Raw genomic sequence first — 424,230 nt, 5'->3', positions numbered from 1 at the left:
TGGTCTCCTTCCAGTTAGCAAACAGATTCAGAGCAGAGCACAGGGACAACTCCCAGATGTCAGAGCTCAGCCCAGGTGCATGGTACACAAAAGGTCGGAGTGCATTAGAGAAGGCATACAGAAGGTTACAGAAGGCCAGAGATGTTCAGAGCAGGTGCACAGAAGGTTAACAGGTGCACATGAGGTCAGAGCAGGAGTAAAGAAAATCAGAAGATGCACATAAGGTTAGAGAGGGTCAGAGCAGGCTCAGAGAAAGTAGGATGGAGCACAGAATGTAAGAGAGGGTCAGAGAAGGCACACAGAAGGTCAGAGAGAGTCAGAGTAGGTGCATAGAAACTCAGAGAAGGTCGCAAAAGATGCTCAACACAGAGGGTGACAGCAGGTACACAGAGGTCAGAGATGTCAGAGAGGGTCAGAGCAGGCTTTCAGAAGGTCAGAGTGAGTAAAAATAGGCAAAAAGATCTTTGGGGGGGAGGATCAGGCAAAAAGAAAGTCTGAGAGCAACAAAGCAGGCACACAGAAAGTCAGAGAGAGTCAGGAGGTGTACATAAAGACAGAGAGGATCAGAGCAGGCACATAGAAGTTCAGAGTGTGTCACAGCAGGCAAACATAGGTCAGAGGAGGACAGAGCTGGCAGCCAGAAGGTGAGATGGGGACAGAGCAGGCACACATAAAGAGCTGGTCAGAGCAGGTGGAAAGAAGGTGAGAGGGCAACAGAAGAGGCACAATAAGTCAGAGGGGGAAAGAGCAGACACAGAGACGATCAGAGCAGGCACACAGGTCAGAGAAGATGCATAGAAAATTAGAGAGGTTCAGATAAGGAGGGACAGAGCAGAAAAAAAGAAGATAGGAGTGGGACAGAGAAGGAGCATATATGTTCAGAGGGCAATAGATGAGACACAGATCAGTGTAGGACACAGAAAGGACACACAAGGTCAGGAGTACAGAACAAGTGCACGGAGGTTTAGATGAAAAGAAAGCAGGGCCACAGGAGATAAAAGTGGGTCAGAGCAGGTGTGGAGAATGTCAGAGTGACTCCTAACAGGCCAACAGTAGGTCACAGAGGGTGAAAGCAGGCACACAGTAGGTCAGAGCAGGCACAGGAAAGGTCAAAGGGAGACATGACAGGTGCATATAATGTCAGACGGAGGGAGTCAAAGTAGGTGCCAAAATGTATTAGGGGCACATAGCAGTCCCAGGAAATTTTAGAGGAAATCTGAGAATGCCCTGGAAAGGTCAGCAGGTATCAGAATAGGCACTATGTAGGAGAGGGTTTAGAGGCAGTCAGTGCATGGAAGGTGAATGGAGATCAGTGAAGGTGCACAGTTCAGAGTGGACAGAGCAGACAAAAATGTCAGAGGGGGAAGCAAGTGCAAAATGGTCAAGTCAAACTGAGGAAAGATCAGAGGGGACTGAACAGGTGCAAGGAAGTTCAGAGGGATAGAGAGCAGAAGCACAAAAGGAAGAAAGTTACAGAAAGAAGAGCAGAGAGACCACCAGAGCAGCCCTACTGACTATGCACAGTGCTAGTTTCCTGAAGTCATAGCAGAACTATCACAATAGCCACTTGTGAGAGAACTGAAACCCCATGTTTGGGACTTGCACAGGGATAATCTGAGGAGTGAGAAGGCAGAAATCAAAGAGGTCAGAGAGGGTCAGAACACGTACACAGATCAAGTGCATCAGAGCAAGCACAGAGAAGGACAGAGTGAGTCAGAACAGGTGAAAAGTTTGTCAGAGAGGATAGAGCAGGTGTACAGAAGGTTGTAGCAGGTGCACAAAAGGTCAGAACATGTGCAGAGGTCAAAGATGATCAGAGCTGGTACACAGAATGTCAGAGACAGAGCAGGTGCACAGAATGTCAAAGATGCTTAGAGCATGCACATAGATGGTCAGAGGATATCACAGCAGGTGCGTACGTCAGAGGGGAACAGATCAGGCTCAAGGAAGGTTAGAGGTGGAGAGAGCAGGAGCACTGAAGATCACTGTAACAGAAACAAGAGTAGACAGGCCACTAGATAAGCCCTGTTTCCTCAGAGGACGCCGCCATCTCACTTGACAAGATGGCAGGACTTCCATTCTGCTCACCACCCACAGAGCAAGTTTCTTCAAGCCACAGCAGAAAGGAGACACCAGCCAATTCTGAACAGATTGAAGTCTCAACTCATAGGCAGGGAAGCACATAGGTGGGACTTAAGCAGAGAGAATTAGAGTAGTGTACAGACAGAAATCACAGAAGGTCAGAGAGTGTCACAGCAGGAGTACAAAAGGTCAGAGGGTGTCAGACCTGGCACACAGAAGGTCAGAGAGGGACAAAGCAGGAAGGTGGAAGGTCAAAGTGAGACACTGCCATCATTCAGTATGTCAGATGAAACAAAGCAGGCACAGCAAAGGTCAGACAGTGATATAACAGGCATGCAGAATGCCAGAAGGAGTCAAAGTAGCTGCACAAATGTCTTAGGGTTACAAAGCAGGCCCTGGAAAAGTATTAGATGGAATCAGAGCAAGCCCAAGAAATGTCAGAGGGTGCCAGAGCAGGTACAGTGTTGGTCAGAGAAGTAGAGCCAGCCTGTGCACAGAGGTGAATTGGGATCAGTGCAGATGCTCAGGTAACAGTGGCACATTGCATGCACAAAGAAGGTCAGACAGCTACAGAACAGGTTAAAGAAAGGTCAAAAGGGGTAAGAGCAGACTTTGGGAAGGTCAGAGGGGCACAGAGAAGGCAAAGGAAGATTACAGGGAGACAGTGCAGGAGCATAGAAGGTCATTGTGATAGAAACCAGAGCAGAGAGTCCCCCAAAGCAGACCTGTTTCCTCAGAAGCTGCCTCCATCCTACTTCACAAGATGGCAGAAATTCCACATTCTGCCCAACTTCCACAGAGCAAGTTTCCTCTGCTGAAGCAGAACTGAAACACCAACCACTCATGAGAGAACTGAAGCCTTAACTAGGACCCAGGAAATCACACGGGTGGTACTTGCACAGAAAGAATCAGAAGAGTATGCAGGCAGAAATCACACAGGTCAGAGCACATAGCACAGGTGCACAGAGAGTCTGAGAAGGTGCACAGGTCAGAAACCACCAAATCAGGTCAGAGCCCAGCAGATCACGCACAAAGAAAGTCAGAACAGGTGCACAGAATCTCAGAGAGGGTCAAAGCAGGCAGGTCAGACAGGGTGTTAAAAAATAAACGAGAGGCCAGGTTTGGCATCTAGCTGAAGACTGATCTTACTATGCGCAAGTACCTGGGTTCAACTCCCGGGTGCCCGCCTGTGGTGCTGAGTGAGGGGTGAGTTTCAGAACCATAAATCAGTGATGCAAGTGAAACAGCTTTTATGGACCCTTTCCAATCAGCTTCTCTCGGTCTCTATCCAACAAATAAAATATATAACACATAAATAAGTAAATATTTATTTTAAAGTAGTGCAAATAGATATATTCATAACATCCTGTGATTCAGACAGACAACCATCATTGAGCAGAGCTTGTCTGCTAACACTGATTTAAACCATCACTCATTTTATCATTGGGCACATACGCAAAGGGGTTAAAAATATACATATAGTCAACACATGCTAAAAAAGATGTGTTGTCCTATATAGACTTTCCAAAGACTTCCCACACGCACTGAAGAATAGACCTCACCCAAGGAGAAAAAAAATTCTCAACCTGGAGAAAAGATCCTGTCCCTGGAAAAGATGGCTGAGTTAAAGTTAATTGTGTATAAAAGGACATTCCAGAGTACCATGACAACATCCCTAGAATCTACCTGGATTGTGAGTACTTGATTACATTTTTAACAAGAACATAATGGCAGAGGAGAACCTAGTAGGGGTTGAACTGTTATGTGGAAAAGTGGGGAATGTTATGCATGTACAAACTAGTGTGTTTTGCTATCAAATGTAAACTATTAATCCCCCAATAAAAAATTAAAAAGAAATTTAACTGGGGCTATGTGTAACCCAGACTGCAAAGTCTGTGGTCACAAATGCATCTTGTAGGATTATTAATGTGGTTAAATGGGTTAAATGTGGGCTGACTGGAGAGTTTCTTGGGACAGTGAACTTCCTTTATCATGGGCACAACCCAAATTCAGTCCCAGTCCCCATCATCCCGAGGGAAGATACAGTGTTGTACTGTGTCTCTCTCTGAAAAAAAAAGTCAGCATTATAACCATTTAAGACTTTGAGCTTTAAAACAGGTTTACATTGGATGTGGAAATTATGAACAAAGAGAAATTTCTCTTTTTTATGGCCAACAAAGTTATTACTGGGGCACAGCAAGTACGGATGAACTAGTCCTGGTGGCCATATTTTCATTTTATTTCTTAATATTTCTTTTTTTAAATTCCCCCCCTTGTTTTATCGTCATTGTGTCTTATTGATGTTGTTGTTGGATAGGACAGAGAGATATGGAGAGAGGAGGAGAAGACAGCAGGGGAGAGAAAAGATATTCAACCCCTGCAGACTTGCTTTACCCCCTGTGAAGGGACTCCCCTGCAGGTGGGAAGCCGGGGGCTCGAACCCGGATCCTTACCCCAGTCCTTGTGCTTTGTGCCACATGGCTTTACCCGCTGCGCTACCGCCGACTCCCATTATTTCTCATTTTAATTAGATAGACTATAAAAAATAGAAGGGTTAGGGAGAGAGGACAAAAAGATATACAGCTGTGAACAAGCTTCACTCTTGAATTTGACTCACTGCAGGTGGGGCACGAGGTTACTTGTGGGAAATTTAGCCGTAAGCACAGCCAGCTGAGACTCATCAGGAAGGGGGAGGCTGCACAGTGCTGATGCAATAAGAATCTCATGTCTGAGGTTTCAAAGTCACAGGCTCTATTCCCTTTGCCACAATGAGCTGGAGTGTACCAGTGTTCTAGTAGAAAAATAAGTACAGTAGGGGTAGGAGAGTGCTGCACACGTTATAATGCACTGGGTTAAAGCCTCAGTACTACCAAGCAGGGGGGAAACTTCACAAAAAGTGAAACAGTGCTACAGGTCTCTATCACCACAACTGATCTGTGTCTTCCAAATAAATAACAAAGTTTTAAAAGAATAATGCAAAATGTAGACTAAACAATAAACAGAATTTAATGAGCAGAGAAGGTGGTAAAGCCAGTGAAACCTGCAACTTAAAACTCAAATGAAGCAGTGCTGTGGTGTCCCTCCCTCTCTCCCCCTTTCTTATCCCTTGTACTATACTAACACTCTTAGGAACATTGAATATGGGGTGGGAGACAGCATGAAGGCTGGGCTGAGATGACCAAGCCTGAATCCCTGTAGTGTTGCAGGCAGAGTGCAGACCTTGCATGTGGGAGGCTCTAGATTACATACTGAAATCTCACAAAACTGAGGACACAGCTCTATGGCCTGTCTCTCCCCTGCTCTCTCACAACCACAGGACAGGAGACTGGAAGGGGGCCTAATGGTAAAAGCAAGCCAGAGGTTCCTGCTTGAGGCTTATAGTCCACAGTCAGCAGTGCCGCCTGGACTGAGAAACCATACACTGTCCTGATCACAGGGCGCACCAGTTGGAGGCTGTGACCCTGCCGAGGGGTGGGGCGGGGGGAGCACAATACACAACCACCACCCAGCACCGGGATGCATTGCAGCATTTAATCGCCAGCTTCAAGCAGCCAGGCACCTGGGGCTTCACCTAGCCAACGGGGTGGCTAGGGGGAGGAGGTGAGGTCACATAAATCTCCCTAATCCCCCCTCGCCTTCCGGAGGCACCTCACAGCCCTCAGCAGAAGCATGGTGGGGCTGCGGGCGGGGCATTGGAGATGGGGGACCTGAGCGCCCATGCCCTGGGGACAGCCTCCCAAACCAGCCTCGGGCAGGGCGGCGTGTGCCCGCGGGGTGCGCCCCTTCCAGTCGCCCCCCACGAAGAGCTGAGCCAATCAGAGTCAAGCAGAAGTGCTTCAATGGGTCCTCACAGAGGTATTAACAAGGAACTTCTGGGGGGCACAATGTAGGTGGTTCTGGACATTAAATGCCAATTACTCAGGAAGAGTATTGACCCTTCCAGTCCCTGGGTGGAGCCAGGCATCCCTGGCTAATGAAAGTACAGTAAAGTCAAGCTGGCATGCAGTCCCTGAACATTCTGAGGGCTGCCAGGGGTTTAAGAGCTGGCCTTGGGGAATCCAGCCATCTCCTGATAAATGTCAGCAGGCACTAAGTTTCTGTTAAGAATTTCAAGGACTGACAGTGCCTGGATCCTGCTAGCAAAGGAAATTTGAAACACCTCTTACAGCTTTGGCCCTGAGGAGATACATAGGAATCCCTCCTGGAGCCTTCAGGTTATTGGCCCAGAGATGTGCTCCTAGTTTAGTGGCCTTCTAGCCATAGGTGAGAATATTGCCTAGACAGAAGAAGGAACTTCAAGTTTCAAAACAATTTGACCTCATGAGGCACTTGGAAAAGACATTTCACATCAGAAGTCAGGTCAATCAAAGCACCCTCTTTCTAAACCCTGGAAGCTTCAGATTTTGTGTGGAAATCTTGTCACTTGTGTGGTCATCAGTGCCACATATCCTTCAAATTCGACCCACATATGGGGAAAATGTAATGTGCCAGTGGCATGTAGTTTCACATCTCTTGACCTGGCCTCTCATGGGATAAAGAGAAGGACGCTGTGCATGAGGCAGAGGAGGGCTGGATTTGCAAACAGCAAATTGTGCAGTGTAAACTACCTTTGACATAGCACAACATGGTTAATAATACCCTAAGGAAGGAATAAAGAAACAACAGTGATAACCAACACTCTACCACACACACACACACACACACACACACACACACACACACTCAATTTTTCCTGAGATAACTTGGATTGGAGTTGCTGTATTGTCGCCGAGTAAAATGTCAAAGTTTCATGGGTGGAGAGGGAAGTGTTAAGTTTCTGGAATATGAAGGAAGAGAAGTGCCTAGAGCCGTTAAATAGTTACATGGTTAATGAAGGGAGCCTGGGTGGAGGGACACCTGGTTAAGTTCACAGAAAACAATGTGTCAGGACCCCATTTTGAGCCCCTTGTCACCACTTACCTGGCTGAGGAAAATCGGGGCTAGTGGAAAATCAGAGCTGCAGCTGTCTCTCTGTCTCTCTTCCTCTCTTCCTGATTGGTTCCCTGCCCTATCAATTTCTGACCATCTCCTAGTAAATAAGAAAATTTAAAATAATGTACATAAATACAGGAAAAGTGAGAAATATTATACCTGTGCCCACTGTTATATTTAACTGCTGAATGGAAAGCATTCACCCCCAGTAAAGAACAGTGAATTATTGAGGTTACAAACATTTTAAGTAAAATAGTGACAATTCTTTAAGCCATGCAATTCAAATCCATTGTGCATTGGATGTCACTAACATGAACTAAGATAATGTGTAGAATTTGTGACAGGAATTGTATTGTGCATCAAAAGATCCCTAAAATTACAAAATAAAATATAACAAGCAGAAGAAAATACTCCCCATGGGATACCTGTCTAAATAAATAAATATGCAAATAAATGGGGAGGATCTAGGAAAAATTTTGGAAAACACTTAAAAATGAAAAGCTCAAGAAGAACAGATTATGGCAGTATTGTCCAGACAGACTGCTGAGAAACTGCTGCAGAAGTTCCCTGACACTTCAGTATTCAGGGAATTTAAGATTTATGGAGAATGAAAACAAACACATATGTATTGAACCTTAGACTAGAAAATAAAGAGGCAATTTCTGTGCTATGATCATTACAATAAGGATACTGCTAGAAATTCTATTAGAAATGTTATTGGAAAGTTCAATTATTTATAATTGTAGTGAATCCTGCTCTAAGTATGTGGCCACTTATTTATGAAAAATGAGTCTCGTACAAACGTGGTATTTCCAAATTGAGATCAAATACATGGGTCATCAATTCTAAAAAAGATATATATATATATATATATATATATATATATATATATATATATGTAGACACATAGATAAATATTCACAAGCTCAGTGATAGTTAGCATATACCTGTATTGTGAATTTGCAGGTATAATTGCCATCCTCTCTAGTCCTGGCTGCTTCTCTGGGTGATATATATATATATATATCTTTATTATAAATTCTGAAAATACAGGCATGGATATGAGGAGACAAAATATGGCTTGTGCCAGAGAGATTTCCAAGGCTGAGGCTCCAGTAGCCAAGTTGTAATCACAAACACAGCAAGCCAGAACTCAGCAGTAGTCTGGTAACTCTCTTTGTATATCTGGGCCTGTCAGTACAATAAGGATATAAGTAAAATATTAATGAGTGGAGACAGAATGAGTGAGAACATCTGAGAGGTAGAGACAGAAATGTTGGAGAAGAACTAGACCCTGAAAGAAACCATAGCACCAAAACCTCCTGCTCTGCTTTCATTCTTGACAGGTTCAAACCTGGGTTGTAGAGATGGTAAGGCAGCAACTCTCATGCCCACAGACCCCCAGACCTACACTAGGCTTTCCATATAATTTTCTACCAGGCATGGACAAGTGTGAATATGTGTGTGTGCATGTGTGTATGCATGTGTGCCTGTGTGTGTGTGTGTGTGTGTGTGTGTGTGTGTGTGTGTGTGTGTGTGTGCTCAGAGCTCATCTATACTAGTCTCACTATATGGCTGCTAGGTAGCCACCCTCACCTGCAACCTAACTACAGACACCCCACCTGGTCAGGGACAGGCCAGGTAACCCAGATTCTGCCTAAGTAGGAATGCATATGTAAAGGGACAGTCATGTCTGACTCTCTATAGTTCTCACTTTAATCACCTGCCTCACTATCATCCAGAAACTTTCACCCACAGGGAAAGCTGGGGCACCCCTCAGCATTCAAGGGCATGAGCCTGGCCAGTCCTGTTTGGCTGCCTTCTCAGCCTCCAGACTCTCAGTCCACTTCTCAGGGCATCAGACTACAAGCCAGCAAGCACACAGGCAGAGCTGTATTTTCAACATGGATGGGAACTCTGCTTGAGCAAACAACAGTGGATGAACCCGGCCCCTTACACCTACCCTTCAGGCTCTGCTAAGGAAATTGCTCCTGTAGCCTCTCACAGCCCTGACAGATGTTGTCCAGGTATCCACACATCACACTCAGAGAGATTCCCAAAAGAGGGCTTGCATGAGTCTCCCATGCAACGTCGCTCTGCGGGCAAAAACCAGAAGTTGCCCTGGCCAGTACTTTGCTACGGAAAGACAAAAGACAAAAGGAAGATGTGTGCCTCTATTGGCTGAGTCAGGAGCTTCCAGTGGAAATCACAGACGCACCCACCTGAGTGCTTGGCTGCTTCTAACAAATGCACTTGCAAACACCTGTTAAAGCTTGGTCCCTAAGAAGATACTCAGGAATCCTTCCAGGAGCCTGTAGACTGGCTGACCTCTTGACCCCAGCTCATTGGCCCAGAGTTGTGCTCTGAGTTTGGAGGGCCTTCTGGCCATAGATGAGAATATTGCCTAGACACAAGAAGAAATTTCACAGTTCAAAATGATTGGACCTCATGAGGCACTTGGAATAGACATTTCACATCAGAAGTCAGGTCAATCAAAGCACACTCTTTCTAAACACTTGAAGTTTATTCACCTTTTGCATGGAAATCTGGACACTGGTGTGGTCGTCAGTGCCACATATCCTTCAAATTTGAACCCACATATAGGGAAAGCACAGTGGGACAGTGGCATATAGTTTCACTTCTCTTGACCTGTGCTATCATAGGATAAGGACAAGAATGCTGCGCAGGAAGGAGAGGAGAACAGGGTTTAGGATGATTGTCAGTCACCGGGCCTTGAAGAAGGGGAGTCAAGCACAGAGGGCCTGGGAAACTGCAGCTGGGGAAGGATAAAGGCCTAGAAACTGCAGCAGGAAAGCTGCCTCCTCAGTTACCCTCAGAACACCCCGATAAAGCATGAGACTGAATAATCATTCATGACAGGTTCAAACCTGCATTGTAGAGATTGTAAGGCAGCATCTATCATGCCCACAGACCCAATACATCCCAACCTTCACCATATGCTGTACTACCAAACTGACAGTAGTGTGTGTGTGTGTGTGTGTGTGTGTGTGTGTGTGTGTGTGTGTGTGCTCAGAGCTCACCTATAATAGTCTCAGAGCATACGAGGCTAGGTAGCCAGCCTCACCTGCAATCTACCTACAATGAACCCAGCTGTCAGGGCAATCAGGTAGCCCAGAATCTGTCTAAGCAAGAATGCATATGCAAAGGGACTCTCATGTCTGGCTTTCCTGAGTTCCCCATTCAATCCCATGCCTCACTGTCATCCAAAAACTGTCACCGGGGGAAGCTGGGGCACCCCCCCACAGAATTCAGGGGCATGAGTCTGGCCAGTTGTGTTTGGATGCCTGGTAAGCCTCCAGACTCAGACCACTGCTCCAGGCAGCAGACTACAAGCCCAGCAAGCACCCAGGCAGAGCTGTGTTTTCAACATGGATGGGAACTCTGTTCAACCCAACAATAGTGGATGAACCCAGCCTCTTACACCTACCCTTTGGGTCCTGCTAAGGGAATTTCTCCTGTGGCCTCTCACAGACCCAAACGCTGGTGTTCAGGTGTCCACACATCACACTCAGATTTCAAGAAGAGGGCATGCATGAGTGTCCAATGCAAAGTCGCTCTACATGCAGGAACAAGAAGCTCCCCAGTGCCCTTGAGACGGAGAAAAAAAAGGAAGATGGGTGCCTCCATTGGCTGAGTCAGGAGCTTCCAGGAGAGATTGCAGCCCCACCACTCACCTGAGTGCATGAATCCTAGTAGCAAAGGCAACTGGAAACACTTGTTACCACTCAGGAATCCCTCTAGGAGCCAGAAGGCAGGCTGACCTCCTGGACCTGGGTTACTGGCCCAGAGCTGTGCTCCTAGATGGGCAGGCTTTCTGGCCATAGGTGAGAATATTGCCTAGACACAAGAAAGAACTTCAGGTTTCAAAATCATTTTAAACCCCATGAGGCACTTGTAAAAGACATTTCACAGCCATCAAAACACCCTCTTTCTGAACCCTGGAAGCTTCAGCTTTGCATCGAATATCTGGACACTGGTGTGTCCATCAGTACCACAGATCCTTTACATTCATCCCAATAGAGGGAAAGCACAATGTGTGTGCCAGGGGGATAGAGTTTCACTTCTCTTGACCTGGGCACTCATGGAATAAGGACAAGGACGCTGTGCAGGAAGGAGAGGAGGGCTGCATTTAGGCTGAGTGTCAGCCTCAGGGCCCTGGAGAATGGGAGTCAAGCGCAGAGAGCCTGGACAGCTGCAGCTGGGGATGGACATATGCCTGGAACATGCAGCAGGAATGCTGTCTCCTCAGTTCCCCTCTGAACTACCCCATATGCATGAGACTAAATAATCCAAAGGGCAAAGAAAGGAAAATTTCAACAGCAGGAATTCTGAGTTCACGATGCATGTACTGACTTCCAGTAAAGGCCCAGTGAAGAAGGCACGTAGACACAGAGATACTGCCATGGAAATGAGGAGACAGAATATGGCTTGTGTCAGAGAGACTTACAAAGCTGTGGCTCCAGTAGCCTAGGGGAAATCACCAACAAAACAACCCAGAGGTCAGCAGTGCTCTGGCAACTCTCTTTGTATATCTGGGCCTGTCAATAAAAGAAGGATATAAGTAAAATATTACTGAGTGCAGACAGAGTGAGTGAGAGCCTGTGAGAGTCAGAGACAGAGAAGGCGAGAAGAGAAATAGAAGAGTTGGAAATAGACCAGAAGTCAAAAACCTCCTAGACTGTTGTTGAGGTGGTCTGGTGTCGGGCTGCACCGCGGAGAAGAGAGCGGACGTCCAGAGCAAAGGGGTACACAGATCTTTATTATAGGATGGGGGGGGAGGTTTGGTTCAGACCACGTGGAGCCAGCCAGCAATGGCCAACCACGGGGGGAGAGCAGGGAGCGAGACCTCAGAGAGGGAGAGCCGAGAGCCCAGAGAGAGAGAAGGGAGGGGTGAGGGGGCTTTTTATTGGGCGACAACCAGGGGTGACGTGTAGGGCCAGGATTGGTTGAAAGGGGGCACTCTAGGATTTAGCGGGGCATAGAAAAACCTGGGGGCGGAGCCAGGATTGGTTGAAAGGGGGCACTCTAGGATTTAGCGGATCATAGAAAAACCTGGGGGCGGAGACTGCATCAGAATAAGTCCTCAGCAACATCTCCTCCTATCCCTTTATATCTAAATGGACACAGTAAAGAAAAATGGAGCATGCTTAAATGTTTTAGAGGAATGCCATGCTCAGGTGGGAAGATGTAGGACTTTCTGTGGAGGAGGGAAGGCTTAAATGGCTGCCAACCTTGTGAGATTTATGCATCTTCCTGTGCTCAACCCCTCTTTAGAGAGAGAGACTTACCTGGAGAGACTCATCTCATAGGTTTAAGCGCAGCCTGCTCAACCATCTCTTCACAATATCTCTACATCTTTTCTATCTTTCTACCTAGTAATAGCATAAGATGTACAAAGTCTATAAAAGACTATCATGGGGCAGAAACCTTTTGGGCATAAGCCTAAATGACATAACAAAATAGGAAGAGATAAGTAGGGGAGAAGTAAAAGCCAGTGTGGTGTGAATGGAAGGATTGGTGTGTAAAGGAGCATTCCCTGTTTGGGTGGGGAAAGGGGCAAGGGTACATAATGAGGGGGAGGCGGGAGGCATGACCCACCAAACAGAGGGGCTATTTGGCATTGTATAGTCCTCAAGGCAACAGTCTGTAAAGTCTATGAATTACTCAGGATCAGTCTATGAAAAACCAGCAACGTGAAAGGAAGGAAGCTGCGGTAAAATTGTCTAAAGTGTCCGAAGGGTATACCAGCAAGTCCGATAGAAGTCTCAGTCCAGGAGCTACGAGCAGCAGATCGCTTTCTCTCCTCTCCTCTCCTCTCCCGGATCAACTAGGAATACCAAAGGAGACCACCCGGACCGAAACACGACAGGACTAGAATGACCACAGAAACCCAGTAAATCACCCGTGAGTACAAACACGCGTGGCTGGTGACAGAGAGAAGAGAGGGGCCTAAGGAGAGATTAAGTGACTGCTAACAGTTCGACAGTCTGTCAGTGGAGACACCACCTCCAGTCTGCTCCACCAACAAGGGGACAGCTGAAGGGAGGAAAGGACTCCCCAGAGACTCACCAAGTACAACTCTGAGTCTCCATTGCTACTACCCTCAGAATCTGGAGCAGCAACAGGGAGGGACACCAGGGCACAGAGATCTAACCGGGAAACTCAGGGGAAGACCTATACCTCGGTGGCATAGCTGAAGGGCTGTGAAAGTCTCTTTGCATAACCACTGGATTATCTCTGCCACACCCTGCTTTATCTCTTGGTCAGGAGTCATTGATTAAGCCAAGAAGCCTATTGATAGTTTAAAAGCCCTCAGGCTACCATAGCCTACAGGGGAAAAAAAAAAAGGCTTTTACACCACTGAACTCCAACTCAGGGATTGAAAAAACTGTTAACTTATATAAAATGGTTAAAACAACAAGAAAAAATAATGGAGACTCGAACCAGGACAAGAGTCCAGCTAAAAGTCCTCCAGAGGGCGAAGCACAAAACAACGAGTTCAACATCCAAACATTAGCTAAGGAAATAATAACAGGAGTGAGTAAAGAATTTGAAAAAATTGTAATCAGAACTGCAGGAACAACAAATGAGAATATGGAAGAAAATTCTAATAATCTCATGGTTATTAGAGAGCTGAAAGCTGAAATTGCTGAGCTAAGAAGGCAACTAGCTGAACAAGCTAAAACAGTATCAGAGCAGGGCAACAAAATAGATGAACTCCAGAAAGCAGTAGAGGGCAGAGAGAATAGAATCAATGAGGCTGAAGACAGAATTAGCAAGATTGAGGATGAATTAGAGACAACTAAAGAAGAAGTAAGAGATCTCAAAAAGAGATTAAGAGATGCTGAAAACAACAACAGAGTCCTATGGGATGACTTCAAAAGAAACAATATACGCATTATTGGCTTACCAGAGGAAGAAAGAGAAGGGGAGGAAGAAAGCGTTCTCCAGGCCATAATAGCTGAAAATTTCTCTAGTCTAGACAACACCAAAGACATAAAGATTCAAGAAGCCCAGAGGGTCCCAAACAGAATTAACCCAGACCTAAAGACACCAAGACATGTCATACTTAGATTGGAAAGGAATAAGGATAAAGAAAGGATCCTCAAGGCTGCAAGAGAAAAACAAAGAGTCACCTACAAAGGAAAACCCATAAGATTAGCAGCAGACTTCTCCATACAAACACTACAGGCCAGAAGAGAATGGCAAGATATCTATCGAGTGCTCAATGAGAAAGGCTTTCAGCCAAGAATACTATATCCTGCTAGATTGTCATTCAGACTAGATGGAAGCATCAAAACCTTCTCAGACAAGCAACAGTTGAAGGAAGCAACCATCACCAAGCCTGCCTTGAAAGAAGTTCTGAAAGGTTTCCTATAAACAACCAGACCACCACAAATAGAACACATATCAAAACACTCTAAAACTCTACAAGAATGGCGTTAAAATATCTTCAATCTTTGATATCAATAAATGTCAATGGCCTGAATTCACCTATTAAAAGACACAGAGTAGGAAGATGGATCAGAAAACACAACCCAACAATATGTTGTCTACAGAAAACTCACCTAACGCAACAAGACAAACACAGACTTAAAGTGAAAGGATGGAAAACTATCATTCAAGCCAATGGCCCACAAAAAAGGGCAGGAACAGCTATTCTCATATCTGACATGATAGACTACCCTATGATCCTGCAATTCCTCTCCTGGGGATATATCCTAAGGAACACAACATATCTATCCAAAAAAAATCTGTGTACACATATGTTCTTGGCAGCACAATTTGTAATAGTCAAAACCTGGAAGCAACCCAGGTGTCCAACAACAGATGAGTGGCTGAGCAAGTTGTGGTATATATACACAATGGAATACTACTCAGCTGTAAAAAATGGTGACTTCACCGTTTTCAGCCAATCTTGGATGGACCTTGAAAAAATCATGTTGAGTGAAATAAGTCAGAAACAGAAGGATGAATATGGGATGATCTCACTCTCAGGCCAAAGTTGAAAAACAAGATTAGAAAAGAAAACACAAGTCGAACCTGAAATGGAATTGGAGTATTACACCAAAGTAAAAGACTCTGGGGTGGGTGGGGAGAATATAGGTCCATGAAAAATGATGAATGAAATAGTGGGGGTTGTATTGTTGAATGGGAATCTGGGGAATGTTATGCATGTAAAAAAAAAAAAAAAAGAAGTAGAAACGCAAAGCAGAAATTGACTGAGTTTGGAGTATGGCACCAAAGTAAGAAAGCAGAAGTACACTAGAGTTTGCAGTGAGTACCTCCCTAACACTTCCTCTCCACTTTTCCAAGCTTTGGGACCAGGATTGCTCAACAATTTGTTTGGCTTTGTATGTTAACTCTCTTTTCAGTCACCAGGTTCCAGGTGTCATCAGGATGCCGGCCAGACTTCCCTGGACTGAAGACACCACCAATGTGTCCTGGAGCTCAGCTTCCCCAGAGACCCATCCTACTAGGGAAAGAGAGAGGCAGACTGGGAGTATGGACCGACCAGTCAACACCCATGTTCAGCGAGGAAGCAATTACAGAAGCCAGACCTTCTACCTTCTGCAACCCTCAATGACCCTGGGTCCATGCTCCCAGAGGGATAGAGAATGGGAAAGCTATCGGGGGAGGGGGTGGGATATGGAAAAAAAAAAAAAAAAGAAGTCTCAGTCCAAAGTAAGCGACTGGGGGAGAAATGGCAGGGGATGAAATGCTGCATGAGGAAGGTCAGCCTCTGGAATTCTGCTTTTCTGTAGATTGTGAGCTGGAACCGCCAAAACGTGACAGGTCAAAGCAAAAGCAGGAAAGGCAGACAGGCAGTAAAAAGGTTCTGTCCTTGGAGTCTGCGAATCAGATTCTTCAGATCGCGTTGAGTGACATCTAGGGTTTCGGGGGGTGTGCCACGGTAGTCGTGCCATCTAGTGAGTGACGTCAGGGTGTGCAGGGGTTCAGATGGTTTTTCCCAGATTCCTGTAAAGAAACACAAACAATCTGCTTCTCATGGTTAGCAGGGCATCTGATTTGAATGCTTTATAGAAGAAGAGGTTTGGTGCCTTGACCAACTGAGTATTGGGGGATGTATCTTTCCTATTCATTTATGATTACATTTTATATTATTTGTCATGGTAGTCAGCCGTTTATCTGGAAGGTCCTGGGTGATTCATGGGGAAAAAGACCTTATCTTTTAACAAAGACTCTAAGGTGTAGGGAGGCGGGAACTATCTTATCCCTTTTTCTTTTTTTTTTGTATCTTGTATCTTGCCTTTTGTTGCCCTAGTTGTTCTTGTTGTAATTATATTGTTGTTATTGCTGATATTGTGGTTGTTGGATAGAACAGAGAGAAATGGAGAGAGGAGGGAAAGACAGAGGGAGATAAAGATACCTGTAGACCTGCTTCACCGCCTGTGAAGTGATTTCCCTGCAGGTGAGGAGCCGGGGGCTCAAACTGGGATCCTCAAGCCAGTTCTTGCTAAACCCGCTGCGCCACCACCCGATGCCCAGGAACTATCTTTTAACATAAACTCTATGGCCATGCCAATAGCAACTTTGAGGGCACATGTGGCTCCCCACATGTCCCCCTGTCTTATATCATGTTTTGATGTTTGGCGGACTTTGTTTTGTGGCAGGGTGGACTGTGCCTGTCTTAGGTTGGGGATCAGCCTTCCGTCTTACCCGTCATTGGAACACCTGGTCATTTTTGCCCAGTAGTACCAGATGCCCTGTCTTAGGTTGACTGGATAGCGCTAGTTTCCTCTTACCCGTCATTGGCTAGCCAGCCCTCTACATGGTGGACGTTCTGATGGAGGGGGGCAAATCCTCCACAGCAACTCAATATTCTGCCATGTCCAGCCTATGATAGTGACTTTGTATAGGTTGCATCTTTATGGCATCAATCTGTTGCTGCAAAAGGCCATGAGCTTGTTAAGAATTATAGGACTGTGGTCCGGGAGGTGATGCAGTGACTAAAGCCTTGGACTCTTAAGCATGAGGTCCTGAGTTCGATCCCTGGCAGCACATGTACCAGAGTGAGTCTGGTTCTTTCTCTCTTTCTCATTAATAAATAAATTTAAAATGTGAAAAAAAAAGAATTATAGGACCTATTGTGAGCAGAAGAAGTAAAACAAGCTAGGGTCCCACAACTAAGGGTATACAGGTAAGGAAGGGGGAATGTATCCATTGATATGAAGAGGTAGGAGCATATCTCAAGTCTAAAGGAAGCAGTCAGTGAATGTGATGTCCAGGGGAACAGCCATTTGTCTTTGGGGGTAGTAAAGGATGTCCGTGGCATGGGTGATGTTATAAAGAGAAACATCTTTAAATTGTTGGCTGACAAAGGCAGGCCTATGGTGGCAAGACAAGATACACCAGTTAAGTTTACAAGAATATGTGAATGTTGCTAATTCACATAGGTTGGATATGGAGGAACTTCTTACAGTTTAATACCTTACCATATGAACAGATGATTCCTCATATGAAGGCTTGATAGCTGTAATCACTTACTTGTGGAAAACAATAAAACTTGTAACAAGTTAGAGGTTTACTATAATTGACTTTGGACTATAAGCAGACTCAGGTTACTTAGAGAGTTAATGCATGTTAGTAACAATGGTTTTAACATTTAGAGTACTTCTGAGCAGATGGGTCATACAAAAAATGTTTGGTCATTCAGCACACTCACTCACAAAACACAACTGGCCATTCATAACATAAGACATTCAGGGAAGGGGTAGGAGAGAGGGCTCTGTGAGCCAACTTTTGTAGGTTCTGCCATGCCATATTATGGATGCTGGGATGTATCCTGCATCTGGTCCTCTTGTGTTATTTCTTGTTCTTCAGGAATAACAGCGCCATCCTGCGGGTATTGTCGGACATGGCGGGCAGGAACCCAGACAGGTTTAGAGAAATTTTGAGGGAAAATGCATGCGAAACCCCTTCCCATGGTCAATAATGGGTCAGGCCCTTTCCAAACTTTATCGAGTGGGTCTCTCCATTTGACCTTAATAGATGGGAGGGTAGATGGTGTTTGCCAGTGAAGAATAATAGGGGGTAAGGCCGAGTTATTGTAAATATTAAAGAGATTTAACGTAGTTAAGGCTTTTGCTAGCTGGATATTTGGGGGATATGTTCCTCCTTTATCTTTATTTAGTTGAGCCTTCAGAGTTTGATGGGCCCTCTCGACAATGCCTTGTCCCTGTGGATTGTAGGGAATGCCCGTGGTATGAGTAATATTCCAGAGGGAACAAAAATCTTTAAATTGTTTACTTGTAAACATAGGTGCATTGTCTGTTTTCAAAAATAATGGGACCCCCATAACGGCAAAACAAGAGAGCATATGGCTTACAAGCTTTTTAGCACTTTCTCCTGTCTGAGCTGTAGCCCACATAAATTTAGAAAAGGTATCAATTGAGACAAACACATATTTTTGTTTGCCAAAGTTTGGTATGTGGGTGACATCAATTTGCCAAATAGCATTAGCTTTTAAACCTCGGGGATTAACCCCAAGGGTCTGGATAGCAGGTGTCTTTATGAGACTTGCACAAGAAGAGCATGTAGTGAGGATATGTTTTAACTGTGATACAGGAACATCAGGGAATCGAGCTTGAAGGCCTTTAAGATTAACATGGGTTAGAGAGTGAAAATTAGCAGGATCAGAGACAGAGACTGGGAAAGTTCCTGTGGAGGCAAGGCGGTCAACTGCGGCATTCCCTTCGGACAGGGAACCAGGAAGAGGGCTGTGGAAGCGAAGGTGTTGAATATACAGTGGTTGGGTTCGAGAACAGAGCATAGAGGCGATTTGAATCAAGAGAGGGGAAAGTGGGTTGTCATCAATTTTCACATACGAACGAGCAAGCCATGGAAGTAAGTTAACAGTATACACACTGTCAGAAAAAAGGTTGAAGGATTCTGGTACAGCTTTTAGTGCAAGAAAAACAGCATAAAGTTCTTTGTACTGAGGGGAATTCTCAGGAAGCTCAGTAAAGAGAGGTTTAGGAGATTGTTTGTCTGGGTAATATATAAGGGCAGCAGCTCCCCTTTTTCCGCCATCAGTAAAGATTGTAGGAGCAGAGGGAATGGGATCCCGAGAGAAAAGTTTAGGTGCTAGTAGAGGCAGAAGAGGTAAAGAAGCTATCAATTTATTAGAAGGAAAATGGTTATCTATTTGTCCTGGAAACCCCACGAAGCTTATGGCAAAGCGGGAATGATGGCGTATAAGCCACTCTGTATCTGTGAGAGAAAAGGGCAGAATGATTAAATCCGGTTCTTTCCCTAAGACCTGCACAGACCTATTTCTTCCTTGGCGAACCATGAATGCTAACGCATCTATCTCAGTGAGGAGTCTTGGAGCTCCTCCTACTGGCGTGTGAAGTCATTCGAGAACCCCATGGTCTTGCCACAGTGCCCCTACTACTGTGGGGGTGGAGTTGAAGATTAGAAGGTTTACCAGAGAGGAGGGGGAGAATCGAACAAGGTGCATGTCCTGAAGGGCCTGGTTAACCCTTTCCAGTGCCAAGGAGGCCTCAGGAGTTAATTTACGTTTTGAAGAGGGCTGTTTGTTTCCTTTCAACAGGTCAAACAGTGGTTGGAGGCAGCTTGTGGGCAGATAGAGATACTGCCTAAGCCAATTTAAATTTCCTAGAAAACTTTGTAAGAAGCAAGAGTAAGGTTAGAAGGGAAGGTAACATTAGGTTTTAAGGGATGAATTTGCGTTAGAGAAATCTCTGAACCTAGGAAGGATATTGGAGGGATTAGCTGTATCTTCTCAGGGGCTACATTAAGGCCGCTTTTCTTTAATGCAGGAATGAGAAAATCACGTAAGGCATAGAGATCTGTATCTGATTTTCCCCATATTAAAATATCATCTGTATAATGAAAAATATTAAGGCCCTTATGAATATATGGGACAAGGGCAGATTTAACAGCCTCCTGACAAATCGTAGGACTATTGGCCATACCCTGGGGCAGCACCACCCATTCAAATCTATCAGTGGGGCTGGCATTATTAATAGAGAACAGAGAAGGCAAAACGTTTACAATCTCGCGGATGCAAGGGGATAGAGAAAAAACAATCTTGTATATCAATAGCTATGATTGGAATTCCCGTGGGAATTGCAGAAGCAAGAGGCAAACCCCATTGGGGGGAGCCCCAGACCTGCATGGTTTTATTTACTGCACGGAGATCTTGAAGGGGGCGCCATTTTCCCGAGCGCTTTTTAATCACAAAGACAGGAGTATTCCATGGGCTTCGAGAATGACGAATGTGTCCCAAGGACAACTGCTCTCGGACGAGCTCTTTTAAAATGTTTAGCTTATCCCTAGGTAAAGGCCACTGTTCCACCCAGACAGGCTCATTAGAAAGCCAGCTTAAGCGGGGTGTTTGGCTATGAACAGTGGCATTTAGTATTGGGGGTGCTGAATAGACCTGGTATCACGGGAATGAGTTTTACGCTCTGCAGAGGCATCTGTGGATATCCTAACATTAAGACATTCCAGAAGATCCCTGCCCAGTAAGTTGGTGCTAATATTAGCTACCAAAGGGCGGAAGTGTCCAGTAGAACCTTCTGGGTCTTCCCACATAAGCGAGTCTCGTGTGTAAAATGCTCTCGTCATCCCTCCTATTCCATGTAAACTGGGTCCAGGGATGAGTTCCCAATCTTGGGGAATCTCTTCTTGCCTTAAAATCGTCTTTGCTGCCCCCGTGTCAATCAAAAATTTAAAAGGAATGTTGCCTATCTTTACTGTCATAGAAGGGTGACCTTGTTCTAAAACAGGAGTAGTCCACAAAATCTCAGGCCCCGAATTTGTACTATTCAGGGGCGAACCATCTTTATGAAATTGGGACCAACAATCTCTCTTCCAATGAAACCCCTTACGACATTTTGGACAAACAGTACGTGGTCTCTGGCTCCCTGACTGAAAGCGGGGTTGCTCTGGCTGGAGGCGTGGTTTCCCTGACTGGAGGCGTGGTCGCAACTTATCAGGACATTGGTTACGCCAATGTCCTTGGCGACCGCACTGAAAACAGGCCCCGTTTTGCTTACGTGGGGCAACTGCATAGACCTGCGTCGTAGCGGGTGTCCCATAATTGCCTGATGTAAGTTCCTGTGTCGCTAGAATCCAATTATCTGGGTGTAGGTGTTTAAGATTAAGGCATACCTGACGGAATTGTGGTGTCATGCCTTCCCAGACAATAGAGCGCAGGAGTAGTGTGCGGACGTCAGGATTATAAACCTTTCTCTCTAAGCTTCTCTTCACCCTTGAGATGAAGCTCGCCAATGACTCATCAGAGCCTTGGTGAAAAGAGTTAATGGGAGCTGACGAATCTACATCGGGTGGGGTCACCCTTTCCCATGCTTGTGTTGCACAGATGCGTACCTGTTCAAAATAACCAGTTGGAAACCTGGCTTCTGCCTGCTGAGCTCCAGATTCATAAGCTCCTGCTCCAAACAAAGCATCAAAATTCCATTCTACCTGTTTGTTACTATTTTCCTGCGATTGCCTAGAGCACTCATCGCGGAAACATGCCTGCCACTGAAGATAGAGTGGGTCTGGGAGTGCAGCACGAGCCAGTTCTTTCCAGTCTTGTGGTATATTTAAATGATGGTAAAAGCTTCTCAAAACGGACTTGGTCCATGGAGAGTGCATACCATCCTCCCTGACTGCTTGCCTGAGCGTTCCAAGTTCTTTCGAGGAATATGGCTGCCACGGCTGAGGGTTTTGTTTAGAAGGGGCCAAGTTTACCGGGAATGTGTGGATTTGGTCCGATGGCGCGGGAGAGGGAGCTACAGAAGTGGAAAGTTCAGTAGAAACTGCTGTAGTGGCTGCAGGGGAGACTAAACGCATATCTACGGGGATGGAGCTCCCGGGGTGGACTGCACATGGTTTAAAATCCTTAAGTGCTGAAAAAATATCCCTTAGCTCTCGTATCTCAGTCACTAGGTCCCTTAATGGTGACGTATCAGCAGGGGGCGGGGTCAGGGACGAGGAAGCCTCAGGCGGAGCTGAAACCGCGGCGGCAGGGGCCAGGGGCGGAGCTGAAACCGGAACGCAGGGGGAGGGGCTAGAGAACCGGAAGCCTCACGGGAAGCGGGGGGCGGGGCCAGAGAAGCAGAAGGAACTGAACACGTGTCTGCCACAGAAGGGACCGAACACTTGTCTGCAGAAGGAGCCGAACACGTGTCTGTGGGGACAGCTGGGGGAGGGGTCAAAGGAGCGGCAAAACACGTGTCTTCAGGGGCAGTGGGGGGAGGGGTCGTGGAAGCGGAAGCTGCCGCAGGAGGAACCGAACACGTGTCCCCGGAGGCAGTGGTTTGGGGGCTGACTGCAGATTGCTTAGGGTGTTTAAGTCCTAAGCAAATATCCTTTAACTCCTGTATCTCAGCCTCAAGGTCACTTAACCTTTTGGCAGGAGGCCTTGTACATATCCTGAAAATAGTAAATATAGCCATGAGAACCCATGGTGTAGCAAAAATTAAAGTGTCTCTGAGATCGAAAGCCTGTCCCAGGAGAGAAGGATAGAATGTCTGGGACACCTCCTCATAAAACGGAAAAAATCCCATGGTGGAGGGAAACGCGGGGCCACAGAAGCGGGCGGATTCCACTTACCTGTGTCTGGGCAGTTTCGGAGACCTCAGGCCGGGCGTGGTGTGGGTACAGAACACGATGGGCGCCAGATGTTGTTGAGGTGGTCTGGTGTCAGGCTGCACCGCGGAGAAGAGAGCGGACGTCCAGAGCAAAGGGGTACACAGATCTTTATTATAGGATGGGGGGGGAGGTTTGGTTCAGACCACGTGGAGCCAGCCAGCAATGGCCGACCACGGGGGGAGAGCAGGGAGCGAGACCTCAGAGAGGGAGAGCCGAGAGCCCAGAGAGAGAGAAGGGAGGGGTGAGGGGGCTTTTTATTGGGCGATAACCAGGGGTGACGTGTAGGGCCAGGATTGGTTGAAAGGGGGCACTCTAGGATTTAGCGGGGCATAGAAAAACGTGGGGGCGGAGCCAGGATTGGTTGAAAGGGGGCACTCTAGGATTTAGCGGATCATAGAAAAACCTGGGGGCGGAGACTGCATCAGAATAAGTCCTCAGCAACATTAGACAGTGTTCATTCATGACAGGTTCAAACCTGGGATGTAGAGATTGTAAGGCAGCAGCTCCAATGCCCACAGACCCCAGGCAACCCAAGCCTTCTCCATATGTGTGTAGTATTTGCCACAGGAAATGTATTGTGCATCAAAAGTTCCCTTCAATTATAAGAGAAAATCTCTCAAGCAGAAGAAATGACCCCACATGTGATACCTGACTAAATAAATAAATATGCAAATAAATGGGGATGATCTAGGAGGACTTGAAAAAATAAAAATAGATAAAAACAAAAACCACAAGAAGATCTGATTACAGCAGAAACATAGAAACCATCTGCTGAGAAATAGAGGGCTGCTTCAAAAATTCCCTAACACTTCAGGGTCCAGGGAAATTAAGATTTCCGGAGAAAGAAAACAAACACATACGTATTGAAGCTTACACTAGAAAAAAGGAGGGAAGTTCTGGGCTATTATAATTACAATAAGGATGCTGATAGAAACCCAGTTAGAAATGCTACTGGAAGGTTCTATTATTTATAATTGTATTGAATCCTGCTCCAACTAGGTGGCCAATTATTTCTGAAAAACTAGGCTTTTATTAATGTGGTAATTCTGAATGAAGGTCAAATACATAGGTCAACAATTCTAAAAATGACAGCTATATATATGTATATTTATTTTTTTATTTATTAATATTTTATTATTTTTTTATTTATTCCCTTTTGTTGCCCTTGTTGTTTTATTGTTGTAGTTATTATTGTTGTTGTCATCATTGTTGGATAGGACAGAGAGAAACGGAGAGAGGAGGGGAAGACAGAGAGGGGGAGAGAAAGATAGACACCTGCAGACCTGCTTCACCGCCTGTGAAAACAAACACATACGTATTGAAGCTTACACTAGAAAAAAGGAGGGAAGTTCTGGGCTATTATAATTACAATAAGGATGCTGATAGAAACCCAGTTAGAAATGCTACTGGAAGGTTCTATTATTTATAATTGTATTGAATCCTGCTCCAACTAGGTGGCCAATTATTTCAGAAAAACTAGGCTTTTATTAATGTGATAATTCTGAATGAAGGTCAAATACATAGGTCGACAATTCTAAAAATGACAGATATATATATGTATATTTATATATGTATATGGATGTATATCTTTATTATAAAGTCTGAGAGATACTGCCATGGGAATGAGGAGACAGAATATGGCTTGTGTCAGAAAGACTTACAAAGCTGTGGCTCCAGTAGCCTAGGGGAAATCACCAACAAAACAAGCCAGAGCTCAGCAGTGCTCTGGCAACTCTCTTTGTATATCTGGGCCTGTCAATAAAGAAGGATATAAGTAAAATATTACTGAGTGCAGACAGAGTGAGTGAGAGCCTGTGAGAGTCAGAGACAGAGAAGGAGAGAAAAGAAACAGAGTTGGAAATAGACCAGAAGTCAAAACCCCCCTAGACAGTGTTCATTCATGACAGGTTCAAACCTGGGATGCAGAGATTGTAAGGCAGCAGCTCTAATGCCCACAGACCCCAGACAACCCAAGCCTTCTCCATATTTGTGTAGTATTTGCCACAGGAAATGTATTGTGCATCAAAAGTTCCCTTCAATTATAAGAGAAAATCTCTCAAGCAGAAGAAATGACCCCACATGTGATACCTGACTAAATAAATAAATATGCAAATAAATGGGGATGCTCTAGGAGGACTTGAAAAAATAAAAATAAATAAAAACAAAAACCACAAGAAGATCTGATTACAGCAGAAACATAGAAACCATCTGCTGAGAAACAGAGGGCTACTTCAAAAATTCCCTAACACTTCAGGGTCCAGGGAAATTAAGATTTCCGGAGAAAGAAAACAAACACATACGTTTTGAAGCTTATACTAGAACAAGGAGGGAAGTGCTGGGCTATGATAATTACAATAAGGATGCTGATAGAAACACGATTAGAAATGCTACTGGAAGGTTCTATTATTTATAATTGTATTGAATCCTGCTCCAACTAGGTGGCCAGTTATTTCTGAAAAACTAGGCTGTTATAAATGTGGTAATTCTGAATGAAAGTCAAATACATAGGTCGACCATTCTAAAAATGACAGATATATATGTATTTATATATGTATATGGATGTATATCTTTATTATAAAGTCTGAGAGATACTGCCATGGAAATCAGGAGACAGAATATGGCTTGTGTCAGAGAGACTTACAAAGCTGTGGCTCCAGTAGCCTAGGTGAAATCACCAACAAAACAGCCAGAGCTCAGCAGTGCTCTGGCAACTCTCTTTGTATATCTGGGCCTGTCAATAAAAGAAGGATATAAGTAAAATATTACTGAGTGCAGACAGAGTGATTGAGAGCCTGTGAGAGTCAGAGACAGAGAAGGAGAGAAAAGAAACAGAAGAGTTGGAAATAGACCAGAAGTCAAAACCCCCTAGACAGTGTTCATTCATGACAGGTTCAAACCTGGGATGTAGAGATTGTAAGGCAGCAGCTCTAATGCCCACAGACCCCAGGCAACCCAAGCCTTCTCCATATGTGTGTAGTATTTGCCACAGGAAATGTATTGTGCATCAAAAGTTCCCTTCAATTATAAGATAAAATCTCTCAAGCAGAAGAAATGACCCACATGTGATACCTGACTAAATAAATAAATATGCATATAAATGGGGATGATCTAGGAGGACTTGAAAATATAAAAATAAATAAAAACAAAAACCACAAGAAGACCTGATGACAGCAGAAACATAGAAACCATCTGCTGAGAAACAGAGGGCTGCTTCAAAAATTCCCTAACACTTCAGGGTCCAGGGAAATTAAGATTTCTGGAGAAATAAAACAAACACATACGTATTGAAGCTTACACTAGAACAAGGAGGGAAGTGCTGGGCTATGATAATTACAATAAGGATGCTGATAGAAACACGATTAGAAATGCTACTGGAAGGTTCTATTATTTATAATTGTATTGAAACCTGCTCCAACTAGGTGGCCAATTATTTCTGAAAAACTAGGCTGTTATAAATGTAGTAATTCTGAATGAAGGTCAAATACATTGGTCGACCATTCTAAAAATGACAGATATATATATGTATATTTATATATGTATATGGATGTATATCTTTATTATAAAGTCTGAGAGATACTGCCATGGAAATCAGGAGACAGAATATGGCTTGTGTCAGAAAGACTTACAAACTGAAGCTCCAGTAGCCTAGGTGAAATCGCCAACACAACAAGCCAGAGCTCAGCAGTGCTCTGGTAACTATCTTTGTATATCTGGGCCTGTCAGGAAAATAAGTATATAAGTAAAATATCAACGAGTGAAGACAGAGTGTGTGACAGCATGTGAGAGTTAGAGATAGAGAAGGCGAGAAGAGAAATAGATGAGACCAGAATTCAAAAACCTCCTAGACTGTGTTCATTGATGACAGGTTCAAAGTTGGCTTGTAGAGATTGTAAGGCAGCAGCTCTCATGCCCACAGACCCCAGACAGCCCCAGCCTTCACCATATGCTCTACTACCAGACCTGACAGTAATGTGTTTGTGTGTGTGTCTGTCTGTCTGTGAGTGTCTGTGTGTACTCAGAGCTCACCTATAGAAGTCTCAGAGCATGGGTGGCAAGGTAGCCAGTCTCACCTGCAACTTATGTACAGAGAACCTAGCTGGTCAGGGCAAGCCACCTAGACAAGATTCTGGCTAAGCAAGAATGCATATGCAAGGGGACTCTCATTTCTAGCTCTCCTGAGTTCCCGATTCAATCTCATGCCTCACTATGATGCAAACACTGCCAGTGGGGAAGCTGGGGCACCCCTCAGAATTCAGGGGCAGGACCCAGTCCAGTCACGTTTGGCTGCCTTCTCAGCCTCCAGGATCCCAGTCCACTGCTCAGGGCAGCAGATTACAAGCCCAGAAAGAACCCAGAAAGAGCTGTGTTTCAACATAGATGGGAACTGTGTTTGACCAAACAATAGTGGATGAACCCGGCCCCTTACACCTACCCTTTGGGTCCGGCTAAGGCAATTGCTCTTGTGGCCTCACAATCCCCGATCATGGTGTCCTGGTGTCCACACATCACACTCAGAGAGATTCCCAGAAGTAGGCATGCATGAGTGTCCCATACAATGTCGCTCTTCTTGCAGGAAGCACAAACTCCCCGGGGCCTTGCTATGGAGAGACAAAAGGAAGAGGTATGCCTTCATTGGCTGAATTAGGAACTTCCAGTGGAGATCACAGCCCTACCCCTCACTTGAGGGCCTGGCTGCTGCTAATAAAGGCAATAGGAAACACCTGTTACCACTTGGACCCTGAGGACATATTCAGGAATCCCTCCAGGAGCTAGCAGGCTGGCAGATCTCCTGACCCCGGGATAGCTGTGCTCCTAGTTGGGCGGCCCTTCTGGCCAGAGGTGAGAATATTCCCTAGACACAAGAAAGAACTTCAGGTTTCAAAAGGATTTGAAACCCCATGAGGCATTTGATAAAGACATTTCACAGCCATCAAAACACCCTCTTTCTGAACCCTGGAAGCTTCCGTTTTGTATGGAAAATCTGGACACTGGTGTGGCCATCGGTACCACAGATCCTTTACATTTGGCCCAATAGAGGGAAAGCACAATGTGTGTGCCAGGGGGATAGAGTTTCACTTCTCTTGACCTGGGCTCTCATGGAGTAAGGACAAGGATGCGGTGCAGGAAGGTGAGGAGGGCTGCATTTAGGCTGAGTGTCAGCCTCAGGGCCCTGGAGAATGGGAGTCAAGCACAGAGGGCCTGGACAGCTGCAGCTGGAGATGGACATATGCCTGTTACCTGCAGCAGGATCACTGTCTCCTCAGGTCCCCTCTGTACTATGCCATATGCATGAGACTAAATAATCCAAAGGGCAAAGAAAGGAAAATTTCAACAGCACGAAGACCGAGTTCACGATGCATGCACTGACTTCCAGTAAGGGCCCAGGGAAGAAGGCACGTAGAGACTGTCAGAGAGACAGAATGACAGTGGTAGAAAAGGGTAGAAATTCTGGCCCTGTGTTGATCAGTGCCAGAGCACTGAAGACAAACCCTCCATGGCCATGCGTACTTCTTAGAAGTGGCATTGTTATTTTATGTTTGTGAGGAAAGGTAACACTTAGAACATCTAGGTCTTAGCCCACTCTGAGAAGCAACACTTGGCCTCACTATAGTGATTCTGTTGTTCTCTCTCTCTCCCTCCCTCACACACACACACACACACAAACACACACTCTCACAGTCACACACACGCACACATCCACAGAGGCACAGGCACAAACGGAGTTATACACATGCGCACTGGACAGCTTCTGCAAGGCAGGGCCCTGGGCTGAACCCTGCTTCGCATTTCCTGGAAGCATGCCCAGCCATTTAAGGCCAGCTCTGAGCTCCCATTGGCGGGCTTCCTTCAGAAGGCCCGCCCACAGGGCGCCAGCCAGGCTGTGATAGGGCAGAGGCTAGGCCACGCCCAGAACCCCACCAGCAATCTCATTGGCCAGTGTACTTGGACTCGCCCAGGAGGGTACCGGCCCCTAGTCAGTGATTGGCCAGCGGCCTTGAGCACCTCCCACACGGCCCTAAAGCAAGCTCATTCGGCAGCCTCTGGAAGGCCCGTCCACCAGCCACTTCCGCTCGACTCTGATTGGCCGGGTGTCCCAGGGACAAGTCCCCAGCTAGCCATATCTTGGCTCCCATTGGCGGGCTGCTGTCCAAGGGGCGCCTTCTGATAGGCCAGTTCCTAAGGCACGCCCAGGAAGGTCACCGCCCTTGCCCCATGATTGGCCAGTCTCCTGGTCTCTGCCAATGAGGCCCGCACCTGGCGCTCATTGGACAGCCTCCCAAGGGCCCGCCCCCAGGCACTTCCGCTAGACCCTGATTGGCTGACCTCCAGGGATAAGCCCATCCAGAGCCAGCACCCAGGCTCTCATTGGTGGGCTGCTCTCTGAGGCCCACCCTCGCAACTCCTCCTCTGTTCTCATTGGCCAGCTCTTGGTTCACGCCCCTGAGGGTGACGTTCCTCCTCTCTGATTGGCCAGCTGTCTCTATGAATACCCACTGAGCCCTCCCCTCAGGCTCATTGGGCACGGGCTCTGAGGCCCGCCCCCGGGGACTTTCTGCCATCCTCTGAAGGCCCTGTTTCTGCAAACACGACCCCCACAGCTCCTGTCTGGGCCCATCCTTAGGACACTGCCTGCCTGCGCTAGGCTGGCCATGCTCTTGGGGCACACCCAGAAACACTGTCGCCACTCTCCTAGCCCAGTGCCTCAGGGCACTTGCCCCATGGAGCCTTAGTCCCGCCCTGGTGCTGCCCTCTTGTGGGCACCCAGCAGAATGCAGCTGAGCACAGGGATTCCAAACTCCCAGTAGAGTCATCCCAGACAAAGAGACAAACCCCTTCCACTTGCAAAGCCAAATGGGGGATCCCCCCACCCCACAGGAAAGAACAGATGTCTAGGGCACTCTATGTCAATTTCAACCCTGCTGTCCACGGGACACAAATCCCAGAGTTCTCCTCATACCACAAAATCACTACACTCAATGGAAAGTTTATAATTTATAATTGTAGTGAATCCTGCTCCAACTATGTGACCAATTATTTATGAATAAGGAGGCTATTATAAATGCTGTAATGCTGCATTCAGATCAAATAAAAGGTCAACAATGTCTAAAAATGGATGCCTCCATTGGCCAAATTAGGGGCTTCCAGTCAAGATCACAGCCCCGCCCCTCACCTGAGGGCCTGGCTGCTGCTAATCAAGGCAATTGGAAACACCTTTTACACTTGGTCCCTGAGGACATACTCAGGAATCCCTCCAGGAGCTAGCAGGCTGGCAGACCTCCTGACCCCGGGATAGCTGTGCTCCTAGTTGGGCGGCCCTTCTGGCCAGTGGTGAAAATATTCCCTAGATACAAGAAAGAACTTCAGGTTTCAAAGGGATTTGAAACACCATGAGGCACTTGGAAAAGACATTTCACAGCCATCAAAACACCCTCTTTCTGAACACTGGAAGCTTCCGTTTTGTATGGAAAATCTGGACACTGGTGTGGCCATCAGTACCACAGATCCTTTCCATTTGGCCCAATAGAGGGAAAGCACAATGTGTGTGCCAGGGGGATAGAGTTTCACTTCTCTTGACCTGGGCTCTCATGGAGTAAGGACAAGGACGCTGTGCAGGAAGGTGAGGAGGGCTGCATTTAGGCTGAGTGTCAGCCTCAGGGCCCTGGAGAATGGCAGTCAAGCACAGAGGGCCTGGACAGCTGCAGCTGGAGAGGGACATATGCCTGGAACCTGCAGCAGCAACGCTGTCTCCGCAGTTCCCCTCTGTACTACACCATGTGCAGGAGACTAAATAATCCAAAGGGCAAAGAAAGGAAAATTTCAACACCAGGAAGGCTGAGTTCACGATGCATGCACTGACTTCCAGTAAGGGCCCAGTGAAGAAGGCACGTAGAGACAGTCAGAGAGACAGAATGACAGAGACAGACAAGGACTGAAATTCTGGCCCTGTGTTGATCAGTGCCAGAGCACTGAAGACAAACCCTCCATGCCCATGCATACTTCTTACAAGTGGCATTGCTATTTTATGTTTGTGAGGAAAGGTAACACTTAGAACATCTAGGTCTTAGCCACTCTGAGAAGCAACCCTTGGCCGGCAGCCCACTCTCCAAAACTGCCCTCGCCTCTCCAAATTCGAAGTAGTCATAGTGATGCTCCAGCCAAGATGCAGGCTGGCGTATTGCATCTCCCTGGTCCAGCCTCAGCCTGTCCTGTGTGCAGGGAACTGCACTATGTCTATTTCTTCTTTGATTTACAATTTTGGGATAAGACTCGGTGGACAAAAAGAGCAAGAGGGAAGTAGATGATTTGGCAGTGGTAGTTTGTGCTGAGAGAGAATTGTAGAGTGATATACGATATGGCTCTGTGAGATGTCTCTCATGACTGTGGCTCAGAAGGGCCAGGTGTATCCACCTTGCTACCCTAATCCAGAGCTGTGCAGGTCTCTAGCTAAAAAATATTTTCAGACCTCTACATGTTACATATATATATATATAGAGAGAGAGAGAGATAGAGAGAGAGAAAGAGAGAGAGAGACACTGATGTAGTCATTTTCTACAATGGATTCGATGTGACATTCACACAATTGATTGCTAAAACCTGGAAACTTTGCATCAGGAAAAGAATTGTCCAAAGGAATAAAATCTCCAAATCATTAGCTATATGCAGCTCCAACGGGACCGAGCCAAAAAGGCTCGAGAAGGAACTCATCCGGGAGACTCTCCACATGGACAGGCACCACAGGTTTCCTAGTCTGGCAACACAAACAGGGCAGCTGCTAGTTCCCAGTGCAAGCCTCAGGGCAAAAACCTCTCCCTCTTCAGTGTCTTTACATCTGAAAAGAAGAAAAGTGACCAAGGGCCAAGGAGAGCTGCCCTGGTGTCAATATTGAGCTGTAAAGCAGAATGTGCCAAATGTTTTGCACAAAATCACCTGTGCCACAGTGATTCTGTTGTTCTCTCTCTCTCTCCCTCCCTCAGACACACACACACACACAAACACACACATCTACAGAGGCACAGGCACAAACTGAGTTATACACATGCGCACTGGACAGCTTCTGCAAGGCAGGGCCCTGGGCTGAACCCTGCTTCGCATTTCCTGGAAGCACGCCCAGCCTTTTAAGGCCAGCTCTGAGCTCCCATTGGCGGGATTCCTTCAGAAGGCCCGCCCACAGGGCGCCAGCCAGGCTGATAGGCCAGAGGCCTAGGCCACGCCCAGAACCGCACCAGCAATCTCATTGACCAGTGTGCTTGGACACGCCCAGGAGGGTCCGGGCCCCTAGTCAGTGATTGGCCAGCGGCCTTGAGCACCGCCCACACGGCCCTGCAGCACGCTGATTGGGCAGCCTCCGGAAGGCCCGCCCACCAGCCACTTCCGCTCGACTCTGATTGGCCTTGTGTCCCAGGGACACGCCCCCAGCCAGCCTTCTCTTGGCTCCCATTGGCGGGCTGCTGTCTGAGGGGCGCCCTCTGATAGGCCAGTTCCTAAGGCACGCCCAGGAAGGTCACCGCCCTTGCCCCATGATTAGCCAGCCTCCTGGGCTCCGCCCACGAGGCCCGCCCCAGGCGCTCATTGGACAGCCTCCCGAGGGCCCGCCCCCCAGGCACTTCTGCTGGACCCTGATTGGCTGACCTCCAGGGGAACGCCCACCCAGAGCCAGCACCCAGGCTCTCATTGGTGGGCTGCTCTCTGAGGCCCGCCCACGCAACTCCTCCTCTGTTCTCATTGGCCAGCTCTTGGTTCACGCCCCTGAGGGTGACGTTCCTCCTCTCTGATTGGCCAGCTGTCTCTATGAATACCCACTGGACCCTCCCCTCAGGCTCATTGGGCACGCTCTGAGGCCCGCCCCCGGGGACTTTCTGCCATCCTCTGAAGGCCCTGTTTCTGCAAACACGACCCCCACAGCTCCTGTCTGGGCCCGTCCTTAGGACACTGCCTGCCTGCGCTAGGCTGGCCATGCTCTTGGGGCACACCCAGAAACACTGTCGCCACTCTCCTAGCCCAGTGCCTCAGGGCACTTGCCCCATGGAGCCTTAGTCCCGCCCTGGTGCTGCCCTCTTGTGGACACCCAGCAGAATGCAGCTGAGCACAGGGATTCACAAGCTCCCAGTAGAGTCATCCCAGGCAAAGAGAGAAACCCCTTCCACTTGCAAAGCCAAATGGGGGATCCCCCCACCCCACAGGAAAGAACAGATGTCTAGGGCACTCTACGTCAATTTCAACCCTGCTGTCCACGGGCCACAATTCCTAGAGTTCTCCTCATACCACAGAATCACTACACTCAACTATGGGCTTTGCCGCCACCTTGTGGACATACAGCAGAATGCAGCTGAGCTCCCCATGCCACTCCTCTTTGAGTCTACCCAGAAAATTACACACAGCATGGGAATAGCAAAGGAAAGAACCCATCTGAGGACCACCTGGGAGAATGCACAACAGAGTCCACAACCCAATGTGCCAATTCATACTTGAAAAACCACTTGTGCAGTGGAAACTTCCTTTGTCATAACACAACCCAGTTCCTAAGTCCCTGTGTCAGGAATAAAGAAACAACAGCGGTAATCTTAACTGAAACACACTTATGCACACTTACACACACACACACACACACACACCTTCCCACAGAGACGTACACACTTGTCCCGAAAATAACTTGGATTGGAGTTGCTGTTTTGCACCCTAGCAAAAGGTCAAAGTTTCATGGGTGGAAGGGAGAAGTGTTAAGTTTCTGGCATATGAAGGTGAGAAATGCCTAGAGCAGATCGATAGTTACATGGACAACGAAGGGAGCATGGGTTGGAGGGACAGCTGGTGGAGCTGCCAGGGAACTATGTGGAATCCCAGGACCCTGTTTGGAGCCCCTGGTCACACTTACCCAGCTAGGGAAAAGCTGGGCTAGTGACAAATCAGAGCTGCAGCTGTCTCTCTGTCTCTCTTCCTGCTTGGGCCCTGCTCTCTCAATTTATGACTGTTTGCTTCTCCTCAATAAGAAAGTTACAAAGGATGTACAGAAATACAGGGATAGTGGGAAAAATTACCCCCCCGTGCCCACTATTACATGGAACTGTTGACTGTAAACCATTCATGCCCCAAGAAAGAACAGAATAAATATTTGTGAGGTTAAAAACATTGTAGGTTAAATAGTGAACATTCTCTAGAGCCATGCAATACTAATCCATTGTGCATTGGATGTCACTGTCAAAAACAGTGCAGTAGCAGTTGTAGTAGTGTGTAGTATCTGCAAAAGGAAATGTATTGTGTGTCAAAAGTTCCCTTCAATTATAAGAGAAAATCTATCAGGCAGAAGAAATGACCCCTCATGTGATATCGGACGAAATAAATAAATAAATAAATATGCAAATAAATGGGAATGATCTAGGAGGATTTGAAAAAAATAAAAAATAAAAACAAAGACCACAGGAAGACCTGATGACAGCAGAAATATAGAAAACGTCTGCTGAGAAACAGAGGGCTGCTTCAAAAATTCCCTGACACACAGGGTCCAGGCAAATTACGAATTCCGAGAATGAAAAGAAACGCATACGATTTGAAGCTTACACTAGAAAATGGAGGCAAGTTCTGTGCTATGATAATTACAATAAGGATACTGATAGAAAGGCTATTGGAAATGCTCCTGGAAAGTTTATAATTTATCATTGTAGTGAATCCTGCTCCAACTATGTGACCAATTATTTATGAATAAGGCTATTATAAATGTGGTAATTCTGCATTCAGATCAAATAAAAAGGTCAACAATTCTAAAAATGTCTGATATATATATATGTATATATATATATATATGTATGTATATGTACATATATGTATGTGTATCTTTATTATCAACTATGAGGGATACTGGCATGGCTATGAGGAGACAGAGTATGGCTTGTGCCAGAGAGACTTACAAAGCTGAGGCTCCAGAAACCTAGGTGAAATCGCCAACAAAACAATCCAGAGCTCAGCCGGGCCCTGGTGACTCGCTTTGTATATCTGGGCCTGTCAGTCAAATAATATATAAGTAAAATATTAATGAGTGCAGACAGAGTGAGTGAGAGCCTGTGAGAGTCAGAGACAGAGAAGGCAAGAAGAGAAATAGAAGAGTTGGAAAGAGACCAGAAGTCCAAAAGCTCCCACTCTGTGTTCATACATGACAGGTTCAAACCTGGGTTGTAGAGATTGTAAGGCAGCAGTCTCCTGTCCACAGACCCCAGACAACCCCAGCCTTCACCATATGTGTGTAGTATTTACGACAGGGTATGTATTGTGAGTGTAAACTTCCCTTCAATTATAAGAGAAAAATCTATCAAGCAGAAGAAAAGACCCCTCATGTAATAGAGGACTAAATAAATAAATAAATATGCAAATAAATGGGGATGATCTAGGAAGATTTGAAACAAAAGAAAAATAAAAACAAAAAGCACAAGAAGACCTGATTACAGCAGAAATTGTGCCGATGCAGTCACATCTGCCATGTTGTCCCCTCAGGCTACTGCTAGTTCCCCGAGAAGTTGGGACATTCTCGGAGTGCCTGTTCAGCCATGTTGTGCCCTCAGGGCATTGTCGATTTCCCCATGATATCTGGAGTGCTGTGGTCACTCCTCCCCCCTCCCATTCTCGCGAGTTATCATCCTATCCTGGAGTGCTGTGGTCACTCCTCCCCCCTCCCATTCTCGCGAGTTATCATCCTATCCTGGAGTGCTGTGGTCACTCCTCCCCCCTCCCATTCTCGCGAGAGTTATCATCCTATCCTGGAGTGCTGTGGTCACTCCTCTCCCCTCCCATTCTCGCGAGAGTTATCATCCTATCCTGGAGTGCTGTGGTCACTCCTCCCCCTTCCCATTCTCGCGAAAGTTGCTCCTATAAAAGCCCTTCTTCTTCCGCACCTCCGGTGTTCAGACCCAGGAAAGGTTACTGTGTGAGGCGGTCTTTTTCGCTACCTCCACGTGGCCCAACCTGCTTCTCTAGCACCGAACTCTGATGTGCCAGCGCAAATAAAGATTTGTGTTTCCTCTTCGCTCCAGACCCCCTCTCTCCTCCGCAGCCCACGCACAACAACAGGTTTGAGCCTGGACCCCACCTCAGTGAAGGAAGCTTTGGTGTTGTGGTCTCTTTCATTCTTGTCTTTATATCAAAATTAAATAAATAGGGGGCTAAGTAGCAGCACACCTGGTTAAGTGCACAAAGACACAGGTTCTAGCCCTTGGTCCCCACTTGCAGGGGGAAAGCTTCATGAGTGAAGCAGGGCAGCAGGGGTCTCTATCTCTTCCCCTATCAACCCCTCCCTCTCAATACTTGTTTATCCAATAATTTTTTTTTTAAAAAAAAGTAAATAGAAGGTATGAGATAGAGACTCAGTGGAAATGGCAATAATAGAGTGTTGTATTCTTCAGGCTAAATGAAGGAGGTGACTACGCCTCAGTCCCTCCTCTCCTGGAGTTTACATGGTAGGTCCCCCTCTGTCCGTCCTCTCCTGGAGTTTACATGGTAGGTCCCCCTCTGTCCGTCCTCTCCTGGAGTTTACATGGTAGGTCCGCCTCTGGCCTCTGTCCGTCCTCTCCTGGAGTTTACATGGTAGGTCCCCTTCTGTCCGTCCTCTCCTGGAGTTTACATGGTAGGTCCCCCTCTGTCCGTCCTCTCCTGGAGTTTACATGGTAGGTCCGCCTCTGGCCTCTGTCCGTCCTCTCCTGGAGTTTACATGGTAGGTCCGCCTCTGGCCTCTGTCCGTCCTCTCCTGGAGTTTACATGGTAGGTCCGCCTCTGGCCTCTGTCCGTCCTCTCCTGGAGTTTACATGGTAGGTCCCCTTCTGTCCGTCCTCTCCTGGAGTTTACATGGTAGGTCCGCCTCTGGCCTCTGTCCGTCCTCTCCTGGAGTTTACATGGTAGTCTGCCTCTGGCCTCTGTCCGTCCTCTCCTGGAGTTTACATGGTAGGTCCCCTTCTGTCCGTCCTCTCCTGGAGTTTACATGGTAGGTCCCCCTCTGTCCGTCCTCTCCTGGAGTTTACATGGTAGGTCCGCCTCTGGCCTCTGTCCGTCCTCTCCTGGAGTTTACATGGTAGGTCCCCCTCTGTCCGTCCTCTCCTGGAGTTTACATGGTAGGTCCGCCTCTGGCCTCTGTCTGTCCTCTTCTGGAGTTTACATGGTAGGTCCCCCTCTGTCCGTCCTCTCCTGGAGTTTACATGGTAGGTCTGCCTCTGGCCTCTGTCTGTCCTCTCCTGGAATTTACATGGTAGGTCCACCTCTTTCACGCTTGTCTACCATTCACCATCTCCATCCATGACCAGTGACTTTCTTTTATAATTTTTTAAAATTTTTTATTTATAAAAAGGAAACACCGACAAGACCATAGAATAAGAGGGGTACAACTCCACACAATTCCCACCACCAGAACTCCATATCCCATCCTCCCCTGATGGCTTTCCTATTCTTTATCCCTCTGGGAGTATGGACCCAGGGTCACTGTGGGATGCAGAAAGTGGGAGGTCTGACTTCTGTAATTGCTTCCCCAATGAACATGGGTGTTGGCATGTGGATCCATACTCCCAGCCTGTCTCTCTCTTTCCCTAGTAGGGTGGGGTTCTGGGGAAGCAGAGCTCCAGGTCACATTGGTGGGGTCGTCAGTCCAGGGAAGTCCAGTTGGCAGCATGTTAGCATCTGGAACCTGGTGGCTGAAAAAGAGCCATACAAATTGTTGACTATTTAATTATCTTTATTTGTTTGACAGAGACAGAAATCGGGGGGGGGGGCAGGCAGTGTCACAGCAGGCTAAGCACACATAGTACAAGGTGCAAGGACCGCACGAGGATCCCAGTGCGAGCCCCAGCTCCCCACCTGTTTCCCACCTGCAGGGAGGGAGTCACTTCATAAGCAGTGAAGCTGGTCTGCAGGTGTCTTTCTTTCTCCCCATCTTCCTCTCCCCTCTTAGTTTCTATCTGTTGTATCCAAAAGGGGGGGGGATCTGGGTGGTGGCATACCTGGTTGAATGCACATATTACAATGTTCAAGGACCTGGGTTCGAGTCCTCAGTCCCCACCTGCAGGGGGAAAGCTTTGCAAGTGGTGAAGCAGTGCTACAGGTGTCTCTCTCTCCCTATCACCCCCTTCTTTCTCAATTTCTAGCTGTCTCTATCCAATAAATAAAGATAACTTAAAAAATTTAAAAAAAAATAGCCACAGGAGTAGTGGATGCATCAAGCCACAGCCATAACCTTGGAGGGAGGGAAAGAAATGGAAGGAAGGAAGGAAGGGAGGAAGGAAGAAGGTGTCAGGCGGTAGCACAGCAGGTTAAGCGCACATGGGCAAGGACCCGAGTAAGGATCCCGGTTCGAGCCCTCGGCCCCCCACCTGCAGGGGAGTCACTTCACAGGTGGTGAAGCTGGTGTGCAGGTGTCTATCTTTCTCTCCCCCTCTGTCTTCCCCTCCTCTCTCCATTTCTCTCTGTCCTGACAGTGACATCAATAACAATAATAATAGCCACGGCAATGATAAAAGAAGGAAATAGAGAAAAAGAAATCAAGAGGGGAAGGGGAGACAGGGAAAGAGACAGACACCTGCAGCCCTGCTTCACCACTCACAAAGCTTTCTCCCTGCAGGTGAGGACTGGGGGCTCAAACCTGGGTCCTCGCATAACATGTGCACTCAACCATGCGCACCACCACCCAGTGTCCCACCAGTGAGTTTCTCTGCACTGACATCTGCAGGTTTTGCAACAGTCAGTCCCCACATTCTCCTGAGCCAGGACTCCAGAGCATTCTGGTCCTGCCTTGCCCAGATAAAGCCCACTCAGCCCCTGTGTGCTCCTGGGGAGGAGAAATGGGACTTCTGGATAAATCCCCATCTCGGAGTGCACACCCTGCCATAACTACAGTCCTTGTTGGCAGAATCAATTAGCATTTAGTCCAAGTACAGATGGAGGGGTTATGCCTGGGTGGTGGCACAGTGGATAAAATACATTAGTCTCAAGATGAAGTCCCAGGTTGGATCCCTGGCACCACATATGCCCTCATCATGTTTTGGATCTCTCTCTCTCTCTCTCTTTCACACACACACACTTAAAAAAAAAGTTTGTTTATATTCTGGATAGACACTGAGAAGGAAAAGGGAAACTGAGAGGGGAGAAAGACACCTGCAGCACTGCTCCACCACTCAACTTTTCCTGTTAATCTTTTGCAAGGGTTTTCACTATTGCAGAAATCATTGCCCACAATGTCCAAAAAGCAACATCTAGACAGCAAAATGAGAACTGCACTATGGAGGAGTTGATAAGATTCCAGAGTAATCAAGTGAGAGTATGAAGATCTCAAGTGTCCATCAGATCTGATGCCTAAGGACACAGCTGAAACCAGAAGAGGTGGGGATAGGGACCCACCTGACTGGCCCCAGAGAGGTGAGGAGACTGCAATGAAACAATGGGCTGGGGGGTTGGGTGGAAGCACAGTGGGTTAAAGCGCAAGGACCGGCATAAGGATCCCAGTTCAAGCCCCTGGCTCCCCACCTGCAGGGGAGTGGCTTCACAGATGTTGAAGCAGGTCTGCAGGTGTCTGTCTTCCTCTCCCCCTCTCTGTCTTCCCCTCCTCTCTCCATTTCTCTGTCCTATCCAACAATGAAGACATCAGTAACAATAACTATAACAATACAACAATAGGGCAACAAAAAGGGAAAATAAATATTTTTAAATTTTGGGGAGTCGGGTGGTAGTGTAGTGGGTTAAGCAAAGCGCAAGGACCAGCATAAGGATCCTAGTTCGAGCCCCTGGCTCCCCACCTGCAGGGGAGTCGCTTCACAAGCGGTGAAAGAGGTCTACAGGTGTCTGTCTTTCTCTCCCCGTCTTCCCCTCCTCTCTCCATTTCTCTCTGTCCTATCCAACAATGATGACATCAATAACTATAACAATAAAACAAGGGCAACAAAAGGGAATAAATAATATCTAAAAAATTTTTTAACCAGGTAGAATAGAAGCAACCGGTGGCACAGCTATATACAAGATGCTGGTTATTATACAGCAAACCCTAAAAAGGGACCTTTCAAAGTTAACCCAATTACCAAATAATATGATGATAACAATAACTATCCATTGTCCTCTTGAACCCAAGACAGCAGGAACCTCACATTTCCACTATAGAGCCTATATTTCCCCCAGCCCTAGAACCTTAGGGTGGGACACATTTTCCTGCATGCTTCTCTCAATTCATATCAAATAACATTGCATCCGCCAATCGCAACCTAATCAACGCAACGAGTGCCACCTCAGCATGCTTCACCTCAGAATGTGTCCAGAGACTTCAGGTGTGGAATGACAACCCTTCAGCTTCATCACTCAGGTGAGACCTTTCCTTTCATAGTATTCTCTAATTCTACTCCAGGCAGTTCACTTCCTAACAAAGTCCAAAAACCTAGATATAGACCAGGTCCCATGAGATAGAGCATATGTTCACACGTATCCATAAACTAGGGCAAAATATATACCTGAAAGCAAAAGTACACAACAGTCTGCAGTGAGGAGCCCCCAGCTCTTCATCTGCACTAGTCCAGCCTTTAGGTCCATAATGGTTCAACAATTTGTTTGGCTTTGTATATTAACTCTCTTTTTAGCCACCAGGTTCCAGATGCCAGCATGATGCCGACCAGACTTCCCCGGACAGACGACCCCACCAATGTGTCCTGGAGCTCCGTTTCCCCAGAGCCCTGCCCCACTAGGGAAAGAGAGAGACAGGCTGGGAGTATGACCAGTCAACGCCCATGTTCAGCGGGGAAGCAATTACGGAAGCCAGACCTTCCACCTTCTGCAACCCACAATGACCCTGGGTCCATGATCCCAGAGGGATAGAGAATAGGAAAGCTGTCAGGGGAGGGGAGGGGATATAGAGATGTGGTGGTGGGAATGTGGGGAGCTGTACCCCTCCTACCCTATGGTCTTGCTAATGTCTCCTTTTTTAAATAAATAAATAATAAAAATAAATAAAAAAAGAAGACCAAAAGAAGTTTTTTTTTAAAATGGGCTGGGGAAAGAACTCTCTTGCACTGTAGAGTGGAGTGGACTCTGGCCTCTGTTGTGCTCCAGGCTGCAATAAACAAACTTTCCCCTTTCTGCAAAACTGCTGACAGTGCTTATGCCTGACTCTCATTTTTTCTTGCTGCTGGGGTCTTACCACTCTGGGTTTCCAGGCAGCAAGAGACAGACTAAAGGGACAGAGCGGCTGCTGCTGCACCAGAGCTTCCTGAAGGGCGGTGAGGGTGACTCGGTCCCTGAGTCAGGTGCCTGACAAGGCAAGCGCCCTCCAGATGAGCAACCCTGCCAGCCCAGCCTGAGTCATTTGGCTTCCTAGTGAGAGCAAGGCACAAAGCTCCCCTATACTTTAAGGTGGATCTTCCTTTTTTGTTGTTTGTTTATAAAGTGGAGATATTGACAAGAACATAGGATAAGAGGGGTACAATTCCACACAATTCCCACCACCAGAACTTCCTGTCCCATCCCCTTCCTCAAAAGCTTCCCTGTTCTTTATCCCTCTGGGAGCATGGATCCAGGATCTTTATCTATCTTTCTTCTCCCAGCAGAAGGTGGGAGTTCTGGCTTCTGTAATTTCTTCTCCGCTGGACATGGGTGTTGGCAGGTGGATCCACACCCCCAGCCTGTGTCTGTCTGTCCCTCGTGGGGCAGGGCTCTGGGGAGGGGGGTTCCAGGACACACTGGTGTCGTCTGCCAGGGAAGTCAGGATGGCATCATGGTAGCATCTGCAACTTGATGACTGAAAAAAGTTTTTAAGTAATTAATTTGATAGACAGAGACAGAGAGAAGTCAAAATGGAAGTGGAGATAGAAAGGGAAGTGCCACTTCAGTCCTTGTGAAGCACCCCCTGCAGGTGGGGGGCAGGGTGTTTAACTAGGTCCTTGCACATTGTAACACACTCAGTGGGGTGTACCACCTCCCAGACCCTATCTGTTTGGTTTTAAACAGAGAGAGGGAGGGAGGAGGGAGACCACAGCACTGAAGCTGCCTCCTGCAAGGGGGATGGGGGGAGGCTTGACTCTGAGCCTCACACATGGCAAAGTCAGAAGGCTTCCTCTCCTGACACACAGAGGAGGGAGAGGGAGGAGTGATGGTAGCATCAGCTTTACTATTTATTCACAAAGGCTCCGCCCTTAGCATACTGCACCCATGAAGTGGCCAGAAGTTCCAACCATGACATAGGTCCTCCCCGCCCCCCACCACCACTGTCACTCCCTCCCTCTCCCTTTTCTTGAGACAGAAACAGAGGAAGTCAAAAAGATCACAGTGCCAAGGTCCCTTCAGTGCCTAGCACTACCCAGCTGAGCTCTTTTGCCAGCCTGTTTCCATTCCTTAAGGGAAAATTTACCTTAAAGGAGGGTAACAGCATAATGGTTATGCAAAGACTATCATACCTGAGGTTCCAAATTCCAAATTCAATTCCTCACACCACCATAAGCCAGAGCTGAACAGTGCGCTGGTGTAAAAAAAAAAAAGGGCCTGGTTAAGCACTCACATCACAGTGCACAAGGACCCAGGTTCAAGCCCCCAGTCCCCCTCTGCAGGGGGAAAGCTTCACAAGTGGTGAAGCTGAGCTGCACATGTCTCTCTGTCTCTATCTCCCCTCCCCTCTTAATTTCTGTCTCTATCCAATAATATATAAATACAAATATATTTTTTAAAGAAATTCAAATAAACCCTTCAATTGTACTCCAAAATAAATGCCTCCTCTTCCTCCAAATACAGTGGATTGCTTTATTTATGCACCTTAGCCAGGCTGTTAAAAAAAACATAAGTGATGGCAAGATACAGATCAGTTTCCATTTTTATTAAAGTTTTGGCTTTTCCTAAGGAAGATATTACACTTAAATTTAATACCATAAATAAAGATTAATTAATTAATTATCATTAATTATCATTATAATTAATTAATTATCATTTAATTAAAAATATAAACATAAAATAATTTACCATTCCCTTCTCAATACTAGCTGACTACATACCCAGACAGATGGGAATGTTATCTTTCCATGGAAGTTCTTCCTGGGCTGCGGGAGACAATGTGGAGGAGGGCTGGGTCCCCTGTGAAAAGGGTCTGGGGGCTGTGAGTCCTCAAAAGCAGGCTCTCCTCTCTCCATCAGTGCCCAGGCCACAGACAGAGCTGCATGAGGCGTTGAGCACTGGCGGCAGGGCTGGGTGGTCTGAGAGATTCTGGGGGCATCTCGTGACCTTACAGATGGCTTCAGACAGCAGCAGGCTTTCTCCTCTCAACAAGAATGTTGAAAGATAATCCAAGTAGACATACCTGCTTATCTTTCTGGAACTGAACTTCATAATCTGTTTCAACTTCAGATACTAACTTTAGGTCAACGGAGTAGGCTGAAAGTAAGTTTAAGTAATTTTAAGTTTCAGACTACCTTTATGATCTCAACAAATCAGAGTGTCCTTATGAAGTCAGGAAGAAAGGCTACTCAGACTATGAGAGGGCTTTACACTGGGCGACTTCACTGCTTGGCAGTTTCTTTCTCCTTCACCTTACAGCAAAGCTTTACGGCGGTGCTGGGAACCAACCTGGGATTTAGGGACCTCAGGTAGCAGTCTCTTTGCATTAACAACTGTTATCTACCTTGTCCTTGGACAGTTTCTTCAAAGTTTTCAGCACCAATCTACTGACATGTCTTTTGCTTCCTTCTTAATTCTATCTTTAAAACGTGGTGGTAGTCCAGTTGGTGGTGCACCTGGTTGAGCACATTACAATGAGCAAAGACCCAGTTCAAGCCCCTGGTCCCCACCTGTGGGCGGAAGCTTTATAAGTGGTAAAGTAGTGCTACGAGTGTCTGTCTCCCTCCCTCTCCTCTCAATTTCCCTTTGTCTCTACTCAATAAATAAATAAAATCTTTTTTAAAAAGAACAAGAGCGGGAGTTAGGCGGTAGCACAGTGGGTTAAGCGCACGTGGCACAAAGTGCAAGGACCGGCATATGGATCCCGGTTCAAGCCTCCGGCTACCCACCTGTAGGAGAGTCGCTTCACAAGCGATGAAGCAGGTCTACAGGTGTCTGTCTTTCTCTCACCCTCTGTCTTCCCCTCCTCTCTCCATTTCTCTCTGTCTTGTCCAACAACGACAGCATCAATAATAACTACAACAATAAAACAACAAGGGCAACAAAAGGGAATAAATATTTTTTTAAAAGTGAGATAGAATAAAGGTTATGCAAAACAGACTTTCATACCTATGGCTTCCAAGTCCCGGGTTCAGTCCTCCATCATAAGCCAGAACTAAGCAAACACAAGAGACAGTCTCAGCTGATGATTTGGACAAGCACTTGACCCTTTGAGTCAGGCAGGGCTCTAGTTCTGGCCCCTTTCTCTTCCCTGCTGACCAGTCTACTCAGCCTTCTCCAGTGAACTGGTTTTCCTTAAAGAAAAAAAAAATGGTGCAGTACTCAGCTGATTTATGGTGGTGCAGGGGATTTGAGGATTGAACCTGGGACCTCAGAGCCTGCGACATGAAAGCCCTATCACACAGCCACTGTGCTGATGCCTCAGACTGAACTTTTTCTTTCTTTAATATAAAGGGCAACACCTGCCATGTGACACTAACATTTACAATTTTAGATACTTCTAGTCAAAGTTAAATGAATTCTAGTTTAAGATCTCTGACTTTAAAAGTCTTTTAAAACAATGTCATATTCTAGATGACTAAAATGTGCTTCTTAAAAGTTTGTTCCAGGCTCACTGTCTTTCTAAATCCTCCTGAGAACTTCATGCAATGTCTGTCAGTGACAAGCAAACACTTTCAAGATTTATTGAAGAGAAAGGAAAACACCAGTGCAGTTAATTATTCTTAGAAACTCAAGACATCTTAAACATTAAACTCTAACAAGTTCCATATTTGTGCAGAGAAAATACTGGGCCAACAGACCCCAAGCTTAATAAATATATATAGAAAAACATCTATATTTTCTCCAGAAAGTCATTAGTGCAAATATAATTATATCATTAGAAAATAAAGCAAAAATATACTTCAAGTATAAAAAGCACCATACTTCAAACAATACTACCTAACTGGCATAGTGGCATGACAGTCAAAATATAATTGGCCTATTACCATGAATCTCAGATTAATTCCAAATATTTTTGGTAAAGTTCTTTATACAGCTTTGCAAGATAACTCAAAATCACAATAGATAAGTAACTTTAGATTTCTATACTTTTCTTTAAAACTACATCCTACATGTCTCTGACCTTGAACAACTTAAAAGTACACAGAACATAATAGAAAGTCGAGCACAGAGCTGAGTCTGACGGTGTTAACTGCCAGCTGTTCTCTAGCTGCAGTTGGCTGCTAGACTCTGAGCTGTTTACTGTGACAAACACAACAGGTAGGTATGCGTTTCAGCTTTAAGCGCTGGGAAGGATGGCTCAGTGCTACAGTGTATGCTCACATGCACAAGGTCGTGGGTTTGGCTCCCAGCACAAGACAAGAAAGCAACAAGGACAAAACAAGCAGCACTCCATGAGTACAAGAGTGGCACTTTGGTCTCAATCTTCCTCCCTTAATAAAAAAGGAGCGAAGGGACCGGGTGGTGGCGCACCTGGTTGAACGCCCATGTTACAGAGTGCAAGGACCCGGGTTTGAGCCCCTGGTTCCCACTTGCAGGGGAAAAGCTTTGCAAGTGAAAAGCACAATGAATCACCAGGCAGTATTGTTAAGCCTTGCTACCAGTGCAATCTGTTACCATGACATGCACAGGCTGACAGCAGGTAAAGGACATTACCTCTCTTTAAAGCAAATACAAACCTCCAACTTCTGTAAATTAAGCCAACCCACACTCTCATAGTAGTAAAAAAAAACCAAAGCATGGGAGTCAGGCAGTAGCGCATCAGGTTAAGCGCACGTGGTGCAAAGCGCAGGGACCGGCAGAAGGATCCCAGTTCGAGCCCCCGGCTCCCCACCTGCAGGGGAGTTTCTTCACAAGCGGTGAAGCAGGTCTGCAGGTATCTACCTTTCTCTCCCCGTCTTCCCCTCCTCTCTCCATTTCTCTCTGTCCTATCCAACAATGACAATATGAAGGGCAACCAAAGGGAATAAATAAATATAAAAGAATTCAAAGCATCTTGTTTTTATATTTTTCTTCTTATACATAAAATAATTTTCAAAGAATAGAAATTCTTCTGTAATCATTTTGAAGTCCAGCTGGAAATAACAGCAAACCTGTCTACAGCCAAGCTTCATCTTCATAGATGAAAAGGAAAGTCTCATTTCAGCTGACTATGGCTGTCATGAGTACCATCTGAAAAAGTTAGGTTCCCATATGTTTGCCATCTTCGATGCTTTTAGAGTTTTACAGTTTCCTCTCTGCTCCCACAGTTCTTCACATCAATGTGAAGACAATGGTGAAATGACTGGAAACTGAGCATAGACGGAGCCGCACGCAGGTCACTGATGTTCCAGTAGCTGTGCTGTGACCCACACAGCAGGTAGGCAAGAAGCAAATCCACAGAATGGCAATAGGGGTCCAGAAGGCTCTAAGCACACTGTGTACAGTCATTGAATACAAAACAGCACAGGAGAGATGTAGGAACCCCATTAATTTTCTGTACATCAAGGAACAGTAGTCACTGAGAGTCTGACAGTAATAATTAAAGATTATTGAAGCACGGACAAACTTTCCAATCAGTTCAAGTTAATGGATTTGCTGAGGTATGTAATTGCTTTCAAGATGTCTCCAGTGATCCCATTTTTAAAGGAAAATTCAGGAAGATTATACATCATGAAACAGAGACTTGGTGGCCTGAAACCCATTCTCCACCTAGAGCGGAGGCTGAGGGGCTGCTGACAAGGAGTGGGGTTGTGAAGCTCAGTTTCCAGTTCTGACAGAGGTCAGCACTTCATTTCAAAATCAGCGATGTCACTGCATCACCTGCACAGGCCTGTGCACGCGCCCTGGGTGTACACTGTTTGGAGGGACGTGACACTAAGAACGTTTTGACAACTCCACTCCTAGTGCCACACACAAAGAAGGAATCCAGCCAGCAGAGGGAACAGATTGCCCACCAGAAGCCAGAGGGTCACCACCAGGCTGGAGGAGCGCGAACACAGGTCTAGGGGCGGAAAAAAATGGACTTTGAATAGACAATTAACACCTGAGAAACACTGGCAGATGAACAGGATGATTATTAGAAGAGTAATGGAGGGGCCAGGTGGTGACGCACCTGGTTGAGTGCACATGTCACAGTGCACAAGGACCCAAGTTCAAGGCCCTGGTCCCCACCTGCAGGGGGAAACCTTCATAATTTGTAAGGCATAATTTTTTCTGTCTCTATCTCTCCTTCCCCCTCTTGATTTCTGGCTGTCTCTATCCAATAAAGATTGAAAAAAAAAAGAGTAATAGACATCACCTGGGAGAACAGAAGCAGAAGTGACTTCATGAAGCCCAGAGACAATCATTTTATTCTATATTTATGGAGAAATAACAAGATAATTATGAAGAAAGAAAAGGTGTTTCCACCCTGTCCTGCAGAGAAATAGATGTGCCTGAAAGAAGCTGCCCACAAAGCTAAAGATGCTACACAGGGAAGCAGATCAGTCAGTATCTTGGCTCTTATGAAATGTTGAGACTTTGGGGTTTTTCTAAAGATTTGTTAATGAGAGAACAAGACAATCATAGCATCATTCTGGTGGAGTTCAGGACGTCTTTTTTCTTTTTCTTTTTTTGCCCCCAGAATTCTCTGGGGTTAGGTGCCTGCACTAGAAATCCACTACTCCTGGAGGACATCTTGTTTTTGTTGCTGTTTTTATTGTTGCTGTTGTTGGACAGGACAGAGAGAAATCTAGAGAGAAGGGGAAGACGGGCGAGAGGAAGACAGACACCTGCAGCCCTGCTTCTTCACTTGTGAAGCTTTCCCCTGCAGGTGGGAACAGGGGGCTTGAACCCAGGTCCCTGCACACTGTAATGTGTGCACTTAAGCAGGTGTGCCCCCACCCGACCTCATGTTTTTAAGTCCTGCATTTTAACCACTGTGCCACGTCTCTTCCTCTTCTCGCTTTCCTCTTCTGCTTCGTGTGAATCTGATATGTGAACCACACCAACCAAGAAAAAGCTCTGTACCGACTTGTGTTCTACCTCACCTTAGGTGTAGATCTGTGTCCCCTTGCAAATTTCTTTGTTGTAGGTCTATCAACACCATCTTGGGAATCTTCCAATACCCCCACCTTTCTCTTTTCCTACAAGAGCCCTGCTCAGCTCTGGCTGATGGTGGTGCAGGGTATTGAACCTGGGACTTTGTAGCCTCTTGTGCTAGCTCCCCCACCCCTTTCTACGGTCTCTTCTTTTTCATTTCAACTATATTTGCTGCTTTTTTTATGTAATGAGGAATTTTTCTTTACCTGTTTATTTCTAATGTTCAGTGAATGTCTTGAGCACACAGAACAATGCCTCAGCATCTTCACAGGCATGTCAAGTTCACCTTCACTTTCTAAAAGTGGGAGGACCCATCTCCTCATGAACAGCCATCACGAGGGAGCAAAACAAGCAGAATCCAAGCTTCCTTGAGGAAAGCTCCCACTTTTCAATTGTCCTCCTCCACTCATGAGACCACTTACCCAGGGGTAGAGCTCGGGTCAAATTCGAGGCTGGAGGGTCTGTTTCTGGAGGACAAAGTTCACAGAAGTCCAGACATGATGGGCAGAGGAGGTTCCCATCATAAATCCACCCATTCAACTGAATACTGACAGGGAGGACCTGCCCAGCCTTACTACACAGATAGGAAGTGTCTTGCACCCACACCGTCAGACCTTGAGGAGAACAGGAAACCTTCAAATAGAAAACAAAAGGAGACACAGAAACCAAGTCACTAGGATACCAGAAGGTGAGATTTTGTCTTTACCAAGGGAAGGTACACTGTAGCTCATAAGTGTCTATGAAGCACACTTTGGAATGTGGTTGAGTTTCATTTAGGCCGGGTGAAATAGCACAGTGGTTTGTTTGTTTAACATTTTTTTTATTTATTTATTTAAATGAGGGAGAAACAGACAGACCGACACCAGAGCACTGCTCAGCTCTGGCTTACGTGGTGCTGGGAACTGAACCTAGCACAGTGGTTTACGCAGCTGACTTTCATGCCTGAAGCATCAGAGGTCCCAGGTTCAACCGCTGACCAAGCATCAGCATAAGCCAGAGCTGATAGTAGTGTGTACAACTCTGAGTCTGGCATGTTACAAAGCAAATGAAGAAGGTTAAGAACACTGCTTCTCACACATGTCAGGCAAGGAAAACAACACAGTTTCATGAATAGTCTTGATATTCCCTTACCTGAATTTAATCATGACGGAACATCAAATGAAGGCATACTGAGATACAACTATAAAAATGACCTGTGGCCAGGCAGTGGCACACCTGGAGAAGTGCACGTTACCCAGCGCAAGGACCCAGGTTCAAGGGCTCACTCCTCACATTTGAGGGGAAGCCTCAGGAATGGTGAAGCAAGTACTACAGGTGTCTGTCTCTTTCTCTGTCTTCCACTCCCCTCTTAATTTCTCTCTGTTCTGTAAAATAAATATTTTTTTAAAAAGGAGAAAAATGGCTGCCAGGAACAGTGGATTTGTAGTGAAAGCACTGAGCCCATGATAACCCTGGTGGCAATAAAAAAACATTAAAAACTAGTTGTTTCTGGCCCGTGATTATAAATGACATTTAGAATGCTACACAATGCTTTTGGATCCATTTTCTGACTTTTTGAAAAGACTCATCTAGAATAAATGAGTTTCCTGCCTTGCTAGTATGAAAACTGAAAAACTCTGTATAGGGAATCGGGCTATAGCGCAGCGGGTTAAGCGCAGGTGGCGCAAAGCACAAGGATCTGCATAAGGATCCCGGCTCCCCACCTGCAGGGGAGTCGCTTCACAGGCGGTGAAGCAGGTCTGCAGGTGTCTGTCTTTCTCTCCCCCTCTCGGTCTTCCCCTCCTCTCTCCATTTCTCTCTGTCCTATCCAACAACGACAACAACAATAATAAACAACAAGGGCAACAAAAGGGAATAAATAAATAAAATAAATATTAAAAAAAAAACCTCTGTACAATAAAATGCCCTTTCTGGGGAGTCGGGCGGTAGCGCAGTGGGTTAAGCACACATGGCCTGAAGCGCAAGGACCAGCGTAAAGATCCTAGTTCGAGCCCCCGGCTCCCCACCTGCAGGGGAGTTGCTTCACAGGCGGTGAAGCAGGTCTGCAGGTGTCTGTCTTTCTCTCTCCCCCTCTCTGTCTTCCCCTCCTCTCTCCATTTCTCTCTGTCCTATCCAACAACGAAGACATCAATAACAACAATAACTACAACAATAAAACAAGGGCAACAAAAGAGAATAAATAAGTAAATATTGACAAAAAAAATTTTTAATGCCCTTTCTGAAACCTATAGTCAAAAAAAAAAAAGGAAGAAAGAAAAAAAAAAGAGAAATGACTTGTAATCTTTAAACGTCCCCAGTACCCAGCTGAGGTGGGGAGACTTCAGGAGTGGTGAAGCAGTGCTGAAGGTATCTCTTTCTCTCTCCCTCTTCCGCCCTCTTCCCTCTCAATTTCAGTCTCTATTTTTAAAAAAGCAATATGAAAATAAAATAATATAAAAAAAAACAGAATCTGCTCCAAACTGTAGAAGACCAGAAATGTGACAATGACATATGATATCAGTATAGATACTACTCACTTCGTGTATTTCCTTCTCTCATGAAAGTAAAGTAATTTTTAAAAAACACCTTACTGGTATATAATATTTTTAAACAGAGACAATTCCAAAGAAATGACGATATTTTTACCGAACACAACATCCAAATTAGTATTTCCAGGAACTAGGCAAGGTATAATCTCAAGGAGTAAATTAGCTATATATAAAAATGTAGAATTCATTTAAAGTATATAGATACCATTTTATGAGAATTTCATATCTGGCATAATTACTAACAGTCAGTTTACCTGGTAACATCCACTCCCCCAGTCTGGGTAGCTCAGCTTTCTCTCACACTTTTCCATGACAAATGCTGATTTCTGAATTAAACAAACTGAATGAGGTCCATACTTTTCTGCACCATAGTTTTTAAAAAGGTCTAAAACAAACCAGAAAAACTTGCTTAGAAACAGATTTTTGGATTCAAGACAAGAAACTGAAGGATTCCATTGCCTCCATGTTAAAAAGCTGCTTTAAAATCCAAACGTAAAACATAGCAAGCAACGAGACACCACTTTGCACCTGTGAGAGAGTCACACATGAGGAAAGACAGACACCAACTGTTGGAGAGGCTGTGGGGGACAGGGATCCTCTGCACTGCTGGTGGGAATATAAGTTGGTCCAATCCCTATGGACAACAGTCTGGAGATTCATCAGACTCGGGAAACAGACCTGCCCTTAGGGCCCAGCAGTCCCTCTCCTGAGGACTTACCCAGGGAAAAGAAAACTACTTCTATACAAGAGTATTCACAGCAGCACATTTGTAATAGCCCACACTTGGAGGCCACCCAGATGCCCAACGACAGATAGGTGGCTGAGAAAGTTGTGGCGCACCTGGTTGAGCGCACATGTTACAGTGTGCAAGGATCCAGGCTCAAGCCCCCGGTCCCACCTGCGGGGGGAAAAGCTTCACGAATGGTGAAGCAGCGTTGTAGGGGTGTCTCTGTCTCTTGCCCTCTCTATCACCTCCTTCCCCCTTAACTTCTGGCTGTCTATCCAACAAGTAAAGATGAAAAAGAAGAAAGCCGTGGCATGTATACATAATGGAATGTTATGCAGCTATTCAAATGAAGCATTTACAATACTGCGGTCTGAACTCGAAGGCATCCTACTGAGAGACAAGTCAGAAAGATAAAGACCAGCACTGGATGGTCTCACTTACAGGTGGAACTTAAGAATAAAGGACATTTGATGAATGAAATAGTGGGGGTTGTATTGCTAAATGGGAATCTGGGGAATGTTATGCATGTAAAAAAAAAAAAGAAGTAGAAACGCAAAGCAGAAATTGACTGAGTTTGGAGTATGGCACCAAAGTAAGAAAGCAGAAGTATACTAGAGTTTGCAGTGAGTACCTCCCTAATACTTCCTCTCCACTTTTCCAAGCTTTGGGTCCATGATTGCTCAACAATTTGTTTGGCTTTGTATGTTAACTCTCTTTTCAGTCACCAGGTTCCAGGTGTCATCAGGATGCCGGCCAGACTTCCCTGGATTGAAGACACCACCAATGTGTCCTGGAGCTCAGCTTCCCCAGAGACCCATCCTACTAGGGAAAGAGAGAGGCAGACTGGGAGTATGGACCGACCAGTCAACGCCCATGTTCAGCGAGGAAGCAATTACAGAAGCCAGACCTTCTACCTTCTGCAACCCTCAATGACCCTGGGTCCATGCTCCCAGAGGGATAGAGAATGGGAAAGCTATCGGGGGAGGGGGTGGGATATGGAGATTGAGCGGTGGGAATTGTGTGGAGTTGTACCCCTCCTACCCTATGGTTTTGTTAATTAATCCTTTCTTAAATAAAAAATAAAAAATAAAAAAATAAAAATAAATAAAAATAAAATAAAAAAAAAGAATAAAGGACATGGGGGCCAGGCGGTGGCGTACCTGGTTAAGCGCACACAATACAGTGTGCAAAGACCCAGGTTTGAGCCCCTGGTCCCCACCTGCAGGAGAGAACTTCATGAGCGGTGAAGCAGGTCTGCAGGTGTCTCTCTTTCTCCCTCTCTATCTCCTCCACTCCTCTCAATCTCTGGCTAGCTCTGTCCAACAAATAAAAAATTAAAAAAAAAAAAGAATAAAGGACATTAAGGGAGAACACAGCTGAAATGTCAGCTGGCTATGGTGCTTTGCACCAAAACAAAGGACTCTGGGGAAGGAGAGAAGGGACAGGAAGAGGGGTCATAGGGTCCTGGTTGTCTCCCAGACACAAGTCAGGAGAGATGAGAAGCTGTGCCATGTGTTCAAGACTAGCCTGAGCACCACTAAACTGAACACCCCTCCTTCCCTTCCCTTCCCTTCCCTTCCCTTCCCTTCCCTTCCTTAAATAAATTACTAAGTAAATCCATTTGATAGAATTGGGCCAAGCAGACCGTACGGTGGTATTATGGAAAACCATGGGGTTACAATCTTGAGGTCTTGGGTTCAATCCCTGGTGTTGCAAGGTGCTTGTTTTCTTTTCTCCCAAATTTAAGAAGCCCTAGTTCCACCAACACACACAAGAGCTTTGCAAATGAGGTATCATGTAGACAGAAGATACTACTCAAATGTAGTCTGTTTATATGCACGTGCAAGTATTTCTACGAGCTAACAATCCTTTCTGTGTCACAGTTCTGAGGCCTTTTATCACATTAGTTTGCTTAGCCTTCACAGTTCTATCATATAGAACACAAAGGTAAGAAAACTGAGGCACAGACAATCTGAGCTACTTCTCACAGGTGAACAGAAATGGAATCACACTGCAAATGGTCTGGCTCTGGGATTTGTTCCCATAAGCACCATTTCATGTTACTGGCATAGAACTTTAGTAGGACTGTAACAGTTCATTTCACAAGACTACTAACCTGGTTGATTTTCCAGTATTCTACAATCTGAACTGCGCTGATATTCGCCACTTAAGTGCCAACTGAATTCCTGACTGAAAGGACAGTAGTCAGCAATTTCTACTGAGCCTCCATAGTAAGGCAGATCTTCTGCGGGTACCCCACTGAGTTCATCAAAGTACTGCAAACACACACATATCAGGGAAACAGGAGAGTAAGAGACAAGGCAACTTAAGGTCATACACAAGAAGTAGACTCAACTTAGTAGCAACTATTTAAAATTATCTTCTGCAACATAAATATAAATAAATTTATATACAGATATTTGATCTATATTTCTGATACGGACAGAGAAATGAAGAGGGAAAGGGGAGATGGCAAGAAATAGAGAGACTTGCAGCCCTGCCTCAACATTGATGAAGCTACAGCCCCTGCAGGTGGGAATCAGGTGGGAATCAGGGGGCTGGAACCCAGGTCCTTTTGCACTGTAATGTGTGTGCTCAACCAGGTGTGCCACCACCTAGCTGGCTCCTTTGACTAAGGGTCCCTCTGTAAATGACAGGCAGAGTTCATCCTTAGACTGACACAGGGACAAAAAACTCAGCCAAACTAAGGATTCTAGCTAAGCAGAAAGGTTCTTTAACCTTTCAGATCCCATTATACAAGTGTTTCCAAAACAAAACCTCCTAATTAACTGGGCTCAAATATATGTTACCTTCTTAAACACCTTGTTTTCTAAGTAAACACAGATATTATGGAAAAAATTAAGAAGAAAATATAATGCACAAACAGACAAAATGATCTCAGTGTCTGGGAGGTGAAACAATGGGTGAGCTGCCTGATGTACAAGCCTAAGATTCTGCGTTCCATCCCCAGCATCACATGTGCCAGGGCGATGCTTTGGCCCTCTTCTTCTTCTCCATCTTCCTTAATAAATAAATGACTCTTGGGGACAGGCGGTGCTGCACCTGGTTGAGTGCTCACACTACAGCGCACAAGCACCCAGGTTCAAGCCCCTGGTCCCCACCTGCAGGGTGAAAGCTTCACAAGTGGTGAGGCAGGGTTGTAGGTGTCTCTCTGTCTCTCTCCCTCTCACTCTCATTTCTCTCTGTCTCTATCCAATAAGAAGTACAAATTAATGGGAGTCAGGCAGTAGAGCAGCGGGATAAGCGCAGGTGGTGTGAAGCACAAGGACCGGCATAAGGATCCTGGTTTAAACCCCTGGCGCCCCACCTGCAGGGGAGTCGCTTCACAGACGGTGAAGCAGGTCTGCAGGTGTCTGTCTTTCCCCTTTTCTGTCTCCCCCCCCCCCTCCATTTCTCTGTCCTAACAACGACGACATCAATAACAACAATAACTACAATACCCCCACACCTATGGGCACCTAATCTTTAATAAGGGGCCCAAAGTATTAAATGGAGGAAGGAGGTTCTCTGCAATAAATGGTGCGGGGAAAACTGAGTTGAAAAATGCAGAATGAAACTGGACCACCTTATCTCACCAGAAACAAAAATTAACTCCAAATGGATCAAGGACATGGATGTTAGATCAGAAACTACCAAATACTTAGAGGAAAACATTGGTGGAACACTGCCCCACCTAAACCTCAAGGACATCTTTGATAATACAAACTCAACTGCAAGGAAGACTAAATCAGAAATAAATCAATGGGACTACATCAAATTGAAAAGCTTCTGCACAGCCAAAGAAACTATCACACAAACAAGGAGACCCCTCACAGAATGGGAGAAGATTTTCTGGGAGTTGGGCAGTAGCACGGTGGGTTAAGCGCACATGGCGCAAAGCGCAAGGACCGGCATAAGGATCCTGGTTCGACCCCCCCGGCTCCCCACCTGCAGGGGAGGCACTTCACAGTCGGTGAAGCAGGTCTGCAGGTGTCTATCTTTCTCTCCCTCTCTCTGTCTTCCCCTCCTCTCTCCATTTCTCTCTGTCCTATCCAACAACAAGGACATCAATAATAACTACAACAATAAAAAAAAAAAAAAAACAAGGACAACAAAAGGGAATAAATAAATATTATAAAAAATTTAAAAAAGAAGATCTTCACATGCCATACATCAGACAAGAGACTAATCACCAAAATGTACAAAGAGCTCAAAAAGCAAATAACCCCATCCAAAAATAGGCAGAAGATATGAACAGAACATTCACTGCAGAAGAGATCCAAAAGGCTAGAAAACACATGAAAAATTGCTCCAGGTCGCTGATTGTCAGACAAATGCAAATAAAGACAACATTGAGGTACCCCTATGAGAATGGCATACATCAAAAAGGACAGCAGCAACAAATGCTGATGCTGGTGGGAATGTAAATTGGTCCAGTGTCTGTGGAGAGGAGTCTGGTGAACTCTCACAAGGCTAGACATGGACCTTCCATATGATCCAGTAACTCCTCTCCTGGGGATATACCCCAAGGACTCCATAACACACAACCAAAAAGATCTGTGTACACCTATGTTCATTGCAGCACAATTCATAATAGCTAAAACCTGGAAGCAACCCAGGTGCCCAACAACAGATGAGTGGCCGAGAAAGCTGTGGTATATATACACAACGGAATACTACGCAGCTATTAAGAACAATGAACCCACCTTCTCTGACCCATCTTGGACAGAGCTAGAAGGAATTATGTTAAGTGAGCTAAGTCAAAAAGATAAAGATGAGTATGAGATTATCCCACTCATCAACAGAAGTTGAGTAAGAAGATCTGAAAGGGAAACTAAAAGCAGTATCTGACTAAATCTGGAGTAGGGCACCAAAGTAAAAACCCTGGGGTGAGGGTGACGGTGGATATTCGGCTTCCTGGGGCAGCAGGGCGGGTGGGATGGGACACAGTCTATTGGTGGTGGGAATGGTGTTTATGTACACTCCTATTAATTTGTAGTCATATAAATCACTATTTAATTAATATGAGAGGGGAAAAATTGATTGTATGCCTCAAACTTTTTAAAGCACAGACTGACCAGACTGAATAAATAGGCTGAGTCTTTGATATGCTGACTCTCTCAAAAGCCTAGACCAGGGAGAACAGAAGCAACTGGTGGCACAGCTATATACAAATAATGTCCAAGGACATAAATTATGGTGATGTTGGGTATTATACAGCAAATCCTAACAAAGGGACTTTTCAAAGTTAACCCAACTACCAAATAATGTGATTATAACTATCTATTGTCTTCTTGAGCCCTAAGACAGCAGGAACCTCACATTTCCACTATAGAGCCTATATTTCCCCCAGTCCTGGCACACTTTCCTGCAGGCTTCTCTCAATTCATACCAAATGATATTGCATCCGCCGATCCCAACTTAACCAACACAACGAGTGCCACCTCAGCATGCTTCACCTCAGACTGTGTCCAGAGACTTCAGGTGTGGAATGACAACCTTTCAGCTTCATCACTCGGGTGAGACCTTTCCTTTCATAGTATTCTCTAATTCTACTCCAGGTGGTTCACTTCCTAACAAAGTCCCAAAACCTAGATATAGACTAGGACCTGTGAGATAGAGCATATGTTCACATGTACCCATAAACTAGGGCAAAATATATACCTGAAAGCCAAAGTACACAACAGTCTGCAGTGAGGAGCCCCCAACTCTTCATCTGCACTAGTCCAGCCTTTAGGTCCATAATGGTTCAATAATTTGTTTGGCTTTGTATGTTAACGCTCTTTTCAGCCTCCAGGTTCCAGATGCCATCAGGATGCCGGCCAGGCTTCCCCGGACTGAAGACCCCACCAATGTGTCCTGGAGCTCCGTTTCCCCAGAGCCCTGCCCCACTAGGGGAAGAGAGAGACAGGCTGGGAGTGTGGATCCACCTGTCAACACCCATGTTCAGCAGGGAAGCAATGACAGAAGCCGGACCTTCCACCTTCTGCATCCCACAATGACCCTGGGTCCATGCTCCCAGAGGGATAGAGAATGGGAAAGCTGTCAGGGGAGGGGATGGGATACAGAGATCTGGTGTTGGGAACTGTGTGGAATTGTACCCCTCCTATCCTATGGTTTTGTTAATGTCTCTCTTTTTTTTTTTTATTGTTGTAGTTATTATTGTTGTTGTCGTTGTTGGATAGGACAGAGAGAAATGGAGAGAGGAGGGGAAGACAGAGAGGGGGAGAGAAAGACAGACACCTGCAGACCTGCTTCACCGCCTGTGAAGCGACTCCCCTGCAGGTGGGGAGCCGGGGTTCGAACCGGGATCCTTATGCCGGTCCTTGTGCTTTGCGCCACCTGCGCTTAACCCGCTGCGCCACTGCCCGACTCCCAATGTCTCCTTTTATAAATAAATTTAAAAAAATGTTAAAAAAAGCTACAACAATATAAAATAAGGGCAACAAAAGGGAAAATAAATAAATATAAAAAATTTTTAAAAGACAGTGGGGGAAAGAAAAAAATTTTTTAAAAAGAAACAAAAATTTAAATAAACAAATACAAACTCTCTTTACGAGTATCATAGATATATTTTACTATACCACAAGGCATCATTAGGTTTTTATAAACTACTACCAATTAGCACATTTCTTATAAAGATAAATTCAGTATTTTCTAGCTTGTAGAAAATACCTGACCTTTACAAATTAAAAACTTCAGGTAATTCACTCCTTTAATTTAAAATAGAGACTTCTGGGGGCTGGGTGGTAGCGCAGCGGGTTAACCACACATGGCACGAAGTGCAAGGACCAGTGTAAGGATCCCGGTTTGAGCCCCCAGCTCCCTACCTGCAGGGGGGGTCACTTCACAGGCGTTGAAGCAGGTCTGCAGGTATCTTTCTCTCCCCCTCTCTGTCTTCCCCTCTGTCCTATTCAACAACAACAGCTATGACAACAATAACAATAACAACTATAACAAACATAACAAGGGCAACAAAATGGGGAAAATTGCCTGCAGGAGCAGTGGATTCATAGTGCAGGCACCAAGCCCCAGTGATTACCCTGGAGGCAAGTAAATAAATAATAGAGACTTCCAAAAAAAGCTGATTTCTAAAACACCTATCCCAACAGATCTATTTACACCTATGTTCACAGCTGCATATCTATAGTAGCCAAATTTTGAAGCAACCCAGATACCCGATGACAGATGAGTGACTAAGAAATTAACGTGTGTATACACACACACACTAGAATACTACTCAGCTGGTAAAAAATGATGTCATGGGGCCAAGTGGTGGCATATCCTGATTGAGCGCACATGTTACAGTGCACAAGGACTTATGCTCAAGCCCCCAGTCTCCATCTGGAGGGGGAAAGCTTCACAAGTGGTGAAGTAGAGGTGCAGGTCTCTGTCACCCTCCCTATCTCCCCTTTCCCTCTAGATTTCTGACTGTCCCTATCCAATAAATAAAGATAATAGAAACTTCTTAAAAGGGCAATGCAGGGACCAGGAGGTGGCGCAGTAGATAAAGCATTGGACCCTCAAGCATGAGGTCCTGAGTTCGATCCCCAGCAGCACATGTACCAGAGTGACGTCTGGTTCTTTCTCTCTCCTTTCTCATAAACAAATAAATAAAAATTCTTAAAAAATAAATAAATAAAAGGGTGATGCTGCTGCCACTAGTGGACCTGCTTCTTCCTGGGCCTCTGCATCTCTGGCCTACTTCTTAAATGAGACAGAAAGGAGGGTCTGTCTGTCCATCTGTCTGAAGGAACCTGGCTGGGGAATGGTGAAGATTCACTGGGTAGCAACATCTGCTATCTATACCTTCCCACACTTCCCCCATTAAACTGCCTGATAAGGAAGCAACTGACCAGAGGTCAATAGGTCATTAACATATTTCACAGGTGGGTTCCGCAAAGACTCTCTCCTGCCTGAGGCTCCAAAGTCCCAGGTTCAATCTCCTGCACCAACATAAGCCAGAGCTAGTGCTCTGGTGTTCCTGTCTTTCTCTCTGCATCTCTCTCAAAAATAAGATAAATAAACAACTTAAGAAACATATTTCACAAAGGTTTTTTATGAATGCCAGACATTTTTAGACATCCAAGGAATGAATTCTTTAGAAAACATGTACTAAAATTTTTAAGAATACAGGGAAGAAATAATAAAGGTAATAAAAATTGTTTTATTTCTTATTTACTAGAGACAGAGAGAAACTGCGAAGGGAGGAGATGACACGAGAGGCAAAGAAACAGACACCTGCAGGCCTACTTTTAAGCACTCATGAAGCTTCCCCCTGCAGGAGCTTGAACCCGGGTCCTTCTAGACTGTAATATGTGCACTTAAACACCCCTGGCACCGCCTCCCCCCACCAAATTTTTGTAAATGATTTTGTCTAAGTCAAAATGGGAAACACCAATACCAAATGATCTCACCCATAGGTAGAACTTAAGAACAAAGAGCAATAAGGGAAAACAGAAGGTAAGACATGAACTGGGTGTGGCATATTGTACCCAAGTCTCTAGGGAAGGAAGGAAGAAAGGGACAGGGCAAAGGGACATGTTCTGTGTGTCTCCTAGACACTAAGCAAGGGGAGATGAGAGGCCTGTGTGCTGAAGACTAGACTGCAAACCACTAGCCCAATACAACTGAAACAAACAAAAAAAGTCATCTCCTTGGCTAGAACTTGAAGGCATTGGGATTCGGGCGGTAGCGCTGTGGGTTAAGCGCATGTGGCGCAAAGCGCAAGGACCAGTTAGGATCCCGGTTCAAGCCCCCAGCTTCCCACCTGCAGGGTAATCATTTCACAGGTAGTGAAGCAGGTCTACAGGTGTCTCTGTCTCTCTTCCTCTCTATCTCCCCCTTCTCTCTCAATTTCTCTCTGTCTCTATCCAATAACAAATTTAAAAAAAAAAAGAATTTGAAGGCATCATATTAAGTGAAATTCCAGATGATCTAACTTAAAGGTGGAAATTAAGAGACAAGGACAGAAAGAGGAAACCTATCGAACCATGAACCAGGCGAGCTTCTCATGAGATAGGTGTTCTGCAGAGACCTCTTATGGAATATGAGAAACTGCACCCAGGCGTCAACTGTGCAGTAAACCAGTAACCCCTATAAGAACCACTTATAAACAAAGTTGACTCTGGACACTGTGCCCACAGTAAGTGTTACCTGATATTCTTGAGGTAAAGGTTTTGGAAACTTCTGCAGATTACACACTGCCACTGCTCTCTGGTCTTGTCTGCAAGTTAACTGCAGCGGGTTACTCCTGAGCGTGTCACAGTAAGGACTTGGCATCTGCCGTCTGCACAGAAAGACAAATCGTTGTGTCCAGCTCTAGAGAAAAACCACCTGTTGTCGCTGTTTCTAAATGTTTATTGGGGTGAGACAGAGATAAATCAAGAGGGAAGGTGGAAATGGGAGAGAGAGCTTAGTGGTACCAGGGACTGAAGCTGGGACTTTGGAACTTTAGGCATGAGTCTCTTTGCAGAACCATTGTGTTGTCTCCCCCACCCAGTTTCTTAGTGAACCTGATACAGGATATTCTGTAAATCTTGAGAAGAATTAACCACAGATCACAGGCATGACAGGTAAAGTCCAATGGGGGCTCCTGTGTAAGAGAGATGGCATAGCTCCTGAGCTCTGAGACACCATTACTAGGCTTGATATGAAATTACTCGAAACAACATTACAGTTAAGAAAAGCAAAAGAATATATGTGGTTACCTGTTCTTACTGTGCTTATACAAATTAACTAGCTACATTCAATAGAACTTAATTTGTGGAGCTCACTCTACTGCATGCTTCTCTCAATTCATGCCAATTGGTGCTGCATCTGCTGATCTCGACCTAATCAGTGGAGCCAGTACCACCTCAGCAGGCTTCACCTCACACTGTATCCAGAGACATCAGATGTGGAATGTCAACCTTCCAGCTTCATTGCTCTGGTGAGACCTTTTCTAGCTCATAGGACTCCCTGATTCAATTTCTGGTGGTGCAGTTCCTAACAAAACCTCAAAACCAAGATAAAGACCAGGGTCCATGAAATACAGCTTATGTATACATGTATCCATAAGTTAGGGGAAAATAGATACCTTAAAGCAAAAGTGCACAATAATTTGCAGTGAGTCACCATAAAGTACCTCCTAACAGTTTCTACTTACTCCTGGATACCCTCCTCACCTACCTCCTATTACACTTCCCTCCATCACTCCAAAGCAAACCTTGTCTGGCAAAGTAAGGACTACAAAAGCTGGCAAGAGACTGGCATGCTTCAATGATGGCTCTTTGGTCACTGCCATGCCACCCCATTTCCTAGGGCCTTAGTCAGGGAATCCTGGGATTCCTACACAGGTATCATGGGCCTAGACCTCTAACAGATCCCTGTCTCCAGTGTCACTGGTCATCTGGTCATCTCCATCAGGAATAACATAATGGACCCCTTTGGGTGCCTCTACAGGACCTTGTCCTCAATGCGGATCAACAGTGGCAGGGACTGTTCCATTCTCCAAAGGGAGGTTGGACAACACATTCTACCATCTGAGGGAGATGGGTCCTGAAACTAGTGCAGCCTGGAATGTTCCTAGCTGTGACCACAGAATGTGAGCTCACACCTACAGGGATGCAGAGGTTACATATTCTCCTGTGCTGAATGTGGGCCCCAGATCAAATTGATGGGGCTTAGAGTTAACAATATTATAATACTTTTCCCATATTTGGGAGCTACTCTCTTCCCTGATCCAGCTTCCTAGTCCTTTTTCCAACTCTGACACCATCTCCCTAGACAATAACCTGGGTCCAGCTGCATGTAGATGTCAGGTTCAGGCAAAAATTAGTAAAGTTATGGGCCCCTTGGAATATACCTAAAATAGACCTACTAGCTTTTTACAAAATGGAGACCCCAAATTCTCATCTGCAATATTCTTGCCTTTAGATTCATGATTAGTCAACAATTTGTTCTGCTTTATATCTTAACTCATTTTCAGCCACCAGGTTCTAGATGCTACCATGATGCCAACTGACTTCCCTGGGCAGACAATCCCACCGATGTGTCCTGGAGCCCTGCCTCCCCAGAGCCCTGCCCCACTAAGGAAAGAGAGAGGCTGGGAGTATAAACTGACCTGACAACACCTATGTTCAGCAGGGAAGCAATTACAGAAGCCAGAACTCCCACCTTCTGCATCCCATAATGACCCTCGGTCCATACTCCCAGAGGAATAAAAAAACAGGAAAGCTATCAGGGGAGGGGATGGGATACGAAGTTCTGGTAGTGGAAACTGTGTGAAGTTGTACCCCTCCTATCCTATGATCTTGTCAATATTGCCATTTTATAAATAATTTTTTTATAATTTTTTTTCCTTTTTGTTGCCTTTGTTGTTTATCATTGTTGTTGTTGTTGTTATTATTGCTGTCATTGTTGATAGGACAGAGAGAAATGGGAAGAGGAGGTAAGAGAAAGATAGACACCTACATGCTTCACCGTCTGTGACCCCTACAAGTGGGGAGCCGGTGGTTTGAATCGGGATCCTTATGCCGGTCCTTGCGCTTTGCACCATGTGCGCTTAACCCACAGCCCAGCTCCCTATAAATAAACGTTTAAAAAAGAACTTAACTTGTAAATAAATTAGTTTTATATTGTAAGTACTTGGTAGAATCTGGATCACAGCAAAGGAAAAAATGTTTCTGTGGTAACTTATTGAACACCAGACGGTAGTCCTTTTAAGTTTTAATTATTTATGTATCTTTAAGGTTTTAAACTGACCTCAAAACTTCAGCCTGAGTTTTTAATTTGCTTGCTTGTTTAACCATTTGTTTCTTTTTTGCCCCTTACTTGCATGATAGAGGCTTAACACTGAGGCCCACCTAAAGTACTGCCTCAAGGTTTTGAACGGACTGGTTTATTTTGGGTCTGAGAGGCTGGTATAAATGGGCAGGGCTGGGCAGTGGTGCACCTGGTAGAGTATATACATTTACCATTCGGGAGGACCTGGGGTTCAAGCCCCCAGTTTCACCAGCTGTGCTTGTAGGTATCTCTCACCCTGTGCCCCCCTCCCATTTCTCTGTATCATAAAAGAAAGAAAAATAAAATAAACAGCTGCCAGGAGTTAAGTTGTAGTGCGAGCACTGGTGGCAAAGGAAGGGAGGGAGAGAGGCAGGGAGGGAGATCATCTTCTGAATTATGAAACTTCTTAAATTCCAAAGGCAGGACTGTAATGAAGCAAAATTCTGCCACCTAAAGTCATTATTTGGCAAAGGCTAATTTCAGAAGAGGAACTCTGAAGGCAGAGAGAAAACTGCCAGTGGAGAGATGTCTATATATAAATACTTCCCTCAGGAGAAAGATCTAATCAAAGGAAAAGGCAGAACTTAAACTGTTTTACTGTGCTTTCAGTGCTAAAGCTTCCCTTTTCTCCTTAATAAATCGTCTGTTTTGGCAAAACCATTCAAAGTGAGTCTTTCCCACCTGTACAAGAGGCACATAAGATGTTAATAAAATGTTCCTTACAACACCACAGCTACGTGTACGACATTTTACTACACACGCTGAGACAGAATTGTTGAGATCACATTTTGAAAACAGTGATACTTTCAGCTCTGAACAAAAACAAGATCTGAAATAATTGTATTCTCAGCAGTACTGTGAGGAAATGCATGCTTACTTCCGTCTCTGGTGATCGATCCAGAACTTACAACTCTTCTGAACAAAGTCACAGCCCATTCCTCGACCCCAGTCTAGCTTCTCAGCCATGCTGTAGTTAGCTCTGTACCAGCTGTGGACACAATGCAGATAGGGCACATTGTAACCACTTCGTTTTAAACAGAATTCTCAGTGAGCAAGTGACCAGGACCTCGATAGCGACTTTGGTGACCAAACACACTCATGGCTGCAGACACTGCTGTATGGGGCCATTGTAGCAAGGATACTTCCTTCTTCTCTTATGAGAATAAAAGAACAAATAGAAACACCTATGTCTCAGAGGGCAGAGGGCCCAGCAGTAGAAGCTGCCCAAGATGTAAGACAAGGAGAGTAAGGGCTAGAGACACAGCAAGAGAGGGTATAACAAATGGGTTCACTTTTGTTAGTTCTGTGCAAATGGCCCTACTTTCCTGCTTCTCTGGTTTGAATCTGTGGTATTCCATCAATTCTAGCCCAGCTTGTGACAACATCAGACCACTGTAATAAAACACATGAATTCTATTAACGACAAAGTTTTAAAGAGTCTAACTCAGGGGAAAACACTGATTTATTTTCCTGACAAACTTAATCAAAGGCATGGAACCTACTTTAATTAATTTAACCTTTTAAATTTCTTTGTGTTTATTCTGTGAGCTACAGGAGGTGAGGCAGAGCAGCACTCTGTCAAACTGACCTAGGACCTGGGAGCCTCCGGCACCAGCGTGTCTGCATAGCCCTTCACTACTACCCCATCTGATTTTAAAAGCTCAATCTTTCCACCATAATAGCACAGTATCTACTACCTAGAACATAAACCTGTGTCAGGGATTTTGTTCTAGGTACTCTGTACCTAGGCCCCAAACATTTACTGAAGAAAGCTGGCACAGATAAAAGTAAAAGCTAAGTGTACAAAATAAAAAACAAAATATATTTTCTTCAGTATCAAATGCCAGCATTTTAAGGCTAATATTTATCTCACCTTAATCTTAACATTCATTTCACGTTAATATAAACAATCTCTCCTCTTACCCAGTGTCCTCCATCAGTGCCAGAGTGATTCGGGAAAGTACTCGGTTCTGGGTGTGAGAGCCAGTCATTGCTTCATTCTGAAAATCACCAGCAGACTTTAATTAGAAGGCTGTACTACTCACAGCTTCCACACTTTCTGTGGTTCTTTTCATCTATCTGTAACATGGCTCGAGTTGTAACAGCCTGACAAAATGTTCACTTAAAAGCGCTTCTCCTGAAATAGCTCACCTAGTGCACTGCTTTGCTACGTGCAAGACCCCCTGACCCCCACTGCGCTAAAGGGAGTTTCCACACAGGATTCTCTGTCCCTTTGCTAAGTGCTTCACCACAGATGCTCCCACGAGGTGACCCGGGACTCAAACCTAGATACTCACACATGGGTGAGCTACCTGCCACCCCTCAAAAAAATAAATAAATAAAACCAAAAAACTAAGCTAGCATGTCATCACATCTTGCTTTTGTGGTGGTCTGAATTTGTTTGTCATATAAGCTGTTACCACTAGTGTTTGGTTCAGAAGAAAGAGGTTTTTCAGGAAATTATACTTTACAGAATACTTATGCTTCCTTTGAGAGATGTCTAAGATATGCCACAAAGTGAAGAGTTGCATAAATATAAGAACCCCTTAAAACAAAGCAAACAAAAAAAAAGCCTGCATGTACAGCTGACCCTTAAAATGACGGGCATTTGCTATGTGTATCCACTCAAGGTTTCTGTTTTTGTTTTTGTTTTTGTTTTGCCTCCAGGGTTATTATTGCCGGGGCTCGGTGCCTGCACCACAAACCCACTGCTCCTAGAGGCCATTTTTTCCCTTTCGTTACCCTGTTTTACCATTGTTGTGGTTATTATTAATGTTATTATTAATGTGACTACATCTAGAAACTGGATTTAGGGGCAGGGTGGTGGTGCACCTGGTTATGCACACATATTACAGGGCACAAGGACTCGGCTTCATGCCCCTGGTCCCCACCTGCAGGGAGAACGCTTCACGAGTGGTGAAGCAGGGCTGCAGGTGTCTCTCTCCCTCTCAATCTCTCCCTTCCTCTCAGTTCCTGGCTCAGGTGTCTGTCTTTCTCTCCCCCTCTCTGTCTTCCCCTCCTCTCTCCATTTGTCTCTGTCCTATCCAACAACAACGACATCAATAACAACAACAACAATAATAATAACTACGACAATAAAACAACAAGGGCAACAAAAGGGAATAAATAAACATTTTAAAAAATGTTTTATTGTGGGTCAGGTAGTGGCACACATTACAGTTCACAAGGACCAGGTTCAAGCCCCTGGTTAGTCACCTGCAGGGGGAAAGCTTCATGAGTGGTGAATCAGGGCTGCAGGTATCTCTGTCTTATTATTATTATCTTTATTTATTTATTGGATAGAGACAGCCAGAAATCAAGAGGGAAGAGGGAGGGATAGAGAGGAAGAGAGACAGAGAGACACCTGCAGCCCTGCTTCACCACTTGTAAAGCCGCTCCCCCCTGCAGGGGGGGACTGGGGACTCGAACCTGGGTCCTAGCGCATTGTAACATGTGCGCCCAACCACGCATACCACCACCTGGCCCCTTTGCAGGTGTCTCTCTGTCTCCCTCTCTACCTCCCCTTCCTTCTTGATTTCTCTGTCTCTACCCCAAATTATAAATATAAATAGAGAAAAAACTTTAAAATAATTTTTATTACAGAAAAACATGTATAATACAATTCATTAAAAAAAAAAAAAACTAACCTCCAATAACCGTTTTTCCCAGTGGTTAAGCTCTGTACCCATACCACCTTGGTTTTCAAGCTCCATTCCTTCCAGATTTGGACAGTTAAAATGTTTTCGTGCTTCATCCTAAGAATCAGAGAAAATATACAAATATGTGACCTAGAAAAAAAAAAGTATGCTATGATGACAGCACGCCTCCTCACTCTGCACAGAGTGCAGTGGACTCTGGAGCCTGGGAGCTGGCACAGTGGCTGAAGCACTGGACTCAGGTATGACCTTCTGAGTTCTGTCACATCCTAGGCTGGTGCTCTGGTTCTCTCACTCTCTCTCTTTCTTCCTCATAAATAAATACTTTTTTTAAAAAAATAAAGTTAACTTTAAAGAGTTACTTTGGTAAAAAAGAGCATGCCTTTAGAAGACATGGCATTAAGTGGGGTATGGGAAGAGAGAGTTCAGCAGTAGAGCACAGGCCTGGCAGACCCTGGATTCAATCCCTGGCACTACTTGTCTCACTATGGAATGACCAGGCCTAAGAGCTCACGTGAACAGGGCACTGCATTACCCGGTGTGTGACCAGGTCTGAGCCCAGCCCCCACCACACTGAAGGAATCTTCAATGCTGTGGTCTCTTTTCTCTCTTTCTGCCTTCCTGTCTCTGTCTAGAGCAGTGAAGCCCCAGAGATGACAGAAAGAAAAAGGCGACAGAAAATGCATGTGCACACCTTTTAGGAAATAACACACGATACCTCGTATACGTAAATATTTTCATGCTGCACACTCTGCTAGTAAATCACTATTTCTCTTAGTATATTTGTTCTATTTGAAGATTTATTTGCTTATACTTTAAATGTTATGGACTGGGATGACTGCCACTAGTAATTATTCGTGTCAATACCAATTTTAATTCAGATATTAAATTATCTTATTGTTGATATGATCTTTGTAAGGAAAAGAAATTGTGTATTAGAATATAGTTATGCTTATTTGCCTTTATGTATCCTTTAGTTAGTGATTTCCAAAGATTAAAAATAGCCCCAGGTTGGGGAGACAGCTTCATGGTTCATAAAGAGACTCTCCTGCCTGAGGCTCTAAGGTCCCAGGATCAATCCCCAGCACCACCATCAGCCAGAGCACATATGCACATGTTATCTCTCTCCCTCCACCTCCCCCTCTCTATTTTTAAAAACGGGCCAGGTGGTGGCGCTCCTGGTTGAGCACACATGTTACAATGCGACAGGACCCAAGTGAGAATCCCCTGGTCTCCACCTGCAGGGGGAAAGCTTCATGAGTCGTGAAGCAGGGCTGCAGGTCTCTCTCTGTCTCTCTTCCTCTCTATCCCCCCCCCTTCCCTCTCTATTTCTGGCTGTCTCTACCGAATAAATAAATAAATACAGGGAATCAGGTGGTAGCACAGCAGGGTAAGCGCACACTGTGCAAAATGCAAGGACCAGCGTAAGGATCCTGGTTCTAGCCCCCGACTCCACTTCACGAGCAGTGAAGCAGGTCTGCAGGTGTCTTTCTCTCCCCCTCTGTCTTCACCTCCTCTCTTCACCGCTCGTGAAGTGACTCCCCTGCAGGTGGAGAACCAGAGGCTGGAACCGGGATCCTCACTCGGGTCCTTGCACTTTACCCGCTGCACTACCGCTCGACTCTCCCTCACTGTCAACTCTTAAAAGTAATGACGGGTAAGGAAAGGCAGCAGTGGGTGACAGAGCAGGCGGTGTGTGGGCACGAGTCCAGTGGTACTCACAACAACTCGAGGCGTCACTAGGAGATACACAGTGTGGGGAACCAGCTTGTTCTCTCGCACCTCCCACAGGCGCTCCACTTTCCGGACTACTTTGTCACTCCATTGATACAATCCAAGACTGTAATCGAGAATAAAGACAGTCACTTGAAGAGGCTGGCTGGTGGCGTGCCTGGTTGAGCACACATGTCACAGTGCACAAGGACCCAGCTCCAAGACGCTGGTCCCCACATGCAAGGGAAAGCCCTATGAGTGGTGAAGCCAGGCTGCAGGTGTGTCTCCGGCTCTCTCCCTTTCTACCTCCCCCTCCCTTCTCTGTCTCTATCCAATAATTACTTTTCAAAAGTCATTTTTGCAAACTCATCATCACTTTGAATATTAGTATTTAAAGAATCATTACTAAAATTAAAATAAAAATGTGAATGGCTCCCATTTTTTCCGTTTGTTAACCACAAACTGCCATGACTACACCCACGTCTTTGTGGACAAGTGCTCAAGCACACTCATGTGTCCTTATAGTGGGTATGTGGCACATACACGCAAGTGGTTTGAGTTTTGCAAGTGACATTCTGTATAAGAGTCTTGACACTGTCTCAGCACTGCTCAGTATCGTTCACCTGAGGCCCTGAACCTAAGTCTCTGCTACTATGTTGTGCTAAATATTTGTTTTAAAGTGTGCTCTGTGTGGGGAATAGTTATCAATAAACCAAAATACAAGCAAACCACCTTTTGCCCACTGTCCTAGAAAACAATCCTAGAAAACAACACAAAGTGTGGAATGGGCAAAGCTAAATTAACCCATGCTCTGCCTCACTTTTTAAAATTATTATAATTAGAGAAACAAAGTCACAGTAGCACTCTGTCACATGCAGTGCCAGGGACTGACCTCGGGGACTGGCCTGAGTCAACCCTCAGCACTGGGCCTCCTCCCCAGCCTACCCCACTTAAGCTACTGGCACTGCTTCCTCAGGACTGCTATGTTCTCAGATTGAAAGGAATAAGAGCAACAACAACAAAGTCAGATACCTATAATTATAAGGTGGGAGGCCATCTGCAAACCTGGAGGTGAGAGGCTTTCCGTCTTTATCATGGTAGAATGCAAACAACCCAGCAGAGAAACCCTACAAAACACAAAAGCATCTTCAACTGCCAACATCAAGTGATTGGACATCCTAATACGCCACTTAGTACCATGTGCACTGCACTGAAGGATGTGCCATGCTGTCTAGTCTCTAAGTCTCTTGTCTCTTTTTTTAACCAGAACACTGCTCAACTCTGGTTCATGATGGTGTAGGGACTGACCCTGAGACTTTAGAGCCTCAGGAATGAGTCTGTTTGCAGAACCATTGTCTGTCTACCCCACCCTGTCTCTCTATCTGAAAAAATTGGACTGCTGAAGCCCCAGTGACATCAGTAATATATATATATGAAATACTGAAATTAACTTTCTTTTTAATATTTTCTTTATAAAAAAATAAAGAAGACAGGCAAGGGTCGGGTACTGGTGCACTTGGTTGAATGCACATATTACAATGCACAAGGATCCAGGTTCGAGCCCCCATACCCACGTGCAGGGGGAAAGATCTGTGATTGACAAAGCAGGGCTACAGGTGTCTCTCTGTCTGTCTTTATGTCACTACCTTCCCTCTCGATTTCTGGCCATCTCTATCAAATAAATGAAAATAATAATAATAAATTTTTTAAAAGGCAGGCAGAGTGAGAGAAAGAACCAGATATTACTTTGGTACATGTGCTGCTGGGTTTGAACTCAGGACCTCATAACTGAAAGTTCTGTGCTTTATCCACTGCACCACCTCCCAGACCACCTCAACTTGTTTCTTTGCTTTAAAAAGTATTGATTGGCGGGAGTCTGGCAGCAGCGCAGCGGGTTAGGCACACATGGCACAAAATGAAAGGACCGGCTTAAGGATGTCGGTTCGAGCACCGGCTCCCCACCTGCAAGGGACTCTTTTCACAGGCGGTGAAGCAGGTCTGCAGGTGTCTATCTTTCTCTCCCCACCTCTGTCTTCCCCTCCTCTCTCCATTTCTCTCTGTCCTATCAAACAATGACGACATCCACAACAATAATAACTACAACAACAATAAAAACAAGGGCAACAAAAAGGAAATAAATAAATATTTTTTTAAAAAATTATTTATTGGCATGGAGGGAGGGGCAAGCCAGGGTATCACTCTGACAGACGTACTAATACCAGGAATGGAGTTGGGTCCACACACTTGCCAGAGTGACAACTGGGCACAACACTGCCTCCTCAGCCACTACATGCTTACTTCATGAGAGAAAGTGAGAGAGAGAAACCAGGGAATCTGTCTAACAAAGACAGAGGGTCTAACAAAGACACACGAGCCTCATTGTGGGCCGCTGCCTTATGATGCTTTCTCACTGAGAGAGAAAGGATGAGAGACTCCAAATGTGACACTGTCCCCAGCATGCTGACACAGAGTTAAAGGCCAGGCACTAGGCCTAGTGCTGAGGCAGGTGATCTGCCTGCTGAGTCATCCCTATGATCCCATGTCACTGATCACTTTAAATTGAAGTGTTTTTTGTTTGTTTTTTAATCACTACGTTTCTTCCCATTCCCTCCCCTCCAAAAAATGCTATTTACCCATGGATCTGCTTGTGTGACTATTTTAGGCAGTGCAATTCAACCCAGCCACCATTCCAATCTGAAATGAGTTTGTATTGGTAGAAGCTTAATCAACTAAATTGTGAACTCTAAGAATTCATATAATCTTCTGGTCCGGGAGGTGGTACAGTGGATAAAGCATTGGACTCTCAGCATGAGGTTCTAAGTTCAATCCCCGGCAGCATATGTACCAGTGATACCTGGTTCTTTCTCTCTCTCCTCCTATCTTTCTCATTAATAAATCAAATACATATATATAAAGAATTCATATAATCTTAAATTTTAGTGTACATCTCAAGATAGGAGTATAATCAGAAATTTACCAGGGCGTGAATGACCTCGTGTTTCACTGTGGACAACATCCCAATAAACTCCTGAGGCTGGGTAGAGATCATGTTTGGACACAGGTTAGCATAGCCTGCTATTGGCCTGTGAAGAGAGACAGTAAGTCTTTTATATTATAGGATATGCATTCCGATATTAATAATCCATGCTTTTGTTATTTTTGAAAAGTGTTTTATTTTAGAGAGAGATCAAAACCAGAGCCCTGCTCAGCTCTGGTTGATGGTGGTGCTGGGGATTGAACCTGGGACCTCAGAGATCCAGGCATAAAAGTCTTTTTGCGGAACCACTGTGTCTCCCCAGCCCACTAACTTATGCTTTTCTTTTTTTTTTTTTTAATATTTATTTTATTTATTTTTTCCCTTTTATTGCCCTTGTTGCTTTATTGTTGTAGTTATTATTGTTGTTGTTGTTGTTGGATAGGACAGAGAGAAATGGAGAGAGGGAGGGGAAGACAGAGAGGAGGAGAGAAAGACAGACACCTGCAGACCTGCTTCACCGCCTGTGAAGCGACTCCCCTGCAGGTGGGGAGCCGGGGTTCGAACCGGGATCCTTATGCCGGTCTTTGTGCTTTGTGCCACGTGTGCTTAACCCGCTGTACTACAGCACGACTCCCTAACTTATGCTTTTCTATCAAACGCTACCTAAGGAAGGTCAGGAAAATCTCTGTGGAAGAGCAAAGGCCATTTCGTATCATAATGTCTAATGGTGGTGCTGGGGATTGAACCTGGGATTTTGGAACATCAGGCATGAGAGGCTCTTTTTGCATAACCATTATGCTATCTACCCCCACCCCAGTGCTTTGTGTTTGACAAGAACCAAAATTCTGCTCAATTATGGCTTGTTGTGTTGATAGTGCCAGGAATTGAATCTGCACCACCACCATCCAGAGCTGAGCAGTGCACTGGGGGAAAAAAAGGGGAACAGAAAACACCTTTAATAAGTTATATTACCAACAGAAGTAAAATAGCACTTTAAAGTCAGCTGGACTTAGGAACTGAGAGGTAGTTGGTCCAGTAGGGCACACACTGCCCGCCACACACAGGACCAGGTCTGAGCCCCTAGCGCCCCACAGCAGCACCATATGCAGCACTGATGTAGGCTCCATGAATGGTGCTCTCTCTCTCTCCTTTCTTCACTGCTGTCTCTTCCACCGTCTGAAACTAAAATTTTCCCAGAAGCATTGGAATTACATATGTGCAAGTCTTGGCAAGGAAACAAAAAGACATCAGGCAGTCATCTAACCACAGAAGTGGTCCTTATATTCACATCAATTAGTCAAAGTAACTAAATTTAGAATATGACACAAAATCTATTCTGACGTGTCAATTTACTGCTTGCAACTGACTCATTCATAGTCTAACCAAGTCAGATAATAACAACTAAATGAGCACTTGGCTTTAGCACTGCGGTACTAAAATTAGAAATTCACACTGCTTCCTTAGAGAAGGGCTCGTCTGGAGAGGACAAGATGCTAACCTGACAGTGCCGAATCACCTGAGATGCTGCACTCCTCGCCAAGCCAGGCGTCTGTGTGTCTACTCCGGAGCCAGTCAGAACGCGGAGAGCCCCTGTACTCTGAACATGTAAACCACGACACACTGGAAGAGCTCTGAGTCAGGCTGTAAGGAGCGAGCCCACGAGAAAACTTACCTGTCCACTTCTGACTCCTGCTGACAATAGGCTGCGTAAGAGATGATGTTCTCGTGGCTGCATCTCTCGGTGGCCAGGGCTCCAACATACAGAACAAAGTCTGCATCCTGGATGCCCTCTTTGTCCTGCACACCCACTGAGGGACAGGGCCATTTGCCTCCACGGCATACCCTGCAAGGCTACGTCCAGAGCAGACAACAGAAAACCAGAGGAGACAGAGGCAATGGTAAGGTCATGTGAGTATACAGCAAACCCAGAGTATAAACAAACTACTATGTCTTACTTATTATCCCTCAACTTTCATCAAGATAACAACTATTACTATTTAGAACTTACCTCTATATTTGAATTAATTATACTAAAAGGTATACATTAGTAAAATGATCACAAATCTACAAGAATAATTAAAACAAAACAACAACAAAAAAACTATTTTTAAAAGACATCGGGGCAGGGGTAGATAGCATAATGGTTATGCAAATAGAACCAGAACCCCAGGTTCAATCCCCTGCACCACCATAAGCCAGAGCTAGGCAGAGCTCTGGCAAAAAAAAAAAAAAAAAAAAAAAAAAAAACGAAAAAGAAAAAGAAAAAAAGACGTCCAGCCAGGATGCAAAAGAGACAGAAAAAGAAAGTTCTATTTTGGGGGTTGGGTGGTAGCACAGCAGATTAAGCGCAGGTGACACAAAGCACAAGGATTCCGGTTCAAGCCCCAGCTCCCCACCTGCAGGGGGGGGTCACTTCACAGTCGGTGAAGCAGGTCTGCAGGTGTCTGTCTTTCTCTCCCTCTCTCTGTCTTCCCCTCCTCTCTCCACTTCTCTCTGTCCCATCCAATAACAACAACAACAATGATAAAAAATAAGGGCAACAAAAAGTAAAATAAATAAAACAATAAAGTTTTATTTATTTTTTTAAAAATAAAAAGTTTTAAATCCTAAAGCAAGGTGAAGAGTACAAAGGACATCTTGTACATACAAGTACATTATTTACAGCTTCACACTAAGCTTGTTTTGTTGTCCAAGGCCACTTGTAATCAGAAAACAGTAGTCATTTTGATTAGTTTGAGAGGGCAGAGATAGTTCACCAAGTAGGGCACACATCTTGCCATGTATGCCATCAGGTTCAAGCTCTAGTGCTATAGTATATGTGTGTGTGTATATATATATGGGGGGGGGAGGGAAGGAGAGATACTTTATCCCCCAGAGCACTGCTCAGGAATGGCTTATAGTGGTGCAGAAATCCAACACACCCATCCAAAATGATCTGTGTATGATTATGTTCACAGCAGCACAATTTATAACAGTCAAAACCTGGAAGCAAACCAGGTCTCCACCAACAGGTGAGTGGCCGAGAACGCTGTGGTCTACACACACAGTGGGATACTACACAGCTATTAGACATAATGAAGACACCTTCACATCGTCTGGATGTTAAATGAGATCAGCCAGAAAGAGAAGGATGACTATGGGATGAATATGTTCACTCATGAACAGAAACTGTGAAATAAGAACAGGAGAAACACAACAGAACCTGGACTGTGTTTGGTGTACTGCACCAAAGTAAAGGACTCTGGGGGTGGGGCAGGGGAGTGACCAGGGCCTGGTGCATGATGGTAGAAGAGGACCTAAGGTGGGTGAAAGTGTTTTTCAGGAAATTAAGAAACTTTACACAGGTACCAAATACTGTATTTATTGTAAACCAGTAATCCCCCTCCAATAAAAATATTAAAAATGAAAAAAAAAATTTCGGAAGAGAAAGCTATGCAAGTCAGCTGAGTTAGTATCAATGTATTGGGCTTTAAAAGCTCCAAATACATAGAGGAAAAGAACACAATATTAACTTCATCTAAATACATTCTTAATCTTGTTGTAAAACCAAGTGTTCTGAAGTGTATTAATCTTCTACAAGAAATGAGAGAATATATTCAACAGAGAAAACAACTACAACAAATATAACTGCAAGTGTGTTTTATAAGAAGTGATTTTATGGTATATGCACTAATGTTTATCTTTTTCTTTTTTTTAATTTCTTTATTGGGGAATTAATGTTTTACATTCAACAGTAAATACAATAGTTTGTACATGCATAACATTCCCCAGTTTCCCATATAACAATACAACCCCCACTAGGTCCTCTGTCATCCTTCTTGGACCTGTGTTCTCCCCACCCACCCACCCACCCGAGTCTTTTACTTTGGTGCAATACGCCAATTCCATTTCAGGTTCTACTTGTGTTTTCTTTTCTGATCTTGTTTTTCAACTTTTGCCATCTTTTTCTGACACTACTAATATACTTAGTATAAAAAGTCAGAACAAGGGAGTCAGGCGGTAACGCAGCAGGTTAAGCGCAGGTGGTGCAAAGCGCAAGGACCAGCATAAGGATCCCGGTTCAAGCCCCCAGCTCCTCACCTACAGGGGAGTCACTTCACAGGTGGTGAAGTAGGTCTGCAGGTGTCTATCTTTCTCTCCCCCTCCTCTCTCCATTTCTCTCTGTCCTAACTAACAACAACAACAACAACAACAATAATAACTACAACAATAAAACAACAAGGGCAACAAAAGGGAATAAATATTTTTTTTAAAAGTCAGATTATGACAATTACTAAAAAGTCCACCACAATTCAGCTCTTCAAAAAGAAAATCCTGGTAGTTGGGTGGTAGCGCAGCAGGTTAAGCACACAGGGCACAAAGCACAAGGATCCCAGCTCAAGCCCCCAGCTCCCCACCTGCAGGGGGGTCGCTTCACAGGTGGTGAAGCAGGTCTGCAAGCGTCTATCTTTCTCTCCCCCTCTCCATCTTCCCCTGGTCTTTCAATTTCTCTCTGTCCTATCCAAAAATGACAACATCAATAACAACAATAATAACTACAACAATAAAACAAGGGCAACAAAAGGGAATATTTAAAAAAACACTTAAAAAGTTAAAAAAGAAAGAAAATCCTTTGGTTAGTCTTCAGATTTAATGTGTATTTTCTAGACTATTTCACAGTTTTTAATATATATATATACCAAAGCACAGCTCAGCTCTGGCTTATGATGCTGTTGGTGACTGAACCTGGGATGTCGGAGCCTCAGGCAGCAGATTCTTTTTGCAGAACCACTGTGCTGTCCCCTCACCCTGTATAAACTTTTAACTTTTATATTTTAAAACTTTAGAGGAAGGTGAATGACTTACTATAACATGTAAATAAGGCAGGATAACTAAAGAAACTGATGTGTAACTCACTTTTCATCTAGAGCAGGGTACATCTGCCTCTTCCTTTCACAAGTGCACAGTATTCCTTCATGCAGTTAAACTGTAATTCAACTAATACACCTACAGTCAGGCTACGTAGGAGCCCCAGCAGGTGATGCAGTGTATGAAGTGTAGGCCCCTCAAGAATGAGGTCCTGAACTTGATCCTCAGAAAAGAATAGTCCAGAATGATCACCTGGTTCTCCTCCTCCTTCTCACAAGCAAACGAGCAAGCATGTTAAAAGCAGAGGCAGAAAGAAAAGTCTACAGCTCATGCTGGAGCTTCCCTTCAGGAGCTCCCTCCAGGACCCAGACCTGCTGCAGATGCAGAGGTGGCGGCACCTGCAGGGAGCTCCTTCGTGAAGGTGGGACAGGGCTGCAGCAGCTCTGTCTTTCTCTCAACTTCCATCTAAAGAAAAGAAAAATGGCCACCAGAGCAGTGGAGCTGTCCAAGCACTGAGCCCCAGAAATAACCCCAGAGAGAGAGGGAAAGAAAAATGATGGCGGCCAGGGCCAGGGATGTGTGGCAGTAGCACAACAGACTTGTATGAGGTCCAACATGCCACAAGTTCAATACCCAGCACCACCACATATCAAAGATGAGCAATGTCCTGCTCTTATATGAAAATAATTTTTACCTACAAAAAAAGATGTCAAAATATCCTTCAAAATACTGAGTTACAGACCTGTTTAAACATGTTTTAGAAGACAAGGTTCTGAGCTGAGATGATTTAGCAGCCTCACAGACAAATTGATAAAGGAAATAAATTTATTTTAAAACCAATAAAGAAGGGCTTTTTAAAAAATATTTATTTTTTATTTATTCCCTTTTGTTGCTCTTGTTTTACTGTTGTAGATATGATTGATGTCGTTGTTGTTGGATAGGACAGAGAGAAATGGAGAGAGGAGGGGAAGACAGAGAGGGGGAAAGAAGGACAGATACCTGCAGACCTGCTTCACTGCTTGTGAAGCAACTCCCCTGCAGGCGGGGAGTCGGGGGCTCGAACCGGGATCCTTATGCCGGTCCTTGTGCTTTGCACCACCTGTGCTTAACCCACTGTGCTTAACCCACTGTGCTACCGCCTGACTTCCCAGAAGAAGGGCTTTTATAGGAGTAGCTTTCGCGAGAATGGTAAGGGGGAGGAGTAACCATAGCACTCCAGGATAGGATAATAACTCTCATGAGAATGGGAAGGGGGAGGAGTGACCAAAGCACTTCAACTATGCGGGGGAAATAGACAATGCCCTGAGGGCACAACATGGCGGAGTCTGAGAATGTCAGAATGTCCCAACTCTCGGGGAACTAGCAGTACCCTGAGGAGACAACAGCTGTCTCTATCAAATAAATAAAGGTAACAAAGAAGGGTGAGCCACTGATAAGCGCAGGTGAATTACCTGGAGGTGCTCCTCAGGCACCACCACTGGGCCACACTTCGTGTGCTCCGCACAATCCTCTGTACAGTATCTGTGAGGGTCATTCTCCTTCCGCAAGTACTGGTTTGTTGCACATTGCCTGCATTTCATTATACGTCAAAGTTTAATTTCAAAAAAGTAAATAAGTAAAATAGAATTTACAGGACTTAAAAGCATTGTAAAACACTAGTCATTGCTATATTAGTTCCTGAAAGTAGATAGTACTAATTAGAAATGTGCACTAAGAAAGACATTTTATTGCATGAGACATCTGGTATTCAAACATTCAAATACTTCACATACAAAACGCAAACCCCAGAATGCCTTATAAAGTTGATATTGAAGCCACATAAAGGAGGGGCATGAGGATGTGGAGAAACAGACAACCCCAGCCTCAGAGCAGACCCAACAGGCCACCTCACAGTGAAAATGAGGAGAAGAATATTATTCAGCAGGTCTTTCCAGCTATTTTTTTTAAATATTTATTTCATTTATTTATTCCCTTTTGTTGCCCTTGTTGTTTTATTGTTGTAGTTATTATTGTTGTTGTTGTTGTTGTTGGATAGGACAGAGAGAAATGGAGAGAGGAGGGGAAGACAGAGAGGAGGAGAGAAAGACAGACACCTGCAGACCTGCTTCACCGCCTGTGAAGCGACTCCCTTGCAGGTGGGGAGCCGGGGTTCGAACCAGGATCCTTATGCCGGTCCTTGTGCTTTGCGCCACCTGCGCTTAACCCGCTGCGCTACAGCCCGACTCCCTCCAGCTATTTTTAAATACCTACCAATCTAATCTCTAAGTAAAAGCTCAGTAAACTATTCCAGTATAAGTTTTAGCTATTTTCTTGGGGAAAATGTGGGATTGTAGCACGATGATAACCACAATCCTATAAACCAATACATCCTCAATAGTGTGATATTACAATTGGAAAAAAAAATGCCATGCAAGTAAAAGGAGAGCAGAGGGCTGACAAAGGGAATACGATCTGACATCACATACCTGCTAAGTAAGATGGTCCCTGCAGGCCTGCGCACCTGGAGAGTCTTTTCCAAGTAGGAAATAGCTTGTGGGAAAAGTTTGTTCTAAAATAGTAAGAATAATAATGATTTCTATAAACCCAGCTTTACAGATCACATTAAAAGCAAGAAAGCAGGGAGTCGGGCAGTAGCACAGCGGGTTAAGCGCAGGTGGCACGAAGTGCAAGGACCCAAGTAAAAAAAAAAAAAAAGCAAGGATGCATAGGACATCATGATGGAGGTGGCAACTCTGTTACTTACTGAAAAATCCTATGTCAGTGGCCTGGAAGGCAGCAGAGGGTCAAGCATTGGACTCTCAAGCAAGAGTTCCCAAGTACCTGCATGTACCATAGTGAATACTCTGCCCCTTTCTTCTCTCTCTTGCTCATAAATAAATCTTTATAAGGAATAAAAAAAGATGTGTGGCAAGGGGGAGGGGAGAAAGTCAAGGAGGAAATGAATGTTTCACCTTCCCTACCTGAATTTGGGAAATTATTATTATTATTTATAAAATTTATTTTTTCTTTCCCTTTTATTGCCCTTGTTGTTTATCATTGTTGTTATTGCTGTTGTTGTTGGATAGGCCAGAGAGAAATGGAGAGAGGAGGGGAAGGCAGAAGGGGAGAGAAAGACAGACACCTGCAAATTTACTTTACCACTTGTGAAGCAACTCTCCTGCAGGTGGGGAGCCCCATCACTCCCCACCTGCAGCAGGGACACTTCACAACCAGTGAAACAGGTCTGTAGGTATTTATCTTTCTCACTCTCTATCTCCCTCTTCCTTCTCCTCTCAATTTCTCTCTGCCCTACCCAATAAAAGGGGGGGGTGCCAACCAGGAGCAGTGTATTCATAATGCCATCATGGAGCCCCAGCAATAACCCTGGAGGCAAAACAAGCAAACAAAAACAAGAAGGAAAAAAAGGAAGAAAAGAGTTTTAATGCTCTTTTTTAAAATATTTGTTTTGGAGAGACAGAAACTGAGAGGGAAGGGGAGACAGAGAGGGAGAGAGACCAAGAGACAGCACTCATGAAGCTTTCCAGAGGTGGGGAGCAGAGGTTTTAGCCAGGTCCTTGTACACTGCTGTAGTGTGCGCTCAACCAGGTGTGACCCTACCCGGTCCAAAGTCAGGGCCTCACAGATGTGCTTTAATGTGCTTTAAAGTCACCTCCCCAGCCCAGCCGATATGTGTGATGCACAGAGCAAGGACGTTTTCCACCATCCGTGGAATCCCTCTAGTTTCCATAGTGGAACTAGGGCTCAAACCTAGAGCCCCGTGTATGCAAAGAAGGCACTGTACTGCTAAGTCACCACTAACCCAAGAAAACCTACTTTTTTTTTTAATGTAGTGCCTAGGAGTGAGCAGAGAGTACTGAACATACACTACTGATCAGTCTCCCTGGCCCAATTTTACCAGAGTACTGCTCAGCTCTGGCTTGTGGTGGTCATAGGCATTGAACCTGAGACCTCAAGAGCCTCAGGCATGAGAGTCCATTGTGCTACCACTGGTGCTATTTCCCCAGTCCCCTTCCTCAGTTTTTGAGGGAGACAGAGAGGAGAAACATCATACACCATTTGACCAAGCACAGAGCTCCCTGCAGTGCTGTCCATGACACCTCCATGTGGTACTGGGGCTGGGGAGCCTCAGGAAAGCAAGAGACATGCTCAAGTAAATGAGCCACCTCCCCATCACTGGACTAGAAGATCTGCTTTACCTCAGCAATTTCTGTGGCCATAGTAACTGATTAATGTGCAAGGGAACAGTTAAAAAAAAAAAACTAGTGAGTCAGAAATGGTGAGTGTCTGAGGCTCTGACATCCCAGGTTCAATCACCAGTGCCACCATAAGTCAGTATAAAAAGAAAAAAACATACAAAGTGATGTCAGCACCTCAGGAAAAGGAAAAAAAAAACACCTTTGGAGCCAACAAAACTGCTCACTTGGACAGTGCACTGTTCTGCCATGTGTACAACCCAGGTCTAAGCCCATCCCGAACTACACTGAAGGAAGCTTCAATGCTGTGGTTTCTTGACCTCTCTTTCTTCCTCTCTTCTGTTTCACTCCATCTGAAAAATGGCATCCTGGAGCAGTGAAGACTCAGAGATGACTGAGGAAAAAGAAAATGAGAAGAGCATAACAAAACAAAAGAAAAATCTGATTCATATCAAATTAGATGGCGTGTTCATGATCATACGACAAAGTAAGTTGGCCAAGAACGGTAAATACATTGTCAACATCGTATTTATTCATAAAACAGTCACATGGGTTGGGGACACAGCATAATGGTTCTGTGAAAGACTTTTGTGCCTGAGGCTCTGAGGTCCCAGGTTCAATCCCCAGCAGCACCATTAGCCAGAGCTGATCGTGGCTCTGGTGGAAAAACAAAAACAAAAACCAGTCATGCATATCTTGTGTACTGAAATGGAATTTCTACACAGTAAAATACACCCATATACAATACCCAAAATCCAAGTTGTGAATATTCATTATTTCTTATTATTATTTCATTTTGTTTACCAAAGCACTGCTCAACTCTGGCTGATGTTAGAGCAGGGACTGACCTGGGACTCTGGAGCCTCAGGCATCGAGAGTCTCTTAGCCGTTATGCTCTCTACCCCCACATGTGAATATTTACTACATACCTTTATGAGGTGTCTTTTTTCAGGGAGTAACCTGAAAATGGCATAAAACAGAAGGATTGTCATGACAAGGTACAGCACTTTTCTATTCACAATGCATCTGGCAGGAACAGTAAAAAGTGACTTGCTGCCCCATATCAACTTACCCCCATGAGCATTTGGAATTTACTCTGTGCCAAAGAACAACGTAGGCATAGGTCATCTTATGTTCATATGGTAATTGAATGGGGAAAAACAACGATTCTTATAGCTCTACATGAATTACTAGATTTATGACCCATCTGTTCCCTGAACTCCTCTCACACTAAATGAAAACCCAGACAGGACTTCTGGGAGGTGTGGCCATGGGATAAGTGGGACTGAGTCTTCTCTCCTCCCAAGACATCCAATAAACACAACCAGAGACCCAACTGCAGTCATAATCTACAGCTGAAGGTTCTGCAGCCTCAAGTGGGCGCCCAAGTGCGGGTGGAGTGAATAGGGGTGTGGGCTAAAGAACAGCAAGGGTGGTGCAGGCGCTGAGCAGTCCCATCTTGGCAATTTCACTTAAAGCACAGCAAGCATAAAGAACAGCGTCTTGTGGGTCATCTCAGGACCTTGGCTCTACCATAAAGCAGTGAAGGTAGGGATAGCCCTAGTCTCTGAAGGGAGGCTTGGGGTATCCTGCCCTGCCACTTGAAAAAGACAGGACCTGAAATGAGTGCAGCCTGCAATGTTCCTCAGCTGTGACCATGAGCTATAAGCTCAGACCAATAGGGACTCAAGAGGTTACACAGGTTCTGGTGCTAAATATAAATATGCTCTTACATATGGGCCCTAGAGCAGGTAGATGGAGGGAAATAGTTAATTTTAGCCACAAATTTTTTTTTAAATACTTATTTATTCCCTTTTGTTGCCCTTGTTGTTTTATTGTTGTAGTTATTGTTGTTGTTACTGATGTTGTCATTGTTGGATAGGACAGAGAGAAATGGAGTGAGGAAGGGAAGACAGAGAGGGGGAGAGAAAGATAAAACACCTGTAGACCTGCTTCACCCCCTGTGAAGCAACTCCCCTGCAGGTGGGGAGCCGGGGGCTTGTACCAGGATCCTTACGCTGGTCCTTGAACTTTGCACCATGCGCACTTTACCCGCTGTGCTACCGCCTTACTCCCCACAGAATTTTTTAAAAAATATTTATTTATTTATTTATTATTGGATAGAAGAGATAGAGAGAAATTGAGAGGAGTGGGGGAGATAGAGAGGGAGAGGAAGAGAGACACCTGCAGCCCTACTTCACCACTTGTGAAGTTTTCCCCCTACAGGTGAGGACCAGGGGCTTGAACCTGGGACCTGTGCACTGTAATGTTTGTGCTTAACCAGGTGCGCCACCGCCTGGCCTCCAGAATTTTTTTTTTTAAGAATGGGAGCTACTCCTTTCCCTAATCCAACTTTCTAGCCCCTTTCTCCACTTTGACACCATTCTCTCAGACAGTACTCTCATCCAACCTCACGCCAGCTACCAAACCCAAGCAAAACGACTACAGTTGTGTGCCCCTAGGAACACGCCTAAAATGGTTCTCCTAGCTTTCTTCTACCCTAAAGTCCCTAATCTCATCTGCTCTGATCCTACTTTCTGGTTCCTGTTCATTAACCATCTTGTCTCAACTTAGGTGATGTCACCTTCCAGACACCAAGGTACAGATGCTACCATGACTCGACTTCTCTGAGCAGATGACCTCACCAATGTGCCCTGGACCCCCACATTTCCAGTGCTTTGGTCTACTAAGGAAAGATGGAAACAGGTTGAGGGTATGGATCCAACTTTCAACACCCATGCTCAGTGGAGAAGCAGTTACAGAAGCCAGAACCCCTACCTTCTGCTCCTCATAAACAAATTTGATCCATACTCCCAGCCGGGGAGAAGTGATAGGATGAAGATAAGAGGACTCTGCACTCCAGCTCCATCAGCACCCAGAGAGAGAAGGAAAAAGAGAGGGACATATGGAGGAAGTTATGATGTCATGAGTGGCTTAGAGGGAAAGGGAGAATTGAATCAGAAAAAGAAGGGGCAACTATGTATAAATGTGGACAGATCGTTGTAGAGAAGATGGTTGGCCCATCTCTAAAGCTTTAGGGAAACTGGTGGATTGCAGTGGGGAGAGGGAAGATTCAGAAATCTGGTGGTGGGAATGGTGTGGATTCAAATCCCTGTCGACATGTAATTCTGTAATATAGAAATATAAAAAAAAAATTTAAGAATAAAAATAAATTTAAAAAAAGAGCATGTTACTATAGAATTAAAACATACAAGAGAGAAACTTCTAACAGAGTTCGCTGAGAATCTTCAAATCTTGAAAGAACAACTTCAGTCAGAACTCCAGGGAGTAAAAGACACTCTAACTTCAATCCATGCCCAAGTAGAAGAATGCTTAGGAAGTAGACTCACACATTCAGAAGAAATAATCTCCAATCTAGAAGATACAGCAAGCCCACTTTTTCATTCAATTCAAAGATGAGGGAGAGGAATGGTTCAGAAAGACTGAAGCAACTCTCTGTGAAATTGTGGACTCCATCAAAAGATCAAATATAACAGTGATAGGTATATCTGAAGAGGAGGACAAGGCCAAAGGGCCAGAGTCCATTTTCAGAGCAATTTTAGCTGAAAACTTCCCTCAGGACCTCACCCATGTGTCCTGGAACCCCCCTCCCCAGAGCTCTGCCCCACTAGGGAAAGGTATGGGGTGTGGATCCACCTGCCAATGCCCACGTCCAGTGGAGAAGCAATTACAGAAGCCAGAACTCCTACCTTCCGCACCCCACAAAGATCCTGGGTCCCTGCTCCCAGAGGGATAAAGACTGGAAAGTTTTCAAGGGAGGGGAGGGATATGGAACTCTGGTGATAGGAAATGTATGGGAGTTCACCCCTCTTATTCTATAGTTTTGTCAACTTTTTGTTAACATTTCTTCCAATTTCTCCTCCAAGTAGTTAGTGAGGTGTCCTCTCAGTGTGTTACAGACCACACCCAACCAGATCCACATCGTTCTGTTTAAATTATTCACGATGTATAGATTCATCATATATATATTTTTACCTGAGCACTGCTCAGCTCTGGCTAACAGTGGTGTGGAGGACTGAACCTGGAACTTTAGAGCCTCAGGCATGAGAGTCCTTTGCATAACTGTTATGCTACCTTCCCCACCATATATATTTTTTTTCCAGGTCTGTTGTATTCAATAAGAGAGACAGAGAGTGGGGAGGAAGAAGAAAATCAGATTATCACTATGGCATACACAATACCCAGGATCTGACTCAGGACTAAGTGCAAGTCTAGAACTCTATCACTGTGCCACGTTCCAGGCAGCTACAGATTCATAGGTATCTTTTAAAGACTTGTTTTATTAATTTCATGAGATAGTGGGGGAGGGGTTTGAGTGTTATTCTGGCATATGCCCTGCTAGCAATGAGACTGGGAAACTCAGGGATGGAATCTGTTCTCTATGGACTGAACTAATTCCCAGATCATTCATGATGTGTAGATTTATTTACTTTTACAGCAGACACAGTAATCAGTACATGTGTAACATTTCTCAATTTTCTGCAAAACACTCTCACCCCAAGCCTAGGTCCTCCTTCACCATCATGCACCAGGACCTGAGAGGCCTCCCCCGACTCCCAAGCCCCCAGAGTTCTTTACTTTGGTGCAATACACCAAACCCAGTTCGACTTTGGCTTTGTGTTTCCCCCCCTTTTTAAAAAGCATTTTTTTAATCTTAATTTATTGAATAGAGACAGCCAGAAATCAAGAGGGAAGGTGATAAAGAGGGAGAGAGACAGAAAGACACCTGCAGTCCTGCTTCACCACTCACAAAGCTTTCCCCCTGCAGGTGGGGACCTGGGGCTCAAACCCGGGTCCTTGTGCAATGTAATACATGTGCTCAACCACCCAGCCTCTCCCCTTCTATTCTTATTTTTCAAATTCTTTCTATGAGTGGGATCATCCCATATTCATCCTTCTCTTTCTGAATTATCTCACTTCACAGGATTCCTTCAAGCTCTGACCATGAGGAGGTGAAGGTGAATTCACACACAAAAATAAAGGGGGGGGGGGGCCAGGTGATGATGCACCTGGTTACAGTGAGCAAGGACTAGGGTTCGAGCCCCTAGTCCCCACCTGCAGGTGGAAAGCTTCACAAGTGGTAAAGCAGGGCTGCAGGTGTCCCTCTATCTCTCTACCTACCCTTCCCCTCCCAATTTCTCGAAGTCTCTGACAAAGATAATAAAAATATTTATTTTAAAAAGGGGGGGGGGGGTAAATAGCATAATGGTTATGCAAAGATGCTCTCATGTCTGAGGCTCCAAAGTCCCAGATTCAATCCACCATACCACCATAAGCCAGAGCTGAGCAGTGCTCTGGTTAAAAGAAAAAAGTGAATTTACCATTTTTAACAAATTGAATAGTATTCCATTGAGTAGTATGCCACAACTTGCTCAACTACTCATCTGTTGTTGGGACACCTGGGTTGCTTCCAGGTTTTGGCTATTACATTTGTGCTGCTATGAACAAAAGTGTACACAGATCTTTTTGGATAGGTGTGTTGGGTTCCTTAGGATCTATCCCCAGGAAAGGAATTGCAGGGTCACCGGGCAGGTCCACTTCTAGCCTTCTGAGAATTCTCCAGACTGTTCTCCACAGGGGCTGGACCCATTGGCATTCCCATCAGTAGTACAGGAGTACAGGAGGGTCCTTTATCCCCACAACCTCTCCAGCATGTTGCTGCTACCTTTTCTGATGTATGACATTCTCACAGGGGTGAAGTGGTATCTTCTTCAATCTTTCCAGGCTATAACTTTAAAAAGATATAATTATGGTATACTTACTCTTCAATACTTTCATCATAGACAATCTTGATTCGTAAGTGTTCCTCAACATCTCTCTTTACAACATGGTTGGCTTTAAGCTGGACTTTATTTATGACCTAAAACAAAAACAGACTGGGTCATAACTATACAAGAAACCCATTAACTAGAGTCACAGAGAGGCTTCAAGGGTAAGGATGGAAACAGAAATGCCACATAAATACTCATTCTTATCACCCCGACTAAGTTTCAGTGCTATGACCTCTCTCACTCTATCTCTGTTGCTTTGCGTCCCTTTCTTTAAAAACAAATAAATCTGGGGAAAGTGTGGGAAGTACCCTCCGACAACAACAATGCTCTAATTCAATCTTTTCTCAAAGTGATACTGGTGTGGGAAGAAAAATAAATCTAGATGCAACCAGTAAAAAGAAAAAGAAACATCAGATAAATATTAATCAAAAGAGTGGTTACACTAGTATCAGGCAAAGTATACAGCAAAACAAGGAATATTACATAATGCAAACTGTGTCTTCAGCTCACAAGAAAATAATTTAAAACACCTAACACCAGAGTTTAGAAATACACAGAGCAGGGAGTCGGGCTGTAGTACAGCGGGTTAAGCGCAAGTGGCGCAAAGCACAGACCGGCATAAGGATCCCGGTTCGAACCCCGGCTCCCCACCTGCAGGGGAGTCGCTTCACAGGCGGTGAAGCAGGTCTGCAGGTGTCTATCTTTCTCTCCTCCTCTCTGTCTTCCCCTCCTCTCTCCATTTCTCTCTGTCCTATCCAACAACAATGACATCAATAACAACAATGATAATAACTACAACAATAAAAAAGAAACAAGGTTGACAAAAGGGAATAAATAAATATTAAAAAATTAAAAAAAAAAAAGAAAAGAAATACACAGAGCAGAAACTGAAAGGAGAAATGTCCATTTCCACTACTGAAGCTGGCGACTTCAGTGCGCCCATCTCTTTAAAGCAACACTAAAGAGCAAGCAACAGAGGACCTGAGCCTGCCAGCACATGTGATGCTGAGGACTGAACTGGGGAGTCCAACACTCCACCCACTGCACCATCCCCCAGGCTGTGACGTGGCCATCCTGACAATTAATCCACAGAAACAAAGTCAGCAAAGGTGCTGAATAGCTGAGAAGCACTGTGACTTACTTAACTGACATCCATCAACACTTACTCCAATGTAAAAGGATATGGAGCTCAGCCCTGGCAGGTGACGCCCCCATGGTGGTTTAGGGCTCCAACCTGGGTTCTAATGCAGGGCAATGTGTATGCTCTACCAGGTGAGTCACCTCTTAGCCCCTATAAGTACATTTAAAAAAATAAAACTGGCGGTCCGGTGGTAGCACAGTGGGTTAAGCGCACGTGGCACAAATTGCAAAGGACCGGCGGAAGGATCCCGGTTCGAGCCCCCAGCTCCCCACCTGCAAGGGAGTCGCTTCACAAGCGGTGAAGCAGATCTGCAGGTGTCTGTCTTTCTCTCCCCCCCGTCTTCCCCTCCTCTCTCCATTTCTCTCTGTCCTAGCCAACAACAATGACATCAATAACAATGATAATAATACCACAACAATAGTAAAACAACCAGGGTAACAAAAGGGAAAAAATGGCCTCCAGGAGCAGTGGATTCATGGTGCAGGCACGAGCCCCAGCAATAATAACCCTGGAGGCAAAAAATATATATATATATATACACACATATGCGCAGTGCTGAAAAAAAAAAAAAGCAAAATGTTTATGCAAAAGAATTTCATGCCTGAGGCACCAAAGGTCTCAAGTTCAATTCCCACTACCACTATATGCCAGAGGTGAGCAGTGAACAAATTAACTAAATTATCATGATGGAGTAGCAGCAACTGTAAGTTCATCATCTACAAACAACTAAATAAAGCAATTAAAAAAAAAAAAAAGCACCAACGCCAAGAATTAAATCCGGTGCCTCAGACTTGCAATGTGCACTCTGTCCTGAGCTACCTCTGCAACCGCTGAGCTGGGAATTTCTCAGTGAGTCCTGCCGATAGAGTAGAGGCAGGGGCAGCATGGCAGCTATGCAAGGTCCCTGAACCACATACAAAAGCAATAAAGTAGTAAGATAAGTTTGAAAATCAAGCACTGTGTCTTTTCACCAAAAACACTGACCACTGTGAGTCTAAGAGGTAGGTGCCTTAATTCAAGAGACCTCAACATGACAGGGAAGTGAGCCGCCGCCACCCAGGGTGCAAGAGGACAAGATGCGCCTGAGATGCAGACGCCAAGACTCTGGGCAAGAGAGCATCGCGACGGAGTGACGCAAACAGTAACCGATCTCAGACACCAGGCTGCAGATGCTGCCATGACGCCACCCTGCCCTCCCTGGACAGACGCCCTCACCATGTGTCCTGAGCCTCCCCTCCCCAGAGCCCTGCCCCACTAGGGACAGACAGACAGACACAGGCTGGGGGTGCGGGTCCACCTGCCAACACCCATGTCCAGTGGAGAAGCAGTGACAGAAGCCAGCACTCCCACCTTCTGCTCCCCATAAAGATCCTGGGTCCCTGCTCCCAGAGGGGTGAAGAACAGGGGGCTTGGGTGAGGACTAGATGGCCTAGTGGTTGTGTACAGAAGCTCCAAAGCCTCAGGTTCAATCCCCCACGCCACCGAAAGCTAGAGCTGAGAGCTCTGGGTAAAGACAGGGAAGCTGCTGCCGACTGCAGTGCTACCAGCACCTCTGCCTCTGCCCACCCCCAGGCCGACCTCCATGTCCTGCCTTGTGTCTGTCCTCAGTGTCTGTCCTCCGTGTCCCACCTCCATGTCCTGCTTCAGTGTCCCACCTCAGTGTCCGGCCTCAGTGTCCCTCCCCAGTGTCCCTCCTTCGTGTCCGGCCTCCGTGTCCCTCCTCAGTGTCCTGCTTCAGTGTCCCGCTTCCATGTCCCACCTCAGTGTCCATCCTCAGTGTCCCTCCTCAGTGTCCATCCTCAGTGTCCCTCCTCCATGTCCGGCCTCAGTGTCCCACCTCAGTGTCTGGCCTCAGTGTCCCTCCTCCGTGTCCGGCCTCCGTGTCCCTCCTCAGTGTCCTGCTTCAGTGTCTCGCTTCCATGTCCCGCCTCAGTGTCCATCCTCAGTGTCCCTCCTCCATGTCCCTCCTCAGTGTCCCTCCTCCGTGTCCAGCCTCAGTGTCCATCCTCAGTGTCCCTCCTCAGTGTCCCAACTCAGTGTCCGGCCTCAGTGTCCCTCCTCTGTGTCCAGCCTCCGTGTCAGGCCTCCGAGTCCGGCCTCAGTATCCCACCTCAGTGTCCCACCTCAGTGTCCGACCTCCGTGTCCCTCCTCAGTGTCCCTCCTCCATGCCTGGCCTCCGTGTCCCTCCTCAATGTCCAGCTTCAGTGTCCTACCTTGTCAGGCCTCCGTGTCCCTCCTCAGTGTCCGGCCTCCATGTCCCCTATTCAGTGTCCTTCCTCAGTGTCCCCTACTCAGTGTCCCTCCTCAGTGTCCGGCCTCAGTGTCCCTCCTCACTGTCCGGCCTCAGTGTCCCTCCTCAGTGTCCCGCCTCAGTGTCCCTCCTCAGTGTTCCACCTAAGTGTCCCTCCTCAGTGTCCCCTACTCAGTGTCCCTCCTCAGTGTCCCCTACTCAGTGTCCCTCCTCAGTGTCCCCTACTCAGTGTCCCCTACTCAGTGTCCCTCCTCAGTGTCCCCGCCTCAGTGTCCATCCTCAGTGTCCCTCCTCAGTGTCCCAACTCAGTGTCTGGCCTCAGTGTTCCTTCTCTGTGTCCCGCCTCAGTGTCCAGCCTCCGTGTCCCGCCTCAGTGTCCTGCCTCAGTGTCCATCCTCATTGTCCCTCCTCCGTGTCCCGCCTCAGTGTCCCTCCTCCGTGTCCCGCCTCCGTGTCCCTCCTCAGTGTCCCAATTCAGTGTCTGGCCTCAGTGTCCCTTCTCTGTGTCCCGCCTCAGTGTCCAGCCTCCGTGTCCTGCCTCAGTGTCCATCCTCATTGTCCCTCCTCCGTGTCCCGCCTCAGTGTCCCGCCTCCGTGTCCCTCCTCAGTGTCCCCTACTCAGTGTCCCTCCTCCGTGTCCCACCTCAGTGTCCCGCCTCAGTGTCCCCTACTCAGTGTCCCTCCTCCGTGTCCCACCTCAGTGTCCCTCCTCAGTGTCCATCCTCAGTGTCCCTCCTCAGTGTCCCAACTCAGTGTCTGGCCTCAGTGTCCCTTCTCTGTGTCCCGCCTCAGAGTCCGGCCTCAGTGTCCATCCTCATTGTCCCTCCTCAGTGTCCCACCTCAGTGTCCAGCCTCCGTGTCCCGCCTCAGTGTCCATCCTCATTGTCCCTCCTCCGTGTCCCGCCTCAGTGTCCAGCCTCAGTGTCCCTCCTCAGTGTCCCCTACTCAGTGTCCCTCCTCCGTGTCCCTCCTCAGTGTCCCCTACTCAGTGTCCCTCCTCCGTGTCCCTCCTCAGTGTCCCCTACTCAGTGTCCCTCCTCCGTGTCCCACCTCAGTGTCCCGCCTCAGTGTCCAGCCTCAGTGTCCCTCCTCCGTGTCCCGCCTCCGTGTCCCGCCTCAGTGTCCGGCCTCAGTGTCCGGCCTCAGTGTCCCGCCTCAGTGTCCGGCCTCAGTGTCCGGCCTCAGTGTCCCTCCTCAGTGTCCCAACTCAGTGTCCCTCCTCAGTGTCCCAACTCAGTGTCCCCCACTCAGTGTCCCTCCTCAGTGTCCGGCCTCAGTGTCCCGCCTCAGTGTCCCGCCTCCGTGTCCCCCACTCAGTGTCCGGCCTCAGTGTCCCGCCTCAGTGTCCCGCCTCCGTGTCCCCCACTCAGTGTCCGGCCTCAGTGTCCCGCCTCAGTGTCCCGCCTCACTGTCCAGGTGTCCGCTATCACTGACGCCGCAGACCCGGGCCGCAGGGTCTGAGCCCCGTCACCCCCAGCCCTGTCCACACCCCCAGGCCCCTTAGCCTGGAGCCGGGGCAGCTGAGCTCAGTCCCAGAGCCCCACCCCCACCCCACCCGCTCACCGCCTGGTCACCTCAGCGTCCACGGGGACGTGATGCCGGCATAGCGGGCCGCCCAGGGACACAGGCACCGGCGTGGAGCCTGCCCGGAGCCCGCCCAGCAGGAGCAAGACGCCGCGGACCCACAGGGAACCACTGCGGTGCCACCGGCCTGGGCCCGCATCCGAGTCACTCGGCCCTCCGCGCCACTCCGCCGACATCTTGGACTCAGCGCCGTTACCATGGAGTGTGACGCCGCACGTTCAGCGGAAGTCCCGCCCCGCCAGAGCCCAGCGGAGGAAGCGCTGATTGGCTGGCCAGAACTGTGCGTCTGCGTCTCGCGCAAGGAGCTGGCCAATGAATAGCGCTCGGCGGCCACGTGAGCGAGGTCGTGCCGAGAGTGGGCCGAGGGGACGGGGGGCTGAGGGGTCAGTTGGACAGAAGGGAAGGGGGGTGAGGGGCCCAGGTGTGGAGTGGGTGGAGGGTACTGGTGCTAGTGGGTGACATGGGCCTCGGGCAGCTCTCCACCAAAACCCGAGAACCTACTCTTTACCTTTTGTATTTTTAATGATCGAGGTTCCGCTGGTGGTGCTGGGCAATGAACCCAGGAGCTCAGAGCCTCAGGCAAAAAGCCCTTCCCAGCATGATGCGGTTATCCCCCACCAACAGCAGTCTAGTTTTACTTTTTAAATTTTTTCAGTTAAGGGTTCTCTAAGTCTTTATTGGATAGTGACAGCCAGAAATCAAGAGGAAATGGGAAGATACCTGCTTCCCTACTCGCAAAGCCTTCCCCTGAAGGTGGGGACTACGGGCTTGAACCAGCCCTTGCTGGTTCAGCCAGGTGCCACTGCCCAGCCCTATATATTTTCTTATAATTTTATACTTATTTTCCCTTTGTTGTAATTGATGTCATTGTTATTAGGCAGGACAGAGGGAAGTGGAGAGAGGAGGGGCACAGACACCTGCTACACTGTGAAGGGACTCTCCAGGAAGTGGAGAGCCGGGGGTTGGGACCCTGTGCTTAACCTGCTGCCCTACCTCTGGACTCCCTAGCCCTCTTTATAAAAGGTTGAATAGAACTTATTAGTCTGTTACTGCTTTTAAGCCAGTATTTTATAAGGTCAATAAGCAGATGTTTTAAGTTTTCTAGGGGCACATGGCGGTGCACTCGCTTAAGCAGTACACAATGATCCCAACTCACCCCACCTGTAGGGGAAGCTTCAGAGCTGCAGGTGTCTTTCCCTTTTTTCTTTTTGCATCCAGGCTTATCACTGGGGCTCCTACCTGCACTCTGCTGCAGCCTTTTTTGGACAGACCTGTGCTCAACCACATGCGCCACCACCTGGCTCATTTCCTTTGTGTAAGGTGCCCCCACACCCAGCATTTACTTTATCCCAGAACACTCCCACTGACCTGGTACAAAAGGTGCACAGCCCAGGAGATGGTATACCGTACTCAAGGACCATGGTCCTGAGCTCAGTCTCAAGAACATGTACCACCATGGTTATAGTTACTCCTATCGTCATTAATAAAGAACATTATCGACTAAGGTGCTAAAGAAATTGACAGTACAAACCGAAGTAAAATCAAATCAACAGCTCTTGACAGACATAAGCTGATCAATTCCTTCTCACCACCAGAGCTCAGTGCCTGCACTATGAATCCACTGCTCCTAGAGGCTGTTTTCCCCATGTCCTTGTTTTTATTATTATTGCTGCTACTGCTGTCATCAGACAGGACAGAGAAACTGACAGATGGGGAAAGATAGAGGGGAAGAGAGAAGACACTGCTTCACCACTTGTGAAGTGACTCCCCTGCAGGTGGGAAGCCAGGGTTTGAACTGGGATCCCTGCACTTGGTCCTTGTGCTTCACACCACATGCACTTACCTCGCTGCACACCACCACCCAATCCCCCTTTTTTTCTTTATTTTTGACAAGACAAATAAATTGGAGAGGGGGTAGACACCTGCAGATCAGCTTCACCACTCAGGAAGCTTCCCCCTCCAGGTGGGGAGGCAGCAGCTTGAAGCTGGGTCCTTGCACGGTGCTATATGCGTCACCACCTGGCCACCCTTCCCCATTGTCTTCAGCATGCTTGTCATGTGGCAGCCAGGACAGGGATGTGGTTCAGTGGCAGAGCACATATATGGGAACTTGGACTTAAGCCCTGGCACAGACATTTCTGGAACCCTACATCCAATTATCTTAACTCGTACATTAAAAGTGTGGCACAATGGATAAAGCAACTAACGGTCACTAACTGCCAGACCTCTGCAAGTTCCATGCCTGACTCTTAGCCTGACTGAAATGCCAATGCTGAATGTCATGGAGCACTGCAAAGCCATGCTGACAGGGAGATAGCCAGTGGCACAGGGTCGGTGTCCATTCAACTTCTGCCTTCCATGCTGCGTTTCCATTTGTCCATCTGCTTCCAAACACTAGGTTGAAGCACTCCATCCATCACTAACCTTGAAGGTATTTCCTTTCTACTACCCACAAAAACTAACTTTTAATTCCACCTCATCATTAAAAATCCTAAATCTCAAGCACATAGCAATTGAAGTTAGCAGTAGTAAATCATTTAGCAAAAATACAACGAAAACAAATCTATAATTTTATTTATTTTTCAGTAAATCTAAATCCTCGATGGATACAGCATCTAGAGAAGAAAAATATACATGTTTTAGGTACATGCTACTATACATTGACAAGTGCTACAGATGATGATGATCACCTATCAATCCTCCAGGGCACCTGTAATACCTCTCTGCTGGTGAACTCTTAAAACTCATTTTCTGCTGTTGAGCAGGGTGCCCAATAATAAGGCACTGCATACTAAAAATGGATTATAAAGAAAACTACTTCAACAGCCCAAAGCTTGTTATACAGAAATGACTAGAGACTCTCATGCCTGAGGCTCCGAAGTCCCAGGTTCAACCCCGTGAAACCATCACAAGCCAGAGGTGAGCAGTGCTCTGGTATAAACACCTTGAGCTGTTATGCCCTGGGTCTTAAATGTCAGTTTCTTCTACAAATAAGGTTCATGACATCTTAACTAGAGATACCTGCGTAAGGCTTCCGGTTAGAACCCCTGGCTCCCCACCTGCAGGTCTTTCTCCATCCTTCTTCCCCTCCTCTCTCCATTTCTCTCTGTCCTATCCAACAACATCAATAATAATAACTATAACAATAAAACAACATGGGCAACAAAAGGGAATATTACAAAAAAAAAATTGTGCAGTAGCCAGGGTTGTTCATCGCCACCACAATCTCGATATCCCTTGAGGGACCTAGTACTCGCCTGGGGTTTAGGGGGCAACACTGCCAGAAGCGGTACTCACCACCCGGATCCTGTGCCCGATGGCCTTGGCAGGAAGGTTGCTGCGGAACTTGGCGCGCACCATGCCGCTGTTGCCGTGAGCCCGTGTCACCTTTCCCCATATCACTCTGGTCTTGTTAGGCTTCCCACCCGGTGTCACCGTGTTGCTGGTTAAGGAGACAGAGGTACCGTCCACAGTCAGTCTCACTGAGCACAGCCCGAGGTATCCGGGCAGAAAGGCAGGCAGTCAAGGAGACGACTGCGGGACAGCACAGCGCAGGTGCGGCCTGGGTCCCATCCCGCACCCAGAGATCAAGTCAGGTCCCTGTGTGGAGCAGACTTGCTGCAGACCCAGCACTGGCCCAGATGCACAAATGTGCAGGAAGAGCCTGGCCTGCAGCCCCCACCTGTGCGCCTACTTCTTGGCCTTGTACACTAGGTGCATCTCTTGCCCAGGTAGAGGCCCCCCCAGAGCACCTACTTCTTGGCCTTGTACACTGGGTGCATCTCATGCCCAGGTAGAGCCGCCCCTCCCCCCACTTCTTGGCCTTGTACACTAGGTGCATCTCTTGCCCAGGTAGAGGCCCCCCCAGAGCACCTACTTCTTGGCCTTGTACACTAGGTGCATCTCTTGCCCTCCCCCCCCCCCGCACCTACTTCTTGGCCTTGTACACTAGGTGCATCTCTCACCCAGGTAGAGCCCCCCAGAACACCTACTTCTTGGCCTTGTACACTAGGTGCATCTCTTGCCCAGGTAGAGCCCCCCCGCACCTACTTCTTGGCCTTGTACACTAGGTGCATCTCTTGCCCAGGTAGAGCCCCCCCGCACCTACTTCTTGGCCTTGTACACTAGGTGCATCTCTTGCCCAGGTAGAGCCCCCCAGAGCACCTACTTCTTGGCCTTGTATACTAGGTGCATCTCTTACCCAGGTAGAGCCCTCCCCCCCCCCGCACCTACTTCTTGGCCTTGTGCACTAGGTGCATCTCTCGCCCAGGTAGAGCCCCCCAGAGCACCTACTTCTTGGCCTTGTATACTAGGTGCATCTCTTACCCAGGTAGAGCCCTCCCCCCCCCCGCACCTACTTCTTGGCCTTGTGCACTAGGTGCATCTCTCGCCCAGGTAGAGCCCCCCCCCCCCCGCACCTACTTCTTGGCCTTGTACCCCCCCCGCACCTACTTCTTGGCCTTGTACACTAGGTGCATCTCTTGCCCAGGTAGAGCCCCCCAGAGCACCTACTTCTTGGCCTTGTATACTAGGTGCATCTCTTACCCAGGTAGAGCCCTCCCCCCCCCCGCACCTACTTCTTGGCCTTGTGCACTAGGTGCATCTCTCGCCCAGGTAGAGCCCCCCCCCCCCCGCACCTACTTCTTGGCCTTGTACCCCCCCCGCACCTACTTCTTGGCCTTGTACACTAGGTGCATCTCTTGCCCAGGTAGAGCCCCCCAGAGCACCTACTTCTTGGCCTTGTACACTAGGTGCATCTCTTGCCCAGGTAGAGCCCCCCCGCACCTACTTCTTGGCCTTGTACACTAGGTGCATCTCTTGCCCAGGTAGAGCCCCCCCGCACCTACTTCTTGGCCTTGTACACTAGGTGCATCTCTTGCCCAGGTAGAGCCCCCCAGAGCACCTACTTCTTGGCCTTGTATACTAGGTGCATCTCTTACCCAGGTAGAGCCCTCCCCCCCCCCCGCACCTACTTCTTGGCCTTGTGCACTAGGTGCATCTCTCGCCCAGGTAGAGCCCCCCCCCCCCACCTACTTCTTGGCCTTGTACCCCCCCCGCACCTACTTCTTGGCCTTGTATACTAGGTGCATCTCTTACCCAGGTAGAGCCCTCCCCCCCCCCGCACCTACTTCTTGGCCTTGTGCACTAGGTGCATCTCTCGCCCAGGTAGAGCCCCCCCCCCCCCGCACCTACTTCTTGGCCTTGTACCCCCCCCGCACCTACTTCTTGGCCTTGTGCACTAGGTGCATCTCTCGCCCAGGTAGAGCCCCCCCCCCCGCACCTACTTCTTGGCCTTGTACCCCCCCCGCACCTACTTCTTGGCCTTGTACACTAGGTGCATCTCTTGCCCAGGTAGAGCCCCCCAGAGCACCTACTTCTTGGCCTTGTACACTAGGTGCATCTCTTGCCCAGGTAGAGCCCCCCAGAGCACCTACTTCTTGGCCTTGTATACTAGGTGCATCTCTTACCCAGGTAGAGCCCTCCCCCCCCCCCGCACCTACTTCTTGGCCTTGTACACTAGGTGCATCTCTCGCCCAGGTAGAGCCCCCCCCACACCTACTTCTTGGCCTTGTACACGTAGGCGCATCTCTTGCCCAGGTAGAAGTCCGTGTCTGTGCGCGCACACACGCCCTCAATCTTCAGCAGCGCCGTGTGCTCCCGCTGGTTGCGCAGGCCGCGCTTGTATCCCGCAAAGGTGGCCTTGCACCACAGCCTGCGACAGAGAGGTGAGAGTAGTAACAGCAGGGCGGGGAGACAGCACGGGGCTGTGCGGCCCGGGTTCAAGTCCCCCCACCCTGGCTCCAGGAGGTGATAGTAACAGCAGGGCGGGGAGACAGCACGGGGCTGTGCTGGGGCCCCCATGGAGTAACAGTCACAGTAACGTGGCTGACGGCCCCGTGGAGTGACAGTAACATGACTGGGGCCCCCATGGAGTAACTAACAGTCACAGTAACGTGGCTGACGGCCCCGCAGAGTGACAGTAACGTGACTGGGGCCCCCATGGAGTAAGTCACAGTAAAGTGGCTGACAGCCCCGCGGAGTGACAGCCACACAGTTCAGGGGCCCCAATGGAGTAAGTCACAGTAACGTGGCTGACAGCCCCGCGGAGTAACAGTAACGTGACTGGGGCCCCCATGGAGTAACAGTTACAGTAACGTGGCTGACGGCCCCGCGGAGTAACAGTAACGTGACTGGGGCCCCCATGGAGTAACAGTCACAGTAACGTGGCTGACGGCCCGCGGAGTAACAGTAACGTGACTGGGGCCCCCATGGAGTAACAGTCACAGTAACATGGCTGACGGCCCCGCGGAGTGACAGTGACAGTAACGTGGCTGACGGCCCCGCGGAGTAACAGTAACGTGACTGGGGCCCCCACGGAGTAACTGACAGTCACAGTAACGTGGCTGACGGCCCCGCGGAGTGACAGTAACGTGACTGACGGCCCCGCGGAGTAACAGTAACGTGGCTGACGGCCCGCGGAGTAACAGTAACGTGACTGGGGCCCCCATGGAGTAACAGTCACAGTAACATGGCTGACGGCCCCGCGGAGTGACAGTGACAGTCACAGTAACGTGGCTGACAGCCCCGCGGAGTAACAGTAACGTGACTGGGGCCCCCACGGAGTAACTAACAGTCACAGTAACGTGGCTGACGGCCTCGCGGAGTAACAGTAACGTGACTGGGGCCCCCATGGAGTAACAGTCACAGTAACGTGGCTGACGGCCCGCGGAGTAACAGTAACGTGACTGGGGCCCCCACGGAGTAACAGTTACAGTAACATGGCTGACGGCCCCGCGGAGTAACAGTAACGTGACTGGGGCCCCCACGGAGTAACTAACAGTCACAGTAACGTGGCTGACGGCCCCGCGGAGTAACAGTAACGTGACTGGGGCCCCCACGGAGTAACTAACAGTCACAGTAACGTGGCTGACGGCCCGCGGAGTAACAGTAACGTGACTGGGGCCCCCACGGAGTAACTAACAGTCACAGTAACGTGGCTGACGGCCCCGCGGAGTAACAGTAACGTGACTGGGGCCCCCACGGAGTAACTAACAGTCACAGTAACGTGGCTGACGGCCCCGCGGAGTGACAGCCACACGGTTCAGGGGCCGTCAGTCAGCCGCCGACCTTCACCACGCGGCCCCGCGAGGCCCGGGTTCGAGCCCTGCACCCGCGGCATCCCGCCGCCAGCACGTACCTGCCCGCCATCGCTGCAGCTCCGAGTCCCGCGACCTGCAAGCAGAGAGACCTGAGCGCGGAGCCGGCGGGGCCCCGACGCCCGCCCGCCGGCGCCATCCGCCCCGCATCGCCCGCATCCTGCGCCGCCGCGCCGGGATCTCGCGGGGCCCGCCGCCCCCCGCCGCCGCCCGCCGCCCCGCCGCGTCTCGCGCGCCCACGACCGGCCGCCGCTGACCTGCCCGACGTCCGCGACCGACGCGCTGCCACCCGCTCGGGCCCCGACACGGCGGAAGAGGCCGAAGGCCCCCGGCGCGCGGCCTTGTGGGAGAGGCGCCAGGCCCCGCCTCCCCGCGGGCGTCCCCCGCGCCCGCCCGTCCGGAACGGGAAGAAGAAGCCGCTCGTCAGGACAGCTGTGCAGGGCAGAGGCGGGTCCACACGCCCCCGCAGCCCCCACGACGCCTGGAGTCTCGTGAGCCGCCGGGATTGCTGCGCGGCCGCCGCAGGCAGGGCGGGGGACGGCCCGGGCCCGGGTCCTCGCCGCTCTGCGTTGCCATGGCGACGGCGTGGACTTCCGGCCGCCGGCTGCGGCTCCCGGAAGCGGGGCCTGCGGGGCGTCGCCGTCCCCGGCTGCGGGCGGGCGGGCGGGCGGGCGCTGCTGGTGTGGCCTTTTGCTTTTCGAGATTGTGTTTCTTGTTCTTAACGGAGCCCCGCGCGGCCCGGCTGTGGTGGCGCGGGGACCGCACCTGGGACCTCGAGCTGCAGAGCCGTGATGCCGCCCTCGTCCCTGTGAGCAAAGATCCCGGGGCCCGGGGCCCTGCGCCATCCTGCCCTGCCGTCGCCAGGTGAGGGATTCAGCGGCGTCCTGCGGCCACTCGCGCGCTGGGACCCGGGTTCGAGCCCCACGCCCGCCCGCCGGCGACGGAAGGCGTTGTGAGGCCCGCGGTTCTGGCTGCCGAGAGACCAGCGGCGCTGGGCGTCGAACCCGGGCCGTCGGCCGCAGGCACGGGCGCCTTCCGCAGAGCCGCGGTGCCGGGCTCGGGGCCCCGAAAGCGGCGCGTCCGTGCGGGCGGAGCGGGGACAGCCCGGCGCTGTCTGTCTGTCTGTCTGTCTGTCTGTCCGTCCGTCCGTCGGCGCTGCCAGTCAGCGTCAGTGCCCGGCGGGAGGGTCCCGGTTCGAGCCCCGGCTCCCACCTGCAGGGAGTCGCCTCACAGGCGGTGAAGCGGGTCTGCAGGCGTCTGTCTGTCTGTCTGCCTGTCTGCCCCCTCTGTCTTCCCTCCTCTCTCCGTCTCTCTCTGTCCCATCCAACAACAGCGACATCAGTAACAATAACTACATCCACAAAACAACGGGCGCGGTGGGCAACGCCTGGGACTGCAGACGCGAGGCCCTGAGTTCCGTCCCCGGCGGCACGGGCGCCCAGGACGCCTGGCTCTCGGCTCCTGCTTCCCACTCGGGAAAAGGAGTGGCGTCGGGCTGCGCCAGGTCAGGCGTGGAGGCGGGGATGTGGCCGCAGCCGGGAGCGGTCTCCCGTGGGCGCGGGCGGGGCGGGGCGGGGCGGTGCCGGGCGGGGCGGTGCGGCCGGTGCGGGCGGGGCGGGGCGGTGCGGCCGGTGCCGTGCGGGCGGGGCGGGCGGGGCGGGGCGGTGCGGTGCGGCCGGTGCCGTGCGGGCGGTGCGGGCGGGGCGGGGCGGTGCCGGGCGGGGCGGTGCGGGCGGGGCGGTACCGGGCGGGCGGTGCGGGCGGGGCGGGGCGGTGCCGGGCGGGGTGGTGCCGGGCGGGGCGGTGCGGGCGGGGCGGTACCGGGCGGGCGGTGCGGGCGGGGCGGGGCGGTGCCGGGCGGGGCGGTGCCGGGCGGGCGGTGCCGGGCGGGCGGTGCCGGGCGGTGCCGGGCGGGGCGGGGCGGGGCGGGGCGGTGCCGGGCGGCCGGTGCGCCTCGGGGATTCGGGCGGGAGAGGAAGCCCGGCGGCCACGGTGGGACAGCGCCAAGCAAGAGTCACGATTTCTGGAGGAAAGAAGCTGCGGCCTGACCTGGGGACGTGTTCCCTGAGGCTGGGCACAGGCCCCTGGGAGTGGGAGCAGGGTGCGGCCGCGCCCCAGTGAGAAACAGCCGCGAAATGGCATCGTCCCCGGGCTGTCAAGAAGACAGCGCTACAAGTGCTTCATGCCCGAGGCACCGGAGGACCCAGGTTCAGCCCCCGGCCCCACCATAAGCCAGAGCTGTAGGTACTGTAGGTAGAGCTCTGGCTAAAACAAAGTGCTATCTCCGCATTGCCGGCCCCATCGCTTTATTTCTTAATGTGTAGGTAATAGGCTACACGATTGTAATACTTAGTGCACAGTTCCAAACCACACGCATCGGCAGAGTTCTGCGTCCCCACCCTCCCTGTAGTTCTGCCAAGTCTTAGAAACAGTTTTGCTTGTGGGCCGGCGGGAGGCACTAGACTCCTGAGTTCAGTCCCCGGCAGCACATGTACCAGAGTGATATCTGGTTCTTTCTCTCTCCTTTCTCGTTAATAAATAAAATCTTAAAAAAGAAAGAAAGAGAAATCATCCGCTGCTGCTTTTTTCGTTTTTTAATTTATCTTTAATTAATATTTTTTCTTCCGGTCACTGGGGCTTGGTGCCTGCACTATGAATCCACAGCTCCTGGCAGCCTTTTTTTCCCTTTTTTTCTTTCCAGTTTTAATTGGATAGGACAGAGAGAAATACAGAAAGGAGGGGGAGACAGCCAGGGAGAAAGAGAGAGAGAGAGAGACACCAGCAGGCCTGTTTCACCACTGAAATGTCCTCGCTGCAGCTGGGGAGCCGGGGTTCAAACCCAGGTCCTTAAGGAGGTCCTTGTGCTTAGTACTATGTGCACTTAACCAGGTGTGCCACCACCCAGCTCCCTTTTTTTTTCCAAGTTCATGCCCCCCCACCCTTTTTTTCCCCCTTCCCTGCTTGCAAGGCGATACGCCAGCCAGTGGGGAGCCAGGAGCTTCAACCCGGATCCTTGCACTTGTCCTTGCGCTTTGCACTATGTGCACTTGACCCGGCTCAGCGTGGCCCCCCAGCCATTACTCTTTTAAGAGAACTCATTCCATTGTCAGACAAGGTCTCAGGGTACCAAGCACCGTGTTCACCAAGTTACTGGTCTCCAGCAAACACTTGTCCAGATGAATGCTGACTGTCTTACTTTTTCTTTATTTGCTTTTAGAGATTAGGTGGAAGTATCAAATATTTGTCTAAAATTTTGGCATTCTAAAATGACAAGCAAATCAGCTGATGCCGAAGAAGGGATCGAAGAGCCAGACCCAGGCGCCACCCCAGAGAACACAGATCTGCTGCCCCTTGCAGATGTGATGAGGGTCTGTGCGGTTCTGGAGGACACCATAGACCAGCTCTCCATTCTCAACTACATCATGCCGGTTCACTATGAGACAAGACAAAACCTTACCATGGTATACCTGCCAATCGTTACTTCAATCTCTTTCTCTACTTCTGCATTATTCATAGTGACTAGACCATTAGCATCGATCTTGGAAAGAACACCGTTTTTATTGTCTTTATTTGTTTATTGGATAGAGACAGCCAGAAATTGAGAGGGAAGGGGTTGATAGGGAGAGAGACAGACACCTGCAGCCCTGCTTCACCGCTTGTGAAGCTTTCCCCTTACAGGTGGGGACCGGGGGCTCGAACCTATATCCTTGTGCATTGTAACATGTGCGCTCAACCAGGTGTGCCACCACCTGGCTCTGGAAATAACACCTTTATCTCAGATGATGGGCTATAATAATCGTCTGAGCCATGTCCCCTGAACGAGCTCAAGGCACAAGGTCAGCATATCTTTCCCTTCCATTGTATTGAAAGTATTCAAAAAGGGGCCAGGCGGTGGCACACCTGGCTAAGTGCACACACTACATTGCACAAGGACTCAGGATCAAGCCCCCACTCCCCACCTGCAGGGGAGAGGTTTCACTAGAGGTGAAGCAGGGCTGCAGGTGGCTGTCTCTTTCCATCTCTATCTTCCCCTCCCCTCTCAATTTCTCTGTCTCTATCCAATAACTAATTAATTAAAATAAGAAAGGGGGACAGGTGGTGGTGCCCATGGTTGAGCACACACATTACAGTGCACAAGGACCTGGGTTCAAGCCCCCCCGGTCCCCACCTGCAGAAGGAAAGCTTTGCGAGTGGTAATGCAGGGCTGCAGGTGTTTAGGTAAGTCTCCCTTCCACTCCCCTCTCGATCTCTGGCTGTCTCTAGCCAATAAATACATAAAGGTAAAATCAATTTAAAAAATTAAAAAGTTGGCAGTCGGGCTGTAGCGCAGAGGGTTAAGCACACGTGGCGCAAAGCGCAAGGACCGATACAAGGATCCCGGTTCGAGCTCCCGGCTTGCCACCTGCAGGGGAGTCGCTTCACAGGCGGTGAAGCAGGTCTGCAGGTGTCTGTCTTTCTCTCCCCCTCTCTCTGTCTCCCCCTCCTCTCTCCATGTCTCTCTGTCCTATCCAACAACAACAATAGAACAACAAGGGCAACAAAATGGGGAAAATGGCCTCCAGGAGCAGTGTATTATTCATAGTGAAGGCACCGAGCCCCAGTGATAACCCTGGAGGTGATATGTAATAATAATAGTAATAACTTTTAAAGAATTGAGAAATACTTGTAGTTTTTTTTGATTTTTAATTTTTTTCTTTTTTTAGACATTTTATTATTGGATAGAGACAGAGAGAAAGGGCTGGAGAGACAGGATAATGGTTATGCAGAGGACTTATGTGTCCGAGGCTCCAAAGTCCCAGGTTCAGTCCCCAGCGCTACCATAAGCCTGAGCTGAGCAGTACTCTGGCAACTTTGTGTATCTTTCTCTGTGTCATTAAAAATAAATAAATAGGGGAGCTGGGTGGTGGCGCACCTGGTTGAGTGCACATGTTACAATGCTCAAGGACCCAGGTTCTAGCCCCCAGTCCCCACCTGCAGGGGGAAAGCTTCACAAGTGATAAAGCAGTGCTGCAGGTCTCTCTCTATCTTTCACCCTCTCTATCCCTCCCTTCCCTCTTGATTTCTGACTGTCTCTATCCAATAAATAAATAAAGATTAAAAATAAATAAATAAAGACAGAAATGGAGAGGGGAGGGGGATATAGGGTGAGAGACACCTGCAGACGGAGGGTAGATAACATAATGGCTATGTAAAAGAGACTCAAGCCTCAACCTCCAAAGTCCAAGGTTCATTCCCCTGCACCACCGTCAGCCAGAGCTGAGCATTGCTCTGGTAAAAAGAGAGAGAGAGGGAAAGAGAAAAGGAGAGACCTACAGCCCTGCCCCACCACTTGTGAAGCTTCCCCCCCCCCCCCCCCCCGCAGGTGGGGACCAGGGGCCTGAACCCTGGTCCTTGTGCACTGTAATGTGAGTACTTAACCAATTCACCACTACCTGGCCTTGTAGACTCGTAGTTTTTTTTTTCCTTTTCTTTTTTGTTTGTTTATAAAAAAAAGTTTTACGGGGCCAGGTGGTGGCGCACCTGGTTAAGCGCACACCTGGTTACAGTGCACAAGGGCCCAGGTTCAAGCCCCTGGTCCCCACTTGCAGGGGGAAAGCTTCACAAGTGATGAAGCAGGGCTGCAGGTGTCTCTCTCTGTCTCTTTCTCTCTTTCTCTTCCCCTCCCCCTCTGTCTCTATCCAATAATAAATAAAATAAATATTAAAGTTTTACACAAAACATTTTTTATTTCTAGAAGAAAAGCAAAGAAGTGGATTCAGAAAGAAAACCTGTAGAAGGTTTTTCAGTAGTATCCAGTTCACCCTTATCTAAGGAAGAAAACAAGCGAGATCAGGCTGCCAAGGAGATCAACAAAATGCAAGATCTTGTCTTCACAAAGCCTACAAGGCAGACCATATTGACGACAGAGACACTGAAGAAAATTCAGATGGACAGGTAGGGAGTGTGCACCTGAAGATGCTGCCCAGCATCCACAGGTGGCTGAAGCCGTCATGGCTCATGGTGCCCACTGCCCTTTTCACTGCTGCCTGAGGCATTCAGGGCCAGTTGAGGCTGTCTAGGGTGGTTTGCTGGGAGCGGAAGTGAGGTGCTCTTGGGCAGTTTTTTCTCCTTTTGCCACCAGGGTTATTGGAATCTCCATGGCACCACCATTCCTGGTGGCCATTTCCCCTTTTCCTTTCTCTGTGACTGGGGTACAACAGGACAGAGGGAGAGAGAAACAGTGCCTGTAGCCCCGCTTCACTGCCTGTAAAGCTTCCCCTACTGCACTGGGGGCCAGGGGCTTGGACTCGAGGCCTCATGCTTGAAAGTCCAACATCTTGGGGCCGGGTGGTGGAGCACCTGGTTGAGTGCACATGTTGTAATGTGCAAGGACCCAGGTTCAAGCCCCCAGTCCCCATATGCAGGGGGAAAGCTTCACGAGTGGTAAAGCAGGGCTGCAGGTGTCTCTCCTTCTCTCTTCTCGATCTCCCCCTCCTTCTCGATTTCTGGCTGTCTCTACCAAATAAGAACAAATAAAAATAATAAAACATTAAAAAAAAAAAAAAAGTCCAACATCTTAGCTACTGCTTTACCTTCCAAGTCATAACACAGCAGTTGTAAACTTTCTCTTAGGGGCCAGTTGTGGTGCACCCAGCTAAGCACACACAGGACTATGAGCGAGAGCCCTGGTTCAAGCCCCTTCCCCATCTGCAATGGGGTTGCTTCCCACTGTTTGTTTTCTCTCCCTCCCCTTTTCTCTCTGTCCTGTCAAATAAAATAAGGGGTGGGAATGAAAGGATTCATAGTGCCAGCACCAAGCCCCAGCAATAACCCTGGTGGCAAAAAAATTCTCTTGGGAGGACCTGGTGGTGACACACCCATTAGAGCACACACATTACAGTGCACAACACCTAGATTCAAACCCCTGGTGTCCACATGCAGGCAGGAAGCTTCATGAGTGGGGAAGCAGGGGTGCAGGGCTCTCTCCCTCTCCCTCTCCCTCTCCCTCCCCTACTTCCCTTTCAGTTTCTGTCTTTATTCCAAAAATAAGTGAAATGTGGCAGGGGTAGACAGCATAATGGTTATGCAAAGATACTTCGTGTACTTTGTGTCCTTTTGCCTCTTGGGATGTGTTTTTGTCCTTAATGTGTATTAAATTCTATGGACAGACCTTTCTCCAATGAAAACCATGATTGCTCTCCATGAATAAGTCCCGGAGAACCCTGATACTCCTCTGGGACGAGTGTGACTTCTTCTGTCTTTCCTGAATGTCAGGGAACATGCCACATTAACTTGAGGTGTCTTTTCTCCCTGTAGGAAGTTCTTCAGTGATATAATCACAGATACCTTGCAGGAGTTGGAGGAATCGAACACTTACACCAGTCTTCTGGACGCTTTGGGCCAGGAAAGTGCAAACAAGGTGCATTTCTATGACGTCATTTCCAGGTCCGAGTAACAACATGTTTCTTTTCCCTTTTGTTTTATTTTGAAGTGCTATAAAACTCTTACCAGAAACTTTGATTACTAAATCAGATGTGTGTTTTTTTTAAATTTTTTTTAGATTTTATTTATTTTATTAATGAGAAAGATAGGAGGAGAGAAAGAACCAGACATCATTCTGGTACATGTGCTGCTGAGGAGTGAACGCAGGACCTCATGCTCGAGAGTCTAGTTCCTTTAGACACTGCACCACCTCCCAGACCACTTTAAAATATTTTTATTATCTTTAATTATTGGATAGAGACGCCAGAAATCCAGAGGGAAGGGGAGATAGAAAGGGAGAGAGACAGAGAGACAACTGCAGCCCTGTTTCATTACTCCTGAAGTTTTCCCCCTGCAGGTGGGGACTGGGGGCTTGAACCCAGGTCCTTGTGCACTGTAACATGTATAATCAACCAGGTGCCCCACCATCTAGCCCTCAAATGTGTTTTTTTTTTTATTTTTTCAAATATTTATTTATTCCCTTTTTGTTGCCCTTGTTTTATTGTTGTAGTTACTGTTGTTAATGGATAGGACAGAGAGAAATGGAGAGAGGAGGGGAAGACAGAGAGGGGGAGAGAAAGACAGACACCTGCAGACCTGCTTCACCGCCTGTGAAGCAACTTCCCTGCAGGTGGGGAGCTGGGGGGCTCGAATCCGGATCCTTGCGCTTTGCACCACCTGCACTTAACCCCCTGCGCTACTGCCCGACTCCCTTCAAATGTATGTATGTATTTATTTATTTATTTATTGCCTCCAGTGTTATTACTGGGCCTCGGTTACTGCACCATGAATCCACTGCTCCTAGAGGCTTTTTTTCCCCCCTTTTGTTGCCCTGGTTGTTTTATCGTTGTAGTTATTATTGTTTTTATTGCTGTTGTTGTTGGATAGGACAGAGAGAAATGGAGAGAGGAGGGGAAGACAGAGAAGGGGCGAGAAAGACAGACACCTGCAGACCTGCTTCACCGCCTGCTTCATCGACTCCCCTGCAGGTGGGGAGCTGGGGGCTCGAATCCGGATCCTTACACTGGTCCTTGCACTTTACACCACCTGCACTTAACCCCCCGCGCTACCGCCCGGCCCCCATCAAATGTGTTTTCAAAGAAAGAGAATACAAGTTGGGAATTTGGGCCCTATTCTTAGTACTGCTGGGAACATAACAGGTATCTGGGCCTCAGTTATCTGTATCTTAAGTCCTTTGCTCTCTCTGCTTTCCTGCCTCTAGTCTTTAACACAAAGTCAGTCCTTCTGCACTGCTCTTAACATAATTAAATTTTTTTCTTCTAGGGAGGAAAATGGAAGGAAACAGATAAAATCTCTTCAAAAACAGCTACTTAATGTCAAAAGAGAAAGGGAAGCTGAAGTACTGGTAAGAAGTATCCAGACAATGCTAACAGTTACTGAACTAAAGCAGATGTGTAGAAGCCATGACCGAGTGTGTGTCTGTGTCCATACTATTCCTCTGCACTGGTTTTAACCACTGCTCAGCTCTGCCTTGTGGTGGTGCTGGGGATTGAGCTCAGACTTTGGAGCCTCATATGAAAGTAGTTTTGCATTATGGTTATGGTATTCCCTTATTTTTTTTTTTTTTTCAGAGCCCTACTCAACTCTGGCTTTTGATGGTGCTGGGGATTTAACCTGGGTACTCTAAGCATTAACAACGTCTTGCATAGCCATTATACTATTTTCCCAGCCCATAATTTACATTTAAAAATCATTTGGGGGAGTCGGGCTGTAGCGCAGCGGGTTAAGCGCAGGTGGCGCAAAGCACAAGGACCGGCATAAGGATCCCGGTTCGAACCCGGCTCCCCACCTGCAGGGGAGTCACTTCACAGGTGGTGAAGCAGGTCTACAGGTGTCTATCTTTCTCTCCTCCTCTCTGTCTTCCCCTCCTCTCTCCATTTCTCTCTGTCCTATCCAACAACAACAACAACAACAATAATAACTACAACAATAAAACAACAAGGGCAACAAAAGGGAATAAATAAATAAAATAGATATTTAAAAAAAAAATCATTTGGGTGGTCCGGGAGGTGGCGCAGTGATAAGGCTTTGGACTCTCCAAGCATGAGGTCCTGAGTTGGATCCCCGGCACTACATGTGCCAGAGTGATGTCTGGTTCTTTCTCTCTCCTCCTATCTTTCTCATTAATAAATAAAATCTTTTAAAAAAATCATTTGGGGGCATGTGGAGGTACAGCCAATAAAATACCCTGGGGTCTGGGGTTCAAGCTCCCGGCCCCTACCTGCATGGGGAGCTTCACAAGCAGTGGAACAGGCTGCAGGTGTCTCTTTTTCTCGCTCACTCTACTTCTTGTTTTTTGTTTTTTTTTCTCCAGGGTTGTCACTGGGGTTCGGTGCCAGCTACAGGCTGCTCCTGGCAACCATTTTTTTTCTTTCTAATTTTTATTACTACAGAGAGAAATTGAGAGGGGAGAGGAGGTATCAAGAGGTAGATAAAAAGAGACACCTGGGAGTGGGCAGTAGTGCAGCAGGTTAAGTGCACGTGGCAGCGCAAAGCACAAGGACCAGTGTTCCGGGTTTGAGCCCCTGGCTCCCCCACCTGCAGGGGAACCGTTTCACAAGTGGTGAAGCAGGTCTGCAGGTGTCTATCTTTCTCTCCCCCTCTGTCTTCCCCTCCTCTCTCCATTTCTCTTTGCCTAACAACGACAACATCAACAACAATAATAACTACAACAACAATAGAAAACAACAAGGGCAATAAAAAGGGAAAATAAATATAAAAAAAATAAAATAAAATAAAACAGAGACACCTGCAGCCCTGCTTCAGCACTTGTGAAGCTGTTCCCCTGCAGGTGGGGACCAGGGGCTTGAACCTGGGTCCTTGTGCTTGGCGACATGTACACTTAACCAGGTGCACCACTGCATGGCCCCCCTTTTCCTTGGCTCCATTGTCTTCAGCATCATCAAACCTGTCAGTGTTCTCTTTCTTTCTTTCTTTCTTTCTTTTTTAGAAACCTGTCAGTTTTCGAACTTATCTGGATGTGGCTTGGCCAGGTTTAAAAATAAACATTTTTTTCTTTTTTTAGAGAACTTAGCATCAATGATAAATGCTCAGTGCTTAGGTCATGCTGGTACCTGTGCTTCTGTGGGGACTGAACTCAGGACTTCATGCTTGGGAGTTCTGTGCCTTATCCACTGTACCACCTCCTAGACCAGGGGGAATTCTTAGTTCTTTCCCAGATAAAAATCTTCCAGGTGTTTCTATTAATCTACTTCCAAAACAAACAGTATCAAAAGAAATCTCAAGTCTGGCATTCTTTCAGTTAACTCCCCTAGGTCACCTCGTTATTATTATATTATTTTTGGCAGAGCTGGGGACTCATGCATGTATGATTTCACTGTTCCAGGTCAGCTCTTTGTTTGTTTGTTTACTTCTTTTTAAATATTTTATGTATTACCAGAATACTGCGCAGCTCTGTATGATGGTGGTGCAGGGGACTGAACCTGGGGCCTCAACAGCTCAGGAAGGAGTCTGCCTAACCATTATGGTATCTCCCCCTCCAGGCCAGCTCTTCACTCATATAAACAGAGAAAGGGACCAATAAAATAGCTCTCCTGCATAGTGCGCTGCTTTGCCATGTGTACAACTCAGGTTCAAGTCTGCCCCCCCACCCTAACCCCGCGGACACACTGAAGGGAGCTTTACTGCTATGGCCCCCTTCCCTTTCTCTGCCTCTCTGTCTCACTCATTCTGTCTGAAAAAGTCAGCCTGGAGCAGTGAAGTCCAGAGACTGACCAAAAAATAGAAGAAAACAAGACACACGGACAGAAAACAGAGATAGAGCAGACAGCACTGAATGGAGCCTCTGGAACCTGCTAGGTGGCGCTGGGACTCAAACCCAAGTCCTTGTGCACTGTAACGTGTGTGCTCAGCCAGGTGTGCCACCACCCGGCCCCTATTTAATTGTTTACTAAAACATCTGTCAGAGTTTTCTAGACAGTGGCAAATACTACTTGTTTCAAACTTGTGTGAAACTTAAGTTTTCGGGTTACATTGTCAGTCATTATATTCAGGCAAAGAAAATAAGAATCTAACTCAGATATTGTGAACATGAGCAAAGGAACAAAGGAAGAAACCAGGGCGGGAGGTGCACATGGTTGAGCGCACATAGGACTAAGTGCAAGGACTTGGGTTCGAGCCCCTGGTCCCCACCTGCAGGGGGAAGCTTCATGAGTGGTAAAGTAGGGCTGCAGATGTCTCTCCGTCTCTCTCCCTCTCTATCTCCCCCTCCCCTCTCAATTTCTCTCTGTCTCTATCCAATAAAATGGAAAACAGAATCCATGGCTAGAAGATCCAAGACAGCTCTTGGAACAAACACAGCTCCTAGGCTGGGGAGATAGTGCGGAGATAGTGAAATAGACTTTGATATACTTATTTTAGATAGCAACAGAGGGGTTGGGGACAACACTGAGGCTTCCTTCAGTGTGCTGGCAGTCAGGCACGTGCCTTGGTGCCTGAGTTCGATCCCTGGCATCACCATCTGTCAGAGCTGAGCTGAGCCCTTGTGATCAGATTCTCAGGCCAGACAGGAGACGCTGAGGCTCTGGTGCGGGAAGCCACGGCTGCTCTACGGCAGACCCAGCCGGCCCGTCCTCGGCGCTGGCCCTTCATACAGTGACAGCAACCAGCTGAACAGGCGGCTTTTGCTTCTGTGTACAGAGAGGACTGTTTGTGCTGTCAGCAGATTCGTGGGCAGAAGGAGCAGACTCTTAAGGCCCCCGACCAAAGCCACTTGGTGACGGCAGGAGAAAGCGCTGTGTGTGATAGGAGGGGGGATTGCTGCTGACTCATTTTTCTTTCTTCTTTTTCAATTTTTTTTTTTTGTTGTTGTTGAGCCAGGCTTTGACCTAGCATGATTGGGCTAGTTATGATTGGGCCCTCCTCAATCGCTATCGAACAGGCCATGCTATGTTCCATCGCTGGGGAGCCAGAGACGACCCGAACTGCCCCTGCGGCTCCAGACAGACTATGACCCACATAGTCAACGACTGCCACCTCTCCAGATTCAAAGGAGGTCTCGAAACTTGACATCAGGCTCAACCTGACGCTGTGGACTGGCTACGGAAGAAGGGCAAACGCTAGAAGAAGAAGCAGCCAGATGTTGTTGTGCACGGGCCGCGAAGAAGAGAGAGGGGGTCTGGAGCGAAGAGGAAACACAAATCTTTATTTGTGCTGGCACCTCAGAGTTGGGTGCTAGAGAAGCAGGTTGGGCCACGTGGAGGTAGCGAAAATGGCCGCCTCACGCAGTCACCTTTCCTGCATCTGAACACCGAAGTGAAGCGCTGGCAAGAGAGTGAGGTGCGGAAAACAAAGGGTTTTTATAGGAGCAGCTTTCACAAGAATGGGAAGGGGGAGGAGTAACCATAGCACTCCAGGATAGGATGATAACTCTGTGAGAATGGGAGGGGGGAGGAGTGACCAAATATCGCGGGGATATAGACAATGTCCTGAGGGCACAACATGGCAGAACAGGCACACAGGCACTCCGAGAATGTCCCAACTCTCGCAGGAATTAGCAGTAGCCTGAGGGGACAACATGGCAGATGTGACTGCATCTACACAACTTCCCAGCATTTTAACCAGAGCCCTGCTCAGCTCTGGCTTATGGTGGTGCAGGGGATTGAACCTGGGGCTTTGGAGCCTCAGGCATGAGAGTCTCTTTGCAGAACCATTATGCGGTCTGCCTCTGCCCGCTTTTTTTTTTTTGTAAATTTTGTAAAATATTTATTTTCCTTTTTGTTGCCCTTGTTTTTTATTGTTGTAGTTATTATTGTTGTTGTTGGATAGGACAGAGAGAAATGGAGAGAGGAGGGGAAGACGGGGGGAGAGAAAGACAGACACCTGCAGACCTGCTTCACCTCCTGTAAAGTGACTCCTCTGCAGGGGGAGAGATGGGGCTTGAACCAGGATCCTTATGCCGGTCCTTGCACTTTGCGCCACGTGCGTTTAACCTGCTGCACTACTGCCCTACTCCCTTCTTTCTTCTTTTTAAAAATGATTTTTATGGCGGGGGGGGGGTAATGGGTGTGTGTGTGTGTGTGTGTGTCTGTGACTTACAAAATTAAGGGGCCAGGTTGTGCACCTGGTTGAGCACACATTACAGTGCACAAGAACTCAGGTTCAGTCGGGTGGTAGCACGGGGTTAAGCGCATGCACGTGGCGCAAAGCACAAGGACGTGCACAAGGATCCCGGTTCGAGCCCCCGGCTCCCCACCTGCAGGGGGGTCGCTTCACAAGCAGTGAAGCAGGTCTGCAGGTGTCTATCTTCTCCCTCTCTGTCTTCCCCTCCTCTCTCTATTTCTCTCTGTCCTATCCAATAACAACGACATCAGTAACAACAACAATAACTACAACAATAAAACAAGCACAACAAAAGGAAATAAATATTTTAAAAAATATATTAAAAAAAAAAAAACTCAGGTTCAAGTCCCTGGTCCCTACCTGCAGGGGGAAAGGTTCATAAGTGGTGTCTCTCTGTCTCTCTACCTCCCCCTTCCTCTAAATTTCTTTCTGTCTCTAACCAATCATAAAATAAATTTTAGGGAATCGAGTGGTAGCTAGCGTAGCAGGTTAACCGCACGTGGTGCAAAGTGCAAGGACCAGAATAAGGATCCCAGTTCGAGCCCCAGATCCCCACCTGCAGGAGAGTTGTTTCACAAGCAGTGAAGCAGGTCTGCAGGTATCTGACTTTCTCTCCCCGTTTCCCCTCCTTTCTCCATTTTTCTCTGTCCTATCCAACAACAATGACATCAATAACTACTACAACAATAAAACAACAAGGACAGCAAAAAAAGGAATAAATAAATATTTAAAAATAAATAAATTTTAAAAAGCATTACAAAAATAAAGGTATAATTCTACACTTTTCCCACCACCAGAGTTGTGTGTCCCCATTCCTTCCACTGGGAACTGCAGTGGTTCTCCCAGGTTCATGGATATGGGTTGACTATTTTTTCTGTAACTGTCTGTCTATATATACTTTTGCCCTACAGTCCTGTCTCCCTTTCTGAGTCACACCTATACCTGTTACTACATCCAAATGTCCCTCCCATTTTCCTCTTCCAGGTCCTGATGGAGCTGGAGTTCAGAGCCCTCTGGTCATCTTCCCCTGGCATTTCTACCACTCTGGAAGGATGCACCAAAATTCTTTTTTTAATATATATATATTTTTTTAATATTTATTTATTTTCATTTTTGTTGTCCTTGTTTATTGTTGTAGCTATTACTGTTGTTATTGATATCATCATTGTTAGGACAGAGAGTAATAGAGAGAGAGGGGGAAGACAGAGTGGGAGAGAAAGACAGACACCTGCAGACCTGCTTCACCACCTGTGAAGTGACCCCCCTGCAGGTGGAGAGCTGGGGGCTCAAAGCAGGATCCTTTCACCAGTCCTTGAGCTTCTCAACATGTGCACTTAACCCGATGCGCTACCACCCAACTCCCAGACCAAAATTCTTTATGGGGAGCAGAAGGTGGGAGGTCTGGCTTCTGTAATCGCTTTTCCACTGGACATGGGTGTTGGCAGCCTATTTCTATCTTTCCCTAGTTATGCATTTTTCTTTAACTAAGAAACTAACCCATAGGGCCATTGTCATCAAAACTGCTTGGTACTGGAACATGAATAGACACACTGACCAGTGGAATAGAATTGAGAGCCCAGAAATGAGGCCCCACACCTATGGTCGTCTAGTCTTTGACAAAGGGGCCCAGACTATTAAATGGGGAAAGCAGAGTCTCTTCAACAAATGGTGTTGGAAACAATGGTGGGTTGAAACATGCAGAAGAATGAAACTGAACTATTGTATTTCACCAAATACAAAAGTAAATTCCAAGTGGATCAAGGACTTGGATGTTAGACCATAAACTGTCAGATACTTAGAGGAAAATATTGGCAGAACTCTTTTCTGCATAAATTTTAAAGACATCTTCAAAGAAATAAATCCAATTACAAAGAAGACTAAGGCAAGTATAAACCTATGGGACTACATCAAATTAAAAAGCTTTTGCACGGCTAAAGAAACCACTACCCAAACCAAGAGACCCCTCACAGAATGGGAGAAGATCTTTACATGCCATACATCAGATAAGAGTTTAATAACTAACATATATAAAGAGCTTGCCAGACTCAACAACACAACAAATAACCCCATCCAACAATGGGGGGAGGACTTGGACAGAATATTCACCACAGAAGAGATCCAAAAGGCCGAGAAACACATGAAAAAATGCTCCAAGTCTCTGATTGTCAGAGAAATGCAAATAAAGACAATAACAAGATACCACTTTACTCTGTGAGAATGTCATACATCAGAAAAGGGAACAGCAGCAAATGCTGGAGAGGGTGTGGGGTCAAAGGAACCCTCCTGCACTGCTGGTGGGATTGTTAATTGGTCCAACCTCTGTGGAGAACAGTCTGGAGAACTCTCAGAAGGCTAGAAATGGACCTACCCTATGACCCTGCAATTCCTCTCCTGGGGATAGATCCTAAGGAACCCAACACACCCATCCAAAAAGATCTGTGTACACATATGTTCTTGGCAGCACAATTTGTAATAGCCAAAACCTGGAAGCAACCCAGGTGTCCAACCACAGATGAGTGGCTGAGCAAGTTGTGGTCTGTATACACTGTTGTTGTGGCGGTCTGGTGTCAGGCTGCACCGTGGAGAAGAGAGTGGACGTCCAGAGCAAAGGGGTACACAAATCTTTATTATAGGATGGGGGGGGGGTTGGTTCAGACCATGTGGGGCCAGCCGGCACACTACCTGACCACGGGGGGAGAGAAGGGGGCGAGATCTGAGAGAGGGGGAGCTGAGAGCCCAGAGAGAGGGAGGGAGGGGTGAGGGGGCTTTTTATTGGGCGACAACCAGCGGTGACGTGTGGGGCCAGGATTGGTTGAAGGGGGCACTGCTAGGATTTCGCCGCGTAGTAAAACCTGGGGGCGGAGACTGCATCAGAATAACTCCTCAGCAACAATACACAGTGGAATACCACTCAGTGTTGGTCGGCTTCTAAATTCTGCTTATAAGACCTTCTGTTTTGATCATCATTAGGTTCGCTCGTATTGTAAATGTGGTCTATTTACATAATCACTGTTTTACCTGGGTCCCGCCCTGCCTGCAGGGTGTTGGTTTAATCCCACTGGTTAGATGGAGGCTTTCTGGGTTCTGTTCCTGCTCTTTTTTTGCTCCGCCCCCTCTCCTTCCTTTCCCTTGTCACTTCCGGTGAAGAGATGCATAAAAGGCAATGTATCAATAAACAAGATACTGCTTCCCAGCTCAGCCATGAGTCCCTGGTCGTCACTCTACTGCCCATGAAGCTAGCCCAGCCTGGCAACTCAGCTGTAAAAAATGTTGACTTTACCGTTTTCAGCCGATCTTGGATGGACCTTGAAAAATTCATGTTAAGTGAAATAAGCCAGAAACAGAAGGATAAATATGGGATGATCTCACTCTCAGGCAGAAGTTGAAAAACAAGATCAGAAAAGAAAACACAAGTAGAACCTGTAATGGAATTGGCGTATTGCATCAAAGTAAAAGACTCTGTGTGTGTGTGTGTGTGGGGGGGGGGGGGGTTGGAGAGAATACAGGTCCAAGAAGGATGACAGAGGACCTGGTGGGGGTTGTATTGTTATATGGGAAACTTCGGACCTCATGCTTGAAAGTGCAGTGCCTTATCCACTCCGCCACCTCCCAGGCCACTAGTTTGTGTTTTCTGTTGTTCTCATGCAGTGGGAAGGCTTGAACCTAGGGCCTCCTGCATGAAAAGGAGGTGCTCCATGGCTGAGTGCCCTCTTCACCCCTCAGTAAGAATCTCTGATATTTAGGCAGTGAGAGACTGGTAAGCAGACAGACAGACAAAGCTGCGTCATTTATGAAGCCCCCAGTGCAGCTGCTCCAGTATAGTGAGCAGAGGCTCAAACCTGGGTCCTCTGGCTGCTGCACAAGCTGCCTTCTGACTCCCTTGGTGAGAACTGCAGAAGGTCTCCACTCCCCTCGGACCCTCAGCTTGTGGGCTGGGAGGTGGCTGTCAGGCACGAGGTCCCAAGTTGATGCCCATATGCCAGGGTGATGCTGTCTTTCCCCCGCTCGCTCTCTCCCTCCCTCCACATGCTGCTGGGGATTGGACCACCCTCCCGCTCTCATAAGCAAACACATTTAGACCAAAGGACCCTTAACTGCCACTGCAGTTTCAGGATGCTCTCCTGCACACCAGGAGATGAAGCAGTAGAATGATTTCAGTTCAGCTGCTACAACAGCTGTGAATTCACTGTTGCCAGCCTGTTGGTATTTATTTATTTACTTACTTACTTATTTTTTAGCCTGTTGGTATTTCAGGAACTTTTCTATTTCATGTTACCGTGGGAAGCCTCAAGTCTGTGCAGAACGGCAATGCGACGGGCTCGCAGGGGTAACCAGAGGCCTGTGGCGGCAGCACCGAGACATACCTTTGGCTGGACACCGTATGGTCAAAGACCAACCCTGTGTGACTGTCTAGCTGCACCACACTGTCTCTCTGTCCCATAGGAACTTCCGGAGATCTAGCTCTGTTCCTGTTATCTGATTAATCTGAAAACTTAATAATCAGCTTTATAAGGACAACTGGCCACCTCCCAGGCCAAAACATGCTCCTGTGTGTGTGTGCGCGCGCACACACCTCTGCGTGTCTTCATGTATGTGCATATCTCTGCATGTGTCATGTGTGCATATCTCTATGGGTGTTTTCATGTGTGTGCACATCTCTGCATGTGAGTGTTCATGTGTGTGCACATGTGTGGATCTCTGCTTGTCTTTGTGTATGGGTGTGCATATCTATGTGTGCGTCTTCATATGGGTGCACATCTGTGTGTGAATATCTGCATGTGAGTGTTCATGTGTGTGCATATCTCTGCATGTCTTTGTATGCATGGGTGTGCATATCTATGTGTGCATCTTCATATGTGTACACATCGGTGTGTGTGTGTGTATGAATATCTGCATGTGTGTTCATGTGGTTGTATATCTTTGTGTGTTCATGTGTGTGTGCACATCTGTGTGCACATCTGTGTGTGCATGTGCATTTTCCCCCCAGAGCCCTGCTCAGCTCTGGTTTTGATGATATTGGGGAGTGAACCTTGGATGTTGGAGCCTGAAGCTCTAAAGACTTTGTGCAGAACTATGATGCTATTTCTCCATCCTTATGGAGACTTTATGCTCAACACTACCAGGCTCTATAAGAAGTAAAAGTACCGCCACCTCTGGAAATGGCGCGTGTGTTTAAAGCCCATGTGAGCTGGGCCTTGAAGAAAAGTGGCTGATGAGGAAAGCAGTCCCATTTCAGTCTGATTCAGAGCTTCCTAAAGATGCAGACCTCAAGTCAGGAGAGAAGGAAGGACAAAGGGGAAAGTGAGAAGAGGGGAGAATGGAAGGGAGTTTAAATAAAGAAGGAATTAAAAAGGGAGAGGCAGCCTGGGAAGTGGCACAGTGATGGAGCACTGGATTCTCAGACATGAGGTCCTGAGTTCATGTGCCAGAGATGCCTGGTTCTTCCTCTCTCTTCCCTGCTTTGTCTCAGATTAATGGAAAAATACATATTAAAAAGCAAAGGGGGGAGTGAAGGGCTAGGAAGATAGCATAATGGTTAATCAGACTTTTTAAATTTTTTAAAAAATATATTTTCCCTTTTGATGCTCTTGTTTTATTGTTGTAGCTATTGTTGTTATTGATGTCGTCGTTGTTGGACAGGACAGAGAGAAATGGAGAGAGGAGGGGAAGACAGAGGGGGAGAGAAAGACAGACACCTGCAGACCTGCTTCACCGCCTGTGAAGCAACTCCCCTGCAGGTGGGGAGCCGGGGTCTTGTGCCATGTGTGCTTAACCCTCTGCGCTACCACCCAACTCCCAAACAAAAGACCTGAGGTCTGAAGTCCTAGGCTCAGTCTCTAGCAACACCATAAACCAGAACTGACCAGTTTGTTGATAAAAACAAACAAACGACAAAAAAATGCAAATAGACTCTCCTGCCTGAGGCTCTAAGATCCCAGGTTCAGTCCCCACACCACCATAATCCAGAGCTGAGTAGTGCTCAGGTAGAAAAAAATAATTGTCATACAGTTGGAATGATTCTATTAGGAAACAAAATAGGTGAGAAGTCAGAACTTTTGATAATTTAAAGCAGTGTTCTTTGTATAAAAATGAGGCTGTAGGGAGTCAGGCAGTAGCGCAGCGGGTTAAGTGCACATGGCGCGAAATGCAATGACTGGCGTAAGGATCCCGGTTCGAGTCCCCGGCTCCCCACCTGCAGGGGAGTCTCTTCACAGGTGGTGAAGCAGGTCTGCAGGTGTCTGTCTTTCTCTCCCCCTCTCTGCCTCCCCACCTCTCTCCATTTCTCTCTGTCCTATCCAACAACAACAATAATGATGAACAAGGACAACGAACGGGGGAAAAAAATAGCCTCCAGGAGCAGTGGATTCATAGTGCAGGCACCAAGTCCCAGCAGTAACCCTGGAGGCAAGAGAAGGAGGGAAGGAAGGGAGGGAGGAAGGAAGGGAGGAAAAGACGGGATGAGGCTGTAGAGCTAAGGAGACAGCATAATGATTCTTCAACAAGACTCCTGCCTAAGGTTTGAAAGTACCAGGTTCAATCCCCAGCACCGCCATAAGCCCGAGCTGAGCAGTACTTTGTTAAAGAAAATTCCATTACAACAACAGTGAAATACAACAAGGGCAACAAGAGGGAATGAATAAATAAATAAATTTAAAAAAAAAGAAAATTCAAAAAAATGAATAAATATTCATTAAAAAATGAGGTAATCGTGGGAAATCTCTGGTTAGAGTGCCTGGGAAAGGATTTCACAGTCTTGATTCTGAGAACAACTTTTCTTTCATTTTTATGTATAACTTTTCATTTTCATTTTTTGTCCATTGGCCAAAGTTCCTATAATGCAATAGCAGAAAACTGAATCCAGTCCTTCGTGATGTTTAAATGCAAAAACCAAGCTTATGCTACTGCTCAGCTGAACAGAGGTAGAATGTACTATTTTTTATTTGATAGAGCAGAGAGAAATTGAAAGGGGCAGGAGCTAGAGAGGGGGCGAGAGACACCTGCAGACCTGCTTTCCCCCTGCAGGTGGGGTTTGAACCCAGTTCCTCGAACACGGTGGTGTGTGTCCAACTCGGTGCATGACCGCCCAGCCCCCAAATGCATGTGTGTATGTATTTTTATTTATTTTTCCAGAGCACTGCTCATCCCTGGCTGATAGTGGTGCGGGGGATTAAACCTGGGACTTTGGAGCCTCAAGCATGAGAGTCTCTGCATAGCCATTATGTTGTCTACCCCCACCCTTTAATCAAGATTTTAATAGGCTCATTAAGGAAGTATTCCTGAGACCTTTAATTTAATTATTTTCCCAGAGCCCTGCTCAGCTCTAGCTGATGGTGGTGCAGGGGATGGAACCTGGGCTCCAGAGCCCTAGGCAGGAGACCATGATGCTGTCTCCCCCCAGGAAAGGTCTTTCTAACGGGGACCTGGCTTTACACCGCAGAGTCGCAGTGAGTACATCGCTCACCTCAAGGACCAGCTGCAAGAGATGAAGGCAAAAACCAACATGGAGAATCGGTACATGAAGGTGAACTCTGAGCTACAGGTTTCCCAGACCCAGAAGAAATGCAACAGAGCAGAGGAGCTGCTGCTGGAGGAGATTGAGGTAACACCAGGCAGGACGTGGCCTGTCACTGCACTTCCAGGCATGGCTCAGAGACGGGGGAAGAAAGAGATGGACATTTTCTTGATCTTTCTTCCTGGCAGCCCTGACATTTAAACTTGAAAGAAAACCTGAGAACTTAAGGGCTTATTAGAGGAGAGGCCAGTGGGCTATGGCCAGTACCTTCCTTCCATTTATTCTCACATACCTTTGAAAACCGGATATGCTTTTAACTGCTGGTCGTTTACTTTATTCACTTATTTATTATCGGATAGAGGCAGAGAGAAATTGAGAGGTATAGACAGAGACAGACCCCTGCAGCCCTGCTTCCCCACTTGTGTAGCTTTCCCCTGCAGGTGGGGACTGGGGCCTCAAACCCGGGTCCTTTTGCACCGTGATGTGAGCACTTAAACCAGGTGCGTCACCGCCTGGACCCTTTGGTCATTTACTTTATAAAAATTCCTGCCATTTTTCTCTCTCTTTAAATTTTTAATTGTCATTACTTATTGGATAGAGACAGCCAGAAATTGAGAGGGAAGGGGGAGATACAGAGGGAGAGAGACAGAGAGACACCTGCAGCCCTGCTTCACCACTCGTGAAACTTTCCCCCTGCAGGTGGGGACCAGGCGCTTGAACCCGGGTCCTTGTGCCCTGTGGTGTGTGTGTTCAACCAGGTGCGTCACCGCTGGGCCCACCCTCTTGACATTTCTCCTGGTAATAACCATTGGCAAAGAGCAAATCAGGTTGTTTGGTAACTAACTGTAGGGTTTTGCTGCTGCTTCCTTTACGTCAACTTTTATCTGCCCCTTATGAAATACAAAGTCCAGGGGCCTGGGAAGTGACTCAGAGGGATAGTGCGTCACCTACCACAGGTGAGGCCCCAGGTCTGGTGCCCTGCTCTCCACATGGGAACTCTGGGTGCTGGAGAGGAGCTTTGCTACTTCTCCCTCTCCTAGGGCTGCCACACGTCAGTCTGGCACATGTGCTAGGCCTGCTTCATTCTTCAGCAACGCATACAAATAATACAGAGCCATAGGAAAAGATAGGCAAATGCATAAATATAGACAGATAGCTGCAGAAATCAGTTAACACATTATCTGTGACCTTGGGAGAAGTACTGGAGCTTCCAGTGGAGGGACTCAGAACTCTGGGGGCGGCAATGGTTCAGATGTATACCCTTGCGATCTTATAATTCTTTAATTCAATATTAAACCACTAATAAAATTAAACATAATTATATAACAAAGACAAAGGGCCCAGGAGATGGCATAATGGTTGTGTCTGAGATTCCAAGGTTCAGTACCTGGTGCCACCATAAGCCAGAGCTGAGTAATGTCGGAGCTGGGAGGCAGTGCATCTGTTTGAGTGCACAATCTACAGTGCTCAAGGACCAAGTTCAGGCGTCCGGTCTCCCCTGCGAATTGGTGAAGCAGGGCTGCTGGTGTCTGTTTCTCTCCCTATCTCCTCTTTTCCTGTTGATTTCTGGCTGTCTCTATCCAATAAATAAATAAAGATTTATACAGAAGAAAAAAGGGGGTTCGGGCAGTGGTGCAGCGAGATAAGAGCACATGGTATAAAGTGCAAGGGCCGGCCTAAGGATCCCGGTTCGAGCCCCCGGCTCCCCACCTGCAGGGGAGTCGCTTCACAGGCGGTGAAGCAGGTCTGCAGGTGTCTGTCTGTCTCTCCCCCTCTCTCCATTTCTCTCTGTCCTGTCCAACAACAATGACAAAAACAATAATAGTAACAATGACAACGACAATAAACAAGGGCAACAAAATGGGAAAAATGGCCTCCAGGAGCAGGAGATTCATGGTGCGGGCACCGAGCCCCAGTGATAATCCTGGAGGCAAAAAAATTAATTAAAATAAATTTTAAAAAACAAAAGAAAACTGTTTACAGGGCCAGGTGGTGAGTGATGCACTTGGTTGAGCACAAACCACAGTGCACAAGGTCCCAGGTTCAAGCCCCTGGTCCCCACCCTCAGGGGAAGCTTCACGAGTGGTGAAGCAGGGCTCTACCTCTCCTTACCTCTCAGTTTCTGTCTCTATTCAGTAAGTGATTAATAAGCTATCTGTCCTTCATTATAAATGCTAAGGGCTGGTGGTGTTGCACTTGACTGAGCACACACATTGCAGGGTTCGAGCCCCAGGTCCCCACCTGCAGGGGGAAATCTTCACAAGTGTTGAAGCAGGACTGCGTGTGTTTCCTCCCTATTTCCCCTCTTGATTTCTGTCATATGAAATAAAAATAACCAAATAAAAAGTATATATATATATTTAATTTTTTATTATTATATTTATTTATTTTCCCTTTTGTGCCCTTGTTGTTTTTATTGTTGCTGTTGTTATTGGTGTCATCATTGTTGGATGGGACAGAGAGAAATGGAGAGAGGAGGGGAAGACAGAGAGGGGGAGAGAAAGACAGACACCTGCAGGTGGGGAGCCGGGGCTCGAACCGGGATCCTTACGCCGGTCCCTGCGCTTTGCACCACATGCACTTAACCCACTGCGCCATCGCCCAACTCCTAATTTTATTTTATTTTATTTTTTACTCATTGGTTAGAGACAGAAGTTGAGAAGGAAGGGGAAGATAAAGGAGGAGAGACACTTGCTGTACTGTTTCACTGCTTGTGAAGCTTTCCGCCTATAGGGGGGATCCAAGGGCTTGAACCCAGGTCCTTGCTCTTGGTAGCATGTGCCCGGCCCTGTCTGACTCTTGTGTGTGCCAGGTTCCAAACGCTTGGCTGGCGATAGTTGAGGACTGGCTGCACCAACGGGAGCCGCCGGGGTGCCTGGAGCAGTCAGCAGCTCTCCTGGGGTTCCTGCTGCTAGGACCGGGCATGGTGGCCCCCATAATCGCACCTCACTGTGGACACCTGCTGACAGGTTTATGGTTCTTACAGAAGTTAAGGCTGAAAACTGAAGAGGAAAACCGGATTCATATGGAGATTGAACTGTTCCTTAGGAAGGAACAGCAGGTGAGTCCCCAAGATTCTGTTACTTTATTATTTACTTATTCATGAAAAATGATAGGCAGAGAGAGAGAAGGAAGCAGACATCACTCTAGCACATGTGCTGTCAGGAATTGAACTCAGGACCTCACATTTGAGAGTCCAGTGCTTTATCCACTGCACCACCTCCCAGACCATTCACTAAAATTTTTTTTATAGAGACATTTACTTATCATTGTATAGAATGACATTTATCTATTTAATTAATATTCATTAATTATTGGATAGAAACAGAAATTGAGAAGGGGAGGGAGAGGGAAAGAGACAGAGACACCTGTGGCCCTACTTCACCACGGGTGAAGATTACCCCCTGCAGGCAGGGCCCAGGGGCTTGAACCCAGGTCCTTGCACATTGTAGAGTGTGAGCTCTTCCAAGGGCAACACCGCCTGGTCCTGCCTTTTTTATTCTTTTTTTTGCTAGAGCTCTGCTCAGCTCTGGCTTATGGTGGTGCAGGCAAAAGAGTCCCTTTGCATAACCATTGTGCTATCTGTTCCTATCCCCTGCCAAAATTCTATAGTTTCAGTATTGCAGAAAACAAAAGGTAAAGATGTATTTATTAACTGCGAGAGGGAGAGAGAGAGGAAAAGGGCGAGGAGAGAAAGAACCAGACCACTGGCACATGTGGTCCTGGGGACTGGCTTTGGACCTTCTGCTTTTAAATCAACAGAGCAGCCACTGCTCAGCAATAGCAGGTGACCTCACACGCACACCGACCGTGCCTCCCCGTCCCCCTAACACACGCGGTGACCTCACACGCACACCTCCCCGTCCCCCTAACAGAAGCTTGAGGAGAAGCTGGAGTTCTGGATGGACAAGTTTGACAAGGACACAGACATGAAGCAGAATGAACTGAATGCCCTAAAATCTGCGAAGGCCAGCGACCTGGCTCATCTGCAGGACCTCGCCAAGACGGTGAGTGAGCCTTGGAGCCCTGGTGCGGGAGGCCAGTCGCCAGAGCTGGGGGCTGAGCCACAGGAGCGGGCGGGGCAACGGCACTTCCCGTCGCACAGTGGACACGCGCCCGAGTGGGCGACAGTGCCTCAGACGGTGGGGGCAGTCATAGCACCGGCCCCCACTCTGTCCCAGGCACTTCACCGTCTTTTTATTTTAATTGATTTTTACCAGAGCACTGCTCAGCTCTGGCTGTGGTGGTGCAGGGACTGAACTTGCGTTTTCTGTTTTAAACTTTTTTTCTTGATTTTTTTTTGATACAGACAAGAGAAACTGAGAAGGGAGAGGGAGAGAGAGACAGACACCTGCAGCCCTGCTTCACCACTCGTGACGCTCTCTCCCTACAGATGGGGACCAGGGACTTGAACCTGGGTCCTTGTGCACTGCCTGTCCTCTTTTATAATTTTATTTAAAATACTTTTATTTATTAATGAGAAAGATAGGAGGAGAGAAAGAACCATACATCACTCTGGCACATGTGTTGCTGGGGATTGAACTCAGGACCTCCTGCTTGAGAGTCCAGTGCTTTTATCCACTGTGTTACCTCCTGGACCACAGTACTTGAGCATTAAAAATATATATATATTTATTTTCCCTTTTTGTTGCCCTTGTTGTTTTTCATTGTTGTAGTTATGTTGTTATTTGTAGCTTGCGGCAGCGGGACGCAGAAAAAGGAGGTTTGGAGCAGAAAGGGAACACAATCCTTTATTTGTGCTGGTTCCTCAGAGTTGGGTGGGAGAGCAGCAGTTTGGGTTACGTGGAGGTAGCCAAAATGGCCGCCTCGCGCAGCAACCTTCCCTGCGTCTAATCGCCGAAGTGAAAGGCCGGCAAGAGAGAGAGGGACAGAAGAAGAAGGGCTTTTATGGGAACAGCTCTCATGAGAATGGGGAGGGGGAGGAGTAACCAAAGCACTCCAAATATCACGGGGAACTGACAGTGCCCTGAGGGCACAACATGGCAGAACAGGCTCTCCTAGAACGTCCCAACTCTCAAGGGAACTAGCGATAGCCCGAGGGGACAACATGGCAGATGTGACTGCATCGGCACAATTTCCCAGCAGTTATTCATGTCGTTGTTGTTGGATAGGACAGAGAGAGAGGGAGAGAGGAGGGGAAGACAGACAGAGAGGGGGAGAGAAAGACACCCGCAGACCTGCTTCACCGCCTGTGAAGCGACCCCCCAGCAGGTGGGGAACCAGGATCCTCACGCCGGTCCCTGCGCTTTGCGCCACGTGCGCTTAACCCGCTGCGCCACCGCCCGACCCCCTGTATGTCATTGTTTACAATGTGCTTCTGGGGCTCAAGTCCTGGCCCTCGTGGACTGAAGTTATATATTACCATTTCAGGGCGGGGCTGGCTGGTAGGTGGCACAGTGGACCATCTTGGACCCAAGCATGAGGTCTGAGCTTGATCCTGACACTGCACGTGCCAGAGTGCCACTCCGGTTGTCTCCCGGGAGCAGTGAGATTGTGCAGATAAAAGCCCTGGCACCTCCTTCCCCCTCCAAAGAATGAAACAAAGAAAAGAAAGAAAAAAAGGGCGACAGTCAGGGAGGAAGATCCAGTCGACACCTAGCGTATGTGATGCTCAGTTTCAGCCCTGACACTACATGGCGTTTCTTCCGGCTTTGCAGAAATGGGGTGGCGGGGAGCAGGACAGAAAGAGGGGAGGAAGGAAAGAGGGGAGAAAGGAAGACAAGGGAGGGAGGGAGGTGCGGGCTGTCTCGGGTGTCATGCGCGCTTAGTGTGGCTGTGTTTGTTTCAGATAAGGGAGCGCGAGCAGGCGGTCATTGAAGATCGCATAGAGAAGGACAAAGCGAGGAAGAAGGCGGCACAAGACAAGCTGGAGCTGAAAAGCGCCATAAAGGTAGCCGCGCTCCGGGGCCTCGCGCTCCGCCCGGCACCGAGAGACGCAGTGTCTCTCGCTTGCCCAGACAGGCGCAAGCGAGCATGGGTTTGGGGGCCGGGGGCCGGGGGCCGGGGGGTGGCTCACCCGGCTGAGCGCGCACGTCACAGCGCACAAGGACCCAGGTTCAAGCCCCTGGTCCCCAGCCGTAGTGAGAAAGCTTCCTGAGTGGTGAAGCAGGTGTCTGTCTGTCCCCGTTTTTCTTCTCTCTCCCCAATAATAAACACGACCTAAATCAAAACCGACAAAGCCACCAGCTGCACTCACTGCCTTTCTCCTCCAGCTCCAGGCCTGGTGGCGCGGCACGGTGGTCCGGAGGGAGATTGGCGCTTTCCGGCTGCCGCGCAGGGACAAGGACAACGGCAAGGACTCCAAGGGGAAAGGCAAAGACAGGAGAGGCAAGAAGTAGCGGCCACGGAGAGCCGGGGCCATCCCTCACCGGTCAGCGACTCACCCGCAGGCCACATGTTCTCTGTGAGGCCTGGTCCTCACTTTGCTGTCGCATTGTTTTTTCAACCCTCTCATCAAAATTGGACCACTGATCACACCTATTATACAAAAATTGTTCTCTGTTTTCTTCTGTTTTTGCTGGAAAATGTTTCTAGGAGCCTTGTGGATACTCCAACAAAAAAAGTTCTTAGGCTGACTCACAGTGATGTATTAAAACTTTAGTAAATTCCTGTAATGCCTCTGGTTTTGATTTTTAAAAAATATTTATTCTCTTTCATTGTCCTTGTTGTTTGTTGTTGTTGTTGTAGTTATTATTGTTGTTATTGATGCTGTTGTTGTTGGCTAGGACAGAGAGAAATGGAGAGAGGAGGGGAAGACAGAGAGGAGGAGAGAAAGCCACCTGCAGACCTGCTTCACCGCCTGTGAAGTGACTCCCCTGCGGGAGCTCGAACTGGGATCCTTACGCCGGTCTTTGCGCTTTGCGCCACCTGCACTTAACCCACTGCGTTACCGCCCAACTCTTTGCGCCGCCTGAGCTTAACCCGCTGCGCTACCACCCGACTCCCTCTGGTTTTGATTTTATCTAGTCTGTTTACAGTGGAAAAAAACAGCAGCAGCTAGTGGTTAGCAGGTCTTATAAACAGCACAGCCGGTGGTCAGCAGGTCTTATAAACAGCAGCAGATAGGTGGTCAGCAGGTCTTATAAACAGCAGCAGATAGTGGTTAGCAGGTCTTATAAACAGCAGCAGCTGGTGGTCAGCAGGTCTTATAAACAGCAGCAGATAGTGGTTAGCAGGTCTTAACAACAGCAGCAGCCGGTGGTCAGCAGGTCTTATAAACAGCACAGCCGGTGGTCAGCAGGTCTTATAAACAGCAGCAGCTGGTGGTCAGCAGGTCTTATAAACAGCAGCAGATAGTGGTTAGCAGGTCTTATAAACAGCAGCAGCCGGTGGTCAGCAAGTCTTATAAACAGCAGCAGATAGTGGTTAGCAGGTCTTATAAACAGCAGCAGATAGTGGTTAGCAGGTCTTATAAACAGCAGCAGCCGGTGGTCAGCAGGTCTTATAAACAGCAGCAGATAGTGGTCAGCAGGTCTTATAAACAGCAGCAGCTGGTGGTCAGCAGGTCTTATAAACAGCAGCAGATAGTGGTTAGCAGGTCTTATAAACAGCAGCAGCCGGTGGTCAGCAGGTCTTATAAACAGCAGCTGGTGGTCAGCAGGTCTTATAAACAGCAGCAGATAGTGGTCAGCAGATCTTATAAACAGCAGCAGCCGGTGGTCAGCAGGTCTTATAAACAGCAGCTGGTGGTCAGCAGGTCTTATAAACAGCAGCAGATAGTGGTCAGCAGGTCTTATAAACAGCAGCAGCCGGTGGTCAGCAGGTCTTATAAACAGCAGCAGATAGTGGTTAGCAGGTCTTAACAACAGCAGCAGCCGGTGGTTAGCAGGTCTTATAAACAGCACAGCCGGTGGTCAGCAGGTCTTATAAACAGCAGTAGATAGTGGTTAGCAGGTCTTATAAACAGCAGCAGATAGTGGTCAGCAGGTCTTATAAACAGCAGCAGCTGGTGGTCAGCAGGTCTTATAAACAGCAGCAGCTGGTGGTCAGCAGGTCTTATAAACAGCAGCAGATAGTGGTTAGCAGGTCTTAACAACAGCAGCAGCCGGTGGTTAGCAGGTCTTATAAACAGCACAGCCGGTGGTCAGCAGGTCTTATAAACAGCAGCAGCTGGTGGTCAGCAGGTCTTATAAACAGCAGCAGATAGTGGTTAGCAGGTCTTATAAACAGCAGCAGCCGGTGGTCAGCAAGTCTTATAAACAGCAGCAGATAGTGGTTAGCAGGTCTTATAAACAGCAGCAGATAGTGGTTAGCAGGTCTTATAAACAGCAGCAGCCGGTGGTCAGCAGGTCTTATAAACAGCAGCAGATAGTGGTCAGCAGGTCTTATAAACAGCAGCAGCTGGTGGTCAGCAGGTCTTATAAACAGCAGCAGATAGTGGTTAGCAGGTCTTATAAACAGCAGCAGCCGGTGGTCAGCAGGTCTTATAAACAGCAGCTGGTGGTCAGCAGGTCTTATAAACAGCAGCAGATAGTGGTCAGCAGATCTTATAAACAGCAGCAGCCGGTGGTCAGCAGGTCTTATAAACAGCAGCTGGTGGTCAGCAGGTCTTATAAACAGCAGCAGATAGTGGTCAGCAGGTCTTATAAACAGCAGCAGCCGGTGGTCAGCAGGTCTTATAAACAGCAGCAGATAGTGGTTAGCAGGTCTTAACAACAGCAGCAGCCGGTGGTTAGCAGGTCTTATAAACAGCACAGCCGGTGGTCAGCAGGTCTTATAAACAGCAGTAGATAGTGGTTAGCAGGTCTTATAAACAGCAGCAGATAGTGGTCAGCAGGTCTTATAAACAGCAGCAGCTGGTGGTCAGCAGGTCTTATAAACAGCAGCAGCTGGTGGTCAGCAGGTCTTATAAACAGCAGCAGATAGTGGTTAGCAGGTCTTAACAACAGCAGCAGCCGGTGGTTAGCAGGTCTTATAAACAGCACAGCCGGTGGTCAGCAGGTCTTATAAACAGCAGCAGCTGGTGGTCAGCAGGTCTTATAAACAGCAGCAGCCGGTGGTCAGCAGGTCTTATAAACAGCAGCAGCCGGTGGTCAGCAGGTCTTATAAACAGCAGCAGCTGGTGGTCAGCAGGTCTTACAACAGCAGCAGCCGGTGGTCAGCAGGTCTTATAAACAGCAGCAGCCGGTGGTCAGCAGGTCTTATAAACAGCAGCAGCCGGTGGTCAGCAGGTCTTAACAACAGCAGCAGCTGGTGGTCAGCAGGTCTTACAACAGCAGCAGCAAATAGTGGTTAGCGGTTAGTAGTCTTACAAGCTGATGTGTGTGGGGCCTGCTGGTGGTGCATCGTGTTAAGCACACACATTGCCAAGTACAAGGACCCGGGTTCGAACCACCACTCCGCACCTGCAGCAGGAAAGCTTCATGAACGGTGAAGCGGGTCCGCAGGTGTCTCTGACTCTACCCCTCCCTATCTTCCCCTCCTCTCTCAATTTCTCTCTGTCCTGTCCAATAAAACGAAAACAAATACATAAAGGAAAAAGGCCACCAGGACAGGAGCTGTGGGTCTGTAGTGCCAGCAGGAACCCAGCTATAACCCTGGAGGCAAAAACAGAGACCAGCTGATGTTTGTGAAGTCAGTTTCTGCCCGCAGTAGTGTTTTTGCTGGTGGTGTGGGATACACAGGATACACAGGATAAGCTCCCGTAACTCCTCTTCTGAAAAATAGCTGAGTACAAGTAATAACACAAGGAAGAAATAAAATACTAGGATATACAAGCCACACATTAAAAAGATGAGGGGCTTAAGCGCACGTGGCGCAAAGCGCAAGGACCAGCAGAAGGATCCCGGTTTGAGCCCCCGGCTCCCCACCTGCAGGGGGTGAAGCAGGTCTGCAGGTGTCTGTCTGTCTCTCCCCGTCTTCCCTCCCTCTCTCCATTTTCTCTCTGTCCTATCCAACAACGACAACATCAATAACAACAATAATAATTACAACAACAATCAAAAGACAACAAGGGCAACAAAAGGGGAGAAAAATGCGGAGCAAAGGTTCCTTGGAAAAGCAGCTTTACCTGCAGGGGAAAAGCTTTGCGAGTGGTGAAGCAGGGCTGCAGGTCTCTCTCTCTATCATCCCCTTCCCTCTCAATTTCTGGCTGTTTCTATCCAATAAATAAATAAAGATGACACCAAAAAGAAAAAGTTAGAAAAAAAGCAGTTTTAGGAAACTTTCCTTCTGTATTGAGAGCAGAGGCCTCGCTGGACCGCACACAATGGGTCCAGTGTTCTACCCACTGCACCGCCGCCAGGGAAAGACTTTCCACAGTAGACACCATGTCCCACAGCTGCTGCGCTGACTCACAGTCCTTACTGAAGGCTTAACCCACGTCTCTGGAGATGGCACATTTGATGTCAAGATAAATCAGCCTTATAAAACATTTACTTTGGGGGCCCGGCAGTCACGCACCAGTTAAGGAACGTACACACTACCGTGCTGAAGCATCTGGGTTCGAGCTCCTGTTCCCCACCTGAAGGGGGAAAGCTTTACAAGTGTTGAAGCAGGTCTTCAGGTCTCTGTCTTTCTCCCTTTCTATCTCTCCCTCCTCTCTCAATTTCTCTCTGCCTTATATAACAACAATAATAATAATGACTACCAAGAGCAGTGAATTCAGTGCTGGCATCAAGCCGCAGCAGTAACCCTGGAGGCAAACAAAAACATTAAAATAGATTTGCTTAAAATAGATAAAAAATTCATCTCCTCTTTTATTTGACAGGACAGAGAAACTGAAGGGGAGGGTGACAGAGAGAGAGAGACAACTGTAGACCTGCTTCACTGTTTGGGAAGTGTCCCTCCTGCGGGTGGGGAGGGGGGACTCAAACCCAGGTCTTCACACAGGTGGGGTTTGGCTCAACCAGGTGCACACCTGGCCCTTTAATATTCAGAATAGATTGTCTTTATTTTATTTTTATATATTTATTTATTCCTTTTAGTTGCCCTTGTTTTTTTTTTGTTGCAGTTATTGATGTTGTTGTTGGATAGGACAGAGAGAAATGGAGAGAGGAGGGGGAAGACAGAGAGGGGGAGAGAAAGACAGACACCTGCAGACCTGCTTCACCGCCTGTGAAGCGACCCCCCTGCAGGTGGGGAGTCGGGGGCTCTAATCGGGGTCCTTCTGCCGGTCCTTGCGCTTTGCGCCACGTGCGCTTAACCCGCTGCCACCGCCCGCCTCCCCAGAACAGAGTGTCTTGGCAAACTTCAGTTCTACTGCAGCACAGCAGGCAATCGTCAGAGAGAAACTTGCAGACTGCCACACACACTCCATGCACTGTGTACTGCTGTACTCAAACACCAGGCAGTCTGCTACCTGTATCTCCTTAGAAAGATCCATGTTTGAGGGCGGGGGTAGACAGCATAATGGTTATGCAAAGAGACTCTGATGCCTGAGGCTCCGAAGTCCCAGGTTCAGTCCCCCACACCACCATAAACCAGAGCTGAGCAGCACTCTGGTTCTAAACAAATAAATAATAAAAAAAGAAAAAGATCCACGTTTGCTCTAGGACTCTCATGGGGGCACCACTGAGCTGAGACACGCCCACTCTCACCAATGAGAACCATTTTGAGGCACGGACCTTTCAGGCCTGTCTTTATTTCATGCTGCTGCAGGCTTTAGTTCATGTCCATAGGTAAGGTGGTATAAAGGCAATTCAAAATAACATGATACTGACATATTTATATTTAGAACTTGTGTGTTATATTTACAGACATACAAATATAGGACACTTTTACAAAGCATTTTTCCTACTTACATGTTTACACTGTTTTCAGAAACGAATGGGATCTGTGCTAGCCCCTCGCACGGCAATACACAGGTGAAGATTGCTCAGTATCCACGTCCTCCTCCACCCCACAGCCACGTCAGTCTTAGCTTTTAAAACCTCGCCACACGCCTCTCCATAGCCACACACCCCGGTCACCGCTGGGTTCGGGGAGAGCAATGACCCTCCATCAGCTGTCAGGCCTTTTCCACGGCTGCTGGGAGAATGACCCGCTGCCCCCGTTACAACTGTGCTCAGCCCCAGTCCTCCCCTCCTCCCACACCCATTTCCAACCCACTTACTACAGGAGAGAATCGGTTTGGAGTCTGCGGCCTAAAAGTCTCCTCAGCCGGCAGAGCCCTGCTGGGTGTGGGGACTCGTCCCTGGGCTTCGGCAGAGCTGAGCCGCAGCCAGGTGTAGCCCCTAGCCGCTCTCATTCTGCCTGCGTTTAGCTCTAGGGCTGACTGAAGATTCCTTTCCGATCTATCCCAAGGCACATACAGAACGCTGAGGACAAGTATCATGGATTCTGCATCTCGACAAAGACAAACTCAATAGATTTGATACGTTTTTCACCATTAACCGAAATTGCACATATTTCTTCTAACAGATGAACAGTGATCAAACTTCAATCAGCTTGATAAAAACCTACTAATACCGTTTCACGCTGTGTGTAAACTGCAGTGAAGTTTCCGCTGTTAGCAGCACTCAGTAAGCTGGCGCTGTCCTCACCTCCCCCTTCTCTTCCAAGCTCCACGTGTGCTCACCGGCTCTCAAACAGTGTCACTTCCCGTGGCCCTCTGCGATCTGGATAGTCCTGAGGCCTATTTTTGACCAAACACCTCTTGTGTAGAGACACACACAAGGGGTGACTAGCAGACACAGCGGGTGCGGGTGCGGGTGTGGCTACCAGCCTGGAAGGCTCTCTACGGCCGGGAGATGCCTGGTGGGGGACGGGGTCGGGCTCCCCCGCCCGCGAGGCCTCGTGGGTCCTTGGCATCACCTGAGAGGACCATAAAGAGCACAGGCAGAGCCACAGAAAAGAGAGGAGCTTTGGGGTGTCTTCCTGCTTTGTTCCTGACAACAAAGAGCAGAAACTGGGCAGGGGGAGTGCTCCTCAGCACGGCATTGAAAAAAAAGACACGGTTTCTGATTCAGGAGAGCCTGAGCTGGTGTCTGCATGAACCGACATCGGGACAGGGTGGGGGTGCTCTGAGCTTACTTCCCTCAGAAAGCAAGGAGAAAGCACTGTCCTGAGCAGCCAGCCACCACTTTCAGGTGCCGCACGGACCCGAACACAGGAAACACCATGCTTACATGCACACAACAGGCCGGGACCCGTGAGCAACAGCAAAGCCTGGCGGCTGGTCTCCTCACAGACATCGCTGACGACCGAGAGGAACCCCAGGGCCTCCTGGGTCTGTGTCTGCGCGCCCTCCCCGCGCAGGGCGCCTCCTGCGAGAGGTGCTGGTGGCGAAGCTGGGACAGAGGCCACCGAGCCCTTTCTGAGCTGCCCCACATGCTCCCATACGGCCTGTGGGAACCGGCGGTGGCCGCGCAGCAACGGGAGTGGCTGGGTTTCTCCTTTATCCCTTTCTCATCAATTTTCTGGGTCTGCGGTGACCGGAGGGAGCACCTGCAGGCCTGGGCCTCCCAGAGTGGCATGAGGGGAGAGGCCCCCATCAAGTGGTGCCGGCCGCTCGCCCACGGCCTGGCTCTTCGTCAGGATGTGGCAGGGCCGGACTGCAGGAAAGCTGGTAGGCCGGAGCTGTGGGGAGTGGCCGGGAGCCCAGGATACTGCTTGAGACTCGTATCTGCTTCTCTCTGGAAAATGCAGGCCTGACACATCACCTTTATTTTGCTTAGACAAAGTAGCCACGTAGTCATGCATTAACAGCTCCACTGAGGTGTGACTGGAAAACAGACACCCCGCCTGGCATGAGAACCTGCTTCTGCATCTTCCCAGCAATGTGGTCCGTGTGGACAGATGGGCAAGGAGATTCCAAGGAACTTCCAAGTTTAGGTCGTGGACAGGCAAAGGTAAGCGAGTGCAAGCGCCGTTCTCGGTGACGGCAGAACTGAGCTTCATCTGTGACCAACAAGCATATCCTCAACAGGTCAGAGGGAACAGATACAGCTTCCCCTACAATGGAGAGAGGAGGCAGAGCTCCCTCTCAGGACCCTGCACGGCTCTGTGCGGCCACGGCTGGGGGCGGCCACCACGCTGTCCTGCTCCTTGTCTGGCCCGGCTCATGGTCGGGGTCGAGGTCCTTAGACAGCAGGTAGTTGCAGCTGCGACTGCGGCTTGGGTGGGGCGAGCTCCAGGAGAGCGTGGACCGTGGCCGCGACCTGGCTCAGACCTCTCTCTTCTAAAATGTGCTGAGGCAGACACAACTGCTCCTGGAATGGGATGACGTGACAAACACAGACAGAAGAGAAGACAGTATCAATGCCGCAGCACTGAGTGAAGCAAGCACCTGTTCTTCCTGCACTATCCCAACCGGGATGAGAAAGTCAGCACGCAGGAAACAACCTGGCTCTGACGGTGTCCACACTCGCACCAAGCAGACACATCACTGCAAACCGCTACACACAGCAGAAGAAGGACAAACACCGTGGAGGGACAGCACACCCTCCACCCTGCCAAGTCCGAGCAGCGCAGAAGCAGGTGGAGCAGGAAACAAGAGTCCCGAGTAGCAGATGGCCCCAGCCTGAAGTGTGTGACACCACAGATGCTGTGGACGTCCATACTGCAAGGACTCTGACTACTGAGAGCCACCCAGAATCCGCACTGCCACCCTGCAAGTGGAAACTGGGGCAGCCAGGCCCCGGAGGGGCTGTGGGAAGAGATGGCAGCGTGTCTTTTCATGTTTAGGTGCATCCCTGCCTGGAGGAAGCCGTAAGAGACCAAGTTCAAGTTACAGAGAACAACTGTGGAAGTGGGGTGGCTGCCCAGCCAGAAACGTCCATGTCACCCATGCATGAGGACGGGGAAGTTTCATCAGTGGTGGAGCTGGGCTGCAGTGTCCTTCCCTCTCTCACTGTGACTCCGTTACCAGGTAAAGGAAAGGCCTGGAAGGTTGTGCAGTGGATTAAGTGCTGGACTCTCAGTCCTGAGGTCACCAGTTCAATCCCCGGCAGCACATGTACCAGTGATATGTCTGGTTTTTTCCCTCTCTGCCTATCTTTCTCATGAATAAATAAATTCTTAAAAAAGAATTACTTGGGGGCTGGGTGGTGGTGAGTGCACATTACCATGCACGAGGACCTGGGTTCGAGCCCCTGCTCTCCACCTGTAAGGAGGAAGCTTCACGAGTGGTGAAGCAGGGCTGCATATGTCTCTCTTCCTCTCTATCACTCCCCTCTCAACTTCTCTGTTCTATGAAAGTAGAAAGAAAGAAAGAAAGAAAGAAAGAAAGAAAGAAAGAAAGAAAGAAAAAGAAAGGGGGGGGATGGATTAGTAGTGCCTGCAGCCGGCCCAGCAATAACCCTGGTGGAAAATAAAAGCTTCAGGGATGGTGGGCTGGCACGGGTCCTGAGCTGCACCCATAACTCTTGTGGCAAACCAGACACTGATCTTCAGAAGTACAAAGATCTGAAAAGGGAAAGCTCTCCACACCCTGGTATTTACTGGCTACAAGGTGCCGGCAAGCTACCTACCATGTAAACTTGAGTCTGTGAGAAGCGCTCCGTCTGCGTGACCGTCTCGCTGTCTGGCTATCCTTACAAAAGGGCAGGCTCGGAGTGGCCCTGCAGGGCCGGGTGAGTGCACACGTCACTATGCACAAGACCCAGAGTAAGAGCTGTTTCCCACCTGCAGGGGAGCAGCTTTCTGAACATCGAAGCAGGGCTGTGGGTGTCTCAATTTCCTCTCTATCCCTCCCCTCAATTTCTCTCTGTCCTTAATATTCAGCGTTCTGAGAGAAAGTATCCATCGCCTTGGGCACAGAAGAGATACTGCCCAGTACTGCACCTGTGACACACGCCCACACCCCATCAAACATACCTATGCGTGTACAGTAACAGGACTTCCAGCTGAATTGGAGAGGTGAGTCTGAAGACAGTACCCCCCCCCAGGTCAGCACCGTTTCCAGCTGGAATTGGAGACGTGAGTCTGAAGACAGTACCCCCCCCCCCAAGGTCAGCACCGTTTCCAGCTGGAATTGGAGAGGTGAGTCTGAAGACAGTACCCCCCCCCCAGGTCAGCACCATTTCCAGCTGGAATTGGAGAGGTGAGTCTGAAGACAGTACCCCCCCCCCAGGTCAGCACCATTTCCAGCTGAATTGGAGAGGTGAGTCTGAAGACAGTACCCCCCAGGTCAGCACCATTTCCAGCTGGAATTGGAGAGGTGAGTCTGAAGACAGTACCCCCCCCCAGGTCAGCACCATTTCCAGCTGAATTGGAGACGTGAGTCTGAAGACAGTACCCCCCCCCCCCAAGGTCAGCACCGTTTCCAGCTGAATTGGAGAGGTGAGTCTGAAGACAGTACCCCCCCCCAGGTCAGCACCGTTTCCAGCTGGAATTGGAGACGTGAGTCTGAAGACAGTACCCCCCCCCCCCAAGGTCAGCACCGTTTCCAGCTGGAATTGGAGAGGTGAGTCTGAAGACAGTACCCCCCCCCCAGGTCAGCACCATTTCCAGCTGGAATTGGAGAGGTGAGTCTGAAGACAGTACCCCCCCCCCAGGTCAGCACCATTTCCAGCTGAATTGGAGAGGTGAGTCTGAAGACAGTACCCCCCAGGTCAGCACCATTTCCAGCTGGAATTGGAGAGGTGAGTCTGAAGACAGTACCCCCCCCCAGGTCAGCACCATTTCCAGCTGAATTGGAGACGTGAGTCTGAAGACAGTACCCCCCCCCCCCAAGGTCAGCACCGTTTCCAGCTGAATTGGAGAGGTGAGTCTGAAGACAGTACCCCCCCCCCAGGTCAGCACCGTTTCCAGCTGAATTGGAGACGTGAGTCTGAAGACAGTACCCCCCCCCCCCAGGTCAGCACCGTTTCCAGCTGAATTGGAGAGGTGAGTCTGAAGACAGTACCCCCCCCCCCAAGGTCAGCACCGTTTCCAGCTGAATTGGAGAGGTGAGTCTGAAGACAGTACCCCCCCCCCAGGTCAGCACCGTTTCCAGCTGAATTGGAGACGTGAGTCTGAAGACAGTACCCCCCCCCCCAGGTCAGCACCATTTCCAGCTGGAATTGGAGAGGTGAGTCTGAAGACAGTAAACCCCCCCAGGTCAGCACCATTTCCAGCTGAATTGGAGAGGTGAGTCTGAAGACAGTAAACGCCCCCAGGTCAGCACCGTTTCCAGCTGAATTGGAGAGGTGAGTCTGAAGACAGTAACCCCCCCCCCCAGGTCAGCACCGTTTCCAGCTGAATTGGAGAGGTGAGTCTGAAGACAGTAACCCCCCCCCCCCCCAGGTCAGCACCGTTTCCAGCTGGAATTGGAGAGGTGAGTCTGAAGACAGTACCCCCCAGGTCAGCACCATTTCCAGCTGGAATTGGAGAGGTGAGTCTGAAGACAGTACCCCCCCCCCCAGGTCAGCACCACTTCCAGCTGAATTGGAGAGGTGAGTCTGAAGACAGTACCCCCCAGGTCAGCACCATTTCCAGCTGGAATTGGAGAGGTGAGTCTGAAGACAGTACCCCCCCCCAGGTCAGCACCATTTCCAGCTGAATTGGAGAGGTGAGTCTGAAGACAGTAAACGCCCCCAGGTCAGCACCGTTTCCAGCTGAATTGGAGAGGTGAGTCTGAAGACAGTAACCCCCCCCCCCCCCAGGTCAGCACCGTTTCCAGCTGAATTGGAGAGGTGAGTCTGAAGACAGTAACCCCCCCCCCCAGGTCAGCACCGTTTCCAGCTGGAATTGGAGAGGTGAGTCTGAAGACAGTACCCCCCAGGTCAGCACCATTTCCAGCTGGAATTGGAGAGGTGAGTCTGAAGACAGTACCCCCCCCCCAGGTCAGCACCGTTTCCAGCTGAATTGGAGACGTGAGTCTGAAGACAGTACCCCCCCCCCCCCAGGTCAGCACCATTTCCAGCTGGAATTGGAGAGGTGAGTCTGAAGACAGTAAACCCCCCCAGGTCAGCACCGTTTCCAGCTGAATTGGAGAGGTGAGTCTGAAGACAGTAACCCCCCCCCCCCAGGTCAGCACCGTTTCCAGCTGAATTGGAGAGGTGAGTCTGAAGACAGTAACCCCCCCCCCCAGGTCAGCACCGTTTCCAGCTGGAATTGGAGAGGTGAGTCTGAAGACAGTACCCCCCAGGTCAGCACCATTTCCAGCTGGAATTGGAGAGGTGAGTCTGAAGACAGTACCCCCCCCCCCAGGTCAGCACCACTTCCAGCTGAATTGGAGAGGTGAGTCTGAAGACAGTACCCCCCAGGTCAGCACCATTTCCAGCTGGAATTGGAGAGGTGAGTCTGAAGACAGTACCCCCCCCCAGGTCAGCACCATTTCCAGCTGAATTGGAGACGTGAGTCTGAAGACAGTACCCCCCCCCCAAGGTCAGCACCGTTTCCAGCTGAATTGGAGAGGTGAGTCTGAAGACAGTACCCCCCCCCCCCAGGTCAGCACCATTTCCAGCTGAATTGGAGACGTGAGTCTGAAGACAGTACCCCCCCCCCCCAGGTCAGCACCATTTCCAGCTGGAATTGGAGAGGTGAGTCTGAAGACAGTAAACCCCCCCAGGTCAGCACCATTTCCAGCTGAATTGGAGAGGTGAGTCTGAAGACAGTACCCCCCCCCCAGGTCAGCACCGTTTCCAGCTGAATTGGAGAGGTGAGTCTGAAGACAGTACCCCCCCCCCAGGTCAGCACCGTTTCCAGCTGGAATTGGAGAGGTGAGTCTGAAGACAGTACCCCCCCCCCAGGTCAGCACCATTTCCAGCTGGAATTGGAGAGGTGAGTCTGAAGACAGTACCCCCCCCCAAGGTCAGCACCGTTTCCAGCTGAATTGGAGAGGTGAGTCTGAAGACAGTACCCCCCCCCCCAGGTCAGCACCGTTTCCAGCTGAATTGGAGACGTGAGTCTGAAGACAGTACCCCCCCCCCCAGGTCAGCACCATTTCCAGCTGGAATTGGAGAGGTGAGTCTGAAGACAGTAAACCCCCCAGGTCAGCACCATTTCCAGCTGAATTGGAGAGGTGAGTCTGAAGACAGTACCCCCCCCCCAGGTCAGCACCGTTTCCAGCTGAATTGGAGAGGTGAGTCTGAAGACAGTACCCCCCCCCCCCAGGTCAGCACCGTTTCCAGCTGGAATTGGAGAGGTGAGTCTGAAGACAGTACCCCCCCCCCCCAGGTCAGCACCATTTCCAGCTGGAATTGGAGAGGTGAGTCTGAAGACAGTACCCCCCCCCCCCCCAGGTCAGCACCATTTCCAGCTGGAATTGGAGAGGTGAGTCTGAAGACAGTAAACCCCCCCAGGTCAGCACCGTTTCCAGCTGAATTGGAGAGGTGAGTCTGAAGACAGTACCCCCCCCCAGGTCAGCACCATTTCCAGCTGGAATTGGAGAGGTGAGTCTGAAGACAGTAAACGCCCCCAGGTCAGCACCGTTTCCAGCTGAATTGGAGAGGTGAGTCTGAAGACAGTAACCCCCCCCCCCAGGTCAGCACCGTTTCCAGCTGAATTGGAGAGGTGAGTCTGAAGACAGTAACCCCCCCCCCCCCAGGTCAGCACCGTTTCCAGCTGGAATTGGAGAGGTGAGTCTGAAGACAGTACCCCCCAGGTCAGCACCATTTCCAGCTGGAATTGGAGAGGTGCGTCTGAAGACAGTAAACACCCCGCCCCCAGGTCAGCACCGTTTCCAGCTGAATTGGAGAGGTGAGTCTGAAGACAGTAAAGCCCCCACCCCCAGGTCAGCACCGTTTCATTTGCTTGTTGTGTTGTTTTCAGTGTGGACGTGTCTCAGAACAGAAATGTGAAGAGCCTGCAGGGCCTCCGGCTGCTGTGACTCAGTGATCAGTGTCTCCCATGTATCTGGACAGCAAAGCCGCAGGCAAACCTTTGCCTGTTCATCTCTGGGCATAGTTCAACACAATAATCTACGTGCCGAGCTTCCCATCCAAACAGAAAGGACACAACTATTTTTTTTTGAACAGAGATGCTGGAGAGACATAATGACTCACAATTGGATGTTAAAAAAAAAAGGTTAGATGGGAGTTTTGTTGATATTTGGAAATCAAGTTGTAAGTCATAAATAAAGTTCTAACTCTAGGAAGAGGCTCGGGGCTGTATTAGTAAAATACCTTCGTACTGTGGTAACAGAAACAAGGTTACCGGCAGGAAAACGGACCAATGACAGCAGCTGGTGTCCGGTGGGCAGGAGACACAGCCACATGAGTGCACCCTCCTGAGTAGGGAGCCGGCCTCCCTTCCCAAGTCCAGCAGTGTGGGGAGTCGTCAGTAGGGCACAGTCTTCCAGCTAGAGAGGGAACACCCAGTGGTACAGCACACAGAGCGTTGCCATTAGAGTACAGTAAGAGGCTACAAAGCCCAGAGGCTGGACAGACAGACAGGGAAAGCTGGAGTCTTCTGAACGGGCCCCGAGAGAAAGCAGCTTCTCAACGGCTCTTTTAACGCTGAGGCTTAGCTGAAGGTGTCGGAAGGGGACAAAGATTTCGTGTCCGGTGTGAGCAGGAAAGGAAAACAGAAACACAAAGTCAGTAGGCTGGAAACAGAGGATCAGCTCAAGCAAGTAAAAGCTACATCTTGCGGCGCCTGGGGAAAAGGCCAAAAAGCAAGGCTGCAGACTCCTGTGTCGGCCTGACCTCACTACCACAGCAGCACAGACCCGCAGCCTTAGCATTCAGAGCACAGTGAACAGGAGTGGGCTCTAGCTCAGGTCAGCTGGGGCCGACTGCTGCCATCTGCACGCAGGTGCCCCCACTGACACAAAGGCCTGTGTTGGAGCACAAAGAAATGGCTTGACACACACATTACAGTGCACAGGGACCTGGGTTCAAGTCCCTGGCCCCCACCAGCAGGGGGAAGGCTTTTTGAGTGGTAAAGCAGGGATGCAGGTGTCTCCATCATCCCCTTCCCTCTCGATTTCTGGCTGTCTCTATCCAATAAATAAAGATAATGAAAAAAAAATGTTAAATGAGGCAAGTCTAGTAATCAGAATAGTTACAGCTAGAAGCCAGGTGTACTGGGTGACTGGGTCTTCCTCTGAAACCGTACCAAGCTACTTAGCCCAGTCCAGTTCACTGACATGGACAAAGGGAATCTAGAGCAGGAAGGGACCTTAGCCCCCCAAACTAGGAAACTACGACATTATCGAACTGGGGTGGGTAGGGCATAACGGTTCTGCAAAGAGACTCTCCATGTCTCAGGCTCCAGAGTTGCAGGTTCCACCACCATAAGCCAGAGCTGAGCAGGGCTCTGGTAGAAGGAAAATAAAAAACATTACTGAATTGGATAATGGGAAGATAACCTTTAACATATAACCTAACTCCAGGACACAAGATATTGGAGTTAGAAAAGTTTACTACTCACTAGTATTTTTTTTTTTTTTTTTTACCAGAACACTGCTCAGCTCTGGCTTATGGTAGTGCAGGGGATTGAACCTGGGACTTTGGAGTCTCAGGCATGAGCGTCTCTTGTATAACCATTATGCTATCTACCCCATTATTTTTAAATATAAAATTTAATAAAAGCTAATAATAAAAGGAATATTCACATGTCCAACCTTATTTTTTTTTCTTTTAAAGAATTTTTTTTTTACATTTTTATTTGTTTGGATAGAGACTGAAATTGAGAGGGAGGAGGAGATAAAGAGGAAAGAGACAGACAGCAGCCCTACTTCATAGCTTGTGAAGCCTCCGCCCCACGCCCCTTACAGCTGAGGACCTGAGGCTTAAACCCTGGACCTTTCCCACTGTAACATGTAACCAGGGGTAATACTGACCGCCCCCCCCTTACTGAGGTTCTTAATAGTCGCCTTCCTGGGTATTTCACTGATAATTTACTTTGCTAAATACTCTGACAGCTATGTGAGAAGGGGCCGTGTTTGCCTTCATACATACTCCCTGGACACAGAACCTAATAGCCATGAGAGAGAGTGTGTGTGAGTGTGTGTGTGTGATTTTCTTTAGGAATGAGAGAGGAAGAAGGAGGAAGGGAGGGAGGGAGGAACAGAGCTCAACTCAGGTCTCGGACCTCTGGCAGGAAGTCCTACCCTCCACTTTCCTGGCCAACATTTAATTCTACGCTTTCTTCTTTTTAATATTTAAAAATAGTGTTTACACAGATCAGTGGCTGAGCAAGTTGTGGTCTATATACACAATGGAATACTACTCAGCTGTAAAAAATGGTGACTTCACCGTTTTCACCCGATCGTGGATGGATCTTGACAAAATCATGTTGAGTGAAATAAGTCAGAAACAGAAGGATGAATATGGGATGATCTCACTCTCAGGCAGAAGTTGAAAAACAAGATCAGAAGAGAAAACACAAGTAGAACCTGAAATGGAATTGGCGTATTGCACCAAAGTAAAAGACTCTGGGGTGGGTGGGTGGGGAGAATACAGGTCCATGAAGGATGATGAATGACCTAGTGGGGGTTGTATTGTTAAATGGGAAACTGGGAATGTTATGCATGTACAAACTATTGTATTTACTGTTGACTGTAAAACATTAATTCCCCAATAAAGAAATAAATTTTAAGAAATAGTGTTTACTTATTGCTGGGAAACAGAGAGACATAATTAGAGCGTCAGTGTCAGTTACTGACTGTAGGCTTCACCCTTGACACCCCACAGCTTGATTCACTAGGCTACCTCTTGAACTGCTCTTCTTTTTTTAAAAAATGTGGTGCTGGGGAGATAGCCTAGTGGTTATACAGAAAGACCTTGTGCGGGCTGGGGAGACAGCATAATGGTTCTGCAACAAGACCTTCATGCGAGAGGCTCTAAAGACTCTTAAATTCTATCCCCAGCACCACCTTAACCAGAATTCGGCAGGGCTCTGGAAAAGAAACAAACCAAACCCCAAACAAAACAATAAAAAGCAAAAACCAGATAGGCCTTTATGCCTGTGCACCAGTAAGTGGTAAGTGGATAAAGCACTGGACTCTCAAGCATGAGGCCCCAAGTTCAGTCCCCAGCAGCACATGTGCCAGAAGATGTCGGGTTCTTTGTCTCTCTCCACCCCCTTCTCATGAATAAATAAATAAAATCTTTAAAAACAACAACAGATGGTGCTGCTCAAGCTGAGTCACTTCCTGGTCCCCTGCTACAGTTTCAAAAGTATGAGTCAAATAGAGGTCAGGTAGCCCGGACATAGGGGACAAGAGTTTCAATCTGTGGAAAAAAGCACAAGAACGCTAGCTGGAATGCACAAATCTGGAAAGTCACTGAATTCTCTTCACTTTGTTTTAGGCAAATGGCTGTTTTTTAGCAGAAGTGGTGGACAGACAGGAACCCACTAGAGTGGTACAGACTTGGGTGGAAGGAAGGGAGAGGGTGGCTTATGTGGAATGTCCATTTTCTCCTCTTTTTTTGGTGGGAAAGGGAAGGTTGTAGAAAGAACTTTAGTCTAAGCACTCTGGAAATACATCTAGTCTTTTAAAATGGCATTTTTCTTTTTTTTTAATTTTTTTATATTTATTTATTTTCCCTTTTGTTGCCCTTGTTATCGTTGCTGTTCTTGATGTCATTGTTGCTGGATAGGACAGAGAGAAATGGAGAGAGAAGGGGAAGACAGAGAGGGGGAGAGGAAGACAGACACCTGCAGACCTGCTTCACCACTTGTGAAGCGACTCCCCTGCAGGTGGGGAGCCAGGGGCTCAAACCGGGATCCTTACACGGTCCTTGCACTTTGCGTCACCTGCGCTTAACCTGCTGCGCTACCGCCCGACTCCCTAAAATGGCATTTTTCTACAGTCCTGCCTTCACTTTCTTTGTAATTTTTTAAAATTATTATTATTTATTTTTATTGCCACCAGGGTTATAATTGGGGCTCGATGCCAGCACTATAAATCCACCACTCCCAGTGGCCTTTTTTTCTTTCTTGTTTTATTTGACAAGACAGAGAGAAACCAGGAGGGAAGGGCAGACAGGCAGGGAGAGAGACAGAGAGCCACCTGCAAACCTGCTTCAGCACACGTGGGCCCTTGCACATGGTTGCTACCACTGCTGAGCCTGCTTGTTCTCTGGGATGCCCTCACAAAGCACAAATCTGACAGGAGTAGGGCAGCTGGCCCATGAGATACTGGTAGCAGACACTGAGCTAGCTGGAGGCGTTGTGGTAAACCGCTTCTGCATCCTGCTGACTGCTGCTGGTAGGTGCCTTCTGAAAGAATTCTAGTGGTTGTGCAAAAAGACTGAGGCTCCGATGTTCCGGGTTCAACCCCTAGCGCTGCCACAAGCCAGAGCTCAGCAGTGCTCTGGTGAAAATAAGTAAGGATTTGAGTGCGGGTTTGTAAGCCCGGGCTACAGGCACACTGCCAAGCGCTGGTATACGGCAAAGGCTACGTGTGCGGGCTAGCCTGGCACCCTGTGCGGGGCTTTGCCAGCTCTTCTGGGCGCAGTGCCTCCGCTCTACCTCTTGTGCTTGTGTGAGGTGAACACTGGGCAGGAGCGCCTCCAGTGGGCAGCGGGAGGTTAATGTGTGGGCTCCCTAGGGTCTGCTGGAGACCTGTACATTAGTCTTGCTTGATGCTTGTTCCTTGCTATAGTATGTGCTTACGCTCTTTTGATGTGAGATATTAGTAAGAAGTAAAATGGGGCTGAAATGTACACAGGAACTTTTCACTGTCTTCCAACATCCAGAAATTACAAAGTATTAAACAACTGAAGTTAATGGCAACCTTCTCCATCTGAGATCATTTTATTCTGAAGCAAAGGTTCTGTTGTGTGATACTTTAAGTCAGACAGCAAGTGGGGTGTTTGGGAAATATCACAATAGCCATATTTAATGACTTGGCACTAATTATTTACTACAATACACTTATATTTATTTGTGGATGATTTCTTTGGTCCTGGGAAATGGTTAAGGAAAATTGCTCAAAGGAGTACTGAATGCCTGCAGTAACAAAAAATCACATTAATAGTTGTCTACTTAGTTCAGAGCTAGTCTCACAAGACTGTAAGATACTTAAGTTCATCTAAAAGGTTTTAAGAAAACTGTGTCCAAATGTATTTATATAACTTTAAAAAAAAAGAGATAAAAATTTATTACCTGAGGTACACCAATTTTCCTACAAGCTTCCAGGAAATTCTCTACATTTCGCCTACATTTTGCGATTGTTAATTTAGGCTGTAGAGAAAGGAAAGAGTGACATCATTAGCAGAGTTTTTTTGGAAACCTTATAAACTTTAAAGATAACCTTGCCAACTGCTTCACAGACAATGCTTGAGACTAGAGTATTAACAAGTGTTACTTAAAAGATCAGATGATAGGGAGTCGGGCGGTAGCACGGCGGGTTAAGCGCAGGTGGCGCCAAGCGCAAGGACCCAGTTTGAGGCCCCGGCTCCCTACCTGCAAGGCAGTCGCTTCACAGGCGGTGAAGCAGGTCTGCAGGTGTCTGTCTTTCTTTCCCCCTCCTCTCTCCATTTCTCTCTGTCCTATCCAACAACAACAGCAATAACAACAACAAAACAAGGGCAACAAAAGGGAATAAATAAATAGAAAGATCAGATGACAAATATGCCTGAGAACCATACAATCTGTTACTGCTCAGCTTCAAGCTTTAAGAACTTAAAAAAAAGCAACCAGGGACTATATAGACAACTGAGTGTGACTTCTATTAAAACAAGTTTAGAGTGTACTGTCAGCATCTCACAAATGTGTGTTTCTATTGTTCCAAGGTGACTTTAAGTTAGGCAGAACAGAGGGAGGAAGAGAGGAGCCATGGGGCTGGATGGTAGTGCACTTGGTTGAGCGCGTGTTATAATGCACAAGGACCAAGGTTCAAGTCCTCAGTCCCCACCTGCAGAGGGAAAGCTTTGCGAGTGGTGAAGCAGTGCTGCGGGTGTCTCTGTCTTTCTCCCTTTCTGGCTGATTCTATCCAATAAATAAAATAAAGATAATTTTAAACAAATATTTAAAAAGAGAGAGAGGGAGGGAGGGAGAGGAGCCAAAGTACTACTCTGGCACATATGGTTTGGGTATTGAACCAGGAACCTCAAGTATGAAAATTCAAAGTCTACCAGTTGAATTATACCCCAGCCTCCCTTTCTACCTCTCTTTTTTGTTAATTTTAGGTTTGGGGGGGAGAGCACAGACACCAGAACACTGCTCCAGCATGCCCAGAGCCTCCCTGCTGTCATGAAGCTGGGGCCGTGACACAGGAAGGTGCAGGCCCCCCTGCTGTCATGAAGCTGGGGCCGTGACACAGGAAGGTGCAGGCCCCCCTGCTGTCATGAAGCTGGGGCCGTGACACAGGAAGGTGCAGGCCTCCCTGCTGTCATGAAGCTGGGGCTGTGACACAGGAAGGTGCAGGCCCTGCTGAGTGAGCTGTCTCCTACCCCATGGGCCACAGCTTGCCCTCCCTATATTAGGTATTTGGCTTTGACTGTCATTTTTTAAAAATATTTATTTCCTTTTTGTTGCCCTTGTTGTTTTTATTGTTGTAGTTATTATTGTTGTCATCATTGTTGGATAGGACAGAGAGAAATGGAGAGAGGAGGGGAAGACAGAGAGGGGGAGAGAAAGACAGACACCTGCAGACCTGCCCTGCAGGTGGGGAGTGAGGGCTCGAACCGGGATCCTTATGCCAGTCCTTGCGCTTTGCGCCACGTGCGCTACTGCCCGACTCCTTTGACTGTCGGTTTTAAAAGCAAATAAGAGCTATAAAGTGAGACCTGGGGCATGACCGCTTAATTTTCCTCAACTTTAAGCAATAAACATTAAGGAAAGCTGAAGAACTAGTATGGGTATTCACCATTCAGATGAGATCACAGTCAGGCTGCTTCACTTCCAGTAACCCTTTGCTCATAAATATGCCTGGCTTCCATTCTATGATAATATTGCATTTTTTTCTTTTCTAACTTAGTCAAAGAGGTAGGGTGGCGGCAGAAAGAAACCACTGTGCTGAAGTTTCCTTCCATGTGGTGGGAGCTGGGCTCGGCCCTGGGTAACACACATGGCAAAGCAGCACAGCCCAAGAAAGCTACTGGCCAACTCCTTAAACTTTTTGGATTTCAAGCTGGGGAGATGGCAGAATGGTTATGAGATGACTCCCCTGTCTGAGGCTCTGACCCTCTCAGGCTCACGTCTCAGCACCATCATATGCCAGGGCTGGGCAGTTTTCAAAATAAAAAGTGTGTATAGGTCAGGGCTTTGCATCTGCACAACTGGCATGACCATTCCTAGCAGACTCTGCCTTTCTGTGTTTGTCCAACCAAGACAGGTGCTGGGCAGTGCAGGACCAGTAGAGCACACACACCAGTCCCAGAGAGAGAGGGGACAGAAACTTGGGCAGTGCCCTCTTTACTCTTAACTGAATGAAAAGGCAGCTCAGCATGGCCAAAGCTCAGCTGTGCAAGGTCTTGGCGATGCAGAAACGCAAGGCACAGAAAAAGCTAAATGGCAAATGTGCTAGACACCAGATCTAAGGACAGGTTTATGAGTGTCCCTGTACTGTTTTCAAATTTAATATTTATTATCATTATCTTTTTATTACCACCAGGGTTATGGCTGGGGCTCAGCGCTTGCACAACTAATCCACTGTTCCCAGCAGGCAGTTTTTTTTTTTTCCTCCTCCAGGGTTATTGCTGGGCTCGGTGCCTGCACCATGAATCCACCGCTCCTGGAGGCCATTTTTTTTCCCCCTTTTGTTGCCCTTGTTGTAGCTTCGTTGTGGCTATTATTATTGCCCTTGTTGACGCAATTTGTTGTTGGATAGGACAGAGAGAAATGGAGAGAGGAGGGGAAGACAGAGAATGGGAGAGAAAGACAGACACCTGCAGACCTGCTTCACCGCCTGTGAAGCGACTCCCCTGCAGGTGGGGAGCTGGGGGCTCGAACCAGGATCCTTACACGGTCCTTGTGCTTTGCGCCACATGCGCTTAACCCACTGCGCCACCGCCCGACCCCCCCAGCAGGCATTTTTTATTTCTATTTTTTTTATTTGACAGGACAGAGAGAAATTGAGAGAGGAGGAGGACATAGGGAGAGAGACACCTGCTGCCCTGTTCCACTGTTTGGGAGTTGGGGCTCGAACCCGGGTCCTTGCGCATGGTGATCTGTGCACTTAACCAGGTGTGTCACCAGCTGGGCCCCTGTTCTCTACAACAGATGTTTGAAAGGAAAGGAACCCAGCCCAAAGCTCGCTCGCTCGCTCTTTAGTGGGGCACCAGCCTGCTGCCGACACCCTCTGGCCAGCAGTCTACAGAAACCCTGGCCGTGGTGGTTAGTGGACGGTCCCTCTTTCTGGACCTCAGCTTGGTCAGCAGATCATGCCACTGCCATCCCAGACGGATTCCTCGCTCCACATGGCAGGTGTAAGCACTGTCTTCTCCTCAGTTTTCTCACTGCATCCTTACATTCTAACTATACCCTGACATGGCACAAATCTCATGGCATATGAAACTGTATTTACTTGTTTAGCTTACCGCCCCACAAACCTTACTTATTTTTTCCTTAATTTTAACTACACCACTGCTCAGCTTTGGTCAGTGGTGATCCTGGGGACTGAACTTGGGAAGTTAGAGCCTTAGGCATGGAAATATTTCTCATCACCATTATGCTGTCCCCTCTCAGTAAGCTGTACTTGTATCTTTTTTTTTAAATATTCTTTTTTTATATTTATTTTTATTTATTTATTCCCTTTTGTTGCCCTTGTTTATTGTTGTAGTTATTACTGTTGTCGTTGTTGGATAGGACAGAGAGAAATGGAGAGAGGAGGGGAAGACAGAGAGGGGGAGAGAAAGATAGACACCTGCAGACCTGCTTCACCACCTGTGAAGTGACTCCCCTGCAGGTGGGGAGCCAGGGTTCGAACCGGGATCCTTATGCAGTCCTTGCGCCACCTGCGCTTAACCCGCTGCGCTACAGCCCAACTCCCTTGTACTTGTATCTTATGCATAATCTATTCTGACATTTTAAGAATCCCTGGATGGGCTGAAGGGGTAGCATAATGACTATGGAAACACAGGCCTGAGGCACTAGGCCTTTATTTGCTTTTGGATCTAGGAATATGAGGCCTGGAATGCTTTCTTTTTTCCCCCCTAATATTTATTTATTCCCTTTTTGTTGCTCTTGTTTTATTGTTGTAGTTATTATTGCTGTCTGTCTTCGTTGTTGGATAGGACAGAGAGAAATGGAGAGGAGGGGAAGACAGAGAGAGGGAGAGAAAGATAGGACACCTGCAGACCTGTTTCACCACCTGTGAAGCGACTCCCCTGCAGGTGGGGAGCCGGGGGCTCAAACCAGGATCCTTACAATGGTCCTTGCGCTTCGCGCCACGTGCACTACCGCCCGACTCCCTGGAATGCTTTCTTCTCTATCTCTTTTTTTAATATTTATTTTCCCTTTTGTTGCCTTTTTTAAAAATTGTTATTGTATTTTTTGTTGTAGTGATTATTGATGTCATCATTGTTGGATAGGACAGAGAGAATGCCTTAAACTTATGAGTTAAGGACAGAGAGAAATGGAGAGAGGAGAGGAAGACAGAGGGGGAGAGAAAGACAGACACCTGCAGACCTGCTTCACTGCCTGTGAAGTGACTCCTCTGTAGGTGGGGAGGCGGGGGCTCGAACCGGGATCCTCACGCCGGTCCTTGTGCTTTGTGTTATATGTACTTAACCCGCTGTGCTACCGCCGGACCATCTTTATTTATTTATTTATTTATTTTTCTTCCTCCAAGGTTATTGCTGGGGCTTGGTGTCAGCACTACGAATCCACCACTTCTGGTGGGTTTTTTTCCTTTTTTTAAATAGGACAGAGAAGAGAGTGGAATGACATATTCAAAGTTCTAAAAGAGAGGGAATTTAGCCACAAATATAGTAACCTGCAAAATTATCCTTCAGGTATGAAGGAAAAATAAAGGTTTTCTCAAATATTCAAGAACTAATGGAATCTGCCACAATCAACCCCGCCTTACAAGAACTACTGAACCGAGTCCCACAAGAAAGGAGGAAGCAAAGGGAGACATCTTCCCAACACCAAGCTGCAGATGCTACCAGGCCGCCCACCTGACTCGCCTGGACAGACGACCTCACCAATGTACCCTGAGCCCCACCTCTCCAGAGGCCTGAGTCAGCAGGGAAAGATGGGGACAGGCTGGGGTGTGGATCCTGCCAACGCCCATGCCCATCAGAGAAGCAGTGACAGAAGCCAGGCCTCCCACCTTCTGCTCTCCATCATGACCCTGGGTCCAGACTCCCAGGGAAGCTCACAGTGGAGGGGAGGGGACACGGAACTCTGGTGGTGGGAAAGGTGTGGAATTTCAACCCTTCTTAGTCTATGGTTTTGTTGATATTTTCTATTTTTTGATTTTATATAATTTAAACTAAAAAAACAGGACAGAGAGAGACTGAGAGGAGGGAGAAAGAGAGACACCTGCAGGTGGGGAGCCAGGCCCTTTGCTTCGCACGCTGTGTGCTTAACTAGGTGCGCCACTGCCCGGAGGGGAGAAAGAGAGACACCTGCAGGTGGGGAGCCAGGCCCTTTGTTTCGCACGCTGTGTGCTTAACTAGGTGCGCCACTGCCCGGAGGGGAGAAAGAGAGATTCCTGCAGGTGGGGAGCCAGGCCCTTTGCTTCGCACGCTGTGTGCTTAACTAGGTGCGCCACTGCCCGGCCCCTTTCTTCTGTGTTTTCATGCTGCCAAACTCCTACATAGGAATGCTCACTGTGAAAAGGCTTGAAAAACAATTTTTCTTGTGTAAAAATACACGACTATAATAAAAATAGTCATTTCCTTTTAAAAATTAGCCCCAGTGTTACCCGTTCTGAGAGGGCTCCTGCCAAGTCTGCAGGCAGGGCAGGTGGTCCTACTGACCCTGAGGCTCCTCCCTCACACCAGTCCCAGGCTCTTAAGGCGACTGACACCCTCTGCTTTCTAGCAGCAATGAGTCAGCTGTAGCAGCTGTCCATCTGCATGCCGAGCATCCTGCACCTTGCCGGCTGCCACCCTGAACAGCTGCCTCACGAGTAATGGCCTTCCCAACTGCACACTCACAACAGCGGGCGAGGGGACGTGAATGCTCGGAACAGAACGAGGCCTCACGTGATTTGCCAAATGGCAAAGAACGACGCCATCAGTCAGGGCTGCTCCAAGATCATTAGGCAGAGAGACTTTCAACCGATATTCAATATGCTAAAAGACAAAGAGAAATGGAAAACTGGTTACACTGGGGACACAGGACAGTGACATGACAAAGGAGTATATTTAATTCTAAATCAAGACAAGCAAAAAGAAAACACAAAGCCAGTAACTCAAGGAGGTGATAGGAGGACCGGAGACGGTGGACTGACAGGTAATAGGAGGACCGGAGACGGTGGACTGACAGGTAATAGGAGGACCGGAGATGGTGGACTGACAGGTAATAGGAGGACCGGAGATGGTGGACTGACAGGAAATAGGAGGACCGGAGACGGTGGACTGACAGGTAATAGGAGGACCGGAGACGGTGGACTGACAGGTAATAGGAGGACCGGAGACGGTGGACTGACAGGTAATAGGAGGACCGGAGACGGTGGACTGACAGGTAATAGGAGGACCGGAGACGGTGGACTGACAGGAAATAGGAGGACCGGAGACGGTGGACTGACAGGTAAAAGGAGGACCGGAGACGGTGGACTGACAGGTAATAGGAGGACCGGAGACGGTGGACTGACAGGTAATAGGAGGACCGGAGATGGTGGACTGACAGGTAATAGGAGGACCGGAGACGGTGGACTGACAGGTAATAGGAGGACCGGAGACGGTGGACTGACAGGTAATAGGAGGACCGGAGACGGTGGACTGACAGGTAATAGGAGGACCGGAGACAGTGGACTGACAGGTAATACGAGGACCGGAGACAGTGGACTCACAGGTAATAAATAGGAGGACCAGAGACAGTGGACTCACAGGTAATAAATAGGAGGACCAGAGACGGTGGACTCACAGGTAATAAATAGGAGGACCAGAGACGGTGGACTCACAGGTAATAAATAGGAGGACCAGAGACGGTGGACTCACAGGTAATAAATAGGAGGACCAGAGACGGTGGACTCACAGGTAATAAATAGGAGGACCAGAGACGGTGGACTCACAGGTAATAGGAGGACCAGAGACGGTAGACTGACAGGTAACAGAAGGTCCCAAGACGGTGGACTCACAGGTAATAGGAGGACCAGAGATGGTGGACTCACAGGTAACAGGAGAACCGGAGACAGTGGACTGACAGGTAATAGGAGGACCAGACACAGTGGACTCACAGGTAATAGGAGGACCAGAGACTGTGGACTCACAGGTAATAGGAGGACCAGAGACAGTGGACTCACAGGTAATAGGAGGACCAGAGACAGTGGACTCACAGGTAATAAGTAGGAGGACCCAAGACAGTGGACTCACAGGTAATAGGAGGACCAGAGACAGTGGACTCACAGGTAATAAATAGGAGGACCAGAGACAGTGGACTCACCGGTAATAGGAGGACTGGAGACAGTGGACTCAAAGGTAATAATGAGGAGGACCAGAGACAGTGGACTCACAGGTAATAGGAGGACCCGAGACAGTGGACTCACTGGTAACAAGTAGGAGGACCAGAGACAGTGGACTCACAGGTAATAAATAGGAGGACTGGAGACAGTGGACTCACAGGTAATAGGAGGACCGGAGACAGTGGACTGACAGGTAATAGGAGGACCAAAGACAGTGGACTCACAGGTAATAGGAGGACTGGAGACAGTGGACTCACAGGTAATAATGAGGAGGACCAGAGAGTGGACTCACAGGTAATAAGTAGGAGGACCAGAGACAGTGGACTCACTGGTAATAAATAGGAGGACCAGAGACAGTGGACTCCCAGGTAATATATAGGAGGACCAGAGACAGTGGACTCACAGGTAATAAATAGGAGGACCAGAGACGGTGGACTCACAGGTAATAGGAGGATCAGAGATAGTGGACTCACAGGTAATAGGAGGATCAGAGATAGTGGACTCACAGGTAACAGGAGGACCAGAGACGGTGGACTCACAGGTAATAGGAGGATCAGAGATAGTGGACTCACAGGTAATAGGAGGACCAGAGACGGTGGACTCACAGGTAATAGGAGGATCAGAGATAGTAGACTCACAGGTAATAGGAGGACCTGAGACAGTGGACTGACAGGTAATAGGAGGACCAGAGACAGTGGACTGACAGGTAATAGGAGGACCGGAGACAGTGGACTGACAGGTAATAGGAGGACCGGAGACAGTGGACTGACAGGTAATAAATAGGAGGACCAGAGACAGTGGACTCACAGGTAATACTGAGGAGGACCAGAGACAGTGGACTCCCAGGTATAGGAGGACCCGAGACTGTGGACTCCCAGGTATAGGAGGACCAGAGATAGTGGACTAGCAGGTATAGGAGGACCCAAGACTGTGGACTCCCAGGTATAGGAGGACCAGAGATAGTGGACTAGCAGGTATAGGAGGACCCGAGACAGTGGACTCACAGGTAATAAGTAGGAGGACCCAAGACAGTGGACTCACAGGTATAGGAGGACTGGAGACTGTGGACTAGCAGGTAATATACGTACCTTGCGTAGCAGGTCTATTAATTCCAGCTCTTCCTCTCTCTGCTTTGGATTCTGCCTTAGTAAGGGTTCCGTAGAATCAGTTGCAAGGACAGCTGGTGAAAGGGGTGAAGCATGGCCTACAATACACATCAGTCTGTAAGACAGCTCTATTCAGATCTGAATGATTCCAGTCCCCCTGAAGTGTAGCACAGTTCACAGCTGACTGACTTAGGGTAGAGTGCATGTCCTCCACAGCTGAGGCTCTGTGCCTGTTCCCTGGCAACACATGGAAGCACTAAGGTCAACACCAAGCACAAAAGCAGGTGGTGCTCTGTATTGTCAGTGTCACCATTCTACCTTTTACTCTAAAAATACAGAATAAAAACTGGACATGAGTGATGGCTCAGCAGTATTACACACATGTTCTGACTTTATTCCCCAACACTGAAAAACATTCTAATAAAGGCTTTCAAAATGGAAAATTTAATAGAGGAAATATTATAAACAAAAAGGACCAAATATACATTATCCATTAGGATAAATTACTTTTGTCTGATTATATTCATTTAATATACTTTTGCTGAAAAACAACATATATGTGGCCTGGAGGTGGTGCAGTGGCTAAAACAGTAGACTCTCAAGCATGAGGTCCAGAGTTTGAGCCCTGACAGCACATGTACCACAGTGATGTCTAGATCTTTCTCCCATCTTTCTCACTAATAAAACCAACAACGCACACACAGAAAACTATACAAACTCTGAACATACAGTCCAATTATCATTACAAAGTGAACACACCCAGGTCAGTGATATAATGCTACCAACACCCAGTACCCTCTTAGATTCCCTATCCATCAGAACCCAAGGGTTACATCTAAGACCACAGATTCTAACTATGGACTTTCTGACCTGTAATGGAGTGTTTACCCATTCTGAACTTCCTATAAATTATACCATACTGTGTATATACATATTTTTGTGTTTGCCCCCATCTAGACAAAGACAGAAACAAGGCAGAGGCAGCAGGGGGAGAGTGAGGGTGGCACTGAACCCCCACTGTTGCAGTGGGGCCTGCCGGACCCTAGGTCACACGCATGACAGAGCAGAGAGCCCCAGAAAATGTATTTCATTATTTACTATGTTATCCCATTGTCTAAGTATTTAAAAAATATTTATTTATTGGATAGAGAGAAGTGGAGAGGGAAGGGGGAGGTAGAGAGGGAAGAGGACAGAGATACCTGCAGCCCTGCTTCACCACTTGTGAAGCCTCCTCCCTGCAGGTGGGGACCAGGGGCTTGAACTTGGGTCCTTGTGCATGGCAACATGTGCGCTCTATTAGATGTGCCACCACTCAGCCCTAAAAAGGATTTGTTGACGAGAGAGAGAACTGAAGTGTTACTCTGGCACATGTGATGCCAGGGCTGGAACTCAGGACCTGGAGCTGTGGAGTCCAGCGCTCTGTGCGCTGCGTCACTGCGCAGGGCAGCCCACGGCACAAGCACATCAGTTACATGTCCGCTCTACTTCAAGAAGCATTCAGTGCAGGGCTATTATGAACAATGATTCTGTCACGCTTCTTCACAGCCTTTGGAATACATGTGGGCATCGTTCAGAAAGCGAGACTTAGTCACGGGAGATTCTGTCATCAAACCACAGCACATCTGGTTTTCTTTTTTTTTTTTTAATATTTATTTATTCCCTTTTGTTGCCCTTGTTATTGATGTCGTTGTTGTTGGATAGGACAGAGAGAAATGGACAGGAGGGGTAGACAGAGGGGGAGAGAAAGACAGAGACACCTGCAGACCTACTTCACCGCCTGTGAAGCAACTCCCTTACAGGTGGGGAGCCGGGGGCTTGAACTGGGATCCTTACGCCAGTCCTTGCGCTTTGCACCATCTGCGCTTAACCCGCTGCGCTACCGTCCAACTCTCAGCACTTCTGGTTTTCCTTCTCAGCTTACTTTAGCCCCCGTGTCTCTGTGCAACGCTGGGAGGGACATGGAGGCCCTGATGCTTTAGCCCCCGTGTCTCAGTGCAGTGCCGGGCGGCACATGGAGGCCCTGATGCTTTAGCCCCCGTGTCTCAGTGCAGTGCCGGGCGGCACATGGAGGCCCTGATGCTTTAGCCCCCGTGTCTCAGTGCAGTGCCGGGCGGCACATGGAGGCCCTGATGCTTTAGCCCCCGTGTCTCAGTGCAGTGCCGGGCGGCACATGGAGGCCCTGATGCTTTAGCCCCCGTGTCTCAGTGCAGTGCCGGGCGGCACATGGAGGCCCTGATGCTTTAGCCCCCGTGTCTCAGTGCAGTGCTGGCAGCACATGGAGGCCCTGATGCTTTAGCCCCCGTGTCTCAGTGCAGTGATGGCAGCACATGGAAGCCCTGATGCTTTAGCCCCCATGTCTCAGTGCAGTGCTGGCAGCACATGGAGGCCCTGATGCTTTAGCCCCCGTGTCTCAGTGCAGTGTCGGGCGGCACATGGAGGCCCTGATGCTTTAGCCCCCGTGTCTCAGTGCAGTGCTGGCAGCACATGGAGGCCCTGATGCTTTAGCCCCCGTGTCTCAGTGCAGTGCTGGCGGCACATGGAGGCCCTGATGCTTTAGCCCCCGTGTCTCAGTGCAGTGCCGGGCGGCACATGGAGGCCCTGATGCTTTAGCCCCCGTGTCTCTGTGCAGTGCTGGCGGCACATGGAGGCCCTGATGCTTTAGCCCCCGTGTCTCAGTGCAGTGCTGGCGGCACATGGAGGCCCTGATGCTTTAGCCCCCGTGTCTCAGTGTAGTGCTGGGCGGCACATGGAGGCCCTGATGCTTTAGCCCCCGTGTCTCAGTGCAGTGTCGGGCGGCACATGGAGGCCCTGATGCTTTAGCCCCCGTGTCTCAGTGCAGTGCCGGGCGGCACATGGAGGCCCTGATGCTTTAGCCCCCGTGTCTCAGTGCAGTGCTGGCGGCACATGGAGGCCCTGATGCTTTAGCCCCCGTGTCTCAGTGCAGTGCCGGGCGGCACATGGAGGCCCTGATGCTTTAGCCCCCGTGTCTCAGTGCAGTGCTGGGCGGCACATGGAGGCCCTGATGCTTTAGCCCCCGTGTCTCAGTGCAGTGATGGCAGCACATGGAGGCCCTGATGCTTTAGCCCCCGTGTCTCAGTGCAGTGATGGCAGCACATGGAAGCCCTGATGCTTTAGCCCCCGTGTCTCAGTGCAGTGCTGGCAGCACATGGAGGCCCTGATGCTTTAGCCCCCGTGTCTCAGTGTAGTGCTGGGCGGCACATGGAGGCCCTGATGCTTTAGCCCCCGTGTCTCTGTGCAGTGTTGGCAGCACATGGAGGCCCTGATGCTTTAGCCCCCGTGTCTCAGTGCAGTGTCGGGCGGCACATGGAGGCCCTGATGCTTTAGCCCCCGTGTCTCAGTGCAGTGCTGGCAGCACATGGAGGCCCTGATGCTTTAGCCCCCGTGTCTCAGTGCAGTGTCGGGCGGCACATGGAGGCCCTGATGCTTTAGCCCCCGTGTCTCTGTGCAGTGCTGGCAGCACATGGAGGCCCTGATGCTTTAGCCCCCGTGTCTCAGTGCAGTGCTGGCAGCACATGGAGGCCCTGATGTTTTAGCCCCTGTGTCTCTGTGCAGTGTTGGCAGCACATGGAGGCCCTGATGCTTTAGCCCCCGTGTCTCAGTGCAGTGCCGGGCGGCACATGGAGGCCCTGATGCTTTAGCCCCCGTGTCTCAGTGCAGTGCTGGCAGCACATGGAGGCCCTGATGCTTTAGCCCCCGTGTCTCTGTGCAGTGCTGGCGGCACATGGAGGCCCTGATGCTTTAGCCCCCGTGTCTCTGTGCAGTGCTGGCAGCACATGGAGGCCCTGATGCTTTAGCCCCCGTGTCTCAGTGCAGTGTTGGCAGCACATGGAGGCCCTGATGCTTTAGCCCCCGTGTCTCAGTGCAGTGTTGGCAGCACATGGAGGCCCTGATGCTTTAGCCCCCGTGTCTCAGTGCAGTGCTGGCGGCACATGGAGGCCCTGATGCTTTAGCCCCCGTGTCTCAGTGCAGTGCCGGGCGGCACATGGAGGCCCTGATGCTTTAGCCCCCGTGTCTCAGTGCAGTGCCGGGCGGCACATGGAGGCCCTGATGCTTTAGCCCCCGTGTCTCAGTGCAGTGCTGGCAGCACATGGAGGCCCTGATGCTTTAGCCCCCGTGTCTCAGTGCAGTGTCGGGCGGCACATGGAGGCCCTGATGTTTTAGCCCCCGTGTCTCTGTGCAGTGCTGGCGGCACATGGAGGCCCTGATGTTTTAGCCCCTGTGTCTCTGTGCAGTGTTGGCAGGCACTCAAGGCAGTACGTGCTCGGTTGCCAAGTGACCTCCCAATCTTCCTCCACCCCTTCAGAATGTCACTGATGCCTACCTCTGCTTGTTTCTTTCCTGACAGTTGTTCGGAAAAGGAAGCTTTCCGGGCGTTGGGGCTGGTGCCTCTGGGTAGTAGCAGGAGAAGAATATGCAGGAGAGTGATGGACTAGACCAGCATGGAAAAGCAGACAAGATTAAATGAGACAGAAGAAAAATAAACAACCTACATGTCCCAAGTGCTCAATAGTAGCAAAAACCATTATGGAAACAACATCAAATGCAATATAACTTTGTTTAGCCCAGTTTGGTAGAGTACTAGATTTTATGCCTAAGGCTCCCGAAGTCATAGGTTCAATTCTTGGCAATGCCATAGGCCAGAGTTGTTATCACTCTAACTCCTACTCCCTTCCTCTCTCAAATAAATATTAAGAAAAAAAAAAAAAGGTGATGGCATAATGACTATGTGAAAATCTCTGCCTAAGACCCTAAAGTCCCAGGTTCCATCCCTGACAGCACCACAGCCTAGAGCAGAGCAGTGGGGACCTGGCTGGCTGGGGTTCCCTACATGTGCAAGGACACGGGTTCAGGCCCCCAGTTCTCACCTGCAGAGGGGAAGTTTCCAAAGTGGTAAAGCAGGGCTGTAGGTATCTATCTATCTGTCTCTATCTAGCTTCCCCTTCCCTTTCAATTTTTGTCTTAAACAAAATAAATAAAATATTAAAAAAGACTAAAAAGTGAAAAATTTAAAACCTTAAATATGTATGTACATCATATATATCTCTATCTATAAATATATATGAAAATTATCCTAAGAGCCATAAGTGTGCCTATATGAATTTGTTAAAGATTGATTTACTTATTAATAAAAGGTACAGAGAACCAGAATGTCATTGGCACATGTGATGCTGGAGATTGAACTCAGGATTTCATGCTTGAGAATCCAATGTTTTACTACTATGAATTTTTTTCTTTTTTCTTCTTTTAAAAATATTTATTCCCTTTTGTTGCCCTTGTTGTTTTATTGTTGTTGTTATTATTTATTATTGATGTCGTCATTGTTGGATAGGACAGAGAGAAATGGAGAGAGGAGGGGAAGACAGAGAGGGGGAGAGAAAGACAAGACATCTGCAGACCTGCTTCACAGCCTGTGAAGCGACTCCCCTGCAGGTGGGGAGCCGGGGGCTCGAACCAGGATCCTTACGCCGGTCCTTGCGCTTTGCGCCACCATGCGCTTAACCCCTGACTCCCTACTATGAATTTTTAACTGTCATGTTATTTCTGGTAATCACAATCAATATTTAATAAACAGAAAAACGTGGGGGCTGGGTGGTAGTGTACCTGGTTGAGCACACATACTACTATTCACAAGGACCCAAGTTCAAGTCCCCAGCTCCCACCTGTAGGAGGGAAGCTTCATGACAGGTAAAGCAGGGCTGCAGTGTCTCTGCCTCTCTCCCTCTCTTTTTAAAATTTTAATTGATCTTTCTTTTCTCTATTTACTTCTCTTCTTTTACCAGACCCCTGCTCAGCTCTGGCTGATGGTGGTGCAGGGGATTGTATTTGGGACTTCAGAGACTCAAGCATGAGAGTCACTTTGCATAATCATTATGCTGCCCCTACTCCCTTACCTCCTTACCCCTCTCAATTTCTCTGAGAAATTATCAAATAAATAAATAAGCTTTAAAAAGGGAAATGTACAGAAAGTCCCCAATTTGTACCTGATTCACCATCTCAAAAAAGATAAGTCACAACAATCTTAGGAAGTAATTGAACAGAAAAAACCTGGTAAGTAGTGTATGGATGCTGGTTTGTTTATTTATTTATTTATCAAAAGGAAACATTGACTAAGCCATAGGATAAGAGGGATACAACTTCACACAATTCCCACCACCAGAACTCTATCCCATCTCCTCGCCTGATAGCTTTCCTATTCTTTAACCCTCTGGGAGTATAGACCCAGGGTCATAGTGGATGCTGTTGTTTTTAATGATCCACCTTCCAGATTGTTTGATGTCTTTACCTGTTTCTGTGGTAGGTGAACTTGATACAGAGTAAGATCTGTCATCTTTCTGTGAAGAAATAAAGATCAATTACTATTATTCAAGAAAAGGTACACCCTCTACATTTATGGCGTGTTTAATCATAACAGAGAAAAATCAGTCTCCTTCAAAATTAAGTCTAGCAATAAGAATTTGTGTAATGAGTTAATTTTATGTGGTTAAAAAGTACTTATTATTTAGCTTTACAGAAAACATTCTCTAAAGATACTTAATTCTTCTATCATCACAGATGCAAAATAATCACAACCAAAGTAAACATTTTTACTGGAAAATACATGAGAATGAAATTTTTATTCAACAGTATTTTCTAATATAGTTGTTAAAGTACTTTCCCCTCTGGAAAAATCAAATTTAAGGTACTATGAAGAAGTGATGGAAGTTTCTTTATTTCATTCAGGAAATAAGCTGTTTACAGATGACAGGTGGTGTGTGTGTGTGTGTGTGTGTGTGTGTGTGTGTGTGTGTGTGTGTGTGTGTGTGTGAGAGAGAGAGAGACAGACAGACAGACAGTCGGCGCAGAGGGGGGAGGGAGAGAAACGGAGACTTGGTTTATGAAGAGTTTCACTGCTCTAGACCAGTTTTTTCACTGGGCACTAAATATGTGCTTTTAGGGAGAATTTTGACAGTAGTTCTCCAAATAGCTGCCCCTATGTTAAGGTAAGGAGCTCAGATGCAAAAGGTATTTAATCCAAAGAGCTGAAGTTGGAGGCAACAGTTAGAAGGACAGAAGGACATGACAGAAGAGCTGGAAAGCATTGTGAGAGAGACTTCTGGGAGGCCTGGCTATGGATTAACAGCAAACAGCAAAGACCTTTCCCTAAAACAAGACATCGGCAACTGGTGAACCCACAAACCTCTCTGAACTGCAGCTGGGACACCCACAGACACCGAGGCCTCAGGTGGGTGCTGGTGTATGTGCACAGGCTGAGAGGGGCAGCACTGCAGCCAAGCACTGGTGGCCAGGAGCTCCACAGCAAACGGCACTGACTGTGAGAGCAGAACCTCATCATGTCAGAGCCAGGCGGGCTCCACCAAGGGTTGTATTTCTAGCTGGGGACTGTGAAGTAGGCTTGTCAAAACTTACAGGAGTGACACACTGGAATAGCACACAAAAGGGTCACAGCGTATTTAAGAAGACAGGTGGCATCACCATAGTTTTTAAACATAGAGATTCTTACATGAAACTGAACAGCTCTGGAAAGCAGAGTGTAAACCAGTGCAGGACAGAGAGCACTACCTTCCTGACAAAAACAAATGCTATGGTCTCAAATGTATCACATGAAGCTGACATGAAGCTGCCAGTTCCAAAGGCCTCCGAAGGTGACATGTAGCTCCTCTACTTAAACCTTCCCAGCAAGCACCTCAGCTCTGCTGTATGAGAACAGCCACACCATCCATGAACCACTGGGGTGGCTGTGTGTCAGCGACTTTACAAACAGGAGGCCTCGGGGCGAGAGAGAGAGAGAGACAGACAGACAGAGAGACAGAGAGAGAGAATGAGAGTCAGCGATTTAACAAACAGGAGGCCTCAAGGCCAGAGAGAGAGAGTCAGCGACTTCACAAACAGGAGGCCTCAGGGTCAGTGTGTGTGTGTGTCAGCGACTTCACAAACAGGAGGCCTCCACAAACAGGAGGCCTCGGGGCCAGAGAGGGAGGAAGGGAGAGAGAGACAGAAGGAGAGAGAGACAGTCAGTGACTTCACAAACAGGAGGCCTCCACAAGCAGGAGGCCTCGGGGCCAGAGAGAGAGGGAGGGAGGGAGAGAGAGAGAGAGAAGGAGAGAGAGAAGTCAGCTACAGGAGGCCTCCACAAACAGGAGGCCTCGGGGCCAGAGAGGGAGGGAGGGAGAGAGAGACAGAAGGAGAGAGAGACAGTCAGTGACTTCACAAACAGGAGGCCTCCACAAGCAGGAGGCCTCGGGGCCAGAGAGGGAGGGAGGGAGGGAGAGAGAGAGAGAGAGAGAGAGAGAGGAGAGGAGAGAGACAGTCAGTGACTTCAGAAACAGGAAGCCTCCACAAGCAGGAGGCCTCGGGGCCAGAGAGGGAGGGAGGGGGAGAGAGAGAGAGAGAGAGAGAGAGAGAGAGAGAGAGAGGAGAGGAGAGAGACAGTCAGTGACTTCACAAACAGGAAGCCTCCACAAGCAGGAGGCCTCGGGGCCAGAGAGGGAGGGAGGGAGGGAGGGGGGGGGAGAGAGAGAGAGAGAGAGAGAGAGAGACAGTCAGTGACTTCACAAACAGGAGGCCTGAGAGAGAAGGAGGGAGGGAGGGGGCGGGAGAGAGAGAGAGACAGCGACTTCACAAACAGGTGGCCTAGGGGCCAGAGTTTAGGGGCTACTACTACAGATGGTATTGGCAGTGTAAAGCTCACTCATTATTTTGTGTTCCCATTACAGCCTCAAATTTGATAGTATATACTAGATAAAATAAAAACTTGTGACCAAAAAGGAAAACGAGAATGACATTTTTGCCTCCAGGGCTGTCGCTGGGGCTCGGTGCCTACACTCAGTCCACTGCTCCTGAAGGCCATTTTTTCCCCTTTTGCTGCCCTTGTTCATCGTTGCTGTTTTTATTATTGTTATTGCTGTCATTGTTGTTGGATAGGACAGAGAGAAATCGAGAGAGATGGGGAAGATGGGGGGGGAGAGAAAGACACCTGCAGACCTGCTTCACTGCTTGTGAGGCGACCCCCATGCAGGTGGGGAGCCAGGGGCTCAAACCAGGATCCTTGAGCCAGTCCTTGAGCTTTGTTCCATGTGTGCTTAACCCATTGTGCTAACGCCTGGCCCCTGAGAATGACTTTATAAAACAGAATCTTTTTTTTAAATTTTTTAAACTTTATTTATTCATTTTCCCTTTTGTTGCCCTTGTTGTTTATCATCATTGTTGCTGTATTATTATTGTTATTGCTGTCATTATTGTTGGATAGGACAGAAAGAAATAGAGACAGAAGGGGAAGACAGAGAGGAGGAGAGAAAGACAGACACCTGCAGACCTGCTTCACCGCCTGTGAAGCGACTCCCCTGCAGGTGGGGAGCCGGGGGTTTGAACAGGGATCCTTACTCCGTTCCTTGTGCTTGGTGTCATGTGCACTTAACCCGCTGCACCACTGCCTGGCTCCCATAAAACAGAATCTTAATATAAAGAATTCATAGGGAACCGGGTGGTAGCACAGAGGGTCTAAGCGCACATGGTGGAAAGGGCATCAGGATTCCCATTCGAACCCCCGGCTCCCCACCTGCAGGGGGGTCACTTCACAGGTGGTGAAGCAGGTCTGCAGGTGTCTGTCTTTCTCTCTCCCTCTCTGTCTCCCTTCCTCTCAATTTCTCTCTGTTCTATCCAACAACAGCAGCAGCAATAAAAACAATAACAACAACGACAATAAACAACAAGGGCAACAAAAGGGAAAAATAATAAAGTTTCTTAAAAAATTAATGTAGGGTTTATGACTGCTTTTGGTATGATCAAGCTTTTTAAAAGCTCAACAAAGGGAGTCAGGCGGTAGCGCAGCAGGTTAAGCACAGGTGGCACAAAGTGCAAGGACCGGCATAAGGATCCCGGTTTGAGCCCCCGGCTCCCCACCTGCAGGGGGGTCACTTCAAAAGTGGTGAAGCAGGTCTGCAGGTGTCTGTCTTTCTCTCCCTGTCTTCCCCTCCTCTCTCCATTTCTCTGTCCTATTCAACAACAATGACATCAATAACTACAACAATAAAACAAGGGCAACAAAAGGGAATAAATAATTTTTAAAATAAAGCTCAACAGAATTAACATTAAACTCATTACAATTTTGAGTTTTACAAGCTCAGGTATGTTTCATGCAACCCTACACACCCCAGCTGCTTCATCAATCCATTGGCAACTTAAAACTTCCCCTACATACACTCCCCTGTCCCCGCCCCAGAAGTTACAGTAATAGGAGATACCTTAAAAGGCAGGAAGGCAGAAGACTGAGGCAGCATAGCAGCACAGGCCACTTGATTCCACCTTGACAGTGACTACATTTCAGGAGAAACACAAGGAACAGAAAGCAGCGTTTATGTTTAGCAAAGGTCAGGCAGGCAGGCAGGCAGGCAGGCAGATCTAGCTAAGGCAATCAGAGAAGGGGAGGGGAGGGGAAAGGAGGGGAAGGGGAGAGGAGAGGAAGGGGAGGGGAGGGGAGGGGAGGGGAGGGGAGGGGAGGGGAAGGAAGGTAGCTGGCGCTGCTGCAAGGTCTGCTAAGCTATTGAGGGGTGAAGAGTAGAACCTGAGAAGAAAACAAGACTTTATGCTTTAATTAATTTTTGAATTATTTATTTATTTATTATGGGATAGAGATAGAGAAACTGAGAGGAAGGAGCAGAGAGAGAGAGAGAGACAGACACCTGCAGCCCTGCTTCACCACTCATGAAGCTCTGCCCCTGCAGGTGGGGACCAGGGGCTTGAACCCAGGTCCGTGGGCACTGTGATGTGTGTGCTCAGGCAGGTGCCCCCGCCTGGTCCTGTGCTGTAGCTTATTCATGGAGGGAGAGGAGAGAGCGCCAGAGCACCGTCCTGGCACCTGGCACAACGGAGACTGAAAGTGGACCTCAGGCTGCAGAGTTCAATGCTCTCGACACCGGGCCACATACACATCTCTCTACCTGCATCATTAAAGATATCCTGATCCACATACCACACTAATCAAGGAAGAAAAGGCATGATCTGTTAGAAGTGACCTTCTGTAGAAAGAACACTGAAACCCTCAGAGCTGTTCGGAAAATGAGTGAGCCCTGTGCTGTCCTTGAGGGAATAGAGCCAGCCAGAACCTTCACTGCACCGGAGCAGGCCTGTGGTGAGTAAGGACGCCGCAGTGTCTACTGAGACTGATCACAGTTCAGGCTGCTGACTCAAGTGCGAGGAAGGACGGGGGATCTGCACTACATTGTAGGGGTGGACCAGCATTTCCCTGATGCCTCTTCATGTCCAAATGACATGAGGGTAGGCGCATATTCCCCTGGGTCCTCTTCCGTTCACTAACCCTCACACAACTAGTTAGACTTATCAGGGGTGTAATTAGAGATCGTGGGGTGAGGGTGACACCATAATGGTTCTGCAAAGAGACTCTCATGCCTGGGGCTCCAAAGCTGCAGGTTCCATCTCCTGCACTACCATCAACCAGAGCTGAGGAGTGCTCTCAGACAAAACCAAACTGAGACAGTAGTGCTGAAATCTATGCTACAGAACTCCGATTACTTATAGAAGCTGCCCAGAACATGAGTTGTTTTTTTTTTTCCAGATAAGACATCTGCAGATCCACTTCACTACTCGTGACATGTCCCCTGCAGGTGGGGAGTGAGGGCTCAAACCCAAGTCTTTGTGCTTGGTAAAACGCACACCTAACTGAGTGTGCCGCCACATGGCTCTTAGCTGCTATTTTCCAACATCAAACATGATGGGAAAAGTATGTAAATGGCTAGAATTTGGTTGCAAGGAAGATAGAAGTAAGACTGCTAGTAAAACTCATACTCAACAGAAGTAATGCGTGTTGAAGCAAGCTGTAAAAAGGGCACGACAGTCTGCAGTGAGGACCCCCAGCTCTTCCTCTGCACTAGTCCAGCCTTTAGGTCCACGATTGCTCAACAATTTGTTTGGCTTTGCATGTTAACTCTCTTTTCAGCCACCAGGTTCCACATGCCAGCAGGATGCCGACCAGACTTCCCTGGACAGACGACCCCACCAATGTGTCCTGGAGCTCCGCTTCCCCAGAGCCCTGCCCCACTAGGGAAAGAGAGAGACAGGCTGGGAGTATGGATCCACCTGTCAACACCCATGTTCAGCGGAGAAGCAATTACAGAAGCCAGACCTTCCACCTTCTGCTCCCCTGGATAAAGAACAGGAAAGCTATCGGGGGAGGGGATGGGATACAGAGATTGGGTGGTGGGAATTGTGTGGAGTTGTACCTCTCTTATCCTATGGTTTTGTTAATGTCTCCTTTATTTTTTTCCTCCAGGGTGATTGCTGGGCTCAGTGCCTGCACCATGAATCCACCGCTCCTGGAGGCCATTTTTCCCCCTTTTTGTTGCCCTTGTTGTTGTAGCCTCGTTACGATTATTATTATTGCCATTGTTGATGTTGTTGTCGTTGGACAGGACAGAGAGAAATGGAGAGAGGAGGGGAAGACAGAGAGGGGGAGAGAAAGACAGACACCTGCAGACCTGCGTCACCGCCTGGGAAGCGACCCCCCTGCAGGTGGGGAGCCGGGGGCTTGAACCGGGATCCTTATGCCGGTCCCCGCGCTTGGCGCCACCTGCGCCTCACCCGCCGCGCCCCCGCCCGGCCCCCAATGTCTCCTTCTTTAAATAAATAAAAAAAAAGAAGTAAGCTATAGCAGTCGACAATGGTTCACGCTCCTGCTCTTCTACGTTTAAAATGGTAGAGGGCCCAGCAGGGGCTCGTCTGGAGGAATGCACATACCACACCACCATGTGCACACACACACCCAGGAGACACCTATACGGGCACATGTTCCGCACGGGGGAACTTCACGGAGTGTGGTATCTCCCTCCCTCCTTCCCTCCCATCCATGCGGCCGTCTGCAGGAGAGGAAAAAGAAATCACTGCTGCGAGCAGAGGAGCTGTTCAGCCTCCAAGCCTCAGCAATAACCCTGGTGGGGAAAAAGGTATGGGAGAATAATCTTGAGAAGTCACTACTGTTATTAAGTAGCTCAGAACATTAAAAGAAAAGAAGAGGAAAGGGGGGAGGGAGGAAGGAAGTGCACCTGGGACCACAAGTCACATTCGGGTGCAAGTGTTTTCTGTCCTCTCTTGCCACAGGGCAACCCTGACAGACACTGCAGAGTACCAGGGCAATCGCAGAGTCATGCAGAGCATGGGTAAACGCCACGTATCGGAGTGGAGGGCGGGGCCCTGGCTCATGTGACAGACTGTCGTTCACGCCTGAAGAGCCAGAGGCCTCGAGGCCTCATGGGGGCCGGGTGGTGCACACCCGATGAAGCACACGCGCCACCATGAGCATGACGTGGGCTCGAGCCTCCGCTCCTCCCTGCAGGTTCAGTCCCTGCTGCCACCGTGACCAGGCCAGTGCTCTGGTTCACAATTAACAATGATGCGCATCCTGTTTTAGGACATCTGGTAACTGCTCAATGATTATTCCTCAATGAAAAGCTACTCGTCCGTTAATCCTTAGACAGCGCGAGGGAAGACTCCATTTCATGCATGGCTCTTACCACTAACAAGGCACTATCATCAGTGTGCTGAGATCTACTGGAGAGGGAGAGAAACACAAACACTGTCAGAAACAAGTGACACACATACATATTGCCAACAGACACACAAGCAGACATGCTAAGGAGATGCTGACACAAGGGCCACGGAAAGTCACTTCAGACTCATGTCCCACATAGTTGACAAGTTGATTCTGAAAATGACCTTCTCCCAAAGAGTTTAACAACTTAAAATATGATCTACTGTCTACAAAACATTGTACGGGTAGGGGAAATAGCATAAGGGTTATGTGAAGAGGCCCTCCTGCCTGACGCTCTGAGGTCTCAAGTTCATTCTCCTGCACCACCATCAGCCAAGCTGAACAGAGCTCAGGGGGGAAAAAAAGTGTAAAACAACAAAAAATCATCTCTAAGCAAGGAGGGGACAGGAATTCTTCTCTACTCACAGGAAAGACAGTGAAAGTATAGAGATATACTTTGTAGTGACAAAGAACCAGTGGTCTGAAGACACTAAGCCCAAGAGTCAAGCTTCTAGCTGAGGTACCGCTCCATCACCCAGTTCAGACAAAACGAGTACAACTAGAAAATCCAAAATTGTACATGAGAAGCCACTCATAGTTCCTAAGAAATTTTCAGTCTTTAGTAGTAATTTGCTTCAGAAAGTTAAGGAAATGGCCTGCATTTCTCTGAAAGAAAACTACTGAATGGTTTCACATTTATGTGTAATATACAGAAATGAAACACATAAAACTGGCTAAAAAGGAAAAAAGTAAAAGGACTCAAGCCATTGCTGAGACTTTGTGAAAACTCTAGTGGTTATCCCTGGGCAGAGGGGGAGGTGAAAGAAGGAAGAGAGGAAGGAAGGAAGGGAGGAAGGGAGGGAGGAAGGGGAAAGAACAGAACTCTGGGCAGGGGCAGTGGCACACACTACAGAGCACAAGGACCCAGGTTCAAGCCCCTGGCCTCCACCTGCGCAGGGGGAAGCTTCACAAGTGGTAAAGCAGGGCTGCAGGTGTGTGTCTGTCTGTCTGTCTGTCTGTCTCTCTCTCTCTCTCTCCCCACCCTCTCAATTTCTGTATCAAAGAAAAAAAAAAACGTGGTGGTGAATGGAGTGTGAAACTATTCTGTAATCTTTTCATTTTTAAAGCCCTTATTAAATTACTAACAAAATTTTAAATATATATAAAGAAAATGTTGGAATAAGAAGGGAAGAAGTATGGGAGTTAGGCGGTAGCACAGCGGGTTAAGCGTAGGTGGCGCAAAGCACAAGGACCAGCGTAGGGACCCTGGTTCAAGTCCTTGGCTCCCCACCTGCAGGGGAGTCGCTTCACAGGCAGTGAAGCAGGTCTGCAGGTGTCTGTCTTGCTCTCCCCGTCTTCCCCTCCTCTCTCCATTTCTCTCTGTCCTATCCAACAACAACGACATCAATAACTACAATAAAACAAGGGCAACAAAAGGGAATAAATAAGTATTTTTTAAAAAGGGAAAAAGTATTAACTTATGAGAGTTGTTATCCTGTGGGGTCTTGCTGGGGAGGGGGATGTGCACAGGACTTTGGTGGTGGGACTGGTGTGGAACTGCCCCCTCAAATTCTATAATCTTGTAAGTTAACATTAAATCACCAACAAAACTTTTTTTTGAAAGGTGAGAAAAAAAACAAATTGGCAAAAATATGAACATATTATTACTATGAGAAGACAATGGGAACAACTCAAGTGAGACTTGAGTTTCAGGTTCAGCAATGTAAAGTTCTCAAAATGAAATAAGCATAGTTAAATGCCAAGTGAGATAAAAAACAGCTTCTTTTCCCATCTTCCTTCCATGTGGCCCCAGGAATCAGCTTTATGCACCTCCAGTATCACTGAGTGGCCCTCTGGGACGCACCGTTCAAACTTACAGTGGATGGCAGACATCCAGCATGACCTAGCTATGTGTTTGTAGATGAACTGAAAACACTGTGCTGAACATCAAGGCTTGTCAAGTCCCATGTTTAGGTTCCTAAATAATTTCTTTTACCACCAGGTGAAAATGCACATGAAATGATGCCTCTATATAGTTTCTAAGGAAATAAAGACCATAAAATGAAGGGAGAAGAGAAGGCAGTAGCTGGGAATGTGGCACAGTAGAAAAAAGGAGAAGGCAAAGAGAATGAAAAATACAGTACAACATTAATTTAGTGAGCTTCCTTTTCACAGACCAAAATATGGCACATGTTTAACTTGTAGTGGAAATATACGAACTATTATTACACAAAAGGGTGTAGCAAAGTATAAACAGTAACACAGAAGGCGAGAATTAAAACTGAAACACTATGCAGAGTCTTCCTGTTAGACAGTGATGCCACTAGCCAAGCCAGATGTGGCTCTCAGGACTGCTACTCATTAGACCATGCTTTGAAAACAGGTGAGGGAGAGGATTTACCTGACAAGGTAAGGGAGTGTAATAACCTCCAGAGGGGCTGGGTGGTGGTGCACCTGGTTGAGCACACGTTACAGTGTGCGAGGACCCACGTTCAAGTCCCCAATCCCCACTGGCAGGGGGAAAGCTCTGAGTGGTGAATCAAGGCTGCAGATTTTCCCTTAAGTAATCAACAAAATTTGAGGGCCAGGTGGGGGTATAGCTGGCACAGAAACAAATCTCCATACACAGGGACCCGGGCGGGAGCTTCACAAGCAGTGAGAAGAGCTACAAGTGTGTCTCTTCCTCTTTCCCTCTAGTTCTCCCCACCCCAATTTCTCTTGGTTTCTATCAAAAGTGAAGAAAGAAGGAAAACCCAAGATAAAGTAACGATACAGACTCACCTCACCACCTAGGGCGCACTGCTGCTTCTGTGGACTTTGTGACGCCTTCTGCTGTATGTCCCCAGCCACCCCAAATAAAGAAAGCTGGTCAGAGTCAGCAACAACGAAAGAATTAACTGCTACCTACTAAGACAACTAGTCACATTAACTTCTCTATCTCTTGCCTAGTACATTTTTAGGCTTCTTAATTACAAGTTCCTGCCTCTTCCCTTAAATAGCTGAGAATTTACACAAGGATAAGCAACAAACTAACATGATTTTTATTTTATTTTAATTAACTAATTTATTTTTGCCTCCAGGGTTATCACTGGGGCTTGGTGAATCCACTATGAATCCACTGCTCCTGGAGGCCATTATTCCCATTATGTTGCCCTTGTTGTTATTATTGTCATTGCTGTTGTTGTTGGGTAGGAGAGAGAAGAGGGGAAGACAGAGAGGGGGAGAGAAAGACAGACACCTGCAGACCTGCTTCACTGGCCGTAAAGTGACCCCCCTGCAGTTAGGGAGCTGGGGACTAACATAATTTTTACTGGCATGGCCACAGGCAGCTTGCACAGACTGTGTGAGCTCCGCATAATGACACGGCCACAGGCATGGCCACAGGCAGCTTGCACAGACTGTGTGAGCTCCGCATAATGACACGGCCACAGACATGGCCACAGGCAGCTTGCACAGACTGTGTGAGCTCCGCATAATGACACGTCCACAGGCATGGCCACAGGCAGCTTGCACAGACTGAGTGAGCTCCGCATAATGACACGGCCACAGACATGGCCACAGGCAGCTTGCACAGACTGTGTGAGCTCCGCATAATGACACGGCCACAGACATGGCCACAGGCAGCTTGCACAGGCTGTGTGAGCTCCGCATAATGACACGGCCACAGACATGGCCACAGGCAGCTTGCACAGACTGTGTGAGCTCCGCATAATGATACGGCCACAGGCATGGCCACAGGCAGCTTGCACAGACTGTGTGAGCTCCGCATAATGACACGGCCACAGGCATGGCCACAGGCAGCTTGCACAGACTGTGTGAGCTCCGCATAATGACACGGCCACAGGCATGGCCACAGGCAGCTTGCACAGACTGTGTGAGCTCCGCATAATGACACGGCCACAGGCATGGCCACAGGCAGCTTGCACAGACTGTGTGAGCTCCGCATAATGACACGGCCACAGGCATGGCCACAGGCAGCTTGCACAGACTGTGTGAGCTCCGCATAATGACACGGCCACAGGCATGGCCACAGGCAGCTTGCACAGACTGTGTGAGCTCCGCATAATGACACGGCCACAGGCATGGCCACAGGCAGCTTGCACAGACTGTGTGAGCTCCGCATAATGACACGTCCACAGGCATGGCCACAGGCAGCTTGCACAGACTGTGTGAGCTCCGCATAATGACACGGCCACAGGCATGGCCACAGGCAGCTTGCACAGACTGTGTGAGCTCCGCATAATGACACGGCCACAGGCATGGCCACAGGCAGCTTGCACAGACTGTGTGAGCTCCGCATAATGACACGGCCACAGGCAGCTTGCACAGACTGTGTGAGCTCCGCATAATGACACGGCCACAGGCATGGCCACAGGCAGCTTGCACAGACTGTGTGAGCTCCGCATAATGACACGGCCACAGGCATGGCCACAGGCAGCTTGCACAGACTGTGTGAGCTCCGCATAATGACACGTCCACAGGCATGGCCACAGGCAGCTTGCACAGACTGTGTGAGCTCCGCATAATGACACGGCCACAGGCATGGCCACAGGCAGCTTGCACAGACTGAGTGAGCTCCGCATAATGACACGGCCACAGACATGGCCACAGGCAGCTTGCACAGACTGTGTGAGCTCCGCATAATGACACGGCCACAGACATGGCCACAGGCAGCTTGCACAGACTGTGTGAGCTCCGCATAATGACACGGCCACAGGCATGGCCACAGGCAGCTTGCACAGACTGTGTGAGCTCCGCATAATGACACGGCCACAGGCATGGCCACAGGCAGCTTGCACAGACTGTGTGAGCTCCGCATAATGACACGGCCACAGACATGGCCACAGGCAGCTTGCACAGACTGTGTGAGCTCCGCATAATGACACGGCCACAGGCATGGCCACAGGCAGCTTGCACAGACTGAGTGAGCTCCGCATAATGACACGGCCACAGGCATGGCCACAGGCAGCTTGCACAGACTGTGTGAGCTCCGCATAATGACACGGCCACAGGCATGGCCACAGGCAGCTTGCACAGACTGTGTGAGCTCCGCATAATGACACGGCCACAGGCAGCTTGCACAGACTGTGTGAGCTCCGCATAATGACACGGCCACAGGCATGGCCACAGGCAGCTTGCACAGACTGTGTGAGCTCCGCATAATGACACGGCCACAGGCATGGCCACAGGCAGCTTGCACAGACTGTGTGAGCTCCGCATAATGACACGTCCACAGGCATGGCCACAGGCAGCTTGCACAGACTGTGTGAGCTCTGCATAATGACACGGCCACAGGCATGGCCACAGGCAGCTTGCACAGACTGAGTGAGCTCCGCATAATGACACGGCCACAGACATGGCCACAGGCAGCTTGCACAGACTGTGTGAGCTCCGCATAATGACACGGCCACAGACATGGCCACAGGCAGCTTGCACAGACTGTGTGAGCTCCGCATAATGACACGGCCACAGAGCTATGACTTCTCACTACATTCCTTCACTGAAGGCATCTTTTCATTTCTTTTATTTTTTTAAGGATTTTTTAAAATGTCATCTTCTTTTGTTTTTATTTTTATTATTGGATAGAGAGAGAGAAATTGAGAAGGGAGGGGAGACAGAGGGGGAGAGAGACAGACACACCTGCAGCTCTGCTCCACCACTCGTGAAGCTTCCCCCTGCAGGTGGGGAGTAGGGGCTTGATCCTGAGTCCTTGTGCCCTGTGATGTGTGTGTTTAGCCAGGTGTGCCACCACTTGGCCCTGAAATCATTGTTTCCTAGTGGTGTCAGATATTATCTAAGACTAAGAGCTGTAGCCTCCACTGGGCCCTGAAATCACCGTTTCCTAGTGGCGTCCGATATTATCTAAGACTAAGAGCTCTAGCCTCCACTGGGCCCTGAAGTCACCGTTTCCTAGTGGCGTCCGATATTATCTAAGACTAAGAGCTCTAGCCTCCACTGGCCCTGAAGTCACCGTTTCCTAGTGGCGTCCGATATTCTCTAAGACTAAGAGCTCTAGCCTCCACTGGGCCCTGAAGTCACCGTTTCCTAGTGGCGTCCGATATTCTCTAAGACTAAGAGCAGCTCTAGCCTCCACTGGGCCCTGAAGTCACCGTTTCCTAGTGGCGTCCGATATTCTCTAAGACTAAGAGCAGCTCTAGCCTCCACTGGGCCCTGAAGTCACCGTTTCCTAGTGGCGTCCGATATTCTCTAAGACTAAGAGCAGCTCTAGCCTCCACTGGGCCCTGAAGTCACCGTTTCCTAGTGGCGTCCGATATTCTCTAAGACTAAGAGCAGCTCTAGCCTCCACTGGGCCCTGAAGTCACCGTTTCCTAGTGGCGTCCGATATTCTCTAAGAGTAAGAGCTCTAGCCTCCACTGGGCCCTGAAGTCACCGTTTCCTAGTGGCGTCCGATATTCTCTAAGAGTAAGAGCTCTAGCCTCCACTGGGCCCTGAAATCACCGTTTCTTAGTGGCGTCCGATATTCTCTAAGACTAAGAGCTCTAGCCTCCACTGGGCCCTGAAATCACCGTTTCCTAGTGGCGTCCGATATTATCTAAGACTAAGAGCAGCTCTAGCCTCCACTGGGCCCTGAAATCACCGTTTCCTAGTGGCATCCGATATTATCTAAGACTAAGAGCTCTAGCCTCCACTTGGCCCTGAAATCACCGTTTCCTAGTGGCGTCCGATACTATTCTAGGACTGAGCTCTAGCTTTCTCAGGTACCTCCAACCACCTGTAGAAACGCTACCTAAAAGTCCCACTGCTTCCTTACATGCACCATATCAAAAAACAAACTCCCAATTCCCCTTGTGAGTTCTTCTCCCAACCTGCTCCTCTGTTGTTATACCACAAAAACATTGCCTATGTAGTCTGGCTTTATAGTGCGTTTCTAATGCACAGCTTCAAGTGTTTCTTTGTACTCTGGAAAATAAGCATCATAATCACACTGAGAATAACAGGTCATGTGGCATTTGTGAGAGCACAAAGTCAGTAAGCAGCAGAACTCTCTATAATGCTAGACTCCCAGGAGAACTATTCCTTTATGGCTGGGGGGAAGGTATAGAGCTTTATGCAACACACTTGATGCCTGAGGCTAGCAGGCCCAAGTGAAATCCCCAGCACCACCATAAGCCAGAGTAGCGCTGTATTCTCACTCTATTTATTTATTCCCTTTTGTTGCCCTTGTTTTTTATTGTTGTAGTTATCATTGTTGTTGGATAGCACAGAGAGAAATGGAGAGAGGAGGGGAAGACAGAGAGGGGGAAAGAAAGACAGACACCTGCAGACCTGCTTCACCACCTGTGAAGCAACCCCCCTGCAGGTGGGGAGCCGGGGGCTCGAACCAGGATCCTTATGCTGGTCCTTATGCTTTGCGCCACCTGCACTTAACCCTCTGCACTACGGCCCGACTCCCTGCTCTCTCTCTTTTTAAACTTAATCAATTATTATTGCTATCTTACTAAACCATTGCTCAGCTCTGGTTTGTGGCGTAGCTGGGCTTGCACCGAAGACCTCTGATCATAAGGCTTGAGTCTTTTACATAACCATTATGCTAATGAGAAAATTAAATACACCAAATGTTTCAGAAATTTCTCAAAAGTCAAACACATATTGAGTAGCATCAACGTTAGAAATTTCTGATTCATGGTCCGGGAGGTGGCACAGTGGATAAAGCACTGGACTCTCAAGCATGAGGTCCTGAGTTTAATCCCTGGCGGCACATGTACCAGAGTGATGTCTGGCTCTTTCTCTCATTTCTGATTCTTAAGCTCTTCCCAATGTGTGACATTACCTCTCCTTAGGAATTACCAAGGTACCTAGTTTCATGCCTTCATTCTGCACTTGCTCAAATTACCACTATTCCTTTCCTTCTCTCTTTAACACAGTCTAAGTTGAGTAGGTTAGTCACTATCCTTGTTTCCTCCATAACTTAAAATTGTTGTCTTCTCCCTAAGAGATCAAGAACAAACTCTAACCTAACAATCAGGAGCATCTACAAGGCTAGAAAGGGAGACTTAAAAAGGATCCTCAAGTATAAGGTCTGTGAGCCTTGAGAGTTTTGGTATTCATTAGGGTGAAGCAGTCAGGAGATAGATGCGGCTGATATTTGCAAGGCGCTTTCAAGTCCCACAGATCTTCCTAGCAACTTAAGAAAGTGGCAGCTGGACCATACAGTGATATGTCTAATGACTGACAGCTAATCAGCGGAAGAGACGACTGTGATAAAAGCAAGATGTCCACTTCTGACCGTCCTCTGCCTGCCTATCTGCAGAGAGCCAGCTCACCTGATCACAGCAGGAGCCAGCCACATTTTTAAAATGCTGAGTGACTACAAAATAAAAATTACTCGAGTGCATAGTGGTATAAACTATTAGCTTTCTCCCCTTCATTTTACTTAGTCAGGTCCCGTAAAATGAAGGGGAGAAAGCTAATAGTTTATACCACTACACACTCAAGTAATTTTTATTTTGTAGTCACTCAGCATTTTTAAAATGTGTTTATTGTTAATCTATGTTCATCTTTGCATTGTTTTTATATGTATTATAAAGTCATCTTGCAAATAAAGGTTCATTTTTTTGCTTGATATTTAAAAGCATTCTTTAAAAAAAATTATTATCTTTATTTATTTATTGGATTGACAGCCAGAAATCGAGAGGGAAGGGGGAGATACAGAAGGAGAGAGATACCTGCAGCCTTGCTTCACCACTCATGAAGCTTGCCCCCTGCAGATGGAGACTGGAAGCTTGAACCCAAGTCCTTGAGCATTGTAACTAGTACACTCAACCAGGTGTGCCACCACCGGCCCCTTTGAAAGCATCCCAAAGACATTCAGGTGCATATATTACTTTAACCACAAGACTGAAGAGACAGTGGAAGTTCACAATGATTTGGTAGCTACAGTAAACATTATAAAGAAGAAAACATCTTCTTTAAAGAAAAATCAAAAGTATAACAGAAAACAGAAATTACCTGATAGTGACTTGGTATTAGTGACAAAGAAGACGATGATTCAACTGGAAATCTGATACAAAAAAGGGGGAGAGGGATTCTTGGTAAAACAGACACATGCAAGGCAAGTGAAACTTTATAGTTAATGCAGTTTTCTATTAGTTAACAGACAGTGTACAGTCAACACTGAAAGATCAGTTGCATTCTGTCAACTCGATCTCAAGCTGTGAAATCAAATTACAGAAATGCTTTTGTTGCGTCTTACCACTGCTTAAGCTTTGTAGCTACCTAACAACTGTCTGCCAGCCAGTGGTAATGATGCAGCTATCTGAGACCTCTGCTCAAAGGGTTCCACCCCCTGGTAGCACATGCAGCCACCACCATGTGTGTGTGATGAGAACTGAACCCAGGACTGATAAAGCGATTTTCATCACAACAGGAAAAGGAGTTCATTAATTTTCATTTTTATGAAAAAGATAAAACTTAATCTGATGCTTAAGAGAAAATGAGTAAGACTTGCTTCTCAGTTTTATCAATGGTATTCACTTCTTTCTGAATTGGAGTAAGAGTCTCAGTAAATTCAGTACTGCCTAAGAACAGGCTAAGTCCACTACTTAAGTATCCACAAAAGCAGAGGAGGCAAAGGAATTCCTTAAAACATTAAGCCAGCTCCCCCTGCTCCACCCTGCATTCCTGATACTATGGCCTATCTACATAATCACTGTTTTGCCTGACAGATCCCCACCCATTCCATTCCTTTGATCTGTCTTCTTTCTACCCTCAAGACCCTCCCTGCCTGCAGGATAGTATTAATCCTACCAGTTAAAATCCTCCCAACAGTTGCTAAGGAAGTTTCTACCTTTCCAGCCCCGTATGCCTTTCTCTCCCCCTTTCCTAGTCATTTCCACTTCTGACTTGCCACTTCTGGGTCTGCCCTTTAAAAGCCTTGGCTCTCTGATCAATAAATATATTGCACTGTCTCGCCGCCACGAGTCTGTTCCTGAGTCATCTCCCTTGCATCGCTGAGGGAGTAGCAGCCCAGGCTGGCTCCAGTCGCGTTCTCGCCCGGGAAGAGGCACCCCCACGCTAGCCTGGCAGGCTGGGAATTTTTCAACTTCGTTATTGTTTTGTAAACTCCTTGTTCATTCTGGGCCGACTTTACATTCAGAGAGGAAGACTCTATCTCACCACAGCACCACCCCTGTGGTGGAGGCAGGGACCCACACTCTGCCTGCTGAGAGACACTTCTGGTCCAGAACTACTGTGGCACAGGGCATGCCCAGAGATATCAAGCCTTCAGAAATCAAAAGCAGCTCTGATTGGTCCAGCTAATCCTAAAAATACTCTCTAAGGTACTAGGTAGAGTGGCATGGCCACATCAATCAGCCTTAGAGATCTGTCTGTCTCTGCTACTGGAGGTTCAATCTAAAGATGCAGAGGTGAGGGCAATAAAATGATGGCTGTGCACAACTTTATGCCCGAGGTCCCAAGGGCCAGATCAATCCCACACATGACCACGAGACAAAGCTGAGCAGTGGTCTAGTGTCTCTCTCTCACACTTAAACACATCTTAGGCAATCGTAAGAGTCATTTAGCCTTCCGAGAGAGCACCATAATATCTCATTGCTATTAAGTATCTTCAAACCAGTGAGCTGTACAGGTGATGACTAAAGTGATACTTAGAACTGACAAATCTATTCCTTTCCTACTACAGAAACACACAGTCACGCAGTCACATGGGCTCTAAAGTAGAGCTATCTACACAAGTGTGTTAACACAGCTCATTCACAGACAGAATAATTTCACGCTCTTACTATGATTTAGACCCAAGACAAAAGCCAAGGAGAGTAGGTTTTCAGACCTGTCTGGATGTGGGTGTTTTCTCACGTCTTCTGGTTTACGGCGCTCCCTGGTGCCCACTGACTTCACCGAGGAGCTCTAGGTGGAGAAGAAAAGTAGAAATAAGCCAACTTAATGTATTCCCAATACTGACTAGGCAATTCACAGTCAGTCTGGCATTTCAGGATCTGAATATAACGTGGAGAATACTTTTGCAGACGGCCACCGTGTGCTCAAGGGGTAGGGCACGGGACACGCAGCCCAAGGCTCCCTGTCTGGTCACTGGTTCTGCACACGCCACAGTCAGGCTCGTTTCTCTCTCTCTCATGTGAGACTATAAAATCCAAACCTTAACATGGTACTTTAACAGAATCTGCAAACATGCACTTAGTTGTTTGGTAGACACAAAAATACCTGTACCTTAAAGGTGTCTAATTTTCTTGAAAGTACACTTTCTACTGAACTGAGTAAATGACAGTGAGTGCGCGACAACATCTACTGAGTGTAAGAAGCTTGATCTAGGAAGGGTCTCAGAGTCATCCAGTACCACCTCCCATCTACAACAGGAGACCCTGCCTTCCCCACTCTGCCACCTCTAATCACAGAGTTCACGAAGCACAGCACATTTCTCCCTCCACATTTCCATCATGTGCCACTGCTTCTGACTGTCATGCAAACAAGTGCTGTTGATGAACTAGCAAGGTAAAGCTAAAGGCAAGTCTTACTGACAGTAAAATATCGTGTTACTAAAAGAAATATTAATGACAATTTGTTTATAAACTAAAGGGAAAAGGTCATTTAAAAAGTATGACCAGGAAAATTAGACTAGCTTAAGTGATATGGACCATATGCTGAATAATAAAACTAGAGGGCACAGGTAATAAGACTTATAGGTTCCCTGGGGCCCCCGAGGTGGCAGGATACACAGTGCTGAACCCTCGAGCAGGACGTCCCGAGTCTGGCCACCAGCAATGCATATACCAGAGTGATACTCTAATTCTCTTTCTTTCTCACTAACAAAAAAATGTTCAGGAAAGTCAGGCGGTAACACAGTGTGTTAAGCGTATATGGCGCGAAGCGCAAGGACCGGCATAAGGATCCAGGTTCAAACCCCAGGCTTCCCACCTGCAGGGGAGTCACTTCACAGGCGGTGAAGCAGGTCTGCAGGTGCCTGTCTTTCTCTCTCCCCCCCCCCCCCCCCCCCCGTCTTCCCTCCTCTCTCCGTTTCTCTCTGTCCTTTTCAACAACGAACGACATCAACAACAATAATAACCACAACAAGGCTACAACAGCAAGGGCAACAAAAGGGGGGGAAAATGGCCTCCAGGAGCAGTGGATTCATGGTGCAGGCACTGAGCCCCAGCAATAACCCTGGAGGCAAAAAAAAAAAAAAAAAAAGGAATGGTTATGCAAAGAGACTCTCATATCTGAGGCTCCAAAGTCCCAGGTTCAATCCCCAGTACCACTATACAACAGAACTGAGTAGTGCTCTGGTAAAACAAACAAAAAACCAAAATACTCTGCATATATACCTTGTGTTATTATAATACCTTTACAGAAGTGAGTGTATAATAAAATTATACAATACTAGTGTATTAAAAAGCCTCAAATTATTTTTTAACAACTAGGTTTAGGTAGTACTCAACAAGTCTCTTTTTTTTTTCCCTTCCACCAGAGCACTGCTCAGCCCTGGCTTAGGGTGGTAAGGGGATTGAACCTGGGACTTTGGAGCCTCAGGCAGTAGAATCTCTTTGCATACCATTATGCTAGTTAGCCCTGCCCCCCCCCCCACTTTTTTTTTTTCTTTTTAGATAGAGAGACAAAGTGAAAGAGACCACAGCACCAAAGCTTCCTTCAACAGGTGGGGCCTAGGCTTGAACCTGGATCACTATCCAAGTGAGCTATTTCACCATGAATATATCTTATTTATTTCATTAATTACATCAGAGAGCGGGTTTCCCATGAGACAGAACAATGGTGCTGAGGGTGGAGCTGGAAGGCTCAGACATGTGAGTTCAGTGCTCTACTAACCAAGTCATCTCCCCAGTTACTAAGAAATAGCGCTTCACTGGTAATAACTCACCCAGGATAATACTATTTAATATATACAGATATAATGCTATTATATCTATATATATTCCCCCCAGAGCTCAGGTCTGGTTTATGGTGGTGCTGGGGACTGAACCTGGAATTTCAGAGCCTGAGCCATGAAGGCTGTTTTGCATAGCCACTATGCTATCTCCCCAGCTCAAAGCACTGAATCTTGATTTCCCCAAGGGCCTGCTCCACTCTGGCTCACAGTGGTGCTACAGACTGAACCACCACAATGCATAACCATTATGCTCTCTCTCTAGCCCCTGCTTCAGCATATTTTTGTAGATCAAGTTTTAGCAACTCTTAAAACACAGAATCAAAATAAAATAAAGTAAAAAAACAGAATCATAAAGAACCTTTAGTATATAATCATCAAGACCAGTATGCATAAAAGGTAGCTGAAATTCATAATTTTTATTAAAATAGCCAACAGAATGGTACTATAAATTTTACCAGTAGTATTAATAGGCATTTTACTTTTCGTACAAATACCTGATCTAAAGGCAAACTGGTCATAATTTGGTCCAAGCACCACCTGAAAAGAAAAAGGACTCCCCATCTGTCAAAGTTATAGCATGCACTATTAATCTTATTCCAAACCACTGTTCTTTAATAGGGTCTGAACCACATGTGGCTTTTCACTAATCAGCTGCTACATTGCTGTTTTGAGCTACAGGCCTTTGGATGTATATCACTTTACCCAGCTTTAAATACAAAATTATTTTCTGAAGATAAGAAACTATTCAAGAGTCTTTAGGTAGGAAAAGCAAGGAATTTCTTAAAATAAAACACCACAGAATAATATCATGCCATAACATGCGCACTTGGGTGATTATTCAATTTCTGTTTAACAGAATAAATACATCATTCTTTAAGAAGTTCCCAAGTATTTCTCAAATAATCTCTGATCACAGCCCGGGTTATTCAATTTCTGTTTAACAGAATAAATACATCATTCTTCAAGAAGTTCCCAAGTATTTCTCAAATAATCTCTGATCAGAGCCCGAGAACCAACTCCAGACAACAGCATCATACATTCTCAAGTGCTGTCATTTGCTGTGCTGACCGGAGTTGTTGAAGAATGCTACTGGAAGCCCTCGGGGACTGGCAGAGAGTCTACAGTGAGATGAATGCTCACTTGTTTCCCCGTCAACTCTGCTCCAATATGAGGAGTCTAGGAATTTTAATGGCAAACAACTTACATCCTGTGTGACTTAGCACAGAAGGTGCATTCTAACTAAAACCACTATAAAAACAATGCAATTTGGCTCAATGCCTCACTGCTGACCAGAGTATGATTTACCAGTTAGCAAGAATAAAAAGCAGTATGCACAACAGAAAGTATAGCCACTGTTTCCCATCACCTCAAAGGCTTTGCAATACTCTTCTAACTCCTTTACTTCTTCAAAATTCTTAAACGACTTTTTATCTGAACAAAAATAAAATCAACAGGCCCGGTTGAGACCATGAGATTTTAAAAATAAATGGGAAAAGTCGAGTAATGAAGCTGGAACCGAAGATGACAAAATAAGTAATTACACCCAGACCAGTGGACGGCATCACGAGCTGCTTTTTCCTCTAGGGTAACAGCACACTTAAGCTGACCCTACGTCACTACCTCGTGGGAGATCCGCCTTTGCTCAATGTACGCCATGAACTGTGAGCTGAGGCTGTCTGTGTCCAGACTCTTAGGCCGTTTCTCATCCTCCTCCTCATCTTCCTCCTCCGCAGCACAGCTGTCAATGTAGTCAGTCTGATCCAGATCATGTTCACCTGTGCACAGCACACAGGACAAAGTCCAAGTTAACAGTAAGACAGGAAATTCCTATTATATGTACTATTACTATTATTACCGCCTCCAGGGTTACCACTTGGGGCTGGGTGCCTACAAAAGTCCACTGCTCCAAGAAGCCATTAGTTTTCCCACTCCTTCTTTTATTTAACAAGACAGAGAAGTTGGGAGGGAAGGGGGAAGCAGAGAAGAAGCGCACTGCTTCACTGCTTGTGAAGCTTCCCTGCTGCAAGTGGGGACAAGAGGCTTGAACCCGGGCCTGAACGCTGGTCTTTGTACATGACATCATGTTCTCTACCAGGTGCACCACTGCCTAGTTGCCAACATTAAACTTCTTTCCTTGCTTTTCCCTAGTACTTTCTAGAGAAAAGTGGAATGAATGAAAAGTGTAAATTAGGTAAGACTTGGGCGGAGTGGTGGCGCACCTGGTTGAGCACATACACGCCGTGAGCAAGAACCCTGGTTCAAGTCCATGGTCCCCACCTGCAGGGAGGAAGCTTCACAAATGGTGAAGCAGGACGGCAGGCATCTCTTTTTCTCTATATATCCTCCTTCCCTTTCAATTTCTCTTGGTCTCTACCCAAGATAAGCAGATAGATTAACTACTCATGAAGCTTTCCCCCTGCAGCTGAAGGCTGGGGGCTTGAACCTGAGTCTTTGCACCATGTAGCACATGCACTCAACTGGGTGCAACACAGGTCAGCCCTGGAAAACTCTTTTTTAAAAAAAATATTTATTTATTTATCCCTTTTGTTGCTCTTGTTTTTTACTGTTGTAGTTGTTGTCGTTGTTGTTGGATAGGACAGAGAGAAATGGAGAGAGGAGGGCAAGACAGAGAGGGGGAGAGACAGACAGACACCTGCAGACCTGCTTCACCACCTGTGAAGCGACTCCTCTGCAGGTGGGGAGCGGGGGGCTCGAACTGGGATCCTTGAACCAGTCCTTGCACTTTGCACCCCCTGTGCTAACCCACTGCACAACCAACCGACTGCTGGAAAACTCTTTACTGCTTTAAGACCTTGAATCTATAAAGAAGGGAGGAAGAATATTTTTTTTCTTTTTTCTTTATTTCCTTTTGTTGCCTTTGTTGTCTTATTGTTGTAGTTATTATTGATGTCGTTGTTGTTGGACAGGACAGAGAGACATGGAGAGAGGAGGGGAAGACAGAGAGGGGGAGAGAAAGACAGACACCTGCAGACCTGCTTCACCGCCTGGGAAGTGACTCCCCTGCAGGTGGGGAGCCGGGGGCTTGAACCGGGATCCTTATGCCGGTCCTTGCACTTAGCGCCATGTGCACTTAACCCGCTGCGCTCCCGGAAGAATAATTTTTTAATCTATTTTTATCTCTTCAACTTTTCCCCCCGTGCCAATGATTAAACAGTGTTTTGGGTCGGGTGGTGGTGCACCTGGTTGAGCGCATGTGTTACAATATGCAAGGACCTGGGGGAAAGCTTTACGAGTGCAGGGCTGCAGGTGTCTCTCTGTCTCTCTCCCTCTCTATCACCCCCTCCCTCTTGATTTCTGGCTCTCTATCCAATAAATAAAGATAATAAAAAACATTTTTTAAGTGTTTCACACATACAAATGTTTTCTGCTAGTGAGCTGCATCTCTGCTCAAGAACTGTGTGTTACCATTCCCATAAACACACACACATATCTGTATCATTACTTTGGCCCTGAAAAGTTTTGAGCGCTGAAAAGCCCATCTGCTTTTCTCCCTCCATGTTGTAAGCTTGGAGCTCCAAGGAGGGCTGAGAAGCAGACAAGTCAGCATGGCCTTCTTAACAGGAAAGACAAAGCCTAAGAACAAAGTGGAGTACAGAGAGCAGGACAGACGCACACAGCAAGGAGCAGATATGAAAGGTTGGGGAGAGAGCATGACAGTCATGCAGACAGACACTCTGTCTGAGGCTCTGAGGCCCCAGATGCAGCTCCCAGTACCACCATCAGCCAGCCTGACAGAAGCCAGAAGCCCCACCTTCTGCTCCCCATAAAGAACTTTGGTTCATGCTCTCAGAGAAATAGAACAGGGAAGCTTCCAATGGAGGGTGGGGTACTGAAATCTGGTGGTGGGAATTGTAGCCCTCTTATCCTACAGTCTTGTCAATCATTATGAAATCAATAGAAACACATTTTTCAACAACAACAACAACAACAACAAAAATACCACACTAAAAGGAAAAAAAATTGCTACTGAGACTGTTTCTCCAGAGACGTTTTAGATCCCAGACATTACTGTAAAAATTATTTTGGTGGTGGGGCTGGGTGGTGGTGCAGCTGGATGAGCACAGCATTAATGTGTGCAAAGACCCAGGTTCAAGTTCCTGGTCCCCACCTGCAGGGGGAAGTTTCACGAGTGGTGAGGCAATGCTGCAGGTGTCTCTCTTCCTATCTTCCCAATAAATAAAAAAAAAAAATTTTCACAAATGTTACTTTGGTGGGGGGACGCTAGGGTTGACTCCAGGTCTTAAACCTGTGATGCCTCTCTATGCCACAGCCATGATCTTTATGATGTTTACAGACTAAAGGTGAATACTGCTTGGCACAGTGAACTTGGAGAAGTCTATTTTGTAACTCCATTTTCTGACGTACTTGTAAATAATTCCATAGCTGTAATTAATATAAATTGAACGCACTGGCAAGAATGGGCTCCTAGGCCCATTTTTCACTATTTTCTTTAGAGAAACAGTATGAAGGACAGAGAAAGGAGGTGACTCAGCTCCACTCGGTACCCACGGAGTTTCCCCTCGTGCTGTCCAGTGTCCCATGTGGTGCTGGGCTTCACACCAGGGCTTTGCACATGGTAAGGTGCACGCTCTTACTGGGGGATCTATTTCCTGGTCTCCAAAGATGAAATTTTTAGTGATGTCAACAATGAAAAAGGATGAAGACGTTGTAAGCTTGCATCTGCATTAGAAATTAGGTGCACCAAAGTAAGAAAGCAGAAGTATACTAGAGTTTACAGTGAGTACCTCCCTAATACTTCCTCTCCACTTTTCCAAGCTTTGGGTCCATGATTGCTCAACAATTTGTTTGGCTTTGTATGTTAACTCTCTTTTCAGTCACCAGGTTCCAGGTGTCATCAGGATGCAGGCCAGACTTCCCTGGATTGAAGACACCACCAATGTGTCCTGGAGCTCAGCTTCCCCAGAGACCCATCCTACTAGGGAAAGAGAGAGGCAGACTGGGAGTATGGACCGACCAGTCAACGCCCATGTTCAGCGAGGAAGCAATTACAGAAGCCAGACCTTCTACCTTCTGCAACCCTCAATGACCCTGGGTCCATGCTCCCAGAGGGATAGAGAATGGGAAAGCTATCGGGGGAGGGGGTGGGATATGGAGATTGGGCGGTGGGAATTGTGTGGAGTTGTACCCCTCCTACCCTATGGTTTTGTTAATTAATCCTTTCTTTAATAAAAAAAAAAAAAAAAAAAAAAAAGAAATTAGGTGCACAAAGTTCATGTGCCAAAGTGATGCTCTGGTTCTCTCTCTTTCTCTCTTTAATGTTAGCAAATAAACCTTAGGAAGGGAGGAAGAAGAGGAGGGAGGGAGGGAGGGAGGGAAAGACGGATGGGTAGAAGGAGTCTTTCAATGGCCAGGGAGGTAGTTTCATCCCCGGCATCACATATGCCTAAGTGATGCTCTAGTTTTCTTTCATTAATGAATTAAAGAATCTTAAAACAAAACAAACAGGGAGTTGGGCAGTAGCACAGTGGGTTAAGTGCAGGTGGCGCAAAGCACAAGAACCAGCTGAAGGATCCTGGTTCGAGCCCCTGGCTCCAAACTGCAGGGGAGTCGCTTCATAAGTGGTGAAGCAGGTCTGTAGGTGTCTTTCTCCCCCTCTCTGTCTTCCCCATCTCTCTTGATTTCTTTCTGTCCTATCCAACAATGACGACAACCAGAATAACTACAACAATAAAACAACTAGGGCAACAAAAGGGAAAAAAAAATTAAAAACATTAAAAAAGTTAAAACAAAACAAACAAAAAACCCCACCTATTCCAGGTAAACTGTCTTGAAGTTTCCTTCTAAAATTAAAATAAGAGGGGGGCAGGTGATAGCACACCTGGTTAAATGCACACATTACAGCGTGCAAGGTCCCGGGTTCAAAACCCTGGTCCCTACCTGCAGGGGAAGCTTCATGAGTGGTGAAGCAGAGCTGCAGGTGTCTCTCTGTCTCTCCTCTCTCTCTCTCTCTCCTCCCTTCTCAATTTCTCTATCTCCATCAAGTAAATAAAATAATTAAAATGAATAAATAAAAAGAAAAAAAGGAAAATTAAATTAAAATAAGAAACTTTGTATTTTCACTACAAGCCTTGAAACCAAAGTTGAAATTGAACTCTAAAGAAAAACAGCTGTCGGCTCCCCACCTGCAGGGGAGTCACTTCACAATTGGTGAAGCAGGTCTGCAGGTGTCTGTCTGTCTCTCCCCTCTCTCTCTGTCTTCCCCTCCTCTCTCCATTTCTCTCTGTCCTATCCAACAACAAAGCAACGTCAACAATGACAATAATAACCGCAACGAGGCTGCAACAACTAGGGCAACAAAAAGGGGGGAAAAAACGGCCTCCAGGAGCGGTGGATTCATGGTGCAGGCAGTGAGCCCAGCCATAACCCTGGAGGGAAAGAAAAAACAGAAAAACAGCTGTTTCCCCATTATCTCATTCAACCACAAGGCACAAGAAATACCGGTTCATTTGCTTTGAATGCCGCCCGGGCTCTGTGCCAGCGATACAGACCCACCACTCCTGCTGGCCATCTTTTCCCTTTCTATTTTTATTGATAGGACAGAGAGAAATTGAGAGGGAAGGGGAGACAGAGAGGGGAGAATGAGAAAGGAATATCTGCAGACCTGCTTCACCGCTTGTGAAGTGCCCCTGCTGCAGGTGGGGAACAGGGCCTTGAACCCTGGTCCTTGTGCCTGGGGATATGTGTGCTTACCTGGGTGCACTACCGCCCAGCGCCACTACCGCCCAGACACAGAAGTATTTAAAAGAAGAGTCAAGGCAGTGTAGACAAACAGTAAGAAGAGTGGATGGGGAAGCAGCCACTTACAACCACTGAGAGCCATCATTACCTCCTCCATTTGTGACCACCAGGCTGCCGCGAGCCTCCAGGTACTGGCTTTCTCTCCGTAGTCTCTGCTCCTTAGTAATTTCTGCTACTCGCAGAGGCAGATCTGAAAACTCATCTGTAGGCTTAAAGAAGAACAGACAAAACTCACTTCCAACACTAGACAGGAAAAGCATTCAAAACCTTGTTAAGATGGAGTCTGGGAAAGGAAGGGGTGGGCGGGAACAGAGTGTGTGCTGGCAGAGAAGGGCCTGAGCTGGGCTGGGAGCCGCACAGAACCTGCTTGTGTGTCAACAGCTATATATAAAGCCTTACCCCTCCCAGTAAAAGGATCTGGGGAAAAATGACAGACTCACATTAAAAAACCTCTTTATTGCCACCGGTTATTTCTGGGGCTCAGTGCCAGGGAGAAAAGACAACAGAAACACCATTTCTGGATGACTGGGTGAGTGTGGATGTTTACAGACTTCCTTGGCTTTTCTGCATTTTAGGTAAAGACAAACTGAATCCAGTTACGACACTTTGACGGTCAGCACGCTACTCTCTCTCCCTCAGGAATCACAATGTACACAACAGGAAAAGCACTCACTTCATTGCCTGACCACCTTTTATCACCGCTGTCCACACTGTTGAAACCGGAATCAAGGGCTCCATAAGGGCGACCTGAATACAATTCTTCGTGGCTGCCAGAAACAGACCTTAACTGTTACCATGAGGCGTAACACTGGAAATAAGTCATCAAAACAGCTTTACCAATAAATGTTTTCACAGCAGTTAGCAAATAAGCTGTTTGGAATTCACCAAACATTCAACTTCTTAATATGCTAAACCCCAAACTAAGGCAGAGTAAATGTGGTAGCATAGTAACCCTTCATGCACTACTTATACAGCCTCAAGATTACCCCTGCCCAGCTGCTTCTGCAGCACTCACCATCACCCTCACAGCTGTTCTTTTATTTCTGACAGTCCCGTTTTAATTGGCAAGATGTGTGTAATTAAGAGGAATTCATGAGTTGGGCGGTAGTGCAGTGGGTTATGTGCACATGGTGCCAAGCGCAAGGACCGGCTAAAGGATCCAGGTTCGAGCCCCCAGCTCTCTACCTGCAGGGGAGTCACTTCACAAGCGGTGAAGCAGGTCTGCAGGTGTCTGTCTTTCTCTCCCCCTTCTGTCTTCCCCTCCTCTCTCCATTTCTCTCTGTCCTAACAACAACAACAATAATAACTACTACAACAAGGGCAACAAAAGGGAAAATAAATTTTTAAAAAAAAGAGGAATTCATTTTTGTTCTTCACCTAGATCTCCAATTCTTAGCATTTAGGCTAAATGTTTATATGTATAATATACATGATGTATGCTTTTACGTTTGTCTTGAAGTTAAGATCTTAAAGAGTACTGTGTATACTTTGTTCCACTAAGTATAGGTCGAGATGCCTAATATAAGCCAACACTTTGAGACAAGTCTTTCTTCAGTTGTTAAAATGAATATGCACACATCAAGATTTACTGGGGAAAATTCTTTTGGTCTTCTCTGGGGCTTCCCAGCTGTGGTATGACTGCTTTTCCCCCTTAGGTAGAAAGAGACAGATGGAGCTGAGTAGTAGTGCAGCGGGTTAAGTGCACATGGCGCAAAGTGCAGGGACCAGTGTGGGGATCCCGGTTCGATCCCCCGGTTCCCCACCTGCAGGGGAGTCGCTTGGCAAGTGTTGAAGCAGGTCTGCAGGTGTCTGTCTTTCTCTCCCCCTTTCTGTCTTCCCCTCCTCTCCATTTCTCTCTGTCCTATCCAACAACAACAACATCACCAACAACAATGATAATAACCACAACAACGATGGACAAGAGCAACAAAAGGAGAAAAATGGCCTCCAGGAGCAGTGGATTCATAGTGCAGGCACTGAGCCCCAACAATAACCCTGGAGACGCTAAATAAATAAATAAATAAATAAAAATAAATAAATAAATAAAAGACAAAGAAAAAAGAGAGAGAAGGGAAAGAAATCACAGTCTACGGAGTCGGGCAGTAGCGCAGCGGGTTAAACGCAGGTGGCACAAAGTGCAGGGACCAGCAGAAGGATCCCAGTTCCAGCCCCCAGCACCCCACCTGCAGGGGGCATCACTTCACAGGCGGTGAAGGAGGTCTGCAGGTGTCTGTCTTTCTCTCCCCCTGTCTTCCCCTCCTCTCTCCATTTCTCTCTGTCCTATCTAACAACGACAACAATAATAACTACAATAATAAAACAACAAGGGCAACAAAAGGGAATAAATATTTTTTAAAAAAAGGAAATCATAGTCTATAAACACCCTCCAGTGTGTGTCTGTGTGTGCTGTTAAACACCCTCCAGTGTGTATGTGTGTGCGTGCATGCTGTTAAACACCCTCTAGTGTGTGTGTGTGTGTGTGTGTGTGTGTGTGTGTGTGTGTGTGTGCTGTTAAACACCCTCCAGTGTGTGTGTGTGTGTGTGTGTGTCTGTGTGTGCTGTTAAACACCCTCCAGTGTGTGTATGTGTGCGTGCATGCTGTTAAACACCCTCCAGTGTGTGTGTGTGTATGTGTGCTGTTAAACACCCTCCAGTGTGTGTGTGTGTGTGTGTGTGCTGTTAAACATCCTCCAGTGTGTGTGTGTGTGTGTGTGTGCTGTTAAACATCCTCCAGTGTGTGTGTGTGTGTGCTGTTAAACATCCTCCAGTGTGTGTGTATGTGTGTGTGTGTGTGCGTGCGTGCTGTTAAACACCCTCCAGTGTGTGTGTGTGTGTCTGTGTGTGCTGTTAAACACCCTCCAGTGTGTGTATGTGTGCGTGCATGCTGTTAAACATCCTCCAGTGTGTGTGTGTGTGTGTGTGTGTGTGCTGTTAAACATCCTCCAGTGTGTGTGTGTGTGTGTGCTGTTAAACACCCTCCAGTGTGTGTGTGTGTGCTGTTAAAACCCTCCAGTGTGTGAGTGTGTATGTGTGCTGTTAAACATCCTCCAGTGTGTGTGTGTGTGTGTGTGTGTGTGTGCTGTTAAACACCCTCCAGTGTGTGTGTGTGTGTGCTGTTAAACATCCTCCAGTGTGTGTGTGTGTGTGTGTGTGTGTGTGCTGTTAAAACCCTCCAGTGTGTGAGTGTGTGTGTATGTGTGCTGTTAAACATCCTCCAGTGTGCATGTGGAGTTGCTGCTAAGTAAACATCCTTCAACTGCAAGACAACTCTTCACAACAAACAAACATTTTCTCCAAAAGATAAGCACACTGAGACTGAAAGGCCCCAACTTAAGAGTGCTACTTTGCCGGCTCTATGTAATCAACTCTTTACTGAATACCAACATTTCTGAGAATAATAGTGTTGAAAGTGACTGTTTTCTTTAGTCTGACACTCAGGCAGATTTCAGGGTCCAATTTATTTAACTGTCTGCTTGATGGAATGCACCCAAAGAAAGAATAGGGTACACTCACCAGGAACCAAAACCCAGGGGCCTCCTCTCACAGTCTGGCAGATCTGGCGTGATCTTACAAGCTTGCATGTTCAGGTATTTAAATATGTGGATCTTGCCTTTTATACATATCTAGATGAAGTAACAGAATGGCAACCAAATCATTACTCATTTAAAATGCATGTGTCCCCTTTATTTTTTACACAATCAACTTTTCACTTAATGTATACTAGACATAGAAGGCATTTCTATCAAGCACATACAATAATATTACAATTTAAAGCACTTACACAATTTCATTATTTGTCAATGAACAGTTTAATTCATTAAAATGTTTCATTTTCCAGTTACTAATATAGTTCCATTAACAAGCCAAACAAATAATTTGATTAGAAACTGTCAAGAAACTAAGTAAAATTATCATGTTATTAATTAGGCATTAATCAGGGAGTTAAACCATTTCTTCTCTGTGAATTATACTGGCAACTCCTACTTTTAGGAATACAGTAATTGTGTAAAATTATGTTTTCAATTCTACACTTTATAAGGAATATAGGGCATTCAGTATTAAAGTCACACATATTTTTCTTGCCATGTGTGGAGATTATGACAAATTTTAAGGACCATGAGACTGACCTGTAACTATGAAACTGCTTCATAAATTTTAAACTGCAATAGAGGCTTCTAGAAGTCCACCAATAAACTAAAGATGCTTACAACAATCCCTAAGTAGAGCTACTTATAATTACTTTAATGTCAATTAATTTCAGTCACTGATAAACAAATGGTCAAAATGACTCAATGAGAAATTTAGGATTTTAGCAACGGGTCACTGAGAATCCACGCTCAGAAGAGGTGCACTGAAAGGCACGCATTCCCACTTGCCTCCAGCCTGTACAGTGACTGCATCTAAATTACTAACACCACATGAAGAAAAGCTGAAATTTGTTAGGAACAACTTGACGGAGGAATTGTTTAGCTCAGTGGGAGAGCTGCCAGATTCACACGCACAGGTCGAACTCGATCCCCAACACCACCTGTGCCAGAGTGAAGCTCCGCTTCTCTCTCACTGACATAAGAAGAAAATAAGATCTGTGAAACATTCTTCATGGACAGATGACCTCACCAAGCCCTACCCTACAAGGGAAAGGCTGGGGGTGTAGACCCACCTGCCAACACCCATGTCCAGTGGAGAAGCAATGACAGAAGCCAGAACTCCACCTGCTGTTCCCCATAAAGACCCTGGGTTCATGATCCAGAGGGATAAAGACTAGGGAAGCTTCCAGTGGAGGGAGTGGGATACGGAACTCTGGCAGTGGGATTGTATCCCTCTTATCCAACGGATTAGTTGATCATAATTAAATTTAAAAAAAAAAGATTCTTCAACCTAAAAAATGTTAATTTAGTAAAATGATTCTCATGTACCATCCATTCCGAAATTTGTTCAAGGCTTCTACAGAATATATACATGTGTGGATTTACTTTCAAGGAACTTAATTTCCAACAGAAAAATAACTGCGTATAAATGAAGTTCAATTTCCTTTGTTTGTTAGAAATTCCTAACACACGTCAAGTCGCCTAGACCTACCTGAGCAGGAGGTGACTGCAACGGATTGTTCTCCAGAGCAATCATCTGCAGGTGTCTCAGGTTCCGGTAACAAACAGGGATGGCTGTGATTTTATTGCAGGAGAAGTCCAGCCGTAACAAAGGCAACTCAGCCAGCTCTGTAGAAGGGACATGAACAATTACTGGCATCTTAAAATTGGGCAAGTTGTAAAGGACTTTCCACTTAAAATTAGAGGATGTAGGAGGCAAGGTGGTGGTGCACCTGGTTAAGCACTCACAGTACAGTGCATAAGGACCTGGGTTCAAGCCCTTCATCCCCACCTGCAGGGGGTGAAGCAGGGCTGCAGGTGTCTCTCTCTCTCTCTCCCTATCCTCCCCACCCCTCTCAATTTCTTTGTCGCTATCCAGTAACATATATATGTGTGTGTGTGTGTATTTTATTTTTAAAGGAAATCGGGGGTAGGGTGGTAACGCAATAGGTTAAGCGCACATAGTGCAAAGCACAAGGACTGGCACAAGGATCCCAGTTCAAGCCCTTGCCTCCCCACCTGCAGGGGGGGTCACTTCATAAGCGGTGAAGCAGGTCTGCAGGTGTCTATCTTTCTCTCCCCTCTGTCTTCCCCTCCTCTCTCGATTTCTCTCTGTCCTGTCCAATAACAACTACATCAGTAACAACAACAATAACCACAACAACGATTAAAAAAAAAACAACAACCAGGGCAACAAAAGGGGGAAAAAATTAGCCTCCAGGAGCAGTAGATTCATAGTGCAGACACCGAGCCCCAGCAATAACCCTGGAGGCAAAATAATAATAATGCATTTAACATAAATACTGTTACCTCTATTTTCTCTAGCAATTAGCTGATGAAAAAGGAAAATGACATCTATCAGCTTTAAGATCAGAATATTAATGATAAGCAGAAGTTTGCCCCTAACAGAACTATAGAAGGCCTCAGAAGTCGGCGATTAAAACCAGAAAAAGATGGCAGATAACAAACAGGAGAGATGACTACAAAGAGTGAGTAGCTGCCAAGGCCCCCCAGCCCCAGTTCCAGCCTGTTAAAGCACTGATCCCCTCCCCAGTCCCGGCCTGTTAAAGCACTGATCCCTTCCCCAGTTCCGGCCTGTTAAAGCACTGATCCCTTCCCCAGCCCCAGTTCCAGCCTGTTAAAGCACTGATCCCTTCCCCAGTTCCAGCCTGTTAAAGCACTGATCCCTTTCCCAGCCCTAGTTCTGGCCTGTTAAAGCACTGATCCCCTCCCCAGTCCCGGCCTGTTAAAGCACTGATCCCTTCCCCAGTTCCGGCCTGTTAAAGCACTGATCCCTTCCCCAGCCCTAGTTCTGGCCTGTTAAAGCACTGATCCCTTCCCCAGTTCCGGCCTGTTAAAGCACTGATCCCTTCCCCAGCCCCAGTTCCAGCCTGTTAAAGCACTGATCCCTTCCCCAGTTCCAGCCTGTTAAAGCACTGATCCCTTTCCCAGCCCTAGTTCTGGCCTGTTAAAGCACTGATCCCTTCCCCAGTTCTGGCCTGTTAAAGCACTGATCCCTTCCCCAGTTCCAGCCTGTTAAAGCACTGATCCCTTCCCCAGCCCTAGTTCTGGCCTGTTAAAGCACTGATCCCTTCCCCAGTTCCGGCCTGTTAAAGCACTGATCCCTTCCCCAGCCCCAGTTCCGGCCTGTTAAAGCACTGATCCCAGCCCCAGTTCTGGCCTGTTAAAGCACTGATCCCAGCCCCAGTTCTGGCCTGTTAAAGCACTGATCCCTTCCCCAGTCCCAGTTCTGGCCTGTTAAAGCACTGATCCCTTCCCCAGTCCCAGTTCTGGCCTGTTAAAGCACTGATCCCTTCCCCAGCCCCAGTTCCAGCCTGTTAAAGCACTGATCCCTTCCCCAGTTCCGGCCTGTTAAAGCACTGATCCCTTCCCCAGCCCCAGTTCCAGCCTGTTAAAGCACTGATCCCTTCCCCAGTTCCGGCCTGTTAAAGCACTGATCCCTTCCCCAGCCCCAGTTCTGGCCTGTTAAAGCACTGATCCCTTCCCCAGTTCCGGCCTGTTAAAGCACTGATCCCTTCCCCAGCCCTAGTTCTGGCCTGTTAAAGCACTGATCCCTTCCCCAGTTCCGGCCTGTTAAAGCACTGATCCCTTCCCCAGTGACCACCGTCAACAGGGACCCAGGCAATGAAAAGCCAGGGTGTGAGCAACTGCGAGTGGTGGAGACGAATGGAAGCCCACACAGTCTATGGCAAAACTAGCACTTTAACGGAACAGGATAAAGAAGATAAAGTTTGGATGTGAGGGCGATCTGGCAGCGACATCTGTCACCCCACTGATTGCCAGGGTTGGCTCAGCTGATCTGGCCGGCTAGGCGGGTGTCACCCCCCCTCACCCTCCATGTGCATCCCTCCTGAAGCTGCGCTCGGACGAAGAGGACGGCCTTCCCCGAATAGAGACGGATCGGTCTTCAGTCGAGGGTGTACGCGTAGCTGCGCTCCCCTGCTAGGACCTCCAAACAAGCTCTCAAGAAGAGAAAGTTCATCAGTTATAACTCGACACATTTTAACTTTGGAAAAGTTAAGGCGTAAAGAGAAGAGTTCAGAGATTACCCTTATCAGAAACACATTAAAACCCTCCGGGTATTTACACTCACCAAAGCTTCTACATACATGTCCTGAATTATCTGTTATACCAGCTGACAAGATCTTAAAAAGTCCTTAAAATGAAAAGAAAAAATAATAGAACAAATACTTGACAATTCCTTACCTTCCGGCAGTCGCACTAAGTGATTTCTCCTCATGTTGATGTCTCTCAGGGCCTCTAAGTCCCCAATCTGGGGAGGCACTGTTTGGATCTCGTTGCAGCTCACATCCTGTTTAAAGGGGCAGAGTAAAGGACTGTGCCGACAAGCTGGGAGGCTCAGCACGCCAGACTCCCACACCTGAGGTACAGAAGTTCAGGTTCAGCTCCCTGCACCACATGTCAGAGCTGAGCACTGCTCTGCTCTCTCTTGCCCTCTGTCTAGCATTAAAAATAAATATTTAAATAAATCCTTAAAAGAAATAAAATAGACTCTCATGCCTGAGGCTCCAAAGTCCCAGGTTCAATCCCCTGCACCACCATAAGCCAGAGCTGAACAGTGCTCTGGTAAAAAAAAGAAAGAAAGAAAAGAAAACACAATCTTGCAGGGTGAAGAAGACAGGATAATGGTTATGCAAAAGACTTTGGTGCCTGAGTCTCTCTATTGAGCCTCTGCACCACATAAGCCAGAGCTGAGCAGTGCCCTGGTGAAAACAGAAACAAAGTCATTAACAGAAGGGTGGCCGAAAAAATATAGATGATTTAAGAATAAAGCAACAGGCGTTGGGAGGTGGCACACCCAGTTGAGTGCTCATATTATAATGCATAAGGGTGTAGATTCAAGTCCCCTGTTCCCACCTGCAGAGGGAAAGCTTTGCCAGGAAGCAGTACTGTAGGTATCTGTCTCTCTCCCTATCTCCCTCCTCCCCTCTCAATTTGTCTCTATCCAACAAAGGATATATCTTTTTAATGAAAAGAGAGGGAATAAAAGAATACATTATTTACAACACTGGTGTTGACTGAGTGCACATGTTACCAAGTATAAGGACTCTGATTGAAGATCTGGCCCCACTTCAGGTAAAGCTGGTTTCAAAATCTACTTGGAACATGGAATTTGGAGCAAATAACTTAACCTGTCTTTGTGTTAGTTTCCTCAGCTATAATAGAAAAATTGTGAAATACTCAATAATATTATTGTGGTGATTAAGTGAAAAAATATTTCAATGCACAGAATGCCAGTACTGAAGAATAACAAGAAACAGTAGGGAAAGGTAAAGCTTCTTAAAAGATATCAGGCAGAGGGAGTCGGGCGGTAGCGCAGCGGGTTAAGCACAAAGCCAAGGACCAGTGTAAGGATCCCGGTTCGAGCCCCCGGCTCCCCACCTATAGGGGAGTCGCTCCACTGGTGGTGAAGCAGGTCTGCTGGTGTCTGTCTTTCTCTCCCCCTCTGTCTTCCCTTCCTCTCTCCATTTCTCTCTGTCCTATCCCACAATGACAACAACAATAATAACTACTACAACAACAGTGAAAAACAACAAGGGCAACAGAAGGGAAAATAAATAAATATATATAAAAATATATATATCAGGCAGAAAAGAATAGTTTATTTTATAGCTGGAGTTACAAGTCTAAAGACAGCGTGTAAGGCAAAAGAAAAGGAGAAGGAGAAAGAGGAGAAGCAGAAAAAAGAAAGAGAGAAAGGAAGAAAGAAAGAGAGAAGGAAAGAATGACCTCTGTGGTAACCATTTCTTTACATGGGTTTGCCAAAAAACAGAATAATGATCTTATTGATAAGATTCAGTTAAAAAATATTAACTTTTACTTTATAAGTTTAATGACAGGGGTGACTTAGTGGTTATACAAAAAGACTTCCATTCCTGAGGCTTTGAAGTCCCAGGTTCAATTCCCCAAACTCCCATAAGCCAGAGCTGAGCAGTGCTCAGGTGAAGAAGAGAGAGAGACTCTAATATTAGGTATTCTTTCCCATTCCATGTGGGCCTATCAGACTTGTACTTCCAGTTCTGTGCAAACCACTGGAGTGTCACCAACCTGCATGCCATTATCAATACTTGAGGATAAAGAGAAACAACCTTTACAATGGTCTGTGCCACACAAAAGAACCCCCACGACTATAGTGCAAAAACATGTTAACGGACAACCCAAAATACTGACTTACAAGCTCCGTTAAATGTCTGAGATGTCCAATTTCTTCTGGAAGGGAGACCAATTTGTTATTACTAGCAATCAAGACTTTCAACGGCAAGTCACACAAATGTGCTGGCAGTGTTGACAGCTGGTTCCGACTAAACAGAAGGACAGAGAGAAGACTCAAAGTTCACCACTGCAGAAAAGAGGTCTGTCCACATGCTCTGGGTTCAGTAAATTGGCAAAGTCTTGAAAGGGCAAACTGGGTACTGCCAGCCTTTCAGTTTCTAGCTTCCATGTCCTCACTCCTCAAACTTCCCATTTTCAGCACGGCACCGAGCTCATCCCCACCATATAAAGATTGCTGATGTCCAAGGGCCTGTGTCCACAGGGTTCCACTGCTCCCTGGGGCCTTTTGTTCTTTCATTTCAGAGAGAAAGAAGAGAAAGGAGGAGAAATACCCAAGCTCCACCTCACTGCTACCAGAACTCCCACCAATGCCAAGCAAAGAGCTCCCGGGTGGTGCCAGGGGCTCCGACTTAGGGCCTCCTCACAGGAAGGTGAGGAGCAACCTCTCTGCCTCAAGGCTTCTTTTTCATGAACGTGCTGCCAGGAAAGGAGCCCAAGGCCGTGTGTGTGCTGAACCACCCATCTCACCCAATTTCTACTCTCTGCTCTGCTTTTTATTTCTTTATTGAGGGATTAATGTTTTACATTCGACAGTCAATAAAATAGTTCGTACATAACATTTCTCAGTTTTCCACATAAGAATACACCCCCCACTAGGTCCTCTGTCATCCTTTTTGGACCTGTATTCTCTCCCCCACCCACCCCAAAGTCTTTTACTTTGGTGCAATACGCCAACTCCAGTTCAGGTTCTATTTGTGTTTTCTCTTCTAATCTTGTTTTTCAACTTCTTCCTGTACTCTCTGCTTTTAAAGAGAGAGAATACCACTAGGCCATGAGCATTGCCTGGAATCAAACCCACGGCCCCAAGCCTACTAAGTGTGTGTTCTCTCTTTGAAATCACCTCCTTGGCCATAGACACTTAGTCCTAAATAAAGGGAAAAGCATTTACACAGAAAATTTTCTACTAGAATTAATTTTGTCATCGCAAAATACTGAAGAAAAAAAAAAAGAACAAGCAGGGAGTCGGGCGGTAGCGCAGTGGGTAAAGCACACATGGTGCGAAGCACAAGGACTGACGTAAGGATCCCAGTTCGAGCCCCCAGCTCTCCACCTGCAGGGAAGTCGCTTCACAAGTGGTGAAGCAGGTCTGCAGGTGTCTCTCTTTCTCTCCCCTTCTCTGTCTTCCCCTCCTCTCTCCATTTCTCTGTCCTATCCAAAACAACATCAATAACAACAACAATAATAATAACTACAATAAGGGCAACAAAAGGGAATAAATAAATAAATATTAAAAAAAAGCAAACTCCAAAACTAAGTAAAAGGAAAATGAGTTTTAGAAGTATAAATTGGATTGTGGGAAAAGTTATGGTGTATTTTTGCATTGAAAAACAAAATAATACATCAGGACTTTTCCAATAACCCAGTATTTCTGAAATGTATGTATGACAAGGGAGAAAATTCATTTAAAAATGTGGTTATGGGGAGTCAGGCAGTAGCGCAGCAGGTTAAGCGCATGTGGCACAAAGCACAAGGACTGGCTGAAGGATCCTGGTTCGAGCCCCCGGCTTCCCACTTGCAGGGGGGTCCCTTCACAGGCGGTGAAGCAGGTCTGCATGTGTCTGTCTTCCTCTCCCCCTCTCTGTCTTCCCCTCCTCTCTCCATTTCTCTCTGTCCTATACAACTATGACGACATCAATAATAACAACAATAACTACAACAATAAAACAACAAGGATAACGAAAAGAAAAATAATAAATATATAAAATATTTTTTTTAATGTTATTATGGGCTTTGTGGAACATCTGGTAACCAAGTGCAAAACCTCAAGTTCAAAAGCTCACCTCCCACCTGTAGAGAGGAAACTTCACAAGTGGAGAGATAGGGCTGCAGGCTTGTCTTCCTCCCCTGCCCCTCTCCTCTCAAGTTCTCTTTCCTCACAAAGAAAATTAAAAGAAAGGCCAAGAGCAGCGGACTCACTGTGGAGGCACCAGGCCAGCAACAACCTCAGTGGTGATGTAAAGTATCACGAGGGCGGCTCACTGCAGGGCATAGGACTTGTATGCACAGGACCCAAGACTGATCTTCAGTGCTACGTATGTCAGAGTGATGGGATAGTTTTCTTATTAAATAGATCTTTAAAAATGGGGGAAATTGATTAGGTGATCCAAAGTATTGTGGTAGAGAGATATACTGGCATTCTGTTGGTGGGCATGTGTAGTGACAGCCACGTGGAGAGGTGTGGACCTATCCCTGCTGCTCACGTACAATGTTGCAAACCAAAATTACCTCCTATTTCAGAGTATAAAAATGTGGAAGTAAATATCTGATTTAAGTTCTAGGAGGGGGGGAAGATGACCTATAACTTTACAACTATTACAACACTGGGGTGAATTTCCCTTGTGCTATGCTATCTTTTGGGTGGACAGTCATAACTTTTATAATAAAAACTGTAAGTGTTCAATGTGAAAAACTGGAGTGGACGAGCCACATAAACACATCCAGAATTCAGTACAAAGAAGTATGTAAGAAGGAAACACAGCAGAACCAGGACGGGGGTTGGTGGACTGCGCCAAAGCCAAGCATTCAGGTGGAGGGAGGGTTCAGGCTCTGGAGCAGGATGGCGGAGGAGGACCTCGTGGGGTGAGACTATTCTGTGGAAACTGAGAAGTGTGACACAGGCGCCAACTACTGTATTTTACTGCCAACTGCAAACCATTGATCCCCCTGATAAAGAAGAAGTACAGAAGTGGCCAAAATGATTCAGACGTGCTTCTCATCTGAGCAGATCTATTGCAGTGCTGCAAGCTTAAGGCCAATGGCCAGCAGGTTTAAAATGCCTGTAGAGCCTGGACATGGACACACGAAGAGGGATGGGGCCAGGCTGCCAGCGCAGCTGGTCAGGAGTCCTGCCAGCACCGATGGGTGATGTGGGTATTGATGAAAGGGGAAATGGGAAGAACACAGGCAACCAGCACCTACAAAACAATGGGAACGTTCCTACCTGATGTTTAAGAATGTCAGGGCCTGCAGGTTTAGAATCGCTTCTGGTATATACCGAATGCAATTCTGGTACAAGTTTAGACTCTCAAGAGAAACGAAGTGACAAGCTTCTATGGGAACTTCTGACAAGCGATTTCGTGACAAGTCTGAAAGAAAAAATAAAATGAACCTTAGAATTTATTTTATCAAGACATTAAATAAAGAAACAGCTTTTGTGATCGAGTTCCTCAGAGTTCCTGGTGCAGAGGCCTGCCGCTGAACAAGCCCTCAGGCTCAGCTGCCTACAAACCAGATCAAAGATCACAACCAGTGCTCGGTGAGCATGTTCTAATCACCCACAGAAGCGAACGGGTCCCTACAATTTCCTTCGCTAAAGTACTACACTACATTCTACGGATTTTTAAAATAAAGTAAAACGGGATTCGGGCAGTGGTGCACCTGGCTGACTGAGCACATGTTACAGTGCACAAGGGCCCGGGTTATACTGTGCCCCAGTATGGTTCCGTAGCCCCCATGTCCACTTGGTCGATTCCAAATTATATTCCTCCATGAGGATCATTTCTGGAACCATCCGTTCCACCCCGGTCCCATGGCTGCCAGTTCTTAGCAACATCGCCCCGCCAGATATTCGTCGGGATGCAGCATCATCTGAGTTCATTTCCCCCGTCTATGCTCGACCGGACCCGCCAATATACGCGGATATCTTCGCCCACCCTGTCCAACGCTTGACGTCTCGTCACCCAATCTGGCCCCCTACGCCTACACTGAACTTCTCTGTTCCAGACTCTTGGAAACAGAGTTGGCAGTCAGCTGAGGTAAAGAACAAACACCTCATCACAGACCCCTGCGAGCGTCAACCCGGCTTTGACCTGGCACGTTATGATCGGGCCCTCCTCCATCGCTATCGAACAGGCCATGGCCGGTGCACCGCTATGTTCCATTGCTGGGGAGCCAGAGACGACCCGAACTGCCCCTGCGGCTCCAGACAGACTATGACCCACATAGTCAACGACTGCCACCTCTCCAGATTCAAAGGAGGTCTCGGAACTTGACATCAGGCTCAACCTGACGCTGTTGACTGGCTACGGACGAAGGGCAAACGCTAGAAGAAGAAGGGCCCGGGTTCAAGCCCCCAACTCGCACCTGCAGCAGGGAAGCTTTACAAGTGGTGAAGCAGGGCTACAGGTGTCTCTCATTCTTTCTCCCTCTCTATCACCCACTTTGCCTCGATTTCTGGCTGTCTCTATCCAGTCAATAAATAAAGATTAAAAACAAAATTGCAGTGAAAAGTGTAATGATGTTAAATGAGCTCAGGAACTATCTCTGCTTTCACTGACCAAAGAGGAGCCAATTCATGGCAGGGCTAAATAGCATGATGGTCGTGCAAAGAGACTCTCATGCCTGAGGCTTGTCCAAAGTCTCAGGCTCAATCCCCCGCACCACAAGCCAAAGCTGAACAGTGCTCTACTTGAAAAAAAGAACCCATTCATAATATTATTTAATATTTAATATCTATCTCACTTTCCCTATATGAACTGCCATTATCAAACAGCCAGGGAGGTGAAGGGAAGTATTGTTATGTTAGTATTCCGGATGTGAATGAAACACAATATTGCAGTTTTGCAAATCCCAGTGAATTAATTATTTTTAGATTATTAACAGCTGCTATATTTACAAAATGGCAATAAGAAATACATGCCTCCCACTGGAACAGAACATAACCCACAATCATGCCAGAGGGACAGATACTGATCTAGTCAGGCTTGTGTACCCACAACAAACTCTCAGGAAAAGCAGAGGACAAAAACCATTCAGAAAGTCACCCTGTCATTACCCACTTGAATTTAGTAAAATATACTAGAAGACCCATTCACTCATAGTTGTTTACTCATTCTTCTGCCCTACCCTAAAGTCGCTCCAGAAAATGAACTGTTGGTGAGAATTCTTGACAGAAAGCTCTTCCTAGAGGAATGTTCTGAACTCCAGCAATACCTGGCTTTCACTGTACTGCAACTGAAGATGCAGAGGGCCTGGAGGCACAGGGCTACCTGTGTGGCTCTACGAGACTTTATTGACTTGAAATTGCGAAGTTGGATTCAGCAAAAGTAACTCTTGGCACTGCTTGCAGGAATCCCTCCCTCCTTTGAGCAAGAAAATTTGTAGGTTATACTAAACACACAGAACATCAAAGAGAAACTCATCCATCGTGACCTCTGAGCTCAAACCGGTCCTGCTTGCCCTCTGTCCACAAAGCACACAGGCGAGGCTTCACACCTTTACATGCTTTGATGTTTTCTTAAATTTCTTTATTGGAGGATTAATGGTTTACAGTCAACAGTAAAATACAGTAATTCGTACATGTGTAACATTTCTGGTTTCCACATTTCCATTCAGCCCCCACTAGGTCCTCCTCCACCATTGTGTTCCAGGACCGGAGCCACCCCCACACGGAGTCTTTTATGTTAGTGCCGTGTATCGGCATTTCACCTGAAGGAGAAATGCAGGAGGCAGTGCCTGACGCCTCCCCCCCCCCCCCCATCCTGTTGCTCTGGAAGCTAGTTTTCCAGCCCTGGGCACTGGCACACGTTGCTTGGAGATGCTTGGGGAGAGCCTCCCTGCACCCCACTAGGACAGCATGTGGCTGGCTTTCTGCAGCACTGGGCAGAGCGCCCCTCCCAGGCACAGCGCGCCCCAAGAACTCACAAGTTTCAGAAGCAGCCTCTTTTGCTTTTCCAAAGTGACGTGTCCTCTGGGCTCACACGCCCCACAGGTCAGGTCCCTCCAGCCTGAGGAGGCAGGGCATCTTTGCTCTGAAAGGATGGCACCTTGAATTGACATTCAAACCACGGTCCGGTCAAAATGCACCCTGATGCTGAATTCATGCTGAAAAGGCCAAGCTGAGGAAGCAGAAGTCGCCAAGCATTTACGGTGATGAAGCTCTGAGGGGCTGCCTGCAACGGTGTGGCTTTGGTCACTGCAGCTTTGTAAGTTGCTGCCACCTGGCATAGTATAGCCTCACCTTTCTTTCAAGTGCATTTCTCTAGTTCTTCTGCATTTCCTTCTGAGTTTTAAATAAACTTACTTACTGAATCTCATAAAAAACACTTGTTTAAACTCAGGTGACATCTTTACAATACTGAATCTGAGAACATAGCTTTTTCCTTTTTTGCCTCCAGGGTTATCGCTGAGGCTTGGTGCCTGCACTACCTGCACTATGAGTCCACTGCTCCTGTGGCCATTTTCTTGATTTTTTGTGGATAGGACAGAGTTGAGAGAGGAGGGGAAGACAGAGATGGAGAGAGAGATACCTGCAGACCTGCTTCACTGCTTGTGAAGCCAACCCCCCCCCCCCACCACCACCACTGTAGGTGGGAAGCCAGGGGTATCGATCAGGGATCCTTGCACAAGTCCCTGCGCTCCTGTCTGACCCCAGAACATAACGTTTTACTCCATTACTTCATTAAATCTTTTAAAGTCTCCCAATTAAGCTTGGTAATTTTTCCTCAGACAGGTTAATTTTTTTATTTGACTTATTCTCACATTCTTAAGATTTTATAAATGTTCTTTCTTCCTTTATTTTTTGCCTCCAGGGTTATCACTGGGGCTCGGCGTGACCATTTTTCCCATTTTGTTGACCTTGTTGTTGTTGTTATTGCTGCCACTGCTGTTGTTGGACAGGACAGAGAGAAATCGAGAGAGATGGGGAGACAGAGAGGAGGCGAGAAAGACACCTGCAGACTTGCTTCACTACTTGTGAAGCGACCCCCCTGCAGGTAGGGAGCCAGGGGCTTGAACCAGGATCCTTACTCGGGTCCTTGCACTTAACCTGCTATGCTACTGCCTGGCCCCCAAGTTTTTGCTTTCTAACCACTAATTACTTCTATAAATAAATTTTATTTTTATGCATTTATTATCTGACACCCTTGGTAAGTTTTATAAATTAGCTTAAATATTTTTTTTTATTTGATAAGAGACAGAAATCCAGAGAGCAATGGGGCAGATAGAGAGGGAGAGAGACAGGGAGGCCTACAGCAACAAAATTTTCCCCTGCAAGTGGGAACTGGGGTTTTGAACGCTCTAAGACACATGTTTGCTCAACTGAGTGAGTCACTGTTTGGGCCCATAAATTAGCTTAAATAATTTTCTAGATGCTTTTAAAAAGTTTGAGATCCGTGATTACATGGTCCTACGGCTAAAGAATGTCTGTCTCTTCCTTTCCTCTGACGGGCAGGGAGGTTGCATACATGCACGTAGTGCATGTAAGAAGCAAAACAGAAACACAGGAAACACTTTTCTAGAGACTACTGCCTCTTCAGCAGCACGCACGTGTACTGAAACTGAAATGGCAGAAGATGTGCACTGCCCCTGCTCAAGGATAGCACACAAGTTAGCACGGCAAATCCATATTGAAAAAGAAAGATACTTACTGGCCAGGGAGGCAGTAAAATGGCTCTGCAAATGACTTTCAAGCCTGAGGATTTGAACTCCCAGGTTCATACCCAAACTACCGTAAGCCAGAGCTGAGCAGCTCTGGGGAGTGGGGAAGATCGGCTTTCACAAGTTTCTACCTTTTAGAGGTCACGTGGTATCACCCCACAATCTTACAGTTTCACAGACTCGGGCAGGCCAGTTACTGTTACAAGCCTCCTAAACTTCCCTCTGTCAGTGCCATCATCTTCCAAGCTACAGTTCGGTTGTTAAGTTGCTTCTGTGTATCCTGACGTCCACCTTGGTTATTTGCCTTCCCATGTTAATGAGTTTAGCCAACTGTATTCCTCTTGGCATAGCCCCTGGAAACCTGTAGGTTGACTAGAGCAGAAAAAGCCTATCTTGTCCTGATAACAGTTTGACACATTTCCAGCTAAGGGAAATACCATGCAATTTTAAGTAACTAAAAGGAATACTTGAATGAGAATGTTTTGGGCAGGGGAGACAGCATAGTGCTATACAAAAGACTCATTCTTGAGGTACCACAAGTCCCAGGTTCAATACCCTGCCTGCACCACTGTAAGTCAGAGCTGAATACTGTGCTGGCTTAAAAAAAATGTTTTAAGGCATTTTGCTTGCAAAGACCTAGTCCTGGAATCTCTAGGACTAGGCCCATAGTTCTGGATATTTCTTCTCTGATTCCTTACACCACACCACCTCTGCTGACCTCAACTGCTGCTACTGCTGCCATCCCACGGTATGCTGATACTCAATTCTTATGGCGGACTGTAGCCAGAGGTTCTGAGCCTGAGATGTCAACCTCGCAGTTCTTCACACCTGGTGAGATCTTCCCTAACACACGGGTTGAGCCGCGTCCCCTTCAGATGACGCACCATCTAGAATTACTGATACTAGGTACAGGGTAGGGCTTAGGGCACTGGGTACAGGTTTACATGTACCCACAAGCATGGGGCAATTATATAACTCAGAATAAAAGTGCTCAGTAGTTCTCAGAGATTAGTCTTAGACCTAACAATCCTGGAATCCTAGCTGAAGTGCCTAAAGAAGGCATCATAAATTCTCTAATCGATTAGACTTAGACCAAATTAGCTTCACAGACTAGCAGAAAGGCCCAAGGAAGACAGATCCAAAAAAACTAATTCTGGTTGGGCTCAACGAATGACACTCAATGCTTAAACAACTGGAAGAAAGTCTAAGATCATCAGATAAAGAGAGGACTACAAAAGCTGGATAAGGGCAAGAGACTGGCTCACTTAGCAATGGCCCTTTTGGTCAATACCACACCACCTCATCATTTGGGGCCCTAGTCAGGGAACCCTTGGATTCCCACATAAACACAATGGGCCTAGACCTTTAATGGACCCCTCTCTCCACCACCACTGGTTACTTCCATCAGGAACGTCGTCACAAGTCCAGTTGTGGGTCCTCTCAGGACCTTGTCCTCGCCATAAAGCAGCAACAGTAGGAAGGGAGATTGGGGTGTCCTGTCCTGCTACTCGAGGAAGACGGGTCCTGAAATGAGAGCAGCCTGCACTGTTCCCAGCCGTGACCACGAGCTGCGAGCTCAGACTAACAGGGACTCAGAGCCACACCAGCTCCAGTGCTAAACATAGGTGTAGATATGGACCCTGGGTCAGGCGGACGGAGGTAAGCGGCTCACTGCATCCACAGCATATTTTCAAGAACGGGAGCTGCTCTCTGCCCTAGTCCAAATCCCTAGCCCTTTTTCTCTGACAGCATTTTCTCAGACAATATTTTTACGCAAACTCAAGCAAAAACTACCATAGTCGTGGGCCCGTAGAGACATGCCCAAAATGGACTTCTGAGCTTTATTCCACCCTCAGATCCCTAAGCTCATTTGCTTTGTTTCTATTTTTTGGTTCCTGCTCATTAACCACTTTGTCTCACTTTCTGTCCTGCCACCTTCCAAACACCAAGTTGCAGATGCTACCATGATGCCATCCTGACTTGCCTACGCAGACGCCCTCACAGATGCATCCTGGAGCCTCCCCTGCCCAGAGCCCTGCCCCACGAGGGACAGACAGACACAGGCTGGGGGTGTGGATCCACTGCCAACACCCAAGTCCAGTGGAGAAGCAATGACAGAAGCCAGAACTCCCACCTTCTGCACTCCGAAAACAACTCTGATCCATCCTCCCAGTAGGGAGAAGTGATAGGAGGAAGAGAATAAGAGGGCTCTGCACTCCAGCTCCGTCAGCACCCAGAGAGAGAGGAGGAAAAGGAGAGGGACATTTGGATGCAGTAATAGGGTCATGAGTGTCTTGAAGGGGAAGAGAGGACTGGGCCTGGAAGAAAAAGGAGGCAATTATGTACAAATGTAGACAGACAGTTGTAGATGACAGGTAACCCATGTCTGCGACCTCGGGAGAACCGTGGTGGTTTGCAATGGAGGGGTCAGGGATTCAGTAGTCTAGTGGTGGGAACAGTGTGGAGTTGTACACCTGTTGACATGTAATTTTGTAAGTCAATATGAAATCACTAATAAAGAACAACATATGAAGATGCCTGAGAGTCTAGCAGATCTGACTCATGTTCTACCCTACCCGTGACTTTCTCCCTATTCTTATACAAGCTATCAGAAGAAGCAGCGTGGTCATGTATCTGTTTAAAAAAAAAAAAAAAGACAATGAAAAAAAAGAAGCCACTTGTCTAAATTAGACCAGCCAAACCCATCTAAACCAACTCACACAAGTGCTTTTCACTTTCAGTGTGTGGGGAAAGGAGAGGCTGGCAAGCTGCACTCCCAGTAGATCACAGTGCTGCTGTATCCAAGGGCCTGGGGTTGAGCCCCATGCTGCCACACAGGGATACCTGCAGGGCCTCATGAGGAGCAGAGGGCTGCTGTGGTAGCTCTCCTCTCTGTCTCTCACCCTCCATCTAGAAGGAGGGAAAAGGCCACTGTCATATGGGCACCAGGTACTCGCAATAACTCTGGCAGCAAACAACGAATGTGGGCTCCAAGGAGTCGTGAGAGGGAAGCTTTACAGAGGAGCTGCTCCAGGCACTACGACTGCAAAACAGACTAGCTCACACCCACACCCACGGCAAGGCTCTGTAAAATAAAACAAAAACAGAGTGGGTAGTCTGGTGAGGGATTAATGTTCAGAATAAATATTTAAAAAATAAACGAAAACCCCAAACAGCCCACTTGAAAAACAGGCAGCAGAATTGCTAAGACATTATCCATCAAAATATATCCAGTCTCACTGGTGATGGGAGAGATGCACATCCAAGCCACAATGAGATGATACCACTTCACATCCAGTAGGATGACTGCTGATGACAAATACAGAGAAGACACCAGATGTCTGTGAGGATTTGGGGAGCTGGGCTCTGAATGTAGAGTAGCACAAAAAAAATTGACAAGTATGTTAATGATCCAGCAATTTCAGTCTGGGTACATATCCAAAAGAACTGAAAGCAAGGGATCCACAGAAATTTACAGAACTGTATTTATTGCAGTATTATTCATGAGACAAAATATCCACTAGAAATGGATAAACAAATGAGTCATTCAACTTTAACAATAATGAAATTCAGAGAGGGGATGAAGAAAATTAAAACCAAAAAGTGAAGCTGATTCATGCTCTGACTAAGCCTGGCATCATGCTAAGTGAACCAAGTCAGACACAGAACAACACACACGGCTCATACGCTTGAGGACAGTGCACGCTTACACTGCCTGAGACACGAAAGGAGCGAGAGTCACGGCCACAGCAGGACTCTACACAGTGGACAAGGAGGAGGCAGCCACTGCTCAGTGGATACAGGGTCACGGCCACAGCAGGACTCTACATGGTGGACAAGGAGGAGGGAGCCACTGCTCAGTGGATACAGGGTCACGGCCACAGCAGGACTCTACATGGTGGACAAGGAGGAGGGAGCCACTGCTCAGTGGATACAGGGTCACGGCCACAGCAGGACTCTACATGGTGGACAAGGAGGAGGGAGCCACTGCTCAGTGGATACAGGGTCACGGCCACAGCAGGACTCTACACGGTGGACAAGGAGGAGGGAGCCACTGCTCAGTGGATACTGGGTTTCCATTTAAGAAGTTGGAAAGTCCTGGGGATGATGAAACTGATGACGCGCAGCCACATGGATATTAATAGCACACTTGAAAAATAAAGTAAGTTTTATATTATGTCTGTTTTGCTACAGTGAAAGATACAATACTCAGAGTAGAAAACGAGTGTCATCAGCCTCTCTTTTATTCATGCATGACTTTAAGACCTCTCTCTCCAACTGTGTATTGGTTCTGAAAGTTTGATTTCCTTTATGAAAGAAAGAAGCTGCCAACGCGTAGGCCACAGACACTGAGCGAGCGAGACAGAGACACTCCTCACTCTGCCGCACAGACCACAGACACCGAGCGAGCGAGACAGACACTCCTCACTCTGCCGCACAGACCACAGACGCCGAGCGAGACAGACACTCCTCACTCTGCCGCACAGACCACAGACACCGAGCGAGCGAGACAGACACTCCTCACTCTGCCGCACAGACCACAGACACCGAGCGAGCGAGACAGACACTCCTCACTCTGCCGCACAGACCACAGACACCGAGCGAGCGAGACAGACACTCCTCACTCTGCCGCACAGACCACAGACGCCGAGCGAGCGAGACAGACACTCCTCACTCTGCCGCACAGACCACAGACACCGAGCGAGCGAGCGAGACAGACACTCCTCACTCTGCCGCACAGACCACAGACACCGAGCGAGCGAGACAGACACTCCTCACTCTGCCGCACAGACCACAGACGCCGAGCGAGACAGACACTCCTCACTCTGCCGCACAGACCACAGACGCCGAGCGAGACAGACACTCCTCACTCTGCCGCACAGACCACAGACGCCGAGCGAGCGAGACAGACACTCCTCACTCTGCCGCACAGACCACAGACACCGAGCGAGCGAGACAGACACTCCTCACTCTGCCGCACAGACCACAGACGCCGAGCGAGCGAGACAGACACTCCTCACTCTGCCGCACAGACCACAGACGCCGAGCGAGCGAGACAGACACTCCTCACTCTGCCGCACAGACCACAGACACCGAGCGAGCGAGCGAGACAGACACTCCTCACTCTGCCGCACAGACCACAGACACCGAGCGAGCGAGACAGACACTCCTCACTCTGCCGCACAGACCACAGACGCCGAGCGAGACAGACACTCCTCACTCTGCCGCACAGACCACAGACGCCGAGCGAGACAGACACTCCTCACTCTGCCGCACAGACCACAGACGCCGAGCGAGACAGACACTCCTCACTCTGCCGCACAGACCACAGACGCCGAGCGAGCGAGACAGACACTCCTCACTCTGCCGCACAGACCACAGACGCCGAGCGAGCGAGACAGACACTCCTCACTCTGCCGCACAGACCACAGACACCAAGCGAGCGAGCGAGACAGACACTCCTCACTCTGCCGCACAGACCACAGACACCAAGCGAGCGAGCGAGACAGACACTCCTCACTCTGCCGCACAGACCACAGACGCCGAGCGAGCGAGACAGACACTCCTCACTCTGCCGCACAGACCACAGACACCAAGCGAGCGAGCGAGACAGACACTCCTCACTCTGCCGCACAGACCAGACACCGAGCGAGCGAGCGAGACAGACACTCCTCACTCTGCCGCACAGACCACAGACACCAAGCGAGCGAGCGAGACAGACACTCCTCACTCTGCCGCACAGACCACAGACGCCGAGCGAGACAGACACTCCTCACTCTGCCGCACAGACCACAGACACCGAGCGAGCGAGACAGACACTCCTCACTCTGCCGCACAGACCACAGACACCGAGCGAGCGAGACAGACACTCCTCACTCTGCCGCACAGACCACAGACGCCGAGCGAGACAGACACTCCTCACTCTGCCGCACAGACCACAGACACTGAGCGAGACAGACACTCCTCACTCTGCCGCACAGACCACAGACGCCGAGCGAGACAGACACTCCTCACTCTGCCGCACAGACCACAGACACTGAGCGAGACAGACACTCCTCACTCTGCCGCACAGACCACAGACGCCGAGCGAGACAGACACTCCTCACTCTGCCGCACAGACCACAGACACTGAGCGAGACAGACACTCCTCACTCTGCCGCACAGACCACAGACGCCGAGCGAGACAGACACTCCTCACTCTGCCGCACAGACCACAGACGCCGAGCGAGCGAGACAGACACTCCTCACTCTGCCGCACAGACCACAGACACCGAGCGAGCGAGACAGACACTCCTCACTCTGCCGCACAGACCACAGACGCCGAGCGAGCGAGACAGACACTCCTCACTCTGCCGCACAGACCACAGACACCGAGCGAGCGAGACAGACACTCCTCACTCTGCCGCACAGACCACAGACACCGAGCGAGCGAGCGAGACAGACACTCCTCACTCTGCCGCACAGACCACAGACACCGAGCGAGACAGACACTCCTCACTCTGCCGCACAGACCACAGACGCCGAGCGAGACAGACACTCCTCACTCTGCCGCACAGACCACAGACACCGAGCGAGCGAGACAGACACTCCTCACTCTGCCGCACAGACCACAGACACCGAGCGAGCGAGACAGACACTCCACACTCTGCCGCACAGACCACAGACACCGAGCGAGCAAGACAGACACTCCTCACTCTGCCGCACAGACCACAGACGCCGAGCGAGACAGACACTCCTCACTCTGCCGCACAGACCACAGACGCCGAGCGAGCGAGACAGACACTCCTCACTCTGCCGCACAGACCACAGACACCGAGCGAGCGAGACAGACACTCCTCACTCTGCCGCACAGACCACAGACACCGAGCGAGCGAGCGAGACAGACACTCCTCACTCTGCCGCACAGACCACAGACACCGAGCGAGCGAGCGAGACAGACACTCCTCACTCTGCCGCACAGACCACAGACACCGAGCGAGCGAGACAGACACTCCTCACTCTGCCGCACAGACCACAGACACCGAGCGAGCGAGACAGACACTCCTCACTCTGCCGCACAGACCACAGACACTGAGCGAGACAGACACTCCTCACTCTGCCGCACAGACCACAGACACTGAGCGAGACAGACACTCCTCACTCTGCCGCACAGACCACAGACGCCGAGCGAGACAGACACTCCTCACTCTGCCGCACAGACCACAGACGCCGAGCGAGACAGACACTCCTCACTCTGCCGCACAGACCACAGACACCGAGCGAGCAAGACAGACACTCCTCACTCTGCCGCACAGACCACAGACGCCGAGCGAGACAGACACTCCTCACTCTGCCGCACAGACCACAGACGCCGAGCGAGCGAGACAGACACTCCTCACTCTGCCGCACAGACCACAGACACCGAGCGAGCGAGACAGACACTCCTCACTCTGCCGCACAGACCACAGACACCGAGCGAGCGAGCGAGACAGACACTCCTCACTCTGCCGCACAGACCACAGACACCGAGCGAGCGAGCGAGACAGACACTCCTCACTCTGCCGCACAGACCACAGACGCCGAGCGAGCGAGCGAGACAGACACTCCTCACTCTGCCGCACAGACCACAGACACCGAGCGAGCGAGACAGACACTCCTCACTCTGCCGCACAGACCACAGACACCGAGCGAGACAGACACTCCTCACTCTGCCGCACAGACCACAGACACCGAGCGAGACAGACACTCCTCACTCTGCCGCACAGACCACAGACACCGAGCGAGCGAGACAGACACTCCTCACTCTGCCGCACAGACCACAGACGCCGAGCGAGACAGACACTCCTCACTCTGCCGCACAGACCACAGACACCGAGCGAGCGAGACAGACACTCCTCACTCTGCCGCACAGACCACAGACACCGAGCGAGCGAGACAGACACTCCTCACTCTGCCGCACAGACCACAGACACCGAGCGAGCGAGACAGACACTCCTCACTCTGCCGCACAGACCACAGACGCCGAGCGAGCGAGACAGACACTCCTCACTCTGCCGCACAGACCACAGACACCGAGCGAGCGAGCGAGACAGACACTCCTCACTCTGCCGCACAGACCACAGACACCGAGCGAGCGAGACAGACACTCCTCACTCTGCCGCACAGACCACAGACGCCGAGCGAGACAGACACTCCTCACTCTGCCGCACAGACCACAGACGCCGAGCGAGACAGACACTCCTCACTCTGCCGCACAGACCACAGACGCCGAGCGAGCGAGACAGACACTCCTCACTCTGCCGCACAGACCACAGACACCGAGCGAGCGAGACAGACACTCCTCACTCTGCCGCACAGACCACAGACGCCGAGCGAGCGAGACAGACACTCCTCACTCTGCCGCACAGACCACAGACGCCGAGCGAGCGAGACAGACACTCCTCACTCTGCCGCACAGACCACAGACACCGAGCGAGCGAGCGAGACAGACACTCCTCACTCTGCCGCACAGACCACAGACACCGAGCGAGCGAGACAGACACTCCTCACTCTGCCGCACAGACCACAGACGCCGAGCGAGACAGACACTCCTCACTCTGCCGCACAGACCACAGAGAGACAGACACTCCTCACTCTGCCGCACAGACCACAGACGCCGAGCGAGACAGACACTCCTCACTCTGCCGCACAGACCACAGACGCCGAGCGAGCGAGACAGACACTCCTCACTCTGCCGCACAGACCACAGACGCCGAGCGAGCGAGACAGACACTCCTCACTCTGCCGCACAGACCACAGACACCAAGCGAGCGAGCGAGACAGACACTCCTCACTCTGCCGCACAGACCACAGACACCAAGCGAGCGAGCGAGACAGACACTCCTCACTCTGCCGCACAGACCACAGACGCCGAGCGAGCGAGACAGACACTCCTCACTCTGCCGCACAGACCACAGACACCAAGCGAGCGAGCGAGACAGACACTCCTCACTCTGCCGCACAGACCAGACACCGAGCGAGCGAGCGAGACAGACACTCCTCACTCTGCCGCACAGACCACAGACACCAAGCGAGCGAGCGAGACAGACACTCCTCACTCTGCCGCACAGACCACAGACGCCGAGCGAGACAGACACTCCTCACTCTGCCGCACAGACCACAGACACCGAGCGAGCGAGACAGACACTCCTCACTCTGCCGCACAGACCACAGACACCGAGCGAGCGAGACAGACACTCCTCACTCTGCCGCACAGACCACAGACGCCGAGCGAGACAGACACTCCTCACTCTGCCGCACAGACCACAGACACTGAGCGAGACAGACACTCCTCACTCTGCCGCACAGACCACAGACGCCGAGCGAGACAGACACTCCTCACTCTGCCGCACAGACCACAGACACTGAGCGAGACAGACACTCCTCACTCTGCCGCACAGACCACAGACGCCGAGCGAGACAGACACTCCTCACTCTGCCGCACAGACCACAGACACTGAGCGAGACAGACACTCCTCACTCTGCCGCACAGACCACAGACGCCGAGCGAGACAGACACTCCTCACTCTGCCGCACAGACCACAGACGCCGAGCGAGCGAGACAGACACTCCTCACTCTGCCGCACAGACCACAGACACCGAGCGAGCGAGACAGACACTCCTCACTCTGCCGCACAGACCACAGACGCCGAGCGAGCGAGACAGACACTCCTCACTCTGCCGCACAGACCACAGACACCGAGCGAGCGAGACAGACACTCCTCACTCTGCCGCACAGACCACAGACACCGAGCGAGCGAGCGAGACAGACACTCCTCACTCTGCCGCACAGACCACAGACACCGAGCGAGCGAGACAGACACTCCTCACTCTGCCGCACAGACCACAGACGCCGAGCGAGACAGACACTCCTCACTCTGCCGCACAGACCACAGACACCGAGCGAGCGAGACAGACACTCCTCACTCTGCCGCACAGACCACAGACACCGAGCGAGCGAGACAGACACTCCACACTCTGCCGCACAGACCACAGACACCGAGCGAGCAAGACAGACACTCCTCACTCTGCCGCACAGACCACAGACGCCGAGCGAGACAGACACTCCTCACTCTGCCGCACAGACCACAGACGCCGAGCGAGCGAGACAGACACTCCTCACTCTGCCGCACAGACCACAGACACCGAGCGAGCGAGACAGACACTCCTCACTCTGCCGCACAGACCACAGACACCGAGCGAGCGAGCGAGACAGACACTCCTCACTCTGCCGCACAGACCACAGACACCGAGCGAGCGAGCGAGACAGACACTCCTCACTCTGCCGCACAGACCACAGACACCGAGCGAGCGAGACAGACACTCCTCACTCTGCCGCACAGACCACAGACACCGAGCGAGCGAGACAGACACTCCTCACTCTGCCGCACAGACCACAGACACTGAGCGAGACAGACACTCCTCACTCTGCCGCACAGACCACAGACACTGAGCGAGACAGACACTCCTCACTCTGCCGCACAGACCACAGACGCCGAGCGAGACAGACACTCCTCACTCTGCCGCACAGACCACAGACGCCGAGCGAGACAGACACTCCTCACTCTGCCGCACAGACCACAGACACCGAGCGAGCAAGACAGACACTCCTCACTCTGCCGCACAGACCACAGACGCCGAGCGAGACAGACACTCCTCACTCTGCCGCACAGACCACAGACGCCGAGCGAGCGAGACAGACACTCCTCACTCTGCCGCACAGACCACAGACACCGAGCGAGCGAGACAGACACTCCTCACTCTGCCGCACAGACCACAGACACCGAGCGAGCGAGCGAGACAGACACTCCTCACTCTGCCGCACAGACCACAGACACCGAGCGAGCGAGCGAGACAGACACTCCTCACTCTGCCGCACAGACCACAGACGCCGAGCGAGCGAGCGAGACAGACACTCCTCACTCTGCCGCACAGACCACAGACACCGAGCGAGCGAGACAGACACTCCTCACTCTGCCGCACAGACCACAGACACCGAGCGAGACAGACACTCCTCACTCTGCCGCACAGACCACAGACACCGAGCGAGACAGACACTCCTCACTCTGCCGCACAGACCACAGACACCGAGCGAGCGAGACAGACACTCCTCACTCTGCCGCACAGACCACAGACACTGAGCGAGACAGACACTCCTCACTCTGCCGCACAGACCACAGACGCCGAGCGAGACAGACACTCCTCACTCTGCCGCACAGACCACAGACGCCGAGCGAGCGAGACAGACACTCCTCACTCTGCCGCACAGACCACAGACACCGAGCGAGCGAGACAGACACTCCTCACTCTGCCGCACAGACCACAGACACCGAGCGAGCGAGCGAGACAGACACTCCTCACTCTGCCGCACAGACCACAGACACCGAGCGAGCGAGCGAGACAGACACTCCTCACTCTGCCGCACAGACCACAGACGCCGAGCGAGCGAGCGAGACAGACACTCCTCACTCTGCCGCACAGACCACAGACACCGAGCGAGCGAGACAGACACTCCTCACTCTGCCGCACAGACCACAGACACCGAGCGAGACAGACACTCCTCACTCTGCCGCACAGACCACAGACACCAAGCGAGCGAGACAGACACTCCTCACTCTGCCGCACAGACCACAGACACTGAGCGAGACAGACACTCCTCACTCTGCCGCACAGACCACAGACACCGAGCGAGCGAGACAGACACTCCTCACTCTGCTGCACAGACCACAGACACCGAGCGAGCGAGACAGACACTCCTCACTCTGCCGCACAGACCACAGACACCAAGGGAGACAGACACTCCTCACTCTGCCGCACAGACCACAGACACCAAGTGAGCGAGACAGAGACACTCCTCACTCTGCCGCACAGACCACCGACACTGAGCGAGCGAGGCAGAGACACTCCTCACTCTGCAGCCGCACCTGTACTGAGATCCAGAGTTGTGGCCGTGAAGACTCTTTTCCCTTATGTTTACTTTCAGGAAGCAGCATTACTGAAATGCCAAGTGTGACTCATTACGAGGTAGTGTTGGTTCTAACCAGCTTGAAAACAAGTGTAAGACCAAAGCAGTCTCATTTTGTACGGTGACATCTCTTTGTGTCTCAGCAAGACTTCATGAACACTGAGCAAATTTACTGCGATCTCATGACAACAAACATCCTGGCAATGTGTCCAGTTTATGTCACTGCTGCCTTTGCCAGGATTAGGGTTCTGGTCACAATACTAGAAAGAATTTCTCTTGGGGCAGGGGGCATATCTCCCTGGGAATGCACCTACTCTGACAAGGCACCCGACCCAGGTTCGAGCCCTCAGGACACCACGTGGGAGAACTACAGAACTGAAGCAACCTCTAGTGCTGTTCTGCCTGTCCCTGCCTTTATATTTGAAAAGCTCAGCCCAGAACAGTGATAATAGTGACGCCTTAGAGACAACTATAATTTATGTGCAATAGATTTGTATTTTATTACACACACATGTTTTTGATAAAGAGGAAGATATTGGGAGGGAAGAGAGAGATGGAGATGGAGAGAGACCCTGCTTCACACCCTGCAGTTGGGAACTGGGGGGCTTGAATCTGGGTCCTTGTGCAGTGTAACATGCACTCAACCAGGTGCACCACCACCCAGTCCCTGCAATAAAGTTTAATTTGTTGTTAATAGTATTTGTTAGAATTAAGATAATGAGATTAAATTATTATACTTCTAAACCTTTCTTAAAGACTGATTTATGAGAAAGAGAGAGAGAACTAGAGCACCACTCTGATAAATGAATAGCCGGGGATCAAACTTGGGGCCCAATACTGGAGAGTTCAACACCTCATTTATTGTGCCACCTTCCCAGCCACTGTTACATCTTTATTTTATTTTATTTTTTTGCCTCCAGGGTTAGCAGTGGGACTCTGTGCCTGCACTACAAATCTACTGCTCCTGGCAGCCATCTTTTTCCCATTGTGTTGCTGCTGTTGTTGGATAGGACAGAGAGACATGGAGAGAGGAGGGGAAGACAGAGAGGGGGAGAGAAAGACAGACACCTGCAGACCTGCTTCACCACCTGGGAAGCGACTCCCCTGCAGGTGGGCAGCCGGGGGCTCCTTGTGTTTTGTACTATGTGTGCTTAAGCAGGTGCACTATTGCCTGGCCCCATTAAATCTTTTTAACTCGGTTCGAGCCCCTGGCTCCCCACCTGCAGGGGAGTCGCTTCACAAGCGGTAAAGCAGGTCTGCAGGTGTCTTTCTCTCCCCATCTCTGTCTTCCCCTCCTCTCGCTGTTTCTCTCTGTCCTACCCAACAACGATGACAACAATAATAACTACAACAATAGAACAACAAGGGCAACAAAAGGGAATAAACAAATAAATAAATAAACATAGACAAAAAATTTTAAGTCTTTTTGACTTGATAGCATGCTATTGGAAAGATAATTGTTGAGACCGGGTAGTGGCGCACCTGGTTAAGCGCACACGTTACGGTGCACAAGGACCCAGATGTGAGGCCCTGGTCCCCTCCTGCAGGGAGAAAGCTTCACGAGTTGTAAAGCAGGGCTGCAGGGGTCTCTCTGTCTCTCTCCCTCTCTATCCCTCCTTTCCCTCTCAATTTCTGGTTGTCTCTATCCAATAAATAAATAAATATAATACATTTTTAAAATGAAAGATGATTGCTTGAAGATCCTTGTCTTCCTATTTAATAATACCAGTGAGGGTTGGAGACACAGCATAACAGCCCTGCAAAAGACTTCCATGCCTGAGGCTCTGAGGTCCCAGGTTCAATCCCCTATACCACCATCAACCAGAGCTGAGCAGGGCTCTGGTCTCTCTTCCTCATTAAAATAAAATGAATAAAACATCAAAACATAAATAAAAATTTTAAAAAATACCAGTGAGTGTGATTCATATGTGTAAATTTAAAGAAGCAAAATGCAGACACAGACCCAGAGGCCGTTACTTTCTCGAGCTAGACTAAGCGCAGGCAGGTCACCACCGCAAGGGAGGAAGCTTCAGTGCTGCACTCTGTCTCCCTGTCTTTCCATCTCAACAAGTTAGGCTGTGACAGTGAGGACAGGGTGACAACCACCACACAAAAAGATATATGTTTTTCTTATATAGATCAACCAACATCTATTTAACTTGAGAAATCTGTAGCTACATAAGTGCATTAAAGATGTTTTTTTTGTTATTTTCTCAGTCTAAATCTTAATATTTCTGGCCTACAGAGTCAGAGTGCTCCACTGGATTTAAATTAATTTCCACCTGAAATGCTGATGTCAGTACCCTGCTAGCACAGAGAGAAAGGGATAGTTTCTAATAAACTACTAGTATTTCTAGGTGCATGTGGCTCAATATTAAGCCAGGCGGTGGTGCATCTGCTTAAGTGCACACATTGCAGTGCCCAAGGACCTGGGTTCAAGTCCCCGGTCCCCACCTGCAGGGGGAAAGCTTCACTAGTGGTGAAGCAGGGCTGCAGGTGTCTCTCTGTCTCCTCCCCTCTCAATTTTTCACTGTCTCTATCCAATAATAAATAAAGTATTTTTTTAAATAAAGAAATTAAAATGCACCTGAAGAGAGAGGGGAAGGGAGGGTGTCAGGCAGGCAAGTGGCCTCTGAGCGAGAACCAGTAGGATCTAGTCTACCATGTCCAGCAGAATCAGTGCACCTGAAGAGAGAGGGGACGGGGGGGGGGGGGGGTGTCAGGCAGGCAAGTGGCCTCTGAGCGAGAACCAGCAGGATCTAGTCTACCATGTCCAGCAGCATCAGCCCAGGCAGGGCAAACATTCACGTGTCTATCCCATCTAGCACCTGCTCCCCCAACACAGACACAGAAATACACAAGGAGGCAAAAAAAAAAAAAAGGAAGGTAGCACACCCCTGCCAAGGGGAGCTGGGACAGCGCACTGCAGGAGCTGTGTATACTCAAGTCTGACATCAAGACTCCAGCTGGTCACTGATAACTGATGGCCAGAAACAAGTTCCCAAACTAGGAAGTCACCAGCTGTAGCAGACAAGGAGGCTCAGCAGGTAGCACATGCTTTCCAAATCCGAGCCTCCGGGTTCGACCTCCAGGGCCACATGTGCCAGACGTGCTCTGCTCTTCCTCCCATAAGCTCTATTTACCTGTGCTTATAAAGCTGCCAGACTGAGATCTTAGATAGCAGGGCTTGAAAATTAGTTATAAACACTGGACATCCATGGAAAACCTACTTCTCTGTCTGTGTGGAGGCTAAAATTTTATTTTACTTCTCTTATTAGCAAAACAGAATCCTATTTTGAAACAATTTCAAGGACTCAGACATTCTCACAACTGGTTCTATTCTGAAGGACCGAATCTTGCCGCATGCAACATCATCTCTCATCCCTCTGACACCAATTAGAGGGTCTGAATGCCTGGCTTTGTACCTCAGGCGGAAGCATTTTCACTGGCACTGACTGCCCTTGAGAATGTCGGCTGAATTGCACCACAGCACAGAAACCCCAAGGGTTCTTAGTAAGCCAGTTACACAGAAGTCACTTGTCAACGTTTCCAAAGACATTTCTCTTCTGCCTTCTCATGCACTCGCTCATATTTAGTCATCCAGTAAACACTCAGTACACTTGGCCCTGTACTAACACTTGCACAAGACAGAGACAGGGCATTTCTTGCCAAGCAGAACCTAGAACGGAACCCCAAGATGTCTTAGCCTAGCCCATAAGACCGTGAGCATGAAGCACACTGCTTGTTACAGGCAGAACGGCTTCTGCAGATATAAAGCTACTGATTCTGAATTAGACATAAAAAGATGATTTGGGGCGGTCCCTTGGAAAGTTAGAGTTTAGAGGCAGTGAAGGATTCAAAACATCCACTACAGTTGAGCCTAGATCTCCCCTGACACACAAACTTCAATCTTGTCTTTAGCTGCCTTTATGCCCAATATCTGGTCTCTATCACTGTCTGTCTGTACAACAGTGGGGAGTGAGGACAGACACTCACAACATGTCTCCTGTCTTCTCCACTGCGTCAGCACAGTGTGAGGATCGTGCTGTTCCTTAGGTGGAAGAGAAAAGCCTTTGTGTAGGAGACTACACTAGAACTAAGTGGCCTCTCAGTCAAAGGGGTTATAGTGACCCAGGGGTGGTGTCTAGAGCACGGGGCCTAAGATAACACAAGGTGCCAAGTGGGATCCTTGGCATCTATGTAGCAGAGTGAGACTCTGGTTCTTGTTCACCCACTGGTGTTAATATTTAAAATAAAGGAGTTGGGGGCTGGGTGGTGGCACACCTGGTTACATGCACACATTACAGTGTGCAAAGACCAAGGTTCAAGCCCTTGGTCCCCACCTGCAGGGGGAAAGCTTCACAAGTGATGAAGCAGGGCTGCAGGTGTCTGTCTCTCTCCCTCTCTCAATTTCTGGCTGTCTCTATCCAATAAATAAAGATAATAAAAAATAAATAAAGGAATCGTGGGGCAGGGTGGTGGTGCATTTGGTTGAGCGCACATGCTGCCATGTGCAAGGACCCGGGTTGGAGCCCTCGGTCCCTACCTGCAGAAGGAAAGCTTTAAAAGTGGTAAAGCAGGGATGCAGGTGTCTGCCTCTCTCCCTATCACTCTCTTCCTATTCAATTTCTGCCTGCATCCAATAAATAAGTAAAGATAATAACATTTTTAATTCTAAAATAATAAAGGAGTTGCAAATGCTTCCTGAGATAGTATGCTTAGCACTCCAAATTTAATATATTAAAGAAAACACACCTTTGCACCAAGGACTGTACATGCCTCTGAGGTCTCAAGTACGCAAGTCACAAGCTCTAAAGCTGAGCATCTCCCCGGCCTCAGCCTCGTTCTGATTTCATAGGCATGCTACAAGAGCAGCTACACTCAGACTATTACAGCTGTGCTTCTAAACCGCAGCAGAAGGCCGACACAATGGCCCTCTGGATAGTACATAGTGTGTGTGCCACCAAGTTGGAGGCTCTGGTGACTTTCAAGCTTCACTGCTATGAATCTTCCCTCCTGCAAGTGGGAATCGGGGGTCGGAGCCAGGTTGTGCGTGGTGACACGTGTTCTCAACCGGGTGTCCCACTGTCCATCCACGTCTTTAGTGCTGTGATCTCTTCTTTTCCTCCCTCTGTCTCTCTCTCTAGCTAAAAAAGCCTGGAGCACTTTATAAAAAGTGAAGACACAAGAACAGAGGGGCTGGAACAGAGGGGCCAGGAGGTGGTGCACCAGGTAAAGCACACATAGTATGAAGCCCAAGGGGTCACGCAAGGATCCTGGTTCCAGCCCCCGGTTCCCCACCTGCAGGGGGGTTGCTTCACAAGTGTTGAAGCAGGTCTGCAGGTGTCTCTCTCTCAATTTTTGTCTTATATAATAAAAATAGAAAAAAAAAAAAAGACATAAGAACAGTAACAAAATAATTACAGAAACTTGGTTTGGCTTTTGAGGATGGCTGGCAATTAGAAATCCTAGATTTGTATTTGTATTCATTTGTATAGATTTGTACGAAAACTGCCAAGCCCACGAATCTCAAAATTCCTACTGAGGCAATGTCATACTCACACCCTAGGCCTTCCTCCCCAAGGTAAAGGGATGCTGTTATGTCAAGCTTACACATCACACACAGGCACTGTAAAGAGGGATATGGACATCACAGCTGTTATGTCTGAAGAAGGATGAAATATAAGAGGACTTTTGTGTTTAGAAAAAAACTGGTTTCTGTGGTCTGGGAGGTGGTGCAGTGATAAAGCTTTGGACTCTCAAGCATGAGGTCCTGAGTTTGATACCCAGCAGCACATGTGCCAGAGTGATGTCTGGTTCTTTCTCTCTCCTCCTATCTCTCTCATAAATAAATGAGATATTTCTTAAGAAAGGAAGGAAGGAAGGGAGGGAGGAAGGAAGGAAGGAAGGAAGGAAGGAAGGAAGGAAGGAAGAAAGAAAGAAAGAAGGGAGGAAGGAAGCTGGTTTCTATAGGCTGCCTAAAAACCTACATAGCAGAGAATGTTCCATCCTCTGAAGGGAGTCTGGACAACACACTCTATGCTACACCTGAGGAAGATGGGTCCTGATATTGGGGCAGCTTGGAATGTTCCTACTCATGACCACAGAGTGTGAGCTCAGATCTACAGGGATGCAGAGGTCACATAGGCTCCTAAGCTGAATATGGGCCCCAGATCACATCAAATCAATGGGGTTCAGTCAACAATATTTATACCCTTTTCCCATATTAGGGAGCTACTCTCACTTCCTAAATGTCATGGGTACAAGAAAAATAAAAGGCTGAAAGACCTAATACCATGTCTCAACAGTAGAATCTACTGAGGAACTAGATATTGATGATGTGTGCTGAGAGGGAGGGAGATTTGTGGTTTGGGGACAGACAGACAGACTGCGGTCGACATGAAGATCTACAAATGCTTTAAGAATAAAGACCTGCTCGCCTCAGATCACATCATCAATGGGGTTTACAGTCAACAACATTTATACCCCTTTCCCATATTAGGGAGCTACTCTCTTCTCTGATCCAACTTTCTGGTCCTTTGCCCAGCCATGATATCATCTCCCCAGACAATAATTAGGATCCACCTGCATATCAGATTTCAGACCCAGGCAAAAACAAAACAAACAAACAAACAAACAAACAAAAACACTAGTATAGCTATAGGCCCTTGGAAATATAACTAAAATATACTTACTAGCTATTGACAAAATGAAGGACCCCCTAACACTTCATCTGCACTATTCCAGCCTTTAGGTCCATGATTGGTCAACAATTTGTTTGGCTTTCTATGTTAACTCTCTTTTCAGCCACCAGGTTCCAGATGCTACCATGATGCCGACCAGACTTCCCTGGACAGACGACCCCACCAGTGTGTCCTGGATCTCTGCTTCCCCAGAGCCCTGCCCCACTAGGGAAAGAGAGAGACAGGCTGGGAGTATGGATCCACATGTCAATGCCCATGTTCAGCAGGGAAGCAATTACAGAAACCTTTCACCTTTCACCTTCTGCATCCTTTCACTTTCTGCATCCCACAATGACCCTGGGTCCATACTCCCAGAGGATAAAGAATAGGAAAGCTATCAGGGGAGGGGATGGGATACGGAAGTCTGGTGGTGGGCATTGTGTGGAGTTGTACCCCTCTTATCCTATGGTTTTGTCAATGTAATAAAAATTAAAAAATTTTTTAAAAAACCTACATAACTTATACACAAGTAAACTTTTTTTAATATTTATTTTATTTATTTATTCCCTTTTGTTGCCCTTGTTGTTTTATTGGTGTAGTTTTTATTGTTGTTGTCATTGTTGGATAGGACAGAGAGAAATGGAGAGAGGAGGGGAAGACAGAGAGGAGGAGAGAAAGACAGACACCTGCAGACCTGCTTCACTGCCTGTGAAGCGACTCCCCTGCAGGTGGGGAGCCGGGGTTCGAACCGGGATCCTTATGCAGGTCCTTGTGCTTTGCGCCACCTGCGCTTAACCCGCTGCGCTACAGCCCAACTCCCACAAGTAAACTTTTGACTTTTTTTATAACCATATTTCTATTATTAATTGCTTTTTTAAGTGTGCATGGTTTAAACCGTATATTACTGGCCAGAATAATTCCACTTCTAGGATTTTTTTTTTTTCCTCCAGGGTTATTGCTGGGCTCGGTGCCTGCACCATGAATCCACCGCTCCTGGAGGCCATTCCCCCCCCTTTTTGTTGCCCTTGTTATAGCCTCGTTGTGGTTATTATTATTGCCATTGTTGATGTTGTTCGTTGTTGGATAGGACAAAGAGAAATAGAGAGAGAAGGAGAAGACAGAGAGGGGGAGACAGACAGACACCTTTAGACCTGCTTCACCACCTGTGAAGTGACTCCCCTGCAGGTGGGAAGCCGGGGCTCGAACCGGGATCCTTACGCCGGTCGCTGTGCTTTGCGCCACATGCACTTAACCCACTGCGCCACCGCCCGACCCCCCCTAGGATTTTTTTTTAATCTTTATTTATTTATTATTGGATAGAGACAGAAAGAAATTGAGAGGGGGGAGATAGAGAGGGAGAAAGACAGACACCTGCAGCCCTGCTTCACCACTCATGAAGCTTTCCCCCTGCAGGTGGGGACCAGGGGCTTAACCCAGGCTCTTGCATCATGGTGGTATTTTTCAACTTCTATGAGTGAGATCATCCCACATTCATCCACTTTCTGACTTATCTCACTCAACATGACTCCTGCAAGCTCCATCCAAGATGAGGTGAGCAAAGTGAAATCATCTTTTGTCGGGCTGAGCTTCACTGACGGGAGACAGAGGACCCGGGACTCATGGCTGGGTGGTATGCAGTATCTCTTTATTCATGCAGGACACAGCACAATCTAAGCCTAGCTACACTAACTAAAACTAAACTAAAATGAACAATCCTGTCTTTATATATACTTTCCAAGTAGGGTGTGAACAGGATGTGACGTAGAGAGGGTGGAGAGAAAAGTGACTGGTGCAAATCAGGGTGTGACAAGGAGAGGGGGCGGAGCAGGTGAGAATTCTACCACTGAACCACCAATGCCCTGGAGGGAGGGTGGTGCATAGTTAGTGATTTATGTAAATAGACCGCAGCTTTGAGTGGGATCAAACCAATCCCATACAGGCATACCGGTGCTTAGTTATGTAAATAGAATAGTGTTAAGCAGGGGGGATTAAACCAAATGAAACAGAAGGGGTTTTTAGAAGCAGAATTAGAAGCATACCAACAATCTTTTTTTTTTTTGCCTCCTGGGTTATTGCTGAGGCTCAGTGTCTGCACCATGAATCTACTGCTCCTGGAGGCCTTTTTCCCCCTTTTGTTGCCCTTGTTGTGGTCATTATTGCTGTTGTTGGTGTTGTTCGTTGTTAGATAGGACAGAGAGAAATAGAGAGAGGAGGGGAAGACAGAGAGGGGAAGAGAAAGACAGACACCTGTAGACCTGCCTCACCACCTGTGAAGCGACTCCCCTGCAGGTGGAAAACCAGGGGCTAGAACCAGGATCCTTATGCTGATCCTTGTGCTTTGCGCCACATGCACTTAACCTGCTGCACTACTGTCCAACCCCGAAATCATTGTAAATAGCTGAGTAGTATTCCATTGTGTATATGTCGTGGTGGGGGGGAAGAGACTGGAGCGGGAACACAAATCTTTATTCACGTGGGCACCCCAGAAATGGGCAAGAGCGGAGTGGTTCAGGCCACGTGGAGGTAGCAAAATGGCCGCCTCCCATTAAGCCTACCAGCCCTTCTCTGGGTCTCATCACGGAAGAGAAGAGAGGAGCAAGGGGGCGAAACTGCAGCAGCAGCGGGCTTTCTAGGATAAAAACCAGAAGTGGCAAGTCGGGATGGGATTGGCTAGGAAACAAGGCACTCTGGGAAGCTAGGGTTCCAGCTCTCATGGGAATGGGTGATACCCTGAGGGTATCTGCACAATTACTCAACATGTATATAGGCCACAACTTACTCAACTAATCATCTGGTTGATTCCAGGTTTTGGCTATTATAAATTGTGCTGTTTGGGTATTCATATATACATATATATTATTTTCTTTTTGGATGGGTTTGTTTGGTTCCTTAGGATCTATCCCCAGGAGAGGAACTGCAGGGTCATAGAGTGGGTCCATTTCTAGCCTTCAGAGTTCTCTAGACTGCTCTCCATAGGCATTGGGCCAATTGACATTCCCACCAGCAGTGCAGGAGGGTTCCTTTGACTCCATACGCTCTCCAGCATTTGCTGCTGCTGCCTTTTCTGATGTGTGACATTCTCACAGGAGTGAAGTGGTATCTCATTGTTGTCTTGATTTGCATTTCTCTGACAATCAGAGACTTGGAGCACTTTTTAATTTTAACTTTTTTAATATTTATTTATTTATTTTCCCTTTTGTTGCCCTTGTCTTGTCTTTTTTGTTGTTGTTGTTAATAGTTACTATTGCTGTTGTTACTGAAGTCGTCTTTGTTAGACAGGATAGAGAGAAATGGAGAGGTGGGGAAGACAGAGAGGGCTCCCCTGCAGGTGGGGAGCCGGGGGCTTGAACCAGGATCTTTATGCCGGTCCTGGCGCTTCGTGCCACATGCACTTAACTCACTGTGCTACTGCCCGACTCCCTTGGAGCACTTTTTCACGTGTTTCTCAGCCTTTTGGATCTCCTCTGTAGTGAATATTCTGTTCATATTTTCTCTCCCAATTTTTGGATGGGGTTATTTGTTTTCTTGTTGCTGAGTTTGGTGAGCTCTTTATATATTTTGGTTATTAGCCTCTTATTTGATGCATGTTATATAAAAATCTTCACCCATTCTATAAGGAGTCTCTTTATTTGAGTGGCGGTTTCTTTTGTTGTGCAGAAGCTTGTTCATTCACACCGATGACTTCTGAGTCTCCTCCCTCCTCCTTTTTTCTTTTTCCTCTTCTCCAGGTCCTGACAGAGTCAGAGCCCTCTGGTCATCTTCTCCTACCATTTACTTCTCTGGGAGTATGGACCAAAATCCTTTATGGGGAGTAGAAGGCAGAAGGTCTGGCTTCTATAACTGCTTCTCTGCTGAACATTTATATTGGCAGGTCAGTCCATGCCAAGTGAGAGAGAGGAAAAAAAGAAAGGGGGAGCGCTGCGGGTGCCTTCTATCCCTCTCTATCTCCATTCCCCTTCTCAATTTCTCTCTATCCTATAAAAGGAAAAAAAAGCTTAATCTTGGTTTTATCAACTGCTGATTGCATGATCTTGATTATCCTGGTAGCAGGGGGGAAAAGTAGCACTTAACTTAATGGCTGCTGTGCACATGCTTTATATGCAAGCACATCCTGGTACTGGGCCTGGAATGCCTGTTACGTGCAGCCAGTGTCAGCTCCTAGCACTTCCAGCAGAACCACTGCCTTCCAACTACTTTAGAGGTCTTTAGCTATTACTTTCAGACCTGATTTTCTTTCTTTTTCAGGTTTAATAACTGCCATCTTTGATGCGTTCTGTCTTTTAAAATAAATTCAGTCAGCATCTGTACATTTTCACTTTCAAACATGAGCTTTGCTTTTCATGCCTTCTAAGATCTGAATTATCACCTAAAGCCATCCAGCCAGATCCCCAGGTTTTTTTTCAGTAAGTGTTCACATTATATTTATATTCCCTTTATCCTATGTGCGTACACACACACACACACACACACACACACACACACACACACACACACACACACACACACACACCAGAACTCTGTTCAGTTCTGGCTTATGTTGATACAGGGGGTTTGTTGGTCATCATTTCTCCTTTGGCTAATTCTGCTTCTGTTTCTATCCGTCATCACACCTGATTCCCCTGCATTGCTTAACGCTGTGGTCTATTTACATAATCACTGTTTTGTTTGAGACCCGCTCTGCCTGCAGGGCATTGGTTTAATCCCCATTGGTTTAATCTCCACTGATTCACACGCTTTTTCCACTTCGCCCCCTTATCCTACGTACTTCCTTTTCCACCCTACCACTTCCTTCCTGGAAAGTATAAATGCAGATTCTTTTTTTTTTTTTTCCCTCCAGGGTTATTGCTGGGCTCGGTGCCTGCACCATGAATCCACCGCTCCTGGAGGCCATTTTTCCCCTTTTGTTGCCCTAGTTGTTGTAGCCTTGTTGCGGTTATTATTGCCATAGTTGACGTTGTTTTGTTGTTGGATAGGACAGAGAGAAATGGAGAGAGGAGGGGAAGACAGAGAGAGAGGGGAGAGAAAGTTAGACACCTGCAGACCTGCTTCACCGCCCGTGAAGCGACTCCCCTGCAGGTGGGGAGCCAGGGGCTTGAACAGGGATCCTTACACCAGTCCCTGCGCTTTGCGCCACGTGTGTTTAACCCGCTGCGCCACCACCCGACTCCCTAAATGCAGATTCTTTTCTCAATAAACATTGGATTGTGTTCCCACTCTGCCATGAGTTCCCAGTCGTCTCTCTCCCGCCCGTGAAGCTAGCCTGGCAGGGGTTGAACCTAGAACCTCTGAGAGCCTCAGGCAGGAATCTGTTTGCATCACCATTATGCTATCTCCCCCCACGAATCCTAGCACAGAGTTTCACATAATCTGCAAACCATCAAAGTGCTGCTATTGTTAGGTGATTTATTATTTTATTTTTTTATTTTTGCCTCCTGGGTTATTGCTGGGGCTCAGTGCCTGCACCATGAATCCACTGCTCCTGGAGGCCTTTTTTCCCCCTCCTTTTGTTGTCCTTGTTGTGGTTATTGTTGTTGATGATGTCATTCGTTGTTGAACAAGACAGAGAGAAATGGAGAGCAGGGGAAGACAGAGAGGGGGAGAGAAAGACAGACACCTGCAGACCTGCTTCACCGCCTGTGAAGCGACCTCTGCAGGTGGGGATTTGTTTATTTATTCATTCCCTTTTGTTGTCCTTGTTTTTTACTGTTGTAATTATTATTGTCGTTGTTGTTGGATAGGACAGAGAGAAATGGAGAGAGGAGGGGAAGACAGAGAGGGGGAGAGAAAGACAGACACCTGCAGACCTGCTTCACCGCCTGTGAAGTGACCCCCCTGCAGGTGGGGAGCTGGGGGCTCAAACCAGGATCCTTATGCCGGTCCTTGCACCAAGTGTGCTTAACCCACTACGCTACCACCTGACCCCCAGGCGATTCATTTTGTATTGATTTGCTGCTGGTTTACAATACTAGAGCTTCTGAGGAGCACAGTTTCATGCTTCTATTTAAGTTAAGCCTAGTGCCATCACACCGTCAAAATGGCCACTCTACCTTCATAGTTATGTATTTCCCCTTAGGAGCCTCCTTGTTATCTATCTACAGCTGCTAAAATCCCCTAGTCAGTGTTTGTTGAATGGACTGAAACTCTATGACCAGTCCAGCTCCTTGTATGTGAAACGCAGTTCTCACCTTCTCCAGGGCAAACACTCTCTGCACCTGCATTCCTGCTTCACCACTCACAAAGCTTTGCCCCTGAAGGTGGGGACCAGGGGCTTGAACCTGGGTCCTTGTGCACTATAACATGTTCATTCAACCAGGCGCACCACCACCCAGCCCCTGCAGTTTTATTTTTCTACCACAAGTGAATTTTATGTAATATTCATCAATCTTTAATGAATACAAGCTTAGGAAAGATGCTGAGTAAAAGATATGAAGATAAAAAGAAGTAAATTTTCGTGGTCTGGGAGGTGGTGCAGTGGATAGGGCACTGGACTCTCAAGCATGAGGTCCTGAGTTCAATCCCCCCCGGCAGCACATGTCTGGTTCTTTCTCTCTCTCCTATCATTTCTCATGAATTAATAAATAAAATTAAAAAATAAATAAATAAATTTTAGTCAACAATTTGTTTGGCTATATATGTTAACTCTTTTTTTTTTTTTCAGCCACCAGGTTCCAGATGCTACCATGATGCCAACCAGACTTCCCTGAACTGACGACCCCACCAATGTGTCTTAGTGCCCTGCTTCCCCAGAGCCCTGCCCCACTAGGGAAAGAGAGAGACAGGCTGGGGGTGTGGGTCCACCTGCCAACACCCATGTCCAGCAGAGAAGCAATTACAGAGGTCAGACCTCCCACCTTCTGCTCTCCATAAAGAATTTGGGTCCATCCTCCCAGAGGGATGAAGAATAGGAAAGCTTCCCATGGAGGGAATGGGATACAGAGCTCTGGGGGTGGCAACTGTGTGGAGTTAAACCCCTCTTATCCTTTAGTTTTTTTCAGTGTTTCCTTTTTATAAATAAAAAATTTTTAAAAAGAAGTAAATTTAAGACACAAAGTGCTAAATATGTATCTGTATGCAAAAACACTAAACTACATCATACTCTAGAAATCTGTGCAAGGGATTTCCCCTCCTCTGTGTGTGTGCAAAACATGAATAGACTCAGGTTCTAATCTCCTCCTTGAGGAAACTACATTGCAAACACAATGGAAACTCGTATGTCAAACACCTCAGTCACCCATACTGTTCTCTACAGCTAAGAAAACCAAACAATACCAATCTGTTTTTAATCTTTCCTATGTTCAAAGTTAAGTATGAGGCAAGACTTTGTTCTTTAAAGTACTAAATACAGATATGGCACAAAGTGTTTGCAGTATCAGGCAAGGCGAGAGTAAATGGGGTCTGAAGGTGGGCAGTAGTCATTCTTACATGTGCATCTGTGGAGGAAAGGTAGAGGGAGAAAGTCGGGCAGTAGCGCAGCAGGTTAAGCACAGGTGGCACAAAGGGCAAGGATCGGCTTACGTCCCCGGCTCCCCACCTGCAGGGGAGTCGCTTCACAGGCGGTGAGGCAGGTCTGCAGGTGTCTTTCTCTCCCCCTCTGTCTTCCCCTCCTCTCTCCATTTCTCTCTGTCCTGTCTAACGATGACAGCATCAATAATAACAGCAATAACTGCAACAACAATAAAAAACAAGGGAAACAAAAGGGAAAATAAATATTAAAAGAAGAAGAAGGAGAAAAGATGGAGGGGAAAAAATTGCATGTGTCCGGGCGGGGTAGTGGTGCACTTGTTTCAGCGCACATGTTACAATGCCCAAGAACCTGAGGAGTTCAAGCCCTCAGCCACCACCTGTAGGGAAGCTCTGCAAGTGGTGAAGCAGTGCTGCAGGCATCCTCTGGTCTCTATTTTTCCCTTCCATCATGATTTCTGGCTGTCTCTATCCAACAAATAGATAACAATTTTTTTTTAACTGCAGCATCCAGGGCCACATTAAAAAATAACTTTTTCCATCTGGGAGTTAAAAAATAAGTCTTTCTGTCTAGGGTTACTCTCTGCCCTAATCCAGGTTTCTAGCACTGTTCTCAACTCTGACACCATCTCCTCAGACAATAACTTTAGTCAACCTGCATGTCAGCTGTCAGGCCTAGGCAAAAATTAGTAAAGTCATGGGCCCTAGAACATACCTAAAATAGACTTTCTAGCTTCTTCCCACATGAAGACCCCTAGTTTCATCTGCTCTGTTCCTGCTTTTGGGCTACTGATTATAAAACAATTTGTCCTGCTTTATATCTTACTGCTTTTCAGCCACCAAGGTGCAGATGCTGCCATGACACCAACCTGACCTCCCTGGGCAGACGCCCTCACCATGTGTCCTGGAGCCTCCCCTCCCCAGAGATTCTGCCTCACTAGGGACAGACAGACACAGGCTGGGGGTGGGGGTCCACCTGCCAACACCTATGTCCAGTAAGAAGCAATGACAGAAGCCAGAACTCAGGAGTCGGGTTAAGCCCAGTGGGTTAAGCGCACGTGGTACAAAGTGCAAGGACTGGCTTAAGGATCCCGCTCCCCACCTGCAGGGGAGTCGCTTCACAAGTGGTGAAGCAGGTCTGCAGGTGTCTCTTTCTCTCCCCCTCTGTCTTCCTCTCCTCTCTCCATTTCTCTCTATCCTATCCAACGACTACAACAATAAAATAATAAGGGCAAAAAAAGGGAATATTAAAATATTTTTTTAAAAAAGAAGCCAGAACTCCCACATTCTGCACCCCATAAAGAATTTTGGGGAGTCAGGCAATGGCGCAGTGGGTTAAGCGCACGTGGCGCAAAGCGCAGGGACCAGCGTAAGGATCCCAGTTGAGGCCCCCGGCTACCCACCTGCAGGGGAGTCGCTTCACGTGCGGTGAAGCAGGTCTGCAGGTGTCTATCTTTCTCTCACCTCTCTGTCTTACCCTCCTCTCTCCATTTCTCTCTGTCCTATCCAACAACAAAGCAACGTCAACAATGGCAATAATAACCGCAACGAGGCTGCACCAACTAGGGCACAAAAAGGGGGGAAAATGGCCTCCAGGAGCAGTGGATTCATGGTGCAGGCACCGAGCCCAGCAATAACCCTGGAGGGGAAAAAAAAAAAAAAGAATTTTGGTCCACATTACCAGAGGGATAAAGAATAGGGATGCTTCCAATGAAGGGGATAGGACATGGAACTCTGGTGGTGGGAACTGTGTGGAGTTGTAGCCCTTTGATACTACAACCTTGTAAACCATCATTAATCATTAATAAAAAAATTTCAAAAATACTTGTCAGCTATGGTAACACTGACTTAGTAAGAGGGAGTTACAGTCTCAAATTAAGCAAAATCAGCTTGGCATCCCACATATCTAAGGGCTTGCAGGTATCCCGGAAGGGCAAAGGTATGTCCACTGCAGCCCACAGGGAAGGGAGACTAACGTGTGTCCACTGCAGACACAGGGGAGACTAAGGTGTGTCCACTGCAGACACAGGGGAGACTAAGGTGTGTCCACTGCAGTCACAGGGGAGACTAAGGCGTGTCCACTGCAGTCACAGGGGAGACTAAAGTGTGTCCACTGCAGTCACAGGGGAGACTAAGGTGTGTCCACTGCAGTCACAGGGGGAGACTAAGGTGTGTCTACTGCAGTCACAGGGGAAGACTAAAGTGTGTCCACTGCAGACACAGGGGAGACTAAGGTGTGACCACTGCAGTCACAGGGGGAGACTAAGGTGTGTCGCTGCAGTCACAGGGGGAGACTAAGGTGTGTCCACTGCAGACACAGGGGGAGACTAAGGTGTGTCCACAGCAGTCACAGGGGAGACTGAGGTGTGTCCACTGCAGTCACAGGGGGAGACTAAGGTGTGTCCACTACAGTCACAGGGGGAGACTGAGGTGTGTCCACTGCAGTCAGAGGGGGAGACTGAGGTGTGTCCACTGCAGACACAGGGGGAGACTGAGGTGTGTCCACTGCAGACACAGGGGAGACTGAAGTGTGTCCACTACAGACACAGGGGAGACTGAGGTGTGTCCACTGCAGACACAGGGGAGACTGAGGTGTGTCCACTGCAGTCACAGGGGAGACTAAGGTGTGTCCACTGCAGTCACAGGGGAGACTAAGGTGTGTCCACTGCAGTCACAGGGGAGACTGAGGTGTGTCCACTGCAGACACAGGGAAGACTGAGGTGTGTCCACTGCAGACACAGGGAAGACTGAGGTGTGTCCACTGCAGACACAGGGGAGACTGAGGTGTGTCCACTGCAGTCACAGGGGAGACTAAGGTGTGTCCACTGCACACACAGGGGAGACTAAGGTGTGTCCACTGCAGACACAGGGGAGACTAAGGCGTGTCCACTGCAGTCACAGGAGAAGACTAAAGTGTGTCCACTGCAGTCACAGGGGAGACTAAGGTGTGTCCACAGCAGTCACAGGGGAGACTAAGGTGTGTCCACTGCAGTCACAGGGGGAGACTAAGGTGTGACGCTGCAGTCACAGGTGGAGACTAAGGTGTGTCCACTGCAGACACAGGGGAGACTAAGGTGTGTCCACTGCAGTCACAGGGGAAGACTAAAGTGTGTCCACAGCAGTCACAGGGGAGACTAAGGTGTGTCCACTGCAGTCACAGGGGGAGACTAAGGTGTGTCGCTGCAGTCACAGGGGGAGACTAAGGTGTGTCCACTGCAGACACAGGGGGAGACTAAGGCATGTCCACTGCACACACAGGGGGAGACTGAGGTGTATCCACTGCAGTCACAGGGGGAGACTAAGGCGTGTCCACTGCACACACAGGGGGAGACTGATGTGTGTCCACTGCAGACACAGGGGAGACTAAGGTGTGTCCACTGCACACACAGGGGAGACTAAGGTGTGTCCACTGCAGACACAGGGGAGACTAAGGCGTGTCTACTGCAGACACAGGGGAGACTAAGGCGTGTCCACTGCAGTCACAGGGGGAGACTAAGGTGTGTCCACTGCAGACAAGGGGGAGACTAAGGTGTGTCCACTGCAGACACAGGGGGAGACTAAGGTGTGTCCACTGCAGTCACAGGGGGAGACTAAGGCGTGTCCACTGCAGACACAGGGGGAGACTAAGGTGTGTCCACTGCAGACACAGGGGAGACTAAGGTGTGTCCACTGCAAACACAGGGGAGACTAAGGTGTGTCCACTGCAGACACAGGGGAGACTAAGGCGTGTCCACTGCAGACACAGGGGAGACTAAGGTGTGTCCACTGCAGACACAGGGGAGACTAAGGCGTGTCCACTGCAGTCACAGGGGGAGACTAAGGTGTGTCCACTGCAGACACAGGGGGAGACTAAGGCGTGTCCACTGCACACACAGGGGGAGACTGAGGTGTGTCCACTGCAGAGACAGGGGAGACTAAGGTGTGTCCACTGCACACACAGGGGAGACTAAGGTGTGTCCACTGCAGACACAGGGGAGACTAAGGCGTGTCCACTGCAGTCACAGGGGAAGACTAAAGTGTGTCCACTGCAGTCACAGGGGAGACTAAGGTGTGTCCACTGCAGTCACAGGGGGAGACTAAGGTGTGTCGCTGCAGTCACAGGGGGAGACTAAGGTGTGTCCACTGCAGACACAGGGGGAGACTAAGGCATGTCCACTGCAGTCACAGGGGAGACTAAGGTGTGTCCACAGCAGTCACAGGGGAGACTAAGGTGTGTCCACTGCAGTCACAGGGGGAGACTAAGGCGTGTCCACTGCACACACAGGGGAGACTAAGCTGTGTCCACTGCAGACACAGGGGAGACTAAGGCGTGTCCACTGCACACACAGGGGAGACTAAGGTGTGTCCACTGCAGACACAGGGGAGACTAAGGCGTGTCCACTGCAGTCACAGGGGGAGACTAAGGCGTGTCCACTGCACACACAGGGGGAGACTGAGGTGTATCCACTGCAGTCACAGGGGGAGACTAAGGCGTGTCCACTGCACACACAGGGGGAGACTGAGGTGTATCCACTGCAGTCACAGGGGGAGACTAAGGCGTGTCCACTGCACACACAGGGGGAGACTGAGGCGTGTCCACTGCAGACACAGGGGAGACTAAGGTGTGTCCACTGCACACACAGGGTAGACTAAGGTGTGTCCACTGCACACACAGGGGGGACTAAGGTGTGTCCACTGCAGACACAGGGGAGACTAAGGCGTGTCCACTGCAGTCACAGGGGAAGACTAAAGTTTGTCCACTGCAGTCACAGGGGAGACTAAGGTGTGTCCACTGCAGACACAGGGGAGACTAAGGCGTGTCCACTGCAGTCACAGGGGAAGACTAAAGTGTGTCCACTGCAGACACAGGGGAGACTAAGGTGTGTCCACTGCAGACACAGGGGAGACTAAGGCGTGTCCACTGCAGTCACAGGGGGAGACTAAGGTGTGTCCACTGCAGTCACAGGGGAGACTAAGGTGTGTCCACAGCAGTCACAGGGGAGACTAAGGTGTGTCCACTGCAGTCACAGGGGGAGACTAAGGTGTGTCGCTGCAGTCACAGGGGGAGACTAAGGTGTGTCCACTGCAGACACAGGGGGAGACTAAGGCATGTCCACTGCAGTCACAGGGGGAGACTAACGTGTGTCCACTGCAGTCACAGGGGGAGACTAAGGCGTGTCCACTGCAGTCACAGGGGGAGACTAAGGTGTGTCCACTGCAGTCACAGGGGAGACTAAGGCGTGTCCACTGCAGACACAGGGGGAGACTAAGGTGTGTCCACTGCAGTCACAGGGGAGACTAAGCTGTGTCCACTGCAGTCACAGGGGAGACTAAGGCGTGTCCACTGCAGTCACAGGGGAGACTAAGGCGTGTCTTCTGCAGACACAGGGGAGACTAAGGCGTGTCCACTGCAGACACAGGGGGAGACTAAGGTGTGTCCACTGCAGTCACAGGGGAGACTAAGGTGTGTCCACTGCAGTCACAGGGGGAGACTAAGGCGTGTCCACTGCAGTCACAGGGGGAGACTAAGGTGTGTCCACTGCAGTCACGGGGGAGACTAAGGTGTGTCCACGGCAGTCACAGGGGGAGAGTAAGGTGTGTCCACTGCAGTCACAGGGGAGAGTAAGGTGTGTCCACTGCAGTCACAGGGGGAGACTAAGGTGTGTCCACTGCAGTCACAGGGGAGACTAAGGCGTGTCCACTGCAGACACAGGGGAGACTAAGGAGTGTCCACTGCAGTCACAGGGGGAGACTAAGGCGTGTCCACTGCACACACAAGGGGAGACTGAGGTGTATCCACTGCAGTCACAGGGGGAGACTAAGGCGTGTCCACTGCAGTCACAGGGGAGACTAAGGTGTGTCCACTGCAGTCACAGGGGAGACTAAGGTGTGTCCACTGCAGTCACAGGGGGAGACTAAGGTGTGTCCACTGCAGTCACAGGGGGAGACTAAGGTGTGTCCACTGCAGTCACAGGGGGAGACTAAGGCGTGTCCACTGCAGTCACAGGGGTGACTAAGGCGTGTCCACTGCAGTCACAGGGGGAGACTAAGGCGTGTCCACTGCAGTCACAGGGGGAGACTAAGGCGTGTCCACTGCAGACACAGGGGGAGACTAAGGTGTGTCCACTGCAGTCACAGGGGAGACTAAGGTGTGTCCACTGCAGTCACAGGGGGAGACTAAGGCGTGTCCACTGCAGTCACAGGGGAGACTAAGGCGTGTCCACTGCAGTCACAGGGGAGACTAAGGTGTGTCCACTGCAGTCACAGGGGGAGACTAAGGTGTGTCCACTGCAGTCACAGGGGGAGACTAAGGTGTGTCCACTGCAGTCACAGGGGGAGACTAAGGTGTGTCCACTGCAGTCACAGGGGGAGACTAAGGTGTGTCCACTGCAGTCACAGGGGGAGACTAAGGTGTGTCCACTGCAGTCACAGGGGGAGACTAAGGTGCGTCCACTGCAGTCACAGGGGGAGACTAAGGTGTGTCCACTGCAGTCACAGGGGAGACTAAGGTGTGTCCACTGCAGTCACAGGGGAGACTAAGGTGTGTCCACTGCAGTCACAGGGGGAGACTAAGGCGTGTCCACTGCAGACACAGGGGAGACTAAGGTGTGTCCACTGCAGTCACAGGGGAGACTAAGGTGTGTCCACTGCAGTCACAGGGGAGACTAAGGTGTGTCCACTGCAGTCACAGGGGGAGACTAAGGTGTGTCGCTGCAGCCCCAGGAGAGCACCGCCCAGCCTCCGTCAGGCTTTGCCCAGAGATGCTCGGAGCACCACTTCGCTAAGAGGCCAGCGCCCAGGACGAGGTAAGCACCCAAGATAAATCAGAGATCAGCACCGACGACGGTATCAGGGTCCCGGCCTAGACCCCTCACCCGCGCGGACCGTGACCCCCGACCCCGACCCTCACCCGCGCGGACCGTGACCCCCGACCCCGACCCTCACCGCTGCAGACCGTGACCCCCGACCCCGACCCTCACCCGCGCGGACCGTGACCCCCGACCCCGACCCTCACCCGCGCGGACCGTGACCCCCGACCCCGACCCTCACCGGCGCAGACCATGACCCCCGACCCCGACCCTCACCCGCGCGGACCGTGACCCCCGACCTCGACTCTCACCCGCGCAGACCGTGACCCCCGACCCCGACCCTCACCCGCGCGGACCGTGACCCCCGACCCCGACCCTCACCCGCGCAGACCGTGACCCCCGACCCCGACCCTCACCCGCGCAGACCGTGACCCCCGACCCCGACCCTCACCCGCGCGGACCGTGACCCCCGACCCCGACCCTCACCCGCGCGGATCGTGACCCCCGACCCCGACCCTCACCCGCGCAGACCGTGACCCCCGACCCCGACCCTCACCCGCGCGGACCGTGACCCCCGACCTCGACTCTCACCCGCGTAGACCGTGACCCCCGACCTCAACCCTCACCCGCGCGGACCGTGTCCGTCAGGTCGCGACTGGCAGCCGCCCGAGGAAACTCCCTCAGTTTCCGGCCGCTGAGGCTCAGCACCCCGGTGAGCGCCGCCTCCTCCAGCGCTCGGTCCAGGGAGCGGCTCCAGGATCCGGGGGAGGGACCAGGCGCGGCCCCAGAGCTCGAGCCGCAGCTCAGCGTGGACGGTGGGGCCCCCGGCGCCGCTGAACCACAGCTCTCCGCTGCAGCAGCTACCGCCACCAGGCCCGCGGCAGCCATTTCCCCGCCGACGCCGCGGCCGCGAGACCAGCGCATGCGCTCCCCGAGCCGGGCGGGGCTGAGCCGGGGGGCGGGGCTGGGACGGAGGCGGGGCTGATCTGGGGGCGTGGCTGATAAGGGGTGGGGCTGCTACGGGGGCGGGGCTGCTACGTGGCGGGACTGGGACGGGGCGGGGCTGGGACGGGGGCGGGGCTGATCCGGGGCGGGGCTGATCTGAGGGGCGTGGCTGATAAGAGGCGGGGTTGATACGGGGGCGGGGCTGAGCCGGGGCGGGGCTGAGCCGGGGGCGGGGCTGCTACGGGGCGGGGCTGGGACGGGGCGGGGCTGGCACGGGGGCGGGGCTGAGCCGGGGCGGGGCTGATCTGGGGGGCGGGACTGAGGCGAGGTGGGGTGAGCCGGGGCGGGGCTGATCCGGGGGTGGGGCTGAGCTGGGGGGGGTCTGAGCCGGGGTGGGGCTGAACCGGGGGCGGGGCTGTTCAGGGGGCGGGGTTAGGAGGGCGGGGTCGGGAGGGCAGAGCTGTCTGGGACGGGGCTGAGGTGGGCGGGGGATGGAGAGGCTTAACCGGGTGGTCGGGGCTGAGGAGGGCGGGACTGGGCGGAAACCGGGCGGGGCAGAGCCTTACGTGGCGGGGCTGAGGAGGGCGGGGGCGGCCCCCCTGCAGCTGGGCGGGGCAGAGCTGCGCAGACCGACAGGGTAGCGTAGGGCGGAGACACCCGCCAGGCGCAGGCGCACCACGAACTGGGGGGGCGGAACTGAGCGCGCGGGGCGGGGCTCAGACCCAAGGCGGGCGCATGCGCACCGGAGCTGGGCCGACCTGTGCTGCGCTGGGGGGCTGCGTGGCGCGGCCGCCTGGAGAGCTCCGGGTCCACACCGCCGTCTGCAACCGCAGGGCCTCCGGATCGCCCTCCCGCCAGAGGCAGACGCGTTTCCGTGCAGGCGGGTGCTGAGCACTGAGGCTGGGGGATCCCTGGGGGTGTGAAGGCTAGGTGCTGAGCACTGAGGCTGGGTGCTGAGCACTGAGGCTGGGGAATCCCTGGGGGTGTGAAGGCTAGGTGCTGAGCGCTGAGGTTGGGTGTCCCCCGGGGTTTAGGTGCAGACTGGGTGCTGAGCGCTGAGGTTGGGTGTCCCCCGGGGTTTAGGTGCAGACTGGGTGCTGAGCGCTGAGGTTGGGTGTCCCCCGGGGTTTAGGTGCAGACTGGGTGCTGAGCGCTGAGGTTGGGTGTCCCCCGGGGTTTAGATGCAGACTGGGTGCTGAGCGCTGAGGTTGGGTGTCCCCCGGGGTTTAGGTGCAGACTGGGTGCTGAGCACTGAGGCTGGGTGTCCCCTGGGGTTTAGGTGCAGACTGGGTGCTGAGCACTGATGCTGGGTGTCCCCCGGGGTTGGGGTTCAGGTGCAGACTAGGTGCTGAGCACTGAGGCTGATTGTCCCCCGAGATTAAGTGCAGACTGGGTGCTGAGCACTGAGGCTGAGTGTCCCCCCGGGGTTAGGTGCAGACTGGGTGCTGAGCACTGAGGCTGGGTGTCCCCCGGGGTTCAGGTGCAGACTAGGTGCTGAGCACTGAGGCTGAGTGTCCCCCCGGGGTTAGGTGCAGACTGGGTGCTGAGCACTGAGGCTGGGTGTCCCCTGGGGTTTAGGTGCAGACTGGGTGCTGAGCACTGAGGCTGATTGTCCCCCGAGATTAAGTGCAGACTGGGTGCTGAGCACTGAGGCTGGGTGTCCCCCGGGGTTTAGGTGCAGACTGGGTGCTGAGCACTGAGGCTGGGTGTCCCCCGGGGTTCAGGTGCAGACTAGGTGCTGAGCACTGAGGCTGAGTGTGCCCCCGGGGTTAGGTGCAGACTGGGTGCTGAGCACTGAGGCTGGGTGTCCCCCGGGGTTTAGGTGCAGACTGGGTGCTGAGCACTGAGGCTGGGTGTCCCCCGGGGTTTATTGCAGACTGGGTGCTGAGCACTGAGGCTGGGTGTCCCCCCGGTGTTTAGGTGCAGACTGGGTGCTGAGCACTGAGGCTGAGTGTCCCCCGGGGTTTAGGTGCAGACTAGGTGCTGAGCACTGATGCTGAGTGTCCCCCGGGGTTTAGGTGCAGACTGGGTGCTGAGCACTGAGGCTGAGTGTCCCCGGGGGTTTAGGTGCAGACTGGGTGCTGAGCACTGAGGCTGGGTGTCCCCCGGTGTTTAGGTGCAGACTGGGTGCTGAGCACTGAGGCTGGGTGTCCCCCGGGGTTTAGGTGCAGACTGGGTGCTGAGCACTGAGGCTGGGTGTCCCCCGGGGTTTAGGTGCAGACTGGGTGCTGAGCACTGAGGCTTGGTGTCCCCCCGGGGTTTAGGTGCAGACTGGGTGGTGAGCACTGAGGCTGATTGTCCCCCGGGGTTTAGGTGCATACTGGGTGCTAGCACTGAGGTTGGGTGTCCCCTGGGGTTTAGGTACAGACAGGGTGCTGAGCACTGAGGCTGAGTGTCCCCTGGGGTTTAGGTGCAGACTGGGTGCTGAGCACTGAGGCTGATTGTCCCCCAGGATTTAGGTGCAGACTGGGTGCTGAGCACTGAGGCTGATTGTCCCCCAGGATTTAGGTGCAGACTGGGTGCTGAGCACTGAGGCTGGTTGTCCCCCGGGGTTTAGGTGCAGACTGGGTGCTGAGCACTGTGGCTGGGTGTCCCCCCGGGGTTTAGGTGCAGACTAGGTGCTGAGCACTGATGCTATGTGTCCCCCCGGGGTTTAGGTGCAGACTGGGTGCTGAGCACTGAGGCTGATTGTCCCCCGGGGTTTAGGTGCAGATTGGGTGCTGAGCACTGAGGCTGAGTGTCCCCCGGGATTAAGTGCAGACTGGGTGCTGAGCTTTGAGGCTGTGTGTCCCCCGGGGTTTAGGTGCAGACTGGGTGCTGAGCACTGAGGCTGTGTGTCCCCCGGGGTTTAGGTGCAGACTGGGTGCTGAGCACTGAGGCTGATTGTCCCCCGGGGTTTAGGTGCAGACTGGGTGCTGAGCACTGAGGCTGATTGTCCCCCGGGGTTTAGGTGCAGACTGGGTGCTGAGCACTGTGGCTGGGTGTTCCCCGAGATTAAGTGCAGACTGGGTGCTGAGCACTGAGGCTGTGTGTCCCCCGGGGTTTAGGTGCAGACTGGGTGGTGAGCACTGAGGCTGATTGTCCCCCGGCCTTTAGGTGCAGACTGGGTGGTGAGCACTGAGGCTGATTGTCCCCCGGCGTTTAGGTGCAGACTGGGTGCTGAGCACTGAGGCTGGGTGTCCCCCTGGATTTAGGTATGGACTGGGTGCTGAGCACTGAGGCTGATTGTCCCCCGGGGTTTAGGTGCAGATTGGGTGCTGAGCACTGAGGCTGGGTGTCCCCCTGGATTTAGGTATGGACTGGGTGCTGAGCACTGAGGCTGATTGTCCCCCGGGGTTTAGGTGCAGACTGGGTGCTGAGCACTGAAGCTGAGTGTCCCCCAGGGTTTAGGTGCAGACTGGGTGCTGAGCACCGATGCTGATTATTCCCTGGGGTTTAGGCGCAGACTGGGTGCTGAGCACTGAGGCTGATTGTCCCCTGGGGTTTAGGTGCAGACTAGGTGCTGAGCACTGATGCTGGGTGTTCCCCCGGGGTTTAGGTGCAGACTGGGTGCTGAGCACTGAGGCTGGGTGTCCTCCGGGGTTTAGGTGCAGACTGGGTGCTGAGCACTGAGGCTGGGTGTCCCCCCGGGGTTTAGGTGCATTCTGGGTGCTGAGCACTGAGGCTGAGTGTCCCCCGGGGTTTAGGTGCAGACTGGGTGCTGAGCACTGAGGCTGAGTGTCCCCCGGGGTTTAGGTGCAGACTGGGTGCTGAGCACTGAGGCTGGGTGTCCCCCGGGGTTTAGGTGCAGACTGGGTGCTGAGCAATGACAGCAATAATAATAATCACAACAATGATAAAAACAACAAGGGCAACGAAAAGGAAAATAAATTTAAAAAATATTAAAATAAAACTATTTTATTAATTAGAAAGATGGGAGGAGAGAAGAACCAAGTCCTGCTTTCGGGTTTTGGTGGGTGGGGCCTCTTCCTGGGCACAAACTCCTGGCTTTACCTCTCTGTTGTGCACCGGATGCGGGGGCTAAGAGAATGTTCCAGTGCAGCAGGAGTGAGTGCCGGGTCTTTCCCTGTGTAAGTGCAAGGAATGTACCAGGGATCTCTAGGGGAATGTTTCATGCACAATCCATTTATTGAACAGCAGAGTCGGGTTTATAAGGGGTTGTAGGAGGAAGCAAGTTATCCATCCACATATGGTTTTGGAGAAGAGGGACCAAGAGAAATGGGGCGTTGAGAAAAGGTCAGAGCATCCCTAGTAAATGTTGAACAAGGGGTTTAGTTGATCGAAGGAATGAAGGAAGTAGGGTTATCAATAACTAGCAGACAGGAGCCTTAAGAGAGGAGATCAAGCGTGTAGGATTAGAAGGTCCGGAGTGGGTTGGGAGTAAAGAGGATGTCCCTGGTTATAGTTTGCCAGAGCAGAGCACTGATGTGTGGGCCATGTATGGTCACAGAAGACGGACTTCTGTTAACTTCTGAGTACACGAACCAACTGGTTTGAGAACAAGGAGATGGGCTGCATGCAGGGTCCTTTGTGAAGCAGGGAGGCTTCAGAGGAGACATTTCCTGGTGGTTGTTTTCCCTCCACGCTCAATCTCAAGTAGAGAGAAACTAACAGGAAAAGGTTTGCCGTCAGACTCCCATTTTTAATAGGAGGTCCCACACCATGCTCAACCGTATCCTCACAATTTCCCTACACCCAGCAAAATAAGTTGGCATCACGGTAGCATCTGTGCTGCTGGGGACTGAACTGGGACCTCATGGTTGAGAGTCCAATGCTTTATCCACAGCAGCACCTCCCAGACCACAACTTCCCTTTAGTAAATTTAAAGTTGTAAGATTAAAATCTCGGCTAGTTCCATTCTCTTAAAATGTAAAGTACAGGGCGGAGGGTAGATAGCATAATGGTTATGCAAACAGACTCTCATGCCTGAGGCTCCAAAGTCCCAGGTTCAATCTCCTGCATCACCATAAGCCAGAGCTGAACAGGGCTCTGGTTAAAAAAAATAAATTATATATATACATATATATATATATATATATATATATATATATATATATATATGGTAATAAAAAGTAAAGTACAGAACCTGGGGCAGGGAAGATAGCATAACAGTTATGCAAACAGAACCTGGATTGGGGTATGTAACCCCCTGACCCACCTGCAAGGGGAAGCTTCACAAGTGGTAAATCAGGGCTGCAGGTTTCTCTCCTTTCCCCTCCTCTCCCTCTACCTCCCCCTTCTCTCTCAATTTATTTTATTATTGATTTAATAATGATTGACAAGACTGTAGGATAAAAGGGGGCCAATTCCACACAGTTCCCACCACCAGAGTTCCATGTCCCTCCTCTCCATTGGAAGCTTCCCTGTACTTTATCCCTCTGGGAGCATGGACCCAAATTCTTTATGGGGAGCAGAAGGTGGGAGGTCTGGCTTCTCCACTGGACGTGGTTGTTGGCAGGTGGATCCACAGTCCGAGCCAGTGTCTGTCTGTCTTTCCCTAGTGGGGTAGGGCTCTGGAGAGGGGAGGCTCCAGGACACATTGCTGAAATTCCCAACCAAATGTTGCCTGTGCTCACAGTGTGTGACACTCATTCCCTCAGTGAAGGTGAAATCCCCAACCTCAGTGCTGCCTGCGCTCACAGTGTGTGACACTCATTCCCTCAGTGAAGGTGAAATTCCCAACCTCAGTGCTGCCTGTCCTGAGTTTGATCCCCGGCAGCACATGTGCCAGAGTGATGTCTGGTTCTTTCTCTCCTCCTATCTTCTTCATTAATAAATAATTTTTTTTAAAAAGAAGAACTCAGGCGGGAGTTAGGTGGTAGCACAGCAGATTAAGCGCTGGTGGCACAAAGTGCAAGGACCGGCATAAGAATCTGGGTTCGAGCTCCCGGTCCCCACCTGCAGGGGAGTCACAGGTGTGAAGCAGGTCTGCAGGTGTCTTTCTTTCCCCCCGTTTTCCCCTCCTCTCTCCATTTCTCTCTGTCCTATCTAACAAGGATGACATCAATAACAACAACTACGACAATAAAAAAACAAACCGGGCAACAAAAGGAAAATAAATTAAAAAATAAAAAAAAAGAACAGGCATCTTCTTAAAGGTCTAACATGACAACAGTACAAAGTAGTGAAGTTTCATAGTCATGACAGCAAGTGCAGACTTCCATGTCTACAAATACTACCATCACTTGTTAGTGACCTGCCAAGCTGCACACCATCCCATTATTTCTAGGGATGTTAGATTCACAAAAGCAATTTATTAACTGAGAATTCAAAGATGTGTTTAAAAAAAAAATGACTTGGCCAGGGAGGTGACCTTCGATTCAATCTCCAGCTTGGCATAAGCCTGGGTGCTTCCTTTCCTTAGCTCAAAAATGAGTGGCTCTGTGGTCTGTCTGCAAGAAGGGTCATCTGTCAACAGTACACGTTTTCTTTCAAAAAAAATTTTATTCCCTTTTGTTGCCCTTGTTTTATTGTTATAGTTGCTATTGATGTTGTTATTGGATAGGGCAGAGAGAAATGGAGAGAGGAGGGGAAGACAGAGAGGGGGAGAGAAAGACAAGACACCTGCAGACCTGCTTCACCGCCTGTGAAGCGACTCCCCTGCAGGTGGGGAGCCGGGGGCTCGAACCGGGATCCTTACGCTGGTCCTTGCGCTTTGTGCCACGCGCGCTTAACCTGCTGTGCTACTGCCCAACTCTTTTTTTTTAATCAAAGCACTGCACAGCTCTGGTTTATGATAGTGTGGGGAATTGAACCAGGGACTTCATAGCCCCAGGCATGGAAGTCATTTGCATACCCTTTATGCTGCCTACCTCACCCTAGCACATGCTTTATCATTATTTACTATTTTTAACATATTAGTGATTTAATTGTGTTTGACAAGACTGTGGAATAACAGGGGTACAACTCCACAGAGTTCCACCACCAGAGCTCCCTGTCCCATCCCCTCCACTGGAAGCTTCCCTGTTCTTTATCCCTCTGGGAGCAGGGACCCAAATTCTCTACGGGGAGCAGAAGGTGGGAGTGCTAGCTTCTGTCATTGCTTCTCCACTGGACATGGGTGTTGGCAGGTGGACCCACACCCCCAGCCTGTGTCTGTCTGTCCCTAGTGGGGCAGGACTCTGGGGAGGGGAGGCTCCAGGACACATGGGTGAGGGCGTCTGCCCAGGGAGGGCAGTGTGGTGTCATGGCAGCATCTGCAACTTGGTGGCTGAAAAAAAAACAGTAAGATATAAAGCAGAACAAATTGTTTAATAATCAGGAACTTGAAGGTAAAGCTGTAGTAGATAAAATTAGGGGTCTTCATGTGGGAAGAAGCTAGACAGTCTATTTTAGGCAAGCTCTAGGGGCTCGTGACTTTACTAATTTTGCCTGAGCCTGACAGCTAGCATGCAGATGGGCTAAAAGTTTTGTCTGGGGAGATGGTGTCAGAGTTGAGAATAGGGCTAGAAAGCTGGATCAGGGCAGAGAGCAGCTCCTAGATATAGTTAAAGTATAGAAATACCATTAACTGTAACCCCCATAGATCTGACCCAGGGCCTATGTCTGTTCACAGTCAGCACAGGAGCCTGTGTGGCCTCTGAGTCCCTGTCAGTCTGAGCTCACAGTCCATGGTCACAGCTGGAACCTTCCAGGCTGCTCTCACGTCAGGACGGACCCGTCTTCCTCGAGGGGCAGAGCAGGCTGACCGGCCTCCCTGCAGAGAGTGGGGAGTCCCCACCATGGCTGCTCTGCCGTGAGGGCAGGTCCTGGGGAGGCCAAGAGAGTTTATGATGATGTTCCTGATGGAGATGACCAGTGATGGTGGAGAGAGAGGTCTAGGCCCATTGTATTTATGTAGGGATCCCAGAACTCCCTGACTAGGGCCCTGGTGATGGTTTGGCCTGGTAGTGACCAAAAGGGCCATGACTAAGGTGTGCTGGTCCCTTGCCCTTATCCAGCTTTTGTAGTTCTTACTTTATCTGATAAGGTTAGAGTGATTGAGGGAGGTGAAACAGGAAGTAGGTGAGGAGAGTATCTAGTTCTACGTAGAAACTATTTGACCAAGTACTTTATGGTTTCTTTCTACTTGCTTGTCGCACTCACTGAGTCAGTGTTAACCACCGCACACTTTTAAGGTATGTATTTTTCCCTAACTTACAGATACAGGTAGCACACACTTTGTGCTATGCAGAAGGACCTGGGCTCAAGCTCCTGCCACACAAAGGGGAGGCTTGACCAGTGCTGAAGCAGTGCTGTGGTATGCCTCCTTTTCTGTCCCTATCTCCCTCTCACTGTCTGAGGCATCAAAAGAACAGCCTGCTGGAAGTGGTGGAATCCCACTGACACAAGCCCCAGTGAAGCCCTGGCAGCAAGGAAAAGCAAAAAGAATTATTGCCACACAAGTCTTGGAAACTTGTATCTCATTAAGATGCAAAGGGGAGGGGGCAGGCAGTGGTGCACCTGGTTAAGCGCACACATTACAGCGCACAAGGGCCCAGGTTCAAGTCCCTGGTCCCCACCTGCAGGAAGAAAGCAGGAGTGTGAAGCAGGGCTACAGGTGTCTGTCTCTCTCCCTCCCTTTCTATCTCCCCTTTCCCTCTCAATTTCTCTCTATCTCCATCCAATAATAAATAAAAATATTTTTTAAAAGCACTTTCTTTAGTAATAATTAAAAAAGGAATAAGCTAGGTAATATCTAAAGACTCATCTAACTCAATATTCTACATTGTAGGTAAATTTGATTCTTTTAACTACTCGTGGCTATTTTATGTTGGAAAAATGAAATAAATGGTTAACAGATGTCAAGTTCACGTAGTTCTAGACTGATTTACCAACTTAGTTGGCAGATAACTTCTCAAACTAAAAATTGTAATCACAACATAGTTCTTCATAACATAGTCTTCTAAAAACCACCATTCCATCTTTATAGCTAAGGACAAATCATGTGAGACCTGTAACATTTTATTTTTAAAAATGGACAGTTTCAGAATAGATCTAAATGTAACTTTTCCAAAAACACCAAATATTACAGTGTAAAGAGGTTCCTTATGAAATACAAACTTTCATTCTTTGATGCACTGCATCAATGTTTTGCAAATACCTTGATGCAAAGGGAGTTTTAAGTTGCATCATGTTTAAAAACAAAACCAAACTGTTCAGAACTGAAATAGAATGAGTACATTCCAACAAAAGAAAGCTTCCCTCCAGAAAAAACATATTCTCCTTTATATACAACACGCAAACACTCAAGAATTCGAGTTCTGATGTAACAAGGGAAAGAACTTCTAATACTTAAAAAGAAAAAAGTATTACAGATGCATGAAAGAGCAAAAGTTTAATATACTAAAGACACTGTTGCTTGATGCACTTGATATCAACACTAGAGGTGACTTTTAAGATTTTCCAAAAAATTGCATTATAGTAACTCAGCATAATATTTTAAGTTGAGAGAGAGAGAGAGAGAGGAGAAAGCCATCTTTATAACACATTTTCATAAACTCTTCTAAAGGCAGTAAACACATGCTCTGTTGATTTCCAGCACTTTCAGACCAGCCCAAAAGCCATTCTTCATGGGTCAAGCCTGCGCATTTGTACTTGTAAGACTGTTTGCAGTGAGTCCTTGACCTCATCTATTCTCAGATTGTGTGACTGACTGGCTTCCAGTCATCTCTTAACAGTAAACTTACTGGCAAAAGACCAGATAGATATTAAGGATCAGATTTAATTCTTTGGTATAAGCATGAAATTGTTATTGATAGCATTTATAGCTAGTATAAACCAAGTAACCCAAGATAACAATGAAGTCTAGTATATGATAGCAGACAAGAACAATAAGTTTGTTTTGTTTACAGGAAAAACCAACATTAATAATAGACTCTATAGAAACTAACACTTCAAGTTTTATCATTATAGCAAAACAAACAGGTTGAGCTTCAAAATGACCAAAATTTTAACTTGTAGGTGGAATATTCTGCTGCATTTTTGGCATTACATCACAATTTATAGTATATAACCATCAGAGAAGTCTTACCGCTAGGTTGACAGAGCAAACTAATTCCTCTTACCCCTCCAGAGTGGATGGGGGTGGGGGAATGACTGTTTTCTCACCATTATAGTCTAAACTTTATAAAGCAAGGCTACAATGTAACTCTTATCTTTCATTTTTCTTTGTCACATATATAAGGATTTATTTTTTTCTTTCTGAAGCTATATACTGTTTGATATAGCAAGCTTAAGAACTTACAGACTTTTTAACTTTACAAGGAAGAAGTCTGGGAATATTAATTTCACTATCAAAATATCTAAGGGATACATTTTAAGAATTTTAATTTTTGTAAATGTCATTTGAAAAACTCTTAGTGGACACTAGACTTAATACTACAAATCGCCTAAAACGCTATGCCTGCTCCTGGGTGCCATCTTGAGCCTGCTCCTCACACTGTGCTTGTTTCATTTACTAACCTCACTGCAGGAGTAATTTCTACACCTTGAAATACTTTCTCCAAGGCCCTATTAGATAACTTTGTCAACAGGCATTTATCACTTCTATCTTAATGCAAGGGGCCAAAATTCTTGTTAAAAGTTCAACACTAAAGATTCACAGCCCTAGCAAATTCACCTGAGAGCATCTGCAAAACGAGCCAAGTCCTACATATTCCAATAAATCTCAAAACTTTCAAACTGTAGTTCTAATAATTTTAATATCTCTAATGAAACATTAACTACATTTGTTACATCAACACTACAAAAAGGTAAATGATAGGACGGCAACAAAGGGACCAACTTAGTATTTATGAAGACCAAGGTTTATCATGGCAGAGTGTAAAGACTGGGCTAGGGCAATGTGGTTCTAAAGACCACTGTCATAAAAATGATCAACTTCTAGCTTTTCCTCTTTCTGCTGCATGAGGTACCAAAGAAGGAGAATCGTTCTGGCTAGGCAAACAATTAAATCTTATAGAACAGGTTGGTAGAATCCCTGGTTTTCTTTCAGGGAGTTATTTATACACATAAAAAAAAAAACTTCAAAAATAAGAACATCTAGCCTTGTGAATATTTTGAAAGAAAGTTTCTTGAATTTCTGTGATAAACTCTCCAAGCAATTCAACTTTTAAAACAGCGTCACCACTAAGAAGTCCCTTTGACTTGGCGTCTATCCTACGGTTACAAAGCGACCTCCTCCTTTGTTGAACGTGAGAGCGGCCCTCTGCTCCTTTAGGATCCCAAATCGCTCATTCAGAGTCATCCCCGTCTAGAGAACAGAAACAAGACCTCAAGTTGACTCAGTCGCACTTGCTTTAGTCATTACTAGTAACAAAAGCTAACACTTGCCGAACAGGTGGGCAAATCCACATAACTCTGGTATCAAAGTCAAATAAAATAAATTTAAGAAATTAGGTAAGTTAACTTATTGAAGCCAGGTGGTGTGACTCAGAACACTTATCTATTGATCACTATTGTGACTGCATTACACACTACAATACTGCAATGCGTGTCAGCCACAGATCTAAAGATTCCTCTGTAGGAATTGTTTCCAGGTTCTGCACATGCCCTACTAGAGATGCCTCTGATAAAAGTAACTCATTCAAACTTGTGAATATTTTTTTTAAAACTATCTTGAGTTCCTGTGAGTTTGTCTCAGAAATCCTAGTCAAAATTTAGTTTTTTGAAATATTTATTTATGGGGTGGGGAGACAGCATATAGCTATGCAGAAAGACTTTCATGCTTGAGGTACTGAAGGCTCCAGGTTCAACCTCTAGCACCTCTATAAACCAGAGGAAATTCTAGTGCTGTGGCCTCATTCACTTTCTCTGCCTCTACCTAAAAACAAACAGGATTTATTTACTGGAGAGGAAGAGAATCAGAGCATTACTCTGGCATGTGATGCTGGGTACTTCATGAATGCAAGTCAGGCATTCTACCTAGTATATACCACCTCTAGGCCCTAAATCTTTCTTTTTGATTAACAGAAAGGATACCCAAATCATATCTCATTCTTTCTAAAGGGAAAGTTAGTACTGCTGGCAAGATAAAAACAGAGTGTAGAGAGAGCTCCTCACAACGTGTAAGATCCTGGGTCTGAGCCTAGCACCCCATGGGGGAGGAGCACAGCACCATGAGCCCTTATTCTTCTGTCTGTCTCTGCCTTCTTTTTAAAATAAGACAGAATGGAAAGTTACCCTGCGACAGGTTGACTTGCACATGTGTGAGAACCCAGCACCACTAAAATATTTTAAAAAATAATAAAAATTTGGTCAATTTCTGTTCCTTCTTATATTCAGTTTTCACACATAGATATCAACAGACAACCAAAAAATAATTTTTCAAAATCCAACTTCCACTCATGAAGAAAACTTTCAGAGTGGTCCAAGAGGTGGCGCAGTGGATAAGGCATTGGACTCTCAAGCATGAGAAGAAGAAAGGTCCTGAGTTCAACCCCTCGCAACATATGTATCAGAGTCATGTCTGGTTCTTTCTCTCTCTCTTATCATTTCTCATGATAAGTAAAACCTGCTTAGTGGAATATTTAGCGCTTTCTCCTCAGGTCTAGGAAAAAAGCAAGTATACACGCTCTTGCGTTTCTGCGCAACAATGTACTGAAGATACTATCAAATAGTGAAGACAACAAAAAGTTTAAAAACTGGAAAGAAGCTTGGAAGAATGACATGATTTTTAACACAGGAAGTCCTGGAGAATATACAAAATTACCAAAAAATAAGTGACTCAAGATCACAAGGCGAAGTTGACGGCCAGCAGGTACTGCAGCACTGAGCTCTCACACAAGAGATCCCTAGTTAGAGCACCAGCATCGAATGTGCCAGAGTGGTGTCCTGGTTCTCTGCCTCTTTGTCTCTCTCTGGTTGAAAAATAAAATCTAAAACAAAATTGATGCAAAAATTGTCAAGGGGGTTGGGTGGTAGCGCAGTGGGTTAAGTGCACAAGGCACAAAGTGCAAGGACTGGTGTAAAGAACCGAGTTCGAGCCCCTGGCTCCCCACCTGCAGGAGGGTCGCTTCACAGGCGGTAAGGCAGGTCTGCAGGTGTCTGTCTTTCTCTGCCCCTCTGTCTTCCCCTATCCAACAACAACAGCAATAGCAACAAGAACAATAATAACACCAAGGACAAGGGCAACAACAATGGGAAAAAATGGCCTCCAGGAACAGTGGATTCATGGTGTAGGCACCGAGCCCCAGCAATAACCCTGGAGGCAAAAAAAAAAAAAAAAAAGATTCAAAAAATTGTCAAGATGGTAGTGATCTATACAACTCAATTTGCCTGAGGATAGTTAGCTGATGTATAATAGCTAAGTATTATATTATAGCTGGCAGGGATGTGGAGAGATGTAGGTTCCTACATAATGGCAGGAAAGTGAAACAGTGCAGCCATTTCTTCAGCACAGTTTCTCAAAAGGCTGGCAGAATCATGCTATGGCCTAACAGTTCTATTCTTAGGTATTTATCAAGGAGAAATGAAAACCCACACAAAATTCTGCAAGGAATATTTAGAGGAGCACTAGTGACCATGGCCAAGGAGTAAATGAGCACAAGTCAAATGTGGTGTGTGTCCATGTGATGGAACAGTAACAAAGTGAAACACTGAGACAGTATGGATGGAATTTGAAAATACTGTACTAAGTGACAGCACTACCAGCTATAAAAGGCCCCACGTAACTCATTTATATCAAACGTTCAAAAGAGGCAAATCCACAGAGACATAAAACAGATTAGTGGTTTCCTAGAGTCGAGGATGTTTAGGGCTCTTCCTATTCATTATATGACATTTGATTTATTAAAATATTTTCAGTGAATGGCCCATGGAAAATTTTTACCTGTTTTCCAACACTATTTATGTCAAATTGTAGGGGAACACCTTTAGGAACTTTCTTTACATCTGATTGCTCCCGTTTTGTCAAGAATGAGGGAACAGCAGTACGAGTTAATCGTGGCTTCTGAGTTCTATTAGGAAAAAAAATAAATAAATAAATAAATAAATAAAAGAATGATATCAGACCACTTTAATCAATAGAAAGAAACCATTTGGGAACAGATAACCCTGAACACATCTTCAAGTATCTTAGGACTATTTTGTATTTCTGAAAGTAACTGGTTTATTTATTTACTGTTCTATCTACTATGATATATAATCACTCACCAAATATGTTAATTAATTAATTTCTGCCAGAGCACTGCTCAACTCTAGTTTATGGTGACAGTGGGGGTTGAATCTGGGATATTTGAGCCTCAGGCCCAAATCTTTTTGAGTGACTGTTACGCTAACTACCCCACCCTTATACTGCATTTTAATGTGTGCGATACAGAAAGAAAGATACACAGAGAGAGACAGGTCAGAGCACTGCTCAGATCTGGCTTATGATAGTGCCAAGGACCGAAGGATCTTGAAGTCTCAAGCATGAAAGTCTTTTGAATACACATTATGTTGTCTACTTAAAGAGCACCTTAAAGTAGAACTATTAATTTTTTTTTGTCATCACTGGGCTTTTCCATATGTATGTCTAAATGCATGTCTGTCTGTACTGTTGGAAAAGTCGTGCTGTGTTTCTCTGCAAAAATGCCCCAGTATGTATCTAAGTGTATAGAGTCCCCCAGTGCTACAGCACTTCCACGTGGGTCACGGGAAGGGAGGGGCTCAACCTGGGTCACACTGTGCACAGCAAAGCAGGTAGCCTCTTAAGTGAGCTATCTTGTGGGTACTAAATTATTATAAACTTTTCTTTTTGAAAGTAAATTTATCTTTCTAATTTTATTTTAATGAGAGATATGCAGAGAAAGCCAGAGTGGGGGAGAGAAGCAGAGTCTTCTGCACAGCCGGGGAGACAGCATAATGATGATGCAGCGGTCTCCCCGAGGTCCCAGGTTCAACCTCCAGCACCACCTTAAGGCAGAGCTAAGCAAGGCTCCGGTCTCTATCTTTTTCTCTGTAGCTCTCTCATCACAAAAAAAATTCTGCATGATCATCTTCCCAGCCCAAATTATACATTTTTCAACAATTTAGAATGATGGAGGTTCCAAGTCTTGATCTTCTACTAAAATAATACAACCTCTAAGATCAGACATTCGTCCTCTGTTCTTTACATTTCAGTCATTACAATGGAGCTTGGAGCTAGTTGGTGGCACACCTGACTGAGCTCATATCTCAGTGCACAAGGACTCAGGTTCAAGTGCCCAGTCCCCCCACCTGCAGGGGGGAAGCATGAGTGACGAAGCAAGTGTTGTAGGTATCTCTCTCTCTTTCTCCCTCCCTAATTTTCCCATCCCTCTCAGTTTCTGTCTCTACCCAAAATAAATATTAAAATGGTCAATTGCATAATAGTTATGCAGATGATTTTCATGCCTCAGATTCTGTAATCTCAGGTTCAGTCCTCAGCGCCACCCCATATGCCACAGCTGAACAGTGCTCTGGGTTCTCTCTCTGTGTGTATCTTTCTCATTAACATAAATACATATATTTTTAAGCTGTTGCATAAAAAACCCCCATAAGACAAGAATGCTTATAATGCAATACACACAGTGAAGCAGTTAAATCAAAGTCATCTAGATAAAAGAAAGCACTATGGGGGCCGGGTGGTGGAGCACCTGGCTGAGCGCACGTTACAATGTTCAAGGACCTGCATTCAAGCCCCTGATCCCTGCCTGCAGGGGGAAAGCTTTGCAAATGGCAAGCAGGGTTGCAGGTGTCTATCTCTCTCCCTCTCTGTCACCCCTTCCCCTCTTGATTTATGGCTTTCTCTATCCAATAAATAAAAATAATTTAAAAAAAGAATACACTATTAAGTCCTTAAAAGGTGTTGAAAATGCGCGAAGCACAAGGACCGCCATAAGGATACCGGTTCGAACCCCCGGCTCACCTGCAGGGGGAGACGCTTCACAAGCGGTGCAAAAGGTCTGCAGGTGTCTGTCTTTCTCTTCCCGTCTTCCCCTCTGTTTGATTTCTCTCTGTCCTATCCAACAACGACAGCAATAACAACAACAATAAAAAAAAAAAAAAAGGGAGTTGGGCGATAATGCCCCGGGTTAAGCGCACATGGCGCAAAGTGCAAGGACTGGAGTAAAGATCCTGGTTCGAGCCCCTGGCTCCCCACCTGCAGGGGAGTCGTTTCACAAGCAGTGAAGCAGGTCTGCAGGTGTCTGTCTTTCTCTCCCCCATCTTCCCCTCCTCTCTTCATTTCTCTCTGTCCTATCCAAAAACAACGACATCAATAACAACAACAATAACTACAACAATAATAAAAAACAAGGGCAACAAAAAGGAAAATAAATTTTAAAAATACTTTAAAAAAAAGATGTTGAAAACATCCTGGGGCAGCATGTACAAACTATTGTATTCACTGTTGACTGTAAAACATTAATCCTCCAATAGAGAAATAAAAAAAGAAGAAAATGTACTGGGATGGGGTAAGGCAGCCAAGAATGTATAGTAATAACTTATCTGTTTTTCTACATTGAAAGTATAAAGTATATATACATATTATTTGCTATACATTATCAAATAAAGTTATGAAATTTGTTAAATGGCATTATTTTAGGGCTGTAGAACCTGGATTCAAGAGTTTTTACTTTCAACTTTTCAATATACTATTCCCACATTGAAATTCAACTATTACTTTAAAAAAGAAAAAGGTGGGGGGGATAGCATAATGGTTATGCAAAGAGACTCTCATGGTCCAGGAGGTGGCACAGTGATAAAGCTTTGGACGCTAAAGCAAAGAGACCCCCATACCTGAGACTTCAAAGTCCCAGATTCAATCCCCTATACCACCATCACCCAGAGCTGAATAGTGCTGGGGGGGGGGGAACCTGCCTAAATATTAAATTTTTTGTATCTTTCTTTATTTGCTAGACAGAAATCAAGAGGGGAGGGGGAGACAGAAAGGGAGAGAGACAGAGAGATACTTGAAACCCTACTTAACCACTCACAATGCTTTCCCACTGCAGGTAGGGACCAGGGGCTCCAAGCCAGGTCCTTGCACACTGTAACGTGCACACAACCAGATGTGCTACCACCTGGCCCCCACACGTATTACTTTTATCCTCATCTTAGTTTATCCCAATGTGCATCATACTTTGAGCCAAAGTCTAACACTCTTCTATTGTCTTACACACTGAGAGTTTATGATCATTGCAAGTAGACTCACACTGGGCACTGCACTGCTCCAGGATTGTCAATGGAGACAGTCAATATTCCTCCATTTGTGGTAGAAGTCCGCCATCTAGTTCCAAAAACCAAAAAACTTAATTTAAAAATCATATACTTTAACCATTACTTTTCAAGCTTTTAATAAAACTTATTTCTTTTTAATTTTTTAATAATGTTTATTTATAAAAAGGAAACACTGACAAGAACCATAGGGTAGGAGGGGTACAGCTCCACACAATTCCCACCACCAGATCTCCGTATCCCACCCCCTCCCCTGACAGCTTTCCCATTCTCTATCCCTCTGGGAGCATGGACCCAGGGTCATTGTGGGATGCAGAAGGTGGAAGGTCTGGCTTCTGTTATTGCTTCCCCGCTGAACATGGGTGTTGACAGGTGGATCCATACTCCCAGCCTGTCTCTCTCTTTCCCTAGTGGGGCAGGGTCTCTGGGGAAGCAGAGCTCCAGGACACATTTATTTGATTCTATGAGAGAGGCAAAAGCACTGTTCTGGCTTTTGTGGTGCTAGGGAATCAAACTAAGGGCCCCAGGGGATAGGCAGTGGTGTGCACCTAGTTGAGTGCACATGCTATGATTCTTTCTTTCTTCCTTCCTTCCTTCCTTTCTTTTTTTTGCCACCAGGTTTATTGTTGGGGCTTGGTACCTACACTACACTACTAATCCATTGCTCCTGGAGGCTATTTTTTCCCCTTTTGTTGCCCTTGTTTTTATCATTGGGGTTATTGATGTCCTTGTTGGATAGGAAGGAGAAGAAGCAAGAGAGGGGGAAAGACAGAGAGGGGGAGAGAAAGACAGACACCTGCAGACCTGCTTCACCGCCTATGAAGTGACTCCCCTGCAGGTGGGGAGCCGGGGGCTCGAACTGAGATCCTTACGCTGGTCCTTGCGCTTTGTGCCATGTGAGCTTCACCCGCTGTGTTACCGCCTGACCCCCAAGCTTTAAGATTTATTAATGAAGGAAGTCGACCCCCAATCTTTAAGATTTATTAATGAAGGGAGTTGGGCAGTGTGCAGCGGGTTAAGCACACATGGTGGGAAGCGCAAGGACTGGAGTAAGGATCCCTGTTCGAGCCCCGGCTCCCCACCTGCAGGGGAGTCGCTTCACAGGCGGTGAAGCAGGTCTGCAGGTGTCTGTCTTTCTCTCCCCCACTCTGTCTTCCCCTCCTCTCTCCATTTCTCTCTCTCCTATCCAACAATGATGACATCAACAACAATAACTACAACAATAAAAAACAACAAGGGCAACAAAAAGGAATAAATAAATATTTTTTAAAAGATTAGTAAGAGTGGGGAAGAGCATCACCTGGCACATGGGATGCTGATGATCAAACTCAGCACCTCACACTTGAAAGCTTAATATTTTATCCACTGTGCCACCTCCCAGAATGCCTCTGTGGTTAGCTCGTTTTCTTTTTTTTTTTTTTTTTGCCTTGAGTTATTGCTGGGAGTCGGCGCCTGCGCTACAAATCCACTGCTCCTGGAGGCCATTTTTCCCCTTTAGTTGCCCTTGTTCTTTATCGTTATTGTTATTATTATGGTTCTGGGTCCTTGGCTAGTTTCCTTTGGGTCTGTTTCACTCCTCATACGGCACCTCATCATGTGGGTCAGCAGTGTTCTGGGAGTTTTGCTGAAACTTACGGACGAGCTCTCTTTGCTACGACATCATCCATCAGCTGCTCTGTGTTCACCTGGGCCTGAACCTAGAGGTGAAAAGAGGAAGCAGTGAGGGCTTTTAAATCCAAAGAACTATGTGGCTCACTATAACCCAGGATGCTCCAACTAAAAATGCATGAGAGGGATGCGTATCTCTGGTAACACTTCTTGTTGGGATTCCTTTCTTAGAAAAATGTAGTAAATACAAGTTTATCTCTAAATATTGTGTTACAGGTGGGAGGGGGAGTAGACAGCATAATGGTTATGCAAAGAGATTTTCATGCCTGAGGCTCCAAAGACCCAGGTTCAATCCCCCCACACCACCATAAGCCAGAGCTGAACAGTGCTCTGGTACAAATAAATAGAACAAAATGAAATGAAATAAAATAAATATTGTGTTACATTCCTAAAAGACATTGAATTGGTACTGAGCGCAAAAGAAAGAACAGTTAAAAAAAAAAAAAAGGCGCAGAAGAACTAAGCTAATGCCATGTATTCCAAATCCCAAACCCAACTCAAACCCCACTCCCAACCATGGCCACGAGCCATGCTTCTGACTAAGGATTGCTAGAAGTGGACATTCAGGGTTCTTTCTGTTCATAGTAAAAATGAAACAGCTTCAAGGACTTTTAATACCTTCAGCCCTCTTCTGAAAAGAAAAGTTGCCTGGCGACTGTCTTTCTGATGACTTAATTTATTTCCACTTCTGGTGAAATTGGCTGGAATGTTATTTCTGCAACAAAACCACATATACAATCATGATAACCCTTAAAACTTCAAACATCTTGGAAAAGAATCTAAATTTATAGGCTGAAAACTTAAGTATATTAACCTTTAAGACTATGAATGGTTTCCTTACTCATGCAGCAACAGAGGTCTGACCTATGCAGTCTTCCTCTGAAGTACTACTTTATTTAGATCAAGACAGAGAAGTAGAGTCAACAAGATCATAGCACAGAGCTCCGTTCACTGCGGGGGTGGGGGAGAGGCTTGAGCTTATATAGTGTGTCACCTGCATAGTGTGCTAGTGTGCTTTGCCATTTTGACTAATCCCAGATGAAAAAGAGCAAATAGCTTTTCTTTCTTTTTAAAATTTTCCCCTTTTGTTGCCCCTGTAGTTTATCATTGTTGTTGTTATTGTTGGATAGGACAGAGAAATCAAGAGAGGAAGGGAAGACAGAGAGGGGGAGAGAAAGACAGACACCTGCAGACCTGCTTCACTGCTTGTGAAGTGACTCCCCTCCAGGTGGGGAGCCAGGGGCTCAAACTGGGATTCTTGTGCCAGATTTTTTTCTATATTTTTTATTTTATTTTATTTTGCTTCCAGGGTTATTGTTGGGGCTTGGTGCCTGTACTATGAATTCACTGCTCCTGTGGCCATTTTTTTCCTTTTAATTTTATTTTTTATAGGGATAAAGCAGAGAAATTGAGAGAGGAGGGAGAGATAAAGAGAGGGAGAGAGATGGACAGACACCTGTAGACCTGCTTCACTGTTTGTAAGGCCAACCCCCCTGCAGGTGGGCAATTGAGGGCTCAAACTGGGATCCTTTCATGGGTCCTTGAGCTTGCGCTTAACCCAGTGTGCCACCACCCAGCCCCCAGAATGATAAGTTTAAAAAAGTTCATAACGTGTTAAATCCACCAGTAACAGTGGGTGTAAAAAAAAAAAGAAAGCTACCTAGAAGATTCCATGTTACACACTCAGACACCCCAGTATGTCTTGAAAATGACCAGATAACTATAAGAATTATTGCAGATTCACTAATCTGAATATTTTGTGCAAGTGTATCTTTACGTATGGTAAAAGATTATTGTTTTATACTTGAGTACTTACTTTCTATTTAGCTGGTTAGATCTCTTAAGAACTGTAACTGGTTTCCTCTGCACTTCATTTTGTCTAAGAAGATTTGCCTTCCTTTTTAACACTGGGAAATATTGTTCTATATTCTTCCAGAAAACAAAAAGCTGTATTAACCAGATTGTTTTGTTATATACCTCACCACCACCGCCACCGCCACCGCCACCGCCACCGCCACCACCACTGCCACCCACATACACACACACACACACACACACACACACACGACAGGAATTGATAGATGCCTAGTTATGCAAAGACAGAGAAGCTTAAACTTGAAAATTTCTGGTTTAAGATGCTGAAAAGACAACAATCACATTATACTTAAGACTACCTGCAACAAAACAGACAACAACAACAAAAGTTCAGGCATAAATAGCTTTCCCCCCCCTTTCCTTTCCTTTTGTATTTTAGGTATGTTCAATCTGAGGTACTCTGCAGAGGGGCTGAGCAGGTGCTGGGGAAGAATCAGAGAACTGTCAACTAGGGAGTCATTTCTATGAGCACGATTTTTTATATCAAGTGAGTTCCAAAACAAATGTGCAAAAAAGAAGTTTACAAAAGAAGTTGTAATGGAGAAGCCTGAACAGAAATGGCTAGAAAAGGGGCCGAGAGAGAGTTCAGCCGCTAGGATGCACACATCAAGCCTCTAGGGTGCACACATAAAGCCGCTAGGATGCACACATCAAGCTGCTAGGGTGCACACATAAAGCCGCTAGGATGCACACATCAAGCCGCTAAGGTGCACACATCAATGAGTATAGGTGCCTGGGCTTGAGCAGGAGCACCACAAACAGCTCCACAGATGCTGGAGTAGTGCTGAGGGTCTCCTCTCTCTCTCTCTCTCTCTCTCTCTCTCTCTCTCTCTCCGCCCTTTTATCTCTTTCCCTTTCAACCTGAAATAGAAAAGAAGGAAAAAGTTATTAGCCATGTAACAATACATGCACGAGGCTCTTGTGTAACAATAGAGAAAGACGATTAAGAAAATTCAGTATCTGTGGTCCAGGAGGTGGCGCAGTGATAAAGCTTTGGATTCTAAAGCATGAGGTCCGAGTTCAATCCCCAGCAGCACACGTGCCAGAGTGATGTCTGGTTTATTCTCTCTCCTCCTAGCTTTATCATAAATAAATAAAATCTTAAAAAAAAACAAAGGAAGGAAGAAAGGATGACAGGAAGAGAAAATTCAGTATCAGCCCAGGAAGTGACATAGTACAAAGCACTGGGCCTGCAAAATGAGTCCCTAAGCTGGATTCCCATAGCACAAGAACCAGAGTGAGGCTCGTTTTCTCTCAATACATTACAAATTTTGTTAAAGAAGATTCAGTATTAAATGAGTTAAAAAAAATGAGTAGATGAAATGCCTTTCTTCTTCCACACAGTATAATTTATACCAGAAATTATCAACTCTAACCTTAATTAATTTTCCGTATTTTCCCTGAATTATTAGCAAAACTTCTTGACAATATGGATTGTATCATTATTTGGACTCCTTGACTTTAGTTTTTATTCTCAAAAAAAATATTGGGGAGTCGGGCGGTAGTGCAGCGGGTTAAGTGCACATGGTGCAAAGCGCAAGGACTGGTGTAAGGATCCCGGTTCGAGCCCCCGGCTCCCCACCTGCAGGGGAATCGCTTCACAGGCGGTGAAGCAGGTCTGCAGGTGTCTGTCTTTCTCTCCTCCTCTCTGTCTTCCCCTCCTCTCTCCATTTCTCTCTGTCCTATCCAACAACGACGACAATACTAACTACAACAATAAAAAAAGAACAAGGGCAACAAAAGGGAATAAATAGATAAATATTAAAATTTTTTTTTCAGAGTTGGGACCTCATGCACACACAATCTCAACACTCCCAGGTGACTTTTTCAGTCTCCTTATTTCAAATGCAGAGGGAGTGATGCACAGTGCCAGAGCTAGCTCTGGAGCTGGGGCACACCCATGCGGTACCATGACTTAAAACTGCGGAACATGCGTGGCAAGGCATGTACCCTACCCACTGAGCTGTCTTCCAAGTCTTTGGATTCTCTTATATTTTAAGCATATGAAAAGTGGTCCATAAATATTGACCAAAAATGTAAGACTTTGTTTTTACAAAACTTGGACAAGAAGTAAGCATAAAAACAGAGATAGAGAGTACCAAGAGAACAGAAGTGCTATAAAACCAGGCGGATGGCTCATTGCAAGTTCCCCATCAAATCACCTTACTGGGTGAATAATGGTTTACGGGACAGCTCTTGACACATGGGTGCAGTCTCCCGTCATTTCAAGATTTAATGACACCAAAGACCATTTTATAGAGAAAATGAAAATCCCTTCTATGACTGCTATTGCTCTTGTCTCCAATCATTTCCTTCCAAGTACCTGCACATTATACTATGTGGTGCTGTGATAATCGTTTTCTGTTCATAGGGGGTTAATAGTTTACAGCTCAGTTGACTACATATGGGCACAATTTCCCAGCTCTGTGTGTCTGCAAAATACTCTCAGCCAACCTAGGAGCCCAGACCCTCCGAACCCCCCTCTTCCGACCTTTCCCCAGAGATTCGCCACGATTCACCCTGCGTTCTCCCTTCCTGACTCTGTCTCCCGAGGTCCGTCTCTGTGTGAGCTCATCCAGCATCACCGCTCTCTTCCTGACTCGTCCCACCCAGCACTGTCCCTTCAGAATCTCTGGTTTAATATCCAGGTCTTTGATAGTTGGCCTGTCACCCACACAGGTCAGATCACTCTGTCCACTCTGCCCTCCCTTTCCCTACGCATCTGCTTCCTCTCCTGCTGCTGTTTGTGTCACTGCTTCCACTCTACGGATCACCTCATGTAGAGCCGCGTTCCTTTGCTTCTTTTTCAGTAATTCGTGTGAGGCAGGGTTGTGTGTCTGAGAAAATTGTAGTTCCCCCTTCAAACTTGGAGGGCAATTTGGCAGGACAGAGTACTCATGGCTTTAATTTTTACCTTTTAATACTGTGAACATATTCCTTCACTCCCTTCTTGCCTCTAGAGTCTGTGAGGAGAAATCTGATGAAAGCATGATGGTTCTACCTCCATGCGTCAGACTCTTCCTTTCCCTAGCAGCCTGCAGACTTTTTCCTTGTCCTTGGCTTTGGGACAGTTTTACTATGATGTGCCATGGTGTGAGCTGGTATGGATCCAGAAGCTTGGGTATTCTCTCAGCTTCATGAATGTCTATGTTTTGAACACTGCCCAGGTGTGGAAACTTTTCTGCTATGATTTCTTTGAATATGTTCTCTGCTCCTCTTCTTCATCCTCAGGTATCCCAATAACTCTCACACTCATTTTTCCTTTTGTTGTTGTTGATTTTTACCAGAGCACTGCTCAACTCTTAATTTTTCATGAACCTTTTCTCTTAAACTGCTTTGTACTCAGAGTATGTAGTGGGCTTTCTTTTTTTCCCTTCTAGCCCTGATATTATCTTCTTAAACTGATTTATTCTATTTTTTTTTTTTTTGGCCTTTAAACCGCTTTGTACTCAGAGTATGTAATGGGCTTTCTTTTTTTCCCTTCTAGCCCTGATATTATCTTCTTAAACTGATTTATTCTATTTTTTAGGCCTTTAATGTAGGCCTCAACTCCATCCAAACTGCCTTTCATATCCTGTAACTATGTTCTGAGTGTCTTGTAGTAGTTTTTTTTTTGTTTTTTTTCATGGTGGTTTATGGTGGTACAGGGGATTGAACATTGAACAAGGGACTCTGAAGCCTTAGGCATGAAAGCCTCTTTGTATAACCATTATGCTATCTACCCCTGACCATGTCTTATAACTCTTTAGTGAAATGATTTTCAAAATCTTGAATTTATGCCTGCATATTATGGTTAGAGTCTTGGGGTGCCTTCATAATAAGCTTCCTGAATTCAAACTCAGACATTTTTTCCAAGTCTGTGAGTTTGAACTTGGGATTTTCCATGTTTTGGCTGTGTGGTTTCTGCTGTTCAGCCAGCAGGTGGCACTGTGGCTATGTTTATATGTCATGGTAGAGGGAGTCTTTCATATAACCTTGGGTAGGTTTATCTGTAATCTTACAATCCTGTAAACCATTATTCAATCACTAATAAAATTTTAAAAGTTACTCTCTGGGGGGGGGTAAAAATTAAGGTAATCACTTATATGTTAATTTCAGTAAGGTGTTAATTTACATGCCATAAAAATTTAAGTTAGTAGCAAATAACTTATTTCCACACCACGGAATTCTGTTCAAATATATAGCTCTAGGTACATACCTTAAAGAAAATGAACTGTTTTCCCATTATTTGAAGTTATAGAAAAGGCTAAACTAGGGAGTTAGGTGGTAGTGCAGCGGGTTAATCGCAGGTGGTGCAAAGCACATGGACCAGCATCAGGATCCCAGTTCGAGCCCCCGGCTCCCCACCTGCAGGGGGAAAGCTTTGCAAATGGTGAAGCAGGGCTGTAGGTCTCTCTATCTCTCTCTCTGTCTCCCTCTCCCCTCTCAATTTCTGGCTGTCTCTATCCAAAAAATAAATAGCAAATAGCAAAACAAACAAACAAAAAACTTGGAAATGTTATACATGTACAAACTATTGTACTTACTGTCTACTGTAAAACATTAATCCTCCAGGGATTAGGGTGCTAGCACAGCAGGTTAAGCACATGTGGCGTGAAGAGCAAGGACTGGCTAACGATCTCGGTTCGAGCCCCGGCTCCCCACCTGCAGGGGAGTCGCTTCACAAGTGGTGAAGCAGGTCTGCAGGTGTCTGTCTTTCTCTCCCCCTCTGTCTTCCCCTCCTCTCTCCATTTCTCTCTGTCCTATCCAACAACATCAATAACAACAATAATAATAACTACAACAACAATAAAAAAGGGCAACAAGAGGGAAAATAAATAAATAAAAATTTACAAAAACATTAATCCCCCGATAAAGAAGTTAAAAAAAAAAAAAGAATATAACATATACTAATTTTGGGGAAATCCTGAATGTAAAAGGGAAAAGTTACAGAAGTGACATTAGCAAAGCTAAATATCCGAGAGGAACACCCCTTTAAGAACTTAACACAACTTTTACTTGACATAGTTGAAGCTCCACCTCATGGGAAATATCCCCTGTGCAGGCGTTCGTTCCCATGTCCTCATGTATGTTAAACTGTGTGCTTTACGGGGTGAGCCAAGCTCTGATCTTGTTAACCTTTTTTTTTTTTAAAGATAGAGACAGAGAGGCAGTGAAAAGACCACAGCATCAAAGCGTGCGTGCTTCAAAATGATGAGAGCTAGCCTTGAACCTGGGTCACATACATGATACAAGTAGTGCACTACCCAAGTGAGCTATTCCACTTGTTAAACTTTTTTTTTTAACAATTTTTTTTTTTTTGCCTCCAGGGCTATTGCTGGGGCTTGGTGCCTGCACCATGAACCCACTGCTCCTGGAGGCGATTTTTCCCCTTTTGTTGCCTTGGTTGATTTATCGTTATTATTTTAGTTGTCATTGCTGTTGTTGTTGGGTAGGACAGAGAGAAATGGAGAGAGGAGGGGAAGACAAAGAAGGGGAGAGAAAGACAGACACCTGCAGACCTGCTTCACCACTTGTGAAGCGACCCCCCTGCAGGTGGGGAGCTGAGGGCTCGAACCGGGATCCTTATGCTGGTCATATGTGCGCTGAACCCGCTGCACTACCTCAACTCCCTGTTAAACTATTTTAAAGGTGAAATTAATTAACCTAAATAAGAAAGAATACTTGAGATAGACACAAAACTTCACTTAAAATTTGCAACCAGTTAATATATGGTAGATGTTAAAACATCAACTAGGGGACAAGTATGTATCTAAGAGACGTTAAAGCCCTATTCATACAAGCTTACAGAAACACTGTAATAATTCCCCAAATGTGGTAACAATCAAAGTGCCCACCAACTGGTGAATGAACAAAATGTGGTACGTCTGCATAGTGGGTATTAGTAAGACAAAGGAATGGAATGACGGTCTGTGCTACAATGTGATGAACCTCAGTGTTCAATGCCCAGCTGCACATCACTGTGTGGTTTACCAGCTACACATCTGCGGTCATGTCCTCAAGATGTGCACTGCTTTCTAAAAGATGCATTCGTATTTGACAGGACAGAGAACACTGAAAAGGGGCAGATGGGGAGGGGGAGGAATACCCGCAACACTGCTTCACCATTCACAAAGCTTCCCTTCTGAGGTGGGGACTGAGGGCTTGAACCTGGGTCCCTATGCATGGTGACATGTGCACACAACCAGGTGTATCACTGCCTGCCCCCGAGGATACACATTTCTCTTTTTCTCTTTCTTCCTCTTTTTTTTCTTAAATGTTAAGCTCAAGTATCAGAACTAAGATATATATTTCTAACCACTATACGATCATGGCGAGCTACTAAGGGTCCAAGATGTGTATTTCTACAGGATGAAATACTATGTGTAGAAAACAATTTTTTAAAAAAAACTTTCATTTTGTTTTTATTTATTGGATAGACAGCCAGAAATCGAGAGGGAAAGGGGTGATAGAAAGAGAAAGAGAGAGAGACACCTGCAGCCCTGCTTCACCACTTGCAAAACTTTCCTCTGTAGGTGGAGAGTGGGGGCTCGGACCCGGGTCCTTGTGCACTGTAACATGTGCGCTCAGCCAGTCCCCAGAAAATGCAAATTTATAGAAAATAGGTTAGTGTTTACTTGGGGCAAATAAGATGACTGTAAATGGATATCAAACCAGTTTTTAGGTGTTGGAAATGCTCTGATTGCTGTGATGACTGTACAACTGTGAACATTTTATGTGCTGGGGAGATGGTACAGCACAGGACTTGCAAGTACTTGTTCCTGAGTTTGATCCCAGCACTACATATGCAGAATGACGCTCTACTTTACTTTTTCTCTCATTAATAAATCTTAAAATATGTAGATTTTTGGAGCCGGGTGATAGTGCAGCGGGTTAAGCACAGGTGGCGCCAAGTGCACGGACCATAAGGATCCCGGTTTGAGACCCCGGCTCCCCACTGCAGGGGAGTCGCTTCACAGGCGGTGAAGCAGGTCTGCAGGTCTTTCTCTCCCCCTCTCTGTCTTCACTCCTCTCTCCATTTCTCTCTGCCCTATCCAACAATGACGACAACAATAACTACAACAATAAAACAATAAAGGCAACAAAAGGAAAAATAAATAAATATTTTAAAATGTAGATTTTATAGTATAAAATGATACTTTGTAATTAAAAACTAAACCCACATGATTGGGAAGCTAAAAATAACTGTTTTTATATTTGAGAAGATGTTCTTGTGAATAATAATTTTATTTATCTATTAAATGTTTTGTTTCAAATAAAATCAAAATACACTGGGTTGGGAAGACAGCATAACAGCTATGCAAAAAGACTTTCACTCCTGAGGCACCAAAGGTCCCACATTCATCCCCAAGAACCACTATAAGCCAGAGCTGAGCAGTACTCAGGTAAAAAAAATAAAATAATAAGAAAAAGAAAGATACTCAAATAAAATGCATTTCAAGCTCATACAGATGAAAGAAAAAGTATGTGAATCAGGGTAAATCACCATTTACCTTGTCACTCAGAGGTGGCCGATTCATAGGACTAACCCCTTTCCGAATCCCAGCTGCTTTTCTAGCCGCAAGACCAGTTATAACTCCGTAAGGACGTCTCTTTCCTGGCACTACTCTTCCTCTCCGGCTTAGAGTGTTCTTACCAAAACCTACAGGAGAGGAAAAAAAAAAGAAGAAAAAATATCCAAGAAGGGCTAAGAGACCACAGAATGTGCTATATCTAAGGATGGAAACCTACTTTTTAAAAAATTTTAATTATCTTTATTTATTGGATAGAGACAGCCAGAAATCAAGAGGATGGAGGAGATAGGAAGAGAGAGACACCTGCAGCCCTGCTTCACCACTTGTGAAGCTTTTCCCTGCAGGTGGGAACCAGGGACTTGAACCTGGGTGCTTGTGCACTGTAACGTGTACTCAACCAGGTGCAGCACCACCTGGACCTGAAAACCTATTGTTTTCCATTATTACTTATACAGCATATATTTAAAAAAATATATTTATTTTCCCTTTTGTTGCCTTTGCTTTTTTATTATTGTTGTAGTTATTGTTGTTGTTATTGATGTCCTTGTTGTTGGATAGGACAGAGAGAAATGGAGAGAGGAGGGGAGGACAGAGAGGGGGAGAGAAAGACAGACACCTGCAGACCTGCTTCACCGCCTGTGAAGCGACTCCCCTGCAGGTGGGGAGCCGGGGGCTCGAACCGGGATCCTCACTCCGGTCCTTGCGCTTTGCGCGTGCGCTTAACCTGCTGCGCCCCCGCCCGGCTCCCTACAGCATATTTTTATTAGTCATTTAACATTGATTTACAAAATTGTAAGATAACGGGTGTGATTTCATACAATCCCCACCAGAGTTCTGTGTTCCGTGACTCCCATCCCCTGCACTGGAAACTGCTGTTGTTCTCCCAAGGTCGCTGATATGGGCTGTTTCCATATCTATCTTCCCATCTATCTACATCTATGTATTTTTCCCCTGTGGGTATAATTTCACATCCACACATAGTATAATTGCCACATTCTCAGCCAAAGTTCTGTGCCCTACCCACTACCACTACTGTGCTCACAGTCCAAGTGACAGTTTGGTTAACACTTTTTTTTTTTTTTTTTTTGCAAACTCAATTTTTTAAGAACTAGTAGCTTATATTCAGCCATCCCACTGAACTAATTTTAAGGGTATTTATGTATTTTGGGGGAGAGGTGCTGAGTAACATCTTATCAAACACAGTTGATATTACCTTCGTCTTTCCCTTAATACAACTCAAATTCTCTTCTTAATGCAATGGCCAGGAACTGTACTAGTGGACATTTTTTTAATGGTTATACCATTTTGTTGCCCTTGTTTATTTCTATTTTATTGTTGTAGTTATTATTGTTATTGATGTCGTTGTTGTTGGATAGGACAGAGAGAAATGGAGAGAGGAGGGGAAGACAGAGAGGGGGAGAGGAAGACAGACACCTGCAGACCTGCTTCACCGCCTGGGAAGCGAGTCCCCTGCAGGTGGGGACCCGGGGGCTCGAACCGGGATCCTCACGTGGGTCCTTGCGCTTAACCCGCTGCGCTGCGGGCCCCGCCCCGGGGCATTTTCTATCCAGATTATTATAGTCACCGTCCTTTCTACTCCCTTTGATTCCTCTCATCAGTGTTTTCTCCTCTACATTCTAGCAAATCTAGGTCATTCCTCCCCCTTTCCTTCCTTTGCTTTTTAAGAAAAACGCTGGGTGATCTCACGATCTGGGACATGAAACAAAGTAGGGGACGAGCAGAGTCAGGTTAGCGGCTAGGTTAGAATGAAGAGCTGCGCTTAGCAACGGGGCCGGGTTAGGGAAGGAGGCTGCAAGCTGGCGGGAGGCTGTGTGGTGACAATCTGAAGAAACAAAACAAAAGCAGCTTTCAGTAGCGAAGCCTTATGAAGAGGCGCTTCCTTTGCTAGCTTTTATCTATTTATCCCTCCGCAGCTTTCACCGTTTAAAGTATTCGCTCCCGTAACTCCATCTACTACCTGCAGGAACACCTTTCATATTCGCTCCCGGAGCAGCAGTTCAACACCAGTCCCGAGTCAGAAGCACAGACGTGGCTTCAAGCAAACCCCGGGGGGAGTCGGGCGGTGGCGCAGCGGGTTAAGCGCACAAAGCGCAGGGACCCGCGTGAGGATCCCGGTTCGAGCCCCCGGCTCCCCACCTGCAGAGGAGTCGCTTTACAGGCGGTGAAGCAGGTCTGCAGGTGTCTGTCTGCCCTCCGCTCCTCTCTCCATTTTTCTCTGTCCTATCCAACGACAACAACAACAACAATAATAACCACAACAATTATGGAACAACAAGGGCAACAAAAGAGGAAAAAATGGCCTCCAGGAGCGGTGGTTTTGTGGTGCAGGCTCCGAGCCCAGCAATAACCCTGGAGGGAGAAAAAAGAAAACTCCTGGGTTCAGGCAGTAGCAGCGGGTTAAGCGCAGGTGGCGCAAAGCGCAAGGACCGGCATAAGGATCTCGGTTCGAACCCCGGCTCCCCACCTGCAGGGGAGTCGCTTCCCAGGCGGTGAAGCAGGTCTGCAGGTGTCTGTCTGTCTCTCCCCCTCTCTGTCTGCCCCTCCTCTCTCCATTTCTCTCTGTCCTATCCAACAATGACGACAGCAATAATAATTACAACAATAAAGCAACATGGGCAACAAGAGGGAATTAATTAATTTTTTTTTTTTAAGTAGCAGCAGTGTTTTGCATTTTTACAAAACTTCTGTGGGGGTTGGGTGGTAGCACAGCGGGTTAAGCACACATGGCGCAAACCGCAAGGACTGGCAGGGTAAAGAACTCAGTTCAAGCCCCCAGCTCCCCACCTGCAGGGGGGTCACTTCCCAAGCCGTGAAGCAGGTCTGCAGGTGTCTTTCTCTCCTCCTGTCTTCCCCTCCTCTCTCCATTTCTCTGTCTTATCCAACAACAATAGCTGTAACAGTAATAACAATAAAAACCACAACAAGGGCAACAAAATGGGAAAAATAGCCTCTGTATCCCATCCCCTCCCCTGATAGCTTTCCCATTCTCTATCCCTCTGGGAGCATGGATCCAGGGTCCTTGTGGGATGCAGAAGGTGGAAGGTCTGGCTTCTGTCATTGCTTCCCCGCTGAACATGGGCGTTGACAGGTGGATCCATACTCCCAGCCTGTCTCTCTCTTTCCTTAGTGGGCATTTAACATTATTTTAAAAAGTATTAATTGAATGATTTATATTTGATAAAATAATTATATTTCAACCATTTATCTCTTCAGTCAAAAATAGCTTACTCAGTATCTGCCAGTGGTTCTCTGTCCTATTTTTTAAATATATATATATATTTATTTATTTATTCCCTTTTGTCACCCTTGTTGTTTTATTGTTGTAGTTAATATTGAAGCAGTGGATTTGAAGTGCAGGCACCAAGCCCCCGCTATAAAAACCTGGAGGCAAAATAAATAAAAATAATAATAAATTTAAGAAGAATAAAAGAGTACTTATCAGATATTTAACATATGCTTAGTATATATGAATACATTGACTTTTATACTCTGAAATAATTCTCAAATGTTTTAATATAAACCACCTGTATAAATACTTGCTAGTTTAATAGCATCACAAAACTAACTTGCTTAGATTTAGCTTTTCAAGAAATTACAAAGGAAGAATAGCTGTTCTTTGTAGGGTCTAGCTTCAATTAAAGATATTATTTTAGGGGTATGTGGCATATAATCTGTTAAACAGAACTAATTATGTTTAACCCAGTATCTAAATTTTTTAAGTATTTATTTATTCCCTTTTATTGCTCTTATTTTATTGTTGTAGTTATTATTGTTGTTGAATAGGACAGAGAGAAATGGAGAGAGGAAGGGAAGACAGAGAGGGGGGGAGAAAGACAGACACTTGCAGACCTGCTTCACCACTTGTGAATCGACTCCCCTGCAAGGTGGATTCCTTACGCCGGTCCAAGGGCCGCTTTGCTCCACGTGCGCTTAACCCACTGGGCTACCACCTGAATTCTTAACTGAGTATTTTTTTTTTCAAGTTATAGACTAAAAACCAAAAGCTAGTTTCTCAAATGTTTTTTCATATATGTAAAAATGAGACAAGGGTTCTAAAAATTTGAACAGTGGATTATACTATAGTATGTTGAATAACTTCTTTTTTAAACAAAAGATTTTATTTATTTACTCATTAAGAATGATAGGCAGAGAGAGAAAGAGAGAAAGAACCAGACATCACTCTGGTACATGTGCTGCAGGGGATTGAACTCTGGACCTCACACTTGAGAGTCCAACACTTTATCCACTGAGCCACCTCCCGGATCACTGTTGAATAACTTCTTAAAAAGCTCATGAGTCAGATATGATTAATAATATTGAATTACTGCTTTACACCCATTTTGGAAAGAGGTGGTTATAAATAAACAAGCTTCCAAACTGCCAAAAATAACTGTTCCAAGACCATTACATCAGATCTAAGTTATTCAATTCTGAGTCTCTGCAGAATTTAACAAATCCAAAAGGTTCTGGAAAATACTGTAATGGGTCTGGCTGTTATTTTCTATGCAGAATAGTCATCTCCACATATTTTCTCATATAGAAAAGGAAATACCTTCATTTAGCTTAGTTGGAAAAGAAAGTATGATTTAACTCAAAGTAAGACAATTTTCTAGTAAAGAGTTGTCTCCAATAATGGAGTGAGTTCTCCTTTCACGTGGTATGTTCTTTCGCACTTTTTTTTTGCCCACAGGGTTATTGCCAGGGCTCCATGGGTGCATCATGAAACCACTGCTCCTGGAGACCATTTTTTTTCCCCTTTTGTTACCCTTGTTGTTCCATCATTGTTGTGGTTATTATTTTTATTGTTGTTGCTGTCGTTGGCTAGGACAGAGAGAAATGGAGAAAGGAGGGGAAGACGGGGGAGAGAAAGATAGACACCTGCAGACCTGCTTCACCGCTTGTGAAGCGACTCCCCTGCAGGTGGGGAGCCAGGGGCTCGAACCGGGATCCTTATGCTGGTCCTTGCACTTCTTGCCACATGCGCTTAAGCTGCTGCGCTACCGCTGGACTCCTGTTCTTTCACTTTTTAACATATTTAAACTATAGTCTCAATAATCACCCATTAGACTTAAAATAATATTTCATTGAGGAGATAAGACCTCAGAGTATTTAAGATGCTTTATAATCCTCTGACCCTAGATCTAATTTAGCCTATATGATGAAGTTACTTTAAAAGATTTATTGAAAGCATGCTCAAGAGAACAACAGTGACACCCAAGCCCTCCTCTGTTACACGTGGTACTGGGCATCAAATCGCACGTGTAAGGAGTGTTCTCTCCCTTTGTGCCACCTCCCTGGCCACTAAAATTATTTAAATATTTTTAAGAGACAGAGTTATCACTTATTTAAGGTTTTTTTGTTTGTTTTACCAGATCTTACAATTAAAAAAACCCTGAAAGTAAATACAAATACAAAATTACTGGTTTCCTTCATGTTTTATGTGAATATAGAAACTGTGAGCTCACAAGTAACAGTACAGCTCATGCACAAAACATACCAGAATTCTGCTGGACACCCCACCGAACTCTCATTCTAAATTGCCTAGCACCATTTTGCTGAAGTCTTCTATTTAGTCTTGGGAAAGTCTGCTTCTTTCCTTCCTTTCGATTCAATTTAATGATATCATCTGTGATAAAAGAAAAACAAAAACAACATCATGACTGTCTTCATTTTAAACTAACAACCCAATTACTCAGTCTCATTTTCTTGAGATAGGTTTCCTAGGTTCCTTTCTACTTTGAAAGTATTTTCTTTTCTTTCTTTCTTTCTTTCTTTGTTTATTTATTTATTTTCCCTTTTGTTGCCCTTGTTGTAGTTATTGATGTCGTTGTTGTTGGATAGGACAGAGAGAAATGGAGAGAGGAGGGGAAGACAGAGAGGGGGAGAGAAAGACAGACACCTGCAGACCTGCTTCACCGACTGTGAAGCGACTCCCCTGCAGGTGGGGAGCCGGGGGCTCGAACTGGGATCCTTGCGCTGGTCCTTGGGCTTTGCGCCACATGCGCTTAACCCGCTGCGCCACTGCCCGACTCCCTGAAAGTTTTTTCATACGAGGATAATATTCATCAAAACATAGAAGTTCATATCAGTAAACATGGTTGGATCATTGAAACGGGTTTCATAAGAAAAATCCAAAGCAACAGCCCGAGACAGATTTTATCAGTTAATGAAGAGTTGTCATTTGTAGTATTCCCCCCTACTCATACTTTCCTTAATCACATGTTTCCGGTTTTCAAAAATGACCACCTTATATTAAAAATCTAAAGTCAAAAAAACAAACCAGTCAGCCAAAAGACTAAGTTTCTAATATTTATTTCTCCTTTTTGTTGCCCTTGTTGTTTTTCATTGTTGTAGTCGTTCTTGGACAGGACAGAGAGACATGGAGAGAGGAGGGGAATTCAGAGAGGAGGAGAGAAAGACAGACACCTGCAGACCTGCTTCACCGCCTGTGAAGTGACTCCCCTGCAGGTGGGGAGCCGGGGGCTCGAACCGGGATCCTTCCGAGGGTCCCTGCGCTTTGCGCCACGGCTGCGCTACCGCCTGACTCCCAAGTTTCTAAGTTCATTTCAGCTCAGCAAATATTAAGCATATGCTTATGTACTATAACTAAATGTGGCAGGCTGCGCTACCAAAGAAACAAGAAAACTAAAATCCAGCGCATTTTTTTTTTACGAAGTTTAAATTGTTGATGGTGTGTGTGGGGGGGGAATAACATTAGGATTACACAAAACGATTTTCATCCCAGAGCCTCCAGATACCCCGGTTGCAATCCCCTGGTACTACCATAAGCCAGAGCTCAAAAGTGCTCTGGTTAAACAACAAAAAAATAAAAGTAAAAACTGTTGATGGGGGTCCAGGCCCTGTGTATGGATCTGCATTCAAGGCCCCGCCCCAGCTTCAGGGGGAAGCTTCCCAGGCGGTGAAGCGCGGCTGCAGGTGCCCCTCTCTCTCTCTCCCTATCTGCCCTGCCCCGCACATCTCTGTCTCTACACAAAAGTTGAGATAAAATATTTTTTAAACACTGCTGATGTGGGGTCGGAGGTGGCGCAACGGGTTGAGTGCAGACATTACCAGGCAGAAGGACCCAGGTTCGAGCCCCCTCTCCCCACCTGCAGGGGTGCAGCTGTCTGCACCCCTCTCTCTCAATTTCCCCGTCCTATGGAATGAATAAAAGGAAAAACGGATTTGCAGCGTCCGCACCAGGCCCCGGCAACAACCCCGGAGGCAAAAGAAAAAAACTGTCGATGGAGACAAACATGCAAGTAGCCAAAGTACACAATTCAATCGGAACCCTCACGATGTGGCACAGAAACCACAGGCGAGCAAGAACACTATGAAGTGATCCAGGACTCCTTTGGAGTGCAGCTCCATTCCCCAGACTCCCAACTAAGACCAGCTAGTGCCGGGCTCTCCGGGCTCCTTCCTACACGGACCGACGGACGGAGGACCGGCAGCCTCCAGGTTCCTGCGGACCTGCCTCCCTGGCATTCTCTCCAGCCCCGCGCCCAGCGCAGACGCAGCGCCTCAGGCGGACCCGCCTCCCCCTCCCCTCCCCTCCCCTCCCCTCCCCTCCCCTCCCCTCCCCGCCAGTCCAGTGCGTGAGGCCTGTGGTGGCCTGTGGTGGCGGCGCACCCCGCACTCCCCAAGAGTCAAGTGTGACCGACCAGCAAAGGCAAAACCAGCCAGATACACCGTCTTCCTTTACATTTATTTATTTATTTATTTCCTTTTGTTGTTGATGTCGTCGTTGTTGGACAGGACAGAGACATGGAGAGAGGAGGGGAGGACAGAGAGGGGGAGAGACAGACAGACACCTGCAGACCTGCTTCACCGCCCGGGAAGCGACTCCCCTGCAGGTGGGGAGCCGGGGGCTCGAACCGGGATCCTCACGCCGGTCCTTGCGCTTTGCGCCACGTGCGCTTAACCCGCTGCGCCGCCCAACCGACTGCAGGAAAACTCTTTACTGCTTTAAGACCTTGAATCTATAAAGAAGGGAGGAAGAATAAGTTTTTTCTTTATTTCCTTTTGTTGCCCTTGTTGTTTTTTATTGTAGTAGTTATTACTGTTGTCGTCGTTGTTGGATAGGACAGAGAGAAATGCAGGGAGGAGGGGAAGACAGACGGGGGGAGAGAAAGACAGACACCTGCAGACCTGCTTCACCGCCTGGGAAGCGACTCCCCTGCAGGTGGGGAGCCGGGGGCTCGAACCGGGATCCTCCCGCCGTGCCGGTCCCTGCGCTTTGACAGGCTCTACGTTAGGCGTTTGTCCTCTGATCCTCCGGCCAAAGCGTCGCTAAGGCAGCGACGCGGTTCCTATCTGAAGGAAGGCAGGATGGGCGCCAGCAGCAAGCGCTCAGGCGGCGGCTCAACAGCCCTCGTCACACCGAGCGTGGGCACGTGAGGCCGGAGCTGGAGACGCGAGGGGCTCCTGCCCGGTCAGTCGGTCGGTCAGTCAGTCAGTCAGTCAGGTCTCTCGGAGGCGGCCTGCAGACGCGCATCCGCGGCGCTTTCGGGTCAGTCAGACGGCCTCTCGGCACTCAGCCGCGGCTAGTGTGCTCCCTGGGTCTTTGCGCGAGTGCAGCGCCGGCAAAGCAGAGCCGCTTCACCGAAGCTGTTTTCCGCCTCCCTCTCTGCGGACAGAGCACAGCACCGAGCGTCCTGCGGCGCGGCGAGGCCGGGCGGTTTGGGGGCCCCGCCGCCTCATCCGACTGGACCACAACTCCGCTTCATATCCGCGAGGACCCGGGTTCGAGCCCCACTCCCCACTCTCAGGGGAAGCTTGCGGAGCGGAGCGGCGAGGCAGGGCCTGCTGGGTCTGACTCCCCTCCTCCATTTCTCCTCCGGGAAGCGAGACGGGGCTGCAGGCAGGCGGAGCGCAGCCTGGAGCACAAGGCCCCAGGTTCGAGCCACGGCGGGGAACTGAGGAGCCCCCGCCCCCAGTCTCAGGTGCAGCCCCGCCCACACCAACCAGGGGCTTTGCGCTGTAACCTGTGCGCTCAGCCGGGTGCGTCCCCTTAGCCGCTCCCCGCAAGCCCCGCCCCCAGCCGCGAAATGCGGATGCCTTGGGCCCTCAGGCCCCCCCCCCCCCCCCCCCCCCCGGTCCCCTCAGACTCCGCGGCCCTCAGCCCCCCCACCGTCCCCTCAGACTCCGCGGCCCTCAGGCCCCCCGGTCCCCTCAGACTCCGCGGCCCTCAGCCCCCCCACCGTCCCCTCAGACTCCGCGGCCCCTCAGGTCCCCTCAGACTCCGCGGCCCCCCGGTCCCCTCAGACTCCGCGGCCCTCAGGCCCCCCGGTTCCCTCAGACTCCGCGGCCCTCAGCCCCCCCACCGTCCCCTCAGACTCCGCGGCCCCTCAGGTCCCCTCAGACTCCGCGGCTCCCCGGTCCCCTCAGACTCCGCGGCCCCTCAGGTCCCCTCAGACTCCGCGGCTCCCCGGTCCCCTCAGACTCCGCGGCCTCTCAGGTCCCCTCAGACTCCGCGGCCCCCCGGTTCCCTCAGACTCCGCGGCCCCTCAGGTCCCCTCAGACTCCGCGGCCCCCCGGTCCCCTCAGACTCCGAGGCCCTCAGGCCCTCCGGTCCCCTCAGACTCCGCGGCCCCTCAGGTCCCCTCAGACTCCGCGGCCCCTCGGCCCCTCAGACTCCGCGGCCCTCAGGCCCCCTGGTCCCCTCAGACTCCGCGGCCCTCAGGCCCCCTGTTCCCCTCAGACTCCGCGGCCCTCACCCAGAGACATATCGATTTTGTCAAGGTTTTCATCGCTCCGGCCTTTCGCTGGAGGAGACTGTGTGGCAGCGGCGCCCACCAAGCGGCTGCCAAACTGGCTCATGGCTGCGGACGTTGGACCACAGCGGTCAGCCGGGGTGGCCGGACGCAGCAGGCCGCCTCCTCGCGCGCGGCCCCGCCGCACCCGGAACGCGCACGCGCGTGACGCCGCTCCCCTTTACCAGACGCGCGCGCGCGACGCCGCTCCCCTTTACCAGACGCGCGCGCGCGACGCCGCTCCCCTTTACCAGACGCGCGCGCGCGACGCCGCTCCCCTTTACCAGACGCGCGCGCGCGACGCCGCTCCCCTTTACCAGACACGCGCACGCGCGCGACGCCGCTCCCCTTTACCAGACACGCGCACGCGCGCGACGCCGCTCCCCTTTACCAGACGCGCGCGCGCGACGCCGCTCCCCTTTACCAGACACGCGCGCGCGCGCGACGCCGCTCCCCTTTACCAGACACGCGCGCGCGCGCGACGCCGCTCCCCTTTACCAGACACGCGCGCGCGCGCGACGCCGCTCCCCTTTACCAGACGCGCGCGCGCGTGGCACCCCCCCCACCGCTGCTCCCGGAGCGCGCACGCGCGTGACGCCGACCCACCCCCGCCCCAGGCGCGGGCCACAGAGACGCGCGGAGCAGAGCGGCCCCGCCCGGACGGCCCTCAGCGCCCCTCGGCGGCGGGAGGAAGCGCGGCGGCCCTGGAGGCCCTGCAGCCGCGCGCCCTTGCGCTGCTGTTACTGTTACTGTTGTAGCCGTCGTCGTTAACCAAGGCTGTTAGGCTCACTGGAGAAGGTTCCTGAGACTCCCGCTGTCTTTCTTTGCTCCCCAAGCCCTGCGGGGCTGCAGAGCCATTGTTATTATTATTATTATTACTGTTACTACTGTGCGGGGCACTGAACCGGGGCCTCGGAGCCTGGGCCAGGAGCGTCTGCTGCAGAGCCATTGTTATTATTATTATTATTACTGTTACTACTGTGCGGGGCACTGAACCGGGGCCTCGGAGCCTGGGGCAGGAGCGTCTGCTGCAGAGCCATTGTTATTATTATTATTATTACTGTTACTACTGTGCGGGGCACTGAACCCGGGGCCTCGGAGCCTGGGGCAGGAGCGTCTGCTGCAGAGCCATTGTTATTATTATTATTATTACTGTTACTACTGTGCGGGGCACTGAACCGGGGCCTCGGAGCCTGGGGCAGGAGCGTCTGCTGCAGAGCCATTGTTATTATTATTATTATTACTGTTACTACTGTGCGGGGCACTGAACCGGGGCCTCGGAGCCTGGGCCAGGAGCGTCTGCTGCAGAGCCATTGTTATTATTATTATTATTACTGTTACTACTGTGCGGGGCACTGAACCGGGGCCTCGGAGCCTGGGGCAGGAGCGTCTGCTGCAGAGCCATTGTTATTATTATTATTATTACTGTTACTACTGTGCGGGGCACTGAACCGGGGCCTCGGAGCCTGGGCCAGGAGCGTCTGCTGCAGAGCCATTGTTATTATTATTATTATTACTGTTACTACTGTGCGGGGCACTGAACCGGGGCCTCGGAGCCTGGGCCAGGAGCGTCTGCTGCAGAGCCATTGTTATTATTATTATTATTACTGTTACTACTGTGCGGGGCACTGAACCGGGGCCTCGGAGCCTGGGCCAGGAGCGTCTGCTGCAGAGCCATTGTTATTATTATTATTATTACTGTTACTACTGTGCGGGGCACTGAACCGGGGCCTCGGAGCCTGGGGCAGGAGCGTCTGCTGCAGAGCCATTGTTATTATTATTATTATTACTGTTACTACTGTGCGGGGCACTGAACCCGGGGCCTCGGAGCCTGGGGCAGGAGCGTCTGCTGCAGAGCCATTGTTATTATTATTATTATTACTGTTACTACTGTGCGGGGCACTGAACCGGGGCCTCGGAACCTGGGCCAGGAGCGTCTGCTGCAGAGCCATTGTTATTATTATTATTATTACTGTTACTACTGTGCGGGGCACTGAACCCGGGGCCTCGGAGCCTGGGCCAGGAGCGTCTGCTGCAGAGCCATTGTTATTATTATTACTGTTACTACTGTGCGGGGCACTGAACCGGGGCCTCGGAACCTGGGCCAGGAGCGTCTGCTGCAGAGCCATTGTTATTATTATTATTATTATTACTGTTACTACTGTGCGGGGCACTGAACCCGGGGCCTCGGAGCCTGGGGCAGGAGCGTCTGCTGCAGAGCCCTGTGCCGGCCTAGCCGCACCCTCAGCCTCCGGTGCCCGTGGACAGCGTGGAAGGCCTCTCCGTGCCTGGTCCCTCTCAGCCTCTGGCAAGGGCCCAGGGCTCCTTCCTTTGCTTCTAACTGTCTGCACAGGATTTGGTGAGTCCTGCCTTCATCACTTTTTTGCCTATTTATTTTATTTAACTTTTAAAGGTTTATTTTTTTAATGTTTTAATTATTTTTGGATAGAGCCAGCCTGAAATTGAGAGAGGAGGAGACAGGGAGACAGATAGACCTGCAGCCCCACCTCACCACTCGTGAAGCTTCCCCCTGCAGGTGAGGACCAGGGGCTCGAACCCGGGTCCTTGTGCCCTGTAATGTGAGCACTCAACCAGGTGCGCCACCACCTCACCCCCATTTATTCATTTTAAATATTTGGTTTGTGAACCCTGCTCAGCCCTGGCTGGGGATTGAACCTGGGCCGTTAGAGCCTCAGGCACAAAAGTCATTCACACACTCACTGCTCTGGGCCAGCCCTTCCCGGCACAGAGGGGCCGTGTCCTCTCTTCTCCTCACACCCGCTCCAAGTAGCTGTACTGTCTGTAGACTCGTGTAGCTTATTTCATCCTCAGAGCAGCTGGAAGCTAAGACATCTAGAAATCTTGCCACCTTCCACCTCTCCCAAAATCCTTTTGCTTAGAAATGAACCAGTGGTCTAAACTATTTCAAAATGATAGCAGTCTGCTTTATGTCACGAATGGTTTCAAAACCAGGGATACATTTTTCTATTTCTTTTGGGGCCCCATGTTAAAATACTTCTTAAATACATTGCATCTACTAATAACTTATTTCCCAATTTTATTAATGCAATATGTTGTGGCCCAGTTCCCCTTTTCATGTCTAAATGCAAGTCAAAAAATTTTTATTGCAATAAAAATTCTTGGGTTACACTCAGGAAAGATGAAACAGGCTGGGGGTATGGATACACCTGCCAATGCCCATGTCTAGCTGAGAAACAATCACAGAAGGCCAGGCAGTGTGCACCTGGCTGAGTGCACGTTACAATGCAGAAGGACCCAGGTTCGAGCCCCTGATCTCCACCTGCAGGGGGAAAGCTTCATGAGTGGTGAAATAGGGCTGCAGGTGTCTCCCTCTGTATCTCCCCCTTCCCTCTCGATTTCTCTCTTTATCCGATAAATAAATAAAGATAATTTTTAAAAAGAAGCCAGAACTCCCACCTTCTGCTCCCCATAAAGAATTTGGGTCCCTGCTCCCAGAGGGGAGAAATGTCAGGGGAAGGTGACCGGAGGGCTCTGAACCCGTCGGGCTGAGCTTCACTGATGGGAGACAGATGACCAGGGACTCATGGTTGAGCTGTACGCAGTATCTCTTTATTCATGCAGGACGCAGCGCAATCTATACCAAGCTAGACTAAACTAACAACTAACTAAAACAAACAATATTGTATTTATATATAGTTCCCAAGTAGGGTGTGAACAGGATGTGACGCAGAGAGGGTGGAGAGAAAAGTGACTGGTGAAAATCAGGGTGTGACAAGGAGAGGATCAGGGTGTGACAAGGAGAGGGGGTGGAGCAGGTGAGAATTCTACCACTAAACCACCAATGCCCTGGAGGGAAGGTGGTGCTTTATGTAAATGTAAAAGTGATTTATGTAAATAGACGGCAGTGGTTATATGAATAGAATACAGTGTTAAGCAGGGGGGATTTAAACCAAATGAAACAGAAGGGGTTTTTAAAAGCAGAATTAGAAGATACCAACAAACCCCAATTCCATCAGGACCCGGAGAGAAGAGGAAACAGGGAGGCACATTTGGGTGTAGTAACAGGTGCAGGTGTGACTTGGAAAGGACGAGAAGACGGGGCCCTGGGGAATAAAAGGCAATATGCACAGACAGACAGACAGACAGACAGACAGACAGACAGACAGCTGTGGAAACAGCCGGCAGCCCTACTGCAGCCTGGGGACTTCCAGGCACTGCAGCTTCCAGTGGAGGGGCTGGGGACACAGAACTCTGGTGGTGGGACCGTGTGGAGATGTCCCCCCGCCATCCTGTGATTTTATAAATCAATATTAAATCACTAATAAAATTATAATAAATGTAAAAGCTTAAAAATAAAAAATTCTTGGGTTACTTTAACAATAAAAATTCAAATATTTACCTTATCTGTAGCATAAAAAAACCAAGAGACAACAGACCTGTGTTTCCATCTGAAAATAAAGAACCATGACTTCTTTGCTAGTGTGGCTAGTCTTCTCTTGGGGAAATATAGGTGTTTTGGTTATTTTTCTTTACATTTAAGTGTTATAAATAACATGTAAAATTCAAGCTATTTGTTCCCCATGATCAACATATAATCAGTCATTTAAGCATGAATTCAATTGAGGGTACACCTACAGAGGGGTGCAAGAAACATCAATTGGGGACTGGGCGGTAGTGCAGCGGGTTAAGCGCAAGGACTGGCACAAGGATCCCGGTTTGAGCCCCGGCTCCCCACCTGCAGGGGAGTCACTTCACAGGTGGTGAAGCAGGTCTGCAGGTGTCTGTCTTTCTCTCCCCCTCTGTCTTCCCTTCCTCTCTCCATTTCTCTCTGTCCTATCCAGCAACGACAACATCAATAACAACAACAATAACTACAACAATAAAAAAACAAGGGCAACAAAAGGGAAAATAAATATAAAAATATTTTAAAAAACCATCACTTGTGAAGGAAACTTTGAAGTAAAAGCAGAACGATGTATCATACGTCAAGGAGAGAACCGTGTCTGTTCTTAGTACAACTAAGTGCTGGATTTTACTGCTATTCCACTCTGCACACTTCTCCTGGACTGCTGAGAATGAGGGAAACCGGGTTATAGAAATGACGGTGTGCCCAGACGGGGCTATACAGCCTTGTTCTCGGTTCCTGTCATAACTTAAAAGGGAAATTCAGTGTCCAGAGCCCTTGATGTCCTGCAAATGAAGGAGGAGGAGGGTGTCCTCAAGTTCCTGGCAGCAGGAACCCACCTTGGTGGCACCAGCCTTGATTTCCACATGAAGCAGCACATCTACAAGAGGAGAAGTGACGGCATCCACATTGTCCACTGAAGAGAAGCCAGGAGAAGCTGCCGGCCGCACGAGCGCGCCATTGTCGCCTTGAGAATCAGTGTGATCTCAGGTCCAGTCCCCTGCACCACCATAAGCCAGAGCTCAGCAGTTCTCTGGTAAAATACCAAACAAATCAAAACAACAAAAATTTTCTAAAAATTGAAAAAAAAAATAGTCTGGGGGCCCGGGTGGTGGCGCACCTGGCTGAGCGCCCATATTACAGTGCTCAAGGACCTGGGTTCAAGCCCCCAGTCCCCACCTGCAGGGGGAAAGTTTTGCGAGTGGTGAAGCAGGGCTACAGGTCTCTCTCTCCCTCTTGTCTCTAAATTTCTACTGTCCTATTAAATAAAGTTAGGGAGTCAGGCACAGAGGGTTAAGCGCAGGTGGCACAAAGCACAAGGATCCCGGTTCGAGCCCCCGGCTCCCCACCTGCAGGGGAGTCACTTCACAGGCAGTGAAGCAGGTCTGCAGGTGTCTTGTCTTTCTCTTCCCCTCTCTGTCTTCCCCTCCTTTCTCCATTTCTCTCTGTCCTATCCAACAACAACGACAACATCAATAACAACATCAACAATAACTACAACAATAAAAAAACAAGGGCAACAAAAGGGAATAACTATTTTTAAAAATAAAAATAATTGTGTTAAGTTGGGGAAGTGGATCTCAAACTCGTGCTAAAATAAGGAAATAGCCACACTAGATTCATGTCATAGTTATTTCCAGTAGCTCACAGTTCTAAACCCTGCAAGCACGAGCCATGTTCCTCCACTCTCTCCTTTTCTCACTGGAAACAAGCTCACAATCTGCTTACCTGGGAAGCTGCAGGGAGGAGCAGCAAATTACAGCCTTCACTTTATGAAGAGTTTATGGATTCAGAGTTTGTACGTGCTCTGTGCTTTAGTATCATAATCCTGATGATAAATATCCCAACACAAAATCATCCCCACCACAAACTATACTTTTTTAATTTTCCCTTTTGTTGCCCCTTTTTAAAAAATTGTTGTTGTAGTTATTATTGCTGTTGTTATTGATGTTGTCATTGTTGGATAGGACAGAGAAATGGAGAGAAGAGGGGAAACCGGGGAGAGAAAACAGACACCAGCAGACCTGCTTCACCACCTGTGAAGTGACTCCCCTGCAGGTGGAGAGCCGGGGGCTCGAACCGGTGTTGGTCTGCTTCTAATTCTGCTTCGAGGACCTTCTGTTCTGACCATCACGTTAGGTTCGCTTGTATTGCTTAACGCTGTGGTCTGTTTACATAATCACTGGTTTGTTTGAGACCCGCCCTGCTTTAATCCCCACTGGTTCCCGCACTTGTTTCCTTCTCCCCACCCCTATCCTAGAACTTCCTCTTCCTGACACTTCCGCCTCAGGAGACATAAAGGACAGGGTTTTCTAATAAAAGGAGACTGATTGATTGCACTGCGTTCTGGCTCGTCAATAAAGATGAACTGTGTCCCGGCTCAGCCATGCGTCCCTGACCGTCTGCCTCCCGCCCGAAAAGCCCGGCCGGCAAACCGGGACCCTTATGCTGGTCCTCTGGCTGTGTGCCACGTGTGCTCAGCCGGCTGCGTTACCGCCTGGCTCCCAAACTATACTCTCTTTCTCTTCTCTTACCCCCCAACTGAAGTTGCCCCATTTCCAAGTTGCCTGTCTCCTATGGAACCTGCTTCTGTGTGTTAAGGGGTCTCGCACTTACTGGAGAGTCTCAGACTCGGGGTCACGCGCACGTGGCACTAAGTGCAAGGACCCAGCTGCAGCCTCCGCGCCCCACCTGCAGGGGGGTTGCTTCTCTCTCCCACTCCTCTCTCAATTTCTCTCTGTCCTGGTCAATGAAAACAACAGAAGGTCTCAGAACCCCAGTCAGTCACCACGCTGCCAGGGGGAAATAAAGCAAGCAGGAGTCACTGTAGGTAGTGGGCAGTCGTGCTCTCCAAAGGTTATGGCTGAGCTCCGTTTCAAATCTGGGAACGGTCGACTTCCCCCACGGAAGTTAGCGGACATGGATTTCTCAGACCCCCAGGTGTGCTAACGGGCACGCGCTCCTTCTGGGTGGCGGTCACACCTGTGTACACAACATGTCCCTCTGCGACTGTGCACTCAGAAGAGGGAGACACGAGGCAAGGCGAGATAGCAGGACTGGGGTCTTCCCACAAGTCAGCAGCTGTCCGAGGCCGAGAGTGGACAAAGCTCTGCCTGCAGTTTTCTGGGGGATGAGAGAGCTGTTCATCTGGTCGGCCACCCACCCACCCAGCCACCCGTGCTCCCGCACACAGGCACTGCGATGTGCCCTGGGGAGAAGCACACAGCCACTGCTCTCACCACAGCCTTCCTAGATCTGCCGGGAACAGATCTGCAGCGGACGCTGAGGAACTTTGTCTGGACACGGCCGCTGCTGTCACCACAGCTGCTGTCACCACAGCCTTCCTAGATCTGCCGGGAACAGATCTGCAGTGGACGCTGAGGAACTTTTTCTGGACACGGCCGCTGCTGTCACCACAGCTGCTGTCACCACAGCTGCTGTCACCACAGCTGCTCTCACCACAGCTGCTGTCACCACAGCCTTCCTAGATCTGCCAGGAGCAGGCTCTGCGGTGGACGCCGAGGAACTCTGTCTGGACACGGCCGCTGCTGTCACCACAGCTGCTCTCACCACAGCTGCTCTCACCACAGCTGCTGTCACCACAGCCTTCCTAGATCTGCCGGGAACAGATCTGCAGTGGACGCTGAGGAACTTTGTCTGGACACGGCCGCTGCTGTCACCACAGCTGCTGTCACCACAGCTGCTGTCACCACAGCTGCTGTCACCACAGCTGCTGTCACCACAGCCTTCCTAGATCTGCCGGGAACAGATCTGCAGTGGACGCTGAGGAACTTTGTCTGGACACGGCCGCTGCTGTCACCACAGCTGCTGTCACCACAGCCTCCCTAGATCTGCCGGGAGCAGGCTCTGCGGTGGACGCCGAGGAACTCTGTCTGGACACGGCCGCTGCTGTCACCACAGCTGCTGTCACCACAGCGGCTCTCACCACAGCGGCTGTCACCACAGCGGCTCTCACCACAGTGGCTGTCACCACAGCGGCTGTCACCACAGCGGCTGTCACCACAGCGGCTGTCACCACAGCGGCTGTCACCACAGCTGCTCTCACCACAGCTGCTGTCACCACAGCTGCTGTCACCACAGCTGCTCTCACCACAGCTGCTCTCACCACAGCTGCTCTCACCACAGCTGCTGTCACCACAGCCTTCCTAGATCTGCCGGGAGCAGGCTCTGCGGCGGACGCCGAGGAACTCTGTCTGGACACGGCGGCTGCTCTAAGCCCGGAGCCGCTGCCCTTCTTCTACACGGGGAATTCCATGCCCCGCAGGTGAGGCAGCATTTCAGGTTCCCGGAGACAGCACAAACTGTGCGCCTGTGCATAAAAACGCACTGATTCAGTGTCTGTCCCAGGTCCCATGTAGGCCACAAGTCCCCTACGTTTTGTCGCACACGTTATTAGAGTTGCTTACAGGGCCGGGCGGCGGCGCAGCGGGCTAAGCGCGGGTGGCGCAGAGCACGAGGACCGGCACAAGGGTCCCGGTTCGAACCCCGGCTCCCCACCTGCAGGGGCGTCGCTTCCCAGGCGGTGAAGCAGGTCTGCAGGTGTCTGTCTTTCTGTCCCCCTCTGCCCCCTCTCCGTCTTCCCGTCCTCTCTCCATGTCTCTCTGTCCTCTCCACACCGCCCCGAACACGGGAGGCCGCCTGGGAGCACTGGGCGCTGTGGGCGCGGGGCCGGGTGGCGCGCCCCTGGCTGAGGGCGCGGGTTCGAGCCCGCAGGCCCCACTTGCGGGAGGAAAGCTTTGCGAGTGGTGCTGCGGGCCGCTCCCTCTCTGCCTCCCTCCCTCTCAACTGCTGGCGGTCTCTGTCCCACAAACAAAGATAATAAAACATTGACAGGGGCGTGCAGGGACCGGCCGCCGGCGGCCTCGGCTCTGCGCTCCTCCGGCTGTGCCGGGAGCGGCGCGCGGGGCCTGCCGGGAGCGGCGCGCGGGGCCTGCCGGGAGCGGCGCGCGGGGCCTGCCGGGAGCGGCGCGCGGGGCCTGCCGGGAGCGGCGCGCGGGGCCTGCCGGGAGCGGGGCCTGCCGGGCGCGGGGCCTGCCGGGAGCGGCGCGCGGGGCCTGCCGGGAGCCGTAGTTTCCGCGGCCGGAAGGAGGGCGGCAGGGCTGCGGCGGCGCCCGGTGGGGCGGGAAGGGAGCCGGTTCCGAGGGGCCGCCGCCCTGAGACTCCGCATCCGAGCGGCCGGCGGCTGGAGGGACCCGCGCTCTGCCGGATGCGGCCCGAGGGCGCGGGGATGGAGCCGGGCAACTGCCCCGAGAGCCTGCCGGAGGAGAGCAGGTGGGCGGGGGCCTGGGTGCGGGGACAGGGTGCGGGGACAGGGTGCGGGGACAGGGTGCGGGGGACAGGGTGCGGGGACAGGGTGCGGGGACAGGGTGCGGGGGACCTGGGTGCGGGGACATGGGTGCGGGGACAGGGTGCGGGGGACAGGGTGCGGGGACAGGGTGCGGGGACATGGGTGCGGGGACAGGGTGCGGGGACAGGGTGCGGGGGACAGGGTGCGGGGACAGGGTGCGGGGACATGGGTGCGGGGACAGGGTGCGGGGACAGGGTGCGGGGGAGAGGGTTGCGGGGACAGGGTGCGGGGGACAGGGGCGCGGGGGACCTGGGTGCGGGGACATGGGTGCGGGGACAGGGTGCGGGGACAGGGTGCGGGGGAGAGGGTTGCGGGGACAGGGTGCGGGGGACAGGGGCGCGGGGGACCTGGGTGCGGGGACCTGGGTGCGGGGACAGGGTGCGGGGACAGGGTGCGGGGACAGGGTGCGGGGACAGGGTGCGGGGACATGGGTGCGGGGACAGGGTGCGGGGACATGGGTGCGGGGACAGGGTGCGGGGACAGGGTGCGGGGGAGAGGGTTGCGGGGGACAGGGGCGCGGGGGACCTGGGTGCGGGGACCTGGGTGCGGGGACAGGGTGCGGGGACCTGGGTGCGGGGACCTGGGTGCGGGGACAGGGTGCGGGGACCTGGGTGCGGGGGACATGGGTGCGGGGACCTGGGTGCGGGGGTATGGGTGCGGGGGTATGGGTGCGGGGGACATGGGTGTTGGGGGAAAGGGGAGCAGGGGAGCCATGGGTGCGGGGGGGGGGGCATGGGTGCGGGGCTGGGGACCCACTGCAGAAGGTGACGTGTGTGGAGGCATTTAAACCTGCAGAAGGGAGGGAAGGAGAAGCCGGGGCCCAGGGCCAGCTGTGGTGTGGCGGGGAAACGTCGCAGCTGGGCACAGACTCGGAGCCCAGTGCAGGACCCCGGGGCAGGACAGGTGGCGCTGACAGGGCCGCAGGGACTCTGTGCAGGACCCCGGGGCAGGACAGGTGGTGCTGACAGGGCCGCAGGGACTCTGTGCAGGACCCCGGGGCAGGGCAGGTGGTGCTGACAGGGCCGCGGGGACTCTGTGCAGGACCCCGGGGCAGGCAGGTGGCGCTGACAGGGCTGCAGGGACTCTGTGCAGGACCCCGGGGCAGGACAGGTGGTGCTGACAGGGCCGCGGGGACTCTGTGCAGGACCCCGGGGCAGGCAGGTGGTGCTGACAGGGCCGCAGGGACTCTGTGCAGGACCCCGGGGCAGGGCAGGTGGTGCTGACAGGGCCGCAGGGACTCTGTGCAGGACCCTGGGGCAGGGCAGGTGGCGCTGACAGGGCTGCAGGGACTCTGTGCAGGACCCCGGGGCAGGGCAGGTGGTGCTGACAGGGCCGCAGGGACTCTGTGCAGGACCCCGGGGCAGGGCAGGTGGTGCTGACAGGGCCGCAGGGACTCTGTGCAGGACCCTGGGGCAGGGCAGGTGGCGCTGACAGGGCTGCAGGGACACTGCAGGGTCTGGGGATATGACTTGTGTTGATGCCCCGTGAGACCTGGCACTGATTTTGGGGTCCTGAATGAAGAAAGGTCACCTTGGAATGTTGGAAGAAATTGGATCAAAGGTGACACGTCAGGAGTGACTTGGAAGCTTAGACACAGAGGAAGAAGAAACGGAACGCCGTGCAGCAGATGGATGGTGCAGGGTAGCCCCGGCGTGATGCTGAGACTTGACATGGTGTGCGGGCCGGGAGTCCGCACAGGGGATCTGCAAAAAGACTTTCAGGACGGTTGCCTGTGGTCCCAGGTTCAATTTCCTGCACCACCAATCACCCAAGCTGAACAGGTTTTGATAACAAACAAACAATTGAACCTGCCTTATAAGAATTGTTCAAAGTTGCTGCAGAGAGAGAGAGAAGAGGAGAGGAGGGGAGGGAGGGAGAGGGGAGGGAGAGGGAGAGGGAGGGGGGAGAGAGAGCAGACAGGGAAGGGTCGGAATGTCGGGGTAGACAGCATAATAGTTATGCAAAGAGACTCCTGCCCAAGTCTCTGAGCTCCCAGGGTCAATCCCCTACATCATCATCGGCCAGGGCTGAGCAGCGTTCTGGGAAAAAAGAGAGGCAGACACACAGACACACAGGCAGACAGACAGACAGGCAGTGTGTGTGCTGAGGCACCTGTCAGGGGCCAGTGAGTGCGTCAGGACGGCTCTGTCTCCCCGCCCCCCATCCTGTCCGTCGTAGAATGCAGCCCAGCAGCTTCCCAGGTACCTGTGTCCGTGCCGCTGAGCTCACAGCACGTGGAAGCCGGGGGCAGGCAGTGGAGGGCAGACAGACAGACAGACACCGTAAGAAGCTTCCTCAGTGTGTGGGGACAAGCTTGGACTTGGATGTTCACCAGCCCCCTGCGGCAGCCTTGCTTATCTTTTCAAGACGTTGAACTACAGGGAGTTCTACTGGGGAACTACTACTGCTGCTACTGGGGAGATCAGATGCTGGTTCTGCAAAAGGCCTTCGTGCCTGAGGCTCTGAGGTGCCGGCTCAGTCCCTAGCACCGTCCTTGGCCTGAGCTGAACAGTGCTGTGGCTTCCTCTCTGTCTCTCTCTTTCTTCCTCCCTTCCTCCCTCCCCTCCTCTCTCTCTCTCATTAAAAGAAATAAGATATATATATTTTTAAACTATTTTTTAAATATTTTATTTTATTTATTTATTCCCTTTTGTTGCCCTTGTTGTTTTATTGTTGTAGTTATTATTGATGTCGTTGTTGTTGGATAGGACAGAGAGAAATGGAGAGAGGAGGGGAAGACAGAGAGGGGGAGAGAAAGACAGACACCTGCAGACCTGCTTCACCGCCTGGGAAGGGACCTGCCTGCAGGTGGGGAGCCGGGGGCTCGAACCGGGATCCTTACGCCGGTCCTTGAGCTTAGTGCCACCTGCGCTTAACCCCTTGTGCTACAGCCCGACTCCCAAGAAATAAGATATTTTAACAACAATAATGACAAATGAAAACACTGAGCTGCAGTGGTGTTCTCTGGAGTAGCTGTGGTCCAGAGGTTGTAGGCAGGTTCCCTGAGGAGGCACCGACAGTCAAGTTCATGAAGACCGGGCTGTTCGTGAAGGGCGACACACCTTTTCTTTCTTTAGATCTTTACTAATGACTTAAGAGTGATTAGCAAGGTCGTAAGTTGACAGGTGGCGCATCTTTTGTGCACAGTCCAGGCCTGCACTGGCCAGACGTTGGGGAATGTGTTTCGTGAGGCTGAACCTCTCACTTCCCTTTTCCGTGTTCCCGTTTCTGCTCGTTTCTATTTGACTGTCTTCTTCAGATGTCTGTGGGCTGCTCCCAGGGGAAGACCCCATATACATTCACACAAGGTTAGGATTACTATTTGTGAAGATGGTTATTGTAATAGTTTGTTTTCATGACAGACAGACAGACCAGAGCTCAGTCTGTTACGTGGTGCCCTGGGTGGGACCTGGGACACCAAGCTCCCAGACCCTGTGAGCTCCGCTGGGCGCCCCCTACCCAAGGTCATTGTTTTATTTCCTTCCACCAATTCCTGCAGGAGAGACGGGGCAGGAGAGAGACTGTTTGCTTGCTTCCTTTATTTATTTATTTATTTATTTATATTTGCACAGCTAGGGCCTCACAGATGTCTGACTCCATCTCTCTTGGGCCACTTTTTCACTGAGAAGGACAGACAGAAACAGAGAGGGAGGGAAGGACGGAGACCACAGCAGCAGGGCCCCCATGCGGTTTCGGGACTAGAACCTTGGGCAGGGTAAATGACGCACCAGGCTGCGCTGTGAGTCACGGTGGAGCCCAGACTCGAGCCCAGGCGACCTGGCCTACTCGAGCGCCTGCACTGTGCCTGCCTGCAGGCAGAGATGCCCAGATGAGACACTGAGAAGGGAGAGATAGAGGGGGAGAGACAGAGAGACACCTGCAGCCCTGCTTCACCACACGGGAAGCTTCCCCCTGCAGGTGGGGTGGGGGCTGGCATCCAGTCTTGTGCACTGTAGTGTGGACACCTGACCGGTGCGCGGGCCCTAAAGCCTGGATGCTGTTACCGTAACCCACTCTGTGTTGACGCCGGGGCCCTAAAGCCTGGATGCTGTTACCGTAACCCACTCTGTGTTGACGCCGGGGCCCTAAAGCCTGGATGCTGTTACCGTAACCCACTCTGTGTTGACGCCGGGGCCCTAAAGCCTGGATGCTGTTACCGTAACCCACTCTGTGTTGACGCGGGCATCTTTTTGCCTCCAGGGCCACTGCTGGGGTTTGGGTGTCTGCACTCCGAATCCACTGCTCCTGGAGGCATTTTCCCCCTTTTGTTGCCCTTATTGATTACCACTGTTGTAGTTATTATCGTTGTTGTTATTGCTGTTATTGTTGCTGGACAGGACAGAGAGAAATGGAGAGAGGAGGGAAGACAGAGGGGGAGAGAAAGACAGACACCTGCAGACCTGCTTCACCGCCTGGGAAGCGACCTCCCTGTAGGTGGGGAGCCGGGGGCTCGAACCAGGATCCTTACACTGGTCCTTGCGCTTCGTGCCACGTGCGCTTAACCCGCCGCACCACCACCTGGCCCCCTGTTGGTGCCTTCTTCACTCAGAATAATGTGGAGTATAGTAATACTCATGATCTCCATAGCTTGGTTTATCCTACCAGAGCCCTGTCAGCTCTGGCTGATGGTGGTGTAGGAGGATTGAACCTGGGACCTCAGAGCCTTCGACAAGAGAGTCTAGTCTGTTTGCAGAACTGTTTTCTATTCCCTCCACCCCCCTTAAATGACTTTTATGAAAAAGGGTTTGCTTACTGTTTTTCATTGCCACCAGAGTTAATTCTTGGTGCCTGTCTTATAAACCCACCATTCTGGACAACCAGTTCTTTCATTTTTCTTTCTATTTGATTTGCTAGGACAGAGAGAGATTGAGAGAAGCGAGAGATAAAGAGGGAGACATATAGATGCTGACCGTTTCACCGCTTGTGAAGCTTCCTCCCTGCAGGTGGGGAGCCAGGGCTCAGCCCCCAGCCTTTGAGCTTGGCGACAGGTGCACTCAACTGGGTGTGCCCCTGCCCGTGCTTCCTGTTAGTGAGCGAGAATGGAGAACCGCAGCACGCACCCTGGCACGTGCCCTGCTGGGGCCGGGTCTCAGAGGCCGGCTGGAGAGCTCAGGTCTTTGACCCTCTGTGCCACTTCTTGGACCCTGACTCCTTGGCTCTTAATAGGCAGCTGAAGAATAGCCCAGGAGGGAGGGACAGTGAGAGGCTGAGCATTGTAGACTAACCTTCCTGTGGCCGATTAAATGCTCAGTTCAGAAAACAGATTTGGCGAGAGGGCCTGGGTGGTGGCGCACCTGGCTAAGCACAGTAGCACCAGGCACAAGGACCTGCATTCAAGCCCCCACTCCCCACCTGCAGGGAGATTGCTTCACAAGTGGTGAAGCAGGTCTGCAGGCATCTACTCCCCCCCCCCCCCCATTTTCTCTTTGGTCTACCAAAAAAAAAAAAAAAGCCACTGAGAGTGGTGGATTCACAATGCTAACACCGAGCCCCAGAGACAACTCTTGTTTCAAAAAAAATTCTATGAGACAACAGCATTTTTATATTTGAAGAATGAAAATTTTGTGGTGGGGGAGACAGCATCATGGTTCTGCAAAGAGACTCTCACGCCCAAGTCCAAAGTGGCAGGTTCAGTCCCCCACACCACCAGAGCTGAGCACGGCTCTGGTAAAAAGGAGACAATAGAGATGTTCCATTTCTGAAAGCTGCCGGCGTACGGAACTGTCCATTTCCTTCATCACCAAGTAGAGCTGCGTTTACCTCAGTCCTACTGCTTGACACGGCTTGTCCTTAGTGAAGAGGAGGAAGGAGGAGGGAGAAGGGAGAAGGATGAAGAGGACGAAAAGGCTGCTTGGTTAAGTCCTGTTCTGGTGTCAGTCTCTCGTCGTGTGCCCAAACCTGTGCTCCGGGCTGGGCCACCACTTTCGAGGGACGTCTCAGAGGACAGGAGCTGGCCAGGTGGCGACTCCCCATGGACACAGGCTCTGACCAAAGGCATCTGCATCCGGCCCCGTCCCAGACAGCTCCCGTGCTGCCCACCAGCCGCTCCACTGCTTCAGCAGCAGTTTTGTGATGACTCTTTGCTCTGAAACGTGCAGGCTTCTTGCTGAAAACAGTCCGTTGGCCCTCCTTCAGTCAGCATGCCCGTGGACCCTGAGCAGCTGCAGGCTCTCACTGACTCACACGACGGCCTCACAGGTCTTGTTCTTGGTCCTCTGCGTCCCTCCCCTCGCCTCACTTTTGTCCTGAGACCTCTGGGCTGTTCTTTAAATAAAGGTTCTGTAGAAGCACCCTACCCTGCCCTTTCTACTTCTCTCTTTTATTTTTTTGTTATCTTTATTTACTTACAGGATAGTGACAGCCAGAAATGAGAGGGGAGGGAGAGAGAGAGAGGGTGAGAGAGACAACTGCAGCCCTGCTTCACCAGTTTTCAAGCTTTCCTCTTGCAGGTGGGGACCAGGGGTTTGAACCCAGGTCCTTGCATAGTGACAAGAGTGCCACCCCCTGCCCCGCCTTTCCAATTCTCGAGCCTGGCGCCTCTCACTTTGTAGCTCAGTCATGCGTGGGCCTGTTTCCTCTATCCCACTCTGAACACCCGACGGGGTCTCTGCTTTAACCATCGTTAGCCCACTGCCGGGCACAGTGTCAGCACTGAATTGGAGGGCCGGGCGGTGGCGCACCTGGCTGAGTGCACATGTTACCAGGAACAAAGACCCGGTTCAAGCCCCCAGTCCCCACCTGCAGGAGGAAAGCTTCACGAGTGGTGGAGCAGGGCTGCAGGTGTCTGTCTCTCTGTCTCCCCCTGCCCTCTCAATTTCTCTCTGTCTCTAGCCAATAAGGACAATAAAAGCATTAAAAACACGGAAAAAGCCATTGAGTTGGTGGATGAGCCTGTGTTCAGGGAGCGAGCAGTGCTGGGCCGAGCCTCCTGCGGTGTCATGTGCGTCCTTGCTTCCCGCTTGCTCTCGCAGGCAGGGCCGCGCCAGTGTCGCCACGCTGCACTTTCCTCTCTCCGCTGTCACGCGTCTTTGCTTCCTGCTCGCTCTGGTCCCTTTGTCCTTTGGCCATGTTAGGGTATGTCAGCTTATGCAGGTTTGTAGCCAAGTGGAAAGACCACATGGTAGGGACCGGGTGGTGTACCCTGCTTGAGTGCACATGTTACAGTGCGCAAGGCCCCGGGTTCAAGGCCCCGGTCCCCACCTGCATGGGGAAAGCTTGGTGAGTGGTGAAGCAGAGCTGCAGGTGTCTCTCTGTCTCTCTATCTCCCCCCTTCTCAATTCCTGGCTCTCTCTAGCCAATAAATAAGTAAAGATAATATTAAATTTTTTAAAAAGATCACGTTTTTTGAGCCCTGTGCACTGCTAGTCTGGTTACTAGTTCCAACTCCCCTGGGTCTACTCTGAGCTCCTGGGGGAAAAGCCCTTGTCCAGCCCTGGAAGAGGAGGCGTGACGGCTGGTATCAGGGCCTCAACTCTCCTCGATGCACAGCTGTCTGTCCTTGCTACGTCGGTTCCATCATTTCTTCCACTAAACGCTTCGTTTTGTCGTCCTTCTCTGAAGTTTTTTATCCACCTACCTGGGTGACTAGATGAGCTTTGTCTGACATGGTAACCTCTAGCCACATGGTGGCATTTGAGTTTACATGAACTCAAATGATCAAACTTTGTACTTCTTCTGTCTGGCTACTCAAATTTGAATACTTACAGACTCTAGCTAGTGGCTCCCACACTGGACAGGATGGACCCAGAACATTGCCGGCATCACCGGAAGTCTTGAGTAGTGCCAGCGCAGACCTTAATCTGCTTTCCCCCCAAGGATTTCGCCCCATCTCCCCCCCACCTTTTCTTTTTTCCTTTTAACCAGAATACTGTCCGCTCTGGCTTGTGGCTCTGCAGGAGACTGAACCTGGGACTTTGGAGCCTCAGCCATGAGATTATTTTTGTGTAACTATATATATATATTTTTTGCCTCCAGGGTCACTGCTGGGGCTCGGTGCCTGCACTAGGAATCCACTGATCCTGGAGGCCATTTTTTTTCCCTTTTGTTGCCCTTGTTGTTTCATCGTTGCTGTTTCTATTATTATTATTATTATTTTCAACCAGAGCACTGTTCAGCTCTGGCTTATGGTGGTGCGGGAGATTGAACCTGGGACTTTGGAGCCTCAGGCAGGAGAGTCTGTTTGCATAACCATTATGTTGTCTACGCTCTGTAACTGTTTCTATTATTGTTATTGCTGTCGTTTTTGTTAGATGGGACAGAGAGAAATGGAGAGAGGAGGGGAAGACAGAGAGGGGGAGAGAAAGACAGACACCTGCAGACCTGCTTCACCGCCTGGGAAGCGACTCCCCTGCAGGTGGGGAGCTGGGGCTCGAACCAGGATCCTTATGCCGGTCCTTGCGCTTTGCGCCATGTACGGTTAACCTGCTGTGCTACTGCCCGGCCCCCTTTGTGTAACTATTATGTTGTTTCTCCCAACCCCTCTTTTTTGATAGAGGGTGAGGGAGACAGAGGTAAGGAGAGACACCTGTAACACTGCTCCACGGCTCTTGAATTTCCCCCTTCAGGTGGAGACTAAGGCTTTTAACCCAGGTCCTAGCACATGGGATTGTATGACCACTCCACCTTCTTTAGTCTTTCTTAATGATTAAAAAATTTAATAGTGGTTTAATACTGAGTAACAAGATTGGAAGATCATGGGGGGACAAATTCCACACAGTTCCACACCAGAGCTTCCTGTCCCCTCCCCTCCATTAGAAACTCCCCTGTTCTTTATCCCTCTGGGAGCAGGGACCCAGATTCTTTATGGGGAGCAGAAGGTGGGAGCTCTGGCTTCTGTCACTGCTTCTCACTGGACATGGGTGTCGGCAGGTGGACCCACACCCCCAGCCTGTGTCTTTCTGTCCCTAGTGGGGCAGGGCTCTGGGGAGGGGAGGCTCCAGGACACATGGGTGAGGGCGTCTGCCCAGGGAGGGCAGGGTGGCGTCATGGCAGCATCTGCAGCCTGGTAGATGAAAGATGTTAAGATATAAAGCGGGACAAACTGCTTAATAAGCAGGAACCCAACGGAAGGAATAGAGCAGATGTCTTAGTGACTTTTACCCTGAACAGACCTTGATATTCTTCATATCTTAGTTTCTTCTTACTGTTTGTTAGATTGGCTATCGTGTTTGAAATAGCTAGGTTTACTCCACTGTGTTTTGTCTTGCATCTGGTTTTAATTCTTCCATGTCTTAAACATGGTCTGTGGGGATGGAGGATGGCTCACCCAGTAGAACGTTTCCTGACCACGTGTGGAGATCTGTGTTAGAGCCCCAGAAGCCTGTGGAAGCGCTGAATGACACCAGGCCGGCTCCTCAGGTTGTGCCGTGGTGTTTCTCCTCCCTCAGCGCAGGTCTGAAATAAAGGGAGTGGGGCTGGAGAGACAGCACAGTGGCTATGCGAAGAGCCTTTCATGCTGGAAGCAGCCAAGGTCCCCAGTTCAATCCCCAGCACTACCAGAAGCTGGAGCTGAGCAGGGCTCTGGGAAAAAGAAAAAAAGATTTGCAATAGAATGAGTCCCGCCTGCAGGGGTTGCAGGTGTCTCTGTCTCTCTACCTCCCCCTCCCCCTCCATTTCAATCCAGTAATTAAATAAAAATAAAAAGAACACATTACAAAAGAGAGAATGAGACGAATCAGCTCAGGGCCAGTGGGACTGTGTGTGCCTGAGGCTCTGGCGCTGGGAAGAAAAAGCTTTCCAGTTCCCTTTGCTGTTGTTTGCCTGGTGCGAAGCGAGAGGACTGCCAGGAGGAGTGCGCGATTGACGGCGCATGCTAAAGGTGAGGCGTGCTCTAACAGTGAGGCGCGCTAGGCCAGGCTGTGTGGAATTTTGCAGCTAGGGCTGACCCTTTGCCCTGCACGGGACGAGAAACCAGCATTCGCAGCGGAAAGGTCTGAGTGGAGCCGGCGTCGGCGTGAGCTGGGAGTTACAGAGACTGCTGAGGCCGAGGAAAGGTTGCCTTGAACGGGGAGACTGCTATTTACGTTGGGTCCACAGGGTGGAGGGTTTTGAACTTCATCCTGAAGGGTTTGTACATGGCCTGAGGTTAGGTTTTGACACCGGTGCCCCTGCCCCCCAGCACTGCTCAGTTCTGGCTTACAGTGGTGAGCGTGGGGGTGGGACTGAGCCTGGAGCTTTGGAGCCTGGAACTTTGGAATGAGATTCTCTTTGCATGACCACTATGCCATCAACTCCCCCTCCCCAGGTTTCTTATGTCTGAAGTGAGGGGTTTTCTTTTATTTATTTGTTTAACCTGCTCATCATTGCAATGCACTGAATCTGATATCATTCAGATTTGGTCTGATTGGCAAAGCGTTTGCTCAACAGGTGTAATGCTACAAAGCCCACCAACACTCACTGTTTACTCTCCCCAGACACAGAGATTCTGTTTCAGTTACTAAAGGAATGACACTGGCCAGTGTCAGCTCTCCCCAGAGCGGAGAGACTGTTTGATCTCAAGTAGGTTTCTCTCTGAGCAGATTACAATAATAGCATCCTAAATATCTTACTGTATACTTTGTGGGTTAAATTACTGTATAATGATAAACACAATACAGGGCCAGGTAAGAGAATTAAACACAAATTAAAGATGGTAGTCTCCTGCTCCTTCAGTGTTACAGTAATTACTTTATCTCCTTATGTTTGGGCTCCGTAAAGCAGGAACTTAACTCTTTCCATGGAGAACTTAGTGGCATTGAAAGTCCCTTTCAGCCCAAGATTCTTTCAGCCCAAGAAGTCTTTTCTGGTGATTTACAGTTTCATCTTTACAAAGTTTTTTAAAAATATATATATTTGTATAGTTATAGAAATAATTATCAACCTATCTGTGATCTTGGGGAGACCACTGCAGTTTCCTCTGGAGGGGATGGGGACACAGAGCTCTGATGGGGGGAGTGGTGTGGAATTATCCCCCCATTATCTTATAAAATCTTATAGTATAGGCACGGAGCTCCAGTGATAATCCTTGTGGGAAAAAAAATTTAAAAGATTAGCTAGGAGGGGCTAGATGGTGATGGTGCATCTGGTTGAGTGCACACGTTACAGGGCACAAAGACCTGGGTTCAAGCCCCCAGTCCTCCACCTGGAAGGGGAAGCTTCACAAGGGGTGAAGCAGGACTGCAGGTGTCTCTCTGTCTCTCTCCCTCTCTATCTCCCCTCCCCTCTCAACTTCTATGTCTTTTTAAATATTTATTTATTTTCCTTTTTGTTGCCTTTTTTTATTGTTGTTGTAGTAGTTGTTGTTATTGATGTTGTTGTTGGATAGGACAGAGAGAAATGGAGAGAGGAGGGGAAGACAGAGAGGGGGAGAGAAAGACAGACACCTACAGACCTGCTTCACCGCCTGTGAAGCGACTCCCCTGCAGGTGGGGAGCCGGGGGCTCGAACCGGGATCCTTATGCTGGTCCTTGCGCTTTGCACCTCGCACCTCATGCGCTTAATCTGCTGCGCTATCGCCCGACTCCCAATTTCTCTGTCTTTATCCAATAATAAATAAAATTAAAGAAAAGATTATCCAGGCAAACAAATTGTCCAGGTTTATTTTCTTCTACATGAGTATACCGCATGTACACAGGGTCTGGCGTGCCTTAGAGTGAGCCATGCTTCATAGCGATATCCTCTCAGGGGACTTCATTAAAATGGGGAGGAAAGCAAACTTTCTACCTTTGCCCAGAGAATTTGTCGGCTGGTCTCTGTGCTCAAGGTTCCTCGTATAATCTTAGAGTCAAGCCCTCGTACCAACGTGCTTCTGGGATGTGACTGTAGGCAGGAAGGTCACTGCAGGTGACTCAGACACTGGCATGCAGACTCACCGGCTGGCCCCGGCTTGCGAGACTTGACACTGCACTGTGGGAAGGCAGAAGCTGTGCCGGGCACACGAGGAGGCCACGTTGGTGCCCGTCAGCTAGTCGGTCTCTGACGCCATTGTCTCACGGCACCACAGTAAGTGGCATTTTAATGCCCATCTCAAGCCTGGGTGCATCTTCCTCATGTTGGGGGACTTGATAAGTCACTGGCGGCCACTTGATAGTGACTGGCGGGGTGCAGCTAGCGCACAGGGCTCTCCACTTCCCCAGTCCTCACAGATTGCATGTTGTAGCCATAGGAAGATACATGTGTAAATAGGGTTGTCATAAAAAAGACAAGAGGTGGGGCCAGGTGGTGGCTTACCTACCTGGCTGAGCACACATGTTACAAGGTGAAAGGACGTGCTTCCTGGTGGTCTACTGGTTAGGGTTCGGTGCTCTCACAAGGTGAAAGGACCTGGATTCGAGTCCCCGCTCACCACCTGCAGGGGGAAAGCTTTGTGAGTGGTGACGCAGGGCTGCAGGCGTCTATCTCCCCTTCTGCTCAGTTCCTCTCTGTCTCTATCCAATAAATAAGTAAAAGTAGAAATAAATAAATAGATAAATATAGGGAGTTGGGCGACAGTGGGTTAAGTGCAGGTGCTGCAAAGCACAAGGACCAGCGTAAGGATCCCGGTTCCAGCCCCGGCTCCCCACCTGCAGGGGAGTCGCTTCACAGGCGGTGAAGCAGGTCTGCAGGTGTCTATCTTTCTCTCCCCCTCTCTGTCTCCCTCTCCTCTCTCCATTTCTCTCTGTCCTATCCAACAACGACAACAACAGTAACAACTACAACAATAAAACAACAAGGGCAACAAAAGGGAATAAATAAATAAATATTTAAAAAATAGATAAAGGGAGTTGGGTGGTAGCACAGCGGGTTAAGCGCAGGTGGCACAAAGTGCGAGGACCGGCATAAGGATCCTGGTTTGAGCCCCCGGCTCCCCACCTGCAGGGAAGTCGCTTCACAGGTGGTGAAGCAGGTCTGCAGGTGTCTGTCTTTCTCTCCCCACCTCTGTCTTCCTCCTCTCTCCATTTCTCTCTGTGCTATCCAACAACAATGACATCAATAACAACAATAATAACTACAACAATGAAAAACAACAAGGGCAACAAAAGGGAATAAATAAATAAAAGCTGTTTAAACAATAGATAAATATAAAGGACAAGAAGTGACAAGTGTCACTTTGTATTTGGAGAAGAGAAAAGCCTCACATGCAGTTGGTAGGAATGTCAGTTGCCATAGCCACTATGAAAACAGTACAGTGGTGGCTCAAAGTATCAAAACCAGAACTGTCACGTGATCAGGAATTCTCCTGGGCACATTGGCACATCTCTCATTCATTTCGCTTCACAGATACCGCATTACAGTACTTACTCATTCACAACAGAGAGAAGGGTAGGACACACCGCACGTCACTGCGGCATGCGTGATGCCGGGGACTGAACTTAGGACCTCGTGCTTGAGTGCCAACACTGTTCAGTGTGTGCCTCAAGCTCCAGACGCTGCGTCTCTGACTTCATTATGTCACTGTCATCGTCGTCACCAGTTCTTCTTCTAGCGTTTGCCCTTCTTCCGCAGCCAGTCAACAGCGTCAGGTTGAGCCTGATGTAAAGTTTCGAGACCTCCTTTGAATCTGGAGAGGTGGCAGTCGCTGACTATGTGGGTCATAGTCTGTCTGGAGCCGCAGGGGCAGTTCGGGTCGTCTCTGGCTCCCCAGCGATGGAACATAGTGGCGCACCGGCCATGGCCTGTTCGATAGCGACTGAGGAGGGCCCGATCATAACGTGCCAGGTCAAAGCCGGGTTGACGCTCGCAGGGGTCTGTGATGAGGTGTTTGTTCTTGACCTCGGCTGACTGCCAGCTCTGTTTCCAAGAGACTGGAACAGAGAAGTTCAGTGTAGGCGTAGGGGACCAGATTGGGTGACGAGACATCAAGCGTTGGACAGGGTGGGCGAAGATATCCACGTAGATTGGCAGGTCCGGTCGAGCGTAGACGTGGGAAATGAACTTAGATGATGCCGCGTCCCGACGAATATCTGGCGGGGCAATGTTGTCACCAGTTAACGTTTGCAGCAGCCTCTGAGCGGGCCTGTCGTGCTCATTCTCAGGTGCGTGTTCATGCACGTTCTGCATCACAATTAGTTCAGGTTTGTCTGTCACTTGTTTTTAATAATCTTTATTTATATTTATTTATTTTCCCTTTTGTTGCCCTTGTGTTTTTTTTCATTGTTGTTGTAGTTTTTGTTGTTGTTATTGATGTCGTCGTTATTGGATAGGACAGAGAGAGATGGAGAGAGGAGGGGACGACAGAGAGGGGAAGAGAAAGACAGACACCTGCAGACCTGCTTCACCGCCTGTGAAGTGACTCCCCTGCAGGTGGGGAGCTGGGGGCTCGAACCGGGATCCTTACACTGGTCCTTGTGCGTCCCACCACATGTGCTTAACCCGCTGTGCTACCGCCTGACTCCCCTGTACGTCACTTTTTAAAAGATGTGACTCTATTGCACAGCTAATAAACTACTGTGTAGTATAAATATATATGTATATATATTTATTATTTATTTTCCCTTTTGTTGCCCTTGTTTTTTCATTGTTGTTATAGTTATTATTGTTGTTATTAGATAGGACAGAGAGAAATGGAGAGAGGAGGGGAAGACAGAGAGGGGGAGAGAAAGACAGACACCTGCAGACCTGCTTCACCGCCTATGAAGCGACTCTCCTGCAGGTGGGGAGTGCTTCACACTATGTGCATTTAACCTGGTGCACTACTGCTCAGCCCCCTAAATATAGCTTTTTTTAAAAAAAAATTTTTATTGGGGGATTAATGGTTTACAGTCAACAGTAAAATATAACAATCCAACCCCTGCTAGGTCCTGTGCCATCCTGTTCCAGGACCTGAGCCCCCTACCCCCACCCCCCACCCCAGGCTCTTACTTTGGTGCGGTGCGCCAAATCCAGTCCAAGTTCTGCTTGGTAATTTCCCTTCTGATCCTGTTTTTTGACTTCTGCCCACCCCCCTACCCCAGAGTCCTTTACTTTGGCGTAATATGCTAGACCCACCCAGTCCAAGTTCTGCTTTGTGTGTGTTTTTTTAATTGGATTTGTTTAATTGAGGTTGCCTTTAAAATTTCGATGGAAAAGAGTTCTGCCAATGTTTTCCTCTAAGTATCTGAAGTTTCTGGTCTAGCATCCAAGGGCTGTTGAAGTCCCCTACTGTGACTGTGTTGCTGTGAATATATTGCTGTAGCCTTTTCAGTGATGTTGGATGTATTTACCTCTCACTGCGTGCATTGATGTTAATAATCATTAAGTTCTCTTGATTGACTAATCCTCTGAGCATTAACTAATGTCCATCTCTTCTTTTAAAACTTTATTTATTTTAAGGTCTATTGTGTCAGACTGAGTATAGCTGTTCCTGCCCCTTTTTTGTGGGCCATTGGCTTGTGTGACGGTTTTCCATCCTTTCACTTTGAGTCTGTGTTTGTCTTGTTGAGTTAGGCGGGTTTCCTGCAGACAGCATATGGATGGGTTGTGTTTTCTGATTCATCTTCCTACTCTGTGCCTTTTGGTAGTTGAATTCGGGCCACTGTCATTCACTGACATCACAGATTGAAGATCTATAATATCACCTTCCTGGCCGACAGCAGGTCCCTCGCCTCAGGAGTCTTGCTGGCAGCACAGCCCACGTCCCCTCAGGCACGAGACGCACCCCTTCTGTGCTGGTCCTCCAGATGCCGTTTGCACCAGGTGCCCCCACCCCCCGGAGAGCCGTGACCCTGCTGCACCTGCTCCACAGGGTGACGCCTGGACCATCATCCAGCTCTGGTGATCAGAGTAGTTGCTGCACTGCTGGTGGGAGTGCAGAGCAGCCTGGAGAACCCTCAAACAGATACGGATGGAGACGCCTTATGACCCAGCAGTCCCCCAAGGATGTGATGACACAGAGTCACAGGGCACAGCACCTGTGTTGATAGCGGCCGTGTTCACAATAGCTAAGCCTGGAACGGCCCAAATGCCCGGGGCGTGGCAGTGATGCGTGTGTCTGTCTCATGGCACTGGACATGTGTGTTTCAAATCCTCTCTGAACTGGATGTCGGGCACTAGCAAGATTTTGACATGGGAGAGGATATTAGGGTGTGGGCAGGCTGGACGTGGCTTCTCGGACTCCATCTGGGTGAGCTGCGCGAAGTCGGCTGACGCCTGGTGTAACTGATGTCTCCTCAGGAGGGAGCACTGGCAGTTGCTGGGTAATCTGAAGACTACAGTGGAAGGTCTGGTATCCACCAATAGCCCCAACGTCTGGTCCAAGTATGGCGGCCTGGAGCGGCTTTGCAGGGACATGCAGAGCATCCTCCATCACGGGCTCATCCGTGACCAGGTACGCAAACCTTCTCTTTGGGTTTGTTGTAGGGAGAGGATGAAGGTTACTGAGCTGTGAGCTCCTGAGAACAGGACTGTGACATGGTGGCAGGGGGGTGGGGCAGTGGTTACCAATCACTGAGGATTTTCTTTTTAGGAGCATGCTAGGACACGTCTGAGAATATTTACAAAGCAGTCATTTTCTTTCTTTCTTTTAATTTCTTTATTGGGGAATTAATGTTTTACATCCAACAGTAAATGCAATAGTTTGTACATGCATAACATTTCCCAGTTTTCCATATAACAATACAACCCCCACTATGTCATTTATCATCCTTCATGGACCTGTATTCTCCCCACCCACTCACCCCAGAGTCTTTTACTTTGGTGCAATACGCCAATTCCATTTCAGGTTCTACTTGTGTTTTCTTTTCTGATCTTGTTTTTCAACTTCTGCCTGAGAGTGAGATCATCCCATATTCATCCTTCTGTTTCTGACTTATTTCACTTAATGTGAATTTTTCAAGGCCCATCCAAGATCGGCTGAAAATGGTGAAGTCTCCATTTTTTACAGCTGAGTAGTATTCCATTGTGTATATATACCACAACTTGCTCAGCCACTCATCTGTGGTTGGACACCTGGGTTGCTTCCAGGTTTTGGCTATTACAAACTGTGCTGCCAAGAACATATGTGTACACAGATCTTTTTGGATGGATGTGTTGGGTTCCTTAGGATATATCCCCAGGGGAGGAATTGCAGGATCATAGGGTAGGTCCATTTCTAGCCTTCTGAGAGTTCTCCAGACTGTTCTCCACAGAGGTTGGACCCATTTACATTCCCACCAGCAGTGCAGGAGGGTTCCTTTGACCCCACACCCTCTCCAGCATTTGCTGCTGTTCCCTTTTCTGATGTCTGACATTCTCACAGGAGTGAAGTGATATCTCATTGTTGTCTTGATTTGCATTTCTCTGACAATCAGAGACTTGGAGCATTTTTTCATGTGTTTCTCGGCCTTTTGGATCTCTTCTGTAGTGAATATTCTGCCCATGTCCTCCCCCCATTTTTGGATGGGGTTATTTGTTGTCTTGTTGTTGAGATTGGCAAGCTCTTTATATATGTTGGTTATTAAACTCTTGTCTGATGTATGGCATGTAAAGATCTTCTCCCATTCTGTGAGGGGTCTCTTGGTTTGGGTAGTGGTTTCTTTTGCTGTGAAGAAGCTTTTTAATTTGATGTAGTCCCGTAGGTTTATACTTGCCTTAGTCTTCTTTGTAATTGGATTCGTTTCATTGAAGATGTCTTTAAAATTTATGTGGAAAAGAGTTCTGCCAATATTTTCCTCTAAGTGTCTGATAGTTTGTGGTCTAACATCCAAGTCCTTGATCCACTTGGAATTTACTTTTGTATTTGGTGAAATATAGTGGTTCAGTTTCATTCTTCTGCATGTTTCAACCCATTGTTTCCAACACCATTTGTTGAAGAGACTCTGCTTTCCCCATGTAATAGTCTGGGCCCCTTTGTCAAAGATTAGATGTCCATAGGTGTGGGGCCTCATTTCTGGGCTCTCAATTCTATTCCACTGGTCAGTGTGTCTGTTCATGTTCCAGTACCAAGCAGTTTTGATGACAATGGTCCTATAATACAGTTTGAGATCTGACAGTGTGATGCCTCCGGTTCTGTTCTTCTCAAGATTGTTTTGGCAATTCTAGGTCTTTTCTGGTTCCAGATAAACATTTGTAGCATTTTTTCTATTCTCCTAAAAAATGTGCTTGGGATCTTGATGGGGATAGCATTAAATTTGTAGATGGCTCTGGGTAATATATTCATTTTGATGATGTTAATTCTTCCAACCCATGAACATGGAATATCTTTCCATTTCTTTTTGTCTTTCTCTATTTCCTTGAGTAGTGACTCATAATTTTCAGTATACAAGTCTTTCACTTCTTTGGTTAGGTTTACTCCTAGATATTTTATTGTTTTTGTTGCTATAGTAAAAGGAATTGATTTCTGGATTTCATCTTCTTCTAACTTCGTGTTTGCATAGAGGAATGTCACTGACTTTTGAATGTGAATTTTGTAGCCTGACACCTTACTGTATTGCCTGATGATTTCCAAAAGCTTCTTGCTGGATTCCTTAGGTTTTTCTATGTATACTATCATGTCATCTGCAAATAGGGAGAGTTTGACTTCTTCTCTTCCAATCTGTATCCCTTTAATTCCTTGCTCCTGCCTGATTGCTATGGCAAGAGCTTCCAACACTATGTTGAATAGTAATGGTGATAGTGGGCAGCCCTGTCTAGTACCTGATCTGAGGGGAAATGCTTCCAGTTTTTCACCATTGAGTATGATGTTGTTGTATGTTTGCTGTATATAGACTCCACTATCTTCGGGAATTTTCCATATATTCCCTTTTTTTGTAGTGTTTTGATCATAGAGGGATGTTGTATTTTGTCAAAGGCTTTCTCTGCATCTATTGATATGACCATGTGGTTTTTGGTCTTGCTTTTGTTGATGTGGTGGATCACGTTGATTGATTTACGTATATTAAACCAACCTTGCATGCCTGGGATAAACCCCACTTGGTCATGATAAACAATCTTTTTAATGTACTGCTGTATCTGGTTGGCTAGAATTTTGTTCAATATTTTTGCATCTATTTTCATAAGAGATATTGGTCTGTAGTTTTCTTTTTTGGTTGTGTCCCTGTCTGCTTTTGGTATCAGGGTGATATTGGCTTCATAGAAGCTGGCAGGGAGTATTCCAGTGTCTTCAATCTTCTGAAAAAGTTTTAAAAGTAGAGGTATTACCTTCTTTAAGTAAAAATAAATAAATAAATAAATAAATCTAAAAAATACTTCTAAAAGTTAGAAAATACTTTAAAATACTTCTAAAAGTAGAGGTATAAACCTTCTTTGAAGGTTTTGTAGAATTCATTTTTAAAACCATCTGGTCCAGGACTTTTATTTTTGATAACTGTTTCAATTTCATTAGCTGTGATGGGCCTGTTCATGTTATCTACTTCCTCTTTACTTAGTTTTGGAAGTTGGTAGGTATCTAGGAAATCGTCCATTTCTTCCAGGTTCTCTAGCTTGGTGGCATATAGTTGTTCAGAGAAGCCTCGCATGATATGTTGAATTTCTGCAGTGTCTGTTGTCATATCTCCTCTTCATTTACTATCCGATTTATTTGGGTCTTCTCCCTTTTTTGTTTTGTGAGTCTGGCTAAAGGTTTGTCGATTTTGTTTACTCTTTCGAAGAACCAACATTTACTTTCGTTGATCTTTTGTATGGTTTTCCTATTCTCAATGTTATTTATTTCTGCCCTAACTTTAGTGATTTCTGTACTTCTGGTTGCTTTAGGGTTCCTTTGTTGATCTTCTTCTAGGTCTTTAAGATGTGCAATCAGGCTGTTTATTTGTGCCTTTTCTTGTTTCCTAATGTGTGCTTGTATGGCTGTGAACTTCCCTCTCAGTACTGCCTTAGCTGTGTCCCAAATATTTTGATAGCTTGTGTCTTCATTTTCATTGAACTCGTGAAACATTTTGATTTCCTCCTTTATTTCCTCTTTGACCCAGAAGTTGTTAAGTAGTGTACTATTGAGCTCCACATTTTGGGATTATTACTATCTTTTGTTGATTGTTAAGTGTTAGTTTCATTCCACTGTGGTCTGAGACGATGCTTGGGATGATTTCAATGCTCTTGAATTGGCTGATGCTGTCTTTGTGGCCTAACATATGGTCTGTCCTTGAGAGTGACCCATGTGGATTTGAGTAAAATGTGTATTCCAGTTTCTTGGGGTGAATGACTCTGAAAATGTCTGATAGTTCTAGTTTATCTATCTCTTCATTTAGCTTCCTCATGTCTTTACTGATTTTCTTCATGAATAATCTATCCAGTTGAGATAGTGGGGTGTTGAAGTCCCCTGCTATGACTGTGTTGCTGTTAATATATTGCTGTGGCTCTTTCAGTGGATGTTTGATGTATTTAGATGGCTTCTCATTGGGTGCATAGATGTTAATAATTGTTAAGTCCTCTTGATTGACTGATCCTCTGAGCATTAAGTAGTGTCCATCCCTATCTTTTTAAATTTTATTTATTTTAAAGTGTATCGTGTCAGATATGAGAATAGCTGCTCCTGCCCTTTTTTGTGGGCCATTGGCTTGTATGATAGTTTTCCATCCTTTCACTTTGAGTCTGTGTTTGTCTTGGTGAGTTAGGTGGGTTTCCTGTAGACAGCATATTGTTGGGTTGTGTTTTCTGATCCTTCTTCCTACTCTGTGTCTTTTAATAGGTGAATTCAGGCCATTGACATATATTGATATCAAAGTTTGCAGATATTTTAATGCCATTCTTGTAGATTTTTAGAGTGTTCTGATATATGGCCTATTTATGGTGGTCTGACTGTTTATAGAAGACCTTTCAGAACATCCTTCAGGGCAGGATTGGAGATAGTTGATTCCTTCAACAGTTGCTTGTCTGAGAAGGTTTTGATGCCTCCATCTAGTCTGAATGACAGTCTAGCAGGATATAGTATTCTTGGCTGAAAGCCTTTCTCATTGAGCACTCGATAGATATCTTGCCATTCTCTTCTGGCCTGTAGTGCTTGTGTGGAGAAGTCTGCTGCTAATCTCATGGGTTTTCCTCTATAGGTGACTCTTTGTTTTTCTCTTGCAGCCTTTAGGATCCTTACTTTATCTTTATTCCTTTATATTCTAAATATGATGTGTCTTGGTGTATTTAAATCTGGGTTAATTCTGTTTGGGACCCTCAGGGCTTCTTGTACCTTTATGTTGTTGAGGTTGTCTAGACTAGAGAAGTTTTCAGCTATTATGGCGTGAAGAATACTTTCTTTTCTCCTCTTTGTTCCTATGGTAAGCCAATAATGTAAATATTATTTCTTTTGAAGTCATCCCACAGGTGATCCCATAGTCATCCCATAGGACCAGTATGAGCTACATTCAGAGCAGCATGATAGTGACCTGTGTCCTCACTGCAGGTGTGTAAGCAGAGAGCTGGGCTGCAGGACCAGCATGAACTAGACTGAGAGCAGCATGTAGTGACCTGTGTCCTCACTGCAGGTGTGTAAGCAGAGAGCTGGGCTGCAGGTCCAGCATGAACTAGACTGAGAGCAGCATGTAGTGACCTGTGTCCTCACTGCAGGTGTGTAAGCAGAGAGCTGGGCTGCAGGACCAGCATGAACTAGACTGAGAGCAGCATGTGTGACCTGTGTCCTCACTGCAGGTGTGTAAGCAGAGAGCTGGGCTGCAGGACCAGCATGAACTAGACTCAGCAGCATGTAGTGACCTGTGTCCTCACTGCAGGTGTGTAAGCAGAGAGCTGGGCTGCAGGTCCAGCATGAACTAGACTGAGAGCAGCATGTAGTGACCTGTGTCCTCACTGCAGGTGTGTAAGCAGAGAGCTGGGCTGCAGGACCAGCATGAACTAGACTGAGAGCAGCATGTAGTGACCTGTGTCCTCACTGCAGGTGTGTAAGCAGAGAGCTGGGCTGCAGGACCAGCATGAACTAGACTGAGAGCAGCATGTAGTGACCTGTGTCCTCACTGCAGGTGTGTAAGCAGAGAGCTGGGCTGCAGGACCAGCATGAACTAGACTGAGAGCAGCATGTAGTGACCTGTGTCCTCACTGCAGGTGTGTAAGCAGAGAGCTGGGCTGCAGGACCAGCATGAACTAGACTCAGCAGCATGTAGTGACCTGTGTCCTCACTGCAGGTGTGTTCCCTCCAGAGCGACTACTGGCAGTTTGTGAAGGACGTCTGCTGGCTTCGTCCCCACTCTGCCCTTCATGTGGAGAAGGTAAGAACTGAAGGTAGGGGAGTCGGACGGTAGTGCAGCGAGGTAAGTGCACGTGGCGCAAAGCGCAAGGACAGGTATAAGGATCCCAGTTTGAGCCCCCGGCTCCCCACCTGCAGGGGAGTCGCTTCACAGGTGGTGAAGCAGGTCTGCAGGTGTCTGTCTTTCTCTCTCCCTCTCTGTCTTCCCCTCCTCTCTCCATGTCTCTCTGTCCTATCTAACAACGACATCAACAACAATAATAACTACAACAATAGAAAACAACAAGGGCAACAAAAATGGAAAAATATATGTAAATAAATCCTAAAAAGAAAGAACTGAAGGTTGGCTCGTACCTGCTTGTCTGTGTTCTGTGTGGTGTCTCCCAGGGTTGAGTGATAGTGTGTGTGTGACTAGGTTGCTACTGACTGAGGAGTAGTGGTTATTCCTGTTTTGCTGAATCAGAGGGGACGGCTATTTGGTTTCCTTTTACTAAAAGTTTTTGATGGATCATGTGCTTTTACAGTAAATAATTGGGCTGGGAATGTAGTTTAGTGGTGGTTTGCATGCTTTGCATATTGAGGCCCTGTATTCAGCTCCTGGCCCCAGATAGAGAAATGAATACCTTTCAAACTCATTGCTCCAAATCACTATTTATTTATTTCTTTATCATATTAATGGGAGAGGTATTGAGAGAATCCAGCGCCCTGCTCAGCTCTGACTGATGGAGCTGCTGGGGGTTGAACCTGGGTCCTCAGAGCCTCAGGCAGGAGAATCTTTTGCAGAACCATCATGCTGTCTTCCCAGCCTCCAGATCACCTTTTTTAAGGGAAGATATGAACAACCTTTTGCTGTTTTCCAAAGATCTGCATATATATAGAACTAGGGTGGAAGTCATCATGACCAAACAAATGGTAAGAGTCTCTGAAGTGCTTAGGGACTGGCCTGCTGGTCACTGCTGAGGCTCCTGGAGGCCACAGTCCCTCAGCTTTGGCTGTGGTGCTTCTCTGCTCTGGCCCTCAGCTCAGCTGCGTGCAGCTGTCCGCCTATCAAGAGGTCAGGTCACTTTACCATGGTGACAAAGCTAGGTCTAGATGTCTGCATTTACTCATTACTTATCTATTTACTGCAGACAAGTTAACATCTATGTGTTTATCCGCCTATCAAGAGGTCAGGTCACTTTACCATGGTGACAAAGCTAGGTCTAGATGTCTGCATTTACTCATTACTTATCTATTTACTGCAGACAAGTTAACATCTATGTGTTTATGTATGCATGATAATTCAAAAGAATAGTTGATGGTCCCTGACGTAGGCTTCTCATCTGTGACACTGACACTCAGCCATCTGGTGTCACGTTTACCACAGCTGCTTCTGTCATCTGTGACACTGACACTCGGCCGTCTGGTGTCACGTTTACCACAGCCGCTTCTGTCATCTGTGACACTGACACTCGGCCGTCTGGTGTCACGTTTACCACAGCCGCTTCTCTCATCTGTGGCACTGACACTCGGCCGTCTGGTCTCATGTTTACCACAGCCGCTTCTCTCATCTGTGGCACTGACACTCGGCCGTCTGGTCTCATGTTTACCACAGCCGCTTCTCTCATCTGTGACACTGACACTCGGCCGTCTGGTGTCATGTTAACCACAGCCGCTTCTCTCATCTGTGACACTGACACTCGGCCGTCTGGTGTCATGTTAACCACAGCCGCTTCTCTCATCTGTGACACTGACACTCGGCCGTCTGGTGTCATGTTTACCACAGCCGCTTCTCTCATCTGTGACACTGACACTCGGCCGTCTGTTGTCATGTTTACCACAGCTGCTTCTCTCATCTGTGACACTGACATTCGGCTGTCTGGTCTCATGTTTCCACAGTTACTATCAGGTTCATTGTTGAAATGATGTTAGGGGAAGTTCTTTGTTTCTATTCTTTATTCTTCTTCTTACTTTAATATTAAAATTAAAATCTTAGGGAGAGGGGAGACAGCATAATGGTTCTGCAAAGAGACTCTCTTCCTAAGGCTCTGAAATCCCAGGCTCAATCCCTGCACCACATAAGCCACAGCTGAGCAGGGCTCTGGTGAGGGAAACAAAAAGAATAAATGCTTCTTTAAAATACACATAAAATATGTAGCCTTGCAGTGACTTGCACGTGCGTGATCTAGCCGTATTGTTCACAAGGTAGCACCGGACGGAAAACAGCCCTAGTGCTGGTCAGCCCGTTATGGGGACACATGTGCACTGCTGGCACCACAGTGTGAGTGGGCCTCGAGCACAGCGACAGACTCCCAACTGAGAGGCAGGTGTCTCGCAAATCCTTCTCCCCCAGCACAGTCGCTGTCTCCGCAGTTCCAGCGGGGCCTGAGTGCTGACGGCTGTCTCCTTGTCTCCCAGTTCACCCACTGGCACGAGAACGGCCAGGACAGCACTGGAGGCGTGAGCGTTGCCCAGCTGTGGCTGCAGCACAGCTTGCAGTCCCACTGTCTGTCCGCCCAGCTACGGCCTCTGCTCGGAGACAGACAGAACATCAGGAAGTTCTACACAGGTAGGTGGAGGTGCCACCCAGGACTGCGAGTCACCTCCCCTTGCTCCCCGCTCACCTGTGCCGTGGCAACTGCTCTCCCCCGGCCTCACGCTGCCCCTTGCTGCCAGAGATCCCACCAGAGACAGGATTCCCATCCTCTGTCTTTGTAAAAGTGTTTTAAAATCTTTATTTATTGGCTAGAGACAGCTCTGTGATTCTGGCAGTGAAGTCTCTTGCTGTGGCCTCTCTCTTTGGCGGCTCATAGACTTTACCTGCCCCTGATCTTTCTGACTTCAGATGGCATGATTCATACTCAGGTCTCCGGAGTCAGATGCGCTACCGTTGTGCCACGAGGTCCTACTCGCACTCAGGTCTCTTTTAGCTTCCCTGCTTCTTCCCTGAGCTCTCAGGGCCCTAAAGGAAGCTAACTGTCTCCCTGTGGGACCCTATGACGGCAGAGCTAACCGTCTCCCTGTGAGACTCAGACGGCAGAGCTAACCATCATGGGACTCTGATGACAGAGCTAACCATCTCCCGTGGGACTCTGATGACAGAGCTAACCGTCTCCCGTGGGACTCAGATGACAGAGCTAACCATCTCCCCGTGGGACTCAGATGACAGAGCTAACCATCTCCCCGTGGGACTCAGATGACAGAGCTAACCATCTCCCCGTGGGACTCAGATGACAGAGCTAACCATCTCCCGTGGGACTCAGATGACAGAGCTAACCATCTCCCCGTGGGACTCAGATGACAGAGCTAACCATCTCCCCGTGGGACTCAGATGACAGAGCTAACCATCTCCCCATGGGACTCTGATGACAGAGCTAACCGTCTCCCCATGGGACTCTGATGACAGAGCTAACCGTCTCCCCATGGGACTCTGATGACAGAGCTAACCGTCTCCCCATGGGACTCTGATGACAGAGCTAACCGTCTCCCCATGGGACTCAGATGACAGAGCTAACCGTCTCCCGTGGGACTCAGATGACAGAGCTAATCATCTCCCCGTGGGACTCAGATGACAGAGCTAACCATCTCCCCGTGGGACTCTGATGACAGAGCTAACCGTCTCCCCGTGGGACTCTGATGACAGAGCTAACCGTCTCCCCGTGGGACTCTGATGACAGAGCTAACCATCTCCCGTGGGACTCTGATGACAGAGCTAACCGTCTCCCCATGGGACTCTGATGACAGAACTAACCGTCTCCCCATGGGACTCTGATGACAGAGCTAACCGTCTCCCGTGGGACTCTGATGACAGAGCTAACCGTCTCCCCGTGGGACTCAGACGACAGAGCTAACCGTCTCCCCGTGGGACTCAGACGACAGAGCTAACCGTCTCCCCATGGGACTCAGACGACAGAGCTAATGTCTCCCCGTGGGACTCAGACAACAGAGCTAACCATCTCCTGTGGGACTCAGACGACAGAGCTAACCGTCTTCCGTGGGACTCTGATGACAGAGCTAACCGTCTCCTGTGGGACTCAGACGACAGAGCTAACCGTCTCCCCGTGGGACTCAGACGACAGAGCTAACCGTCTCCCTGTGGGACTCAGACGACAGAGCTAATGTCTCCTGTGGGACTCAGACGACAGAGCTAATGTCTCCTGTGGGACTCAGACGACAGAGCTAACCGTCTCCCTGTGGGACTCAGACGACAGAGCTAACCGTCTCCTGTGGGACTCAGACGACAGAGCTAACCGTCTCCTGTGGGACTCAGACGACAGAGCTAACCGTCTCCTGTGGGACTCTGATGACAGAGCTAACCGTCTCCCCGTGGGACTCAGACGACAGAGCTAACCGTCTCCTGTGGGACTCAGACGACAGAGCTAACCGTCTCCTGTGGGACTCAGACGACAGAGCTAACCGTCTCCCCGTGGGACTCAGACGACAGAGCTAACCATCTCCTGTGGGGCCCACACTGTCCTTTTCTCTCTTCAGATACTGCTTTCCTGCTGAGCACCGCCCATGTCACGGCCATGCTGCAGTGTTTAGAAGCTGTGGAGCAGAACAACCCTCGTCTGCTGGCTCAGATTGATGCATCTATGGTAAGTGGCAAGAAATGGTTGTCTGCTGGGCTCTGGGCTGAGCATGATATGATCGCTTTAGCCAACTGAACGGTAGTAGACAGTAACATTTAGGCTGTTGTGAACAGAAAGGGTTTTTTATTGGTGATTTAATACTGATTTACAAAATTATGGGATATCAGGTATAATTCTTCATTGCGCCCACCACAGTCTGTATCCCCATCTCATCCACTGGAAGAAGCTGCAGTGGTTCTCCCAAAGGCACAGATGTGGGTTGACTGCTATTTTTACAACCGTTTGTCTGTATTTGTATGTGTTTGCCCACGTTTACACAGTCCTGCCTTCTCTTCCTAAGGCACACCCACACCTACTACTTCCAGATGTCGTTGCTTTCTCTCTCTCCAGATCCTCATGGAATTGGGGTCCAGAGCCCTCTGGTCATCTTTCCCTAACATTCCTCCCCTCTGGGAGTATGTGTTGAAACTTTAACTTAAAGGGGCTTTGGCTGCGGTGCATAAAGGATTCACTGCGGGACACCGGGAACTGGGCTAGACAATTCAAGGCTTTATTCAGGGGTAAAGGGCAAATTACTAGGTGCTGCAGAATAAGCAGCTCCATTTAAGGTTAAGCAAAAGAGGTTTATTCATAAAATCACTGAGGATGTGAGGGGAGATGTCTACCTAGGAAAATAGACAAAAGTCCCAAGTCCGCAGACTGAGTTACCCAAGATCACCACGTGAAAAGACCAGGATCAGTGCAGAGCCACGACAAATGAGTGCTAGTGAAGGTGATCCCATCAGGAGAGCCAGCTGCTGCAAGTCCCTGCTTATACAACCCCTTGTCAGTCTGCTCCACCTCAGACTGCCACCATTCCTATGCTAATTGTCCCAGAGTCCTGTTGGGGTCACAACAAGGACGGACGGATGAACATTCTTCATGGGGAGCAGAAGGTGGGAGTTGTGGCTTCTGTCATTGCTTCTCCGCTGGACATGGGTGTTGGCAGGTGGATCCACACCCCCAGCCTGTGTCTGTCTGTCCCTAGTGGGGCAGGGCTCTGGGGAGGGGAGGCTCCAGGACACATGGGTGGACACATGGCCGTCTGCCTGGGGAAGTCAGGATGGTGTCATGGCGGCATCTGCAGCTTGGTGACTGAGAGGCCGTAAGACACAAAGCAGGACAAATTGTTTAACAAACAGGAACCAAAGGTAGGAGCAGAGCAGATGAAAGTACGGGTCTCTGTGTGGGAAGAAGCCGGGAGTCTATTTTAGCCATGTCCCAAGGGGCTCATGACTTTAGCAGTTTTTGTCCGAGCCTGACAGCTAACATGCAGGTGGACTAATTTGTCTGGGAGATGGTGTCAGAGATTAGAACAGGACTAGAAAGCTGGGTCAAGGCAGAGAGCAGCTCCCAAACTCCAAGAGGGACAGAACGCAGAACCCCACGTTTGAGCCAGAGGGCTGTGGTCACAGAGCCTGAATTTGAGCCCTGGTCTACCTGCTAGACACGTGACTCCAGCACTGCCTCCAGGTCAGTGCGCTGCTGGGGTGTGTGCTGGTCTCTGAGGCTTTAAAGTCATTTGCTAGAATAGGGTGTGTGGCTCAAAGACCCACTTCTCAGAGTGTTTCAGGTTTTTTTAAAAATTATTTATTATTGCATAGAGACAAAAACCAAGAGGGAAGGAAGAGATAGAGAGGGAGAGACAGAGAGACACCTGCAGCCCTGCTTCACCACACGGGAAGCTTCCCCCTGAGGTGGGGACGGGGGCTTGAACCCTGGTCCTTGCGCACTGTAGCACTGTAACGCGCTCAAGGAGGTGCACTACCACCCAGCCTCATTAAATGCACCCTCTTAAACATTTTATTGTATACATTGATTATTGGATAAAGATGAAGGGAGATTGTGAGGGCAGGGGGACAGAGAGAGAGACACTTGCATCCCTGCTTCACCGCTTGAGAAGCTCCCCCCGCAGGTGGGAGGTGGGGCCGCTGCTGTGTCGTAGCGCCAGGTATCCTCTGTTGGGGTCTCTCCCTTGGCTCTGATCCCTTTCCTTTCTAGTTTGCCAGGAAACATGACAGCCCCTTGGTGGTGACAAAGAGTCAAAGCCTGACTGCCCTCCCTGGATCAACACACATGCCTTCAACCGGCTACCCTCAGCCTCCCTCCTGTGGGTCTGGCCTGTCCCCTCCAGTCTCTCTCCATGGCCCAGGTATGGAGACGGGATGGGAGGAGATGGGATGGGATAGGACCCGAGAAGATGAGACAGGATGGGATGGGACGGAATGGGATAGGATTGGACAAGATGGAACGGGTGGGATGGGATGGGACAGGACGGGATGGGACGGGATGGGACGGGACGGGACAGGATGGGATGGGACAGGATGGGATGGGACGGGATGGGACAGGATGGGACGGGACAGGATGGGACAGGACGGGACAGGATGGGACGGGACGGGACAGGACAGGATGGGACGGGATGGGACAGGACGGGATGGGATGGGATGGGATGGGATGGGATGGGACAGGACGGGACTGGACGGGATGGGACAGGACGGGACGGGACAGGATGGGACAAGACGGGACGGGACAGGATGGGACGGGATGGGACAGGACAGGATGGAATGGGATGGGACAGGATGGGATGGGACGGGACAGGACGGGATGGGACAGGACGGAACAGGATGGGATGGGACGGGACAGGACAGGATGGGACGGGACAGGACAGGACAGGGTGGGATGGGACGGGACGGGACAGGATGGGACGAGATGGGACGGGACAGGATGGGATGGGACAGGACGGGATGGGACAGGATGGGACGGGACGGGACGGGATGGGACAGGACAGGACGGGACAGGACGGGACAGGATGGGATGGGATGGGACAGGATGGGACAGGACGGGACAGGACAGGATGGGACGGGATGGGACAGGACGGGATGGGATGGGATGGGATGGGACAGGATGGGACTGGACGGGATGGGACAGGACGGGATGGGACAGGACGGGACTGGACGGGATGGGACAGGACGGGATGGGACAGGACGGGATGGGACAGGATGGGACAGGATGGGACCAGATGGGACAGGACAGGATGGAATGGGATGGGACAGGATGGGATGGGACGGGACAAGACGGGATGGGACAGGACGGAACAGGATGGGATGGGACGGGACAGGACAGGACAGGATGGGACAGGACAGGACAGGATGGGATGGGACGGGACGGGACAGGATGGGACGAGATGGGACGGGACAGGATGGGACGGGACGGGACGGGACAGGATGGGACAGGACAGGATGGGACAGGATGGGATGGGACGGGATGGGACGGGACAGGATGGGACAGGACGGGACAGGATGGGACAGGACAGGATGGGACAGGATGGGATGGGACGGGATGGGACAGGACAGGACGGGACAGGACGGGACAGGATGGGACAGGACGGGACAGGACAGGATGGGACGGGATGGGACAGGACGGGATGGGATGGGATGGGATGGGACAGGACGGGACAGGACGGGACTGGACGGGATGGGACAGGACGGGACGGGACAGGATGGGACAAGACGGGACGGGACAGGATGGGACAGGATGGGACAGGACAGGATGGAATGGGATGGAACAGGATGGGATGGGACGGGACAGGACGGGATGGGACAGGACGGAACAGGATGGGATGGGACGGGACAGGACAGGACAGGGTGGGATGGGACGGGACGGGACAGGATGGGACGAGATGGGACGGGACAGGATGGGATGGGACGGGACGGGATGGGACGGGATGGGACAGGACGGGACGGGACGGGATGGGACAGGACAGGACGGGACAGGACGGGACAGGATGGGACGGGACAGGATGGGACAGGACGGGACAGGACAGTATGGGACGGGATGGGACAGGACGGGATGGGATGGGATGGGATGGGATGGGACAGGATGGGACTGGACGGGATGGGACAGGATGGGACAGGATGGGACAGGACAGGATGGAATGGGATGGGACAGGATGGGATGGGACGGGACAGGACGGGATGGGACAGGACGGAACAGGATGGGATGGGACGGGACAGGACGGGATGGGACAGGACGGAACAGGATGGGATGGGACGGGACAGGACAGGATGGGACAGGACAGGACAGGATGGGATGGGATGGGACGGGACAGGATGGGACGAGATGGGACGGGACAGGATGGGATGGGACAGGACGGGATGGGACGGGATGGGACAGGACGGGACGGGACGGGATGGGACAGGACGGGACAGGATGGGACGGGATGGGACAGGACAGGACAGGATGGGACGGGATGGGACAGGACGGGACGGGATGGGACGGGATGGGACAGGACAGGACAGGATGGGACGGGAGGGGACGGGACGGGAGTACATCACACATGGCACAGTCTCTGGAGAGTGGGAGACTTTGTAGATGCTCACTGGCTGAGTATAGGTAGACTCTTGGGCTGGTGCAGCTTGTCAAACTTCAGGCTTCCTTATTTATTTATAAGTACTAACTTATTTATTTTAGTAAGAGAAAGAGAGACAGAGAAACAGCGCAAAAGAAAGCCCTGCTCAGCTGTGATTGATGGTGGTGCTGGGGATTGAACCCGAGACCTCAGAGCCTCAGGCAGGAGAGTCTTTGCGGAGCCATTCTGTTGTCTCCCCAGCCCTTCTTCTTCTTATTTTTTTTTTATGTTTCTATATATCATTTTTTTAAACTTTAATTTATTTATTATTGGGTAGAGATAAACAGAAATTGAAAGGGGTTGATAGAGAGGGAGAGAGGCAGAGAGACACCTGCAGCCCTGCCCACCACTTGTAAAGCTTCCCCCATCAGTGGGGACCAAGGACTTGAACCTGGGTCCTTGCGCACTGTAGTGTGTGTGTTTAACCACGTGCACCAGCACCTGGCCCCTCTTTTTGTTTTTAGTGTAGTGCCGGGAATCTACTTGGGACTTGTGCTTGGACAGTGTTACTGAGCAGTCTGCCAGGCCGTTTCCCGTCTTGTACTTGTAGACGGGCAGGAAGGGGGCCGTGGCGCTCCGCGGCCATGGTGCTCCTGTGTGGTGTCAAGGCTCAGAGCCAGGTCCGTGCACATCACCAGCACACGCTGGACCCGCCTCGCCGTCACCTCGCCGCAGACTTCACGTAGCATCAGGTATCGCAGGCCGACAGACGCTCAGCCCAGCTGCAAGCCTGCCCCGACACTGCACTGGAGGAAGCCTCAGTACTGTGGTCTCTCTCTCTCTCTCTCTTGATTTTTAAATCTTATTCATTTATCTGTTTATTTATTGGGTAGAGATAGCCAGAAATCAAGGGAAGGGAGACAGAGAAAGGAAGAGAGGGAAAGAGACACCTATAGCTTCACTGCTTGTAAAGCTTTCCCCCTGCATGTGGGGACTGGGGGCTCAACCAGGTGCGCCAACACCTGGCCCCATCTCTTTCTCTCTGTCTGTCTGTCTGTCTGTCTCTATCTGAAAATGTTAGCTTGGAGTAGTGAAACCCTGGTAATGATAGAATTTTTTAAAATATCAAGAGTCACGTGGCAAGTGACCTAAGCTAATTTGGCCTCAGTATAAAAGCGACAGATCAAAGGTGGGTGTTGTCCTTTCTCTCTGGGTGTGTGGTTTCCATGGCTAAGACAGCGTCTCATGCTGATGGCTAGCCTTCACTGAGTGCCTGGCGAGTCCTAGGCCCGCTAGCATCATTCACTGAGTCTGCACTGATCCTCAAGACAGACTTCTGAGGCTGATGGCACTCTTTGTCCATTGCGAAGGTGAGGAACATACAATAATGATTGGCAAAGTCGCTCTCCAGAGTCCATGCTCTTACCTATGTTCCTAGGGGTCTATGACTTTACTAATTTTTGCCTGAGCCTGACAGCTAACATGCAGGTGGACTGAAAGTCTTGTCTGGGGAGATGGTGTCAGAGTCAAGATTAGGACTAGAAAGGTGGATTGGGGCAGAGAGTAGCTCCCAAATATGGAGAAAGTATATAAATTGAATTAACTTTATCCATTTGACCCAGGGCCCATGTCTATTCCTGTTCAGCACAGGAGCCTGTGTGACCTCCGAGTCCCTGTCAGTCTGAGCTCACAGTCCGTGGTCACAGCTGGAACCTTCCAGGCTGCTCTCATGTCAGGACCCGTCTTCCTCGAGGGGCAGAGCAGGCTGACCTCCCTCCCTTCAGAGAGTGGGGCGTCCCCACCATGGCTGCTCTGCAGTGAGGGCAGGTCCTGGGGATGCCACAGGAGGGCTTGTGCTGACGTTCCTGATGGAGGTGACAGTGATGGTGGAGAGAGGGATCTGTGAGAGGTCCAGGCCCATCATGTCTGTGTGGGAGTCCCAGGATCCCCTGACTAGGGCCCTGGGTGATGGGGTGGCCTGGCAGTGACCACAAAAGCCATCACTAAAGTGCTTCACCTCCCTACCCCTTTGTTTTCATATCTTAGAAAGAAGATCTACGTCCTCTTCCCTCTCTGGAGCTCCACAGGAGCCTGGGGACAGGAGAGGCCCTGTGTGGTCGACGGAGGCCCAGAGCACCCGAGGCTCCCTGCTCATAGGCTCCTCCCTCGCCATGGCTCCTCCAGCCTCACAGGGTGGGAGCTGCAGCCCTCTGACCAGCCCCAGGGAGGCCGCCAGGACCGGCAGCCAGGACGAGGGTCCCACCGAGGCCAGCGAAGGGCCTGAGTACTTGGCTATCGGCAACCTGGGCCCCCGAGGCTGTGCTGCCGGCCCCCAGAGTCGCAGCGGCAATGCCAAGAGCGGCAGCTCGGACGTCTTCCCCTCCAGCGGCTCCCAGAAGCTTGACTCTGCCGCTTCCTCGCAGGGGGTCCAGGATGGAGCGGCACAGAGCCAGCCGCCCAGTGTCCCCCGCAGGTCCAGCTTCTCAGAGGGGCAGATACTCACTGCTCCAAGTGGAGCCAAGAGGATCCATGCTCGTTCCCACTCGGACACCAATGTTGCTTCCAGAGCCACGCCAGGTAAGGACAGGTACCGCCCCGACTAGTGTGGCTGCCTCCTGAATTGGCGGTGCAGCTTGCTCTTACAGTGCTCCAAACGGCACACAGTTGCTCTGCTTCTTTCTCTGCATTTGTTGTTAGTTATAATGATTCACAGGACTGTAAGATCACGGGCACAACTCCACACAGTTCCCACCACCAGAGCTCCCTGTCCCATCCCCTCCATTGGAAGCTTCCCTGTTCTTTATCCCTCTGGGAGGATGGACCAAAATTCTTTCTGGGGAGCAGAGGTGGGAGTTCTGGCTTCTGTAATGGCTTCTCCGCTGGACATGGGTGTTGGCAGGTGGACCCACACCCCCAGCCTGTGTCTGTCTGTCCCTAGTGGGGCAGGGCTCTGGGGAGGGGAGGCTCCAGGACACATTGGTGACGGTGTCTGCCTGGGGAAGTCAGGATGGTGTCATGGCAGCTTCTGCAACTTGTTGGCTGAAAGGCAGTAAGACATAAAGCAGGACAAACCGTTTAATAAACAGGAACCCAAAGGTAGGAGTAGAGCAGATGGAACTAGGGATCTTCATGGGAAGAAGCTAGGAAGTCTATTTAGGTGTGTTCCAAGGGGCCCTTAACTTTAGTAATTTTTGCCTGAGCCTGACAGCTAGCATGCAGGTGGACTGAAAGTCGTGTCTGGGGAGATGGTGTCAGAGTTGAGAATAGGACTAGAAAGCTGGATCAGGGCAGAGAGCAGCTCCCAAACACGAGGACGTGTATAATGATAGTATCTTGCTTACAAGAAAAGGCGAGCTTTGCAGTGTAATATGGATACCCCGAAGGTCTTTGGGAGAGTACTTACATTTATTCCTTTCTGCGTTGCTGGCGGTGAAGGCTTTCTGGGCTTTTCTCTGGTTCTTTCTTCAGCTTCAGAGAATAGTGACTCATCACAGTTCAAGTTTTTTTTTAATTTTTTTATAATCTTTAATTTTTTGGTAGAGACAGTCCGAAATCAAGAGGGAAGAGTGCCTACAGAGAGACAGAGGACGCCAGCAACACTGCTTCATCACTCGCAAAGCTTCCCCGTTGCAGATAGGGGCCAGGGGCTCGAACCCGGGTCCTTGGCATTGTAACATGTGCGCCCAATCAGGTGCTGTGCCACCCAGTTCAAGTTTTAACTGTGCCTCTAAGACAGGGGGGAGTACTAAGCGCCTTTAAAATTACCCCATTTCTTTTTTCCTTTTTTTTGCCTCCGGGGTTACAGTTGGGGCTGGGTGCCTGCACTATGAATCCACTGCTCCTGGCGGCCATTTTTTCCGTTTTACTGGATAGGACAGAGAGAAACTGCGAGAGGAGGGGAGACAGAGAGGAAGAGAAAGACAGACACCTGCAGACCTGCTTCACCGCTTGTGAAGAAGACCCCCTGCAGGTGGGGAGCCGGGGACTTGAACCCAAGTCCTTGTGTGTGGTGATACAGTGCTTAACCGGGTCTGCCCCCGCCCAGCCCCCTCCTGTTAAATTTTTTGCCGTCCTGCGCGTCCTGAGAAGTGTGGCCAGGATGTATCACCAGTGTGAGAGAGGCACCCCAAGGTGGCGAGGTAGCCCGCGTGGGTGATGGTGCCCTATTCTCAAGTCTCTGGTGCAGGTCAAGGTCGTCACATGAGCAGGGCCTGGCGCTGGGACCCTGACGCAGCATCCCCCGGGGAGGTGGGTCTGCTCCCTTTGCCATCGCCCTCCACCCTCTTTCCTGGGGGGGGGGGGGTGTCTGGCAGGCTTTGGCTGAGTTTTATTTGAAGGAGAGTCTCTAGTATAGCAAACAGACCTTTGTGCTCAAAGCCAGTCACGGGCAGGACGGCCGCAGATATGAAACGTAACCAGCAGATACTTAAACATTACGAAAAGAAAATTAGGCAAGGACTTGAGCTGCCACTGATATTTGCAAAGTTCAGAAAAGTCAGCTCAGGGCCTTTCCCTGAAGTGACTGACAACTTGTCTGCCCCTCAGGAATGGGTCTAGCTTATCGCAACTCTTTATTTATTTATTTACTTATTATTGGAGAGAGACAGAGAAATTGAGAGGGGGGAGTTCGAGAGGCACCTGTAGCCCTGCTTCTCCACTCGCAAAGCTTTCCCCCTGCAGGTGGGGACCAGGGACTTGAACCCGGGTCCTTGTGCGCTCACCCAGGCGCATCACCACCTGGCCCCGGCTTATTGGAACTCTTTAAGGGAAAGAAAAGTAATTCCAGATCAAAGCCTGTCTTCCCACACACATGAAGAGGGCCTGGCGGGTTCCCTACGTCACATCCCTTGGCGCAGCCCTGGCGTCTGCTGCTTGCCGGGCCTTGGTCTCTGAGCATGTCAGCCTTCCCTGCCCCCGTTCTTGAATCTGCGCGGTTCCAGAAACTACAGTAACCGGCAGAGGGGACCTGAGTGGCGAGGCAGAGGGGATGCAGCCACATGGACGTTCACGCGTCAGCCCCGCCTCCAGCCTCGAGCCCCTCTCGGGAGCCGGTGCCCCTCCCCTGAGAAAAGGCCACTGTGGTATCACTCTGTCTTCACTCTCTGCTCTGCTCTCCTCTCTGGACTTGCTGTCTGTCTGCGTGCAGGAGGCTGCAGGAGCATCACCATCATAGTTGAAGACCCCACTGCAGGTTTGCAGGCCCGTGGCCGTCCTCGCTCTGTCTGCCACCACCACTGTCACCTCCCGCTCTGTAACCAGCCACCTCGACTCCCAACATCCTTTTCCATTCTGGTGTCAAACGCCGGCTTGTCTGGTGCCACCGCGCGCCTGGGCCTTTCTGTAAAATGGTGGCCGTGTTCTGTGCAGCGGGCATTCCTGCCAGCTACTCCCACACGCCCTGTTCTGTCTCCCGGCAGTTTCTGGGAGGCAGATTCAGGATTTCCCAGTCTTTTTAAAGTGGGGCTGAGGCCTCATCACAAACCACCAGCAGAGTTGTTCTCGTAACTGAGCCCCCGCTGTGGATATCTTAATCTCCCGCGAATTCGCACCAGAATGTGTTTCCTCCCCTCTGGTCTCGCATGATTTTGGTCCTGCCTGTCCCCCGTTTTCTCCTCCTCTCACCCATCTCCCCTCCCTGGCATGTGCTTGGCCCGCCTCCATTTCAGCCATCACACAGGAGTTTTTCCCCTAGTGACTTAGTCTTTGTCTTTGTTTGTATGGTGGTGTTCAAACTAAGTAACCATGTTACAGCCTGGGTCCTCGAACTTGTGGTGCGTTTCAGATGTGTCTGTAGAATGGGAGGGATGCGGGCGCAGACCTGGCCCGGTAGTGAGCTTGTCAAAGGAGAGAAAAGTCTGCAGGATCATTTTCTGGACTATTGTTGACCACAGGCCACGAGAAGTTGTAAGACTTCAGGAGTGGGAGGTAGTGAAATGGTTCTGTAAAAAGCTTTTCATGCTTGTGGCTCCGAGCCCCAGGTTCAGTCCCCTGCACCACTGCAAACCAGAACTGAGCAGGGCTCTGGTAGAAAACAACTGTCGATGACACTGGGTAGGATGTTCATTCTGATGATGTTAATTCTTCCAGCCCATGAACATGGAAGATCTTTCCACTTGTTTGTGTCTTTTTATTTCCTTGAGTAGTGACTCAGAATTTTCAGTATACAATACTTTCACTTCTTCTGTTAGGTTTATTCCTAGATATTTTATTGTTTATTTTTGTTGTTGCCATAATAAAAGGAATTGATTTCTGGATTTCATCTTCTTCTAACTTAGTGTTTGCATAGAGGAATGCCACTGACTTTTGAATATTAATATGTAGCAGTTAATTTGAATGTTAATTTTGACACCTTACTGTATTGCCTGGTAACTTCCAGAAGCTTCTTGCTGGATTCCTTAGGTTTTTCCATGTATACTATCATGTCATCTGCAAATAGGGAGAGTTTGACTTCTTCTCTGCCAATCTGTATGCCTTTAATTCCTTGCTCCTGCCTGATTGCTATGGCAAGAACTTCCAGCACTATGTTGAACAGTAATGGTGATAGTGGGCAGCCCTGTCTCGTACCTGATCTGAGGGGAAATGCTTCCAGTTTGTCACCATTGAGTATGATGTTGGCTGTAGGTTTGCTATAGACAGACTCCACTATCTTCAGGAATTTTCCATCTATTCCCATTCTTTGTAGTGTTTTGATCACGGAGGGATGTTGGATTCTGTCAGAGGCTTTCTCTGCATCTGTTGAGGTAGTCATGTGGTCTTCGGTCTGAGAGTCTTTGCCTGGATGGCTATTCTAAGGACATTGCCGTGTTGTGGTTGCTGTTCTGCTGATTAGCAAACAGGTTAAATGTGCAGGTGTGTTTAGATCTGAGGCTCAACAGAGGCCGGTCATACCATGATGTTGTTTCTGTGAGTGTAGTCCTTTTGGTATTAAAAAAATTTTCTTGATGATCTCTATTTATTTCTTAAGTAGACACAGCCAGAAATTGAGAGGAAGAGGGAGGTAGAGAGGGAGAGAGATAGACACCTGCAGCCCTGCTTCTCCACTTGTGGGCCCTTGAACCCGGGTCCTTGTGCACTGTGATGTGTGTGCTCAACCAGGTGCACCACAGCCTGGCCTCCTGATATTTTTAAAAGCTACTGTCAAGCTACTGGAAAAGGTTATTATTATTATTTATTATTTTTGTAGAGAATGAGGGAGAAGGAGAGAGAGGGAGAGGGAGAGAGTGGAGAGACTGCAGCACCGAGGCTTCCTTCAGTGCAGGGCCGGCTTGACCCCGGCTGTGCACAAGACAGCAGCACACTGCCCCAGTGAGCTCCACTGAGTCCAGGTCAGTCTTTGCCTTCCCCTGGAGAAGAGTTTTCCTCGAGGCTGGTTTTGCTGAAACGATAGAGCTGCCTGTATTGTGGGGACACCCAGACTGTGGACAAAGGGAACTGAACCCGCCCACCCACTTGCACCCACCCCACCCCTGCCTTGTGTTGCCGCATTCCGGGTCACGCCCCAGCCCCACCTGTGAACACACCGTGCCCACCTCACCCCTGCTGTGTCCCTGCACCCTGGATGCCCTGGTCGGTGTGCCGCCTCCTTTGTGTCTGGGGAGGCGTGGGGGCGCGGCGCTGACTCTCCAAGGAGGGTCCCAGTGCCGCTCACCTCCGTTGTCTCTGCTCGCCGGCACTCACGGACGCTAGAATCCAGCAGCGTTCAGTCAACGCTGAGCGGCCCCTTGCTCGGCCCTGGAGTCGGCACAGCCAGCGCTCTGTGCCTGGAGAACGGTGAGTGCCGTCAGGACGGCTGGGTGCAGCCAGCCTCTGCCCAGCCCGTGCCCGCTGCTCCCCAGAGAGCGTGTCCACCCAGGGCGGTGGAGGGCACACCTCATGCCCGCTGCTCCCCTGAGCTCATGTCACCCAGGTCGTGGAGGGCACACCTCATGCCCGCTGCTCCCCTGAGCCCATGTCACCCAGGTCGTGGAGGGCACACCTCATGCCCACTGCTCCCCTGAGCTCATGTCACCCAGGTCTTGGAGGGCACACCTCATGCCCGCTGCTCCCCTGAGATCATGTCACCCGGGTCGTGGAGGGCACACCTCATGCCCGCTGCTCCCCTGAGCCCATGTCACCCGGGTCGTGGAGGGCACACCTCATGCCTGCTGCTCCCCTGAGATCATGTCACCCGGGTCGTGGAGGGCACACCTCATGCCCGCTGCTCCCCTGAGATCATGTCACCCGGGTCGTGGAGGGCACACCTCATGCCCGCTGCTCCCCTGAGCCCATGTCACCCGGGTCATGGAGGGCACACCTCATGCCCGCTGCTCCCCTGAGCTCATGTCACCCGGGTCGTGGAGGGCACACCTCATGCCCGCTGCTCCCCTGAGATCATGTCACCCGGGTCGTGGAGGGCACACCTCATGCCCACTGCTCCCCTGAGCCCATGTCACCCGGGTCATGGAGGGCACACCTCATGCCCGCTGCTCTCCTGAGCTCATGTCACCCAGGTCGTGGAGGGCACACCTCATGCCCGCTGCTCCCCTGAGCCCATGTCACCCAGGTCGTGGAGGGCACACCTCTTGCCCGCTGCTCCCCTGAGATCATGTCACCCAGGTCGTGGAGGGCACACCTCATGCCCGCTGCTCCCCTGAGCCCATGTCACCCGGGTCGTGGAGGGCACTCCTCATGCCTGCTGCTCCCCTGAGATCATGTCACCCGGGTCGTGGAAGGCACACCTCATGCCCGCTGCTCCCCTGAGATCATGTCACCCGGGTCGTGGAGGGCACACCTCATGCCCACTGCTCCCCTGAGCCCATGTCACCCGGGTCATGGAGGGCACACCTCATGCCCGCTGCTCCCCTGAGCTCATGTCACCCGGGTCGTGGAGGGCACACCTCATGCCCGCTGCTCCCCTGAGATCATGTCACCCGGGTCGTGGAGGGCACACCTCATGCCCACTGCTCCCCTGAGCCCATGTCACCCGGGTCATGGAGGGCACACCTCATGCCTGCTGCTCTCCTGAGCTCATGTCACCCAGGTCGTGGAGGGCACACCTCATGCCCGCTGCTCCCCTGAGCCCATGTCACCCAGGTCGTGGAGGGCACACCTCTTGCCCGCTGCTCCCCTGAGATCATGTCACCCAGGTCGTGGAGGGCACACCTCATGCCCGCTGCTCCCCTGAGCCCATGTCACCCGGGTCGTGGAGGGCACACCTCATGCCCGCTGCTCCCCTGAGATCATGTCACCCGGCTCGTGGAGGGCACACCTCATGCCCACTGCTCCCCTGAGCCCATGTCACCCAGGTCGTGGAGGGCACACCTCATGCCCGCTGCTCCCCTGAGCTCATGTCACCCAGGTCGTGGAGGGCACACCTCATGCCCGCTGCTCCCCTGAGCCCATGTCACCCGGGTCATGGAGGGCACACCTCATGCCCGCTGCTCCCCTGAGCCCATGTCACCCGGGTCATGGAGGGCACACCTCATGCCCGCTGCTCCCCTGAGCCCATGTCACCCGGGTCATGGAGGGCACACCTCATGCCCACTGCTCCCCTGAGCCCATGTCACCCGGGTCGTGGAGGGCACACCTCATGCCCGCTGCTCCCCTGAGCCCATGTCACCCGGGTTGTGGAGGGCACACCTCATGCCTGCTGCTCCCCTGAGCTCATGTCACCCAGGGCGGTAGAGGGCACACCTCATGCCTGCTGCTCCCCCAAGCTCATGTCACCTGGGTCGTGGAGGGCACAGCTCATGCCCACTGCTCCCCTGAGCTCATGTCACCCAGGTCGTGGAGGGCACACCTCATGCCCGCTGCTCCCCTGAGCTCATGTCACCCAGGTCGTGGAGGGCACACCTCATGCCCGCTGCTCCCCTGAGCTCATGTCACCCAGGTCGTGGAGGGCACACCTCATGCCCACTGCTCCCCTGAGCTCATGTCACCCAGGTCGTGGAGGGCACACCTCATGCCCGCTGCTCCCCTGAGATCATGTCACCCAGGTCGTGGAGGGCACACCTCATGCCCACTGCTCCCCTGAGCTCATGTCACCCGGGTCGTGGAGGGCACACCTCATGCCCACTGCTCCCCTGAGCTCATGTCACCTGGGTCGTGGAGGGCACACCTCATGCCCGCTGCTCCCCTGAGCTCATGTCACCCAGGTCGTGGAGGGCACACCTCATGCCCGCTGCTCCCCTGAGCTCATGTCACCCAGGTCGTGGAGGGCACACCTCATGCCCACTGCTCCCCTGAGCTCATGTCACCCGGGTCGTGGAGGGCACACCTCATGCCCGCTGCTCCCCTGAGCTCATGTCACCCAGGTCGTGGAGGGCACACCTCATGCCCGCTGCTCCCCTGAGCTCATGTCACCCGGGTCGTGGAGGGCACACCTCATGCCCACTGCTCCCCTGAGCTCATGTCACCCAGGTGTTGGAGGGCACACCTCATGCCCACTGCTCCCCCGAGCTCATGTCACCCAAGGTGGTAGAGGGCACACCTCATGCCCACTGCTCCCCCGAGCTCATGTCACCCAAGGTGGTAGAGGGCACACCTCATGCCCACTGCTCCCCTGAGCTCATGTCACCCGGGTCGTGGAGGGCACACCTCATGCCCGCTGCTCCCCTGAGCCCATGTCACCCGGGTCGTGGAGGGCACACCTCATGCCCACTGCTCCCCTGAGCTCATGTCACCCAGGTCGTGGAGGGCACACCTCATGCCCACTGCTCCCCTGAGCTCATGTCACCCAGGGTGGTGGAGGGCACACCTCATGCCCGCTGCTCCCCTGAGCTCATGTCACCCAGGGTGGTGGAGGGCACACCTCATGCCCACTGCTCCCCTGAGCTCATGTCACCCAGGTCGTGGAGGGCACACCTCATGCCTGCTGCTCCCCTGAGCTCATGTCACCCAGGTGTTGGAGGGCACACCTCATGCCTGCTGCTCCCCTGAGCTCATGTCATCCAGGGTGGTGGAGGGCACACCTCATACCACAGGGCAGTGGAGGGCACAACCTGAGCAGCCCTCCCGCCCGTCACTTTCTGCCTGTGTGCTAGAACTCGCATCACTCTGCCATTTCTCCGACTCTTGCGGAGGCCCCAGCCCTTCTGCGCCTTTGGCCGCTTTGGCCGCTGTCACCATGTCTGTCTGTCGACCCAGATGGGGTCGGAGGCTGAGTGAGCCAGGGGTCTTCAAAGAGCTCGTGAGTGGCCAGGCTCACCTACCAGAGGCTAAGTGCCATGCGGACACCCTGCGGAGGAAGCCATGTCTTCCTCGTGTGACACTGCAGCAGGTGCCTGCCTGCCTGCCTGCCTCTCTCTCTTTCCCTCTCCCTCTCTGTCTCTCTCTCTCTTTCTTTCTCTGTCTCTCTCTCTCCCCCTCTCCCTCTCTCTTTCTCCCCCCCTCTCTCTTTCTTTCTCTCTTCCTCTCCCTCTCTCTTTCTCTTTCTTTCTGTCTCTCTCTTTCTTTCTTTCCCTTGTGGGGCAGGAGGCCAGTGTGTTGCCTCAATGTGTGGGATTCAGGGTCATCTGTGAGGGTTCTGGGAGTTCTCCCTGCAGGTGGAGGCTCACGCCAGCCTGCCGCTGGAAGGGGTGAGGGCTGGCGGTCAGGCTGCAGAGAAGTGTGTCTGCCGGAGGTTTGCCTCTCACTCGAGCTTTGCTTCTTCCCCAGAGGCTGGGCAGTACCTGTGCTCAGGGGAAGGCATGTTCCGAAGACCGTCCAAAGGGCAGTCCCTCGTCAGCTACCTGTCTGAGCAGGACTTTGGCAGCTGTGCAGACCTGGAAAAGGTGAGGGGCCTGCTGGCAGGTCGCCCCGACCTGGGGAGAGGTCCGGGAGGTGGTGGGTGAAACAACTCCCTGACACATTTTCGATATTCTAGAAACCTTTTTTCTTCTTTAATTATTAGTGATTTAATATTGATTAATAAAACTACAAGATAACGGGCACAATTCCACACCGTCGCACAGATGGATAGTAGTTACATCAATAATTCCTCAAAATATACACAGATAGAGAGAAATACAGTCACAGCAATAATGGCCCAAATATATAGACGGACAGTTACAGAAATAATAGCCTGTATAGGGGGGTCTTGGGAGAACCAATGCCATTTCCAGTGGAGCGATGGGGACTGAGCCCTGTGGTGCTGTCTCTTCAGGAGAGACATGGGGACTGAGCCCTGTGGTGCTGTCTCTGCAGGAGAGAGAGACATGGGGACTGAGCCCTGTGGTGCTGTCTCTGCAGGAGAGACATGGGGACTGAGCCCTGTGGTGCTGTCTCTGCAGGAGAGACATGGGGACTGAGTCCTGTGGTGCTGTCTCTGCAGGAGAGACATGGGGACTGAGCCCTGTGGTGCTGTCTCTGTAGGAGAGACATGGGGACTGAGCCCTGTGGTGCTGTCTCTGCAGGAGAGAGAGACATGGGGACTGAGCCCTGTGGTGCTGTCTCTGTAGGAGAGACATGGGGACTGAGTCCTGTGGTGCTGTCTCTGCAGGAGAGACATGGGGACTGAGTCCTGTGGTGCTGTCTCTGCAGGAGAGACATGGGGACTGAGCCCTGTGGTGCTGTCTCTGTAGGAGAGACATGGGGACTGAGCCCTGTGGTGCTGTCTCTGCAGGAGAGAGAGACATGGGGACTGAGCCCTGTGGTGCTGTCTCTGCAGGAGAGAGAGACATGGGGACTGAGCCCTGTGGTGCTGTCTCTGCAGGAGAGACATGGGGACTGAGTCCTGTGGTGCTGTCTCTGCAGGAGAGACATGGGGACTGAGTCCTGTGGTGCTGTCTCTGCAGGAGAACGCCCACTTCAGCATCTCAGAGTCTCTGATCGCGGCCATTGAGCTCCTGAAGTGCAACGTGCTGAGTCAGTGCCTGCAGGAGCCGGAGGACGGGGAGGACAGTGACCAGGAGATCCGGGAGCTGAAGCAGAAGATCCACCTGCGTCGGCAGCAGATCCGCACCCGGAACCTTCTCCCTCTGTGCCAGGAGCAGGAGCCCGGGAGTGAGTGAGGCGAGAGCCTGCAGGGCCGTCTCCATGGCCTTGTCGGAGTCCGGGAGTGAGTGAGGCGAGAGCCTGCAGGGCCGTCTCCATGGCCTTGTCGGAGCCCGGGAGAGAGTGAGGCGAGAGCCTGCAGGGCCCGTCTCCATGGCCTTGTCGGAGCCCGGGAGAGAGTGAGGCGAGAGCCTGCAGGGCCGTCTCCATGGCCTTGTCGGAGTCCGGGAGATAGTGAGGCGAGAGCCTGCAGGGCCGTCTCCATGGCCTTGTCGGAGTCCGGGAGAGAGTGAGGCGAGAGCCTGCAGGGCCGTCTCCATGGCCTTGTCGGAGTCCGGGAGTGAGTGAGGCGAGAGCCTGCAGGGCCGTCTCCATGGCCTTGTCGGAGCCCGGGAGATAGTGAGGCGAGAGCCTGCAGGGCCGTCTCCATGGCCTTGTCGGAGTCCGGGAGATAGTGAGGCGAGAGCCTGCAGGGCCGTCTCCATGGCCTTGTCGGAGCCCGGGAGAGAGTGAGGCGAGAGCCTGCAGGGCCGTCTCCATGGCCTTGTCGGAGCCCGGGAGAGAGTGAGGCGAGAGCCTGCAGGGCCCGTCTCCATGGCCTTGTCGGAGCCCGGGAGAGAGTGAGGCGAGAGCCTGCAGGGCCGTCTCCATGGCCTTGTCGGAGCCCGGGAGAGAGTGAGGCGAGAGCCTGCAGGGCCCGTCTCCATGGCCTTGTCGGAGCCCGGGAGAGAGTGAGGCGAGAGCCTGCAGGGCCGTCTCCATGGCCTTGTCGGAGCCCGGGAGAGAGTGAGGCGAGAGCCTGCAGGGCCGTCTCCATGGCCTTGTCGGAGCCCGGGAGAGAGTGAGGCGAGAGCCTGCAGGGCCGTCTCCATGGCCTTGTCGGAGCCCGGGAGAGAGTGAGGCGAGAGCCTGCAGGGCCCGTCTCCATGGCCTTGTCGGAGTCCGGGAGAGAGTGAGGCGAGAGCCTGCAGGGCCCGTCTCCATGGCCTTGTCGGAGTCCGGGAGAGAGTGAGGCGAGAGCCTGCAGGGCCGTCTCCATGGCCTTGTCGGAGTCCGGGAGAGAGTGAGGCGAGAGCCTGCAGGGCCGTCTCCATGGCCTTGTCGGAGTCCGGGAGAGAGTGAGGCGAGAGCCTGCAGGGCCGTCTCCATGGCCTTGTCGGAGTCCGGGAGAGAGTGAGGCGAGAGCCTGCAGGGCCGTCTCCATGGCCTTGTCGGAGCCCGGGAGAGAGTGAGGCGAGAGCCTGCAGGGCCCGTCTCCATGGCCTTGTCGGAGCCCGGGAGAGAGTGAGGCGAGAGCCTGCAGGGCCGTCTCCATGGCCTTGTCGGAGCCCGGGAGATAGTGAGGCGAGAGCCTGCAGGGCCGTCTCCATGGCCTTGTCGGAGTCCGGGAGATAATGAGGCGAGAGCCTGCAGGGCCGTCTCCATGGCCTTGTCGGAGTCCGGGAGATAATGAGGCGAGAGCCTGCAGGGCCGTCTCCAAGGCCTTGTCGGAGCCCGGGAGAGAGTGAGGCGAGAGCCTGCAGGGCCGTCTCCATGGCCTTGTCGGAGCCCGGGAGATAGTGAGGCGAGAGCCTGCAGGGCCGTCTCCATGGCCTTGTCGGAGTCCGGGAGAGAGTGAGGCGAGAGCCTGCAGGGCCGTCTCCATGGCCTTGTCGGAGCCCGGGAGAGAGTGAGGCGAGAGCCTGCAGGGCCGTCTCCATGGCCTTGTCGGAGCCCGGGAGATAGTGAGGCGAGAGCCTGCAGGGCCGTCTCCATGGCCTTGTCGGAGCCCGGGAGATAGTGAGGCGAGAGCCTGCAGGGCCGTCTCCATGGCCTTGTCGGAGTCCGGGAGATAGTGAGGCGAGAGCCTGCAGGGCCGTCTCCATGGCCTTGTCGGAGCCCGGGAGAGAGTGAGGCGAGAGCCTGCAGGGCCGTCTCCATGGCCTTGTCGGAGCCCGGGAGAGAGTGAGGCGAGAGCCTGCAGGGCCCGTCTCCATGGCCTTGTCGGAGCCCGGGAGAGAGTGAGGCGAGAGCCTGCAGGGCCGTCTCCATGGCCTTGTCGGAGCCCGGGAGAGAGTGAGGCGAGAGCCTGCAGGGCCGTCTCCATGGCCTTGTCGGAGTCCGGGAGAGAGTGAGGCGAGAGCCTGCAGGGCCGTCTCCATGGCCTTGTCGGAGCCCGGGAGAGAGTGAGGCGAGAGCCTGCAGGGCCCGTCTCCATGGCCTTGTCGGAGCCCGGGAGAGAGTGAGGCGAGAGCCTGCAGGGCCCGTCTCCATGGCCTTGTCGGAGCCCGGGAGAGAGTGAGGCGAGAGCCTGCAGGGCCCGTCTCCATGGCCTTGTCGGAGCCCGGGAGAGAGTGAGGCGAGAGCCTGCAGGGCCGTCTCCATGGCCTTGTCGGAGCCCGGGAGAGAGTGAGGCGAGAGCCTGCAGGGCCGTCTCCATGGCCTTGTCGGAGTCCGGGAGAGAGTGAGGCGAGAGCCTGCAGGGCCGTCTCCATGGCCTTGTCGGAGCCCGGGAGATAGTGAGGCGAGAGCCTGCAGGGCCGTCTCCATGGCCTTGTCGGAGTCCGGGAGAGAGTGAGGCGAGAGCCTGCAGGGCCGTCTCCATGGCCTTGTCGGAGTCCGGGAGATAGTGAGGCGAGAGCCTGCAGGGCCGTCTCCATGGCCTTGTCGGAGCCCGGGAGAGAGTGAGGCGAGAGCCTGCAGGGCCGTCTCCATGGCCTTGTCGGAGCCCGGGAGAGAGTGAGGCGAGAGCCTGCAGGGCCGTCTCCATGGCCTTGTCGGAGCCCGGGAGAGAGTGAGGCGAGAGCCTGCAGGGCCGTCTCCATGGCCTTGTCGGAGCCCGGGAGAGAGTGAGGCGAGAGCCTGCAGGGCCCGTCTCCATGGCCTTGTCGGAGTCCGGGAGAGAGTGAGGCGAGAGCCTGCAGGGCCCGTCTCCATGGCCTTGTCGGAGTCCGGGAGAGAGTGAGGCGAGAGCCTGCAGGGCCGTCTCCATGGCCTTGTCGGAGTCCGGGAGAGAGTGAGGCGAGAGCCTGCAGGGCCGTCTCCATGGCCTTGTCGGAGTCCGGGAGAGAGTGAGGCGAGAGCCTGCAGGGCCCGTCTCCATGGCCTTGTCGGAGCCCGGGAGAGAGTGAGGCGAGAGCCTGCAGGGCCGTCTCCATGGCCTTGTCGGAGCCCGGGAGAGAGTGAGGCGAGAGCCTGCAGGGCCCGTCTCCATGGCCTTGTCGGAGTCCGGGAGAGAGTGAGGCGAGAGCCTGCAGGGCCGTCTCCATGGCCTTGTCGGAGTCCGGGAGAGAGTGAGGCGAGAGCCTGCAGGGCCGTCTCCATGGCCTTGTCGGAGCCCGGGAGATAGTGAGGCGAGAGCCTGCAGGGCCGTCTCCATGGCCTTGTCGGAGTCCGGGAGAGAGTGAGGCGAGAGCCTGCAGGGCCGTCTCCATGGCCTTGTCGGAGCCCGGGAGAGAGTGAGGCGAGAGCCTGCAGGGCCGTCTCCATGGCCTTGTCGGAGCCCGGGAGAGAGTGAGGCGAGAGCCTGCAGGGCCGTCTCCATGGCCTTGTCGGAGCCCGGGAGAGAGTGAGGCGAGAGCCTGCAGGGCCGTCTCCATGGCCTTGTCGGAGTCCGGGAGAGAGTGAGGCGAGAGCCTGCAGGGCCGTCTCCATGGCCTTGTCGGAGTCCGGGAGAGAGTGAGGCGAGAGCCTGCAGGGCCGTCTCCATGGCCTTGTCGGAGCCCGGGAGAGAGTGAGGCGAGAGCCTGCAGGGCCGTCTCCATGGCCTTGTCGGAGCCCGGGAGAGAGTGAGGCGAGAGCCTGCAGGGCCGTCTCCATGGCCTTGTCGGAGCCCGGGAGAGAGTGAGGCGAGAGCCTGCAGGGCCCGTCTCCATGGCCTTGTCGGAGCCCGGGAGAGAGTGAGGCGAGAGCCTGCAGGGCCCGTCTCCATGGCCTTGTCGGAGTCCGGGAGAGAGTGAGGCGAGAGCCTGCAGGGCCCGTCTCCATGGCCTTGTCGGAGTCCGGGAGAGAGTGAGGCGAGAGCCTGCAGGGCCGTCTCCATGGCCTTGTCGGAGTCCGGGAGAGAGTGAGGCGAGAGCCTGCAGGGCCCGTCTCCATGGCCTTGTCGGAGTCCGGGAGAGAGTGAGGCGAGAGCCTGCAGGGCCCGTCTCCATGGCCTTGTCGGAGTCCGGGAGAGAGTGAGGCGAGAGCCTGCAGGGCCCGTCTCCATGGCCTTGTCGGAGTCCGGGAGAGAGTGAGGCGAGAGCCTGCAGGGCCCGTCTCCATGGCCTTGTCGGAGTCCGGGAGAGAGTGAGGCGAGAGCCTGCAGGGCCCGTCTCCATGGCCTTGTCGGAGTCCGGGAGAGAGTGAGGCGAGAGCCTGCAGGGCCCGTCTCCATGGCCTTGTCGGAGCCCGGGAGAGAGTGAGGCGAGAGCCTGCAGGGCCCGTCTCCATGGCCTTGTCGGAGCCCGGGAGAGAGTGAGGCGAGAGCCTGCAGGGCCGTCTCCATGGCCTTGTCGGAGCCCGGGAGAGAGTGAGGCGAGAGCCTGCAGGGCCGTCTCCATGGCCTTGTCGGAGCCCGGGAGAGAGTGAGGCGAGAGCCTGCAGGGCCGTCTCCATGGCCTTGTCGGAGCCCGGGAGAGAGTGAGGCGAGAGCCTGCAGGGCCGTCTCCATGGCCTTGTCGGAGTCCGGGAGATAGTGAGGCGAGAGCCTGCAGGGCCGTCTCCATGGCCTTGTCGGAGTCCGGGAGAGAGTGAGGCGAGAGCCTGCAGGGCCGTCTCCATGGCCTTGTCGGAGCCCGGGAGAGAGTGAGGCGAGAGCCTGCAGGGCCGTCTCCATGGCCTTGTCGGAGTCCGGGAGAGAGTGAGGCGAGAGCCTGCAGGGCCGTCTCCATGGCCTTGTCGGAGTCCGGGAGAGAGTGAGGCGAGAGCCTGCAGGGCCCGTCTCCATGGCCTTGTCGGAGTCCGGGAGAGAGTGAGGCGAGAGCCTGCAGGGCCGTCTCCATGGCCTTGTCGGAGCCCGGGAGAGAGTGAGGCGAGAGCCTGCAGGGCCGTCTCCATGGCCTTGTCGGAGCCCGGGAGAGAGTGAGGCGAGAGCCTGCAGGGCCGTCTCCATGGCCTTGTCGGAGTCCGGGAGAGAGTGAGGCGAGAGCCTGCAGGGCCCGTCTCCATGGCCTCTCCGTAAAATGTCGCACTGAGTCGGCTCTTCTTTCAGAAAGATTTTCTTTTTCCCCCATCAGACTATTTCCTGTCTCAGGAGTATCTTCCCAAAGAAGATCACAGACGTTCCCTCGGTGCTTCTAGAATCGGAAGGCATGCTCTGGGATGCTGACACTACTTTTCCTGCTTATATGAGTCCACTTCCTTTCTCTTTTTCTTTCTTTTTTTCCTTCTTCTTTTTAAAACTTTATTTTATTTGATAGAGCAGAGAGACACTGAGAGGGAAGGAAGAGAGACAGAGAGACACCTGCAGCCCTGCTTCACCACTCCTGAAGCTTTCCCCCTGCTGGTGGGGACGGGGGGCTTGAACCCGGGTCCTTGCGTGCTATAGTGTGTGTGTTTAACCAGGGCGCCCACCTGGCCATGGTGCTGTTTGCAGACTCTCTTCCCCAGTAGTGGTGCTTCCCCCCCACAGAGACTCTGTTTCCTGACTAAGAGACTAAGAGCCAGAGTCAGCGCTGACCCTCACTTTTAGCTGTCGTTGGTTTGCTTCTCTGCTGACGTCACACCAGGTCCTCTTGCTGTGGCCCTGGGACTAATGGAGCCTGTTTTGTCTCATTTTATCTAAGCGCTAGGCGTCCAGGCCGCTTCCAGCAGCTCGCAGTTCAGCTCCCGAGACTCGGCCCAGTTCTCCGACTCCGGCTCTGCTGACGAGGCTGATGGACCTGAAGGCCAAGGTGAGAAGACACATCCTCTGCGCCATGGGGCTCGAGAGCTGTTCCCCTTGGCTGCAGCCGGCTTTAACCCGCTCCTCTAAGCTGGGCTGTCGGCTACCGAAACAGACACTTCTTTTTCTGCTGCTTTCCCTTCTCTCTCTTTCTTTCTTTCTTCCTTCCTTCCTTCCTTCCTTCCTTCCTTCCTTCCTTTCTTTCTTTCTTTCTTTCTTTCTTTCTTTCTTTCTTTCTTTCTTTCTTTCTTTCTTTCTTGCCTCCAGGGTTATTGCTAGGGCTCGGTGCCTGCACTAGGAATCTACTGCTCCTGGAGGCCATTTTCCCCCTTTTAGTGGACAGGACAGAGAGAAATTGAGAGAGGGAGAGGGAGGTAGAGAGGGGGAGAGAAAAAGAGACACCTGCAGCCCTGCTTCACCGCTCATAAAGCTTTCCCCCTGCAGATGGGGACTGGGGGCTCGAACCCAAGACCTTGCGCTTAGTACTATGTGTACTACAGCGGGTGTGTCACTGCCCAGCCCCCAGAGAGAGATATTTCTTGTTAAGGATAACGTCCAGAAGTGGGGCCAGGTGGTGGCACACTTGGTTGAGTGCTCACATTACAGTGCACAAGGACCTGGGTTCAAGCCCCTGGTCCCCATGTGCAGGGGGAAGCTTCACAAGTGGTGAAGCAGGGCTGCAGGTGTCTCTCTGCCTGTCTTTTTCTCTCTCTATCTCCCCCTTCCCTCTCAATTTCTCTCTGGCCCTATCCAATAATAAGTAAACAAAAATAGTTTTTTTAAAAAAGAATAAATTCCAGAAGTTAAAGAACCAAGTAAGACTTTATGATGCAGTAGTCCAGTGTCAAATCAATTAAAGTCTTAGGGCGGAGGAAAACACTCAGAGGGAACGCCACGTGTGCAGTGTGCTGGGTGTCGAAGGTGGGCTGTGCTTTGTCCTCAGTGGAACTTTTCTTTTGGATTTAAAAACATTTTTTATGATCTTTATTTATTTATTAGACAGAGACAGCCAGAAATCAAGAGGAAGGGGAGATAGAGAGACAGAGAGACACCTGCAGCCCTGCTTCACCACTTGTGAAGCTTCCCCCTGCAGGTGGGGACCAGGGGCTTGAACCTGGGTCTTGTGCACTGCAGTGTGTGCACTTAGCCAGGTGCACCGGCCCCCGGCCCCAAAACAAAGGAAATTTAAACACTGCAGATATTCGTTTCAATTTCGGCAGAAGGTGGAAAAACGATATCACAGCACGAAGGGTCTGTCAAACATCGGATCATGATCCCAAGAGATGCTTTAACACCTTAAGAGACAGCCATTCCGATTGGAAGCGTTAGGGTTTTGTCTTTTGTTTTTGTTTTCTTGCTGCTTTTAAATAATTGAATTTATTTATTGGATAGAGACTGTCTGAAATAGAGAGGGAAGGGGAAGAGAGAGAGACAGACACCTGCAGCCCTGCTTCACCACTCGTGAAGCTTTCCCCCTGCAGGTGGGGACCGGGGGCTTGAACCCAGGTCCTTGTGCGCTGTGACGTGAGTATTGAACCAGGTGCACCACCACACAGACCCTTCTTTTAGATTCTTACTAGTTTTCCTTCTGCTGATAGCTTAGGGCTTTGCCCACAACTACAGAAATTAGAATCCTACTCTCTTGTGTTCCATAAAACAACTAAAATTGTTCTGAAATGTTTCAAAGGAACTCTTATAATCCAAAGAGTAGAGGAGGGAGGGAGAGAGAGAGAGACAGAGACAGACTAGGGAAACAAAAGCAAAAAAGAATAAAAACAAGTTTACAAAGTACAGAATTTTTAAAAGTTAATTAATTATATTTTATATGTTAGGACAGAGAGAGATTGAGGGAGAGAGAGGAGCCAGGCAGTGGTGCACCTGGTTAAGTGCACACGTTATAGTTCGCAAGGACCTGAATTCAAGCTCCTGTCCCCACCTGCAGGGGGAAAGCTTTGCGAGTGGTGAAGCAGGGCTGCAAATGAACCCATGATTAAAGGGCTAATGTACTTCTACACGGGCTAAGCGCACGTGGCACAAAGCACAGGGACCGGCAGAAGGATCCTGGCTCAAGCCCCCGGCTCCCCACCTGCAGGGGAGTCGCTTCACAGGCGGTAAAGCAGGTCTGCAGGTGTCTGTCTTTCTCTCCCCCTCTCTGTCTTCCCCTCCTCTCTCCATTTCTCTGTCCTATCCAACAACAACAACATCAATAAGCACGACAATAAAAAAGAAAACAGACAACAAAAGGGAAATTAATTAATTAACTAATTAATTAATTAAAAACAAACAGAAAATAGACTTCTACAAGTCATAGTTTTCAAAGTTCCCATCAGTGCACAGACAGATGAACAGACAAACACGCTTTGTTTAGAGACTTAGGAAGCAAAGCTCTCTCCAAGGAGTTTGTAGCATCTAGGAGAACTAGCACCCAAAGGGCACTAGTCCCAGCTTCCTGCATTAAATGAGCAGCTCCTATGGCCTACTTTTTTTTTCTCAAAGCCCAGGTTGTGATGTTAAAAGAGACAGACAGGATCCTTGCCTTTGGAAGGCTTATCATCACAGGAGCTTGGCATGTCGAGAACTAAATCCTGTTTCTGCCTGGCAGAGGCCGAGTCCCGGGCCCGAGAGGCTCCCTCCTCTGTCATTGCTGCTCTGACCCTGCAGAGGCCGAGTCCCGGGCCCGAGAGGCTCCCTCCTCTGTCATTGCTGCTCTGACCCTGCAGAGGCCGAGTCCCAGGCCCGAGAGTCCTCCCTCCTCTGTCATTGCTGCTCTGACCCTGCAGAGGCCTAGTCCCAGGCCCGAGAGTCCTCCCTCACTGCTGCTCTGACCCTGCAGAGGCCGAGTCCCAGGCCCGAGAGTCCTTCCTCACTGCTGCTCTGACCCTGCAGAGGCCGAGTCCCGGGCCCGAGAGTCCTCCCTCACTGCTGCTCTGATCCTGCAGAGGCCGAGTCCTGGGCCTGAGAATCCTCCCTCACTGCTACTCTGACCCTGCAGAGGCCAAGTCCCGGGCCTGAGAGGCTCCCTCCTCTGTCATTGCTGCTCTCACCCTGCAGAGGCCGAGTCCCGGGCCTGAGAGTCCTCCCTCATTGCTGCTCTGACCCTGCAGAGGCCGAGTCCCAGGCCCGAGAGTCCTCCCTCACTGCTGCTCTGACCCTGCAGAGGCCGAGTCCCGGGCCCGAGAGGCTCCCTCCTCTGTCATTGCTGCTCTGACCCTGCAGAGGCCGAGTCCCAGGCCCGAGAGTCCTCCCTCCTCTGTCATTGCTGCTCTGACCCTGCAGAGGCCTAGTCCCAGGCCCGAGAGTCCTCCCTCACTGCTGCTCTGACCCTGCAGAGGCCGAGTCCCGGGCCCGAGAGTCCTTCCTCACTGCTGCTCTGACCCTGCAGAGGCCGAGTCCCGGGCCCGAGAGTCCTCCCTCACTGCTGCTCTGACCCTGCAGAGGCCGAGTCCTGGGCCTGAGAATCCTCCCTCACTGCTACTCTGACCCTGCAGAGGCCAAGTCCCGGGCCTGAGAGGCTCCCTCCTCTGTCATTGCTGCTCTCACCCTGCAGAGGCCGAGTCCCGGGCCTGAGAGTCCTCCCTCATTGCTGCTCTGACCCTGCAGAGGCCGAGTCCCAGGCCCGAGAGTCCTCCCTCACTGCTGCTCTGACCCTGCAGAGGCCGAGTCCCGGGCCCGAGAGTCCTCCCTCACTGCTGCTCTGACCCTGCAGAGGCCGAGTCCTGGGCCTGAGAGTCCTCCCTCACTGCTGCTCTGACCCTGCAGAGGCCGAGTCCCGGGCCCGAGAGTCCTCCCTCATTGCTGCTCTGACCCTGCAGAGGCCAAGTCCTGGGCCCGAGAGGCTCCCTCCTCTGTCATTGCTGCTCTGACCCTGCAGAGGCCGAGTCCCAGGCCCGAGAGTCCTCCCTCACTGCTGCTCTGACCCTGCAGAGGCCAAGTCCTGGGCCCGAGAGGCTCCCTCCTCTGTCATTGCTGCTCTGACCCTGCAGAGGCCGAGTCCCGGGCCTAGAATCCTCCCTCACTGCTACTCTGACCCTGCAGAGGCCAAGTCCCGGGCCTGAGAGGCTCCCTCCTCTGTCATTGCTGCTCTGACCCTGCAGAGGCCGAGTCCCGGGCCCGAGAGGCTCCCTCCTCTGTCATTGCTGCTCTGACCCTGCAGAGGCCGAGTCCCGGGCCTGAGAGTCCTCCCTCATTGCTGCTCTGACCCTGCAGAGGCCGAGTCCCAGGCCCGAGAGTCCTCCCTCACTGCTGCTCTGACCCTGCAGAGGCCGAGTCCCGGGCCCGAGAGTCCTCCCTCACTGCTGCTCTGACCCTGCAGAGGCCGAGTCCCGGGCCCGAGAGTCCTCCCTCACTGCTGCTCTGACCCTGCAGAGGCCGAGTCCCAGGCCCGAGAGTCCTCCCTCATTGCTGCTCTGACCCTGCAGAGGCCGAGTCCCGGGCCCGAGAGGCTCCCTCCTCTGTCATTGCTGCTCTGACCCTGCAGAGGCCGAGTCCCAGGCCCGAGAGTCCTCCCTCCTCTGTCATTGCTGCTCTGACCCTGCAGAGGCCTAGTCCCAGGCCCGAGAGTCCTCCCTCACTGCTGCTCTGACCCTGCAGAGGCCGAGTCCCGGGCCCGAGAGTCCTCCCTCACTGCTGCTCTGACCCTGCAGAGGCCGAGTCCCAGGCCCGAGAGTCCTCCCTCATTGCTGCTCTGACCCTGCAGAGGCCGAGTCCCGGGCCTGAGAATCCTCCCTCACTGCTGCTCTGACCCTGCAGAGGCCGAGTCCCGGGCCCGAGAGGCTCCCTCCTCCATCACTGCTGCTCTGACCTCTGTTGAAGTGTCTGAAGCCACTTTGGGCTTGTCTGTGCTGTGCTTGTGTCACTCACCTGTGTGGCTTTGCAGCCAGCAGAGCCAAAGGGTCACTTGCGTGACTGCACCGGCCCTGCCTTGAATGAGCAGCTAGCTGCCCCCGGCCCCGCCCTGGTACGCGGCCTTCAGGGTGGAGCTGTTTCCATTCTCAGTCCTCACTCCTCTTCTCTGTGTCTGCTCCCCGTGTCACTGGTTTTCGTTTAGATGCTGACAGCAGACGGAGCACAGCCTCAGTCAGCAAGTCCATCATCTCTTCCCAGTCCTTGTAAGTACTTAAGGACAAACAAATCAGTAAGCAAACAGAAAGCCTAAAGTCTTAGCGTGAAAGTAGAATTTGCACTGGCTTTGGTGTATCGCACCCAAGTAGAGACTTTGATGGGGGAGAGTTCAGGTCCTGGAACATGATGGTGGCGGAGAAGCTAGTGGAGGTTAGAGTGTGATGTGGGAAACAAAGATGGAGGGCCGGGCGCAGGCACACCCAGCTGAGGGCACATAGCACTAAGCACAGGACCCAGGTTCAAGCCCCGGCTCCGCACCTGTAGCAGGGTTACTTCATGAGCGGTGAAGCAGGGCTGCAGGTGTCTCTCGGTCTCTCCCTCTCTCTCTACCACCCCTCCTCTCCATTTCTCTCTGTACTATCTAAAAAAAAAGAAAAAGAGAAGAAACTGACCATTGGGAGCAGTGGATTCATAGTGTTGGCACCGAGACTCTCAAGGAAAAAAACATGAGAAATGTGGGGGTCGGGCGGTAACAGAAATGTGGGGGTCGGGCGGTAGCATGAGAAATGTGGGGGTCGGGCGGTAACAGAAATGTGGGGGTCGGGCGGTAACAGAAATGTGGGGGTCGGGCGGTAGCATGAGAAATGTGGGGGTCGGGCGGTAGCATGAGAAATGTGGGGGTCGGGCGGTAACAGAAATGTGGGGGTCGGGCGGTAGCATGAGAAATGTGGGGGTCGGGCGGTAGCATGAGAAATGTGGGGGTCGGGTGGTAGCATGAGAAATGTGGGGGTCGGGCGGTAGCATGAGAAATGTGGGGGTCGGGCGGTAGCATGAGAAATGTGGGGGTCGGGCGGTAGCATGAGAAATGTGGGGGTCGGGCGGTAACAGAAATGTGGGGGTCGGGCGGTAGCATGAGAAATGTGGGGGTCGGGCGGTAGCATGAGAAATGTGGGGGTCGGGTGGTAGCATGAGAAATGTGGGGGTCGGGCGGTAGCATGAGAAATGTGGGGGTCGGGCGGTAGCATGAGAAATGTGGGGGTCGGGCGGTAGCTTGAGAAATGTGGGGGTCGGGCGGTAGCATGAGAAATGTGGGGGTCGGGCGGTAACAGAAATGTGGGGGTCGGGCGGTAGCATGAGAAATGTGGGGGTCGGGCGGTAGCATGAGAAATGTGGGGGTCGGGTGGTAGCATGAGAAATGTGGGGGTCGGGCGGTAGCATGAGAAATGTGGGGGTCGGGCGGTAGCTTGAGAAATGTGGGGGTCGGGCGGTAGCATGAGAAATGTGGGGGTCGGGCGGTAGCATGAGAAATGTGGGGGTCGGGCGGTAGCATGAGAAATGTGGGGGTCGGGCGGTAACAGAAATGTGGGGGTCGGGCGGTAGCATGAGAAATGTGGGGGTCGGGCGGTAGCATGAGAAATGTGGGGGTCGGGCGGTAGCATGAGAAATGTGGGGGTCGGGCGGTAGCATGAGAAATGTGGGGGTCGGGCGGTAACAGAAATGTGGGGGTCGGGCGGTAGCATGAGAAATGTGGGGGTCGGGCGGTAGCATGAGAAATGTGGGGGTCGGGTGGTAGCATGAGAAATGTGGGGGTCGGGCGGTAGCATGAGAAATGTGGGGGTCGGGCGGTAGCATGAGAAATGTGGGGGTCGGGCGGTAGCATGAGAAATGTGGGGGTCGGGCGGTAACAGAAATGTGGGGGTCGGGCGGTAGCATGAGAAATGTGGGGGTCGGGCGGTAGCATGAGAAATGTGGGGGTCGGGTGGTAGCATGAGAAATGTGGGGGTCGGGCGGTAGCATGAGAAATGTGGGGGTCGGGCGGTAGCATGAGAAATGTGGGGGTCGGGCGGTAGCTTGAGAAATGTGGGGGTCGGGCGGTAGCATGAGAAATGTGGGGGTCGGGCGGTAACAGAAATGTGGGGGTCGGGCGGTAGCATGAGAAATGTGGGGGTCGGGCGGTAGCATGAGAAATGTGGGGGTCGGGTGGTAGCATGAGAAATGTGGGGGTCGGGCGGTAGCATGAGAAATGTGGGGGTCGGGCGGTAGCTTGAGAAATGTGGGGGTCGGGCGGTAGCATGAGAAATGTGGGGGTCGGGCGGTAGCATGAGAAATGTGGGGGTCGGGCGGTAGCATGAGAAATGTGGGGGTCGGGCGGTAACAGAAATGTGGGGGTCGGGCGGTAGCATGAGAAATGTGGGGGTCGGGCGGTAGCATGAGAAATGTGGGGGTCGGGCGGTAGCATGAGAAATGTGGGGGTCGGGTGGTAGCATGAGAAATGTGGGGGTCGGGCGGTAGCATGAGAAATGTGGGGGTCGGGCGGTAGCATGAGAAATGTGGGGGTCGGGCGGTAGCATGAGAAATGTGGGGGTCGGGCGGTAGCATGAGAAATGTGGGGGTCGGGCGGTAGCTTGAGAAATGTGGGGGTCGGGCGGTAACAGAAATGTGGGGGTCGGGCGGTAACATGAGAAATGTGGGGGTCGGGCGGTAGCTTGAGAAATGTGGGGGTCGGGCGGTAGCATGAGAAATGTGGGGGTCGGGCGGTAGCTTGAGAAATGTGGGGGTCGGGCGGTAACATGAGAAATGTGGGGGTCGGGCGGTAACAGAAATGTGGGGGTCGGGCGGTAGCATGAGAAATGTGGGGGTCGGGCGGTAGCATGAGAAATGTGGGGGTCGGGCGGTAGCATGAGAAATGTGGGGGTCGGGCGGTAGCATGAGAAATGTGGGGGTCGGGCGGTAACATGAGAAATGTGGGGGTCGGGCGGTAACATGAGAAATGTGGGGGTCGGGCGGTAGCATGAGAAATGTGGGGGTCAGGCAGTAGCATGAAGCACAAGGACCAGTGAGAGGATCCCGGTTCGAGCCCCCGGCTCCCCACCTGCAGGGGGGTCATTTCACAGGCGGTGAAGCAGGTCTGCAGGTGTCTGTCTTTCTCTCTCCCTCTGACTTCCCCTCCTCTCTCCATTTCTCTCTGTCCTATCCAACAACGACAGTAATGGCAGCAGTAACAAGGGCAACAAAATGGGGAAAAATAGCCTCCAGGAGCAGTGGATTCGCAGAGCCCCCGCAATAACCCTGGAGGCAAAACAAACGTGAAACAAGTGCCACCGACTGTATTTTACTGTCCACCGACTGTATTTTACTGTCGACTGTATTTTACTGTCCAACAACAAAATTTCAATAAGATTGAAATATATAACCAGAAAAAACCTATTAGTGTCTGTGAAAAAACAGTGTCAGCTCTGGACGTTGGGGTAGGAGAGCTGTGGGGGAGGCCAACCAGGTTGCACTGAGGTGGAGGCAGTGCTGGTGGCCTGCAGGGAGGAGTCTGGGGGCAGCTCGGAGTGGACAGTCCTGCCTACTGACCCTGATTGAGCAGTGGACAGTCCTGCCTGCTGACCCTGTTTGAGCAGTGGACAGTCCTGCCTGCTGACCCTGATTGAGTAGTGGACAGTCCTTCCCTGCTGACCCTGATTGAACAGTGGACAGTCCTGCCTGCTGACCCTAATTGAACAGTGGACAGTCCTGCCTGCTGACCCTGTTTGAGCAGTGGACAGTCCTGCCTGCTGACCCTGATTGAGTAGTGGACAGTCCTTCCCTGCTGACCCTGATTGAACAGTGGACAGTCCTGCCTGCTGACCCTGATTGAACAGTGGACAGTCCTGCCTGCTGACCCTGATTGAACAGTGGACAGTCCTGCCTGCTGACCCTGATTGAGCAGTGGACAGTCCTGCCTGCTGACCCTGATTGAGCAGTGGACAGTCCTGCCTGCTGACCCTGTTTGAGCAGTGGACAGTCCTGCCTGCTGACCCTGATTGAGCAGTGGACAGTCCTGCCTGCTGACCCTGATTGAGCAGTGGACAGTCCTGCCTGCTGACCCTGATTGAGCAGTGGACAGTCCTGCCTGCTGACCCTGATTGAGCAGTGGACAGTCCTGCCTGCTGACCCTGATTGAGCAGTGGACAGTCCTGCCTGCTGACCCTGATTGAGCAGTGGACAGTCCTGCCTGCTGACCCTGATTGAGCAGTGGACAGTCCTGCCTGCTGACCCTGATTGAGCAGTGGACAGTCCTGCCTGCTGACCCTGATTGAGCAGTGGACAGTCCTGCCCTGCTGACCCTGATTGAGCAGTGGACAGTCCTGCCTGCTGACCCTGATTGAGCAGTGGACAGTCCTGCCTGCTGACCCTGATTGAGCAGTGGACAGTCCTGCCTGCTGACCCTGATTGAGCAGTGGACAGTCCTGCCTGCTGACCCTGATTGAGCAGTGGACAGTCCTGCCCTGCTGACCCTGATTGAGCAGTGGACAGTCCTGCCTGCTGACCCTGATTGAGCAGTGGACAGTCCTGCCTGCTGACCCTGATTGAGCAGTGGACAGTCCTGCCTGCTGACCCTGATTGAGCAGTGGACAGTCCTGCCCTGCTGACCCTGATTGAGCAGTGGACAGTCCTGCCTGCTGACCCTGATTGAGCAGTGGACAGTCCTGCCTGCTGACCCAGATTGAACAGTGGACAGTCCTGCCTTGCTGACCCAGATTGAACAGTGGACAGTCCTGCCTTGCTGACCCTGATTGAACAGTGGACAGTTTTGCCCTGCTGACCCTGACTGAACAGTGGACAGTCCTGCTGACACTGAATAAACAGTGGGCTCTCCTGCCCTGCTGACCTAGAACAGTGGACTGTCCTGACATGCTGACCCTGATTGAACAGTGGACAGTTTTGCCCTGCTGACCCTGACTGAACAGTGGACAGTCCTGTTCTGCTGACACTGAATAAACAGTGGGCTCTCCTGCCCTGCTGACCTAGAACAGTGGACTGTCCTGCCATGCTGACCCTGATTGAACAGTGGACTGTCCTGCCTTGCTGACCATGATTAAAGAGTGGGCTGTCCTGCTCTGCTTACCCTGATTGAAAAAAGATTCCCAAGATACTATGACTTGAGAGAGGAGACGGTGGTGATGATATCAGAGAGTGAGGTGGATCCAGGGATTGTGGATGGCCAGGAAGACAGCTCAGGTGTGTCTCAACTTATGTGAGTGGAGCCCTGAGTCAGGTGTGTCTCACCTTGTGTGAGTGGAGCCCTGAGTCAGGTGTGTCTCACCTTGTGTGAGTGGAGCCCTGAGTCAGGTGTGTCTCACCTTGTGTGAGTGGAGCCCTGATTCAGGTGTCTCTCACCTTGTGTGAGTGGAACCCAGACTCAGGTGTGTCTCACCTTGTGTGAGTGGAGCCGTGACTCTGGTGTGTCTCACCTTGTGTGAGTGGAGCCGTGACTCAGGTGGGTATCATCTTGTGTGAGTGGACCCAGACTCAGGTGGGTCTCACCATGTGTGAGTTGATCCTGACTCAGATGGGTCTCACCTTGTGTGAGTGGAGCCCTGAGTCAGGAGTGTCTCACCTTATGTGAGTGGAGCCGTGAGTCAGGTGTGTTTCACCTTGTGTGAGTGGAGCCCAGACTCAGGTGTGTCTCACCTTGTGTGAGTGGAGCCCTGAGTCAGGTGTGTCTCACCTTGTGTGAGTGGAGCCCTGACTCAGGTGTGTCTCACCTTGTGAGTGGAGCCCAGACTCAGGTGTGTCTCACCTTGTGTGAGTGGAGCCCTGACTCAGGTGTGTCTCACCTTGTGAGTGGAGCCCGGACTCAGGTGGGTCTCACCTTGTGTGAGTGGAGCCCTGACTCAGGTGGGTCTCACCTTGTGCGTGGAGCCCTGGGCTAAGTCCCAGCACTCGTCTGGGAAGCAGCACCTTTCTGTCTGCAGACATAGCCACTTGGAGCAACAGTGCACAAAGTGCTTTTACTTACTGGTGGTGGTGGACGTTATTATTGCCTCCTGCTGCTGGCTGCCGGCACTAGGATTCCACTGTTCCTGGTGGCCATTTTTCTACTTATTTCACAGCCAGAGAGAAGCTGAGAGGAGGAGAGATTAAGGGAGAGAGAGAGAGACGCCTGCCACCCTGCTTCACCACTTGTGAAGCTTCCCTCTGCAGGGCAGAGCAGGTGCTGAACCCAGATCCTTGTGCTCAGTACTGTGTGCACCTAACCAGCTGCTCCGCTGCTGTCCCTCCTTCAGTTCCTTGGTCGTTTCCTCTCCTCTCTTAGCAGAGCCCTGCTCAGCTCTGCCTCATGGTGGAGCAGGGATTGAACCTGCGCCTTTGGAGCCTCCGGCAGGAGAGTCTCTTTGCAGCGCAAATGCCGTCAGCCCCGCCCCTTACCGCTTTCTAAAAGCCGGCTCTTACTCCCCATTGGCCATTAAGAAGCAGCAGTTTAGACAAGGGAGGGACGCAGCTCCGGAGGGTGCTGGTGGCCTAGCAAGCGGGGTACCTCTGGGCGGAGCGGCCGGCCAAGGGGCTGTGCAGAGGGTGCCGGCAACCATGTGTGGGGCCGATGTAGAGGGGCAGCTCCCCCAACCAGAGCTCAGTCCTCACCTCCCAGAGCTCAGTCTTCACTTCCCAGACTAGTCCTCACCTCCCAGAGCTCAGTCCTCACCTCCCAGAGCTCAGTCCTCACCTCCCAGACTCAGTCCTCACCTCCCAGAGCTCAGTCCTCATCTCCCAGACTCAGTCCTCACCTCCCAGAGCTCAGTCCCTCACCTCCCAGAGCTCAGTCCTCACCTCCCAGAGCTCAGTCCTCACCTCCCAGACTCAGTCCTCACCTCCCAGAGCTCAGTCCCTCACCTCCCAGAGCTCAGTCCTCACCTCCCAGACTCAGTCCTCACCTCCCAGAGCTCAGTCCTCACCTCCCAGAGCTCAGTCCTCACCTCCCAGAGCTCAGTCCTCACCTCCCAGAGCTCAGTCCTCACCTCCCAGACTCAGTCCTCACCTCCCAGAGCTCAGTCCTCATCTCCCAGACTCAGTCCTCACCTCCCAGAGCTCAGTCCCTCACCTCCCAGAGCTCAGTCCTCACCTCCCAGACTCAGTCCTCACCTCCCAGAGCTCAGTCCCTCACCTCCCAGAGCTCAGTCCTCACCTCCCAGACTCAGTCCTCACCTCCCAGAGCTCAGTCCCTCACCTCCCAGAGCTCAGTCCTCACCTCCCAGAGCTCAGTCCTCACCTCCCAGAGCTCAGTCCCTCACCTCCCAGAGCTCAGTCCTCACCTCCCAGAGCTCAGTCCTCACCTCCCAGAGCTCAGTCCTCACTTCCCAGACTAGTCCTCACCTCCCAGAGCTCAGTCCTCACCTCCCAGAACTCAGTCCTCACCTCCCAGACTCAGTCCTCACCTCCCAGAGCTCAGTCCCTCACCTCCCAGAGCTTAGTCCTCACCTCCCAGAGCTCAGTCCTCCACGTCCCAGAGCTCAGTCCTCACCTCCCAGAGCTCAGTCCCTCACCTCCCAGAGCTCAGTCCTCACCTCCCAGAGCTCAGTCCCTCACCTCCCAGAGCTCAGTCCTCACCTCCCAGAGCTCAGTCCTCACCTCCCAGAACTCAGTCCTCACCTCCCAGACTCAGTCCTCACCTCCCAGAGCTCAGTCCCTCACCTCCCAGAGCTTAGTCCTCACCTCCCAGAGCTCAGTCCTCCACGTCCCAGAGCTCAGTCCTCACCTCCCAGAGCTCAGTCCCTCACCTCCCAGAGCTCAGTCCTCACCTCCCAGAGCTCAGTCCCTCACCTCCCAGAGCTCAGTCCTCACCTCCCAGAGCTCAGTCCTCACCTCCCAGAGCTCAGCCCTCACCTCCCAGAGCTCAGTCCTCACCTCCCAGAGCTCAGTCCTCCACGTCCCAGAGCTCAGTCCTCCACGTCCCAGAGCTCAGTCCCCCCTTTGCTTTCTAGTCCTGCTGGCCTCTTCCACTCCACTTCTGCGGAAGCGGTGGCCATGGGGCTCCTGAAGCAGTTTGAGGGGATGCAGCTCCCGGCCGCGTCGGAGTTGGAGTGGCTGGTCCCAGAGCGGGACGCCCCCCAGAAGGTAGGTCTTCGGCCAGCGTCCGACCCCGGGCTGGGTGGGGTGGAGGCCAGCACTGCGGCCCGTCGTCCTCCCGTGGCTCCCGTCAGAAGGAGCCCGTCACACCGTCCTCACGCGGCAGTCGGCACAGGCTATGCACGCGACCCCATGGCCGTCCCTGGCGTCGCCCGAGCGGGTGCTGTGGCCCTTCCCCGTCCTGGCAGCTGACCAGCTGGACCCAGAGGGGTTCCTGTGTTGCGCCTGCTATGAAAAGGAGCTGTTGAGACTTTTCATTGGTCGACTGAGCTCCAGGGCTCTCGGAAGCCTTTCCTCAGGTGCTCCCGGAATGGCCCTGCCTGCGTGGCCGCCCTGACTGGGCTAAGCACCTCGCCCTCCCCGTGCCCTCCCGTAGCTCCTGCCCATCCCAGACTCCCTGCCCGTCTCGCCCGACGACGGGCAGCACGCCGACGTCTACAGGCTGCGCATCCGTGTCCGTGGCAACCTGGAGTGGGCCCCGCCCCGGCCTCAGATCATCTTTAACGTGCACCCAGCCCCGACGTGAGTGCCCCGTGGTCCTGCCCTGGAGAGTGCTGTCTCCTCGTCCTGCCCCAGCACCTGCCCAGACGTTCTCCCCTTTCAAGGCGCCACAAGCAGCTATCTTGTTCTCAAGTTTTACTCTTATTTTCAATAATATTTTTATGTATTCAGCATTGGATAGAGACCAAGAAACTGAGAGAGAGAGGGAGAGAGACCGAGAGACACCTGCAGCCCTGCTTCACCACTGGTGAAGCTGCCCCCTGCAGGTGGGTACCAGGGGCTCGAACCCGGGTCCTCGCTCGCTGTGATGTGTGCTCAACCAGGTGTGCCACCGCCTGGCTCCCGAAGGTTTCCTCTTAACCCCTCCAGTCATTCCCTGTGCTCCTTGGAGTAAGGTCTTGTGTGGCTGACACGTCCACATCTTATCCTCTTCCTAACACTTCTTGGAGCTTACTTGTTCTTTTCTGTTTAAGCAGAATTATTTTTCTTGTCTGTTCTCCTTATTGTGTCTAATCTTACATTGGTGCAGAAAAAAAATAGAGAAGAAATGTATTATTGGGTAGAGTTGTTACCAAGTCCTCAGCGCTTTTTCTTTTTATCTTTATTTATTGGATAGAGACAGCAGAAATTGAAAGGGGAAGGCAGAGAGGGAGGGAGAGACAGAGAGACACCTGCCGCCCTGCTTCACCCCCGTGAAGCTCTCCCCTGCAGGTGGGGACGGGGGCTCAAACCCGGGTCCTTGTGCCTCAGCCAGGTGCGCCCCACCCGGGCCCAGGTTCTCAGTCCCTCGCTCTTGGCTGGCATTGCTTCTCCCCACTCCACCATGAAGGGAGGACCCTTCTCAGTCAGTCAGAGCCCCTGCCTGGGCCCAGGAGCGGCCGCCAGCCCCTGTCCTTCCTGCAGGAGGAAGATTGCGGTGGCCAAGCAGAACTACCGCTGTGCAGGGTGTGGGATCCGGACTGAGCCGGGTGAGCATGTCTCCCAGGAGGGGACTGAGGTCAGGACTCTGCTGGAGGGCGAGGCGGGAGGAGGGCAGGGAGCTCAGGAGGGAGTCACTCTGGGGCGCTGCCTGGACCCTGTGGCTTAGAAGGGTGCTGGGTACTGACTGTAGTTGGGACAGAGGGCTACTGGGGGCTATAGGGCGGGCTACTGGGGTGCCGGGGGCTACTGGGGGCTATGGGGGGGCTACTGGGGGCTATGGGGGTGCTGGGGCTACTGGGGGCTGCCGGGGGCTACTGGGGGCTATTGGGGGCTATGGGGGGGTTCTGGGGCTACTGGGGGCTACCGGGGGCTACTGGGGGCTATAGGGCAGGCTACTGGGGGCTATGGGGGTGCTGGGGGTGCTGGGGGATATGGGGGTGCTGGGGGCTGCCGGGGGCTACTGGAGGCTATAGGGCGGGCTACTGGGGGCTATGGGGGTGCTGGGGGCTATGGGGGTGCTGGGGGCTATGGGGGTGCTGGGGCTACTGGGGGTGCTGGGGGCTGCCGGGGGCTACTGGAGGCTATAGGGCGGGCTACTGGGGGCTATGGGGCTGCTGGGGGCTATGGGGGTGCTGGGGGCTATGGGGGTGCTGGGGGCTACTGGGGGTGCTGGGGGCTGCTGGGGGCTATGGGGGTGCTGGGGGCTATGGGGGTGCTGGGGGCTATGGGGGTGCTGGGGCTACTGGGGGTGCTAGGGGCTGCTGGGGGCTATGGGGCTGCTGGGGGTTATGGGGGTGCTGGGGGCTATGGGGGTGCTGGGGGCTATGGGGGTGCTGGGGGCTACTGGGGTTTCCAGGGGCAACTGGGGGCTTCTGGGGGCTGTCGGGTGGCTGTTGGGGGCGGCCTATGGCCTTAGATCGGGCCAGACACTACAGGCTCGTTTTGCCGGCTTCTGTCTCTTGTTCTGTTTTTTTTTTTTTTTTTTTGCCAGAACCCTACTCAGCTCTGGCTTACAGTGGTGGGGATTGAACCTGGGACTCGGAGAGTCTCTGTAGAACCATTATGCTGTCTGCCCCACCCTTCTTTGTCTTGTCTTTCTCTCTCCTTCTCTCTCTTTCCCCCACTATTTCGTAACAGTTTTCAACAATTCTTTTTTTTTAATCTTTTTATTTATAAAGTAAAAATATTGACAAGACCATAGGAGAAGAGAGGTGTAACTCCACACAGCTCCCACCCCCAGAGCTCCCTGTCCCCTCCCCTCCATTGGAAACCCCCCTGTTCTTTATCCCTCTGGGAGCAAGGCCCAGATTCTCTATGGGGAGCAGAAGGTGGGAGCTCTGGCTTCTGTCACTGCTTCTCTGCTGGACATGGGTGTTGGCAGGTGGACCCACACCCCCAGCCTGTCTCTCTTCCTAGTGGGGCAACAGTTCTTTTAGGACAGTTTTGCTTGTTTGTCTGTTTAGAACCAGAGCCCTGCTCAGCTCTGGCTGATGGTGGTGCAGGGGATTGAACCTGGGACTTTGGAGCCTCACGCCTAAGAGTCTCTTTGCAGAACCATCATGCTGTCTCCCAGCCTCATTCTGTGGGTTTCCCTCAGCTTTGGGGGCTCAGGGATGTCTAGAACCTCGCAGCCACCCCTTCCTTTAAAAATATTTTTTTATTATCTTTACTTATTGGATAGGGACATCCAGAAATTGAGAGGGAAGGGGGGAGGATACAGAGAGGGAGAGAAAGACGTTTGGGAGGTGGTGTACTCAGTTAAGTGCACATAATACGAAGCACAAGGACCATGCAAGGACCTGGGTTCGAGCCCCCGGCTCCCCACCTGCAGGGGAGTCGCTTCACAGGCGGTGAAGCAGGTCTGCAGGTGTCTGTCTGTCTCTCCCCCTCTCTCTCACTCTCCTCTCTCCATTTCTCTCTGCCCTATCCAATAAAATGGGGAAAACGGCTGCCAGGAGCAGTGGGTTCGTAGTGTAGACACAGCTCCAGTGATAACTCTGGAGACAGCGAATAAATAAATAAATAAATAAATAAACAAACAAACAAAAGGAGAGGAGGAGAGACAGACACCTGCAACCCTGCTTCACCACTCGGGAAACTTCCCCTGCAGGTAGGGACCAGGGTCTTGAACCTGGGTCCTTGCGCACTGTAACATGTGCTCTCAGCCAGGTGCACCACCATCCAGGCCCCATATTATATATATAGTCTTTATTTGTTTACTGGATAGAAACAGTCAGAAATCGAGAGGGAAGGGGTCAGAGAGGGAGAGACAGGTCCTTGCTCGAACCTGGGCCCTTGCGCCTTGTGCCGTGTACTCAGCCAGGCGTGCCCCCGCCCGGCCCCTTCCCTCTCTTCTGAGGCTTCTCTTGGGGAGGGAGGGCCACCTCCCCGCTCACCCCGTGGCCTCCGCCCCAGGCTACATCAAGCGCCTGCGGTACTGTGAGTACCTGGGCAGGTACTTCTGCCAGTGCTGCCACGAGGACGCGCAGATGGCCGTCCCCAGCCGGATCCTGCACAGGTGGGACTTCAGCAGGTACAGCGTCAGCAACTTCTCCAAGGACCTGCTCCTCAAGATCTGGAACGACCCCCTCTTCAACGTGCAGGACGTCAACAGCGCCCTCTACAGGAAGGTGAAGCCGCTGGACCGCGTGCGGGTGAGCCCCCGAGAGCCCTCCACAGCCGCCTCCCTGCCCAGAGGGCCTCCCATGACCGCACTGCCTTCCTCTGCTGCTGCTTCTCCCCTGTCACCCTTGCCTCCCCCCTTCCTCCTCCTGATCTGCTTCATTCATTTCTCCAGGGGACGGGGAGCAGGCTTCAAGTGGGAGCCTCCTCCAGGATGCCCTGTGCTTGCCTGGCCCTGGGCGTCTAGACCACTGAGAACAATGGCAGCCAGAGCTCCCACCGCCTGCTCCCACACCGACCCTGGGTCCTTTCCCCAGAGTCCCCCAGAGGGATAAAGGACAGGGAAGCTTCCAGCGGAGGGGACGGGGCACGGAGCTCTGCTGCGGGAACCGTGTGGGACTGTCCCCTGTGACGTTACAGTCTCGTGAATCGTTATCAGATCGCCAATAAAGGGTTAACCACCAGTGCCGTGCATGGAGAGTAGGGACTCAGATGGGGATGCCCCATTCCAGAAGTCCGGCCGTGCGCGTGGCTTGGGCGGACGGCCTGCGGGGTCTCCTCTGACGCTCGGCTCGCTTGGAAGTGAACAGCTGAGTCCCGGGGGCGGACGTGGCTTCCTTGTCACGTGCACAGCTTCCTCCGCCCGCGTCTAAAGGTGCCATTGGCGTCCTGCCCCCGCCCACTCCCGCGTGTCCCTCTCCCCAGCTGCTGCGGGTCCAGCTGTGCCACATGAAGAACATGTTCAGGACCTGCCGGCTGGCCAGAGAGTGAGTCTCCGCGGAGCCCGGGGCTGCAGCCACGACGGTGCCTCAGACACATGCAGGCCTGGCACTTTCCTCTGCTTCCTTCTTTCTTTCTTTCTTTCTTTCTTTCTTTCTTTCTTTCTTTCTTTCTTTCTTTCTTTCTTTCTTTCTTTCTTTCTTGTTGGCTGGAGACAGAAATGTGCGGGAGGGGAGGGAGACAGACACCTGCAGTCCTGCTTCGCCTCTCGTGGTGCTGCCCTGCAGGCGGGGACCTGGGAGTACACTGGCCATGGGAAGTCACGCGGAAGCTTCCAGAAGCTCCCAGAGTGCTGAATGGGAGCCACGGCAGCTCCTGAGCACAGACCCTTCTCCTGACGGGCGGCAGCGGCTGCGTGCAGACGGGGCCTCTGTGCAGAGGAGAAGCAGGCAGCAGGAGGGTGTGGCTGGCTGCATGCTGACCACCCAGGACTCCTGCCGGGACCTTGATTCTTCCTGAAGCCTTCAGCTGTGCCCGTCAGCCCAGTGCTTGACACTAACACTCCTGCCCTTCCCTCTGCCCCTCTCCTCCTGCCCTTCCCTCTGCCCCGTTGTCTCCTGCCCTTCCCTCTGCCCCTCTCCTCCTGCCCTTCCCTCTGCCCCTCTCCTCCTGCCCTTCCCTCTGCCCCTCTCCTCTTGCCCTTCCCTCTGCCCCGTCGTCTCCTGCCCTTCCCTCTGCCCCGTTGTCTCCTGCCCTTCCCTCTGCCCCTCTCCTCCTGCCCTTCCCTCTGCCCCTCTCCTCCTGCCCTTCCCTCTGCCCCTCTCCTCCTGCCCTTCCCTCTGCCCCTCTCCTCCTGCCCTTCCCTCTGCCCCTCTCCTCCTGCCCTTCCCTCTGCCCCTCTCCTCCTGCCCTTCCCTCTGCCCCTCTCCTTCTGCCCTTCCCTCTGCCCGTCGTCTCCTGCCCTTCCCTCTGCCCCTCTCCTCCTGCCCTTCTCTCTGCCCGTCGTCTCCTGCCCTTCCCTCTGCCCCTCTCCTCCTGCCCTTCTCTCTGCCCGTCGTCTCCTGCCCTTCCCTCTGCCCGTCGTCTCCTGCCCTTCCCTCTGCCCCTCTCCTCCTGCCCTTCTCTCTGCCCCGTCGTCTCCTGCCCTTCCCTCTGCCCCGTCGTCTCCTGCCCTTCCCTCTGCCCGTCGTCTCCTGCCCTTCCCTCTGCCCCGTCGTCTCCTGCCCTTCCCTCTGCCCCGTCGTCTCCTGCCCTTCTCTCTGCCCGTCGTCTCCTGCCCTTCCCTCTGCCCCGTCGTCTCCTGCCCTTCCCTCTGCCCCGTCGTCTCCTGCCCTTCCCTCTGCCCGTCGTCTCCTGCCCTTCCCTCTGCCCCGTCGTCTCCTGCCCTTCCCTCTGCCCCTCTCCTCCTGCCTTTCCCTCTGCCCCTCTCCTCCTGCCCTTCCCTCTGCCCCATCTTCTCCTGCCCCATCTCTCCTCCCTTCTCTGCAGGCTTCTGGACTCCTTTGATGTGGTCCCTGGCCACCTGACGGAGGACCTGCACCTGTACTCACTGAGTGACCTGACGGCCACCCGGAAGGGGGAGCTGGGGCCCCGGCTGGCGGAGCTCACCCGGTTGGGGGCTGCCCACGTGGAGCGGTGCATGGTAGGGCGCCCACCCGCTCTGAGCCCTTGGAGGGGAGCCGAGGTCCCGGCCATGCAGCTCTAGAAGCTGAGTGACCTTGGGCTCTGTGAGGGGCTGGGCCCTGCCCTGTCCCTGTCCCTGTCCGTTTCCCTGTCCCTGATGGAGCTGGGCCCAGGTTGAAAACTCTATTTGCTGCCGGGAGGTGGTGCATTAGGTGAAGCGCACAGAGTACGTTCCAAGCTCAGGAACAGCACAAGGATCCGGGGTCAATCAAAAAGAAAATAATGGGAAAAGAAAGAAAGTAAGTCCTGAGCTCAAGGACCCAAGCAAGGACCCGGGTTCGAGCCCCCGGTCCCCACCTGCAGGGGGAAGCTTCACGAGTGGTGAAGCAGGGCTGCAGGTGTCTGTCTGTCTCTCTCCCTCTCCACCTCCTTTCCTCTCTCAATTTGTCTCTGTCCTATCCAATAAAATGGAGAAAATGGCCACTAGGAGCAGTGGATTTGTAGTGCTGGCACTGAGTACCAGAGACAACCCAGGAGAGAGAGAGAGAGAAGTAAAGAAAGAAATAAAACAAGGGCAACAAAAGGGAATAAATAAATAAACAAATATAAAAAAGACAGAGAAATTGAGAGGGGCGGGGAAGATAGAGAGAGACAGAGAGACACCTGCAGCCCTGCCTCACCACTCGTGAAGCTTCCCCCGCAGCACTGGTACTCGCGTGGGGCCTCTCAGCAGAGCTAAGCTGCACTGGCCTTCCATGTTAGCTCTAGTGACTAAGGACAGGAAAGACCAGCAGACCCTTTGGTCGCAAACGATCTGTTTGTTGTACAGAAGCCAGGGCTTAAGGAGCAGGAGGGCACAAAGGACATTTTTCACATGTGGCGATAAGGGTGGGCTTTGAAGGTCGGAAGCCTCGCGGTGAAGGTTCTAGGGAGTGAAGAGAATTGATCGTGGTCAGGAGGAGTTCCGGAGTGGTTGGTGGCGAGGAGAAGCAGACAGAGAGGAGCCTGGGAGGCAGAGAGGTGAGACAGAGGAGTTAGACCAAAGTGGAGGAGGGTGAAGGAACAGGAAGGGGAGCCTTCTGGTCACGGCAGGATGGTGCTATGTGGAGTGTGTGTGATCACAGCAGCTGAACTACACTGAACTTCAAGCAGGCAAACCATTTGGTCCGGAACAAGGAAGTGAGTTAAGTGTTAGGGGGTGTAGCTTCCTGTGACGCCTGGGAGACTGACAAGGGGAAACTGAGTCAGGAAAGCTTTTCCCTCCATGCTCGACCCCTGAAGGGAGAGGCTGATGGCGGGGTGTCTTTTCAGACCTCCCTCTTTAGGATGTCAGGGCGTCCCCCAGGCTCTACCATGCTTTACTCTCCCTCTCTCCCCCCTCCTCTCTCAATTTCTCTCTCTCCTCTCCAATAAAATGGATAAAACGGCCTCCAGGAGCAGTGGGTTTGTTGTGCCAGCACGGAGCCCCAGCAAGAACCCAGGAGGCAAAATAGAATAATAGTAACAGGGCATTGGGCGTTGGCAGTACCCTGGGGCAGCAGGCGACACTGAGCAGATTTTCACCTCAGGGTTGTCACAGTGGGGAGAAGCCAGGTCGGATCAGTGGTGAGGCCCTTCTGGCTTTGTCACCGTCGTCGCCGTGGCAGGGAGAGGCCTCCCCTGGGTCCGCCTCAGGCCCACTGTGAAGGGAGGAGGCTGACCAGCCTCCACGGCCACTCTCGTTTGCTTTAGGGTCAGTGAAAAGCGTCTCCCAAGCTCCCTAGAAATGCCCGCCTCAGTGTCTTGGTACATCAGCGTATCAGGCGTTCACAGATGCTGGTTTGGAGTTTCTGATTCCCGAATGTGCTCGGTGCGTGTTCCCACGAGTCCCACAGTGAGAGCTGACCGTGGGCCCAGGCAGAGCCCCGCGCAGCTGGAGCCTCCTCACGGCTGGGTGTCCTTTTGCAGACTAGCCTTGCCCTCCGTCTGATCATCCCGCGTTGAGCTGTCTGGCGGCGATGAAAGGCCAGAGGTCGCTGTCTCGCTGGCCCCCAGCTGTCTGAGTCAGCTGCCGTCTGCCTGTGTCCATCTGCTTCCCGTCCACTGGGACCTCATGCACACCCGATTCCCCTGCTCCTCCTGGCTCCCCCCTGTTTCCTTTTAAGTAATTAATCAAACATTTAAAAGAGGGACAGTGCTGCCCTGATTAAACACACCTGTCACCATGCCTAAAGACGGGGTTTCCAGCCCCGGCCCCATCCGCAGGGGGAGAGCTTCACGAGTGGTGAGGCGGGGCTGCAGGGGTCACTCTTTTTCTTCCTCCAGGGCTGTCACTGGGGCTCGGTGTCGGCACTACAAACCCACTGCTCCTGGCGATCAGTTTTTCCATGTTATTGGACAGAACAGAGAGAAATTGAGAGAGGAGGGGGAGATAGAGAAGGAGAGAAAGACAGACGCCTGCAGACCTGCTTCACCGCTTGTGAAGCTTCCTTCCAACAGTTGGGGAGCTGGGGACTCGAACCCAAATCCTTGTGTGGGTGTTTGTGCTTAGTACTGTGTGTGCTTGACTGGGCACGCCACCGCCCAGTCCTCAGTCGTCTGTTCTGCCTGTCTGTCTCTCCATTCTCTTTCGACTTCTCTGTCTCTATCCAACCAGTCAGTCGATCTTTGTTTTAGGTGATGAATTGTTTTGCTGTTGGGTTACTGCAGGACTTGATGTTTGCATGACTCCCAGGAGCCACTGTGTTTTTAGAGTGAGGCACAGAGAATGATGGAGAGGGAGAGAGAGACAGAGAGGAGAGACACCAGCATCTCCCTGCTGCTGAAGCTGCCCCTGCCCGAGGTAGGGAAACGGGTCCTCATGCCTGGTGACTTGTGCACCTATAGGCTGAGCCACCGTCCGGCCCCTTTGGGGTGTGTGAGGGCCTGTGTGCGCGTGTGTGTGTGCGTGAGTGTGTCTGTGTGAGTATCTGTGTGCGTGTGTCTGTGTATGTACATGTGAGTGTCTGCGTGAGTGTGTCTGTGTGTGTGCATGTGTCAGTGTGTGTGCATGCGTCTCTGTGTGTGTACGTGTCTGTGTGTGCATGTGTCTCTGTGTGTGCGTGTCTGTGTGTGTCTGTGTGTGCATGTGTCTGTGTACATATGTGTGTGCGTGTGTCTTGAGTGCGTGTCTGAGTGTGTGTGCATATGAGTGAGTGTGTGTACATGTGTGTGCATTTGTGCATGCGTGCACGTGCGAGTGTGTGTGTGCGTTTGTGTGCGTGTGTGTGGAGAGGCTGTAGAGCGAGGAGTGACATCACAGGCTAGTCGTGCCTTGGTCTCCGAGTGGCTCCTGTGTGACACCCAGGGAGCAGGGTCCTCAGCCTGGGTGGGTGGGCAGCCTACGAGGTGACCTATTTCTGGCCCTGCAGTTCCTGTTCAAACCATGAAGTCATCACCCAGACGGGGTTTCTGACTTAGGAACCCTTTGTGGAACCCTTCCGTTTCTCGTTTCCTCTTTCTTTCTTATTTATTTATTTATTTATTTTCCTTGTTGTTTAACATTGTTGTGGTTATTATTGCCGTCGTTGTTGGATAGGACAGAGAGACATGGAGAGAGGAGGGGAAGACAGAGAGGGGGAGAGACAGACAGACACCTGCAGACCTGCTTCACCGCCTGGGAAGCGACTCCCCTGCAGGTGGGGAGCCGGGGGCTCGAACCGGGATCCTTACGCCGGTCCTGGCGATTTGCGCCACTTGCGCCTAACCCGCTGCGCCACCGCCCGGCTCCCTCGTTTCCTCTTTTTAATCATCTTTTTATTTCTTTCTTGTCAGATAGAGACAGAAGTTAAGAGGGAGAGGGTAGACAGAAAGAGGGAGACAGACACTTGCAGCCCAGCTTCACCGCTTGTGAAGCTGCCCCTGTCGTGGGGACCGGGGACTTGAACCCGGGGCCTTGCGCGCTGTGACGTGAGCGCCGCCGCCCGGCCCTTCCTCTTTCCGTCTCTTGGCTGTGGTGTCTTGGGCTCCCTCCTCTCTTGCCGGCAGCTTGCAGCCCCGTCCCCCGGCCCAGCCCGGCCCTCCCTTGACTGGGTCTCAGATGAGCCCCCGGCTCCCCAGGAGGCAGCTCCCGCTGCTCTCCCCTCCCCCGGCCGGTGCCCACCGTGCGCCAGTTCCCGGGGGCCGGCCCTCACCCGCGCCTGTCCCCTCGCCCCCAGCTCTGCCAAGCCAAGGGCTTCATCTGCGAGTTCTGTCAGAATGAGGACGACGTCATCTTTCCTTTCGAGCTGCAGAAGTGCCGGACGTGTGAAGGTGGGCGTGGGTGCTTTCTGTCTCTTTCCTTCTCTGGGTCTCCCTCCTCTCAGTTTCTGTTTTTATCCAATAAGGAGGAAAGTGACTTAAGAGGGTGTGGCCAGGTGGTGGCGCAGCTGGTGAAGCGCACACGCCACAGTGCCCCGGAGCCGCCCTGGGGAGGACGCCGACAGTGTAGAGCCTGCTCCCTCAGAGCTTGCTTCAAGCCGGTAGAGGGATTTACTTGTAGCTTGAGATAACAGAGCCCTCTCTCTCTCTCTCTCTCTCCCTCTCTCTCTCCCTCTCCCTCCCTCTCTCCCCCCTCTCTCCCCCCTCTCCCCTGCCCCGACAGAGTGTAAAGCCTGCTACCACAAAGCTTGTTTCAAGTCTGGAAGCTGCCCCCGGTGCGAGCGTCTGCAGGCCCGGCGCGAGCTGCTCGCCAAGCAGAGCCTGGAGTCCTGTATGTCCGACTACGAGGAAGAGCTCACGGAGGCCTCGGCCCTGGAGGCCACCTGAGGAGGCCACGTGACGCAGACCTGAGCCACCCTCCCAAGGACTTTCCCCGCTTGGCCTTTTTAAAATATACCTGCCATTATTATATTTTTTTTGACTTGCCTGATGTCCACAGAGAATCAGCTTTGCTAGGTTGGAGGCATCCATCCTGTTTCGAGAATGTGGAGACGCAGTTATCTCCATCAGATGTGACGCTTGGGCCTCCTGTGAAACCCACAGTGCCTCTGTCAGAGGAAGAGACAATGTGGCCCACTCCTCAGACACCCACACTAATATCACCCCTCACACACCCATGTCTCCTCCTCACACACTAAATCTCCCCCTCACACACCCACGTCTCCTCCTCAGACACCCACATCTCCTCACATACTACGTCTTCCCCCTCACACAGCCATGTCTCCTCGTCATACACTGTTTTCCCCTCACACACCCACATCTCCTCACACACGTCTCCTCCTCACACTCCCACGTCTCCTCCTTACACACCCACGTCTCCTCCTCACATACCCACATCTCCTCTTCACATTCCCACGTCTCCTCCTCACACACCCATGTCTCCTCCTCACACACCCACGTCTCCTCACACACCCACATCTCCTCCTCACACTCCCACGTCTCCTCCTCACACACCTGTGTCTCCTCCTCACACTCCCACGTCTCCTCCTCACACACCCACGTCTCCTCACACTCCCACATCTCCTCCTTACACACCCACGTCTCCTCCTCACATACCCACATCTCCTCTTCACATTCCCACGTCTCCTCCTCACACAGCCATGTCTCCTCCTCACACACCCACGTCTCCTCACACACCCATATCTCCTCCTCACACTCCCACGTCTCCTCCTCACACACCCACATCTCCTCCTCACACTCCCACGTCTCCTCCTCACACACCCACATCTCCTCCTCACACTCCCACGTCTCCTCCTCACACACCCATGTCTCCTCCTCACACACCCACGTCTCCTCACACACCCACGTCTCCTCCTCACACTCCCACGTCTCCTCCTCACACACCCACGTCTCCTCCTCACACTCCCACGTCTCCTCCTCACACACCTGTGTCTCCTCCTCACACTCCCACGTCTCCTCCTCACACTCCCACGTCTCCTCCTCACACACCCACGTCTCCTCCTCACACACCCACGTCTCCTCCTCACACACCCACGTCTCCTCCTCACACTCCCACGTCTCCTCCTCACACTCCCACGTCTCCTCCTCACACACCTGTGTCTCCTCCTCACACTCCCACGTCTCCTCCTCACACTCCCATGTCTCCTCCTCACACACCCATGTCTCCTCCTCACACACCCACATCTCCTCCTCACACTCCCACGTCTCCTCCTCACACACCCACGTCTCCTCCTCACACTCCCATGTCTCCTCCTCACACACCTGTGTCTCCTCCTCACACTCCCACGTCTCCTCCTCACACTCCCACGTCTCCTCCTCACACACCCACGTCTCCTCCTCACACACCCACGTCTCCTCACACACCCACGTCTCCTCCTCACACACCTGTGTCTCCTCCTCACACTCCCACGTCTCCTCCTCACACACCCACGTCTCCTCACACTCCCACGTCTCCTCCTCACACACCTGTGTCTCCTCCTCACACTCCCACGTCTCCTCCTCACACACCTGTGTCTCCTCACACTCCCACATCTCCTCCTCACACTCCCACGTCTCCTCCTCACACACCCACGTCTCCTCCTCACACTCCCACGTCTCCTCACATACCCACATCTCCTCCTCACACTCCCACGTCTCCTCCTCACACACCTGTGTCTCCTCCTCACACTCCCACGTCTCCTCCTCACACTCCCACGTCTCCTCCTCACACACCCATGTCTCCTCCTCACACACCCACATCTCCTCCTCACACCCACATCTCCTCCTCACACTCCCACGTCTCCTCCTCACACACCCACGTCTCCTCCTCACACTCCCACGTCTCCTCCTCACACACCCACGTCTCCTCCTCACACTCCCACGTCTCCTCCTCACACTCCCACGTCTCCTCCTCACACACCCACGTCTCCTCCTCACACACCCACGTCTCCTCCTCACACACCTGTGTCTCCTCCTCACACTCCCACGTCTCCTCCTCACACACCCACGTCTCCTCACACTCCCACGTCTCCTCCTCACACACCTGTGTCTCCTCACACTCCCACGTCTCCTCCTCACACACCCGTGTCTCCTCCTCACACACCTGTGTCTCCTCCTCACACTCCCACATCTCCTCCTCACACTCCCACGTCTCCTCCTCACACACCCACATCTCCTCCTCACACTCCCACGTCTCCTCACATACCCACATCTCCTCACATTCCCACGTCTCCTCCTCACACACCCATGTCTCCTCCTCACACACCCACATCTCCTCACACACCCACGTCTCCTCCTCACACACCCACGTCTCCTCCTCACACACCCACATCTCCTCACATACCCGTGTCTCCTCCTCACACACCTGTGTCTCCTCCTCACACACCCACATCTCCTCACACACCCACGTCTCCTCCTCACATACCCACATCTCCTCACACACCCACGTCTCCTCCTCACACACCCACATCTCCTCCTCACACACCCACATCTCCTCACACACACACACGTCTCCTCCTCACACACCCACGTCTCCTCACACACCCACGTCTCCTCCTCACACTCCCACGTCTCCTCCTCACACACCCACGTCTCCTCCTCACACACCCACGTCTCCTCCTCACATACCCACATCTCCTCACACACACACGTCTCCTCCTCACACACTCACGTCTCCTCCTCACACACCCACATCTGCTCACACTCCCACGTCTCCTCATATACCCACATCTCCTCACACTCCCACGTCTCCTCCTCACACTCCCACGTCTCCTCCTCACACTCCCATGTCTCCTCCTCACACTCCCACGTCTTCCCACTGGACTGCATCTTGTACATCTCAACTGTGTCACCATTATTTGCTGTTATTTGCTTTTGTTTTAGTTCAGTGTTGAGCCAGGCTTTTTGTTTTGTTTTTCCTACTCAGACCTTTACTATTGGAACAGCAGGACCGAGTGTCCTCTCCCTCCCTCTCCCTCTCTCTCTCCCTCTCCCTTCCTCTCTCCCTCTCCCTCTCTCTCTCCCTCACCCTCTCCCTCTCTCTCCCTCTCTCTCTCTCTCTCTCCCTCTCTCTCTCCCTCTCCCTCTCTCTCTCTCTCTCCCTCTTCCTCTCCCTCTCTCTCTCCCTCTCTCTCTGTCTCTCTCTCTCTCCATCTCCCTCTTCCTCTCCCTCTGTCTCTCTCCCTCTGCCTCTCTCTCTCCCTCTCTCCTTCTCTCTCCCTCTCCCTCCCTCTCTCCTTCCTTCTCCTCTGTCCTTCCCTCCCTCCCCGCCTGGAATAATGTCAGAGGAAAGCACTGCCTCCTAGGCATTCTGCCCAGCGTGTCGCTATTTTATCAGGGATCCAGTGATGATTCGCACAGTCACAAGATGGCGGAGGACATCTCCACACGGTCCCACCACCAGAGTTCTGTGTCCCCAGCCCCTCCACTGGAAGCTGCAGTGCCTGGAAGTCCCCAGGACACATGGTGAGGGCGTCTGCCCATGGAGGGCAGGGTGGTGTCATGGTAGTGTCTGCAGCTTGGTGGTCTCATCATCTTTTTTTCCACATTACTTGTTTTAGCGCGTGCACACGCACACGCACACGCACACACCCCTACCTTAGTTGTAAAATGTCTTTTTTGGCAGGACTGCTTGTTGTTTGTGGTGCTGAGTTTTTGGAGCTGTTGACCGCCACACGTAAACCCCTTCTTGGGGGTGGGATCCTGCATGGGCAGCACTTGTGTTCTGGGACTGCGAGCCTTTGGGCCTCCTGTCTACTGAATAACCTGGTCTGGGCGGCGCTGTCCACGTAGGCCGAACGGGAAGTTACACGTGGTCCGTGGGGCTCACGGGAGGCTCGGGGCAGAGGTGGGGCCGGGGCGAGGCCCCGCCAGGTCGGGGGGTGAGGGGCTGTGTCCCGCCACCCAGACGGGAACTCTCCTCCAGCGGCCAGGCTGGCGGCGGGATGCTTCCTGCTCGCTCGAGGGACTGTCGTGGCTCGCTTCTGCGGAACTCGGTCTCACCGCAGCCCACTCCTCAGATCCAGGCTCGGGTCCTAAGACACCTCAGTGAATGATGCACGGCACTCCCGGCTCCATGACATCCAGCCCCTGACTCAAGTCCCCGCACCGGAGGAGAGAAACTCCCACCATCTGGCCTCTTCGCTGCTGCCCACGTCGGCGAGGGGTGGAGATGTCAGACTGTTGCCGGGGCTGAGGCCGGCTCTCACGTCTTCCCCCATCTCCCCTAACCCACCCCTTCAGAATGGACGCCTCTTTCCATGACCCCGACGCTGCCCTCCCCACTGACCAAATGCCCGTTCACTCAGCTGAGAGCAGGGACATGGGAGAGAGGACGGGATATTTCAGAAGCACTTTGCAACTTAGCAGTATGGTAAAATCCCCTGCCGTCATGAGGGGAAGCACGGAATGGGCTGAAAAGAGCCCCTTCGGAACAACTGGGAGGACGGAAGTGTTCCTGTAAGTAGAGAGAAACGTTGCTTAGAAGCTGGAGACAGTCCAAGATGTTGCGGAGTAGCGGAGAGCAAATCTTCCCCACGTGTACGAGGCTGCGGCTGACGGTCTCTGCCACGGCTGTGAAACCTGGTGGGCTCACGTGAAAGGAGCCAGAGTCTGAACAGGGCCGTTCTGCGTGAGTGACTTGCTTCTGAGCTGGACCACTGGTCTAGTCCCTGTGCAGCTAACAGCTCACTGTCTATTCCTAAATGAAGCAGATGAAATCCTGCTTTCTCTTTCCCTCCCTGACTCTGGGGAAACAGTACCGAGTGTGTACAGTACAACAGTCGTGTCTGGAACCCAAAGGCTTCTGTGCTGTGCACACATCTGGACATGGCAGACCTGGGGGTTCACTGCGGAGTGTGTGGCCCCAAGCAAGCCTCTTCCCTGTTCTGAATTTCTCTTTGTTCATGTGTGAAGACTTTGTAGCCACAACCTTGAGCCAGATTATGCAGATCTCACCATGTAGCATCATGAGTCCCCGAGGGCGTCCTGGTCCAAAAAACTCCTCGAAATTCCATGTAGGGTGCTTCTGACGGTCCTGCTGGATTGCTGCAGGCACCCATTTTTAAAAACATCTTCCCATCAAAGAAAGAATCAAATCAGGAGGGTAGAACTAACCACGTGTCCCCATTCTTGGGGACTGCCAGGGTACTGGAGAATGCTCCTCAAGTTAGAGTAGTCCTTCTCCGCGGGAAACAGAGGAAGTCCAGAAAGTCCCAGGGAAATCTCCGTGCATCTCCCAAGCTCTATGATCACGGTCATAAGGAACCAAAGTGTGGCCCAGAGAAAAATGTTCCAGAGTCAGAGAAACTGTCTCATGAAGAAAGACTAGAGGCTTTGGGAAACCTCATCATAAGTAGAAAGGCAGCCTGTGGCGGATGGGTAGCCAAATTTACTTAACTGGGGGATGGGCAGGTTAGGTCCCACGTCGGTTGGGCGGCATATGCCAGTCCCTGTTCAGGGCGCCATTATGCCGGGCTAGCTTCGCAGGCAGGAGAGAGATGACCAGGGACTCATGGCTGAGTGGTACGCAGTTCAGTCTTTATTCATGTGGAACACAGCCCAATCTAAGCTCTCTCTAATCACAATCCTGTCCTTTATATCCTGAGGTCCAAAGAGGGTGTATGTAGAATAGGGGGTGGGGAGAAGGAAAAAGCTGCAAAACAGTGAGGATTAAACCAGTGCCCTGGAGGCAGGGTGGTGCTTAGTTAATAGTGTTATGTAAATAGATACAGTGTAAAACCACAGGGCAGTGCTTAGTTAAGCAGGATAAGAGACAGGCTTTAAGCAGGGGGGAGCTGGCTAACTGCCCAACAGTCGGGGCTCCCCTCAGGACTACACGGCCAGGCTGTGTGAACCAGGAGGTCAGGGCTCCCCTCAGAACTACACGCCAGGCTGTGTGAACCAGGAAGTCTGGGCTCTCCCCTCAGGACTACAAGGCCAGGCTGTGTGAACCAGGAGGTCAGGGCTCTCCCCTAGAGAGTACACGGCCAGGCTGTGTGAACCAGGAGGACAGGGCTCCCCTCGGGTCTACACAGCCAAGCTGTGTGAACCAGGAGGTCAGGGCTCTCCCCTAGGGAGTACACGGCCAGGCTGTGTGAACCAGGAGGACAGGGCTCCCCTCGGGTCTACACAGCCAAGATGTGTGAACCAGGAGGTCAGGGCTCCCCTCAGGGCTACACGGCCAGGCTGTGTGAACCAGGAAGGTGGGCTCCCCCGTGGCTACAGGGCCAAGCTTTGTGAACCAGGAGGTCAGGGCTCCCCTCAGAACTACACGGCCAGGCTGTGTGAACCAGGAGGACAGGGCTCCCCTCGGGTCTACACAGCCAAGATGTGTGAACCAGGAGGTCAGGGCTCCCCTCAGGGCTACACAGCCAGGCTGTGTGAACCAGGAAGGTGGGCTCCCCCATGGCTACAGGGCCAAGCTTTGTGAACCAGGAGGTCAGGGCTCCCCTCAGAACTACACGGCCAGGCTGTGTGAACCAGGAGGTCAGGGCTCCCCTCAGGACTACACGGCCAGGATGTGTGAAGCAGGAGGTCAGGGGTCTCCCCTCAGGACTACACAGCCAGGCTGTGTGAACCAGGAGGTCAGGGCTCCCCTCGGGAGTACACGGCCAAGCTGTGTAAACCAGGAGGTGAGGGCTCCACTCGAGAGTACACGGCCAGGCTGTGTGAACAAGGAGGTCAGGGTTCCCCTCGGGGCTACACGGCGATGCTGTGTGAACCAGGAGGTCAGGGCTACCCGGGCAGGCTGTGTGAACCAGGAGGTCATGGCTCCCTTCGGGGCTACACGGCCAGGCTGTGAACCAGGAGGTCAGGGCTCCACTCAGGCCTAAAGGGCTAGGCTGTGTGAACCAGGAGGTCAGGGCTCTCCTCAGGGCTCCACGGCATAGCTGTGTGAACCAGGAGTTCAGGGCTCCCCTTGGGACTACACAGCCAGGGTGTGTGAACCAGGAGGTCAGGGCTCCCCTCAGGGCTACACAGCCAAGCTGTGTGAACCAGGAGGTCAGGGCTCCCCTCGGGAGTACACGGCCAAGCTGTGTGAACCAGGAGGTGAGGGCTCCACTTGAGAGTACACGGCCAGGCTGTGTGAACAAGGAGGTCAGGGTTCCCCTCGGGGCTACACGGCGATGCTGTGTGAACCAGGAGGTCAGGGCTACCCGGGCAGGCTGTGTGAACCAGGAGGTCATGGCTCCCTTCGGGGCTACACGGCCAGGCTGTGAACCAGGAGGTCAGGGCTCCCCTCAGGCCTAAAGGGCTAGGCTGTGTGAACCAGGAGGTCAGGGCTCTCCTCAGGGCTCCACGGCATAGCTGTGTGAACAAGGAGTTCAGGGCTCCCCTCGGGAGTACACGGCCAGGGTGTGTGAACCAGGAGGTCAGGGCTCCACTCAGGGCTACACAGCCAGGCTGTGTGAACCAGGAGGTCAGGGCTTCCAAGGACTAAGCGGCCAGGCTGTGTGTACAAGGAGGTCAGGGTTCCCCTCGGGATAAACGGCGATGCTGTGTGAACCATGATGTCAGGGCTACAGGGCCCGGCTGTGTGAGCCAGGAGGTCGGGGCTCCCCTTAGGGCTACACGGCCAGGCTGTGTGAACCAGGAGGTCAGGGCTCCACTCGGGAGTACACGGCCAGGCTGTGTGAACCAGGAGGTCAGGGCTACACGGCCTGGCTTTGTGAACCAGGAGGTCAGGGCTCCCCTCAGGGATACATGGCCAGGCTGTGTGAACCAGAGGTCAGGGCTCTGGCTTCAGGTCTACACGGCCAATCTGTGTGAACCAGGATGTCAGGGCTCCCCTCAGGGCTATACGCCAGGCTGTGTGAACCAGGATGTCAGGGCTCTCGCCTCAGGGCTACACGGCCAGGCTGTGTGAACCAGGAGGTCAGGGCGCTCCCCTCAGGGCTTCACGGTCAACCTGTGTGAACCAGAAAGTCTTGGCTCTCCCCTCAGGACTACAAGGCCAGGCTGTGTGAACCAGGAAGTCAGGGCTCCCCTCATGGCTACACTGCTAAGCTGTGTGAACAACGAGGTCAGGCTACCCAAGGACTACACTGCCAGGCTGTGTGAACCAGTAGGTCAGTGCTCCCCTCGGGACTACACGGCGATGCTGTGTGAACCTGGATATCAGGGCTCCCCTCAGGGCTACACGGCCAAACTGTGTGAACCAGGAGGTTATGGCTCCCAAGGACTACACGGCCAGGCTGTCTGAACCAGGAGGTCAGGGCTCCACTCAGGACTACATGGCCAGGCTGTGTGAACCAGGAGGTCAGGGCTCCCCTCAGGACTACACGGCCAGGCTGTGTGAACCATTTGGTCAGGGCTCCCCTCAGGGCTACACGGCCAGGCTGTGTGAACCAGGAGGTCGGGACTCCCCTCAGGGCTACAGGGCCAGGCAGTGTGAACCAGGAGGTCAGGGCTACAGGGCCAGGCTGTGTGAACCAGGAGGTCGGGACTCCCCTCAGGGCTACAGGGCCAGGCTGTGTGAACCAGGAGGTCGGGACTCCCCTCAGGGCTATATGGCCAGGCTGTGTGAACCAGTAGGTCAGGGCTACAGGGCCAGGCTGTGTGAACGAGGAGGTCAGGGCTCCCCTCAGGGCTACAGGGCCAGGCTGTGTGAACCAGGAGGTCAGGGCTACTAGGCCAGGCTGTGTGAACCATGAGGTCAGTGTTCCCCTCAGGACTACACGGCCAGGCAGTGTGAACCAGGAGGTCAGGGCTACTAGGCCAGGCTGTGTGAACCATGAGGTCAGTGTTCCCCTCAGGACTACACGGCCAGGCAGTGTGAACCAGGAGGTCTGGGCTCCCCTCATGGCTACACGGCCAGGCTGTGTGAACCAGGAGTTCAGGGCTCCACTCGGGAGTACATGGCCAGGCTGTGTGAACCTGGTGGTCAGGGCTCCCCTCAGGGCTACACGGCCTGGCTTTGTGAACCAGGAGGTCAGGGCTCCTCTCAGGGCTACACGGCCAGGCTGTGTGAACCAGGAGGTCAGGGTTCCCCTCAGGACTACACGGCCAGGCAGTGTGAACCAGGAGGTCTGGGCTCCCCTCCGGGCTACACGGCCAGGCTGTGTGAACCAGTAGGTCGGGGCTCCCCTCAGGGCTACACGGCCAGGCTGTGTGAACCAGGAGGTCGGGGCTCCCCTTAGGGCTACACGGCCAGGCTGTGTGAAAAAGGAGGTCAGGGCTCCCCTCAGGACTACATGGCCAGGCTGTGTGAGCCAGGGGGTCAGGGCTCCTCTCAGGGCTACACGGCCAGGCTGTGTGAACCAGGGGGTCAGGGCTCCCCTCAGGGCTACTAGGCCAGGCTGTGTGAACCAGGGGGTCAGGGCTCCTCTCAGGGCTACACGGCCAGGCTGTGTGAACCAGGGGGTCAGGGCTCCCCTCAGGGCTACTAGGCCAGGCTGTGTGAACCAGGAGGTCAGGGCTCCCCTCAGGGCTACACAGCCAAGCTGTGTGAACCAGGAGGTGAGGGCTCCACTCGAGAGTACACGGCCAGGCTGTGTGAACAAGGAGGTCAGGGTTCCCCTCGGGACTAAACGGCGATGCTGTGTGAACCAGGATGTCAGGGCTCCCCTAGGGCTACAGGTCCAGGCTGTGTGAACCAGGAGGTCATGGCTCCGCTCGGGGCTACACGGCCAGGCTGTGAACCCGGAGGTCAGGGCTCCCATCAGGCCTAAAGGGCTAGGCTGTGTGAACCAGGAGGTCAGGGCTCTCCTCAGAGCTCCACGGCATGGCTGTGTGAACCAGGAGGTCAGGGCTCCCCTCAGGGATACATGGCCAGGCTGTGTGAACCAGAGGTCAGGGCTCTGGCTTCAGGTCTACACGGCCAATCTGTGTGAACCAGGATGTCAGGGCTCCCCTCAGGGCTATACGCCAGGCTGTGTGAACCAGGATGTCAGGGCTCTCGCCTCAGGGCTACACGGCCAGGCTGTGTGAACCAGGAGGTCAGGGCGCTCCCCTCAGGGCTTCACGGCCAACCTGTGTGAACCAGAAAGTCTTGGCTCTCCCCTCAGGACTACAAGGCCAGGCTGTGTGAACCAGGAAGTCAGGGCTCCCCTCATGGCTACACTGCTAAGCTGTGTGAACAACGAGGTCAGGCTACCCAAGGACTACACTGCCAGGCTGTGTGAACCAGAAGGTCAGTGCTCCCCTCGGGACTACACGGCGATGCTGTGTGAACCTGGATATCAGGGCTCCCCTCAGGGCTACACGGCCAAACTGTGTGAACCAGGAGGTTATGGCTCCCAAGGACTACACGGCCAGGCTGTGTGAACCAGGAGGTCAGGGCTCCCCTCAGGACTACACAGCCAGGCTGTGTGAACCAGGAGGTCAGGGCTCCCTTCAGGGCTACACGGCCAGGCTGTGTGAACCATTTGGTCAGGGCTCCCCTCAGGGCTACACGGCCAGGCTGTGTGAACCAGGAGGTCGGGACTCCCCTCAGGGCTACAGGGCCAGGCAGTGTGAACCAGGAGGTCGGGACTCCCCTCAGGGCTACAGGGCCAGGCTGTGTGAACCAGGAGGTCGGGACTCCCCTCAGGGCTACAGGGCCAGGCTGTGTGAACCAGGAGGTCAGGGCTACAGGGCCAGGCTGTGTGAACCAGGAGGTCGGGACTCCCCTCAGGGCTACAGGGCCAGGCAGTGTGAACCAGGAGGTCGGGACTCCCCTCAGGGCTATATGGCCAGGCTGTGTGAACCAGTAGGTCAGGGCTACAGGGCCAGGCTGTGTGAACGAGGAGGTCAGGGCTCCCCTCAGGGCTACAGGGCCAGGCTGTGTGAACCAGGAGGTCAGGGCTACTAGGCCAGGCTGTGTGAACCATGAGGTCAGTGTTCCCCTCAGGACTACACGGCCAGGCAGTGTGAACCAGGAGGTCAGGGCTACTAGGCCAGGCTGTGTGAACCATGAGGTCAGTGTTCCCCTCAGGACTACACGGCCAGGCAGTGTGAACCAGGAGGTCTGGGCTCCCCTCATGGCTACACGGCCAGGCTGTGTGAACCAGGAGTTCAGGGCTCCACTCGGGAGTACATGGCCAGGCTGTGTGAACCTGGTGGTCAGGGCTCCCCTCAGGGCTACACGGCCTGGCTTTGTGAACCAGGAGGTCAGGGCTCCTCTCAGGGCTACACGGCCAGGCTGTGTGAACCAGGAGGTCAGGGTTCCCCTCAGGACTACACGGCCAGGCAGTGTGAACCAGGAGGTCTGGGCTCCCCTCCGGGCTACACGGCCAGGCTGTGTGAACCAGTAGGTCGGGGCTCCCCTCAGGGCTACACGGCCAGGCTGTGTGAACCAGGAGGTCGGGGCTCCCCTTAGGGCTACACGGCCAGGCTGTGTGAAAAAGGAGGTCAGGGCTCCCCTCAGGACTACATGGCCAGGCTGTGTGAGCCAGGGGGTCAGGGCTCCTCTCAGGGCTACACGGCCAGGCTGTGTGAACCAGGGGGTCAGGGCTCCCCTCAGGGCTACTAGGCCAGGCTGTGTGAACCAGGGGGTCAGGGCTCCTCTCAGGGCTACACGGCCAGGCTGTGTGAACCAGGGGGTCAGGGCTCCCCTCAGGGCTACTAGGCCAGGCTGTGTGAACCAGGAGGTCAGGGCTCCCCTCAGGGCTACACAGCCAAGCTGTGTGAACCAGGAGGTGAGGGCTCCACTCGAGAGTACACGGCCAGGCTGTGTGAACAAGGAGGTCAGGGTTCCCCTCGGGACTAAACGGCGATGCTGTGTGAACCAGGATGTCAGGGCTCCCCTAGGGCTACAGGGCCAGGCTGTGTGAACCAGGAGGTCATGGCTCCGCTCGGGGCTACACGGCCAGGCTGTGAACCCGGAGGTCAGGGCTCCCCTCAGGCCTAAAGGGCTAGGCTGTGTGAACCAGGAGGTCAGGGCTCTCCTCAGAGCTCCACGGCATGGCTGTGTGAACCAGGAGGTCAGGGCTCCCCTCAGGGATACATGGCCAGGCTGTGTGAACCAGAGGTCAGGGCTCTGGCTTCAGGTCTACACGGCCAATCTGTGTGAACCAGGATGTCAGGGCTCCCCTCAGGGCTATACGCCAGGCTGTGTGAACCAGGATGTCAGGGCTCTCGCCTCAGGGCTACACGGCCAGGCTGTGTGAACCAGGAGGTCAGGGCGCTCCCCTCAGGGCTTCACGGCCAACCTGTGTGAACCAGAAAGTCTTGGCTCTCCCCTCAGGACTACAAGGCCAGGCTGTGTGAACCAGGAAGTCAGGGCTCCCCTCATGGCTACACTGCTAAGCTGTGTGAACAACGAGGTCAGGCTACCCAAGGACTACACTGCCAGGCTGTGTGAACCAGTAGGTCAGTGCTCCCCTCGGGACTACACGGCGATGCTGTGTGAACCTGGATATCAGGGCTCCCCTCAGGGCTACACGGCCAAACTGTGTGAACCAGGAGGTTATGGCTCCCAAGGACTACACGGCCAGGCTGTGTGAACCAGGAGGTCAGGGCTCCCCTCAGGACTACACAGCCAGGCTGTGTGAACCAGGAGGTCAGGGCTCCCTTCAGGGCTACACGGCCAGGCTGTGTGAACCATTTGGTCAGGGCTCCCCTCAGGGCTACACGGCCAGGCTGTGTGAACCAGGAGGTCGGGACTCCCCTCAGGGCTACAGGGCCAGGCAGTGTGAACCAGGAGGTCGGGACTCCCCTCAGGGCTACAGGGCCAGGCTGTGTGAACCAGGAGGTCGGGACTCCCCTCAGGGCTACAGGGCCAGGCTGTGTGAACCAGGAGGTCAGGGCTACAGGGCCAGGCTGTGTGAACCAGGAGGTCGGGACTCCCCTCAGGGCTACAGGGCCAGGCAGTGTGAACCAGGAGGTCAGGGCTCCCCTCAGGGCTACAGGGCCAGGCAGTGTGAACCAGGAGGTCAGGGCTACTAGGCCAGGCCCTGTGAACCATGAGGTCAGTGTTCCCCTCAGGACTACACGGCCAGGCAGTGTGAACCAGGAGGTCAGGGCTACTAGGCCAGGCTGTGTGAACTATGAGGTCAGTGTTCCCCTCAGGACTACACGGCCAGGCAGTGTGAACCAGGAGGTCTGGGCTCCCCTCATGGCTACACGGCCAAGCTGTGTGAACCAGGAGTTCAGACTCCACTCGGGAGTACATGGCCAGGCTGTGTGAACCAGGTGGTCAGGGCTCCCCTCAGGACTACACGGCCTGGCTTTGTGAACCAGGAGGTCAGGGCTCCTCTCAGGGCTACATGGCCAGGCTGTGTGAACCAGGAGGTCAGGGTTCCCCTCAGGACTACACGGCCAGGCTGTGTGAACCAGTAGGTCGGGGCTCCCCTCAGGGCTACATGGCCAGGCTGTGTGAACCAGGAGGTCGGGGCTCCCCTTAGGGCTACACGGCCAGGCTGTGTGAAACAGGAGGTCGGGGCTCCCCTCAGGACTACATGGCCAGGCTGTGTGAAACAGGAGGTCAGGGCTCCCCTCAGGGCTACTAGGCCAGGCTGTGTGAGCCAGGAGGTCAGGGTTCCCCTCAGGACTACACGGCCAGGCAGTGTGAACCAGGAGGTCTGGGCTCCCCTCAGGGCTACAGGGCCAGGCTGTGTGAACCTGGAGTTCAGGGCTCCACTCGGGAGTACACGGCCTGGCTGTGTGAGCCAGGACGTCAGGGTTCCCCTCAGGGCTACACGGCCATGCTGTGTGAACCAGTAGGTCAGGGCTACACGGCCAGGCTGTGTGAACCAGGAGGTCAGGGCTCCCCTCAGGGCTACACGGCCAGGCTGTGTGAACCAGGAGGTCAGGTCTCTCCCCTCAGGGCTCCACAGCCAGGCTGTGTGAACCAGGAGATCAGGTCTCTCCTCTCAGGACTACACAGCCAGGCTGTGTGAACCAGGAGGTCAGGTCTCTCCCCTCAGGGCTACACGGCCAGGCTGTGTGAACCAGGAGGTCAGGTCTCTCCTCTCAGGACTACGCGGCCAGGCTGTGTGAACCAGGAGGTCAGGTCTCTCCCCTCAGGACTACACGGCCAGGCTGTGTGAACCAGGTGGTCAGGTCTCTCCCCTCAGGGCTACACGGCCAGGCTGTGTGAACCAGGAGGTCAGGTCTCTCCTCTCAGGGGTACCCGGCCAGGCTGTGTGAACCAGGAGGTCAGGTCTCTCCTCTCAGGGCTACATGGTCAGGCTGTGTGAACCAGGAGGTCAGGTCTCTCCCCTCAGGGCTAAACGGCCAGGCTGTGTGAACCAGGAGGTCAGGTCTCTCCTCTCAGGACTACACAGCCAGGCTGTGTGAACCAGGAGGTCAGGCCTCTCCCCTCAGGGCTACACAGCCAGGCTGTGTGAACCAGGAGGTCAGGGCTCCCCTCGGGGCTACACGGCCAGGCTGTGTGAACCAGGAGGTCAGGGCTCCCCTCGGGGCTACATGGCCAGGCTGTGAACCAGGAGGTCAGGGCTCCCCTCGGGGCTACACGGCCAGGCTGTGTGAACCAGGAGGTCAGGTCTCTCCTCTCAGGACTACACAGCCAGGCTGTGTGAACCAGGAGGTCAGGTCTCTCCCCTCAGGGCTACACGGCCAGGCTGTGTGAACCAGGAGGTCAGGGCTCCCCTCGGGGCTACACGGCCAGGCTGTGAACCAGGAGGTCAGGGCTCCCCTCAGCCTACACAGCCAGGCTGTGTGAACCAGGAGGTCAGGGCTCCCCTCAGCCTACACAGCCAGGCTGTGTGAACCAGGAGGTCAGGTCTCTCCCCTCAGGGCTACAAGGTCAGGCTGTGTGAACCAGGAGGTCAGGGCTCCTCTCAGGGCTACAAGGTCAGGCTGTGTGAACCAGGAGTTCAGGGCTCCCCTCGGGGCTACACGGCCAGGCTTTGTGAACCAGGAGGTCAGGGCTTCCCTCAGGGATACACGGCCAGGCTGTGTGAACCAGGAGTTCAAGGCTCCCCTCATGGCTACACGGCCAGGCTGTGAACCAGGAGGTCAGGTCTCTCCTCTTAGGGCTACACGGCCAGGCTGTGTGAACCAGGAGGTCAGGTCTCTCCCCTCATGGCTACACGGCCAGGCTGTGTGAACCAGGAGGTCAGGGCTCCCCTCGGGGCTACACGGCCAGGCTGTGAACCAGGAGGTCAGGGTTCCCCTCAGGGCTACACGGCCAGGCTGTGTGAACCAGGAGTTCAGGGCTCCCCTCAGGGGTACCCGGCCAGGCTGTGTGAACCAGGAGGTCTGGTCTCTCCTCTTAGGGCTACATGGCCAGGCTGTGTGAACCAGGAGGTCAGGGTTCCCCTCAGGGCTACACGGCCAGGCTGTGTGAACCAGGAGTTCAGGGCTCCCCTCAGGGGTACCCGGCCAGGCTGTGTGAACCAGGAGGTCTGGTCTCTCCTCTTAGGGCTACATGGCCAGGCTGTGTGAACCAGGAGGTCAGGTCTCTCCCCTCAGGGCTACACGGCCAGGCTGTGTGAACCAGGAGTTCAGGGCTCCCCTCAGGGCTACAAGGCCAGGCTGTGTGAACCAGGAGCTCAGGTCTCTCCCCTCAGGGCTACAGGGCCAGGCTGTGTGAACCAGGAGTTCAGGGCTCCCCTCGGGGCTACACGGCCAGGCTGTGAACCAGGAGGTCAGGGCTCCCCTCAGCCTACACAGCCAGGCTGTGTGAACCAGGAGTTCAGGGCTCCACTCGGGAGTACATGGCCAGGCTGTGTGAACCAGGTGGTCAGGGCTCCCCTCAGGGCTACACGGCCTGGCTTTGTGAACCAGGAGGTCAGGGCTTCTCTCAGGGCTACATGGCCAGACTGTGTGAACCAGGAGGTCAGGGTTCCCCTCAGGACTACAGGGCCAGGCGGTGTGAACCAGGAGGTCTGGGCTCCCCTCAGGGCTACACGGCCAGGCTGTGTGAACCAGTAGGTCGGGGCTCCCCTCAGGGCTACACGGCCAGGCTGTGTGAACCAGGAGGTCGGGGCTCCCCTTAGGGCTACACGACCAGGCTGTGTGAAAAAGGAGGTCAGGGCTCCCCTCAGGACTACACGGCCAGGCTGTGTGAATCAGGGGGTCAGGGCTCCTCTCAGGGCTACACGGCCAGGCTGTGTGAACCAGGGGGTCAGGGCTACACGGCCAGGCTGTGTGAACCAGGGGGTCAGGGCTCCCCTCAGGGCTACTAGGCCAGGCTGTGTGAACCAGGAGGTCAGGGCTCCCCTCAGGGCTACACAGCCAAGCTGTGTGAACCAGGAGGTGAGGGCTCCACTCGAGAGTACACGGCCAAGGCTGTGTGAACAAGGAGGTCAGGGTTCCCCTCGGGACTAAACGGCGATGCTGTGTGAACCAGGATGTCAGGGCTCCCCTAGGGCTACAGGGCCAGGCTGTGTGAACCAGGAGGTCATGGCTCCGCTCGGGGCTACACGGCCAGGCTGTGAACCCGGAGGTCAGGGCTCCCCTCAGGCCTAAAGGGCTAGGCTGTGTGAACCAGGAGGTCAGGGCTCTCCTCAGAGCTCCACGGCATGGCTGTGTGAACCAGGAGGTCAGGGCTCCCCTCAGGGATACATGGCCAGGCTGTGTGAACCAGAGGTCACGGCTCTGGCTTCAGGTCTACACGGCCAATCTGTGTGAACCAGGATGTCAGGGCTCCCCTCAGGGCTATACGCCAGGCTGTGTGAACCAGGATGTCAGGGCTCTCGCCTCAGGGCTACACGGCCAGGCTGTGTGAACCAGGAGGTCAGGGCGCTCCCCTCAGGGCTTCACGGCCAACCTGTGTGAACCAGAAAGTCTTGGCTCTCCCCTCAGGACTACAAGGCCAGGCTGTGTGAACCAGGAAGTCAGGGCTTCCCTCATGGCTACACTGCTAAGCTGTGTGAACAACGAGGTCAGGCTACCCAAGGACTACACTGCCAGGCTGTGTGAACCAGTAGGTCAGTGCTCCCCTCGGGACTACACGGCGATGCTGTGTGAACCTGGATATCAGGGCTCCCCTCAGGGCTACACGGCCAAACTGTGTGAACCAGGAGGTTATGGCTCCCAAGGACTACACGGCCAGGCTGTGTGAACCAGGAGGTCAGGGCTCCCCTCAGGACTACACAGCCAGGCTGTGTGAACCAGGAGGTCAGGGCTCCCTTCAGGGCTACACGGCCAGGCTGTGTGAACCATTTGGTCAGGGCTCCCCTCAGGGCTACACGGCCAGGCTGTGTGAACCAGGAGGTCGGGACTCCCCTCAGGGCTACAGGGCCAGGCAGTGTGAACCAGGAGGTCAGGGCTACAGGGCCAGGCTGTGTGAACCAGGAGGTCGGGACTCCCCTCAGGGCTACAGGGCCAGGCTGTGTGAACCAGGAGGTCAGGGCTACACGGCCAGGCTGTGTGAACCAGGAGGTCGGGACTCCCCTCAGGGCTACAGGGCCAGGCAGTGTGAACCAGGAGGTCAGGGCTACAGGGCCAGGCTGTGTGAACGAGGAGGTCAGGGCTCCCCTCAGGGCTACAGGGCCTGGCTGTGTGAACCAGGAGGTCTGGGCTCCCCTCAGGGCTACAGGGCCAGGCAGTGTGAACCAGGAGGTCGGGGCTCCCCTTAGGGCTACACGGTCAGGCTGTGTGAAAAAGGAGGTCAGGGCTCCCCTCAGCCTACACAGCCAGGCTGTGTGAACCAGGAGGTCGGGGCTCCCCTTAGGGCTACACGGCCAGGCTGTGTGAAAAAGGAGGTCAGGGCTCCCCTCAGGACTACATGGCCAGGCTGTGTGAGCCAGGAGGTCAGGGCTCCCCTCAGGGCTACTAGGCCAGGCTGTGTGAACCAGGGGGTCAGGGCTCCTCTCAGGGCTACACGGCCAGGCTGTGTGAACCAGGGGGTCAGGGCTCCCCTCAGGGCTACTAGGCCAGGCTGTGTGAACCAGGAGGTCAGGGCTCCCCTCAGGGCTACACAGCCAAGCTGTGTGAACCAGGAGGTGAGGGCTCCACTCGAGAGTACACGGCCAGGCTGTGTGAACAAGGAGGTCAGGGTTCCCCTCGGGACTAAACGGCGATGCTGTGTGAACCAGGATGTCAGGGCTCCCCTAGGGCTACAGGGCCAGGCTGTGTGAACCAGGAGGTCATGGCTCCGCTCAGGGCTACACGGCCAGGCTGTGTGAACCAGGAGGTCAGGGCTCCCCTCAGGGCTACAGGGCCAGGCTGTGTGAACCAGGAGGTCAGGGCTACTAGGCCAGGCTGTGTGAACCATGAGGTCAGTGTTCCCCTCAGGACTACACGGCCAGGCAGTGTGAACCAGGAGGTCAGGGCTACTAGGCCAGGCTGTGTGAGCCATGAGGTCAGTGTTCCCCTCAGGACTACACGGCCAGGCAGTGTGAACCAGGAGGTCTGGGCTCCCCTCATGGCTACACGGCCAGGCTGTGTGAACCAGGAGTTCAGGGCTCCACTCGGGAGTACATGGCCAGGCTGTGTGAACCAGTTGGTCAGGGCTCCCCTCAGGGCTACACGGCCAGGCTGTGTGAACCAGGAGGTCGGGACTCCCCTCAGGGCTATATGGCCAGGCTGTGTGAACCAGTAGGTCAGGGCTACAGGGCCAGGCTGTGTGAACCAGGAGGTCAGGGCTCCCCTCAGGGCTACAGGGCCAGGCAGTGTGAACCAGGAGGTCAGGTCTCTCCTCTCAGGACTACACAGCCAGGCTGTGTGAACCAGGAGGTCAGGCCTCTCCCCTCATGGCTACACAGCCAGGCTGTGTGAACCAGGAGGTCAGGGCTCCCCTCGGGGCTACACGGCCAGGCTGTGTGAACCAGGAGGTCAGGGCTCCCCTCGGGGCTACATGGCCAGGCTGTGAACCAGGAGGTCAGGGCTCCCCTCAGGGCTACACGGCCAGGCTGTGTGAACCAGGAGGTCAGGTCTCTCCTCTCAGGACTACACAGCCAGGCTGTGTGAACCAGGAGGTCTGGTCTCTCCCCTCAGGGCTACACGGCCAGGCTGTGTGAACCAGGAGGTCAGGGCTCCCCTCGGGGCTACACGGCCAGGCTGTGAACCAGGAGGTCAGGGCTCCCCTCAGCCTACACAGCCAGGCTGTGTGAACCAGGAGGTCAGGTCTCTCCCCTCAGGGCTACAAGGTCAGGCTGTGTGAACCAGGAGGTCAGGGCTCCTCTCAGGGCTACAAGGTCAGGCTGTGTGAACCAGGAGTTCAGGGCTCCCCTCGGGGCTACACGGCCAGGCTTTGTGAACCAGGAGGTCAGGGCTTCCCTCAGGGATACACGGCCAGGCTGTGTGAACCAGGAGTTCAGGGCTCCCCTCAGGGCTACACGGCCAGGCTGTGAACCAGGAGGTCAGGTCTCTCCTCTTAGGGCTACACGGCCAGGCTGTGTGAACCAGGAGGTCAGGTCTCTCCTCTCATGGCTACACGGCCAGGCTGTGTGAACCAGGAGGTCAGGGCTCCCCTCGGGGCTACACGGCCAGTCTGTGAACCAGGAGGTCAGGGTTCCCCTCAGGGCTACACGGCCAGGCTGTGTGAACCAGGAGTTCAGGGCTCCCCTCAGGGGTACCCGGCCAGGCTGTGTGAACCAGGAGGTCTGGTCTCTCCTCTTAGGGCTACATGGCCAGGCTGTGTGAACCAGGAGGTCAGGTCTCTCCCCTCAGGGCTACACGGCCAGGCTGTGTGAACCAGGAGTTCAGGGCTCCCCTCAGGGCTACAAGGCCAGGCTGTGTGAACCAGGAGCTCAGGTCTCTCCCCTCAGGGCTACAGGGCCAGGCTGTGTGAACCAGGAGTTCAGGGCTCCCCTCGGGGCTACACGGCCAGGCTGTGAACCAGGAGGTCAGGGCTCCCCTCAGCCTACACAGCCAGGCTGTGTGAACCAGGAGTTCAGGGCTCCACTCGGGAGTACATGGCCAGGCTGTGTGAACCTGGTGGTCAGGGCTCCCCTCAGGGCTACACGGCCTGGCTTTGTGAACCAGGAGGTCAGGGCTTCTCTCAGGGCTACATGGCCAGACTGTGTGAACCAGGAGGTCAGGGTTCCCCTCAGGACTACACGGCCAGGCAGTGTGAACCAGGAGGTCTGGGCTCCCCTCAGGGCTACATGGCCAGGCTGTGTGAACCAGTAGGTCGGGGCTCCCCTCAGGGCTACACGGCCAGGCTGTGTGAACCAGGAGGTCGGGGCTCCCCTTAGGGCTACACGGCCAGGCTGTGTGAAAAAGGAGGTCAGGGCTCCCCTCAGGACTACACGGCCAGGCTGTGTGAACCAGGGGGTCAGGGCTCCCCTCAGGGCTACTAGGCCAGGCTGTGTGAACCAGGGGGTCAGGGCTCCTCTCAGGGCTACACGGCCAGGCTGTGTGAACCAGGGGGTCAGGGCTCCCCTCAGGGCTACTAGGCCAGGCTGTGTGAACCAGGAGGTCAGGGCTCCCCTCAGGGCTACACAGCCAAGCTGTGTGAACCAGGAGGTGAGGGCTCCACTCGAGAGTACACGGCCAGGCTGTGTGAACAAGGAGGTCAGGGTTCCCCTCGGGACTAAACGGCGATGCTGTGTGAACCAGGATGTCAGGGCTCCCCTAGGGCTACAGGGCCAGGCTGTGTGAACCAGGAGGTTATGGCTCCGCTCGGGGCTACACGGCCAGGCTGTGAACCCGGAGGTCAGGGCTCCCCTCAGGCCTAAAGGGCTAGGCTGTGTGAACCAGGAGGTCAGGGCTCTCCTCAGAGCTCCACGGCATGGCTGTGTGAACCAGGAGGTCAGGTCTCTCCCCTCAGGGCTACAAGGTCAGGCTGTGTGAAAAAGGAGGTCAGGGCTCCCCTCAGCCTACACAGCCAGGCTGTGTGAACCAGGAGGTCAGGTCTCTCCCCTCAGGGCTACAAGGTCAGGCTGTGTGAACCAGGAGGTCAGGGCTCCCCTCAGGGCTACACGGCCAGGCTGTGTGAACCAGTAGGTCAGGGCTCCCCTCAGGGATACATGGCCAGGCTGTGTGAACCAGGAGGTCGGGGCTCCCCTCAGGGCTACACGGCCAGGCTGTGTGAACCAGTAGGTCGGGGCTCCCCTCAGGGCTACACGGCCAGGCTGTGTGAACCAGGAGGTCGGGGCTCCCCTTAGGGCTACACGGCCAGGCTGTGTGAAAAAGGAGGTCAGGGCTCCCCTCAGGACTACATGGCCAGGCTGTGTGAGCCAGGAGGTCAGGGCTCCCCTCAGGGCTACTAGGCCAGGCTGTGTGAACCAGGGGGTCAGGGCTCCTCTCAGGGCTACACGGCCAGGCTGTGTGAACCAGGGGGTCAGGGCTCCCCTCAGGGCTACTAGGCCAGGCTGTGTGAACCAGGAGGTCAGGGCTCCCCTCAGGGCTACACAGCCAAGCTGTGTGAACCAGGAGGTGAGGGCTCCACTCGAGAGTACACGGCCAGGCTGTGTGAACAAGGAGGTCAGGGTTCCCCTCGGGACTAAACGGCGATGCTGTGTGAACCAGGATGTCAGGGCTCCCCTAGGGCTACAGGGCCAGGCTGTGTGAACCAGGAGGTCATGGCTCCGCTCGGGGCTACACGGCCAGGCTGTGTGAACCAGGAGGTCAGGGCTCCCCTCAGGGCTACAGGGCCAGGCTGTGTGAACCAGGAGGTCAGGGCTACTAGGCCAGGCTGTGTGAACCATGAGGTCAGTGTTCCCCTCAGGACTACACGGCCAGGCAGTGTGAACCAGGAGGTCAGGGCTACTAGGCCAGGCTGTGTGAGCCATGAGGTCAGTGTTCCCCTCAGGACTACACGGCCAGGCAGTGTGAACCAGGAGGTCTGGGCTCCCCTCATGGCTACACGGCCAGGCTGTGTGAACCAGGAGTTCAGGGCTCCACTCGGGAGTACATGGCCAGGCTGTGTGAACCAGTTGGTCAGGGCTCCCCTCAGGGCTACACGGCCAGGCTGTGTGAACCAGGAGGTCGGGACTCCCCTCAGGGCTATATGGCCAGGCTGTGTGAACCAGTAGGTCAGGGCTACAGGGCCAGGCTGTGTGAACCAGGAGGTCAGGGCTCCCCTCAGGGCTACAGGGCCAGGCAGTGTGAACCAGGAGGTCAGGTCTCTCCTCTCAGGACTACACAGCCAGGCTGTGTGAACCAGGAGGTCAGGCCTCTCCCCTCAGGGCTACACAGCCAGGCTGTGTGAACCAGGAGGTCAGGGCTCCCCTCGGGGCTACACGGCCAGGCTGTGTGAACCAGGAGGTCAGGGCTCCCCTCAGGGCTACATGGCCAGGCTGTGAACCAGGAGGTCATGGCTCCCCTCAGGGCTACACGGCCAGGCTGTGTGAACCAGGAGGTCAGGTCTCTCCTCTCAGGACTACACAGCCAGGCTGTGTGAACCAGGAGGTCAGGTCTCTCCCCTCAGGGCTAGCACGGCCAGGCTGTGTGAACCAGGAGGTCAGGGCTCCCCTCGGGGCTACACGGCCAGGCTGTGAACCAGGAGGTCAGGGCTCCCCTCAGCCTACACAGCCAGGCTGTGTGAACAAGGAGGTCAGGGTTCCCCTCGGGGCTACACGGCGATGCTGTGTGAACCAGGAGGTCAGGGCTACCCGGGCAGGCTGTGTGAACCAGGAGGTCATGGCTCCCTTCGGGGCTACACGGCCAGGCTGTGAACCCGGAGGTCAGGGCTCCCCTCAGGCCTAAAGGGCTAGGCTGTGTGAACCAGGAGGTCAGGGCTCTCCTCAGAGCTCCACGGCATGGCTGTGTGAACCAGGAGGTCAGGGCTCCCCTCAGGGATACATGGCCAGGCTGTGTGAACCAGAGGTCAGGGCTCTGGCTTCAGGTCTACACGGCCAATCTGTGTGAACCAGGATGTCAGGGCTCCCCTCAGGGCTATACGCCAGGCTGTGTGAACCAGGAGGTCAGGGCGCTCCCCTCAGGGCTTCACGGCCAACCTGTGTGAACCAGAAAGTCTTGGCTCTCCCCTCAGGACTACAAGGCCAGGCTGTGTGAACCAGGAAGTCAGGGCTCCCCTCATGGCTACACTGCTAAGCTGTGTGAACAACGAGGTCAGGCTACCCAAGGACTACACTGCCAGGCTGTGTGAACCAGTAGGTCAGTGCTCCCCTCGGGACTACACGGCGATGCTGTGTGAACCTGGATATCAGGGCTCCCCTCAGGGCTACACGGCCAAACTGTGTGAACCAGGAGGTTATGGCTCCCAAGGACTACACGGCCAGGCTGTGTGAACCAGGAGGTCAGGGCTCCCCTCAGGACTACACAGCCAGGCTGTGTGAACCAGGAGGTCAGGGCTCCCTTCAGGGCTACACGGCCAGGCTGTGTGAACCATTTGGTCAGGGCTCCCCTCAGGGCTACACGGCCAGGCTGTGTGAACCAGGAGGTCGGGACTCCCCTCAGGGCTACAGGGCCAGGCAGTGTGAACCAGGAGGTCAGGACTACAGGGCCAGGCTGTGTGAACCAGGAGGTCGGGACTCCCCTCAGGGCTACAGGGCCAGGCTGTGTGAACCAGGAGGTCAGGGCTACACGGCCAGGCTGTGTGAACCAGGAGGTCGGGACTCCCCTCAGGGCTACAGGGCCAGGCTGTGTGAACGAGGAGGTCAGGGCTCCCCTCAGGGCTACAGGGCCTGGCTGTGTGAACCAGGAGGTCTGGGCTCCCCTCAGGGCTACAGGGCCAGGCTGTGTGAACCAGGAGGTCAGGGCTACAGGGCCAGGCTGTGTGAACGAGGAGGTCAGGGCTCCCCTCAGGGCTACAGGGCCTGGCTGTGTGAACCAGGAGGTCTGGGCTCCCCTCAGGACTACACGGCCAGGCTGTGTGAACCAGGAGGTCGGGGCTCCCCTTAGGGCTACACGGCCAGGCTGTGTGAAAAAGGAGGTCAGGGCTCCCCTCAGCCTACACAGCCAGGCTGTGTGAACCAGGAGGTCAGGTCTCTCCCCTCAGGGCTACAAGGTCAGGCTGTGTGAACCAGGAGGTCAGGGCTCCCCTCAGGGCTACACGGCCAGGCTGTGTGAACCAGTAGGTCAGGGCTCCCCTCAGGGATACATGGCCAGGCTGTGTGAACCAGGAGGTCGGGGCTCCCCTCAGGGCTACACGGCCAGGCTGTGTGAACCAGTAGGTCGGGGCTCCCCTCAGGGCTACACGGCCAGGCTGTGTGAACCAGGAGGTCGGGGCTCCCCTTAGGGCTACACGGCCAGGCTGTGTGAAAAAGGAGGTCAGGGCTCCCCTCAGGACTACATGGCCAGGCTGTGTGAGCCAGGAGGTCAGGGCTCCCCTCAGGGCTACTAGGCCAGGCTGTGTGAACCAGGGGGTCAGGGCTCCTCTCAGGGCTACACGGCCAGGCTGTGTGAACCAGGGGGTCAGGGCTCCCCTCAGGGCTACTAGGCCAGGCTGTGTGAACCAGGAGGTCAGGGCTCCCCTCAGGGCTACACAGCCAAGCTGTGTGAACCAGGAGGTGAGGGCTCCACTCGAGAGTACACGGCCAGGCTGTGTGAACAAGGAGGTCAGGGTTCCCCTCGGGACTAAACGGCGATGCTGTGTGAACCAGGATGTCAGGGCTCCCCTAGGGCTACAGGGCCAGGCTGTGTGAACCAGGAGGTCATGGCTCCGCTCGGGGCTACACGGCCAGGCTGTGTGAACCAGGAGGTCAGGGCTCCCCTCAGGGCTACAGGGCCAGGCTGTGTGAACCAGGAGGTCAGGGCTACTAGGCCAGGCTGTGTGAACCATGAGGTCAGTGTTCCCCTCAGGACTACACGGCCAGGCAGTGTGAACCAGGAGGTCAGGGCTACTAGGCCAGGCTGTGTGAACCATGAGGTCAGTGTTCCCCTCAGGACTACACGGCCAGGCAGTGTGAACCAGGAGGTCTGGGCTCCCCTCATGGCTACACGGCCAAGCTGTGTGAACCAGGAGTTCAGGGCTCCACTCGGGAGTACATGGCCAGGCTGTGTGAACCAGGTGGTCAGGGCTCCCCTCAGGGCTACAAGGCCTGGCTTTGTGAACCAGGAGGTCAGGGCTCCTCTCAGGGCTACATGGCCAGGCTGTGTGAACCAGGAGGTCAGGGTTCCCCTCAGGACTACACGGCCAGGCTGTGTGAACCAGTAGGTCGGGGCTCCCCTCAGGGCTACATGGCCAGGCTGTGTGAACCAGGAGGTCGGGGCTCCCCTCAGGGCTACAGGGCCAGGCTGTGTGAACCAGGAGGTCGGGGCTCCCCTCAGGACTACATGGCCAGGCTGTGTGAAACAGGAGGTCAGGGCTCCCCTCAGGGCTACTAGGCCAGGCTGTGTGAGCCAGGAGGTCAGGGTTCCCCTCAGGACTACACGGCCAGGCTGTGTGAACCAGGAGGTCTGGGCTCCCCTCAGGGCTACAGGGCCAGGCTGTGTGAACCTGGAGTTCAGGGCTCCACTCGGGAGTACACGGCCTGGCTGTGTGAGCCAGGACGTCAGGGTTCCCCTCAGGGCTACACGGCCATGCTGTGTGAACCAGGAGGTCAGGGCTACACGGCCAGGCTGTGTGAACCAGGAGGTCAGGGCTCCCCTCAGGGCTACACGGCCAGGCTGTGTGAACCAGGAGGTCAGGGCTCCCCTCAGGACTACACGGCCAGGCTGTGTGAACCAGCAGGTCAGGTCTCTCCCCTCAGGGCTCCACAGCCAGGCTGTGTAAACCAGGAGATCAGGTCTCTCCTCTCAGGACTACACAGCCAGGCTGTGTGAACCAGGAGGTCAGGTCTCTCCCCTCAGGACTACACAGCCAGGCTGTGTGAACCAGGAGGTCAGGCCTCTCCCCTCAGGGCTACACAGCCAGGCTGTGTGAACCAGGAGGTCAGGGCTCCCCTCGGGGCTACACGGCCAGGCTGTGTGAACCAGGAGGTCAGGGCTCCCCTAGGGGCTACATGGCCAGGCTGTGAACCAGGAGGTCAGGGCTCCCCTCAGGGCTACACGGCCAGGCTGTGTGAACCAGGAGGTCAGGTCTCTCCTCTCAGGACTACACAGCCAGGCTGTGTGAACCAGGAGGTCAGGTCTCTCCCCTCAGGGCTACACGGCCAGGCTGTGTGAACCAGGAGGTCAGGGCTCCCCTCGGGGCTACACGGCCAGGCTGTGAACCAGGAGGTCAGGGTTCCCCTCAGGGCTACACGGCCAGGCTGTGTGAACCAGGAGTTCAGGGCTCCCCTCAGGGGTACCCGGCCAGGCTGTGTGAACCAGGAGGTCTGGTCTCTCCTCTTAGGGCTACATGGCCAGGCTGTGTGAACCAGGAGGTCAGGTCTCTCCCCTCAGGGCTACACGGCCAGGCTGTGTGAACCCGGAGTTCAGGGCTCCCCTCAGGGCTACAAGGCCAGGCTGTGTGAACCAGGAGCTCAGGTCTCTCCCCTCAGGGCTACAGGGCCAGGCTGTGTGAACCAGGAGTTCAGGGCTCCCCTCGGGGCTACACGGCCAGGCTATGAACCAGGAGGTCAGGGCTCCCCTCAGCCTACACAGCCAGGCTGTGTGAACCAGGAGTTCAGGGCTCTACTCGGGAGTACATGGCCAGGCTGTGTGAACCAGGTGGTCAGGGCTCCCCTCAGGGCTACACGGCCTGGCTTTGTGAACCAGGAGGTCAGGGCTTCTCTCAGGGCTACATGGCCAGACTGTGTGAACCAGGAGGTCAGGGTTCCCCTCAGGACTACACGGCCAGGCAGTGTGAACCAGGAGGTCTGGGCTCCCCTCAGGGCTACACGGCCAGGCTGTGTGAACCAGTAGGTCGGGGCTCCCCTCAGGGCTACACGGCCAGGCTGTGTGAACCAGGAGGTCGGGGCTCCCCTTAGGGCTACACGGCCAGGCTGTGTGAAAAAGGAGGTCAGGGATCCCCTCAGGACTACATGGCCAGACTGTGTGAGCCAGGCGGTCAGGGCTCCCCTCAGGGCTACTAGGCCAGGCTGTGTGAACCAGGAGGTCAGGGCTCCTCTCAGGGCTACACGGCCAGGCTGTGTGAACCAGGAGGTCAGGGCTCCCCTCAGGGCTACTAGGCCAGGCTGTGTGAACCAGGAGGTCAGGGCTCCCCTCAGGGCTACACAGCCAAGCTGTGTGAACCAGGAGGTGAGGGCTCCACTCGAGAGTACACGGCCAGGCTGTGTGAACAAGGAGGTCAGGGTTCCCCTCGGGACTAAACGGCGATGCTGTGTGAACCAGGATGTCAGGGCTCCCCTAGGGCTACAGGGCCAGGCTGTGTGAACCAGGAGGTCATGGCTCCGCTCGGGGCTACACGGCCAGGCTGTGAACCCGGAGGTCAGGGCTCCCCTCAGGCCTAAAGGGCTAGGCTGTGTGAACCAGGAGGTCAGGGCTCTCCTCAGAGCTCCACGGCATGGCTGTGTGAACCAGGAGGTCAGGGCTCCCCTCAGGGATACATGGCCAGGCTGTGTGAACCAGAGGTCACGGCTCTGGCTTCAGGTCTACACGGCCAATCTGTGTGAACCAGGATGTCAGGGCTCCCCTCAGGGCTATACGCCAGGCTGTGTGAACCAGGATGTCAGGGCTCTCGCCTCAGGGCTACACGGCCAGGCTGTGTGAACCAGGAGGTCAGGGCGCTCCCCTCAGGGCTTCACGGCCAACCTGTGTGAACCAGAAAGTCTTGGCTCTCCCCTCAGGACTACAAGGCCAGGCTGTGTGAACCAGGAAGTCAGGGCTCCCCTCATGGCTACACTGCTAAGCTGTGTGAACAACGAGGTCAGGCTACCCAAGGACTACACTGCCAGGCTGTGTGAACCAGTAGGTCAGTGCTCCCCTCGGGACTACACGGCGATGCTGTGTGAACCTGGATATCAGGGCTCCCCTCAGGGTTACACGGCCAAACTGTGTGAACCAGGAGGTTATGGCTCCCAAGGACTACACGGCCAGGCTGTCTGAACCAGGAGGTCAGGGCTCCCCTCAGGGCTACACGGCCAGGCTGTGTGAACCAGGAGGTCGGGACTCCCCTCAGGGCTATATGGCCAGGCTGTGTGAACCAGTTGGTCAGGGCTACAGGGCCAGGCTGTGTGAACGAGGAGGTCAGGGCTCCCCTCAGGGCTACAGGGCCAGGCTGTGTGAACCAGGAGGTCAGGGCTCCCCTCAGGGCTACAGGGCCAGGCAGTGTGAACCAGGAGGTCAGGGCTACTAGGCCAGGCTGTGTGAACCATGAGGTCAGTGTTCCCCTCAGGACTACACGGCCAGGCAGTGTGAACCAGGAGGTCCGGGCTACTAGGCCAGGCTGTGTGAACCATGAGGTCAGTGTTCCCCTCAGGACTACACGGCCAGGCAGTGTGAACCAGGAGGTCTGGGCTCCCCTCATGGCTACACGGCCAGGCTGTGTGAACCAGGAGTTCAGGGCTCCACTCGGGAGTACATGGCCAGGCTGTGTGAACCAGGTGGTCAGGGCTCCCCTCAGGGCTACACGGCCAGGCTGTGTGAACCAGGAGGTCGGGACTCCCCTCAGGGCTATATGGCCAGGCTGTGTGAACCAGTAGGTCAGGGCTACAGGGCCAGGCTGTGTGAACCAGGAGGTCAGGGCTCCCCTCAGGGCTACAGGGCCAGGCAGTGTGAACCAGGAAGTCAGGGCTCCCCTCAGGACTACACGGCCAGGCAGTGTGAACCAGGAGGTCTGGGCTCCCCTCATGGCTACACGGCCAGGCTGTGTGAACCAGGAGTTCAGGGCTCCACTCGGGAGTACATGGCCAGGCTGTGTGAACCAGGTGGTCAGGGCTCCCCTCAGGGCTACACGGCCTGGCTTTGTGAACCAGGAGTTCAGGGCTCCTCTCAGGGCTACATGGCCAGGCTGTGTGAACCAGGAGGTCAGGGTTCCCCTCAGGACTACAAGGCCAGGCAGTGTGAACCAGGAGGTCTGGGCTCCCCTCAGGGCTACACGGCCAGGCTGTGTGAACCAGTAGGTCGGGGCTCCCCTCAGGGCTACACGGCCAGGCTGTGTGAACCAGGAGGTCGGGGCTCCCCTTAGGGCTACACGGCCAGGCTGTGTGAAACAGGAGGTCGGGGCTCCCCTCAGGACTACATGGCCAGGCTGTGTGAGCCAGGAGGTCAGGGCTCCCCTCAGGGCTACTAGGCCAGGCTGTGTGAGCCAGGAGGTCAGGGTTCCCCTCGAGACTACACGGCCAGGCAGTGTGAACCAGGAGGTCTGGGCTCCCCTCAGGGCTACAGGGCCAGGCTGTGTGAGCCAGGAGGTCAGGGTTCCCCTCAGGACTACACGGCCAGGCAGTGTGAACCAGGAGGTCTGGGCTCCCCTCAGGGCTACAGGGCCAGGCTGTGTGAACCTGGAGTTCAGGGCTCCACTCGGGAGTACACGGCCAGGCTGTGTGAACCAGGAGGTCAGGGCTCCCCTCAGGGCTACACGGCCAGGCTGTGTGAACCAGGAGGTCAGGGCTCCTCTCAGGGCTACATGGCCAGGCTGTGTGAGCCAGGAGGTCAGGGTTCCCCTCAGGACTACATGGCCAGGCTGTGTGAACCAGGAGGTCAGGGTTCCCCTCAGGACTACATGGCCAGGCTTTGTGAGCCAGGAGGTCATGGCTCCCCTCAGGGCTACTAGGCCAGGCTGTGTGAACCAGGAGATCTGGGCTCCCCTCAGGGCTACACGGCCAGGCTGTGTGAACCAGCAGGTCAGGTCTCTCCCCTCAGGGCTACACAGCCAGGCTGTGTGAACCAGGAGGTCAGGGCTCCCCTCGGGGCTACACGGCCAGGCTGTGAACCAGGAGGTCAGGGCTCCCCTCAGCCTACACAGCCAGGCTGTGTGAACCAGGAGGTCAGGTCTCTCCCCTCAGGGCTACAAGGTCAGGCTGTGTGAACCAGGAGGTCAGGGCTCCTCTCAGGGCTACAAGGTCAGGCTGTGTGAACCAGGAGTTCAGGGCTCCCCTCGGGGCTACACGGCCAGGCTTTGTGAACCAGGAGGTCAGGGCTTCCCTCAGGGCTACACGGCCAGGCTGTGTGAACCAGGAGTTCAGGGCTACACGGCCCGGCTGTGAACCAGGAGGTCAGGTCTCTCCTCTTAGGGCTACACGGCCAGGCTGTGTGAACCAGGAGGTCAGTTCTCTCCCCTCAGGGCTACACGGCCAGGCTGTGTGAACCAGGAGGTCAGGGCTCCCCTCGGGGCTACACGGCCAGGCTGTGAACCAGGAGGTCAGGGCTCCCCTCAGGGCTACAAGGCCAGGCTGTGTGAACCAGGTGGTCAGGTCTCTCCTCTTAGGGCTACACGGCCAGGCTGTGTGAACCAGGAGGTTAGGTCTCTCCCCTCAGGGCTACACGGCCAGGCTGTGTGAACCAGGAGTTCAGGGCTCCCCTCAGGGGTACCCGGCCAGGCTGTGTGAACCAGGAGGTCAGGTCTCTCCTCTTAGGGCTACACGTCCAGGCTGTGTGAACCAGGAGGTCAGGTCTCTCCCCTCAGGGCTACACGGCCAGGCTGTGTGAACCTGGAGTTCAGGGCTCCCCTCGGGGCTACAAGGCCAGGCTGTGTGAACCAGGAGCTCAGGTCTCTCCCCTCAGGGCTACACGGCCAGGCTGTGTGAACCAGGAGTTCAGGGCTCCCCTCGGGGCTACACGGCCAGGCTGTGAACCAGGAGGTCAGGGCTCCCCTCAGCCTACACAGCCAGACTGTGTGAACCAGGAGGTCAGGTCTCTCCCCTCAGGGCTACAAGGTCAGGCTGTGTGAACCAGGAGGTCAGGGCTCCTCTCAGGGCTACAAGGTCAAGCTGTGTGAACCAGGAGTTCAGAGCTCCCCTTGGGGCTACACGGCCAGGCTGTGTGAACCAGGAGGTCAGGGCTTCCCTCAGGGCTACACGGCCAGGCTGTGTGAACCAGGAGTTCAGGGCTCCCCTCAGGGCTACAAGGCCAGGCTGTGTGAACCAGGAGGTCAGGTCTCTCCTCTTAGGGCTACAGGGCCAGGCTGTGTGAACCAGGAGGTCAGGTCTCTCCCCTCAGGGCTACACGGCCAGGCTGTGTGAACCAGGAGTTCAGGGCTCCCCTCAGGGGTACTCGGCCAGGCTGTGTGAACCAGGAGGTCAGGTCTCTCCCCTCAGGGCTACACGGCCAGGCTGTGTGAACCAGGAGTTCAGGGCTCCCCTCAGGGGTACTCGGCCAGGCTGTGTGAACCAGGAGGTCAGGTCTCTCCTCTTAGGGCTACACGGCCAGGCTGTGTGAACCAGGAGGTCAGGTCTCTCCTCTTAGGGCTACACGGCCAGGCTGTGTGAACCAGGAGGTCAGGTCTCTCCCCTCAGGGCTACATGGCCAGGCTGTGTGAACCAGGAGTTCAGGGCTCCCCTCAGGGCTACAAGGCCAGGCTGTGTGAACCAGGAGGTCAGGTCTCTCCCCTTAGGGCTACACGGCCAGGCTGTGTGAACCAGGAGGTCAGGTCTCTCCCCTTAGGGCTACAAGGTCATGCTGTGTGAATCGACTCTTGTTGTGGGCCTGGTCCTCTTGCTGCCCCTGACAGCCGTGCTCCCTGCCTATGTCTCCCACTGCTGGAGTCCCGCTGCCTTTTCCTCCTTCCCTGTGTGGGCCGGGTCTGCGGGGCGGCCGGGCCTCTTCTGGATGCCACGCCTGCACCTGTGGCCAGTGTCTGTTTAGCCCTGCCTGGCGTCATCTGTCCTCCCCTGGCTGCGGCAGGTGGGGCGGGCGTGCTGGCGGGCATGGGGGCCCGGGCCTGGGTCCCGGAAGCCTGCAGGATGGGGCCGCTGCTGCTGCTGCTGCTGCTGCTGCTGCTGCTGCTGCTGCTGCTGCTGAGCCCTGTGGCCCCAAACCAGGAGGCAGGTGAGGAGCCTGCGGCTAAGGGACGGGTCTGCCCTCTCCCTCACCCCTCCGCCCGCTGTCTGTCCCCACACCCCTGCAGGCGGACACGCAGAGTCGTCCGGCTAAATGGTCTGTCTGTCTATCTGTCTGTCTGGAGTTCACAGTTCACGGAGCACTGGCCTCTGTGCTCGCGGTGGTGGGGACAGCGGGGCCTCAGGCCGGCTCGCGCCATCGTCTGCCCCACACCCTGGACTGGCCGCGGCCGAGTGGGATGATATGGATATACACACTGGGCTTGTTCTCCAAAGATTTATTTCACAGAGAGGGAGGGAGGAGGGAAGGGGGGAAAGGAGAGTGCGGAGGGCGAGGAGAGGGAGAGGAGGAGGGAGAGGTGGGAAGTAGAGGGAGATGGGGACTGAGAGAGGGAGGGGAAGGAGAGAGGCAGAGAGGGAGAGAAGTGAGAGGGGAGGAGGAGGGAGAGGAAAGAAGGGGAGGGGAGTAGGAGGGAAGGAGAGGCAGAGGGAGAGGAAAGGTGGAGGGGAGAAGAAGGGGAGGGGGAGGGGAGGGTAGGAGGGGGCGGAGCGGGAGCAGAAGGCAGGGCACTCTGGTTATGCATCCTGGGCCTGGGGCCTGCAGAGGGGAGGAGAGCAGGGCTCTGGGAGCCACAGGGAGGAGGAAGCTCTCCTGCGCTGCCTCTCAACTCCTCCAGCAACGCTCACCCTCTTCAGAAAATTCTTCTCTCCTTTTCTCTTTCTTCTTTCTCCTTCTCTTTTTTCTGTTCTTTTTTTTCTCCCCCAGAGCCCTGCCCAGCTCCGGCTTCTGGTGGTTCGGGGAACTGAACCTGGGACTTTGGCGCCTCAGGCGTGAGAGTCTCTGCGGACGTTCTCACTTCTTTCTAAAGAGTGTTGCTTTCAGGGAGTACAGGGCACTAACTTTGGATGTTTTGCTCAGCTCTGTTTGACTCATCCCTGGCTTGGCAGCTCTATGAAACCTGTAGGATTTTATTTGTAATATGCGTGGGGGGTCAGCATGAGGCAGAGAGGAGAGCTGATGCCACGCAAGATGCCACGCTAGTAAATGTGGTGCCAGGGATCGAACTGGGAACGCCAGGCTTGAAAATTCTGTACTCCGGGGCCAGGCGGTAGCGCACCTGGTTGAGCGCGCACATCACAGTGCACACGGACCCGGGTTCGAGCCCCTGGTCCCCACCTGCAGGGGAAAGCTTCACAAGTGGTGAGGCAGGGCTGCCGTTGTCTCTCTGTCTCTCTCCTCCATTTCTGGCTGTCTCTATCCAAAATAAAACGCCAGAGGTACATGTTTATAAATTCCAGAAACAAGCCCAAGAACTTGCACAGGTAGCGCACAGATATACAACCTTCTGCTCTGTCCAGTGATCCTGCTGAAGCACATGCTGGTCACACACTGATCTGACCTCTGATGCCCTCTCAGCCCGGGTGTGGCCAGAGCCAGGGGCGCCCCTCAGCCCAGCCCGGCCCACACCGGGAGAGGCTTCACCCCGCTAGGCCTGTTTCCACAACAGGTCAGGTAAACACCCAGACTCGCAGTCCTCTCAGAGACCTGCTTCCTGCTGGGGGCCCCCAGGTTGATCCTGACACACAGCCCCAGGCGGGTGCCCGCCCAGGTACAGGCAGGGGCCGGTCAGGTGGCTTCCGGGGGGGAGTCCTGAGAGCCTGGGCGGGAGCACGCCTGGGCCTCTGCCGACACCTCCCTGCCTCGCGGTCCCCAGCTGTCTCCGCACATGGCGCTGAGTGCAAGGACCTGGGTTAGAGCCCCCGGCTCCCCACCGGCAGGGGGAACCTTCACGACTGGTGAAGCAGGTCCGCAGGCGTCTGTCTCTCTTCGTCTCTGGCAGTCTCTCTCTGTCCTGTCCAGTAACATGGGACAAGCGACCCTGGGCCCAGCTCTGCTCCTTCCCTTGGCATCTGATGACACTGGCCGTCCTCACGGCTGTGTGTTTGCCGTTAGTGATCTATCTTGGAATTACCCTTTGCCACTTACTAAAATGTATTTTTAATTTTTAGTTTTACAGTTATCCTTATTTATTGGACAGAGATGGTCACAAATCAAGAGAGACACCTGCAGCCCTGCTTCCCCACCTGTGAAGCTTTCCCCCTGCAGGTGGGAACTGGGGCTTGAACCCAGGTCTTCGCACATGGTAACATGCTTTCAACCAGGTGCGCCACCACCCGGCTGCCCCGGCCAGCGGGGCGGTGAACAGGGGCTAGGAACCTCGGGACCTGGAGTGACAGGGACAAGAGACACGAAAGAACGACAGCAAGACAGGATTCGGATCAAGCTGCAAAATTTTGTTGTGTTCACAGGCATTATAAGGCTTTGGGGAAGGGGGGGAGTGCTGGAGGAGGAGGAGGGGGAGCAAACTTCAAAGTGGAATGATCCTTGCAACATACAATGGCTGAAACCATGTTTGTTACCACAACTGTGTGTTGTGTCACTTAATTTCTGATAAATGGTCTACCTGAGGGGAAATGGCCTGCCCGGGGGGAAATTGGAAACTTGTCTCGAGGGATTCCATTGTTTCAAAGCTTATCTTCTATCAAGCAGAGAAATGGCTCCTGGCACCCGGCCCCTTCTTTGCCCATTTTTAATTTGAGTTATTGAGAAGCACAAAACATTTGAATCTTGGCCAGATGTACAGAGTCTTTCTTGTCACTGAGCTTTTGATGCCATACCCAAGAGGCCAGTGCTTAGTCCAAGGTAGGGTAGCTCATGTCTAGGTGTTTCACTCATTTATTTGTTTTTAATTTTTTCAATATTTATTTATTCCCTTTTGTTGTCCTTGTTTTATTGTTGTAGTTATTATTGATGTTGTTGTTGTTGGATAGGACAGAAAGAAATGGAGAGAGGAAAGGAAGACAGAGGGGGAGAGAAAGACAGACACCTGCAGACCTGCTTCACCGCCTGTGAAGCGACTCCCCTGCAGGTGGGGAGCCGGGGGCTCGAACCGGGATCCTTATGCCGGTCGGTCCTTGTGCTTTGTGCCACGTGCGCTTACCCCGCTGTGCTACCGCCTGAACCCATGAATGTTTGTTTTACGAGCGGCTACCAGATGGAAAGGCTACAGGGAATAGCCCTGACTTCGTTCTGTCCAGTTGTCTCAGCACCACGTGTCAAAGCCATTCTTTAAAGATTGATTTCTTGGTCTCTGATAGAGAAGCAGAGCATCACTCTGGCACATGCAGGACCCCATTCTAGCAAGCCCAGTGCTTCACCCTCTGGGCCACCTCTGCCAGGGTGCACACCTGTCTTACTGCAAAGCTCTTCTCCTGCAGGGAGCTGCTTACAGCCCCAGCCCCTGTGCTGCCTCACGATGGATCACGAGTGCAGACGAGGAGACTGCTACTGTGATGCATATTGCCACACCGTGGCAGACTGCTGCCCGGACCACCAGGCACTCTGCACCCCTGCCAACCCACAAGCAGGCTCCCAGCAAGCACCGGGGGAGATGGAGGCCACGGCAGTTAGAGGTAAGTCCTTCAACAGAGAACAGGGTGTCGTCCCTGAAGGTCATAGGATGCCCAAGTCCCTGACATCCTGAGACCCCATGTCCTGACAACCTGAGACCCCAGGTCCTGACATCCTGAGACCCCAGGTCCTGATATCTTGAGACACCAGGTCCTGACATCCTGAGACCCCAGGTCCTGATAACCTGAGACCCCCAGGTCCTGACATCCTGAGACCCCAGGTCCTGACATCCTGAGACCAGAGGTCCTGACATCCTGAGACCCCAGGTCCTGACATCCTGAGACCCCAGGTCCTGATATCTTGAGACACCAGGTCCTGACATCCTGAGACCCCAGGTCCTGATAACCTAAGACCCCCAGGTCCTGACATCCTGAGACCCCAGGTCCTGACATCCTGAGACCAGAGGTCCTGACATCCTGAGACCCCAGGTCCTGACATCCTGAGACACCAGGTCCTGACATCCTGAGACCCCAGGTACTGACATCCTGAGACCCCAGATCCCCGACATCCTGAGACCCCAGATCCCCGACATCCTGAGACCAGAGGTCCTGACATCCTGTGGCCCCAGGTCCTGATATCCTGAGACCCCAGGTCCCTGACATCCTCAGACCCCAGGTCCTGACATCCTGAGACCCCAGGTCCTGACATCCTGTGACCCCAGGTCCTGACATCCTGAGACCCCAGGTCCTGATAACCTGAGACCCCCATGTCCCTGACATCCTGAGACCCCCAAGTCCTGACATCCTGAGACCCCAGGTCCTGACATCCTGAGACCAGAGGTCCTGACATCCTGAGACCCCAGGTCCTGACATCCTGAGACCCCAGGTCCTGACATCCTGAGACCAGAGGTCCTGACATCCTGAGACCCCAGGTCCTGACATCCTGAGATCCCAGGTCCTGACATCCTGAGACCCCAGGTCCTGACATCCTGAGACCCCAGATCCCCAACATCCTGAGACCCCAGGTCCTGACATCCTGTGACCCCAGGTCCTGATATCCTGAGACCCCAGGTCCCTGACATCCTCAGACCCCAGGTCCTGACATCCTGTGACCCCAGGTCCTGACATCCTGTGACCCCAGGTCCTGACATCCTGAGACCCCAGGTCCTGATAACCTGAGACCCCCATGTCCCTGACATCCTGAGACCCCCAGGTCCTGACATCCTGAGACCCCAGGTCCTGACATCCTGAGACCCCAGGTCCTGACATCCTGAGACCCCCAGGTCCTGACATCCTGAGACCCCAGGTCCTGACATCCTGAGACCAGAGGTCCTGACATCCTGAGACCCCAGGTCCTGACATCCTGAGACCCCAGGTCCTGACATCCTGAGACCCCAGGTCCTGACATCCTGAGACCCCAGATCCCCAACATCCTGAGACCCCAGGTCCTGACATCCTATGACCCCAGGTCCTGATATCCTGAGACCCCAGGTCCCTGACATCCTCAGACCCCAGGTCCTGACATCCTGAGACCCCAGGTCCTGACATCCTGTGACCCCAGGTCCTGACATCCTGAGACCCCAGGTCCTGATAACCTGAGACCCCCATGTCCCTGACATCCTGAGACCCCCAGGTCCTGACATCCTGAGACCCCAGGTCCTGACATCCTGAGACCCCAGGTCCTGACATCCTGAGACCCCAGGTCCTGACATCCTGAGACCCCAGGTCCTGACATCCTGAGACCCCCAGGTCCTGACATCCTGAGACCCCAGGTACTGACATCCTGAGACCAGAGGTCCTGACATCCTGAGACCCCCAGGTCCTGACATCCTGAGACCCCAGGTCCTGACATCCTGAGACCCCAGGTCCTGACATCCTGAGACCCCAGGTCCTGACATCCTGAGACCCCCAGGTCCTGACATCCTGAGACCCCAGGTCCTGACATCCTGAGACCAGAGGTCCTGACATCCTGAGACCCCAGGTCCTGACATCCTGAGACCCCAGGTCCTGACATCCTGAGACCCCAGGTCCTGACATCCTGAGACCCCAGATCCCCAACATCCTGAGACCCCAGGTCCTGATATCCTATGACCCCAGGTCCTGATATCCTGAGACCCCAGGTCCCTGACATCCTCAGACCCCAGGTCCTGACATCCTGAGACCCCAGGTCCTGACATCCTGTGACCCCAGGTCCTGACATCCTGAGACCCCAGGTCCTGATAACCTGAGACCCCCATGTCCCTGACATCCTGAGACCCCCAGGTCCTGACATCCTGAGACCCCAGGTCCTGACATCCTGAGACCCCAGGTCCTGACATCCTGAGACCCCAGGTCCTGACATCCTGAGACCCCAGGTCCTGACATCCTGAGACCCCCAGGTCCTGACATCCTGAGACCCCAGGTACTGACATCCTGAGACCAGAGGTCCTGACATCCTGAGACCCCAGGTCCTGACATCCTGAGACCCCCAGGTCCTGACATCCTGAGACCCCAGGTACTGACATCCTGAGACCAGAGGTCCTGACATCCTGAGACCCCAGGTCCTGACATCCTGAGACCCCAGGTCCTGATATCCTGAAACCCCAACATCCTGAGACCCCAGGTCCTGACATCCTGAGACCCCCACGTCTTGACATCCTGAGACCCCAAGTCCTGATATCCTGAGACCCCAAGTCCTGACATCCTGAGACCCCAGGTCCTGATATCCTGAAACCCCAAGTCCTGACATCCTGAGACCCCAGGTCCTGATATCCTGAAACCCCAAGTCCTGACATCCTGAGACCCCAGGTCCTGACATCCTGAGACCCCCAGGTCTTGACATCAGAGACCCCAGGTCCTGACATCCTGAGACCCCCACGTCTTGACATCCTGAGACCCCAAGTCCTGATATCCTGAGACCCCAGGTCCTAATATCCTGAGACCCCAGGTCCTGACATCCTGAGACCACAGGTCCTGACATCGTGAGACCCCAGATCCCAGACATCCTGAGACCCCAGGTACTGACATCCTGAGACCCCAGGTCCCTGATATCCTGTGACCCCAGGTCCCATACTGTTTCACTCGAGATGAATATCCCTTCTCAGGCTCTTCTCCTGCCCTGCCTGGCTTTTCCCCTGGTCTCAGGAGATGGGGTCTCCTAGGAAGCAGGGCCATTGGCACCCACCCAGCTCCTCACCTTGTCCTTATCTGGGGTGCCCTGTGGCCTGTTGAGGAGACAGCACAGAACCAGGGTCTTGGCTGTAGCTGGGAGACAAGACAAGGCTGAGGGCCTGTGTTTCTCCCTTTCCCCAGCTCCCCTGACTGCCAGGATGGTGGTGCAGATGTTGGTGAGTGTGGAAGAGCCCCCAGGCCTGCCCGGAAGCCACCTGGACCAGCTGCAGAGCATGGTGAGTGCCCTGTGTGCTCCTGCCTCAGCCTCCAGGTCCCAGAGACAGTAGGGCCTCCAAGTGGAGGTGGTGGAGATCTTGGCCGGCTGAGCCCCTCTGTTACCGGGTCACAGGGCAGGCATCCGGCTGCTGTTGTGGGTGTGCGGCTCTCCCGTAACACCCGTGTGTCATCGGACAATATTCTTTGACTGTAGTCATTAAAAGGAGGAGGCTCTGGGGAGACAGCACAGTGGTTTTGCAAAAAAATCTCCTGCCTGAGGCTCTGAGGTCCCACGTTCTATCCCCAGCACCACCATCAGCCAGGGCTCAGCAGGGCTCTGGTCTCTCATTTAAAAAAAAAAAAAATATATATATATATATATATAATGTAAAAATATATGCGCTGTATTATTATTACTGTATATTATATAATGATGGGGCTGGGTGGTGGTATACCTGGTTGAGTGCACCTGTCTCCATGTACAAGGACCTGGGTTTAAGCCGATGGTCCCCACCTGCAGGGGGGAAGCTTTTAGTGAAGCAGGGCTGAGGTGTCTCTCTGTTTCTATCTCCCCTTTCCATCTCAATCTCTCGCTCGCTATCTCTATCAACAAAAAGGAAACAGAAAGAAGAAATGCCCAGGAGTGGTGGGTTCACTGTGTGGGCACTGAGCCCCAGCGGTGACTCTGGTGGTGAGAGTCTGTGTGTGTATGGCGGCCCTGACCGGAGAGACAGCTCACAACACGGTGACTCTGGTGGTGAGAGTCTGTGTGTGTATCACGACCCTGGGCAGAGAGACAGCTCAGTGCACGGTGACTCTGGTGGTGAGAGTCTGTGTGTATCGTGGCCCTGGGCAGAGAGACAGCTCAGTGCACGGTGACTCTGGTGGTGAGAGTCTGTGTGTATGGCGGCCTGGGCAGAGAGACAGCTCACCGCACGGTGACTCTGGTGGTGAGAGTCTGTGTGTATGGCGGCCCTGCCCAGAGAGACAGCTCACTGCACGGTGACTCTGGTGGTGAGAGTCTGTGTGTATGGCGGCCCTGCCCAGAGAGACAGCTCACTGCACGGTGACTCTGGTGGTGAGAGTCTGTGTGTATCATGGCCCTGGGCAGAGAAACAGCTCAGTGCATGGTGACTCTGTTGGTGAGAGTCTGTGTGTATGGCGGCCCTGGGTAGAGAGACAGCTCACTGCACGGTGACTCTGGTGGTGAGAGTCTGTGTGTATGGCGGCCCTGCCCAGAGAGACAGCTCACAACAAGGTGTATGGTGGTGAGCATCTGTGTGTATGGCGGCCCTGGCCAGAGAGACAGCTCACCGCATGGTGACTCTGGTGGTGAGAGTCTGTGTGTATGGCGGCCCTGGGCAGAGAGACAGCTCACCGCACGGTGACTCTGGTGGTGAGAGACTGTGTGTATGGCGGACCTGGGCAGAGAGACAGCTCACCGCAAGGTGACTCTGGTGGTGAGAGTCTGTGTGTGTATCGCGGCCCTGGGCAGAGAGACAGCTCACCGCACGGTGACTCTGGTGGTGAGAGTCTGTGTGTGTATGGTGGCCTGGGCAGAGAGACAGCTCACTGCACGGTGACTCTGGTGGTGAGAGACTGTGTGTATGGCGGCCCTGGCCAGAGAGACAATTCACCGCACGGTGACTCTGGTGGTGAGAGTCTGTGTGTGTATGGTGGCCCTGGGCAGAGAGACAGCTCACCGCACGGTGACTCTGGTGGTGAGAGTCTGTGTGTGTATGGTGGCCTGGGCAGAGAGACCGCTCACTGCACGGTGACTCTGGTGGTGAGAGTCTGTGTGTGTGGTGGCCCTGGCCAGAGAGACAGCTCACCGCACGGTGACTCTGGTGGTGAGAGTCTGTGTGTGTATGGTGACCTGGGCAGAGAGACAGCTCACTGCACGGTGACTCTGGTGGTGAGAGACTGTGTGTATGGCGGCCCTGCCCAGAGAGACAGCTCACCGCATGGTGACTCTGGTGGTGAAAGTCTGTGTGTGTATGGTGGCCTGGCCAGAGAGACAGCTCACTGCACGGTGACTCTGGTGGTGAGAGTCTGTGTGTGTGGCGGCCCTGGGTAGAGAGACAGCTCACTGCACGGTGACTCTGGTGGTGAGAGTCTGTGTGTATCATGGCCCTGGGCAGAGAAACAGCTCAGTGCACGGTGACTCTGGTGGTGAGAGTCTGTGTGTATGGCGGCCCTGCCCAGAGAGACAGCTCACAACAAGGTGTATGGTGGTGAGCGTCTGTGTGTATGGCGGCCCTGGGCAGAGAGACAGCTCACTGCACGGTGACTCTGGTGGTGAGAGTCTGTGTGTGTATGGCGGCCCTGGGCAGAGAGACAGCTCACTGCACGGTGACTCTGGTGGTGAGAGTCTGTGTGTGTATGGCAGCCTGGGCAGAGAGACAGCTCAGTGCACGGTGACTCTGGTGGTGAGAGTCTGTGTGTGTATGGCGACCCTGGGCAGAGAGACAGCTCACTGCACGGTGACTCTGGTGGTGAGAGTCTGTGTGTGTATGGTGGCCTGGGCAGAGAGACAGCTCACTGCACGGTGACTCTGGTGGTGAGAGACTGTGTGTATGGCGGCCCTGGCCAGAGAGACAATTCACCGCACGGTGACTCTGGTGGTGAGAGTCTGTGTGTGTATGGTGGCCCTGGGCAGAGAGACAGCTCACTGCACGGTGACTCTGGTGGTGAGAGTCTGTGTGTGTGGTGGCCCTGGCCAGAGAGACAGCTCACCGCACGGTGACTCTGGTGGTGAGAGTCTGTGTGTGTATCGTGGCCCTGGGCAGAGAGACAGCTCACTGCACGGTGACTCTGGTGGTGAGAGTCTGTGTGTATGGCGGCCTGGGCAGAGAGACAGCTCACTGCACGGTGACTCTGGTGGTGAGAGTCTGTGTGTATGGCGGCCCTGGGCAGAGAGACAGCTCACCGCACGGTGACTCTGGTGGTGAGAGACTTTGTGTATGGCGGCCCTGGGCAGAGAGACAGCTCACCGCACGGTGACTCTGGTGGTGAGAGTCTGTGTGTGTATGGCGGCCCTGGGCAGAGAGACAGCTCACTGCACGGTGACTCTGTTGGTGAGAGTCTGTGTGTGTATGGTGGCCCTGGGCAGAGAGACAGCTCACTGCACGGTGACTCTGGTGGTGAGAGTTTGTGTGTTTGGCTGCCCTGCCCAGAGAGACAGCTCACCGCACGGTGACTCTGGTGGTGAGAGACTGAGTGTATGGCGGCCCTGACCAGAGAGACAGCTCACAACACGGTGACTCTGGTGGTGAGAGTCTGTGTGTGTATCACGGCCCTGGGCAGAGAGACAGCTCAGTGCACGGTGACTCTGGTGGTGAGAGTCTGTGTGTGTATGGCGGCCCTGGGCAGAGAGACAGTTCAGTGCACGGTGACTCTGGTGGTGAGAGTCTGTGTGTATGGCGGCCCTGGGTAGAGAGACAGCTCACTGCACGGTGACTCTGGTGGTGAGAGTCTGTGTGTGTATGGTGGCCCTGGGCAGAGAGACAGCTCAGTGCACGGTGACTCTGGTGGTGAGAGTCTGTGTGTATGGCGGCCCTGGGCAGAGAGACAGTTCACTGCACGGTGACTCTGGTGGTGAGAGTCTGTGTGTATCATGGCCCTGGGCAGAGAGACAGCTCAGTGCACAGTGACTCTGGTGGTGAGAGTCTGTGTGTATGGCGGCCTGGGCAGAGAGACAGCTCACTGCACGGTGACTCTGGTGGTGAGAGTCTGTGTGTATGGCGGCCCTGCCCAGAGAGACAGCTCACTGCACGGTGACTCTGGTGGTGAGAGTCTGTGTGTATGGCGGCCCTGGGCAGAGAGACAGCTCACTGCACGGTGACTCTGGTGGTGAGAGTCTGTATGTATGGCGGCCCTGGGCAGAGAGACAGCTCACCGCATGGTGACTCTGGTGGTGAGAGTCTGTGTGTATGGCGGCCCTGGGCAGAGAGACAGCTCACTGCACGGTGACTCTGGTGGTGAGAGTCTGTGTGTATGGCGGCCCTGCCCAGAGAGACAGCTCACTGCACGGTGACTCTGGTGGTGAGAGTCTGTGTGTATCATGGCCCTGGGCAGAGAAACAGCTCAGTGCATAGTGACTCTGGTGGTAAAAGTCTGTGTGTATGGCGGCCCTGGGCAGAGAGACAGCTCACCGCACGGTGACTCTGGTCGTGAGAGACTGTGTGTATGGCGGCCCTGGCCAGAGAGACAATTCACCGCACGGTGACTCTGGTGGTGAGAGTCTGTGTGTGTATCGCGGCCCTGGGCAGAGAGACAGCTCACTGCATGGTGACTCTGTTGGTGAGAGTCTGTGTGTTTGGTGGCCCTGGCCAGAGAGACAGCTCACTGCACGGTGACTCTGGTGGTGAGAGTCTGTGTGTGTATCGCGGCCTTGGGCAGAGAGACAGCTCAGTGCACGGTGACTCTGGTGGTGAGAGTCTGTGTGTGTATGGCGGCCCTGGGCAGAGAGACAGCTCACTGCACGGTGACTCTGGTGGTGAGAGTCTGTGTGTGTATGGTGGCCTGGGCAGAGAGACAGCTCACTGCACGGTGACTCTGGTGGTGAGAGACTGTGTGTATGGCGGCCCTGGCCAGAGAGACAATTCACCGCACGGTGACTCTGGTGGTGAGAGTCTGTGTGTGTGGTGGCCCTGGCCAGAGAGACAGCTCACCGCACGGTGACTCTGGTGGTGAGAGTCTGTGTGTGTATCGTGGCCCTGGGCAGAGAGACAGCTCACTGCACGGTGACTCTGGTGGTGAGAGTCTGTGTGTGTATGGCGGCCCTGGGCAGAGAGACAGCTCACCGCACGGTGACTCTGGTCGTGAGAGACTGTGTGTATGGCGGCCCTGGCCAGAGAGACAGCTCACCGCACGGTGACTCTGGTGGTGAGAGTCTGTGTGTGTATCGCGGCCCTGGGCAGAGAGACAGCTCACTGCACGGTGACTCTGTAGGTGAGAGTCTGTGTGTATGGTGGCCCTGGGTAGAGAGACAGCTCACTGCACGGTGACTCTGGTGGTGAGAGTCTGTGTGTGTATGGCGGCCCTGGGCAGAGAGACAGCTCACTGCATGGTGACTCTGGTGGTGAGAGTCTGTGTGTGTGGCTGCCCTGGGCAGAGACAGCTCAGTGCACGGTGACTCTGGTGGTGAGAGTCTGTGTGTGTATGGTGGCCTGGGCAGAGAGACAGCTCACTGCACGGTGACTCTGGTGGTGAGAGACTGTGTGTATGGCGGCCCTGGCCAGAGAGACAATTCACCGCATGGTGACTCTGGTGGTGAGAGTCTGTGTGTGTATGGTGGCCCTGGGCAGAGAGACAGCTCACCGCACGGTGATCTGGTGGTGAGAGTCTGTGTGTGTATGGTGGCCTGCGCAGAGAGACCGCTCACTAAACGGTGACTCTGGTGGTGAGAGTCTGTGTGTGTGGTGGCCCTGGCCAGAGAGACAGCTCACCGCACGGTGACTCTGGTGGTGAGAGTCTGTGTGTGTATGGTGACCTGGGCAGAGAGACAGCTCAGTGCACGGTGACTCTGGTGCTGAGAGACTGTGTGTATGGCGGCCCTGCCCAGAGAGACAATTCACCGCACGGTGACTCTGGTGGTGAGAGTCTGTGTGTGTATGGTGGCCCTGGGCAGAGAGACAGCTCACTGCACGGTGACTCTGGTGGTGAGAGTCTGTGTGTGTGGTGGCCCTGGCCAGAGAGACAGCTCACCGCACGGTGACTCTGGTGGTGAGAGTCTGTGTGTGTATCGTGGCCCTGGGCAGAGAGACAGCTCACTGCACGGTGACTCTGGTGGTGAGAGTCTGTGTGTGTATGGCGGCCCTGGGCAGAGAGACAGCTCACCGCACGGTGACTCTGGTGGTGAGAGACTGTGTGTATGGCGGCCCTGGCCAGAGAGACAGCTCACCGCACGGTGACTCTGGTGGTGAGAGTCTGTGTGTGTATCGCGGCCCTGGGCAGAGAGACAGCTCACTGCACGGTGACTCTGTTGGTGAGAGTCTGTGTGTATGGTGGCCCTGGGTAGAGAGACAGCTCACTGCACGGTGACTCTGGTGGTGAGAGTCTGTGTGTGTATGGCGGCCCTGGGCAGAGAGACAGCTCACTGCATGGTGACTCTGGTGGTGAGAGTCTGTGTGTGTGGCTGCCCTGGGCAGAGACAGCTCAGTGCACGGTGACTCTGGTGGTGAGAGTCTGTGTGTGTATGGCAGCCTGGGCAGAGAGACAGCTCAGTGCACGGTGACTCTGGTGGTGAGAGTCTGTGTGTGTGGCGGCCCTGGGCAGAGAGACAGCTCAGTGCACGGTGACTCTGGTGGTGAGAGTCTGTGTGTGTATGGCAGCCTGGGCAGAGAGACAGCTCACTGCACGGTGACTCTGGTGGTGAGAGTCTGTGTGTGTGGTGGCCCTGGGCAGAGAGACAGCTCAGTGCACGGTGACTCTGGTGGTGAGAGTCTGTGTGTGTATGGCAGCCTGGGCAGAGAGACAGCTCACTGCACAGTGACTCTGGTGGTGAGAGTCTGTGTGTATGGCGGCCCTGCCCAGAGAGACAGCTCACCGCACGGTGACTCTGGTGGTGAGAGTCTGTGTGTGTATGGTGGCCTGGGCAGAGAGACAGCTCACTGCACGGTGACTCTGGTGGTGAGAGACTGTGTGTATGGCGGCCCTGGCCAGAGAGACAATTCACCGCACGGTGACTCTGGTGGTGAGAGTCTGTGTGTGTATGGTGGCCCTGGGCAGAGAGACAGCTCACCGCACGGTGACTCTGGTGGTGAGAGTCTGTGTGTGTGGTGGCCCTGGCCAGAGAGACAGCTCACCGCACGGTGACTCTGGTGGTGAGAGTCTGTGTGTGTATGGTGACCTGGGCAGAGAGACAGCTCACTGCACGGTGACTCTGGTGGTGAGAGACTGTGTGTATGGCGGCCCTGGCCAGAGAGACAATTCACCGCACGGTGACTCTGGTGGTGAGAGTCTGTGTGTGTGGTGGCCCTGGCCAGAGAGACAGCTCACCGCACGGTGACTCTGGTGGTGAGAGTCTGTGTGTGTATCGTGGCCCTGGGCAGAGAGACAGCTCACTGCACGGTGACTCTGGTGGTGAGAGTCTGTGTGTGTATGGCGGCCCTGGGCAGAGAGACAGCTTACCGCACGGTGACTCTGGTCGTGAGAGACTGTGTGTATGGCGGCCCTGGCCAGAGAGACAGCTCACCGCACGGTGACTCTGGTGGTGAGAGTCTGTGTGTGTATCGCGGCCCTGGGCAGAGAGACAGCTCACTGCACGGTGACTCTGTAGGTGAGAGTCTGTGTGTATGGTGGCCCTGGGTAGAGAGACAGCTCACTGCACGGTGACTCTGGTGGTGAGAGTCTGTGTGTGTATGGCGGCCCTGGGCAGAGAGACAGCTCACTGCATGGTGACTCTGGTGGTGAGAGTCTGTGTGTGTGGCTGCCCTGGGCAGAGACAGCTCAGTGCACGGTGACTCTGGTGGTGAGAGTCTGTGTGTGTATGGTGGCCTGGGCAGAGAGACAGCTCACTGCACGGTGACTCTGGTGGTGAGAGACTGTGTGTATGGCGGCCCTGGCCAGAGAGACAATTCACCGCACGGTGACTCTGGTGGTGAGAGTCTGTGTGTGTATGGTGGCCCTGGGCAGAGAGACAGCTCACCGCACGGTGATCTGGTGGTGAGAGTCTGTGTGTGTATGGTGGCCTGCGCAGAGAGACCGCTCACTAAACGGTGACTCTGGTGGTGAGAGTCTGTGTGTGTGGTGGCCCTGGCCAGAGAGACAGCTCACCGCACGGTGACTCTGGTGGTGAGAGTCTGTGTGTGTATGGTGACCTGGGCAGAGAGACAGCTCAGTGCACGGTGACTCTGGTGCTGAGAGACTGTGTGTATGGCGGCCCTGCCCAGAGAGACAATTCACCGCACGGTGACTCTGGTGGTGAGAGTCTGTGTGTGTATGGTGGCCCTGGGCAGAGAGACAGCTCACTGCACGGTGACTCTGGTGGTGAGAGTCTGTGTGTGTGGTGGCCCTGGCCAGAGAGACAGCTCACCGCACGGTGACTCTGGTGGTGAGAGTCTGTGTGTGTATCGTGGCCCTGGGCAGAGAGACAGCTCACTGCACGGTGACTCTGGTGGTGAGAGTCTGTGTGTGTATGGCGGCCCTGGGCAGAGAGACAGCTCACCGCACGGTGACTCTGGTGGTGAGAGACTGTGTGTATGGCGGCCCTGGCCAGAGAGACAGCTCACCGCACGGTGACTCTGGTGGTGAGAGTCTGTGTGTGTATCGCGGCCCTGGGCAGAGAGACAGCTCACTGCACGGTGACTCTGTTGGTGAGAGTCTGTGTGTATGGTGGCCCTGGGTAGAGAGACAGCTCACTGCACGGTGACTCTGGTGGTGAGAGTCTGTGTGTGTATGGCGGCCCTGGGCAGAGAGACAGCTCACTGCATGGTGACTCTGGTGGTGAGAGTCTGTGTGTGTGGCTGCCCTGGGCAGAGACAGCTCAGTGCACGGTGACTCTGGTGGTGAGAGTCTGTGTGTGTATGGCAGCCTGGGCAGAGAGACAGCTCAGTGCACGGTGACTCTGGTGGTGAGAGTCTGTGTGTGTGGCGGCCCTGGGCAGAGAGACAGCTCAGTGCACGGTGACTCTGGTGGTGAGAGTCTGTGTGTGTATGGCAGCCTGGGCAGAGAGACAGCTCACTGCACGGTGACTCTGGTGGTGAGAGTCTGTGTGTGTGGTGGCCCTGGGCAGAGAGACAGCTCAGTGCACGGTGACTCTGGTGGTGAGAGTCTGTGTGTGTATGGCAGCCTGGGCAGAGAGACAGCTCACTGCACAGTGACTCTGGTGGTGAGAGTCTGTGTGTATGGCGGCCCTGCCCAGAGAGACAGCTCACCGCACGGTGACTCTGGTGGTGAGAGTCTGTGTGTGTATGGTGGCCTGGGCAGAGAGACAGCTCACTGCACGGTGACTCTGGTGGTGAGAGACTGTGTGTATGGCGGCCCTGGCCAGAGAGACAATTCACCGCACGGTGACTCTGGTGGTGAGAGTCTGTGTGTGTATGGTGGCCCTGGGCAGAGAGACAGCTCACCGCACGGTGACTCTGGTGGTGAGAGTCTGTGTGTGTGGTGGCCCTGGCCAGAGAGACAGCTCACCGCACGGTGACTCTGGTGGTGAGAGTCTGTGTGTGTATGGTGACCTGGGCAGAGAGACAGCTCACTGCACGGTGACTCTGGTGGTGAGAGACTGTGTGTATGGCGGCCCTGCCCAGAGAGACAGCTCACCGCATGGTGACTCTGGTGTTGAGAGTCTGTGTGTGTATGGTGGCCTGGCCAGAGAGACAGCTAACTGCACGGTGACTCTGGTGGTGAGAGTCTGTGTGTGTATGGTGGCCTGGGCAGAGAGACCGCTCACTGCACGGTGACTCTGGTGGTGAGAGTCTGTGTGTGTGGTGGCCCTGGCCAGAGAGACAGCTCACCGCACGGTGACTCAGGTGGTGAGAGTCTGTGTGTGTATGGTGACCTGGGCAGAGAGACAGCTCACTGCACGGTGACTCTGGTGGTGAGAGACTGTGTGTATGGCGGCCCTGGCCAGAGAGACAATTCACCGCACGGTGACTCTGGTGGTGAGAGTCTGTGTGTGTATGGTGGCCCTGGGCAGAGAGACAGCTCACTGCACGGTGACTCTGTTGGTGAGAGTCTGTGTGTGTATGGTGGCCCTGGCCAGAGAGACAGCTCACCGCACGGTGACTCTGGTGGTGAGAGTCTGTGTGTGTATCGTGGCCCTGGGCAGAGAGACAGCTCACTGCACGGTGACTCTGGTGGTGAGAGTCTGTGTGTGTATGGCGGCCCTGGGCAGAGAGACAGCTCACCGCACGGTGACTCTGGTGGTGAGAGACTGTGTGTATGGCGGCCCTGGCCAGAGAGACAGCTCACCGCACGGTGACTCTGGTGGTGAGAGTCTGTGTGTGTATCGCGGCCCTGGGCAGAGAGACAGCTCACCGCACGGTGACTCTGGTGGTGAGAATCTGTGTGTATGGTGGCCCTGGGTAGAGAGACAGCTCACTGCACGGTGACTCTGGTGGTGAGAGTCTGTGTGTGTATGGCGGCCCTGGGCAGAGAGACAGCTCACTGCATGGTGACTCTGGTGGTGAGAGTCTGTGTGTGTGACTGCCCTGGGCAGAGACAGCTCAGTGCACGGTGACTCTGGTGGTGAGAGTCTGTGTGTGTATGGCGGACCTGGGCAGAGAGACAGCTCACCGCACGGTGACTCTGGTGGTGAGAGTCTGTGTGTGTATCGCGGCCCTGGGAAGAGAGACAGCTCACTGCACGGTGACTCTGGTGGTGAGAGACTGTGTGTATGGCGGCCCTGGCCAGAGAGACAATTCACCGCACGGTGACTCTGGTGGTGAGAGTCTGCGTGTGTATGGTGGCCCTGGGCAGAGAGACAGCTCACCGCACGGTGACTCTGGTGGTGAGAGTCTGTGTGTGTATGGTGGCCTGGGCAGAGAGACCGCTCACTGCACGGTGACTCTGGTGGTGAGAGTCTGTGTGTGTGGTGGCCCTGGCCAGAGAGACAGCTCACCGCACGGTGACTCTGGTGGTGAGAGTCTGTGTGTGTATGGTGACCTGGGCAGAGAGACAGCTCACTGCACGGTGACTCTGGTGGTGAGAGACTGTGTGTATGGCGGCCCTGGCCAGAGAGACAATTCACCGCACGGTGACTCTGGTGGTGAGAGTCTGTGTGTGTATGGTGGCCCTGGGCAGAGAGACAGCTCACTGCACGGTGACTCTGTTGGTGAGAGTCTGTGTGTGTATGGTGGCCCTGGCCAGAGAGACAGCTCACCGCACGGTGACTCTGGTGGTGAGAGTCTGTGTGTGTATCGTGGCCCTGGGCAGAGAGACAGCTCACTGCACGGTGACTCTGGTGGTGAGAGTCTGTGTGTGTATGGCGGCCCTGGGCAGAGAGACAGCTCACCGCACGGTGACTCTGGTGGTGAGAGACTGTGTGTATGGCGGCCCTGGCCAGAGAGACAATTCACCGCACGGTGACTCTGGTGGTGAGAGTCTGTGTGTGTATGGTGGCCTGGGCAGAGAGACAGCTCACTGCACGGTGACTCTGGTGGTGAGAGACTGTGTGTATGGCGGCCCTGGCCAGAGAGACAATTCACCGCACGGTGACTCTGGTGGTGAGAGTCTGTGTGTGTATGGTGGCCCTGGGCAGAGAGACAGCTCACCGCACGGTGACTCTGGTGGTGAGAGTCTGTGTGTGTATGGTGGCCTGGGCAGAGAGACCGCTCACTGCACGGTGACTCTGGTGGTGAGAGTCTGTGTGTGTGGTGGCCCTGACCAGAGAGACAGCTCACCGCACGGTGACTCTGGTGGTGAGAGTCTGTGTGTGTATGGTGACCTGGGCAGAGAGACAGCTCACTGCACAGTGACTCTGGTGGTGAGAGACTGTGTGTATGGCGGCCCTGCCCAGAGAGACAGCTCACCGCATGGTGACTCTGGTGGTGAAAGTCTGTGTGTGTATGGTGGCCTGGCCAGAGAGACAGCTCACTGCACGGTGACTCTGGTGGTGAGAGTCTGTGTGTGTGGCGGCCCTGGGTAGAGAGACAGCTCACTGCACGGTGACTCTGGTGGTGAGAGTCTGTGTGTATCATGGCCCTGGGCAGAGAAACAGCTCAGTGCATGGTGACTCTGGTGGTGAGAGTCTGTGTGTATGGCGGCCCTGGGTAGAGAGACAGCTCACTGCACGGTGACTCTGGTGGTGAGAGTCTGTGTGTATGGCGGCCCTGCCCAGAGAGACAGCTCACAACAAGGTGTATGGTGGTGAGCGTCTGTGTGTATGGCGGCCCTGGGCAGAGAGACAGCTCACTGCACGGTGACTCTGGTGGTGAGAGTCTGTGTGTGTATGGCGGCCCTGGGCAGAGAGACAGCTCACTGCACGGTGACTCTGGTGGTGAGAGTCTGTGTGTGTATGGCAGCCTGGGCAGAGAGACAGCTCAGTGCACGGTGACTCTGGTGGTGAGAGTCTGTGTGTGTATGGCGACCCTGGGCAGAGAGACAGCTCACTGCACGGTGACTCTGGTGGTGAGAGTCTGTGTGTGTATGGTGGCCTGGGCAGAGAGACAGCTCACTGCACGGTGACTCTGGTGGTGAGAGACTGTGTGTATGGCGGCCCTGGCCAGAGAGACAATTCACCGCACGGTGACTCTGGTGGTGAGAGTCTGTGTGTGTATGGTGGCCCTGGGCAGAGAGACAGCTCACTGCACGGTGACTCTGGTGGTGAGAGTCTGTGTGTGTGGTGGCCCTGGCCAGAGAGACAGCTCACCGCACGGTGACTCTGGTGGTGAGAGTCTGTGTGTGTATCGTGGCCCTGGCCAGAGAGACAGCTCACTGCACGGTGACTCTGGTGGTGAGAGTCTGTGTGTATGGCGGCCTGGGCAGAGAGACAGCTCACTGCACGGTGACTCTGGTGGTGAGAGTCTGTGTGTATGGCGGCCCTGGGCAGAGAGACAGCTCACCGCACGGTGACTCTGGTGGTGAGAGACTTTGTGTATGGCGGCCCTGGGCAGAGAGACAGCTCACCGCACGGTGACTCTGGTGGTGAGAGTCTGTGTGTGTATGGCGGCCCTGGGCAGAGAGACAGCTCACTGCACGGTGACTCTGTTGGTGAGAGTCTGTGTGTGTATGGTGGCCCTGGCCAGAGAGACAGCTCACTGCACGGTGACTCTGGTGGTGAGAGTTTGTGTGTTTGGCTGCCCTGCCCAGAGAGACAGCTCACCGCACGGTGACTCTGGTGGTGAGAGACTGTGTGTATGGCGGCCCTGACCAGAGAGACAGCTCACAACACGGTGACTCTGGTGGTGAGAGTCTGTGTGTGTATCACGGCCCTGGGCAGAGAGACAGCTCAGTGCACGGTGACTCTGGTGGTGAGAGTCTGTGTGTGTATGGCGGCCCTGGGCAGAGAGACAGTTCAGTGCACGGTGACTCTGGTGGTGAGAGTCTGTGTGTATGGCGGCCCTGGGTAGAGAGACAGCTCACTGCACGGTGACTCTGGTGGTGAGAGTCTGTGTGTGTATGGTGGCCCTGGGCAGAGAGACAGCTCAGTGCACGGTGACTCTGGTGGTGAGAGTCTGTGTGTATGGCGGCCCTGGGCAGAGAGACAGTTCACTGCACGGTGACTCTGGTGGTGAGAGTCTGTGTGTATCATGGCCCTGGGCAGAGAGACAGCTCAGTGCACAGTGACTCTGGTGGTGAGAGTCTGTGTGTATGGCGGCCTGGGCAGAGAGACAGCTCACTGCACGGTGACTCTGGTGGTGAGAGTCTGTGTGTATGGCGGCCCTGCCCAGAGAGACAGCTCACTGCACGGTGACTCTGGTGGTGAGAGTCTGTGTGTATGGCGGCCCTGGGCAGAGAGACAGCTCACTGCACGGTGACTCTGGTGGTGAGAGTCTGTATGTATGGCGGCCCTGGGCAGAGAGACAGCTCACCGCATGGTGACTCTGGTGGTGAGAGTCTGTGTGTATGGCGGCCCTGGGCAGAGAGACAGCTCACTGCACGGTGACTCTGGTGGTGAGAGTCTGTGTGTATGGCGGCCCTGCCCAGAGAGACAGCTCACTGCACGGTGACTCTGGTGGTGAGAGTCTGTGTGTATCATGGCCCTGGGCAGAGAAACAGCTCAGTGCATAGTGACTCTGGTGGTAAAAGTCTGTGTGTATGGCGGCCCTGGGCAGAGAGACAGCTCACCGCACGGTGACTCTGGTCGTGAGAGACTGTGTGTATGGCGGCCCTGGCCAGAGAGACAATTCACCGCACGGTGACTCTGGTGGTGAGAGTCTGTGTGTGTATCGCGGCCCTGGGCAGAGAGACAGCTCACTGCATGGTGACTCTGTTGGTGAGAGTCTGTGTGTTTGGTGGCCCTGGCCAGAGAGACAGCTCACTGCACGGTGACTCTGGTGGTGAGAGTCTGTGTGTGTATCGCGGCCTTGGGCAGAGAGACAGCTCAGTGCACGGTGACTCTGGTGGTGAGAGTCTGTGTGTGTATGGCGGCCCTGGGCAGAGAGACAGCTCACTGCACGGTGACTCTGGTGGTGAGAGTCTGTGTGTGTATGGTGGCCTGGGCAGAGAGACAGCTCACTGCACGGTGACTCTGGTGGTGAGAGACTGTGTGTATGGCGGCCCTGGCCAGAGAGACAATTCACCGCACGGTGACTCTGGTGGTGAGAGTCTGTGTGTGTGGTGGCCCTGGCCAGAGAGACAGCTCACCGCACGGTGACTCTGGTGGTGAGAGTCTGTGTGTGTATCGTGGCCCTGGGCAGAGAGACAGCTCACTGCACGGTGACTCTGGTGGTGAGAGTCTGTGTGTGTATGGCGGCCCTGGGCAGAGAGACAGCTCACCGCACGGTGACTCTGGTCGTGAGAGACTGTGTGTATGGCGGCCCTGGCCAGAGAGACAGCTCACCGCACGGTGACTCTGGTGGTGAGAGTCTGTGTGTGTATCGCGGCCCTGGGCAGAGAGACAGCTCACTGCACGGTGACTCTGTAGGTGAGTGTCTGTGTGTATGGTGGCCCTGGGTAGAGAGACAGCTCACTGCACGGTGACTCTGGTGGTGAGAGTCTGTGTGTGTATGGCGGCCCTGGGCAGAGAGACAGCTCACTGCATGGTGACTCTGGTGGTGAGAGTCTGTGTGTGTGGCTGCCCTGGGCAGAGACAGCTCAGTGCACGGTGACTCTGGTGGTGAGAGTCTGTGTGTGTATGGTGGCCTGGGCAGAGAGACAGCTCACTGCACGGTGACTCTGGTGGTGAGAGACTGTGTGTATGGCGGCCCTGGCCAGAGAGACAATTCACCGCATGGTGACTCTGGTGGTGAGAGTCTGTGTGTGTATGGTGGCCCTGGGCAGAGAGACAGCTCACCGCACGGTGATCTGGTGGTGAGAGTCTGTGTGTGTATGGTGGCCTGCGCAGAGAGACCGCTCACTAAACGGTGACTCTGGTGGTGAGAGTCTGTGTGTGTGGTGGCCCTGGCCAGAGAGACAGCTCACCGCACGGTGACTCTGGTGGTGAGAGTCTGTGTGTGTATGGTGACCTGGGCAGAGAGACAGCTCAGTGCACGGTGACTCTGGTGCTGAGAGACTGTGTGTATGGCGGCCCTGCCCAGAGAGACAATTCACCGCACGGTGACTCTGGTGGTGAGAGTCTGTGTGTGTATGGTGGCCCTGGGCAGAGAGACAGCTCACTGCACGGTGACTCTGGTGGTGAGATTCTTGTGTGTGGTGGCCCTGGCCAGAGAGACAGCTCACCGCACGGTGACTCTGGTGGTGAGAGTCTGTGTGTGTATCGTGGCCCTGGGCGGAGAGACAGCTCACTGCACGGTGACTCTGGTGGTGAGAGTCTGTGTGTGTATGGCGGCCCTGGGCAGAGAGACAGCTCACCGCACGGTGACTCTGGTGGTGAGAGACTGTGTGTATGGCGGCCCTGGCCAGAGAGACAGCTCACCGCACGGTGACTCTGGTGGTGAGAGTCTGTGTGTGTATCGCGGCCCTGGGCAGAGAGACAGCTCACTGCACGGTGACTCTGTTGGTGAGAGTCTGTGTGTATGATGGCCCTGGGTAGAGAGACAGCTCACTGCACGGTGACTCTGGTGGTGAGAGTCTGTGTGTGTATGGCGGCCCTGGGCAGAGAGACAGCTCACTGCATGGTGACTCTGGTGGTGAGAGTCTGTGTGTGTGGCTGCCCTGGGCAGAGACAGCTCAGTGCACGGTGACTCTGGTGGTGAGAGTCTGTGTGTGTATGGCAGCCTGGGCAGAGAGACAGCTCAGTGCACGGTGACTCTGGTGGTGAGAGTCTGTGTGTGTGGCGGCCCTGGGCAGAGAGACAGCTCAGTGCACGGTGACTCTGGTGGTGAGAGTCTGTGTGTGTATGGCAGCCTGGGCAGAGAGACAGCTCACTGCACGGTGACTCTGGTGGTGAGAGTCTGTGTGTGTGGTGGCCCTGGGCAGAGAGACAGCTCAGTGCACGGTGACTCTGGTGGTGAGAGTCTGTGTGTGTATGGCAGCCTGGGCAGAGAGACAGCTCACTGCACAGTGACTCTGGTGGTGAGAGTCTGTGTGTATGGCGGCCCTGCCCAGAGAGACAGCTCACCGCACGGTGACTCTGGTGGTGAGAGTCTGTGTGTGTATGGTGGCCTGGGCAGAGAGACAGCTCACTGCACGGTGACTCTGGTGGTGAGAGACTGTGTGTATGGCGGCCCTGGCCAGAGAGACAATTCACCGCACGGTGACTCTGGTGGTGAGAGTCTGTGTGTGTATGGTGGCCCTGGGCAGAGAGACAGCTCACCGCACGGTGACTCTGGTGGTGAGAGTCTGTGTGTGTGGTGGCCCTGGCCAGAGAGACAGCTCACCGCACGGTGACTCTGGTGGTGAGAGTCTGTGTGTGTATGGTGACCTGGGCAGAGAGACAGCTCACTGCACGGTGACTCTGGTGGTGAGAGACTGTGTGTATGGCGGCCCTGGCCAGAGAGACAATTCACCGCACGGTGACTCTGGTGGTGAGAGTCTGTGTGTGTGGTGGCCCTGGCCAGAGAGACAGCTCACCGCACGGTGACTCTGGTGGTGAGAGTCTGTGTGTGTATCGTGGCCCTGGGCAGAGAGACAGCTCACTGCACGGTGACTCTGGTGGTGAGAGTCTGTGTGTGTATGGCGGCCCTGGGCAGAGAGACAGCTCACCGCACGGTGACTCTGGTCGTGAGAGACTGTGTGTATGGCGGCCCTGGCCAGAGAGACAGCTCACCGCACGGTGACTCTGGTGGTGAGAGTCTGTGTGTGTATCGCGGCCCTGGGCAGAGAGACAGCTCACTGCACGGTGACTCTGTAGGTGAGAGTCTGTGTGTATGGTGGCCCTGGGTAGAGAGACAGCTCACTGCACGGTGACTCTGGTGGTGAGAGTCTGTGTGTGTATGGCGGCCCTGGGCAGAGAGACAGCTCACTGCATGGTGACTCTGGTGGTGAGAGTCTGTGTGTGTGGCTGCCCTGGGCAGAGACAGCTCAGTGCACGGTGACTCTGGTGGTGAGAGTCTGTGTGTGTATGGTGGCCTGGGCAGAGAGACAGCTCACTGCACGGTGACTCTGGTGGTGAGAGACTGTGTGTATGGCGGCCCTGGCCAGAGAGACAATTCACCGCACGGTGACTCTGGTGGTGAGAGTCTGTGTGTGTATGGTGGCCCTGGGCAGAGAGACAGCTCACCGCACGGTGATCTGGTGGTGAGAGTCTGTGTGTGTATGGTGGCCTGCGCAGAGAGACCGCTCACTGCACGGTGACTCTGGTGGTGAGAGTCTGTGTGTGTGGTGGCCCTGGCCAGAGAGACAGCTCACCGCACGGTGACTCTGGTGGTGAGAGTCTGTGTGTGTATGGTGACCTGGGCAGAGAGACAGCTCAGTGCACGGTGACTCTGGTGCTGAGAGACTGTGTGTATGGCGGCCCTGCCCAGAGAGACAATTCACCGCATGGTGACTCTGGTGGTGAGAGTCTGTGTGTGTATGGTGGCCCTGGGCAGAGAGACAGCTCACTGCACGGTGACTCTGGTGGTGAGAGTCTGTGTGTGTGGTGGCCCTGGCCAGAGAGACAGCTCACCGCACGGTGACTCTGGTGGTGAGAGTCTGTGTGTGTATCGTGGCCCTGGGCAGAGAGACAGCTCACTGCACGGTGACTCTGGTGGTGAGAGTCTGTGTGTGTATGGCGGCCCTGGGCAGAGAGACAGCTCACCGCACGGTGACTCTGGTGGTGAGAGACTGTGTGTATGGCGGCCCTGGCCAGAGAGACAGCTCACCGCACGGTGACTCTGGTGGTGAGAGTCTGTGTGTGTATCGCGGCCCTGGGCAGAGAGACAGCTCACTGCACGGTGACTCTGTTGGTGAGAGTCTGTGTGTATGGTGGCCCTGGGTAGAGAGACAGCTCACTGCACGGTGACTCTGGTGGTGAGAGTCTGTGTGTGTATGGCGGCCCTGGGCAGAGAGACAGCTCACTGCATGGTGACTCTGGTGGTGAGAGTCTGTGTGTGTGGCTGCCCTGGGCAGAGACAGCTCAGTGCACGGTGACTCTGGTGGTGAGAGTCTGTGTGTGTATGGCAGCCTGGGCAGAGAGACAGCTCAGTGCACGGTGACTCTGGTGGTGAGAGTCTGTGTGTGTGGCGGCCCTGGGCAGAGAGACAGCTCAGTGCACGGTGACTCTGGTGGTGAGAGTCTGTGTGTGTATGGCAGCCTGGGCAGAGAGACAGCTCACTGCACGGTGACTCTGGTGGTGAGAGTCTGTGTGTGTGGTGGCCCTGGGCAGAGAGACAGCTCAGTGCACGGTGACTCTGGTGGTGAGAGTCTGTGTGTGTATGGCAGCCTGGGCAGAGAGACAGCTCACTGCACAGTGACTCTGGTGGTGAGAGTCTGTGTGTATGGCGGCCCTGCCCAGAGAGACAGCTCACCGCACGGTGACTCTGGTGGTGAGAGTCTGTGTGTGTATGGTGGCCTGGGCAGAGAGACAGCTCACTGCACGGTGACTCTGGTGGTGAGAGACTGTGTGTATGGCGGCCCTGGCCAGAGAGACAATTCACCGCACGGTGACTCTGGTGGTGAGAGTCTGTGTGTGTATGGTGGCCCTGGGCAGAGAGACAGCTCACCGCACGGTGACTCTGGTGGTGAGAGTCTGTGTGTGTGGTGGCCCTGGCCAGAGAGACAGCTCACCGCACGGTGACTCTGGTGGTGAGAGTCTGTGTGTGTATGGTGACTTGGGCAGAGAGACAGCTCACTGCACGGTGACTCTGGTGGTGAGAGACTGTGTGTATGGCGGCCCTGCCCAGAGAGACAGCTCACCGCATGGTGACTCTGGTGTTGAGAGTCTGTGTGTGTATGGTGGCCTGGCCAGAGAGACAGCTAACTGCACGGTGACTCTGGTGGTGAGAGTCTGTGTGTGTGGCGGCCCTGGGTAGAGAGACAGCTCACTGCACGGTGACTCTGGTGGTGAGTGTCTGTGTGTATGGCGGCCCTGGCCAGAGAGACAGCTCGCCACGCAGGCATTGCTTTGACATTCAGCTTCAAGTCCTCAGCCCCCATGAAAGGAAACTTCAGTATGATAGTATTCCCGCTATCTCTGCCTTTCTCTTTGGGGAAATAAAAAGGTAGCCTGTGTGGTGAAATCCCTGTGACAGCAAAATGAAAAGGGGAACTGGGAAAGCTTTTCTTGTCTTTAGCAGCAAGCCAGCTCACTGGAGTAGTGTGTGCTTCGTCATGCCCAGATTCATCCTGACCCTTGCACTGACGGGAGCTTTGCTGGCGTGGTCTCTCTTCTTCTTAAAAAAAAAACAACAACCTTTAAAAATTATCTTTATTTGTTGGCTAGAAACAGCCAGAAATTGAAAGAGAAGAGGGAGATAGAGTGGAAGAGAGACAGAGAGAGGCCTGCAGCCCTGAGCTTCCCCCTGCAGGTGGGGCTGTGGGTTCAAACCCTGGTCCCTGAGGACTGTAACACGTGCTCAGCCAGGTGCCACCACCCGGCCCCTCTCACTCACACTGTCTCTCTTTGTCTCTGTCTAAAAAGGAGAGAGACATCCTCCTCCTGCTGCTGCTGCTGCTGGGGCCTCACTGCTGCAAGCTGACATTTTTAGCTAGAGAGAGAGAAAGGCAGAGGCGGAAAGACACCACTGTACTGACGCTTCCTCCAGGGAAGGGGTTTGAACTCAGAACCACGCTCACCACAAGGCCAGTGCACTCTCCAGACAGACTCTCTTGCTGACCCTATTAAAAACATTATTATTGTTATTGTTATTATCATCATCAGACAGAGAGATTGGGGGGGAGATACAGCGGGAGAGAGAGGGGCTGGGCCGGAGCGTACTTGGTTGGGCACACATGCTATAGTGCGCAAGGACCTGGGTTCGAGCCTCCGGTCCCCACCTGTAGGGGTAAAGCTTTGTGAGTGGCGAAGCAGGGTTCAAATCCTGGCTCCACCACCTCCCACCTGCTTGGCCTCTTGCTCCTGCGCTTTTGGGCCTGGCTCCTGTGGGGACCGTGAGAGCTGTGTGGGGGGCGAGTGGGCCAGGGGACAGGAAACAGGCCCGTGCCTTCGCCCCGTCAGGTCCAGCAGCTTCTCCGCAGCAGCCTCCTGGGAACGCCCCTCTCCATCTCCGTGAAAGGGGTCACGAGGCAGCCTTGACCTTCCCACAGCAGCAGCTCTCACCCGCCACGCCCAGCCCGAAGAGGCCGCCCCTCCCTGCCAGCACCCGCGGCAGCTTGGGAACTACCTCACGGGGCTCCTGCTGTTCCTGCCAGTGGCCACGGCAGCTTGGGGACGATGTCACAGGCCCCTGCCATTCCTGCCAGCGGCCACGGCAGCTTGGGGACTACCTCATGGGGCTCCTGCTGTTCCTGCCAGCGGCCACGGCAGCTTGGGGACGATGTCACGGGCCCCTGCCATTCCTGCCAGAGGCCACGGCAGCTTGGAGACTACCTCATGGGGCTCCTGCTGTTCCTGCCAGCGGCCACGGCAGCTTGGGACGATGCCATGGCTCAGCTCAGCACCGTGACCGAGCCCCACGGCCAGCAGCTCCCCGCTCCCGGCTCCATGTGCGGACACGAAGAGTGTGCGTCCGGCGGTTTCATTCACAACAGTGCAGAAGCAGAGACAACGGGGCGGTGGTGGTGGCGCATCTGGTCCAGCACATGTTACAGTGCAAGGACCCCGGTTCAAGCCCCCACCCCACCTGCAGGGGAAGCTTCACGAGTGGTGAAGCAGGGCTGCAGGGGTCTCTCTGTCTCTCTCCTCTTTATCTCCCCCTCCCTCTCAATTTCCTTTTTTTAAAAAAATTTCTTTATTGGGGAATTAATGCTTTACAGTTTCTAATCATCTCTATCCAATCAATACATAAAGATAATAAAAAATCTTTATAATTTTTTTATTTCTTTATTGGGGAATTAATGCTTTACATTCCACAGTAAATACAATAGTTTGTACATGCATAACATTCCCCAGTTTCCCATCTAACAATACAACCCCCACTAGGCCCTCTGTCATCTTTCTTGGACCTGTATTCTCCCCACCCACCCACCCCAGAGTCTTTTACTTTGGTGCAATACACCAATTCCATTTCAGGTTCGACTTGTGTTTTCGTTTCTGATCTTATTTTTCAACTTCTGCCTGAGAGTGAGATCATCCCATATTCATCCTTCTGTTTCTGACTTATTTCACTCAACATGATTTTGTCAAGATCCATCCAAGATCGGGTGAAAACGGTGAAGTCACCATTTTTTACAGCCGAGTAGTATTCCATTGTGTATATATACCACAACTTGCTCAGCCACTCATCTGTTGTTGGACTATAAATTATTTTTATTATTTTTATTTTTTTAATTTTATTTATTTATTTTCCCTTTTGTTGCCCTTGTTGTCATTTTTTAATTGTTGCTGTAGTTGTTGTTGATGTTATTGTTGTTGGATAGGACAGAGAGAAATGGAGAGAGGAGGGGAAGACAGAGAGGGGGAGAGAAAGACAGACACCTGCAGACCTGCTTCGTTTGTGAAGTGACTCCCCTGCATCTGGGGAGCTGGGGGCTCGAACCGGGGTCCTCATGCCGGTCCTTGCGCTTGGCGCCACATGTGCTTAACCTGCTGTGCTACCACCTGACTCCCTATAAATTATTTTTCAAAAAAGAAAAATGGGTGGGTGGCTGGATCACTGGAGTTTCCTGTTTTTTTTTTCTCTTAAGTATTTTAAGGCCTTTTAAAAGAATATTTAAATTTTTTTTACTATTTCTATTTATTGGCTAGAGACAGCCAGAAATTGAGAAGGAAGGGAGAGAGAGAGAGGGAGAGAGACAGACAGACACCTGCAGCCCTACTCTCCACTCATGAGAAGACTGGGACCTGGGTCCTTGAAGACTGTAACACCTGCTCCCAACCAGGTGCACCACCGCCCTGCCCGCTCCCCGTGTTCTGAGCAGAGGGACAGGGACGAGGCGGGGGCTCATTCTCAGACTCCTGGACGCTCCCCGTGTTCTGAGCAGAGGGACAGGGACGAGGCGGGGGCTCATTCTCAGACTCCTGGACGCTCCCCGTGTTCTGAGCAGAGGGACAGGGACGAGGCGGGGGCTCATTCTCAGACTCCTGGACGCTCCCCGTGTTCTGAGCAGAGGGACAGGGACGAGGCGGGGGCTCATTCTCAGACTCCTGGAGGCTTGGCTAGGGGAGTCTCTCCCTGCCCCTGTGGTGACTACCAGTCTGTGCACAGCTGCATCTTGAGCCGAGACTCAGAGGCGCCTCCCAAGTTGGTATAAAGGTTATTTTCAAGTGGTGACATCTGAGCTACACAAGATGCAGAGTGAAACCTTATCTGAACTTCCCAGAACTTTCCAAAACATGCCCCTGCAGCTAATCCCTCTCCCTCCCAGGAGCTCTCCAGCACTGTGGGGACAAGATGGCCGAGGGCCTCCCCTCCCCTCCCCTCCCCGGGCTGCAGCCCCACCCCTCTGCTGAGTTTGGCACTTGGACTTCTCCGTCTGGTTATTCACTGGGCTGGTCTCTGCTGGACGGCTTCCCAGCATAGCTCATCCTCTTTCTCCTGTCTGTCTTTTCTCAGTCCATTTGGTACTGGGCCCAAGTCAGCAGAGGAGAAGCTTTGCTTCCCATCCGACCCAGGGCTTAGATGGTGAATCTGTGGCCCGCAGAGGTGTGATGTCGGATTCAGGGACATTGACTAATTTAGGTTTCTGGGATTTTTGCCTCCAGGGTTATCGATGGGGCTTGTTGCTGGCACTAGGAATCCACTGCTCCTGGAGGCCAGTTTTTCCATTTTACTGGACAGACAGAAATCGAGAGAGAGGTAGAGAGACAGAGAGACACCTGCAGCCCTGCTTCACCACTACAAAGCTTCCCCCTGCAGGTGGGGTTGGGGGCCTGAACCCGGGTCCTTGCGCTCAACCAGGTGCACCAGCGCCTGCCCCCTTTTCCGCCTTTATTGGGGGACTGTGGTTTACAGCCCACAGTAAAGCACAGCGGTCGGAACACGTGTAACACTCTCACCCCCACCCAGGGCCTCCTCCGCTGTCAGGTTCCAGGACCTGAACACCCCCAATATTCAGCCACTTCTAAAGGGGATTCTGGAACCTGGACAAGTGTTTTGCCCTCTCTGGGGACTCCATGGCCCCACCATTCCTGAAGTGTCCCTGTGGTGCCTGGGGTTCAAGCCATGGTAGAGGGTGCTGACGCTGAGCCCTCACCTCCCTCACCTGTCCCGTGCAGAAGCTGAGCCCAGAGCTCGGAGGTTCCCTCAGACACAGGGGAAGAGGCGGGGCCACGATGTGGCCAGGTCAGGGCAGCACTCATCAGGCTTCCCTCCCTGACATCCTGTCTGGAGCCAAGCCAGAACAGGAAGGGGCCTGAGCCACCCCAAGGTGGAAGGACACCTGCGTTCCTCGCAGGCCTCGCCTCTGCTGGGACGAGGAAGTCAGCCCGGCAGACGGGAGCTGCGTTTTTCTTAATTCAGAAATATTGGTGATTTAATAAGGGTTATCGAACAGGCCATGGCCGGTGCGCCGCTATGTTCCATCGCTGGGGAGCCAGAGACGACCCGAACTGCCCCTGCGGCTCCAGACAGACTATGACCCACATAGTCAACGACTGCCACCTCTCCAGATTCAAAGGAGGTCTCGAAACTTGACATCAGGCTCAACCTGACGCTGTTGACTGGCTGCGGAAGAAGGGCAAACGCTAGAAGAAGAAGAAGAAGCAAGGTTGTAAGATCACAGGGGTACAGTTCCCACCACCAGAGCTCCCTGTCCCCTCCCCTCCACTGGAAGCTTCCTGTTCTTTATCCCTCTGGGAGCAGGGACCCAGGATCTTTATGGGGAGCAGAAGGTGAGAGTTCCGGCTTCTGTAGTTGCTTCTCCACTGGACATGGGTGTTGGCAGGTGGACCCACACCCCCAACCTGTGTCTGTCTGTCTGTCCCTAGTGGGGCAGGGCTCTGGGGAGGGGAGGCTCCAGGACACATGGATGAGGGCGTCTGCCCAGGAAGGGCAGGGTGGAGTTGTGTTTCTCCTGTATTTCTTTCTCTTCTTCCTCCTGGAGGATGCTCCTGTAGACGCCATGCACTAGACTAGGTTCACAGACATCCCTGCCCCTATTTCACTTGCGTGTTTGTTTATTTGTTTTACCCAGAACCCTGCTCAGCTTTGGCTGATGAGACTTTGGTGCCTTAGGCAGAGTCTCTTTGCAGAACCTTCATGCTGTCTACGCCCACCCGCCCTCCTCTATAAAATGAGAAATTGCGGGTAGTGGAGGGAAAGAGGTGAGTTCGTGAGTACTGAGTTCAGGGTGTCATCAGAGCCGGGCCCCAGGCCCCTGACCCCAGGTCGTGGCCCTGTTCCAGACGGCTCCCTCAGTCTCTGCTGGCCAAGCGCCCGGCACCCCAGCCTCCTGCGCTGGCCCAGCCTCCTCCGGGCCGAGGGCCTCACAGTGCCGCCCTCCAGCGAGGACGCCGTCGGGAAGATGGACCACTCACGCAGTGCACACCCTCGGGCACCGGGGCTCTTGTTGAAGGCGCCCAGAGACGGCGAACGCACGTCCAAGGCTGCACAGCTCCGGAGTGACTGTTGGAAGCAGCTGGCGACAGACGTGCTTCCTGGTGGCGTCTGTCCGGCAGTCGCTCTTTACTTGCCAGCTGCCCCTGCCCCTGTCTGAGCCCAGGCCAGAGCAGAGCAGAGCACAGCCTTGGTCTGTGGAGATGGCCCCCTGCCCCTGTCTGAGCCCAGGCCAGAGCAGAGCAGAGCAGAGCACAGCCTTGGTCTGTGGGGAGACGCCCACGTGCGCTTGGAGCTGCTCAGCCCCCTTTCCCTTCCTGCGGCGGGTTCTGAAGCTTCCCTGTCATCTCCCTCACTTTTTCCATTTTTTTTTGTTTCTTTTCTTTTTTAAAGAATTTATTTATTTAGTTATTCATTGTCGGGCTAGCAGAGAGAGAGAGAGCCGACCAGGGACTCATGGCTGAGTGGTACGCAGTTCAGTCTTTATTCATGTGGAAGGCAGCGCAATCTCAGCTCTCTCTAATCACAATCCTGTCCTTATCTACCCTGAGGCTGAAGAGTCAGGTCCGAAGAGGATGCACGTAGGATGGGGGTGGGGAGAAGGAGAAAGCCTGCGAAATAGTGGGGATTAAAAAATGCCCTGCAGGCAGGGCGGTGCTTAGTTCACAGTGTTATGTAAACAGAACACAGTGTTAAGCAGGGGGATTAAACCAACGAAGGGCTCTTAGAAGCAGAATTAGAAGCAGACCAGCAGTTCATGATTCAAGATAGGAGGAGAGAAAGGACCAGACATCACTCTGGTACATGTGCTGCCGGGGATCGAACTCGGGACCTCATGGTTGGGAAGCCAATGCTTTATCCACTGCGCCACCTCCTGGACCACACTCCCACTCTTCTCTTTATTGGGGGATTAATGGTTTGCAGTCAACAGTGAAATGCAGTAGTTGGAGCATGTGTGACTTCTCTCTATCTCGCTTAAGCCTCCAGGGCCATGACGGGCTTGGTGACGGCGCTACGAATCCACTGCTCCTGGCAGGCATGTGATAGGACAGAAAGAAATTGAGAGGGAATGGGAGACAGAGAGGGAGAGAAAAGGGTGGCCAGGTGGTGGTGCACCTGGTTAAGCACACACTACAGTGTACAAGGACCCGGGTTCAAGCCCCCGCTGCCCAGCTGGGGAGAAAAACTTAATGAGTGGTGAAGCAGGGCTGCAGGTGGCTCTCTGTCTCTCTCTCTCTATCCCCCTCGCCCTCTTGATTTCTCTTTCTCTATCCAATAATAAAGATAATTAAAAAATATTAAAAAAACACAATATCATGGGGTGAGAATTATGCCCACTTTACAGATCAAGACATTGAAGTGTATGTGTGTGTGAGTGAGTGTGCATGTGTGAGTGTATGTGAGTGTGTGTGTGAGTGTGTGTGTATGTGAGTGTGTGTATGTGAGAGTGTGTGTGAGTGTGTGTATGTGAGAGTGTGTGTATGTGTGTATGTGAGTGTGCATGTGAGAGTGTGTGTATATGTGAGAGTGTATGTGAGTATGTGTTTGTGAGTGTGTGTATGTGTGTTTATGTGTGTATGTGTGTGAGAATGTGTGTGTGTGAGTGTGTGTATGTGTGTGAGAATGTGTGTGAGTGTGTGTGTATGTGAGTGTGTGTGTATGTGAATGTGTGTGTATGTGTGTGAGTGTGTGTGTATGTGAGTGTGTATGTGAGAGTGTGTGTGAGTGACAGTGTGTGATGGTGTGTGAGTGTGTGTATGTGTGTGTGTGTATGTGTGTATGTGTGTGAGTGTGTGTATGTGAGTGTGCAAGTGAGAGTGTGTGAGTGACAGTGTGTGTGATGGTGTGTGAGTGTGTATGTGAGTGTGTGTATGTGTGTGAGTGTTTGAGTGTGTGTGAGTGTGTGTGAGAGTGTGTGTATTGAGTGTGCATGTGAGAGTGTGTGTGTGAGTGAGTGTGTGATGGTGTGTGTGTGTGTGTGAGTGTATGTGAGTGTGTGTGTGAGAGTGTGTGAGTGTGTGAGTGACAGAGTGTGATGTGTGTGTCTGTGAGTCTGTGTGTGTGTCTGTGTGTGAGTGTGAGTGTTTGTGAGTGTGAGTGTGTGTATGTGTGTGTGTGAGTGACAGTGTGTGATGGTGTGTGTGTCTGTGAGTCTGTGTGTGTGTCTATGTGTGAGTGTGAGTGTTTGTGAGTGTGAGTGTTTGTGAGTGTGTGTATGTGAGTGTGTGTATGTGTGTGTGAGTGTGTGTGTGTGTGAGTGACAGTGTGTGATGGTGTGTGTGTCTGTGAGTCTGTGTGTGAGTGTGAGTCTCTGTGTGATGGGGTGAGTGGGGAGGTGGGCTGAGAAGGGGTGTGACACCCTGTTTTCCAGGCCCTGCTGCAGGCCTGGGGAGTGGCCACCACAGTGGAGGAGGACT

At 51.2% G+C, this 424,230-nt stretch overlaps 6 protein-coding genes and 3 long non-coding RNA genes across 34 annotated transcripts; 4 read left to right on the top strand and 5 right to left on the bottom strand.

Annotated features, from left to right (window-relative positions):
- Window positions 1-9,420: 9,420 nt before the first annotated feature.
- On the bottom strand, window positions 9,421-91,277 carry LMLN (leishmanolysin like peptidase). 8 transcript variants are annotated; one of them, XM_060172230.1, is made up of 18 exons: window positions 91,057-91,277; window positions 86,081-86,178; window positions 81,227-81,257; window positions 78,570-78,652; window positions 77,556-77,673; window positions 72,929-73,107; window positions 71,257-71,362; window positions 69,312-69,406; window positions 68,289-68,406; window positions 66,558-66,665; window positions 64,834-64,910; window positions 63,788-63,898; window positions 60,301-60,433; window positions 53,261-53,420; window positions 50,672-50,802; window positions 48,312-48,522; window positions 46,678-46,810; window positions 9,421-9,431 (listed from the first exon to the last, which is right to left on the bottom strand). In XM_060172230.1, exons 1-17 carry the CDS (start codon window positions 91,240-91,242, stop codon window positions 46,710-46,712), a joined length of 2,046 nt encoding a protein of 681 aa, XP_060028213.1. In that variant the 5' UTR covers window positions 91,243-91,277; the 3' UTR covers window positions 9,421-9,431; window positions 46,678-46,709. The 8 variants fall into 8 exon arrangements, 2 of the variants coding, with proteins under 2 accessions (XP_060028213.1, XP_060028214.1); XR_009544792.1 differs by having other exon boundaries at window positions 46,678-48,522; XR_009544797.1 differs by lacking the exon at window positions 91,057-91,277 and adding an exon at window positions 80,525-80,691 and having other exon boundaries at window positions 46,678-48,522; window positions 86,081-86,180.
- Window positions 91,278-93,613: 2,336 nt separating this feature from the next.
- RPL35A (ribosomal protein L35a) lies at window positions 93,614-99,081 on the bottom strand. Its single transcript, XM_060172229.1, has 5 exons — window positions 98,481-99,081; window positions 98,265-98,299; window positions 96,627-96,779; window positions 94,364-94,508; window positions 93,614-93,681 (listed from the first exon to the last, which is right to left on the bottom strand). Exons 1-5 carry the CDS (start codon window positions 99,066-99,068, stop codon window positions 93,658-93,660), a joined length of 945 nt encoding a protein of 314 aa, XP_060028212.1. The 5' UTR covers window positions 99,069-99,081; the 3' UTR covers window positions 93,614-93,657.
- LOC132532848 (uncharacterized) lies at window positions 96,933-97,277 on the top strand. The gene is made up of 2 exons (XR_009544791.1): window positions 96,933-97,051; window positions 97,145-97,277. It is a non-coding gene; the product is annotated as an uncharacterized LOC132532848 (long non-coding RNA).
- IQCG (IQ motif containing G) lies at window positions 98,955-125,930 on the top strand. Of its 4 annotated transcripts, XM_060172227.1 has the most exons (10): window positions 98,955-99,087; window positions 101,441-101,684; window positions 103,958-104,157; window positions 105,520-105,648; window positions 106,969-107,050; window positions 119,225-119,386; window positions 122,286-122,360; window positions 123,175-123,306; window positions 125,109-125,210; window positions 125,533-125,930. In XM_060172227.1, exons 2-10 carry the CDS (start codon window positions 101,490-101,492, stop codon window positions 125,656-125,658), a joined length of 1,203 nt encoding a protein of 400 aa, XP_060028210.1. In that variant the 5' UTR covers window positions 98,955-99,087; window positions 101,441-101,489; the 3' UTR covers window positions 125,659-125,930. The 4 variants fall into 4 exon arrangements, with proteins under 4 accessions (XP_060028210.1, XP_060028211.1, XP_016050286.1 ...); XM_060172228.1 differs by lacking the exon at window positions 98,955-99,087 and having other exon boundaries at window positions 100,727-101,684; window positions 103,961-104,157; XM_007538141.3 differs by lacking the exon at window positions 98,955-99,087 and having other exon boundaries at window positions 100,735-101,684.
- Window positions 125,931-130,877: 4,947 nt separating this feature from the next.
- On the bottom strand, window positions 130,878-237,142 carry LRCH3 (leucine rich repeats and calponin homology domain containing 3). Of its 10 annotated transcripts, none has more exons than XR_009544785.1 (19): window positions 236,863-237,142; window positions 198,886-199,030; window positions 195,787-195,913; window positions 193,797-193,902; window positions 191,062-191,198; window positions 189,496-189,605; window positions 186,656-186,749; window positions 186,071-186,191; window positions 180,823-180,977; window positions 177,133-177,209; window positions 175,293-175,344; window positions 169,104-169,154; window positions 159,066-159,114; window positions 157,104-157,211; window positions 152,744-152,859; window positions 150,187-150,324; window positions 144,242-144,319; window positions 139,309-139,652; window positions 133,363-133,470 (listed from the first exon to the last, which is right to left on the bottom strand). XR_009544785.1 is itself a non-coding variant. In XM_060172218.1 (18 exons), exons 1-18 carry the CDS (start codon window positions 237,122-237,124, stop codon window positions 133,342-133,344), a joined length of 2,055 nt encoding a protein of 684 aa, XP_060028201.1. In that variant the 5' UTR covers window positions 237,125-237,142; the 3' UTR covers window positions 130,878-133,341. The 10 variants fall into 10 exon arrangements, 5 of the variants coding, with proteins under 5 accessions (XP_060028201.1, XP_060028202.1, XP_060028203.1 ...); XR_009544786.1 differs by having other exon boundaries at window positions 150,235-150,324; XM_060172218.1 differs by lacking the exon at window positions 139,309-139,652 and having other exon boundaries at window positions 130,878-133,470.
- A 9,340-nt stretch (window positions 237,143-246,482) lies between these two features.
- On the bottom strand, window positions 246,483-275,366 carry FYTTD1 (forty-two-three domain containing 1). 4 transcript variants are annotated; one of them, XM_060172215.1, is made up of 9 exons: window positions 275,136-275,366; window positions 270,914-271,042; window positions 265,375-265,523; window positions 257,823-257,953; window positions 256,625-256,721; window positions 255,974-256,035; window positions 254,316-254,390; window positions 250,992-251,118; window positions 246,483-248,414 (listed from the first exon to the last, which is right to left on the bottom strand). In XM_060172215.1, exons 1-9 carry the CDS (start codon window positions 275,236-275,238, stop codon window positions 248,316-248,318), a joined length of 972 nt encoding a protein of 323 aa, XP_060028198.1. In that variant the 5' UTR covers window positions 275,239-275,366; the 3' UTR covers window positions 246,483-248,315. The 4 variants fall into 4 exon arrangements, with proteins under 4 accessions (XP_060028198.1, XP_007538201.1, XP_060028199.1 ...); XM_007538139.3 differs by having other exon boundaries at window positions 257,823-257,935; XM_060172216.1 differs by lacking the exon at window positions 250,992-251,118.
- Window positions 275,367-278,276: 2,910 nt separating this feature from the next.
- LOC132532845 (uncharacterized) lies at window positions 278,277-281,614 on the bottom strand. Its single transcript, XR_009544784.1, has 2 exons — window positions 280,398-281,614; window positions 278,277-278,472 (listed from the first exon to the last, which is right to left on the bottom strand). It is a non-coding gene; the product is annotated as an uncharacterized LOC132532845 (long non-coding RNA).
- A 3,110-nt stretch (window positions 281,615-284,724) lies between these two features.
- RUBCN (rubicon autophagy regulator) lies at window positions 284,725-358,902 on the top strand. Of its 4 annotated transcripts, none has more exons than XM_060172224.1 (21): window positions 284,725-284,850; window positions 301,034-301,187; window positions 306,898-306,981; window positions 309,357-309,507; window positions 311,430-311,536; window positions 313,571-313,721; window positions 317,964-318,494; window positions 321,064-321,108; window positions 323,604-323,687; window positions 327,552-327,667; window positions 328,670-328,877; window positions 334,622-334,723; window positions 339,761-339,821; window positions 347,523-347,655; window positions 348,044-348,189; window positions 349,072-349,136; window positions 351,505-351,743; window positions 352,417-352,478; window positions 353,920-354,073; window positions 358,230-358,323; window positions 358,655-358,902. In XM_060172224.1, the coding sequence occupies exons 1-21, from the start codon at window positions 284,786-284,788 to the stop codon at window positions 358,816-358,818; spliced, it is 2,916 nt and encodes a 971-aa protein (XP_060028207.1). In that variant the 5' UTR covers window positions 284,725-284,785; the 3' UTR covers window positions 358,819-358,902. The 4 variants fall into 4 exon arrangements, with proteins under 4 accessions (XP_060028207.1, XP_060028206.1, XP_060028209.1 ...); XM_060172223.1 differs by having other exon boundaries at window positions 334,616-334,723; XM_060172226.1 differs by lacking the exons at window positions 321,064-321,108; window positions 323,604-323,687.
- Window positions 286,845-291,218, top strand: LOC132532847 (uncharacterized). The gene is made up of 2 exons (XR_009544790.1): window positions 286,845-287,127; window positions 290,675-291,218. It is a non-coding gene; the product is annotated as an uncharacterized LOC132532847 (long non-coding RNA).
- Window positions 358,903-424,230: the final 65,328 nt, after the last annotated feature.

Source organism: Erinaceus europaeus, chromosome 14, assembly GCF_950295315.1.
Source record: "Erinaceus europaeus chromosome 14, mEriEur2.1, whole genome shotgun sequence".
Classification (NCBI taxonomy): Eukaryota; Metazoa; Chordata; class Mammalia; order Eulipotyphla; family Erinaceidae; genus Erinaceus; species Erinaceus europaeus.
The sequence above is the reverse complement of the archived record's forward strand: the minus strand, read 5'-3'. Positions and strand labels throughout refer to the sequence as shown.

What these genes read in the sequence shown, in the direction of transcription:
- FYTTD1 (XM_060172215.1), bottom strand. Translation starts at nt 275,238, where the DNA reads ATGAGCCAGTTTGGCAGCCGCTTGGTGGGCGCCGCTGCCACACAGTCT. An exon ending in GGGTGTCCAGCAGAATTCTG is followed by an intron (nt 265,524 to 270,913) that starts GTATGTTTTGTG and finishes CCTCTCCTGTAG; the next exon opens with GTTTTGGTAAGAACACTCTA. An exon ending in GTAGCAAAGAGAGCTCGTCC is followed by an intron (nt 254,391 to 255,973) that starts GTAAGTTTCAGC and finishes TTTTGGAACTAG; the next exon opens with ATGGCGGACTTCTACCACAA.
- LRCH3 (XM_060172218.1), bottom strand. Translation starts at nt 237,124, where the DNA reads ATGGCTGCCGCGGGCCTGGTGGCGGTAGCTGCTGCAGCGGAGAGCTGT. An exon ending in CTTAGTGCGACTGCCGGAAG is followed by an intron (nt 191,199 to 193,796) that starts GTAAGGAATTGT and finishes TCCCTTCTACAG; the next exon opens with AGCTGGCTGAGTTGCCTTTG. An exon ending in AAAGGTGGTCAGGCAATGAA is followed by an intron (nt 186,192 to 186,655) that starts GTGAGTGCTTTT and finishes TTCTTCTTTAAG; the next exon opens with CCTACAGATGAGTTTTCAGA.
- RUBCN (XM_060172223.1), top strand. Translation starts at nt 284,786, where the DNA reads ATGCGGCCCGAGGGCGCGGGGATGGAGCCGGGCAACTGCCCCGAGAGC. An exon ending in TGCTTCCAGAGCCACGCCAG is followed by an intron (nt 318,495 to 321,063) that starts GTAAGGACAGGT and finishes GTCTGCGTGCAG; the next exon opens with GAGGCTGCAGGAGCATCACC. An exon ending in CCCACGTGGAGCGGTGCATG is followed by an intron (nt 354,074 to 358,229) that starts GTAGGGCGCCCA and finishes CCTCGCCCCCAG; the next exon opens with CTCTGCCAAGCCAAGGGCTT.
- LMLN (XM_060172230.1), bottom strand. Translation starts at nt 91,242, where the DNA reads ATGTCGGCGGAGTGGCGCGGAGGGCCGAGTGACTCGGATGCGGGCCCA. An exon ending in GGGACCATCTTACTTAGCAG is followed by an intron (nt 77,674 to 78,569) that starts GTATGTGATGTC and finishes AATGAAATGCAG; the next exon opens with GCAATGTGCAACAAACCAGT. An exon ending in TGCCTGAGGAGCACCTCCAG is followed by an intron (nt 73,108 to 77,555) that starts GTAATTCACCTG and finishes CTCTGGACGTAG; the next exon opens with CCTTGCAGGGTATGCCGTGG.
- RPL35A (XM_060172229.1), bottom strand. Translation starts at nt 99,068, where the DNA reads ATGGCGCAGGGCCCCGGGCCCCGGGATCTTTGCTCACAGGGACGAGGG. An exon ending in TACGTGTACAAGGCCAAGAA is followed by an intron (nt 94,509 to 96,626) that starts GTAGGTGTGGGG and finishes CTCCTTAACCAG; the next exon opens with CAACACGGTGACACCGGGTG. An exon ending in TCGGGCACAGGATCCGGGTG is followed by an intron (nt 93,682 to 94,363) that starts GTGAGTACCGCT and finishes TTTCTTCTCTAG; the next exon opens with ATGCTGTATCCATCGAGGAT.
- IQCG (XM_060172227.1), top strand. Translation starts at nt 101,490, where the DNA reads ATGACAAGCAAATCAGCTGATGCCGAAGAAGGGATCGAAGAGCCAGAC. An exon ending in CAAGACAAAACCTTACCATG is followed by an intron (nt 101,685 to 103,957) that starts GTATACCTGCCA and finishes TTTTATTTCTAG; the next exon opens with AAGAAAAGCAAAGAAGTGGA. An exon ending in AAAGGGAAGCTGAAGTACTG is followed by an intron (nt 107,051 to 119,224) that starts GTAAGAAGTATC and finishes TTTACACCGCAG; the next exon opens with AGTCGCAGTGAGTACATCGC.